Source organism: Pelodiscus sinensis, chromosome 11 (genome assembly GCF_052426305.1).
Source record: "Pelodiscus sinensis isolate ZL-2025 chromosome 11, ASM5242630v1, whole genome shotgun sequence".
NCBI classification, from domain to species: Eukaryota; Metazoa; Chordata; order Testudines; family Trionychidae; genus Pelodiscus; species Pelodiscus sinensis.
In genome coordinates, this window is record NC_143062.1 from 53,246,662 (window position 1) to 53,765,000 (window position 518,339).

General features: G+C 50.5%; 3 protein-coding genes, 3 long non-coding RNA genes and 1 pseudogene across 21 annotated transcripts; 4 read left to right on the forward strand and 3 right to left on the reverse strand.

Annotated features, from left to right (window-relative positions):
• Positions 1-6,063: 6,063 nt before the first annotated feature.
• Positions 6,064-20,974, reverse strand: LOC142824873 (uncharacterized). Its single transcript, XR_012899421.2, has 4 exons — positions 20,892-20,974; positions 20,744-20,799; positions 8,820-8,907; positions 6,064-6,228 (listed from the first exon to the last, which is right to left on the reverse strand). It is a non-coding gene; the product is annotated as an uncharacterized LOC142824873 (long non-coding RNA).
• CCDC51 (coiled-coil domain containing 51) lies at positions 20,689-69,634 on the forward strand. 5 transcript variants are annotated; one of them, XM_089781353.1, is made up of 5 exons: positions 20,983-21,111; positions 26,531-26,604; positions 33,616-33,962; positions 36,451-36,615; positions 68,595-69,634. In XM_089781353.1, exons 3-5 carry the CDS (start codon positions 33,654-33,656, stop codon positions 69,375-69,377), a joined length of 1,257 nt encoding a protein of 418 aa, XP_089637479.1. In that variant the 5' UTR covers positions 20,983-21,111; positions 26,531-26,604; positions 33,616-33,653; the 3' UTR covers positions 69,378-69,634. The 5 variants fall into 5 exon arrangements, 4 of the variants coding, with proteins under 4 accessions (XP_089637477.1, XP_075772786.1, XP_089637479.1 ...); XM_089781351.1 differs by lacking the exons at positions 20,983-21,111; positions 26,531-26,604 and adding an exon at positions 20,689-20,820 and having other exon boundaries at positions 68,595-69,632; XM_075916671.2 differs by lacking the exon at positions 26,531-26,604 and having other exon boundaries at positions 20,980-21,111; positions 68,595-69,631.
• Positions 29,308-32,118, reverse strand: LOC149523834 (uncharacterized; annotated as a pseudogene).
• A 58,158-nt stretch (positions 69,635-127,792) lies between the features above and the next one.
• On the forward strand, positions 127,793-333,983 carry PLXNB1 (plexin B1). Of its 2 annotated transcripts, none has more exons than XM_089781349.1 (40): positions 127,793-127,982; positions 159,308-159,374; positions 187,975-188,032; positions 191,046-191,141; positions 196,767-197,913; positions 210,283-210,465; positions 215,512-215,640; positions 219,893-219,993; positions 220,936-221,068; positions 222,193-222,349; positions 234,490-234,598; positions 234,691-234,799; positions 235,574-236,428; positions 238,464-238,589; positions 246,395-246,517; positions 256,506-256,599; positions 256,845-257,011; positions 259,221-259,372; positions 267,748-267,853; positions 277,473-277,609; positions 278,145-278,321; positions 278,588-278,756; positions 280,349-280,591; positions 287,976-288,152; positions 289,648-289,796; positions 293,653-293,753; positions 294,569-294,786; positions 294,988-295,166; positions 296,734-296,800; positions 297,788-297,934; positions 298,638-298,815; positions 302,336-302,439; positions 303,262-303,346; positions 308,777-308,943; positions 314,179-314,339; positions 319,314-319,461; positions 322,173-322,237; positions 322,333-322,408; positions 322,915-322,989; positions 333,688-333,983. In XM_089781349.1, the coding sequence occupies exons 4-40, from the start codon at positions 191,062-191,064 to the stop codon at positions 333,856-333,858; spliced, it is 6,765 nt and encodes a 2,254-aa protein (XP_089637475.1). In that variant the 5' UTR covers positions 127,793-127,982; positions 159,308-159,374; positions 187,975-188,032; positions 191,046-191,061; the 3' UTR covers positions 333,859-333,983. The 2 variants fall into 2 exon arrangements, with proteins under 2 accessions (XP_089637475.1, XP_089637476.1); XM_089781350.1 differs by lacking the exon at positions 333,688-333,983 and adding an exon at positions 324,611-328,274 and having other exon boundaries at positions 127,865-127,982.
• Positions 328,123-336,740, reverse strand: LOC149523835 (uncharacterized). Its single transcript, XR_016350472.1, has 2 exons — positions 336,619-336,740; positions 328,123-328,355 (listed from the first exon to the last, which is right to left on the reverse strand). It is a non-coding gene; the product is annotated as an uncharacterized LOC149523835 (long non-coding RNA).
• A 117-nt stretch (positions 336,741-336,857) lies between these two features.
• Positions 336,858-422,757, forward strand: LOC102446721 (SRSF protein kinase 3-like). Of its 8 annotated transcripts, XM_089781356.1 has the most exons (15): positions 336,858-337,988; positions 340,056-340,214; positions 340,796-340,912; positions 349,297-349,426; positions 349,589-349,697; positions 350,710-350,797; positions 356,730-356,817; positions 363,364-363,470; positions 376,814-376,976; positions 389,232-389,314; positions 394,364-394,471; positions 394,971-395,040; positions 396,600-396,692; positions 407,225-411,472; positions 420,261-422,757. In XM_089781356.1, the coding sequence occupies exons 4-14, from the start codon at positions 349,381-349,383 to the stop codon at positions 407,500-407,502; spliced, it is 1,233 nt and encodes a 410-aa protein (XP_089637482.1). In that variant the 5' UTR covers positions 336,858-337,988; positions 340,056-340,214; positions 340,796-340,912; positions 349,297-349,380; the 3' UTR covers positions 407,503-411,472; positions 420,261-422,757. The 8 variants fall into 8 exon arrangements, with proteins under 8 accessions (XP_089637482.1, XP_075772796.2, XP_075772792.2 ...); XM_075916681.2 differs by lacking the exons at positions 336,858-337,988; positions 340,056-340,214; positions 340,796-340,912; ... (3 more) ...; positions 356,730-356,817; positions 363,364-363,470 and adding an exon at positions 419,101-419,169 and having other exon boundaries at positions 372,009-376,976; positions 420,748-422,757; XM_075916677.2 differs by lacking the exons at positions 336,858-337,988; positions 340,056-340,214; positions 340,796-340,912; ... (3 more) ...; positions 356,730-356,817; positions 363,364-363,470 and having other exon boundaries at positions 372,009-376,976; positions 420,261-420,373; positions 420,748-422,757.
• Positions 422,758-483,699: 60,942 nt separating this feature from the next.
• Positions 483,700-503,527, forward strand: LOC142825564 (uncharacterized). 4 transcript variants are annotated; one of them, XR_012899419.2, is made up of 7 exons: positions 483,715-494,100; positions 494,365-494,514; positions 495,203-495,492; positions 497,454-497,585; positions 500,798-501,058; positions 501,424-502,319; positions 502,838-503,527. It is a non-coding gene; the product is annotated as an uncharacterized LOC142825564 (long non-coding RNA). The 4 variants fall into 4 exon arrangements; XR_012899958.2 differs by having other exon boundaries at positions 483,716-494,100; positions 497,454-497,591; XR_016350473.1 differs by having other exon boundaries at positions 483,701-494,100; positions 497,454-501,058.
• Positions 503,528-518,339: the final 14,812 nt, after the last annotated feature.

A 518,339-nucleotide genomic window follows, 5' to 3' on the forward strand; every position in this document is an offset into this window, starting at 1 on the left:
TGTCAATAGACTCTACTGCCCCACTACCCACATGTACCAACAATGGCCTCAGCACAACCAGTGGGAAACTCCTAAGCCACCACAGGTACAAGTTACACATCACTGCTGAAGTGTCACGTGGCCAGCCACCGAGATGCTACTTAGATACCATACCTCACCCTGCACCTCGTGGTTTGATTAGATCAGCTCTGTCCATCATGCTATCAGTTTAGACCCTTCCCTAAACCTGGGTTGGTATCCATGGGGCCTGTGTCCCTCAAGGTGTCTTGTAATGAGCGGGTGGTACCACATGCTTTCAGCTTATGCCCAGTACTCAGGGGCGGCCCTTGCGTATAGGCCAACTCAGCAGTCACCTTCACTAGGGCACCCAATGATGATGTCACGCCATTGAGGACCATGCAGGCAGGGGCACCAGTCCCACCTTCCACTTGGGGTGCCAGCTGCCTGTCTCAGGCCACCCCTGCCAGTACCAATTACAGTTCTGCACCTGGGCCTATTACCAATGAGTGTTTTGCACACTCAGCCCTGCTCGTGCCAAGTTCTGAGAGCAGGGGCCTGCCTCTCTCACCCAGCCTAGCTTTGCTTTGTGTTAGTCACGCTTGGTCCATTGTTAGCTAGGCCTCAGGCCAGGCCTGTGCCATGTGGGCTTTTGTTTTAGACCTTCATCTTACTACAACTGCTACTAGCCCCCTGCCCAGCCCCACCTGCTACCAGCCCTGGTTGCTTACTCACAGGCTTTATAAAACCCCAGCCTTCTTGATAGCCCCACCATCTTCCCTGTGGCCCTACCCCTAGGCAGCTAGGGTTACCAGATGTCCAGTTTTCACCCGGACCGTCTGGTAAAAAAACCCAGAAAACAGCAGACAAAGTATCTGGTATTGTGCGTGTCTCTCGTACAGGCAGCCAGCAGGGACAGAAAGGCACAGCAATTTTTTTTTTTTTTGGCTCAACCAGTTTTTCCCCCTGCCCTGTTTGGGATTTTTTTGTAAAAGTATCTGACAACCATAAGGACAGCTGAGCAGCCACTGTGTGGCTCTGCTAAGGAGGTGGGTAGGAGGTAAATTCTTGATGCATGTGCAGACACATATCTTTAAGGGAACAATGTCTCTATCATTCTCACCCCCCCAATTCTGGTCTTTTCTAAGGTTAAAAGTCTGAGTTTTTAATCTCTCTTCATATGGAACCCATTCCAAACCCCTATTCATTTTTGTTGCTCTTTTCTGAAACTTCTCTAATGCCCAGGTATCTTTTTTGTGATGAGGCAACCACATCTGTATGCAGTACAGGCAGTCCCCGAGTTACGCGGATCCGACTTACATCGGATCTGCAGTTACGAACGGGGCCCTCTCCCTGGTCTCCAGCAGACCAGGGAGAGGAAGCAAAGCGGCAGAACACGCGGGCAGCGGACAGCCCAGACACGAATGGGCTGTTCGCTGCCCGCGTGCTCCGCGGCTTTGCTCTGCAGACCAGGGGGACGGGGAGCAAAGCCGCGGAGCACACGGGCAGCAGACAGCCCAGACGCGTCTGGGCTGCCTGCGTGTTCCGCCGCTTTGCTCCCCGTCCCCCTGGTCTACAGACCAGGGGGACGGGGAGCAAAGCAGAGCAAAGCCGCGGAGCCCGAGGGCAGCAGGACAGCCACGGCACGTCTGGGCTGTCCCGCTGCCCCCATGCTCCGCAGCTTTGCTCCAGACGCCTGTGGTACAGCAGCTGGGGCGCTGCCGGTTGGTCCCGTAGCACCACTCTGGGGGCTACTGGGCCAACCTGGCAGCACCCCAGCTACTCTGCCCCAGGCATCCTGATTCAGCCACTCCTGGTCAGTTTCAGCAGTGGCTGAATCAGGACGCCTGGGGCAGAGCAGCTTGGGTGCTGCCGGGTTGGCCCAGTAGCGCCGAGAGTGGTGCTACGGGACCAACCCAGCAGCACCCCAGCTGCTCTGCCCCAGGCGTCCCCAAATCAGCCTCTGCTGAAACTGACCAGTGGCTGACTACAGGAAGCCCCTGCCCCGGGCTTCCTGGAATCAGCCGCTGATCAGTTTCAGCAGCAGCTGACTTGGGGATGCCTGGGGTTCTTAAGTTGAATCTGTATGTAAGTCAGAACTGGCGTCCAGATTCAGCCGCTGTTGAAACTGATCAGTTTCAGCAGCGGCTGAATCTGGACGCCAGTTCCGACTTACATACAGATTCAACTTAAGAACAAACCTACAGCCCCTATCTTGTACGTAACCCGGGGACTGCCTGTATTCAAGATGTGGGCATGCCAAGGATTTATAGGCAAAACGATATTGTCTGTCCTTTGCTTAATGAATCTTAACGTTGTTTGCTTTTTTGACTGCCGCTGCACACTAAGTGGATGTTTTCAGAGAACTATCCACAAGGACTTCATATTCACTTGCCATTTTGTTGCCTGATCTCCTAGTTTTGTGTCTGCTTGTTATTTTGGTCCCTGCCACCAGTTGGCCATTCTCCCATTGTCATTATGAACGGAGACCAAAAAAGAACATTGTAGAAGGCAATCACTGGTATGTGGCAGAGAAACATCACCTGCCTGCTGCTCCCTGCAGACCCCTTTCTCTGTTCATTTGCAGCCCACCCAGTGTCTGCAATGCTAAGCATTGGTAATGAAGTACAGCCTCTCCCTCCAGGCCCTCCACACCCTAAGCCCATGAAAGACCCTCATGGCTACACAGATGCTCTGAAAAAGGGTATGGACATGAACAAAGCTCTGGTGTCCAGTGACATGTAACAGCAGACCAGAAATAACCAAGCATCTCTCGTCGTATGCTGGTCTCCTTCCTTTAACTAAATGTAAGGGAGAGATGGAAGAGGCAGACAATCCCAGACAATTACCAGCCAAAGACAGAACTCTACATACCTTCCCTAGAATCCAATTCATTGCTCTCAGGGATGCACCTCGCTACTCAGACACTGGACAGATACACTTCAAACATACTGATACCTGCTCCTCCTCCATCACTGTCACCATCACACAGATCCCATAAGGGCCCATCAGCTCTACTGCCAAGAGCAATGTCTAGACTGCTCAGGTCCACTTATTCTAGATCCTCTGTGTCTGGCTGGAGCTCTTGGGTTGCACCATTGCCTGGGAGGAGCCTTCTGCAAGCATAGCAGATAACTTAAAGAACCACCACTGCCTAAAGAGTCTCCCTTTTCCATCTGCTCTGCATCATTCCCCACTGGACAGAGATGGATTCAACACTAATGGGTAGGGTCCTACCAAATTCACAGTCCATTTTCGTCGATTTCACAGTTAGCATTTTTAAAATCATAAATGTAATGTTCAGTTATTTGAATCTGAAATGTCATGGTGGTAATTATACAGGATCACAGGTGGGCTGGTAGTGTGCTAGAGGAAGACACAGGCCAAGGTAGACAATCCATCTCCCCTAGGCTGTGTCTAGACTGGCAAGTTTTTCTGCAAAATCATTAGATTTTGCGGAAAAACTTGCCAGCTGTCTACACTGGCCGCTTGAATTTCCGGAAAAGCACTGACGATCTCATGTAAGATCGTCAGTGCTTTTCTGGAAGTACTATGCTGCTCTCATTTGGGCAAAAGTCTTTTTCCGAAATACTTTTGCGCAAAAGGGCCAGTGTAAACAACACAGTAGTGTTTTCCGCAAAAAAGCCCCGATCGGGGCTTTTTTGCAGGAAACCGCATCTAGATTGGCCACGGACGCTTTTCCGCAAAAAGTGCTTTTGCGGAAAAGCATCCTGCCAATCTAGACGTGCTTTTCCGAAAATGCTTTTAATGGAAAACTTTTCGGTTAAAAGCATTTTTGGAAAATCATGCCAGTGTAGACGTAGCCCTAATGTATCGCACCACACTGAAATCCCTAGGATCACTTAGTCGTACATAGGAAAATCTTCATTCATAAGTTTTCATCCAGTTCTCTTATAGGTTCCTTGTCATTTTTGTTAGCTATTCAAGTGGGTTTATATTAATCAACATTTACAAAAATTAGACAAGGGACCAGGGAATTGTAAACAGAAGTTTGAACTCTTAGGAGCAGGGCTTATAGGAGTCATCCAACGAGATGCTGCTTAGTGCCCTGTTGCACACTAGAGCATTCTATCTGCCTCAGCCCCCACCTAGCTGCTTATCGGATTCTCACACTGTGCTCACCCTCCCTGTCTTCTTCCCTGGTACTTGGTCTGGCAGTGCTCCTCTGAGTGAGGAGAGTCCTTCGGCTAAACCACAGCTGGCTTTACTTGACTATCCCTCATATTTGCTGACCCAGAAAGCACTCACTTGTACTTGAGTTACACTACTCTCCACCATGCATTCACTCAAACAGCTTCCAGACTCACTGCCCCCCTCTTCCTGTGGCGCTTATTTTGTCAACTGTTCCTGTCCCTAAATATGCACTTTGGACCCCTTATTCTCCAGCTGCTCACGCTAAAAGCCTCCTGTCTCCACCCTAAAACTGTCTCTCCTGGGGCTCACTTAACCACACCTTCATAAACACTTGCCTTGATGCATGCCCCAAGAGATTCACCTGAAGCACTATTTCCTATTGCACTCCACTCTTACCTGCTCCTCCCAATGCTTACTTACAAAGTAGCAGACTGGGCATCCATCTTAGACCACTCTTTCCATACAGGAAACAAGTTAGACTTCCCTGGCTCCCTGAATTGTGTCCTATAGTTCCCAGTGCTCACAGCAAGCAAACTCTCCAACTCACCCATAGCCAGTTCCTCCCTATGTGTTCACCTTTAAATACTTCCTACATTTTTGCTTAGTAGTGGATTTTTTTGGTCTACCTAATACTTCAGGTATTACTTGCTGGAAAATTGTGTTAATTTAAAGAATGAATCCAATCACACAAGAGATTTGTACAAGGATAGACAAATGTAAATTAAAATTGACCAGGAGAAAGGCATTTTACCCAACCAGTCTTCCTCAAGAAAAGAGAGAACAGTATGAGTCTTTCTGGGAAGCAGAGGGGGCATGGGGAGGAACAGGGACCCTTCATTGACAAAGTATCTGAGAAGAGACACACACACACTCTCCATTATCCAGGATGTAGAGTTATAGCAGGCAGACACCTGGAACTGCATACAGATAGCAGTGCAGAAGTTTAATATTTTGTTCTTGGAACTAAACATCAGTTACACTGGACCAGCTAAAGCAGGGGTGGCCAATCAGTTAGACATGAAGATCAAAAAGAGCTGTGGATAGGGTTGCCAGATGGTTGAAACAAAAATACCCAATCACCCCCCCCTCCCCCCCAAAAAAAAGACACCAGGAAAAAATTATGTTGAAAAAAAAAGTGGGGGGAGGGGGGGGAAGCCAAAGTTATTGAGCAAAAAGACTCCAAGACTTAAGCAAAACAAACAAACAAAAAAACCACACAGCATTAAAACAGCATGTCTCCTTTAAGAGTGAGTGCAGGGATAGGAACAGGGGAGAAGTTGAGCACTAAGACCCAAGGGAGTCATTCCTTCCCCTTGGTCTTTTTGCCAGCAGCCATTGTGTGCTGGCAGCCTTGCAGAACCAGGTGAGCATGGGGGCTGCCACAGGGGCTGAGTGTTTGTAGAGTGGCCAGGTGCCCAGCATTTTCATCTCCTGGCTTGAGGGGGGGAGTCAGAAAATACCAGACATATTATGTGTCCGGTATTTTCTGAATTTTTTTTTAAACCGGACAGGAGGCAAAAATACTGAACTGTCCAGGTGAATACCGGACACCTACCTGGCAACCCTAGCTGTGGATAGTAGTGCACACAGCCACACATCCCTCCCCCAGAGCCAGGCACTCCCAGACACCTCCCATTCTAACTCAATGCCTGGGTCTCACCGGAGCTGCCACACACTTCTCCCTGTAGGAACTGGGGTGCGTGCACAAAGCAGTCATCCAGCTCTGATCAAGCCATAACCCTGAAAGCCACATTTCTTTGAGCAAAGAGCTACAGGTGGCTCAAGAGCCACAGGTTGGCCACCCCCAAACTATATATAGTTTCAAGGGGTTTTCAGCAGTAATCTCCTCTGCAGTTCAATACAATAATACATTGTGGAATTCAGTCTACAGGGCAACAGAGCAAGACAACATTTTAACAAAACAATTTATTTTGACAAAACAAAATGTACAAGGTGCTCAGTGAATTTTGACATGAATCTGCAGATCCATCACACAGTCAAGCAACCAGTGGGAACAGACTGCTTCCTCTATAGCATACGGCTACTTTTTACCAGACTTCTTGATGCCACCACCACCTGTCAAAGGAAAGGAAACCCCATAATAGACATCTGAGGCCTATACACAGGTGTGTTCCCACATGCCGATTTCTTCTTTTATTCCTTTACCACCTCCACTCAATGCCCCATCTAAGAATCCTCACCTTAGCCACACTCTTTGTATTACACTCCATCTCACCTTTTGATTTAATGGTTTTTGCATAATTTGTTTACTTCCTCAATTTTCCCATCAACACATGCTTTATTTTGCATTGCAAGTTTTGCACTCAGGACCCAATTCCTGTAATATCAATTACACACTTATTTGTGTCAGTGGGACAATATATCTAGAGACTGCTTGCATCCACTCAAGAAAACCCTCTACTTTTTCCTTATATAGCGCATAAAACAACGGTAACAACACTAACAATATGTTCATTCACCTCTCTGGCCTCTCTGGTCTTACCTGTGGGTCTCACAGGTGTTAAACAGCAAAATTTGGTCAACTAAATCTGGAGGAAGCCAGAAAAACTTGGGAGACTGTCAACAGCTTTTTCCATCTCAAGTTTTTCTCTCCACCTCCTCCCACACCATGTATGGGGAGAAAAGCGATACAGATTAAAAACATTCAAAAAGCTTTCTCATCAATTTTCAGAGTAAATGAGTCCACTTAAGGGCTCTATTCCTTAGTAAGGGACCCTAATCAGTCTTGAGAAACCTTTTGGCAGCAGGGCAAATACTCTTATGGGTACAGCATGAGTGCTACTCCACCCCCACCTAATTAAGGCACACTCAAGGCTGTAGGAATAGAGATAGCAGCAACTATCCCAGAGCAGAGGCCCCAAGTAGAGACCCCAAGAGAATCAAGGCCTTGTACTGGGGCATGATCAGTGCTCATACTGTACTTCCTGTTAGTCCCCAGCTGTAGCCAATGAAGCTATAATCCAATCAGCAGACCAAATTCTGGGATGAATCCTGGTCACATAACACCTGAGGCACCCTGAACACATGCTAAGAGTATGCGATATAGAAACATGAGGTATTGAGATTTTCAGGGCAGGGACTAAGTTAGGCAGACAGACAATAAAAGGGAGAGAAGAGATGGTGAATATTTAAAAAAAAAATTTTTAAAGGTAAAAATCAGTTTTTGTATTTATGGTAAACATTTTTTAAAATAAAGTTTTAAACTTTAATTTGAAATGTTGATCGATTGTAATATGTTTAATCTTCAACACAGGCCATTAGAATCATGTACATAATTTTATATATATATATATATATATATATATATATATATACACACACACACACACACACACACACACACACACACACACACACACACGTACGTTTGCTATCTAAGTATTAGAGAAAGTCAAACCAACATGCTACCCCAACTGAATGGTTAAGTATATAGAACCAGTTAGCTGACTTGCTAAATTTGCTTGTGACAGCAGTAGCCACTTTCTGCAGCTACAAGGACGTTATTTTTTAATCTCAGTTTATTCATTTAGATTAGTTCAACAACTAGATAATACAAAGTAGGGATGTGAAAGTGTAACCATGTACAGACCCAGACTCATTGGTTAATCTTTACAGTTACATGCAGGCTCCCAGGCATTTTCAGTGGTTACATGGTTACTCAAACACATTTTACATTCCCTAATTCAAAGTTATACTAACTGTGAATTTTAAAAAAAGGAACACTTGTTTATTATTGCCAATCTATAAGTAATAACATGGTGTGAAAGGATGAAACCCTAAGTTCCAAAATCTTGAAGGCCACGGTGTCCAGAAACAATTAGTTAAATGCACTAACTATATTGAAACTATTATATCGAAGAGTTTTAAATGCAAAACATGTTTGCTAAACTTTTTCCTTTATCCTGCTCATTTATTATACAAATAATATAATTCTATCTTAAAACTGTGTTGGCAAGATGAGGAAGTAGTGGGGAAGTCAAAGAGCAGTTACTAGAATTGACAGGTGTGTGTCTGTCCATGCAGACCACTGAATCTATTGAGCTAATTAACTGTAAAAAGCTTAGTTATACTAAATATTGTAAATCATCCAGGTTTGGTGCTCAATTAAAAAAAGTGAAGTGATTGACTACTTCAATTAAGTTTTCTTGATAATGTGTAGTTTACACTTCCTTGTATTTAATATCTTGGGAACATGGAGTAATTCACAATTAAAACCAGCTCACACTGGAATGTAAAATAACTAAGGCCCTCAAGTGCAGGTGTTACCTACAATAAATAAATTGAAAGCAAAGTTAACACATTAATTATAGGACATGTTAACCACATCCTTGTGGGCAGGGCAGAAGGCATCAGTGGCAGGGGACTGATGCAGTACCTGTCCCTAGCTTCCTCAGTGGTAGACCCTATCAGTGGGGGGTAAATCCTGCACCCATATCCTACCTCTATATTTGAAAATACAGGGGACTCAAATACATTGACAGTGCAATTAAGACTGATCAATCACAATTAATTTTTGTAATTGCTTAACAGCCATAAAACCACCTAAGGTATAGTTCTTGTTATGTTAGTGTAACAAAAAACAACTAATATAATCCCTTCACTTGTCCTACCCTTAAGGCAAGCCAGTTACTGAGGGGGCCACTTACTAAGGGGGCCTTTCCCAGAAGCTTTAGTCTTCATCTCCTCAAGTTTCTTCTGCTCTTCCTTCTGTTTCTGCTTGAAGGCCAAATCTTCCTAAAGAAAAAAGTCAGTATTATTAGCATCTTCTTTCTGACCACTGCATTGAACTGACTAGGATTTTGTGATAACAAAATTAGAAGCAAGCAACTATTTCTAGAAAACAAAATGACCCCCAAAAATTTGAAATCTTTTCAAATTAAGCAAGATGGCCATAGAATCATACAAGTGTACAGCTGGAAGGGATTTCAACAGGTCATCTAACTCCCTCACTTAAGGCAAGACTAATAACTAGACCATTCCTGACAAGTGTTTCTGTGCTAACCTAGGGATGTTAAATTGCAGTTAATCAGCTAATCTAGTAGTCAATGGAATTTCCAGCGACTACTCGATTACTTAGGAGGTAGGGGGAATGCTTACTACCCCCGCTGTGGCACTGCAGTTCAAATGTAATAGAAGCTGGGCATGCAGCAGCCCAGCTCCTGCTACATTTGAACTGCAGAGCTGCAGCAGGGTTAGCTCCTGAGGGCAGCGTGAGCCAGGATTAAGCAGTCTCAGCCCATGTTGGCCCCGAGAGCTAACCCTGCTGCAGCTTTACATTTAAAATGTAGTAAGCGGCTACGGCGGGGGAGGGGAGGGCAAGCGCGAGCTGGGACTAAGCAGTCCCAGTTCGCACTAGCTCCAGGATGCTGCTGCTCTAATGTTTAAATGTAATAAGAGCCCACAGCAGGTTCTTACTACATTTAACCTGCAAAGCTGTTGTGGGGTTAGCTCCCGGGGGCGGCTCTGCCCTCCCCTCATCACACCACAGCTTTTAAGCTGGCTTCCCCCAGCACTGGCCCCTGCTTCCCCACCCTTGCTGCTTCTAACCAGAGGGAGAAAAGGGGAGGGGGAGCAAGTAATCGACTACTCCCTTACATCCCTACTTTAACCTGTTCCTAAAAACTCCAAACAGACATTCCACAACCTCTCTAGGAAACTTGTCCCAGTGCTTAACCACCTTAAGAGTTAGGAAGATTTCCTAACGGCTGGCCTACACCTCCTTTGCTGCAATTTAAAACTACCACCTCCTGTCCTATCCACAGATATTAAGCAGAACAAATTTTCCACCCTCTTGCTTGGAACAACCTTTTATGTATTTGAAAACTATTATCATCCCTAGTCTTCTCTTTTCCAGATTGAATCCATCTTCACTCAGTCATGTTTTCTGGACCTTTAATAATTTTTGTTGCTCTTATCTTTCTCCGATTTGTCCATATCTTTCCTGAAAGATGAAGCTCAGAACAGGACACGATACTCCAGCTGAGGCCTAATCGGCATAGAGTAGAGCAGAAGAATTACTTCTCATATCTTGTTTGCAACATTCCTGCAATACATCCCAGAATTATGTAAATTTTGTTTGCAATGTTACACTGTGACTGAGACTTAGTCTGTGCTCCACTATGATCCTAGATTCCTATCCACTGTACTCTTTCCTACAGAGTTATTTCCCATTTTCTGGCTAAAGTTTAACCCCTGGAAGCCAAAAAATACACAGTTAAATACCACCTCACAATACAACCTTAATCCTGCCCTTTCTGAGCAATTCTTCAGCATGTCAACAGCACACACAGCAACATAACAGCACTCCATCTTTACAGGAGCTATGGAACATTTTGTTATAGTTTGCTAAAAATCCATGTTTTTAAGTCAAAGTTTTAAAATTAAAAATTACTTGTTATTTTTAAAATCAAAGCATTTTAAAATTAAATTTGAAGTTATGGCAACATGTGTTAAAGGCTAACGATACAATAATTCATTAAAATCTTTTACAGTAAATTAGAAGTATTGAACAGCCTATGATCTAGTTCTAAAATCTTGAAGGACATGAGGTCAGAAACAGGAAATTTATGAACTATACTTACTACTTCCTTTGTTTAATCAGCTTGTTTTAAATTCAAAGCATGTTGTGTTAAACCCTGGAAAAAGATTGGCTTTATTTAATATAACAGGCATCGCAGAAACTTGGTGGAATGAGGGTGATCAATGGGACACAGTAATACCAGGGTACAAAATATATCAGAAGGACAGCATAGGTCCTGCTGTTGGTCTAGTGGCACTATATGTGGGGAAAAAAGTGCAAAACCATATGAAGTAAAAACTGTTCCATAGACTCTCCATGGCTAGTAATTCCATGTTCTACCTATTACCAGGCACCTGACTAGGATGGTGACAATGACTGTGCAATGCTAAATGAAGATTAGAGAGACTACAAAATAAACTCAATCATAATGGGGGGATTTCAATTATCCTATATTGACTGTGTACAGGACAGGATGCAGAGATAAAGTTTCTTGATACTTCAAATGACTGCTTCTTGGAGCAGCTGGTTCTGGAACCCACAAGAGAAAAGGCAATTTTTATTGAGTCCTACATGGAGCGCAGGATCTGATCCAAGAGGTGAACATAGCTGGACCGCTTAGAAATCTGCACCTATGTTTCCCAGGGCACTCTGTGGAACAGGGAGGGGAGTGCTGCCTCAAAGTAATAGCGAAAATATTCAAAGTACATTAGAAGCAGGAAGCTGCTAAACAGCCAGTGGAGCCACTGGACAATTGAGACACTAAAGGAGCACTCATAGATGATAAGGTCATTGCAGAGAAACTAAATGAAGTGTTTGCATCAGTCTTCATGGTTGAGGACTGGGGATATTTTAAAAATGGTTCTTATTGTAACAGTGCAGCCACTAAAAATGATAGCTGTTACACGCTAGGTCCCTGGGAGTGGGGCACTGATGCATACAAAGCTGGCTCCACACATGTATTGGCTAAGGCTGTTAAAAAGTGGTTATTTGGCTAATTGTGTAGTTGATACAATTTATATAGACTATCATGTAGTCAATAACGAGGCTGCTCTGCAGATCTGCAGCAGGGTTAGCTCCCCGAGCCAACTCAAGTCGGGACACAGCAGTCCTGGCTTGTGCCAGCTCTGAATCCGGCTCTTACTACATTTAAAATTCAGAGGCGCCGTGGTCCAGGACCAGTGTGAGCGGGGACTACTACGTCCAGCAGCCCCTGTTTGTGGCTATTTCCACTGACTAGTCGATTAGTTGATAAGGTGGGAAAACTGCAGAGCCACAGCGGAGTTAGCTTCCGGCCTGGGAGGTAACTCAGCTGCAGCTCTGCCTTTTAAACGTATTAAGAGCCACGCTCTTAATGCATTTAAAAGGCAAAAGCATAGCAGGGCACTGGGTGCGACCTGGGAATCAGCTGTCCTTTGATAGGGTATCCGGCTTTGTGAATAAGGGAGAAGTTGAGGATGTGGTATACCTAGACTTTAGTAAGGCATTTGACACGGTTTCACATTACTTTCATATCAATAAACTAGGGAAATACAACCTAGATGGGGCTACTATAAGGTGGGTGCATAACTGGATGGATAACCATTCTCAGGGAGTAGTTATGTCTTACCAGCATGACTGTGAACCGTTAATAACAAATGAGGTTCTGCAGGGGTATGTTTTAGAACCGGTACTCTTCAATATTTAGTATGATCATTAAGTTTGCTGATAACACCATGCTGGGAGGACAGGGTCAGAATTCAAAATTATATGGACAAACTAGAGAAACACTCTGAGGTAAATAGGATGAAGTTAAATAAGGACAAATGGAGAGGACTCCACTTAGGAAGGAACAGAATGGGAAGCGACTGTCTAGGAAGGAGTACTGTGGAAAGGGATCTAGGGGTCATAGTGGACCACAAATTAATAGAGTCAACAGTATGACACTACTGAAAAAAAACAAACAAACCCATGATTCTGGGGTACATCAACAGGAGTGTTGTGAGCAAGACAGGCGAAGTCATTCTTATTTATTTAAAATATTTTTACCCTACATCTCTATTTAAAATATGAAGCGGCTTACAACATTTAAAAAACCCACAATAAATAAATTTATATATATATATATATATATATATATATATATATATATATATATATATATATATATATAAAGTAAAATATAGGATCCCAAGGGGGGGGGAGGGGAAAGACACGTAAAACCTGCTAAACACGTAAAACCTCAGAGGAGGGAGGGACCAACCGACCGAAACACCAATACAAGCAGGGGTAAAAAGGGTGGCCTTGGCCTGGCGTCAAAACAGTGCCAGCGTTAGTGCCAGACGAATGTCCCGGGGCAGAGAATTCCATGGCCTAGGGGCAGATGCTGAGAAGGCCTTGGTTTGTGTAGATGTCAATCTTATCACCATAACTGCAGGAAAATGGAACAGAGCCTCCCCAGCCAACCTCAGTCCCCGGGCAGGATAATGTAGGAGATGGTCCTTCAAATACCCCAGTCCCAACCCATTTAGGGCTTTATAAGTCATGACCAAGACCATGAATTCTGCCCAGAAACACACCGAAAGCCCGTACATCTGCCAGAGCACCCGCATAATGTGCTCCACGTAACGAGTATTAGTTAAAACCCAAGCCATCGCATTCTGAACCAGATGACACTTCTGAAGACTCTTCAAAGGCAGCCACACGTAGAGCACATTACAGTAATCCAATTGGGACGTGTCGAGCATGAATCACTGTAGCCAAGTTGTTCTTATTCAGGAAGAGTCGCAGCTGGCAGGTCAGCTGAAGCTGCCCAAAAGCACTCCTGGCCACCGAGGAAATCTGATTTTCAAATGTTAAAAAAGGGTCCAGGACCTGCTTTTTCCAGGGGAGTGTAACCCCATCCAGAACAGACCACACTCCTGGACAGAGAGTTTTCTGATCCCCAGGACCTCAGTCTTATCCGGATTCAGCTTCAGCCTATTTGACCTCATCCAGTTCATCACTGGTTCAGATTCATCTCAGCCATACCTGATCTCATAACACAGAGAAACAGAGTTGGGTGTCATCTGCATATCTATGGCACTGTCCTCTAAATCTCCTTATGATCTCTCCCAGCAGTTTCATGTAGATATTAAACAGCATAGGGGATAAGATGGAACCTTGCGGGACCCCATAGCACAACTGCCATGGGGTCAAGTAGCAGTCCCCAAGCTTCACCTTTTGAAAGTGTCCAGACAGGTAGGACCAGAACCATTGCAAGACATTGTCTCAGATATCCTTCTGGGGCACCTGGTGGAGCTGGGTATCATGATCGATGGTATCAAAGGATCCAAGAGAATCAATAGGAATGCACTCTACCGGTGTAGGTTGTCTACCAGGGCAATCAAAGTGGTTCCAAAACCAGGCCTGAAGCCAGACTGAAATGGATCTAAAGCAGTGATCTCCAACCTTTTTACACCCAAGATCACTTTTTAAGTATCAGGGCAAGCCAAGATCCACCCCATCCCTTCCCCAAGATCCCACCGCTTCCTTGAGGCCCTGCCCTTTCTGTTCCCTCCTGTCCATCATTTGCTGTCCCCAGCCCTTACTCACTCTCACTGGGTGCAGGCTCTGAGGTGGGAATGAGGGATCTGGGTGAGGGAAGGGGTGAGAGGTGCAAACTCCAGGAGGGAATCTGGGTGCAGGAGGAAGTGGAGAAGGGGATGCTGGCTCAGGGAAGGGGGTCCAGGCTGGAGAGTGTTAGCGTTATGTGGAAGATTGGGGTGCTGTGCAAGCCGCAGGCTAGTGGCTGTGGGAGTGCAGGAGTTTGGGTTGAGCTCAGGACAGGGAGATTGGAAGTATGATGGGCTCAGGACACAGATTTGCAATGTGTGGATGGTGCAAGAGTGTTGTGGCAGAAGACTGGGAATGTGGGTGGTGCAGGAGTTTGAGTATGTGAGAGGCTCAGGAAAGGGGTGCTGTTGTATGATAGGCTTAGGGTTGGCCTCGGAGTGTGAATGCAGAAATGTGAGTGCAGAAATGTTATGATGCTGCGGCCAGATGGGGGCTTGGCCCCAATTGGGCACTTGCTGGCCAGACTTCATTTTTAAATAAAATATTTTGTCAAACAATGTTTCAGCAATAAATTATCTTTATTTATGAGAGGGGCGGGGAAGCTGTTTTGGGTCAGAGGCTACTGACCCACAGATAAATCAGTCAGGGACCACCTAAGTGAGATGCAAAAAAAACACCAAAAACCTCTGCAAACCCCCTCAAGCCTCACTTATGTGGCCTCAACTATGACAACTCACACGCCTGGCACTCCAGCCCCATTGGAGGGGAAGAGGAGGTGGTAGGACTGAGGTTCAAGTCCTCAGCCAGATTAACTCTTCTGGAGTTCCAGGGTTAATGGATTTTGTGGGCCCCTCTATACTCTGAGATAGGGCTAAAAAATGAGGGATCCAGTGTGCAGGATAGGGCTGCTAGTGAGTGGGATAGAAATTGGGCTGCAGAATCTGGACGGAAAATATGGTACAGAAACAAGCTGGGGGTAGGTGTCTGGCCAGAAGCAGGGTGCTGGTGGGAGTTTGGGCAGAGGAAAGGGTGCTGGTGGGGGCCGGGGCAGGAGCAAAGTGCTGGTGGGTGTCAGGCCAAGGGCAGGGTGGGTCTAGCCAGGGTCAATATCTAGGGATCCCATGGTGTGCACGCTGCTTCCCCCTCCTCCTCAAACAGCCAGTGCACTTCCTGAAAAGTCAAAGCCCAGGACTTCTAACACACTAACACACACACACACACACACACGCACGCTCCTGCACACAAGCAGGCAGCACAGGGAAGGAAGTCCCTGGCTGTGCGCCAAATCTGGCTTTGTGCCAGATCTGGCTTTTCAGGAAGTACGTCGACTGTTTTGGGGAGGGGAGGAGCAGCGCATGCACTTTGAGACACCGGATCTGGCGTGCAGCCGGGGACTCTCCCCTCCATGCCACAGGAAGCCGGCGGTACCTCCATTTTCTCAGGAGGTAGGGCCAGCGCAGGCTGCTTTTTGGGAGTGGGTGAGGGGAACAATGGAGGGGTTCTGGAACACCTTGCAGTTGAATAGTCATGCCCTCAAAATCGACCAGTTGATCGTAATCAATGGGTCGGTAACCATGGATCTAGATAATCTGTTTTTTCCAAGAAAGTTTAGAGTTGCAACGCCACCACTTGAGTACCTTGCCCAAGAAAGGAATATTAGCAATTGGGTGATAGTTATTCACATCAAGTGGATCCAGGGAAGGCTTCTTAAGAAATGGCTTTATCATCACCTCTTTCAAGGTGGTGGGAACCGTCCCAGATCTAAAAGACGCATTAATAATCCCCTGGATCCAACTAGTCATCCCTGCTTGGCTCGATTTAATAAGCCATAAAGGGCAGGGATCAAGTGAGCACGTGACCAGTAGCACTGCTCCAAGTGTAGCACTAGAATGGGAATTTTGTAACTTACATTTCTTATAACTGACTTATATGTTATAGCAAAAGTTTGGATTAAACTTAAATACAAGATGGAGGCCTCAGACAGGCAGCTTTGTTAACTTAGCTCCAGCTCTGTTTGATATTAGCATGTTAAAGTGAAGGGATGGAATATTGTAATACATAGTGATGTTAGAAAGAAGATAGAAATAAGTTAGATAGAAAGAAGATAGAAAGAAGTTTAATGTTGAAAGACTTCGTAACTTTGTGAAAGTGACTAGAAGTACCCTTTGTTCCATGCAGCCATTCTGTAAATGTGTTGTCTGTGTGAATGAGAGAGAGAATGTTTTAGGAGAGAAGCGTGAAGGCCAATGCATGCTCAAATGGTCAAAGGAGGTGCCAGAGACTCAAAAGCACCAAATAATAATCAAAGTACACTGAAGACACAGACTACCCGGGCAGACTGATAACCACCCCTTGATAGGGAACCAATCACAACTTTCACCAGAAAGACAACACCCGAGGGGCTGTCAGCACACTAATATCAAATGACTGAGAACAACTTCTTCCCAATAAGCATATGTAGCAGGAAGACTGACTGTGATGCTGAATGACTAATTATGGCCTGACAAGGCAAAACACATAGGAAGAAAAGTCCTATAAAGGATGGTAATAGAGATGTAACCATGTTAATCTATTCTAGCTGTAACAAAATACAGGACTATGTAGCACTTTAAAGACTAACAAGATAGTTTATTAAGTGATGAGTTTTTGTGGGCCAGACCCACTTCCTCAGATCCAATTGTGGAAGAAAATTGGCATGACCATATACCAAAGGGATACAATCAAAAAAAGTGAACCAAGAAAAATGACTGGGTGGCACATTGTGAATGCTATTGCTGTTCGCTAGCCTGTGTTAAAAATTAATGAAGAGCTTTTCAGAGTTGGAACAGGGAAGGAAGGCATGATTTCTTTCTATCATGACATGTAATTTCTTTTCTTCACTGTAAATCAGTGTTTCCCAAACTATGGGCCGCGGGAAAAAAATACCAGGCCTCAGCATGGCTGCCGGGAGGGGAGGGGAGCAGGGAAGGCTGGGAGGAGGGAACCGGCTGCCAGGAAGCAGGGTTGGGGCAGCAGGGCTGATCCGCGGAGATCCAGGCAGCCGGCAAAAGCAGGGCTGGGGGCAGCGGGGCTGTCCCACGGAGATCCGGGCAGGTGGGTAGGCAGGCATCCGGCAAAAGCAGGGATGGGGGCAGTGGGTGCTGTCCTGCAGAGATCCAGGCAGGTGGACGGGCGGGTGGCAAAAGCAAGGCTAAGGGCAGTGGGGCTGCCCCATGGAGATCCATGCAGGCAGGAGGGCAGCAAAAGCATGGCTGGAGGCAGTGGGCCTGTCCGTGGAGATCTGGGCGGGTGAGCGGTTGGCGGGCCTGTCCGGTGCAAGAGATCAGGGAGGGCAGGCAGCGGAACCAGGGCTGGAAAGGAGCCGGACAGGAGCCGGACGGGCTGCCAGAGGGAGAACAGGAGAAGGAGGAGGATGGGAGAATCAGCTGCCGAGAGCAGGGCTGGACAGGGGCAGCGGGGCTGGTCGGGGGTCATCAGGGGATCGGGGCTGACCGGGGGGAGATTGGTAGGGGACAGGGGGAACCGGCCGCTGGAAGCAGGGCTCGACTGAGGAGATTGGGAAGAGAAAAGGGGGGGAAGCAGGACTGACCTGGGCACATGCAGACCCTGCAGATGAGTGAGTCTGGCCAGAGATTCCATTTCCCCCCCTCCCCAACATACCCCCCCTTGAGTAGTTATGAACTGCCTGGCAGGTAGACACACTCAGACAGTGTGAGCACATCTACCAGCCAGGCAGTTCACAGCTAAGGACTGATACACCTAATTATAATAAAACTTACCTAATTAGAGAATACCAGGCATTTTATGTCTGGTAATTTCTCAAATTCTTTCCAGGACAAAACCTTCAAATACTGGACTGTCCAGTACAAAACCAGACACCTGGCAACCCTACCCTTCCTTGCACCTTCCCTCTTAGCCAGATAACCTGCCCCCAGTCTGCTCCTGCCTCCTGAAGTGCTCATGCGGGACTGGTCCCCCAAGCCTTGGCCTGGGCTGGGTGGAGGATGCAGCTGGGTGAATCACTGAAAATTTATTCATTTTTTTATATGAGCTTATATTTTTGGGCTGCAAAAGACAGTACTGAAAAGAAGAACGGGTTCCAACTAAAGTAAAAAGTTTGGGAAACCCTGATCTAGCCAGCTTTCTATCCATCTTACAGTCCATTTATCCAATCCATATTCCCTTAACTTGCTGGCAAGACTATTGTGGGTGACTGGATCAAAAACTTTGCTAACGCTGGCACTTGGGGCTTTGGGAGGACCAGAAACAACTTATTTGTAATTTGCTTAATGAATATGCAAAAGAATGTTACCAGTCCTCCAAAAGCTCGTGAATGGATTTACTGGTCCCCGTGTCAAAAAGTTTGGGAACCCCTGCTGTAAATGATGGAGGCTATTCATCATTTACAGTGAAATGATGAAATGCTGAGACTGGCAGCATTTCTCCCAGAATCCTTATGAAGAAAAGTAATCCATATACAAGAGCCTTTTAGAGGACCAAGGGTGAAGTGGCCATACAGGCATAATCATATACTCCCTATCCACCATGGAAAGCATTTCTATCCCAGCCCCATGTACTCCAGAACAGAAAGCTTTAAGGGACTCCAGCCAATAAAAGGGCCAAAGAATCCATGTTTATATGGATCAAGTGCCGCCCTAAACCTTACAAACTGATGCAGGGAGCTAAGGACACTACAGGCAGTCCCCGGGTTACGTACAAGATAGGGAGTGTAGGTTTGTTCTTAAGTTGAATCTGTATGTAAGTCGGAACTGGCATCCAGATTCAGCCGCTGCTGAAACTTACCAGCAGTGGCTGAATCAGGACGCCTGGGACAGAGCAGCTGGGGTGCTGCCAGGTTGGTCCAGTAGCGCCCAGAGCGGCGCTACGGGACCAACCGACAGCGCCCCAGCTGCTGTACCACAGGCGTCCGGAGCAAAGCCACGGAACACAGGGGCAGCCGACAGCCCAGACTTGCCGCAGCTGTCCCGCTGCTGGTGTCCTCCAAGGCTTTGCTCCCTGTCTCCCTAGTCTGCTGGTCTCCAGCAGACCAGGGAGACGCGGAGCAAACCCCGTTCGTAACTGCAGATCCGACATAAGTCGGATCCGCATAACTTGGGGACTGCCTGTATTTCAGCTTCTACAGTCAAAACCACTGAGAGAGGAGGGGCACAGCAACCACAGAGCAGCCTTGTAGTATGACCCCAGTTTAAGGCTGGCTTGGGGTTTTCACCCCTCAAGCAACTCCTGTGCCATTTGCATAAAGCCCAAATTCTCAGGCACCATGTAGCTGGAAAAGTATCAGAGGGGTAGCTGTGTTAGTCTGAATCTGTGAAAGCGGTGAGGAGTCCTGTGGCACCTTATAGACTAACTGAAGTGTAGGAGCATAAACTTTCGTGGGCTAAGACCCACTTCATCATATGCATGTTCCTACACTTCAGTTAGTCTATAAGGTGCCACAGGACTCCTCGCTGCTCATGTAGGCGGAGTGGATTTAAAATATTTAGCTACCACACAAACATGAAAAGCAATAATGGAGTTTTCAAGATATGTACAAAATACATCTGATTAGAATTCTGGCTCAATATTTTCTGAGCTATGAAACAATACACTGGATTAAGTTCTCTCCTACCATGACCACAGCCAAGCAAAGAATACAAACAAATCCCCGCGTCCCTCTAAAAACATACACAATTAAAAACCAAACACGTAAGTAATTTTTAGAAATAGGCAACATCCCTTTCTTCACACCTACCTTTACACTCTCAGAGGTACGGCCAGAAGCAATCCACGCAACAGCAGTACCGTGCCACTGGTGCCAGGAAGAACCCCGCTGCCACTGGCTTGCTCCCGAAGAGCACCCGCAGCTACGGCTCGTTCTCCCGACACGCGCCAGCAAAGCGGCAATTGCCTGTAGGCTGAGGCAAGGCGGTTCCCCGGCCCGGTCCCGGCCTTCCCGGGCGTAGGCAGCGCCCCCCCCGGCACGCTCGGCCCCAGGCAGCGCCCCCCCCCGGCCCGCCCGGCCCCCCGGCCCGGCCCCGGCCCCCCCCCCCCCGCCCCGCCCGGCCCCAGGCAGCGCCCCCCCCCCCCCGCCCCCCGGCCCGCCCGGCCCCAGGCAGCGCCCCCCCCCCCCGCCCCCCGCCCGCCCGGCCCCAGGCAGCGCCCCCCCCCCCGCCGCTCTGCCCCCCGCGCCCGCCCCCGCCCCACCCCCCGCCCCCCCCCCCGCCCCGCCCCAGGCAGCGCCCCCCCCCCCGCCCGCCCGCCCGGCCCCAGGCAGCGCCCCCCCCCCCCGCCCTGCCCCCCCCCGCCCCGCCCCGCCCCAGGAAGCGCCCCCCCCCCCCCGCACGCTCGGCCCGCCCGGGCGCAGAGGCAGAGCGCGAGGCCGGTCCCCGCGCGCCACTCGAGCAGGGCGGGGCCTGCCGCAGACACCCCCCGACGCGGCCCCACGAGACGCAGACAGGCGCGCGCCACCCCAGGGCGGGGCCGCCCGGCACAGAGCCCCGCCCCTCAGCCGGGCCCCACCTCGGCCAGGTCCTTCGCCTGCTTCTTCGGCTGCTTCAGGGGCTTCTTCTTGCCGCCTGCGCGAGGGAGAGGAAACGGTCAGGCACCGCGCGGCGCTGCTCCACAAGAGGGGGGGGGGACCCGCGCGCGCGCGCCAAGCGCCCCTCACCGTCTCTACCCGACATCGCGCCACGAGCTCCGGCACCGCGTCCACTGCCCCGGAACTACAAGCCCGACTGCCCACGTCACTTCCGGGGCTTTTGCGGCTGCCCTGAGAGTCTCTGGACCGGACGCTTCAGACTCCGCCCCCGCCCCCCACAGAGCGGTCAGCTTTGCGCGTGCCCGAGTCTCCCGCGTCCGAGCTGAGCCGCGCGCCGAGGCCGAGACCGGTAGGGGCGGGAGGGAGCACGGAGAGAGGGTTAGTTGGGGGGCGGGGTCACGGAGAGAGGGTTAGTTGGGGGGCGGGGTCACGGAGAGAGGGTTAGTTGGGGGCAGAGGGAGGGTTGGATGAGGGCATGGAGAGAGGGTTAGTTGGGGGGCGGGGTCACGGAGAGAGGGTTAGTTGGGGGCGGGGTCATGGAGAGAGGGTTAGTTGGGGGCGGGGTCACGGAGAGAGGGTTAGTTGGGGGCGGGGTCATGGAGAGAGGGTTAGTTGGGGGCAGAGGGAGGGTTGGATGGGGGCATGGAGAGAGGGTTAGTTGGGGGGCAGAGGGAGGGTTGGATGAGGGCATGGAGAGAGGGTTAGTTGGGGGCGGGGTCATGGAGAGAGGGTTAGTTGGGGGCGGGGTCATGGAGAGAGGGTTAGTTGGGGGCGGGGTCATGGAGAGAGGGTTAGTTGGGGGCGGGGTCATGGAGAGAGGGTTAGTTGGGGGGCAGAGGGAGGGTTGGATGGGGGCATGGAGAGAGGGTTAGTTGGGGGGCAGAGGGAGGGTTGGATGGGGGCATGGAGAGAGGGTTAGTTGGGGGGCGGGGTCATGGAGAGAGGGTTAGTTGGGGGCAGAGGGAGGGTTGGATGAGGGCATGGAGAGAGGGTTAGTTGGGCGGGGTCACGGAGAGAGGGTTAGTTGGGGGGCAGAGGGAGGGGGGGCAGAGGGAGGGTTGGATGAGGGCATGGAGAGAGGGTTAGTTGGGGGCGGGGTCACGGAGAGAGGGTTAGTTGGGGGGCGGGGTCAGGGTCACGGAGAGAGGGTTAGTTGGGGGGCGGGGTCATGGAGAGAGGGTTAGTTGGGGGGCGGGGTCACGGAGAGAGGGTTAGTTGGGGGCAGAGGGAGGGTTGGATGAGGGCACGGGAGAGGGTTAGTTGGGGGCAGAGGGAGGGTTGGATGAGGGCACGGACAGAGGGTTAGTTGGGCAGGGTCACGGAGAGAGGGTTAGTTGGGGGGCGGGGTCATGGAGAGAGGGTTAGTTGGGGGGCAGAGGGAGGGTTGGATGAGGGCATGGAGAGAGGGTTAGTTGGGGGGCAGAGGGAGGGTTGGATGAGGGCATGGAGAGAGGGTTAGTTGGGGGGCGGGGTCATGGAGAGAGGGTTAGTTGGGGGGCAGAGGGAGGGTTGGATGAGGGCACGGAGAGAGGGTTAGTTGGGGGCAGAGGGAGGGTTGGATGAGGGCATGGAGAGAGGGTTAGTAGGGGGGCGGGGTCATGGAGAGAGGATTAGTTGGGGGGCGGGGTCACGGAGAGAGGGTTAGTTGTGGGGCAGAGGTTGGGTTGGATGTGGGCATGGAGAGAGGGTTAGTTGGGGGCGGGGTCATGGAGAGAGGGTTAGTTGGGGGGCGGGGTCACGGAGAGAGGGTTAGTTGGGGGCAGAGGGAAGGTTGGATGAGGGCATGGAGAGAGGGTTAGTTGGGGGCAGAGGGAGGGTTGGATGAGGGCATGGAGAGAGGGTTAGTTGGGGGGCGGGGTCACGGAGAGAGGGTTAGTTGGGGGGCGGGGTCACGGAGAGAGGGTTAGTTGGGGGGCAGAGGGAGGGTTGGATGAGGGCATGGAGAGAGGGTTAGTTGGGGGGCGGGGTCACGGAGAGAGGGTTAGTTGGGGGGCGGGGTCATGGGTTGGATGAGGGCATGGAGAGAGGGTTAGTTGGGGGGCGGGGTCACGGAGAGAGGGTTAGTTGGGGGGCGGGGTCACGGAGAGAGGGTTAGTTGGGGGCAGAGGGAGGGTTGGATGAGGGCATGGAGAGAGGGTTAGTTGGGGGCGGGGTCACGGAGAGAGGGTTAGTTGGGCGGGGTCATGGAGAGAGGGTTAGTTGGGGGCGGGGTCATGGAGAGAGGGTTAGTTGGGGGCGGGGTCACAGAGAGAGGGTTAGTTGGGGGCGGGGTCACGGAGAGAGGGTTAGTTGGGGGCGGGGTCATGGAGAGAGGGTTAGTTGGGGGGCAGAGGGAGGGTTGGATGGGGGCATGGAGAGAGGGTTAGTTGGGGGGCAGAGGGAGGGTTGGATGAGGGCATGGAGAGAGGGTTAGTTGGGGGGCGGGGTCATGGAGAGAGGGTTAGTTGGGGGGCAGAGGGAGGGTTGGATGAGAGCATGGAGAGAGGGTTAGTTGGGGGGCGGGGTCATGGAGAGAGGGTTAGTTGGGGGCGGGGTCATGGAGAGAGGGTTAGTTGGGGGGCAGAGGGAGGGTTGGATGGGGGCATGGAGAGAGGGTTAGTTGGGGGGCAGAGGGAGGGTTGGATGGGGGCATGGAGAGAGGGTTAGTTGGGGGGCGGGGTCATGGAGAGAGGGTTAGTTGGGGGCAGAGGGAGGGTTGGATGAGGGCATGGAGAGAGGGTTAGTTGGGCGGGGTCACGGAGAGAGGGTTAGTTGGGGGGCGGGGTCATGGAGAGAGGTTTAGTTGGGGGGCAGAGGGAGGGTTGGATGAGGGCATGGAGAGAGGGTTAGTTGGGGGCGGGGTCACGGAGAGAGGGTTAGTTGGGGGGCGGGGTCACGGAGAGATGGTTAGTTGGGGGGCGGGGTCACGGAGAGAGGGTTAGTTGGGGGCAGAGGGAGGGTTGGATGAGGGCATGGAGAGAGGGTTAGTTGGGGGGCAGAGGGAGGGTTGGATGAGGGCATGGAGAGAGGGTTAGTTGGGGGGCGGGGTCACGGAGAGAGGGTTAGTTGGGGGCAGAGGGAGGGTTGGATGAGGGCACGGAGAGAGGGTTAGTTGGGCAGGGTCACGGAGAGAGGGTTAGTTGGGGGGCGGGGTCATGGAGAGAGGGTTAGTTGGGGGGCGGGGTCACGGAGAGAGGGTTAGTTGGGGGCAGAGGGAGGGTTGGATGAGGGCACGGGAGAGGGTTAGTTGGGGGCAGAGGGAGGGTTGGATGAGGGCACGGACAGAGGGTTAGTTGGGCAGGGTCACGGAGAGAGGGTTAGTTGGGGGGCGGGGTCATGGAGAGAGGGTTAGTTGGGGGGCAGAGGGAGGGTTGGATGAGGGCATGGAGAGAGGGTTAGTTGGGGGGCAGAGGGAGGGTTGGATGAGGGCATGGAGAGAGGGTTAGTTGGGGGGCGGGGTCATGGAGAGAGGGTTAGTTGGGGGGCAGAGGGAGGGTTGGATGAGGGCACGGAGAGAGGGTTAGTTGGGGGCAGAGGGAGGGTTGGATGTGGGCATGGAGAGAGGGTTAGTTGGGGGCGGGGTCATGGAGAGAGGGTTAGTTGGGGGGCGGGGTCACGGAGAGAGGGTTAGTTGGGGGCAGAGGGAAGGTTGGATGAGGGCATGGAGAGAGGGTTAGTTGGGGGCAGAGGGAGGGTTGGATGAGGGCATGGAGAGAGGGTTAGTTGGGGGCGGGGTCATGGAGAGAGGGTTAGTTGGGGGGCGGGGTCACGGAGAGAGGGTTAGTTGGGGGCAGAGGGAAGGTTGGATGAGGGCATGGAGAGAGGGTTAGTTGGGGGCAGAGGGAGGGTTGGATGAGGGCATGGAGAGAGGGTTAGTTGGGGGGCGGGGTCACGGAGAGAGGGTTAGTTGGGGGGCGGGGTCACGGAGAGAGGGTTAGTTGGGGGGCAGAGGGAGGGTTGGATGAGGGCATGGAGAGAGGGTTAGTTGGGGGGCGGGGTCACGGAGAGAGGGTTAGTTGGGGGGCGGGGTCACGGAGAGAGGGTTAGTTGGGGGGCAGAGGGAGGGGGGGCAGAGGGAGGGTTGGATGAGGGCATGGAGAGAGGGTTAGTTGGGGGCGGGGTCACGGAGAGAGGGTTAGTTGGGGGGCGGGGTCACGGAGAGAGGGTTAGTTGGGGGGCAGAGGGAGGGTTGGATGGGGGCATGGAGAGAGGGTTAGTTGGGGGGCGGGGTCATGGAGAGAGGGTTAGTTGGGGGGCGGGGTCACGGAGAGAGGGTTAGTTGGGGGCAGAGGGAAGGTTGGATGAGGGCATGGAGAGAGGGTTAGTTGGGGGGCGGGGTCATGGAGAGAGGGTTAGTTGGGGGCAGAGGGAGGGTTGGATGAGGGCATGGAGAGAGGGTTAGTTGGGGGGCGGGGTCACGGAGAGAGGGTTAGTTGGGGGGCGGGGTCACGGAGAGAGGGTTAGTTGGGGGGCAGAGGGAGGGTTGGATGAGGGCATGGAGAGAGGGTTAGTTGGGGGGCGCGGTCACGGAGAGAGGGTTAGTTGGGGGGCGGGGTCACAGAGAGAGGGTTAGTTGGGGGGCAGAGGGAGGGCTGGATGAGGGCATGGAGAGAGGGTTAGTTGGGCGGGGTCATGGAGAGAGGGTTAGTTGGGAGTGGGGGTGCAGAGAGAGGTTTAGATGGATGGGCAGGGGTTGGGGGTGCTCATTGTCGGTGGAACCCTTCCCAGTCGACTCCCAAACCTATCCAGTTTGCGAGTACAGGCAGTCCCCGAGTTACGCGGATCCGACTTACGTCGGCTCCGCAGTTACGAACGGGGCCCATCTCCCTGGTCTCCAGCAGACCAGGGAGAGGAAGGAAAGCGGCGGAGCACGCGGGCAGCCGACAGCCCCTTGGCTTTACTCTGCTTTGCTCCCCATCTCCCTGGTCTGCAGGCGGAACAAGCGGGCAAAGCGACGGAACACGTGGAAGACGCGTCTGGGCTGTCCGCTGCCCGCGTGTTCCGCCGCTTTGCTCCCCGTCCCCCTGGTCTGCAGACCAGGGAGATGGGGAGCAAAGCAGAGTAAAGCCGCGGAGCCCAAGGGCAGCAGGACAGCAGGACAGCCATGTCGCGTCTGGGCTGTCCCGCTGCCCCCGTGCTCTGCGGCTTTGCTCCGGACGCCTGTGGTACAGCAGCTGGGGCGCTGCTGGTTGGTCCCGTAGCGCCGCTCTGGGTGCTACTGGACCAACCCGGCAGCACCCCAGCTGCTCTGCCCCAGGCGTCCTGATTCAGCCACTGCTGATCAGTTTCAGCAGTGGCTGAATCAGGACGCCTGGGGCAGAGCAGCTGGGGTGCTGCTGGGTTGGTCCAGTAGCGCCGAGGAGCGGCGGCGCTACTGGACCAACCCAGCAGCACCCCAGCTGCTCTGCCCCAGGCGTCCCCAAGTCAGCCGCTGCTGAAACTGACCAGTGGCTGACTACAGGAAGCCTCTGCCCTGGGCTTCCTGGAATCAGCCGCTGATCAGTTTCAGCAGCAGCTGACTTGGGGATGCCTGGCGTTCTTAAGTTGAATCTGTATGTAAGTCAGAACTGGCATCCAGATTCAGCCGCTGTTGAAACTGATCAGTTTCAGCAGTGGCTGAATCTGGACGCCAGTTCCGACTTACATACAGATTCAACTTAAGAACAAACCTACAGTCCCTATCTTGTACGTAACCCGGGGACTGCCTGTACTCAGTTCTCAGTAAGGATCACCAGTCTTCCTTAGAGAGTTGTAGAAATCTTTGGGGACAAGCTTGATTTTTCTTACAGCCTGCTCTGAGCTGCCATCCCAACGTGTCTCCAGTGCATCTCTGCATTCTCTTGGATTATCTATGTCAGAGGAGGTATCTTCTGTAATTTCTCCTGTGAGGATCTGGTATCAATTGGAAACAGCTGCATAGAATTCTTCCTCGTCCTATCCTTGTTGGCCACAGACACACATCCTTGTCTCTTTCTTGTCATGTTGGATTCCACCTTAACCTTTTACCCTGGTGTTTACCAAGTGCCAGGCAGCAAATGTGAGCTCTGTAGCATTTCCCTGTCTGTGTGTGATTGCACAGAAAGCTCTGGCATGTGGTGGAAGAAAGGGCAACCCTGGTAAAAAGGGAGAGGAGAAATGGTGCAAATACAGAGCCCTTTGTTTTAGAAGATGTTAGAATGGAGGCCTGGTTTACAGAAGAGTGGGGGAAATGGGGAACACAAACAAGTGTGTGTGTGTGTGTGTGTGTGTGTGGAGAGAGTAGAAAATATTTTTAATCTCTAAGGTGCTACAGGACCGCTTCTTTTTTAAGTTACAGGCTATCACGTCCCCCTCTGAGTCTCCTACTTTAAAAGTTTCTCGTTCAGTTCTCCTTCCTGCAGATGTTGAGTGAGATTGTACAATTCAAAACCAACATAATATACCTAAATAGGAAATAAATATAAATAGGAGTGGGGAACTTTTTTGGGATAGGGGCTGCTGACCTTCAGAAAAATCAGTTGAGGGCCACACACAAGTGAGAAGCAAAAAAACAAAAACCCCTCACTAACATGTTCCCCGACTGGAAAGAAGAAAGCTCCTCCCCACATTCCCCTCACACACCAGAGGGTAGGGGGACCCAAGCAACTAGATTTGGAGTGTGTTAGCCCCGTGGGGGGATGGCAGGAATGCTGGAGTGCTAACAGAGGCTCCTGGAGACTTGAGCCTCAAGGGTCTGGATCTAGGCGAGTTGGGGGCCGCGTCCAGCCCCCGGGACTTAGGTTCCCCACCGCAGCCTATGTGATGCCAGTTAACAATTTGCCTCAGCAATGGCTGAATGGCAGTCTAAAGAAAGTCAGTGTGAAATTCCTGTGTGCAAAAGGCAGGAGCAAGCCTATATGTGCAACACAATCTGTATGCAATGGAAATGTCTCCCAAATGCGAAAAGAGATTGGTATTGTGGAGAGAACATTAGATAAATAACTAGGCCATGAAAACTGGACGAGAGCATCAAATACAATTGCAAGGAGACAGACAACATCACAGACATAACCAAGAAGACGACGATAAGCATCAGAAATCTCTAACATGAGAGATTTAGAGAGACAGTTGCTTCCCGAAATAGCCATGCAGTGTAGATGTACTCTAGGAAATACTTCCTAATTGTCAGAGTGGTTAAATACTGGAATAAATTGCCTAGGGAGGTTGTAGAATCTCCATCACCTGAGATATTTAACAGCAGGCTTGATAGTCATCTTATCAGGGATGATCTAGATGGTGCTAGGTTCGGTTCTACGACCGGTTTTGTTCAATATCTTTATTAATGACCTGGATGAGGGGATGGATTGCACCCTCAGCAAGTTTGCGGATGACACTAAGCTAGGGGGAGAAGTAGATACACTTGAGGGCAGAGATGACTTAGACAAATTGGAGGATTGGGCCACAAGAAATCTGTGAGGTTCAACAAGGACAAGTGCAGAGTCCTGCACTTGGGATGGAAGACTCCCAAGCACAGTTACAAGCTGGGGACCAACTGGTTAAGTAGTAGTTCTGCAGAAAAGGACCTGGGGGTTACAGTGGATGACAAGCTGGATGAGAGTCAACAGTGTGCCCTTGTAGCCAAGAAGGCTAATGGCATATTAGGTTGCATTAAGAGGAGCATTGCCAGTAGATCCAGAGATGTCATTATTCCCCTTTATTCAGCTTCAGCGAGGCCACATCTGGAGTATTGTGTCCAGTTCTGGGCCCCCCACTACAAAAAGGATGTGGATGCATTGGAGAGTGTCCAGCGGAGGGCAACCAAATGATTAGGGGGCTGGAGCATATGACTTATGAGGAGAGGCTGAGGAAGTTGGGTCTGTTTAGTCTGCAGAAGCTGCAGAAGAGTGAGTGGGGATTTGATAGCAGTCTTCAACTTCCTGAAGAGAGGTTCCAAAGAGGATGGAGAGAGGCTGTTCTCAGTAGTGACAGATGGCAGAACAAGGAGCAATGGTCTCAAGTTGTGGTGGGAGTGGTCCAGGTTGGATATTAGAAAAAACTTTCACTAGGAGGGTGGTGAAGCACTGGAATGGGTTACCTAGGGAAGTAGTGGAGTTTCCATCCCCAGAAGTATTTAAGTCTCGGCTTGACAAAGCCCTGGCCGGGTTGATTTAGTTGGAATTGGTCCTGCCTAGAGCAGGGTGCTGGACTTGATGACCTTCTTAGGTCTCTTCCAGGTCTATGGTTCTCTGATTCTATGGTTCTATGTGCTTGGTCCTGCGCTGAGGGCAGAGGACTGGACTTGATCTCTTGAGGTCCCTTCCAGTTCTAGTATTCTATGAAATGTCTGACTAGTTTTTGTGCTGGTGTGAGGAAATATATTTGAAAAAAAAAATCTTAACTCTTAAGCAGGGATTTGGAGCAATCAAATTTTTTTAATTGCTCCGCTTCAGCACCAATAGTGACTGCTCCAGCTCTGTTCTGACTCCGCTCCATGCTCCGACTCAATTAATTTTTAACTAAATAAAAAGGTGCATACTGTAATTTTGAAAAAACATTATTTTTATTCAGTATTTTAAAACAATTTAAATTTCATCAACAATGATACGGTCTAGAATAATTCATAATTAAATCTGTAAAAAATTCTTGCAGCAATCAAGTCGTCTTTCATAGCCTGCCGCAGATCATTTAAAATTAACTTTAAAGCCAAAAACAGTCGCTGTACCCTAGCTTGAGTTGTTGGCGTGCTCGAAGCAATTCTACAGGCAGCCTGAATGCGGTGTGGGTAGCTGTGAATGGCCTCAAAAACAGACTTAACTTTTAGCCTACCAATAGATTCCATCACCTCACAATCTTCCCGAATGTTTCTCTCGAATAATGCTTTATTACAATTATGAATTCTCGCTGGCGTCTTTCTTGTTTATTCAATTCCTTTTTGAAGTCATCATCTGAAGAATTGGTGCTTTAATTATCTCCATTTCCCTGTGATGGTTGAAGACGTCTCAGGGATGGACGCTTGAACAAGATCAGAGTGGAGACAGAAGTTTGAGAACAGCCTGCTATTTCTGAAAGATGTGAACTTTCTGAAATCGCAAATTCGATTGTTGATGACTCCTTTTGTTGTGTTCGTTTTCTTCAGTCTCTTTTACCAAGTTCAAATGTAGCAATAGATTTTGTTTTTCGAGTCGTCGAGCAATATCAAGGAGTCCTTCCTTTGCCTTTGGTATTTCCCTTGAGGTAAGAAGAATCTGATACCGTGGGTCAACATAAACTCCAGCAAGGAAATGAATATTGTCAAAAAGCTTCTCTTCGTATTTCTGCATGGAGGATAGAATTCCTTCTGCAATTTGTCCACCATTTTCTTGCAAGTATGTTGACAGTTTTCACCATTCCTTCATTAAAACTCCCAGGGTTACATCGACAGTTTGAAGATTCACAGTTGTTTGGTTTGGCTTTGCCAAGAGGTCTCACAGGTTCTTCACTTCGTCCCATTCAGCTTTTGTTAACTTGAGTTCTCTTGTTCCAGCAGCAGCCACTTGTTCACAGTAAGATTGAAAAACAAGAAGCCGATCAATCATCGCAAATGTTGAACCCCAGTGAGTCACAGTATCCAATGATTGAGTTACCCCATATAGATCAAGCAGAACACTTTGAACACTTGGGGTTCATAGTTTGACAATGACGTGTCAAATTTTTGCCAGAAATTTCTTCGCTGGCTCTTTGTTCAGTCCATCCCAGATTGCCAACTGAAATGTGAATACCACACCTCATCAGTTGTGCTTTTGAGTCGTCCTCGTGAAGCCATGTTGGAAGTATGAGGCTAGGGTCATTAACCCATTGCGCAGCAGCATCCATGTTGAGTTCGATTTCATCTATTCCCTTAGTTCCTTCATCAGGCAAAATAGCTTCAGTTCTGTCCACATCCCTGTTCTCAGAGGTAGAAATGGTTTCATTGTCCTCACTGAAATTTTTGACGGCACACGTCATGTTTGCTGCATTGTTAACGTAGATGCTCAGCACTTGCATTTCACTGATCCCAAATTTTTCTAAAATAGCTTTTACTTGACTTTTCACATAGAAAGAATTGTGATGTCCTTCAGTGTCGATTATGTCCAAAGTTTTTACCACAGCTTTATCTTTTCCTTCTTCGTAGTACTGAGCATTGATTGCAAGCAAATTTCTGTTTCCACAGGTTGCCGCATCCATTTTCAGGTAGCACAGTTTTTGCTCCAAAGTTTTCTTGAGCTCTTCGCGACCAGACTCAGCTGTCCTGACAACTAAATGACGAACTGCATCGTGCCCCATTGAAATGTTATGCTGCCGACCTATTTCATCTGAAATTTTTTGGAATCCTTTGTTCTGTAGCCAGAAGGTAGTGAGTGGTGTTGAACTCAAGCAATCTATTTCCATCAGCCCTTCATGGAAAGTATTGGCATCCATGGTGACTGTAACCTTTGAGGACTTCAAACATAAGTCAAGTTTTGTTTGCTCAATTTTGGGTTTCTTTTCAGATGAAGCTCTGCAAAAAATCTTTTCTCCAGCAGTTTCAAAGAGCCAGATGAACGTCTTTTAGCCACATCAGGTTTCTATTTTGCCTCATCTTCCTGGTCCTTTTTTGTAACACGAGCCGCATAGTTTTCAGGATGGTTACGTTTTACATGCCACCAAAGGTTGAAACTTTTCACGGCACTTTCTTCACTTGTCTTGAAGCTACATGGTTTGAGCTCGCCATTCACTTCCTTTTCCACCGTGCACATTGCCAGTTTCTTCTTTGTTTTTCCCAAAAGCCCAAATTTGGGCTTTTCAAATTCAAAAGTAAAGACATCGTTGAGATCCTATTCCATAAATTGGCTATCAATCATGCGGGGCAGATTTGATTTTTTTGTTGTTGTTGTTGAAGCCATAGCCAAATCTTCTTGTGCTGCTACCGCATCCAAATTTTTCTTGTTATGATCTTCGAAAAGCAATGAACAAAAGCATTACATTTGTTATAATGTCCCTGCTTGTGATATCTTAACCACTTAAGGTACTTCGAATTTATTTTGGATTTTTCTGGACAAAAATGATCCCATTTTCTTTTCACACAAAACTATTATTAAAGTATATTTTAATATTTGAACATGTTTTTTGCAGTTGTAATGAAGTATTTTTAATATACATAATGTAAATTTTTATTTATAAATTGCAAGTTAGTTTTTCTTATGACATTTTGCGGTAAAAATATTTGAAATATTTTCCAAGTCTCTAATATCTCAAAAACGCTTTAATATAGATATATCAATGAAATTTGGTATATGCCGTAGCATTAGTACGTGCTATCGCTGTTCTACAACATTAATCGTTGGGAAGTAACGAGGCTACACGTTACCAAGTTGAAAATAAACACATACTAAATCTAACTATCTAATCTACGCAAGTACATACTCGCCTAATCTTGGCACAAGGGTGGGATCAGTCTGCAGTTTTTCCAGATTCTGATAATTATCTGATTCTTTAATAAAACATATCTCCAAAAAACTTTGTAATTTTGTATCTGTACATTAAATCTTGATTTCAGCCGAAGAGAGAATAACTGAGACATATGACATAAAATGGTAAAGTAGATGTTAATATCAGTTGTTATGCAATCTGAAACTTTTTGGCACGTTTAGGACTTTCTTGCTAAAATATTCATTTTGGATTGGAAAAAAAAGAAAACTGGAGTAGTGGAGCAGTCAAGATTTTCTGTGCTCTGGCTCCACTCCAGCTCCAGGCAAAAACCTGCAGCTCCACTGCTCCACACTCCAGCTCCAGGCTCCGCTCCAAACCCCTGCTCTTAAGTTAATTAAATGAAGTGTGTTTGTGTGGCAGCGTATCACAGTTCCATACTGAAAGCTTGTATTAATTTCCTAGGGTGACTCTCTTTTTTTGAACCCTAAATTCTATTTAACTGCTTGTTGTACTAGATGAACTTGGGACCCAACTTGATACCAAGTTTTCTGTAGTGAGTCAGTGTTTTTTAAAGTTTTGGTCAACATTTCTAATTTAAAATCGTAGAGTGAAATAAAACAATTTTAAAAGGCAAAGAAATGAATATTGAGTTTCACACTGATAGGACACATAGTTGTGGAAGGGGCGTTGGAAAAATGTATGCGCCTTTCTAGCCTATTTGAGAAAGCAACCCTAAGTTGAATACTAAATTTTGGCACTGTTTTACCTCTGGCCCTTGTGCATTTGTCTGTCTTCACCTCAGCACTTAATTTCTTAGGGGTGTGTATGTACTTGCTTCTTTGAGGCAATTGTACCAATTTTGCCTAAGTCCACTCTTCAAGGTCCCTTGAGTGAATTAGTAATCAGGAGGCATGAGGGAAATTCTTGCAAGAAGCAGAATTGTCATACATAGACATTTTGATTAAAAACATGATATGTAAACCGGGGGGACCTTTTTTGGGTCTGGGGCAACTGACCCACAGAAATAGCAGTTGGGGGCTGCACACAAATGAGAAGCAAAAAAACACCAAAACAAACTAACCCTTTCTGACATGGGCCCTGACTGAGAAGGAAAAAGGCATTCCTCTCACACATCAAAGCCTTGGAGGGCCTAGGCTAGTAGATTTTGTGTGTTCCAGCCCCACTGTGGGGCGACGGTGGGGCTGCAGTTCCAGGCTTAGGATTGGGGGGGTGCCCTGAACCTCAGGGGCCAGATCCAAGCTAGGTTAGGGGCCACATTCAGCCCCCATGCATTAGGTTTCCCACCTGTGTCATAGAAGATATCCACATGTAGTCTAGGTAATTAATGGTCGTGAAGCCATCATTAGTGTTAAGTTCTTGTTTTTTTAAAAAGCACATATGCGTCTTTTTACAGCTTTATATAAATTAGATTGAAGAGGTATTAATTTCCTTTTCATTTAATTTTTTCTTTGTTTCTTTATTCTTGCAGTCATTTTAATAAGTGATTGGATTCAAGATTTAGATCCCATGAGGTGTAATGGTGCCATATCCTCAGTGTGGTATGGCATGCAGTACCGCCATTCATTTATCCCAAGGAGCCAAAGAACAAATTTACATATAAGGAGAGCTTATTGTTCACCAGCACCTAAGAAGCCTGACACTGAGACTGCAACGGAAATGGCCATGATGCTTTTTCATCGGATGACAGAATTAGGGAAATTTTGGGGAAGAAACTCCCTCAGAAGAATTTCTACAACAATGAAAAGTTGGTGGGATAGATATGAAGAGTTTGTTGGTCTTATTGAAGTTCGAGAGGCTCAAGGAAAAGTGACAGAGGTAATCCTGTGTACAGTTACGATACAGGAGCAGTGTGGCATGCAGCAAGTGATAAGCTGTTTTGTTAAAACATATGTTCTAGCTGTGAAATAGAAAGGAAAATAGTGACACTTCTCCAGGGCACCCAGGATTCTGAGTCATCTTGCCGTCACCTAGAAATCTTGTCTGTGCTTGCTGTGGTTCAGTTCCCCAACACCACCAACCTGTAGTTATACAGATACTGCCTTCCAGAGCTCTGCAGGCCCACTGTCTCTACAGGTTAATCAGAGGTACACTCCAGCCCTCAAGTCCTCCACATATCCCTATGGAGTGCCCAGCTCTGTTCCACTGGGTGCTTCCAGAATGAACAGATCCCCTTCTCCCAACGGAACTGGACTGGCTGATGTACTACTCATTTTACCGCAGGAAAACATAGCACTTAAACATGCTTTTAATAAAAACAAGATGTTTATTTAACAACAAGCAAAGATTCAGGTAATAGCAAGTAGATGGACATATTGAAAACAAGGTATTACACAAAATCATACGATTCATTTTAGAACTTAATCCTGTCCAACTGTGGTTTGCAGCTGGGAGCTCTCATCCTGCTCTGCAGGGCTCTCCTCTTTTCTCTTCCGTAAACAATGCAGAGTGTAGCTCTATACCGATAGTTACAGTTATAGTCGTTCAAAAATCCATTATCTTCACTTGTAAACAGGACTTCCTGATAGTTTATTTCTTCTTTAAATTCACTCTCAAGAACATAAATGGGCACCCATTGTGAACCATGTAATACTCCATTTACATGTAATCAGATAACTGTCTCCTGTAGGGATGTAAAATTTTGATTATTTTGGTAATCAAATAGTCGATGCAATTTGCTTCGACTATTCGATTAGTCGATAAGGGTGCTGTTGCCTTTGAAGTGTAGCAACAGCCTCAGGACTGTTGCTACACTTCAAAGGCGAAAACGCTGTGGGTTTTCAAATAGTCCCCTGCTGGTCTCGTGTTCTCTGCAGCATTTCAAAGTGGCAGCACCGCATGGAGCCCAGGATCGGCCACCATCAAGATTCACACAGCGTTTCAAAGTGGCAGAACCATGTGGAGCTTGGGGTCAGCTGGGACTCCTCTGCTGAACATGGGCTCCATGCAACATTTCCACTTTGACAAAGCCATGTGCAGCCCAGGATTCCAGCTGGCCATAGGCTGCATGCAGCATTTCAAAGTGGTGGAGCTGCTTTGAAGCACTCCCTCCTCCCCCCTCCCCCCTCCCTTCTGCCTCTTTCTGATAGAGGAAGCAACGGGGGGAGGGGGGGAGCGACTAGTCTGTCAACTATCGGATAAGCAAATGCTTATCCGATAGTCGACTAGTCGTTCACATCCCTAATCTCTTGTCCGAAGAAATCTGTTTTCTCTCATTCTGGTGACCAGGCCAAAATGGCATGGCACACCTTTAGAGCATAGTTTTCAATATATACCCAGCACTTTACATGCACTTACACTCGTCTTCATCATAATTGTGAAACACAGCTTTCGGTAAAGATCTCACACGACACTCTTTCAGCTAGCACGTAGATACCAGTTCTAAGGGATCCCTGTAAACCTTCTACATGGCTGTGCCCTCTGCCAGTTGGCATTGAGGTCCGCAGGTCACAAAGACTGCAGATACTCTGTTCACCAGTAGAAATGAGACTCCTTCACTGAATTTTGGAAAAGGACCTACTGTCTATCTTCTCTGCTCGAAATGAACCAACGAATTAACATTCTAAATGTATTCAAGCCTAGCAGTTTGTCTTCGGGATCTTGTTAACTGAGAATTTTCCCTTCTCTAGATTTGCATCCCTGTAAGTCAGCAATTTAGACGAACTCAGTGACAATTGGGAACCTGTTTGCAATTAGGAGTGTTAGATATCATGTAACTGAATAGTCAAGTAACTGCATAAAATATTGGGGGTGGGAGCAGTAGCCAGTGTGCTATTACTCCACTCCTGGAGAGCCACCTGCCATCCTTTGCTGCTGCCTCTCTATCAGAGGCAGCGGCGCAGGGTGGCAGTTGGAAGCTGGTCTGCATGGGAAGCCCATTTGAAAACTAGCTCCCCTTGCAGACCGGCTGCCTGCCATCCTGTGCTGCTGCCTCTTGGGCTTCCCGAAGACAGAGGCTTCCCCCAACACTGTCTCTGTAGGAGGCAGCAATGTGGGGCAGGTGGGTCCGTGGGAGCCAATACATGCGGGGAGCTAGCTTAATTCTTTCCCCATCCATATTGGCTCCCGCCTGCCCCCCTCACCCTCTGTGCTTTTGCTTCTCTATCAGTGCTTTTGGGGAGCCTGCTTAAAGCCAGCTCCGTGTGGGCACTGGCTCCCAATTCTGCTCCCTTGCTGCTTCTGATACAGAGGCAGTGGGCGGGAGGGGAGTGTGTGTAGTTGATAGGACTAACCGATAAGCTCAGGCTCATTGGTTAATTGTTTACTTGACTATATGTGCACATCCCTATTTACAATCTCTTTTCAGGCTGAGAAAGTGTTCATGGTAGCCCGAGGGATTGTACGAGAGGCTCGTGAGAGCGTAGAAGCCCAGCAGATCAAACTGAAGGAAGTTCGGGATCGTTTGGATCGAGTATCCCGGGAAGACACCCAGTACTTAGAACTGGCTACTCTGGAACACAGATTGCTGCAGGTAAGGGATATTTCAGGACTTGGAGTTTGGGGCCAGAGGGGCATCCATTGTTTTACCTCTACTGATCATTGCAAATAGCCAGTCCTATTTCCAAACCTGAAACTAAATTAATCTCCAGTGCCTAAATTAACATTGTACCGGGGATGAATTTGATACACAATGCGTTAGAGTGATCGATCATATAGGTTAGAGTTGACGTATGTTGGTAAAACTGTGGAAGAAAACCCAAGATTAAGAGAACAAAGAAAATAAATTTTTTGCTTGTAGAGGCAGGGGTGGTTGGGTCAGTGATCCCTGTAAAGCTTGAATTCAATTACACTGTCTAGAATTTAATGCCTTTTTAAGGGCAGAATTTAGTTAATGAACAGCTAATCTGTCTGACAGGGTTGCCTGTAGGTGAAATAATATGTGCATGACCCCATGCAGCTTCCTGTCCACTTACGATGTAATCCATTACCAGTAGCCCTGTGTGATTGTGAACAGGGGCTGCTAACAGGGAGTTTGGGAGGGGAGTGGAAAGGGGGTGAGATACACTTGTCATTCTTTAAAATCTTTTCACTACACTCTTGCCCTTCAAGGAGGCATTTAACAACAACTGAGGAATTTCGCAGAAGCAGGTATGGATAGTGATAGATCAGCTGTTGTTACCTGCACAGTGTGTGCTATGTTTGTCTTCCTCCCGGAAGATAGAAGAGATTTCATGTGCACTAAGTGCAAGCTGGTCACCATTTTGGAAGCAAAAATTAGAGGATTTGAGGTCCAAGTATCAACTCTGTGTTCCATCAGAGAGGATGAAGACTTCCTCGATAGAAGGCAGAGTTTAATCCTGCAGGCACAGCAGGCTGAAGAGCCAGCCAGCCAGGGCAGTACAGGACAAGGAAGAAAATTGGCAGCATGTAGCCTTTAGAAGAAGAAGGCCAACTCAGGTATCCCCCATTCTTGTAGCGGTAAGTAACCGCTTTCAGGCTCTCTCCACAGGCACTGCGGTGGAGAACACTTTGTCAGGGACCTCTCAGGGAAGAAGTCAGAAGGGAGCACCATCTACCGGAAGGCATGGGTGTGACAGACCGGGCCGGGTCTGGGCACAGCTGAGGGCGTCTGCTCAGGGCGAATTGCTCAAACTAGGGGCTACATACAGCCCCAGATTGGAGAACTTCCCAAAGAGGTCACAAACCAGTCCCACAGAGCGCTTCAGCTGCAAGCCTGGCTAGCCAGAAGCCTCACAAGCAAACCCCTCTGACACCCCAGCTCTCTCCGTGCCCCAAACAGCCCCGGGCCTAACACACAGGTGTGTGGTTTTAGAACCCAATCTCACCTTCCCCAAACGAGTTCTGTCTGGTCCCAAGAAACTAGCCACAGGTCCCTATCAGTTTACACTCTGGATCTTACCCACAAATCATGCTGAGCCAATCCTTTAGAATCTAAAATCTAAAAGTTTATTACTAAAAGAAAGAAAAGCACGAGAGTAAGGTTGTTAAAGTATTATACATTACATACATTGAATCTCCCAGTTCTCGATGCGGGCTTGTAGCAGAGATGTTATAACTACTGGCTTAAAAGTCTTTGGTGTACATCCTATGTCGGGATGGGTCCACAGTTCTTTCCGGCTCGTGGTTCCTTGCAAGGCTGCCTCTAGGATCAAGAGCTGAGCTGAAGACCAAGATGGAGTCGGCCACATGGCATATTTATATCTCTCCCCCCCCCCGACTTCTTCCAAGCTGGAGGGAGTCACTTGGCCAGTGGCCAGGTGTGTCTTTGGCCTTCAGAGGTCCATTGTTTCCAGGAGCTTTGCTCATTAGCATGTCTATAGGCTGAGCATTCCTTGCCTATTGCTCAGCCTCAAACAGAGAAGTTTCCAGTATTGACACAGAATACACATTCATAATTCCACACCCAGATACTATATAAGTATATGGATAGCATATACAGAACCAGTAAAAGGAAAGCTTTCGTTTGACACCTTACATGGCCCCCTTTGTATCAATTTTGGGGAAAAACCCTCCTCCCTCCCCCGGGCATAGCAGTGATCTGGCTGCTCCCCTCAAAATCCAGTAACGTGACAATGGGATGTGTAGTCCTAGGAATGGGAGTTCCACGACCACCACCCCCAAAATAAGAAGACGGGTGGTGAAGGTCAGGGACTCCCTCCTAAGCGGGACTGAGTCATCCATCTGCTGTCCAGACCTGCAATCTCGAGAAGTGTGCTGCTTACCAGGAGCTCGCATTCAGGATATGACTGAGAGTCATCTGAAAGTGATTAAATCTTCGGCTTGCTACCCCTTCCTGCTTCTCCATGTAGGAACTAACGATGTGGCCAAGAATGACCTTGAGCAGGTGACAGCAGATTATGTAGAGCTGGGAAGAAGGATCAAGGAATTTGAAGCACAAGTGGTATTCTTATCCATCCTTCCGGTTGAAAGAAAAGGTCCGGGTAGGGAAGTGAATTGAGGAAGTAAATGCATGGTTGTGCAGGTGGTGTCGGAGAGAGGGCTTTGGTTTCTTTGACCATGGGACTCTGTTCCGGGCACAAGGATTGTTAGGAAGAGATGGGATCCACCTAACCAAGAGAGGAAAGAGCATCTTCGCAGGCAGGCTTGCAAACCTAGTGAGGAGGGCTTTAAACTAGGTTCATTGGGGACGGAGACCAAAGCCCTGAGGTAAGTGAGGAAGTCGGATACCGGGAAGAAACACAAGGAGGAACAAGCAACAAAGGAGGACCCCAACTCGAATGGAGGAAGTAGGGCAATCAGCTGGCTATCTAAGGTGTTTCTACACAAATCCAAGAAGCCTGGGAAACAAACAGGAAGAATTAGAAGCGCTGGCCCAGTCAAAGAACTATGATTTTACTGGAATAACGGAGAGTTGGTGGGATGACTCACATGACTGGAGCATGTCATGGAAGGGTATAAACTGTTCAGGAAGAACAGACAGGGGAGAAAAGGAGGAGGAGTTGCATTGTATGTAAGAGAGCAGTATGATTGCTCGGAGCTCCAGTATTTAGAGGGAGAAAAGCCTGTTGAGAGTCTATGGGTTAAGTTTAGAGGTGGAAGCAACAGGGGTGATGTTGTGGTTGGTGTCTGCTATAGACCACCGGATCAGGTGGATGAGGTAGACGAGGCTTTCTTTCGACAACTGAGAGAAGCTTCCAGATCGTAGGCCCTAGTTCTCATGGGGGACTTTAATCACCCTGACATCTGTTGGAAGACCAATACAGCAGTACACAGACAATCCAGGAAGTTTTTGGAGAATGTTGGGGATAACTTCTTGGTACAAGTGCTGAAGGAACTGACCAGGGGCCATGCGCATCTTGACCTGCTGCTCACAGACAGAGAGGAACTACAGTGAGCCCTCGCTACTTCGCGGTTCGACCATCGCGGATTCACGACTTCGCGGACTTTTTTCATTACATTATGTATATACGTGAATCCGCGATGGTCGAACCGCGAAGTAGCGAGGGCTCGCTGTATACATGTTAAATATACATGTCCCTACTTCGCGGATTTTCAACTATCGCGGTCGGGTTTGGAACCTATCTACCGCGATAAACGAGGGTTCACTGTATTAGGGGAAGTAGAGGGAGGTGGGAAGCAGCGATCATAAGAGTGACTTAGTGCGGACATCCTTGGTGAGCTTAAACACAAAAAGGAAGCTTACAAGAAGTGGACACTTCAACAGATGACTAGGGAGGAGTATAAATATATTGCTCAAGAATGCAGGGGAGTTATCAGGAAGGCAAAAACGCAATTGGAATTGCAGCTAGCAAGGGATGTGAAGGATAACAAGAAAGGTTTCTACAGGCATGTTAGCAATAAGAGGGTGATCGGGTGTGGGGCCATTATTGGATGAGGGAGGTAACCTAGTGACTGAAATGCAGGTAAAGCTGAAGTACTCCATTCTTTCTTTGCCTCTGTCTTCACGGACAAGGTCAGCTCCCAGACAAATGCACTAGGCAACGCAGCATGGGAAGGAGGTAGACAGCCCTTGGTGGGGAAAGAATAAGTTAGGAACTATTTAGAGAAGCTAAACATACACAAATCGATGGGCCTGGATTTAATGCATCCAAGGGTACTGAGGGAGTTGGCAAATGTCATTGCAGACCCTTTGGCCATTATCTTTGAAAACTCGTGGAGATTGGGAGGAGATCCCGGATGACTGGAAAAAGGCAAATGTAGTGCCCATCTTTAAATAAGGGAAGACGGACAATCCAGGGAAGTACAGACCAGTCAGCCTTACATCAGTCCCTGGAAAAATCATGGAGGGGATCCTCAAGGAATCCATTTTGAAACACTTGGAAGAGGGGAAAGTGATTAAGAATAGTCAACATGGATTCATGAAGGGCAAGTCATGCCTGACCAATCTGATTAGCTTCTGTGGTGAGATAACTGGCTCTGTGGATCTGGGAAAGTTAGTGGATGTGATATACCTTGACTTTAGCAAAGCTTTTGATACGGTCTTGTACAATATTCTTGCCAGCAAGTTAAGGGAATATAGATGGATAGAAAGCTGGATAGACTGTTGGGCCCAACTGGTAGTGATCAACGGCTCAATGTCAGGTTGGCAGTCGGTTTCTAGAGGAATGCCCCAAGGATCTGTTCTAGAACCGGTTTTGTTCAACATCTTTATTAATGACCTGGATAAGGTGATGGTTTGCACCCTCAGCAAGTTCGCAGTTGACACTAAGCTAGGGGGAGAAGTAGATACCCTGGAGGGCATGAAGAGGGTCCAGAGTGACCTGGACAGATTAGAGGATTGGGCCTCAAGAAATCTAATGAGGTTCAACAAGGACAAGTGTAGAGTCCTGCACTTGAGACGGAAGAATCCCAAACATTGTTACAGGTTGAGGACCGAATGGCTAAGTAGCAGTTCTGCAGAAAAGGACCTGCAGATTACAGTGGATGAGAAGCTGGGTAAGAGTCAACTGTGTGCCCTTGTTGCCAAGAAGGCTAATGACATATTAGGTTGCATTAAGAGGAGCATTGCCAGCAGATCCAGAGAAGTGATTATTCCCCTTTATTCGGCTCTGGTGAGGCCACATCTGGAGTATTGGAGAGGGTCCAGTGGAGGGTGACCAAAATGATAAGGGGGCTGGAACACATGACCTATGAAGAGTGACTGAGGGATTTGGGTTTGTTTAGTCTGCAGAAGAGAAGAGTGAGGGGGGATTTGAGAGCAGCCTTCAACTTCCTGAAGAGAGGTTCCAAAGAGGACGCAGAAAGGCTGTTCACAGTAGTGACGGATGGCAGAACAAGGAGCAGTGGTCTCAAATTACAGTGGGGGAGGTCTAGGTTGTTGTCAAGAGGCCGCCCGTCCGGGCCGCCGCCTCTCCTGTTGGCCCCTAGGCCGCGCTCAGGATACCCCTTGACTCTGGGTCACCGGGCGGAGTGGGGGGTCCGGGCCCGCCCTCTCTCCGGACCCCGACCCAGGGCCCTGACACTGAGAGGTGCCCTCTCAGTGGTAGCAGGGGGGGCCGGTACCCCAAAACGCCCCTGCTCTCGGGTTACACAGCCCGCCCTGGGTCTTGCTCCACTCCGCCGACCCTCACTGCTTTGGGTACCCGCTTGTCTCTGCGGGCTCCCCGCTGCCTTGGCTGCCTCCTTGCCTGGCTCCCGTGGCTCGTTCCTCCCTCGCTTGGGCCCCTCCTCCGGCTGGCTCGGCTGCCGCAGGTCTCACCCCCGCCGCCGCTGGCTCCTGCCCCGCCGCCGCTGGCTCCTGCCCAGTCGGCGCTGGCTCCGGTCCTCCTGGCCCAGTCGGGTCCGCTGGCCCCGCCGGTTCCGCCCGTCCCGCCGGTTCCACACCCCTTCCCCTGGCCTCCCCGGCTCCTTTTATCCCCCCTCCCCTTGCCGTCCCTGGCGTCGCTCTCCCGACGTCATCACCGGCGCGCCTCGGCGCCGCGTGATGACGTGTCCCTCCGCCCCCGCTCGGGCCTGCCGCGCTGATTGCCGGCTCCGCGGCGGCCCCGTCTGCCTCGCTCGAGTGGCGGGGTTGCTCCACCCCGTCACAGTTGTATATTTAGAAAAAACTATTTCACTAGGAGGGTGGTGAAGTACTGGAATAGGTTCCTTAGGGAAGTGGTGGAATCTCCATCCCTAGAGATTTTTAAGTCTCTGCTTGACAAAGCCCTGGCTGGGTTGATTTAGTTGGGATTGGTCCTACTTTGGGTAGGGGGTGGGACTTGGTGATCTCCTGAGGCCTCTGCCAGCTCTTTGTTTCTATGATTCTGTGATTGCAGAACTCCTTAATTTTATTAAAAGCCATGATGATTCAAAAACAAGTGGCACTCCTACTTGGATCAGAATGCCAGTAGATGAGGCTGATATGAGGACTTCTATTACTTCTAGCCTCAGGGTTCAATAAGACAAGAGAGCAAATTAAGGGTAGGACTGTATCTTGTGGGTAAGGTTATTGTGTTATGAGACCCTGAAAAAAACAGGGTCCTCTGTATTTGCTTGCATGACTTGGGGTTACGCTGTCACCACTGGCTAAGTCAGAGCTAAGGCACAGTTGTTACCCTGTTGTCCACATAGTGAAGCAGAGGCTCTGAGAGAGCGACTCATGCAAGATTTCACCAGCAGTTGGTAACAGAACCAGTCTCATGATTTCTAAGCTGATTCTTTAGGGCCAAAGGGCTTGCTAAGTATTGTATTGTTTAAAGTCTCTGTTTCCTGTGTACATGGCATGTGCCATCACATTGGATGCTGCTGCAGTACTGAACCCATTAGGGATATGAATGGTTAACCAGTCAGGTGATGCTTACTGGTTACGGTTAACCATCAGAGTCTACAGCAGTCAGCTGCCCCCTGTGGGTAAGAGGCTGCTCCAGCCTGGCAGGGCCCGCTGTGGGCAGGGAGGTGCTCCAGAGCAGCCCCCCGCCACAGCGGATGCCGGGGTGGGGAGGGGTGCTCCAGCCCAGCCAGGCTGGAGTGGCCTCACCACCCACCCTGTTTAAGTGGTTAACCAATCAAACAATACGTTTAACCAGTTAACTGATTAAAGGGGTTTTTGCATCCCTAGATCCCACCCTTCTCACTATACACATTTCCTCCTCAGAGCTCATCCAGGGAATGCATTCACATAAACAGTCTTAATGGTCTAACAATTAATCATTTTGAGATTAGCTGTTTACTATATATCTCTTCAATCAGCCAGTTAGTGCCAGTAAAATGAATACTTTAGCCTTGTCTGTACTGAGAAGTTACTCTGTTGAGTGTGGGAACACAAACACCCTGCCCTGAGCACAGCAAGTTTCAGTGTAGTAACTTGTCAGTGTTTACAGGTTCCCAGTGATTTGACCTATGCCCCTTGTGGAGATGATTTTCCTAAAGCACTGGAAAGCTTTGTGGTGCAGTGCTTTACTGAGGAAAGTGTAAACAAAGCCTATTAAAAAAACCCCACTTAATAATAGTGGGGGATTTCAACTATTCGCACAGTGACTGGGTACATGTCACCTCAGGACGGGATGCAGAGATAAAATTTCTTGATACCTTAAATGACTGCTGCTTGGAGCAGCTGGTTCTGGAACCCACAAGCGGAGACACTATTCTTGATTTAGTCCTAAAGTGGAGCGCAGGATCTGGTCCAAGAGGTAAATATAACTGGACCGCTTGGAAATTGTGACCATAATGTAATAAAATTGAATATCCCTGTGGTGGGAAAATCACCTCAGCAGCCCAACACTGTGGCATTTAATATCAGAAAGGGGAACTACACAAAAATGAGGAAGTTAGTTAAAGAGAAATGAAAAAGTACAGTGACAAAAGTAAAATCCCTGCAAGCTGCATGGAAACTTTTCAAAGACACCATAGTAGAGGCCCAACTTAAATGTATACCCCAAATCAAAAAACAGAGAACACCAAAAAAGTGCCACTGTGGCTTTGCAAGCAAGTAAAAGAAACAGTGAGAGATTGTCAAGGCTGTTCCCCACTATGGCACGGCAAATGTAGAAGTGGGGGCTTGCAAGAGCACTCCAAAACCTTGCCGCTTCAGGCTCTGGTACAAAAACTTCCCCCCACAATCCTAATACCCAAATTTTGGGGAATTCACTGCCACCACCCAAGTAATTCCAAAGATCACTTAGAAAATCTCCTCCCTAAGGTAAAACTCTCCTCCTACCCCAATCTCCATTTTACTTGGAGTTGGGAAAAACAGAGGGAATTCACAGACAACAATGGACTCTGCCCTTGTAACTAGGCGCTGAGTCCTAAGGACACAACAATCAACCAATCCCGATTAATTAGATGATAAAACAATCCTTTAATAACAAAACAAAACTACAGTTGCAAGTATATTTAAGCGGCTAGATGGAAAGAGCCACCAAATTGATATAGATACTCAGGGAAAGTCCCTGGGCTAAAAACCTTAGCTACAAAAGGAAAAAAAAACACTTAAAAATCTCAGACATTATTTCCACATCCGCAAACAAGGAAAACAACAAATCCTGATGGACTACCTACACTTTCCCCTACTTACACCTTGTAAGAAGTCTGTTCTTGGAGAGAGAAGTTACTCCCATCTCCTTCAGTATTTGGAAGAAACTACTCTGCCTCTCAAAGAACAGAGAGAAAGACCCCTCTTTTCCAGTTTGAAATTCCTACCTGCGTTGTTATTGGCTGACTACCCGATACCTCGCTAGGTACAGAGTTAACCCTTTAGTCGCCAGGTGCTGGTCAGCACTGCTGATTATGACAGAGATAAAAAGGCATCATTTAAAAAGTGGAAGTTAAATCCTCATGAGGAAAATAGTAGATGATAACAAACTGTCAAATTAAGTGTAAAAATATAATAAGAAACACCAAAAAGGAATTTGAAGAATAGCTAGCCAAAAACTAAAAAAGTAATAGCAAAATGTTTAAGTACATCAGAAGCAGGAGAGATCTTGGAGTCATTGTGGATAATTCATTGAAAACATCCACTCAGTGTGCCACAGCAGTCAAAAAAGCAAACAGAATGTTAGGAATTATTAAAAAGGAATAGAGAATAAGACAGAGAATATCTTACTGCCTTTATATGAAACCGTAGTATGCCCACATCTTGAATACTGTGTATAGATGTGATCGCCTCATCTCAGAAAAAGATACCTTGGCATAGGAAAAGGTTCAGAAAAGGGCAACAAAAATAATTAGGAGTTTGGAATGGGTCCCATATAAAGACCAATTAAAAAGACTAGGATTTTTCAGCTTGGAAAAGAGGGAGGCTAAGGGGGGATATGATAGAGGTCTATAAAATCATGACTGGTGTGGAAAAAGCGAATATGGAAAAGTTATTTAGTTGTTCGCATAAGATAAGAACTAGGAGTTACCAAATGAAATTAATAGGCAGCAGGTTTAAACCAAACAAAAAGAAGTTTTTCTTCACACAGCGCATGGTTGGCCTGTGGAACTCTTTGCTAGAGGAGGTTGTGAAGACCAGGATGTACCAGGGTTCAAGGAAGAGGTAGATAAATTCATGGAGGTTAGGTCCATCGATACAGATTAACCAATGCGTGTAGTCTATAACATTAACTTATAAGGTTTTGCTTTTCGATTAATCGACTACACTATTACATCCATAGGATGGGCAGGGATGGTGTCCTTAGCCTTTGTCAGAGGCTGGGAATGGGTGATAAGGGGGGATTACTTGATTCCCTGTTCTGTCCACTCCCTCTGGGGCATCTGGCATTGACCACTGTAGGCAGACAAGATACTGGGCTAGATGGGCCTTTGGTCTGACCCAGTCTGGCCGTTCTTACGTTCTATGTTCTTATGTTCTGTATTTGATTTGAGCAAGAGTGCTGGGGGGTGGGATAGACAGGTAAGAGAGATCTGTGAAGTAGGTAAATTCGGTGCTGCACTCAACATAGGCTGAGTGCAGCAGAGAAGAGATGCTATGAGGGAGCTAATTGTAGTTTGCTGATTCTTGCCCTGTCCCTGGTGCAAGTGAGAGCAGCTACGTGCCATTCTTGTTTGTGCTAGCTGGTAATGGTTTCTAAGTGACCCTTCAGCTAAGCATAGCTGGAGAATAGAGTACACTAGCCATAGCCTCTGCTGGCCCACAGCAGGTTCCCCATAATAGGCTATTGGGAAGAATGCTTATGAGCTGGCTTCATTACTCTTTCCTAGGGGATTCCCTCTTGCTGTCAATCTCTTCAGCAGGAGATTCGGGAAGACTGGTATTCCCTTTTCCCCACAGCAGGGGTCACTGTGTGTACAGTAGTATGTAACTGCAAAGGAATAACGAACGGGTTTACAACTTTCACATTTTGGGTTAGAATACTTTGTCTTCTTTCCTCCTTAAGGTGCTATTTGTTAGGTTACGTTTGGTTTGGTTTGGCTTGGTTCATATTCTGATTGGTGGTTTTAGTTTTTATTTAAGGGAAAAAAATTCTTTTTTTGATTACAACAAAAATCTGAGTGACTTTTTTTTGAAGTAGCTGTACATACAGCCAGAACAGCTGGGGTGTTTAAAGTGAAATTTAGCAAGGGAATAGTTTTCATTGAACTGAGCAATCTTTGTCTTCATCTCTGTGGAGCTGCTAAGGCGTGCATAGAAGTGGCTCCCTCACCTTGAGCTAAAGAAGGCTGACTGGGGATGTACAGGTAGATGATTAAGGCTCTTATTCTGTAATCCTCTATATGCAAATGCACAAGGGTGCTCTCACACACTCCGCTGCCTTAATTACCAGCATGCAGTTCCTCAGTCAGAAGTGTGGAGCGAACTCTGGATAATTTCATTACGTAAAGTGCACAAGGAGACCCTAATCCTGCATTGAGTGCAGGTAGGCCTGTCTTCTGTTCATCACAAGAATGGAACTTATGTGTTGCCTACACTCCTGTAGATTATTTTAAAATGAGAGGGCTGTCATGGTGAAAGAGTCCTTTTATAGTACAGATTAGCTCCATGGCTGCAGCAGAGTACCTTAGTATTTGTAGGAGAATGTCCTCTTTTCACACACACAGTTGTCTGCACAAGCTTTCTGGATGTTTCTTGTAACATCCACACCAACTGACACCTTGCAAGACTTTTGTTCCACCAGACAAGAAATCTACTACACACACTTCTATTCTCTACAACAAAGACAAGACAATAAATTTTCTAACCTGCTCCATACCACTGGCTACAACAGCAACTGCCTCAACCCACCGGATAATATTGTTAACCCCTCCAGCTACAAACTCAATCCAGCAGAAGAGTCTGTCTTGTCCCGGGGTCTCTCTTTCTGCCCCACGTCCCCCACAAACTGGATACAATTTTGTGGTGACCTTGAGGCTTTCTTTCGCCGCCTCTGCCTCCGAGAATATTTCCAAACCACCAATGAACACCAGTCTGACCTACCAGATCCCCCCTATCAACACCAAAGGAAAAATAATTCTATATGGACTCCCCCTGACGGTCGGAATTACAATCTGGATTTCTATATACACAGCTTCCGCAACAACGCACAGACTAACATTATTCGCAAACAACAACAAGCGACACACAATCTTAGCCGCGCTGAACACCATGCCATCCAGAGTCTCAAAAACAACCTGGACATTATAATCAAACCAGCTGACAAAGGGGGTGCTGTGGTCATTATGAATAAGGCCGACTATAACCAGGAGGCAACCAGACAACTCTCGAATACCACATTTTACAAACCTCTCCCCTCTGATCCCACCTTGGAATACCAAAAGAAACTACACTGTCTCCTTAAAAGCCTCCCCACAGCTGCTCAGGAACAAATCCACACAGAAACACCTTCTGACCCCCGACCAGGATTGTTCTATCTACTTCCCAAGATCCATAAACCTGGGCACCCCGGATGTCCCATCATCTCTGGTATTGGCACGCTCACTACTGGTCTATCCAGCTATGTAGACTCTCTTCTCAAACCCTTCGCAACCAATACCCCCAGCTGTCTCCGAGACACTACTGACTTCCTAAGGAAACTACAAAACATCGATAACCTCCCCAATAACACCATCCTTGCCACCATGGATGTAGAAGCTCTATATACCAACATCCCACATGAAGACGGATTACAAGCAATTAGAAACTCTATCCCATAGGACACTACTGCCAACCTGATAGCAGACCTATGTAACTTTGTTTTCACCCACAATTATTTCCAGTTTGAGAACAACTTATACCTCCAGATCAGCGGCACAGCCATGGGTACACGCATGGCCCCACAGCATGCTAACATCTTTATGGCTGACCTAGAACAACGTTTCCTCAACTCCCGTCCCCTTTCACCCCTTCTCTACCTACGGTACATCGATGACATCTTTATGATCTGGACGCATGGCCAAGAAACACTGGAGATATTTCACAGAGATTTCAACAACCTACACCCCACCATCAACCTCAGCCTGGACCATTCTACATGAGAAATCCACTTCCTGGACACCACAGTACAAATCAACAATGGAAAATTAGACACCACTCTCTACAGAAAACCCACCGACTCATACAGTTACCTACATGCTTCCAGCTCACATCCAAAACACACCACACGATCCATCGTCTATAGCCAAGCTCTTCGATACAACCGCATCTGCTCTAATCCCACTGACAGAGACCAGAAGCTTCAGGATCTCTACCAAGCATTTATAAACCTCAACTACCCACCCGGAGAAATAAAAAAGCAAATTGAAAGAGCCAGACGAATACCTAGAAACCATCTACTTCAAGACAGACCCAAGAAAACCAACAATAGAACACCACTTGTCATCACCTACAACCCCGAACTTAAACCTGTCCAACACATTATCAATAAACTACAGCCTATACTGGAACAGGATACCATACTCCAAGAGGCTCTGGGAGACAGACCCATGGTCTCCTATAGACAACCACCTAACCTCAAGATGATTCTTACCAACCACCACAGGTCATACCACACTAATACCAACCCTGGTACCTTCCCTTGCAACAAACCCCGTTGCCAGCTTTGTCCACATATTTATTCTGCTGATACCATTATTGGACCTAACCAAGTGAGTTATAAGATCAAGAGCACATATTCCTGCGCATCCAGAAATATAATCTATGCTATCATGTGCTGTAAGTGTCCGTCTGCTATGTACATTGGACAAACATCTCAGACACTTCGCCAAAGGATTAATGCCCACAAAACAGATATCAGACAAGATCACAAAGAAAAAACAGTTTCTTGCCATTTTAACCAGAAAGGACACTCTCTCAATGACTTAACCACCTGCATTCTGCTACAAAGACCTTTTACATCTGCACTTGAAAGGGAATCCTCTGAACTGTCATTCATGTTAAAATTCGACACTCTCCAAAGAGGATTGAACAAACACTTGAACTATCTTACACATTATCAAGATAGCTTTCCCAATTATCACCTCTAATACCATTAACTCACAAACATTCCACTCTCCCCACCTCTAATATTGTCAATTCACAGACACTTACCTTCCTTCCTCCCCCTCCCCCCGCATCCCCCTCCTGTTCTGAAATGTGATTTGTCCTTTTCATATGTGTTCATTTTTTTTTAATTGTATCCTTTGGTATATATGGTTGTGACTATTTTCTTCCACTATTTGATCTGAGGAAGTGGGTCTGGCCCACGAAAGCTCATCATCTAATAAACCATCTTGTTAGTCTTTAAAGTGCTACATTGTCCTGCATTTTGCTTCAAGTTGGTGATGATTATCCTATCAAAGATAGGAACCAGGGTCAGAGACAGCATCAGAGTTGGGGAATAAGACATAGGTTGGAGCGAGAGCTGGAGACCAGATGCAAGGATCAAGAACAGATTAGGAAAGCAGGAACAAGGAGTAAGCCAGGGAAACAGGCCTCATGAGTTAGGAGAGAAGGTATGGTCAAATGTAGCAGACATGTAGCACCCAGTTGTGCTGGCCATTTCTTGTGCCTGTCTTTTACACAGGTCATGGTGTTTCTCCAGTCAGTGCCCATTGGAGCCTCCCTGATGTAGCTCCAGGTTTCATGGTCTCTTAGGTCAGTCAGTCAGTAGTGAGCTACTGGGTGGAAGCAAGGAGCTGACCGTGAACTTGGGAGCCCTGCAGACACAATTTCAAGACCTGTGGGGGAATGGCAGTACCCTCACCCCTAGGAGCTGTGGAACCAGGTTTCTTTGTGGCTTTTGTAAAACGTCTTTGTCATGATTATGAGGGTTAGCCAGCAGCCTGGGGATTAAGGGGTTAACTACACCTAGCCAGGTGGAGTGACCAATAGGAATGTAGGTGGGACTTTTCAAACTGGGACAAAGGAATTTGGGTTTTTTTCTTTTCTCCCTTTTGTCTCTCTGAGAGCTCTCTGCAGCTTCAGAGAGGGACAAGCATGTCTCTCTCTCTCTCCAAGACATCATTCTTCATTTTCTGTTAAGTAGGGTAAAGTTTAGGTAGTTTCGTTAGGTTTTATTGTGTTATGGATTGGGTATGGGATCTGAGATCTGGCACTGCTTAAAAGATGTTTTGGCTTTTCTTTGTAACTAAGTTCTAGGCCCATGGAGTTTCTCCATGAGTATATTTTGTTACCTTCCTCTCTAGTCATTATACTTGCAACCAGAATATTGTTGTAATAATAAAAGTTTTTTCTTTTCTTTTATTAACCTGGCAGTGGTTAATGGTGTGCCCTGATTTTTGTTTTAGGGGGAAGATTTCCCAAATGATCTTTCCCCTGGTTTCTTTAGCAACATTTGGGTGGTGGCAGCGGAAGTTTTATTCCCAAGATCTAGGTTTTTAAGATCTTGGGGGAAGTTTTATACCAAAGCCTGGTAGATAAGGCTTTGGGGTACACTTGCTGGCCCCCACTTCTGCATTTATCATGCCAGAGTGGGGAAGGAGCCATGACAGTCTTGAGTAGAGGCGTGATGTTTTCTCTGCCATTTCCCATGTATTTTCCTTTGGGCTGTACTGTTCCTAGTTGAGTGGGTACCAGAGTTTATTCCACTTAAACTTGGAATCTAGATTTAATTGCTGTACTCTTCATGGCCTTGCACGCATACCAGCAGAGGACGTGGTTGCTCTTGCTGAGAGAAGAGGCTTGCTGTATATAGTTTTATCACTGAAACGTGGCGAAGCAAATAAATCCGGAGGGTTCAGGCAGGCGGAGCGCAAAGATGACTGAAGTGATCTGTTGTCTAACTTGATAGAGACCCAGTATCAGGAGATCTAGTTTACTGGAAGGTCTTTCTGTACAAAAATGATTTGTTGAGAGCTGTATCTTATCCCCTGCTGAAAAAGGGGGGCTTGATCAACAGTGCTGGTCTGCATGCCCTTCATAGTTGTGCTTGTTCAGGATAGTTCTTCTGTCTCTTCTGGGGTCTAATGGATCTGATGTTGCTGGATTGGAGGAGGTACAGGTAACTTTGGGTGGAACCTGTACTTTGCAAAGAAGTGGCTCTCACCTAGGGAGACATATTCTGCTTTGTTGTATGTGAATTCTGTGTCCTATAAAGTGAGGACCATTCATCCCGATGGTAGTTAGTGCAGCAACATACGCCCTGCCCCAAGTTTTGGTTTACTCTGTGTTTGACAATTGATGTGAGGAATGTAGACATAGCCACTGATTCAATACTTTAGTCTTGCATAGATGCTTTACATTTTTGATTGTTAAAAACCTTTATCGGGTACTGGCTCCCTCAAGGGGATGATGCCATTCCTTGAAGACTTTTTTTAATTACTAGAAGTTCCTTGTCCAGAATTTCATGGTGGTTCTCTACATGGTTGAGTTTCTGGTAGCAGTATGCACAGGCATGTAAAATCTAATTGGACCCTAATTTTTGAGGGTATTGTATCAATCACCAAATTGGAGGTGTCTGCTTCTACAGTAAATGCCTGCATGGCATCTGGATGAACCGATATAGAAGCCATAGTAAAAGCTCGCTTTAATTGTTTGAAAGCAGTTTGGCCATCATGGGGCCAATGGAACAAAATATTTGTGTGGAGTAGGATTGTGAGAGGTATGATTTGCTTTGAGATGTTTGGGATGAACTGACAATAAAAGTTGGAAAAGTCTAAAAAGAGTATTGCAGGTCATGTATATTTTGAGGCACAAGCCAATTGCACAGATTAGTCTTAATTCCTTCAAAAGATGAGATAAAACCCAGGAACTCTGCAGTTTGATCAAAAGTTCATTTTTCTAATCAACTTCTTACTATATTTTAGAAATATTCATCTGTCTGTCAGTCCATCTGAAAGTCTGTTGATTCAAGAACTCCTAGAACATAAGAACGGCCAGACTGGGTCAGAACAAAGATCCATCTAGCCCAGTGTCCTGTCTGCCCATAGTGACCAATGCCAGCTGCCCCAGAGGAAATGAACAGAACAGCTAATCATTAAGTGATCCCCCTCCTGTCATCCATTTCCAGCCTCTGACAAACAGAGGCTAGGGATGTTCTGGCTAATAGCCATTGATGGACCTATCCTCCATGAATTTATTTAGTTCTTTTTTGAACCCTGTTAAAGTCCTGATCTTCATAACATCCTCTGGTAAGGAGTTCCACAGGTTGACTGCGCTACATGAAGAAAAACTTCCTTTTGTTTGTTTTAAACCTGCTACATATTAATTTCATTTGGTGACTCCTAGTTCTTATGTAATGGGAACCAGTAAATAATTTTTCCTTATTCACTTTTCCATACCTGTCATGATTTTATAGACCTCTGTCCAGTGTTCCCTCTAAGATTTTCCATCCATGAGCAGAGTGAGTTTTGTTTTGTGCGCCAACAGTGAGGTCATGTGCGCTTGTTCTGATGTGTGCCACCCACCAGTGGTGCTGTGCCTCAAGAGAGTCTCCCTGAGCCCTGCTCCCAGGTAGTTACCCTCCTCTCCCACCTAGTGGGGAGAAGGTGAGACATGCCATCCCTCACCAGGGAGCACTGATACCAGGGCATCCTGTGTGCAGGGCAGAGACTGTCCCAGACTGCTCCTCACTGGGCTGGCTGTGAGTCTTCACCTAGGGCAGAGGGAAGCTGCTGCCAGCACCCACGGTTTGCAGAGAGTCAGGTGCTGGGGGTGGGGCAGTGACATGTGGGGAGCAAAGCGGGGCAACAGATGGCTGGGGGGGGGAAGGGGCTCTGGGGAGCAGAAGATTTGGGGGCTCCGCGAGTCATGGTTTGGACATCCCTGTTGTTATCTGTTGCTACTATGTATGTTACCGTTTTGCCGTTTTTTAGCCCTGAAAATCCTTGTAAGAATTGTCATGACGTTTCTGGGCTTAGTTGTATCTTCTAAGGACTTAAACATTCTGTTGTTAAATTACCTCTCCCCTTTGAGATATGGTAAGTGCTAGGAGTATTTCTAGACAGAGGAACTGGAATCCTCAGTATCCACACAGCAGTGGCTGTAGAGCATATATGGTAGTGGTGGCTTTATAGTTTACACCAAGACTTCAGCAGAATTGTTTTTCAGCCTCTAGTTCCCAGAAAACAAATCTCAAAAGCTCAAATACATAATGTCTTTCACTTTCCCTACAGATTGTAGCTGGCTAGAGCTAGCATCCGTTTTCTTACTACCAGGTCCGGACCCAAAGACTCCTCAGACAGTCTAGGTATCTGCCTAAAATTACACAGGGGAGAAGGACTACTCCTGCTTCACCTTGAAAGAACAACTATCAGTCATTTTCTGCCTCCCTGTAATATTCTTTCTCCTTATCACCCAAGTGACATTTATTTTGTTTAATATGTACCTTAAACATCTAGATAAGCATGTACAAGGACAAACTTCTTTTTCTTATGATCCTCGGTTTTTCTGTGAAAATGAGCCTGAAAGGAGGGAGACATTCCTATACACACAGGATAACAGATTGCTGCCACTATGACCAATTTATACCATGGAACAAAGGCACCAAGTCATATATTGGAACAGCCCCACCACGTGGTCCCAGCTACCAGAGCAGGGCTGGCCACTGGAACACCATCCCCGTCCCCCCCAACACACCTCAGCTGCTGGACCTGCCCTTCCATGTGGCCTGCTGCCAGAGCAGCCCCAACTGCCAGAGCAGTGCTCCTGCCACATGGCCCCCAACTCTGGAGCAGCCCCAGCAGCTGCCCACCACATGGCCTGCCCCAGGGCAACTGAGTGGCCATGTGGCGGGTTGCTGCCCTGTATGCTGGGTCTGGATCCAGTGCTGCGGTGCTGTTTTCAGTACAGTGATAGAAGCTGCCACTCTGCCCACCCTGGCCACAGCTCCAGCCCTGGGAAAGAGCTGAAGCAAGGGCCAGGGCCGCATGGTGGCTGCACAGCTGCTCCTGGGGCAGGGCAGCCATCTACCACGTGGCTCCACCCCAGGGCAGCTGAGTAGCCACTGCGCGGCTCTACTAAGGAGGCAAATTCTTGGTGCATGCGCAGGCACACACCTTAGAGGGAACAACGTATCTCTCATATCTCCCATATCTCCCCACCTGCCCATTCTTCTCTTTTCTAAGGTGAAAAGTCTGAGTTTTTTGTAATCTCTCTTCATATGGAACCGGTTCCAAACCTTATTCATTTTTGTTGCTCTTTTCTGAAACTTTTCCAGTGCCAAGGTATCTTTTTTCAGATGAGGCAACCACATCTGTACGCAGTATTCAAGATGTGGATGTACGATGAATTTTTATAGTGGCAATAAGATGTTCTCTGTCCATTGTGTTTGCTTTTTTGACTGCTGCTGCACCTGAAGTGGATGTTTTCAGAGAACTGTCCACAATGATTCCAAGATCTCTCTCTTGAATAGTTGTAGCTAAATTAGTCCCCATCATTCCCGGTAGTTCCTTCCCACCCCTGCTTGCTGCTACAGCTGTGGGGTCTGAAAGGACTGTGGGTGTGGGGGATTTTCCATACCCTCCCCTGCCTCCCACATGTAGTCCAAACCCCCCTCAACACCTTCCAAGAAAAGATGACTACCCCTGCTGAGAAAGCGTCCAGCAAGTCAGCCTGGGGTTAAAGTTCTCCTGATGCTTCAAGCACTCCGCTGTTGGAAAGCAAAGGTAAGCAAAGATAATTAACAAAGGTACATGACTTTATTTAATATGAAATCAAAGAAAAAATTAATAATGCAAAATGTTCCGTAGCTGTTTGGAGCGCAGGATCTGGTCCAAGAGGTAAATATAACTGGACTGGTTGGAAGTAGTGAACATAATGTAATAAAATTGAACACCCCTGTGGTGGGGGAAAATACCTCAGCACCCCAACTCTGTGGCATTTAATTTCAGAAAGGAGAACAACACAAAAATGAGAAGGTTAAAAAAATTAAAAGGTACAGTGACAAAAGTAAAATCTCTGCAAGCTGCATGGAAATTTTTCGAAGACAGCACAACAGAGGCAAAATTTAAATGTATACCTCAAATTAAAAAACACAATAAGAGAACCAAAAAAGTGCCACCGTGGCTTAACAACTAAGTAAAAGAAACAGACACAGATAAAAAGACATCTTTTGAAAAGTGAAAGTCAAATCCTAGTGAAGAAAATAGAAAGGAACATAAACTTTGTCAAATTAAGTGTAAAAATATAAGAAAAGCCAAAAAGGAGTTTGAAGAACAGCTAGCCAAAAACTCAAAAAGCAATAGCAAAATGTTTAAGTACATCAGAAACAGGAAGCCGGCTAAACAACCAGTGGGGCCCTTGAACAATCAATATGCTAAAGGAGCACTCAGAGATGATGAAGTCATTGTAGAAAAGCTCCATGAATTCTTTGCTTTGGTCTTCACAGCTGAGAATATTGGGGAGATTCCCAAACTTGAGCCATTCTTTTTAGGTGATAAATCTGAGGAATTGTCCCAAACAGCTGTCATTGGAGGAGTGTAACAGGTTTGGTCCTGTGTGCGAGCGCCCCTTGGTGGCTGAAGGGGGTCTCGCAATATTTACTCGTCTGTCTGCGGACGAGTCAATGTCCAGTCTGTGGCAAGGGTTCAGGCCTCTTCTTTACCCCGCCCCCCTTGTCCTGGCCCAGGGTTCCTATAGGTAGCAGTTACCTGCCAAGTTTCAAAGTCCATAATTGCAGTCACGTTCCTGGGCCACTTCCCTGGGATGCCATTTCATTCAGCCTTTCTCTAGCGCCTTGTTGCTGAATTCCCCTTATTCAAGGTTCTGCAAAGTTGTCATTGGCTGCTAGCCTTTAGCCGCAGGATCTGGCTCTGCTCAGTTATGATGCCCAGCTCCCACTCGGAGCTGTCCATGGTTCTGGTGTTCCCCAGTCAGCCCAGAGGTCTGCCTGGGTTGAGCTCCAGGAAGGAACAGACAGGCCTCACGTAGCAGCTCCTTATTTAGCAGCCTGCCACATCCTGATTGGCTGTCGTGAAGGCTGCCCCTCTACCCTGCTCAGAGGACCTCTCTACTGTTCTTGCTGCTGGCCAGGGTGCTGAAAGGTCTTCAGCGGGGAGGTTGGGCTTTGTCTGCCCAATCAGAAGGAGGTTTTGGAACAAATTGATAAACTTAACAGTAACAAGTCATTGAGACCAGATAGCATTTACCCCAAAATTCTGAAAGAACTAGAATGTGAAATTGCAGAACTGTTAATTTAGGTTTGTAACCTATCCTTTAAATCAGCTTCCATACCTAATGACTAGAAGATAGCTAAAGTGATACCAATATTTAAAAAGGGCTCTAGAGGTGACCCTGGAAATTACAGACTGCTAAGTATAATGTCAGTACCGGGCAAATTAGTTGAAACTGTAGTAATGGATCTCTCGTGTAGAATGGTCCAGGCTGAGATTGATGGTGGGGTGTAGGTTGTTAAAATCTCTGTGGAATGTCTCCAGTGTTTCTTGGCCATGGGTCCAGATCATAAAGATGTCATCGATGTAGCGTAAGTAGAGAAGGGATAAGAGGGGACGGGAGCTGAGGAAATGTTGTTCTAAGTCAGTCATAAAGTTGTTAGCCTACTGTGGGGCCATGCGTGTAACCATGGCTGTGCCGCTGATCTGGAGGTACAAGTTGTCCTCAAACTGGAAATAATTGTGGGTGAGAACAGTTACATAGGTCTGCTGTCAGATTGGCAGTGGTGTCCTCTGGGATAGTGTTTCTAATTGCTTGTAATCCATCTTCATGTGGGATGTTGAGTTAACAACCTACACCCCACCATCAATCTCATCCTGGATCATTCTACATGAGAGATCCATCTCCTGGACCCACAGTACAAATCACCAATGGTAAATTAGACACCACTCTCTGACTCATACAGTTACCTTCATGCCTCCAGCTCCTATCCAGAAGAGGCCTGAACCATACGATCCATCGTCTATAGCCAAGCCCTTCAATACAATTGCATCTGCTCAAATCCCACTGACAGAGACCAGAAACTTCAGGATCTCTACCAAGCATTTATAAACCTCAACTACCCACCCAGAGAAATAAAAAAGCAAATTGAAAGAGCCAGACGAATACCCAGAAACCATCTACTTCAAGACAAACCCAAGAAAACCAACAATAGAACACCACTTGTCATCACCTACAGTCCTCAACTTAAATCCGTCCAACACATTATCAATAAACTACAACCTATACTGGAACAGGATACTAAACTCCGAGAGGCTCTGGGAAACAGACCCATAGTCTCCTAGGGTATGTCTGCACTACCACCCTAGTTCAAACTAGGGTGGTAATGTAGGCAACCGGAGTTGCAAAGTCCGAACTACCGTTACTCCTCGTGGAGGAGTAGGAAGCCTAGTCCGAACTACCTAGTCCGTGCCGCATATAGTCATGCGGCACGGAGTCTGCACTAGCGGACATTTAAAAATGGCGGTGCCCGGCTTTATGCAAATGAAGCCCGGGAAATTCAAATCCCGGGCTTCATTTGCAACTCCGGTTGCCTACATTACCACCCTAGTTCGAACTAGGGTGGTAGTGTAGACATACCCCTATAGACAACCACCTCACCTCAAGATGAGTCTTACCAACAACCACAGGACATACCCCACTAACACCAACTCTGGAACTTTCCCTTCCAACAACCCCCATTGCCAGCTTTGTCCACATATTCACTCTGCTGATACCATTATTGGACCTAACCAATTGAGTTATAAGATCAAGAACACATATTCCTGCTCTTTCAGAAATTTAATTTATGCTATCATATGCCGACAAAGTCCGCCTGCTATGTACGTTGGACAAACGTCTCAGACACTTCGCCAAAGAATCAATGCACACAAAACAGATATTAGACAGGATCACAAAGAAAAAACAGTTTCTTGCCATTTCAACCAGAGAGGGCATTGTCTCAATGACCTGATTACCTGCATCCTGCTTCAAAGACCTTTTAACACCAGTCTTGAAAGAGAATCCTCTGAACTGTCATTCATGCTTAAATTTGACACTGTACACCTAGGTCTTAACAAGGACGCTAATTACCTTACCCATTCCAAAGATAGCTTCTCCAATTATCATCTCTAATATCATTAGCTCACAGACATTTACCTCCCCCCTCATCCCCTTTCTGTTCTGAAATTTGATTTGTCCTTTTCATATGTGTTCATTTTTTTATTGTATCCTTTGGTATATATGGTCGTGCCAATTTTCTTCCACTATTTGATCTGAGGAAGTGGGTCTGGCCCACGAAAGCTCATCATCTAATAAACCATCTTGTTAGTCTTTAAAGTGCTACATAGCCCTGTTCTTTGTTTCAGCTAGACCAGACTAACATGGCTACATATCTATTACTATTCTAGGAATAATTTAAAAAGGGATAGAGAATAAGATATCTTAATGACTACGACAATTCAGAAAAGAGATCTTGGAGTTAACATGGACAGTTCTCTGAAAACTTCCACACAGTGTGCAGCGGCGGTCAAAAAGGCAAATAGGATGCTAGGAATTATTAAGAAAGGGATAGAAAATAAGACCCAGAATATTTTACTGCCCCGTATAAAACTATGGTACACCCACATCTTGAATACTGTGGACAGGTGTGGTCTCCTCACCTCAAAAAAGATATTTTGGCCTTGGAAAGGGTTCAGAAAAGGGCAACTAAAATGATTAGGGGTTTGGAACGGGTCCCATATGAGGAGAGGTTAAAGAGACTGGGACTTCTCGGTTTAGAAAAGAGGAGACTGAGGGGGGATATGACAGAGGTATATAAAATTATGAGTGGTGTGGAGAGGGCCGATGAAGAAAAGTTATTTATTAGTTCCCTAAATAGAAGAACTAGAGGACACCAAATGAAATTAATGGGTAGCAGGTTTAAAACTAATAAAAGAAAGTTCTTCTTCACACAGCGTGTAGTCAACCTGTGGAACTCCTTGCCAGAGGAGGCTGTGAAGGCTAGGACTATAATAGAGTTTGGGTGGGCACTTCAGAAATTTGGTGGGCACTATAATAGAGTTTGGGTGGGCACTATAATAGAGTTTGGGTGGGCACTTCAGAAATTTTGGAAGTGACTGTGGGTCGACCCAGAAGGAGCGGGGCCTCGGGCGGAAGAGGTGGTGTTGAGAACTATCCTGCTGGGTCGGTAACCTTATTTTCTGAACCAACTTCAGCTAGTAAGGACAGTTTAATTTAAATGATGAAATAGATTAAGCATTTTAACTTTCTTATGTTACCTTATTAAACTTCATTTTAAATAAAGTAAAATTATGTCCAACACAAAAGGTTTCAATGTTTTCTTTATTTATGGGAGGGATGAACCATTTTTGAGTCGGGGGTAACTGACCCACAAAAAATCAGTTGGGGACCACACAAGTTAGAAGCAAAATCTCTTCCAAAACCCCCCAGCGCTCACTAATGTGGCCCCAACTGACACACCTCACTCCTCTGGTGCCCCAGCCTCACGGGGTGAAGGGAAGGAAAGGGGAAACTGAGGTTCAGGGCTTCCCATAGACCAGATTTACTTTTCTGGGTGTTATGGGGTCCAGGGCCCACCCCCCTGGGCATGCCCGCCACCCCGTTCTCTGTCTCAGTCACTCCCGATATTCATTAAGCTGGGCCCAGTCAACTCTCTCTTCGGCTGCCCAGACGATCCCTCGAGTGAGGAGGTGAGGGAGGTCCGGGCCCTCCCTCTCTCCAGACCCCAGCCCAGGGCCCTAAGGTGGGGGAGACTAACCTCTCTTCTCCAACCTGGCTGATGGGGCACAGAGCCTCAACACATCAGCCCGCAGGCTCCGGTCTGCACCCGCCCTGGGCTGCTTCCTCACGCCCTCGCTCGCTCGGTCACCAGTCGTCTTCTCCCGCTGCTTCCTCGTGCCTCTCAGTCCCTTCATCCGGCGTCCTCCTCCTCGCCACCCCCTTCTCTCTTGCCTCTGTGGGTTTTATACCTGGGGAGGGTGACGCCCCTTCCCCTCCAGAACGCCTGCACCGGCGTTCGGCCGCGGCCCCATCCTCTCCTCCCGAGCTGTCTCCACTCACCCCCGGTGTCCTCCTTCCCACCGGCATCAGCGGGGATTGGGGCTGCCTGCGGGGCCGACCGCTCCGAGGCTGGTGGGGTGGCGTTCCTCCCCCCTTGCCCCCGTCTCCCCCCGTCACAGGGGCACTTCCTCCGCGGTGCTCAGAGCTCCTTCCCTGACAGTCGCTTCCCATTCCATATGTGTGAAACTGATTGTTCCTTCCTAAGTGCAGTACTTTACATTTGTCCTTATTAAACTTCATCCTATTAACTTCAGACCATTTATCCAATTTGTCCAGATCATTTTGAATTATGACCTTGTCCTCCACAGCACATGCAACCCCTTCCAGCGTGATATCATCCGCAAACTTAATAATCATACTAAACATCTATCATTGATGAAGATATTGAAAAGAACTGGTCCCAAAATTGACCACTGCGGAACCCCACTTGTTATGGCCTTCCAGCCTGTCTATGAATCATTAATAACTACTCTCTGAGAACAGTTATCCAGCCAGTTATGCACCTGCCTCATAGTAGCCCCATCTAGGTTGTATTTGCCTAGTTTATTGATAAGAAGGTTATGCAAGACAGAATCAAATGCTTTACTGCTGTCTAGGTATACCATGTCGACTAGAAACATCTTACTTGATGTCCCTTACTTAAGGGCCGCAACTTAAGTGTGGTTGCATATACATGCAATATATATGCAAATAGCTTATTCTTCTTCGAGTGATGTCCCCATGGGTGCTCCACTACAGGTGTCGGGCTCGTCCCGGCGCCGCAATCCGGAAAGTTTTCGCCAGCAGTAGCCCCCTCCAGAGGACCGTGCATGCGCAGAGTGCCCCGCGGCGCTCACACCTTTTCTGCGTCGTGCGGTCCGACACGCCAGTTCCTTCTAACCATCCACGGCCACAGACAGACTTGGAACACGCTCCCCTCTGAGGAGAAATCGTATTGTTAATTCGTTTGTTCCTTCCCAGTTAGCCCCTTCCCTCGTAGTTAGTTAGTTATCTCAGTTAGTTCATAGTTTTAAAAAAAAAAAATTTTTATTGTTCTCTTGCCGTTATAACCTCTGAGGGCCGCTTTGACCAGCCCCTCAAGTTCTTCTTTTCCCTCGGGGACTGCCGCAATAAGCATGCCTGGTTCCCCCGGCTTTAAGAAATGTGCTTCGTGCGCCGATGCCATGCCGGCCTGTATCCGCTGCCTGGGGGAGGGCCACATTCCCCAGAAATGTGGTCACTGTTTGAAGTTGACCACCCAGGCGAGACAGGACAGAGAAATGCGCCTGAAGATGTTACTCTTCAATAAGGCGCTTCAGCCCCCATCATCAGGAGAACGGGCTGAAGGAGAGGCACGGGACTCATCAGGCTTCCCTCCCAAGCGGGTAGCAGACAAGTCAGCCAAAGCCTGTAGTACCTTGGCTCCCAGTCCCGTGCTTTCAGTGTACTCGGCCATGTCAGGCCATCCGGAATCGGCACCGTCATCTATGACACCGAGCCTCCGCGCGGCACCGCAACCAGACACGGTGCGGTCTTCGGCACTGAGACACCCGGCACCGTTGTCCCATGCGGCACCGAAGTCTAAGGAGCCGGCACCGGGAAAGGACTCGACGGCAACCCAACCTCATTCGAAACCTGGGCACGCAGCTTCGCCTCACATACAAGGCACGTCTTCAATGGCCCGCGCGGAACACACACTGTGTGCTGCCCGACCTACACAGTCAATTATCTCGGCAACGGCTCCTGTGGCACCAAGACTCCAAAGCTCAGGGGACAAAATGGCACCACCATCTCCACACCGCCTGGAGGAGGCTTCTGACTCGGCCTCAGTCGTTTCAATTCCCGTGGCTCCCCCATCCATGGGAGTACCCACTAAGGCGCAAAGGAAGACGCACCATCCCCGTATGCCTTCCCCCAGCCCCGACAGGGCAGCTTTTTCCCCTGAGCCATTGCTCTCACCCTACCAAAGATGACGAGACCTCCATTATGGCTATTCTTTCACATACCGTTATTACAGATCCCCACGGCACTCTATTATACCGCCACATTACCACCGCGCATACTACTCGAGATCCCCATGTCAACATTCGCATCGCTCGCAATCCCCGAGATCTCCTCCTCGCTCCCGTTACTATCATCAAAGGAGCGCCGCTTCTTACTCATCGCAATATTCACACCACGACTCTCATTATCACGAGGCACTCACCAACCTTGTTTCCAGAGCGACGCCAATTATACTCGCCACGGCCAACGACCCAGGACTCTATCCCGCTGGCTCAACGTCCTCCAACACCTACTGGGGATGAGTTAACAGCTTCGGTCCCGCACGGCGACATCACTTAGTCACCCGTCGCAGAGCAACAACCCACAGCTTCTCCAACAGATGTTTCTTCCTCTTCCCCAGATGACGCAGTTTTTAACGATGAACCCGAGCTCGTGGATGATTACAAGCAATTCCATGAATTTTTTAAGTGGGTAGCATATTCTCAAAATCTGCGTATCTCCGAGGCGCCTCAGAAGCAACATGCCCTTCTCAGAAACCTACAACACTCTAATAAGCCGAAACTCGCTCTCCCTTTTGATGCCGCGATCCTTGAGATAGCTAACAACATCTGGCAGACCCCAGCATCTGTGCCTCCTACCAACAAACGCACAGAGAGGAAGTACTTTATTGAATCCAAAGACACGGAATTTCTTTTTACACACCCCACTCCAAATTCCATCGTCGTCGACACTGCTCAGCAAAGGGCGAAGTCCGCACAATCAAGGAACTCTGCCGCGGACAAGGAATCCAAGCACCCGGATTTGCTTGGGAGGAAGGTATATTCCTCGGCCACAGCCATATTGAGGATGGCCAATTATTCCACCCAACTCGCCAATCACGACTTTGATAATTACTCGAAGTTGGTGCCTCTAATTCAACACCTACCAGACTCCAAGCGGGACATACTGAAATCTATCGTGCAGGAGGGTTATACAACAGCCCGTAATGCACTCCAGATATCGCTGGATATTGCAAACTCGGCCTCCCGCACTGCAGCGACATTGGTCGTCATGCGACGTGCCTCTTGGCTCCACCTTGCTTCGGTACCAAAAGTTCTCCAACCCAAGGTAGAGGACCTTCCATTTGATCGAGCTTCCTTGTTTGCCCAGAACACTGACCAGGTGTTCCATTCTGGAGAAGACTCCCAAACTACTCTAAGAACCCTCAGGATGTATACTCCACCTTTCAAGCACAGGAGGGCATGGCCATATAACAAACAAAGGCCTTCTTCCTCGTATTCCACCCAATGCTTCAGGTCCTACGACCAACAGAAACAAAGGCAGCGCCCCCAACATCGCCGCCAGCAACCTAATAAGCAGCAGAGTCACCAACAACCTCGGCAGCAGGTTTGATGCCCTTGTCGAGGGTCTGCGCACCATCCCCCTATTGGAGTCTTCGTCGCGAGTAACCAAGCTTTTCCACCACCGCCTGAACCCTTATTGCCCCCGCTGGTTCGCCATCAACACGGACCGTTGGGTCAGGGAGATCGTAACCTCTGGACTCGCCATTCTCTTCTCCACTCTACCTCCCTCCAACCCCCCATCCCCGTCCCTTTTCAGAGACCCCTCTCACGATCTTCTGTTGCATCGGGAGGTCATGCACCTACTTACCACTGGAGCGGTAGAAGAAGTTCCCTCCGAATTCCGAGGCAGAGGTTTCTATTCCCGGTACTTCCTCACCGAGAAGAAATCCGGCGGATGGAGACCGATCCTGGATCTTCGCGGCCTCAACCGCCACCTGCGAAAACAAAAATTCAAAATGTTTACTTTGGGCTCCATCATCCCAGCGCTACACAAAGGGGATTGGTTTGCGTCCCTCGACCTCAAGGACGCATATTTCCATATTGCCGTCCATCCAGTTCACAGAAGATTTCTACGCTTTACTGTAGGCAACGATCATTATCAATATGCGGTGCCCCTTCGGCCTCTCCGCAGCCCCAAGAGTGTTCTCAAAAACCCTGGCAGTCGTAGCTGCGTACCTTCGTCGGGCCGACATTACCATCTTTCCCTATCTCGACGACTGCCTCCTCACGGGCCCTTCCATACAAGAGACCGAGACCGCAGTTACAGTTACAAGAAGTATTTTCGAGACTCTTGGACTAATCATCAATCTCCCAAAATCTTCTCTGGTTCCCACGTAAGCCATCGAATTCATTGGAGCCAGACTGAACTCTATAACCGCTATGGCGTAACTACCCATGGACAGAGCCGACGCCATCTGAGACCTAGCGAACGTCTTACTTACCGCTCCGGCAGTCTCGTGCCTTACCTGCCTGAAGTTGTTAGGCCACATGGCCTCTACTACGTACGTCATAATGCACGCTCACCTTCGTATGCGGTGCCTGCAACATTGGCTTCTCGCAACATACAAACCCGGTATTACCAATGTCCACACACTCACGCCTGTTCCGACCCATGTCAAGGACTCGCTTGCGTGGTAGCTCCATCCTGCCAATACTCTTGCCGGTGTCCCCTTTCGTGCCCAACCCCCGTCAATCCAGCTTACCACGCGTCCCATGTAGGCTGGGGAGCACATATACTACAACATCAGGTTCAAGGCTTGTGGTCCCACCAGGAATCCCTCCTCCATATAAATTTCCTGGAGCTCAGAGCGGTTTTCAACGCTTGCCACCACTTTGCCCACCAGATCCAGGGAACCACACTATAAGTCCTCACAGACAACATATGCACCGTATACTATATCAATCGACAAGGCGGAGCCAGATCCAGAACTTTGTGTGCGGAATCAGTACGCCTTTGGAATTGGGCGATTTGACACAACGTCACGCTCACAGCCTCCTACCTCCCCGGCAGGATCAATACCATTGCGGACGCACTCAGCAGATCTTTCCAATCCCAACACGAATGGGAACTCCTCGATTACGTAGCCCGCGATCTTTTTCAACGGTGGGGCTATCCAGAAATCGACCTCTTTGTCACTCGCGACAACAAGAAATGTCGCTGTTACTGCTTGAGAGTGGGCATAGGCAAGCAATCGAAGGGAGATGCCTTCCTGCTCAATTGGGGGACATATCATCTCCTACACGCCTTTCCCCCAATTCCCCTGATACCCCGAGTGATAGGGAAAATACTATCTGACACAGCGACAGTAATCCTGGTGGCTCCCTTTTGGCCTCGCCAAACCTGGCTGACGCAGCTCATGCAGATGTCAATATCCCGACCTCAACGACTTCCACAGCTGAGCAACCTGCTCTCGCAGCAACGCGGCAATCTTCTCCATCCAAACATAGATCATTTGCACGTGACAGCTTGGCTCCTAACTGGCTCCAAGGCCTAGAGCTGACCTGCTCCCAAGCAGTCAGAGATGTACTGGTACAAAGCAGACGCCACAGCACTCAGAAATCTTACCTCTATAAGTGGCGTCGCTTCTATGCTTGGTGCCAATCGCAGACCATTGATCCTCCCAAGGCACATATCCAATGCATCCTAGACTATGTGCTTCACTTACATTCGCAAGGCTTGGCGGTTGCTTCCCTAAGAGTGCATCTGGGAGCGATTTCGGCCTTTCACACTCCAATAGAAGGTTTTTCCGTCTTCTCACACCCACTCACGAAGAGATTCTTTAAGGGTATTTCTAATCTTTACCCACCACACAGGCCTATCGCAGAACCTTGGGACCTTGCCTTCGTACTGGATACTCCTTCTCACCCACCATTTGAACCCCTTGCAACTTGTGATTTGCAAACTCTCACTATCAAAGTTGCCTTTCTCCTTGCGATCACTTCGGCCCGTCGAGTTTCTGAACTCGCGGTACTCTCCGCCGATCCTCCCTACACTGTAGTCACTCAACACAGTGTCTCCCTGAGATGTCACCCTACCTTCGTCCCGAAAGTTAATTCATCATTCCACATCAACGAGCCTATGGTTTTTCCTACCTTTTACCCTAAACCACATGCTACACCTGAGGAAGCACGCCTGCATACATTAGACGTCAGAAGGGCGCTGGCATTCTACTTGGACAGAACACGTCCCTTCAGGAAGTCCCCATGATTGCTATTATCAGTGGTGACCGTTCTAGAGGTCATCAGCTATCATCACAACGCATATCGTCCCATATCGTTAACTGTATCTCTCGCTGTTACGCCCTTAGGGGCAGGACTCTACCCTGTCCACCAACAGCACACTCAACCAGGAGCATGGCTGCCTCCACAGCATTCCTGAAGAACGTCCCCTTACGTGACATATGCTGTGCAGCAACCTGGTCGTCATCATCCACGTTTGCTCAGCACTATGCCCTTGACCGTCTCAGAGCTGCGGACGTACCAGTCACTCAGGCAGTCCTTTCATCTGTGCGCAAATAATTCCGAAGCACAATCAACTGTCAGGGTGACTGCTTCATATTCACCTGTAGTGGAGCACCCACGGGGACATCACTCGAAGAAGAAGAAATTGTTACTCACCTTGTGCAGTAACATCTGTTCTTCGAGATGTGTGTCCCCGTGGGTGCTCCACGACCCGCCCTCCTCTCTGCTTCGGAGCTCTTGTCTTTCTCTCTTTCAGATGTTCCGGCTAGGAGGAACTGGCGCGTCGGACCGTGCGACGCAGGAAAGGTGCGAACACCGCGGGGCACTCTGCGCATGCGCGATCCTCCGGAGGGGGCTACTGCTGGTGAAAACTTTCTGGATTGCGGCACCGGGATGAGCCCAACACCTGTAGTGGAGCACCCACTGGGACACATCTCGAAGAACAGATGTTACTGCACAAGGTGAGTAACAATTTCTTTCACACTGACAGGCATGAATACAAAGATTAAGCCTTAAGCTGCAGTGCTGGTCCCAAACGTGGCCAGTGTGAGCCAGTCAGCACCTCAGCACTCTGCCCACGAGGCTAAGCAGTCAACATTTCCCACAATACCCTGGCGCTCCCAGCACCTCCTCCCTGGGGGCTAGAATCTCCAACACCCTGTACCCATCTGTTCCAGCCAGCCTGGCCACTTGTTTCTTTCAGTGCTCAACCCATCTGGGAGAGGCCTTGTCGCTGTGGAGTGTGTTCACCGTGGAGGCCATGTTCAAAGGATCATACCCATGGGCCACATGTTGAGCCCCGCGTAAATGCAAACCACACTGCAAGCCACAAACAAACAGGTTGCGGGCTGCATGTTGAGTAGCCCAGGTCTAGACAGTACTGGGTCCTGCCGTGAGGGCAGGGGACTGGATTCGATGACCTCTCGAGGTCCCTTCCAGTGGAGGAAAGAGCAACTTAGGTCTGGCCACATAAGTGTCATCAGAGGAACAGATTGAGGGAGCAGTAAGGAAGATTTGTGAGTCATTGAAGAAAAGAAAGATTGTGATTGAAAGCCCTGGAAGCACTTAAGATGGTCCATGGATAGGTTGTGAAGGGAGAAGAGAAAGATACCAAGGACAGACAAACCTCTGCACAGCAAAACACAAAGTGTAATTCTTGATCAACATTTTTAATCTGTAATGTTCATCGGAAATTACAACTCAGATTGTTTTAACTAGATTTGACTAAGGAAATCTGACACTAAAAAAAGACATTCCTGAGGTATAAATGGATTCCAGAACATAGCTCAAGTATATTTAAATTCTATAACAGTTCTGTGCATAGAGGAGGAAAAGGTTCTACATTAAACCAAGTACTTAATTTGTATATGTGGACCTCGGTGCAATTTTATAATTATGCATCACATTTTATTCAATATGTCATGTTTTTTGCAGGAAGAGAAGAGGTACCGAACTGCCTATTTAAGTGCAGAGGAATCTGAGCGGGAAACATTTTCTCTCTTCTCTGCAGCTGTGAGGGAAAGCCATGAAAAAGAGAGAACAAGAGCAGAAAAAACAAAGAACTGGTCCATTATTGGTTCTGTACTGGGAGCCATTATCGGTGTCCTTGGTTCCACTTATATCAACCGAGTGAGGCTGCAAGAATTAAAAGCCTTAGTTCTTGAAGCACAAAAGGGACCAATAAGCTTACAGGAGGCCATCAAAGAACAGGCGTCTAGCCACTACCTACAACAGAAGGATCTCAGTGAGCTCATAGTGACCCTGAGGAACATCTTGAAAGCTGGGACTGGGACATCACAGGAAATGAAAGAGAGAGTTTCCTTGGCTACAGAAGGCACAAGTGCATCTTTGAAAACAGACCCTCTTTTAGTATCTTTAAAAGAACATCTAAAGTATTCTAAACAAGTCGGTTCTTGCTTGGAGAATTTACAACAGCAGCTTAGCACCCTGGAAGAGAGTTTAGGACAAATGACTCATGAGGTCCAAAATACTAAACATGCAGTTCATTTTAGACCTGTGGAAAGAGCAACGCTTGGCTCTTCAGCTGAGGCAAAGAATCAGGACTTGGTTGTGCAGGATGTGATTCTAGAATTGTGTGATGTGGAGCGGAGACTGGAAACACAAATCAAGAGAAATTCAGTCTTCAGCACTGCATTAACTTGCACAGTGTTTGCAGTAACTCTTCCTGTGTTATACATTTTATTGAAAGGAAACTAGTCTCCAGTGGAGAGAAACATAATTTACGGAGTTAATAAAATTACATTTGACCTCTAAACATTGGGAATCAGTTTTTATCAAAAAGCTGTATTAAGTTTCTAATCTTGCTTTTTCCAGAACTTATAGAAATTGCCAAAACATTTAACGGTCTTACTAGAGATGTAAGTAACTAGTCAAATATTCAATAAACATCCATTAAACTAGTCGCTCCCCCGCTCTCCCCCCCCCCCCCGCTGCCTCTATCACGCTATGTCTACACTGCGGTTCTTTTTGCAGAAGAGGATATGCAAATCGTGAGCTCATTTGCATATCTTCTTTCGATTCTTTTTGCGGAAGAGGTTTTGCCGCTAAAAAGCCCCATGTGGACAGGGCCATTTGTTGGAAAAAAAAACCCTTTTTCACAAGATCCCTTATTCCTCAAAAATCGAGGTTTACAGGATCTTGCTAAAAGGATTTTTTCCAACAAAATGGGCCCTGTCCACATGGGGCTTTTTAGTGGAAAAACCTCTTCTGCAAAAAGAATCGGAAGAAGATATGCAAATGAGCATGCGATTTGCATATCCTCTTCTGCAAAAAAAATCACAGTGTAGGTATCGCCTCAGAGAGAGGCAGCAGGAGGGGGAGCAGGAGCCGGTGCTGGGGGGGAGCCAGTTTAAAAGCCTGTTCCTACCAAAACCGTCTCCGTGGGGGACAGGGGAGGTAGAGGCATAGCAGGAAATGGCGTGAGCGGGAACTGAAGTAGTCTCCGCTCGCGCCAGTTCTGCTGCGATTCTGCTTTTGAAATGTACACGAGCCCTGATGGGGCTTTTGTTGATTTCAAAGGCTGAGAATGTCAGGGAGCAAGGGGACAGTCCTGCTGGGCTCTTGCCACAGTTCAAAGGTGGTGCCCTTATCGACTAATCGAATAGTTGATGGAAATCACATAGACTATTAGATTAGTTAATTAATCTAAATTTAACATCCTAGGCTTATTTTCTACAGTACTTTTTCCCCCACTAGTGCTTTGTACAGTTGAGTTTAATTGTCTCAAGCAGTGGGAATTCTACAACTTCATTTGGTAGATTTTCGCCATCTTCTTTTCTAGTTTATTCTGCAATCCTCTAGAGTTCATTCGGAGAGACAATTCATGTTCAGATGATTTTTTTCTTAACTTTTCATTATGTGGTCACACCCTTTGGCTTTCATGTATAATTGTCCCCTCTTCACACTTACTACTAATCTTTATTGGTTTTTCAGTTTGACTGTACCTATACCCAAACTGCCAGGCAATTTATCAAACAGAAATGTCTACCATGAAGATTTTTATATAAATTTAAATGTGATCTAGTGATAGAAGTGACAAACAATAAGGACTGGATGGCCAAGACAAGATGTAGGTTATAACAATATGGTCCTTGCCCATTCAAGATGTGTGCATAGAGAGCTCAATTAAAATATTGTTGGTAATTTGTAGTCTCTTCTATTACAGATTATTTACATAACTTCTCAAAAGTGTTCTTGTTGCTTTAGCTGCTTAATTATAGTCAGTTCCCTGTCCCAAAGAGCTTATAACCTAAATAGATGACAGAACCAAATGATAAGAGGAAAGGTGCAGGTGGTAAGTAGACATGATTGAGATGAAGATTGGCACACAATGGCATATTAGCATAACCAGAACTGAGAAGACGATTCTCTCTGGGATACTCACCACAGCCCAGCTCAGAAGAAGTACTGTGTCTTCCTTGCTCCTTTGTGTATGCATCACAAAATGACAAACCCCTGTTTAATTTGCTGTCCACATTATTCTGTCAGCCTTCCTGTGTTCCGAGTTTTTCCTTCCCAGTTAGTTTTTGTTTAATTACTTTTTACAAGATGTATTAGCTTGCATTTTACTACCTTCACCTGTTTCTATTCAGAGTCCTTTTGCGTTATTACTCTGTCTTCAAGGGTATTTGTTAAACCTCCAAATTTAGTACAGGCAGTCCCCGGGTTACATGGATCCGACTTACATCAGATCCCTACTTACAAACGGGGTGAGGCAACCCCGCACTAGCTGCTTCCTCCCCAGCAGACCAGGGAGACGCGAAGCTAGCGCCCCCCCCCCCCCCCCCCCCCAGCAAACCAGGGATATGTGGAGCGGCTTTTCTCAGCAGACACCTCAGCTTGAGAATAAAGGACTGAGGGAAGTGAGGTGTGGGAGAATAAAACTGAGCTCTGGAGAAATGTTTGGCTAGAGTTTCCCCTACAATATGTACCAGTTCCGACTTACATACAAATTCAACTTAAGAACAAACCTACAGTCCCTATCTTGTACGTAACCTGGGGACTGCCTGTATATGAATTTAATTAACGTGTCCTGACTAAAGACTATAGAAGACATTAAAAATGGCCATTTCCTATACCATTCCCTAATGTATCTACTAGACATTCCTCACTTCATTCTTCCAAAATCTCTCATTTTCTGCCACTTAGAGAAAGGTGAATAAAATATACTTGTTTTTTGAAAAAGCTTATAATAAGGTTTTAATAAAAAGCTTATAATAAGGTTTAGTTTGGAAAAAAGAAGATTAAGGGGGGACATGATAGCGGCTTTCAAATATCTAAAAGGGTGTCACAAGGAGGAAGGAGAAAATTTGTCCCTCTTGGTTTCTGAGGACAGGACAAGGAGTAATGGGCTTAAAGTGCAGCAGGGGAGGTTTAGATTGGACATTAGGAAAAAATTCCTAACTGTCAGGGTGGTCATATTGGAATAAATTGCCAAGGGAGGTGGTGGAATCTCCCTCTCTGGAGATATTTAAGAACGGTTAGATAGACATCTGTCAGGGATGGTGTAGACGGAGCTTGATCCTGCCTTGAGGGCAGGGGGCTGGACTCGATGACCTCTCGAGGTCCCTTCCAGTCCTATGATTCTATGATTCTATGATTCTAAGGAGCCGTGAGAGAGATTAAGAAATATAACCATAGGATAAGAAGCAAGTAGAGGAAAGCTGGCTATACCAGAGATTCTCAAACTGTGGTTCATGGAACACCAGTGGTCTGCAAGCTCCATTCTGGTGATCCACAGATAGTTCTCTCAAAGGATATGTCTACACTGCAGTGTTATTTTGGAATAACTGACATTATTCTGAAATGACAAAGAGCACGTCTACACTGAAAGCCATTATTTTGAAATAATGGCGAGTTGGAGGATTTTTTACTCCAACTCCTGTAACCCTCATTTTATGAGGAAAAGGGAAGTCGAAGGAAAAGTGTTCTTCCTTCGACTTCCTGCTGTGTACACAGTGCCAAAAGCCAAATTCAGTTATTTAAATTTCAGCTACACAATTGATATAGCTCAAGTTGTGTAGCCTAATTCGACTGTAGCCCTGCTGTGTAGACATACCCTTAGATGCGCACTTGGGTGGCTGCACAAAAGAAAATGAGGGGCTCCCATAATTGGTGGCTCACAAGCATAGCAACACTAACTAGGTGCCTGGATCCTGGACCCTCATATGTAAGGTAAGGTGGTAGCTTTGGGAGGAATAGGGTGTAGTTGGGAGGGAGCAGTGGGGTGAGAAGGCGGGGGAGATTAGAGTTGAGCGGGCCTGTGGCAGCCAGAGAAAGAGGTGACTTCCCCAGCTCCAGGGCTGTGACTGCTGCGGAGAGTCGGCCCTCTTTCCCAGTCTCAACTCAGTGGCTGCTGTGGCAGGGGAAGAAAACCCTACTGATATTAAAATAGGAGTTGTGTGCTGTTATTTGTAGAACAATGGAAGTTAATTATTATTAAGGGGATTTTTATATAGCACTTTTATCCAAGGTGCTTTACAATAGTTAGCTAATGGTACAACGTTTGAAAAGATCATTAAGTGGTCTGCCAAGACCCTCAGCAATTTGAAGTAGTCCATAAAAAAAAGTTGAGAATCACTGGGTTATGCAATACTTATATTTCGACTGTACTCTTAGACTGTAAGAATGTAAATATTTAGACTGTATGTCCTTTGGGGCAGAGACTGTTACTGATGTGTTTGTACAACATTCAGCATAAGAGGGCCCCAACCTTGATTTGGACCATTCAGACACTACTGTAATAGTAGGAAACATGATAGTTGGCTGCATATCAGAGAAGTGATGTGAATAGAGAGAGCTTTAGGAATGTGCATTGGGAAACTTTTCATTTTAATATTTGCTTCGCTTTCAAGCAATTAAAAATTGTGATTAATTGCATGATTAAAAATGAATCTCTCACACTGTTAAATTATAGAATGCCATTTATTTAATATTTCCAGATACACTGATTTCCATTTGAACACAGAATACAAAGTGCATAGTGGTCAATTTATATTCATTTTTTATTGCAAGAACTTGCACTGTAAAAAAAAAACAAAAAAACAAAAAAAACATGTTTCAGTTCACCTAATACAAGTATTGTAGTACAATCTCTTTATAATGAAAGTTGAACTGGCAAATGTAGAATTATGTACAAAAAAACTGCATTCAGAAATAAAAAAGTAAAACTTCAGAATCAACAAATCCACTCTGTCCTACTTCTTCTTCAGCCAATTGCCCAGACAAATAAGTTTGGCTATGATTTGCAGGAGAGCTCACTTCTTGTTTACATTGTCACCTGAAAGAGAGAATAGGTGTTTGCATGGCACTTTTATAGCTGGAATTGCAAGATATTTTTGTGCCAGATGTGCTGTGCCAAAGATTCATAGAATCATAGAATACTAGGACTGGAAGGGACCTCAAGAGGTCATCATGGCAGTACCAAATACTTTCTAGACCATCCCTGATAGACATTTATCTAACCTACTCTTAAATAACTCCAGAGATGGGGATTCCACAACCCCCCTGGGCAATTTATTCCAGTGTTTGACCACCCTGACAGTTAGGAACTTTTTCCTAATGTTCAACCTAAACCACTCTTGCTGCAGTTTAAGCCCATTGCTTCTTGTTCTATCCTCAGAAGCCAAGATGAACAAGTTTTCTCCCTCCTCTTTATGATACCCTTTTAGATACCTGAAAACTGCTATCATGTCCCCCCTCAATCTTCTCTTTTCTAAACTAAACAAACCCAATTCTTTCAGCCTTCCCTCATAGGTCATGTTCTCTAGACCTTTAATCATTCTCCTTGCTCTTCTCTGGACCCTCTCCAATTTTTCCACATCTTTCTTGAAATGCGGTGCCCAGAACTGGACACAATACTCAAATTGAGGCCTAACCAGCGCAGAGTAGAGCAGAAGAATGACTTCTCGTGTCTTGCTCACAACATACCTGTTAATACATCCCAGAATCATGTTTGCTTTCTTTGCAACAGCATCACACTGCTGACTCATATTTAACTTGTGGTCCACTATAACCCCTAGATCCCTTTCTGCTGTACTCCTTCCCAGACAGTCGCTTCCCATTCTGTATGTGTGAAACTGATTGTTCCTTCCTAAGTGGAGCACTTTGCATTTGTCTTTATTAAACTTAATCCTGTTTATCTCAGACCATTTCTCCAATTTGTCCAGGTCATTTTGAATTATGACCCTATCCTCCAGATTAGTCACAATCCCTCCCAGCTTGGTATCATCTGCAAACTTAATAAGCGTACTTTCTATACCAATATCTAAATGGTGGATGAAGATATTGAACAGAGCCGGTCCCAAAACAGACCCCTGCGGAACCCCACTTGTTATACCTTTCCAGCAGGATTGTAAACCATTAATAACTACTCCCTGAGTATGGTTATCCAGCCACTTATGCACCCACCTTATAGTAGCCCCATCTAAGTTGTATTTACCTAGTTTATTGATAAGAATATCATGCAAGGCCGTATCAAATGCCTTACTAAAGTCTAGGTAGACCACATCCACTGCTTCTCCCTTATCCACAAGACTCGTTATCCTATCAAAGAAAGCTATCAGATTGGTTTGACGTGATTTGTTCTTTACAAATCCATGCTGGCTGTTCCCTATCACCTTGCCACATTCCAAGTTTACAGATGATTTTCTTAATTACTTGATCCATTATCTTCCCTGGCACAGAAGTTAAACTAACTGGCCTGTAGTTTCCTGGGTTGTTCTTATTTCCCTTTTTATAGATGGGCACTATATTTGCCCTTTTCCAGTCCTCTGGAATCTCTCCTGTCTCCCATGATTTTCCAAAGATGATAGCTAGAGGCTCAGATACCTCCTCTATCGGCTCCTTCAGTATTCTAGGATGCATTTCATCAGGCCCTGGTGACTTGCAGGCATCTAACTTTTCTAGATGATTTTTAACTTGTTCTTTTTTAATTTTACCTTCTAAAATGACCCCCTTTTCACTAGCATTCACTATGATAGGCATTCCTACAGACTTCTCAGTAAAGACCGAAATGAAGTTATTGAGCATCTCTGCCATTTCCAAGTTTCCTGTTACTGTTTCTCCCTCTTCACTGACCAGTGGGCCTACTGTGTCCTTGGTCTTCCTCTTGCTTCTAATGTATTTATAAAAAGTCTTCTTGTTTCCCTTTATTCCCGTAGCTAGTTTGAGCTCATTCTCTGCCTTTGCTTTTCTAATCTTGCCCCTGCATTCCTGTGTTGTTGGCCTATATTCATCCTTTGTAATTTGTCCTGCTTTCCATTTTTTATGACTCCTTTTTTATTTTTAGATCATGCAAGATCTCATGGTTAAGCCAAGGCGGTCTTTTGCCATATTTTCTATCTTTCCGGCGCAGCGGAATAGCTTGCTTTTGGGCCCTTAACAATGTCCCTTTGAAAAACTGCCAACTCTCCTCAGTTGTTTTTCCCCTCAGTCTTGATTCCCATGGGACCTTACCTCTCTGAGCTTACCAAAATCCATTTCCTGAAATCCATTGTCTCTATTTTGCTGTTCTCCCTTCTACTCTTCTTCAGAATTATGATTTCATGATCACTTTCACCCAAGCTGTCTTCCACTTTCAAATTCTCAGCCAGTTCCTCCCTATTTGTTAGGATCAAATCTAGAACAGCTTCCCCCCAGTAGCTTTTTCAACCTTCTGAAATAAAAAATTGTCTCCAATAAATCCTTGGACTGCACTGGATAGTCTGTGCCCCGCAGTGTTATTTTCCCAACATATATCTGGATAGTTGAAGTCCTCCATCACCACCAAATCTTGGGCTTTGGATGATTTTGTTAGTTGTTTAAAAAAAGCCTCATCCATTTCTTCCACCTGGCTAGGTGGCCTGTAGTAGACTCCTAGCATGACATCACCTTTGTTTTTAATCCCTTTTAGCCGAATCCAGAGACTCTCAACACTTCCGTCTCCTATGCCCACCTCCATTTCACTCCAAGTGTGTTTATTTTTAATGTATAAGGCAACACCTCCTCCCTTTTTTCCCTGTCTATCCTTCCTGAGCAAGCTGTACCCTTCCATACAAACATTCCAATCGTGTATTATCCCACCAAGTTTCTGTGATGCCAACAATGTCATAATTGTACTTATTTATTAGCACTTCCAGTTCTTCCTGCTTATTACCCATACTTCTCGCATTTGTATATAGGCATCTAAGATCCTGATTTGACCTTGCCTCCCAGTGTTGCCCTGATCCTCCTTTCTCTCTGCCATTGTAGCCCACGCTCCCTCCCATTTCTGACCCATCTCCCAGGTCTCCATGTTCTCCACTTATCTGTGGGCTTTGCTCAACTGTCCGCGTCGAACATAGTTTAAAGCCCTCCTCACTAGGTTAGCCATTCTGTGTCCAAATAGGGTCTTCCCCCTCCTCGAAAGGTGGACGCCATCCCTGCTTAGCAGTCCTTCCTATGGTCAAGGAAGCCAAAGTCTTCCTGGCGACACCATCCTCGCAGCCAGGCATTCACCTCCAGGATGCACCTGTTTCTGCCCGGGCCTCTACCTGCGACAGGAAGGACCGAAGAGAATCCCACCTGCACTCCAAACTCCTTCAGCCGCACTCCCAGAGCCCTGTAGTCACTCTTGTACCTTCATGCTTCAACTACCATTCTTGAGAACATGTGTCCATGCTGACAATGAGTTCTGATCGATAATGACCCAAAGCAAAGGGAGCCAATACATGTCCATTTTTATCAACTGAGTCAGAATTCACCCGCAGAAGATTGATTCTTTTTTGATGGTTTGGTTTTGTAGTTTCTGCATTGGTATGTTGCTCTTTTAAGACTTCTGACAGCACGTCCCATACCTTGTCCTTCTCAGATTTTGGAAGGTACTTTGGAGTCTTAAAACTTGGGTCAAGCATTCTAGCTATTTTTAGAACTCTCACCTTGGTACCTTCTTTGTGGATTGTCAAATCTGCTGTTTAAAGAAGTGTTTTTAAAACAAACATTTGCTGGGTCATCTGAAACAGCTATCACTGCTATCAGAATGTGTGTAAAACAGAACACAAGATATACAGTTCACCCCCAAAATAATTCAGTCACAAATTTAATTAACGTACTATTTTTTAGCAAGGACTATAAGCATGTTCTCTGAAATGGTGGCAAAAGGATGAAGGGCCATATGAACTTTTACCTCTCTAGCACATAAATAACTGCAACATTGGCTACAGAAGTGCCAAGTGAAACTTGTTCTCCTTTTCAGCTGACATTGTGAATAAGTGGGCAACATTATCTCCTATAAATGTAAATAAACTTATTTGCCTTTGCGATAGGCAGAACAAGAAGTAGGACTGGGGATTTACAGGCTTTAAAGTTTTGGGTTTGAGTTTAGTTGTGTAATAAAAAAAATCTACATTTCTAAGTTGCATTCTCACTATAAAGTTTGCATTACAGTACTTCTGTGAAGTGAACTGAAATACTATTTTTTCATTTTTACAGAAAATATTTGTAATAAAAAATATTAAGTGAACTCTACACTTTATTATCTGCTATAATAGAAATCAATATATTTGAAAATGTAGGAGACATCTAATATATTGAATTAATTTCCATTGGTATTCCATTTAACAGTGATTAATCACAATTTTTAATCATGATTTATTGGAGTTAATTGTATGAGTTAACTGCGATTAATCAACTCTAATGTTCATTAATTGTTAGGAGGGCAACATGAATAATAGGTTGTTGGCATTAGCTGATTAAACTGTTTGGATTGTAGCACAACTGACAATTGAAAAAATTCCAATGGATTAAAGGGAAGCACAAATGCAAATTAAATTTAATTTGCATAAATGTAAAATAATCTCAATTTCACATGTCTTACAAGAGTTTCCAAATGTCAGCATTGAAAGAGAAGCTTAATAAAGATGTCTGTTGGATATTTAGTTTAAAAATAGTATTTTTGAAGCATTGTTTTAAAGAGCAATAGATGATACATACAATTTACCAAAATAAGTCAACCTCATTAAGAATGCTGGTCAAAAGTTTCTTCTTTGGATGTTTAAAGGTCTTATTCTACCTGGTCTTATTCTACCCTTAAAATTTTGTTCTAGTATAGCTACATCTGTTTTTTATGGGTAAAAAAAAAAAAAAACCTAGATGACAATTATGCAAACAAAACTGCATGCAGATGCAGCCATGTATCTGTCAGTCTGGATAGTGTTGTGTTCTGTGAGGAGTGTCCTGGTGGGTGCTCCACTTTCAGTGTTTTGACGCCCTGAGTTTCTAATTGGAAACTTTTGGTTACAGTGCCGTGGTTGGCCACACACACATCTTGTGCCTGTCTGAGGGGCTATGGCAGGAGTGCAGCCCTTCTCTACCGCCCTTGGTTTTGGTGGGAAGTATAGCTGGGTCCTTATCTAAAATGCCTTCCTGGTTAAACTCAACATTTCTTTTCTCTTGGTTTTCTTCCCCTCCCACCCTCTTTTTTTTTTTTTTAAATTAATTCTCCCTTTCTCTTCCTGCCTCAGCCGGGCAGGTGCTGAAGAGGCATTAGACTGGGACTGTTACTGTTTTTATTCAGCTCAGCCTCTCAGACATGCCTGGCTTGTTAGACTCTCAGTACCTGTCAGAGACGGCCACTCATAGGCTATGTCTAGACTGCAAGCCTCTTTTGAAAGAGGCTCTTTCGAAAGATACTTTCGAAAGAGCCTCTTTCGAAAGAGAGCGTCTAGACTGCACGTTGAACTTTCGAAAAAGCGGCTTGCTTTTTCGAAAGAAAGCATCCAGTGAATCTGGATGCTCTCTTTCGAAGAAGCCCTATTTACATTGAAGAACGCCTTCTTTCGAAAGAGGAACTTTCGAAAGAAGGCGTTCTTCCTCGTGAAATGAGGTTTACCTCCATCGAAAGAAAAGCCGCGTTCTTTCGATTTAATTTCGAAAGAACGCGGCTTGAGTCTGGACGCAGGGGAAGTTTTTTCGGAAAAAGGCTACTTTTCCCGAAAAAACCCCTGAGTCTGGACACAGCCTTCGTGTGTTCATTGCCAGAGGGAGGCGTTACACACAAGTGTCCACACTGCCAGAAACTCAGCACAGGCAAGGAAAGCTAGGGACCTCAAATAAAATTTTTACTGCTGGAGAGATGCCTCTGGTCTCCGAGTCCAGGCCACACATACCACAGCCAGTCCTCACCAGCATCTGTCTCAAATCTGGAGTCCTCCTCCAAAATGGCTACTAAGGGCCAGTGTTTCCTCTAAGCTTTTCCACCCATGTGCAGATTTTTTCAGTGCATGTTTCGAATAAATTTTGTTCTTCTTTGAGTGATGTGCTGGGCTTGCTCCGGCGCCGCAGATCAGAGATTTTGCATAGTGGTAGTTGGCCAGACCACGCATGCACGGAGGCATCTCGTAGTGTTCGCACTATTTTGTATCGCACGGTCCGGTTCTAATCAGTTCCTCTCAACCGCCTCAGGGTGCAGGCGGAGTGAACTGCTCTCTTCAACTCAACTTATTTGTGAGACAATTCCAAGTCTTTAGTTGTTAATATAGTTGTTTCTCTTGTTCTTTCTTCATTATACACTATTCCTAGTTATTTAAAAAAAAAAGATTTAATATTACAAACTTTAGTTAGTTAGTTATTGTTGATAAGTTTTACCACCCGTCCCTAGTGTACGTAGTTGATATCCCTATTAGTAGATAATTTAAAAAAAAAGTGTTAAGAAAATGCCCGGTTCCCCCGGGTTTAAAAAATGCGAGACATGCTGCGAGGCCATGCCAGCCTCAGATGGACACTCAGCCTGCATTCATTGTCTCGGTGAGAGCCACGTTCCACAGAAGTGCCCCCACTGTACCAATCTCACGGCCAGGGCCCGCCAAGATAGGGAGATGAGGCTCCACATGATCCTCTTCGAGAAGGCTCTTCAGCCAGAGAGATCACCCTCTCCCCCTCCGTCACACCAACAGGCTCAGAAGTGCAGGATCTCATCCCCGATCACTGCTCTGCCAAGAAAAAGTAAACTGTCTCCCACAAGATCTCTCCCTGCTACTTTGCAGGGCAGATTGAGTGTAGGAAGCAAGTTGGACTCGTCTGGTATGGCCGCTTCTCATACCACTTCAACCGCAGCCCCCAAGTCGAGAAAGATGGACATGGTAGTACCATCTGCACACCCCTCGGTGGCACCAACAGCTGCAGCTGGTAGCCTCTGCACCAAAACCACCAGCACCAACATCCATATCAGAGCCACATACACACTTGGCACCAATACGTGCTGAGTCATCCTCACCAGCACCGATCTTGATGGCACCAGAACAGGCAGCGCCGACCTTGGCACTGGAATGGGCGGCACCGAGGAAGGCACACTCAAAAACACATCGGCACTGGAGTTCCACACCATGCTTTCCGCTTCCCATGTTTTCACCAGCACCATCACCTTCACTGCTGCCACCACCAGCCTCACCAAAGCTATCACCTCAACCAATCAGGCGACACCAATCTCTTGAAAGGCTACCATCTCCCTTTCTCAGTTCACCCAGGGAGCGGCCTCACTATTCTAACCGACACTTCTCTGCTTCTCTATCACCACCTCCAAGGAGATCCTATACTCCTTCCCTCTCGCCATGATCACCTAGATCAGATTATTGGGGAGAATAGGCGGTCTCACATATATATATATATACGTTCTCCTTCACATTGTTCATACTACCATCATGACAACCATTAAGACTGCCATGACCATCATAGGTGCTACTCACCACACCGTCATTCCTACCATCATTCGTCTAGATCTGTTCCAAGATCCCTGGGCGAATACTCATCCTCCAGAAGTTCAACTGTTCCAGTTCCACCTCCTTTGGACTAAAACCCTCCATACCCACAGCCTTCCCAATCTGAGCCAGAGGAGGAGCAACCCTCTGTGGTAGAAATACAGCCGCCAGACGTATCTCCTACAGATCAGTCATCATCATCACCTGATGAAGCTGTCATCCCAGGAAATGTTTCCCCTCCTGACGACCTCAAACAGTTCCAAGACTTATTTAAGAGACTGGCAGAGACCCAGGAGATACAGCTCACAGAGATAAAGGAGAAACAACATCGTCTCCTTAAAAATCTTCAGACATCCCCACTGGATGAGGCTATTCTCGAAGTCACAGATGAGTTATGGCAAACCCCAGCATCCGTTCTTCGCAAGTGTCAAAACTTGGTTCGATGATGTGGTGGGAGCCCCAACGGTTAAAACCAACTACCCAGTGAAAACTGCTGGATGATGGTGAAACAAATGATTTTTTTTATTAAACAGAATGGTTCTTTTATCAAACATCAAATCACTTTTAAATGAGTTTTAAATCAAGCAATAGCCTAGTGCTTTTACAGGAGGGAAGAACTGAACCAAACTGCACTTAACTGATTACAAACTTTCTGATTATAATTCAATTATATCAAATCACTATCTCTAATTCGTTTAAGGCAGTGCAGCATGCAAGCAAAAAAAAAGCCAATATAATAATAATAAAAACTCTGTCCACAGCCAGTCCTTCTATGGTAATTTTAGGGCAGCTGGTGGAGTTAGTCATTGATCATAGAATCATAGAACCATAGACCTGGAAGAGACCTCAGAAGGTCATCAAGTCCAGCACCCTGCTCTAGGCAGGACCAATCCCAAATCAATCCAGCCAGGGCTTTCTCAAGCCGAGACTTAAACACCTCTAGGGATGGAGACTCCACTACTTCCCTAGGTAACCCATTCCAGTGCTTCACCACCCTCCTAGTGAAATAGTTTTTCCTAATATCCAACCTGGACCTCTCCCATCACAACTTGAGACCATTGCTCCTTGTTCTGCCATTCGTCACTACTGAGAACAGCCTCTCTTCATCTTCTTTGGAACCTCCCTTCAGGAAGTTGAAGGCTGCTATCAAATCCCCACTCACTCTTCGCTTCTGCAGACTAAACAGACCCAACTCCCTCAGCCTCTCCTCATAGGTCATGTGCTCCAGCCCCCTAATCATTTTGGTTGCCCTCCGCTGGACCCTCTCCAATGCGTCCACATCCTTTTTGTAGTGGGGGGCCCGGAACTGGACACAATACTCCAGATGTGGCCTCACCAAAGCTGAATACAGGGGAATAATGACATCTCTGGATCTGCTGGCAATGATCCTCTTAATGCAACCTAATATGCCATTAGCTTTCTTGGCTACAAGGGCATACTGTTGACTCTCATCCAGTTTGTCATCCACTATAACCCCCAGGTCCTTTTCTGCAGAACTACTACTTAACTGGTTGGTCCCCAGCTTGTAACTATGCTTGAGATTCTTCCGTCCCAAGTGCAGGACTCTGCACTTGTTCTTGTTGAACCTCATCAGATTTCTTTTGGCCCAATCCTCCAATTTGTCAAAGTCACTCTGCACCCTATCTCTGCCCTCAAGCGTATCTACCTCTCCCCCTAGCTTAGTGTCATCCGCAAACTTGCTGAGGGTGCAATCCATCCCCTCATTCAGGTCATTAATAAAGATATTGAACAAAACCGGTCCTAGAACCGAACCTTGGGGTACTCCACTAGAATCCGACCACCATCCTGACATCGAGCCATTGATCACTACCCGCTGGGCCCAGCCTACTAGCCATCTTTCTATCCATCTTACTGTCCATTTATCCAATCCACATTCCCTTAACTTTCTGGCAAGAATATTGTGGGAGACCGTATCAAAAGCCTTGCTAAAGTCAAGGTATATTACATCCACTGACTTTCCCACGTCCACAGAGCCAGTTACCTCATCATAGAAGCTAATCAGATTGGTCAGGCATGACTTGCCCTTTGTGAATCCATGCTGACTAGTCCTAATCACTTTCCTCTCTTCCAAATGCCACAAAATGGATACCTTAAGGATCCCTTGCATGATTTTTCCAGGAACCGAGGTAAGACTGACTGGCCTATAGTTCTCTGGATCGTCCTTCTTCCCTTTTTTGAAGATGGGCACTACATTTGCCTTTTTCCAATCATCCAGGATTTCTCCAGATCTCCATGACTTTTCAAAGATAATGGCCAAAGGCTCCTCAATGACATTTGCCAACTCCCTCAGTACTCTCGGATGCATTAAGTCCGGACCCATGGATTTGTGTACATTTAGCTTTTCTAAATAGTTCCTAACCTGTTCTTTACCCACCAAGGGCTGTCCATCTTCATCCTATCTTGCGTCACTTAGCGCATTAGTCCGGGAGCCCACCTTGTCCGTGAATAGAGAGGCAAAGAAAACATTGAGTACTTCAGCTTTCCCGACATCATCTGTCACTAGGTTACCTCCTTCATCCAGTAGGAGCCGCATACCCTCTGATCACCTTCTTGTTAACATGCCTGTAGAAACCTTTCTTGTTATCCTTCACATCCTTAGCTAGTCGCAATTCCATTTGCGCTTTCGCCTTCCTGATAACCCCCCAGCATTCTCGACCTCTACATTTAAACTCCTCCCTGGTCATTTGTCCAAGTTTCCACTCTTTGTAAGCTTCCTTTTTGTGCTTACGTTCACCAAGGATTTCCCCTGTAAGCCAATCCTACCATGTAAGTCTTCTACCATGTTTTCCTCTCTTGCTACGCATTGGGATGGTTTCTTTCTGTGCCTTCAATAAGGCTTCTTTAAAATGCTGCCAGCTGTCCTGGACTCCTTTCCCCTTCATATTATCATCCCATGGGATTCTGCCCATCACATCTCTGAGGGAGTCAAAATCTGCTTTTTTGAAGTCCAAGGTGTGTATTTTACTACTCTCTTTTCTTCCTTTGGTTAGAATCCTGAAATCTACCATCTCTTGATCACAGCTTCCCAGGTTGTTACCTACCTCTACTTCCCCTATTAGTTCCTCCGTTTGTGAGCAGAAGGTCAGGCTGCACACGGCCACTGGTCGGATTCTTCAGCACTTGTGTCAAAAAGTTATCCCCAACATTCTCCAAAAACTTCCTGGATTGCCTGTGTACTGCCGTATTGGTTTCCCAACAGATGTCAGGGTGATTAAAGTCCCCAACGAGAACCAGGGCCTGCGATCTGGCAGCTTCGCTCAGTTGTCCGAAGAAAGCCTCATCTACCTCATCCACCTGATTCAGTGCCTGTAGCAGACACCAATCACAACATCACTGCTGTTGTTTGCTCCTTTAAACTTAACCCATAGACTCTCAACAGGTTTTTCTCCCTCTTTATACTGGAGTTCAGAGCAATCCTAGTGCTCTCTTACATATAGTGCAACTCCTCCTCCTTTTCTCCCCTGCCTGTTCTTCCTGAACAGTCTATACTCTTCCATGACAGCGCTCCAGTCATGCGAGCCATCCCACCAAGTCTCTGTTATCCCAATTAAATCATATTTCTTGAACTGGGCCAGGGCCTCCAGTTCTTCCTGTTTGTTGCCCAGGCTTCTCACATTGGTGTACAAACACCTCATGTAACCAGTTGATCGCCCTATCTTCTCCATTCGAATCAGGGGTCCTCCTTTCTTGCTCTTTCGTCTCTGCATTTCTTCCCGGTATCCGACTTTCCCACTCCCCTCAGGGTTTTGGTAACCATCCCCCAACGAACCTAGTTTAAAGCACTCCTCACTAGGTTTGCAAGCCTGCCTGCGAAGATGCTCCTTCCTCTCTTCGTTAGGTGGATCCGATCTCTTCCTAACAATCCTTGTTCCCGGAACAGAGTCCCATGGTCAAAGAAACCAAAGCCCTCTCTGCGACACCACCTGAGCAACCACGCACTGACGTCCTCAATTCGACGATCCCTGCCCAGTCCTTTCCCTTCAACAGGGAGGATGGACGAGAACAGCACTTGCGCTCCGAATTCTTGGATCCTTCTTCCAAGCACTGCATAATCTGCAGTAACCCGCTCAAGGTCATTTTTGGCTGTATCATTAGTTCCCATGTGGAGAAGCAGGAAGGGGTAGCGATCTGAAGGTTTGATCAGTTTGGTAAGCCTCTCAGTCACATCCTGAATGCGAGCTCCCGGTAAGCAGCACACCTCTCGAGATTTCAGGTCCGGACCGCAGATGGATGGCTCAGTCCCTCTTAGGAGGGAGTCCCCGACCACCACCACCCGTCGTTTACTTTTGGAGGTGGTGGCCGTGGAACCCCCATCCCTAGGACTACGCATCCCATGCCTTCCAGTAGATGGCGTTCCCTTCCGGTTTCTTCCTTGTGAGGTCCCTTCCAAAGCATTCAGCACTGCAGAGCCTGTGGAGAGAGCCTGAAAGTGATTACTTACCTCTATAGTATTGGGGGATTCCCGTGCTGGCCTTTTTCCCCTTCTAGAAGTTACATGCTGCCAGTTCTCTTCCTCTTCATGTACAGCCCTCTCTGGCTCTTCCGCTTGCTGTGCTTGAAGGATTAAACGCTGCCTTCTATCGAGGAAGTCTTCATCTTCTCTTATCGAGCGTAGGGTGAACACTTGGGCCTCCAGTCCTCTAATTTTCTCTTCCAAAATGGCGACCAGCTTGCACTCAGTGCAGATGAAATCCGTTCTTTTATCCGGGGGGAAGACAAACATGGCACACGCTGTGCAGGTAACAACAGCAGACCTATCACCATCCATCGCTGCTGTCTTGTTCGTAAGCTCCTTGGTTGCTTGCCCACTGCCTTATAAAGCCCTGGAGTGCCTCTACCTCTACAACTTATCAACTCATGGGTTTCTATTTCTAACACATATACTTGGCCTAAATACAACACTATTACACAACACAAGATTATGCAATTTACACAGTGTGGTTAATAGGACTCAGTTACACTCTACAGAATTACACAGTGAGATTAACACAATTCAACTATTAACCAAACCAATAACTAATATATTTAAGTAATACTTACAGATCCAGCAATGGTAACAGCACAAAGACACACAAGAACTCGGAGCATACTCAGGACTCGCACACCCCTATTTTTGACTCGGAGGGTGGGGAGGCAGCCTCCGGGTGATCAATCCTTCAGCCGGGTAAAAAAGACACGTCCCCTCAACACTCGGAACCTCCCCGAACAAAGGAGTTGAGGGTCTTTTATAACATAACCTGATGTCCGGACCATATTAGGGTACTTTGGCAGGGCAAATGAGGTAATGTGCAATATTGCCCTATAGGATTTTTCATGATGCCCGCCTCATGACCCCATGGACAGTGCCTGATGCGGGCATGGTCAGTGTGCATGATAGTTGTGTCTTATCTCCTTTTGGCTACCTCCCTACTTCAAGGACCGGTCAAGTCTTATCTATATCTTGCAGTTGTGCTCTACTCCTGCTCACCTCCCTGTTCTTTGATGCCTACAAGGTTAAATTCTGTTCACTGAAAGCTGCATTGTGCGCTTACAAGTTATGCTTTCTCAGAGTGTGTCAGAGGCCTACATTTTCTGTGAGGGGGCCTTTGTGTGGCAGAATGGGCAATGTGCACACGAGGCCGTGGTCAAAAGGTCCTGCTCTGCAACACCAAGAACAAAAGAGCAAATAAAGTACTTTGTGCTACCAAAGGGTTCGGAGTTTTCATTTACACTTCCTCAGCCAAACTCTTTGGTACTGGATGCGGCACAACAAAGAGCAAAGATGCCAAAGTATAGAAACCACACAGCAGACAGGGACACCAAAAGACTGGATTTATTCACGAGAAAAATGTACACACCCTCTACACTCCTCCTCTGGATAGCAAATTACTTGGCGCACTTATTAAACCACAACTTTGATAACTATACTAAGCTCACAACTTTGATGGAGTCCCTGCCTGAGTCCAAAAGGCCCATCTTAAAATCGATTGTTCAAGAGGGCTACGCTGCCACGAGAGCTGGCTTACAAATAGCCATGGACGAAGCGGACACTGCAATATGAATGACAGCCACTGCTGTAGTAATGAGATTGGCTTTGTACCTTCAGTCCACAGGAGTTCCTACAGAATTACAGAACAAGGTGGAAGATTTACCATTCAATAAAGATAAGTTGTTTGTGGAAAAGACAGACACCATACTTCATTCCAGCAAGGACTCAAGAACCACCCTCCGGACCCTGGGGATGTACACTTCACCTTACAGGAGAAGGCATTACACCCCCTTCCAAAGACGTTATGATTATAGTCACAACAGACAGCAGTGACAGCAACAGCAGCGTCCCTTTCACCAGTCACTCCAGCGCCACAGACCACAGAGATGCTGTAACCAGAGCAACCATTCACAAAACCAGCCCAATAACAAGCAACAGGTTTGACTCCTTGGACAAGAGCAAGCAACCAGTCTCACATATTCATTGAATCGACCTCCCTACCCACTTGTTCCATCATCACCTGTGTCCATTCTATCATCGATAGGCTGCCATTTCCACCGACAACTGGGTTTTGGAGATAATATAGTTTGGCTACACGATACCCTTCCTCTCCCTCTCCACCAACCCTGTCCCTCTTCATGGACCCCTTTCATGAAAACTTGCTATGCAGCTAGATCAACAACCTCCTATCTATAGGGGCGGTGGAACGAGTGCCATAAAAATTCAGAGGGAGAGGGTTTTACTCCCATTACTTTCTTGTACAAAAGAAAATGGGAGGATGAAGACTGATATTGGAGCTCAGGCAATGGAACAAATATCTCCAAAAACAGCAATTCAAGATGGTAACTCTAGTGTCCATAATACCATCTCTGGATCAAGACGATTAGTTTGCTGCTCTCGACCTCCAGGATGTGTATTTTCATATTACCAGTCATCCTGCACACCGAAGAGTCCTCCGCTTTACAATTGGCACAGACCACTTCTAGTACTGGGTCCTACTGCTCCCAAAGTTCACAAAAACACTTTTGGTAGTTGCTGCCCACCTCCGATGCAGGGTAGTTATAATATTCCCTTATTTAGACCACTGCCTCTCATGTATGCCTTCCCACCTGCACCTCTCATCCCAAGAGTCCTTCAGAAAATCAAAGTAGACAGAGCCACAGTAATACTGGTGGCTCCGGCATGGGCACAACAACACTGGTTTCCACTCCTCCCACGTTTGTCGCCTTACCCCTCATACCCGCTTCGACTGCTGCCGGACTTACTCACACAGATGCCCATTACTCCTTGTCCTGTCCTCAGAAACCAAGAGGAACAAATTTTCTCCTTCCTCCTTGTGACACCCTTTTAGATATTTGAAAACCGCTATCATGTCCCCCCTTCATCTTCTTTTTTCCAAACTAAACAAGCCCAGTTCATGAAGCCTGGCTTCATAGGTCATGTTCTCTAGACCTTTAATCATTCTTGTCGGTCTTCTCTGTACCCTTTCCAATTTCTCCACATCTTTCTTGAAATGTGGCGCCCAGAACTGGACACAGTACTCCAGCTGAGGCCTAACTAGTGCAGAGTAGAGCGGCAGAATGACTTCTCGAGTTTTGCTTACAACACACCTGTTGATACAACCTAGAATCATATTTGCTTTTTTTGCACCAGCATCACACTGTTGACTCATATTCAACTTGTGGTCCACTATTACCCCTAGGGTATGTCTACACTACAACGTTAATTCGAACTAAGCTAATTCGAACTAACGCGTCTAGAACTAAAAACTAGTTCGAATTAGCGTTTTGCTAATTCGAACTAGCAAGTCCACATTGAGTGGACCCTGAACAGGGCTTAAGGATGGCCGGAAGCAGTGCCGGCAGGGCATCAGAGGAGGACTTAGAGCGTGGAGATGCTGTCTCAGGCTAGCCGAGGGCTGCGCTTAAAGGGTCCCGACCCCCACCCCGGACACACAGTTCTCAGGGCTGCCCCGCTTGCAAACCAGTCCTGGCTTGGAGTGCCGGAGTACCCACACTGGGCACATCACACCACTCGGCCATCAGCCCGGCTGCACTTGCCGCAGGCTGCCATCTGGGGAGAGGGGGTAATCGGGGGGCTGCAGGAGAGCTTCCACCCCCAGAAGCCCGCAGAGCCAGCCCAGTCCTCCCCATCGGGGGCTCGTACCCCATTCCTCCCTCATCTCCTTCCACTTACCCTTCCCTAGCCTCCCTTCTTATTGATGTACAAAATAAAGATAACGTTTCTTCCAACATTGACTCTGTCTTTATTGAACAAAACTGGGGGAGACTGGGAAAAGGAGGTGGGAGAGGGGAAGAGAAAGGCTGGGAGAGGGGAGGGCAACTAACATGATCAGGGGTTGGGAACAGGTCCCAGATGAAGAGAGGCTACAGAGATTGGGACTGTTCAGCTTAGAAAAGAGGAGATGGAGCAGGGACAGGATAGAGGTCTCTAAAAGCAGGGGTTGGGTGAAGAGGGTGCATTCAGAAAAGTTCTTCATGAGTTCCCATAAAGAAGGACTAGAGGACACCAAAGGAAAGGAATGGGTAGCAGGCTTCAAACTAATAACAGAAAGTTGTTCTTCACAAAGCAAAGAGTCAACCTGTGGAACTCCTTGCTGCAGGAGGCTGTGAAGGCTAGAGCTAGAACAGAGTTTAAAGAGAAGTGAGATCAAGTCATGGAGGTTGGGTCCATGGAGTAGTCTTAGCCAGGGGGTAGGAGTGGTGTCCCTGCACGAAGTTTGTGAAAGGCTGGAGAGAGATGGCACGAGACAAATGGCTTGGTCACTGTCTTCGGTCCATCCCCTCCAGGGTCCCTAGGGTTGGCCGCTGTCGGCAGACAGGCTACTGGGCTAGATGGACCTTTGGTCTGACCCAGGATGGCACACCTGCTCCTGGGTGGCCAGGCTGGCAGCTCTCCTGCCCTAGACGGCCACTTTCCTGTGCCTAGTGCGGAGATCGTGGATGAGGTCCACGATGTCCGCACTAGCCCAGGAAGGTGCCCGCCTCTTGCGGTCCAGGGCAAACTCCCGGGAGCCGCCAGCCTGGTCCCGCGAAGAGGGGGTGGGCTGGGGGACATCGGGTGGGTGGCTCTGTGCCGTGCCAGGTGCAAGGTCTGCTGGCTGGGTGCTGGCAGGCTTGCACCTGGCACGGGCACCGTAGCCAGCCCGTGCCCCTTTAAGGGGTCCGGGGCCGGGAGGGGGGCATAGAGTTTCCCTGGTGTTGGCCAGAGTGGCCACCAGGGAAACCTGGGGAGGGCTAGCCTCCCACTAGTTCAAATTAAGGGGCTACACACCCCTTAATTCAAACTAGTAAGTTCGAACTAGGCTTAATCCTCGTAAAATGAGGTTTTCCTAGTTCGAACTAAGCGCTCCGCTAGTTCGATTCAAATTCGAACTAACGGAGCGCTAGTGTAGCGGCTATGAATGTTAGTTCAAACTAACGTCCGTTAGTTCGAACTAACATTGTAGTGTAGACATACCCCTAGATCCCTTTCCGCCATGCTCCTTCCTAGACAGTCGCTTCCCATCTTGTATGTATGGAACTGATTGTTCCTTCCTAAGTGGAGTACTTTGCATTTCTCTTTATTAAACCTCATCCTGTTTACCTCTGACCATTTCTCTAACTTGCTAAGGTCATTTTGAATTATGTCCCTATCCTCCAAAGAAGTTGCAACCCCACCCAGTTTGGTATCATCTGCAAGCTTAATAAGCGCACTCTCTATCCCAATATCTACATCATTGATGAAGATATTGAACAGTACGGGTCCCAAAACAGACCCTTGCGGGACTCCACTTGTTATCCCTTTCCAGCAGGATTTAGAACCGTTAACAACAACTCTCTGACTATGGTTATCCAACCAATTATGCACCCACCTTATCGTGGCCCTATCTAAGTTATATTTGCCTAGTTTATCAATAAGAATATCATGCGAGACCGTATCAAATGCCTTACTAAAGTCTAGGTATATGACATCCACCGCTTCTCCCTTATCCACAAGGCTCGTTATCCTATCAAAGAAAGCTATCAGATTAGTTTGGCATGACTTGTTCTTCACAAACCCATGCTGGCTATTCCCTATCACTTTATTACCTTCCAAGTGTTTGCATATGATTTCCTTAATTACCTGCTCCATTATCTTCCCTGGGACAGACGTTAAACTGACCGGTCTGTAGTTTCCTGGGTTGTTCTTATTCCCCTTTTTATAGATGGGCATAATATTTGCCCTTTTCCAGTCTTCTGGAATGTCCCCTGTCTTCCATGATTTTTCAAAAATCATAGCTAAAGGCTCAGATACCTCCTCTATCAGCTCCTTGAGTATCCTGGGATGCATTTCATCAGGACCTGGTGACTTGCTGACATCTAACTTTCCTAAGTGATTTTTAACTTGTTCTTTGTGTATCCTATCTTCTAAAGCCGTGTCAATAGCCCACTTTACGGCCAGAGCCTCCTTTTGGATAGTGGAGTACTTAAATTCTCAAGGGACTAGTTTGCAGCTTATGTAGAGATTAGGGTGTTCCTTCCCCCTCCCCTGCCCCCCGGGACAACACTGCCCCTAGCCCAACTTCCGAGGCACCAGTGTGAAGGACAAAGGGTTTTGCAAAATTGGGTTGTGTCAGCATCGGGGTGTATATCAGTTCGTCTTTCAACGCGTTAAATGCTTGGTCGCACAATGTGCTCCACTGCTCCTTCTTAGGTAATGAACTTCTTGTCATATGTGTCATGGGGGCTGCCAGTGTTGTAAAGTTGGGGACGAAGTGGTAGTAGGAGCCAGTGAGTCCTAAAAATTGGTGCACTTGCCTTTTGGTTGTTGGCGCGGGGTAGTCCCTCAAGGCCCCAATTTTATCTATTAAGAGTTTCAGTTTGCCTCTCCCCACGGGGTATCTCGGGTACCATACCTTCCATTCTCCAAAGTGACACTTGCTGGGGTTTGCTGTGAGACCTGCTTCCTTCAGGGTCATCAGGACAGCTTCCAGTCACTGCAGGTCACTCAGGCCAGGACTGGCTATACACTACTACGTCATCTAGATAAGTGCCAGAGTAGTGCCTGTGGTCTCATAATACCTTGTCCATCAGCCTTTGGAAAGTCATTGCTGCCCCAGGGAGCCCAAACGGCATTTGGACAAATTGGAACAGCCCGAATGGTGTCAAGAACACTGTCTTCTTCCGGGAGGTTGGGGTTAGAGGGATCTGCCAGTACTCCTTGGTTAAATCGAGGGTTGATATTATATACTGTGCCCTTCTGAGCCGTTCCAACAGTTCATCAACCCGGGGCATTGTGTAAGCATAGAACCGGCACACTGTGTTGATTTTTCAAAAGTCAATGCAGAATTGTGTAGACCCGTCAGGTTTTGGGACCAGAATTATGGCGCTTCGCCACTTTCTGTGAGACTCCTCCACTATGCCACAGTGTAACATTAGTTGGATCTCTTCCCCACATTTTCTGGGGAAGGGGCCATGTGGGGTCTCATACCTTTTTACTGGGTTCAGTCACTATATGGTGATATGTCAGAGTTGTATGTCCTGGTTGGTCAGTTAGGACCTACGGGAACTTGTGCAACAAGCATTGTAGTTCAGCTTGTTGGCTCGGCACCAGCTCATGTCCCACCTGCAGGGGTAACAGGTTAACGTCTTCTTCCCCCCCTTCCCCTCGGGGTCCCAGTACCAGCTCAGGAGTCACCAGGTCAATCATCAGCCCCTCCCGATCTCTCCAGGCCTTCAAGAGGTTGACATGATAAACTTTGGTCTCCTTCCACCTCCCCAGCATTCTTATTTAGTAGTTAACCTCTCCCACCTGGCAAACTACCTCAGAGGGCCCCACCATTTTGCCAACAGTTTGGAATTCTGAGCAGGTAGCAAGAGCAACATGCTGTCCCCTGGCTCAAAGGTCCTAAGTCGTGTCCCCTTATCCTAATATCTCACTTGTTTCCCTTGGGCCGTTAATAGATTATCTCTCACAAATTCCCTAGGGTATGTAGTTTCTCACATAATTTAAGTATGTACTGCACTGAGCCTTGCACCCGGGTCACTTGTTCCTCCCGGGCGTCCTTAATAACGTCCAATAATCCCCGGGGTTGCAGTCCATATAGGAGTTCAAACAGCAAGAACCCCCTGTCGAGGCCTTGGGTACCTCTCGAACTGCAAACGGTAGGGAGGGCAGAAGCCTGTCCCACTCCTTAGGATCTTCCTCTGCAAATTTCCTTAACATATTTTTCAATGTTCTGTTGAATCTTTCTACCAAGCCGTCGGTCTGGGGGTGGTAAACAGAGGTCCTTAATGCTCTAATCCGTAACAGTGGACAAAGCTCCTCCAACAAGCATGAGGTGACATTAGTCCGCTGGTCCGTTAGGATTTCACGAGGGATCCCAACTCGTGAAAAGATCTTTACTAGCTCTACAGCAAGGGTTGGGGCAGTGGTATTTCTCAAAGGTATGGCCTCAGGGTACCTTGTCGCATAGTCTATCAGGCCCATAATGTACTGGTACCCTGTCCGTGTCTTCTCGAGGGGGCCTACCAGATCTAGGGCAACCCTCTTGAAGGGGACCTCAATCACTGGTAAAGAGACTAGACAGGCCCTGAGTACCCTTTTGGGGCTGGCCTTTTGACACTTGGGACAAGAGTCACAAAAGTCCTTCACCTCCCGGAATATCCCTGGCCAGTTAAACCTTTGCAACAATCTCTTGACAGTTTTCTTATACCCCAGATGACCAGTCCTCTAGGAGTTGCTGGCGATATCGCCCTGGGACCAACAGCTGCCGGACTGTCTCATGCCCCTCCACCCCTTCTGTGATTCTATACAAACGATCACGGCATACCTCAAAATGGGGACTTGTTGCTGGCCAGACTGCCTGGCCCTCCTGCTCGTCGGTTTCCATGGTGTCTTCCCAGGCCTTTCACAGTAAGGGGTCTTCTCTTTGCTCCTGCACAAAGTCTCCGCTCCAGAATTCAGGTCAGGCTACCGGATCCGTAATGCCCATCGTGCCGGGCCCTCTGGTCTGTTCGAGGGCTGCTGTGCTAGGGTTCGGGGTTGTAACCTCCCTTTCCCTAATACCTTCTTCTTCCCCCATCAGGGCATCTGGTCCCTTCCCCCTGCCCTGACGTCCCCACTCCTCGACAATGTGGTAAAACCCCTTCCAGTCTCTCCCCAAGAGGACGGGATAAGCCAGCATAGGGACTACATCCACGTAGCACCACCCCTCCTCTTGTCCATCAGTAATTCGCACTCACATCGTGGGATAGGGCCTGACATCCCCGTGCATACATTGCACGAACACTGGTGGCCCCTTAGGTCCCCCTTCTTGCACCAGGTCGGACCTCACTATGGTCTGGCCACATCCAGCGTCTACAAGTGCCATCACTGACACTCCCTCTTTCTTAATAACCCTGAGGATTCTCCAATCACTTTGTCCTCCTTGCGCTCCCTCCCCCATCAGGGCCTGTCCATACGTATAATTCATATAGGGACACTCCTCCTGGAAGTGCCCCCTTGGCCACACCGGAAGCACGCACCCTTAGAGGGTCCACCCTTAACCCTGGTTTCGTTCTTTCTTGGTTAGTTGTGGGGCCTTTTTGGGAGTTGCCTCTCACATGGGGGCTGCCCACTCTGGGGATAATCTCCATCCTTCCGCCCCCTTCCCCACCCCCAGCCCCGCTAATTTCCTTCTGTCAGGATGCCAAGTCAGCCCTGGCCTCGGGGATTTTCCTGGGCCGGCTTTCTCATTACCTCCGCTGATTCCGCCATCGCGTAATCCTCCATCAAGGTAACTGATTCATTAAGAGTGGAGGGGCAATGCCTCCGTACTCAGCGCTGCCCTCGCTGGGCAAAATGTGCAGGAATTGCTCCAGAGTCAGGCCTCTGCCACTTGTGTCGCTGACCGTTGGTCTGGTTTCAGCCAGCGCCAACCGGCTTCCTTTAACATCTGTGCAACTGCTCAGGGCCTCGCCCCCAGGTGTTCGCGTCCTTGCCTCAACCTTTGGCGAAAGGTCTCTGGGGTTATTCCTATTTGGTTGAGGATCGCGTCTTTAACCTTATAATAGTGCAGAGCCTCTCGAGGGTTCAAACTGTGGTACGCGAGTTGGGCCGGCCCAGTCAGATAAGGGGCTAGTAGGGTGGCCTAGTGTTCTTCCGGCCAATGGGCCACAGTGGCCACCCTCTCAAATGTGATCACAAATGCCTTGGGATCATCTGTCGGGCTTATCGTAGCCAAGCATCTTGGCAGCTGGTTGGCCTCATTACTCACAGCTGGTATAGCCCCTCCTCTTGATGGCATGCTGCCCCAGGGTCCCGGTCTGGGTCCTGTTGCCCACTCGAGCCCAGCTATTTCCCCCCAGACCAGTACAATAGCTGCCTTAAGGCAGGATCAGTGTCTTTGATGTAGTCACTAGTTCTCCAGATAATACAATAGTTGCCCCTTTCCGCGTCCCGCTTCACACCAGCGAGACAGGAGGTAGGGGGACCCAGGCCCACCCACTCCTCTGTGTCCCAGCCCAGGGCCCTAAGGGAGGTGAGATGGTTCTCTCTCTTCTCCCTACAGTCAGTGGGGACACTTCCCAAAATGCGTCGACACACGAGCTCCACGCCTTGCCCTGGGCCACTTCCTACTCACCCCCTTCCCTGCTTTCTTCCTTCCTCGCCTGACTCCCAACGCTCAGCCCATTACATCACGACCGCCCTGGTGTCAGACCTACTCCCCCACCTTCCTCCCATGCACTGCTCCGTCCCTGCTCACCTCTCCTGCTTCTCCCCCTTTGACCAGCGGTGAGTCCCTTTTGAAGACCGCAGCGCAACGTCGCCACGGCCATACGGAGTGCATGCCAGCCCGTCGCATGCTCTCCCTCCCCTTACATGAGGGAGGGGCTGTCACCCCTGCCTCCTCTACCACAATCTCTGGCCCTGGCACATGGAGCACGGTGGCTCCCCACAAGCAGTGCCTGCGCTGGCTCCCTGTAGCTGCACCGCCGTGCGAGTCTCCTCCCGTGGGGCCCCTGTTGGCTCCATTACACACGGCAAACACAAAACTAATTCAAATGCCTTAGCCAGGTCCTATTTACTCTATTGCCTTATTGTCCCTCTGTTGAAAAACATCCCATCACCTTTCAGATATGGAGGTTTTCTGAGTGTTCCAATCAGACATATGACCGGATATTATTGGCTTTGCATGTGTCCATTCCATCAAAGGGACAATGCTCTTCTATCAAACTTAGGGTGGAATTCTTGTGTGGCAAATGGAATGTCTGCTTTGTATATGATCCCACACCAGCATGCTTCCGTGAGCTCTTCTGTGCACTCAGCGGCAGGTTTCTCCATTTACTTCAGAGATGTTGAATAAAAATTCTCAAGTGTTTTGTAAAATTCCTGTTCCTTAATTTCTCCACTCTCAATCAAAGACTGCGGCAGGATCTTTGTGTGTGATGTACCACATCTTTCTCTAAGCCTTTTTGCTAATTTTTTTTGAAGGCTACGAATATGCAACTTCCTCTCACCAACAAATAATTTGGTTTACTTACTAGCAAGGGTCACTGAAGACTTTCTTGAGCAGTGTTGAGTATGTGTCTTAAGAGAGAAAATATGCTTTGTGCTGATTAAAAAAAAAGGATAAAATTCTGTCTAGTGCGGATTTAACAGCAAGGAATCATGTGCTGCCTTGTGCAGAAGTCTTTTGATTCTTTGATACAAACAGTGTAAATGTGGAATTATTTATACACTTTCATGGCAAAGGAGTCCAGAACTGTGGGAAGGTAGTCAGCTGCTGTTTTCAGGCAGTTGTAAGTGATGTTAGCACTACAACAAAAAATCTCTTCCCTCAGTTTGAATTGCACTTTTCCCCATATGTTTATTCTGAATTTGTAGTGACACTGTCTGCACAAAGCCAAGCAAGCCTTTCACTAAGAATCATAGAATCATAGAATACTAGGACTGGAAGGGACCTTGAGAGGTCATTGAGTCCAGTCCCCTGCCCTCATGGCAGGACCAAATACTGTCTAGACCATCCCTGATAGACATTTATCTAACCTACTCTTAAATATCTCCAGAGATGGGGATTCCACAACCTCCCTGGGCAATTTATTCCAGTGTTTGACCACCCTGACAGTTAGGAACTTTTTCCTAATGTCCAACCTAAACCTCCCTTGCTGCAGTTTAAGCCCATTGCTTCTTGTTCTATCCTCAGAGGCCAAGGAGAACAAGTTTTCTCCCTCCTCCTTATGACACCCTTTTAGATACCTGAAAACTACTATCATGTCCCCTCTCAGTCTTCTCTTTTCTAAACTAAACAAACCCAATTTTTTCAGCTTTCCTTCATAGCTCATGTTCTCTAGACCTTTAATCATTCTTGTTGCTCTTCTCTGGACCTTCTCCAATTTCTCCATATCCTTCTTGAAATATGGTGCCCAGAACTGGACACAATTCTCCTACTGAGGCCTAACTAGCGCTGAGTAGAGCGGAAGAATGACTTCTTGTGTCTTGCTCACAACATACCTGTTCATGCTTCCCAGAATCATGTTTGCTTTTTTTGCAACAGCATCATACTGCTGACTCATATTCAGCTTGTGGTCCACTATAACCCCTAGATCCCTTTCTGCTGTACTTCTTCCCAGACAGTCACTTCCCATTCTGTATGTGTGAAACTGATTGTTCCTTCCTAAGTGGAGCACTTTGCATTTGTCTTTATTAAACTTCATCCTATTTACCTCAGACCATTTCTCCAATTTGTCCAGATCATTTTGAATTATGACCCTATCCTCCAGATTAGTCGCAACCTCTCCCAGTTTGGTATCATCCGCAAACTTAATAAGCGTACTTTCTATACCAATATTTAAATCGTTGATGAAGATATTGAACAGAGCCAGTCCCAAAACAGACCCCTGCGGAACCCCACTTGTTACTCCTTTCCAGCAGGATTGTGAACCGTTAATAACTATTCTCTGAGGAATGGTTATCCATCCAGTCATGCACCCACCTTATAGTAGCCCCATCTAAGTTTGGAACAGGTACTTTGGAACGGTACAAAGAAGGGCCACTAGGATGATCCGAGGAATGGAAAACGTGTCTTATGAAAGGAGACTTAAGGAGGTTGGCTTGTTTACTTTAACCAAAAGAAGGCTGAGGGGGGACATGATTGCACTTTTTAAATATATTAGAGGGATAAATACCAGGGAGGGAGAGGAATTATTTAAGTTTAATACCAATGTGGACACAAGAACAAATGGATATAAGCTGGCTAGTAGGAAGTTTAGACTTGAGATTAGACGAAGGTTTCTAACCATTAGAGGAGTGAAGTTCTGGAACGGCCTTCCAAGGGAAGTAGTGGGGGCAAAAGATCTATCTGGTTTCAAGATTAAACTAGATGGGTTTATGAAGGGGATGGTTTGATGAGATAACAGAATCTTGGTATCTAATTGACCATTCATTATCAGTGGGAAATAGGTCAATGGAGGGATGATAGGAGTTACTATAGAGAACTTCTGGGTGTCTGGCTGATGAGTCTTGCCCACATGCTCAGGGTTTAGCTGATCGCCATATTTGGGGTCGGGAAGGAATTTTCCTCCAGGGTAGATTGGCAGAGGCCCTGGAGGTTTTTCGCCTTCCTCTGTAGCATGGGGTACAGATCACAGCTAGAGGATCTCTGCATCTTGGGGTCTTCAAAGTATTTGAAGGCTTCAATATCTGAGATATAGGTGAGAGGATTATTCTAGGAGGGGTGGGTGAGATTTTGTGGCCTGCACTGTGCAGGGTGTCAGACTAGATGATCATAATGGTCCCTTCTGACCCTGGAGTCTATGAGTCTAAGTTGAATTTGCCTAGTTTATTGATAAGAATATCATGTGAGACCGTATCAGACGCCTTACTAAAGTCTAGGTATACCACATCCACCGCTTCTCCCTTATCCACAAGACTTGTTATCCTATCAAAGAAAGCTATCAGATTGGTTTGACGTGATTTGTTCTTTACAAATCCATGCTGGCTGTTCCCTATCACCTTGCCGTTTTCCAAGTTTACAGATGATTTTCTTAATTACTTGCTCCATTATCTTCCCTGGCACAGAAGTTAAACTAACTGGCCTGTAGTTTCCTGGGTTGTTCTTATTTCCCTTTTTATAGATGGGCACTACATTTGCCCTTTTCTAGTCCTCTGGAATCTCTCCTGTCTCCCATGATTTTCCAAAGATGATAGAGGAGGTATCTGAGCCTCTAACTATCAGTTCCTTGAATATTCTAGGATGCATTCCATCAGGCCCTGGTGACTTGCAGGCATCAAACTTTTCTATGTGATTTTTAACTTGTTATTTTTTTATTTTATCTTCTAAACCTCCCCCCTTCCCACTAGCATTCACTATGTTAGGCGTTCCTTCAGACTTCTCAGTGAAGACCGAAACAAAGAAGCCATTAAGCATCTCTACCGTTTCCAAGTTTCCTGTTACTGTTTCTCCCTCCTCACTGACCAGTGGGCCTACCCTGTCCTTGGACTTCCTCTTGCTTCTAATGTATTTATAAAAAGTCTTCTTCTTTCCCTTTATTCCCGTAGCTAGTTTGAGCTCATTCTCTGCCTTTGCCTTTCTAATCTTGCCCCTGCATTCCTGTGCTGTTTGCCTATATTCATCCTTTGAATGCTTCTCAATTGGGGTAGAAATCTGCTCTGCATATCAGAAGCTTAACATGTTAGAGAAGAAAACTCTTGAGTTTACCCCCTCAGAGGGAGCAGCTAGGGGCTGTGTATGGCCAGGAGATACCTCAGGGGCAGGGAGCGGGTAGCTAAGGGTTGTGTGTGGCTGGGGGAGCTAGGGCCTGTGTGCAGACAGGAGGATACGTCAGGGTTCAGGATGGGGCAGCTAGAGGCTGAGTGCCAGGAGGGATTTGTGGTCTCCCTGTTCCCTGAGGGCTCTGCCAGCCATGGAGCCGGGTTCCCCACCCATATGGGTCTTTCTGGCTGTGCGAACAAAGGGAGCTGAGGGAACCGTGGCTCAGGTGGCTGGGGCCAGGGAGAAGACTGGCTGTGGGGCTCTCCCAGGGACTGCACTGTGCTTGCTAAAACCCCCACAACTCTACCCATGGGCTCTGGAGGTTTCTCCCTCACAGGGAGCACTGGGCGGGCAGGACTCAGCCCTGCCCCTTCCAGCCTGAGCCCCAGACTCATGGGAGGGGACAGCAGAGATCAAGATTTCAGCCCTGCAGCAGGGCAGGGATTGGGGCATTGCCCCCCCACCTGAAAAGCTGGCAGACTCCCCCCTGCATTAGGGTGCACATGGGGAGGGGTGACATCCTTCACGCCTTGCCCCTCTGTCACACACTGGCTGCATGTCTTTCACCCTGTGCATCCTGCCTGAGAGCGCCCCCTGCTGGCCACTGCCTGCTGCATCCGCCTGTGCACCACACTGACTGTGCCTGGCCAGCAGGGGAGTGCTGGAGCAGAAAATACGGGACAATTTGCACATTTTTTCTAAAAGCCAGGACACTTGCCGGAGGGCTTTTACAAGGAACTGTCCTGTTACAAACAGGTGCATATCACCCTCCATAGACCCTTCCCCTTCCTTTCGATAGAGGGAGCTAACCAACCAAACCCATGACGGAGTCACTCACTGGCTCCTGCCCTGTACACCTTCCAATCTCTGGGTTCAGTGTTTGGCCCTTAATGGTACAGGGCCTGGGTCCTGTGGAAAGGGACAGACATTCCCCCTGGGGAGCGCCGAGCTGAGGTGCTGAAGGACCCGCCCTGCGCCCGGACCCTGCCTGTGCCTGCACGGGAGGCGCTGGCGTCCTCAGGGCGCCTGGCCCCAAGTTGTGTCGCTCAGCAGCAAGGGGGCCGCACCCACCCAAGCAGTCTCTGTCCCAGGGTCTTCCCTGGACTGTCTCCCATTGACCCCACCCCGTTCCCTGGGGATCCGTGTGGAGCCCATCTGCCTTCCCAACCCAGGGCTCCCCCAGGAGCCGGCGGGGGGGGGGGCACATTCGCTCCGAGCTGCTTTCCAGCTGCCTTCCCTTCGCCTGGCAGCCCTGCCAGGGCTCTCTGCGGCAGAGACCTCCGTTTGTCCTGCAGGAGGAATGGCTCCTCCACGCTCCAGGGAGGAGTTGGTCTCTGGCGTTCATGGGCACCCCCATGCTGAGCTCCTTGGAGCCTTACCTCTTCCAAGTCCTGGCTGTCCCCACCCCCTCCATCTGCCAGCATCCTGCACTTGGCATTGAGGCCAGATGTTTGCCAGCTGCTCCAATGGAGCCAGGCTGTGGCTGTTCCCTGTGGGAATGTCACGAATCATTGGAAGTGTAAATGGTTTGCATGAGTGAATCAACAGTAAGTGAGCTGAAGAGAGGCCATACTGAGGCCCAGGCAAAACCCCCAGAGGATTATGGACTTGTTTACACCTTTAAGAAAAAGAACTGTGTGAGATAAAAGAACTGTGCATGCATGCGGAGGCAGCGGTGCCAGCATTGCCAGATACGACAAAGTTCCAAGGGAAGGATCTAACCAAGGACAGACCATTGTTTCTCACTCGTGGTGAGACAAGTGGTGCAAAATTTCTGGATCAGTTGTGGACACACCTGTAAGAAGAAGGGGGTGTCACTAATGGACATCACCCCACCTGGACTGTGTGTAACCAGTGAATGGCATCTCGCCAGACTGGCACATGCCGAGGGTTATATACCACATCATTTTGCCCCACAAGTTGAAGTCCATTGATTCGGCATATTGGGGTGATGTGCATGTTGGGCTTCTACTTCAACCAAATAAACCAACATTACCTGGGGTCTGGCCAGCCCCAGAGGGTGAGTGTAAGTGTTTAGTGTGTGTGTTAAATTGGATTAAGAATTAGATGTAGTGTGTTAGTTATTCCATTTAAATATTGCTTTTAATGCTTGTGATGCCTTTTAATGCTGTTTTAATTGCTCAGTACTAAATACACACACACACACACACACACACACACACAGAGCTTTTAAAACTACTCCTGAATTGCACGCAATAAAACTTGTTAAAGGTATGCGTAAGATACTGGGAAAGACTCTTTTGTTCTGTGAATGCTGAACCAAATGGGTAGTGTGATACGGCTTGATCAACCAGATCACAGCGCCCTGTTGTGCCAGGAGCGGCCCTGCACCCTGTGCCCCTTGCAAAGAGAGTCCGCAGCAGGGTAGATACCTCCTTGTCTGTGAAGACCAGGGCGTCTCATGCACCCAGGACCTTTCCCTGTTTGCCTCAGGGGTCCATTCAGACTTAAGCAGCCACGCCCGTATGAACTGTTTGTAGTCCCCAAAGCTCTGCGTGGCTATTGGCTGAATATCCTATGGTACGGGGACCAAGCAGAGGGGTGAGACAGCTGTGGTCTCAGGCTGTGAGGTGAGCAGCAATAGTCCACCCTCCCCTTAAACTGGGACAGCATTTGGTGTCTAGATTCCCTGCAGAACTGGTGTTTCAGGGCCTTTCCCCACTTACCTCCCAGGAGGCTCTCTTGTCCCACTTCTTCTCCAACTGCCATTCAGGCTTTTGCTGTTTTCCATGGTTTGTCAGCCTCCTCTCCTCCATCTCCAGTGTCCATAGCTCCTCGGGGCAGCCCCCTGGTGACCAGGCAGTTGGGTCTGATAGACTCCCGGCTGCTACACTGACTGCCCCCACAGCTATTCCCTGGCGCTCTCGGCATCCTGGGAGCCCTATAGTGATCTAGAGTCTGTTCCTCAGACTGGTCATTATCTGGAAGTTGAGCAATCAATGACTCCTTAGGCCAGGTGTAAGGCAGCCCAGCCCAATGGCCAGAGTCTATAAGATAGCCCTTGGGAACAGGACAATATAGTCTCATAGCCAGAGTCAAAGGGGTTGGTACAGCAGCCTTAGTAGGGGGGTCCGGGTCCACCCTACTGCACCAGACCCTGACTCAGAATCCTGTCAGTGGGGGAGAGATCCACCACTTGCTCAGAAGGGAATCCCACTACAACACGTTGAGCTTCCTCGGGTGGGAGGTACCACTCTCACACCCTCCCTGGGGCACTTCCTACCACTTCCGGTGTTGGGATCATCCACATGGTCTCAGGGCCCTCAAGCGCAGCAGAACCAGTCTCCCGCTGAGGCTCCACCAGCTCTGGAGGCTCAATACGGTCTCCCAGGTCTTTAGCTCCTGTCATCAGGGTCTCTGGCTGGCCCACCCCTGGAGCTCCTGCAGCAGATCCTTCCTCTCCAGCCCGGCCTGAGTGGAGCTGCTCCCTTTTATACCGCTATAGCACTTGGATCATGCTCAGTGAATGCACAGTGCACAGCGAATCTGTGAAACCTGCTGCCAAGGGATGTTGTAAAGGTCAGAACTACAACTCAGTTCACAAAAGAATGAGACATGTTCATGGTGGATAAGTCCATCAGTGAGTACAAGCCAAGAGAGTCAGCTACACATCATGATGCTCTGTGTTTCCCTAAATCTCTGACTTCCAGAAGCCCGATGGATCGTTTGAAATTTCCCTCTGAAGCTTCTGGCACTGGCCCCTTTCAGAGACAACCGACACTAGGCTAGATGGACTATTCTCACCCAGTGTGGCCATTCTTTTATGTAACCTATTCCTGTGTATCAACATCCTTCTTGAATTGTGGGCAACAAAATTGGCCACAGTATTCTACCAACAATGCCAAATACATTTATTTGTGACACCATGTCGTGTACTCCTTGTACACAGTAGATTGCAGGGCTGCTACCATCCGGGTAGGCTCCTCTAGCACATATGGACTGGATACATAGCTTCCATCATTGAGAAAGGTACTAGAGATATGTTCTCTATGAAATACTTTATGCACTGCCAGGGATTGCTGTCACCAGCTCAGGTGAGGTCTGTTATACATGGTATCACCTATTGGCTAACCATTACAATACAACATTCCATTACTGCTTGGGCGTGCTCCTGCCCCGATGCCACACTATCAGCTCAAAACCTGAAAATATGGAAATATGTTAAAGGAAAAGTCTCCTTCATTTCTTGCTGCTTTCATATTGCCTACAGCTTTGTCAGAAACACCCTCCATAAGTCTTTTGCTTCCACTTCCAAGAGGTACCAAAAAACTCAACCCATACCACTGTTACATCAAACTCATCCTCTGCCACAAACATTTACTGCTAGTCTCAGATTCTTTTATGTCAACATACAGCTGGGAAATTACTCTACTTTACCACTGATGAGGTCACTGTTAAGGCTTTGCACTAGAGTGCTAGTCACTGGAGAGCTAGCAGGTCCCTTGAGATTGACTGCTCTTTGGATGTCCGTGGCGGGAACTGGAAACAAAAAGGAATCAACAAAGTTGCCTTCATTGGATACTGACGCTATGTGAAGAAAAAAGGGAGCCACCCTGTTGGTGAATGAGTTCGTTGGCAAGACTGGAGCTGCCAGCCACCATCATAATTACTAGAGGGAAAGAAATGTCCAGACAAGAATGCAACCAACAATCTGAGGGATCCATTTGGGGGAAGGCAGCCAGACAATGCACATTGGGTAGTAGAATAATCAAACAGCTGGGCAATGGACACAGGGGAGCAGGGAGTCTGCTCTCTGGGACGCATAGGCAAGGGAGCAGGGACAAAGGAACCTGAAGGCTGGGCAGCATGGCAGGTGTGGTGGGCTGGAGTGGCCACGCACTGAGCCGGAGGAGGAGGAACCCCTCCAGCCGCCATGGTGGGCTGAGGCTAGCCCCGCCCTGTCACCTGGCCGGAAGCCAAGGGGCGGGCCCAGGGCTATAAAAGCCCAGGCAGCAGCCTCAGTCAGGGCTGAGCCTGCCAAGAAACTAGAGGCCTCCCCTGGACTCCCAGCCAGGGGAGTGGGGACTGAGGCCTCCTACCTGCCGGGGCCCAGAAGCAGATTACCAGCTCCTGGCCTGGGAGGCGGAGGCCCAGCTTAGCCGGCCTACCTTCATGGAAGTGGCTGAGGACCCAAAAGGCCAGCCGGACCCTGTGCTCCAGTGCCTGCCCTGGAACCGGGAGAAGCGGCCCCGCTACCTAGACCGGAGGCGCCACCCGGGACTCCCATGGACCCAGACCCTGAGGCCTGGCCCAGCCGCCCGAACCTGCCTGCATGAGGAGCCCAGCTGAGCCCCACTGACCTGCAAGCGGCGAAGGACTGGACCGGCCCGCCCTGGTGGGACGAGACTCTCCTGGACTCCTGCCTCCGCCGCCCGACACCCAGGTACCGGCCGCGGGGGAGAACGGAAGTGGCCATGGGGTAGTGGGGGCTGTTAAAGGCCCCAAGGCCGGCGCGTTTCGGGCTGGATCCCCCGCTGAGCCGTAGCAGCCTGCACTGCTGCCCTAGGGCCCTGGGCCGGGGCGCAGTGGAGTGGGCGGGCCTGCGCCCCTCCCGCCACCCATCTGCCGGGTGGCAGTCTCCCCCTCACCACTGCCACAGGCAGGTAGCCTGCACCCCCCTGAACAAGGAGACCCTGCCCCTTGCTTGTCTGCAGTCGCACCCTGAACCAGGGCCTGGCTGCGCTCTAAATTGAGTGTTTGTTGCCACGCCCCGAACCAAGGGCCTGGCCTCTCTTTAGCTGATCGTGCTGGATTGTTTGTCGCCCTGCCCGGACTGAGGGCCAGAGCCTCTAGAACTGACTGCTTGTTAATTTTAATTGTGCACTGTCGCCCCGGAACCAGGACCAGGCCTCCACTTTGATAGCCTAACTGTGCTGGCTGCTGCCACGCCCTGAACCAATGGCGTGGCCCGGTTATAAACGTACCATGTTTGTTTGCTGCCACGCCCTGAACCCGGGCCTGGCCTGTTTGTAAACTGACTGTGTGTGTTTGCTGCCACGCCCTGAACCCGGGCCTGGCCTGTTTGTAAACTGACTGTGTGTGTTTGCTGCCACGCCCTGAACCCGGGCCTGACCTGCCTGTAAACTGACTGTGTGTGTTTGCTGCCACGCCCTGAACCCGGGCCTGACCTGCCTGTAAACTTGACTCTGAGTGGCCCGACGCCCGCCCTGAACCTGGGCTCGGCGTGCCCCCACAAAGGGTCTGGGTGGACTAGCAGCCCTCCCCCCCCCCCCAAACCGGGGCGGGGCTTGGCTTGGATAGATGCACAGACTTTGTTGGGTGCTGCCCACCTGAAGGAAGGTTGGGCATGGACTGGTGACCTGGGGGCTTGGTTTAAAGGGGCAGTATTGTGGGCCGGAGTGGCCGCCCACTGAGCCGGAGGAGGAGGAACCCTTCCGGGCAGGCAAACCGACTGCAGCAGGTAAGGGAGAAGAACTGAACAGCTATGTGGATGTGTGAAATGAAAAGCGAAGATCAGTGCAGTGTGCGTGGGGAGGGAGGGTTGGTTTTTTCCTACCAATTGTCTATACTTTCTTATGCCACGGCCATGCTGGTGTGCGAGCACCTCCTTGGATGATTCAGGGTAACATGAGAAACTCTCCCTCCCATTCTGGAGGGACTCAGTTTTTTAAAAATGGATTATTTTCGGTGTGGGAACCAGTGGGCAAAGAAGTAAAATTGCTCTTTAATTCTGAAGATGCTGGTGTCTGTAACCATTGTGGCCTGCCAGGACAAAATATGTATCTAATTTAAGTCGGTAAAAAATAAAGTTGCCTGAAATATTTTTTCCATGTAAACAGGTTCTATAGATGTCACAAGGCTGCTGGATTCTCACTACGGGCCAGTGACTGAAGAAGGGGGAGTGGATGTTTTCTTATGATAGAAGAACATAATATCCACTCCCATGCCTGTGTAACTCTCCCCTGCTTTGTGCATCCTTAGCTCTCTGATTTTCCCCCTCTCCTCTCACTTCTTGTCGGTCTTCTCCTCTCTTCTTATAAAGTAAACTCTCTCATGTCCATTCTGTACACAATTATTATCCCCCCTTCTCCCTTGTCTCCTTTCACACCCTGCCCCCACCTCACTTCCCTCCTCAGCCTCTCACAGTTTCTCTGGTTTAGTCTGCACCCAGGCCTGGCAGCCTCTGAATGGAGAGCAGTGTTTGCAGATGAATGCTTTGGGCTGTGACAGACAGGCAGTCCCTCTTACTGAAAGCCCTGTCTCTACACTGCTCCAAAGATACAGAACATACAAACACAGTTCTCCACTCCAGACTGAGCTTGGGACAGGGAGAAAGGCTACTCTTTTCCAATTCTTTCATGTTTTTCTTCTCCGCTCCTTAAATGAAGCTTGCAGAAGCTCTGTACCAGACTGACGGAGCTGCAGGTTTGGACTGGCTCTGGAAAAGAGGTACAAAGAGGATTAGTGTTTAAAGTCTGAATGGATTGGAGCAAAGTGAAAATGTTTCTTGCTCCGTCTCTTAGTTACCAGTTTGGATTTTGGTGGAAGCAATTTGCATTTAGTTAAAACGCCTCTGATCAGGGAAAATGTCTTTGTGACAGTGTCCCCATAAAACAGACACAGTCCTAGTCAGAGCAGCAGTTTCTGTGTGAATGTCCGGAGCATGTCTGTCTGTGTGGAAGGAGCTGGGACGCAGATGTAGAGGAGCAGCTAGAGAGTAGTAGACCTTGTTTGAAGTGCTTTGCTGGACTCAGGCTATGTGGATATGAGGGACTCTTCAGCACTGACAAAGTGCCAGGAAACGACCTTGTGAGAGTGTTACCAGCAAGGGTGTTATTTATGGGGAGCTAGGGAGCAGTAGTTGCCCCCTGAAGTTGGAATTCCAGGATTTCATACTTGGGGTGTGCTTATAGTGCATGCCCTGGCTCCTGAGGCAGGTCTTAATTGCAACAGAGTTTGAGCTGCTTGCAGCTTTGCCTTTGGGGCAGGGAGTTTGTTATAAGCAGAGGGAGGCAGGTGACTGAGATAACAAACTAGGCCGGGCATTCCAGTCCTTGAAGGTTTCTTAGATCATCATGAAAACATTGCCGGGTTCTCCATTAAAAAGGTAGGAGGAAAAAAAGAGTAGGAATGAGTGTTGTGCTGCTGGGATTTGCATTTGGATCACTGCTGTGAAACTTATAAATGTTCTTGACAAAGGAGTGAACAGGGACGAATACAAAGCTGACAGCAGAGTTTCAAAGGATCTCACAAAACTGGGTGACTGGGCTACACAAGGGCAGATGGAATTTAGTGTGAAGTGCCAAGTAATGAAAAATATAATCCCAACTATAGATACAAAAATGATGGGGTCTAAAATAGCTGTTACCACTCAAGAAAGAGACCTTGGAATCCTTGAGGATAGTTCCCTGAAAACATCTGTTCAATATGCAGTGGCAATCTAAAAATTAAAAGTTATCAGAATATTGGGAATAATAGGAAAGGAATATATCAGATAAAGTACCATATTGCCTCTATATAAAGACTGTACACTCACATCTTAAATATTGTGTACAAATCTAGTCACTCCATCTATATATATATATATATCTATATATATCTATATCTATCTATATATATATATATATATATATATATATATATATATATTATATATATATATATATATATATGGAAAAGGTACAGAAAGGGCATCAGAAATGATTAGGGGTAAGGAACAATTTACATCTGAGGAGAGATTAATAAGACAGGGACTTTTCAGCTTGGAAAAGAAATGACTAAAGAATGGGGGGATATCTTAGAGGTCTAGAAAATCATGAATGATGTGGAAAAATAGAATAAGGAAATGTTATTTATTCCTTCACTAATTTAACACAAGAAGATAACCCAATTAAATGTATAGGTAGCAGATTTAAACAAAATCAGTTTTTTTCCACAGTCATCTGTGGAACTCTTTGCCACGAGATGGTGGAAAAGCCCAAACCATAACAGGGTTCCAATAAGAAAAAAACAAGTTCAAAGAAGACTAGTCCAAGGGCTACTAGCCAGAATGGGTAGGGATGGTGTCCCTAGCCTCTGTTTCCCAGAAGCTGGGAATGGGTGACAGGGGATGGATCATAATGATTGGATCTTCTGGGTTTTTTTCCTTCCAAAGCACCTGGCATTGCCTGCTGTTGGAAGACAGGATACTGGGCTAGAAGAACCATTGGTTTGACCCAGTATGGCTGTTCTGATGTTCATATATAGATCTGCAATGTATCTTGTTGTAACCCACTAGAACTCACTCCATTTCCACAACTGAAATAGAGTCCAGGAGTCCTGACAGAGTCTGACTCCCTCCACAGAGTTGGTAACAAAGTAAAAATATACATTAACATTTTAAGGATAAACCTTAAGTGACATGCCAAAAGATGTCAGAATATATTAGTGCTAGAGCTGAGTGGGTCTATTATATTTATTTTTCTTTCTTTTATATAGGAATTAGATACAGTGCTCCTGTCAGCTAACTGCTAAGCTGTCCGTCTGCCAAAAGATATAGTTTTTTCCAGTTCCTTAGTAGCTCCTGGATAGAAATGATGTGTGTGGGAGGATGGATGGGGTTGAATTTCTAAACTAATAATTTGGTTTCTAGAAAGTTAAATTTAACCTTAAAAGTTGAATGCCCAACACAAGCACTAACTAATTTGTGCCTTGTCTGTTTGCAATTTTAAGCAAGAGGACATTATCCAAAACAAAATAAAACTAGTCAATTTGAAATCCACAAAATAGTTACAATATATAGAGCTCATTCTTTATGCAGTTAACCAATTAAGTTTTAGTATAATCCTTAATTTTCCTTTGCAGATTTAACAAAGGGGTCCATAGACAAAATGTTTACATTTGATTGTTTCTTTGCATAGATGGTTTGCATAGTGCTTAAGGAAGAGGCTGCAAAGAAACAAGGTGTCATTTTTAAAACAAGATTTCCCTTCACCTATTACAACCATCACTTAATTCCTTCCACACTCCCACAGAGTCCACCTTTTATCTTCACATTCCCTCAGATTACTTGCTTTGTTCTTTTAAAGAAAATGTTTCTCATTCCTAGTAACTTTCTAATGTTTGCTTTACTTTCCTTATTTCTTTAACTATGCCCATAGGGCTCCAAACTTTTTTGCCTTCCCCTTTTTACATGCTTTTTTCCTTCTTATGGTCCATCCTAATTCCTGCTAAATGACTTTTTCCAATGACACATGTTTATCTACTATTAATTTGGTAAGGAGGGTGAGCTTGTTCACTAAGCCTCATACCTCCTGGTTCTTTTCTTAAGCATATTTCTGAGGGAAGAAAAATAAATACATCTGAGAGTTGCTTTAACTCTCAGCACCCATCCTTAAGGGAATCTAGCTCTGTCTGGGTACTGAGGGACATGCATTTCTACCTCTCTATGTCTGCAGCAGAGGCTTTTACATTTTTGCAGTTTTTACTCATTCTATAGCGTACATGGCATGTTACAGGAAAGTGTGCAATCTTTGTTTACAACACTACTTAGCCACATTAAACTTTGCATAGAGTGTAACTCTTTCTTTATGCTTACAGTTTTCCTGTACCTTTATTAAACAACTTGGACTAAAATGGTCTTACCAAACCAATTTGTTTTAAACCTACAAACAAACAAGATTACTGGACCTTAAAACTTCATTTATTTACAATATATATATATATATATATATATATATATATATATACATACACACACACACACACGCACACAGATACACATACATTCTCTCTGAACCTTTCTTACACTATTTCTACATAGCTATACAACAATTACATTCCCTTTTTATTCAGTGGGGTAGTTCAGTTCCAATAGAACCCCCTCCCTTTAGAGTTCTTTTAGCAGTATCTATAATCAAATGTTCAGATTTGAGTCAAATTTGCCTGGATTATTTACAGACATTCCTTTGGAAAAAGGGCCCATTTTTCCTTCAGAATGACTGTAAAGAAACCACAGTTTTCTATCTACACCATTTTAGCATTTGTACAACTGCTCAATTCTCTCCATTCTCTGCAGAGTTTAAATTCTCTGTGTTTTTCTTTTCTTAAAACACTTTCTTATCTCTAAAATAAAAACTGGCCTTGTTTCAGATATTACTCTTGTAAGTATGTTTTAAGGGTTTAGATTCCCAGTACTTACTGCCTTTTTCTCAGTTCTACCACAAGGCTTTCAATCTTATCTGTTACCTGCCTGCTTGTCTGGGCCTGATCCTGTTTTCCTTACTAAATGGAAAGTGGCTCCTTTCCACAGACTCAGGCTTTGTCCCATTCTTTAGCTTGCAGGCAGTTCTATACTTACAGAACTGTACCCACAACTCCTCAGGATTTCCCCAATCCTCTTCTAACATTTCTCTATCCAATTTTGGGTTGCCCCAACCTTCCTGGGCAAACCCTTTCTCTATACCACTAAATCCATGTCTATCATGACAGGCTTCATGTTGCTGTATGTGAACCAGTAGCACAATCCTGCCGACTACACCAATTCTGTCAGCCGACGGTCAGGGCAGTGAGTCCCTTATGTCCGGCTGAAGTTCTTTTAAATTGTGCTTGGTTCTGTTACAGCAACTGAAGGAGTCAGGTTAAAGCTTAAACAGTTACTATTTTATTGTTACAGGGTAAACTTAGCTGTTAAATGCTACTATTGTGTTACAGATAACACAGACACTACAAAGGACAGGACAGAAATTACACTAATAAGTCACTTACAGGTACCATGAAACCCTTTGGTTCTCTGAGCTCTTATTAAATGCATGCAAAATAGACACATAGCAGGTATATATTCTCACCCCTGCGTTCCAGACTTGGCGTGGCCAGCGTCTTTCTCTCAATCCCTCGGGAAGAAGTAGGGCAAGGTTGGGCGTCCCACAGACCTCGGGAGACAATAAATACCTGCCAGCAGGTATAGATGATTGGAGCTCAAATGGGGTGGGCTGCTGAACCTCTTTTATACCCCTTTGGTCATGTAGGCTTCTTCCTGGTCTCAAGTGGCCAATTAGGAAAAATGGCTTTGAATGCCAAGTTTCCCACAAAGGGTGCAAAGCATAATTTACACCTGGGAAAATGCAGACAATGGGCACCTCTGGTATGTGATGGGCGAAGATTCCTCTCTGGGACAGTGCAGGCGTGTCAATTACTGGTACTAGCCATCAGGGCGACGGGAGGCCCCAGGTCATCAGCTAGCCCATTTACTGTCTGGTTTCTGTTTATGGTAGAGTCAGGGACAGGCAACACACCTGTGTTCCCAGGGCATCAAAGGCTGACTGCCTTTCTCTTGCTCTCTGGGAGGGGGGGGGAACCAAGATGGGGTTCGTGGAAAACCAAGATGGGGTTTGTGTCTGGCTACACACATACAGAATGGGAAGCGACTGTCTGGGAAGGAGTACAGCAGAAAGGGATCTAGGGGTTATACTGGACCACAAGCTGAATATGAGTCAGCAGTGTGATGCTGTTGCAAAAAAAGCAAACATGATTCTGGGCTGCATTAACAGGTGTGTTGTGAGCAAGACATGAGAAGTCACTCTTCCAGCCTACTCTGTGCTGGTTAGGCCTCAGTTGGAGAATTATGTCCAGTTCTGGGCACCGTATTTCAAGAAAGATGTGGAGAAATTGGAGAAGGTCCAGAGAAGAGCAACAAGCATGATTAAAGGTCTAGAGAACATGACCTGTGAGGGAAGGCTGAAAGAGTTGGGTTTGTTTAGTTTAGAAAAGAGAAGATTGAGGGGGGATATGATAGCAGTTTTCAGGTATCTAAAAGGGTGTCATAAGGAGGAGGGAGAAAATTTGTTCATCTTGGCCTCTGGGGATAGAACAAGAAGCAATGGGCTTAAACTGCAGCAAGGGAGGTTTAGGTTGGACATTAGGAAAATGTTCCTAACTGTCAGGGTGGTCAAACACTGGAATAAATTGCCCAGGGAGGTTGTGGAATCCCCATCTCTGGAGATATTTAACAGTAGGTTAGATAAATGTCTATCAGGGATGGACTAGACAGTATTTGGTTCTGCCATGGGGGCAGAGGACTGGACTTGATGACCTCTCGAGGTCCCTTCCAGTCCTAGTATTCTATGTTACGTCTTGGTGGCTGGTTGATCTGGGCAGTTGCAGACAGAAGGGGTATGGAGAAGTCAGAATGCTCTAATCTAGGAGGTGCCCAGAATAGAAGGGGATGTCAGAGAAGAATCTACTTCCCTTTTCCTGTCTGCATCCCTTCAGCTCAGCATGGGTTGAGCATTCACTAGCCGCACTTCATGTGGTGCTACTCTTGCCTGGCACTGAGCGAGCTGTGGCATCTCGCACTCTGTGCAACAGTCCATCAGGGTGCCAGCTGGCACTACTGGTATTTCAGCCAGCTTCACAGCCCTTTCCCATGGCCCCTGGACATATGGGACAATGAGGCTATGTCTACACTGCAGGCTTCTTGTGCAAGAAGCTTTTTCCAGAAAAAGATCTTCCGCAAAAACGTATTGCACAAGAGCACGTTCACACTGCAAAAGTGCATCGGAGAAGTGGTGAGCTTTTGTGCAGGAGAGCGTCCACACTGCATGGACGCTCTTGCGCAAGAAAGCTCTGACTGCCATTCACAGAATGGCCACCAGGGCACCTGTGTTTCCAATAAGACGGAGAATATCTTATTGCCCTTATATAAATCCACGGTCTGCCCACGTCTTGAATACTGCGGACAGATGTGGTCTCCTCATCTCAAAAATGATATACTGGCAGTCCCCGACTTACGCGGATCCAACTTACGTCGGATCCGCACTTACGAACGGGGCTTTCTCGCCCCGGAGGTCGAGGTAGCGGATTGCTACCTGCGAGCTCCGGGGCGAGAGAGCCCCGTTTGTAAGCTGCTCCGGTGCCCCTGGGCTGCTGGAGACCGTCTCCAGCAGACCAGGGGCACCGGGCGGGTTCCCGCGCTTCTGAGGCTTTGCCAGAGCAAAGCCTCAGAAGCGTGGAGAACCGCCGCTGCTGCCGCTTGAGACCCGGTGCCTGTGGTGTGCTGGGGACGGTCCCCAGCAGACCACAGGCACCGGGTCTCAAGCGGCAGCAGCGGCGGTTCCCCACGCTTCTGAGGCTTTGCTCTGGCAAAGCCTCAGAAGCGCGGGAACCCGCCCGCTGCTGCCGCTTGGGTCCCGGTGCCTGTGGTCTGCTGGGGACGGTCCCCAGCAGACCACAGGCATCGGGACTGAAGCCGCAGCCGCGGGGGGGAGGGGTCCCGCGCCTCTGAGACTTTGCCAGAGCAAAGCCTCAGAGGCGCGGCACCCCGCTGTCGCTGCTGCTCTGCTCCCCGTGTCCCTGGTCTGCTGGGGGGGGGGGGGGCGCGGATAGTGTGCAACAGACCAGGCTTTTGTTTTGGACCCTGGAGCAGAGCAGCTGGGGTGCTGCGGATTGGTCCTGCAGCACCCGCTCTGGGCACTACTGGACCAACCCGGCAGCATCCCAGCTGCTCTGCCCCAGGTCCTGATTCAGCCGCTGCTGGTCAGTTTCAGCAGTGGCTGAATCAGGACGCCTGGGGCAGAGCAGCTGGGGTGCTGCTGGGTTGGTCCAGTAGCGCTGAGGGGTGCTACTGGAGCAACCCAGCAACACCCCAGTTGCTCTGCCCCAGCCGTCCCCAAGTCAGCCGCTGCTGAAACTGACCAGCGCTGACTACAGGAAGCCCGAGGCAGAGTTGCTCTGCCCCAGGCTTCCTGGAATCAGCGCTCATCAGTTTCAGCAGCAGCTGACTTGGGGAAGCTTGGGGTTCTTAAGTTGAATCTGTATGTAAGTCAGAACTGGCGGTCAGTTTCAGCAGCGGCTGAATCTGGACGCCAGTTCCGACTTACATACAGATTCAACTTAAGAACAAACCTACAGTCCCTATCTCGTACGTAACCCGGGGACTGCCTGTACTGGCATTGGAAAAGGTTCAGAGAAGGGCAACTAACATGATTAGGCGTTTGGAATGGGTCCCCTGTGAGGAGAGATTAAAGAGACTAGGACTTTTCAGCTTGGAAGAGAGAAGACTAAGGGGGGATAGGATAGAAGTCTATAAAACCATGAGAAAGTGAATAAGGAAAAGTTATTTACTTGTTCTCATAATATAAGAACTAGGGGCCACCAAATGAAATTAGCAGGTTTAAAACAAATAAAAGGAAGGTCTACTTCACACAGTCAACCTGTGGAACTCCTTGCCTGAGGAGGTTGTGAAGGCTACGACTATAAGAGCATTTAAAAGAGAACTAGATAAATTCATGGAGGTTAAGTCCATTAATGGCTATTAGCCAGCATGAGTAAGGAACAGTGTCCCTAGCCTCTGTTTGTCAGAGGGTGGAGATGGATGGCAGGAGAGAGATTGCTTGATGATTACTTATTCAGTTCACTTCCTCTGTGGCACGTGGCATTGGCCACTGTCAGCAGACAGGATACTGGGCTGGATGGACCTTTGGTCTGAAACAGTATGGCGGTTCCTATGTTCTTATGTAAAGTAATGCACACTGGAAAAAATAATCCCAACTATGCATACAATATGGTGGGGACTAATTTAGCTACAATTACTTGAGAGAGATTTTGGAGTCATTGTGGATAGTTCTCTGAAAACATCCACTCAGTGTGCAGCGGCAGTCAAAAAAGCAAATAGTATGTTAGGAATCATTTAAAAAGGAATAGAAAATAAGACAGGCTGTGTCTACACTGGGCCACTTATTCCGGAAAATCAGCCGCTTTTCCGGAATAAGCTGCGAGCTGTCTACACTGGCCCCTTGAATTTCCGGAAAAGCAACGACGCTGTACTGTACAAAATCAGCCGCTATTCCGGAAAAACTACGCTGTTCCCGCTCGGGCATAAGTCCTTATTCCGGAAAAGCTTTTCTGGAAAAGGGCCAGTGTAGACAGCTTTTCCAGAAAAGCAGAAGACACAGAAAAGAGCGGTTTGGACGCCGCGAGACCCCGTAGGAGTCCCGGACCTCCTGCTAACCTGAGCTCTTAAAGAGCTCGGAGGCTGCTGGGCGCCCGTGGCAGGAGCCTGCCGGAGAGCGTGCAGCTTGAGCTCTGCCACGTGCCGCTGTGCTGCCCAACAGCCACCTCTGAGCCCAGCATGGCAGCCCCGGGTGGTGAGCCACCTGCACCCGCAGGGGAGGAAGCCCCCAGGGGCCGGAAATGCCGGGCCCCATCCTGGACCCCCAGGGAGCTGGAGACCCTCCTGGACCTCTGGCAGGAGGAGGAGGGTCTCCACGACCTGCAGTCCCGCCGCCGCAATGCAGACCTGTACACGTGGCTGGCGCAGAACCTGGCGCAGCAGGGACACCCCGGCCGCAACTGCGAGCAGGTGCGGTCCAAAGTCAAAGAGCTGTGGCTGGGGTATGTGCGGGCCACCGACGGAAGGGGGGCAGGACCCGATGCCTGCCCCTATTACGACCGGCTCCATGCTTTTATGGGCCAGCCAGCTACGGAAGCCCCAGCTGTCCCTGTGGACACCTGCCAGCGCCCCCCCCATCAACCGTCTCTCCGAGCCAGGGACGGGAGAAGACAGCGCCAGCGCGTCTGGCGGTGAGGAGGCCAGCGTTGCCACCGCCCAGCAGGCCCCCTCCAGCAGCTCCTCCGAGGCCGGGGAGGACCCACTGGTGAGTTTGTGCAGTTTGCACTCCCAAAAGGTGGAGGGCGGAGGGCGGGGGAGGGGGGCCGGGTGCCCGGAGGGAGGAGGGGGAGAGCATGTCACTCAGGCCACGTGATCTGCACGCTGCGTAGCATGAGGCAGCAAGCAGCATGTGCAACCATGTGCAGTCTGGTGACCGAGCGGCACGTGGCTGCAGCAGGCAGCTGCAGGGCACGCCTGGGACCGTGCTGCTCGCACACATTCGGCGGGACCAGGGGAAAGGGTGGATGCCGGCTGGAACCAGCCAGGGCCCCAGGGACTCAGCCCAGAGCCCGCAGCTCCACCAAGGGTGCAGCACGGAGAACGGCACACTGTCCCATGCCTCGCTGTGAGGCACAGCCAGCTGGTATTGGGTACACCGCAGCGTCACGGTCCTGTGACCGTGGACCCCCACCGAGCCCCTCGCCTGCTCCCGGTGCCTTGGCTGCCTCCCCGAGGGAAGTCCCCACTGTGCCACACATGTCCCTGGGCTACCGGGCTTGCGGGAGGGATAGTGGGAGGGGGAAGGGCCCCTGAGTGTTGCTGCAAGGATGGAACATCCCCCCACCCACTCACTCTTCTAGTTCCGTCCAGGAGATATCCCACGCGAGGGGATCTGAGAGCCCAGACCGCCTCTGCCAGATGTGCTCCCAGGCACTGTGTGGGGATGCATCTCGCTCCCTGTCTAACACCAGTGATTAACCCAAAGCTTTTCACATTCTCCACCGGCAGGGAGTTCCACAAGTGAACGCAGCACAAGCACCCTCCTGCCCTCCACGGGGCCAGGATACAGACCGGTGCTTACAGTACTGGAGGGGGGGACCCTATTCCAGGGGCGGTCCTCTTTGCAAACATACAACACGGGGGCAGGAGGGGAACCAAGTGGGCCCAAGCCACACAACTGTGGGGCCACCTGGGCTCAGGGGTGGAGGGCATGCGGTGCGGGGACAGTGGACGGCCTGCCTGACTGACCCATCCTTTCTTCTGTTCCCTGCAGCGGGACCCAGCACCAGACCCTCCACTGCGGCAGCAGTGGCACCCCCAGCAGGCCAGCCCTGGAGGCACAGGCTCCGCCAGAGGGACCAACTGCTTCGCTGGCACGTCAACGCCGTGGAGGGAATCCAGGCCTCCATCGCGGAGCGGGTGCAGGGGGACCTGCAGTGGCGGCAGGACGGCTGGGCTGCCTTCCTGGACGAATGCCGAGGGATGCGCACCACAATGGACACGCTGACGGCACATATTGTGCATGCCATTCACTCCCGTAGCATAGTTCATGCCCCCTCTCATCCCAGCTCCTGCCCCTGCTCCTGCCCCTCCTCCTATCCCAGCTCCTGCCCCTGTTCCTGCCCCTGCCCCTGGCCACCTCTGCGTGCAGCCTGCCCTGACGCGGTCTGCCCAGCGTGGGCAGGCTGGCCCCGGAGGAGCGCTCGCAGTGGCCGCCCATCTCAGTAACTGCCTCCCCTTCCTGTCCCAGTTGAAGGTCTCCCCCCCCCCTTGTAAATAAACAGTTCTCTATTTTGCTGTTCATTCCTGTGTTGGGTATTGTGTAACTCTAGGTAGTGTACAAAGTGATGTGAGAGGCAAAGTAGCCACTTAAATTTAACATGGTGGCAAACTGTGGAGAACGAAATCTGTACTCTATCTCTGGGAGGGGCCCTTCGTAAGTGGTCAGTGGTTTGTGGCGCAGAAATAAATGCTGAGACTTTTCAGTAAAATGTAAACCACAAACTATATTTACATAGATAACAAACTAGCAAGAACGGTTACAAGATGCACACAACAGATAATTAAACATAGTCTAGGCGCAGGAGGACGATTGTGGTGTTGCTGGCCACCTCGATCCTTTGATCCTTCCGGGCCTCAGGAGAGGAACAGCCAGGAGATCCCTCGACGGAAGATGACAGTGAAGCTGGCCACCTCAATCCTTTGATCCTTCTGGGCCTCAGGAGAGGAACAGCCAGGAGATCCCTTGACGGAAGATGACTGGAAGCAGGTACGCTGACTTCAGCCTTCCGCACGAACCCCGCATCCTTGTGGCTGTTCTTTGGGACAGGCGATGGTGGCCTAAACCCTAGCCTAAGCTAAAAAGAAAAACCCTAACTAAGCCCGACGCACCCAACGAACAGACTCGATGACCGCCGACATGCTTTGACCCGACGCTTTACAATTGGGGGGAAGGTAAAGGGAGGGGGTGGGGAAGGGTAGGGGACGGGCGGGAGTAGTCTGGGGAGACCCAGGCGACCCTACTACGGGGCTTGGGCAAACATGTCCACCAGGGCCTCTCTGATGCACACCGCATCCTGGCGTGCCTGGCGCACGGCAGCTGTGTCGGGCTGTTCCAAGGTCTATGCCTCGGCTGCCATCCATGCAGGGAGGAAGGCCTCCCCACTGCGCTCCACAATGTTGTGGCGCACACAGCACGCGGCCAGGACCTCCGTTGCATTCTGCTCGCCCATCTCGAGACGGGTGAGCAAGCAACGGAAGCGGGCCTTTAAACGTCCAAAGGCCAGCTCCACTGGGTTTCGGGCCCGGTTCTGGTCTGGCTGCCCCGTGTAGGGCCGCATTAGCCAGGGCATCGGGGGTAGGCCACGTCCCCGACGACACAGATGGGCATAGGCACATCCCCGACAGTCAAGTCCCGCCGGTGGAAGTAGGTGCCCGCCTCCAACCTGCGATACAGTCCAGAGTTCCGGAGGATGCGGGCGTCGTGTGCCCGGCCAGACCAACCCCCGTAGATGTCCACGAAGTGGCCCCGGTGGTCCATGAGGGCTTGCAGAACGATGGAGCAGTACCCCTTTCGGTTCATGAAATGGGCCGCTCGATGCTCCGGGGCCCGGATGGGGTTGTGGGTTGTGTCCAGGGCTCCCCCGCAGTTGGGGAACCTGAGGGCAGCGAAGCCGGCCATGGTATCATCCACGTCGCGCAGGCGGATGATTTGTGAGAGCAGGATGTCACTGATGGCGTGGACGACCTGCAGAAGGGTGCAGAGAAACACAAGGGAACACATCACATACAGCCAGGGGTGAGTGTGCGCTCCCTTGGGCCCCCCCCCCATTGATTCTCTCTGTCCTCTCACACACACACACACACACACACACACACACACCCCAGGGCCCCCCTCGCCGCACGCCCCCCCCACCGGGCCTGTGCAAGGGAGGGGCGGCCCAAACCCCTGGGCGACCCAACCGGGAGTCTTGGCTGTCCCTGGGCCTGGAGTGCAGCACCCTCCCCCCATCCCACTCCCCCTGGGACTTACCTCCACGACGATCACTCCGACGGTTGATCTTCCCACCCCAAACTGCTGGGCCACCGAGCAGTAGCTGTCCAGTGTGGCCAGCTTCCAGAGTGCGATGGTGACCCTCTTCTTCACAGGGATGGGTGCCCGCAGCTGGGTGGTGGCTCTCTGCAGCGCGGGGGTGAGCCAGGTGCACAGCAGCAGGAAGGTCCGCTTTCTCATTCGGAAATTCCGGATCCACTGGTGGTCGTCCCATAGTCCGAGGACTACCCGGTCCCACCAGTCGGTGCTGCTCTCCAAACTCCAGACGGGCCAGTCTACGGTCGGGTGCTGATGCCACACGGTTGCCAGGGCCTACCTGGTGAGGGAGTCCAAGGCGATCTCTGCCTCCTGGCCCATGAACAGCATGGCACCGGCCTGCAGCAGGAGCCGCAGCCACCTGTACAGCCCCAACAGGGGCCCGACCAGGCACATGGCCACCCGTGGCTCCATAGCAGACAGAGCAGGGCAGAAAAAAAAACCCGCAGGCAAAAGCAGTTGGGGGCCAAAGGGTGGTGTCCCCAAAAGTCAGAGGGCAACCACAGACCCTGCGAAGGGTGTCAGTCCCTGGCAGAGGCCCCAAGGCCCGGGAGCAGGAGATCCAATGGCTGCCCGGCGAGACCCCTTTAACCACGTGTCTGAACGGCGCTCTGGCCCCGCCCCCGGAAAGATCTGCTGGCCTTTGCCCTCTTCAAAATGGCTCCGGGCTTCTGCTTTTCCGGAAAAGTGCTTCGTTACAATGATAACTCCGGGGCCAATGTAGACGCTCCTTTTCCGGAAAAACTGAAAACGGAATAGTAATCTGTTTTACGCATTTCCGGAAAAAGGTGCCAGTGTAGACGTAGCCCGAGAGAATATCTTATTGTTTCTATAGAAATCCATGGTACGCCCACATCTTGAATGCTGCGTATAGATATGGTTTCCTCATCTCAAAAAAGATCTCTTGGCATTGGAAAAGGTTGAGAAAAGGGCAACAAAAATGATTAGGGGTTTGGAATGGATGCCATATGAAGAGAGATTAAAAAGACTTGGACTATACTGCAAAGGTAAGTTGGAAAAAGATTGTGAACCGCAGTTTGTGTACCCTTTCCATTTTTCTGTCAAAAAAGGCTTTTCTGAAATTTGGCGCATCTACACAGCGCCAAAGTTTGGAAAAACCTGCTCTTTCAACACATCCCTTTTTCCTCATAGAATGAGATTTACAGGGATGGTGAAAGAGCGCATTTGTTTTTCTTATTTTTTTATTGGAAAAGCGGATGACACTAAGCTAGGGGGAGAGGTAGATAAGCTTGAGGGCAGAGATTGGGTCCAGAGTGACTTAGACAAATTGGAGGATTAGAATCATAGAATAATAGGACTGGAAGGGACCTTGAGAGGTCATCGAGTCCAGTCCCCCGCCCTCAAGGCAGGATCAAGCTCCGTCTACACCATCCCTGACAGATGTCTATCTAACCTGTTCTTAAATATCTCGAGAGAGGGAGATTCCACCACCTCCCTTGGCAATTTATTCCAATATTTGACCACCCTGATACTTAGGAATTTTTTCCTAATGTCCAATCTAAACCTCCCCTGCTGCACTTTAAGCCCATTACTCCTTGTCCTGTCCTCAGAAACCAAGAGGAACAAATTTTCGCCTTCCTCCTTGTGACACCCTTTTAGATATTTGAAAACCGCTATCATGTCCCCCCTTAATCTTCTTTTTTCCAAACTAAACAAGCCCAGTTCGTGAAGCCTGGCTTCATAGGTCATGTTCTCTAGACCTTTAATCATTCTTGTCGCTCTTCTCTGTACCCTTTCCAATTTCTCCACATCTTTCTTGAAATGTGGTGCCCAGAACTGGACACAGTACTCCAGCTGAGGCCTAACTAGTGCAGAGTAGAGCGGCAGAATGACTTCACGAGTTTTGCTTACAACACACCTGTTGATACAACCTAGAATCATATTTGCTTTTTTTGCAACAGCATCACACTGTTGACTCATATTCAACTTGTGGTCCACTATGACCCCTAGATCCCTTTCCGCCATGCTCCTTCCTAGACAGTCGCTTCCCATCTTGTATGTATGGAACTGATTGTTCCTAAGTGGAGCACTTTGCATTTCTCTTTATTAAACCTCATCCTGTTTACCTCTGACCATTTCTCTAACTTGCTAAGGTCATTTTGAATTATGTTCCTATCCTCCAAAGAAGTTGCAACCCCACCCAGTTTGGTATCATCTGCAAACTTAATAAGCGTACTCTCTATCCCAATATCTACATCATTGATGAAGATATTGAACAGTACGGGTCCCAAAACAGACCCTTGCAGAACTCCACTTGTTATCCCTTTCCAGCAGGATTTAGAACCGTTAACAACAACTCTCTGACTACGGTTATCCAGCCAATTATGCACCCACCTTATCGTGGCCCTATCTAAGTTATATTTGCCTAGTTTATCAATAAGAATATCATGCGAGACCGTATCAAATGCCTTACTAAAGTCTAGGTATATGACATCCACCGCTTCTCCCTTATCCACAAGGCTCGTTATCTTATCAAAGAAAGCTATCAGATTAGTTTGGCATGACTTGTTCTTCACAAACCCATGCTGGCTATTCCCTATCACTTTATTACCTTCCAAGTGTTTGCATATGATTTCCTTAATTACCTGCTCCATTATGTTCCCTGGGACAGACGTTAAACTGACCGGTCTGTAGTTTCCTGGGTTGTTCTTATTCCCCTTTTTATAGATGGGCACAATATTTGCCCTTTTCCAGTCTTCTGGAATGTCCCCTGTCTTCCATGATTTTTCAAAGATCATAGCTAAAGGCTCAGATACCTCCTCTATCAGCTCCTTGAGTATCCTGGGATGCATTTCATCAGGACCTGGTGACTTGCTGACATCTAACTTTCCTAAATGATTTTTAACTTGTTCTTTGTGTATCCTATCTTCTAAACTTACCCTCTCTCTGCTTGTATTCACTACGTTAGGCACACCTCCAGACTTCTCGGTGAAGACCGAAACAAAGAAGTCATTGAGCATCTCCACCATTTCCAAGTTCCCTGTTACTGCTTCTCCCTCCTCACTAAGCAGTGGGCCTACCCTGTCCTTGGTCTTCCTCTTGCTTTTAATGTATTTATAAAAGGTCTTCTTGTTTCCCTTTATGCCTGTAGCTAGTTTGATCTCATTTTGTGCCTTTGCCTTTCTAATCTTGCCCCTGCATTCCCGTGTTGCTTGCCTATATTCATCCTTTGTTAGTTGTCCTAGTTTCCATTTTTTATATGACTCCTTTTTTATTTTGAGATCATGCAAGATCTCCTTGTTAAGCCAAGCTGGTCTTTTGCCATATTTTCTATCTTTCCTACACAGCGGAATTGTTTGCTTTTGGGCCCTTAACAATGTCCCTTTGAAATACTTCCAACTCTCCTCAGTTGTTTTTCCCTTCAGTCTTGCTTCCCATGGGACCTTACCCACAAGTTCTCTGAGCTTATCAAAATCTGCCTTCCTGAAATCCATTACCTCAATTGTGCTGGTCTCCCTTCTACCTTTCCTTAAGATCATGAACTCTATTATTTCGTGATCACTGTCCCCTATACTGTCTTCCACTTTCAAGTTCTCAACTAGTTCCTCCCTATTTGTTAAAACCAAATCCAGAACAGCTTCTCCTCTGGTAGCTTTTTCAACCTTCTGAAACAGAAAGTTGTCTCCAATGCAGTCCAGAAACTTATTGGATAGCTTAGTTTCCCAACATATGTCTGGATAGTTGAAGTCCCCCATCACCACCAAATCTTGGGCTTTGGATAGTTTTGTTAATTGTTTAAAAAAGGCCTCATCCACCTCTTCCACCTGGCTAGGTGGCCTGTAGTAGACTCCTAGAATGACATCACCCTCATTTTTTACCCCTTTTAGCTTAACCCAGAGACTCTCTACACAGCTATCTCCTACGTTCATCTCCACTTCAGTCCAAGTGTGTACATTTTTAATATACAAGGCAACCCCTCCTCCCTTTTTTCCCTGTCTGTCCTTCCTGAGCAAGCCGTACCCTTCCATACCAATATTCCAATCATGCGTCCCATCCCACCAGGTTTCTGTAATACCAATGATATCATAGTTGTATTTATTGGTTAGCAATTCCAGTTCTTCCTGCTTATTACCCATACTTCTCGCATTTGTATATATGGGTCACAAGAAATCTGATGAGGTTCAACAAGGACAAGTGCAGAGTCCTGCACTTGGGATGGAAGAATCCCAAACATTATTACAGGCTGGGGACTAGCCAGCTAAGTAGTAGTTCTGCAGAAAAGGACCTGGGGGTTACAGTGGATGAGAAGCTGGATATAAGTCAACAGTGTGCCATTGTAGCCAAGAAGGCTAATGGCATATTAGGTTGTATTAAGAGGAGCATTGCCAGCAGATCCAGAGATGTCATTATTCCCCTGTATTCAGCTTTGGTGAGGCCACATCTGGAGTATTGTGTCCAGTTCCGAGCCCCCCACAACAAATAGGATGTGGACACATTGGAGAGGGTCCAGTGGAGGGCAACCAAAATGATTAGGGGGCTGGAGCATATGACTTATGAGGAGAGGCTGAGGGAGTTGGGTCTGTTTAATCTGCAGAAGGGAAGAGTGAGGGGGGATTTGATAGCAGTCTTCAACTTCCTGAAGAGAGGTTCCAAAGAGGCTGGAGAAAGGCTGTTCTCAGTAGTGACGAATGGCAGAACAAGGAGCAATGGTCTCAAGTTGAGGTGGGAGAGGTTCAGGTTGGATATTAGGAAAAACTATTTCACTAGGAGGGTGGTGAAGCACTGGAATGGGTTACCTAGGGAAGTAGTGGAGTTTCCATCCCTTGAGGTGTTTAAGTCTCGGCTTGACAAAGCCCTGGCCGGGTTGATTTAGTTGGGATTGGTCCTGCCTAGAGCAGGGGGCTGGACTTGATGACCTGCTTAGGTCTCTTCCAGGTCTATGGTTCTATGATTCTATGATTGGACACAGCATTGCTTTTCTGGGATACCAGAAAAGTGCTGCAGTCTAAATGTAGTCTAAGGGGGAATATGATAGAGGTCTATAAAATCATGACTGGTGTGGAAAAAGTGAATAAGGAAAAGTTATTTATTATTCCCACAATAGAAGAACTAAGGGTCATCAAATGAAATTAATGGGTAGAAGATTTAAAACAAACAAAAGGAAGTGTTTCTTCACTCAGCACAGTCAACCTGTGGAACTCCTCGCCAGAGGATGTAGTGAAGACTAGGTCTTTAACAGCGTTCAGCAAAGAGCTAGCTCGATTCATGGAGGTTAGGACCATCGATGGCTATTCGCCGGGATGGGTAGGAATGGTGTCCCTAGCCTCTGTTTGTCTGTAAATGGGTGATATGAGAAGGATCAGGTAAGGATTACCCCATGTGTTCCCTCTCTCTGGGGCATCTGGCATTGGCCACTGTCGGCTGACAGGATACCGGGCTAGATGGACCTTTGGTCTGGCCCAGTATGGCCGTTCTTATATTCAGTCTGGAAACAAGGTGCACATTTTTAACAGAGTTTAATCAGACATTGGAAAAACATTGGTAAGTACAAGGTTAATTCTTTACCAATTGACCTGTGTAAATCAGAACTAGAGGGTCTCTCTTCATCTCTCTGCTGCCCCCATGGCCTCCCTCTCCTCCTCCCCCCTCCCTGCTGCCCCCCCACGGCCTCCCTCTCCTCCTCCCCCCTCCCTCCAATTCCCCCCCCATGGCCTCCCTCTCCTCCTCCCCCTCCCTGCTGGCCCCCCACGGCCTCCCTCTCCTCCTCCCCCCTCCCTCCAATTTCCCCCCCGGCCTCCCTCCTCCTCCCTCCCCCTCCCTGCTGCCCCCCCACGGCCTCCCTCTCCTCCTCCCCCCTCTCTGCTGCCCCCCCACGGCCTCCCTCTCCTCCTCCCCCCTCCCTGCTGCCCCCCCACGGCCTCCCTCTCCTCCTCCCCCCTCCCTCCAATTCCCCCCCATGGCCTCCCTCTCCTCCTCCCCCTCCCTGCTGGCCCCCCACGGCCTCCCTCTCCTCCTCCCCCCTCCCTCCAATTTCCCCCCACGGCCTCCCTCTCCTCCTCCCCCCTCCCTGCTGCCCCCCCACAGCCTCCCTCCTCCTCCCCCTCCTTCCAATTCCCCCCATGGCCTCCCTCTCCTCCTCCCCCTCCCTCCTCCCCCCCCCCCCCTCCCTCTCCCCTCCCCCTCCCTCCTTCCCCCCCCTCTCCTCCCCCTTCCCTCCCCCCCTGCCTCCCTCTCCTCCTCCCCCCTCCCTCCAATTCCCCCCCCACGGCCTCCCTCTCCTCCTCCCCCCCCTCCAATTCCCCCCCACGGCCTCCCTCTCCTCCCCCCCCTCCCTGCTGCCCCCCCACGGCCTCCCTCTCCTCCTCCCCCTCCCTCCATTCCCCCCTCCCCCTGCTGGCCCCCCCGGCCCCCTCCCCCCCCACGGCCTCCCTCTCCTCCTCCCCCCTCCCTCCAATTCCCCCCCACGGCCTCCCTCTCCTCCTCCTCCTCCCCCCTCCCTCCTGCTGCCCCCCCACGGCCTCCCTCTCCTCCTCCCCCTCCTCCACCCTCCCTCCTCCCCCCCCCCTCCAATTCCCCCCCACGGCCTCCCTCTCCTCCTCCCCCCTCCCTCCAATTCCCCCCCCATGGCCTCCCTCTCCTCCTCCCCCCTCCCTCCAATTCCCCCCCCATGGCCAACCTCTCCTCATCCCCCCTCCCTGCTATCCCCCCCACTGCCTCCCTCTCCTCCTCCCCCCTCCCTCCAATTCCCCCCCCGGCCTCCCTCTCCTCCTCCCCCCCTCCCTGCCCCCCCCATCCCTCTCCCCCCACGGCCTCCCTCTCCTCCTCCCCCTCCCTGCTGCCCCCCCACGGCCTCCCTCTCCTCCTCCCCCCTCCCTCCAATTCCCCCCCCATGGCCTCCCTCTCCTCCCCTCCCCCCCCCCTCCCTGCCTCCTCCCCCCACCCCCTCCCCTCTCCTCCTCCCCCTCCCTCCAATTTCCCCCCACGGCCTCCCTCTCCTCCTCCCCCCTCCCCCCTGCTGCCCCCCCACGGCCTCCCTCTCCTCCTCCCCCTCCCTCCAATTCCCCCCCCCCGGCCCCCAACCTCTCCTCATCCCCCCTCCCTGCTATCCCCCCCACGGCCTCCCTCTCCTCCTCCCCCCTCCCTCCAATTCCCCCCCACGGCCTCCCTCTCCTCCTCCCCCCTCCCTCCAATTCCCCCCATGGCTTCCCTCTCCTCCTCCCCCCTCCCTCCAATTTCCCCCCCCACGGCCAACCTCTCCTCCTCCCCCCTCCCTCCAATTCCCCCCCCCACGGCCAACCTCTCCTCCTCCCCCCTCCCTGCTATCCCCCCCCACTGCCTCCCTCTCCTCCTCCCCCCTCCCTCCAATTCCCCCCCACGGCTTCCCTCTCCTCCTCCCCCCTCCCTCCAATTCCCCCCCCCACGGCCTCCCTCTCCTCCTCCCCCCTCTCTGCTGCCCCCCCCACGGCCTCCCTCCTCCTCCCCCCTCCCTCCAATTCCCCCCCCACGGCCAACCTCTCCTCCTCCCCCCTCCCTGCTATCCCCCCCCACTGCCTCCCTCTCCTCCTCCCCCCTCCCTCCAATTCCCCCCCACGGCTTCCCTCTCCTCCTCCCCCCCCCCTCCAATTCCCCCCCCACGGCCTCCCTCTCCTCCTCCCCCCTCTCTGCTGCCCCCCCCACGGCCTCCCTCCAACTCCTCCTCCCCCCTCCCTCCAACTCCTCCTCCCATCTCTCCGCGCCCTTCGGCCCCTCCCGTGGTGTTAATCCTCCCGCCCGCATCTCCCCCGTAGGCTCTCGTGAGCCAATCAGCGCGAGCCTCACGCGTCGCTCAGGGCTGGGCCCACGTGGGAACGGGGGCGGGGCTCGAGGGAGCGCGGCCTGTCGTAGTGAAGGGGGCGGGGCTGGCAGGCTCTGCTCGCCGAGCCGTTGGGGGCGCCGGGAGCTGGCTCGCGCCCCGCCGCGCGGTCCCAGGTAGGGCGCGGCTGCTCGGCCCGGCAGGGGGCGGGGCCCCTGGCGGCGCGAGGAGGCCGAGCGAGGCTGCTTTGAGTAAGGGGTTGAGCCGGCCGGGCTCCGGGGGCGTGTGAGGGGCGCGTGGGGCTCGCTCGGCCCCCGCAGCCACGAAGGCGTCGCGGAGCCTGCAGACTGGCGCGGCGCGGGCAGAGGGATTGTTGGGACGCGCCTCAGGCGGGCGGGGCGCTCAGGTGTGGCCGGGGGCGGGCAGAGGGATTGTTGGGACCCGCCTCAGGCGGGCGGGGCGCTCAGGTGTGGCCGGGGGCGGGCAGAGGGATTGTTGGGACCCGCCTCAGGCGGGCGGGGCGCTCAGGTGTGGCCGGGCAGAGGGATTGTTGGGACGCGCCTCAGGCGGGCGGGGCGCTCAGGTGTGGCCGGGGGCGGGCAGAGGGATTGTTGGGACGCGCCTCAGGCGGGCGGGGCGCTCAGGTGTGGCCGGGGGCGGGCAGAGGGATTGTTGGGACGCGCCTCAGGCGGGCGGGGCGCTCAGGTGTGGCCGGGGGCCGGCAGAGGGATTGTTGGGACCCGCCTCAGGCGGGCGGGGCGCTCAGGTGTGGCCGGGGGCGGGCAGAGGGATTGTTGGGACCCGCCTCAGGCGGGGGGGGGCGCTCAGGTGTGGCCGGGGGCGGGCAGAGGGATTGTTGGGACCCGCCTCAGGCGGGCGGGGCGCTCAGGTGTGGCCGGGGGCGGGCAGGGTTCCAGGCCGAGCCTGAGCTATCCAAAGGGGCAGAGCTGGTGCGCGCCGGGAGAGGCGCTCCCGAGTGCAGAGAATCGAGGCAAGGCTGCTGGCTGCAGTCCAGGTCCCTTCCCACGGTGTGTACCTGGCCCGAGCCCGTGTTCGTTTGTAGGGGCTGTGGACCCGCTTGCGTTGCAGCCGGAAGGGGGTTCCGGTGCCTTCGTCTTAGTTTCCTGGGAGATGAGCATTGAGGTAGTTGCACACGGTGACCCACTGGCCAGTGGAGGGAAAGCAGCAGCAGAAAAGAATCCGGCTTTGTTTCCGTTGTCGGCTGGAGGTGAATGAGCAGTGATGTGGGGGATGGGCATAGATTTATTCTCTACATCTCATGGTAACAGCTGCTGCTTAAATACTTCATCTGACCCAGCCTCTGGGGAGGAGAATGTAGGGCGGGGGGGCTTATGTTAGTCGCCTGAATCACTTCTGCATAGGTCACTGCAGAGATGGAAACACTATTTTCAGTTCACACTATTTTTCCTTCTGGATTATCAGTGAGTTGGGGGTGATGCATAGCTGCGATAAAGTTTTTGTGCTGAGTTTTTGTGCCTTCTAGTTGCAGTCAAGAGTAGTGCTTATAGATGCCTAGAAGCTGGAATATACTTGTAGCAATATTTCTGTTAGTTTTAATTGTACCATTCTGGTGTGAGTGTTGCAGTGACTCTCACGGGAATGGCTGTTCCTCCTGTACTAAGGCAGTGCTTTTCAGCTTTTTTTTTTTTAAAGCTTGTGGGTGGACCCCTTTACAATTTTAAATGGAGTTGTGGGCTCTTTTGGAAGTCTCAGACTAGAGGATGTAAGCAATTAGTTGACTACCCGCTGTATGCTTACCGGATAGTCGACTAGTCACTCTCCCTCCTCCCCCCACTATCTGAGAAGCAGCAAGGGAGGGAGCCGGAGCCAATGCTGGGGGGAGCTGGCTTAAAAGCAGGTTCTCCCTAGCACCATCATGGGGGAACCCAGTGGGGAAACTGGTGGTGCTTCCACCTTTTGAAATGTAGCAAGAGCAGGGCTACATTTCAAAAGCAGAAGCACTGCAGGGATCATGGGCCCGCCCTGCTGGCTCCATTCTCCCTGCTTTTGAAATGTACAAGAGCCCTGAAGGCTCTTGTTACATTCCAAAGGTGGCAGCGCCCTTATCAACTAATTGAACAGTCAATGTAAATTCCATCAACTATTTGATTAGTTGAGTAATCTAAATTTAACATCCCTATTTTAGGATTAATCTGTGCACCACCACAGGTCCATTTACCAGTGCTTATAAAACATGTCTTTGAAGGATTTGTCTGTCTGTCTTGTCTCATCATTTTTTTTTTTTAATATTTGTTCCCCAATGTTAGTCATCCAGGACTTCCTAAACATTGTCAGATAAGCTTCTTCTCTGTTAACTCTTAAGCACCTGGAAATCAGTCTTGTGTCTGGAAACTGCCTCTTTTGGTTTTAGTTTTCTCCCATGGGAGGCATGAAAGATGTACTAATATTGATGTTAACTCCATTTTCCCCTGGCTTGTGCTTTTTGCATTACGCTCTTCTTCGTTACTGGTTCTCAGCTTTGCAATCAGTCCGGGAGCCAGGATAATTGGGTAGGAACATTCAGTAATTCCTTGCTTAACACGTGTCCGCTTAACATGTTTTCATGATAGCATGATTTTTTTTTGGTAGGGAACATTTTTCAAACAACACAACCATCCCCGCAATAACACAATTTTCCCGACCGACCGGCTGGTCTCCCTTGCCTCCCTGCAAAAGCGGCAGAGGATTGCCGCTTGACGCACCGTTCCCCGGCGACCTCCTCTGGCCGGATGTCTTACTCCCTCTCCTCCGCTCCCCCTCTTGCAGCTGGTGGCTGGGTTTCCCCAGCTGTCTGGTCGCAGCTGTATGGGGCTTCCCCTGCCTCCTTGCAAAGTGGTGGAGGTTTGCTGCTTGCCGTGCTGTTCCTCGGTGACCCCTCCTCGCTGGACTCAAGGAGGCAGGGGAAGCCTCGCGCAGCTGTTGGTGGCCAGCCAGATGGGGAAACCCAGCCGCGGGCTGCAAGCAGGGGGTGGAGGAGAGGGAGTGAGGCATCTGGCCAGAGGAGGTCGCCGGGGAACGGCGCGGCAAACGGCCGCCGCTTTGCAAGGAGGCAGGGGAAGCCCCGCGCAGCTGCCGTTAACTGGCCAGCTGGAGAAACCAAGCTGCCGGCTACAAGCCCTGTCCCCTGTTCTCCCCTTTCCTTCCCCAGAGCCAAACACCTCCTCTCCCTGCTATACCCCAGTCCCCTTTCTCCCCCAACCTTATATCTTGGTTCCAGCTGCTAACAAGTGCAGGCTGGAGCTGCGAGCGCAAATGCAACCCCCACCTTTTCCATTATTTTCAGTGGGAAAATTGACCCTGCATAACACGTTTTCACTTAGCACAATCATTTTCTGAAACATATTTACCGTGTTAAATGAGGAATTACTGTATTTGTTGGCAGAGGGGGAGCTAGCTGATAGTCTGGGAATACAAGTGTGATGATGGGAAGTAAGTTGGTAGTGAAATATGTGTCTCTGGTTGGGTTAAGAGGCCATTATTAACTACTAGTGGGAGTTACCCGGCGTTGCTCGGGCAAGTGGAGGAACATTTAGAAAAACAGTAGTCCATTATCGTTTTTTGAATGGTAGAGAAGTTGCACTGAGTTCTATAGGGATTAAACTATATAAAGTATAAAACAACCAATTTTACATGTTATTAAAACTTTATTGTAAAATCTATTTTTTTGTTTCATTATTCTTAGCAAATATGTACAAATTTTTTCCATTTCCAAGTCTTGAACATGCAACGTAGAGTTGTTCATGTGAAAAGCAAGATGTCTCGAAATCAATTCCAACTACTTTAAGTGACTACTCTTGCGCTTTGTCACTATACATCCGTGGTCACCAACCAGTAGATCGCGATCTGCTGGTAGAGCTCAAGGGCTCTAAGAGTAGCTCTTGAGCCCTCTCTGAACTGCTCACCTGCACAGTACATTTACATTAGATTTCCTCATTTGAGGAGCAGCTACTCACCAAGCAACAACACAGGTGAGTAGCTGCAAGGAATGGTGGGAACTGGGAGGTCAGGAGGGCTGAAACACCCCAGCCAGCTGACTGTGGCTTTCAGCTGAAAGAGGCTGATCGGCAGCTTCTCCTCTGCACCTGCCCATGTGGAGCTTGGTGCACCCTGGCTGAGGGCCATGGCCAGCTGGCCGGGCAGCCGCTTCTCTTCTCTCCAGCCCGGCTGCCCTGTGCTCAGCCCTGGGAGGCTGCGTCTAGCTCCAGCTGTGGGCAGGCGCAGAAGGGAAGCTGCCCGATCAGCTGGAGCACCGTTCAGCCTTCTCCGGGCTGAAGGCCACAGCCAGCTGGCCAGGCAGCTTCTCCTCTTCACCAGCCCATGTGGAGCCTTGGTGCACCCTGGCTGAGCACCACTTCCAAATGTTGAAAATTCTTTTTTAAAAAAAGCAGCAGTATAAGGATTGGGGATAGCAAGTGACGGAGAGGAGGAGAATAGAGAGGGCGGGGTTTCAAGGAAGGGACGGGGCGGTAGAGCTTGGCTTCGTCTGTCATTTAAAAAGTGATCTTGGGTGTAAAAAGGTTGGAGACCACTGCTGTACATTGTTGAAATATAAGTTGGCAGTTGATATAACTGAGGTGAGGAGCCTGAGGAAAGGGAGGGGGAAGGGAGCCGCGTGCCTGTCGCCCGAGCCCACCCTCAGCTTCCTTGTCCCTCCTCTGGCCATAGTGAGCGACTGTCCCCGCCGCTTCCTCTGGGAAGCCGCTTCTCTCTGCACTGCCAAGTTCCGTGCTGCCCCGAGAAGAGGCATCGGTCTTTCCTCTCTACCCTCCCACAGTACCTTAAAACCTTCTCCTGGATAAAAGGTTCTCCCATGCAAAGTTTGGTTGTGGTAGCTCTTATAGTGTCCAAATTATTAGAGCACAAACATTCTCCTTTATATATTAGATATTATGTTAGTGCTTGGAGATGTCAATCAGTCTCAGGGCTTTTGTTCAAAACCTGAACAAGACACTTCCAGCTCTAGGGATCTTAGGTTTTGAAAGCCACTCCGTAGTGGTAAGTAGGAAACTTTCCCAGGCAAGGGAGGGGAAGTCGTCATGTTCTGTCTAGAAGTGTGTTGTCAAACTTGTCACAGCAGAGAGACAGTAATCTTCCTCCCCTTAGGCATTTCACTTTCCTCCTCAATCCCTTACACTTTTAGAAAAAATAGTTGGGATGAATCACAGGCAGTGTATCTGGTGTGAAGCTGAAGGTTTCAGTTTTGTGGGATATTGGAGCAAATATCAGTGGGCTATGTATTAAAGAGTGGACCTATATCTTGCAAGTAATGGGATGTACATTTCTCCATTGGAGACCAGCTTAAGCAACCAGAAGGGTGTTTTAACACCACAGTTTGAGGGTCTGGGGTGCTAGTTTGAGGCAGAATGCATTATACACATAGTCCAAGTTTGTTACAATCAAACTTTTCTTCTCTTCACATTCTGTCACATAAACACTGTATTTCAGTGCTAGGAATCTGGATACCTAGCAAAAGGAACTGGAAATTCTTGGTGCAAAGAAATGAAATAATTGGCATTGAAGAAACCTAAGAGAATTTACATGACTGGAGTGTAAAATCACAGGAAGGATAAAATGAATGAAAGAGATTGGTTGGTGGTAACATGAAAGACATCATTTCCTGTTTTAAAAATTGATAACTCAGAATCGTAGAGCTAGGAATGCATATGGATCAATGTTTTAACTGTCAAAGAACATGAGAATTGCTGGTTGGGTCTGTTATAGACTATGAAACCAAATCACAGAACGGGATGAATTAGTTGGAAACAAATTGGTATTATGGGAAACTTCAGTTTGGGAGAAGTATGATAGAAGTTACATACTGCCTGTAGTAAAACATGAACTTTTGAATAACTTTCTAATTCAAAAGGTATTGAATCTAACACGAGAGAAACCTATATTGCACCTCCTTTCGACTGATACAGATGAACGAGTCATGGGACTGGAAGCTGGCGTTTGCCTAGGGATAAGAGATCTTGGCATGTTCATGTTCCAAGTGCTAAACAGAGGAAGGACCAAACAAGTTCTCTCTCATGCATGTGTGCACTCCCCCCCCCCCCCCCATTCTCTTGGTGTTTCAAAAATGTTAATTTCCCAAAGCTGAAGGAAAAATTTAGACAAATTTATGAAACATTGGGAGTTCTTAAAGAATTTTAGTAAATGGCCTGAAAGCTGCAGTTCCACAATCCAGAAAGGTGACAGCTTTGGCTAAAAGACCACCCTGGTTAAGTGGGAAAGTGAGTGTAATAGTAACTAGACTTAAAAGTGAATGTACAGCAAATAGGAAAAAGGGAAAACAGATCGCATTTGATATAATTTTTAAATTGACTTGTAAAAAATTGGTAAGGGAAACTAAAACACAAAGGAAAGAATTTTGTAGGACCTCTACTAGATGAGTACAGTAAAACTGACGATGATGAAGAAGAAAATGCAGACCCGTTTGATGAATATTTATTCTCTATTTTGAAATATGCAGGATGATATACTTACTTCATATGAGGATGATCAAGATCCATTAATAACCAAAGATGATGTTAAATGGTATCTGAGAGGGATAAACTTGCTATCCAGGCCTGCTGATTTAAATCAACCCAAGAAGAGATATCTGTGCCAGTGATAGATTTTAATAAATCTTGGAATGGCAAGACTGGAAGAGTGATGGTCCTGTGACAGTGTTCAAAAAGAGCAAGTGGGATGTCCCAATTAATGATAGGCTGCTTAGTCTGACGTTAAACATGGGTAAAATAATGGAAAAACTGATTTAGTAGTCGAATGATAAAGAGAAGGATGGGAAGGTAATGAATGCTAGTTGACATTTTTCTCTGGAATACAGATTTTATTAAATCTCATGTTTCTTCTTTGAGATTACAAGTTTGAGAAGGTGTTTGACTACATGACATTCTGACTACAAAAAATTAGCACTATACAGGTTGTACCTCTCTAAACTATGATTCTGTGGTCCAGCAACATCTGTTCCAGGATCAGAGTCCTGGTGTGCTGGGAGGGGTGGCCCAGCACAATACAGCTGGGCACTCGGGGGAAGCCCTGCAGATGGGAAAGGAGGGAAGCCTGTGCACACCCTAGCTGGGCTGCTGGGTTGGGGGGAGGGTGGGTGCTGGGAAGCCGGGTGCACAGCTCAGCTCGGATGCCTTAGAGGGGCCAGGAAGTCCTGTGGGATGGCAGGACAAAGGAAAGGTCTGGCAAGTCCCTCATCTAGCTCCTACTGCGTTTTGAATTGCAGAACCGCAGTGGGATTTGGTCCCAGACTGGCACGAGCTGGGACTGAGTCGGGCTGCCAGTGTGCCTAGCTCCTACTACATTTTAAATGACCATGGCTCCCAGCATTGTAGCTTAGTTTACAGTGCTGTAAAGCATCAGTATAACTTGCTGTGCTGGGAGAGGCTAATGGCAATTGGGACCAATTACAACATGGTTTTACAAAAGGTAGATCGTGCCAAACCAACCTGATCTCCTTTTTTGAGAAAGTAAAAGATTTTTTAGATAAAGGAAATGCAGTGGATCTGATCTACCTCGACTTTAGTAAGGTATTTGATACAGTACCACACGGGGAATTATTGGTTAAATTGCAAAAGATAGGGATTAATATGAAAGTTGAGAGGTGGATAAGCAACTGGTTAAAGGGGAGACTACAGCGGGTCATATTGAAAGGCGAACTGTCGGGTTGGAGGAAGGTTACTAGCGGCGTTCCTCAGGGATCAGTTTTGGGGCCAATTTTATTTAATCTTTTTATCGCTGACCTTGGCACCAAAAGTGGAAGTGTCCTAATAAAATTTGTGGATGACACAAAGTTGGGAGCTATTGCCAATGCAGAAAAGGATCGGGATATCATACAGGAAGATCTGGATGATCTTGTAAATTGGAGTGATAGCAATAGGATGAAACTTCATAGTGAGAAGTGTAAGGTTATGCATTTAGGGATTAATAAGAATTTTAGTTATAAGCTGGGGACACATCAGTTGGAAGTAACGGAGAAGGAGAAGGACCTCGGAGTCCTGGTTGATTATAGGATGACTATGAGTCGCCATTGTGACATGGCCATGAAAAAGGCTAATACGGTCTTGGGATGTATTAGGCGAGGTATTTCCAGTAGGGATAAGGAGGTGTTAGTGCCATTATACCAGGCATTGGTGAGACCCCATTTGGAATACTGTGTGTAGTTCTGGTCTCCCATGTTTAAGAAGGATGAATTCAAACTGGAACAGGTACAAAGAAGGGCCACTAGGATGATCCGAGGAATGGAAAACCTGTCTTATGAAAGGAGACTCAAGGAGCTTGGCTTGTTTACCTTAACCAAAAGAAGGTTGAGGGGGGACATGATTGCTCTCTTTAAATATATTAGAGGGATAAATACCAGGGCGGGAGAGGAATTATTTAAGCTTAATACCAGTGTGGACACAAGAACAAATGGATATAAGATGGCTAGTAGGAAGTTTAGACTTGAGATTAGACGAAGGTTTCTAACCATCAGAGGAGTGATGTTCTGGAATGGCCTTCCAAGGGAAGTAGTGGGGGCAAAAGATCTATCTGGCTTCAAGATTAAACTGGATGGGTTTATGAAGGGGATGGTTTGATGAGATAACATGATCTTGGTAACTAATTGACCATTCATTATCAGTGGGAAATAGGCCAATGGAGGGATGATAGGAGTTACTATAGAGAACTTTCTGGGTGTCTGGCTGGTGAGTCTTGCCCACATGCTCAGGGTTTAGGTGATCGCCATATTTGGGGTAGGGAAGGAATTTTCCTCCAGGGTAGATTGGCAGAGGCCCTGGAGGTTTTTCGCCTTCCTCTGTAGCATGGGGCACAGATCACAGCTGGAGGATTCTCTGCAGCTTGGGGTCTTCAAAGTATTTGAAGGCTTCAATATCTGAGATATAGGTGAGAGGATTATTCTAGGAGGGATGGGTGAGATTCTGTGGCCTGCACTGTGCAGGGGGTCAGACTAGATGATCATAATGGTCCCTTCTGACCTTAAAGTCTATGAGTCTATGAGAGGGGCATGTTTTTTCACACCCCTGAGCCAGAAAGTTGCAGTGTAGACTTGGCTCAAGTGCTCATATCCTGTTCTTCAGTTCATCTTCTATCCTGAATGCATTTTGCTTACTCGAACACAGCAGATGCTTTGGGGCCTCCTGAATAGGGCTTCTTGTGTTACAGTAGTGCAATTTGAGAGATTGAGTCTTTAATTGTAAGATAGTTGTTGTCACTACTTTACCTCACAGGGGAGTGAGCTTGGTGTGGAATTGTTGCTCGGACCAGAATCTGAAGTGTAGCAATAATAGAGAGTGAAATAATTGTCCAGAAAGTGGTGATGGAAGCAAATCTTCTCATACAGCTAATGTCAGCATTCTGTTTGTTTTGGTAAGGTGGCTTGTCTGCTTTGCACACTTGTGTTCTAAGTTTTTCAATGGAACAGAAGTCACAGGTGTGCTGTGTCCTGTCTCACATGTTAAAGATAGAAATCAGAGGGCCTTAATTTAATTTGTTTTACTTTAATGATGATAGTGACCTCTAACTCAAGTAAGCTGCTTTTAGGCTGTTTTGTATTGTAACAGTGATGAGATTGAAACTGGAAATTATGGTCACTGTCCTCAAGGTGTTAGAAGCTTCAAATTAAACATGGGATTGTGTGGTTTTGCAGAGGCCACCTTGAGGTACTGGAAGTGACTAGAAGGCTCCATGAGTGGGAATGAGGTAGGAAGAATTGGGTTGTAGGGTAGATATGCTGAATTTATAGTGGCTGATTATACACTGCACCTGCTCGTATAGCAGACTATGCTGTCTTGTGAGTATGGAGGGCTGAATTGGAGTGGGTACTTCCTCAGCTTTGGATCAGAAAGCATGTAACAGTGTTGTTCATATATGAACATTTTCTTAATTCTTTTCATATGTTAGAGGAAATGTAAAGTTAATACAATTAATTTCAAAATAACAGTAAGATTAAAATTACTGGCATAACATTCTCAAGAGAGGAGGGTCGAGGCTGCCAGCAGTAAACCCTTTAATCTGTTTTCCACATAACTGGCTATAAGCTCCTGGATCCCGTACACTATCCTGGTTTTGCTGCTTTCCTGTTTCATGACTTCAAAAGGCAAATTCAGTTTCCTGCTGTCCTGCTATCTCGGTATTAGTCATTTACAATGGGTAGCAAAATGTGTACTCCTGTGTGATGCCTGCAGTTAAATCCTTATAAATCCAGGACTATGTGTCTCAGAGGGTTTCTGAAATTGCCTTTTTATTCACTTACTAGTCCAAATAATCTGGCTTGCACAAAGTGAAATGCAAGTGTTAGGCCATTCCTATTGAACCCAGTGTCTGCATGATGAATACCATCACCACAACTGGCGCATGTTGGCATCTTGGCAATGTGTTGAGATGGGGGCAAGGGCTAAGTGAGTGTGACAATCAAACTCCCGTATTGTTGTTTTTAGAGAAGGTCCTTGTGTAACGTTGGTGGTGGGAAGTGGTGGTGGCCGAGTGAACACTTCTGGTTCTGTGCTGGACTACTTGTGTGAATCATCTGCATCTGAGCTGCCAGCTGTGTGAGCATAGTTAGTCAGACTATGACTAGTTCTAGCAAGGAATTTTTGTATCCAGACCCTTCCCTTACAGGCTTTCCTTCAAGTGCAGCCACTACTTCTCAGAGCTGGCTCAGCTGGCAGCGGGATTGGTCCCTGTCCCCATAGAGCTACCTTTTGGAAGAGAAACCCAGAAGAGGAAGATGAATAAGTAGCTCCCAGCCATGATTGTTATTTCCAGTAGGGAACCTCCTATGTTGGAATTGGTAAGCCTGTGTTGCCTTTCTTCTGTGTTTCCCCTCCCAGCCACTCAGTTCCTTCTATTAGGAAGCTCCTGATGAAGAATTATCCTCTCAACCATTCCCTCCTTTCTTTCTGGGGACTTGTCTATTGAATTTTCCAGTGAAGTTTTGCAGTTTCCAACTGCCTATTTGGTACCAAAGACTTGTGGATGAAGGTGAACTGGATTTAGCTCTTGATTGTATTCCATTTCTCCTCTGTTCCAAATCGCAGATGCTGTCAGAAGGCAAATATTCTTGGTCAAATAGTCCTATCAGCTCTCTCAAGACTTGAAGGTTTAAATATTTGAGAGCCAGAGCTAGGAAGAGGATGATTGAAAAAGCTATTTTCTTTCTTAGGTTCTTCAGTGAGCCATATTCTCTGTGAATGTTGGAGGTCTGATATGCTGCTCTGACATTCTCTCCCCTCCCTGCTGTACTATTCCTAGTAAACTGGTAAAGCCCTTCAGATTAGATTGATATATTCCATGTGTCTGAATTTGTCTCCCAGGAATCCTGCAATCCAGATATTCTTTGGTCTTACGTGATGATGCCACAACACATCTGGTGGCTGAGCTATATGACTTCTTCCTCACCCACAACTATTTCCAACTGGGTGACTATTTATACCTTCAAGTCAGCAGCACTGCAGTGGTGTACTGTGGGGCCATGAGGGTGCCCAACATTTTTAATCCTGACCTCGAACAACGTTTCCTCAGCTCTCGTCACCTAGCACCCTTCCTCTACTTAAGTTACATTGATGACATCTTCATCATATGGATTCATAGGAAGGAGACCATTGACAAATTCCACAAGGATTTCAGCAACTTCCACCCCGCTATCAAACTTATCCTGGACCAGTCCACACAAGAGATGCACTTCCTTGACACTACAGTACAATTAAATGATGGTCATATTAACGCCACCCTTTACCGAAAACCCACTGATCCCTATTCTTACCTGTATGCCTCTAGCTTCCATCCAGGACACATCACACGATTGATTGTCTATAGCCAAGCCCTAAGATACAACCGCATTTGCTCCAGTCCCACAGATAAAGACAAACACCTACCTGATCTTTATCAGGCATTCTTAAAACTTACTTACCCACCTGGGGAAGTGAGTAAACAGATTGACAGCCAAACAAGTACCCAAAAATCTACTACTTAAAGACAGGCCCAACAAGGAAAATAACAGAATGCCACTAGTCATCATAACCCCCCAACTTAAACCCTTCCAGTGTATCATAGACAATTTACCATCTATCCTGGAAAATGATCCCTCCCTGGCACAGGCCTTGGGAGACAAGCCAATCCTTGTCACGGACAGCCCCCCAACCTGAAGCAAATACTTTCCAGCAGCCATACATCACCTTGGATATATTCACCCAGGAACCTACTCCTGCAACAAACCCTGTTGCCAATACTGTGCACATATCTATGCAAGCCACACCGTCACAGGATCTAACCACATACGCCACATCATCTGGCGCTCACATAAATGCACATCCTCAAATGTGATCTGTGCCATCAAGTGACTAGGCAAATACAACTTAGATGGGGCTACTATAAGGTGGGTGCATAACTGGCTGGATAATCTAACTCAGAGAGTAGTTATTAACGGTTCACAATCCTTCTGGAAAGGTATAACAAGTGGGGTTCCACAGGGGTCTGTTTTGGGACCGGCTCTGTTCAATATCAACGATCTAAATATTGTCCTAGAGTACGCTTATTAAGTTTGCAGATGATACCAAGCTGGTAGGGGTTGCGACTGCTTTGGAGGACAGGGTCATGATTCAACATGATCTGGACAAATTGAAGAAATGGTCTGAGGTAAACAGGATGAGGTTTAATAAAGACAAATGCAAAGTGCTCCACTTAGGAAGGAACAATCCGTTTCATACATACAGAATGGGAAGCAACTGTCTAGGAAGGAGTACGGCAGAAAGGGATCTAGCAGTTATAGTGGACCACACGCTAAATATGAGTCAACAGTGTGATGCTGTTGCAAAAAATGCAAACATGATTCTGGGATGCATTAACAGGTGTGTTGTGAGCAAGACAGGAGAAGTCATTCTTCCGCTCTGCTCTGCGCTGACTAGGCCTCAGTTGGAGTTTTGTGTCCAGTTCTGGGCACTGCGTTTCAAGAAAGATGTTGTGAAATTGGAGAAGGTCCAGAGAAGAGCAACAAGAATGATTAAAGGTCTAGAGAACATGACCTGTGAGGGAAGGCTGAAGGAACTGGGCTTGTTTAGTTTGGAAAAGAGAAGATTGAGGGGGGACATGATAGCAGTTTTCAGATATCTAAAAGGGTATCATAAGGAGGAGGGAGAAAAATTGTTCTTCCTGGCCTCTGAGGATAGAACAATAAGCAATGGGCTTAATCTGCAGCAAGAGAGATTTAGGCTGGACATTAGGAAAAAGTTCCTAACTGTCAGGGTAGTCAAATACTGGAATAAATTGCCCAGGGAGGTTGTGGAATCTCCATCTCTGGAGATATTTAAGAGTCAGATAAATGTCCATCAGGGATGGTCTAGACGGTACTGGGTCCTGCCATGAGCGCAGGGGACTGGACTTGATGACTTCTCGAGGCCCCTTCCAGTCCTAGTATTTTATGATTTTATGTGTGACAGCAATGCTCCTCGGCCATGTATATTGGCCTAACTGGACAATCTCTATGACAAAGGATAAATGGACACAAATCCGACATCAGAAATGGAAAAACACATAAACCTGTGAGGGAATATTTTAACCTGCCGGGTCAGTCAATCATAATTTAAAAGTTGCCATTCTTCTACAAAAGAATTTTACCAGCCAATTACAAAGAGTGTGTGTGGAATTGGTATTAATCTGCAAATTTGACACTATTTCCCTGGGCTTGAACAAAGATATTAACTGAATGTCCCATTATAAAGCCAATCTCCCCTGCCTTTTAACAACTGCATTTTTACATCAGAAGCCATGAATGGAACACTTCTAGCCACTTAATGAGCCTCCTTAGTACTGGTTCTACAATTGACAGGTCTCTTTTTTTGGCTGTTTATAAATATATTGGATTTTGTTCTTCTAGTGATGTCCTTGGGGTGCTCCACTCTGGGTGCTGGTGCATCCTCGCCCCAGTGACTGTAAATTTTTCTAGCGGTGTGCTGCCATGCTGTGGCACCACCTCATGCCATTGGTGCTTCATGCCATGCCCCTCCCAACCCACTACTTAAAACAGTCAATCCCCCCCTGTCAGCCGACGGTCAGGGCAGTGTGTGTGTGTGTGTGTGTGTGTGTGTGTGTGTGTGTGTGTGTTTCTGAGAAAAGGTTTAACGTCCGTGTCTTTACTGCTAGGACCGGGGTCCCGTCGCAGAGGGTAGCCAGCAGGCCCACAGACGTCTCTTTATAGGAAGAGCTTATTACACCTCAGATTTTAGCTGTTAGGATGCAGAATCCCTTCGCAGCGGGCAGCCTGGGAAAGACTGAGAGATGCCCCCAATGGATCTGTCACCTGGGAGCGACACAAATCCAAAGGCCCAAGCTCTTCCTATACCTGTCCCTTATGACCGGCTGAAGTTCTTTTAAATTGTGCTTGGTTCTGTTACAGCAACTGAAGGAGTCAGGTTAAAAACTTACAGTTACAGGTTTATTAAAAAGACTTATAAAAGCATATGGTTACAATGGCTAGTCTCTCTTTCTTAACTGCTAACAAATATAAATTTTAAAAATGGTTACAAAGAAAATAAAGATAGAAAATAGGAAATAATGGTACCAAGTGACAGCTTAATCTTTAAAGAGCTCTAAGTCTATGTGTACACTTAAGACAAAGGACCACATCCAGGTACAATTTTTACCCCCTTCTGTGCCGCTTGACTCCAGCATGTCAAGCCAGGGCCGGTCTCTCAATTCCTAGGAAAGATGAATACGAGGTGGGTGTCCCCTTGGAACCTCGGGAGGTCAAACACCTAACCTGACCAGCAGATAGATGGTAGATTGACACTCAGAGTAAATGTGCTGCTGGACCCATGTATATACCCCTGGGGGCCCGTATCCTTTCTTATCTAAGAGGCCAAATTGTACTGGTCCGTTTTGTGGTGCCAGTTCTTACAAGCAAGTTTCAAATAATTTACACTTGCAAGAGAGAGAACTAAATTGTGAATACTAGACATTTTTTTTAACTGGACGAGAGATTCCTCCCCCCACGGACGGCTGTGTGTTCGTATCAATATGGGTTAAGTCAAGGGCACTCCTTGGCAGCCTCTTGGTCAGCAATTGGCATATCTTTGTTTACAGCTATTCACGGTCACACAGCCTGGGCCTTCTACTCTGTGTGCCCTGTATGCTCCAGGCAAGCAAAAATGGATGTTACAGAGGGGTTTCTGTCTGGCTATACCCCCGCTCCCTCCCTCTCCAGTTTTTCTTCATTGTTCATTCCTGACCTCATTTTTTTTCCTTCATGCCTGGATTCTCCATGCTTTAAATGGTGTGACTGCTGCCCTGAGGCTACACCCATGTCTTGATGGGCATGCCTCGTATAAAGTGTTGGGGAGAGGCCCATCTGACACACAAGTGTGCATGTTGCTTGAACCTTACTGTTGGAGCATGAGGCGACCATGCCAATAGGCTAAAAACATATCTGTATGAGAGATCTCTTCAGCCTCCACAGGACAACTTGCCTCCCAGGGCCAAAGCATCAGAGAAGCCAAAAGGTATGGACAAAAGTAGTCTTTCTACCTTTTCTGGCAAGCTGAAAGTGAAAACCCGAGTCTCCCCGACAAGATCAAGGGTGAGCGTAGGTGATGAGCCAGGTACCTCTGGCACCATCTAAATCATTGGCATCACAGAAGAAGGCTCATTCCGAGCACAGACAAAAACGGGCTGACCTCAACGATGGAAGCCACCGCACCCACCAGACATGAATCAGTGCCGAAGAGAGCACCGCAGGCGGCACTGGATATGGCACTGAAGAGACCCTGCACCGAAATGCCTCTTCCCAAGGCACTGTCCCCGAGAGCACCAGCGGGGCCGAGTACTGCACACTCAGTCTCGGCACTGCCATCAGAATGGACACAACACTGCATGCCCTCCTCAGTCCATGCCTTGGCAGCACTGCTATCCCGTGCTTCTTGGTGTGGTCCCATCCGTTCTTTGAGGTCCAGTCCCATTGATCTCTGAGTGAAGTCGGCACCGAACCATCACAGCATTCTAGCCCAAATGAACAGTACTCACCTTGAGAGTCTTGATCCTCGAGACACTCTTCTGCCTTCACCACCACTTTGGTACTCACAACACTGGCTGTATCCATCACTACCCCACCCTGGACAGTGGCATCCCTGGGAGTCCTGCTCTTCTTGTAGGAGCCATCACGCTGCTCCTTCAACAACATGAAAAAGACCACCTTAGTCACCTCAACCCACACCATCAGCCACGGTGCCAAATTCTCCAGAACCCTGGTTCAGGTGGAGTTGGATGACGCCTTATTAGAATGGGAGCATAGAACATTCCCCTCTACAAAACTCCTCCTTTTGGCTAGAAGAGGACATCATTTCTACTACCCCACCTCCATCCATTGACTCCAAATAATTGCAGGAGGTTTTTAAAAGAGTAGCCCTGGCACAAGAATGGGACCTGCAAGAGGTACAGGAAAAACAATACCGACTCTTGCGCATACTACAATCTTCTACATGAGTGTTTCACGCCCTTTCTCTCCCCTCCTGCCCCCCCCCCCCCGAATAGCAGCCAAACTTGTTGCGCAGAAAAGAGTAACTGAATAGGGCAGCATAACTTGATTGGGGGGGGGGGGGAGGCTGGGTCGCCTTTTCCCCCCCTGGAATTTCTTCATGTCCCCCCAGGGGGGCACGCCTCCCAGTTTGGGAACTCATGATATAGACTAACAAAACATATAGATGGTATCATGAGCTTTCGTGTGCACAGCCTGTTTTCTTCAAGGTCATTGATAGAGAGGTTAAATAGCAAAGGGCCGAGAAACAGTCTCTGCAGGACCCTAGTGGAGAGACCCCCAATTGATGACAATTCCATATTTACTGTTGTTGAGATCTGTTCATTAGCCAGTTTTAATCCTTCTAAGGTGTGCTTTGTTAATTTTATATCATTCTGATTAATCAATCAAAATGTAATGTGGTAACAAGTTTAATGCTTTAGAGTTCTGGTACATTCTGTCAATGCTGTTAACTTTTTCAATGAAACTTGTAATCTCATTAAAAGATGTAAAACTAGTTTGACAGAATCTGTTAATCCCATGTTGCTTTGCATTAATAACATTATCCTCCTTTAATTTTTGAGTCACATATTAGCTGCTCATTATCTTGCCAGTGATCAATATCAGGCCTAAAATTACTGGAGTCATCCCATTTAACATTTAAAAAATTAGCACAATATTAGCTGTGATGGGTTGCGGTCACAGAGAGCCCCTTGTTTGGGGTGGGGTGGGGCAGGCTTCCTGGAGTGTTGACTAGGCCACTGACACTCGCCTTTCTGCTCTCTGCAGCTTGTTACTGCTTGGTTCTGCTGGACCAGCCCCCTGATCTCCCTCAGCCAAGGCACCGAGCTGAGCTCACTCTTCTCCCCCCTGCCCCAGAAGCAGTGCAGACATTGAATCTCTTCAGGTCCAAGGAGAATGCAGTTCAGGTCCCATCGTCCTGGGATACCACTCCCCAAATTGGAATTATTTAGGTCAGCCCCCTTTAACAATGAAAGGGGGAATGTACACATTGGTTGCTCCCCCAGGTAATAATTATTTACACTGGGTCTGATAGAAAATAAAAGTGATTTTATTAAGCATAAGCAGTAGGATTTAAGTGGTAATAAGTGAAAACAGGCAGAGCAATCAATTACAAACTCAACAGAAAACACTTAGCTAATTCTACATTGAAACCTCAGTACAAACTGGTTACAACCGTGGTCACCAACCGGTCGATTGTGATTGACTGGTTGATCGCGAGGCCTCCACCAGTCGATCGTGAGGCGCTCAGGTCCCTCCACCCCCTATTTTCCCCCCCACCCCTGAGAAGCCCCACTGCCTACCTCCAGCGTAGGGCCTGCTTCTCGCAGGGTGGACGGAAGTCCTTCCTGCAACTTCGTGCCACTTCCGGGGCTTCTGGAAGTGTGCTGGGCTGCTCCCCTCCCACAGCTCTGCGGCGTGCTGGGCGTGCTGCGGGAGGGGGCGTCGGCCCTGGAGGAGGAGTGGGGTGGCTTCCCTGCACCGCAGGAGGGGTGAATCAAGCGCAGGGGTTTGGCTGCACCATGGAAGGCACGTGCTGGCTCCAGAGGTGGGTGTAGGGGACTCTCTGCCCTCACTGACCGCCGTTTCCTCTCCCCACTCCTTTCTCCCCCACTCCCCTGTTCCCTCTCCCCACTCCTCAGCTTCAGAAACCTGTCCCCATTGGCACCCTGTCCCCTGCTGAAGCACCCACTAGCACCCTTCCCCAGTACTCCCCACTCCCACCAACACAGTTGGGTCCACATTAGTGAAGTTTGGGGGCGAGGGGGTTGGAGGAGGGTTTTTTGCATCTCATTTGTGTGGCTCCAACTGACTTTTCTGTGGATCAGTGACCCCTGACTCAAAATAGGTCCCCTGCCCTTCTCAAATAAAGACAACACAGAAACTTTGTGTGTTTGACACAGTATTTTATTTAAAAATGAAGCCTGGCCAACAAACCCCCAGTTGGGACCAAGCCCCCATCTCATCACAGTATCATAACACTCCTGCACTCCCTTTCCCCCAGACCCTACATCTGAGCCTGTCATACACTGGAACCCCCTGCCCTGAGCCCCTCACATACCCCAGCCCAAATTCCTGAACCCTCACATCCAGAAGTCTGTGGCTTGCTTACTACCCCAACACTACCTGGCCTGGAGCCCCCTACCCGAGCCAGCGTCCCCTTCTCCACCTTTTCCTGCATCCAGATTTCTTCCCAGACCTTGCACCTCCCCCAACCCTTCCCACAACCCAATCCCTCATTCCCACCCGGAGCCTACACATCCTGTTTCAACCCAGTAAGGGTCCGGCTAGACTGCAGGAGTTTTTCAGGATTCCAGAGATATCCCAGAAAAACTCTTCTGCATCCAGGGATGTGTTTGTTCTTCCGCTTTTTTTAGTGGAAGCACAAACATGCTCTTTCAGTCACCCTATATTCCTGTTTCCGTGAGGAATAAGGGGGCTTCCAAAAGAAGGGGTTTCTCTGACATTTGGTCCAGTCTAGACAGGCCAAATGTTGGAAAAACCTCTTCCTACAAAGGAATTGGCGGGGGGGAGGGGAAAGCAGCAGTATAAGTGTTGGGGATAGTAGGTGACAGAGAGGGCGGGGCTTCAAGGAAGGGGCGGGGCGGTAGACCTTGGTTGTTCTGTCATTTAAAAAGTGATCTTGGGTGTAAAAAGGTTGGAGACCACTGGGTTACAGATTCATTACAAACTCACTCTACCTAAACTATTCCTTTTCCTACTCAGCTTTCAAACCAGGGCTGTTCCTAACCCAGAGGTCTTGGGTTCCTTTCCTTGGGTGTGCCAGTCAAAGACTAAGCACTCCTACTTTTCTGTTGGTTTTTAAAGATTTCCTTATTGCATGTGAAGTTACTTGGTCAGTTCGGGTGGACATGGGACTTCCCCAGACCAACCACTAAGACTTTAAAGGACAAAAGAGATGGTTTAACTGTTGGTCATCCAGTCATTGAGGCTACGTGTACATTGGCAAGATTTTGCGCAAATACTTTTAACGCAAGAATTTTTGCATTAAAGTATTTGCGCAAGAGAGCATCCATGCCAGTGTAGACGCTCTCTTGAGCAAGAAAGCTCCGATGGCCATTTTAGCCATCAGGCTTTCTTGTGCAAGAAATTCATGTTCCTTGTGTACACTGGCCTCTTGCACAAGAGGGCTTATTCCTGAGCGGGAGCATCATAGTTCTTGTGCAAGAAGCACTGATTTCACACATTAGAACGTCAGTGTTCTTGCACAAGAACTCCCCGCCAGTGTAGACAGGCAGGTAGCGGGCGCTTTTGCGCAAAATCATGCAATGTAGACACAGCCTGAGGGTAGCACCCATAATGGCTTTCATTCACGTGTTTAAAAACCATAAAGCATTCTACACTCCATGTATCTAATATTACACACAAGAATGATGCCTACACCAAAATAAGAAAAACATCAAGCGGATTAGGACATTAAGATAGATAGGTTACATGAATCAATTTGTCCAAAGCATCTTTGAGTTATGTATATTTGTGTCCATAAGTCCATTTCATAAAGGATGGGGAGGAGATCCATCATATTAGCTTTTTCCAGTTACCCGGAACTTTGCTAGTACTCCAAAACTTACTGAAATTGAACAGTATGGCTACGTCTACACTGGCATGAATTTCCGAAAATGCTTTTAACAGAAAAGTTTTCCATTAAAAGCATTTTCAGAAAAGCGTGTCTAGATTGGCAGGATGCTTTTCCGCAAAAAAGCCCCGATCGCCATTTTCGCGATCGGGGCTTTTTTTGCGGAAAACAGTACTATGCTGTGTACACTGGCCCTTTTGGGCAAAAGTCTTTTGGAAAAAGACTTTTGCCCGAACGGGAGCAGCATAGTTTTTCTGGAAAAGCACTGATGATTTTACATGAGATCGTCAGTGCTTTTCCGGAAATTCAAGTGGCCAGTGTAGACAGCTGGCAAGTTTTTCTGGAAAAGCAGATGATTTTCCAGAAAAACTTGCCGGTCTAGACACAGCCTATGAGTCCAGTAAGCTCTTCAGACAGCTCTTTTAAATCTCTAGGTGTAAGTTATCTGAATCTGCTGTTTTTAAGATATTTAACTTTAGGAACGTTTATTTAACGTTAGGGATGTGAAGGACTAGTCGACTATCCACTAAGCAAATTCTTATTGGATAGTCAACAGGATAGTCAACTAATCGCTCCTCTCTCTCCTCACCCCCCCTCCCCCCGCCACTGCCTCTATCAGATAGACTCAGGAGGGGGGGATCCTACAAAGCAGCAGCAGCACCGAATGGAGCTGAGGATCAGCTGAGGACTTCCCAGCTGACCCCGGGCTCCGTGTGGCGCTGCTGCTTTGAAATAACGGGGAGGCCGGTGTCATGCTCCTGACAACATTTCAAAGCAGCAGCACCTGTAGAACCCGTGCCCCCAGGCTCCATGTGGTACTTTCACCTTTGAAGTATAGCAACAGTCCAAGGGCTGTTGCTACACTTCAAAGGTGGAGGTGCCCTATTGCATTTTGCATTGTCTATTTGATTAGTCAATTATCCGATACTTAACATCCTTATTTAACATCCTGTCTAGTTACTATCAGAATGGAGTGTTATCGCCTTATGATGAAACTGCATTGTTTGTTCTATTCCCAAGTACAGAACAGAAATATTTATTAAACATTTTTCTTTTCTGCATTACTGCTTATTCTACTGTATCCATCTAATAGACCAATATTTTCTGGATTCTTTTAGTACCTAATATATTTAAGAAACAAAAGATAAATTTGAGAGAGCATACTTGGCTGCTAGGTGTTAGAGCAACTAACAAAAACAAATTTATACACAGAGGCAATCTCTGGGAACACTGCTTAGATGGTAATTAGGGAGGGGAGGCATAGATTCACTCAGAGCAGTTCAAACCAAACCACAAAATAAAGAAAAATACCCTGATTGCGACTGGATCCACTTTTTCCCTTTACGTACTTCCAATCTTTTCTTGGTTCTGTCCACTTCCATGCTCCGAATTCCTTGGAGACATGGTAGTCCTGCTGGGGTTTAAATTATTCTTTCTCCCGACTCCTGGTTTAACTATTCCACACAAAGAAAGCAGGCAAGGAATCTTATGCAGTTCAAATTTCAACAGCGCATGCCTATTGGTTGTTTTGGCTGCCTGAGTTTAACCCCTTAGTCACCGGGTGCTGGTCAGCACTCCTGTCCATTATAGCTCCAGTCAAGGAACCTAGTCATTTACCAAGCTCCCATAGCTCAGTGCCTAGAAGTTTGGCATCTATATGGTCATTGGCAGGGCTCGCCAAACCACGGCGAACCCCGCTCGCCAGCCATGCTGTCCGGCGATCTGCGCATGCACAGATCGCCCGAACCTGGCTCTTCCGGGTTGCAATCTACTTGCCATGGGCAAGTAGATTGCATTATTTGTCGAGCCCCGGTCATTGGTGTCAGGGACCTTAATATCAAAGTCAGAATCATTTTGATCCAGAAGGAGCGCCACTATGAGATCACAATCCAGGTGTCACCAAAGTCTTAGCATTTAAAAATTGCTCTGCAACCTTTTTAACCAAGCGATGGGGGAAAGCTGATTGGTGGAGAGGAGCGCGTGGATCAGACAGAGACTTCTCTTAGAGGAGTCTATTGATAGAAATTCTCTAGGTTTTAGTCAGGAAGAGAGGATGGAAGAGGATAAAATATGGGCCAGATCAGACGAGAAACATTCATATAAAAAACAATCTGACACATCAGAAAAGAGCAGACAAACAGTGACAAGTTGTTAAAGTGCTTGTACACAAATGCTAGAAGTCTAAATAATAAAATGGCTGAACTGGAGTGCCTCATGTTAAAGGAAGATATTAATATAATAGGCATCACAGAAACCTGGTGCAGTGAGGACAATCAATGGGACACAATCACTCTGGTACAAGATATATCAGGACAGAAGAGGTCTTGCAGGTGGGGGGGTGGGAGAATGGCACTATATGTGAAAGAAAAATGTAGAATCAAATGAAGTAAAAATCTTAAATGAATCAACATGTTCCATAGAATCTCTATGGATAGTAATTCCATGTTCTAATAAGATTACAACAGTAAGGATCAATTATCGACCACCTGACCAGGGCAGTGATAGTGACTATGAAATCCTAAGGGTGATTAGAGAGGCTATCAAAATAAAGAACTCAATAATAGTGGAGGATTTCAGTTATCTTCATATTGACTGGGTACATGTCACCTCAGGTTGAAATGCAGACACAAAATTTCTTGATACCTTAAATTACTGCTTCTTGGAGCAGCTGTTACAGGAACCCACAAGGGCAGGGGCAATTTTCGGTTTAGTCCTGAGCTGAGTGCAGGATCTGGTCGAAGAGGTAACTATAATAGGACTGCTGGAAAATGATGACTATAATATAATAACATTTAACATTCCTGTGGTGGGAAGCACTCTTCAGCAGCCCAACACTGGCATTTAATTTAGGAAAGAGGAACGATGCAAAAATGAGTAGGTTAGTTCAACAGCAATTAAAAGGTACAGTGACTAAAGTAAAATCCCTGCAAGCTTCATGGACACTTTTCAAAGACACCATAACAGAGGCCCAATGTAAATGTATACCCCAAATTAAAACACACAGTAAAAGAACTAAAGGGCCACTGAGCCTTAACAACCATGTAAAAGAAGCAGTGAGAGATAAAAAATCATCTTTTAAAAAGTGGAAGTCAGATCCTAATGCGGAAAATCAAAAGGAGCATAAACACTGCCAAATTAAGTGTAAAAATGCAATAAGAAAAGGCAAAAAGGAGTTTGAAGAACAGCTAGTCAAAAACTCAAAAACTAATAGCAAACTGTTTTTAAAGTACATTAGAAGCAGGAAGCCTGCTCAATAACGAGTGGGGTCACTGCAAAATTGAGATATAAAAGGAGCACTTAAAGGCGATAAAGTCATTGCGGAGAAACTGGTAAATTTTCAGAATCGAGAGGGATAATTAGTGGTGTTCCCCAACAGTCAGTCCTAGGACCAATCCTATTCAACTTATTCATAAATGATCTGGAGAAAGGGGTAAACAGTGAGGTGGTAAAGTTTGCAGATGATACTAAACTGCTCAAGATAGTTAAGACCAAAGCAGACTGAGAAGAACTTCAAAAAGATCTCACCAAACTGAGTGATTGGGCAACAAAATGGCAACTGAAATGTAATACTAATGTGGATAGCAGTTTTCAGGTATCTAAAAGGGTGTCATAAAGAGGAGGGAAAAAACTTGTTTATCTTGACCTCTGGGGATAGAACAAGAAGGAATGGGCTTAAACTGCAGCAAGGGAGGTTTAGGTTGGACATGAGGAAAAAGTTCCTAACTGTCAGGGTAGTCAAATACTGGAATAAATTGCCCAGGGAGGTTGTGGAATCCCCATCTCTGGGGATATTTAAGAGTAGGTTAGATAAATGTCTATCAGGGATGGTCTAGTCAGTGCTGGGTCCTGCCATGAGGACAGGGGACTGGACTCGATGACCTCTTGAGGTCCCTTCCAGTCCTAGTGTTCTGTGATTCTATGAAATGCAAGGTAATGCATATGGGAAAAAATAACCTCAACTATACATATAATATAATGGGGAGGGGGATTAATTTAGCTACACCTAATCAGGTAAGAGATCTTGGAGTCGTTGTGGATAGTTCTCTGAAGACGTCCACCCAGTGTTCAGCGGCAGTCAAAGGATGTTAGGAATCATTAAAAAAGGGATAGAGAACAAGATGGAGAATATCTTATTGCCCTTAAATAAATCACAGTTTGAATACTGCATACAGATATGGTCTCATCTCAAAAAAGATATACTAGCATTAGAAAATGTACATAGAAGGGCAACTAAAATGATTAGGGGTTTGGAATGGGTCCCCTGTGAGGAGAGATTAAAGAAACTAGGACTTTTCAGCTTGGAAAAGAGGAGATTAAGTGGAGATATAATAGAGGTTTATACAATCATCAGTGGTGTGGAGAAAGTGAATAAGGAAAAGTTATTTACTTGTTCCCATAATATAAGAACTAGGAGCTACCATATAAAATTAATAGGCCGCGTGTTTAAAACAAATAAAAGGAAGTTCTTCTCCACACAGTGCACAGTCAGCTTGTGGAACTCCTTGCCTAAGGAGGTTGTGAAGGCTAGGACTATAACAGGGTTTAAAAGAGAACTAGATAAATTCATGGGGGCTAAGTCCCTTAATGGCTGTTAGCCAGGCTGGGTAAGGAATAGTGTCCCTAGCCTTTGTCAGAGAGTGGAGATAGATGTCAGGAGAGATCGCTGGATCATTACCTGTTCAGTTCACTCCCTCTGGGGCAGCTGTCATTGGCCACTGTCAGCAGACAGGATGCTGGGCTGGATGGACCTTTGGTCTGACCTAGTATAACCATTCTTATGTTCTTATAGTCACCCCTGATGCAGTGGTCTTCCCAGTGACAGAATGTGCCACAGTAGCCCTTTGAAACCCCCTGTGCATTCCATCAAGCACAAGGTGGGTACTAGGGGCTTTGTTTGGTGTCATCCTTGCTGGTGTTGGCCATTTTTGTTCTGCCGTCGACTGCTTCCCATCTTCTGGCCACTACGCATATGCCGACACATTCAATAACTGGACTGGCCCTGGCTCCATCATTACCTATACAACACCAGTCACCATATTCCTCTTGACATTGGTGACTATGATTTCAGTTGTGACACTGTCTGCATTGGCACTGCCTCCTCCATTCCACAGGCTGGGACCAGCACTGTTGACTTACCAGGGATTGGCAGCAGTGATTGTCTCCTCAGCACTGGGAAACATTCTGGATTCTGATGCCCATCAGCAGGTACCGTAGAAACCAAGTGCAGTATTCCCTTATCTTGATGGCTGGGTGCTCAAAGGCCATTCCGAGGAACAGGTGCAAGCTCAACTCATATTTATCAGAGACACGTTTAACAATCTGGCCATCCTAATGGACGAAGAGAAGTCCACCCTGTCTCCAGAGGTTAGAATTTGTAGGGGCAGTTCTGGATTTGACTCAGGCCAGAGCATTCCTACTTGAGTCATCGTTCCAAACCCCCTCAAGTAATATTTGAGGTCTCAGACAGTTTCCCACCACAACAGCAAGTTACTGTCTCAAGCTCCTAGGTTCCACAGCAGCGTGCAGCTATATACTGCAGCATCTCAGACTGAGACTCTGCCCGCTGGAATAGGGTACGTCTAGACTACAGATATTGTCGACAAAGCTTCTGTCGACAAAGAGCGTCTACACTACATTCAGTTCTGTCGACAAAGCAAGCTGCTTTGTCGACATGGCAGTGTAGACGCAAGGACAGTTTACATGCAATAACACCTTCTGTCGACAGAAGGCGTTATGCCTCGTAAAATGAGGTTTACCAGCGTCGACAAAACTGCTGAGTTCTGTCGACGTTATGTCGACAGAACTCAGCGGTAGTGTAGACGCAGGTATAGTTTTGTCGACAAAAGTTCACTTTTGTCGACAAAACTCTGTAGTCTAGACACACCCCTAGTCAGCACTGGTGTATCGACCAATCTGAGACAAATTGGACAGAGTAGTGACTCTTCCAGAATCAGCACTAGACTTGATACTGTGGTGGCTTGACCTTTAAGAGGTATGTACAAAGGTCCCATTCATCCGCCCTCAGCCTCCCATATCTCTAGTGACCGACACTTCCGATTTGGGGTGGAGCACCCAAGACCCATGGCCTGTCATCACAAGAGGACCTACCTCTTCACATCAATATCAGGGAGCTCAGGGCAGTGAGATTTGCGTCAGACTTTCAGGGCTCACCTAGCAGGTGTCACGGTCAATTATGATGCACAACACAATAACCATGTTCTGTATCCACAAATGGGGAGTACACTCTTCTCCCCTGGGTCAAAAAGCCCTATAACGCTGGGACTTCAGAGTAGAATATTCAGTACTCCTTCAGGCATTCTCCCTGTGTGTACAGCAAATTGGCAGACTGCCTCAGCTGGTCCTTCAGCAGTCACAAGTGCTCAGTTGGCCCAGATGTGATGGCATTAGTTTTCCAAAGGTGGGGCTCTCCCCTCATAGGTCTGTTCAGTAATGAACCGCATAACAGGAAGTGTCAGAAGTTCTGCTCCTACAGAACCACAGCCTGGACTCCACTGCTGACACATTCCTCCTTCATTGGCAATCCTTATGTATGAATTTTGACCCATTCCTCTCCTCCACAGAGTGCTTCTCGAGATCAGGAGGGAGTGATCCCCTTCTGGCTGTTCCTCACTGAAGCTGCAGCGGCCACAGGGAGGCGCTTCTCACTTGTCCCCAAGCTGCTGTGAGAGAGGGCTGGGGTAGTCCTCTCTCCCTGGGGCAGCTTGAATAGTGAAGCCCAGCCCCACCCCAGAGTAATGACTTAAACAAAGCATTTACATTTTCATTTTATTTTCCAAAAAACAAAAATTGAGTTAAGGACCTGAGCAATGTTGGGTAAATCTAATGTTAAATATTGAATGATTGGGTGGCGTTTTAGCAGAGGACTAGGAGGAAATTGCTGTGGGTCTGGGATGGGTATTGTAGGTGTATGACATACAGTAATAAATATCACTTCCAAATGCTGTTGCCTCCAAATTGGAGGCAGGAGCAAGAATAGAGCCCAACCTTCCTTGCAATTTATATGAATTGCTAATACCCATCCTATTATCAGTACTTGCAGTGAGCTGTTCCAAGGATGAGTTCCTATGTTACTGCTAAGCACAAATCCCTGACCTCTAGCCTTAATAAGAGTTGCTCTGAGCACTACTGTGATAGCAGCCTTCCAAACTCAAGTGCCTTTGCTGAGTATGGGAGAGGGTGGCTTCTCTTGTTGAAGGGAGCACCGCAGCCATGCAGGCATTGTCCCCTTGCTGGAAGAAGGAATCCAAGCTCCCTAAGAGGAGGGTGTGGAGGATGGGGAAGTTCAGTGCAACTAACTAATAGTTTGGCTTTAATTCCTGACATTCTCTTCATTTGCCTTGGATGCCAGGGAGTAAAAACATGTGGGCTGCTGGCCAAGCAGTGAAAGGAGGAACGTGTGAAGCCTTCAGTTTTCACATGCTTTATCAGACTGCAAAGAAGAGTCTTAGTTTTACCAACATCATACAGGCCAGGAGAATGGGTGAGCCAACCTTAACTCCTGAAGTGCTGGATGTGTGAGAAGGAAAATAGTTTTTCATACTATCCAATCTAGACTTCCCACACTGCAACTTGAGACCATTGCTCCTTGTTCTGCTTTCCATCACTACTGAGAACAGCCTCTCTCCAGCCTCTTTGGAACCTCCCTTCAGGCAGTTAAAGGCTGCTATCGAATCCCCCCTCATTCTTCTCTTCTGCAGACTAAACAAGCCCAATTCCCTCAGCCTTTCTTAGGTCATGCGCTCCAGCCCCCTCAGCATTTTTGTTGCCTTCCTCTGTACCCTCTCCAGTGCGCCCACATCCTTTCTGTAGTGGGGGGCCCCAGAAATGGACATAGTACTTCAGGGCTACATCTAGATTGGCATGATTTTCCGCAAATGCTTTTAATGGAAAAGTTTTTCCGTTAAAAGCATTTGTGGAAAAGAGCGTCTAGATTGGTACGGATGCTTTTCCGCAAAAGCACTTTTAGCGGAAAAGCGTCCATGCCAACCTAGACATGGTTTTGTGCAAGAAAGCTCTGATCGCCATTTTCGCCATCGGGGCTTTTTTGCACAAAACAATACTGCGTTGTCTACACTGGCCCCCTTGCGCAAAAGCATTTGCGCAAGAGGGCTTTTGCCCGAACGGGAGCAGCATAGCATTTCTGCAAGAACACTGACAATCTTACATGAGATCATCAGTGTTCTTGCGGAAATTCAAGCGGCCAGTGTAGACAGCTGGCAAGCTTTTCCACAAAAGCAACTGCTTTTGCGGAAAAACTTGCCAGTCTAGACGCAGCCCAGGTGTGGCCTCAACAGTGCTGAATAAAGGTGAATAATCACTTCTCTAGATCTGCTGGTAGTACTCCTACTAATGGACCGTAATATGCCATTAGCCACCTTGGCTACAAGGGCACACTATCTGACTCATATCCAGCTTCTCATCTACTCTAATCCCCAGGTCATTTTCTGTAGAACTGCTACTTAGCCAGTCTGTCCCCAGCCTGTAACAATGTTTGGGATTCTTCTGTCCCAAGTGCAGGACTCTACACTTGTCCTTGTTGAACCTCATCGGATATTTGTCCCAATCTTCCAATTTTTCCAAGCCATTCTGGACCCTGTTCCTACCCTCCACTGTAATTACCTCTCCCTCTAGTTTAGTGTCTTCAGTGAACTTGCTGAGGGTGCAATCCATCAACATCTTTATTAATGATCTAATGAGGTGAACAAAATCGGCCCCAGAGCCAACCCTTGGAGTACTCAGTTTGATACCAACTGCCAATCAAAGATTGTTGATCAGTGCCCATTGAGCCTGATGACCTAGCCAGCTTTCTATCCACCTTACAGTCCATTTATCCAATCCATACTTTTGTAACTTGCTTGCAAGAATACTACGTTTAGCCTTATTAAAATACACATTGTTTACTTGGTAAACTTGGCTCAAGTGATCCAGATCTCCCTGAATAACTAACTGATCTTCATTATTTCTCACTCCCCCCAATTTTGTGTCCTCCGAAAACTTCATCAATTGATGATTTTGTGCTGTTGTTTTTTCCTGGGTCATTAATACAAATATTATAGTGTAAGGCCAAGAACCAATCCCAGCAGGACCCCAATGGAAACACATCTACTTAGTGATGATTGTCTGTTTATAGTTAACATTTTGAGAACTGTCAGCCAGTTTTTAATTCATTTAATGTTTGCCGTGCTAATTTTGTCATATTAGTTTATTATTCAAACTGTTGTGCTTCACCAAGTCAAATGCCTTAGAGAAGTCTAATATACTGTTAGAACTATTTTTTATCAACCAAATTTGTAATCTCATTAAGATATCAGATGAGTTTGACCATCTATTTTCCATAAATCCCTATTGATTTGGATTAATTACCCCCACTTTAGTAGACTATTAATCAAATTCTGTATCAGATACTCTATAATCTTGATCGGGGTAAGTATCAGTTTTGCAAGCCATCAGCTTTCCTTGTGTCCTTTTGCTTCCATTATCAATTTTCTGCAGTTCCTAACTTCTGATTTAAATTCATTACTGTCAACTTTTTCCAGTTGTGTTTATATATACAGGCAGTCCCCGGGTTACGTACAAGATAGGGACTGTAGGTTTGTTCTTAAGTTGAATTTGTATGTAAGTCAGAACTGGTACATATTGTAGGGGAAACTCTAGCCAAACATTTCTCCAGAGCTCAGTTTTATTCTCCCACACCTCACTTCCCTCAGTCCTTTATTCTCAAGCTGAGGTGTCTGCTGAGAAAAGCCGCAGAGGACGCGGGCGGCGGGACTGTGGCGCGTCTCGGCAGTCTGCTGGGGGAGGGGGCGCAGCTAGTGGGGGGGTTGCCTCACCCTGTTTGTAAGTAGGGATCCGATGTAAGTCGGATCCATGTAACCCGGGGACTGCCTGTAATTATTTTTTACAGCTGTCTTCATTTTGCCTCAAAACCAGGTTATTTTAAGCTACACGCACAGCCTCTTTTTCAGTTGTGGGATTGTGGCTTTTTGGGTATCGGGTTCTCAATTATGATTGACATTTTTTTCTCATTAAAGGCTTCCTCCTAGCTGATTTGGCTCATAATTGTTTTGAGCTTTGAAACTGGTCCTACTAAATCACCAAGTGCACGGCAAGCGTATTACTGGTCTGTCTCTTATTCTTCTTGCACATTAGAAATGTGATCAAGTCATGATGGCTTGTAATTAAGCTACTATTAATTTTCAGTTCTGTGATCAGTTCCACTTTATCTGTTAGGATAAGCTCTAATAAAGAATTTCTGTCAGTTGGTTGTGAGTTGGAAATTGTCTATAGTGTTTATCAACTAGTATCTCATTATGTGTTCAACCTGCTAGTCATTGGTTTATAAGCTGTTAGGGTAATTTTCTTTTGAGTTATCATCGACACAAAACAGGTGTTGCTATTTTTTATATAGAGGGCCACTCTACTGTGTGAATCATCCCACCATGTTTCAGTAATATGTTATTGTAAATCAAATTTATGCTCATAAATGAGCAAATTGAATTTTTGTTTGCTGCCCAGGCTCCTAGCATTGGTGTATAAAATAATTCATTTTTTTTCACATCTGTAAGTCCTTGATAAAGTTGGTTCTAAACATCTTTATTTTAAGCAGAGTTCTAGCTTTCCTTTTTTACCCCCCCCCCCCCCCATTTGTTATTACTTTAACTCCCTTCTGACTAACATTTTGTGTTCATGCTTTATATGCTTGCTTTTGTATAGTGAGTGTAGGTGCATATCACTTAGTTGAAGAGGTTGGAACTCAATTGTGCATGTTTCAGTTTTGAATGTAAGTGCTTTTCAGTGTTCTCACCTTATTGTGCTTTTTCCTTAAGCTATTTCATAAGCATGGGGTATGTGTTGAGAGAGAGTGAGACTGTGGATCTGACCTGGAATCCTTGGGGAATAGCTGTTCAGGAGAGCTAGAATAGATTGAACTGAATGCATTCCAGGTTGCACAACTCTGAGCTAATCTCCCAGAGGCAGAGACATTACTCACCAATCAAGAATGTACATGTACTTTTCCTAATGAGAACAAAACATTTTATCCTGCTCATTAGAAGAAAGAGTGCACAGTTACTATGCCACAAGACTCCTCTTTCTTGAGGATCCAGTTGGGGATGACTTCTGTATGCTTGGTTGTTCAGGTAAATTGGAAGGCTTGCCAAAATGTTGTCCTAGAAAGAAATAGACTCCATTGTTTCCTTGGACTTGCTGGACTTTGTGCAGCTGGCCCAACCTTGTCTTCTCTAGTGGAAAGAGCAGGACCCAGGAGCAGAGAAGGTTTCGCTTACTGAAAACTAGTATTGAAATATTATGTTTTCTGTTTTTTCCAGCTTGAGGTACAATAAGAGAATCAATAAGAGAAATGAAGGTGTCTCAACACCGCTCAGAGTCCAAATGGTAAGTGGAAGGCATTGGGATTCCATACTATGCCACTCTCGATATAGGCTAATGCTACAACTCAGGTTCTAGGAGATTGGCTATCAGTTTCTCTTCATGTTTCTGATTCTTAATGAGATGAATGCAAAGGCCATCAGGCCTGTCAGCTCCTCTGTAGTGTCTGTTTAGCCAAGGCCAGCAGGCCTCATGGTTGAAGCTGAGTTTCTGTGTAGCTGGGCAATTGGTTTTTCCCAAATGCATTTGTGTATGTACTTTTCATAAATAGAAACATTCACTAACACTTCACTTTGTTCAGTGCGCTTTCCCCTTTCCTGCTTTCTTTTGCCTCTTTTTCTTCTTTCCATCTCTTCACTGGCATTTCTTCCACGCCACCACTTCCTCTCTTTCTAGGATTTGGGATATGATTTATAAGCTAAATTGATACCCAGACCTAATCTGTGTCTTCCTTGGTAGAAGAAATCTCTGAACTTGAGACTTGGAAGTTTGTTTCCTGATGTGTTGGAATGTAAAAAGTGACTTTTAAAATTAGAAATTGCCACACAAGTGGATGGTTTTCACCTACAAAAAGTGTGGTTTACAGGGTTCAAGCCAGCAAATATCAGACAAATTCCTACCTTCCTTCCTGTGATTTATGCCAGGGTTTGGCCAGATAGTGCTGCCAAATATGCAGCTTCAGGAAGCCTCACCCATCTTAGGACACAGCTTGTATGATGTTTGCTGCTTGTACTCCATTGCCATGTGGTGTGGGGAGTGAGCTGCTTTGTGCTTGCTGAGCTCTGTGGTGTTAATACCTCTTGGGAAAAGTGATGTTTTGCTGAGGCATTTCACTCTTCTGTTCAGAAGGAAATCTCCACCTCCCCACCGTGTGAGAGCAGCTTCCTTCCAGCTAGCAGAGCAAAACAATTTGGGGTAGGTGAGTGTGAAAAGTCTGGATACCAATTGTGGCTATTACAGCTGTGAAGGCCAGCTGAATGATTTTGCAAGGATCACAAATTGGATCTTATTTTACTCCCTTCCTGTCCCTAGCCTTTCTTGTGGGCGCTGCACCTAGCAGACCCCTAATTATCCTCTATTACACTTCCTTTCTGCTAAGGAAGGACATAGGGAGCTCACCGAGTGAGATTCAGAGACTTGCACCACAGAGAAAGGGGTATTGTATCAGAGCAGAATGTGCATGAAGGAGCCATATATCAGGAGGCTGGAGGAAGACTATTTACGATACGCCTGGTGGTTATGGTGAGAATACCACTAAAATAAATTCAGAGATCATAGCCAGAGCATGTGCTACTCTTTCAGGGGTAAAGTATGTTATGTCTTGTTCCATCTCCACAGTAACAATGAGTAAATTCTTGGATGATAAAGATCAAGTGGTAGGAAAATGTATTTGAGATGACATATCACAAAGATCAAGGGGGCAGGTTTTGCTCAGCTTTACATTATGCCATTCAGCAGTGCAAATGAAACCAAGAGAGAGCAGGTTGGAAATTGAACCAAAATGATAAAGATGGTGTTTTAAAGGGAGACTAAATAATAATACTAGGTTATTGAGTTACCTAAGGGCCTCTTTTCTGTATGTATAGTCATATGCAGCACAGAAATAAAGGAGTACAGAGGGGACAGAAACCTGTCAGTGTCCAGCATCCCCCTGATAGGATGAGATGGATATTTCTTATAATATCAGGAAATTTGTGGCCAGTGCTCCAATGGAAGAGGAAAATGCCCTTATTTCCTGCCAGCATGTGCTTAGGGGAAGTTCTTTCCTAAACGTGTAACTTAGCATTGCTTTCAGCTCTGTATTTGAGAGTACTAATTACCAAAGTTAACTAGAAAAATAACTATTTAGAAAATCTAGACATACACAAATCCATGGGTCTAGATTTACTGCATCCGAGGGTGCTGAGGAAGTTAGCAAATGTCACTGATGAGCCTTTGGCCATTATCTTTGAAAACTCGTGGAGTTTGGGAGAGATCCCAGATGATTGGAAAAAGGCAAATTTAGTGTCCATCCTTAAAAAAGGGAAGAAGGACAGTCCAGGGAACTACAGACCAGTCAGCCTTACCTCAGTCCCCAGAAAAACCACGGAGGGGATCCTCAAGGAATCCATTTTGAAGCACTTGGAAGAAGGGAAAGTGATCAGGAATAGTCAACATGGATTCATGAAGGGCAAGTCATGCCCGACCACTTTGATTAGCTTCTTTGATGAGGTAACTGGCTCTGTGGACATGGGAAAGTCAGTGGATGTGATATACCTTGACTTGAGCAAAGTTTTTGATACGGTCTCCCACAATATTCTTTTCAGCAAGTTAAAGAAGTATGGATTGGATAAATGGACTGTAAGATGGATAGAAAACTGGCTAGATTGTCAGGCCCAATGGATAGTGATGAATGGCTCGATGTCAGGTTGGCGGTCGCTTTCTAATGGAGTGCCCCGAGGATCAGTTCTAGGGCCGTTTTTTCTTTATTAATGACCTGGATGAGGGGATGGATTATACCCTCAGCAAGTTTGCAGATGACACTAAGCTAGGGCGAGAGGTAGATACACTGGAGGGCAGGACTAGGGTCCAGAGTGACCTGGACAGATTAGAGGATTGGGCCAAAAGGAATTAGATGAGGTTCAACAAGGACAGGTGTAGAGACCTGCACTTGGGATGGAAGAATCCCAAGCATTGGTACAGGCTGGGGACTGACTGGCTAAGTAGAAGTTCAGCAGAAAAGGACCTGGGGGTTACAGTGGATGAGAAGCTGGATATGAGTCAACAGGGGGCCCTTGTAGCCAAGAAGGCTAATGGCATATTAGGCTGCATTCGGAGGAGCATTGCCATTAGGACTAGAGAAGGGATTGTTCCCCTTTATTCAGATCTGGTGAGGCCACATCTAGAATACTGTGTCCAGTTCTGGGCCCCCCACTATAGAAAGGATGTGGACATATTGGAGAGGGTCCAGCAGAGGGCGATCAAAATGATGAGGGGGCTGGAGCACATGACCTACGAGGAGAGACTGAGGGATTTGGGTTTTAGTCTGCAGAAGCAAAGAGTGAGGGGGGGATTTGATAGCAGCCTTCAACTTCGCGAAGGGAGGTTCCAAAGAAAAGAATGTGAGGGTGGAGGCCTATCCTAGATCTACGCAGATTATACAAATTCCTGTGCAAATGACATTTCAAAATGGTCACTCTTGTAGCGATTATCCTGGCACTGGAGAAAGGGAGCTGGTTCGCAGCGCTCAGCCTTCAGGACACATTTTCACGTCACCGTTCATCCCTCTCTCAAATGATTTCTCTGATTTTTGCCTGGACTCTCTACCACATCACTGATTGGAGGCCACACAGGACGTGATTGCCATAGAGTTGGCGAGTCCTATTGTGATAGTTCTCACCTGCCTACTGCTCATGGGGTACATGTTCCAACACTGGCTGTCCTTGGTTTTCATTCCTTTCAAACATCAGTTACACAAAATGGTCACCCTTCCACGCTATGTCCTCGCTTCTCTACGCTGGTGGATCACCTCCAACAGCTTTCTTGCTGGGTCTCTTTCAGCATTGGCAGCCTTCTATCCAGATTACAACCGATGTCTTTCTTTTGGGATGGGGCACTCACTTGCAACACCACTTAGCTCAGATCAGGTGGTCCCAATAGGAGTCCAGACTTTATATCAATTTGCTGCAACTCAGGGTGGTGCAACATGTCTGCATTAATTTTGCCACCAGTATCTGCAGCTGCACCGGCTTATCCATCTCATCCCTCAGGGTCCATCTTGCTGCAATCGCTGCCTTCGATCTGCCGGTGGATGGATTCTCTATGTTTGCACACTCTGCTACCAAGAGCTTCCTCAAGGGTCTTCACAAGTTATATTCTCCCTACAGGCATCCACCGCCAGTATGAGATTTGAACTTAGTCTTGAACTCATTTGACCTCCCTTGGAACCATTGTCAATCTATTCCCTCCTTCTCTCCATGAAAGTAGTATTCTTAGTTGCGATTCCCTCTGCTCGCAGGGTCAGTGAGATTGGGACTCTTACAGTAGACCCACCTTACACAGTTGTTGCTGAGGACAGAGTTACTCTATGGCCTGACCCCGCCTTTCTTCTGAAGGTATACACATTGTTCCACCTCAACGAGACTATTGTGCTACCAGCCTTTTACCTGAAACTGCATGCCTCCTGCCTTGAGGTCGTCCTTCACTTTGGACATTTGGAGGGCCCTTGACTTTTACATTGATAGGACCAGGGTCTCTTGTAAATGGCAGCACCTGTTTGCCTCCATTGCAGACCATTCCAAGGTTATGTCCATCTCTGTCCAGCTTATTTCCAAGCCAATATCCTCTTCCATTATTCACTTCTACTCCCTATGAAGCCACACACTCCCAGCTCCAGCTAAAGTGCATTTTATTTGAGCTATGTCCATGCCTATGGCGTTTCTTCATGATGTCTCACTCAAGGACATTTGCCAGGCGGTCACCGGGTCATCTGAACGCACCTTTGTGCGACACCATGACATCACTCCACAACCATCGGCTGACTTTTCAGTAGCCATGGCAGTCTTACTTCCACTGTCAGTCGGTGATTCTGAAGCCCACCTAACTATTCGATCACTGCTTTGTTGTTACCCACATTGGAGCACCCAAGGGAACATCACTTGAAGAAAGAGAAGTTAGTCACCTTGTGCAGTAATGACAGTTCTTAGAGATGTGGGTGCATCGCTACCCACCCTCCTCTCATCTACTTAGGAGTGCTGAGTTAGTTGGGTGTAGAAAAGGAACTGAGGAGGGTTGGGCTGCGTGCAAGCTGCAAACTCCATGAGGTGCCTACAGTATGTGCAGACCAGCCAGCTACTGCTATGAAAAATTCCAATCCGTGGTGCCGGTACGACACAACACCAATAGTGGAGCACTCGGGGGGACGGACGGACGGACACATCTTGAAGAATTGTCATGACTGCACAAGATGAGTAATTTCCCTTTCCTGCATTGCTGAAACCATTTTTTGGACATGCCTGCTTCGCCTGCTTTTAAAAGGTGTATAACCTTTGAGCTGTCCATTTCTGTGTCTGATGGACACTCTCTCCACTGCTTGGGTGCAGGGCACTCCACCTCTCAGTATCCCCACTGCAAGAAATTCACATTGAGGGACTAGAAAGGCCAGGGGAGCTGCAATTGAAAATCTTGCTCTTGGAGAAGATAGTTGGACCCGCTTCTGACTCGGAGCACACTATATGGACCCTGTGGCGGTCTCTGGGAGAGCGGATGCCATAAGGTCAAGCCCCAAGGACTCTGACAGGACTCAGGTGCCCATAAAAGGTCCAATTTCTCTTCAGGGGCTGATTTTCCCCCTTGAGGAAATGCTCTCTGAAGAAAAAATCTGCCCCAGAACTGGTTGCACTAAAGGCACTGAGCTAGTCTGGCTCTGATGGGCTGAGACTCCAAAGAGAAGTCACAGTCCTTTTGTAAGGCACCAGCCTAGGCAAAGCAAAAGCTGTCCATAAGGGCACCAACCAAAACACGATTGGCACCAACCCCAGTATGGACTTGTCCATGCGCAGCATCAGCACCGAGCACGACCATGCCACCACCCACAGCACCATTGGGTCAGCCAAAACATCCAGCAGAGTTGGCACATGCCAAGCACTCGGCACCAACAGCTCAACCTGCATTACTGCAAGTAGCCATGGTACAAGTGGCCCTACCCACTACGCTGCCACCACAAGCATTTACCACTAGCACAGACCTGATGGTTCTTCTTTGAGTAGTGTCCCCGTGGGTGCTCCACATTAGGTGTTGGGCTCCGTCCCGGTGTGGCAGCTCAGAGATTTTTGGTAGCCTGCATTCGGCCGGATCACGCATGTGCAATGCGTGTCTCGCACCTTTTGCCTAATGTGTGCGATCCGGCTCCTGCCAGTTCCTTTCAACCGCTCACAGGTCACAGACGGAGCTCTCCTCGTCCCTTCATTACCTAGTCAGAAAATGAAAAATTTGTATATATTAGTTAGTAGTTATTAGCTGTAGTTGTTGTTAGTGGTTAGTAGTAGTTCTAATTGTGGTTTTCAGTTAAAAAACTAAACAGAAACCCTTCGGTTCTTTTTCTGTCCTTAAGCCGTTTAAAAAAAAAAAAAGAGAGAGAGAGAGAATCAGCATCAAATGGAGACAAGACAACTTCTAACAATGCTGGGATCTCCTGGTTAAAAAAAAAGTGACCTCTGCTGTGAGGCAGTGCCACCCTCTGACGGCCATTCCTCATGTATTTGATGCCTGGGCGAGGCTCATGTGCCTCAAAAGTGTGCCCATTGCTCAAAACTAACGGCCAGAGCAAGGCGCGATAGAGAAATGTGCCTACACGTGATTTTGTTTGACAAGGCACTACAAACCTCAGATGCCTCGTCCCCTTCGACTTCGGATCCTTCATCGTCCCAGAAACACAAGGCGTCCTCTTCTGGAACGGCTCCACTTAAAAACAAAAGGGTCTCACTGGTGCGTTTCTTGCCTGCGGAGTGAGTGCGGGGGAGAAGCCTGGCACATCCGGCACCACCTCCTCATGGTAAAGGCCGGCTCCAGCTGCAAAGCCAAAGAAGATGTCAGACACGGCACCGACAGCACCGAGACCCAAGATGGCACCGAAGACCCAGGCGTTCTTGGGACCTCCCCTTTGACAAACAGAAGCTTTTTGCACATAAAACACATGAGTCTTTTCACACATAAGAGTCCCGTACCACCCTCAGAACTCTGGGGGTAGCTAAGCACTATCTATACTAAAGGTGTTATTATTTCAGCAGACCACAGCAACATCAACGTGGGTTCGATCCGTGTCTCAGGCCAACCTGTCAACAAGCAGCAGGTTCAACTCTTTTGTCAAGTGCTCCTAGTATCAACCTGTTGTCACCCTGCAGCAACAACTCTCAGGCACTTTCTATCATCGCCTGAGGCCGTTTTATCAGCAATGGACCACCATCGCCTTCGATCACTAGGTCCTGGAGATTGTGTTGTCCGGTTTTATGACACCATTCCTGTCTCTACCTCCAACCACTCCACCCACCCCGTCCCTCTTCAGGGACCCTCTCACAAGACTCTACTCAAACAAGCGGTCTACCACCTAGTCTGTTGGGGCAGTAGAGTGGGTACCGGACGAGTTCAGGGGAAAAGGGTTTTATTCTCGTTATTTCCTCACACTGAAGAACCATACTTGACCCCTGGAACATAAATTGGCAAATAGTGATGCTTTGATAATTCTGGCTCTAGACAACAAAGACTGGTTTGCAACCCTCGACCTTCAGGATGCTTACTTTGACATTACTATCCATCCAGCACACAGGCAATTTCTTCACTTTACAATAGACAGGGAACATTTCCAGTGCCGGGTCCTGCCTTTCGGCCTTTCATCAAAAGCCAGGGTATTCTCAAAGACCCTGGCTGTCGTAGCAGCTTACTTAGGATGAGAGGGAGTTATAATCTTCCCTTACTTCGATGACTGCTTGATAAAAGGGTGTTCCACGTGGTAACGATAGCCAGACAGACTTTCGATTTGCTATGACTAATAGTCAATGAGCAAAAATCTTTATCTGTCCTAACTCAGCGCCTTGAATTTATAGGGATGTGACTCGATTCTGCAGTAGCATGTGCGTATTTGCCAACTCAGATTCCAAGTGATCCAGGATCTCATTTCCACACTCACTACCAGACTGACAGTTACAGTTCTTACCTGCCTACCATCAATGGGCCGTATGGCGGCTATGACCTATGTAGTCTATCGAGTCAGACTGCATTTCCGTTGCCTACAGCATTGGCTGGTGTCGGTGTACACTCTCACAAGACATCTAGTTACCAAGATGGTGTCTCCTACCAAGATTCGCACATCCCTCCACTGGTGGACAGATCCACACAACCTCTTGGCAGCAGTCCCCTTTCAGTGATCCCAGCCTTCGGCACAAATCACTACAGATGCATCCCTTATTGGCTGGGGAGCCCAAATGAATGGTATGTCTGTGCAAGGCAGGTGGTCAACAACAGAGGCTTCCCTCCACATATATCTCCTTGAGCTCAGGGTGGTTTTCAATGCCTGCAGGCATTTCCAAAAATATATTTGTGGAACGACTATGAGCATACTCACCAACAACATTGCCTCAATGTATTATGTAAACTGTCAAAGTGGGGCACGCTCATGATTGCTTTGTGCAGAGGAGGTCTGTCTCTGGAACTGGTGTATTTGCAACAAGATCATGTTAACTGCATCATACTTACCTGGCCTGAACAATGTAATCGCGGATTCCCTGAGCCAGACGTTTTGTGCCTGACCACAAATGGCAAATCAGATTAGACGTATTCCACTGCTTATTCTGTCGTTGGGGCCTCCCTCAAATAGTTCTCTTCGCCACACATTGGAACGCGAAATGTTGACATTACTGCTTCAGGGCGGGCATCGACAGGGGGTCTGTAGGGAATGCCTTCCTTCTCCACTGGGGTGGGCCCCTTCTATATGCATGTCCCCCTACCATACTCTTACCCAGGATTCTGGACAAGATCAAATCAGATGGGGCCACATTAAGTCTCATAGCCCCTGCTTGGGCATGACCGACATGGTTCCCGTTTCTTCACAGAATGTTTCTTCGCCCACCATATACCCTCTCCGATCTCCTGGACTTGTTATACCAGGACCAAAGTCGCCTTTTGTACCTATAACTGCGCACTCTTCACCTCACTGCCTCACTCCTAACATGTTCAACCTGTCTGAGGATCTCTGCTGAGACCAAGTGAAGCAGGTCCTGATGCACAGCAGGAGAGACACCACTTGAACCACTTACCAATCTAAGTGGAGACGGTTCACATTGTGGCACTCTGCGAAGGGGATCGTCCCTGAGGATGCTCCCATTCACCAGATCCTTGATTACATCTTCTCTCTGAAGCAAATGGGCCTTGTGATTGCTTCCCTGAGGGTGCAACTGGTGGCCATTCCTGCCTTCCACCACTGTGTGGATGGAACTTTTCTTTGCATATCCAACTATAACAGGATTCTTAAGAGGTCTGATGAACCTTAGCCCACCTTGTAGACCTCCACCTCCATCCTGGAATCTGGACCTAGTTCTAGACATGCTTACACAACCCCCCTTCGATCCCTTAGCTACTACATCTCTCTGAATGTTGACACTCAAAATTCTCCTCGCCATAACTTCAGCACTCAGTGAGCGAGCTGGCAGCACCACCGTACACAGTTTTCTATAAGGAAAGGGTGATTCGTCAGCCTCATCCAGCCTTTATTCTGAAAGTATGCTCTATGTTCCATATCAACGAGCCCATCATACTTCGCACTTTCCACCCAAAGCCACATACCACACCATGAGAGGCATTTGTGCACACTCTAGATGTTCATCGGGCATTGGCCTTTTCCATAGGATCGAAAACAGGCGTAAAACTCTTAGTTTCTATAGCTGACCAATCCAAAGGTGTCGCACTTTCTTCCCCACATATCGCCAAAGTGATAGCCTCCTGCATCACCATTTCCCATTCTCTCCGCAATATCCCTCTCCCGTCATGTCTGAGAGTGTACACCACAAGCACTATGGCTGCCTTCACAGCCTTTTTGAAGGGAGTTGTTCTGCAGGACATTTGTTGGGCGGCCACGTGGCCATCTAACATGACTTTTACGAAACATTATGCAGTTGTTCAGCGACTGGCAGCGAACTCCTCACTGGCTTTGGCAGCGCTCTCAGTGCCACACAAACCATGATTCTGGACTCCACCTTGAGTGAGTTGCAAGTGCTGCTCTTAGGACACCTACAGTGGAGCACCCATAGGGATACTACTCGAAGAAGAAAAAGTGCAGTAACGATGATTCTTCGAGATGTGTGTCCCTATGGGTGCTCCACTACCTTTCCTCCTCCCCACTCCATAATCCTGGTTTGTATATTTCTCGTTCAGACTCTTGAACAGGTGAGGGAAACTGGCGGGAGCCAGATCGTGTGCAGGAGGCCAAAGGCACAAACGGCATGAGATGCACATTGTGCACGTGCGTTCTGGCTGACTACGGCTACCGAAAATCTTTGAGCTGTGGTGTTGGGACAGGGCCCAACACCTACAGTGGAGCACCCACAAAGACACACATCTTGAAGAACCATTGTTACTGCACCAAGGTGAGTAACTTCTTCTTTCCTCGGTGCCAGAGACCCCAATGGCACTCCAAACACTTCCCATTTTAGTCTCTCCTCTACTCCAGTGGGATCTGCTCTGCCACTGTCCAGCAATGAAGACCGTGAGCCTCTGGAGGTACACACTCTGAGATACTCTTCCCCCAGGGAAAGAACCTCTCAGTGGCAACTCCCCCCAGTGGTTGCCACACCAATTCCTCCCAACTGGCATTATTGGGACCCATAGGCCTCATACCGGGCGCAACTACTACAACAGCTGCCACAACCTTCACCAGAGCCCAGGTCTCAGGCACCAACCAGCTAGTCACTTAACCAGTCTATCATGGAGGAAGAAGACGACACTGATGTAACTGGGATGAACAAATACCTGGCTCTCCTCCATCTACTCGCCTGTCATCCTTATCTCCTGCCAGCTAACCCCAGGCTTCCTGTGGCATTTCCCTGGAACCCAGGATCAGTCCCCAGCTGACCCCAAGCTCCACAGCTGCCCCTTTGAAAGGTGCACAGATGGCATTTTAAAGGGGCAGCCACCACATAGTTGAAAAGCAACTTTTGAAAAGCAGCTTTGGGGTTTCAAAGTACCCCCCCCCCCCCTTTTGCTGCCTCTATTTCATATCCTGGGTTCCCGGGAACTGCCATGCGGAACCTTCTAGAGGCAGCAAAGGGTGGGGGGGGGGGGGAATGTCGACTAGTCAAAATACTATCCGATAAGCAAATGCCGAATAATCTTTTACATCCTTAATACAGAGTGCTGCCATTTGGACTCTCAACAGCCCCACATGTCTTTTCCAAAGTCCTAGTGGTGGCGGCGGCAGCACACTTGTGAAAAATGGGAATTATTATCTTCCCATACCTAGGTGATTATCTACCGAAAGATCATAAGAACGTAGAACATAAGACTGGCCACCCTAGGTCAAACCAAAGGTCCATCTAGCCCAGTAGCTTATCTGCCGACAGTGGCCAAAGCCAGATGTCCCCGAGGGAGTGAACAGAACAGGGATTCTTCAAGCAATCCCTCTCCCTACCCATTCCCAGCCTCTGACTGAGGCTAGGAACACCATTCCTACCCATCCTGGCTAATAGCCATTCATGGACCTACCCTCCATGAATGTATCTAGTTCTTTCTTGAACCCTGTTAAAGTCTTGGGCTACGTCTACACTGGCACCCTTTTCCGGAAATGCTTAAAACAGAACAGTTTTCCGTCATAAGTATTTCCGGAAAAAGCACGTCTACATTGGCAGGATGCTTTTCTGGAAAAGCACTTTTTCCGGAAAAGCGTCCGTGCCAATGTAGACGCGCTTTTCCGCGAAAAAGACCCGATTGTCATTTTCGCAATTGGGGCTTTTTTGCAGAAAAGAAATCTGTGCTGTCTACACTGGCCCTTTTCCGGAACAGTTTTCCGGAAAAGGACTTTTGCCCGAACGGGAGCAGCATAATTTTTCCGGAAAAGCACTGATGATTTTATAGTAGCTTGTTAGTGCTTTTCCAGAAATTCAAGGGGCCAGTGTAGACAGCTGGCAAGGTATTCCGGAAAAGCAGCTGATTTTCCGGAATAAGTGGCCAGTGTAGACATAGCCATGGTCTTCACAAATGCCTCTGGCAAGGAGTTCCACAGGTTGACTGTGCTGAGTGAAGAAAAACTTCTTTTTGTTTTAAACCTGCTACCTATTAATTTCATTTGATGACCCTTAATTCTTACGTTATGGGAACAAATACTTTTTTTTTTTTTTTTTTTTTTTCATATTGACTTTTTCCACACCAGCCATCATTTTATAGATCTCTATCTTCTCTTCTCTTAGTCTCTTCTTTTCTAAACTGAAAAGTCCTAGTCTTTTTAATCTCTGCTCATATGGGACCCCTAATAATTTTTGTTGCCCTTTTCTGAACCTTTTCCAATGCTAACACATCTTTTTTGAGATGAAGCGACTACATCTGTACGCAGTATTCAAAATGTGGGTGTGCCATGGTTTTATATAGAGGCAATAAGATATTCTCTGTCTTATTTTCTGTCCCTTTTTTTAAAAGATTCCCAAACTTCTGTTTGCTCTTTTGACTGCCACTGCACATTGAGTGGGTGTTTTTCACAGAACTATCCACAATAGACTCCAAGATCTCTCTCTTGAATACTTATAGTTAAATTAGTCCCCATCAAATTGTACATATAATTCAGATTGGAAAAAATAATATGTATTACTTTACATTTATCAACATTAAATTTCATTTGCCATTTTGTTGCCCAATCACTTAGTTTGGGGAGATCTTTTTGGAGCTCTTCAGACTGCTTTGGTCTTAGCTGTCTTGAGCAGTTTAGTATCATCTGCAAATTTTGCTGCCTCACTTCTTACCCTTTTCTCCAGATGATTTATAAATAGGTTGCACAGGATTGCTCCCAGGACGGTCCCTGGGGGGACATCACTAGTTTCCTCTCTCCACTCTGAAAATTTACCATTTATTCCTACCCTTTGTTTTTTGTCTTTTAACCAGTTATCAATCCACGAAAGGACCTTCCCTCTTATCCCATGACCACTTACTTTACTTAAGAGCCTTTGGTGAGGGACCTTGTCAAAAGCATTCTAGAAATCTATGTACATGATATCCACTGGATCCCCCTTGTCCATATGTTTGTTGGCCCCCTCAAAGACCTCTAGTAGATTGGTGAGGCATAATTTCCCTTTACAGAAACCATGTTGACTTTTCCCTTACAAATTATGTTCATTTATGTGTCTGACAATTTTTTTCTTTAATACAGTTTCAATTAATTTGCCCGGTATTGACATTAGACTTACCCGTCTATAAGAGGGGATATGGAAAGCAGTTTTCAAGTACCTAATAGGATGTTACAAAGTGGAGGGAGAAAATTCTTCTTCTTGGCCTCTGATAATAGGATAAGAAGCAGTGGGCTTAAATTGCAGCAAAGGACATTTTGGACATTAGGAAAACTTCCTGTCAGGGTGATTAAAACACTGGAATAAATTGTCTAGGGAGGTTGTGGAATCTCTAGAGTTATTTAAGAGCAGGTTAGAGACACACCTTTCAGGGATGATCTAGATCAGGGGTCTCCAAACTTTTCAGCCCGAGGGCCGCATTAACTATCAAACAGCAGTTCGGGGGCCGACTACACACTTGAGGTCCAAATAAAAAACAATCAAAACATGGATGTTGTTTTTAATTATTTATTTAATATTATTTTATTCAGTTATTATTTAATAACACATTCATACACTACACATGAACACCTGTATTAGTGTGAATGGTGAAATTGTTTCCTGGATGCCAAAATAGCAGACATTTCTGGCTTTAGATTTGTTGTCCCTAACATCAACAGTGACCTGAGATTATCATCGGACAAGTTTGTTCTCAAATTGTTCTTCACGTATTTCATTCTTGAAAATGTTTGTTCACACAGGTATGTTGTTCCAAAGATTGAAAGGTACCTTGATGCAAAAGTTTTGACATTAGGAAAGTCTTCCTTGGGCAAAAACTGGTAAAAACCCACCAGTCCTATTTTGAACTTGTCCCTAAGGAGGTCATTTGCTTGCAACTCAATGACTTCCAGCTGCAGTTCATCTGGGCAACTGGCCACATCTGCTTCAAATGGGTTTTGAAACAATCTCACTTCTTCTGCCTTTGAATCCAAAAAGGTCTCCACGGGCCGGATGAGAGGGCCTCGCGGGCCGCATCCGGCCCCCGGGCCGTAGTTTGGAGACCCCTGATCTAGATGGTGCTTTGTCCTGCCATGCGGGCAGGGGACAGGACTAAATGACCTCTTGAGCTCCCTTCCAGTTCTAGTGTTCTGTGATTCTAGTGTGTCCATTGTTAGACTGAATGAGAGCCGTGAAAATCTGCAGATATGGATGTACATATCCACAGCTCATTTTTGCAATTATGGATATGGATGCAGATACAAATATTGTCCCTTTCTTTCTCACTGCTATGTTTCCCATTCCCTTGTGATGTCTTATCTTAAAATAGTTAGCTCTTTGGTGCTAGGATGGTGTCTTATTTATCCCTTAGTGTTCAGTCAATAAATCGTAAATGCCTTCTTCAGTTTTGCCCCATATTGACTCGGAGTTTCCTTCAGTTTTTCCTCTGATCCTTCTGTGATATTCTGACCTCATTCGTTACCCCACTCATTATGTTGTTCAGAAACTGACCCGCTTTCTACGTGTCTCTGTTAAACCGGGTGCTAGACACTTGAGTTTATTTTTCCAGTGTATCTGTCCAGGTCATATATTGTTTAAATTCAGTCCTAAGTGTCTGATTTCTCCAACTTTGCCTCATCCATGAATTCGACCAGTGTATTTTCCCCTTGGCAATGCAAACATTTAATTACAATATTTAATGGTATTGGATGCCTGTCAGACCCACTTGAAATCTCACCCCATCATGACAATTGATTGCTGCTTACTTTTTTGTCAGTGTATAATATTGTTGTGTAGCCGACAGTCTTGTGCTTTCTTTATAAGAATTATTTATTTATATTATGGTATTCTTTATAATGCACTTGCCAGTTTCCAAGCAGAGAGGAAGTTGTAGTCCCGGCCCCGAGTAGAAGGTACAGTATAAAAAGACTCCGGGAATAGGAAAAACGGTGATGTGGTTTGTTTGCTTTTGCACTTGAATTCCTCCACCAGCCTGCCTGCCCTCTCCAATCCCTTCACCTCTACCTCCTAACCCCAGTCAACGCGCAATTGCTGTTCCAATGCCTTGTATCCGTACCCGTCAAACAGTTGATCCCTTCTGTCCACAGAAATGAGCAGTGACTTGTCAATGAATTAAATAATGGATTCAGGAGTTAGAGGGCCATCAGGAGGCAGTTAAATGAAGGGGACAGCAGTGGCTCTTTGTAAGACTAGCTGACCTCCCTCTGTGTTACGTTTGTGTCCTGACAGACTGATTTAAGTTGGCGCCCTTCTCGCTGGAACATGTTGGTTTTGCTACCCTTATTATTGTCAGTCATCAGTGGAATTTGCTACGGATGTTAAAACGTTTTTATTTATGTAAACGGGTATCCACTGAAGTTTTCAGAGGATACATGTTTGCACTGGGAGGAGGGGAGGGAGTTGGGAGCCAGCTGGCTTGGCAGGAGACAGCTTTTAAGTCAACTCCCTGTGAGCACTGGCTCCCACCTCCTACCCCGACCCCTCACGCTGCTGCCTCTATGATAGCATAGTGTGTGTGTGTGGGGGGGGGGCGGGACTGGCTTTTTAACTGGCAGCAGGGAGGCAGTGGGGTGGGGAGCTAGACAGCTTCCCTTATGCACCATCTCCCATCTCCCCACACCTGCTGTCTCTGACACGGGGAGGGGGGAGGGTTGTGTGTAACCCTCATTGATTAATGGGCCCAGGCTCATTGGTTAACAGTGTACTCAACTGCATGGTCACATCCCTAGAACTCACTGCTGCTTCCTCTTGCTTAGTCTCCTTACACCACACTCATCTCTTGAAAGCCCTTCACTTTTTCTCTCTCGTTTTCAAATTTATGTGGGATAAGATGCTTCTTTGAGGCATTGAGGTGGAAAGATTTGGACGGTAGGAATATTGGGCCAGGATTGTCTTCGCTATGTTTGTACAGTACCTATCACAGAGGGGCCCTGGCCAATAGGTACTACCACTGTACAAATAAAAGAGCTTTGAATTTTCCATTTCATCCAGCCTCCTTCAGGGATTGATGCAGCAGGAGTCTGGGTTTCTTCTGGATACCTGATATGCCTCAGATTCTCTAGTTTTCACTCAAGTGCACAGGAGCCTGTTCTCTCTAAAGAGAAAAACTTAAAAAATAATTAGATGAATGGAGATCCTAAAGGTCCAGTTTCTAAATAAATCGTGTTGGGGGGAGGGGGGATAAGTAGGGAAAAAAGGGGAAAGAAATACAGGCAGTCCCCAGGTTACGTACAAGATAGGGACTGTAGGTTTGTTCTAAAGTTGAATCTGTATGTAAGTCGGAACTGGCGTCAGCCGCTGCTGAAACTGATCAGTTTCAACCGCGGCTGAATCTGGACGCCAGTTCTGACTTACATACAGATTCAGTTTAAGAAACCCAGGCGTCCCCAAGTCAGCTGCTGCTGAAACTGATCAGCAGCTGATTCCAGGAAGCCTGGGGCAGAGCAACTCTGCCTCGGGTTTCCTGTAGTCAGCCGCTGATCAGTTTCAGCAGCGGCTGACTCGGGACGCCTGGGGCAGAGCAGCTGGGGTGCTGCTGGGTTGCTCCAGTAGCACGGCTCCTCGGCGCTACTGGAGCAACCCAGCAGCACCCCAGCTACTCTGCCCCAGGCATCCTTATTCAGCCGCTGCTGAAACTGACCAGCAGCGGCTGAATCAGGACGCCTGGCGCAGAGCAGCTGGGGTGCTGCCGGGTTGGTCCGGAGCGGCGCTGTGGGACAAACCTGGCAGCCCCCAGCTGCTCTACCCCAGGGGTAGGCAAGAAAAGCCTGGTCTGCTGGGGGGGGGGCACTAGCTGCACCCCCCCCCAGCAGACCAGGGAGACGGGGGTGGCGGGACCGCCCAAGTCCTCCACGGCTTTGCTCTGTCTCCCTGGTCTGCTGACCTGGGAGACGCGGAGCAAAGCCGCAAAGCACGCAGGCAGCGTGACAGTCCAGGCGCGCCGCGACTGTCCCACTGCTGGCGTGCTCCGAGGCTTTGCTCCCCATCTCCCTGGTCTGCTGGTCAGACCAGGGAGACGGGGAGCAAAGCCGCGGAGCACGCCCGCAGCGGGACAGCCCAAGCGCGCCTGGGCTGTCCCGCTGCGGGCGTGCTCCAAGGCTTTGCTCCCCGTCTCCCTGCAGACCAGGGAGACGGGGAGCAGCTTTTCTCGCCCCCGAGGATGGGGGCGGCGGACCGCGGCGCATCTGGGCATCCCGCCGCTCCCATCCTCCAGGGTGAGAAAAGCCCTGTTCGTAACTGCCCTGTCCGTGTAACTCGGGGACTGCCTGTAGTCAATTACAGTGTCCATGCTACATGAAGCTGATAGAGAAGGTACTAATTGTTCTTAAGTACCTTCCGCCCCCCTTTTTTTTTGTCATAAAGATGTGGAATGTAGCCAGCCATCCAGCCAGGGTTTTATTCACACCTCTGTGATAGGAATCAAACTTGTAAATGAAGTTACATTCTAAAGCTTTCCTGTGGAGCTTGCTTATGGAATTGGCCTGAAACAATACGGTGACTTTGAAATCAATTAATGAGTACCTGGGCAAATTAAAATGTTCCTCAAACAGTTTCTGTCTGTTGCCTTTTTGGATAACTGATTTGTGTTCATTAATTTTTTCCCTGTCTAGTTTGGCCAATACCCATGGCAGAGGGGCATTGCTGGCATTTGATGGCATAGATCATATATTAGTGGATGTGCAGTTAAAATGAGCCTCTGATGTGGTGGTTTATGTGGTTAAGTCCTGTGATTGCAGGGGCAGGTTCCTGGATAAGTATAATGAAGGTGTGCTGGGTGGTTACTGGAAAGCATTTGTTTGAGGTTAAGGGGTTATCTGTAGGCGAGGATTGTCTCTCTAAAGGGAGTAGTCTATGGCTGTGTATGCAAGCATGAGCCTGGTTTGTATTCCATACTGAGCTGTTCTCACGCCTGCATATGCCATTAAGGTTCGGAGGCTAGACTTCTCTATACCTCTTGGCTTTGGAATTAGCTGGAATGATCTTCTGAATCAGGTTTCCATAAAAATCAAACAACCAACACCTATTTTTTAGTGTTAAATAGGAGATCTAATTCTTCATTTTGTCCCTGTCAGTTCTCCTCTGTAACTGCATTTGTTTAAAATAAGGTACTTCCTCTTCTCTGAGTTCTTGTCCACAGCAAATATAGCTCTTTTCTCTTCTCCTACGAAAGGAATCTTACCCCACTCTGGCAGCACAAAACAACTTGAAAGCCTACTTGACTGGCTGCCTCAGAGTCCCGTGAGTGGTGTAAGCTCAGGGTTGAGTGGCAGCTGCCATGTTTCCCCATCCTGGGTGGGGAGGTAGCTGCGGGGCGATTGTGGGTGGCTAATCCCTGTCTTCTGTCTTAGCTTGTTGGGGGCTGTTACCAGTTAGCATGGCATTTTAGAGACGTTATGAGGGCGTTAGTGTTGGGGAGCAAATGCTTAAAGGTAACTTAAATTCCTTTATGATGCTTCCTTTGCTATCCCTTTTCTGAGCTTCCATGGTGCTGAAGGGCTGGTCCCAGGAGTCTGGCCCAGATCCGTGGAGTTGAGTAGTGTATTTAATGTTCATGTAAAAGAGCCGATAAAGAACACCGTGAAATACACACTAATTCCAGTCTGGCTCCCGCTCACTCTTTAGACAGGGTGATGACCCTGGCACAGCGCCAAAGAGATAGAATATCCCTAAGGAAAAAAGCAATTACATTAAAAATGTCTGGCACTGTCCTAACTATCGATAGAGTAGCTGGTTAAAAGAGCTTCAAGTCTTTTATGCAGATTTCTCTGAGGCTGCACTTTAACTTTCCCATCAGTACTGTAGGAGCCTAAGCCGAGAGTAGTAGCAGGAGACCCTGCTAAGAGACTAATCAGAGGTACTGATGACAGAAGGGGCCCTAGGTTTGGGAATATCTGGCTTTTGTCCAAAAATGTATGCTTGTGAAATGGATGTTAAGTTGGTTTGCAATAATGATTGAATCAGTACTGGATGATAAAATTTGATTGGCAAGCTCACTGTGATTTAGATCAGTATGTGTCACACTTAGCAAAAATTGTCTGGTATGGCTTTGTTTTCCTTTAGCCATGATTATATTTAATGCAGCACTTTGATTTGCTTCTTACAATAAAGGTCTTTCAAAACAGTGGCAACAGACACTTAGCTTCATTAAACTGTCTTCAATCAGGCTCTCGCTAAGAAGCTCCCATTGGTTGTCTAGCAAACTCAGTGATAACATGTGCCCCGAAAGGAGAGTATGTTTTGTGTGTATGTTTGATCTAAATGAAGGGATCACAGGAACTGGAATAAGGAATTCCTTTGTTCTAATCTTAGCTCTGCCACTTAATTTCTGTATTGCTGCCTTAGTTTCCAGTCTATAGCATGGGAATAAATCTTCCCTTCCTCACATGTGACCTGAGAAGTAATGTTTGTGGCATGTATTCAAGGTGTAATGTGCTGTAAAAATGCTAATAGTTGTTGTTATTGGTATAGGCCAGTCATTTAAAAATAGCCCACATGGTTAGGTTTTAGGTATCTAAATATCAATTTAGGAGCCAAGGTTTAAGGTCACTATTGGTTTTAAAATTTAGCCACAATTTATAAACTTCACCAGAGGAACAAATAGGTTAAATTTGAATGGTCAATGTAACCAGTGCAAACTCCAGGCGCCCCTACACGTGTGAATTAAACAAAATCTTGAACCCTGGAGTTTTTAGAGTTGGTAGAGTAGTTCTCTGAGCCACTGAGGCTGATTTTTCTTGACAAGTCCTGGGGCACTGGGGAAGTTCCAGGGGAAAAGCTCATATAGTACCAGCCTGTGAAAAAAAATAAATAGGATGACCTAGTTACTTGTAGGCTGATAGCAAACTCATGGAATGGCTAATAGGGAAAGCAGTCACTAAAGAAATAAAGTATGGGGGTATGATACCAGAGTAACATGAATTTATGATATGAACAATGGTTTTGTCAGATAAGCTTGACTTTTATTTAATGCAATTATAAATGTATTTTACAAAGGTAACTGAGGTAATATAGCTACATTTTTGTCAGGTATTTGTCTTAGTATTGTTTAACATTGATTAAAAATGAAGAATTCTACAAAATCAGCACAAATTAAACTGATTGCAAGTTGCTAACTGGTTGAGCTCACGGTAACTGTGAAAGGGTACTAGTAGGCTTACATAGGGATAGGCTCTTGATTCAATACTGTTCATTATCTCGATGAGTGATCTGTATTTCAGATTTTGCTCTTGAAGTTTGTTGTTGAGACACAAATTGGTGGAGCGATGAATATAAGGAGAGATCAATGCTTCGAGTGCATGCTCATGTCAATTCATAGTAGGTACATGCACACCCACATACACAGTTGGAATTTTTTGCCTTCGTGGTATCTGTGGGGCTGGGGCTGGCCCTCGCTCTTGACTCCCATGCTCATGCACCCCTACATGAGGCACTGCTGGTCCTACACTCTCTCTGTTCCTTCTGACCTCCCATGACGGTTGGTTGAAGCACCTGGCCTCTTGTATCTGCACGTGCCATAGCAGTTCTCTCTGTTGCTTATCTACAAGGCAGGGATGGGGAACCTATGTGGCTTGCCTTGATCCAGCCTGAAGACTTGGGGTTCTTTCACACACTCAGTAGGACAAGTCTCTAAGCCTTGATAAGCTCTGTGTGACTGGAGCGCCAATGCCAGCTCTCTGCTATAGGGAGGGGAGCCCCAAGCCTCACAAGCCAGATCAAGGCAAGCCACAGGCCTCATTCGACTCTGCCTGCCAGTGGGGGATGCAATGCAGGGAAACTGTCCCTGTGTTCCCTTGAGGGCTCCATCCCTGCAGTTCCCATTGGCTGGGAATCACAGGGTGAGGGGAAAGTAGTTGCACTAGATAGATGCTCCGATCCCTTGCCCCATCTCGACTAATGATCTAAAATCTCAGCTAATCAGTTAACTGGTTGAATCAGTGGCTGGGGGGAGGGGGTGCAAGATACCTCTTGAGGGCTGCATTCAGCCCGCCAAACTATTGGATCCGACCCTCGGACGCCCCTCCTGGGACCTTCAGGCACACAGCCGTCTCTGTTTGAAATGCACGTCTGCTCCATGTGGCTTTCTGCTCTGGAGAGAGAGGGAGGCTTCACGTGACCTCTCCGCCCCCAGCCCAATCCTCAGCATCTATTGGCCAGAAGCAGCCAGCCAATGGGAGCTAAGATATTGGCCTGGGAGTTGGGGGGGTGGTGCAAGCCACTCTCCCCTCCCAGAGCTGGGAGCAGGCTGCATTTTCAATGCTCTGGATCTGCAGCAGGCAGGGAGCCCGGCCTGCCTAGGTGGTGCTGCAGGCCAGGAGATGCTTAGGTAAGCACCTCCCAGCCAGAGCCTGCCTCTGGCCCCTCATGCATCCCAACTCCCTCCCCCCAAGTCATCTTCCAAACCCTCTGCACACACCCCTCCCCCTGTCCCAAGTCTCAACTGCCTCCCAGACTCTGCACCCCCTTCCTCACCCCTCCCCAGGCGTAAACACTGCACCTTGTGGAAAGAGCCTATCACCGTATCGGATGGGCATTCACAATGCGTCCGCTGCCTCGGAGAGCAGCATATCGCCCAGAAATGCCCTCATTGTGCAAAGTTGAAATTGTGTGTGTGGAAAGACAGAGACTTCCGTCTTAAGCTTGAAAATTCTCTCAGACCAGCTCCAGGCCTGGGCCAAAAGCCCGAGGAACATAAACAGCAGGGAACCAAAAAGTGAGCCTCTTCTTTGTCGGGGCTGTGGCACTGATATGGCTGTCTCCCTCGTGGCTGGTGCCGAGAGCAGCAGCGGCACTGTGCTTCAGCATGTATGGCACTCTGGGTGTCTGGAGAGCCACCAGCTAATAGATATGCGCTAAACCACTCTCTGAGGTGCCAGGCCTCCACTGCAGAGACACCTAATGCGGCACTAGTCTCCTTGGCACCGAGGGATGATTTAACGTCTCCCATAGTGTTTGTGCCTCCCACTATGGCACCAACAATGCCAGCTGGGCACTATGCTTAACATAGAGACTTGTTAGTCTCATCTACCTTTAACTCACCATTTTTAGACCCTGATTGCTTTTCTGCTATGTTAACATCACAGAGATCACTTTCTCAGTTCTGGATGAAAATCTTTCCTGAAAGTGAATTCTGTAGGGGTTTCTTCCCAGAAAATTCTCCTTACCCCGATCAGACTATTTATTCTTACAGACCTTACCAAGAATTTGGGAATATGCTTTCATATTATGGCAGTCCCTGGGTATCTTCACGCGTGCCATACCCCCACGGGCAATACTGGGACAAATGGCAATATTATATTGCTGCAAATTACACAGTGCAATATTCCCCTTCTAAACAAATACACCAGAGGAAGGGAGAGCTTCTCTGGACCAGAGGAGGAAAGGTCTGTGCTCCCAGCTCCGACTACCTCAGATAACATTGCACATTTCCGAGACCTTTTTAAACCTGTGGCTGGTGAATTAAACGTTCCTCTTCAGGAGGTTGTGGAAAATCAGCATGAGGTTCAACAAGGACAAGTGTAGAGTCCTGCATTTGGGACGGAAGAATCCCAAACATTGTTACAGGCCTAGGACTGACTGGCTAAGTAGCAGTTCTGCAGAAAAGGACCTGGGGGTTCCAGTGGATGAGAAGCTGGGTATAAGTCAACAGTGTGCCCCTGTAGCCAAGAAAGCTAATGGCATAGTAGGGTGCATTAGGAGGAGCATGGCCAGCAGATCCAGAGAAGTGATTATTCCCCTTTATTCGACTCTGGTGAGGCCACATCTGGAGTATTGTGTCTAGTTGTGGGCCCCCACTACAGAAAGGATGTGGACGCATTGGAGAGGGTCCAGCGGAGGGCAACCAAAATGGTTAGGGGGCTGGAGCACATGACCTCTGAAGAGAGACTGAGGGATTTTGGCTTATTTAGACTGCAGAAGGGAAGAGTGAGGGGGGATTTGATAGCAGCCTTCAACTTCCTGAAGGGAGACAATCTGGCCCCAGTGCTCCAGCCACACAGCCAGTTTGAGTCTTGGTGTGCATCCCCTTCCTTCCCCCCATGGCTGAAGGGCCAGCATTGGAGGGGAGCCTTGTGGGCCAGATGAAGCCAAGCCATGAGCCTCATCTAGTTCACAAGCTCTGCCTGGCAGGAGGAGGAAGCACTCAACACAGCAGCATAGGGAATCTCTATCCCTGCGCTTGCTTGCAGACTCCATTGGTCGGGAGCGGTGCATGCAAGAGTAGGGCAGTGTGGAGACACCTATGTCCCCTGGGAGCTGCATTAGGAAGGTGCCCCCGTCCCACCCACACTCCACACTCACAGCCTGTTTCTGTACCCCCATCCTGGGCAAACTCTACATCGCCAGCCCATGCCTGCACCCTACATCCTGCCCAGATCCTACACTCCTGCCCTGCTCCCGCCCTACATCTCCCTCTAAGGTCCTGCAGCCTCACCCCCAGCCTGCTCTCTGACAGCCCCCTCCCTCACATTGGTACCCTCATTTTTGCTCCCTCAGAAAATCTATTAGCCCCAGGCTCCCAGAAAAGTTTATCTAGCCCTGACTTTGCCTCTATGGGCCTGGAGTATGAGGGGAGTGTCTGTAGTCTGGTTGGGGGCACGGCTCTGCCCACCATGGCCCAATGAGGGGTTCCTCTCCCTTCAGGTCAGTGGGTGACCACTCTATCTACCTGAACATCTGCTTCAGTAGCTCCTGGAGAATCAGCCAGGTGACTGGTGGTGTGAGTGCAGCTCTGTGGCTAGAGCCCACTGCACTAGTAAAGTCAGTGCACCCAGGCTTGGGGTCAGGGTGGGCTGGCAACCAGTTTAAGGGTCTCAGGCCCAGGTCCTAACTCAGTGTGGGCAGCAATGGTCCAGGGGCCCGGCCCAGGCCTATGTTCAGGCTAAGAAAACAGTCATCAAGCCCAGGCCCGAGCTCAAGGCGGGTCTCTTAGCTCTTGCAGAGAGCTGACAAGTGGAGGCGTTTTGCCTGTGGAAGTGGGGGGAGGCTGCAGGGGGACGCAGGCCCACCCCCTCCACTGTGTCCAGCCCAGGGCTTAGCAGCAGCAGATGGGTCTGGGCTCCCTAGACAGCTTCAGGGAGCAGTGGATGATGTCCAAGGTTCTCTACTCAGCGTCCCCCTCTGGTTCCCTCATTTTAAACCTCTGACCTTGTCTCTTGTATTTATCTGGGACTGAGTCCAGTGGTCCCTCCAGCAAGGCCTCCCTATCGCGTGTTTTCTTTTTTTTTCCTGCATCGCGGTTGGGCATCACATTTGTCAGGGGTTTTTCTCCTTCTCATTGTGGGGAGCCAGATCCATGAGGTTTGTTTGGTTGTTTTTTCTGTTTCTCATTTGTGTGAGGCCTCTGACTGACTTTTCTGTGAGTCGGTGCCCCGTCAGCTTGTCGCTCTTGTGATTGATGCAGTGAACCCCAAGGAATGCCAAGGCCAGCCAAGGCCTGCTCTGAAACATAGGGACACAACGAAGCTGAACATCTTTGGCCATGGAGGCCTGTTCAGCTGGGGGCCCACAGTTGTGAGTAGCTAACCAGCAGGCAGCATTCAGCCACTACACTTTCACCTCTGGCGTTTGCTGGCAAAATTCCAGGTGCCTCCTTCCATTGGACACCTCTCAGGAATTTGTGGCATTGCTGCGGAGGGCAAGGTGGTCTCTAGGCTGTCCTTACAAGTGGCTCTGGGTTTGACAGACGCAACCCATACCATAGCTGTGGTGGTCACCATGAGAGACAGTGTGTGGCGACAGGTGTTCAGCATTCCCTCAGTGATCCAGACCATTGTTCCCTATATTTTATGTACATGGACATAGAAACTTTCATTATTTGCAGCAGTATGGATATGATGCAGAATCATAGAGCTGGAAGAGACCTCAGGAGGTCATCAAGTCCAGCCCCTTGCCCAAGGCAGGACCAATCTCTACCAAATCAACCCAGCCAGGGCTTTGTCAAGCCAAGACTTAAAAACCTCTAGGGATGGAGATTCCACCCCCTCTCTAGAGAACCCATCCCAGTGCTTCCCCACCCGCCTAGGGAAATAGTTTTTCCTAATCTCCAACCTAGACCTCCCCCACTGTAACTTGAGCCCATTGCTCCTTGTTCTGCATCCGTCACCACTGAGAACAGCCTCTCTCCAGCCTCTTTGGAACCTCCCTTCAGGATGTTGAAGGCTGCTCTCAAATCCCCCCTCACTCTTCTCTTCTGCAGACTAACCAAACCCAGCTCCTTCAGTCTCTCCTCATAGGTCATGCACTCCAGCCCCCTAATCATTTTGGTTTCTCTCCACTGGACCCTCTCCAATGCGTCCACATTGTTTCTATAGTGGGGGCCCCAGAACTGGGCACAATATTCCAGATGTGGCGTCACCAGAGCTGAATAAAGGGAAATAATCACTTCTCTGGCTCTGCTGGCAATGCTCCTCCTAGTGCACTCTAATATGCCATTAGCCTTCGTGGCTACAAGGGCCCCCTGTTGACTCATGTCCAGCTTCTCATCCACTGTAACCCCCAGGTCCTTTTCTTCAGATCTGCTACTTAGCCATTCGGTCTCCAGCCTGTAACAATTTTTGGGATTCTTCCGTGCAGGACTCTGCACTTGTCCTTGTTGAACATCATCAGATTTCTTTTGGCCCAAGCCTCTAATCTGTCTAATCATAAAACAAAAGTCATTCTGCACGTGGACAGTATATGGCGGGGTGGGGTAGATGGGTTAAGCAGTGTTGGGGGCTCCGGGTTAGGAGAGAGGATTGGGGCGAGGGCTGTGACTGGGGGTGTGCACTCTGGGGTGCATCTGGGGCTGAGGAGTTTGCGGCGCAGGCTTTCCTGGGACGACAGGGCTATCCCCAGCCCTCTCTCCCTGCAGCAGGTTCGGGCCAGGTGAGAGGTGCCTCTCCATGACTGCTGCAGCTTCAGTGGCCACAGCCAGGGGAGGGGTGCCTGTCCTCTGGCAGCAGCAGTTGTGGGCTCATAGCACCATGGAGAGGGGAAAGGGACCCTCCCGCCCCCGCACACTTTAGGATAAGAGGTGCCCCAGCATGGAGCTGCTGCAGCCATTCAGGTGGCACTCTGTGCAGCAACCGTGAGCCCCTCTGTGGGGCTTGTTAGGCAGCTGCAGAGCCACGTGGCTGTGCAGCTTCGAGAGTTGTGATGTTTAAATACAGGGTCTGTGTTTGCAGAAAACACAGGCTCCCCTTACACAGTCTGAAGGGCATGAGGAATATACATCCCTGCATCCCAAAGAAAGCACTTCAAACGCCAGCCCCCTCCCAGTTTTATACTGGGGTGCCTCGGCAGAACTCAGTGGCCCAGGGAAGAAAATAATAGGAGATGCCAACACATTGCTCCTCAAGCCAGGCTCACGGCTCCTCCAAGCAGCTCTCAAGCTATGCATGACCCTGCCACCACTGGTTCACCACAGTACTGGTCCTCTCAGTGGATACACCACTAGTCCTCCCACTATGCCCAGGCCTTATTTCACAGGATCACGGCAAGCTCCAACACCCCAATCTAGAGTTCCTCCAAGTCACAGCCTGGAAATTCCATGGCTGAATCCCCTGGCGCTCCAGTATTCAGACTTAGTACAAGAGGTCCTCCTGTGATGCAGAAAGCCCTCTTACCTGGCAAAGTGGATTTTTTTTAATGTTCTCCCTCTGCACCCAGCTGATGCTGAGTCTCCTTGTTCTGGACTACCCGCTTGTGCGAGGTTCTCGCCCAGGCCCCTCGCCTTGGGACCCCTTCTTGCATCACAAACCAACCGGAGACCCTTTCTGGTGGTCACGTGTGTCTTATTGTCAGTGCCAATTTCCCACCACCTTCTATTGACAGAGCTTTGGTTTTCTAGCAGCTAACTCAGCCAGCCTCTCCTTCTGGCTTAGGGCACACACTCAGCCACATGCTGGCTCCTCACTCCTCTCCTTGCTCCTCCCATCTGGCTAATGAGGCCCACAGCAGCTTCCATTAGCCCTTCAGGTGTGGGCTTGCTCAGCTGTCTTTAATTGGCTTTTCAGACAAGCTATAGTGGCAGAGCCTTGGCTTAGCCAGCCATCTGTGTCAGCACTCTCCCTAAAACAACAGAATCTAGCAACACTGTTGGTAAGGCTGCCATCTGCCTTCCACCCAGGTGAGGCCAGTAGATGGGGTGTTGAGTAATAGTTGGGTGGTTTCTCAAGGGTCTGGACAGTCTCTACACACATGTCTGACAACTTGATCCCTTAGTGGGACCTCAGCTTGGGCCCTGCATTTGAACCTATGACCCCCTGACCTCTCTCACTTTTCATGGAAGAGAGTTTTCTGGGTAGGTGTAACATCAGCTAAAAGGATCTCTAAGCTACGTGCATGTACAGCTTTGCCCCCATTTACTATTTTTTACTGAAGGTCCAGCTCTGTCATCATTCTGCATTCCTCCCTAAAGCGGTCTCAGTTGTGTGTGAACCAGGACACCTTTTTACCAGTGTTCCTCTCTAAACCTTAAACCTTATGCCACCAGCAGAGTGTGCGTTGCATTCCCTAAATGTGAGGTGAGTCCTGGCATTGTATAGCGAGTACCGTAAAGCCATTTTGCACATCACCGCAGATTTTTATTGTCATGAAAGGATGAGAGGATGCCCCATCTCCTCGATGGATTACATACTACATCTGGACATGCTATGACCTCACAAAGGTGCAACCACCATCATTGACAGCACTTTCCACAAGGGTACATGCATTGTCTGTGTCCTTCTAGGCTCATGTCCCTGTCTAAGAAATCTTCACAGAAGCAATAGGAGTTTCAATTGACACCTTCACATCACACTATGCCATCATCCAGCATGCCAGGCATGACATGGCATTTGGCAGGGTGGTCCTGTAATCACCAACCAAGTTAACTCTGACTTCTCCCCTAAGGAAACTGCTTGGAAATCACCTATTAGAATGGACTTGAGCAAGCACTCCACTAAAAATGGTTACCTGCCTCTCATAACTGTTGTTCTTCGAGATGAGTTGCTCATGTCCATTACCAATGTTGCCTGACTCCTCTCTGTCAGAGTAATCCGGCAAGAAAGAACTGAGCAAGTAGCAAGTCAGCAGTGGTACGTCCACACTGTGATAAGGGTGTCGCTTCAGGAGGCACCAAACCATCACTTTTGGAAGGGACATGAGTAACACATCTGGGAGAACAACAATTATGAGACAGATAATGGTTTTTTCATTAACAGTAGTGCTTTGCGGTGGAGCTCATGTGTCTCTGAGCTATTGTTTCTAGCTCTTTGCAGTGTCAGGAAAACAGCAGTGTCTCACATTATACTCAGAATACATTAGGAAGGTTTTCTTCACATCCAGGATTACTAGAATCTTTTTTAAAGTGAAATTTTCAATACTGCAGAATCCGGCTATCACATATGATTGACGGGCAGATGGACATGGCGCAGAACTAACAGCTTGTGTGTCTCAATTGTATTTCTGTTAGATGTCCCACCTTCATTATTAGTCAGACCTGTGTCTCAGGAACTTTGGTGGTGGGAAGAGGACCTTTGCCAATTCTGTGCTGGGGAGACATCATTGAGGAGTTGGGGGTTAAAAGGAAGAGCATTTGGCAGTTGGGGAAAATAGAAGATTTGGAAGGCCAGCAGGCCCTGCAGGACCTTCCAGTATCACAGGAAATTAAGCATGTTAGATATACAGACTTAATGATATTTATACATCAGTGTTAAGACAATTATTTCCTTTCCTGCTCTGGCTGCTTTAGTCGTGTGATGTTATGACACTGACTTTACATAAAAGCCCCATAATTACTAGCTTATTGGCTTTCATAACTATCTATCAACAGATGTAAATGTCTCTCCGTACAGGCACCTCAGTAAAACCTCCAATCCACTCTGTCCCTGCGCACTAGAGAGAGAACCTGAGGTGAGTCCAGTGTGCTTTGAGATTCCTAGCACAGCAGTTTCTTTCAGCAGTGTTTGGAGCAGCAAATTCTAAATGTCCATTATCCACTGAGACTAAAAGCTCCTCTGTTTGTATAATCTAAATGTAGTCAGTGCTGGTGTGTTGTGAATCAGTGTGGCTACGTCTACGCAACAAGTTTTCTCAGCAAAAAATATGCTAATGGGGGACTCATTTGCATGAGTCTTAATCTCATTTGCATATTTTCTGCTGATCTGTTTTTGCGCTGGGGTTTTTGCGCAAAAACAAGCAGTGTGAATGTTTTCTTTTTGCGCAAAACCCCCTTTTTCCATAAGATCCTTATGAGCCCAAAAAGGAGGTATACTGATTTTGCGGAAAAAGTGTTTTTTGCGCAAAAAGAAAACGTCCACACTGCTTGTTTTTGCGCGAAAATGGATAGGCAGAAAACATGCAAATGAGATCGTGACTCAGGCAAATGAGTCCCTCATTAGCATATTTTTTGCCGAGAAAACTCAGTGTAGGTGTAGCCAGGATGTATGCTGAGAGCAGCATGCCAGAGCTGCGTGTGTGTGTCTGTTTACCGATAACAAGCACATGTGGTGTTAGTGCTTCATAAAGCCCTGCAGTTAATAGTGGTAGTATATGTAAGACTGTCCATCCACAGAGTATCACAGACTAGTCCTCAACCACTTCTGGGGCAGGGCAGTAATATCTCCATTTTACTGGGCAAATGGTAATTACAGAAAGGTTACATGGCTTGCCACATCAGAGCCAAAATTAGAATCTAGCTATTCCAGTTGTTGTTAGAATTCCTGTTATTTTCAGTACCCCGGTGGTGTGCTGGGTGCCCTAGTGAATCCAGGGGGGCGCGTCCCTGTGCCAAGGCCTTTACTATCTATGTTTGGCTTCGTCTGCAGTGGCAGATGTCAAGTGCTGGCAATTACAGAGCTGCTCGCAGAGTGCAGCAAGGAAGCCACTGTTGTTTGTCCACACTGTCAGCTGCCAGCACAGTAGAGTGACCAGCATTTGGAGTGGTGCACTCTGGGCACTTATCCCATAGAACACCTCTTCCTGTTCTGTTACTGAGGCTTGTGGGAAGGTGGAGGGAGGGCCACTGGGTCCTGTCCCAATGCCTCGCGGGGCATCACTTCACATCCCAGCGACCCCTTTGCTTATGTCTGCATTTGGCGGCATCCTTCAACGGCTTCTGTGCTGTGCACGCTGCCTTGGTCTGTGGGAACTGTTGAAGAAAATGCTGATAAATCTCACTAACATGTCCCGAATGGCCATCGAGTTTTTCCTGAAGCAGCAAAGCGACCAGGAATTAGTTATTGATTTTGCCACCTACAGTAGCTACGACATGAGATTTCTTATGGCATTCACCGAGGTGCTGACCACAGAGAAATGCCACTTTTTGGCTCGTGAAACAAGCACAGAGTGGTGGGGTCACATCATGCGAGCCTGGGATTTTGAGCAGTGGCTACAGAGCTTTTGGATGAGAAAAGCCACTCTCATGGGACTCTGTGATGAGTTTGCCCCTACCCTGTGACGCAGGGACAAGAGACGGAGTGTTGCCCTGCCGTGGAGCAGTGCGTGGGGACTGGCTCCTTCAGACAGCTACCCATCAGACGCCAATCAGTTCGGAGTGGGGAAATCAACTGTTGGATTTCACGTGCATGAAATTATGAATGGCTTTGCACAGATGGGCTTCTCTAACTGTGGCAGGGCAATAGATGGCATGCAGATTCCAATTCTGGCAACAGACCACCTAGTCTGAGTACATTACCCATAAGGGGCATTTCTCCATGGTTCTCCAAGGGCTTATGGATCTCTGTGGATGTTTGACAGACATTAACATAGGCTGGTTCAGAAAGGTGCATGATGTACACGTATTTCAGGACATGGGCCTGTTCAGGAAGCTGCAACAGGGATTTTTGTCCTGGGCAAGAAGATCACTGAAGGTGAAGTCAAAATGCCCATTGTTCTGGGAGACCCTGCCTACCCATTAATACCCTAGCTTATGAAGCCATACGTTGGGAGCCTTCACAGCAGCAAGGAGAGTCAACAGGCTGAGCAAGCGCAGAATGACTTTGGAGTGGGCTTGTGACCAATTAAAAGCTGTCTGGTGGTGATTGTATGGGAGGCTGGACCTGGCTGATGACAACATTCCTGTGCTTATAACTGTATGCTGTATCCTTCATAGTATTTGTGAAGAGAAGGGCAAAAGCTTCACTCGGGCTGGCGTGGAGGTGGAGTTGGAATAGCCTGACACCAGCACGGTTAGAGGAGCTCAGTTCAGGGCTATAAGGATAATGTGCCTCGCGGCAGCAATAAAATACCAAAAGTCATATTTGCTGCCATGGGGAGGAGTGCAGAGACTGTGATTGGTTTGTATGATGCACTTAGTAGAAAAATGCCTATTGCTTTTTTGGGGTATTCTTGCTTGCTTTCATGTAAAGGAATAAAGATTGTTTTCAAACCCAAGAAATTCATGTATTAAAAACAACAAGTGTAGAAAGCACACGGAGCATGACATGTCTGCACTTTGGGGGAAGAGGAGACAGGCAGGAAGTGAGGCCCTGCTACGTTTGGCCCTGGATTTGAGTCTTTCCAGGTATCACATGCAGTCCTGCCATTTTATGTGCAGTGCAATGGGCACTTCAGTTCAGCAGGGCTAAACTAATTGGGGATGGGGGCTGAGTGCATTGGATGCCTGGGATGGACAGTGAAGAGGCAGGTGGGGAGGTCAGCAGGTGCTGACGGGATACAGGATGGTGCCCAAAATGTGTTGGCAGTGACTCGGATGCATGGAAAATAGTTTTGGGATACTGGCTATGTGGGGGTAGGTGGTTGTGGAGCTGCTCTGTCTGCAGTGCTAGCAGAGCTTGCAGCATGTCAGCTTGGTACTTCATAACGCTTAAGAGCTGCTCCGTGGCTTCCTGCTGCTGCTGCTCAGCGTTCTCCTTCTGCTCCCTCCTCTCATCGTCCCTCGACTCCTTCAATTCTTTCTTTTCAGCAGCTGCCAACATAACATGACCCAACAAGTTCTTTTTATTTTGCTGAAGCCACTTCCCTGCCTGCACAGCCATTCACCAGGAGATAACAAGGACAGGTGGGTGCCTAACGTTAAATCTGTGACACCAAAATGTAATATTTCATAGCGGGACCATTGTTAACACTAGACAGCGTACTCACACCACCCAGTTTAAACATCAGCACTGTTCATGTATCACTGACTGGCTGACCAGGGCAAGCGTACACAAGACAGAAGCCCCACCCCCCCAAATGGTGGGCTAACCACTGGGGCAGTGGAATTTTATGTTGCAGGGCCTTATTGTAGTCTAGGCATGAGTGTACAGCGGGGTCCTGTAATCAGGAACATTCACACATTGTACACAGGCTGTGTTCAATCTGAAAGATATTTTGCTGCCAAGGGTGAGAAGGGAAGCAAGGGAGGCTGTTCTGCAGGACTCTGGCTTCTGTCCTGGTGCTTACACAGCTTGCCTGTCTGCAGCAATGCCCCTCCTTCCCTTCTGGCCCGGTGGCCTTGGAATGTTACCCTTCATGGGACAATGAGCACAGCAGCTCTGCTAAAGAACCTACAGAGGCAAGTTACCCAGCATCTGCGTGAGACTTTCGATGAGATTGTGAGGTCATTTACCATGAAGTGAGCGAGTGCTTCAACACCCCGCTCCACATCTGACTTAGCCCTGTTGATACTAGCACCACACAGACCCAGCCCTGCTTTCTGCAATCCCCCTTCAATGTTGAAAAAATCAGACACGTCCTCTGCTGTTTGTGCATCCCCACCCTCCAATTGCTGCAACTGGCTAACCTCCTAATAGGTAAAAAATAGTCATCCTCTGGCTCTGGCCCCTTGGCAGGTTGTCCGTGATTTCCTGCTCATAGCTTGGTGGACTCTGGAATGGCTCCGGAGGCCCTGAAGTATCCATGGGGAGGTGGAGTCATCCCTACGGAGGTCGTCCAGCGCGTTGTAGAACTGGCATGTTGTGGCCACAGGACTTAGTGCAGGTGCTTTGTCTCCCACACCTTTTAGTAGGCGTTTCCCAGCTCTTTCACTTGGCCATGCACTGCAGTGTGTCATGGTTGAGGCATTTTTATAGCTGCCCATAGGTATTATAACGCCTATGGTTGCAGTGCAGCTGGGACTGGACAGCCTCCTCTGCCCAAATGCTGATGAGCTTAACATGGCTTGAAGTATGGGATCTCCTGGTGCGTGGAGTAGGCATGGTCACCTGGAAAGATGCACTGAGAGCACTCCACGCATTTCAAAATTCCAAAGGAACGTGAAAGGGAGGTCTGAGCTTTGGTTGCCTGAGAGGAGGGCATTCGAGTTCAAACTGACAACCAGAGAAGTGAGAACAGGCATCGTGTGACAGCTACTGGAAGAGACTTTCAGTGTTGTGGTCCACACTGGCACTCCAGCGCTGTAGCCTGTTGCTGAGGTGATTTATCTAGAGCGCAGCAACAGTGGAGTTAGTGTGTGAACTGTCTTCCCAGTGTGGACACCTTGGAAGTTAACAGTGCTGGTAGCTGAATTGCTGCACTGTAACTTGCCGGTGTAGATGAAGTCTGAGATACAACCCAGTTGTCTCTCACCATTCATCGGGTGGTAATCTTCCCTCGCAGTATGGTAAGCTAGTTTCCTGCTTTGTGACAAACAGCACCACTTTGAGCACAGGATTAAGGTCATGCTGAGGTCAGACTGGGGGCAAGTAGGGGAAAGTATGAGTATTCTGCCAGGTGCTACCCACAAATTGAGGTCTGCCTATGTGACTTGTCAAAATAACGAGACCGTGCTCCTGGTCATAGCTACAGAGGCACAGAACACTAGGACTGGAAAGAACCTCAAGAGGTCATCGAGTCCCTGCACTCGTGGCAGGACCAAGCACGGCCTAGATCAGTGGTCCCCAACCTTTTGGGGCTGCCAGGCGCCTGGGGGTGGGGCCGTGCATGCACCGGGCGACTGGGGGCAGGGCCGCGTGTGTGCTGTGCATCCTGGGGCAGGGCCATGCATGTGCCGCGAGCAGGGCCAGCTTTAGGTTTTTTACCTCCCCAAGCAAAAAAATGTTTGGCCACCCCCCGCCCGCTGCTGCAGGCCAGGCACTGAGGAGGAAAGCACCCCTTTCACCTTGCAGCTCTTTGGCTCCCACCTCGCCCTCCAGCCAAAGTCCTGTCTCTCCTCCACACACATCCCGACCCCCCCCCCACTCACCGAACCCAGTTTCCACCTCCTCTCCCCTCCCAGCCAAACCCGATTCCCACTTCCCCCCACTGACCGAACTCCGTCTCCTTTCCCTCTCCCCGCCAAACCCTCATGTCCCCTCCCCCCAGCACGCGCGGAAATGCCGGAGCACCCTGGGGGAGGGGTGAAAGTGGCACAGGTCTCCCTGGGGATGTGCACGGACACAGTCGGGAAACCTAAAGGGCAAGGCCAGGGACACCTCTCTCCCTCCCCCCAGTCTCTGAGCTGGGGCAGGGGAGGCCCCCTCCAGCGGCTCCTCACCGCCAGACCAACCAGATGGGGCTGCAAAGTAGCTCTCCCCTCCGCCTAGGCACCTCTGCTTGAATCATCCTGGCCCAGGCAGGGCCTTCCTTCTGCCTGGCCCCCCATGGCTGCAGCTCTCCCCTCCCTCCGACCAGCACTGAGGTAGAGAAAAGGGGGAGAGTCGCCCCCATTTGCCAATGTGCGCGCCCCCCCCCCCTGCAAACTCCTTGGCAGGACTCTCCCCCTTTGGTCGCCTGAGAGGAGGGCATTAGAGTTCAAACCGACAACCAGAGAAGTGAGAACAGGCATCGGGAGAGGGCGCAGGGTGGAGCAGGTGGGGGACAGAAGGGGGGCAGACTGCGTCTGGTCACCGAGGAGTCGAGTTTGCCTGGGAGGGGAGAGGAGGTGGAAACTGAATTTGGTGGGGGGGGGGGGTTGGGATGTGTGTGGGGGGGGGAGACAAGACGTAGGCTGGGTTTGGCTGGAGGGCGAGGTGGGAGCCAAAGAGCTGCAAGGTGAAAGGGGTGCTTTCCTCCTCAGTGCCTGGCCTGCAGCAGCGGGTGGAGGGGTGGCCAAACATTTTTTTGCTTGGGGAGGTAAAAAACCTAAAGCTGGCCCTGCATGTGGCACATGCGTGGCCCCGCCCCGAGCGCGCAGCGGATACGCGGCCCTGCCTCTGGATGCGCAGCACGCGCGCGGCCCCGCCTCCGGGTGCTCGGTGCACACATGGCCCCACCCCCAAAAGGTTGTGGACCACTGCTCTGAGAAATTCGGGTTCAGTTACTGTCCAGTGCAGTGTCTCCAGAAGGCCTGTGATCTCATTCGGCACTGAATAAAGTAGCCATCTTTCTGAAAAGCAGGTAGGAGCCATTGTTTCCAAAGAGTGCAAGGGGAGAGGGGCACAGAGAATCAAACCTAATCACAGGGACGCTCTGGCCTGGGTAGGCTGCCTTGTCCCCTCAGAAAGACTGGGGTGGTTTGTCTCAGTTTTACATTTTGATAACATTTGCCATGACAAGTAAATATTCTTGGAGTAAGATGCATCAGGGACGAGGAGGAGAGAGAAATGCCTGTGCAGATCTTTGAAGCGTCTTGCTGGGTTTCTGCTGGGCCAGCTGAGCCAACTCTGACCTTTCGCAGGCAGATGGATGGTTACCATAGCAATGGATGCAGAAGAGTGTCAGTCTGTGAATTGGTCAATAAGAGAAGCCTGGCTTATTTTGTTCTCTTTATTAGACTAGTGCTGAGGCTCAATATTGATTGTTGATGTTCTCTAATAGGAAATGAATGGAGCCGAGGGAAATGTATGTTTTGGAAACCGCAGGATGTGTAATAGGAACAATGTTGGTTCTTGGGAACTTGTCAGGTTCTGTTTTGTATGAGTCAGAGTAGAACCGAGAACAGGCACTGTCCTTGTGAGACTTCCAAGTGACATTGATTTGCAATCTGAAATGCCTCTATATGGGCTCAAAATATTGGAAAGAGAACTGGAAGCCAGGATTGGAGGTGTGAGAAGAGAGAGAAGAGGTAGGCTCCAAAACAGTATACTTTCTCTGAACACTGACAGTTGTGCTTGATTGACATGTAGAATAGTTTGATTCTATTAGTATAATCTGAGACCCACCTACACTGTAAAAAATGTCTAAAATACATTTCATTTCAGTCCTACAGTGAGCCAGAAGTGAACTGTATTTTTCCCCAAAACTATGGTATATTATCATCATGAAATGTTACTCTTGAGTAATGCCCATATTGTACTTCATCTCAGAAGGGTAGCCGTGTTAGTTTGTAACTTAAAAAACAAACAAACAAAAAAACCCCTTAAACAGCAATGGTCTTGCAGCACCTAGAGACTAACCAAAAAATATATAGATGGTATCTTGAGCTTTCATGGGCACAACCTACTTCTTCAGCTAACAAATATATAGATGATATTTGTCATCTGAAGATGTGGCTTGTGCTCATGAAAGCTCATGATCCTATCTACATATTTTTTGGTAAGTCTCCAAGGGGCTGCAGGACCATTGTTGTTCATAATGTGCTAAGTTCTCTCTACACATGTTCCCTTTCCTGGATAATTCTCAATACTCAACACTGCTAATGCCTATGTCTGTAGTAGGGATGTGAAAACTAGTCATCTAGTTGACTATACAATAAGCAAATGCTTCTTGGATAGTCGACGGGCTACTCAACTAGTCGCTTTCAGAAAGAGGCGAGGAGGGGGTACTTCAAAGTGGCAGTGCTGTGTGGAACCTGGGGCCAGAGCCTGGGCTCCATGCAGCGCTGCGGCTTTGAAACGCTCTGTGCAACCTGGGGCCAGTTGGGTTGTCCTGAGGTTGCACGAGGCATTTCAAAGTAGCAGCGCCTCATGGAGCCCAGGGTCAGCAGGGGAGTCCCCAGCAAATCCCGGGCTTCATGGGGCGCTGCTGCTTTGAAACACCGCAAGGAGCTTGTTGCTGGGCTCCTGTGGCTTTTCAAGGCGGCAGCAGTGCACGGAGCCCGGGGTCAGACCCAGGCTCTGTATAGCACTTCCGCCTTCTAAGTGTAATAACAGCCCTAGGGCTGTTGCCACACTTCTAAGGTGGAGGTGCACTATTGACTAATTGAATAGTCAATGCAAAATGCATCGACTATTCCATTAGTCGATTACTACAATTTAACATCCCTAGTTTGTAGTACAGTCTAGGAGCATGGGTAAACTAGGCTCACTTCTGTCTGTACAGCAAGGACATATTGTGTTTGACCTATTGTTACGGGTTTCTGAGTTTGAACCAACTCTCTGATATGCTAATTTTTACAGTATAAATAGGGCCTTCTGCTGACGGTAACATTGTTGAGTCAGAGAATTTATGCTTTGGCAAGTCTTCTCTTGAGGAAAACTGAATATCGAGTCCCTGTTTCTCAGATAACCAACACAAGTTCTGGGCCCACAATGAAAGTCTTGGTGATGGGGATATCCACCAATAAATGAGGTAATCTGGTAAAAGTGTTTCAGCAATCTTATTTTACTCTGTGCATGTCACCTTAACACTCTGGTGGAAAAGCAAAACCATTGATGCTTCCTTGGGCTTCCTGCTTTTGATAGCATATAAAAATTCATCCTTTGTTGTTTTATCTCTGGCTAGAATTGGCCACTGTTCTCTTCACCCACCTCTTCTCATAATAAAAGTCCAATGTTAGAATAATGTGATTTGGCTCCATGGGGTAACAGCTTTCTCTCTCTTGCAGAATGTTTACCATGTCTCTGGGATCTTTCCTTCTTCCTGCTCTCTGTTTCCTGGGGGCAGTAACGCCAAGGGGACTGCTGCAGTATGTCACCTTTTCACACAACACCACAAAATTCCTTCACCTGACTATAGACTCTGAGTCTGGGACTCTTTATTTGGGGGCCATCAACTTTCTTTTCCAACTGACATCAGACCTGATGATGGAGAGTACAGTTCAAACTGGGCCAGTTCTGGACAGTAAAGATTGCCTGCCCCCTGTCTCAAAGCTGGAATGTCCCCAGGCACACAGCACTGACAATCACAACAAGCTATTACTAGTGAACTCTCTGCAGGAGGAGCTCATTGTATGTGGCAGTGTGTACCAGGGGATCTGTGAAAAAAGGAGCCTCACGTCCATCGACCATGTTCTCTTCCGACCAGAGAGCCCTGGAGATACTCAGTATGTGGCTGCAAATGACCCAGATATCACTACTGTGGGACTAGTAAGCCACTCAAAAGATGATGTGCCCCTGCTGTTTGTGGGACGAGGGTATACCAGCAGAGGGGTGGGAGGGGGAATCCCTCCTATCACCACCCGAAATCTCAGGGCCTATGGGGGGGATGTGCAAGGGACCGATTCTCACTCCATCTTCTCCTATGAAGAAACAGCTAAGCTGGCTGTGGGTCGGCTCTCCGAGTATAACCACCATTTCATCAAATCCTTTACCCACCGCTCCAGCGTTTACTTCCTGTTTTATCGCCGGGATCTCAAGTCCCAGTCACGGGAGTACAAGACCTATATCTCACGGATCTGCCTGGATGACTCTCACTATTACTCCTATGTGGAATTACCATTACTCTGTAGGAGCAAAGAGAAAACATACAGCCTACTGCAAGCTGCTTATGTCACCCAACCAGGAAGTGATCTGGGAAGAGGGAGATCCAGTACCCAAGGAGAGGTGTTGTTCACTGCCTTTTCTGCCTGGCAGGCTTCATCTGGCAAACCGAGTGAGGAGTCTGCACTCTGTGTCTATACAATGGAGGACGTGGACCGCATGACCACTTGGACCAGGGATGTTTGTTATACGAAGGATGGGAAATCAGAGGCGGGGATAGAAGAAGCATATATTGAATATGATGTCAGTTCCAACTGTGTCCAGCTGCCAGCGGTAAGTGGCTGTCCTGAGCCTGACTCCTGTTACACTGTCTCTGTTTTACACCACTCTGTCATTGTAAGCAGGCCTTAAAGTGAGTGTAATTGACTTGATGCCCTTTTCAAGGCTTCTTTATAGTGACAGAATGGTGTAATGGTGCCTCCCTGTAAAGGGGCATCAGGCCTGGTGTGTGTGTGTGCATGTATTGATGATGGTGTGTAGGGGGTGTCTGAAGTAGCCCTCTAGTACCATAGGGCACTGTTTGCATTTCTAGTGACCCCAGTTCCCAGGGATTTATAATTAAATATGTTATGGGCTGATTGCCATCCCCAGCCATAGTCTGTAGGAGGTGGTATTTTAAAGGAACTTGATGGAACAGCATATGGCTCCCACACTACCATTAGAAGGTGATGTGGGAACTATTGATACTTTGCATTCAAAGTCAGCCTTTCCTACCTTCCTACTACCACTTGTTGGTGTCTTCTTTTTTTATTCCCTCAGGTTTACCAGCATAGAATCTTAGAAGAATAGGGTTTGAAGAGACCTCAGGGGGTCATCTAGTCCAACCCCCTACTCAAAGCAGGACCAACCCCAACTAAATCATCCCAGCCAGGCCTTGTCAAGCTGGGGCTTAAAAACCTGTAAGGATGGAGATTCCACTACCTCTCTAGGAAACCCATTCCAGTGCATTTACCACCCTGCTAGGGAAATCATTTTTCCTACTATTCAACCTAGACAACTTGAGACCATTGCTCCTTAACTATTTCTATACTCTGTCATCTGTCACCACTGAAAACGGCCTGGCTCTATCCCCTTGGGAACTTCCCCTACCCCTTCAGGTAGCTGAAGGCTGCTATCAAATTCCCTTCTCACTCTTCTGCAGACTAAATATGCCCAGTTCCCTCAGCCTCTCCTCATCAGTCATGTACCTCAACCCCCTAATCATTTTCATTGCCCTCTGCTTGACTCTCTCCAGTTTGTCCATGTCCTTTCTGCAATGATGACCCCAAACTTGATGCAATATTTCAGATGTTGCCTCACTAGTGCCACAGAGAATTGAAAGGAATGGGTCACATCCTGCCATGTGGCATGTATATGGAGGGGGCAGCCTCTAGGATTGAATTCACTCTGTGGAAACATTCATTCTTGAAATCCCTAGTTACAGTGTCTTGAATAGTAGTTTTTAATGAGTTTGCTGAATCTGTTCTGTAGGTTGAGGTGTGAGCCATGTGTCTGCCCCCTTCAATCCCAACTAGATGTGAAGAACACAGTATACCTTACAAAAGTGTCATGTTAAGGAGAACAGGCACAAATAGATAATTTAAACAAAATCAAGTCTCTTTGGCTGCAGTTTTTTTTGCCTTATAAATCACTAGTCACGGATGATTTTGTTTTTGAAAAAAGTTGTCTCCACAACCTAGCTCCTTTTGGTTTCTTGAAGACATACATAATCTTCTTTATGGGCATCTCTTACATTTCTGTGCTGCTAGAAGGATGGGGAAAAGTCATTAAAGGGTACAGGAATAAGAGTTGATATTCTGAAAGGCTTGAAACTCTGATTCAGATAGCTATACCTTCTGCACTTGCTTGTACTGTGAGATCATCTGCACTCACAAACTAAATAGGAGTGGACCTGCTCTGTTCTTGGAGGGGGCACTCCTAAGGAAAGCTTAAATAGTGCAAGTTGTGGTGTTGCGTCCTCCCTTGGAGACACTACTGAATTCAGTGCTCCGCCTAGCACTGAAGATTATTTCTTTTTTTAATCCGAGAACTAAAATATGAAGCCTTGGCTTTTTATGGTTACTGATCCCCATGCCAATTTTCAGTAAAGTGTCAATCTAGTGACATCATTTAAAGAGTAGTACATAATATGTAGTCCTCTTCTAAATGTTATGTTACTAAGCAAGCAAGAGGTGCTGCAGACTTCAGGTATCAGGAATAATGTTTCTATGGTTCAAAAGCACATGAGAGAGTGCACCTATTCTGCTGTAGTCACGGCAGAGTTTAGAAGGCTGCAGGAGAGCCGAGGAGCGAAGAGGGAGGCTCATTGCAGAGGGGATCTGAAATGAGGAACGTTATTTGTGAGCTGAGAAGCAGGGGATGCTCCAGAACTCATCAGCTATGTACCTGATGTACAGCTATGTACCCTCAGGATTCCTACAGTCACCCTTCCCTCTTCAGTTGCCCCCTTTGCCCTTAGGCTTCCTTGTCTAATGAAGAAACGACAGTAACAGATGGCAGAGGCTTGTACACGCCACACTCTTCCGCAGAGTTTGAACCCCAACCTTTCTGCTTTCATGCATTTTCGATGCAGTGGGCTGAGGGATGGTGCAGCATGGGATGAATGAAACCAGAGTGAGAATTTTGAAGTGCCTCAGAGAGAGGGGTAGCCAATGCCCGCAGCCATTTTTGAAAACTCCTTCCAAAGCAAATAGCACGTGATACTGAACTGGATGAGAGAGGGATACAATGCGTGGACGCGGTTGTCATTAAAATTGTGTCTAACAGCATGTAAGGTTCTGTGCCAGCTGCAGCCTGCTTCATTCAGTGTGTGAGTGGAAGCGGCTGTCAATGAACATTTTGTCCAGAGACAGTTTTATCTGTCAGCTTCTGTGGCGGCAGCTCATTCATTATTCAGGAATAATGCTAATTAAATGTGTACTTCATGTCTGCTTTTAAACTAGCTTCTGCACAAGGTTTATGTTGGAAACATTTTCCCAAGTTAACATCAAACTCTATTTTTAGTATATGGGTCAGGAATATTTCACAACCACTTCAGTACAATCTCTTCAATTGGGAAAGCATTTATTCTGTTTTCTTCAGCATTTTCAGGAAAAGCAACTTCACCCTGAAAGTTTGTTGAAACATTGTGAAAACATACATGCTTTTAAATTAGTGGATTTAGGGTGAGAGTATAGAAAATAATCCTTATAATTAAATCCTGGTAGCAACCTTACTGGTTAGAGGTTTTTGGTCACCTTTAATTAAAAGCACACATGAGGCTTCTGCAGGACTTGCAAGGGCTACATAGCTCTTGTGAATATTGCACAGAAGCAGGGATAACACAAAGTTGAAGTACATAACAGAGTACTGAGCCCACAACTCCTAACTGGATTGCATTATGAGAAGTTGCTGATAGCAGGAAGGGAGTGAGAGAGTGACGGAGGACTGGGATCATGCAGCTTTTGAGATGTTTTGCTACATTTCTACTCCCTGTATATGAAATCTTTGTCATTATATAAAGCAGGAGTGGGCAATAATTTTTGATGCGGGGGCCACGCCAAGATTTTGGTAAGCAGTCGAGGGCTCCATTCTTTGGAGGAAGTGCGGGGTGTGGGGCAGAGGTTGGGTGCAGAAAGGAGCTTGGGGTAGGGACTGGGGTGCAGGAGAGGGTGTAAGGTCTGAGGGGGTTTGGGTGAAGGGAGGGGGTTGTGACCTGGGGCAAGGGATTGGAGTGCAGGATCCATGAGAGGACTCTGGCCTCGGGGAGGGGTTGAAGGGGGTGCAGGGTCTCGGAGGGAGTTTGGGTACGGAATGGGGTGGAATGCCAGAGGCAGGCTCCAGCCGGGTGCCACTTACCTAATCAACTCCCGGCCAGCAGCCCTCTCAGGCAGACTTCTCCAGCAGCTGCAGACTGCTCAAAGCAGCTGATTGTTCCATGTGGCTCTCTGATCTGCAGGGTGAGGCTTTGGGCATTGCTCCCACCCCTTTGAAAAATCTCTGAGCTCCTGTTGGCTGGAAACTGGCCAATGGGAGCTGAGAAATTGTGCTTCGTTGCCCCTAAAGCCCCCCATGTTCCCATAGTGCAGAGAGCCACAAGGAGCAGCCAGCCTCTTTGAGTGGTGCTGTTCAGTGCCTGCCCCTGATATAAAGGATTATGGCTGTAAAATTGTCAGAATTGCTGTCAGTACAAAAGCCTCTGCCCCTTCTGTGGAGAGGAACAAATATTCTTCTTTGAGATGTGTGTCCCCGTGGGTGCTCTATTCTAGTGTGCTGGTGTGTCTTTGCTCCGGCGCCCAGAGATATTTTTTCTAGCAGTGCCCTAGCATGCTATGCATGCGCAGTGGTGTCTCCTTGTGCTGTGGGTGTCTATTGGTTGCACACGCAGGATGTCAGTTCTTTCTCTATCGTCCTCACCAGAAGACAGAGCTCCCCTTCAGTCTCCCTTTCTTCATCTTAATTAACGAAAAAAAGATCCAAGTTCATCAGTTTTTCTTGTTCTCAGAGTTTTTCAACCTTTTCCCTTTGTTTTTTTGTCAACAAAATAAAAACATTAAAAAAACCCAACCATTTCGTTCTCCTGTATTTTACCCTGCCTCAACATGCCTGGCTCACTAGGCTTCAAGGGATGCGACTTATGTTGAGATGCCATGCCTGCTTCTGGGCATTTCTCCTGCATTAAGTGCCTTGGGCAGTGGTTCTCAGTGTGGTCCATGGACCACTAGTGGCCCGCGGCTTGAGTTCAGCCCCTCCTACTTCCCCACGCATCTGGGAACTCGCGCCGGCTTCGTGCGCAGAGGGAAGGAAGTGCAAAGGCGAGGGGGATTTCCTCTCTCCTAGAGCGGGTGGGTGAGGACGGGACTCAAACAGGGAGAGGCTACAAGTGGGGCCCAGTACGGGGGTTTCCAGCCACTTGGGGAAGGGGAGGCCGGGGTCAGGAGCAGGAAGGATTTCCCTGAACTGCTCAGTGGGTTTCACTCTGGCAGTGCAGGGCTCAGCTCAGGTCTCTCCCTTCAGCTCATTAAGGGACATGGTGTGGGGAGGAGATGGGGAAATGCAAAGGGGCTACAGCACTGGCTGGGCCATGCAGGAGGCAAAAGCTGAGGCAGGAGCGCCGCGTGTGTGTGGCTCAGTGCAGCCAGCGAGCTCGGGGCAGGCTCTCGCTGCCCATTCCCCTTTCTCCGACGGGCACAGCGAGTGGGCTGCAGCCCTGGGCTTGCCAACAGCGCTCGGCAGGGGGCTGGAAAGTTTCCACTCCCTTTGCTTTGCAATTTGGATTCCTTTGTACATGCTGGCTGGTGGGAAGGGGGAGCCTCCTTCTCGCAGAAAGGCAGCGAGGGATGGTGGCTGAGGGAGGGATGCACCCGGTTATTTGCAAACTCTGGTGCATTTCCCAGGGGCAGCTCCCCACGCCGCAGGCTCGACCTGGAGTTTGCAGCAATGCAAGGGAGCGAGCCTCCCAGACGGGGCAGGCAGGACGGAACTGACCTCTGCGCTGCGGAGTAGCCGCACCGGGGAGCCGCGAGACCCTGGGCTTTCCCCAGCCGGGTTACTCCTGGGGACAGCAGCGCATCCCGGCCCCTGCACCCAGGGCTCGCCTTTCAGCCAGGTGAGCTCAGCGTAGCGCCAGGGCTGTGCCTGACCCTTAGGAAAGGGCCCCTGGAGCCACTCTGAAGCTGCAATGGCCAAAGGAGGCAGGGGAGGGGAGGCAGCGAGATTCCTGATTGACCTGGGGTTGGTTCTGCTTGGAGCAGGGGATGGGACCAGAAGGCCTCCTAGGGTCTGTTCCAAACCCTCCTCTCCTACGGTTCTATGTCTGAGAGGCTGGAGTGGCTGCTTCTCCCTTCCGTGTGGGGAGAAGGAGGGGCTGAGCTTCCCCCCCCACACACTGGGGGAATTGCAGTGCAATAACACACTACTGGGAAGCAATGGGAGCAGTGAGGGACGGTCCTTGGGAGCAACGGGAGTGTGAAGCCAGGTAAGTACCCCCCATACCCAAACCCCGGTGCCCCAATCCCCCTCACTCATCCCCCTCCAATACCCTGCACACCCAGCTTGCTCCTACAGTCTTCCTCCTGGCTAGATACCCTACTCCCAGCCTGCTTCTGCACCCTATCTCCCACCCCTACCTCGCACACTCACCCCTCCTCCACCTTACCTCCCGCACAGACCCTGCACCCCCGTCTCTATCCCACTCGCTGGCAGCCCTGTCCTGCACACTGAACCCCTAATATTTGTCCCCACCCCAGAGCCTAAAGAGGTCCTCAAAATCCACCAACTCCAGAAATGTAAATCTGGCCTATGGGAAGCCCTGAACCTCACTCCTCCTTGTCCCTTCTCCTCACCTCATTGCGACCGGAGTGCCTGAGGAGTGAGGTGTCTCAGTTGGGGGCCACGTCAGTGAGGGCTGGAGCTTTTGGAAGGTTTTTTTTTTTTTTTTTTTTTGCTTCAAGTAATGTCCCCATGGGTGCCTCACTGTTGTTCTGGTGCTGCAGATCAGAGTTTTCACTAGCAGTAATCAGCCGGAGCGCCCATGCGTGGTGGGCGCCTCATGTGGTTCATGCTTTTCTGCTCACCCACCCTTCTTTGCTGCCCTCGGTCGCAGATGGAGCGAGGTCTTCTCAGGAATTCTAGTCAGAGATAAAAATTTAGTTGTTAGTTAGTCCTTTGAGTTGTAGGTGTTTTTCCAGTTAATTAGTTATGGTAGTTGTAGAATTAGGTGGTCAATTGTTCTATTTATTTAAAAAAAAAAAAAAAAAAAAAGTTGCCATCGGCCGTTTGTACACCGTAACTCTTTCTTTTACACTATAGGTTTGGAATTTTTTAGGAAAAAGCTACGCAAATTGCGAAGCTCAATTTGCATTGCTTTTATCTAATTGCTTTTCCAGAACAGGTTTTTCTGTCATTTGGCCCTGTCTAGATGGGGCCAGATGGCGGAAAAGCCTCCCCTTTCGGTGGAGCCCTTATCCTTCGTAGAACGAGGTATACAGGAGTCCCCAAAAGAGCGCATTTGCTCTGCCGCAAAAAAAAGCGGAAGATGAAATGTGGTCCTTGAACGTGGCAGTGTAGACGTACCCTAAGAGATAAAATAGGAGGAACAAGAAAAGATAAACAAGACTCTTCACAATGCCAGGCTCTCCGGGCTTCAAAAAGTGCAATACTTGTCACAAGCCCATGCCGGCGTCTGATGGACACTCTTGGAGAGATACATGTGCCTCAAAAATGTTCGCATTCCTCCAAGCTGACAGAGAGAGCGTGCTGAGATTGGGAGATGCAGTTTGCATATGTTCCTATTCTACAAAGCCATCAGACTCTGTACAGTCTTGGTCAGACCCTGTCAGGGCTGAAAAGCGGAGAGCCACCTCCCCAAACTCACGCCACACTAAGAAATGTGCTTTGCCTGCACGCTTCCTCCCACTGACTTTGACAAGTCAGGTTAGCACAGGAGACAAACCTGGAACATCTGGCACTGCAGTTTCGCAGTCTAAAGCTGCCCCGGAACCGAAAGCGTGGCACAGAACATCATCGGTGCTGATAGCAGAGATGTCATGTAATTGCTTGGCACTGGCACCGCCAACCACAGCACCACAAACATCAGCAACAGTGCAGCTCTCTACCCCAGTGCCTCGTGCACCAGTCAAGCCACTGACACTGGCATAAGCCTTCCAAAAATCGAATAGGGCCCGGGACATTAGTCCAGAACCACTGACTTTTCCCCCAGCACCATGGTCCCTGTCGCTGGCATGGCTGACACAGTTCCGCAACGTGCAGGAACCACGTGTGACCCCCATGCATAAAGGAGACATCACAGATCAGTCTTCTTGCTATCATACATCTCTACACTGTGTCCATTGGAGACACATGTCCATATCTCATTCTCTGTCTTCCATGGATTCTATCATAGAGACCATAGAAGTGTTTTCTCCTCAAATCACTCCTCCCCTATAGGCATCATAGACACGGATACTACTGCGACCATCCACCACACTGGATGGCATGTTACCATTACTGACAGCCCACGTTCTCTAGGCACTGTTCACCTTGCTGTCTCAGGTCTTCTTTCAGACACAGCTCGACCATTTCTTCTACGCTCTCACGTAGACACTGTGTGGCACCAGGAATTCTGACCTTCCTCCTCTGCCACAACAGTCCAAACTGGAAGAGGGGCAACTATCAGAACTGGAAGAGCAACAGCCTGATGTTTCCTCCATGGGCCAGTTCTCTTTGTCCCTGGACGAAACAGTCTATTGTTGCTGCAGGGCTCAGCCTTGGGACGGACAGTGCTCTTGACTCACCTAGAGTGGAGCACCCATGGGGACATCACTTGAAGAAAAAAAGAGAGTTACTCGCCCTGTACAGTAACAGGAGTTTTTCAAGATGTGTGTCCCTGTGGATGCTCCACTACCCTCCCTCCTCCCCTACTTTGGAGTTTCTTTGGGGTTATATCTAAGGTAGGGTACGTCTACACTAGCCCCCTAGTTTGATCTAGGGAGGCTAATGAGGGTGACTGAAATTGCAAATGAAGCGCGGGATTTAAATATCCCGAGCTTCGTTAGCATGTTCCCGGCCGGTCGCCATTTTAGAAATTGACTAGCCCAAAGTAACTGCCCACGTCTACACGTGGCAGTAAAACGGGATTCTGAATTAAAGCCCTAAATCGAATTAGCTGGTAAACTTCATTGCAGGAGGAATAACAGCTAATTCGAGTCAGGGTTTTAATTCAGAATCCTGTTTCACTGCCACGTGTAGACGTGGGCAGTTACTTCGGGCTAGTCAATTTCTAAAATGGTGACCGGCCGGGAACATGCTAATGAAGCTCAGGATATTTAAATCCCGCGCTTCATTTGCAATTACGGTCGCCCTCATTAGCCTCCCTAGATCGAACTAGTGGTCTAGTGTAGGCATACCCGTAGAGAAGGAATGGAGATGCTATGCTATGCACGCAACTAATGGATGCCAACAGCACAAGGAGACATCAGTGTGCATGTGCAGCATGGCAGGGCACTGCTAGAAAAAATCTCCGGTTGCCAGAGTGAGGACGCACCAGCACCTAGTGTGGAGCACCTCCGGGGACGTGCATCTCGAATAACTCCCATTACTGCACAAAGTGAGTAACTCTCTTTTATGGTCCATTAGCTGTACTGTAGTTACATAGTTACTCCCTCACATAATCCCTGCAATGCACTGATACTGATAGGAAGTTTATGCAAACATCAACTCCTTGAGCCCCTAGTACAATGCTGTGATGGAAAAAACCTAATGTGGTCCTTGGATGCATAAATAGGGGAATCTTGAGTAATAATAGGGGATTATATTACCGCTATACTTGTCCCCCCCCAGTGCCACAATGGCTGAAAAGTCCAAGTCTTTTAAATCTCTTCTCATATGGGACCCGTTCCAAACCCCAATCACTTTTGTTGCTGCTTTTCTGAACCTTTTCCAGTGCCAGTATCTCTTTTTTGAGGTGAGGCAACCACATCTGTACTCAGTATTCAAGATGTGGGCGTCCCATGGTTTTATATAGAGTCAATAAGATATTTTCTGTCTTATTGTCTATCCCTTTTTTTAATGACTCCTAACATTCTATTTGCTTTTTTCACTACTGCTGCACACAGTGGATGTTTTCAGAGAACTGTCCACAATGACTCCAAGATCTCTCTCTTGAGTAGCTATAGCTAAATTAGTCACCATCATTTTGTATGTATAGTTGGGATTATTTTTTCCAATGTGCATTACTTTACATTTATCCACATTAAATTTCAGTTGCCACTTTCTTGCCCAGTCACTTAGCTTGGTGAGATCTTTTTGAAGCTCTTCACAGACTGCTTTGGTCTTAGCTATCTTGAGCAGTTTCGTTTCATCGTCAAATTTTGCTACCTCACTGTTTACCCCTTTCTCTACATCATTTATAAATAAGTTGAACAGGATTGATCCCAGGACACATCCTTGAGGGACTCCACTAGTTACCTCTCTCTGCTCTGAAAACTGACCATTAATTCCTACCCTTTGTTTCCTGTCTTTTAACCAGTTATCGGTCCATGAAAGGACCTTCCCTCTTATCCCATGATAACTTACTTTACTTAAGAGCCTTTGGTGAGGTACCTTATCAAAGGCTTTTTGGAAATCTAAGTATAGTACATCCACTGGATTCCTTTTGTCCACATGCATGTCCTCCAAGAACTCTAGCAGATGAGTATGGCATGATTTCTCTTTACAGAAACCATGTTGACTTATCCCCAACAAATTATGTTCATCTATGTGTCTGACCATTTTATTCTTTATTATAGTTTCATCTAATTTGCCCAGTACCGACATTAGACTTACCAGCCTGTAATTGCCAGGATCACCTCTAGAGCCCTTTTTAAATATTAGTTATCTTCCAGTCATTAGGTATGGAAGTCAATTTAAAGGATAGGTTACAAACCATAGGGTATGTCTACACTTGCACCCTCTTTCGAGAGAGGGATGCAAATGAAGACATTCGAAATTGCAAATGAAGCTGGGATTTAAATATCCGACGCTTCATTTGCATATTTGCGTTATGGTGCTATTTCAAAATAGCACTATTTCGGAATAACAGACGCTGTTAAGACGCGGTTATTTCAAGAGAAAACCCTTCTCTCGAAATAAACTTTATTCCTCATACAATGAGGTTTACCAGTTATTTCGAGAGAAGGGTTTTCACAGCGTCTTAACAGCGTCTGTTATTTCAAAATAGCACCATAACACAAATATGCAAATGAAGCGTGGGATATTTAAATTCCAGCTTCATTTGCAATTTCGAATGTCTTCATTTACATCCTTCTCCCAAAAGAAGGTGCAAGTGTAGACATACCCATAGTTACTACTTCTACAATTTCCCATTTGAGTTCTTTCAGAACTTTTGGGTGAATGCCAACCGGTCCTGGTGACTTGTTACTGTTAAATTTATCAGTTTGTTCCAAAACCTCTTCTAATGACACCTCACTTTGGGACAAATCCTCAGATTTGTCACTAAAAAGAATGGCCCAGGTTTGGAAATCTCCCCAGTATCCTCAGCTGTGAAGACCGAAGTAAAGATTTCATTTAGTTTCTCTGCCATGACCTTATCGCCTCTGAGTGCTCGTTTAGCATCTTGATCGTGCAAGGGTTGTTTAGCTGGCTTCTTGCTTTCTGATGTACTTAAAAAACATTTTGCTATTACTTTTTGAGTTTTTGGCTAGCTGTTCTTCAAACTCCTTTTTGGCTTTTCTTATTATATTTTTACACTTAATTTGACAAAGTTTATGCTCCTTTCTAATTTCCTCATTAGGATTTGACTCCCACTTTTTAAAAGATGTCTTGTTATCTCTCTCTGCTTCTTTTACTTGGTGGGTAAGCCACGGTAGCACTTGTTTAGTTCTCTAACTATGTGTTTTCATTTGGGGTATATATTTAAGTTGGGCCTCTGTTATGGTGTCTTTGAAAAGTTTCCATGTAGCTTTTAGAGATTTTACTTTTGTCACTATACCTCTTAATTTCTGTTTAACTAACTTCCTCATTTTTGTGTAGTTCCCCTTTCTGAAATTAAGTGCTACAGTGTTGGGCTGCTGAGGGGTTTTTCCCACCACAGGGAGGTTAACTTTTATTACATTGTGGTCACTATTTCCAAGTGCTCCAGTTATAATTACGTCTTGAACCAGATCCTGCTCTCCATTTAAGACTCCCCTATCCTAGGAGACTGTCTTGGTTACGACAATCTTTCATCTCAGTGAGCTGCCAGAGAGCAACTCATGCGGCGCACTTACCCATGACTTATCTCAAAACCAACCCAGGAAATTCAGAGTAAAGGTTACAGTTAGGCCTGGACTATACTTAAAATTTAGATCAAAATAGATGCATCGCTCAAGTTGTGGAACCAGGCCCCCCCCCCCTCCCCCAGTAGCTATTCAGACCTACTGCCCAATATAGATGCAACTAGGTAGTTGGAAGAATGCTTTAACTGATGTTGCTACCATCACTTGCTGAGGTGGGAAGAAGGGAAAAGTTCCTTCTGTTGGTGTAGACTGCATTATGCCAGTACAGCTACAGTGCCACAGCTTGACTACTACAGTCCCCGTAGTGTAAAATCAAAAAAGAAAGCGATGTACAATTGGGGCATTCAAACAACCTTCACTCTTCCTTGCAGTGATTCCAAGAGAGGACCCATGTATGAAATAAGTCTTTCAGAAATCAGTTTAATCTAACCCTACCTAAAGGAATGAAAGCATAGCTTCCCCAGGGAATACAGGCTTCAGAAATGACTCAATAAAAATTCCCCTCTGCTGAATTTCCAGCTTTTAGGTGTGTGTGTCAAGTATCCACCTAAGCCACAGGGCCATGTGGTAGGAAACCTGGATTCTTCTGCAAGGAAGTAAAGTACTTGCAGCAACCCACTGGCAGAGGAGGGGAGCGATGTCTCCTCTTGGCCTCACACTGTCACTAACTCACAGTCAGGTCTTAGGTGACCCCTCTCACCTTGCTTGGGAAAGCGGGACCAATCCTGATCTGCCTCCGAGGGGATTGGAGGGCGAGTTAATTTGTGTGTGGGATGTACTTTGAGAAGTCGGGATGGAAACGATACCGAGTGCATAGAAATAACAGATGTTAAAGACCTTGGTTTCCTTTTTAGAATGGTTTTTCCTTTCTTCTCTTCTCCCCACAAAGGACACACTGGACGCATATCCCTGTGGCTCAGACCACACCCCCAGTCCCATGGCCAGTCGGGTGCCTCTTGAAACAGCCCCCATCCTGGAGAAGAGGGAGGCCCGTCTGACTGCTGTGGCTGTGAATGTGGAAGATGGCCACACCATTGCTTTTCTGGGGGACAGCAGAGGCCAACTGCACAAGGTAGGAGTTGGTTTGAACAAGCAGCATAAGAAAAAGGCAATACTGGTGAGGAGTGGGGTAGGTTGATGTATGCTGGAGTCCTAGAAACAGATGTTGCAGAAGTCTAGAAGTGGTAGAAACTCTCTCGAAATGGGGAAGGAGCCGAGTTACATACTGGGAGAGGGGAGGAATGTCATAGGAGGGCACACAGGAGAGCAGAGGGAGCTAGCAGTGGTTGAAAGAGGTAGGAGGATGATAGTGAGAGCTGGGGGAGACTCAAAAGGAAGCCGGAATAACTCCCTGTAGAGTCCCCCCCCCCCCCCCCCCGTCTGCCTTTCCCTTACGTTTGCCTAGCTTGGGATTTTGCTGCCGGAGCTGTTTCTCTACTTAGCTCCTAACATCACCTAGGTCCAGTTCCACCCTGGACTCCCAGTAGACCTGGTCCCTGAGCACTCTTGCCCCATCTAGCTATAGTCTCCTGGGCTCCCTCTGTGCTGACCCACGGGAGTGCCTCCTGCTGGGCCCGGCCTCTTCAGGCTTGGAGGAATCGAGAGAGGGGTGCGGAGGGAAGCCCCTGACCTAGGACAAGAGCCCTCCACCAGCACTGGCACTGGAGCCCCACTCAGCTGGTTTGTCCCTGGATTTGGAAAAGACTGCCAGGAATTGTCATTTCAGAGGTAGAGCTGTGCAGCCACTCCTGGCCATTATCTTGACAAGCCCACGTGAGGGCACTGACTTGTCCTGCCTCCCTGGGATTTGTCTCTCACCTGCCACTCTCTGTCCTGCCCATTCATTGCTCCAGAGGGGTCTCTGTAGGGCAGCAGCACCGCCTGGCGGCTCGTTCTCAGACTCTGCATGCTCTCAATTCAGAATAGGTAAGGCTACAAGTTAGAGACGGGTGTGTTGAGTAAAATCAATAGTCGGGTCACGCATCATGGACAGAAATTCATGGGTCATGACTTGTACTATTAACACCCCTCACTACATCTTAGCTTGGGGGGAGCTGATGCTTGGGGAGGAGGAGTGGTGGAGGAGGCTGCTGCTAGAGGGCTTCCAGTGGGCTGATGCTGTGAGGGAAGGTGCTGGAGCTGCTGAGCAGTGGCTGCTTCAGCCACCCCCCAGGGCCACCAACCCACTGATGCTCTGGTCACCTCCAGGACTAGCCACACCAGCATCTATTCGGGCAGTGCTCAGGGCCAGCTGCCTGGGGCCGCCTGAGCAGCAGCTGCCCATAGGCTATTCTAGCAGTGGCCAGCATGACTGTTACTGGCGTCAGCCACAGTGGCCACTGAACAAGTCTCAGAGGTCACAGAGTCTGTAATTCCTGCAACCTCCAAGACTGATTTATAGTCCTAAAAATAAGCAAAACCGTGTATGCAGCTCTGTGTTTGGTTATAACCATCTCTTCGCCAGTGCTAGTGCTCATAGATAAGTCTTATCAGCTGCACTCTATTCTTGTTTGAAATCTCTTATTTTGGCATCCATCTCTATGCTTGCAAGTGAGTGTTTGAGTCTGCCATATAAATAGCCAGATTTGTAACACAAAGAAAAAGCCTTCTACCCTGGGCCTTTGGACTGAATCTAAACACAATTACCCTTCCAAATAGGAATGTTAGTGTAGAGCCATTTAAATGATGAACCGGTAAGACTAGGTGTATTGGTTAATTCAAATGACTACAGGCAAACTCCTTTCCCACTGCCTCTGTGTCAGTGTCCCAGTGGTGGGGAGGTGGGAGCTAGTACCTTTGGGAAGCCACCTGCCTCCGCACTGCCTCCCACAGAGGGGAGGAGGGAGCCAGTCCTCGGAGGGAGCCGTCTTAAAAGATGGCTCCCCCACCACCATCCGAACTCTGGACCTTGCAGAGCTGCCTGCCCCCAACCCCTGTGCTGCTGCCTCTGACAGAGAGGTAGTAGCATAGAGGGTGAGTGGGGCAGGTGTGAGCTGGTGCACGTGGGAAGCAGGCTTTCCAGCTGGCTCCCTGCGTGTATAAGCTCCCATGGAACTCCCTGCCTCCCTGCACTGCTGCCTCTCTGTTACAGGCAGCAGTGGGCGGGGACAGGTGGGAGCCTGTAAGTGCAGGGAGATGGCTTTTAAGAGTCACTTGCCTCCCCTTACTGCCTCCCACAAAGGCAGAGGGAGGGGCAGGCAGGAGCAGGTGCTGTGGTGGGAGGGGAGCTGGCTAACACCTGCCGACCCGCCCACCATGCTGTTGCTTCTGTATCAGAGACAACGGTGCCAGGTGGGAAGGAGGGATGCTGGGGCAGCCTCTGTCCACAGGGAGCTTGGGCCCCCTGTGGACAAGGGCTGTTGCTGCCTGTGTATTAGAGGCAGCAGTGTGAAGAGGCAGGCGGGAGCTGGTCTGTGCAGGGAGTCCATTGTTAAACCTGCTCCCCTCATGGATTGGCTCCTCTTGCCACCGTGTGCTGCTGCCTCTGATACACAGGGGCTCCTCAGAGTGGGGCTAAAAGTGCACTGGCTGCCAGCCCCCGCCCCCCCATGTATTTTAATAGCCATGGAACTGCTAAAAATTGTAGCTACACAATTACTAAAAGACACGAACTCCAACATCCCTACTTTACAAAAACGAAACACTTCATTTCCCCCTCGTCGCAGAATAACCAGCCATAGGTATGAAAATAACCTTGCTTAATGCTGGGGTCGTGCTCCTGAAAAATGCTACTTGAAGTGAAGCGATGTTAAGTGAATCCAATTTCCTCATAAGAAGGAATGTAAACAGGGTGTTAGGCTCCAGGAAAATGGTTTTCAGTGCATACCTATACAGGGTCAGTATGGAACAATTTTCAGCAAACAGTTTCATACTGTAGGCAGCACTGATGATTGTGAAGCTTGGTGGAACATTTCCCAAGGAAGTTCTTGCTACTAGCACTCAGCTGAGCCCTCAGGGGCTGTTAATGGAGCCTCCCACTCTAGGGGCAGCATGAACTGCTGGAGGAAACTCAATAGAGGCAGGGCAGAGCCTGCAAACACTTCCCTGCAGAAACTGAACCCACGCTACTCTGCTGGAGTGCACCACTCTCTTCTCCAGACAGCATGTGCACAGCTGCACAGTGCCAAGGAGTGTGTGTGTGAGAGAGAGGGGCAGGCTGAACCCACCTCAAGTACGCTACCCTTTTGAGAACAGAACTGTAGATCATGAAGTTCAGATGCAGGAATCTGTACCTGTGGTATCCTGCCTTGTGGAGCTGGGGTACTGAGTGGGAGGGGTCAGTTAATGGGAGGTGAGACATCCTGACATGAGCACCCCTCTGCTAGCACAGCAAGTAGGAGGCTCTGTGGAGCAGCTCCAAGGCAGAGGACGGAGCAGCATGGTAGTGAGGGGAGGGGCAGCTGCCCAGCCACATACCTTCAAGAGAATTTAGGGGAGCTGATGGGAGGGCCACTGATCCACCCTGCTTCCAAACCCCCACAAGGACAGGCTGTTTTTCCAGAAAATCCTGCTAGTGGTGGACCAAAGCAAGCAGCCAAACCGTGTTGTGAGGGAGCGTTACACAACTGAATGAGCATGTGCTCTAATAGATAAGCAACGTAACATTAACTGGGAAAACGGTAAGTGAGGAGTTAGTGTACCCCAACCCACCCACAAACACCTGTGATCTTTCTTAGGTATATGGCACCTGTTACAGGAGTATCTGAGCAACGGGGAGCTTTTCATAGCCCTTATCCTCACAGTGCTCCAGGGAGATAGTATGATCCTTTCACTCCTTTTACAGATGGGAAACTGAGGCACAGAGCAACTAAGGCTGAGACCCACAAATGACCTACTTCCGAACAATAGATGTTAGAAGCCTGACTTCCTTTGGGAATCTGGGCCCAAATGACATACCCAGGGTCATGCAGGAGTTTGTTCAAGAGTGGGGAATTGATTCTGGCTCTCCTAAGTTCCAGGCTAGTGGGCTGGCTACTGTGCCCTCCTTCATCCCCTATGTGTCTTGTCACAATTGCCCTTGAGTGCATACATGGGCCTGGTAACAGAAAGGGAGGGGTGGGCTGCTCATGTCCAGCTATGGCATGAGAACGGTGGCTGTACGCATCCAGAGCCCCCCCTTAGTTTATCAGTGTGCTGCACGAGGGCACAGCGATGTGCTTTCCCCTTTGCCCAAGCAGAGGATGCTAGTGTCTACTGCAAAGGTGCAGAATTTCATAACTGAAATAGATGGTCCCAATCTCACAGTCCCACGTCGCAAAGAGGAGTCGTTCCCACCAGTGCTGTGGAACGGGAGCCCTATGGCAGCACAGGGCCAGCTGCACCCCCTGAATGCAAATTTGATGGAAAAACAGCCTCAGCTAATACTGCAAATCTTTTCCTCACCATGTCTCCAAATGTTGCCCTGCCTTGTCTCCCCCCCTTGGTGCCACAAGGACCACGATCCCACCCTCTCACCACCAAGCCCACTCCAGATTTTAGCATTCCCAGTAGGTAGCGGTGGTGGATGTGACTGCAGCATGGTCCCTCATGATGGTCACTCCGTGGCTTGATGGCTAGGTCTTTCCACAGCAGGTTTATGATTTCCAGGTACCCATGGCTGACCACCTCCATCCACTCTTCTCTCATGGGACTATCCTAAAAAATCTTGGGGTTTAAGCTCTGCATCAGTCAACAGCTGGATGGGCAATTATTGCTTTGCTAATGCCATTCATTCACTGTCCTCCCATCCATCAGATTGCTTGTTCACTTATTAACTCGTCCATTCATTGTTTGCCTTCCCCTCTGCCTGTTCAGCTGTCTGTCCATCAGCCTCCAACCTGTTTACAAAAGGACACTTTCCCCTTTGCCTGCCCCCATACCTGTCTGCTCATCCACTGATTTGCCTCCTTTCCTCAGTATTGTTACACATGGACACACAGGCCCACCAACTGAGCCGTGCGAGTCCATTGTACTGGGCACCATACAGACACTCAGTAAAGAGACCGTTCCTGCTCCAAAGTGATTACAATCTAGGATATAACACAAAGATACAACAAACAGCAGCTGCCCGCACACCTGTCTGGACACTCACTTCCCTCTTCCCTTTGCCTGCTGCACACTACAATTCTGTCTCTTACAGGTGTACTTAGGAGCAATGGGAGATACTAAGACATATGCTTCTCTAGTCATCCACTTGAACAGCATGGTGAGCGGAGACCTGCTATTTGACCAGTCACAGCAGCACCTGTACGTCATGACCCAGTCAATGGTGAGAGCAATGAAATCCCTACGACAAAGGAACGAATGCTTCTGGGGCCCTCAGTACTTTTGGTAGAGGAGAAGTGGTGTCTGTAGTCAGCCTTGTGCCGTGGCCTCATGCCATGGCTGTGAAATATGATGGGAACACTGCCATCCCAGAGATTCGTCTCTCAGCACTTGTGCATCCTTGTGCCAGAGTCATGTAGTAGTGTCAGCACTGATGAGTGAACATGAGGATGTCTCTTGATTGCCAACACATCTGTGAATTTGTATTTATGGTGCTACCACCAGCCATTGTCGGAGTCCACGGGCAGCGCTTCAGCCTACTGTGTCCCTCTCTCCAGGGAGAGGAAGAGACCACACCTGGTGGTGACCCCTCTCTCCTCCTTTGCACTTCCTTCCTGTGCTATTTAGCTGCCGTCTCAGCAAATGGGATAATTAGCCCCTTAATTTATCAACCTGCAATGTGATTAAATGTAATGTAATTAAATCTTCCACTCCTCAATCAGGGCTTCTCCATGGCAACCAGTTAGTGCTAAATAACCAGAATAGTGGTCAGCTGCTGGCTCTCAGCACTGTCACAAGGTCCATGAAGCTCTGGAGCCTTCTAATGATTGTGTGCATAGGTGCTGGAGCACCCACAGGGAAAGATTAGTGGGTAATGAGCACCCACCAGCACCAAGATCCTTCCTCCCTCCCACTCCTCTTGTGCGCTGGCAACCCTGCCAGACTACTCCTCTGCCACCCTCCCAGCGCTTCTGGAGCACTGCACACAGCTTATTCATGGCATTCAGGAAGCTCTGGGAGGGCAGGAGAGGTGAGGGCATGGGGTGCACTCGGGAGGAGGAGCGTGAGGACAAGAAGAGTGGGGCAAGAGCATGGATTTGGGGAAGGGCTGGAATAGGGTTGGAGATGGGTGCGGTTTGGGGGAAAGGGTGGAGTGAGAACAGGGTCTGGGGCAGAGCAGGAGAGCTGAGGGGAAGTTGACGCCCATGATGTGTGTATTCGACCAATGGCCCTCAGCCTTTCCAGTTTACTACGTCCTTTTCAGGAGCAGGGTTTGTCTTAAAACCCCAAGTTCCACCTCACTTAAAAACTGCTTGCTTACAAAATCACGCTGAAAATATAAAAGTGTCACAGCACACTGTTACTGATTAGTTGCTGACTGTCTTATTTTTACTATATAATTGTCAACGAAATCAACCGGAATGTAAGTATAGTACTTGCATCGAAGTGGGTACATAGCAGTGTAAAGAAGTAATTACATGAATTGTAGTTTGTACTGATATTGCTAATGGTTTTTATGTAGCCTGTTGTAAAACTAGATAACTATCTAACCTCTGGAAGGCCTCTTTGTACACCTAGGAGTAATATGTACCCTTGGGTGAGATCCACTCTATTACATCCCACTAAGTGAGAGCAGGCCAATCTCCTGGTTCAAAACCCAGAGGACTTGTGAGGTGGACTAGAGAGAAGCAGGGAGCTGTATTTCACTGAAAATGTGGCGTGTGCCTTCAGTTTGCAATGGTGAACTAGAAGATGGGGCTCTTGTGCAATAGAAGGCTAATAACTAGTTTTGTTCATCAGGTCTCCTATCTGTGAGTTAGGGGAATAAAGAAGAGGAGTTGGGATCAGATGTTGGCACCTGAAAATGATTCCCACAGCAGGAATAGTTGCAATCTATTCAGGAAGGAGGGATCAGGAAAGCAAAGCTTGGTGGCAAATCTGTCTTCAGAAGTGAGAAGTTCAGTGTAATCAGATGAGGGCCAAAGATACAAGGAATGAAAACTAAATGAGATACTTCCGTGAGCACCGGCTGCAGCCTTGCTGCCTGCCCACCCTCATGCAATCCTAGGCTAGAGCAACTTTTGAGGTGCTTGCAACAGCAGGGTATTGATACTTGTTGGATGAAAAATCCATCTAATCGTGGCTTATGTTAGGAAGAGTCCAGTTTATTGAGCTAGAAAGTAAAATGCCCGACCAAAGGAGAAGTTGACTAGTGTGATTGCTTACCAGTAGGAAAGAATTGACAGCATATGTGAATATGCTGGGAAAGGCTGACACTAGTAAGCACAGCAGTATAAGGCAACTGGACGTGAGGAAAGCGTATTTTGAGGAATTAAGACGCAAAGCTTGGGAGAAGGTATTGAAGTCCATGAGTGCAGGCAAGGTGGAGAACCCTAAATAAACCCAATGAAAACACAAGAAGCAACGATTCCTGTGATGTTGAAGAATACCAATAAGAAGATGTAGCTAATGTGCCTTCATAAGGAACTGGGCCAGAAAGATGAGGGTAAAAATGTGAACCGAATAGAATGCATCATTCTGAAATTGTGCAGGGGAAGATCTGGGCACCCAAATCAAAATAATTGAATACTGCCAAAGATGGTGAGCAGCATCCTAATGTACTGTGGACACCAATACGTGATGGAGAGCAGGCCCAAAAGTGTCCCCTCAGCTTTGTTGCCCAGATGGTGGGGGACTTGATCGCACCCACTTATTTACATTGGGTGTCTTCAGCCAGGACCCCAGCTCCTTTCCTCTGAAGTTCCAGGAGTCCACCAGCAGACTCTTGCTTCGGGCACTCCTGCTCTCTTCCCTCCAGCGACCTTCAGATTCCTCCCTTTTAAAGATCTTTTCCAAATGGAACTCATGGGTCTGAAGGGGTGGGGACAGCCCTGCCCCTAGGACCTCTCTGTCACTTTCCAGCTAGTGTGGGGAATATACACCTCATCACAAGGCCCATTAATAATTACAGCCTCTTCCTGACTTACGAACCGGTTACGGACCAAGCAATTGGTTGTAATTCGGTTAGTTCGTAAGTCGGACCCCATTGAGTTACATGCGACTGCGCTGTTCGTAAGCGCGGATCGCATTCGTAACTCGGGGTCCACCATTTACGACAGCTTTGGTCGTAACTGCAAACGGTCGTAAGTCGACCGTTCGCAACTCGGGGACCGGCTGTATTGCAAAATGGCAGAGAAACTGCCTGGGTTTTAAAAATCTCTTTAACGAGAAAATAGGGCAGTTATGAAATACTTGTCCACAGAGCTGCAGACAAGAGGCTGAAACTAGCTATTAGAGCGATACAATAATACAGAGGTGTTCATTAAAAGAAAGCTCAGCTCGTCTATCTGGAGCCCCTAACATGATACAATGCAGTTCATCAGTGCCTGTTGTATAGGGTTTCTCAGCCAGTTTTCAGTCCATCTGGGTAGTGACCTATCCAAAATGCTTGTGAGACAGATTTAATAAGATGCTGTGACAGCTGCCTTGTTAACTTGTGGCTGTACCAGGGCTGGGCAATAAAATGGCAGCAGTTCTCTAGGGATAGGCCTCGGGGGCTGCTGCTGCTACATTTCAGCTCCCGCTGGCTGCAGATCACTGTTCCCAGCCAGTGGGAACAGCAGGAAGTGGTGCAGGCCAGGACACCACTTTCCGCAGCTTCCGTTGATGGGGAACTGTGATCTGTGGCCAGCAAAAGCTGCAATTGCCCATACCTGTGGAGGCACAAGTCAATATAGTGGTATCCTCGCCCCCAGGGGCTAATCCTTGCAAACTGAATCTGGTCCATAGGCTGGTATTTTCCTACCCCTGGTCTATATCTTATCTCCCACATGTATTCCTTCTTATCATTTTGCAATCCAGTCAGAAAAAAAGCAGAGACTCTAAAAGGAACTAGGTAGGGGCTGTGATGGAAACCAGTTGAACATGAACTCCCAGGGCAATGCTCTTTCCAAATGGGTTACTATGATCCTTTAGTGCCATGGTGTCCAACACACGAGCCATTAACACATGTGACTATTTGCCTGGTTCAGTGTGGCTATGGCAGTGGCTATAGCACTAGAGTGGCTACTGCTTCAGAACTGGTTGGACACCACGGCTTCAATGTATAGACAAGGAAATATCAGAAGCAGAGAGATGGCATTGCTTCTGTATATGAACAGCATTTGTGAGCAGACTGGATGATGTGTTCTGGTGTCCATGCATTAAAGAAGTTGTTGAGAAATTGTAGAGGATTCAGAGAAGACCATGACAGGACACTTTGCTCTTCCATTGATATGGGAAATGGCTAGTTTTGAACATAGAGCTCCTATTTCTTTAGTTTCAGATGCTACTGATAGCTAACAGGATGTTGAATGAGCATCAGGTTAGTAGGGTTCATTAGGAAGAGCAGAAGTTCTAGGAATTGTGGGTGGAGTTGCTGGGATTTGAGTTGGAATTTCACTAGATCACTAGATTAATTTGTCTTTCTCTGGCAGGTGGTAAAGGTTCCCATATTAGAATGTTCACAGTACTTGGATTGTGAATCGTGTTTGACACTGAAAGACCCATATTGTGGCTGGTGTGTTCTCCAGGGACGGTGAGATCTGATTACTTCCTCAACAAGGCTCTCCAGAGAGATGATTATTTGAGATTAGCTAGCTAATTTTCTTTTGCTAAATTCTATCAGTTTATTGGGAAACTCCAATAAGGTACAGTATGCAATAATGTTAACTCTATTTGTACATTTATATGATCTCGTGCAACATGCATTTAGACTTTTCTAGCCCTACTTGGAATAATTATGGCTGCTGCATGTGATACATACATCTCCTCTGAGTTCATGCTTTCTTTAATACCTCATCCTTCTATCATATGATTTTGTCTTCCTACACTACCTCCTTGAAAATGCCACCATTAGTTAATAGCTGCTTTTTCGCCTGCACACTCGAGTCAGTTCTGCGCTTATCTCTTCAGTCACCATGGATCACCCATGGATCTCGGTTTGGGTTGCACTCTGACCACAGTAAGGACACTAGTCTGTTCCATGCATCTGACAACCTTCTCCTTTCTCATTCCACCTTTGACACGCTCTCCCAGTCTTTGGGGAAGGGTCCAGCAATGCTGTGAACTTCAGCTCCCATCAGACTTGGTTCTACTTCCACGTGGCTCTCCTTTTCTCTGTTTCTGCTTATGTGGGGCCACGGTGTTCAGTGCAGAGCTCTCTGTTCTGTCCTACATTGCCCCCGGGTTTACTCAACTGAACACTGTAAATATAATTTACAAAATGAAGTTGTGCAGTATCTTGAATACCCAGTGTGGCCAAGAGTCCCATTCATACCCGCTTTGCATTCCCATAGCACTGGCGGGGCTACTGAGACAACATGCCTTAGCTTTTTGTCACTACCATTGCTGGTGTGTCTGGTTTTCCTACAACTCTTGCTGGGAAGAGCCGTGCTCACAGCAGGACTGTAGCCAAAGAATGTGTTCCCTCCTCGGCTTTGAAGAGTACACTAATGGTTTCCTAACTCTCTTTCTCCAGGTGCAGTCGTCGTTCTGAATGCTCCAGGTCCATAGCGAATAAGCAGTGGCTTTGGAGCTTTAATTCTACACAACAGTGTGTGTCCATCCAGTCACTAAGCCCAGCTAATATCAGCAGAGAAGAAAAGAGAAATGTGAGCAGGGACTTTGTACTTAAAACATGGCCTGGGATAAGAAGGGTTGCTTTTTTTTTTCATGCCTTTAAATGGTGGGCCACCTCCATTCTGGAGTAAACAAAGAAATCTCCTATTGACGTCCGTGGCAGATGAATCACTAAGTTTTGAGTTCATCCCGGGTGTGTCTTACCCAGGGTTCTTACATGTAATGATAGCCCCAGAAGGGATGGATTCCAGCATGGCCTTTGTCAAGTCAGATGTCTAGGCATGTATTACTGTGAGAGTGATAAATGTTGGGGAGTTCTTGCTTGCCTTGTGCAGTCTGTGCTTGGCAAGTATATACTTGTCTATAGATTTCTAAAGCTTCATCATGCTGATTATTAAAAGGATAGTAAAAGAAAGTAAAAAGCATCAGCCCATTGCCTGAGCTCTCCTAGAAGAGCCAACGGGATGCTGAGATGTCCCCTGGGTGAGAATTCTGTCAGTGTGGTGGGAACCCAGATTCCATCGAGACCAGGGTTCTCAAATGTCATTACTACGTGATCCCGGGAATGGGATGGAAGCCTAAACCTACCCAAGCCCCACCATCCTGGGACAGGGGGCTAGAGCCCTTAGGATGTCCCATTGCCTCTGGGGTGGGGAGTAGGGGAAGCTGAAGCCCAAGGGCTTCAGCCTCAGTGGGGAGGAGAACATAACCTGAGCCCTGTCGGCAAGGGCAGAAGTTTCAACTTTAGCCCTGGGCAGTGGAGGTTGGGCTTTGGGCAGAGGCGGCGGGGCTGGGCTTCAGCTCCAACCCCAGGTCCAGCAAGTCTAGTGGCAGCCCTGACAATCCCATTAAAACAGAGTTGCAATCCACTTTGGGGTCCCAAGCCACAGTCTGTGAACTGCCGATCTAGAGAACTGGGCACAGCTCTGGAGGCTCGCTTATAGGAAGGACATTAAGGAATGGGAAAAGGCATAGAAAATGGCAGCTAGGATAATGAGATTGGATACAATGGTGGGGGACACCTTAGAAAGGCAGTCAATGGATGGACGTTTCTGTGGATCTGAAAGTGAGCCGTTTGGAAAGCAAAAGCGTGTTAACCAGAAAAGTGTGAATTATCCACGGAGACCAGGGATTTATATTAATATTTGATGGGCAGATTTTCCTGACGGTCTTGGATTTACCACCCTTGCATGAGGAAGAATCCTATTCATGCTTCTTCGAAGACTACGAGAGTCCTGCAGCACTGACAGAATCCGGCATTGTGTGTCCCTCCCCAGATCCCAGCCAAGCACCAGCTTTGAGAGCAGGAACAGGTCAGTTAAACATTCTCTGTAAGTGACTAGGGTGCACCGGAGTTAGTCAGAATGTCTGTGGTGAGGTGGGACAGAAGAGAATGCTAATGCTTTAATGATGGCAAGGGAAAGAATAGGTTGAGTACGTATCCTTTAAGGGAGTTGTAAAAGTCTGTCGCATAGTTCTCAAATTGTACGCATATGGTATTATTTCTGGGGAACTGTCCGTTTCAGTGTTCTCCAGGATCTGGAACTACCTGAATCTTAAAGTGTCAAGAACCAGAAGAGGGCAGAGGGAAGGGGATGTGGGCAACTGTATGTTTTCTTTGTGTCCATTTGACATGGGGGTGAAAGTGAAGGGCTTACAAAGGAGGTGGAGAACTTGTACATGTCAGCCACTGTTCTTCTTGACAGAAGAGTGGTATAGGTGTCAATGGGGTGTCCAGGGGTATTTCTGAAAGAGGGCAGAGTTAAGTTTGCATGAGCAACATTTACTGTGCATTGAGTTTTGCTTATTTCAGTTACTGCAAGAGGTCAACATACTACCAAGCAACCTTAACTCTGTGGTAACTTAGTTTTTTTGCCATTGAATGAAGTGGATGAATACTACTGGGAACTGTGATTCTGTGACACTTTCACTTATCAGATATAAGTTGGGAACAAATGCTTCTTATAATGGTAGGGCCCTGGATGTTGTAGCTGACAGATGTTGTCACCAAATAGTCATTAAGCCATTAAAAGTTAATGCTATTTTTGATTTGGTTATGGTAACCAGTAATATTATAGAAGAGCTCATTGGGAAAAAAATAATCTTTGCTTGAGTTGATTCAATTTAAATTAAATGGAAAGATAACCAAAGCCAGGTCACCAATTACAGGGTGCACATTGAGAAATTAAGGGAACTAATTAGTGAAGGCAACTGACCTGAAGAGCTCAGGAACTTAAATGTGAAATCTTAGAATTTCTTCAAGTCAGAGATGCAAAACTTATCTGGCACTTGCTTCCCCACTAAGAAGAATAAACTTGCATGGAAGTGCTCCAGGCCTAACTGGATGAATAGCCACCTCAAAAATATGCTAGTAGGAATAAGCAGCGATTCTACAAAGGAATGGAAAAAGAAATCTATCATCTGAGAAAGTGAAAGATGTCAGAAGGTGTAGGAATAAAGTGATGATTGTCAAATGTAAAGATGAGCTAGACCTTGGAAAGGAAATTAAAACAAATAGTTAAAGGTTCTTAAACCATATAAATAAAAAGAGAACAAGAAGAAATGGGGTCACTATACAAAGTGGTTGGGGTAGAAATTAAGGATAATCTAAGTCAGGCCCAAACACTACGGTAAATGAATATTTTCCTCAGTTTTCACTAGGGATTTGAGGCAAAGGCAGGATGGCTGATTGGACTGAATGTATATCAGTGGAACTGCCCTAACAGAGGTGAAAGCAAAACTCAAGAAGTTTAATGATTTTAAATCAGGGGAACCAGCTAATCTCCCTCTCAGAATTCTGAAAGAACTGGTGCATGAAATTGCAAATGCAATAACAGTAATTTCTAATCTAGCCAATTGCGAGTGGTACCATATGACTGGAAAATAGTAAATATAGTACTTCTTTGAGGAGCGTTCCTGTGGGTATTCCACTTCAAGGGTCTTGGTGCCCCTGCACTTCTAATCGGAGAATTGTAGTAGCAATGTCCTCTGTCGGCTGTAAATGTGAGCAGCCAACTTGTGCTGTTTGGGGCCACTGTCACGCATGCACAGTCAGCCAACCCTTCAATTCCTTCTCTTCCACCATTGTCTTTAGTCAGAATTTAGCAGTCGCCCTTGTCATCCCCCCTCAGACCATATCCTACCCTTATTTTACTTTCCTTTAGTCTTCATAGTAATTTATTCAGTCCTTCTTCATCTTTATTTTATTTTTTAAAAAGTTGCCGCTTTTATGGCTTGTCCGTTTTCTAGGACATGCCTGGCTCCCCTGGCTTTAAGTGTTGCCTAACTTGCAGATTTTGAATCCACTATCAGACAGGCACTCCCAGTGTGTCTGCTGTCTGCACGAGGTGCACATTACATGGAAGTACCCTCATTTCAAGAAACTAACTGCAAGGACCAAGAAGGTTAGAGAACTTCAACTAAAGCTAATGCCCATGGAGAAATCTCTCCACCCTGCCTCCAACTCAGAGCATTCCACACCGCCAAGGCAACCATCGCCTACATCAATGTCAGACAAACCAGCTCCCTCAGGCTTCAGGTCCAGAGATGCCCTTCTGGCTGCAATCAAGAAAAAGTGCTCCCTTTGTTTGACTACAGCTAATTGCCCCTTCAAAATGTACTCTTTACCACAAATAGCAGCAGCGACACTGAAAGTTTTGGACTGGGAGGCAGTGGGTTTGTCTGGTACAGACACCTGAGGATCAAAGGACCCTACATGGGTTAACTCTGAGGCGCCATCCCACACCAAGCCAAGAACAGCACCATCGATGCCAAAAAAACCTGGCGTTGATGCTGGTACTGATGTGCTTGGCACCACAAGGATTCACCAGTGAAGCAGATTTGACTGTTACCTCAACACTCAGGACGCCTCTGTTTGGTACCAATGGCGTCCTGGCAACATCATGGTTCAGCCTTACTACAGCTCACACTACTCCTGCAGGCTCAGCACCTCCATTTTCTAATGAGGATGAGGAAGAAGAGACCTCTTCAGGTCTACATACACCCACAACACTTATCACCCAGGCAGATGCAGCAGCTAACACAATGGCAACTTCTTGACCCTAATGGGATCCTTGGGCTATGTACAGAGCTTCACCATCCCAGCTAGTACCGCAGCCAGCTCCATCACATTGATCACGTGCCTTTCCCAGTGGCAAACTTTGAGGAGGATGTAGAGATTTGGGAGGATCAGCCCATTGCTGATTCACCAGCACGCATGTTGTCTTTTTCTCTTGAATGATACAGTCATGCCACCACCACCCATTGCTGGAAATGATTTTAAATCTTTTCAAGAATTATATAAAAGGGTAGCTGAATCTCTGAATACTTCCCTACAGTAACTGCCTGAGACTTAACACAGGCTGATGGACATTCCCCATTCCTCTCCAGTGTTACACTGGCTTTACCCACGACCGAGGCCCTAATTGTCCCAGCCAAGATCATTTGGCAAACTCCTGCAACCATCCCTCCCTCATGTAAGAATTCCATAAAGAAATATTACGTTGCACCACAGGGAGCAGACTTTCTCTTCACCCATTCCACCCCATATTCATTAGTGGGTTGATGCGGTCAACCAGAGGGACAGGCAGAATGATGCTTGTACCACCCCCTTTAGTAGGGGTTGGAAGTGGTTAGACTTATTCGGCTGGAAAGCCTATTCACCTGGACCCGGCAACTCAGGATTGCAAACTATGTGATGCTTCTCGCAAACTACATCCACAGCATCTTCAATCAAATGTCACCATGTATTGAACACAAATGATAGGTTCCTCATTGCATGCATGGCTCTGCAAGTGGCGCTAGACTCAGCTGACACCACTGCAGTGTCCATCTCCACACTCAGTGGTCATGCAGCATGCATCCTGGCTGCATGTTTTGGAGTTCCCGTAAGAAGTGCAGGCAACGGTAGAAGACCTTCTATTTGAAGGTTCAAAACTCTTAGCTGAGTCCACCAATGCTGCCCTCGTCACTCTGAAAGAATCAAGGTCCACCTAGAAGATCTTGGGAGTCCATGTGCCTGCAGCCAAGTGGAAACAGGGAAGAGTTCTTAATCAGAGATTCAAATCCTCCCCCTATACACAGCCCCAGCGACACTACAACTACAGATGCAAACAGTGCCAGACTGGGCGCAGTCATCACGTTCCCAACCATCAGCTTCAAGGCAAACCTTTTGTTGGTTGAATTTCTGATCATCCTGAAAGTTCCACTGCAGGATTCCACCATTTGAGCCCCATTTGGGAACTGCCTAGCGACCTCCTACACAGTCTGGAGCAAGATCACCACAGACAAAGGAGTGCTAGATACAGCCCAATCTGGACACTGCCTCTTGTTTTTTTCACACCCCTTCACACACCCCATACCCATCCCTCTTCAGGGACACTTCTCAGGAGGTCCCTCTCATGCAGGAACTGAACCACCTCCTGCAACTAAGGACAATAGAACATGTGCCTCATCATCACAGAGGGACCTGGTTTTACTCCCATTATTGCCTCACCAACAAAAAAACGGGAATGGAGACTCATTCTGGTCTCATGCAGATTGAACAGATTCATTCAACCACAGCACTTCAAGATGATAATCTTCGCCACCATAATTCCTGCACTGGAAAAGGGATATTGGCTACCTATCCTTGACCTCCAAGACATATCTTTTCATATTGGAATAGACCCAGTGCACAGACGATACCTACAATTCGCTATAGGGGACATGCATGTCCAATACCAAGTCCTCCCATTTGGATTATCTACCATTCCCCAAACCTTCTCCAAGGTCCTTGTGGTTGTTGGGACACATTTACACAGGTCGGGAATTATCATATTCCCTTACTTGGATGACTGTCTCCTGAAAGGGTCATCCCAACATCAGACTGCGCAAGTGGTCACCAAGCCCATGACTCTCTTCAACTACCAGGATCTACAGCTCAGTTATCCAAAGTGCACATGAATGTGTACACCACAGCTTGATTTCATTGGAGCACACCTGGACTGTATCACAGCCTCACTACCTCATCAGAGGTTCCAAACATTCTCTGACCTTGTTCTAACAGCTCAGAATAGTCCACGAACAACTATCAAACTATGTCATCAGTTGCTAGGCCATATGGCATCAACAACTTTTGTGATCTGCCATGACCAGCTGCAAATGAGACTCCTACAGAGTCTAAGATCAGTCTATAGACCTCATCACCACATTGAGTGCTTGACAATGCCTATCAAAAGGTCCCTTTCTTGGTGGGTGAACCCAACTAACACATGCACAGGTGTTCCCTTTCAGCTCAAGCAACCATCCATTACGATTACCACAGACACATCACTCATTGGATGCGGAACTCATCTGGAACATCACATGGTTCAGGCACGCTGGTTTCCTGAGGAGTCCAGACTCCATATAAACCTTTTAGAATTGCAAGATGTCTGTAGTGCATGCCAACATTTTCTGCCTGTTACTACCAACAGATCAGTTTAAATTTTCACAGATAACCTCATGACAATGTATTACATAAGAAAATAACAATAGCCCTACTAGGTCAGACCAAAGATCCATTTAGCTCAGTATTCTGTTTGCTGACAGTGGCCAATGCCAGATGCCCCAATGGGAGTGAACAGAACAGGGAATCATGATGTGACAAACAGAGGCTAGGGACGCCATTCCTACTCATCCTGGCTAATAGCCATTGATGGACCTAACCTCCAGGAATTATCCAGTTCTTTTTTGAATCCTGGTAAAGTCCTGGTTTTCACAACATCTGGAAAGGAGTTGCACACGTTGAGTGTGCACTGTGTGATGAAAAACTTCCTTTTGTTTGCTTTGAACCTGCTACCTATTAATTTCATTTGGTGACTCCTACTTCTTATATTATGGGAACAAGAAAATAACTTTTCCTTATTCACTTTTTTCTTATTCACTTTTTCCACACCAGTCATGATTTTATAGACCTCTATCATATCCCCCCTTAGTCTCTTTTCTAAGCTGAAAAGTCCAAGTCTTTTAAATCTCTTTTCTTATGGCACCCATTCTAAACCCCTGATCATTTTTGTTGCCCTTTTCTGAACCTTTTCCAGTGCTAATATATCTTTTTTTAGATGAGACGACCACATCTGTATGCAGTATTCAAGTATTCATTTTTATATAGAGTCAATAAGATATTATCTGTCTTATTCTCTATCCCTTTTTTAAATGATTCCTAACATTCCATTTGCTTTTTTGATTGCCGTTGCACACGGAATAGATGTTTTCAGAGAACTATCCATAATGACTCCAAGATCTCTCTCTTGAGTGGTTATTGCTAAATTAGTCGCCATCATTTTGTACATATAGTTGGGATTAGGTTTTCCGATGTGCATTACTTCACATTTATCCACATTACATTTCATTTGCCATTTTCTTGCCCAGTCACTTAGCTTGGGGAGATCTTTTTGAAGCTCTTCACAGTCTGCTTTGGTCTTAACTATCTTGAGCAATTTGGTATCATCTGCATATTTTGCCACCTCACTGTTTATCCTTTTCTCCAGATCATTTATAAATAAGTTGAATAGGATGGGTCCCAGGACAGACCTTTGGGGGACCTCACTAGTTACCTGTCTCCACTTGGAAAACTGACCATTTATTCCTACTCTTTTCCTGTCTTTTAACCAGCTATCAATCCACAAAAGGACCTTCCCTCTTATCCCATGACAACTTACTTTACTTAAGAGCCTTTGGTGAGGGACCTAGTCAAAGGCTTTCTGAAAATCTAAGAACACTACATCCACTGAATCCCCCTTGCCAACATATTTGTTGACCTTCTCAAAGAGCTCTAGCAGATTAGTAAGGCATGATTTCCCTTTACAGAAACCATGTTGACTTTTCCCCCAACAAATTATGTTCATCTGTGTGTCTGGCCATTTTATTCCTTATTATAGTTTCAGCTAATTGGCCCGGTACTGACATTAGACTTACTGGTCTGTGATTGCCAGGATCTCCTCTAAAGCCCTTTTTAAATATTGGTGTCCCGCTAGCTATCTTCCAGTCAGTAGGTACGGAAGCTGCAATTTCTCATTTGAGTTCTTTTGGGTCAATGCCATTCGGTCCCGGTAACTTGTTACTGTTCAGTGTATCAATTTGTTCCAAAACCTCCTCTATTGATACACTGAACAGTGCAGGGCTCAGCTGGGCTGAGGTGGATGGGGGAGGGCATACGGAACAGACAGGCAGCTCAGCTGGGCTGGGAGGGGCTGCAGGGAACTGGTGCGGCACTCCCTCGGATTGCGGGGGATGATTATGGGGGAGGTGCAGGGAACCAGCAGGGGTGGGCAGCTCAGTTCGGTTGCAGGGGAGGGAGGTGCAAAGAAGCCTAGTGGAGAGGGCGAGGGAACCAGGAGCCCTGAAATGACCTCCCCTGGTCCAAAAATCCCTCATCTGGGACCAGTCAGGTCCAGAGGGTGCCAGTTCAGAGAGGTCCAACTCCTACCCAAGTCCCCTCCTTGCACTCTCCCTTGTAGCCAGACACCCTACATCCAGCCTGCTTCTGCTCCCTCCCCCTGGCCAGACACCCTACATCCAGCCTGCTTCTGCATCCTACCTCCCACCCAGACCTTGCCCCCTTCTGCCCCCCCACCTCCCTCTTAGATCCTGCACCCTATCCCCATCCCACTCCTTGGCAGCCCTGCCATCCACCCTAGCACCTAGCACCACCCTGTCCCTGGCCCCAGCACCCTGCCTCACACCCCAGGACTCAGCACCACCCTGGCCCCAGCACCCTGCCATCCATTCTAGCACCCAGCAGCACCCTGTTCCTTGTCCCAGCAGCCTGCCAGTCATCCTAGTGCCCAGCAGGACCATGTCCCTGACCCCAGCACTCCACCACCTGCCTGCCCCAGCACCTTGCCCCAGCACCCTGCCACCTGAGCCAGCATCCTTCCACCCAGCAGCACCCTCTCCCCAGCCCCTGCACCCACTAGCACTCTGTCCCCTGCCCCCACCAGCACATTTGGGACCACATTAGTGAGGCTTGGAGTTTTTTGGAGGGTTGTTTGGGTTTTTTTGCATCTCACTTGTGTGGCCCCAACTGACTTTTCTGTGGGTCAGTGACCCTTGACTCAAAACAGGTTCCTTACCCCGCTCATAAATAAAGACAATGCTAAAAGCTTTTGAGTTTGACATAATATTTTATTTCAAAATGAAGTCTGGTCAACAAGCCCCCAATTGGGACCAAACCCTCATCTAACTTCAGCATCATAACACTCCTGCACCACCTGACCCCAAATCATACACTGGAACCCCCTGTCCTGAGCCTCTTACGTCCCCAAACTCCAGCATCCCCACATCCTCAGTCTTCTGCCGCAACACTCCTGCACCATCCACACATCACATATCTGTGTCCTGAGCCCATAATGCTCAACCTTCTTGCCCTGAGTCCCTCACATATCCAGCCCAAACTCTTGCACCCTCACATCCACAAGCCCATGGCTTGCTCAGCACCCCAACCTTCCACCTGAGCCCAACACTCCTGGGCCTGGAACCTCCTCCCCGAGCCAATATCCCCTTCTCCTGCATCCAAATTCCCTCCCAGAGCTTGTACTTGTTACCCCTTCCACACCCAAATCCCTCATTCCCACCCCACACCTCCTGTCTCAACCTAGTGAGAGTGTATAATGGCGGGGGATGGCAAGTGATGGACAGGAGGGGAACAGAGTGGATGAGGCCTCAAGAAAAGGGGGTGGGGGTCTTGGGGAAGGAATGTTATTTTTATGCATTGGTGGGGATTTTCATGAATTGGTAAGTCCCCCCCTCCCCAAGGTTTCCTTGAAATTCTGAAAAGCTGAAAAGGGTTCCTCGGCCAAATAAAATTGGGAAACACTGGTCTAGAGGGTACTCAGTGTTTGTAGATTGATTGGTGGGGTGGTTCCTTAAAGGTTTGGGCAGATTATACCCAGGTGTGAGGAACCTAGAACCTGAATGAGACCTGAACATGGTTTTGTCAAGGTTAGAATTATAGAATCCTAGAGCTGGAAGAGACCTCAGGAGGACATCAGGTCCAGCCCTCTGCCCAAAGCAGGACCAACCCCAACTACATCAACCCAGCCAGGGCTTTGTCAAGTCGAGACTTAACACCTCTAAGAATGGAGATTCCACCCCATCCCTTGGGAAACCATTCCAGCGCTTCAGCATCCTCCTAGTGAAATAGTTTTTCCTAATCTCCAACCTAGACCTCCCCCAGTGTAACTTGAGCCCATTGCTCCTTGTTCCGCCATCTGTCACTACTGAGAACAGCCTCTCTCCATCCTCTTTGGAGCCTCCCTTCAGGAAGATGAAGGCTGCTATCAAATCCCAAATCCCTCAGCCTCTCCTCATAGGTCATGTGCTCCAGCCCCCTCATCATTTTGGTCGGTCTCCACTGGACCATCTCCAGTGCGTCCATATCCTTTCTATAGTGGGGGGCCCAGAACTGGACTCAGTACTCCAGGTGTGGCTTCACCAGTGCAGAATAAAGGGGAATAATCACTGCTCTAGATCTGCTGGCAATGCTCCTTCTAATGCACCCTAATATGCCATCAGCCTTCTTTGCTACAATGGCACACTGTTGACTCATATCCAGCTCCTCATCCACTGTAATCCCCAGGTCCTTCTCTGCTGAACTTCTACTTAGCCAGTCAGTCCCCAGCCTGTACCAATGTTTGGGATTCTTCCATCCCAAGTGCAGGATTCTGCACTTGTCCTTGTTGAACCTCATCAGATTTCTTTTGGCCCAACCCTCTAATCTGTCCAGGTCACTCTGGACACTATCCCTGCCCTCCAGTGTATCTACCACTCTCCCTAGCTTAGTGTCATCTGCAAACTTGCTGAGGGTGCAATCCATCCCCTCATCCAGGTCATTAATAAAGATATTGAACAAAACCGGCCCCAGAACCGATTCTTGCGGAACTCCGCTTGAAACCGACTGCCAACCTGACATCGAGCCATTCATCACTATCCGTTGGGCCCAACAATCTGGCCAGCTTTCTGTCCATCTTACTGTCCATTTATCCAATCCGTACTTCCTTAACTTGCTGGCAAGACTATTGTGGGAGACCGTATCAAAAGCTTTGCTAAAGTCAAGATATATCACATATACCGACTTCGCCATGTTGACAGAGCCAGTTATCTCATTATAGAAGCTAATCAGATTGGTCAGGTATGACTTGCCCTTGGTGAATCCATGTTGACTATTGCTAATCACTGTCCCCTCTTCCAAGTGCTTCAAAATGGATTCCTTGAGGATCCCCTCCATGATTTTTCTGGGGACTGAGGTAAGGCTGACTGGTCTGTAGTTCCCTGGATTGTCCTCCTTCCCTTTTTTAAAGATGGGCACTACATTTGCCTTTTTCCAATCAGCCGGGATCACTCCTGATCGCCACAAGTTTTCAAAGATAATAGCCAAAGGCTCCTCAATGACATTTGCCAACTCCCTCAGAATCCTCAGATGCATTAAATCCGGACCCATGGATTTGTGTATGTTTAGCTTTTCTAAATAGTTCTTAACCTGTTCTTTCTCCACCGAGGGCTGTCTACCTCTTTCCTATACTGTGTTGCCTAGTGCATTAGTCTGGGAGCTGACCTTGTCTGTGAAGACAGAGGCAAAGAAAGCATTGAGTACTTCAGCTTTTCCTGCATCATCTGTCACTAGGTTACCGCCCTCATTCAGTAAGGGCTCCACACCCTCTCTGATCACCCTCTTATTGCTAACATGCCTGTAGAAGCCTTTCTTGTTATCCTTCACATCCCTTGCTAGCTGCAATTCCAATTGAGCTTTCACCTTCCTGATTCTCTCCTCCCTATATTTATACTCCTCCCTAGTCATCTGTCCAAGTTTCCTCTTCTTGTCAGCTTCCTTTTTGTGTTTAAGCTCACCAAAGATTTCCCTGGTAAGCCAATCTGGTCGCCCACTGTATTTGCATTTCTTGCTGCACTTTGGGATGGTTTCTCTGTGTGCCTTTAATAAGGCTTCTTTAAAATATTGCCAGCTCTCCTGGACTCCTTTCCCCTTCATGTTAGCATCCCGGGGAATCCTGCCCATCAGTTCTCCGAGGGAGTCAAAGTCTGCTTTTCTGAAGTCCAGGGTGTGTATTTTGTTCCTCCCCTTTCTTCCTTTTGTCAGGATCCTGAAATCTACCATCTCATGATCACTGCTCCCCAGGCTGTCACCCACCTCTACTTCCCCTATTAGTTCCTCCCTGTTTGCAAGCGCAGGTCAAGATGCTCATGGCCCTGGTCGGTTCCTTCAGCACTTGTACCAGGAAGTTATTCCCAACATTCTCCAAAAACTTCACCCTCAGTGCTCCTCCCTTCATCCCTTTTGTTTCCCTGCAACCTCCTTCTGAACTCCACATTCTTCTGTCACTTTCAGCTGCCAACAGTACTGCAGTTGCTGTCCTCCCTGAATGTTGCCTGGTTTCATTCACATCAAAAACAATGAGAATTGGTGCAGCCCCATGTTCATATGCCAAGACTCTAGGAAAATGGAGGTTGGCTTCTGCCTCAGTGAGAGCAAGGAGCGGTGGTGGGCATTGTGGAGCCGGGAGCGCTTAATGCCTGCCTGAAGAGAGGAAGTGAACAGCGGACTGGATTGCCCTGCAGGGAAGGGCAGCCCAGACTGCTCATTTACTTGGTGGTCGGGCAGTCTGGCCAGCTTCCTGAGATGAGCTGGCTAGGTCTCCCTCTTTTGTTCGGTGTGGAAGCGTGTGTCCAGTGTGGTAGGCCGGTGCTGTTATGAAGAAAGATAATACAATGTGCTATGAAAATGGAGACAAGGCATGGAAAGTCCTATCTTTTATCTGCTGGTGGGAGAAAAAGGCGCTTGAGATGACTCAGCGCTTAGACGTTTGTCTCTCACCAGCAGAAGTTGGCCCAATAAAAGATATTACGCCCACCTTGTCTCACTAACATCCTGGGACCAACACAGCTACACCACTGGAAAGAATTTATAGAAAACAATCTGAAGAGCTCTGTCTGCAGGATCTGCCTCTAACAACAAGTGTTACTGTTTCTTCATCCAGTATGTCAGCAAGAAAACAGTGGAAGTGTCTAATACTCCCGGAGACAAAGAGAACTAGCCCCTCTTGGGGCTGGCAGGTAAAAGGGTAGCTGAAATCAGACCACACAAAAATTCTTGCACCTCCAACAGATTTGACGCCAGAGGTCTTATAAGCACCTTTCCTGGTTTACCTCCTGGTTTGTGCACTAACTTAACCCCTTGCTGTGATGGTAGGTGTGCTATCTAGAGATCTAGATATAAGCTTTCCATTGATTTGGTTTCGGTTACATTAAGGGAGGATGAAAATTGGGCTTATTCTAGGAGGCTTGCTTCCCAGCTACACTGTGGAGATAATGTGTCTGGCCATAAAGCATACCCTATGTCTACCTGTCTTATAGCGCTGCACGGGGCGCTCTCAGAGCTCCAGTTTCTTAGAGGTGGCGTTTTTATTTCCATTTTCAGAGCACATCACCATAAAGCTAGTCGTGCGTTTCCATGATGTCTTCATTGCTTCAGTGGATTTCTCTTTCTATGACTGTCCTACAGTGGCCTTGCAGAGGAAGTCAGCACCGTGAGTACATGTTGATCCCCATCTGAGGGCTCTGACAATTCTGATTGGTCTGCTGTGTCTCCTTAGTGGCTATTCTTGTGCTGTTTTTTCAGGTGTCAGGGATGTGTGAGCAGTCACTGGGGATGTAATTGGTGCGTCCACCAACACCTCTGCACCCACAAAGCCACCTGTGAAGAGGGAACCATTATCTACAACGAGAGGGTTTGTTTCCTACACAGATCTCAGCCACTAAGAATGCCACTGAAATACAGAAAGATCGGGTTTTTACTCAGATTAAGATGGCAGCCAACTTGCTGCTGTAGGGCTGAGAGTGTCAAGAGGAGTATCTGTCCCCTTAGATACTACAATGGGGATCTTGGATCTTGGAGGCTGGCTGCGTTGTTGAGCTTCCACAGTTTGTTGTGGGGTGGGAGCTGAAGAGAGATTTGCAGCAGCAGGGCTTTGAGGCAGGTTGGGCCTCTTACTCAGAGTGTGTCATGACTCCTCAGAAACCTCCTGCCTGCACCTGAGTTGCGGTATCTGGAGAAGCTTTATGGATCAGGAAGCTGGGAGGAAACCATCAGGGAACTAATAGTATGGTGGCAGGTAGAGAGCGAGAGAGAAGCCAGGCTGGGCCACGTTGCAGAGCAAAGGAGATGAGCAGGGAGGGACAGGTGTGAAGAAGGGTGGATAAAACTATGATTGGAGAATCTGAGAGATGAGCTAATCCTTCCTACTTGGAGAATTTGAGGCCCGCAGGATGTGCAGTGTTAGCTTTTATTCCCTGTGCTGAGCGAAGCTAGCTGCATGAGAATTGCACCTCTGTCTCAGTAGGCATCTCAGAAGGGTCAAATGGCCTCCTAGGAATTCCCTTTTGCCATGGAATCTGACTGACTGTTGTTTTTCACTTGTGTCTTTCTCCCACATGTTGCTGTTTTCATGTTCACTTGGTGATTCTCTCTCTCTCTCCACCTCCATCTCAATGGCTCCCTTTAGACACAGATTCCAACCTCAAGTCCATTACTTTCTTCAGCTGCTTCCACCACCATGACCTCCCCCAGCACTTTGACTGTGGCCACCAAACCCATCACTCCCCCAGTCACTCAGCTTAACCACACTCCCATCACAGAGTCAGTCTCCACCACTTTGCCTGCAGTCTCTGCCATGACTGCTCATCCCACAGGGACCTTTAGCCACACGCACCCAGCAACTCCCACTACAGCCACTCTCACCTTTCTCGGCACCACCACCGATTCCACAGTGCTGCCCCTAACAGACAAGCCTGCTACTACCAGCCTTGCCGCAGACCCCACTGCAGTGTCTGTCACTACCAGTCTAGCAGAGACTGCACACCATACAGCTCTGCCTGCCTCTGAACCAACCCTGGCCCCAGAAGTGTGGTTCACTGACCCGCTCACCACTGCTGCCTTCAATACTTTGCAGCCAGTTGTGACAGCATTAACCTCTCCACCCGATATCACAGATTCCACGTGGTCTCCCACTACTTTGTTACCAGACTCTGAGGCAACCTCCTCTGCCACCCCATCTCTTTTCACTACTAATCAAACTCCAAGTGCCTCCGCCTCCTCTGCTGATTTCCCAGGACACCTAGAGACAGAACTGCCCGCCTCTGAGGTCCCACCTTCAGTCCTGCCTGACTGGCTGCTTGGGGAAGGCACAGAGCTCAAGGACATAGAGGACTGGATGGATGAGAATGATTCGTCACCCTTCTATGCTTCCACTCTTCTCTCAGGCGATGGAGACTCTTTGGAGAGGGATGCCCCTGATTTGCCCAGGATCCTGCACCCTGGCGTAGATTTTCAGTATGATGCCCCTGGATTTTTGGAGTTGGTGAGTCTTTGGCACAGCTCTCTGACCTATGGTTACAGCTACGACCTGCTTTGAAACTCATTGTCTTTGGATCCTGTATTTAGGGCCCCACCGAATTCACTGTTCATTCTGGCCAATTTCGTGGCCACAAGGTCTTAAAATTGGTCAGTTTTATGGTTTCAGATATTTGCAACTGAAGTTTCAGGGTATTGTTTCAGGGTGGGTATCCTGATTCAAAAGGGAATGGGGGCGTCCCAGAGCTGTTGTAGGGAACACAGCATTGCTATACTAATTTTGGTGCTGCCTTCAGAGCCCAGCTCTAAAGGCAGTAGCTGCAGAGCTTTCTTCCACTGGAGGAAACTCCTGTAGGTAGAGGTACGTCGGATCTCTCCACTGCTGCTGGGAGAGCCCCTACGGGTGGGCTCCTGGCTGCTAGTCAAGGCCAGTGGTGCCCCGGGGCCCTGGACCATTCGAAAAATGCCCATGCTCTGGCAGGAGCCATGGGGTGGAAACCCTGACTCGAGCAGGGATTGTGGGGGCTGAAGCCCCAAGCTCAGGTGACCGGATCCCTGACTGAAGCCCTGGAGAGTCCAAAGCCCTGGAGGGTGGAAGCCCCCCGCCCAGGTCCATGAACCCAGGCAGGAACTGAGGGGGGGGGGGGGCAGAAGCCCTGAGTCTGCACACACTGAGCTCTAGCTTGAGCCCTGGGGGAGGGAGCAGCCCCAAGACTGGGCTGGAGCCAAGGAGAGGCGTGGAGGGCGGAAACCTGGTGCTTAGGCAGGAGCTGTGATGGGTGAAAGCCGCAGGGAGGCGATGGCAGCCCCTGGTCCAGGTTCTTGAACCCAGGCAGGACCTGCAGATGGTGAAAGCCCCAAGCCCAGGAATGAGGAGGGGACAGAAGCTCTGAGCCTAGGCAGGAGACATGGGCAGGGGCATTCCTGAGCTTGGCAAGAGCTGTGGGGCTGGAGCTGCAGGGGGTGGCAGCTTCAAGTCCCAGCTGGAGCTCCAGCCAGAGCTGCTGGGTGGCAGCCCTGAGCCTGAGTTCCTGACGCCTGGGCAGAAGCAACTGTGGGGGAGGGGATAGTGGCAGAAGCAGCTCCGGAGTTGCAGCGTCCCGAGCGTGGTCAGGAGCCACGGGGGCAGAGCATGGGAGAGGAGGAGTGGGTGGCAGCGGTCCCAGAGCTCAGGCGTCGGGAGCTAGGCAGGAGCTGTGGGGGGGAGAGAGAACCCCGAGCCCTAGCAGAAGCCGTGAAATGTGTGAGGCAGCTGCTCATAGCTGCTGCTGTACTGCTTGTGGAGGTGAGTCAGTTTGATTCTTCCTCTGATAACAGCCAAGCAGCAAAGGACAAGTCCTGATCCTCCCCAACTTGGCTGATTTCGAGGAGATGAGAGTTCACAAGGCAGGGCCAGTTTCACAGTCAGACACCAATGTTCCCTCTAATCTTTTCCATTCGGGTGCAGAATGAATTTTGTTATGTGCCCCAGGGCATGTGTGAATGTGCACCACCAGTAGATATGAAACCTAGCTGTGGGCACTCTGCTCATCAGCTGGGTGGCATTGGAATCTCTCCTGAGCAGCTGTACCAGTGTGCAGCTTAGAGGGAACACTGTCCGAGGCATGTTTTCACGGCTGTGAAATTTGTAGAGCCTAATTATATTGCGTTCCTTGCCCTAGTAAATAGTTGGGTCTGCTGTGGGAGCTGGGGGTGGGAGTCCCAGCTCGCACAGACATACTTGCTGTCGCTGTCATGGGGCTAGCTGCAGTAGCATGGGCAGTACCAAGGAGGTACGGGCTAGCCATGTGTAGGTCAGACCTGTCTGAGCCTGTTGCTGCCTGGGCTATGCCAGCTCTCCGGCAGTTCTCAGCACGCTAACTCAATGAGCGCACGCATGGCTAGGGAAGCTGGGAATCCCCTCCAAGGATAGACATAGACAGTGAGCTCAGTTTCCCCGTCTGTGAGGCTGAGATTTCATTCTGTATTTGCCTGTGCTAATTGCACCAGTCAGGCTGAATTCCCTGCACTGTGGGTGCTCATTGTGGGAGTTTGTTTTTCAGACTGAGGAGTTTAACTTGGGTCCTGGAGCTTGTCCCTGTGTGCAGGGCATTCAAGGACCCTCCCTGATTCCAGTCAATGTGGAACAGAAGATAACCCTACTGGGGAAAAACTTCCATCTGTTTCAGGTATGTGCCTGTTGTTTCCCATTAGCACTGAAAAGAGGTTTGCTTGGAGCAGGGCATCCTGTGGGCAGCCTCTAGTCACTCACTTCCCAGATACGTCATATTTGAAGACACCCCTCTGAAGCACTGAGATTCCCTGCACGGCTGAGGTGCTGTCACAGGTGCAAGCTGGCAAGCTCCAGCGTAGTTTCTGGTAACAAAATGGATTTGAATGTCATCTGCGCGTAAGGAGGTGCTGGTGGACTGGTGGGGGAATTGGTCGCCTTCTCCTTTAGAGTCCGGGTATGGTTGCAGCAATGAGATTATCATCCAATTGCATCCTCCCTGCATCAGTGCCAGCACCAGCGGCCCCTTCAGTGCTACTGGCCACGCTTTTGCAAGAGTCCAGAGAGAGCTCGGCCTCCAGCACCCTTATTCCGGTGGCACAGCCTGTGGCACCGGAGCATCTGATGCCCCCACCACCGATCCAGCGCTGGGGCAAGCGAGTGGTCATGGTTCAATGCTCAGAGTAGCACCGTTCCCCAGGCTCTGCCTTGGCCGCGCCTTGGTCGGAGTCCGACTTCTCAACGGATTCCGATGTTGAGTCGGTATGGTCCCGAGTGACACTGTCTCATTCTCAGTCCCAGCGCCGATCCAGGTCCTGGCGCCATTCCCCCTCCCAGCACTTCGAGCGGTATCACAACGCCTCAGGCCAGTCGCTATCACAGATGCTATTGCAGACATGGCCTCTGCAGTGGCAGCATCCCGTCCAGTGGCCCTTCTGGACTCCGCGGGGGTACCATCAGACCCAAGGGAGTGCTCCTTCCACCGTGGGATCCTCTTGTTGGGGACCCTGAGCTCCGCCTTTGGCCACACCTTTACCTGGCGCCCCAGTGATCTGGAGAGAATCACCTCAGCTTCCGTCAGAGGGCACTGGGGATCAAGGCCCCTAAGGCAATGGGCTCCCTCTCAGGGTCACACAATCTTGAAGACTTGACAGTGTGCGAGTACTTGTCATCTTCTCTGGATGAGGCCTTGGAGTTGGCCTCTACATTAATGCCAGCCATGGATTCTCGAGCCCATCAGGACTCCTCTGGAGACTGGCACGGAGTCTCACGGAGCCCGAGCGGGCCTTCGAGGAATTTGACCCGATGGTCGATATCCTTGATGCACAGATACTGTCTTGCATGGCCCTGCCCCTGAATAAAACAGTGGGCAAAATTACCACAGCTCTCTGGCAGATGCCAGCATCCGTACTACTCACGGACAAAAGGGCAGAGCGGCGGTACTTCGTCCCTCAGGCAGGCCATGAGCATTTATTTTCACATCCGCTGTCGGGCTCAATATTAGTGCAGGCTGTTAACCGCCGCTAGTGTCAGGGACAGCCGGTGCCTACTCCCAAGAATAGGGAAGCCACCGGGTGAGACCTATTGGGTCGCAAGGCCTACTCTTCAGGGGGTCTCCTGCTCAGAATTGCTCATCAGCAGGCACTCCTGAGCAGGCAGTGGACAAATATAGGGAGTCACTGCCCCAGGAATGGAGGCAGGAGTATAATGCCTCTTACTATGCCGGGTTCTCTGGGGTTCAAGAAGTGCCAGAGCAATGACCCCATGCCCGTTTCTGATTGCCACACTTTAGGTATGCATTGTTTTGGGGACTCACATGCATCCCAAAAATGCGACCACTGCTGCAACCTTACAGCGAGGGCTAGGAAAGACCAGGAGCTTCAGCTCCAAATGCTGCTGTTTGAAAAAGCGGTGCAGCTGGCAGAGGGAGTGGTGCAGCTGGCTGCTCCCGGGAGACCCGCTAAGGAAAATGGCAGCTTCCCCCTCACCTCACAGATGCCAGAAGAAAAGGGTCTTCCCAGCGAGGTCGTTACCCCCTAACCCCTCTGCCTTAATGAGCATGGGGGATGCATCCGGCACCTCCAGCTTGTCGGTGCCGAGATCCTCAGCAGGCACCATTACATTGGCATCCCACGTTAACCCGGGGATGCACTGGAGAAGTTGCGCTGGCAAACCCCAACACCGGCGCAAGCGACACATCAGCACCTGGCTCTGGGCAAGTCCTCGGCGCCACTTCCCAGTGCTCCTACATCAACAAAGATGCCTCCTCCCTCAGAGGCTACGGCGCAGGCGCTGCAGCATTGAGCGAGCTGTAGCTGATCACGCCTCACCGGCACCTCGTAATAACAACAGCCACACAAGTTCCCTCCCGCTCTCCAGGGCCTTTTTCGTCTTACACATTAGACCTCAGTTGCTCCATGAACACACTGCACTTGCGGAATACGACTAGAGGAGTGTGTGTTCCTCACAGCACTCCTCTCCTATGGCATTTCATCACTATCATCAGTACCATGAAGTACCATACCAACCTCCGTGGTACCCAGACTGGCCATATCCTGCTCCCCATTACCTGCCCTCTTGGGCCCTATGGGAGCACTGGGGATCTCGTAGACACTACTCCATGGCCCCATCTACTCCGGCAAGAAGGTTTCCACCAGCCTCCCCATCCCACACCCTCCCGACCATGGTTGATTCGGAGGAAGAGGAGGGTCAGATCCCTGATGATCACATCAAAATACAGGCTCCAGAGAGCTCTCTTAGAGACAATTACATCTTCATCTCCTGATGAAGCTGTAGTTCAGGAGGACACGTGCACCACTGATGATTTGAAACAATTTAAAGAACTTTTTAAGAGGGTGGCAACCAGGCAAAAGAAGAAGCACCACCGCTTCCTAAAGAACATCCGCCATCCTCTCAGGGAAGGATTACTCTACCAATTGACAAAGCCATTATGGAAGTGTCTGATGACATATGGCAAACACTCACCTCATTCAGTCAACTTCTAAAAGAGCGGACAGGAAGTACTTTGTCCCTGCTAAAGATTTAGATTTCCTTTTCTCCCATCTTCAACCAAATTTGTTGGTGGTGGATGCAGCAAAACAATGTTTGAAAGCCCCACAGTTTATCGGCATCCAATGACAAAGAACAAAGAGAATTAGACCACTTTGGGAGAAAAATATATTCGTCAGCCACACTACAATTCAGAATTGCTAACTACTCAGCGCTTTTAGTAAACCATGATTGACAACTTTTCTAAACTAGCTGAACTTATGGAACACCTCCCTGACTCCAAAAGGCCCATCCTCAGAGCTGTCATCCACGAGGGACATACCATTGCCCTTACGGCACTACTATTGGCGTGGCTGACACAGAGGCTAGAGCAATGGCTACAGCGGTTGTAAGGAGGAGAGCCTCCTGGTTACACACAGCAGGAGTGTCCAGGGACCTGCAGATCAAAGTGGAAGATCTCCCTTTTGGTAAACAAAAGCACTTTGCAGCCAACACAGATGAGATCCTACAAAACAACAAGGACTCTATGCCCCATACAACACAAACAGGGACACCTGCTACAACCGTCCTCAGCACAAACCATGCGATTATATCTGATCTAGACAACGGCTCAGAGGAAGCACTCACCTCAATTACGCTCCTCCAGCTCCCCGGCCCCCAAACAGCAAATTTGAAGTTTTTGTCGAGGGTCTGCCCGACATCCCCAACCATCCAGTGCCAATAAGCCATAAACACCTTTTCACCCACAGGCTGCATCCCTTTTTCCACCATCTGGACTCCAGAACATCGGACCAGTGGGTGCTAGAAATCATCTACATGGGATACACTTCCATCCCTTTTCCTCTCCCCTTCCTCCTCCTCTGTCCTTCTTCAGAGACTCCTCTCAGGCAAGAAATTGATCGGCTCCCCCAACTAGGAGCAATAGAGAGGGTGCTCGATCCATACCTAGGAAGTGGGTTCTCCTCAGCTTACTTCCTGAGCCAAAAACGCACAGGATCCTGGAGACCGATTTTAGATCTCCGCAAGCTAAACAAGTTCCTATGAAAACAGCACTTCAGAATGGTCACACTGGCTTCGATTATTCCTGCACTGGACAAAGGGGTCTAGTTTGCAGCCCTTAGCCTACAGGACACATAACTTCCACATCGCAATCCTCTCACAGACATTACTCCCGCTCCTCTGGAGGAAGGGATCACTTTCAGTACAGAGTCCTCCCCTTCGGATTTTCCTCGGCCCCTTGAGTTTTCTTGACTGCCTCATAAAGGGCCACTTGCAAGCAGAAACCACCAGTATGGTCTCAAAGACCAAGTGTCTCTTCAGTCATCTAGGACTTCTCATAAACGAACAGAAGTCAACTCTATTCCATTCAGCAAATAGGGTTAATTGGCGCTCGCCTCGATTCTGTTTTGGTCCGGGTTTATCTCCCACATCAATGTTTTATCATGCTACAGGACCTAGTAACCACTCTATGAGCCCTTCTACTACTGTACATACCTGCCTTCAATTAATGTGCCATATGGCTGCTACCAAGTATCTTTTCATGTGCGCACACCTCCATTTCTGTGCCCTGCAGCATGGCTAGCATCAGTGTATATGCCATCCTGACATTCACTTCACAAGCGGCTCACCATCCCCAGACATGTGGTGGGCTCTCTCAAACGGTGGCTATACCCCCCCATCTCCTCTCAGGGGTTCCCTTCCACCAACCCGAGCTCTCAATACAAATTACGATGGACTCCTCACTGGTAGGGTGAGGCAAACAGATGGTTACCACACAAAGCAGTACTACAAATCAACCTTCTCGAGCTCAGAGCAATCAGAAGTGTGAGTGCGCATTTTGCTTCTACCATTACCAACCACACCATGCGTATACTCACAGACAATATGACAACCATATTTTATATAAACGGACAGGGAGGAGCTCGTTCTCGGTCCCTTTGTGCCAAAGCCATCTGCCTCTGGAACTGGTGCATCCATCATGGCATAACTTTAAGAGCATCATACCTACCCGGGGTCAACAACTTCATGGCAGATACTCTGAGTCACAATTTTTTCACAGACCACGAATGGGAGCTGCACCCACTGGTGACCGCGTCTGTCTTTCGCAGATGGGGCTACCCAGCAATAGACCTCTTTGCTACCTGGAGTGATGCCAAGTCTCTCTGCTTCTGTTCCAGAGCCAGACTGAGCAAGGGCTCCATGGGAGATGCATTCCTAATCATCTGGAACAAACCTTTGCATTATGCCTTTCCCCCCATCCTACTCATCCCCAGAATCCTGCATAAGATCCGGTTGGACAGGGCTTGAGTCATCCTAATAGCTCCATCCTGGTCCAGACAGACCTGGTTCCCGTATCTTCAACGCATGTTTGTTGAACCACCTTATCCACTTCCATGTCAACACAATTTTTTCTCTTAGAACTGGGGCAAGCTACTCCACCCTCAACTTCATACACTTCACCTCCACACCTGGCTCCTTTCTGGTTCCATGACATTGAATCCCAGTGCCCTGAACAAGTAAGAACCATCTACCTGCAAAGCAGAAGACTATCAACCAGAACCATTTACCTGCAGAAATGGAAATGGTTCTCATCCAGGTGTTGACAGATGCACATTGATCCCTATAAGGCTCTGCTTCATTCTGTCCTTGACTACATATAACATCTAAAAAGTGGAGGCCTATCCATCGTCTCCGTCAGGGTACATTTGGCAGCAATTACGGCCTTCCACTAGCAAATCGATGGATCATCGGTCTTCGCTTATCCCATCTCCAGGAGATTCCTCAAGGGCCTCCAGAACCTCTACCCTCCACGGAGGCCCCCACAGCTCTCATGTGACTTCAATTTGGTTTTAGACTGCCGTACGAGGCCCCTCTTTGAGCCCATGGCCAGCTGCTCCCTCTCTATTCTTACAAGGAAGGTGCTGTTTTTAGTAGCCATCACCTCAGCAAGGAGGGTTAGTGAGATGGGGGCACTAATGGCCGGACAACCCTACATGATATTTGCCAAAGACAAATAACTTTATGGCTGCATCCGTCATTTCTATCCAAAATCAGCACCTCCTTTCATATTAATGAGCCCATAGTTCTACCTACTTTTTTTCCCAAACCCCATGTATCCACAAGGGGTGCCGTGCTCCGTACTCTGCACATTTGGTGGGCTGTGGCATTTTATATAGACAAGACACAGCTATTCCGCAAATCACCACGCCTCTTTGTATCCATTGTAAACCACTCACAGAGCACACCAATCTCAGCCTGTCGGGAGGCTCCCCTCTCGTTTGGGGTTGCCGCCCGCATCCGGGGCATAATTCAGACTACCCGGTCCTAGTCCCAAAGTGTGATGCCCCTTTATTAGGGGAAATACGACTCACTGGCCTAGTCCTGGGCTTGCAGGCCCTGAAGCCTAGTCCCAAAGTATGGTGCCCCTTTATCAGAGGGAATACGGCCCACCGGCCTCATCTGAACGTACACTGCCCCTGTATTAGGGGAAGTACGGCCTCCCGGCCTGGTCCTTGGTACACAGGCTCTGTGGCCTAGTCCTTTAGCCGAACCCCCACTTGCCGGGGTCCAGGGCAGGAGGGGTGGGGGCCCGACCCAGCGGGGGGTGGCTCCCAGCACTGGCTCGGGGCTCCTCCCCGCAACGCGCTTTCCAGCTCCCTGCCCTTCCCCCGGCGCGTGGCGGCGCCACCTGTTGGTGCGAGTCGGGCTCTGTAGCGGCCCTTCCCCAGTCCGCCTGGGTCCCGGGGGGCTGACCGGCAGCTCCCTCCTTGGGGTCGGGCCCGGCTTGGGCCTGGCAGCAGCGCGTTCAGCGGGCCTGGCGACTCCCTCTCAGGCGGTCCGGTCTGCAGCTCGAGCGGCTGGGCGCTAGCTCCAGCTCTGGCCACCGTCTGCCCCTGCTGAGCAGGCTTTCAGCCTTTTATACCTTGGCTCCCCTGGGAGCATGCCCAGTAGGGCTGTGTGGGTGGGGTCCTCTCCGCCCCCGGCGCCAGGTGGTTGCCCTGGGCTTGAGTGCGGGGCGGGGCCACCCCGTCACACAGCCCTACGTATTTCCAAACTGATATCTTCTTGTATACTGCAATGCCACTCTCTTTGCAATAAGCTTCTAACAGCTCCACCAAAAGCACATTTCACCCGTGCTAAAGCAACATCTATGACTTTCCTAAACAACGTGCCTCTTAAAGATACCAACTGGGCAGCCACTTGGTCATCCAACCATACCTTAGTCAGGCGTTACGCTATCATGCCTCAGCTAACAGCTAATACAGTGGTGGCTACAGCGGTAGTATCTGCTGCTGCCAAGCAGTAACTCCGGGTCCACCATCCAGACTGAATACTGCCTTGTAGTCACCAACAGTGGAGCACCCACGGGGACATCACCAGAAGAACAAAAGGGAGCTACTCACCTCGTGCTGTAATGACTGTTCTTCGAGGTGTGTTTCCCCGTGGGTGCTCCACGATCCTCCCCTCTGTTCATTGCCCTGGCTTCTTGGGAGTAGATGAGCAACTGAAATGAGGGGGGGGGGATTGGCATGTGCAGCCTGATTGATAACTGCTAGGAAAAAGTTCCGAACTGCATCTCCAGAGATGACCTGTCGCCAGCAGTGGAGCATCCGCGGGGACACGCACCTCGGAGAACAGTAGTTACTGCACAGTGAGTAACTCCCTTTTACTATTCTTCGTCAAGTGTTGGTTCTTGTCCATTCCAATAGGTGTGTGTGCATTCCGCATACACAGTTGCTGAAGGTTTCTCCTCTAGTGGCAACCATCAGCCTGGCTGGGGAGCTCACAGGAGGGTCCTGAGATTAATAATCAGCAGCCTCCGTTACCAAGTTACTGGGCCATTGTTGGCTCTCCGTGTTGCACAGTGACAAGAACAGAAGTTATGTAGGGGGAGGAGAGCATGGAAGTCACTGTATGTAGGTTTGGCCACGTGAGTGGATACTGGTGAAACTGTCTCTCTCTTCCTGATTGTAGGATCAGCAATGGGATTACGAGTGTGTCCTGATTTTAGAGGGGAGGACAGTAGTAATGGATGCTTATGTTGAGGGGGATGAAGCAAACCGATCTCTCTGCTACATCACGTGTCAGCTACACCAAGTAAGTAGTTGAGATGGCAGAAGCCATCCAGACTTCCCAGTAATCCAGTCTCATCCATGTTTTTGTTGATGATCCTCTTAGTCTGACTGAAGAGGAGACTGAAAACTACTTAAATTGTGAGCTCTGTGGGGCAGAGACTATGTTCCTGTTCTGTGTTTGCGGTGCCTGGCACAATGGGGCCCTGATCCCTGAGGTTGTTGTAAGACAAGTAATAATAATAATTAAGTCTTCACCTGGCAGAAGGTTAGTTTTCTCAGTGCCATAGTTCACTGATAATGCCATGATTGTAGCAGAGAACAATGCCATCCCCTTGATCCGAAAGGTCAGCTCCTTACCCCTTCAGTGAGCACTCTGTCTCATCCACCAGCAGTGCTTTGTGTACTGTTGGGCTCTTCTGGCACGGGGGACAGCTCCTTTGCAGAAAGCCTCTTGGAGAAAACCAGAACAGAAAGTCAGATAGACACAAGCATGAGGTCTATGGCGTACACTGTCCCAGCCTGCTGAGGGTGCTAGAATTATTCTGGGCTTTTGCATCAGGAAACAGAGGATTTCTGACCTGGAGAGTTTGGGCTGTTTCTACCAGCATGAGAGATTTTAGGGCAGTTTTGGAGGGGCATGAGAAATGCAGTAGAGAGATTTGTAAATGGCCTGGAGTGGATGGCACATACAGCTGTCCCTGTCTGGGCAATATCTGTTGTAGTAGTTTCTCTGATTGCCCTTGAGAGGCCTAGAAGATTGAAACATGGTGAGGGCGTGGGGTCATTCGACTCCTGTGATGGGCAGGGGAGGTCAGGCAATGGTGTTATGGTGAGGATGCAAAGGCAAATATAATGGATTCTTCTTCAAGTGCTTGCTTGTGTTGAATCTCTTCCAGGTGGGTGTGACCCATGTGCAGTTTTTGGAGATTTTTGCCTTAGCAGTATCCACAGGGTCAGCTGTGGCATCCTCTAGAGTGCTACACTCTTGTGTCTGGTATATTAGTTGCCGTCGCCCTTGTGCCTCCTCAGTTTCTTCATCCCACCAGTGATGGTTGGTCTGGGCGCCTTTCCCTTCCCTAGCGAGTGGTCAGTGCTTTTTCTCCTTTGTTTTTTGTTTGTGTTGTGTGCACGTGCCACATGCACAGCTGTCAGAAAGTAGCGGCTACCTGTTGGGTCGGCTGTGGAGCTCCAGCATATCTGGCACTGAGGCACATCACAACATGGGGAGCCTCAACACCATTTGAGCTCTGGCTCATACGTTGGCTGCTGGCCTGCTTGGAGCCATTACACTTCATCCTGAGATTGCTCTTCTCAGTGCCTCACCTTGACGATCCTGGTATCCGTCTCGATCTCTGCACCACTAATTTCCTAGACCCCACTTGCACTCTTAGTGCCACTCCTCTTCCCAGCACTGCTCAGGGTTCCTGTACTAGTTAAGATTGTCATCCTGAAGGTGGTCCAAGTCTTGTCGTTCGGCACTGCATTTCTTCAATGCAACTGGCTGCGTTCCCCCTCCCCCATAGCCTCCTTGTTCCGGTTCATCTCATCTCCCTCTGGAAAAGCATTGGTTGCTTCAGATCAATTGATGGTAGCAGTCCCTCATCCCCCTAAATACCTGTGCGCCCCTCAGGGGCCTCCGCAGTGACGATTTTGGATGACATGGATGTTCCATCAGGCTCAGGGCACACTGCCAATGGGCTCCTCTCCAGCCCGCTGGGACCCCGGGTCCCAGAAGTGACCGTGACAAGAGATGGTGCCACCCCTCTCATTGCTGTCCCCCCCCCCCCTTTGGACCTGACTTTGCCCCTGTTGGGCCAGCTTGAAGACCTGGCCCTGCCTTTGGCCTCTTTTTCCTCCCCGGATGAGGAGGTGGCATGCATGTCCATCACAGGCCCTTCACGCATGGACTACATACTACGCTAGACATCCTACCAGGTGGAGAAGGTAGTTGAGCAGGATGACCCCAAGGTTGAAATCCTGGCTCCAGAGGGTCCTTCCAGGGTGACAGTTGCCATCATAAAGATTATCCAGTCTTCAGCCAAGACCATCCGGCAAACCCTGGCCCCTAGCTCCCTGACAGTGAAAGGAATGGAGCAAAAGTACTTTGACCTGGTCAAGGGTTTTGAATACTTGTTCACCCACTCTCCATCAGGCTCACTCCTGGTGGAGACAGTGAATGAGAAGGAGAGGCAGGATCACCAGGACCTCGTGCCCAAGCTGAGAGTTGGATTTATCCAGAGGCCATAAGATATTCTCTGTCTTATTCTCTATCCCTGTGGTAATGACTCCTAACATTGTTTGCTTTTTTGATGTTTTCAGAGGACTACCCACAATGACTGCAAGATCTCTCTCTTCAGTAGTTATAGCTAAATTAGTCCCTACCATTTTGTATGGATAGTTAGGATTATTTTTTCCAATGTGCATTATTTTGCTTTTATCAACATTAAAATTATGTTGCCATTTTGTTGCCCAGTTACCTACTTTTGTGAGGTCCTTTTTGAAGCTATTTACAGTCTGTTTTGTTCTTAACTATCTTGAGCTGTTTAATATCATCTGCAAAATTTTGCCACCTCCCTGTTTATCCCTTTCTCCAGGTCATTTATAAATATATTGGATAGGATTGGTCCCGGTATGGACCGTTGGGGAACACTAATTACCTCTCTCAATTCAGAAAACTGTTCAGGGTTACTAGTGGATGCATTTCTGATCCCTCAGGGGTTTGACTACTTCATATCCCTTAAACAGCAAGGTTTGGCAACCTCATCACAGAAGTATAGAATCCCAGAACTAGAAGAGACCTTGAGAGGCCATCGAGGCCAAGACTAAGCACCATCTAGATCAGGGGTTGGCAACCTTTTCAAACCAAAGAGCCAAACTACATCAAAATTCTGAACAAGTGGTCAACAGAGAGCTGTATAAGAATGCTCTTTTGCATGCCTGAAAACGTACAGCTTAATATTATTGATAATTGACATGACTGATAATAGCATAAATGAAACCTTGTACTCACTGACTTTATTTAATGGAACTTCAGCTGCTGCATCTTTTCGCACATTTCTTTGAAGTTTACATCATAACTGTTGCAATCCAGCTTCATGCCCACATTCATGTTGCCTTCTGTCAATCTTATGGTGGGGGCTGGGGATGTGGGGGAGCAGGAGTCTGCATTGGAGTGTACGAGGGGCTCGGAGGGGTTGGGTGTATGATGGACTCAGGGCACAAGGTTGGGAGGTGTGAGGGTGCACAAGTGTTGTGGCAGGGATGTGGGAGTGCAGGAGATGGAGGATGTGGGGATAGGAGGGGCTCAGGGAAGGGGCTTCAGGTGTTTGATGGGCACAGGGTTGGGGTAGGGGGTACAGTAGTTTATGAGGTTGCTGGGGTTTGGCCCCCAGTTGAGGGCTTATTGGCCAGGCTTCATGTTTACATAAAGTAAAACATTATGTCCAACACAAAGGGTTTCAACGTTGTCTTTGTTTATGGAAGAGGTAGGGAACATATTTGGGTTGGGGGCCATTGTCCCGCAGAAAAATCAATCTGGGATCACACAAGTGAGAAGCCAAAAACCTCCAATCCTCACTAATATGGGCCCAACTGAGATGCCTCGCTCCCCTGGCACTCGAGCCCGAGGGTGGAGGAGGGGAGGGAGAACTGAGATTCAAGGCCTCAGGCCAGTTTAACTCTTCTGGGGTTCCAGGGCTAGAGGATTTTGTGGGCCCTCCAAGGCTCTGGGGTGGGGCCAAAAATGAGGTGTCCAGTGTATGGGACAGAGCTGCCAGTGAGTGGGATAGGGATGGAGGTGCAGAATCTGATTGGAGGTAGGGTGCAGGAATAAGCTGGGGGTGGGTGTCTGGCCAGGGGGGAGGGGGCAGGAGCAGGGTGAGGGTGGGTGTCTGGCCAGGAAGGGGAGGGGGCAGGCGCAGGGTGAGGGTGGGTGTCTGGCCAGGGAGGGGAGGGGGCAGGCGCAGGGTGAGGGTGGGGGTCTGGCCGGGGAGGGGAGGGGGCAGGCGCAGGGTGAGGGTGGGGGTCTGGCCGGGAGGGGAGGGGGCAGGCGCAGGGTGAGGGTGGGGGTCTGGCCGGGGGGGGAGGGGGCAGGCGCAGGGTGAGGGTGGGGGTCTGGCCAGGGGGGGGAGGGGGCAGGCGCAGGGTGAGGGTGGGGGTCTGGCCGGGAGGGGAGGGGGCAGGCGCAGGGTGAGGGTGGGGGTCTGGCCGGGAGGGGAGGGGGCAGGCGCAGGGTGAGGGTGGGGGTCTGGCCAGGGAGGGGAGGGGGCAGGCGCAGGGTGAGGGTGGGGGTCTGGCCAGGGGAGGGGAGGGGGCAGGCGCAGGGTGAGGGTGGGGGTCTGGCCAGGGAGGGGAGGGGGCAGGCGCAGGGTGAGGGTGGGGGTCTGGCCAGGGAGGGGAGGGGGCAGGCGCAGGGTGAGGGTGGGGGTCTGGCCAGGGAGGGGAGGGGGCAGGCGCAGGGTGAGGGTGGGGGTCTGGCCAGGGAGGGGAGGGGGCAGGCGCAGGGTGAGGGTGGGGGTCTGGCCAGGGGGGGGAGGGGGCAGGCGCAGGGTGAGGGTGGGGGTCTGGCCAGGGGGGGGGGGGGGGGGGGAGGGGGCAGGCGCAGGGTGAGGGTGGGGGTCTGGCCAGGGGGGGGAGGGGGCAGGCGCAGGGTGAGGGTGGGGGTCTGGCCGGGAGGGGAGGGGGCAGGCGCAGGGTGAGGGTGGGGGTCTGGCCAGGGAGGGGAGGGGGCAGGCGCAGGGTGAGGGTGGGGGTCTGGCCAGGGAGGGGAGGGGGCAGGCGCAGGGTGAGGGTGGGGGTCTGGCCAGGGAGGGGAGGGGGCAGGCGCAGGGTGAGGGTGGGGGTCTGGCCAGGGAGGGGAGGGGGCAGGCGCAGGGTGAGGGTGGGGGGGGCAGGCGCAGGGTGAGGGTGGGGGTCTGGCCAGGGAGGGGAGGGGGCAGGCGCAGGGTGAGGGTGGGGGTCTGGCCAGGGAGGGGAGGGGGCAGGCGCAGGGTGAGGGTGGGGGTCTGGCCAGGGAGGGGAGGGGGCAGGCGCAGGGTGAGGGTGGGGGTCTGGCCAGGGAGGGGAGGGGGCAGGCGCAGGGTGAGGGTGGGGGTCTGGCCAGGGAGGGGAGGGGGCAGGCGCAGGGTGAGGGTGGGGGTCTGGCCAGGGGGGGGGGGGGGGGAGGGGGCAGGCGCAGGGTGAGGGTGGGGGTCTGGCCAGGGGGGGGAGGGGGCAGGCGCAGGGTGAGGGTGGGGGTCTGGCCAGGGAGGGGAGGGGGGCAGGCGCAGGGTGAGGGTGGGGGTCTGGCCAGGGGGGGGGGGGGGGAGGGGGCAGGCGCAGGGTGAGGGTGGGTGTCTGGCCAGGGAGGGGAGGGGGCAGGCGCAGGGTGAGGGTGGGTGTCTGGCCAGGGAGGGGAGGGGGCAGGCGCAGGGTGAGGGTGGGTGTCTGGCCAGGGAGGGGAGGGGGCAGGCGCAGGGTGAGGGTGGGTGTCTGGCCAGGGAGGGGAGGGGGCAGGCGCAGGGTGAGGGTGGGTGTCTGGCCAGGGAGGGGAGGGGGCAGGCGCAGGGTGAGGGTGGGTGTCTGGCCAGGGAGGGGAGGGGGCAGGCGCAGGGTGAGGGTGGGTGTCTGGCCAGGGGGGGGAGGGGGCAGGCGCAGGGTGAGGGTGGGTGTCTGGCCAGGGAGGGGAGGGGGCAGGCGCAGGGTGAGGGTGGGTGTCTGGCCAGGGAGGGGAGGGGGCAGGCGCAGGGTGAGGGTGGGTGTCTGGCCAGGGAGGGGAGGGGGCAGGCGCAGGGTGAGGGTGGGTGTCTGGCCAGGGAGGGGAGGGGGCAGGCGCAGGGTGAGGGTGGGTGTCTGGCCAGGGAGGGGAGGGGGCAGGCGCAGGGTGAGGGTGGGTGTCTGGCCAGGGAGGGGAGGGGGCAGGCGCAGGGTGAGGGTGGGTGTCTGGCCAGGGAGGGGGGGGGAGGGGGCAGGCGCAGGGTGAGGGTGGGTGTCTGGCCAGGGAGGGGGGGGGGGGAGGGGGCAGGCGCAGGGTGAGGGTGGGGGTCTGGCCAGGGGGGGGAGGGGGCAGGCGCAGGGTGAGGGTGGGGGTCTGGCCAGGGGGGGGGGAGGGGGCAGGCGCAGGGTGAGGGTGGGGGTCTGGCCAGGGGGGGGAGGGGGCAGGCGCAGGGTGAGGGTGGGGGTCTGGCCAGGGAGGGGAGGGGGCAGGCGCAGGGTGAGGGTGGGTGTCTGGCCGGGGGGGGAGAGGGCAGGCGCAGGGTGAGGGTGGGTGTCTGGCCGGGAGGGGAGGGGGCAGGCGCAGGGTGAGGGTGGGGGTCTGGCCAGGGAGGGGAGGGGGCAGGCGCAGGGTGAGGGTGGGGGTCTGGCCAGGGAGGGGAGGGGGCAGGCGCAGGGTGAGGGTGGGGGTCTGGCCAGGGAGGGGAGGGGGCAGGCGCAGGGTGAGGGTGGGGGTCTGGCCAGGGAGGGGAGGGGGCAGGCGCAGGGTGAGGGTGGGGGTCTGGCCAGGGAGGGGAGGGGGCAGGCGCAGGGTGAGGGTGGGGGTCTGGCCAGGGGGGGGAGGGGGCAGGCGCAGGGTGAGGGTGGGTGTCTGGCCAGGGGGGAGGGGGCAGGCGCAGGGTGAGGGTGGGGGTCTGGCCAGGGGGGAGGGGGCAGGCGCAGGGTGAGGGTGGGTGTCTGGCCAGGGGGGAGGGGAGGGGGCAGGCGCAGGGTGAGGGTGGGGGTCTGGCCAGGGGGGGGAGGGGGCAGGCGCAGGGTGAGGGTGGGTGTCTGGCCAGGGGGGAGGGGGCAGGCGCAGGGTGAGGGTGGGGGTCTGGCCAGGGGGGGGAGGGGGCAGGCGCAGGCTGTGGGTTCAGTGTTTCGGCGCAGAGGGGGCAGGGTCTGGGCGGCACTTACTAGCTTTTTGTGCCTGTGCTGCTTTCAGGTTCCCTGTCCCAGGCATGGCTTCCCCTTGCTCCATTTGCTGGATTCTGGGCTATGGAGCAGCGGCAGGATCCCCAGCCTGGGAGCCGGCCACAAGGAGAACCAGACCTTGAGGGGCCTCGGTGGGACGGGCCCTGAGACCGTGCCAATGGGCCCCCTCAGCCTCGCACATGCTGTCTAACAGCAGCAGTGCCCGCTCCCATCGCCGCCACAGCCTGGCTGGTACCTGCTGCTCTCCAGGGATGATAAATTGCAGGCAGCGCTGGAAGAAGTGCGTGTGTCACGCCTCATCCCCAAAGCCCAGATCCTCCACTGCCATCTTAGCCACCCTCCCCCTGCAGACCCTGTGCACTCAATGTGCACCTCTACCACATGGCTCCAGTCTTGCAGGGGGTGTGATGCTGGATCGCCAGTATGAGCTCTGTGTTGCAGGGGGGAGCAAGTTCAAGCTGTGAGACGTATTTGGCTCCTAAGTGAGCCATAGGTTGCTGACCCCTGATCTAGATCATCCCTGATAGGTGTCTGTCCAACCTGCTCTTAAATATCTCCAGTGGAGATCCCACAACCTCCTAGGCAATTTATTCCAGTGCTTAACCACCCTGATAGGAAGTTTCTCCTAACATCCAAACTAAACCTGCTGTGCTGCAGTTTAAGCCCATTGCTTCTTGTCCTATTATCAGAGGCCAAGGTGAACAATTTTTTTCCTTCCTCCTTATGACACCCTTTTAGATACTTGAAAACCGCTAGCATGTCCCCTCTCAGTCTTCTCTTTTCTAACTAAACAAACCCAGTTATTTCAGTCTTCCCTTATAGGTCATGTTTTCTAAGCCTTTAATTATTTTTGTTGCTCTTCTCTGGACCCTCCCCAATTTCTCCACATCTTTCTTGAAATGTGGTACCCAGAACTCGACACAGTACTCCAACTGAGGCCTAATCAGTGCAGAGTAGAGCGGAAGAACTTCTCCTGTCTTGCTCACAACATTCCTGTTCATGCATCCCAGAATCATGCGAGAACTGTATCATACTGGTGTTCTATCCAGGAAAGGCAGGTGGCTCTGACTTTGTGATCCTCCTGACATTGTTTCTTCAAGAAAACATGGGTTATGTTTGCTCCACCGGTCCCTTAGACATGGGGACCCTTCCAGGTCTTGGGGTCTTAGTTTGTCTCCCATATAGTGTGTCCTATTTCTTTTCGCTAGCCCCCCTTAAGCTTCTTCACTCATTTTATGACGACTTGCGCACCCTGTTCCTGCCCTTCCTGGCTATTTGAGTTTCAGAACTCACAGTTAATGGCAGTTAGGACAAGGTCCTGACCACCCCCAGCCTGTTGCCATCCAAACTTTCCCTGAATCTCCAGAGGTATCTGGCCACCAGATGGATTTTCTCCTCTCCATGAACACAAGACAGTTTTAAACTCTCTCCTGACACCATCCAGTTGGTCTTCATCTTGCAAGTGCTGAGCAAGAAGCGTCATTCAGTGGCAGTCATCACTCATGTCCCTTGTCAGTGCCCAATCTCATAGACATTGTGGGTGTCCCTTTTGATTGATTCCCGAGGGGTACTGCAGAACTCAGATTACTGTCTATATGGGGCAATTCCCCTTGAAGTGTCCTAACCCCCGAACTGGTAGCACACAATTTGTTGGTGTATGGGAGGGGTCATCTTGTCCTCCACCTTGTTCTCATTTGTGGGTTCTCTCCTTTCTTGCCTGTGTCATGTCTGCTGGTTCGTTAGAGATGCTCACCTCCGCAAAATCCCCAGGAGTTTTACAGCAGCTCCTAATGAGGCAGGTTGATATGCCCACATCCAAACTCTGCCGAGCTAGGAGTGACTCTGTAGCAATTGTTCTAGTTTGGTAGTGTCCATGACCGCCTCAGCTCTTCAGTCATCTGGCCTCAGCTACCTAGTGGCCTAGTCTGTGTTCCCTTGGCCACCTTTGCAACTGAGTTTTCTGCCTGTACCATTCTTCACAGAGCCCCATGGATCTAGAATGGCTGCTTTTACAATTCCATAGGCAGCTGCTTGTGCATCATGCAGTGCCATGTGCCCTGCTTGTGCTGCTACTCAGCATAAGGAGCTCACTGGGCCCATACCCGCTTCTCATGCCATGCTCTCAATGTCAACTACAAGGCCTGGGGGTCATTTGTTAGGCCCGTCTCTCAGAGCCCTGTGTCTACCACCTGGCTCTCACTCCCTGCCAGGAGATTAACCTGCATCTCCAGGAGCTGTTGCTCTGCCTGTCAGGATGACAAGGCCTGTCCCGCTTGTCGCTGGGTCTGCTGAAACTCTGGATGGATTTTCTGAAACGCCATTTGCTCTTCCACTGCGCAGCACATACTTTTCACCATGGTTCCTCGTTCCCTGCCTCCAGCCCTCTCCTATACCAGAAAATGGAAGATCTCAGACAAGCCCCCCCGTTCTCACAGGATGCGGGTTCCTCACCTGGATCCCTCCCCCGCAAAGAGCCCTAATGCACACATACCAGTGCCAAGTTCAAATCCTTGTACTTTACTTACAATGTACTTCACAAGTGTTTACTCCCCACAGCATGAAGCTTTCCCCCAAGTCTTTTCCTCCTACCAAGGCTCAGCGTGGGGTAGAGAGAAGAAATCACAATTGTCTGAGATTTTAGGCTTCTCTGGTCTTTCCTTCCAGCCATTACTATTGCTGGCTCAGACCTTGGCCAGCAACATCTCTCTTTAAAACATCCGCAGCTAACAAACTGAATCCCCTTGTTGATGTGTTAATCACCTCCTCCTTACTTAATGATCTCAACCCTTTGGTTCACATGGGCATACTGACCAGGTGCACAGAGAGGTGAGTCTACTTTAGGCTACTTGGTCTGTCACAAGATGTTTCAGTGAAAATAACACATGTAAACATGTAATTCAGCATGTGCTTCTGGAGGTGGCTAGTTGGGCCCACAAATGGCCATGTGCAATTACCCTGCTGGTCTTTGAGAATCAGACCCATTTTCTGTTCATGAAAAAGGAAAGTGACTTGCTGTAATGTGCATGTTACCACTATATGAAACACTGAGGCACTTCTGTTTATTCAGCTATGTAGTGAGTGGTCTTGTGGTCCCTTTGATACCTGACATTCTGGTCTCTTTACAGTATAGTTACTTGGCATCTCAACTTGAATTCAATGCTGTGGTGTTTGTACAGAGAAAACAACACCTCCGAGTGGACAGCGCTGTGGATCTCTATGGTAGGAATGTGACACCTCACCAGCAGAAGAGGGATTTGGGAATGGAACCGGGGTAGTTGGGAAAATTTAGAAGTAGACTGTATTCAGGCTTTCGTAACAATAGTTCTATCACTGGGAAATCAGGGGCAACCCTTAAGCACTGAGTTGTTATTTTGTGTGTTGGTGCCAGACGCTTGGTTGTTGGGGTCATTCTGTGCATTGCTGGGGTTTTCACAGATGCCTTTTTGAATGTCGTTGCTCTGCAGTAACTCTGTATAACTGCTCTATGGGACACGTGGATTGCAGCCGCTGCCAAACGGCTGACTCCAAGTATAACTGTGTGTGGTGTGGAGGGGAGCAGTCCAGCTGCATCTTCCGAGGATCCTGCACAGAAGAGATAGCTGACATATGCCCTGCACCCCTTATTTATTCAGTGAGTAGCCACTCCTCATTTCTATACTGCATTCGAGAGCAATGGGGGTCCACAAAGCAGTCAGGAAACCTCACTGACAGTCCACATAGCAGCAGCGGTTCCCCTTCCACAGGTCAGAGTGAGCGCTGAGGGCACATCTAGAATTTGCATATCTTCTTCCAATCGCATTTTCGAAAGAGGATCTCATGTGGTCCCTTTGATACCCTGACATTCTGGTCTCTTTACAGTATAGTTACTTGAAAATAGTCTGGACACTTTTTTTGGGGGGGGGACCCTTTTTCGAAAAAACCACTCTTTCTTAAAAAAAAGGAGGTTTACGCGGTTTTTCAAAAAAGTTTTTTCTGAAAAAACCATGTCCAGACTACTTTCACTTTCGAAAGATCCTCTTTCGAAAAGATGATGGGAAGAAGATATGCAAATTCCAGAATATGCTCTTTAGCATACGTAGTCTAGACGTGCCCTGAGCATTCTGAAAGCTTGACACATGGTGCTAGTGTGCAACCAGTCCAGGATTGGCAAACACAACACATTTGCACCTCCTACCAACTGAAACAATATGCAGGCTGCAGCTGGATCCAGGAGCTGGGGCAGAGGTCCAAAAAGTGGGAGTCTAGTGATTGGGCTAGACTAGTATAGTGATAGCTGAGCCTGCCATAATTCAGTGGTGCAAGATGAAGTGAAGGTGCCTAGGGAGGGATGGAAAAGGGCACAGAGATTATTAATAATAAATCTGGTTTATTAAAAAAATAAAAAGTGGTTTTGAGCTGACCCTTGCAGATTAGCATCAAGTAAGTGTCTGCGGCCCTGTATCGCCCTGGCTGTCACCTTGTCCTCTCTCCAATTATCATAGAATCATAAAATACTAGGACTGGAAGGGACCTCGAGAGTCATCGAGTCCCGTCCCCTGTCCTTGTGGCAGGACCAAATACTGTCTAGACCATCCCTGATTATATGCTATCCCCACTTGACGCTCTTGTCTTAGTTTGTCCCACTCACTTTCAAGGGCATGAAATGTCTTTGGATTGTGTTTTTGTGCAGCACTTAGTGCAGGGGGCACTGACCCACTGGGAGAGCTTCGGGACACTACTACAATACCAGCAATAGATAACCACTTACACACTAGCTCCTCCTCCCCAGAGCCCCCAAGAAGCAGTAGTGGAACAGTGAGTAGGCAAAGGATGAGAGAGGCATTCATTGGAATTGTATCTTTGTGGAGATCAGTGATAAGAGCCAAGTGTGGGAAGGAGGAGGGCCTGGATCCTAGGCCTCTCATCTATAGCGCTTTATTCCTGCTGGAATTCTGCACCACTGCACAATGCAGAATTAGGCTGTGCCTAGACTACATGGCTCCATCGACGGAGCCATGTAGATTAGGGTTGTAGGCAAAGGGAAATGAAGTGGCGATTTAAATAATCGCGGTTTCATTTAAATTTACATGGCTGCCGTGCTGAGCTGACAAACAGCTGATCAGCTGTTTGTCGACTCAGCGCGCCAGTCTGGACGCTCCCCTGCCGACATCAAAGCCCTTTGTCGGCAGCCCCGTTATTCCTCGTGGGATGAGGTTTACTGGGGCTGTGACAAAGGGCTTTGATGTCGGCAGGGGAGCGTCCAGACTGGCGCGCTGAGTCGACAAACAGCTGATCAGCTGTTTGTCGGCTCAGCGCGGCAGCCATGTAAATTTAAATGAAGCGGCGATTATTTAAATCGCCGCTTCATTTCCCTTTGGCCAGTAAACAAATCTACATGGCTCCGTCGACGGAGCCATGTAGTGTAGACGTACCCTTGGTGTAGAATTCATATTCCCTACAGAATTTTGTTTTCACACAGAATTTGTGATTTCCTCCCCCCACCTCCCACCCCCAGCTGCTCCCATCTGCTATCAGCCCTGGGTGTGTGGGGCTTCCATTAATTACATTGTATTATTTTAACAAATAAAATGTGCTGAATTTTACAGATTTTAAAAATATTGTGCACAGGATTCTTAATTTGTTGGTGCAGAATTCCCTGAGGAGTAGTCTTTCTTTCTTGTGATGTTAGAGGAGGTACTCTATAGCAAGAGAATCAAACACATGTCTTGGCCACCAAAAAGAGTTTCCTATCTCCAGCCCAGGTAGGGAACAGAGCTTGGGCTGTTTTGTGTATGGCGCCATGTGAGGCTGCTATTATCTGAGCTGCTATGAAATGAACACTTGCTTGGGTATCTTTGCAGGTTTATCCCCTCTCTGGACCAGTTGAAGGTGGCACTAGACTCACTATTGCTGGCTCAAACCTTGGCCAGAAACATCAAGACATTGCAGAAACTGTTACGGTTGCAGGAATTCCTTGTGCTGTAGATGCTCAAGAATATGAAATCTCCAGCAGGTAGAGTATTGTGAAATTCCCCCAGGGAATGAAACATCAGGTTTCCCACTGGGCAACTCACATCAGAATGGGGTGATTTCCCACCCCTGCTCTAGCCACTGTAACTGGAATCGAAACCTTTTGCCCTGAGCACTGAGCTGCCTTTTGCCCCTTCCCAAGGGCAGTGACGCTCACGTGCAGCAATTTTTCCCACCTTCTTACCACTCGGGCATTGAATTTGAACGGAAGCTAAGTTTAATTTTCAAGAGCCTAGCCACTAGCATTCTTCATTCCCAACAAAAACAACGAATGTGATACAATCTTGATAAATATATCAGGTTAGAAAAAAAAACCCTGTGAAAAACAGGAGGGGATTAGAGGGAAATATTCAATAAAAGGCAAAATGCCTTTCTTGGCATCAGCTGAATTTTAGGAGGCAGAGAAGCTAAGACCGGTGTGAATGGGAAGTGAGCTTGTCTGTAGCAAAGCCCTTCATCGCCTGACGAGCTGAGATGAACTGCCTTTGGGCAGGGGGCTGGACTCGATGATCTCCTTAGGTCTCTTCCAGCCCTAGGATTCTATGAGGCACTGGGATTCCTTATGGAAGAGGGTGCCAGGGTACAGCCTGACTGGATGAGTTTTCAAGAAATCTTCTGAGGTGCAGCCAGGGCCTACTTCTAAGGGCTTTGAAGACCTGTAAGCCCAAGGTTAATCCATCACTTTACAGGCATCAGAGATAAAAGACCTCTGAGGAGGTTTAAGTTTGGTCACGTGCTCAAACCAGCGAGCAGATCATGCTGCCCATTCTGAACAATCTGTCATTGCAAGAGGAGTGCTGTGCCTGCTACATGCAATTGCAGTAACTGAGCCATGTGACCTCAAGCTCACTTGCAAGGTAACCACATGATAGAAAAGGGTGTTGCTTGTACAAGTTTCAAAACTGAAACTTGTCTCCTATGCCACAGCCAACAGGTAGCTTAATATGGGAATAGTGTTGATGAAGGGGACACCGTGAGCCTTATTCCAGCTCACAACCTCCAAATAATGACCAGCAAAACCAGGGTGAAATTGAGGCAGCTTTTAGATGGCAAAATCTTATCAGCCAGAGATAGCCAAATTGTTCTCTAGTGAGCCCTGGTGGGCCCCAGATGACTTGCTGGTGGCCAGCAAAGGGTTGCACAGCACATGATACTGGCTCCTGGTCCTTGGGTCAAGGCTCTTTGCCACAAACTAGAATCTAAACACTTCTAGAGACATCTTTAAAGAAGGAGGAGGCAGGGAAACAACATCTGTCTTGAGAGGCTGGAGCCAGAAATGGGATAGGAATGTCCATGAGCGAGTCGGGTTGTCAGACAATATGTCTAGGGGTCCAGGAAGGGGCTGTAAGAATGTGGCAGGGGCACAGGGCTGATTGGCAGCACAAGGCAGGGAGCCAGGAGAAAGAAACCAAAGGGATGGCAGCAAACACAGGAGGAGGGCATAGGAGTAGGCACATGGGCAGTGGAGCGGGAAGAACGGAATGGGAGGTAGAGCAAAGAGCAAAGCAGAATGTCTGATGAACCTTTATAAACTTAAAAAACAACCAATAGTCTGGTAGCACTTCACAGACTGACAAAATATGTAGATGGGACCACGAGCATTCGGATCATGAACCTCTGATAGTGACAAGGACTTTTACAGCTGCATTGCTCCTGTCCCGCGTCATCAGCTCCCTCACCGCGGGAGTCGAGTGAGGTCCTTTGGAAAGTGGCTGTGGGGACACTGCTGTCAGCCGTTGTTTCAGCACCAGTCCAAGGGCTCGCAGCAGGAAGAGGACTTGCTGCTTAGGAGTGAACAGATGAGTCTATGCAGCAGGTAGTGGTGTCTTGCTAAGAGGCCTCAGACTCAGACTGGGGACTGTAGCATGGTGGCTCCCCTGCCATTGCTTCTTGTGCATCCCACCTCGTATTTCTCCTTCATCTGGGCTCCTGAAGGGCTCACCCAGCCTTCAGTGACCCTTTACGTTCAGTGTTTTAATTTCCCCAGCTCTCCTGAGGCCGGTTACAGAGTCTGTCACAAGGACAGAACTCAGAAGTCCAAAGCAAGCCGAGTTTTTAGTTCCTCTTCCCTTCATTGAGCTCCCACTCGCAGGCTTTGTCTGGCTAGGGCTCTGTAGCAGCCACACTTGCACCTTATAGCTGCTCCTTCCACCAGCTTCCCCAGTTTTACCACCAGGCTTCCTGCCTCTGGCACTCACCTATTCGCTCTACTGCATGCTTCCCAGCAGCTTCCTGCTGCTCTTTATATTGGAATCCCTGCTTCACTGCAGATGGGGTTCATCTTATAATTAGGGCTGGCTTAGCCTCAGGCTCTCCAGTCCACAGGAAAGCTGTCCTGTAGAGGGATCCAATAAAACCTGGAGGGCCGCTGGTGGGGAGTATCAGGACGGCTGTGCTCCCTAGCTGGAGGCATTGGCACCCTGATACCCCTTTTTAGAAAAGCCACTCAAACTCATGTACCAGCAAGGCCAGGTCCTTGGGCAGCTAGAATAGTTTTGCCCTCTTCCGGAGCAGTCAGGAACCATCAGACAAGGTAAGGCTTGCTTGTTTCATCTAAGGGGGAACCTGCTTTGGAAGATTTGCTCCACAGGCCCTGGTCCGCCATTATATCAGACCATTGGGTCCTCAAAATTGTAACATCAGGATACACTATCCCATTTACAACATTACCTCCTGCCTCTCCACCTTCCCTGTTCCTCTTCAGGGATCCGTCTCATGGAGACTTGTTCTAAGAGGCGGTCTATCACCTCCTCACCATCAGAGCAGTAGAGATGGTACCGAGGAGTTCAGAGGCAGAGGCTTTTACTCCCGCTATTTTCTCCCAGCAAAGAAGATGGGAGGTTGGAGGCCTATTCTAGACCTCCGCAGATTGAATTGATACTGTTGAAAACAACGATACAAAATAGTGACCGTCCGTAATCCCATTGTTAGAGAAAGGAAACTGGTTTGCAGCCCTAGACCTGCAAGATGCCTATTTTCATATTACTACACATCCTGCGCACAGATAAATCCTCTGCTTCCTGGTGGGATCAGACCACTATCAGTACCGGGTGCTGCCTTTCGGCCTCTTCTCTGCACCCAGTGTGTTCTCAAAAACACTTGCCGTGGTTGTGGCCTACGTGCGCTGACAAGCCATTATTATCTTTCCTTACCTGGATGATTGCCTGATAAAAGGTCCATCTGCTGCAGATACACTCCGTATGATACTAATAACCAGACAAACATTCAAGCTTCTTCTCAGGAAGACACCTGAGCTCTCGTGGAATGCACCGTAACGGGTGGGGCTGGAACCCGCACTAGCTCGTAGCGCACTTTGATACAATCTGTGATCCAGGATGAAATACGCTGGGCCGACACTGGCTGGCCCTTCATCCTGTCCGCTATAGAGATAAACAATTGCAGGGACTCACAGAAGGGCTTGGGCCTCTCTAAATAAAAGGCTAAAGCACATCTAAGCTCAAGGGTGTGAAAAGCCTGTTCTGTCCTGGAGCTATGAGGCTTAGGGTAAAAAACGGAGAAAAATATCCTGGTGAACATGGACGTAAGAAACCACCGTGGGCCAAAAGGCAGGCGGGGGCGCAGCCAGACCTTACCCTTAAAAAGACTGCACATGGGAGTTCCACCACTAGGGACCTGAGCTCTGACACTCATCTGACCAGAGTAACGACCACCAGGAAGGACAGCTTCCAGGAAAGGTGCAGAAGGGAACACGTAGCCAACGGCTCAGAAGGGGAGAGGGGAGGGCATAAGCCTTGAGAGCCAGATTTAGTTCCCAAGAGGGCAAGGGCTCGTGCACCTGAGGGTAGACCCTGTCCAAGCCCTTAAGAAACCAGTGCACCATGGGGGTCCGAGAAAATGGTCCTACCCCCCGAAGTGAAGTGGAAAGCTGAGACGGCTGCCAGGTACACTCGGACAGAGGAAGGAGGCAGGCCCTGAAGCCTGAGCCCCAAGAGGTAATCCAGGACAGCTGGCGCAGGGGCCTCTCTAGGGGAGCACAGACCTGACCAGATTACGATGCCCTTCACCTAACAGCATGGCTCATTGTTGGTGGCCTTAATGGCAATACCACCGTATGCCACGTTTAATAAATACAGCGTCATATTGCGCCCACACCTCTCATAGAATCCTAGGACTGGAAGGGACCTCGAGAGGTCATCGAGTCCAGCCCCCCGCCCTCAAGGCAGGACCAAGCTCCGTCTACACCATCCCTAAAGCTTGTTCCTCCTAAATGAACCCGTCATCCTCCCCTCCTTCCACCCTAAGCCACACTCAGCTCGGCGTGAGGCTGTGCTTCGATCCCTTGACGTGCGCAGAGCACTTGCTTTCTATATAGACAGAACCTGACCTTTTTGCAAATTGGAGCAACTGCTAATCGTGGTGGTGGAACACTCCAAAGGGGAACCTCTCTCATTGCAACACATTTCCAGCCTTGTAGTTTCCTGCATAATGAAGTGCTACGCCATACGGACTAAACCACTTCTGGAAGCACCTGTAGCACACTCTGCGAGAGCTCCTTGGCTTTCCTTCAGGGGGTCCCCCTCAGAGACGTTTGCTGAATGGTTACATGGTCCACCAGTGATACCTTTCTGAAGCATTAGCCTATCTCTGAGTCCAGCTAAGGATTCTTCTGTGGCCTCTGCAGTGCTATTGACTGTGATCAAGTCATGATTCCAAGGGCCGCCTTCCATGTGCTTTTGAATACAGCCACACAGTCACCAACAGTGGAGCACCCATGGGGACATCACTGGAAGAAGAGGGACTTACCTATGCAGTAATGACCAGGGCTCGACAAATGCGCTCGCCCATGGCGAGTAGATTATTCCAGCTGGCAAGTGCAGGGGCGGACTGGCCCGGTGGGCTGTTGTGACGGACTGGCCAAAGCCCGCACTACAGGCGGCGCGCCCCATCCGATCATCCGGCCGGCAGAGGAGCACAGCGCCACTGGGAAGAGGGAAGTGTGGTGATTCTTCCCACCGGGCTGCCTGCGTGCAGCTCCGGCGTGAGGAGGCGGGGCGGGATGCCAGGACGCCGGCGTGACCTGGCCCTGCTGACTGTAAAGGGCCGCGGCAGCTTGGCTCTGGCCACATGTCCTTGGGAGCTGGCTGTGGCGCGCGGCACAGCCAGGGCCCGCCCCGCCGGCTCCAGTCCTGCCACGGCCCCAGCCCCCCTTTGTCTCCACGCCGCCCGTTCCCCACGCCTCCCCTGCACCCCAAACCCCCTGTTCTCCCTCTTCCCTGCGACTCTTTGGCTCTGCGCCGCCCTTACACCCTGCTCTCCCGATTCCTGCCCCCCCAGCTCTGTGCTGCCCAGTCCCTGCACTGCCCCTAGACCCCAACCCCTCTGCCCCTCTTGTTCCCCGCGTCCCATTCTCTGTGCCTCCACTGTACCCACGCTGGACGCTGCAGAGCTCCAACCCACTGAAGCCTGGATTTGGTCGCCCGGACCCTGCTGGGACGACACCGCCCTCGACTCCCTGACTGACCTGTCGGAGGTACAGGTACTTGCAAAGGGGGAGACGAGGAGTGGCCTAGGGGGTAGCATGGGCTGAGAGCAGCCCTAGGCCAGCACGTTGCGGGCTGGAGCCCCTGCTGAGCCAGTAGCAGCTGCACTGCTGCGTCCAGGGCCCCTGGGCCGGGGAGCAGTGGAGTGGGTGGGCCTGCGCCCCCCTGCCACCTATTGACTGGGTGGCAGTCTCCCCCTCGCCACTGCTGCAGGTGCGCTACCTGCCCAGCTCCTGAACTAGGAGCTTCTACAAACCGGTGTGTTTGTTTGCGGCCACACCTTGCACCAGGGCCCGGGCTCAGCTTATTGTATTTATCACCCCGCCCTGCATCAGGGTCCCGGGCTCTGCTTAATGTGTTTGCCACCTCGCCCTGCTCGAGGGCCTGGGCCTATGGACTGTATTTGTCGCCCCGCCCTGCTCGAGGGCCTGGGCCTATGGACTGTATTTGTCGCCCCGCCCTGCTCGAGGGCCTGGGCCTATGGACTGTATTTGTCGCCCCGCCCTGCTCGAGGGCCTGGGCCTATGGACTGTATTTGTCGCCCCGCCCTGCTCGAGGGCCTGGGCCTATGGACTGTATTTGTCGCCCCGCCCTGCTCGAGGGCCTGGGCCTATGGACTGTATTTGTCGCCCCGCCCTGCTCGAGGGCCTGGGCCTATGGACTGTATTTGTCGCCCCGCCCTGCTCGAGGGCCTGGGCCTATGGACTGTATTTGTCGCCCCGCCCTGCTCGAGGGCCTGGGCCTATGGACTGTATTTGTCGCCCCGCCCTGCTCGAGGGCCTGGGCCTATGGACTGTATTTGTCGCCCCGCCCTGCTCGAGGGCCTGGGCCTATGGACTGTATTTGTCGCCCCGCCCTGCTCGAGGGCCTGGGCCTATGGACTGTATTTGTCGCCCCGCCCTGCTCGAGGGCCCAGACTTACCTACGGTGCTTTGGTGCTGGCCGGATGTCAGGCTGGATCTTTTAAAGGGGCAGGACTAGAACTATTGCCCTGCCCAGAACTGTGAGCTGATAGACTTGCGTATATGGTGAACTTCTTCCCCTGCGGCCCGGACCTGAAGCAAGACCGGGCACGCGAACTATTGCCTCTCACCCCGACCTGAAGCAAGGCCGGTTATAGACTCACTGACTTAGACTATTTTAAGGCACGGTAGCACAGTGGGGCGGACCGGCCGCCCACTGCATCAGAGGCGGAAGAACCGCCTCCCGAAGGCCTACCGACCTACAACCCACCAGCCCCCGGAAGGGGGGAAGCGTAGAGGCTGTTGTGGGCACTGCCGGAGGGCAGTGTCCCGAAAAGGATCCCGCCACCTGCCGTCTGAGCTAATTCCCAGCACCGATGGCTGGTGGCGCTGTGGCGGTGCATGTACCCCGCTACAACCAGTCATCCACAAGATCTTTCTCAAGATCTGTGGGACAATACCGGGTAATTCTATTAGCATCAGCATAGCCTTGCCATCATTGGTACACTGCATTCCTGGAGCTACCAGGGGGCACTCCAATAGCATTGGGTTAGAGCTGGGGGTGTCTGGCTCTGCGGGAGGGGGAAGGGCATTGGATTTGGGGGGGCTGGAAGTGCCTGGCTCTGGAGGAGGGGTGGGTGCATTTGGTTAGAGAGGGGGCCTGGGGGTACTTTACTTTATAAAAAGATGGAGAAACACTGCTATAGGAGACCCCAATGAGGGGCAATGTGAACTAGGACATGAATCCTGGGGACCCTTACAAGCAATTAGTTGTGTCTGCCCAGCCCTGTGGAGAGTCAGCGCCTCCAGAACCTCTCCTGCACTTTTGCTGGTCACTTGATGGCACTGAGAGCCTACGATAGGTTAAAGAAGAACTTTTACTGGCCAGGGACACAGACCTACGTGGGAGACTATTGTAGATTCTGTGACTCAAAAAAGAAAAAAGCCTGCAGGACTCAAAGTCCTTGTGCACCTCTTGCCTGGGATGCAGAAATTATTTTATAGGGTAGAAATGGACACTGTGGACCCTATGTCACATCCTACCCACTGGATAAAAAATAGGAGCTGTGAGTTTTTCTGAAGGAGCTGCTGTAACTAACAGAGACTAACTCTCTGACAAAGCCGATTTCACTATTTTTAGCAGAGGGAGATTTTATCAGATTGGGAGTCAAATTCTATGTCCCAGCTGCTCAGTGAGTTATGGACATTTTGTGGAGCACTGAGACAAGTGCTTGGTTGGGACACTGCAATCAATGTTGGGAATGTATGCGAAGGAGAGCAAGTGCTGGATATGAAATGTCACCCTCTTCGCTCATAGGGTGGCTGTCTAGGACTGGATTGCAGCACAAAGGATCTTCCCAGGAAAAGTCAGAGGGTTCTTTAGTAAGGGGACTGCACAAGTGTTTCGTACTTTCATTTGTGTGTAACTATTTGTCCTTATCCCTTGTATTTTCCCTCATTTTAAACCTGTCTCCTTTGTTTTTCATCTAAACCAATCCAGCTTTTTTTAATTGGCGTGATTGTTAACTCAAGTGAAGGCAACAAGCTGCTATGCTTGTATCTCTTTAAGGGACCCACAAACCTTAGTCCAGCAAAGGACTGCACATTTCAGGGCCGTGGTTTGGGTGAAATTGAGAACGGGGTGTGTGTTGATGTCGGTTGGTGAGTGGTACTCTAGGCTGATGGAGATTAGCATGTGTCTGTAGTAAACAGGCAGGCTGCCGCACTGCTCAGCACATTAGCAGTGCATGCGTGGGTGCTGGCCAGTAGCTTTAGCAGCAGAGCAGGTGAAGGCACTCGGGGTACAGAGCAAGCAGAGACCCCACCTCTCACTGCTCTGCATTGCACTCCAAAAGGTGTCCCCTGCCACAACATGGTTCTCTGATTCCCTGCAGTATCGTCTGCCTCACGGGTGCGAGCTGGGTGGAGAGGTCTGGTCACGTCGCTGTGGAAGTACCTGGAGGAGGACATGGACTTTCTGGACACACCTTTGCCTATCAGGTAACATCTCAGTTCAAACCTCTCTCACGTGGCTCCTACAGACCCCACAACTGCATTTCTGTGCTGTCTCCATAGCATCTTGTGGAGAGGGGGCACAGTGTAGGGCGGGGGGGGAACCATTTTTGGGTTGGGGCTGCTGAGCCACAGAAAAATCAGTCGGGGGCTGTACACAAGTGAGAAGCGACGGGGGAGGGCTGGAGCCAGTGTAGGCTCTCCAATGCTGGGGGGGGAGGCTGAGTTTCGGGGGCCCACCTCTAAGCAAGCTGGACGCCGCGTCCAGGCCTGCGGTTTCCACCCCTGGGATGGGGCATAGAATCCGAAAAATGGAGGTGTGGAAGGGATCTCAGGAATTCACGTCCAGTGCCCTAGATTTTGGTGGGACCAGGTCAGCCTAGATCATCCCTAATGGCTGTTGGTCAAACTTATTTGTAAAAGCTGCAATGATGGGGAGCCTGCCTTGGAAGCCTATTCCAGAGCTTCACTACCCTACAGGTCATGCATGGGGAACCTCAGACTTGCCTGGATCCAGCCCCCAAGGCTTACGGCCCCTCCCACCCACCCACATTGGGGAACCTGTGCTGGTGCTCCAGCCCTCCTGCTGCCCCGCCATTGGGCTGGAGCACACAAAAACTGCTAGGTTGCCCCCCCCCCCCCCCCCCAAGCTCTGGTGTGCGAGAGGAATGTGAGGAGGGTCTTTCTCCTTCTCAGTCGGGGCCATGTCAGTGAGGAATTTTTTTTTTTTTTTTTTTTTTTTTTTTTGCTGCTTCTCACCTGTGTGCAGCCCTAGATGGATTTTTCTGTGGGTCCACAGCGCTGACTCAAAAAAGGTTTCCCCAGCCCTGTTATAGGTAGAAACATTGTCTTACTAGCTAACTTAAACTGTCCTTGCTGCCAGTTAAGCCTGTTACTTGTCATACCTCAGTGGGCCTGGAGAACAATTGATTGCCAGCCTCTTCATATTGACCCTTAACATATTGAAAGATGGTATCAGTTTACCCCTCAGTTTTCTTTTCTCAAGACTAAACATACCCAGTGTCAGTATTTAACCTGTCCCCACAGGTCAGGCTTTGTAGCCTTTTATCATGATTGTTGCTCTCCTCTAGACTTTCTTCAGTTTGTCCACATTTCTCTTAAATTGTGGTGCCCAGAACTAGGCACAGTGCTCCAGCTGGGGCCTCCATAGTGCTGAGTAGAGAAGGAGAGCTGTCTTCTTGCCTTACGTGCACCACTCTCATTAATACCCTGCAGAATTAATCAGCCTTTTCTGCAGCTACATCACATTGCTAACTCGTATTCAATGTGTGGCCTGTCCCCTCGGGCCCCCAAATCCTTTTCAGTAGTGCTATCAGCGAGCCAGTTACTCCCAGTTGTATAACTCCCTTTTCTTTCTTTGTCTTCCTAAGTCAAGTACTTTGCACTTGTCTTCGTTTCTTTTCATCCTGCTGAATTCAGTCCAATTTTGTCAAGAGCGTTTTGAATTTTAAACCTGTCCTCCTTGCTATCCTCCCAGCTTTGTGTCATCTGCTCATTTTATAAGTATGTGCTCCACCTGTTATCCAAGTCATTATTGTAACTACTGAATAGTACCAGATCCAAGACTGACCCCATTAGATACACCCTCCCAATTTGACAGCAAACCATTGATAATTACTCCGTTATCAATTGTTGTTTTTTAAGTTTACTCAGTTAATTGTTCTTCTTCCTCACTAACGAGGGGACCTATACTTTCAGTACAGGTCAGCACAGCTTTGGGAGCTGCTTCATTGTAGTAGCTAGAAGTCTGGTATTATTGAGCTTGGAGGCAACAACTGAAGTGAGGCAGAAATATACTTTATCCCATTACAAGTGAGTTTAATGTAAGAGTGAGTAAGGTGCTGGCTGGGTGAATGGTGATGGATGAGTAACAGAGGTGAGAGTTAGTTGCAATAAACAAATCTTCCCTCAGAGCCTGGGAATAAAATGTAGTAAAATCTCATGCCATGGACAGGTTTGCCATATGAGGAGAGATTAATAAGACTGAATTTTTAAGCTTGGAAAAGAGCTGACTAAGGGGGTGGGGGTGTAAGGGAGTGAGAGGAGGGCATGGCAGTGTTGTAGCTAAACAAAGCCTTTTTGCGCAACTAGCTGCACCCTGTTTTACCTGCAGCTAATGCCAGGCCTGGAGGGGGTATAAAAGGAAGGAGCCATGGCTCAGTTAGGTGCTGACTAGTGAAGAGACAGGAGCTGGTTCTGCTCTCTGCAGGACCTGAGCCAGAGCCTTCTACTGGGTCAGCCACAGGAGCACGTAAGCCTCCAACCCTTCCCCCTAGTGCAAAGGGGGAGAACCTACGAGGAGCCCTTACTGAGGAGGGGGAACTTGGACTCTTGGAGCCACGCCCAAAACTTAAGAACTAGACTCAGATAAGAGGGTGGAATTCCGGGGCCCTAGCAACAGGGGCCTATGCCCTTTGGCCATCAGCTAACTCTGGGTCCTAACCATTATGCCACCCTGCTGCCCGGGAGACCCGGCCACAGGGGGTTGTGAAAGATAAATTCCTGGAGATTAGTGTGCAGCAATGGCTATTAGCCCTGATGGCAGAGATGGTGACCCTAGGCTCTGTATGAAGTTGGGAATGTGCGATGGGAGAGATACTTGATGATTCCCCGGTTCTATTCATTCCGTCTGGGGCATCTGGTATTGGCTACTGTTGTAAGACAAGACACTGGGCGAGATGGACCTTTGGTCTGGTCCAGTCTCATGTTCTTAATTTAGTGATAGCAAGGCCAGGGAGGTTTCATCAGATTTGTAAAAATCTACAGAATCATAATTTAAATGCTGTCACCCTCTGTGACGGGGCCGTGACAGAGGGGTCTCACTGCCCTTCTAGCTCCAGGTCTATTAGTTGGTGGAAATTTTGAAACTGCCATGACATGGTCAGGTTGGGTTGAAAGCCCTTTCCCCTTGAACAAAGCGATGACAGGCTTAGAATGATTCTGTAGATATAGACCTGGGAGATTATTTTTAAAACAATGATTTTTTAAATTATAATGTAGTGCAAGAATGCACTGCTTACCCAAAAAAGACACCGGTCTTTGGTAATGCTTGGGAAGCGACCCTTGATATGTAGGCCAGAAAACATGTATTCTTCTTGAGGTGTTTCTAATGTCCATTGAACGTTAGGTGTGTGCACACTGTGTGCATCGTCATTGCAGATGTTTCCCTGAACGGTACCCACTGGGCAGGCTTTGGTGCCTCTGTGTGCCGGGAGAGGGGGCACTGCTGGCTCCACACTCTGCTCCATCTTATCACCAGTGATGGTTGCTGGAACAACTCCTCTTGCTTCAGCAAGGTGCTTTTCAGGGTTTCTCTTCAGGTGGGTTGTCTGTCTTAGTCCAGCAGTCATGTCAATAAATGCTATTATGGTAGATAGTCCCTGCCCTTAGCATAGAGGCGTTTCCTGGAGTTCCTTCACCCAAGCTTCAGTGCCCGGACTCTAACCCTGGTGCCTCCTGTAGCAAGCCTTGCTGGGGAGCAGCCCACATTCATCATCTAACATGCTTGGGAAGGGCTGGTGAATGTCAGCGCTGTCACATTTGTCAGGACAGTAAGCCTCCTACGAAGAAAGACAGGGAGGTGAGGCTGAGGGCTTCCTTAATGGAGGCTGCACTTGGGCCAGTACTGGAGTGAAGCCGATTGGATTTGGCACCATTTGCTTCAGCTTCAGTGCAAAGCCCCCATCCAGCACTGGGCATTTCTCAGCACTATTCTCTATCTCTGACACTAAGGAGTAAGTATAAACTACAGCAGTCTGAGAGGGTGCTCACACATGCCAAGCAAGGACAAACTAGGGGAGAGCAGTAAAGTGTGACTTGCCCTGGGTCACTTGACCATCCCTGGTCCCCTGGGAGCACAATTGATTCCATCCCATGGATTATTGAGTCTGGTATGGGACCCTCAGGACCAGCCAGAGACAAACTGGCCTTCTGTCAACTATGAGGTTGTCCCCAATCAGGCACTGGGTCTTGGACCGATGAAAGTGAAGGGTGCTGATCCCCCCAGAATCACCTCAGGAGGACTCTTGTTTAGAGTGTGAGGTGGAACCCAATGCCCGTCCTGTGAGCTGTGCCAGTACCCATCCTCCATCCCTTCAGAACCTCCACTGGCACCTCATCGGGTGTATAATGGCAGATACAAGTCCAGTGGCTGGAATCCGTGTGGATTTCCGTCAGCACCTGGGCACATGACAGCGTACACTTACGTTGCCCACCATGTGAGGCTCAAAACATGTCCTCTGACAGTGACTGGAAGCGGTCTGTTTCCCTCTAGGGATTGCCTGGACAAGATCATCGCAATCCCACAGGCTGTTCTTACCTAAAAAGTGTTTGTCTTCCTTCGAATGTCGTGTTGAATACTATATTTCTTCGTCAAAGTTGGACGACCAAGCTCTCCAGCCAGTGAAGAGGCGTCACTGGTTAGATTGTGGATATCCTCCAATGAGCCAGTGAGTTTTCGTGTTGAGCATTCTGCAACAATGTGGTGCATAGTTTGCGGACTGCCACAGTCACAAAATGGAGATGGCAACAGATTCCACTTATGCAGTAGATAATCGCACCTGCCCTGACCAGTCCTAAGCCAGTTTAGGACACACCACAGTCTCCGGAGAAGATCGAAGCCTTTCTGCTCAGTGGTGGGATCTGACACAAGATGTTTGTTTGGAACGTCTCCTTGCTGCCATTCAACTTGGATGGGGAGAGGTTGGCTGCTGCGGTTGATACTTTGATATAGTCTGTATTCCTGCTTCTGTCCACGAATGCTCGGTGGAGCAATGTTTGCCAGTGTCGGTAACCATTCTATGGCAGTGCGCTTTAAAGTTCTTGTTATCACTCGCATGGCGCTATTTAGTTGAGTGTCAACTAGCTTTGTGTGGGCACTTTCTGACCACACAGGAGAGCAATATTCAGCAACAGAATACACCAGGGCTATTGCTGAGGTCCTCAAGGTGCATGCTCCAGCTCTCCAACTGGTTGCAGCGAGTTTTCTTAGAAGATTGATCCTTGGCTTTAGTTTCTCCTTTGTTTGTTCCAGATGGCGTCGGAAGGAGAGCATACAGTCAAGTGTTACGCGTAGGTATTTGGGAAGCAATCTTTTTGCCACAGAAAGCAACATCAAGTTTTGCAGTGGCATTACGGTTGTCTAGATGAAAAGCTGTGACCACAGTTTTGTCTGGAAGGCTGTCATCACGCTACCTGTAAAGTGATGAACCAACACAAGGTGGGTGCTAGAAAGAGTACCAGTTAAGAGTCCACAGCCACAATCTCTCTGCTGTCGGATGCCTCAGCCTTCAGGTTGGCAGCACATCTTGGTAGCTTGCAAACCCAGGGAACATGGTTTCTGGAGGAGTAGGCACCACACAGAAACGTCAGAGAGCTTGGGGCCATCTGCCTAGTATACAGGGGCTTCCTCCCTCAGTTGTCCAGTCGAATGGTGCCAGTATTGATGAACAATATCATCTCAATGTTCTATGTCAACAGGCAAAGGGGAGTATAGTTGCTGGTTCTGTCAAGAAGCTTTCAACTTGGGTGACTTGTATCCAGCATGTGATCCACCTGGAGGTTGCACATCTTTCTGGCATCTGAAACATGCTGGCAGATTGCCTCACTAGAACTTTTTACTCCCAGTGCAAGTGGGAGCTCCACCCCAAGGTTGCCTGGACGCTCTTCCAGAAGTGGGGAGTTCCTGGAGTGGATCTGTTCACTACCACACAGAACAGTCATTACCACCAATTCTGCTCTCTCTAGGGTCTCGGCAGGGGCACCCTTTTGGATGCATTTCTCCTGTCATGAGTGGGAGATATGAAGTATATTCCCTGCTGGCCCCTCTTATTGGCAGTCTTGGCAAAAATCTAGAGACTGGGCTTGAGTAATTATGATCACCCCGGCGTGGCCTTGTCAGTACTGGTTCAGCACACATGATCTTAACTGTGATTATGCTGTGGCCAGTTCTCAGAACACCCAAATCTGCTCTTGCAGGACTGTGGTCAGCTCCTGCCTTAGAATCCTAGAACACTAGAACTGTAGGAGACCTCAATAGGTCATCGAGTCCAGGCCCCTGCGGAATCCCACTTGTTATGCCCTTCCAGCAGGATTGTGAACCGTTAATAACGACTCTCTGAAAACGGTTATCCAGCCAGTTATGCACCCACCTTACAGTAGTCCCATCTAAGTTGTATTTGCCTAGTTTATTGATAAGAAGATCATGTGAGACCATATCAAATGCCTTACTAAAGTGTAGATATGCCACATTCGCCATTTCTCCCTTATCCATAAGACTTGTTATCCTATCAAAGAAAGCTATCAGATTGGTTTGACATGATTTGTTCTTTACAAATCCATGTTGGCCATTACCTTATTATCTTCTAGGTGTTTGCAAATGAATTCCTTAATTACTTGCTCCATTATCTTTCCCTGGCACAGAAGTTAAACTGACTGGTCTGTAGTTTCCTGGGTTGTTCTTATTTCCTTTTTATAGATGGACACTATATTTGCCCTTTTCCAGTCTTCTGGGATCTCTCCCTCTTCCATGATTTTTCAAAGATGGTAGATAAAAGCTCAGCTACTTCCTCTATCAGCTCCTTGAGTATTTTAGGATGCATTTCACCAGGCCCTGGTGACTTGCAGACATCTAACTTTTCTAAGTAATTTTTAACTTGCTTTTTTATTTTATCATCTAAGCCTGTCCCCTTCCCACTAACATTCATTATGTTAGGCATTCCTTTATCATAAGACTTTGTGGTGAAGACTGAAACAAAGAAGTCATTAAGCACCTCTGCTATTTTCAAGTTTCCTGTTATTGTTTCTCTCTCCTCACTGAGCAATGGGCCTGTGCTGTCCTTCATCTTCCTCTTTCTTTTAATATACTTATAAAATATCTTCTTGTTACCTTTTATGTCTGTAGCTAGCTTGAGTTCATATTGTGCCTTTGCCTTTCTAACCTTTCCCCTGCATATGTGTGGTGTTTGCTTATTTTTATCCTTTGTAATTTGCTCTCATTTCCATTTTGTATGAGACTCCTTTTTGATTTTTAGACCATGTAAAATCTCCTGGTTAAGCCAAGGTGGTCTTTTGGCATACTTTCTAACTTTCCTACGCAGTGGAATATCTTGCTTTTGGACCCTTAATAATGTCCCTTTGAAAAACTGCCAACTCTCTTCAGTTGTTTTTCCCCCTTAATCTTGCTTCCCATGGGATCTTAGGTACTAGCTTTCTGAGTTTACCAAAATCTGCCTTCCTGAAATCCACTGTCTCTATTTTGCTGCTCTCCCTTCTATCATTCCTTTGAATCATGAACACTATGATTTCATAAAAAACAACAAACGGTCTGGTAGCACTTTATAGACTAACAGAACATGTAGATGGGATCATGAGCTTTCGTGGGCACAGCCCCCTTCCTCAGATGACCGGAGTTATGGGTAGATGGAGTTTGGTCAATGGGGGAAAGTAGGAGAGGGGAGCGGACTTGGTCCGGTGGGGAGGGGGGAGATCGGGTTTGGCTGGGAGGGAGGAGAGGGCGCAGGGTGGATCAGAAGGGGGGCAGACTGCGTCTGGTCACTGAGGAGTCGAGTTTGCCTGGGAGGGGAGAGGAGGTGGAAACTGAGTTCGGTGAGTGGGGGGGGGGGTTGGGATGTGTGTGGGGGGGAGACAAGACGTAGGCTGGGTTTGGCTGGAGGGCGAGGTGGGAGCCAAAGAGCTGCAAGGTGAAAGGGGTGCTTTCCTCCTCAGTGCCTGGCCTGCAGCAGCAGGTGGGGGGTGGCCCAAAATGTTTTTGCTTGTGAAGGTAAAAAACCTAAAGCTGGCCCTGCTCGCAGCACATGCGTGGCCCCGCCCCGGGCGCGCAGCGGATACGCGGCCCCACCCCCAGATGCACGGCACATGCGTGGCCCCGCCCCGAGTGCGCAGCACACGCGTGGCCCCACCCCCGGTCGCGCAGCGGATACGTGGTCCTACCCCCGGATGCACAGCACACGTGTGGCCCCACCCCCGGGCGCACAGCGGATACGTGGTCCCATCCCCGGATGCACAGCACACGCATGGCCCCGCCCCAAGCCTGCAGCAGATACGTGGTCCCACTCCCAGATGCGCAGCACACGCGTGGCCCCGCCCCGGGCATGCAGCGGATACGTGGCCCCGCCCCTGGGCGCGCAACACACGCGTGGCCCCGGGCGCGCAGCACACGCATAGCCCCGCCCCTGGGCGCGCAACACATGCGTGGCCCCGCCCCCGGGCGCACAGCAGATACGCGGCCCCACCCCCGGATGTGCAGCACAGGCGTGGCCCCGCCCCCGGGCACGCAGCAGATACGCGGCCCCACCCCCGGATGCGCAGCACACGCGTGGCCCCAGGCGCGCAGCACACGCGTGGCCCCGCCCCCGGGCGCACAGCAGATACGCGGCCCCACCTCCGGATGTGCAGCACACGCGTGGCCCTGCCCCCGGGCACGCAGCAGATACGTGGCCCCACCCCCGGATGCGCAGCACACGCGCGGCCCCGCCTCAGGCACCCGGCAGCCCCAAAAGGTTGGGGACCACTGCCATAGAGGACTCTGTTTGGCAGAGCTATGTTGCAGTTTACATGTGCATGAACTCCTGCTGACCTCTAGTGGTACTGCTTGGGAGTTGCCTAGACTGGAAAAGACATTAGCAAGCACTCTTTCTGTACCTGATGTTTTTCGAAATGTGTTGTTTGCTCATGTCCATTCTGTGCTCTGCCCTTCTTCCCCAGGGTGGGCATTTCTGGCAAGAGGGAATGAGAATTGGGAGAGCTGGTGGTGCCCCTTATACCATGGCATATATGTGCTTCCCCAGAGGGTTCCAGAGTCAGTCCCCTATGGTACCTCTCAGGGAAAAACTTCTGACACCAGTGCATGTGTGTGATCACACATGCCTACAATGGAATAAACATGAACAACACATCTCAAAGAACACTGGTTACAGAAAAAGGTAACTCTTATTTCAATTACAACACAGAATATAAATATAAAACTATTGGGTTTTTTGGTTACAAATAGTTGCACTGTCAAAATTATAAAAGAAATTGTGATTTTCAGTTCACCTCGTACAAGTCCTGTAATGCAATCTCTTTATTATGAATATCCAACTTACAAATGAAGGGTTTTTTGGTTACATAACTGCACTGAAAAACAAAACAATGTAAAACATTACAGCCTACAAGTCCACTCAGTCCTCCTCCTTGTTCAGCCAGTTTGTTTACATTTACAGGCGATAGTGCTGCCTGCTTCTTATTTACAGTGTCTCCTGAAAGTACAAGCAGGCATTTTCATGGCACTTTTGTAGCCAGGATTGCCACATATTTAAGTGCCAGATATGCAAAGAATCCATATGCTCCTTTGTGCTTTGGCCACCATTCCGGAGAACATGTGTCCATGCTGAGGAAACTTGTTAAAAAATAACATTAATTATACTTGTGACTGACCCTCTTGGGGGAGTATTGTGTGTTGCCTGCTCTGTGTTTGGCCTGCAGTCTGCTATGTATTTCATGTTCTGGCAGTCTCAGATTATGTTTTTCCTTCACTTATTTTGATAAATGTTTCTCATTCATTCATTTCTCTTTTCTTTCCATTCAGAACCCAGCCCTGAAGTTAATTGCTCCATCTCAAGGCCCTAAAGCTGGAGGAACCTGCCTTACCCTGCTGGGTTCCAAGCTGCTGACTGGGTGGCCCAATGAGATCAGTGTTCTCATTGGAGACCTGCCTTGCCACATGTAAGAGCTGCTGGCTAGATGCAGGTTGTAACTAAACAAGGTGCCATGTGCCAGTCCCTTCATGTTTGGCCCAGGCTTCATGCTAAAAATCTCATGAGCCATTCACTCTAGCACCAGTGATGAGTAGCTCAGAAATGTGTCGTGACTACTCCTGTTTGTAAGGGCAGTAGCGAGGACACAAGGCCTTTAGGCGGGGGGCCAATAAACCTGAGAACAAATATGGAGAGATGCTTGGAGCTCTTTGGGGAGAAAGAAGGAAGGAAGATTGGACATTAGGAAAAAGTTCCTAACTGTCAGGATAGTCAAACACTGGAATAAGTTGCCTAGGGAGGTTGTGGAATCTCCATCTCTGGAGATATTTAAGAGTAGGTTAGAGAAATGTCTATCAGGGATGGTCTAGACAGTATTTGGTCCTGCCACGAGGGCAGGGGACTGGACTCGATGACCTCTCGAGGTCCCTTCCAGTCCCGGTATTCTATGTTTCTAGAACCGCTGTGTTAACCCTTTGTTGATCTCTCCTATGTGTGTCTCTTAGCCTCTCTGAGATGCAGGAAAATCAGATACAGTGTCAGACGAGCCCCAGTAACATGTCTGTGGAGCTTCCAGTAACTATCAAATATGGACACTCGGAACGGAGACTAGAAGGTTTCCTCTTCAGATACACTCTGGATCCCAATATCACTTTTGCAGAGCCAGCCAAGAGCTTCCTCAGGTAGGGAGAGATGCATCCCTGATGCTACAAATGCCCCATTGTTACCGCAGGGCACTGATAGCTGCATCCGCATGCTCACACATGCTTTCAGCAGGTACTGGAGCAGTATCTGCATCTGCATGGAGTCCAGGCCTGTGCCTTGAACCACTTATCCATCGGCTGGCCTAGAAAGGCTGGCAGCAGCCATGGAGCAGGGTTGGCAGAGAGCTCACGGGTTGTTAAGTGCTGGCTGACCAGGTGATTCTGACGGCTTCTGTGTGTTGCAGTGGTGGGAGAGTGATCCGAGTTCGTGGCCACAATCTAGATGTTGTACAAAGTCCAAAGATCCGGATTACGGTTTCCCCCTCAGAACGCCACCGACGAGGGCTGGGGCGATGGCGTCGGATCGTGCCAGAAACTGAGTGTCCACAGAATGCCCTGTGCAGCATCCAGCAGGTATCCTGACCCTTGTGCTGGCAAACCATGGAATAGAATTGGGGCTGAAGCCTTGGTCAGAGCTAATGGCCAGAGATCTCCGGTGTCAGAGGTTCTTGGCTCTTGTTGGAGCCTTCTTGCATACTACAAACTAAGAGTGATCACAGGAAACAGAACGTCTTCCTTGGTGAAGCAGTGTCCCCAAGAGTCAGAGTTTAACACCATCCTTCCCCTGATAAGGTTGCAGCTCCCAAAGCCCCATCTCTGCCAAGAGCCTGGTAGAATGCTCCAGGGTGGGAGACAGAAATGGCGTGGTGGCAGCAGCAGGCAAGAGGAGATCTACACTGATGTGAGGCCTGGCTGCCAAGTGCCCCCTCAAAACGGGGGAGGGAGAGCTCAGTGGTTTGAGCATTGGTCTGCTAAACCAGGGTTGTGAGTTCAATCCTTGAGGGGCCATTCAGGGATCTGGGGCAAAATCTGTCAGGGATGGTGCTTGGTCCTGCCATGAAGGCAGGGGACTGGACTTGACCTCTCAAGGTCCCTTCCAGTTCTAGGAGAGAGGCATCTCCATTCATGTAAAACCAGACTGCACCCCGTCCTTGCACAGCTCTGCCTTTGCAGTGCCAAGGTTCCATCCCACACAGAGGAATGATGACAAAATCACAATTTCACGAAGTAGTGATCCCCACAATTCAGCCTGCCATTGAGACGCTCACCTTGCCAGCGTGACTACCCCCAAAGACGAGTCCTGAGGGGGCAGCTGTGGTTGTCTGTCTATCTAGAGCCCCTCTCCTGTAACAGCTGGCAGCCCTAGCACAGCTTTGTGCTGGATCTTCTGGATCGTCACTGCTGCACATGTGCTCTGCATTAGTGATGCAGCAATGGAGACCTTGGTGCATATCCCCACCCTTTGAAGTGCTGATCTGCCATCACCTCTGCACAGCCCCCTGCCAAATCAGTTTGCACAGTTGCCTCTTTTCCCTGAGATGGGTAGCAGTGCATTACTATTCTGCTCCTTTTCAAAGCACTCGTGCCCACAGGATGAACATCTCTGGGCATACAAGGTACCTCCTGGACTGCCCCTGACAGGATGCAGGACTGGGCAGGCCACTGATTTGCTGTATTGCACTGATAAACTGCTTTATCGAAAGCTGAATTTCCCCATCTTTCTGAACAGGTTGTATTTGTGGCTATGAATTCCAGTGGGGCACCAGAGGTTATCCCATAGGTTTATATGGGTTTATAAAATATAAAAACATTGCAAGAAAGGTAACAACAATCATTGATCAATCGAAGCAGCAGAACCCTAGAGGGGTGCAGCCTCCCGGGCAGCTGACCCACAGAAAGCCCAAGTGAACTTTGCAGGGACTGTTGGCAAGGGGATTCCAGGTGCTCCACACTGCTGGGAAGAGTTGGGAGCCCACTAAAATCCCCTGGAAACTTGCCCTATGAATCTGGGGTGGGTGATTGGGCTGGCACCTAGCCAGGGTGAGTGCTCTGTTTACACTTTTCCCACAGAGCCGTGGCAATGGGGTGCCACAAGGCAGTAGGAACTTTCCAGCGAGGCTGGCTTATTCTTTCAGAGTCCTGACGCTCTTCCCTTCTGCTTCTAGTTTGAAGAACTGTGTCTCATTAACTCCTCCTACCTTATCCTGTGTAAAACTCCGGCTATTAACCTGCTGTTGCGGATTGGTCAGGTCAAACTGGAATTTATTCTGGATAACCTGATCTTCGATTTCAACTCCTTGCATCCCACACCCTTCTCCTATGAAGTCAATCCAGCCCTGAAACCCCTGAACACTGAGGACCCTGCGAAACCATATCGGCACAAGCCTGGGAGCGTCATTTCCGTGGAGGTAAGTCTACAACCAGCTCAAAATCACAATAAACTTCACACAAACCTACTTCCTACTGAGGGCCTGGGACTATTCTGATACCCTGGCAGTGCCATAGCTATTAATGGCCTATCACTGGCAAAGATAAGAAGGGCAGTCCCTGCTTTTAGCAGCCTGCAGCCTAAATGAGATGCAGTATGACACATGCTGAGACATCACCCAGCAGCTGGGGAAGGAGACCAACTCAAAAGAGCCCTGGGTTATGTGCATAACTTGCTAGCTCCATGCACTATTGCTAGAGCATTCTACGGGGTTTGAGGAAAGCAATTAGAAATAAAACAGCATTACAGAGCACATGGGAAAGAGGATACAAAGACAGTAATCAAAAGCAATTTGAAGTTATGCAGTATAGAAAATTGATAGGAAAGCTAGAGACATCAGGGAAGAATCCATGACTGGTGAGGCAAAGCACAATGCAAGGCTTTTCAATATAATAGGTACACAATATCCTAGCAATGTTGTAAGTCTTTCAGTAGAGTTGATAGGGATTGCATAATTGTTAATAATGGTGCTATCACTGGACTAATGGGAGCCTTGGATGTACAAAGAGGAGTAAGTACAGAGAAGAGCCACAACAATTATTATGGGGCTAGAGAAAATAGATTGCAGTGAGTGACTTAGAGCTCTACTTGTTTATCAGAAAGAAGCTGGTGAGGTGATACGACTAATAAAGGGTTCCTAGTCAAGAAAGGCAGAACCACCACCAATGGCTAGAAGTGAAGCCAGACCCATTTCCATTAGAAATTAGGTAACATTTTAGGAGGATGTCCTGTAATGATGGGTGAGATTATCTAGCAAAGATCCCAGCTAGTCCTGCATCCTACTGACAGACCTGTTACTTACGCCAAAGATCTGCCAATCTGGTTTGTTCATTGAGTGCTTGCTGTAGTTCTGCAGGTAGGGGAGATAGGATTTACTGCTGAGGTGTCCTCACAGGTCTCTGGCTCCGTTTGATGATGATCACCAGAAGGCTTCTTGTGTGTGTCTTCAGTGATGTGTGCAGTGTCGACTTGTGCATTTAGTCTCCACAGCAGACCCCAAGAGAGCCCCCAAAGACCACAAACCAGATAAGGACCAAAGGTGACAGGCAGGTTTATTGTAGAGCGAGGTACAATAACAGTTGTCAGTCGACTCTACTGAACCACTACGCCCGTGTACTTGCCACAGTGGAACGACTCAGTCAGTAGGAAATTTCCACTGCCCCCTAGGTCATACAAAAACTGTCCTCACCAACACACCACTTTATATACAGGTACGACAAGTCACACCTCACTGCTGACGTGTCAGGTTGCCACCCTCTGATGTTGTCAGGTTACCACTCTCTGACACTACTTAGATACCGCCCATCACCCTGCACCTTGTGGTTTGATTAGATCATCTCTATCCCTCATTCTGTCATTTTAGACCCTTTCCTGAACCAGAGTCTGTTTCTGTAAGCAGTGAGTACCAAGGTCTTTTTTTAATGAGCTAGTGATACCATGTGCTTTTTACTTCTGCCCAGTACCAATTACTGTTCTGCACCTGGGCCTATTACCAATGAGTGTTTTGCACACTCAGCCCTGCTTGTGCCAAGTTCTGTGAGCTGGGGCCTGCCTCTTGCTCACAGCTTAGCGAACAGCACCGCTGACCTTGCCCCTCAGCACCGTTCTTCAGTGCAGAGGGGTTCTTCTCGGCACCACACAGAGGTCTGGTGCCATCCCTCAGAGAGCAGACTCTCATTGCTGCTCTTCAGAGCGTGCGTCTTCGTCTTAGCGCTGACCTGCGACGTGGTATCCTGGCGCTGCTCCCGGTTTCAGCACCAGTCCTTGTTTCACAGTGGGCCTGTTGCTCACAGTTGCCTCAGTCATCCACCCACTGTCCAGTGTCAGAAGCACAGCCAGGCGTGGCTCCACCATGTCCGTCCCATTTAGGCTCTCCCTTGCCTTCCTGGAGGGAGCCTCAGTGGCTTCAGACTGATCAACACCCATGGGCCCTTGCTCACCCTGAGACCTAGGTGCTCAGCAGTGTCTACCTCAGTGCAACTCTGGGCCCCCTAGGCATTCCACCAGGCTCAGAGCATGTTGCCCACTGGCTCCATCCCTTCCCAGTCCAACGTCCCTACAGCGATGACCAGTTGCCCTCTGCCTCCAGACCAGGAACTGCCTGCGTCACCTCCTCCTGAGGACCAGCCACGTACCCCACCACAACAGGACCAATCGGAGGGCACACAGTCTGTGGGGTCTCCCCCACTGGCTTCCTCGAGTTCCACCCCTGATGAAGCAGTAGCCAACACTCAGGGGGTATTGCAGGACCTCCTCCATAAGGAGGGTGCTAGCCTTAACCTCCCAGTGGTGGAGGTGGTGGTTAAGAACATAAGAATGGCCATAACGGGTCAGACTAAAGGTCCATCTAGCCCAGTATCCTGTCTGCTGACAGTGGCCAATACCAGATACCCCAGAGGGAAGGAACACAACGTGTAATCCACACGTGGTCCCTCTCCTGTCATCCATTTCCAGACAGGGGCTAAGGACACCATTCCTACCCATCCTGGCTAAAAGCCATTGATGGACCTAACCTCCATGAATCTATCTAGCTCTTTTTTGAACCCTGTTAAAGTCCTAGGCTACGTCTAGACTACAGAGTTTTTTCGAAAAAAGTGACCTTTTTTTGAAAAAAACTTCACCTGCATCTAGACTGCCACCACATTCTTTCGAAATTAAATCGAAAGAATGTGGTGGGTTTTTTTACTTCATTTTATGAGGAAGAATGCCTTTTTTCTAAAGAGCTCTTTCGAATAAAGTCCTTCTTGGGTGCTCTCTTCCGAAAAAGCGGATTGCTTTTTTGAAAAAAGTTGTAGCTGACTAAACGCTCTCTTTCATAAGACGCTTTTTTTAATTCTTGCGAAAAAGCTTCTTTCGAAAGAAGTGTGTAGTCTAGACATACCCTTAGTCTTCATAACACCCTTTGGCAAGTCGTTCCAGAGGTTGACTGTGCGCTGAGTGAAGAAAAACTTTTGTTTGTCTGTTTGTTTGTTTTAAACCTGCTGCCTATTGTGATTGCTGAGGCCTCCTTCTGGGTGCCCCTGCCAGTTAATAAGACTATACTGGTGTCAGCCAAAATGAGCTGGTGGAGCCCTGCCTCCACTCCCCCACCTGCCAATGAGATGGAATGGAAGTACTTTGTTCCTGTTAAAGGATCTGAATACCTTTTCACCCACCCCACCGTGCTTGTTGGTTATGGAGGCAGTTAATGAAAAGGAGCATCAGGCTTACCAAGCCCCAGTGCCCAACTTTAAGGATGCTAAAGTCATGACTTGTTTGGCCATAGGTCTGCTCCACGGGGGAGGAAGGGTTGGTTATCAAGATAGCAAACCACAAGGTTATCTTGAGCCATTATGCATATAGCTCATAGCCCTCCCTCCCATAGTTCAAGGACTCTCTGTCCCAGGAATCTAGGGCTGAGTTTGATGCTCTGGTCTTGGATGGCAAGGCAGTTTCTTGGACTTGCCTTTAAGCCTCCCTGAACATGGGGACTTGGTGGCTCATGTCTTAGCCTCGGGCATCACTATGCATTCATTACCTGGCTACAACCATTTGGCCTTTCTCCTGAGGGCCAGCAGACTATACAGGACCTTCCTTTTGATGGGCTTGGCCTGTTTGCCGAACCTTAAGGACTCCAGGAATACTATGAAGTCCTTTGGCTCACATATTTCTATCACACAGTGCAAGCCCTTCAACCCTCCACAGCAGAGGCCTTTCTCCTCTCATCCTCAGTAGAACTACTCTTGCAGGCAAGCGTGGTATTTCTGTCACAAGCCATCTGGGGCATACTGGCACCAATGAGGGCCAGTCACGGCTCCTCCAAACAATGCTTTTGAAGGTGCGCCCAAGGACTGCATCATGAAGCTACCAGATCATGCGCTTCTCAGCTGTTTGTCACATTTACCTCATGCTTGGACGTCCATCACTTCAGAGCACTGGGTCCTTTGGACAGTGGAAGTGGGCTACTCTATCCCATTCTGTTCCCTACCACCTCTCCTGCCGGTCCCTCTTCAGAGACCCCTCTCACGAGCATCTTCTACTTCACAGGCGGGCGGGGGGCACATGCTCCAGGATTTGGGTACAGTGGAAGAGGTTCTTTGGGATTTCAGGGGCAAGGGCTTTTACTCCTGTTACTTCCTTGTTCCCTAAGCAGACGGGGAATTTTGACCTATCCTCAACCTTCGGGAGCGCAGCAAGTTTGTGATCAGCCACAAATTGTGGATGATCACGCTGGGCTCCATCATTCCCTCACTGGATCCAGGGGATTGGTAAGATGCCCTGGATTTAAAGGGCGCTTATTTTCATATTGCTGTCAAAAAGTCCCACAGGGTATGTCTACACTAGCCCCCTAGTTTGAACTAGGGTGGCTAATGTAGGCATTCAAACTTGCAAATGAAGCCCGGGATTTAAATATCCCGGACTTCATTTGCATGTTCCCGGGCGGGCGTCATTTTTAAATCCCCTTAGTTCAAACTGACTGCCTGCGGCTACACACGGCAGTCAGAAGTTAATCCGAACTAAGTCCTTAGTTCAGATTAATTGTTACTCCTCCTGCAATGAGTGTAACAGTTAATCGGAACTAAGGACTTAGTTCGGATTAACTTCTGACTGCCGCGTGTAGCCGCGGGCAGTTAGTTCGGACTAGGGAGATTTAAAAACGGCGCCCGCCCGGGAACATGCAAATGAAGACTGGGATATTTAAATCCCGGGCTTCATTTGCAAGTTGGAATGCCTCCATTAGCCAGCCTAGTTCGAACTAGGGGGCTAGTGTAGACAGACCCACAGACAGTATCTATGGTTCCTGGTGGGACAGTCGCACTATCAGTTAATGGCCTTCCCCTTTGGACTCTTCACAGTACCCAGAATGTTTACCAAGGGCCCAGTAGTGGTGAGAGCCTTTCTTGGGCATTGTGGGGTTCGGGTCTATCCTTACCTGGTTGACTGGCTTCTAAAGGTCAGTCCTTTCATCAGGTGGAGATTCACATCACCCTACCAGGGCCACACTCAACAGGCCGGGCCTGCTGCTCAACCCCGGTAATTTGACCCTTATTCCCACACAAAAGATGGAGTTTATCAGAGCTGTGCTTGACTCCACCAGAGCTCGGGTGTTCTTACTGGACCACCGCTTCGCCTCCCTGAACAAGCTACTACAGTCTCTTTCTGGCTTTCCTGTCACCGTGCCCCCATGTGCCTCAGGCTTCTGGGTCACATGGTGGGCTTGCACATATGTAATGCCATTTGCCAGGCTCCACCAGCGGCCGCACCAGTCTTGGCTGACAATGGTGTTTCTCCTGGGGCAGAATAGTGTAGACACGTTGCTCATGGTGCCTCACCACGTCGCTCAGGCCCGTGGCTAGTGGCTTGATCCCTGGTTGATACTGGTTGGTTTTCCATTCCATGACTCAGCCCACAATGTCCCTGGTCATGGACGCATCTGCTCTGGGCAGGGGTGCTTACCTTTGGGATCTCACCACTCAAGTGATGTGGTCAGAGGAGGAGTTGCCCCCTCTATATCAATGTATGCGAACCCCGGGAAGTCTGCCTTGTGTGTCTGGCATTCCTCCCTCACCTTCGGGATCGGTGGGTGGTGTCACGATGAACAACTCGACAGCCATGTGCCATCAAACAGGTCACCCTCCTTGCACTGAAGCCCTTCGTCTGTGGCACTTGTGCGTAGACCACTCTATTCACCTTACATTCCAGGGGTTCAAAATCAGCTGGCAGACTGCCTTAGCCAGTGCTTCCTTGTTCAGCAGCAGTCGCTTCGACTGGATGTCCTTCACGCTGTGTCCCATGTGTGGGGATTTCCCCAGATAGACCTCTTTGCCACCCAGCCCAAATGCCACAGTTCTGCTCAGTCTGGGGCCTCAGTCTGCCGGGATCCCTAGCAGACACATTCCTGATCCCTGGCAACCCAGCTTGCAGTATGCCTTCCCCCTCGTCCCTCTGCTCCTCAGGCCCCACAGGGACAGGGTGAATTTCATTCTGATACTAGCATGACTAGGCCGGGGTAACTGGTACCTTCAGTTCCTACCTGTCAGGGTGGTCAAACACTGGAATAAATTGCCCAGGGAGGTTGTGGAATCCCCATCTCTGGGGATATTTAAGAGTAGGTTAGATAAATGTCTATCAGGGATGGTCTAGTCAGTGCTGGGTCCTGCCATGAGGACAGGGGACTGGACTCGATGACCTCTCGAGGTCCCTTCCAGTCCTAGTGTTCTGTGATACTACTCTGCCTTTCATGGAAGGTGACATTTCTCCTCCCCATTACCTCTGCCAGACTGACGTTGGAACTCCACGCTCCCATGTCGGACCCTCTGTGTACTGTGTTCCTTAAGGACAAAGTTCAGCTTCACGCTCACTCTGCTTTTCTCCCAAAAGTGATCTCTTCCTTCTACAAGGGCCAGGACATTTTCCTCTTGGTTTTCTATCCCAAACATCACCAAAGCCCATGAGAGCCACAGCTGTACTCTCTGGATATCAGAGGAGCTCTTGCATTCTCCATTGACAGGACTAAGCCTTTTCAGAAATCCTCACATCTGTTCATTGCAGTGGTGGACCAGATGAAGGGTCTGCCTGTTTTGTCATAGAGCATCTGCTCCATGATGAGGTGCATCAACACGTGTTATGCTCTGGCCATGGTGTCCCCACCACTGTTCATGGGGGTGCACTGCACAAGCCTCCTCAGCCACTTTTCTGGCACATGTTCCTCTCCAGGAAACCTGCAGGGTTGCAACGTGGTCCTGAGTGCATATCTTCACGTCATACGCTGCCATCGTGCCACGGTCCAAACAGGACCCGGCTTTGGTACTGCGGTTCTCAAGTCAGCCCTGCACTCGGACTCCTCCTCCTCCTCCAGGTAAGGCTTGTGAATCCGCTCACTGGACTCGGTGGGAGCACGTGCTGGAAGAAGAAAACACGGCGACGCCCCTTTGGAACGGTTGTTCATTGAGCTGTGTTGCTCCTGTCTGCCCCTTGCTGGCTCCTGCGACAGCAGGGGAGGAGGATGGGCAAGAAGGAAGCAGCTAGGGAAAAACCTTCCGGCAGCCACCTCAGTTGAAATAGACACGAGTAACAATTTCTGAGAACACCAGTTGCAAAGGTGAGTGGCCTGTTTTCCCCAGAGGCTCCCGTCCAGGGAATGGCTATCCATGCACAGGGCTTGCTGCTGCTTGCTCTCAGATGGCAAGTGTCCTTCCTGCTGAGATTGAGCAGGAGCTAAGATCTCTCGCTATGCCTCGTTGGCCTGGGTTATTGTGTGCTGTCCGTGGGCTTTGCCTCCCCCAGGGGCCCTTCACTGATACCCGTTGGTACCTGTGTTCCAGGGGGAGAATCTGGACCTGGCCATTTCCAAGGAAGAAGTGGTGGCCATGATTGGGGAAGGGGTCTGTGCTGTAAAAACCCTGACGAGGAATCATCTGTACTGTGACCCCCCACCCGAGCAGCCAGTTCCACGGCACCAAACCCAGCGGGAGGGCACCGACTCGCTCCCTGAGTTTACAGTAAGAGCTCAGCTACGCTGCACAGACACTGAAGGGGGGAATCTGCAAAGCAACACAACCCCACAGCAATGCATCTGAGCCTGGGTTAGCTGACAGCACTCACTCTACAGGCCTAAAAATAGCAGGACATTCCCGCTTGGGCTCCAAGACCCTTCCCCGGGCTCCGAGACCCTTCTCCCAATCTTTCCCCAGGCTCCGAGACCTTTCTCCCAATCTTCCCCGGGCTCCGAGACCTTTCTCCCAATCTTCCCCGGGCTCTGAGACCCTTCTCCCAGCCCTTCCCCCGGCTCCGAGACCTTTGTCCCGACCTTTCCCCGGGCTCTGAGACCCTTCCCCCTACCATTCCCTGGGCTCCGAGACCTTTCTCCCAATCTTCCCCCGAGCTTTGAGACCTTTCTCCCAATCTTCCCCGGGCTCTGAGACCCTTCTCCCAGCCCTTCCCCCGGCTCCGAGACCTTTGTCCCGACCTTTCCCCGGGCTCTGAGACCCTTCCCCCTACCATTCCCTGGGCTCCGAGACCTTTCTCCCAATCTTCCCCCGAGCTTTGAGACCTTTCTCCCAATCTTCCCCCGAGCTCTGAGACCTTTCTCCCAATTTTCCCCGGGCTCCGAGACCTTTCTCCCAGTCTTCCCCCGAGCTCCGAGACCTTTCTCCCAGTCTTCCCCCGAGCTCCGAGACCTTTCTCCCAGTCTTCCCCCGAGCTCCGAGACCCTTCTCCCGGCCCTTCCCCGGATTCCGAGACCTTTGTCCCGACCTTTCCCCGGGCTCTGAGACCCTTCCCCCTACCATTCCCTGGGCTCCGAGACCTTTCTCTCAATCTTCCCCGGGCTCCGAGACCTTTCTCCCAATCTTCCCCCGAGCTCCGAGACCTTTCTCCCAATCTTCCCCCGAGCTCCAAGACCTTTCTCCCAATCTTCCCCAGGCTCTGAGACCCTTCTCCCGGCCCTTCCCCGGGCTCCGAGACCTTTGTCCCGACCTTTCCCCGGGCTCTGAGACCCTTCTCACCAGTCTTCTCCGGGCTCTGAGACCTTTCCTCTTCCCAAGGACTCAAGACCCTTTTCCCACCCCTTCCTGGGCTCTGAGGCCCCTCCCTGGGTATCAGCACTGTTATGTTTGCCCCATAGTGTGAGCGACAGTCAGCTGAGGCTGTGCTCTAAGGCTTGCCCCTGCAGGGCTTTGCACTGTGGGTGCAGGGGTGGGGGCTGGAGGTAGGGAGGAGACAGGCACTGGTGGGGAGGGAGAGAAGAGGCAGAAGCACAGAGGGGGAGGAGGAGATGGAGGTGTGGACAACAATGTGGGAGGGGGAGACGGAGGTGCCGGTGGGGAGAGGGGATAGGGGAGACAGATGCTCCGGCAGGGAGGGGGGAGAGGGGAGAGGAGACACCGGCCGGGAGAGGGCCATGCAGTCAGGCATTCCCCTTGGAGCCCGTGACTCAGTTGTCAGGATGAGAGGTCTGACACGTTGCTCTTGCCTGGGCTTGTGTTTCTTCTGCAGGTGCAGATGGGGAATTTGAACTTCCTGCTGGGCAGAGTGCAGTACGACACTGAGAGCCAGCTCACCTTCCCCCTGGAGGCTCAGATTGGCTTGGGGGTTGGAGCCTCCCTTGTGGCTCTGATTGTCCTGTTCATTGTCTTCGTGTACAGGTGTGAGGGGCTGGGGTGTCTGTGCTGCAGCCGGGGGGCGGGGGGAGGGGCTGCTCTCTCTCTAGCAAGTGTGTGCCAGGGCCCATGCTGAAGCCTGTGCCATTGCCTCGTTGCTGGGATTTTAGCAAGCTGCCAGGTTACAGTTGGCATGGGCAAACACACCTGAGACTGCCATGGGGCATAGCTGCCAGGATGGTCTGGGATCTTTGGGCCACCCGGGCACAGTCGACAGGAGTGTTCAATGCACACTGAGGCCCCTACATTGGAAGCTCATGGTAGCCCCTCCACTTTCCTTACTGTGGGTGAGATTCAGCAGCCTTCCCGTTGGCCTGGGGAGGGCGCAGATTTGGCCTTGGTGCCTGAGCTCTCACCAGAAAGGCCACTTACCTTGGAAATTCAGTGTTTACAAGTAAACCCAGATAAATCTTCCAGCGTGGGCTGAGGGCGGCATTAACCCTTGTGCAAACCGGCCCTTGCTCTCTGGTTTCTCCATGCCCTCTTGGGGGATGTCGCTACCACAGACCCTCCCTTGCCACCCTCACCAGTTCCACTGCGAGAGCTTCCTGGTGAGCTGGAAGGAGAAGCCGAGCTCTAAGCTCATTTCTGCACAAAATGCTTTGACTGGGCTGGGGGGATGGGGAGCTGCCAGTCCATGGGCCAGATCCCACCTGCAGCAAGTCTGTGATGGAGTCTGGAAGCTCTGAGCCTTGGGTGCCCCCTCCCCCCGCCAGGCTGGAGCAGTGCGCACCAGCTTGTGGTGAGCAGGGGCGCACTGCTTGCTGTCCTTGCCTGCAGGCTCTGTCCCCGCAGCCTCCATTGGCCAGGAACGACAGCCAGTGGGAGTTGCGGGGCAGCACCTCCAGGGTAGGACAGTGTATGGAGCCACCTGCCACCTTTCCCCCCCACGAGCCACTTCCAGGGGTGCGCAGGGCCAGAGCAGGCAGGGAGTTTGCCATAGCCCCGTGCCACAAGCTGGGGGCCTCCTGAGGTGAGTGCTCCGTGCCCAATGCCCCCCAGCCGTGAGCCATCTCCCAGAGCCCTCTCCTGCATCCTTACTCCCTCATCCCCTGCCTTAGCTCTTAGTCCAAACTCCTACATCCCAACCCTCTGCCCCAGCCCTGAGCCTTGTCCCCCACTCAGACTCCCTCCCAGCGCCTGCACTCTGCATCCCAAACCTTCTGACCCAGGATAGAACCCTCTCCTGCACCCTGACACCCTCCTAGAGCCTGCACTCCCAGTCCCACCCCATAGCCTAAATCCCTTCCTACATCGCAACCCTCTGCCCCAGCTCTGAACTGCTCAACACCCTAACTCCTGCCCGGACCCCACTCCCACACCCCAACCCTCTGCCCCAGCTCTGAACTGCTCAACACCCTGACTCCTGCCCAGACCCCACTCCCACACCCCAACCCTCTGCCCCAGCTCTGAACTGCTCAACACCCTGACTCCTGCCCAGACCCCACTCCCACACCCCAACCCTCTGCCCCAGCTCTGAACTGCTCAACACCCTGACTCCTGCCCAGACCCCACTCCCACACCCCAACCCTCTGCCCCAGCTCTGAACTGCTCAACACCCTGACTCCTGCCCAGACCCCACTCCCACACCCCAACCCTCTGCTCCAGCCTAGATCTCTTTCTTCCTCAGGCCTGATTTTTTTGTGGGGGTCAGTGGCCCCTGATATGTTCCATACCCCTAATCATATATATAGTAGCCCAATGTCTGAGTCTGTAACGCTGAAATGCTGGCTGTTCCCTCAGGGTGGCGCTGTTGCCCGAGTCATGTCCTTCGCCTCTCGCCGTGGCTCTTGGCTGACTCCTGCGCCACTCAGCCGGGCTGCCACGTGGGAGCAAACAGCGCAAGCGGCCATTTGGGCTCCATGCTCCCCATGCAACACCCCCGTGCTGCATGGGGAGCGTGGTGCCCAAACAGCCACTTGTGCCGCTTGCTCCCCACAATGGCCCGGCTGAGTGGTGCAGAAGACAGCTGAGCGCCGTGGCGGGAGGCGAAGGGGGGTGGGGCAGTGACATACACGGCCAGGGGACGCGGCCTGGACAAGCATGCATCCCTGACGGAGACAGAGGAGAGCGGAGAGAGAGTGAGAGGCAGGAGAGGGAGAAGAGAGAGACAGAGAGAGAGGCAGGAGGCGGAGGAGAGCTGAGAGAGAGGGGGAGGCAGTAGGAGACCTAGACTTTAGTAAGGCATTTGATACAGTCTGGCATGATATTCTTATTGATAAACTAGGCAAATATAACTTAGATAGGGCCACGATAAGGTGGGTGCATAATTAGCTGGATAACCGTAGTCAGAGAGTTGTTGTTAACGGTTCTAAATCCTGCTGGAAAGGGATAACAAGTGGAGTTCCTCAAGGGTCTGTTTTGGGACCCATACTGTTCAATATCTTCATCAATGATGTAGATACTGGGATAGAGAGTACGCTTATTAAGTTTGCAGATGATACCAAACTGGGTGGGGTTGCAACTTCTTTGGAGGATAGGGACATAATTCAAAATGACCTTAGCAAGTTAGAGAAATGGTCAGAGGTAAACAGGATGAGGTTTAATAAAGAGAAATGCAAAGTGCTCCACTTAGGAAGGAACAATCAGTTCCATACATACAAGATGGGAAGCGACTGTCTAGGAAGGAGCATGGCGGAAAGGGATCTAGGGGTCATAGTGGACCACAAGTTGAATATGAGTCAACAGTGTGATGCTGTTGCAAAAAAAGCAAATATGATTCTAGGTTGTATCAACAGGTGTGTTGTAAGCAAAACTCGTGACGTCATTCTGCCGCTCTACTCTGCACTAGTTAGGCCTCAGCTGGAGTACTGTGTCCAGTTCTGGGCGCCACATTTCAAGAAAGATGTGGAGAAATTGGAAAGGGTACAGAGAAGAGTGACAAGAATGATTAAAGGTCTAGAGAACATGACCTATGAAGCCAGGCTTCATGAACTGGGCTTGTTTAGTTTGGAAAAAAGAAGATGAAGGGGGGACATGATAGCGGTTTTCAAATATCTAAAAGGGTGTCACAAGGAGGAAGGAGAAAATTTGTTCCTCTTGGTTTCTGAGGACAGGACAAGGAGTAATGGGCTTAAAGTGCAGCAGGGGAGGTTTAGATTGGACATTAGGAAAAAATTCCTAAGTATCAGGGTGGTCAAATATTGGAATAAATTGCCAAGGGAGGTGGTGGAATCTCCCTCTCTGGAGATATTTAAGAACAGGTTGGATAGACATCTGTCAGGGATGGTGTAGACAGAGCTTGGTCCTGCCTTGAGGGCGAGGGGCTGGACTCGATGACCTCTCGAGGTCCCTTCCAGTCCTATGATTCTATGAGGAGGAGAGAGAGAGAAAGAGACACAGAGCGAGAGACCAAAGGCTCAGGAGAGAAGACTGACATGGAGGAGAGACCTGAAAATCCCGTTTTATGACGGGCTAATTGGCTAGTCTAGAATGATTGAGTTGTATGGAAGCCCCCAGTGATGGTCTCAGTATAAGACGTAGCACAGAGCAGGTGATCGTGTAAGCTGGTCTAGGAAAGGCAGTTCCAGGGTAGGATACTGTCGTTAGCAAGTCGGTCTGGAGCTGCCTGAAATCATGAGCTGGAAGTTTGTTCCTCTCTGAGGAGCAAGGATGAACTTGAGGCCTCCATGGGGAGAGGCTCGTCCGTTCTGAAGAAGACGGGCCCCTCACACATAACTTGGGATCTGGCCCACTCAGCCCTCCCTCCATTCTTTATGTGCCTGCGGAAGCCCTTCCTTTTCCCAGCTCAGGGACTGGAAGCCAAACTTACAGCCAGCCTGATGCAAATCCCATCTGCAGAGAGTCAGCCGGTGGTCTCCAGCTCTGCTTCCCATTCTAGGAGGAAGAGCAAGCAGGCTCTGAGGGATTATAAGAAAGTTCAAATCCAGCTGGAAAATCTGGAAACAAGTGTCCGGGACAGGTGCAAAAAGGAGTTCACGGGTAAGAGAACTTTCCTCCCCAGCCCTGCGAACAGAGGAGTTGGATCACCACCTCCGACTCAGCCCTCTCTCCTAGGCCCTATGGTCCTTGCCTCTGTGTGAACAATCAAGCAGCCCCCATGAGTTACAACCTAGTTCTGCTCGGCTCCCCACACGCCATTGTCACTGGGGAGGCCCTTGTGTGGGGAAGAGTTTGGCCCCCGCTTGTCTCTCCAGTTCTTCATCTGGAACATCACATTCTAGAGAAGGGAATCTCTGGTGTTCCCCTGACCCACAGTCGTTAGAGAAGTGACTACTGTGGTCTCGATTTAGCAGTGGAAAGCTGTGAGAAACATGGAAGTCACGGGGCTGTACCGATTGTGTAATGCTCTGTCTCTGACTTGGATACCACCTACTAATATTGAGCCTGGCTAAACACCAAGCAGCCTTTCACAGTGCCGGTTTGCTTGGCAGAGCTGCTTCTCCTTTTTTAAACTCCGAAGATGGCCACCAGCCGTAAACAAGAATAACACCCCAGCAGACCTTCTAGTCCCTGCCTGGAAGCCAGGGTTGGAGAGCTCCCTTCCAGAGCATTTGCCAGTGCCCTGCATGCTCCGCTTTTAAATGTCCCAGGTGATGGCTTCTACACATTCCACTGGGAGAGGATTCCACAGGATGCAGCATCTCATTGACGTTTAACTCGTCTGTTTCCTCTGTCAGTTGCATCCCATTAGCCCTAGCTACTGCCCAGCTCCCAGCCCTGTCTGTGTTTGTTGCTCTGGGACCCAATCTTCTTCTGCTCTAACTCTGTAACACAGAAGCCCCCTTTGCTTTCAGACCTGATGACAGAGATGATGGATCTTACCAGTGACCTCGTTGGCACCGGAATCCCCTTCCTGGATTACAGATCCTACGCAGAACGCATTTTCTTCCCAGGACACCGGGAGTCACCTCTGCGGAGGGGCCTGGACATGCCTGAGTGTCGTCGGCAAACCATGGAGCAGGGCCTGGTGCAGCTGTCCAATCTCCTCAATAGTAAACTCTTCCTTACCAAGGTAACCCACCTTCCGTAGCTCCTGCACCACTGCACAGGCAGGTGTTGCCAGGAGAGACAAAAGTGCCTCCTGATGAAAAGCAAGAGAGTGGGACACCTGGAAGTGTCCTGTCTACAGCCCCCTCCTGGGAAAGTCCATAGCTGTCTTACTCTGTTTGTAACACACTAGAGCATTCACTCCTCTTTGACTCTCTCCCTGCAGTTCATCCACACTCTAGAAATCCAGCGTACATTCTCTCCAAGGGACCGGGCCTATGTGGCATCCCTGCTCACTGTCTCCTTGCACGGGAAGCTGGAGTACTTCACTGACATCCTAAAGACTCTCTTGAATGACCTCATTGAGCAGTACGTGGCCAAGAACCCCAAGCTGATGTTGCGGCGGTGAGTAAATGATTCAGTAGCTGGTCCCTGAACAGAAGCTTTCCTGGCTGTCCTACAGCTCCCTGGTGTCTCAGTGGTAACAGGGAGACTGCATGCTGTGCATCAGATAGAAAATCAGCCAGTGTCCAGACATGAAGTGCGACCCAAGAGGAGGCAACAGAAATTTGCTTATTGACTGCTGAGTCATTTCACACAAAAAGCAGCCGGAAATGTCCTTTTCTCCTTGGCTACGTCTACACTGGCATGATTTTCTGGAAATGCTTTTAACGGAAAAGGTTTTCCGTTAAAAGTATTTCCGGAAAAGCGCGTCTAGATTGGCAGGACGCTTTTCCGGAACAGCACTTTTTCTGGAAAAGCGTCCGTGGCCAATCTAGACACGCTTTTCCGCAAAAAAGCCCCGATCGTCATTTTCACGATTGGGGCTTTTTTGCAGAAAACACTAGTGTGCTGTCTACACTGGCCCTATTCCAGAACAGTTTTCCGGAAAAAGACTTTTGCCCGAATGGAAGCAGCATAGTTTTTCCGGAAAAGCACTGATGATTTTACTTTAGATCGTCAGTGCTTTTCTGGAAATTCAAGCGGCCAGTGTAGACAGCTGGCAAGTTTTTCCGGAAAAGCGGCAGATTTTCTGGAATAACTTGCCAGTCTAGACACAGCCCTTATGATTATATGTGCGTCTGGCACTGAGTGAATTGTGGGAGATCAGCAGGGATGTGGGTCTGTGTGTTATACTGTGGGGGGTATGGGAATGCAGGTCTGTCTGCCTTGGGGGGGAGGAGCTGGGGTGTGGGTGTGATACTGTGTTGTACCGGGGGCAGGGAGCTGGGGCTGTGGATGTGCTATCGGAGGAGGAGCTGGGGTGTTGGTGTGATACTATGTTCTATAATGTCTGGCGGCTCTGGGTTTAGGAGTGTTTAGAATATTGTGTGAGGCAGGGACTGGGGTCAGGGCTTGCAGAAAGCTATTTCGCCCTCGGGTGAGGGAGGAGGTGAGCAGGGAGCCATCGCGCGGTTGTAGGGCTGGTCTCTTCATTGCCTGCCAGGTTGTGGAGCAGGTGCTGTTGGTGTTGTAGAGTGGCTCTGTCCTTGCAGGGGGCAGGTTTCTCCCAGTATTCAGCACTGCTCTGCTCCCAACAACTATTTCAGGCAGCATGGTTAGGCCACACTGAGCCCTTTCTAGGCCTGTCCCCTCTGCAGTGAGTGGGGGGCATGATTGGTACTTGGCAAGTGATCCAACCCTTTTATTTTTACGTCATTGCCCTGGAAGCAGGGGGCATGGACCCCTGGCTGCCCCCTGCGGAGATCTGACCCATTGCAGGGACCTGGAGATACAGCCCAGTGCTGGTGCTTTTTGGTTGGGTCCATGGGGCAGCCTGCTCAGCTGAAATGCTCACACATCAGATGTGCAGTGCCCCCTTCAGGCAAAGCCCTGACATTTGTACTCACAGAGCGGGGTCCTCAAGTGCATGTTTCCTGGAAAGCAAGTCCTGACCCTAATCATCACCCCGCTCCCTGCTCTGGCACCTCCGCGGAGAGCGCGCAATAAGTGGCCTGGGCTTCTCTTTCAGGACAGAAACCGTGGTGGAGAAGCTGCTCACCAACTGGATGTCCATCTGTCTGTACACGTTTGTAAGGGTAAGAGTTGGCTAGGCCTGGGAAGGGGGGAGCCAAGAGAAATGGAGACTCAGAGTGCTGCACCCCTGCTGCCTGCCCAGGTGCCTCCGGGTTCATTCCCCTAGGAGCAGGAAAGAAGGGCTGGATTGCTCAGTGCATAGAGTGCGCAGCACCCAGCACTTCCTCAAGCCAGCAGCCCAGACATGGCTCCAGCGGACCCAACTGTCCAGGCTGAGGATCTCCCACTCATTATTGGGATGAGCTGCACAAGCCCCCGGGCAGGAGGAAAGTGGGGTGAGCATGTAGACCTCACACAAAGGCTCCATGAGTGAAGCTGCTGGCCCTAACCCTCAGCAGCCAGTGAGCAGATGCCACGTGGAGGCCTGCTAACGGGACTCTGACAGTGAAGCGAGGGGATTGGGGGTAGGGAGGCTGCCAGATCACTGCTTTGGGGACAGAGCAGCCTACAAAAGAAGGGCCTGGACTATGGGTAAAGGCTGGCCAGGGGCCTGATCCTCCACGCGCCGTGAATGGAGCTGTCCCTGTTGGAGCTGCTGAGGCTCTAGAGGCTGAGAGCCTTGAGCACATCCCAAGGGGAGGTAGCACTTCGTCTATTAGCCAGAGGGTGCTGAGATACTCCTTGCCTGAGGACCTGGTGCGAGGTCTGAATGGGAGAACCTGGAGAGCCCTGGGGAACTAGGGACCATAACCCAGGAGCTAGGCTTGTGGATGGTCCAGCAAGGTCATCCCCGGCTCTGGGGACTGCCCTGTCAGGCTCCCAGTGAACCGAGCAACAGGCTTCTTTTCCAGCCCAGGAGCCTGGGGCCTCACTCAGTGCCTTGGTCACCTGGCCTGTTTTCCTGGGGTGGGTGAACCTTCCGGCTGGGATTCTTTGGCTTGCTCTGTTGAGCGGTGCCTCTGGCTACGCTCCTGGGCGCAAAGGGCTCCATGTGGCAGCCAGCGTGAAAGTGGCTTCTCCCAAGAGCTGATGCACTTTCTGTCTGCCAGGACTCTGTTGGGGAGCCGCTCTACATGCTCTTCCGAGGAATCAAGCACCAGGTGGATAAGGGACCAGTGGACGGGGTGACAGGGAAAGCCAAATACACCCTGAATGATAACCGCCTGCTGCGAGAGGACTTGGAGTACCGGAGTCTGGTGAGAGCTCCCTCCTGCACAGCACCTTGTGCCTTCGCTTCCCTCCTTGTTGTGTGCCAATGCAACCCCATCTCCTGTCCCCCGGTTCTCAGCCTGTGCACCGGGGCCCCCCGGGAGTCTGCAGCCTATGGCTAAGTCGCAGACTGTACAGTATTCGGCTCATCTGCAGGGAATCAAATTCCAACGGGGTCCCACCTCTAGTCAGCATTGGTGAGGGCTCTGCAAATGGGAAAAGGTTGAGAACTACGGTCCTAATCCACCCTGAGTCCAGACTAAAGCCAGCCACTCGGTAGTGGCCTGCCACTGGAAGCCATGGCTTCACACCAGGGTCTGTCCTCAGTGCCATTTAGAGCTGCTCTTCTGCTGGTGGCCTGAAGAGGCCAGGAACTGGGAGAGCAGAGTGGTCCTTTGGCCAGATCTCCTCCTCACTGGCTACATCCACTGCCAAGTCATGGGAGGAGGAGGCAGGGCCGTAGGAGTGGCTGTACCAGCTCTTTGAGACCTGAGGAGGCCCCCAACATAGGCACCATCAGGAGGCTGCTGAGCCAGTTACACAGCTCGTCATGCCACTGACAGAAGCAGGGCCGAGAGCGTGGCTCATACGCTCCTGGTGTTCCCTTTCCCAGTGTTCTGGAATGTGGAAGTGGACAGGGTGGGGGGCTCATCACCACGCCAGCTGCACCAGTTTCTTTTCTTTCCCCAGACGTTGAATGCTGTGACTCAGACAGAAGCTGCTGTGGGGGAGGCAGAGGATTCCCAGGGTGTGTCTGTGAAAGTGCTAGACTGTGATACCATCACCCAGGTGAAGGAGAAAACCCTGGATCAGCTCTATAAAGGAACACCCTATTGTCATCGGCCAGACCCAGACTCCTTGGACCTCGGTGAGCACGATTCACTGGCCCCAAGACGCAGTGATGAGCTTGAAGATGGAGTTGCCCCTGTTATGCTTAAATGAAGCACACGAGATCTTTTCTAGGGGAAAAGGCAGGACGCCGCATTTATTGAGAATACAACAGTTGCATATGCTTGTCAATCACTCACACACACAAACACCACACACACAGTCCTGCCTGACGATGTCATAGTTACCAGTCCAGATTCTGTATCAATCTATCAGAGGGGTAGCCATGTTAGTCTGAATCTGCAAAAGCGACGAGGAGTCCTGTGGCACCTTATAGACTAACTGAAGTGTAGGAGCATAAGCTTTCGTGGGCAAAGACCCACTTCGTCATGCATCTGACGAAGTGGGTCTTTGCCCACGAAAGCTTATGCTCCTACACTTCAGTTAGTCTATAAGGTGCCACAGGTCTCCTCGTCGCTGTATCAATCTAGTGGCCAGCTAGATCGGTCAGCCGGTCGATCGATCTGATGCTCCTCTGGAGTTGGTGGCAAGACGAACCCAAAGTTCCATAGTAAAGCACCCTGCTTTTATAATCCTTTTCTCTGCTGAAGTCTATGGATTTTGCTGTGTCAGCCCGTGACTGGAGTATTAGCTCTTTGGCGTCAGTGTTCCCAAAACATTTTCCAAAGCTCATCCTGTAATCAGTCGTCTTTCAGGGGTGCTAGCTCCGCTTTAAGGTCATCAATCTGCCAATATCCAATCACCTTGTGAGTAGGGGTACACATCAATGATTATAGATGGTTCTTCCTTGACGCCAGGTTGTCTAGTTTTACCCACACTCATCCCTCCTTCTTTGGCCATCTGGTTCTGAGCAATAACTTTTGCACCTTTATTTTGACACATACATGCCTCTTTCACACACAAATAATCTTTTACAAGGACCTCTCAAGGAAGAACATAACATCAATATCTGCATTGGGCAAAACAAAAAGGCATTGTAAATCAAACAATTAAGGCCTTAGCCTTCCACATTCCTCTAATCTCATGAACACGAGACCAAAACTCTCTCTCTTTCACTCACTACCTCTAGAACAAGGAAATATAGGAGATATACACTTAACTAAAGGGTTCGACTTACTACAATATTAAATAAGATTATATATATTGCCTGACATTACTAAACCTAAACTAGAAAAGAATCAAACTTTCAATCCAGCACCCCCGAGTGTGCCCAATGCCCATTGGAGTGCCCAATACTGGCCACTCACAGCCAGTGGTGACAGGCCCCGCCCCAACCAGCTTGTGCTCTCTCTGGTGTCAGTGATATGGTCAGTGCAGGAGAGGGATCAGAGCAGAAAGTGGGGGGGAGCAGGGTACGTGCTTGCTGCTGCTGCCACCTCTTGTGTTCTTTACACATTTGCCAGTGGCAGTAGCTGCCTGGTTGCTGTCAGGAGGGTTGCAGAGGAAGTGGGGCTTTGAGGAGAGGAAGGGGACGTGGGATCAGGCAGTGCACTCAGCAGGAGTGGACAGCATGGGTCCAGTGCCAAGGTGGCAGAAGCGTATGGGCTCAATCCTGCTGTTCCAGAAGCCAGTGGCAGAACTCCCAGTTACTTCAGCAGGGCAGGATCAGGCCCTAAGGAGGCTAATGAAGTGCAGGGCTCATGTTGGTGGGTGAGCTCTCCAGTTTGTCTTCCTCCTTCGTTGCTGTTTCTCTGTTGGCAGCTGTGAGGCATCTGAGCACAGCTGTGTTCCCAGAGCAGGCTCATGCTTGTAATGCATTGGGCTCACTCGGGACTCATCCTGCTCCCTCTCCTCCCATCACGCCTGGCCTCTGGCGTATGGCACCATCTCCCAGCCTAAAATCGCCATTGCTTGGCAAGGAGGCAGAGGATGACGAGGCCCAGTGGACTTGCCAGTGAGTAATGTTCCTGTGTTGACCCTGCAAGCATAGGTTTTATTTGGCATGGAAGCCTAAAAACACAAATCTGAGTTGCTCTCGACTGAACTCTGTAGCACTTAGGCGCCATTCTTCATTCAAACCATGCATTGCCTTGGTAGTACTAGCGACAGGTGCCGACAGATGGGAAGGTGGTGGTGGGCCTCTCTCTCCTGTGCACAGAGAGGTTGCTGCGATCCCAGCTGTAGAAAGCTAGTGGCCTATGCATCATGAGTGCTAGGCAGGGGTAAGAGGCCCATGCCTTCACTAGCAGGGTGGCTGGGGTGCCATTACTCATCTAAAATTCTTTGGGGGCAAGAGCAATATCTTCATCTCTTCTGAAGCAAAATACAGGACTATGTAGCACTTTAAAGACTAACAAGATGGTTTATTAGGTGATGAGCTTTCGTGGGCCAGACCCACTTCCTCAGGTCAAATAGTGGAAGAAAATAGTCACAACCATATATACCAAAGGATACAATTTAAAAAAATGAACACATATGAAAAGGACAAATCAAATTTCAGAACAGAAGAGGGATGCGGGGGGGGGGGGGGGGAGGTAAATGTCTGTGAGCTAATGATATTAGAGGTGATAATTAGGGAAGCTATCTTTGTAATGGGTAAGATAACTAGAGTCTTTAAGACCCCCGCGCAAAGTGTCAAATTTTAGCATGAATAACAGTTCAGAGGATTCCCTTTCAAGGATCAATGCCCACAAAACAGATATTAGACAGGATCACAAAGAAAAAACAGTTTCTTGCCATTTCAACCAGAAAGGACATTGTCTCAATGACTTAATTACCTGCATCCTGCTTCAAAAGCCTTTTAAAACTGCACTTGAAAGGGAATCCTCTGAACTGTTATTCATGCTAAAATTTGACACTTTGCACGGGGGTCTTAACAAAGACTCTAGTTATCTTACCCATTACAAAGATAGCTTCCCCAATTATCACCTCTAATATCATTAGCTCACAGACATTTACCTCCCCCCCCCCCCGCATCCCCCTTCTGTTCTGAAATTTGATTTGTCCTTTTCATATGTGTTTTTTTTAAATTGTATCCTTTGGTATATATGGTTGTGACTATTTTCTTCCACATATTGATCTGAGGAAGTGGGTCTGGCCCACGAAAGCTCATCACCTAATAAACCATCTTGTTAGTCTTTAAAGTGCTACATAGTCCTGTATTTGCTTCAGCTACACCAGACTATCACGGCTACATCTCTATCACTATTCATTTCTTCTGTGACAGTGCAGACACTATTCTGCTGCCATGTGTCAAAATAATGTTTTAACAGAGTAACAACCCTAATAGATAATGGGACCATTGAACAGCCCTTCTTCCGCTAACACATGCTGCACATTTGTGCTGTCTGCATTACGGCATGGAAGTTGTGTGGTTACGTTACTACAATGCACATCTCTGCATAGGATAGCGTTTCTGTATTTCATAACTGCTATGAAAGGAAACTCCACATTGTACAGAGCACTGCTGATAGGTAGTATTTTGGCCTGTTGTTAGTTTGACCTGGTACTGGGCTCTGCTTATTGCAAGTGAAACATGCAAGAGCGTTTTAAAGGCCATTCAACTTTCCCAGTAACAGTTTTATTTTCTGTGTTTTTAGAGTGGAGATCAGGTCTGGCTGGTCACCTGATCCTTTCTGACGAGGATGTGACATCTGTCATTCAGGGCACCTGGAAGCGCCTGAATACTCTTCAGCACTACAAGGTCAGAACTGAGCTTCCTTCCTCCCTTCCCCTTCTCCATACCCTTCCTGTTCCGGGGGCATGCTCCATCTCTAGATCTGACTCCTGCCTGATCCTACTGAAAGATCCTTTCCAGCCGCCCCGGGCTCTGACTTGCTGCAGTCACAGACCCGCTGTTCAGTCAGTGCATCTCCTCTGTACCCGACCGAGTCTCTCACATGTCTGATGTTACAGCCTCACTCTCTGAGCAATGGATTTGAAGGCCGCTTCTCCGTTAACCAGTCACATGTAACGTTCACCACAGTATCTGCCGTCACACTTCCTCTGCACTGCTCAGCTCCTTCTTTCCTCCTTTCTCAGTATTGCCTTTGATATAAGGATGTATAACTGGGGTGCACTAGACTGCACCTCCCTTCTGTTATTGTGAGTACACTGTGCTGCATGCCTGCAATTGTCAGCAGGAGACAAGCTTGCTGGTTGAAGGCTACATGCCCAATGTCTTCAGAGCTGGGATTGGGCCTCTGGGAATGAAAAAATGTTTAAAATCCCTTGCCTCGAAGCACCTGACAGACATCATTGCCCCTTACAGCCCTTGTGACCATGGTATGGTCCCATGCCTATGGGAAACTAAGGTATGGAGTAGTGAAGAAACTTTACCAAGCTCTGAGAGGAGTTAATAGCAGAGCCAGGAGTGGAACCCTGGGGTCCTGAGTCCAAGTCTTCTCCTGTTTTCAGGAGACCATCGTTCCTCGGGGCAGAGCTGCTGTGCTGTGTAACATCTGCCTGTCACTGTGAGAAGGAGAAATGGCAGAACAGTCCTAACCCAAGTTCTGCTTCTTTGCAGGTGCCTGATGGAGCAACTGTTGCTCTGGTCCCACGTGTGACCAAACACATCCCACGGGAGACTCAGGATTACGTCCCCGGCGAGAGTGAGTCTTATGCTTGAGGCCTTAATGTACCATGCTCCTAAAATAGTGTCACCAAGCCCAGCATCCGGCAAGCCAGGACAGGGCTGTTCTCCTAGGCAATAGCCAGAGGCCCCCTAAGACCAGGAGCAGGATAAAGGGAAGCAGCTTGAACTAGAATCTTCTAGTTTGCTACTCAAAAGCTGGGTGCAGTCCAGCTAATTGACCCATGAATTAACCATCCTGGGGCAGTGGTTCTCAGTGTGGCCCATGGACCACTAGTGGCCCGTGGCTTGAGTTCAGCCCCTCCTACTTCCCCACGCATCTGGGAACTCGCGCCGGCTTCGTGCGCAGAGGGAAGGAAGTGCAAAGTCGAGGGGGATTTCCTCTCTCCTAGAGCGGGTGGGTGAGGACAGGACTCAAACAGGGAGAGGCTACAAGTGGGGCCCAGTACGGGGGTTTCCAGCCACTTGGGGAAGGGGAGGCCGGGGTCAGGAGCAGGAAGGATTTCCCTGAACTGCTCAGTGGGTTTCACTCTGGCAGTGCAGGGCTCAGCTCAGGTCTCTCCGAGTATGTCTACACTACCCCCCTAGTTCAAACTAGGGTGGTAATGTAGGCAACCGGAGTTGCAAAGGAAGCCCGGGATTTGAATTTCCTGGGCTTCATTTGCATAAAGCCGGGCGCCACCATTTTTAAATGTCCGCTAGTGCGGACTCCGTGCCGCGCGGCTACACGCGGCTACACGCGGCACGGACTAGGTAGTTCGGACTAGGCTTCCTAGTCCGAACTACCGTTACTCCTCGTGAAATGGTGTCCGCACTAGCGGACATTTAAAAATGGCAGCGCCCGGCTTTATGCAAACGAAGCCCAGGAAATTCAAATCCCGGGCTTCATTTGCAACTCCGGTTGCCTACGTTACCCTCCTAGTTCGAACTAGGGGGCTAGTGTAGACAGACTCTCCCTTCAGCTCATTAAGGGACATGGTGTGGGGAGGAGATGGGGAAATGCAAAGGGGCTACAGCACTGGCTGGGCCATGCAGGAGGCAAAAGCTGAGGCAGGAGCGCCGCGTGTGTGTGGCTCAGTGCAGCCAGCGAGCTCGGGGCAGGCTCTCGCTGCCCATTCCCCTTTCTCCGACGGGCACAGCGAGTGGGCTGCAGCCCTGGGCTTGCCAACAGCGCTCGGCAGGGGGCTGGAAAGTTTCCACTCCCTTTGCTTTGCAATTTGGATTCCTTTGTACATGCTGGCTGGTGGGAAGGGGGAGCCTCCTTCTCGCAGAAAGGCAGCGAGGGATGGTGGCTGAGGGAGGGATGCACCCGGTTATTTGCAAACTCTGGTGCATTTCCCAGGGGCAGCTCCCCACGCCGCAGGCTCGACCTGGAGTTTGCAGCAATGCAAGGGAGCGAGCCTCCCAGACGGGGCAGGCAGGACGGAACTGACCTCTGCGCTGCGGAGTAGCCGCACCGGGGAGCCGCGAGACCCTGGGCTTTCCCCAGCCGGGTTACTCCTGGGGACAGCAGCGCATCCTGGCCCCTGCACCCAGGGCTCGCCTTTCAGCCAGGTGAGCTCAGCGTAGCGCCAGGGCTGTGCCTGACCCTTAGGAAAGGGCCCCTGGAGCCACTCTGAGGCTGCAATGCCCAAAGGAGGCAGGGGAGGAGAGGCAGCGAGTAAAGAGGAGAGAAGACTGAGAGGGGACATGACAGGGGTTTTCAGGTATCCAAAAGGGTGTTATGAGGAGGAGGGAGAAACTTGTTCTCCTTGGCCTCTGAGGACAGGACGAGAAGCAATGGGCTTAAACTGCAGCAAGGGGGTGATGGTTAAGCACTGGAATAAATTGCCTAGAGAAGTTGTGGAATCTCCAGCACTGGAGATAGGTAAGAGCAGGTTGGACAAACATCTGTCAGGGATGATCTAAATCATACTTGGTCCTGCTGTGAGGGCAGGGGACTGGACTCGCCCTCTCAAGGTCACTTCCAGTTCTGATTCTATGCCTGATTGACCTGGGGTTGGTTCTGCTTGGAGCAGGGGATGGGACCAGAAGGCCTCCTAGGGTCTCTCCCAACCCTCCCCTTCTGTGGTTCTATGTCTGAGAGGTTGGAGCGGCTGCACAGGCTCCCTGCTGCATGGGGAGAATCATAGAATCATAGAATAATAGGACTGGAAGGGACCTCGAGAGGTCATCGAGTCCAGCCCCCTGCCCTCAAGGCAGGACCAAGCTCCACCTACACCATCCCTGACAGATGTCTATCTAACCTGTTCTTAAATATCTCCAGAGAGGGAGATTCCACCACCTCCCTTGGCCATTTATTCCAATATTTGACCACCCTGACAGTTAGGAATTTTTTCCTAATGTCCAATCTAAACCTCCCCTGTTGCACTTTAAGCCCATTACTCCTTGTCCTGTCCTCAGAAACCAAGAGGAACAAATTTTCTTCTTCCTCCTTGTGACACCCTTTTAGATATTTGAAAACCGCTATCATGTCCCCCCTTCATCTTCTTTTTTCCAAACTAAACAAGCCCAGTTCATGAAGCCTGGCTTCATAGGTCATGTTCTCTAGACCTTTAATCATTCTTGTCGCTCTTCTCTGTACCCTTTCCAATTTCTCCACATCTTTCTTGAAATGTGGCGCCCAGAACTGGACACAGTACTCCAGTTGAGGCCTAACTAGTGCAGAGTAGAGCGGCAGAATGACGTCACGAGTTTTGCTTACAACACACCTGTTGATACAACCTAGAATCATATTTGCTTTTTTTGCAACAGCATCACACTGTTGACTCATATTCAACTTGTGGTCCACTATGACCCCTAGATCCCTTTCTGCCATGCTCCTTCCTAGACAGTCGCTTCCCATCTTGTATGTATGGAACTGATTGTTCCTTCCTAAGTGGAACACTTTGCATTTCTCTTTATTAAACCTCATCCTGTTTACCTCTGACCATTTCTCTAACTTGCTAAGGTCATTTTGAATTATGTCCCTATCCTCCAAAGAAGTTGCAACCCCACCCAGTTTGGTATCATCTGCAAACTTAATAAGCGTACTCTCTATCCCAATATCTACATCATTGATGAAGATATTGAACAGTACGGGTCCCAAAACAGACCCTTGAGGAACTCCACTTGTTATCCCTTTCCAGCAGGATTTAGCACCGTTAACAACAACTCTCTGACTACGGTTATCCAGCCAATTATGCACCCACCTTATCGTGGCCCTATCTAAGTTATGTTTGCCTAGTTTATCAATAAGAATATCATGCGAGACCGTATCAAATGCCTTACTAAAGTCAAAGAAGAAGTCAGAGAAGGCGGGGCTGAGCTCCCCCCGCTGGGGGAATGGCAGCGCAGTGATGTGCTGTTGCAGGGCGATGGGAGCAGTGAGGGACGGTCCTTGGGAGCAACAGGGGTGTGAAGCCAGGTAAGCACCCCCCCATACCCAAACCCCCGCGCCCTGAACTCTCTCACTCATCCCCCCCTGAGACCCTGCATACCCAGCTCGCCCCTACACCCTCCCTCCTGGCCAGACACCCTACTCCCAGCCTGCTTCTGCACCCTCCTTTACCTCACTTCCTGAACAGATCCTACATCCCCATCTCTATCCCACTCGCTGGCAGCCCTGTCCTGCACACTGAACCCCTTATTTTTGTCCCTACCTCAGAGCCTAAAGAGGTCCACAAAATCCACCAACTCCAGAAATGTAAATCTGGCCTATGGGAATCATTCTAGAATCATAGAACCATAGAGCTGGCAGAGACCTAAGCAGGTCATCAAGTCCAGCCCCCTGCTCTAGGCAGGACCAATCCCAATTAAATCAACCCAGCCAGGGCTTTGTCAAGTGGAGACTTAAACACCTCCAGGGATGCAAACTTGCTGAGGGTGCAATCCATCCCCTCATCCAGATCATTAATAAAGAGTTTGAACAGAACCAGCCCTAGAACCGATCCTTGGGGAACTCCACTAGAAACCGACTGCCAACCTGACATAGAGCAGTTGATCACTACCCGCTGGGCCCGACAGTATAGCCAGCTTTCTATCCATCTTACCGTCCATTTATCCAATCCATACTTCCTTAACTTGCTGGCAAGACTATTGTGGGAGACAGTATCAAAAGCTTTGCTAAAGTTAAGGTCTATCACATCCACTGACTTTGCCATGTCAACAGAGCCAGTTACCTCATCATAGAAGCTAATCAGATTGGTCAGGCAGGACTTGCCCTTCATGAATCCATGTTGACTGTTCCTGATCACTTTCCCTTCTTCCAAGTGCTTCAAAATGGATTCCTTAAGGATCCCCTCCATGAGGTAGTGCTGACTGGTCTGTAGTTCCCTGGATTCTCCTTCCCTTTTTTAAAGATGGGCACTACATCTGCCTGTTTTCGAATCAGCCGGGATTTCTCCTGATCATCATGAGTTTTCGAAGATAATGGCCAAAGGCTCTGCAATGACATTTGCTAGCTCCCACGGTACCCTCGGATGCAGTAAATCTGGACCCATGGATTTGTGTGTGTTTAGACTTTCTAAATAGTTTCTAACCTGTTCTTTCCCCACCAAAGGCTGCCCACCTCCTTCCCATCCTGCATTGCCTGGTGCATTAGTCTGGGAACTGACCTTGTCTGTGAAGACAGAGGCAAAGAAAGCATTGAGTACTTCAGCTTTCCCCGCATCATCTGTCACTAGGTTACCGCCCTCATCCAGTAAGGGCCCCACCCCCTCTCCGATCACCCTCTTATTGCTAACATGCCTGTAGAAACCTTTCTTGTTATCCTTCACATCCCTTGCTAGCTGCAATTCTAATTGTGCTTTCACCTTCTTGATTACAGATCTGCATTCTCGAACAATATGTTTATGCTCCTCCCTAGTCATCTGTCCAAGTTTCCACTTCTTGTAAGCTCCCTGTCCCTTCCCCTCCCCCTGTCAGTGCTGGAGTGCCAGAGGAGTGAGGTGTCTTGGTTGGGAGACACATCAGTGAGGGTTGTTTGTTTGTTTGTTTGTTTGCTTGCTTCTCACTTGTGTGGTCCCCGACTGATTTTTCTGTGGGTCAGTGGCCCCAACCCAAAAAAGGTTCCCACCCCTGCCATTAATACAGAAAACATTGAAACCTTTTGTGTTGGGCAGAAATTAATATTTTTCTTTATTTAAAATAAAGTTTGATAAACTAACATGAGAATGTTAAAATGCTTAATCCGGTTTAATAATTTAAATTAAACCATTTTCCCTAGCTGCAACTCGGGTATAATTATGTAATTAATGGTGAGTTTCCATTAGCAACTGGTGGTCTGTGGAATGGTTTACATTGAGCCAGGTGGTCCATGGGCCAAAAAGTTTGAGAAGCAGTGTCCTAGGGTCTAGCTTGCTGTTTCTTCCCCCAGCGCAGGAAACTCTTGTGGTTTCTTGTAAGTGCAACAAGTGGCTCCAAGCAGTGTGGCCAGTCTCTAGAGATTTCAATAGCATTTGTGTTTCAGAAACGCCGATGCTGGAGGATGCAGATGAGGGTGGAATAAAACTTTGGCATCTAGTAAAACCTACTGAGGAACCAGAGCTCCCCAAGCACAGGCGAGGAAGCTTACGGGATCGGGAGCGAGCTAAGGCCATTCCTGAAATTTATTTGACTCGTCTCCTCTCCATGAAGGTAGGTTGCGTGGCAAGTCTGGGCTAAGCCCCCTGGATCCTGCACTTCCTGGCGGGTCTTTGTGTGTGCTTCAGAGGCTCGCGAGGTCCCTACCACTGCCGAGAAAGCAAGGGTACCCCCGTTCCAAGAGCCCTTTTCATCATTGCCCAGTCTGGGGTTTTGGAGGTCAGTGTTGAGAGTTTACAGTGAGGTTTCAGTGTAGACTTAGCCAAGCGTTTTTCTTTCTTTTGATTTGTAACCTACTTTGCTCTGCCTTTTCTCACTTATTACCACTTAAATCCTACTGCTTCCACTTCATAAAATCACTTCTATTTTCTATCAATCCAAGTGAAAGTAATTGTTACCTGGGGGGGCAATCAGTGTGCACCTTCGCCCTTTCATGGTTAAAGGGGGCTCACCTAATTCGTTGGGGTCTGATCCCATCTGGGGAGTTTCTCTCAGGAAGCTAGGCCCTAAACTGCACTCTCCTTGGACCTGAGGAGGTCCAGTGTCTGTGCTGCTTCTCGGTGGGGCAGGGACCTCAGCTCAGGGCCTTGGCTGGGGGAGACCAGTGGAGCTGGCCTAGCAGGACCGAGTGGTGAGGTGCCCCAGAGAGCAGGAAGGTGAGTGGCAGTGTCAGCACCCCAGAAGGCACCCCCAAGGGGTCATCTGTGACCGCCCCCCCATCACAGTGGTTCAAAGAGCAGGGTAAATGTGCACAGCTAGTGCCAAATCATAGATTCCGAGCCCTGGAGCTCCAAACCATGCCCATCCTACAGTGGTCTCATCCCGTTCTCAGGTGGCCACAGCCACTGTGTGTTTTCTGTCTTGAGAAGAGCCCTGTAGTAGGGTGCAGTTCACTCTGGCCTCCATGCTACACAAGAATAAGCATGTCTTAATACACGCCTCTGAAGCTGTAACTCCCCACACAGTTGTCAGGATTCCAGGAGTGAACATGGCCTGCCGGATGGCAGTCTGAGCTGCTGGGCCATGATGATGCATTTAGACAGTATCGCTGACCAACAGCCTTCGTGCTAAAGGCCTCCAGGAGCCAGGCCCCTGAGCGAATGGACAGGTGACACTCTTCGTGGGTCCCTGGACTAGGTAGAGGAAGCCAACTGAGCAGCTTTTGACTTCTGCTTTGGACTGCCTGCCTCAGCCACTGGCCATTACAGGTTGCTCGGACCACTTGGTTCTCCTCTTTGGCTCATTCTACCAGAAAAGGGCCTGGAGCCCACAAATACATCACTACAGGGCACCCAGAGACACTGAGCCTCCAGGAGCAGATCAGTGGCTTAAGGCCAAAAACCAAATCTTACTAGTAGACCCGCTCACTGTGAGAATAGACCCCAGGACTACCAGTGGGAATGTCTCCCTTGCCTTCAGCACCCACACCCACAGGAGTGCTACCATGGGCCTTTTAGCAGCTTTGGGGATTATGAGTCGGTGCAGATGGCCTAATGCCTGCCTGATGCATCAGGCAAAAGTGGCATCTTGGCCACGTGTGACCCTTTTGTGAGGGCCTTTGTGACAAGTTTTGATGATCCACTCTGAACTCACGATGCAAAGGTGGTCCTACAGAGGCTGGCAGGCCTCACAGTTGGCTGCAGTGCATGCAGCCAGCTTCTGATGTCCATCAGCAGGTGTGGCCTGGAATAAGATGACCCAGCTACACCAATTCTGTCTTGGCCTCAGCAAGGAGATAAAAGATGAGCTTGCCTTCATGGAGCCTCTGGTGGATCCAGATGCATTTATAGTAGGGTGAAGAGACCCTTGAACCACTCAGGAGCCACCCAAATCCTCCTTTTTGGGTGCTGGCTTACACTCCCTCTCAGCAAAGATTCTTGGCACCCAGCATGCTTTCATCAGGTGTCTCCAATGGCTGCCACATCCGTTTTCAGACGGTGCCCCCATCTCTCTTTAGGACTCAATTCACACAAGCCAACTTGAAGAAGATGTATATGGCTTGTCTGCTTTTTAGAGGAGGCACCTCTGGAGCTCAGAGGAAGAGGTTGTGTTCCTGATATTGCCTTACTTTGAAGTAAAAAGTGCGGGGGTGGGGGAGGAGAAGGTCATCCTGTACTAGAGAGCAAATGCCATCTCATATTTAGGATGGGAACACTTGCCTCCATCATCCCTTCTCTTCTGCTCAAGGCTGATTAGGGGTGCCTGACCTCCAAGATGTGGACACTCCTTTTGTGACCCATCCAGTCACAGGAAGTATCTGTGTGGTGTGGGACCCAGTCACTACCATGGACAGTGCTGCCATTCATTCTTTCCATACCACCACGTGTTTTCAAAATGCCTGCCAGTGGTGGTGGCAAATCTGAGCAGAGAATGGATTAATGTCTATCCATACTTTGACAACTGGCTTATCAAAGGCAGGTCTTATCAGGAAATCCCCACAGCCCAAAACTCCTGGTGAACTATGAAAAGTGGTCTTTTAACCCAGCTTAATCAACTCCCAGTTGGCAAAAGCAAATCTTGCCATGGGCAGGCTTTGTTTTCATCAGACACAGCATGAGACATCACATTGTGCTACCATCCTACATCACACTGCCCCCAACAGCTGTCAGGATAATTTTCTCCACGCCTTGATGCTGATCACAGATGCATCAGCAATAGATAGGACCTGGGCCAACTCCAGATAGACACAACTTGGTCCCAAAAAGGCACAAACCTGCATCCAAATGTTCTAAAATGGCAAGTGATCTTGTTAGCTTCTGTAGCATTCCATTCTGTTTTACACAATTCAACCAGGCAGGTTTTCAGACAACGTATCAACAGGGCACTATCTGAGAACAAGCCAGGAGTTGCCATTCATCGCTCCTGTGTGTCAGGAGGCAATCAGTTTATGGACAGGGTGTCAATAGCAGTTGGATTTACACTAAGTGCCAAGGAGATAAAGTGACTGAATCATGGAGAAGGGGACGACAGATTAAGTATCTGAAATGCAGTAGTGGTGAAGTTTTAGAACAAGTGGGATCTGATGTGTACCTAGGAAGCTTGATCAGTGCTGATGAATTCCATCAAGGATGAAATTGAAAGGAAATTTACTGTAGCTGTGTGTGCTGCAGAGAAACTGTCAGAATTATGTACAGCTAAAAACACTACCTTTGATGCCACAGAGAAAATGTATCACACCAATGTATTAACAGTATTACTTTACCATCTGGAAACAGCTGTATTAAATTAAATTAAACAGACAACAGAAGGCTGGAGGTAGTGGAAGTTCTTCAAAAGATGGCAAGTTTAAAGTGGAACGATATAAAGACACATGAAGAAATTAGAAGGAGAGTAGAATGTGAAATCGGTACCAGATTGGCTGCCACATCAGAAAATTATGACTGATAATTGGGAATTGCTTAAGAACACTCTACTAGATGCCCAAAATCCCACAATCCCACAGTCAAGAAAGAAGGCTATACTAATTAAAGAATTGAATGATTTATAGGGGAAGTAAAGGCAGCTATAATTTAACAAAAAATAGTATACCACAAATGGAAGAAAGGAGAAATTGATAGTAATGAATACAACTCTCAAGCTGGGAATTGTAGAAAACTGATAAGAGAAGCAAAGGGACATCCGGAAAAATTCATGGCCAGCAGAGTTAAGGACAGGAGGGTTTTTTTAAGTATATTAAGAACAAAAAGAATCTGAACAATGCTACTACTATATGGAAATGGTAAAATTATGAGTAATAATCCTGAAAAGGCAGCAGTGTTGAATAAATATCTCTGCTCTGTATTAGAGGGGAAAACAGATGATGTCTTAACATATGATAACACACTTTCTATGCTACAAGTATCTCAGCTGTTAAAATTCCATGTTTAAATGATAGGTCCAGATAACTTGCTTCCAAAGGTTTTATTAAGAGGTGGCTGAGGAACTTGCTGGCCTGTTACTGTGGATTTATTTCAGTAAGACTTAGAATGTTGGGAAAGTTTCAGAGGGTGGGAGGAGTGTCAATATTTTAAAAGAACAAAAGGAATGGCTCGGGGAATTATAGACCTGTCTGAAGTTGATCACAGGGGAAAAATGGAATGGCTGATGCAGGCTTATATTAATAAAGAATTAAAGGAGGATAACGCAGTTATTGCCTATGAAGATATCCTTGTGGAAAATAGATCCTGTTATACTAATCAGAGTTTTTAATGAGGTGACAAGTTTGGTTGATAAAGGTAACAATGTTGATGTATTATACTTAGATTTGGTACCACGTAACGTTTAATTGGGGAGGAAACTAGAAAGCAATAAACTAACATATCACATACTAAATGGATTAAAAGGTGACTAGCTATTAGAGTACAAATGTATCTGTAAACAGGGAATTGTCACTAAGTAGGTGTATTTCCAGTGGGTCCTGCAGGAATCAGTTCATGTCCCATTGCTACTTAATATTTTTTCAGTGACCTAAAAGAAAATATAAAATCATTGTTGATGAAATGTTCAGGTTACATAAAAAATTGGCAAGTGGTAAATGCTGAAGAAGGCTGGTCACTGATTCAGAGTGATCTGGATTGGTTGGTAAGCCAGGCATAAGCAAACAACATGCAAGCCCTACTCATAAGGTGGGGCACTACACGGGGGCACACTGAATGTGACAAGGATTTGGGTATTCTGAATAGCAGAAGAAAAGTTATTTTACATCTGTATTTGGCACTGTGGGACTGCTGGTGGCATAGTGTGTCCAGTTCTAGTACCCACAATTCACAGAACTAAGTTATATATTGGAGAGGCCACCAACAGTGAAAAGCCACCAAAATGATGAAATAATTAGAAATCTTGCTGTATAGTGATAAACACAAGGAACTCAATCTACTTGGCTTAACAAAGAGAAGGGTAAGGGGTGATTTGATCACAGTCTATTGATATTTACATGGGGAACAAATATTTGAAACTGGCCCGTCAGTCTAGCAGAGAAAGATCTAACACGATCCAATGGCTGGAAGTGACTCCAGATTGGAAATAATGTACATTTTTAACAGGGTGATTGACTACCAGATCAAGTGGCCAAGGGTCGTGGTGAACTCTACATCCTGGGCAATGTTTAAATTAAGATGGGATGTTTCTCTCTAAAATTCACTGCAGGGATCCTGTTGAAGTCAGGAAGTTCTGTGTCCCTAGTTCTGCAGGAGATTGGACTAGATGACCACAACGATCACTTGTGGCCATGAAATCTGTGAAGCCTTTCCTGTAATATTTGTTTACATTCTTCCTATTCATTGTGTGTTATCTTTGTTGTTTTGTCCACAGGGGACCCTGCAGAAGTTTGTGGATGACTTGTTCCAGGTTATCCTCAGCACCAGCCGCCCTGTCCCACTGGCTGTTAAATATTTTTTTGACTTGTTAGATGACCAAGCAATACACCATGGAATTTTGGACTCTGAGACCATTCATATCTGGAAGACAAATAGGTATGGAGTTGAAGTTGCAGCCTGACACTTCCCTAGACGAGAATCCCAAACTGTGGTCCCTGGAGTACCTGCTGGTTGGTCACATGCTGCTGGCAGCCCCTGTGTCTATTGGAGAGAAACAGAAGAGATGGATTAGTGCAGGTGAAATGCAAAGTTGAGTGTGTAAAATTACCATTGTTCTTCTTTGAGTGTATGTCCCTAGGTGTACTCCACTGTAAGGTGAGCGAGCCCATGCACTATTTATTGGAGATTTCAGTTAGCAGTGTCTATAGGTTCACACCTGGACACTCGGCAGCCTTACATGCAGGAGAATGCATCCTAGAATACTCAAGGAGATGGTAGAGGAGGTATCTGAGGTTTTATCTATCATCTTTGAAAAATCATGGAAGAGGGAGAGATTCCAGAAGACTGGAAAAGGGCAAATATAGTGTCCATCTATAAAAAGGAAATAAGAACAACCCAGGAAACTACAGACCAGTCAGTTTAACTCTGCACCAGGGAAAGATAATGGAGCAAGTAATTAAGGAATTCATCTGCAAACACCTAGAAGATAATAAGGTAACGGCCAGCATGGATTTGTAAAGAACAAATCATGTCAAACCAATCTGATAGCTTTCTTTGATAGGATACAAGTCTTGTGGATAGGGGAGAAATGGTGAACATGGTATACCTAGACTTCAGTAAGGCACTTGATAGGGTCTCACATGATCGTCTTCTCAGTAAACTAGGCAAATACAACTTAGATGGGACTACTGAAAGGTGGGTGCATAACTGGCTGGATAACTGTTCTCAGAGATCAGAGGGGTAGCCGTGTTCGCCTGAATCTGCAAAAGCGGCGAGGAGTCCTGTGGCACCTTATAGACTAACTGAAGTGTTGGAGCATAAGCTTTTGTGGGCAAAGACCCGCTTCGTCAGATGCATGTAGTGGAAATTTCCAGAGGCAGGTATAAATATGCAGGCCAGAATCAGGCTGGAGATAACGAGGTGGATCCAATCAAGGAGGATGAGGCCCACTTCTAGTAGCAGATCTGGAGGTGTGAATTCCAAGAGAGCAGAAGCTGCTTTTGTAGTTAGCGAGCCATTCACAGTCTTTGTTTAATCCTGAGTGGATTGTGTCAAACTTGAAGATGAACTGGAGCTCAGCAAAATGCAGGACAATGTAGCACTTTAAAGACTAACAAGATGGTTTATTAGATGATGAGCTTTCGTGGGCCAGACCCACTTCCTCAGATCAAATAGTGGAAGAAAATAGTCACAACCATATATACCAAAGGATACAATTTAAAAAAATGAACAAATATGAAAAGGACAAATCACATTGCAGAACAGGAGGGGGAGCTCAGCAGTTTCTCTCTGAAGTCTGGTCCTGAAGTTTTTTTGCTGCAGGATGGCTACTTTTAGATCTGCAGTTGTATGTCCAGGGAGATTGAAGTGTTCTCCTACAGGCTTTTGTATGTTGCCATTCCTAATATCTGATTTGTGTCCATTGATTCTTTTACGTAGGGACCGTCCAGTTTGGCCGATGTATATAGCAGTGGGGCATTGGTACATGATGGCATATATTACGTTAGTAGATGTGCAGGAGAATGAACCAGTGACAGTATGGCTGATCTGGTTAGGTCCTGTGATGGTGTTGCTAGTGTATATATGTGGCCAGAGTTGGCACCGAGGTTTGTTGCATGGATTGGTTCCTGAGTTAGAGTTATTATGGTGCGGTGTGTAGTTGCTGATGAGAATATGCTTCAGGTTGGCAGGTTGTCTGTGGGCAAGGACTGGCCTGCCTCCCACGGCCTGTGAAAGCGAGGGATCATTGTCCAGGATGGGTTGTAGATCACTAATGATGTGTTGGAGAGGTTTTAGCTGAGGACTGTAGGTGATGGCCAGTGGTGTTTTGTTGGTTTCTTTCTTAGGCTTGTCCCATAGCAGGAGGCTTCTGGGTACACGTCTGGCTCTGTCAATCTGTCTCCTCACTTCCTCGTGTGGGTATCGTAGTTTACAGAATGCTTGTTGAAGATCTTGTAGGTGTAGGTCTCTGAGGGGTTGGAGCATATGCGGTTGTACCTCAGTGCTTGGCTGTAAACAATGGATCGTGTGGTGTGTCCGGGATGGAAGCTGGAGGCATGCAGGTAAGCATAGCGGTCGGTAGGCTTTCGGTATAGGGTGGTGTTGATGTGACCGTCACTTATTTGCACCATGGTGTCCAGGTAATGGACCTCCCATGTAGACTGGTCCATGCTGAGGTTGATGGTGGGGTGGAAGCTGTTGAAATTGTGGTGAAATTCTTCCAGAGTCTCCTTCTCATGGGTCCAGATGATGAAGATGTCATCGATGTAGAGTATGGGCGTAAGTGGACGAGAATTGAGGAAGCGTTGTTCCAGGTCAGCCATAAAAATGTTGGCGTATTGTGGGGCCATGCAGGTGCCCATAGCAGTGCCACTGGCCTGGAGGTATATATTGTCACCAAATCTGAAATAATTGTGTGTGAGGATAAATTCACAGAGTTCAGCCACCAGTTGTGCTGTGGCATCATCAGGGATACTGACAGTTTGTACTCCATCTGCATGTGGGATGTTTGTGTAGAGAGCCTCTACACCCATGGTGGCTAGGATGGTGTTTTCTGGAAGATCACCAATGCATTGTAGTTTTCTCAGGAAATCCGTAGTGTCACGGAGATAGCTGGGAGTGCAGGTGGTGTAGGGTCTGAGTAGAGAGTCCACATAGCCAGACAGTCCTGCAGTGGGAGTGCCAATGCCCGAGATGATGGGGCGTCCGGGATTTCCAGGTTTGTGGATCTTGGGTAATAGAACAACCCTGGTCGGGGCTCTAAGGGTATGTCGATTTGTTCCTGTGCTTGTGTGGGGAGTTCCTGAGCAGATGGTGCAGTTTCTTAGTGTATTCCTTAGTGGGATCTGAGGAAAGAGGCCTGTAGAATGTGGTATTGGAGAGTTGTCTGGCAGCCTCCTTTAGGTAGTCAGGCCTGTCCATGATGACAACAGCACCTCCTTTGTCAGCCTCTTTGATTATAATGTCGGAGTTGTTCCGGAGGCTGTGGATGGCATTGCGTTCTGCACGACTGAGGTTACCAGGCAAGCGATGCTGTTTTCCCACAATTTCTGCCTGTGCACGTCGGCGGAAGCATTCTATGTAGAGGTCCAGACTGTCATTTCGGCCCTCAGGAGGAGTCCACGTGGAGTTCTTCTTCTTGTGCTGTTGGGGGGAAGGTATCTGTGTGTCAGTGCGCTGTTCAGTGTTGTGTTGGAAGTATTCCTTGAGACGGAGATGGCGAAAGTAGGCTTCCAGATCACCGCAGAACTGTATCATGTTAGTGGGGGTGGCGGGGCAAAAAGAGAGTCCCCGAGATAGAACAGACTCTTCTGCCGGGCTGAGTGTGTAGTTGGAGAGATTGACGATATTGCTGGGTGAGTTAGGGGTACCACTGTTGTGGTCCCATGTGGCGGGTAGGAGTTCAGACAGCTTACAGTCCTTTTTCCTCTGTAGAGAAGTGAAGTGTGCAATGTAGATCTCCTGTCTTATTTTAGTAAAGTCCATTTGTGAGGAAGGTTGGTGTTTTATGAGAGTCTCCAGATTGGAGAGCTCTTTTTTGATGTTTTCCTGTTTGCTGTACAGGATGCTGATCAGGTGGTTCCTCGGTTTTTTAGATAGTGCATGGCATAATCTCTCAGTGTAGTCTGTGCAGTATGTAGATAGCAATGGAGAGAGTAGTTATTACTTAGAGAGTCGTTATTAACAGTTTACAATCCTGCTGGAAGGACATATCAAGTGGGGTTCGGCAAGGGTCTGTTTTGGACATGTTCTGTTCAGTATCTTCATCAACGATTTAGAAAGCGGCATAGAGAGTACACTTAAAACTGGAAGGGATTGGAACTGCTCTGGAGGATAGGGTCATAATTCAAAATAATCTGGGCAAACCAGAGAAATGGTCTGAGGTAAATAGGATGAAATTTAAGAAGGATAAATGCAAAGTGGAAGGAACAATCCGTTTCACACAACAGAATGGGAAGCGACTGTCTGGGAAGGAGTACCGCTGAAAGGGATCTAGGGGTTATAGTGGACCACAAGCTAAATATGAGTCAACAGTGTGACGCAGTTGCAAAAAATGCAAACCTGATTCTGGGCTGCATTAACAGGAGTGTTGTGAGCAGGACACAAGAAGTCATTCTTCCGCTCTGCTCTGTGCTGATCTTTGGGCTTTGTGGCTAAGAAGGAACTGAAGTAGCACATTGGTTTGAACTAACTATATAGCTTTGCATTGAAGCAAAAGGTTGGGTAGTGCGCAGGCACTGACCCTGCTAACTAAAATCTCCCATTGAGTGCAGCCGTGTGTGCACAGCTGACAGTGGAGCACTCATAGGGCCCAATGACATTGGACTTCAGTTACTGTATGGGTAAGTAATCTCTGCTTCAGAGGACTAAGCACTTAGTTCACTAAAGACAAGCTGTACTCCCAGGCACACTGCCCTGCATGCAAGGAAGGGTGGGAAGGGAGAAGCGAAGGTGCTCAAGAGACAGGATTTCTGTAAAGATGTGGTCTGCACTAGGAAAGTTGGAGAACCACTCCCTAGATACCGCAGGAGACGGGCGACTCAAAGTATGCAGAGTCAGGGTTTGGCCTTACTCCAGGACTCTGCCTGCAGTTTTTGAGGTGCATGTGGCTGACTCTGGGTTTGAGAGTCTCCACAAATGATTTGCCTGGAATGTGACGTGTGAAGTGTTAAACTTCTCACAGCAAAAGGGTTTCTGCTTCCGAGAGGCTCCTCTGTGAATGTGCTGCACTGACAACTGGGTCTCCCAGGAGATTTAAACTCTGTGGCGTGGGAACCCTCCTCTTCAGCTGAATAGGGATCTCCATGCAGGCTAGGCAACAAGCAGGATTAGTAACTCCTTTGAGGGCAGGGCTGGGTTGGCCTCATTCTATCCTAACCTGCCTCCCCCCCTCTCTCCTTTTCTCTGCAGCCTGCCTCTCCGATTCTGGGTCAACATAATCAAAAACCCCCAGTTTGTGTTTGATGTGCAGACATCGGACAACATGGATGCCGTCCTCCTGGTCATTGCTCAGACCTTCATGGACTCCTGCACTGTTGCCGACCACAAGCTGGGGCGGGTAAGCATGGACCTGGGGTCGAGCAGCCAGTGTGTGCAGCACAGCAAGGGTTTGACCGATGTGTGCTCTCCAACCACTCGGGGAGAGCTCTCCGGGCACGGGAGGGGCGGTGCCTGCAGGCGGAGGTGAGGCTCGGGGAGAGCTCTCCGGGCACGGGAGGGGCGGTGCCTGCAGGCGGAGGTGAGGCTCGGGGAGAGCTCTCCGGGCACGGGAGGGGCGGTGCCTGCAGGCGGAGGTGAGGCTCGGGGAGAGCTCTCCGGGCACGGGAGGGGCGGTGCCTGCAGGCGGAGGTGAGGCTCGGGGAGAGCTCTCCGGGCACGGGAGGGGCGGTGCCTGCAGGCGGAGGTGAGGCTCGGGGAGAGCTCTCCGGGCACGGGAGGGGCGGTGCCTGCAGGCGGAGGTGAGGCTCGGGGAGAGCTCTCCGGGCACGGGAGGGGCGGTGCCTGCAGGCGGAGGTGAGGCTCGGGGAGAGCTCTCCGGGCACGGGAGGGGCGGTGCCTGCAGGCGGAGGTGAGGCTCGGGGAGAGCTCTCCGGGCACGGGAGGGGCGGTGCCTGCAGGCGGAGGTGAGGCTCGGGGAGAGCTCTCCAGGCACGGGAGGGGCGGTGCCTGCAGGCGGAGGTGAGGCTCGGGGAGAGCTCTCCGGGCACGGGAGGGGCGGTGCCTGCAGGCGGAGGTGAGGCTCGGGGAGAGCTCTCCGGGCACGGGAGGGGCGGTGCCTGCAGGCGGAGGTGAGGCTCGGGGAGAGCTCTCCGGGCACGGGAGGGGCGGTGCCTGCAGGCGGAGGTGAGGCTCGGGGAGAGCTCTCCGGGCACGGGAGGGGCGGTGCCTGCAGGCGGAGGTGAGGCTCGGGGAGAGCTCTCCGGGCACGGGAGGGGCGGTGCCTGCAGGCGGAGGTGAGGCTCGGGGAGAGCTCTCCGGGCACGGGAGGGGCGGTGCCTGCAGGCGGAGGTGAGGCTCGGGGAGAGCTCTCCGGGCACGGGAGGGGCGGTGCCTGCAGGCGGAGGTGAGGCTCGGGGAGAGCTCTCCGGGCACGGGAGGGGCGGTGCCTGCAGGCGGAGGTGAGGCTCGGGAAGAGCTCTCCGGGCACGGGAGGGGCGGTGCCTGCAGGCGGAGGTGAGGCTCGGGGAGAGCTCTCCGGGCACGGGAGGGGCGGTGCCTGCAGGCGGAGGTGAGGCTCGGGGAGAGCTCTCCGGGCACGGGAGGGGCGGTGCCTGCAGGCGGAGGTGAGGCTCGGGGAGAGCTCTCCGGGCACGGGAGGGGCGGTGCCTGCAGGCGGAGGTGAGGCTCGGGGAGAGCTCTCCGGGCACGGGAGGAGCGGTGCCTGCAGGCGGAGGTGAGGCTCGGGGAGAGCTCTCCGGGCACGGGAGGGGCGGTGCCTGCAGGCGGAGGTGAGGCTCGGGGAGAGCTCTCCGGGCACGGGAGGGGCGGTGCCTGCAGGCGGAGGTGAGGCTCGGGGAGAGCTCTCCGGGCACGGGAGGGGCGGTGCCTGCAGGCGGAGGTGAGGCTCAGGGAGAGCTCTCCGGGCACGGGAGGGGCGGTGCCTGCAGGCGGAGGTGAGGCTCGGGGAGAGCTCTCCGGGCACGGGAGGAGCGGTGCCTGCAGGTGGAGGATTAGAATCTGGTCGTAATAAATAGGAAGGGCTCTTGAAAGCAAGGACAGGATGTGTTCTCCGGGGCCTGTTGCTCTATAATGGGTGGGCAATCATTTTTGACGGGGGGCCCACTTCAGAAATTTTTGAAGTGGGTCCAGGCTTCCCTAGCAGGGGCGGGACCTCAGGCACAAGGGGCAGGGCCAGAACACTTTCGTGCTTCCCCACCCCCAGAACCTGATTGGTCTAGGGGCGAGGGAGCACGCAAAGTCTTTGTCCTCCCCTCCCCCGAGAAAACCACCAGCTGTTCTAAACTTTGTGCGCTTGGGCCAGGTCAGTTAGGACCTGGGGAGGGGGAGCATGTGACGTTTCTCACTCCCTTCCCCCACCCATCAAGGGAGTGTCTTAGGCAGCTACCAGCTGAGCAGCAGCTGGCAATTGACTTCAATTCCTGAGCCACTTGCAGGGCGGGAGGAGACTTCACGCGTTCCCCCTGCCCCCAAGGCCTGATTGGCCTGGGTCGGGGGGAGCGGCAGGGCACCCACAGGCCAGATCAGCTCACTGGGTGGGCCGGATCCAGCCCCCGGAGGCTCTTTTGCCAATCCCTCCTCTATAATCGGGATTGGGACTATGGCCGGGTCTCCTTCTTTTGGTGGAGACCAAGCTAGATGTAAACCCTGAGTCCGTGTTCATGGACAGTGTGAGGTCATGGCTTCCTCGCCAGCACACTGCCTCCGCTGGACAGACAGTACTGCCTCCAGCTTTCTCCAGGTGCCATGTCCTGGGGCTCCCTGTCTGCAGGCCTCCTACTGAGAGAAACAGAGTGGTGACGCCCTGGGATGGCTGTTCTTTCTGGCACCTACTCCCCACTCTGACGGGGGCAGGGAACAGTCCCTAATCTGTGCTTCTGTTGGGAAATGTTTGCATAGCCAGTGACCTGGGGCTCTTGCAAGAGGGGATGGACTGTCCTGCATGCACCTTGTGGGGAAAGGCTGCTTCTCCCCACCTCGGAGAGCAGGGGAGGGAGGGAGGCTGCCTGTCCCCGTGGGAATCTGGCGGTTGTGTTTTCTCTCCCTGGTCTTGGTTCCCATAACCTGTCAGTCTGTTTCTGCCTTTTAAAGGACTCGCCAATCAACAAGCTGCTCTATGCCCGGGACATTCCTCGCTACAAGCAGATGGTAGAAAGGTAAAGCCTGGGTGAGCAGGTGTGGTGGCTGGGTTGCTTGGTAGGGAGGAAGCAGCAGAGCCTGCGTTAACAGGCCCTGTGCTCCCGTTGCATAGGTACTATGCGGACATTCGCCAGACCATCTCCGCCAGCGACCAGGAAATGAACTCTGCCCTGGCTGAGCTCTCAAGGGTAAATAACTAACTTCTTTCAAAAACTAGAGCACTACACTGGCTCCTTCAGGGTGTGTAATCTGCCAGCCTGACGCAGGGTCTGCCGTAGCTTTCCCCAGGATATCTATCACTGCCCCACTGGAATCCCCGGCTAAGTGCTGGCAGGGACCGAGCATTTTAACCACTTCATCATGACCTGGCCCATGATGGTTACAACCTGCCTGCTAGTGCTGTGTCTGTGCTAGCCCCGACACCCTCGCTAGCACCAATGAAGAGTTCTAGGGGGAAAGATTCACGTAGCAAAGGCTTCTGAGTGCTGGAGCAAGTGGATCGCTGCTCCCTTTCCTCTTCAGCATGGCCGATCCACGCCCCTGTTACCTGCTAGGAGAAATCTCGAAATCCCTTCTGCCGCTGCTCCCACGCTGGGTTGAGAGGCTCTCGCAAGCATTGCCCCGAGGTCCCAGGGCAGCAGGACTTGGATGAATAATCCTGGTGGCTAATGAGATGTTTATTCTGTTACCACAGAGTTACTCAGGTGAACTCAATTCCATGGTGGCCCTGCATGAGCTCTACAAATACATCAACAAATACTACGACCAGGTGAGTGCTGCTCCCACTTACTGGCTCCAGCCTCAGTGCGTGATTTCCCATCCATCCCTCTGAGCCATTAGCAGCTTACGCTTGCCCAGCATGCGGTCACCTCGTCTGCTCTCTTAGTGGAGCTGTGAACAGCCAAATTAGCACTGACGGTCGTCGCAAAGGTTACACTGACCACCTAGCACAGTGGTCCCCAGCCTTTTGGGACTGCCAGGCGCAGGGCACAGGGGCCGCGCATGTGCCACGTGCCCAGGGCTCAGGGCGCAAGAATGGCTTGGTCCGGCCCTGGTCACTCGGCAGGCGCACATCAGTGCCCCAGCAGGCACCTGCCTCGCGTTGGGGACCACTGACCTAGCAGGTAGGCACAGGTTATGAAAGGTAACTAGGCAGTACTGACTGAAGAGCCCAAATACCACGGTCAGAAGAGCCTAAACCCCATCAATGTCTAAATCCCTTTTGAAAATGAGGTTGGCTCCTAGACGAGAGGGTGCGACAGCAGTGCCTGTGCACGTTTAAAACTGGGCCAGATGAGCTGGCCTCATCAAATAGAAAGAAATGTCAATTTTGTCACAACGGAAGAGCCTTCACTTGCACCTGGAGCTCTGAGATTTTATCCCGGTGTTTTTTCTTGTTCTGGGGCAGTGGTGATTTGTATGAGGTTTGTTTGTTTGTTTGTTTGTTTGTTTTGTATCTAAATATTTCAATTTCAAAGATACCTTAAAAGGGCAATAGGGTCAGTTAAAATATTTCCCAATTAACAGTAGAAGGATTTGAGATTGCAGTTTTTGTGTATTTCAGTAGGTAGAGTGTACAATATAGATTTTTATGGTGAAAATTATGCATGAGGACTTGCATCTGAGACTATTTAATGTTTCCATATTGATTTGTTTTCTAAAGGTTGCTTTGTGTTATTTGAGATGACTGATGTAAGAATATTGGCTACCTTGGGGAAGAGTTAAGGCTGTTTTGTTATAATGACACTTGCATTTCTTCATACTTAATGAGAATAATAACTTCCGTACATTTGCAGTGTAAGATGTATGCATTTCCACGCCTCTGACTGGTTAAGGAAATGATGCTAGAGACACAAGGTGAGAGGTAACATCTTTTATAGGACTAGATTCTGTTTGGGGAGCTTAAGCACAAACCCTTGTCCCTCGTCAATCAGAAGCTGGGGCAGTAAAAGATGTTACTTCTCCCCTTGTCTCACTACTGTGCTGGAACCAACATGACCACAGTGACAAAACATACAGCAGAGGGAATCACGTGCAAAGTGACTGCGCTGCTGTCACTTAGCTAGTTTGATTGGGTTTTGGCCTTTGGCACCTTTCTTGGTTTTTCCGTAACATTTTTTCTTCAGGTAAACACAATGATCATAACCCTCCCCCCAAAGCAATGAAAGGTCTGCACGTTGTTTGGAGGGAAGAGTAGCTGGTGGCACAGAGGAAAACGTAGGGTCTTCACAGGGTTCCAGCACTGGGCTAGCAAGACTGCACAGGGTCCCTCTGAAACAGACTGTCCCTGTGGATCCCAGTACCCACAGCTCAGGCTTGCCCTCAGCCAGGGGAATCTGCTGCTAATGGTTTCTGTGCATGAGGGAGGTTGCCAGTGAGTCTTGTTGCAGATCATCACAGCCTTGGAAGAAGACCCAACAGCCCAGAAGATGCAGCTGGGATACCGACTGCAGCAGATTGCAGCTGCTGTGGAGAACAAAGTCACTGACTTGTGACCCAGATACACAGACTGCCGGGCTCTTGGGAGGCTGAACAGCGGTGGATCGTGCAGCTCGCAGGAGCATCAGAGCTACACACGGTGTTTTGCTGCCTTTGGAACCAGACGCTCCGGGGGGCTGGCATGTAACACACGGGGAGGTGGCCAAGAATACGCAAAGTACAAACGTCCTTGTGTCTCACTCAGAGAATATTTTTACGGGGTTTTTTCCTTTTTACAAATGAACTTTCCTAAAGCAGTTTCCACAAAGCAGTGTCAGAGAGAGCAAGCCCAGGCGGCCTCTTCTCACACACTGGGAAAGTGCCGAGCTTCCACACGGAGCTGCGAGGGGCTGGATAACCCAGCGCTTCAGAACAAAGCTAAAGACTGTATGTGGCTTCCTGTGAGCCTCGAGCCTCCTTTTGTACTAGCACCTGGGATGGGAGAGGCTAGTGCTGGGACTGCTGCCCCGAGCCTTGCGTAACCACCAGCAGCCCAGCCTCCTGCAGCCATGGCATTCTGGGCAGTACATGGGAGTGCTCTTGGGACTAGCTGGGACTGTGGGAATGATGATTCCTGCTGGAGAGTGTGCACCTCCAGTGTCCAGCCCAAGGAGTAACACGGTGGCTGTGCTAGCCACCGGTGCCCTGGCCGGAGCAGAAGAGCATCTCCCACAGCACCCTGGGAAGGTGGCAGCTGTACTGTAGGGGTGAGAAATGGGAAGAGTCTCATGGGCCAGGGGTCTGGTCTCCCTCCCTGCGTGTGTCTTGTATTGTACTAACGTGCTCAGCCGTTCCAGTTGTTGACCCAGTAGGCTCAGCCCAGCCCTAGTGTAAGCAGGCACCAGCCTATTGCCATCTGTACAGCTGTGCTCACTTCCCCCAGCCAGAGTTCAGCAGATGGCCTTACCGACGTGCTTCTAACAGATCTGTGTCTAGCCCTCTCTGGTTACATGCTGTCTGGCCCCAGCAAAACAAGTGAAGGCCTTGTACCTATTCCTCCCTCTGGCTCACAGCCATTCTGCTTCTCTGAGCTGGATCTGAGAATAACCTCATAATGACCAAGCATTGCCATGCTTCAGGGGAATGTTAGTTTTGTGTTTCTAAGATGGGATTTCACTTGGATGAGCCTCCCTTGGACACTGTCATCACGAATCCCCCAGACCAAGCAGTCCCTGTGTCAGACAGCTTCTCCCTAGTGCAAGGGCAGGCAAGATCCATCCCGCCAAGCCTTTTAATCCAGCCCATTGCTTGCCCCTGCAGCACAGAACCACGCTGCTCAAAGCAGCTGGCTGCTCCTGAGGCTCTCTGTGCTGCCCACACCACCAGCTCCTGTTGGCTGGAAACTTGCCAATGGGAGCTGAGAGATTTTGCTGGGCGCAGGGGCAGTGCAGCACCATTTCTCAGCTTCTGCTGGCCAGTTTCCAGAGATTTTGCTGGAGGTGTGAGCAGCATGCGACACTTCTCACTACAGCACAGAGAGCCATGTGGAACAGTCAGCTGCTTTGAGTGGTCTGGGGCTGCTGGCAGGCAGGGAAGCCTGCCCAAGAGCACTGCTGTCCGGGAACTACATAAGTAAGCACCTCCCATCCAGAGTCTCCCTCTGACATCCCACCCCTTCCCACACCCATCTCCCTCCCAGACCATGCAGCCCCTCCTGTACCCCTCTCCCAGGCCAGAATCCTCCTTTACCCAGACCCTGCACCCCAGTGCCCTACCCCAGGTCACCACCCAAATCCTCTGCACCCTCCTTCCCACATCCCACGTCACAACCCTCTCCTTCACACAAACTCCCTCTCCGGTCTCACGTCTTTCCTCAGCTGTTTTGACAAATCATTGCATGCTCACAGCATTAGGTCAGTTGGGGAGGAGGGGAGTTCTCTTGTTTGTCTGGGGCTTACGTTAACCTGAAGGCACGTGTTTGCTTCTGTGACCACCCCTCCCTACAAACTCTTGCCTCCTGGTGGATCCATCAGCTTCTCCCCTGGAATTTGCCTGCCAGAGCGTGATAGCAACATGAGTCAAAGAGCCTACACTTGTGTGTGCGTGTCTTGGCCAGGTGTGAGATGGGCTAGAGGTACCATTCGATACATCTCCTAGGAGATGGCAGTGTTCTCGGTTCCCCAGGGATGGGGGAGGTTTATCCATATAACAAAAAAAGGAGTCATTTAAAAACTCTGCGAAAAGAAATTAACATCTCCATAGTGACCCATCTAATACACTAACCAGAGTACGACATTCCCAGCTTAGTCACTGTGAGAAGGGAAACGTTCATCGCATACATTGCTCCAACCTGTCCCCAAACGGCTGTTGGATCCCAACTCCCTCTTGCTATGTCCGGGACCTACTTTTAACAGTTGTCTGACTGAGTCAGTTCTCATGTTCAGACATGCCCCTTCTGCTCTCTCCAGCCTTCCTTCTCTGGCATGCTAGTGTCCATTACCTTCATGGGATTGAGGGTTCATTTGTGTTTTACAAAAGCCTTTAATAAGCATGCCTTTGGGGACAGATGGGAGAGTCATAATTAACTCCGGGAGGCTCTTCCCGGCCTTCCTGTCTCCACAGTTGTTGTGTCAAAAGCCTCAGGGAGTTTAGTTTCCTTAGGTTGCCTTGGCTATGTACCATGTTCCTACAGGCCATAGCTTCTCTAAAGACTTGGTTACACCCTCCTGCTGCACGCACCCAGTCTGTCTCCACAGGACATGGATAGCTCTTCCACTGGGGAGTAATTTCCCTTGCCATGAAACACAACGTACTGCCATCTTACCTCCTCTTTCATAGACAGGAAGTGACTTTTTCTTTGGGGTGGGAAGAATTACGTTTCCAGCTGTGATCCGAATAGGGGACAAGAATCTGAAATGTGCTGAGACATAAATTGGCATCAGCTGATCTCAGAGTTAAGCTCCCCTCTTTGTGATAAATAGAGGTACCTGCCCCTGGCAGGATGAGACCTGGCAGTTTCTGTGTCTCCAGCTTCAGGCTCATGGTGGCCACACACATTGGGAAGTCACACTCTGACCTTTTTCTTTATAAACGTAGGCGCTTAAGTAGACACACAGACTTGAAATTCTTCAGAAGCTGATCAGGTCTGGGGCAGAGAAGCACCATGTGCAGCCTCCGTGCGACCCCAGATTGCCACTAGGTATCCCTTGTTGGCGCCTTTCTCCCTACGTTGATTCCTCTGGGTTTCCAGGACCCCGAGCGCATTGGCTTCGCTCCTTTTGCCCCTTTGGCAGCCAGAGGGCTGCACACACACCTCTTCTCTCGACTGACTCGGTTTTGTATTTTCTACTTTGCTGTGGCCTGGCAGCCCCATGCCCATGTGCTGCCCTTCTTCTTGAGTTCTAGTTGGAGCGCCCAGCACGCTCGCTTCTCAATGAATGGGAATTAATAATTAATATAAAAAGCTTGAAAATATGAATGTTGGTACATAGTGTAATAACTGTAGATACCATTGTGAGATGTAGGGAGCTATGGGGAGAGGAGAGAGTATGTCTGTAAATAATCAGTTTAGAACACAAATGATTTTAATAGAGAGAATTCTTACCTGAGTGATTCAATAAACATTAATATACAACATGGAATGGGGCTCCTGGTTCTGTGTCTTCAGACAATGGGGCTGCTCCTCATGCTCCAGAATATGGTGACCTGAAGTCAGCACTAAGACATGAAGACATCTGTATCAGCACCATCCACACCCAGTATTAGGCACGTTACTGCTGCCTGAGGAAGTGTCTTCAGGTGGCTGGACCCTTGCATCTACGCAGAGCCCCAAAGCCACTTTCAAGGTGCTTGCCGGAATGGGGCCCTGCCAAGTACAGCAGGCAGTTCAGTGCAGAAGCTGCAGGTCCCTGTTGCTCTCACTGGCTTTCTGCTATGCTGCTGACATTCCCTGTCTTCACTGGGCACTGAGTCTCCTTCTCATGCCCCATGTTTTGCATCATCTTTCCCATTGTGCATGTAGCCATGTTCCTTCCCTTACATAGGGAGGCACCAGCTCTATACTACAGGAGCCAAGAAGATCCAGAACTTTTCTTCTGCTCTAGGTTGAAGCTGGGGCCCTCTCTCTGCACGGGCTTGGCAGGGATGGGGCTCTCTGCACGGGCTTGGCAGGGATGGGGCTCTCTGCACGGGCTTGGCAGGGTTGGGGCTCTCTCTCTCTCACTGCATGGACTTGGCAGGGATGGGGCTCTCTCTCTCTCATTGCACGGGCTTGGCAGGGATGGGGCTCTCTCTCTCTCACTGCATGGAGTTGGCAGGGATGGGGCTCTCTGCACGGGCTTGGCAGGAATGGGGCTTTCTGCACGGGCTTGGCAGGGATGGGGCTCTCTCTCTCTCACTGCATGGAGTTGGCAGGGATGGGGCTCTCTGCACGGGCTTGGCAGGGATGGGGCTTTCTGCACGGGCTTGGCAGGGATGGGGCTCTCTGCACGGGCTTGGCAGGGATGGGGCTCTCTCTCTCTCTCACTGCACGGGCTTGGCAGGGATGGGGCTCTCTGCACGGGCTTGGCAGGGATGGGGCTCTCTCTCTCTGCACGGGCTTGGCAGGGTTGGGGCTCTCTCTCTCTCTCTGCACGGGCTTGGCAGGGATGGGGCTCTCTCTCTCTCTCACTGCACGGGCTTGGCAGGGATGGGGCTCTCTCTCTCACTGCACGGGCTTGGCAGGGATGGGGCTTTCTGCACGGGCTTGGCAGGGATGGGGCTCTCTCTCTCTCTGCACGGGCTTGGCAGGAATGGGGCTCTCTCTCTCTCTGCACGGGCTTGGCAGGGATGGGGCTCTCTCTCTCTCTCTCTCTGCACGGGCTTGGCAGGAATGGGGCTCTCTCTCTGCACGGGCTTGGCAGGAATGGGGCTCTCTCTCTCTCTGCATGGGCTTGGCAGGGATGGGGCTCTCTCTCTGCACGGGCTTGGCAGGGATGGGGCTCTCTCTCTTTCTCTGCATGGGCTTGGCAGGAATGGGGCTCTCTCTCTCTCTCTGCACGGGCTTGGCAGGGATGGGGCTCTCTCTCTCTCTCTCTCTCTCTCTCTCTCTGCACGGGCTTGGCAGGGATGGGGCTCGCTCTCTCTCTGCACGGGCTTGGCAGGGATGGGGCTCTCTCTCTGCATGGACTTTGCAGGGATGGGGCTCTCTTTCTCTGCACGGACTTGTCAGGGATGGGGACTTGCAAGCATAGGGGCAAACTCAGTGACTGGCATGCGCAGCCGCACGCATGTCATATTACCATGGCTGCTCCTCTGCCGCAAAGCCTTCGACCTGTGGGACTTTAGATGGCTAGGCAGTGATCTCCAACACCTCCTCCAGGTAAACTGTGATATGTCACCTATTGGCATGCACATGAGCAATCACCTGGGCTGTGTCTAGACTGCATCCCTTTTTCGTAAAAGGGATGCAAATTAGACATGTCGCAATTGCAAATGAAGCAAGGATTTAAATCTCCCCTGCTTCATTAGTATATAAATGGCTGCTGCCTTTTTCCGGCTTGGAGCTGTGCCGGAAAGAAGCACCAGTCTAGATGCGGATCTTTTGGAAAACAAAGCCTTTTCCGAAAGATCCCTCATCCCTTATTTTAAGAGGATCCCTGCTTCATTTGCAATTGCGATATGTCTAATTTGCATCCCTTTTACAAAAAAGGTATGCAGTCTAGACACAGCCCTGGAGAAGAGAAAACAGTTGCCTGCCTTTTATAACTGTTCTTCGAAAGGTGTTGCTTGTGCTCATTCCAAATCCCACCCATCTCCCCCGATGGAAAGCTGGCAAGAAGGAACTGAGGGGGTTGAGGGCCAGCTGAACCCTATAAACCATGCCATGCAGGTGCCTCTTCAGGGAGCTCCATAGCTGCCTGATGGGTACCGATAGGGGGGAAAAGCCTTCCACCGATAATGCACATAGCATGCACACACCTATTGGAATGGACATGAGCAGCACATCTCGAAGAACAACTGTAGCGAAAGGTAAGTAACCCTTTTTTCCTTGCGAACATAAGAACGGCCGTACTGGGTCAGATCAAAGGTCCATCTAGCCCAGTGTCCTGTCTGCCAACAGTGGCCAACACCAGATGCCCCAGAGGGTGGGAACACAACAGGGAATCCTCACGTGATCCCTCCCCGTCACCCACCTCCATAGAAACCAAGGCTAGGGACACTATTCCTACCCATCCTGGCTAATAGCCATTGTTAGTATCAGTCAAGCTAGAGTCTAGAATTGCAAAGATGCATTTTGTGTTTGAGCTGTAAAATGGGTGTTAGTTGCTGCCTGCATTAACCTCACCTGTAATGTCTGAATCCCAGGCTATAAGTTTTGCTTTTTAACAATAAAAATGCTATCTATGGGCTTGGGAACACAGGCAGAGGACAAGTAGTTTCCCCCACCCATTCAGAAGAACTATCAAAATTAAATGGGGCATCAAAGACTAGGTTAAAGGCGCTCGCACAATGGGGAAGATGCTACATGCAAGTCAGCTTGTCCCATCAACTTGAATTCTGGAAGAAGGAAATAAAAATAGCTGATGGGAAAATTCTTCATCTCTTTGCTGTTTGGACTCTAAAGCTGGAGGTAGGAAAAGAAAGTAAAGAAAAGTAATAAAAATGTAGCCGTGTTAGTCTGGTGTAGCTGAAACAAAATACAGGGCTACAAGATGGTTTATTAGGTGATGAGCTTTCGTGGGCCAGACCCACTTCCTCAGGTCAAATAGTGGAAGAAAATAGTCACAACCATATATACCAAAGGATACAATTAAAAAAAAGAACACATATGAAAAGGACAAATCACATTTCAGAACAGAAGGGGGATGCGGGGGGAGGGGGGGAGGTGGAAGGTGAATGCCTGTGAGTTAATGGTATTAGAGGTGATAATTGGGGAAGCTATCTTTGTAATGGGTAAGGTAGTTGGGGTCTTTGTTCAACCCCCTGCGGAGAGTGTCGAATTTTAGCATGAATGCCAGTTCAGAGGATTCCCTTTCAAGTGCAGATTTGAAAGTCTTCTGAAGTAGGATACATGTGATTAGGTCATTAAGACAGTGTCCTTTCTGGTTGAAATTGCAAGAAACTGTTTCTAAAGAAAAGCAGCCTGGGCTTACCCTAAAAGCCAGTTAGTGCTGACAGATCGCTACAGCTCTGTCACCTTTTGGAACCACAGATTGTAACACATATTGGTAAGTATGTTGCCTGTGTGAACCCGTAAATAACTTGTAGTTCTGGTACCTAGTTAATCTGTAGTTAGTTGACTCTAGGCTTGGCTACAAGCTTTCTCTGTAAGTGTGAGAGCCGAGGTACAAAGTAGGGATGTTAAGACTAGATGTCATCTAGTTGCTCCCCCCCCTTGCTGCCTCTATCAGATAGAGGCAGCAAATGGGTGGAAGAAGGGGTACTTCAAAGCGACAGTGCCGTACAGCTGAGCCCGGGTTCCAGCATGGCATTTCTGCAGAACCTGGGATCAGCTGAGGAGTTCCCAGCTGATCCCAGCTTGGTGTGGCATTTCAAATCGGCAGCACAACATGGAGCCCAGGGTCAACGGAGAACCATTGAGTAGCTAGGCTCTGAAGTGGAGACAGCCTATGTTGGGGCGAAGAATCTGGCCATTGCATTGAGATAGGAGATTGGACTGGAGTGGAGGGCGATGGGGGAAATGTTCGACATTCCCATCAGGAAGGGATACCATGGCTGCCTGGGCCATGCCGGTGCTATTAAGATGACATGTGAATTGTCTGTTCTGTATTACCCTGTTGAGTATGGGTATGGGTGGGAAAGCATAAAAAACCAGGTTGGTCCATGGGAGTGAAAAGGCATCTCCCCCTGGAGTGGGATCCCTCTGGAACAGAACTCTGGGGCATTTTTTGTTATGGGCTGTTATGAATAGGTCGAGTTGGGGAAACCCCCAGCACTGGAAAATGGTGTGTGGGACGGAATTGTCCAACTCCCACTTATCTTGTATAGGGAAGCAATGACTGAGGTTGTCCGCATGGTGATGTTGTGCTTGAGGCACCAATTCCAGAGTTTGATGGCCTTCGTGCAGTGGGAGTGGGAATGCACCCCACCCTGCGGCTATGTCTACACTGGCCCCTAATTCCGGAAAAGTCATGCAAAGCAGGTAAGTCAGAATAGGGAAATCCGCGGGGGATTTAAATATCCCCCGTGGCTTTAAATAAACATGTCCGCCGCTTTTTTCCCAGCTTGGGAAAGTAGGAATAAGACATCCTCCGGAAAAGGGCTTTATTCCGGAGGATCGCGCCAGTCTAGACGCTTTTTTCCGGCTTTTCCCCAAGCCGGAAAAAAAGCGGTGGACATGTTTATTTAAATCCGCGGGGGATATTTAAATCCCTCGCGGATTTCCCTATTCTGACTTACCTGCTTGGCATGACTTTTCCGGAATTAGGGGCCAGTGTAGACGTAGCCTGCCTGTTCACATAGAACATGCATGCTACATTGTCTGTCATGAGCCTTATTCTGCAGCCTTTGGTGACAGGGAGGAAATGGAGGCAGGCGTAGCGTATAGCTCTGAGCTTGAGGGGGTTGATATGGAGGGTTGTTCGGAAGTGGACCATAGTCCCTGTGTTGTGGTTTCTCCTATGCGTGCTCCCCAACCTGTGAGGGATGCATCTGTTGTGATGCTGATTTGGGGGTTTCTTGTTGAAATGGAACCTCTTCACATATGTGTAGTGGAATGGTCCACCACAGTGAGTCTTTGACTGTAGAAGGCATTGTGAGAAGCTTGTGCCATTTTGGTTTGTATACCGAAGCTAGCCAGGTTTGAAGGCATCTCATGTGCAGACAGGCATTGGGGACAACGTTGGAGGCTACCGTGTGTCCCAGTGGCTGGAGGCAGTCGCGAGCTGTGACCTGTGGGTTGATGTGAATGGTGTGTATGAGACTGCAGATTGCTCTCAATCTTTCCTGTGGCAGTGAGGCTTGGCCAGTAGTAGAGTCAAGAAAGGCACCTATGAAGTGGATTTTTTGGGTAGGTGTTAATGTTGACTTGTCTCTTGTTTATTTGAAGGCCCAACTTTTGGAAGCACTGCATCTTCATCCACAGTGCTCGACAAACCTCTGTTTCTACTCAACCGTGGTGAGTAGATTTCAGCCGGTTGCTCCGTGCGCCCCTTTTACCGGCGCTGCGCGCGTGCACGGTACCAGTCTGGTGCATGTGCAGTGCGGGGCTAGTGAGTAGCTCTTGCCACAGTTTGTCAAGCCCTGGTCATCGATGTTGCATGAAGAGCATGAGGGTGTCTACACTTGCTGCCTAGTTTGAGCTAGGGATGGAAATGTAGCCGACCGAAATTGCTAATGAAGCGGGGATTTAAATATAATCCCATAATCTCCATAATTTCTCAAAAAATGGAGGAGTAACGTTAGTTTGAAACAAGGGGTTTGATTTGAACTAATGTGTCCTGGAGCCCACTTCCTGGTTCAAATCAGCTGTTGAGCGGAATAACGCTTGGGCTAATGAAGCGCAGGATATTTAAATCCCCGCTTGATTAGCAATTTCAGTTGGCTACATTTGCATCCGTAGCTCAAACTAGGGAGCAAGTGTAGATATACCCTGAAAATGGGTTGGAGACTTCAGCAGAAAATCGTCCAGATATGGGAAAATGATCATGTTCTGCTTCCTTAAATATGCCAATACCACTGCCAGTCGCGCTGAAGATGATTAGTATGCTGTTCTCCATAGTGTTCCCAGTTACCCCAGTATGGCAGGTAGCCGGGGAATGGTATAGGTGGTGCCAGCCAGGGGTGGGTATACCACGGGTATTGCGTGGCAGGCGTATTTTGCCAGAGTGGGTCCCTTTACTCAGGTGAGTAATAGGATGGAGAAAAGTCGTTGTTCTCCAAGTTATCTTTCTCCTCACCAGAAAGGTGGGGAGGGGTCGCAGCAGACTGGCAGTATTGTGCTTGTGGCTTTGGTGAAAAATCACCCCCCCCCCCCAAAAAGAGACCCTGGACTGTGGAACTGGGGCTGTGCAGAGCCAAGCTGCAGCATGTCTTCTGGTGCAGAGAGGGACTGTGTTGCCGTGCTGTGGTGAGCTGGCACCGTGAAAGCTGAGGAGAGTGCTGGTGCCATGTGAGTCACAGCTGTTTGTTGCTGCCTTGCTGAGCAGGCAGGCAGCTTATACAGCTTCAAAGGCTCAAGTGGAGCAGCAGGATCCAAGGGAAGTGCCGCTTCTGCTGGTTGAATAGGCTGCGGCAAGCCTGAGGTGGGCACCGGAGTCACTGAGGGACCATGGGTGCATTCAGAGAGGTGGGCAGCTTAAAGCACTTTGCCTCAGCACCTTTTAAAGTGGCTGACTCACTGTTGGTACTGGAGGTGCCTGCAGAGTCAAAAGTGCTCAGCCGTGGAGTGGCTAACACTGAAGAAACTGAAAGTCTGTGCTTCTTCCCTCTGCCTGGGGAAGCACAGGATTGTCTTTTCCTGGACTTGGAGGTTTTTTGCTGAGACTCTGCAGAGTTTTGTCCAAGGTCCGATGCAAGTCTGAGGTTCTTGGAGCAGTGACAGCTTCAGACGCATCCCCTGTTCTTCCGAGTCCGCGCTTTTAATTTTTGACCGTGAGTGCATTTTTGAGAACTCCCCCAAACATCTGACACACTGAGAGTGGCCATCAGATACAGGGATACCTTCTTTACAAAAGGAACACTTCTTGAAACTGGGAGAGTGCGGCATGTTGAAACAGAGGGGTTTTTTAAATACACAGGAAGAAGAACGATACTAACTAACTATCTGTATGTTAACTGAAACTAAGTAGCTATGTAACTATGTATAACTCTGACCCCAGGATCCCTGCTGCACTGCTGCTTTGAAATGCACAAAAGCCCCTGCTAGTGTGCTCAGAACCAGTGCTCACAGTCCTCCTGCACAGCAGGACACTAACCACACGCACTACCTACCTCCAAAAATGGAAGAGGCATGCCGCTTGGTGCACGCAAAACATACTTACCCAACCTTTGTGCCTCTCCACTCAATCCTTGATTATTTACTGGAACTTAAATCCACAGGCCTCTCGACTAACTCCATCAAGGTCCATCTCGCTGCCATCATCACATTCCACAAAAAGGTAGATAATGCCACCGTATTGGCACATCCAATCACCAAAAGATTTATGAAGGGCATCCAGGCATAATATCCCAATATCAGACCACCAATACATCCTTGGGATCTAGATCTTGTCCTTAATACACTCATGCACAAATCCTTTGAGCCTTTGGCCACATGCTGTTTCTTACCCCTCTCCATGGAAAGAGTTTTCCTGGTCACAATCACCTCTGCTAGAAGGGTGAGAAAACTCAGCTCGTGGCACACCCTCCATATACCACCACTTCTTGAGAGAAAGTCATGCTTCGCACACACCCTAAATTTCTACCCAAAGTCCATTCTTCCTTCCATCTAAATGACTCCATTCACTTACCAACATTCTTCCCAAAACCACATGCCAATGGTTTGAATTTGCCATGCATACACTAGACATGTGCAGGGCGCTGTCATTCTATCTCCATAGAACTAAGCCATTCAGAAGGACTCCTAAGCTCTTTGTCTCTTTGCCACTATCTCAGGGAAGTGCCATCTCCAAGCAGAAATTATCTAAATGGAGAGCTGACTAAATACGCTTGTGCTACCAGGTCAAACAAGTCCAGCCTCCTGACTCCATCAGAGCACATTCTACACGTTCCATCTCCACGTCTACAGGGTTCCTATGCAGCGTTCCCCTTGTCGACATATGCAAGGCAACCACATGGACATCAAATCTCACGTTTGCACGACACTGTGCCCTCTTACAGGACACTGCAGCTGACACTAGATTGGGCAACACTGTTCTGGCTGCAGCCTTCCAACCTAATCCAAAGCCCCTGCCGTCCTAAGGGACACTGCGTATAGACACTCCACCTGAGTGGAACACCCACAGGGATGTCTCTCAAAGAAGGAGAGAAGGTTACTCACCTATGCAGTAGCTGACATTTTTTGAGATGAGTGTCCCTGTAGCTGCTCCACTACCCGTCCTCCTCCCCTCTGCTTTGGATATAACACCTGTCTGTTTGTAGAGAAGGAACTGAGAAGCCCGGACCATGCACATGCTATTTATACTCTGACAGCTTGTCAGGCAGGCAAAGCATGCGCATGACCGGGGAGGGGAAGGGGGAAGAGCACTGCTGAGAAAATCTCCAATCAAAGGTGGGTAACTTCCTGTTAGTAAGTCTAGCTTGTCTGGGTGACAGGATAGACTGGAGTGCCCCAGGGTACTGCTGGGGCTCCCTGCTTAGACTGTTGGTAGAAGTAGAGGTGGGTGGCAACCTGGGCAGCAGTGACCATGGGATGGTCGATTTGAGGATCCTGACCACAGGAAGAAAGGAGAACAGCAGACTACACACCCTGGACTTCAGACACTCAGTCAGTGTCTCCTTCAGAGAACTGATGGGCAGGATCCCCTGGGAGGCGAATATAAAGGGGGAAAGGAGTACAGGGGAGCTGTCAGTATTTTAAAGAGGTCTTATAGAGGGCACAAGAACAAACCATCCTGATGTGCAAAATAAAAGCAAACATGGCCGGCAACCAGCTCGGCTTATCAGAGACATTTTCAGTGAGCTTAAATACAAAAAGGAAGCTTACAAGATGTGGAAACTTGGACAGATGACAAGGCAGGAGTATAAATATATTTCTTGAGCATGTGGAGGTGTAATCAGGAAGGCCAAAGTGCAATTGGAATTGCAGCTGGCAAGGGATGTGAAGGGGAACAAGAAAGGTTCCTACAGGCATGTTAGCAATAAGAGGGTGATCGGAGAGGGGGTGGGGCCCTTACTGGATGAGGGCGGTAACCTAGTGACAGATGATGCGGGGAAAGCTGAAGTACTCAATGCTTTCTTTGCCTCTGTATTCACAGACAAGGTCAGCTCCAGCTTGCTGTACTTGGCAATGCAGAATGGGAAGGAGGTGGGCAGCCCTCAGTGGAGAAAGAACAGGTTAGAAACTATTTAGAAAAGCTGCATGTACACAAATTGCTGGGGCTGGCTCTAATGCATCAGAGAGTGCTCCGAAAGTTGGCCATTATCTTTGAAAACTTATAGCAATCAGGAGAGGTCCCAGAAAATTGGAAAAAGGCAAATGTCGTGCCCATCTTTAAAAAAGGGGAGAAGGGCAATCCAGGGAAATACAGACCAGTCAACCTCACCTTAATTCCCAAAGAAATCCTAGAGGGGATCCTCAAGGAATCCATTTTGAAGTGCTTGGAAGAGGGGAAAGTGATCAGGAACAGTCAACTTGGATTCACAAAGCACAAATCGTGCCTGACCAGCCTGTTTGCCTTCTATGACAAGGTAAGTGGCTCTGTGGATATGGGGAAGTTGATGGACATGATATACCTTGAGTTTAGCAAAGCTTTTGATATGGTCTCCCACAATATTCTTGTCAGCAAGTTAAGGAAGTAGGGATTGGATAAATAGACTGTAAAATGGATAAAAAGGTGGCTAGATTATCGGGCTCAATGGGTAGTGCTCAATATTCGATGTCTGGTTGGTGGTCGGTGTTAAGCGGAGTGACCCGAGGATCAATTCAGGGGCCAGAATAGTTCAACATCTTTATTAATGGCCTGGATGACGGGATGGATTGCACCCTCGGGAAGTTTGCAGATGACATGAAGCTAGGGGGAGAGGTAGATATGCTAGAGGATAGGGATAGGATCCAAGTGACTTAGACAAATTGGGGGATTGGGCCAAAAGAAATCTGATGAGGTTCAACAAGGACTAGTGCAGAGTCCTGCCCTTGGGATGGAAGAATTCAAAGCATTGCTACAGGCTGGGAACCCACTGGCTAAGCAGCAGTTTGGCAGAAAAGGACCTGGGGATTCCAGTGGATGAGAAGCTGGAGATGAGTCACAGTGTGCACTGTAGCCACAAAGGCTAACAGCCTATTGGGGTGCATTAGGAAGAAGATTGCCAGCAGATCTAGAGAAGTGATTATTCCATTTTATTCAGCACTGGAGAGGCCACGTCTGGAGTACTGCATCCAATTCTGGTCCCTCCATTACAAAAAGGGTGTGGGGAAATTCGAGAGGGTCCAGCAGAAGGGAATAAAAACGATTACGGGGCTGGAGCACATGCCCTAGGAGAGGTTGAGGGATTTGTAGTCTACAGAAGAGAAGAGTGAGGGGGGATTTGATAGCAATTACCTGATGAGCGCTTCCAAAGAGAATGGAACCAGGCTGTTCTCAGTGGTAGCAGATGACAATGAGGAGCAATGGTCTCAATTTGCGGTGGGGAGGGTCTAGGATAGGTATTAGGACAAACTATTTCCCTAGGAGGGCGGTGAAGCACTGGGATGGGTTCCCAGGGAGATGGTGGAATCTTCATCCCTAGAGGTTTATAAGACCAGGCTTGACAAAGGCCTGGCTGGGATGATTTAGTTGGGGTTGGTTATCTGTCAGGGATAGTACTTGGTCCTGCCCTGCAGGCAGGGGACTGGACTCGATGACCTCTCAAGGTCCCTTCCAGTTCTCTGAGATAGGTATAGCTCTGTATTTTTGGAGGGAGGGATAGCTCAGTGGTTTGAGCACTGGCCTGTTAAACCCTGGAGAGTCTAAGGGCCCCAGGCAGGACCAGCTTGAGCCATTCCTGCACCCTGGGCAGCGGGCGTGCAACACGTGCGGTTCCGCCTGGGCGCATGGTGCATGCACGGCCCCACCCCCCAGTGCACTGCGCACCTAGCAGCTGCAATTGGGCGTGTGGCACCTGCTGGCGGCTGTAAGGGGCGCCACGCGGCTGGGTGTGTGGCACCTGCTAGCAGCTGCAAGGAGCGCCGCGCGGCCGGGCGTGCTGCACCTGCTGGCGGCCGTAAGGGGCGCGCGGCACCTGCTGGCGGCCGTAAGGGGCGCGCGGCACCTGCTGGCGGCCGTAAGGGGCGCGCGGCACCTGCTGGCGGCCGTAAGGGGCACGCGGCACCTGCTGGCGGCCGTAAGGGGCGTCGCGCGGCCGGGCGTGCGGCGCCCCTTACAGCTGCCATCAGGCGCCCCCATAGGTTGGCGCCCTGGGCAGCTGCCCGGCTCACCCCCGCCCTTAATCTGGCCCTGGCCCTGGCCCTGGCCCTGGCCCTAGGGCACCTGGCCACAACCACTGCCAGAACACTGGAGCGCAGCTCTGAGGACTGGGTGGGAGCTAGCACCACAGCCTGGGTGGCACTGGGAGCTAGCTGCCCAGCCCCACCCCTTCCACCTGGGATCCTGCCCCTTCTGGGGGCACAGAACTGGGATCCCCCCCACATTCTACCATTTGTCCTGTGGGGAGGCTGTTGGCTCTGCTGGGGTTGGTCCTGCTTTGAGCTGGGGGTTGAGCTGAACGATCTCCTGGGGTCTCTTTCAACCCCACTTTCCTATGATTCTGTTACTCTAGGAGTCACGCTTCCAAAGAGCTAATGACAGACCAAGGCAGAGCCCGTTCATGAATCCTTCTCCAATAACACGTGTCTCCTGAGGCTGTTCACTTGGGCTTGGGTCCCTCTTCTGTGCAATCAGACCCACAGAATACATGGCAGATAGGCTCGTAACTGTGGTGAGTTGCAGGACTCAGCCCTGTTTAGCTTCTGGCCTAGTGTCTAGATGTAGGAATTGCCACCTGGGTTGTACCAGAGTTCCTCTAGGCCAGTCTCCTGTCTCTGACAGTGCTCAGCATTGCGTGCTTCAAAGGAAAGTGCAGTGGCTTTTTGGGGCATTCTTCTATAAACTGTCCCTAGGAAGGTCTCTGATCTGCCCGTGTTACAGTGGGAACAAGTTGCAGCAGCTCCCTGTGCATCTGCAGGCGACCTGATTATACCAGCAGCAGGTGGGAAAGATACAAAACAGTGAGGGACTAGTGGAGCTGGGACTGGGAGAAGGAAGCAGAGCGACTCAAGGACCATTTCTGTCTCTAGCAAGGAACCCAAAGACCTTCCCTGCTGCTAGACTCTCCCTGTCACCCGTTTTCTTTGAGCTGTACCTCACTTCAGTCTGTCAGGGCTTGCTCTCTCTCCCCCTGGGATGTATGCATTGCAAGACATGGGTGGGGTGCCTGGACGCCTGGGATTATTGCAGCTCTTTGGTAATTTGAACATGAATGTGATTTTACAGTGAAGTTGTTTTCTTCCCTTCCCTCAGCATGGGACTGACAAGAACTTGCAGGAAGACTGGGAGTGACCTCGATGCACCTGGCAGTGGACACACTGTGCTCAGTTCCTGGTGCAGGCTAGCACTGAGATCACTTAGGAAAACAAGGTATTTACATTCCAGTGGGACATTTACAAAGGCCTATGAGATGCTCCAAACATGGCCTGTAACTGTCCTACCATGAGCTGGGCTCGTGTCCATTTTCACAACCTGAGCACACTTGGCCGGTGCTTGACCGGAGATGGCCCAGGAACGCGCGTGGGACCCCGGAGTGTCCGCAGGCGGCCCCAGGAACGCGCGTGGGACCCCGGAGTGTCCGCAGGCGGCCCCAGGAACGCGCATGGGACCCGGGAGTGTCCGTATACAGCTCTTTTCCCTCCCTCCTCTCTGGAGCGATGTCTCAATGTGGCTCTGGAGGTGCCAGTGTTCCTGTGAGAACACAAAGCAAGGCCCTGTTGTGTGTTGTCATTAAAGATGACATGGAGCAGGGCAGGAGGCTGGGTCTGTGAGGGTTGGGCAGGGGGGTCCCATCCAGTGGGGCTTTCTCTTTCCCCTTGCCAATGGGGCTGTTTGTCCCTCCACAACCAACCCCCTTGTTTTACTTTCTTGGTTAGCCCCGGTGGCTCTTTTTTAGTTCTCTTACTATTTTTTTTAATGCAAGGCATACATTCAAAGTGAGCCTCTACTGTGGTGTTATCAAGGCTGTTCCCCACTCTGGCATGATGAATGCAGAAGTGGGGGCCCGCAAAAGCACCCCAAAACCTGATCTCTACAGGCTTTGATCCAAAAACTTCCCCCAAAATCCTAATACCCGGACTTTGGGAAATAAAAAAAAAAATACTGCCCCACTCAAGTATTACAAGAAAAACCAGGGAAGAGGTCACTTGGGAAAGCAACTGGTTAAAGGGGAGACTACAGCGGGTCATATTGAAAGGCGAACTGTCGGGTTGGAGGAAGGTTACTAGCGGAGTTCCTCGGGGATCAGTTTTGGGGCCAATTTTATTTAATCTTTTTATTGCTGACCTTGGCACCAAAAGTGGAAGTGTCCTAATAAAATTTGCGGATGACACAAAGTTGGGAGCTATTGCCAATTCAGAAAAGGATCGGGATATCATACAGGAAGATCTGGATGATCTTGTAAATTGGAGTGATAGCAATAGGATGAAATGTAATAGTGAGAAGTGTAAGGTTATGCATTTAGGGATTAATAACAAGAATTTTAGTTATAAGCTGGGGACACATCAGTTGGAAGTAACGGAGAAGGAGAAGGACCTCGGAGTCCTGGTTGATTATAGGATGACTATGAGCCGCCATTGTGACATGGCCGTGAAAAAGGCTAATAGGATCTTGGGATGTATTAGGCGAGGTATTTCCAGTAGAGATAAGGAGGTGGTAGTGGCATTATACAAGGCATTGGTGAGACCCCATTTGGAATACTGTGTGCAGTTCTGGTCTCCCATGTTTAAGAAGGATGAATTCAAACTGGAACAGGTACAAAGAAGGGCCACTAGGATGATCGAGAAATGGAAATGGAAATTTATTTATAAATACATTAAAAGCAAGAGGAAGACCAAGGACAGGGTAGGCCCACTGCTTAGTGAGGAGGGAGAAGCAGTAACAGGAAACTTGGAAATGGTGGAGATGCTCAATGACTTCTTTGTTTCGGTCTTCACCGAGAAATCTGGAGGTGTGCCTAACGTAGTGAATACAAGCAGAGAGAGGGTAAGTTTAGAAGATAGGATACACAAAGAACAAGTTAAAAATCACTTAGGAAAGTTAGATGTCAGCAAGTCACCAGGTCCTGATGAAATGCATCCCAGGATACTCAAGGAGTTGATAGAGGAGGTATCTGAGCCTTTAGCTATGATCTTTGAAAAATCATGGCAGACAGGGGAGATTCCAGAAGACTGGAAAAGGGCAAATATTGTGCCCATCTATAAAAAGGGGAATAAGAACAACCCAGGAAACTATAGACCGGTCAGTTTAACGTCTGTCCCAGAGAAGATAATGGAGCAGGTAATTAAGGAAATCATATGCAAACACTTGGAAGGTAATAAAGTGATAGGGAATAGCCAGCATGGGTTTGTGAAGAACAAGTCATGCCAAACTAATCTGATAGCTTTCTTTGATAAGATAACGAGCCTTGTGGATAAGGGAGAAGCGGTGGATGTCATATACCTAGACTTTAGTAAGGCATTTGATACGGTCTCGCATGATATTCTTATTGATAAACTAGGCAAATATAACTTAGATAGGGCCACAATAAGGTGGGTGCATAATTGGCTGGATAACCATAGTCAGAGAGTTGTTGTTAACGGTGCTAAATCCTGCTGGAAAGGGATAACAAGTGGAGTTCCTCAAGGGTCTGTTTTGGGACCCGTACTGTTCAATATCTTCATCAATGATGTAGATATTGGGATAGAGAGTACGCTTATTAAGTTTGCAGATGATACCAAACTGGGTGGGGTTGCGACTTCTTTGGAGGATAGGGACATAATTCAAAATGACCTTAGCAAGTTAGAGAAATGGTCAGAGGTAAACAGGATGAGGTTTAATAAAGAGAAATGCAAAGTGCTCCACTTAGGAAGGAACAATCAGTTCCATACATACAAGATGGGAAGCGACTGTCTAGGAAGGAGCATGGCGGAAAGGGATCTAGGGGTCATAGTGGACCACAAGTTGAATATGAGTCAACAGTGTGATGCTGTTGCAAAAAAAGCAAATATGATTCTAGGTTGTATCAACAGGTGTGTTGTAAGCAAAACTCGTGAAGTCATTCTGCCGCTCTACTCTGCACTAGTTAGGCCTCAGCTGGAGTACTGTGTCCAGTTCTGGGCGCCACATTTCAAGAAAGATGTGGAGAAATTGGAAAGGGTACAGAGAAGACCGACAAGAATGATTAAAGGTCTAGAGAACATGACCTATGAAGCCAGGCTTCGTGAACTGGGCTTGTTTAGTTTGGAAAAAAGAAGATTAAGGGGGGACATGATAGCGGTTTTCAAATATCTAAAAGGGTGTCACAAGGAGGAAGGAGAAAATTTGTTCCTCTTGGTTTCTGAGGACAGGACAAGGAGTAATGGGCTTAAAGTGCAGCAGGGGAGGTTTAGATTGGACATTAGGAAAAAATTCCTAACTGTCAGAGTGGTCAAATATTGGAATAAATTGCCAAGGGAGGTGGTGGAATCTCCCTCTCTGGAGATATTTAAGAACAGGTTAGCTAGACATCTGTCAGGGATGGTGTAGATGGAGCTTGGTCCTGCCTTGAGGGCGGGGGGCTGGACTCGATGACCTCTCGAGGTCCCTTCCAGTCCTATGATTCTATGATTCTATGAAAACCTGTCTTATGAAAGGAGACTCAAGGAGCTTGGCTTGTTTACCTTAACCAAAAGAAGGCTGAGGGGGGACATGATTGCACTTTTAAATATATTAGAGGGATAAATACCAGGGAGGGAGAGGAATTATTTAAGCTTAATACCAATGTGGACACAAGAACAAATGGATATAAGCTGGCTAGTAGGAAGTTTAGACTTGAGATTAGACGAAGGTTTCTAACCATTAGAGGAGTGAGGTTCTGGAACTGCCTTCCAAGGGAAGGAGTGGGGGCAAAAGATCTATCTGGTTTCAAGATTAAACTAGATGGGTTTATGAAGGGGATGGTTTGATGAGATAACAGGATCTTGTTAACTAATTGACCATTCATTATCGGTGGGAATAGGTCAATGGAGGGATGATAGGAGTTACTATAGAGAACTTTCTGGGTGTCTGGCTGGTGAGTCTTGCCCACATGCTCAGGGATTAGCTGATCGCCATATTTGGAGTTGGGAAGGAATTTTCCTCCAGGGTAGATTGGCAGAGGCCCTGGGGGTTTTTCGCCTTCCTCTGTAGCATGGGGCACAGATCACAGCTAGAGGATTCTCTGCATTTTGGGGTCTTCAAAGTATTTGAAGGCTTCAATATCTGAGATATAAGTGAGAGGATTATTCTGGGAGGAGTGGGTGTGATTCTGTGGCCTGCACTGTGGAGGGGGTCAGACGAGATGATCATAATGGTCCCTTCTGACCTTAAAGTCTGTGAGTAAAACCAGGACACAAAAATTAAGCAATTCCAGATTAAATAAAAAAGAAAGAACTTTTATTATCAAAACAGTATCCTAGTTACAAGCATATTTGGAATAGCTAGATGGCAAGAGCCACTGATTAATATACTCATAGAGAATTTTGCTTTGGGCCAAAACTTAGTTACAAAAGAGAGGAAAACCCATTTCTAACAGCACAGACATCAGATCCAAATTCCCAAAACAGAAAACAATAAAAGCTGATGGATTTATCTAGACTTGCCCTACTTACACATTATGAAGAGTCTTTTTCTTGGGCTATGTCTAGACTACATGGCTTCATTGATGGAGCCATGTAAAATAGCTTATTCGGCATAGTCAAAGAAGCGGGGATTTAAATAATCCCTGCTTTGTTAAAATTAAAATGGCCGCCGCACTGTGCTGACGATCAGCTGATCCGGCACAGCGCGGCAGTCTAGATGCGGTGCAGTAGACAAAGGAAGCCTTCGTCGACCGTTCCGGTATGCCTCAGTGACCTGCTTTTGAGTCACACAGCGGGGCTCTCAGCTGCAGCCCTGACTCTGTGCCCCTTCGGGTGTAGCCAGGCCCAGCTGCTTGGCTCTTGGCTAGGCCCACCTCCAGATTTTCAGGAGGAGCCCATCCCAGCCAAGGTTTCCTGCCTGTGCTGGCCATTGGCAGCTATTCTTGAGCCAGAGCAGGAGGGGTCAGCGGTCAAGGCACAGCAGCTGATGGAGCAGGGAGCCCTGCTCTCATTAAATCCCAGCCTGATGTCCCTGGCCCCTTCCCAGGCCGTGCGCTGGCTTAGCTAGAAGGTCTCATTTTAGGAGGTGGCAGATCCTCCTCAGTGGCTTGTGCCACGTTAGCAAAACCTGCTTAGCACTGAGCTCCGGTCGGGGTTCCTGGGTGAGGGAAGGACCCAAAGGACGCTCAGCTCCTGTGCACGGAGGCAGCACACAATGGGTGCAGATGGTGCATGGTGTCATTGTCATGCCCTTAGTTGTAATTATTCCTTCTGCAAAGCCCAGCTGCTGCGGGGCTTGGGGCATCCCGGGGTGTATCACTCCCAGGGTGCAGAGTTGCGGCTCAGACCCGGCCTTCTGGAATGTGATTATGCAGCTGTATAAAGGACCCCGCTGTTTCTCTCTGCCAAGCTGGCGTATAAGAGCAAATCTGTTTTCCAGCCCCCATTTGGCTGCCGTAGGAGCAGGAAACTACTTGGCTCAAGGGCAGGGAGCTGCAGCCACATGGTGTCCAGAGGCTGATTGGCTGTCATGGAGGAAACGGGAGGTGACTGATGCTTGGCACAACATGGGCTCAGAGCCATGTCAGATCTCGGGGCAGACTGTGTTTCCATCCAGCCAAGCTGTGCCGTGTGCTCCATAAATAGCCTTGGGGTGGTGCAGAGGCTTTCACTGGAGCTGACGGACATGCTGAGAGGCGCGAGTTAGAAGCAAGGAACTCAAAACAGGTGCAGAGCTGTCGAGGCAGTAAAATGACCCTGCCCCAAGCGTTCTTGAAGCCAGTGCTGGTTGCAGGGGCCTTGCTGTTCCTTGTCCCAGCTTCCAGGGGCACAGCAGAACTTGCTCCACGCAGGAACACCCTTCACAGCCAAGGCTGACTGGAAAGGAAGGCAAGAGCCCTCGGTCTCACACCGCCAGGAGCTGCCGAGAGCCCCAGGTCTCCAGCTGAGCTTTGAGCCCAGCCCCCAGAGCTGCTGCATGGTGAGTCTGTCGAGGGCCGGTGGCATCAAGACCCCCATGGGCTGTGTTTACTGCATGTGCCAAGGGAGCAGGGATGCTTACTTGGGAAGCCCGGCCCACACTGGGTCCTGGCGTCTCTTCCACATATGAGAGAAGGGCCGTGGCTGACTTCTTGACACTCCACATAGCCTGCCCAGAGCACATATGCCAGGCAGCCACCTGGGCCTGTTGGGATGCCTGGAGAGGGGGCTGCTTGCCTCGCTGGGAAGCTGGGAGATGGTTCTTGTTGCGCAGTGCAAGGTAGCGTCTCCAGCATTGTCGAATATCGGCTCCTTTGGTAGGTTCTTCTTAGGCTAGAAAGAACTGGTCATCTAGAACAGGCTGGGAAACATCCCCCAGCAATTTTTGCTTTGAGCCCCGGGCCTCTGAGCTCTAGACTATCTAGATCAGGGCCACATGTGGCTCGCAGCCCATTTGTTTGCGGCCGGTGGTGCAGTTTGGATGCACACGGGGCTCAACGCACGGCCCACGGTTGGGAGCCAAAGCAAACAAGCAGTCAATAGAACGGTCTTCTGTTGATTTGTCTTAGTAGTTACATTCCTGGACTGTCATTTAAATAATGGACGCTTTATTTAAATTAAAATGGCTGCTGCACTGAGCCGATCAGCTGTTTGTCGGCTCAGCGTGCTAGTTTGGATGCTCCGCGGTCGACATCAGAGGCATTTGTCGACCACCCGTTATGCCTCGTGGGATGAGGTTTACCGGGGCGGTCGACAAATGCCTTTGATGTCAACCGTGGAGCATCCAGACTAGTGCGCTGAGCCGACAAACAACTGATCGGCTCAGCGCGGCAGCCATTTTAATGTAAATGAAGCGGCGATTATTTAAATCGCCATTTCATTTGGGTATGTCTAGTAAACTAATCTACATGGCTCTGTCGCCAGAGCCATGTAGTCTAGACATACCTTAAAAGTGCTGTCATTTGGGTGGAAATGGGGTAAATGTTGCATTTTATTAATATCAGCAGAACTGACTTAAATGGGGCCTGTGTGTTGTGTAGTTTTGCCTTAATCTTTGTATTCGTGCCTGTTAGTGTAAAAGAGGCGATTTGCATATATTTGCATATATATTTGCATGTATATGCAACTACACTTAAGTTGTGGCCCTCGGCATGTGCTGTGAGTTTCATTGTGGCCCCGGGGGCTTCCTAAGTTGAGTAGCTCTTCTCTAGAGCATCATCTAGATGTAAACCCTTGGAGGGCAGGGGGATCCCCGACACTGTGATCTGATGGCTCAGTGCTCTCACAGTGAGAATCTGTGTCTTTGGGTCTCAGGTTGCTTCGTTTCAGCTTCCACCGATGGCTTTGTGCCTTTTTCTGCTCAACTCGAGGTTGCTCTCAGCAGTGTCTCCCTTGCGTAACACGAGCTACTGGAGCCTTGGCTGCCTTGGGGCTGTGTCCATAGGGAGCAACGTGATGCCTCCTCTGCCAGGGCTGACGTCAACACCTCATGTCATCTTTGTGGTTGTTCCTTGATGCCCTGTTGGCGTCAGGACATAGAGCTGGGCTCGGCTGCTCTACAGGCCCGGCAGTGGATTGAACAGGCCCAGGGCAGCCAGCCATGTCGATGTCTGGTCTTGGCAAGTTGTTCCTTAGCCGAGTGGCAAGTGGAGGGCGGGGGCTTCTGAATCTTTGTACGGCGAGAGAGGCAGAGGCTTGAGGTGCTGCATTATGCGTCAGTCAGAGCACTGCGCAAGGAAGTAGGTGGGAGGCAGGCACCATCCCGCTCCATGGTGCATTCCAGCCTGTTCTTCCTTGCCAGGCAGCCTGTTCACACCCTGAGCTTGCCCAGCATCAGCAAGAAATGCAGCTGCTGCCTGGCAGGGTTGGTCCCGAAAGCAGCTTTGTTGCTAGCAGAGGAAGAACAGGGTAACTCTGCTCTTTGCTGAAGAACCAAAAATGACAGAAGAAGCCACAATTCTATTCCAGAGCTTCTGGGAAAACGCTCTTCAGGCTTGTCTGCACTTGGGAATTTAGCAGAATAGCTCTTCGGGAATAATTATTCTAGACTAGCTATTCCAGAATAAATTCTGCTAGGGACACTCTTAAATTTCAAGCAGAGATTAGGGTTTTATTAATGGACTCCTCAGCACTTCTGGGCGATATTTCTAACATACGAAGAAGCTAAACAGACTAATGAATTTCACGTGTTAGGATTCAAGTGAGCAAAAATTGCCAGATGGCCACTGCCCAGACAAACCCTTAGCGCGACTCACTGTGCTGAGGATTAGTTTTAAAATGGCTGACCACTTGTGCCAGTCTGGAGACTTTCATACTGAAATAGAAGCTAAGACTCTGCAGCTCAGTCACTGTATGCCCAAGAGAGCCCTGAGCCCTGCTGCAGCCACTTTCCTTCAATCCCCACTAATCCCTCAGCAGGCCGAGCAAGGCAGCAGGAAACCTGAAACTCTGCCTCTCGCTGGGCTCACTGCACCTGCCTGGAGCTCTGCTCAGCCGGAGCCAGCTCAGGGCCCCTGCTTTGAAATCTCACAAATCTCAGGCAACATTCATCTCCAGGTCCAAGTTCAGAGGTCACTGCGGGGACAGAGCAAGGGAGGCAGTGGGAGGGGTCACAAGTGGATTGGGAAGGAAGAGTTGGGAAGCATGCAGGTGTGGCTGGAATCCCAGTAAGCATTCCACGCCTGACTCTATTTACAGGAGTAAACTGCAGAGATTGTGCTGTGTCTGTTCCACGTGTCAGATCCCCGGTCCCACCAGTTGCTCACCCTGAGGCCTGCAGCCATGGCGGGATGGGGATGCCAGGAGGATCCTGCAGAGTACTGTGCAGGTGAGTCCCAGGCTGGCACCAGTTTGGTACCCAAATGTCCTTGCCATTCAGCCAGGGAGAGTGGTGGACTCAGGGCTGAATGGTGAAGATGGGTCCCCGTGCCGTTTGGTGGTGTTTTGAAGCCCGTCCCACAAATGGGGCTATGGGTGACCTGTCTTGTAGGAGGCTACTGCCCTGTGCAGAAGGGAGACACGTTCCATGGAAGATACCGGGCGGTGCACAAGCTGGGCGCTGGCTACTTCTCTACAGTCTGGTTGTGCCAGGACACGGTGTGAGTAGCACCAGAGAGAGGAGCTCTGTGGGCTGGGGCTGTCAAGGTCCCTGAGGGGCGAGGGCAGGAATTGCCCCTCTGTCTGGGCAGAGGATGGAACTGCTCGGAGGAGGAGCCGGGGCAGGGATGCAGGTGAGAGGGGATCACCAGCGCGAGGTGAGCTGAGAGGAACTCTGCCCACGCAGTCCATGCCAAGAGGGCTCCAGCCCCGTGAGTCTGGCAGCGTGGAGCAGACAGGAAGGGCTCTAGGGAGGGAGCCGGTGCATTGTCACGAGGCAGGAGTGAAGTGATGTTGGTGGGCGGGAAGCTTTGCAGGGTGTGGTGCTGAGCTGTGCCAGCAGGAAGCCCTACTAGCTTTGTGTTTGGGCCATGAGGGGACAGGCTTGTCTCGGTACAGGTTGGACCTCCCTGGTCCAGCACCTTGGGACTTGACTGGTCCCAAATGAGGGAATTTGCCGGACCAGGGGAGGTCATTTCTGCCCCCCCCTGCTACCAGCCTCACCCCTGGCCTGCTGCCCCACCAGGCTTCCTGACTCCTGCCACCTCACAAACCCCATCAGCCCAGCTGAGCCAGGCACCCCCCGTACATCAGGCCAAGCTCCCTCCCCCAACATTGGCTGAGCTCCTGGTCCTCCCCACCCCTACAGTGTGCCGGGCTTCTCTGATCCTGGAACATCCATGGTTCTGCTGGAGCACAGATATTGCCGGACCAGAGAGTCCTGGTTTCTAGAGGTGCAGCTTGTATTCACTTTACAGCGTGCTCTGCCCAGAAGGCGATGGAGCTGGAGGGTTAAAGCAACAGTTGCTGAGAGAGGAATGCAAGGCTCCACACTGCTGTCTGGGGGAGGTCTGGGTGTGGGGTAAGTGGCAGAGGAGAGGGGGAGCACAGAACTCAGGAGCCAGGTGGGTCAGTGCAGGGACCGGAAAGCCATGGAGACTCCCAGACTGCAGGGCGGGCAGCTGGGATGGACACCACCATGGGACACTGTCTGCTGCTGTGCTTCCTTCCCAGAGAGAAGAGGCATGTGGCTGTGAAGGTGGCCAAGGGTGGGCAGAGCTTTGCTGAGGCTGCGCAGGATGAAATCTCCCTGCTCCAGTGTGTACGTACCTTTCCTGCTTGCACCCCAGAGAGCCTGCAGGCTGCTCTGCTTTCTGCCTGCCTGGGCCTGCCTCTGCTCCCAGGGCCTGCAGTGCCAGCTCTCCGACTTAGGGAGCTGCTGGCTGCTGGGAAAGCACAAAGAGCTTCAGTCCAGCATTTGCTTCTAAACCAGGGCCCCCCTTCTCCTGGGACTCTGTCCCGCGATGCTGAGGGACCATTCTGGGTTTCTGGGAGTGGTGCAGACACGTCTTCCACTCCGGCTCTGCAGGAAGTGGCCTGCGGCACCTCTGGGATTGTGCCTTTGCCCTGGGGCTCCTGTCTCTTGGAGGGCAGCCGGTACCTTCTCTCTGCCTGGGGCATTCTGTGTGATGTTTTATCTGCCTGGCTTTCAGCCCTTTTTCTGGGAGTGTTGCATTTCTTTCCATAGCCAGGTAATTCAGTGGTGCTGGGCCCCCTCCAACCTGGCCCAGCAGCCCCTGGCAAGGAGGCAGATGAGCCTTCACTTGGTCTGCCCCTCACCCAGAGTGTGAACGTGTCCAGCAGGTCTTCTAAGCACTAATACCCTCTCGTGTGGGTTCCTGGCACCAGTCCCGTTACCTGCCCCTGGGTTGTGCCCAGGGGCATCTCTTGAGTCTGCCGCTGCTGATGGCAGCATAGAGCCATCAGGCGAGAGCATCATCTGGTCCAGCCCCTTTGCATTCCTGATTCCTCTCTGTCTGACAGACTGTCAGTCACTGGGCTTCCTGCCGTGTCCTTTGGGGGCATCCAGGGGGATTGTTGCCTTGTGGAAACTGCATTCTGCCCCTCAGGGCTTGAACAGCAGTGAGGGGACATGGGCATGAATGCTGTCTCGAGCGCCAATGCTGCCCTTGCTACAGTCCCTCCACCGGATTCAGAATGACTCGCTGCCAGGTCCCTCCTTTGCTCCCGTGCCAGGTCCAGGGGATGCCTTTCCTGGTACCAGCCGCTCATTCATCTTCAGCAGCCGGCACTCTTTGTGTTGGCTCTGGACTAGGCTGGCTCCTCCATTCCCCTCGGATGACTCCCAGGTGCCCCCCAAGTTCTGACATGGGGACAACTACTTCTGCTCCCCTCTCCCTTTGGAAGCACTGTGCTTAATCCTTGCATCGGCAGAGGCAGCAGGATCTGCACTGTTCCCGCAGTAGGGATAGCAGTCCTGGCTCACTGCCTGCTGGCCACCCATACCTTCCTCTGCTCCTGTGACCTCCACAGACCCTGGGACTGTGCCTTGCCCAAGGCTTCCTGCCTGGTGATGTTGCCTGACTCGAGGGCAGCAATTCCTGTCCCTGAGCCGCTTCTAGTACAAGTGCAGTCAGAGGCCGTTCTTCCTGAGCTGGGCTAGACTGAGCCTCTTCCATGGAGCTGACCCAACCCAAACAGCTTCCACTGCCATGCCTCCAGGTGACTCTGCAATACAGGGTTCTTCCTCTGACTTCTTGGGCCTGTGGCTTCCAGTTTCGAGAAGCAGGCTGAGTAGGGGAAGGGAACATGCATCGGTTGCTGGATAGAAGTTCTTAGCTCTGGGGAGAATGGCTCTCTCAATCCATGATGCTTATTTGGAGCTGCTAGGTCCCTTGTGAATACCCCAGCTTTGTTACCACCTATAGCAAGCAATGTGAGAAGCAGTGTCCTGTCCCTCTATTGGGCTGTGCAGTGGGGCCTATTTGAAAATCCTTGGGGTGGCCGCCCACTGACCTGGAGGCAGAAGGACCCCATTGGGAGCCATTTTGGGCTGAGCCTAGCCCTGCCCAGCCACCTGACAGGAAACCAGGAGGCAGGGCCAGAGCTATAAAAGCCCAGCCTGAGAACTCAGTCTGGGCCTGGCCTCTGGAGGTAACAGAAGTCTGCTCAGTGCTCCTGGCCTGGGAGGCTGAGGACTGGCCTGCCGGGCGTGCTTGGCCAGGAAGGTGGTCCTGAACTCTGGTGCAGTCCAGACCATCAGAGGCCAGAGGACTGGCCTGAACTCTTCGCCATGCCTGACCCCAAGGACTGGCTTGGACGCTTACCCTGCCCTGCATCCAGAGATTGGCTGGGACCCCCAATCCTGCAAAGCCCGCAGGCCCAGCCTGACTACCTGCACCGACCGACAGCTGAGGGCCAGCTTGGACCCCTGGACCTGCAGGCCGCTGAGGACTGGCCTGGACCCCCTGGACTCCAGCTGGATCTGACAACCCTTGAGCCCCAAGAAACCAGCCTGTTACTCAGGTACGCACTGAGGGAGAGAAGGGAAGTGGCCCAGGGAACAATGCAGACAGGTAACCACCCGGGTCAGCAGATAACCAGCTGGGTCAGCAGGTTTCGGGCCGGAGCCCTTGCTGATCCAGCAGCAGCCTGTACTGCTGCTTCTAGGGCCCTGGGCTGGGACACAGTGGAGTGGGTGGGCCTGTGTCCCCCCTGCCACCCACCTACCAGGTGGCAGTCTCCCCCTCTCCGCCATCGCAGGTGAAGTGCCTACACCCTCCTGAGCAAGGAGATAAACCATTGCTTAAACTGCTACACTGTTACTGGCTGCCCTGCCTGAAGCAGGGCACGGGCCTCGAAGACTGTTACTTGTCTGTTGCCCCACCCTGAACCAGGGCCAGGGCGCTTTGAACTACTTACTGACTGTGGTCGTTTGCTGCCCTGCCTGAACTAAGGCTGGGGCCTCTGGACTATTAACTGTGTGTGTTTGCTGCCTTGCCCCGATCTAGGGGCGGGCTGCCGAATGGTTGGACTACTGACTTAGGGGGAGGGTTGTCTCAGTCCCTGTGGAAGTGGGGTGGAGTGGCCACCCACTGACCTGGAGGCGGAAGGACCCCTCTGGGAGGCCTAACCGGCCTACAGGCTGCAGGTGGTTACCACTCTCTTCCAGCCCCTAACCCATGCTGTGATAGCAGTAGAGGAGAGGTCACAGCAGTGGGGATGCAAGTCCACTCCGAAGGACAGGGAAACGGAGAGGTTGGGAGGAAAATGAATGTCTTATCAACACAGATACGTTGTTATCCAGCTGTGGCTGTCCAGATTCACAGAGCAGTTGATGAAAGCCTCCAGGGAGGAATTTAAGGCTTTCATTACAGAGGCCATCTGGAGGCCAAGACTTCATTGCCATCAGGTCTGGATGTGGCAGATCTGTAGCTGGAATTCTGGCATCAGCAGCGGCCGTGAGGAGCGCCCTGTTGTTGCAAAACTCCAGCATAGCTGGGGATGCTTTGGTGGGTCATGGAAGACTTACTCTGATAGTCATTTTTTGTTTTCAGAAATTGCTGCTTTGTGTTCCTCGAGCACTTACGCCCCAGCCACAAAGAGGCACCCTACAGGCAGCAGAAGCAATATTGCTCATCGTGTTTTTGCTGCTATTCATCCCTTTGCTGAGAAACAGCTGATTTTCCCAGGAAGGGTCATAAGATCACAGGGGTGGAGGTTTTCTGGGTGCAATTTCAACTGGCCGGCTAGTCCCCTTCGCTGTCCATCCAGCCCGTACTGGGACTCACCTGGCCAGGGCAGCATTTTAGTTGTGTCCTCCCCATCTGTGTCACCTCAGCCCAGAGACAGGCTGTTGCACTTGTACAGTGCTTGGGATATGGTTGCCCTTATGGGTCCTGTGCCAGAAGACAGGCTTCCTTACAGCTGTAACGCTGACAGAGAAGAGGCAAGCTGCAGCCCTTAATGGCACAGGTTTCAAGGACAGCGTTGCCCTGCAACTGCATCCAATTATTTTTGTCAAGAACGGTTTCTCAATTTCTGCTGAGGCAAATGATTTCTTTTCTAGAGTTCTTTCCTACGCTAGCCTCCAACACGAGTGAACAGTGTCTTTAGCTGGTGGTTATGAGGTGATCTCACCATTCTACTTAGACTGATTTGGGAGTCAGGTGGTGACTGTGCACCCATTCCCAAGGGGATAGTCTTACAGTACATCAGCAGCTGAAGTCATTCAGACTGGGCCCCCGCAGAGCTTCTGCGCTCAGTTGCTGAGCCCAAGCAATGGCAATGATGTCCCTCACGGTTAGCTCAGTGCTGGGCATGTGCAGAGCTGCTACTGCTCGTCGGCGCTTGCTTGTACTGCATCTAGATCTGGTATACACATTGGGAAGATGGCCTTGCAGTTGCTGCTTCAGCATACTTGGATCCCCACATCCTATGAGAATTGCCTGTGAGTCACCGCAATGGAAAATCAGGTTGCTCCCATGTCTTGAACTGTTACAACACCAGGACGTGACCTTGTTTCATTCTGGGAGCCCCTCTCCCTTCTGCTGCAGGAACCTGCCCCCCTCACTGCACTAGAACGCTCGGACGTTGTTCCCCTCCTGCTGCTTCCCCTCCATCCCTTCGTCCTTGTTTTCAACGTTCTCAGGGTGAGCTGTCCACTCTGGCCCAGCCCCTCTGGCTGCTCTCAACAGCCAACAACACCAAGGGAGTGAGAGTCCCACCTGTGTACCAGGCAAAGGTGGAATCATTGGTCTTGGTCTCCAAAGGTACAGAGGTACTTAACAGAGGCTCTGGGTCACGTTATTCAAATGAAAAGCTGGGCTGTTCTGTTCCGTCTGTGCACAGGGCCTTGCACAATGGACTTGTAGGCACTATGGCATATGGCAATACCAGTCAGTGATAGTTTGTGCAAAAAGTGAATAATGCAGCAAAAAGTGTAACAAGACATTAAGCTCGTGTCCTGAGTCTCCTTGTGTACTCAGGCCTCTTCAATCCACCAGTGGCACTTACTGGTGATGTCACGGATTGCTCCTGACGATGACCTGACCTTTTTGGTCTGTGATACTGGTGGTGACAATTCTTAGGACTTGTCTACATGGAAATGCAACCTCGTTGATTTAAATTGGCTTAGTGCAACTTTGTGTCTAGACTTTAAGGTATCGGTTTAGGTTGGGTCTGTAAATTTGCCAGCCTGAGTTAAACCAATATCAGAAATTGGTTTATAGTGATATGAGTCCAGCCATAAAGTTGTACTAACTTAACGATATTGATATAAAACCGCCCCGTAGGGATATTGATATAGCAGTGTATGTAGACCTGGTCTTAGTCTTAATTTAGAAAAAAAAATGTTTGAAATCCCTTCTGATTGGCAGCACAGCAGACCATAATTCTCCAGCACTAGACCTTAGTGATTACAAGAAATTATTTAAGGGCACTCTGAGTTTCCAAACGGAAACATACTGACTTATTTTTCACCGGACCAACAGAATTTGTTATACAAGGTGATGGACCAAAAATTCTAATTTTTGGATTTTCAAAGTTGGTACCATTGTTCTCATCTGTTACCTGCACTGTAGGAGCATCTCGATGTCTCAGCCCCATCATGCTTGGTGCTGTACAAACACACAGCAAAGAGATGGTCCCTGCCCCAATGAGCTTATAATAAAATCAAAAGCTGAGAGAACAGCTGCATGGAGGAACAGTGAAACAGGTTTGATTAATATGAGAAGCTGTGGTCATGTGGGAAAACAACCTTTCTATCTGTGTGGGCAATGCTCTTGGAAGCGGGTTGATGTGATGGGTTTTGTGGTGGTAAGCACCCTCCAAGAGGGAATGTCTGGGAAATCTGCGCTGTCAGACACAGCTAGGCTATTTGTGGGGAACTGTGTCCACCCTTCACTTGGGATACCACTGGGTAATTGTGAGGAAACTCTCCATAGGGAATCAGACTTGACTAATGTAACTGGAGTTGGGTTTCTTCAACCCCTCATTGTTGGGTTTCACCAGTAACATGCACATGAAAGCGTCCATCTGCAGTCCCACTCATAAGCAGGATACTCCAGGCAGAGCTATTAGCCCCAGCGAGTGGAGAGAGGCTCCACTAGGGGCCTTATGATCTGGTTGCACATGGCAGAGGCTGTGGCAGTGGAGGGCAGGATAAAATGCAGAGCGAGAGAGACAGGATGCAGGTAGTTCACTAACTAACAGGCTGTGTTTACCCCTCTCAGGTGAGCAGCATGAAGAAGAAGGACCGGGCAGGGGACAATATTGTCCATTGTTTACGTGACTTCAAAATGCTTGGAGCAAATGGCTTCCATATCCTTCAGCTAAGCACTTTGCTTTTCTCAGTCGATAAGAGCGTGAGCCCCAGGGCCATCTCCAGGCTAGAATGTCAGGGGGTCAAAAAGATTGGCCTTGTCCCTGTGAGAGATGCGGGTCTGGAACTGGGAGCAAGAGGCCAGCCTGGGGCATGAAGGATGGCAGCTAGGGGTGAAAGGCTGCGCTTGGGCAGGGATGGCTGGGACTGAGAGAAAAGGACTCCCATGGGGGCATAGGATGGAGGCTGGGAGTGGGAGCCAGGAGCCGGTCTGGGGGCAGGGGGCATAGGATGGAGGCTGGGAGTGGGAGCCAGGAGCCGGTCTGGGGGCCGGGGGGGGTAGGATGGAGGCTGGGAGTGGGAGCCAGGGGCCAGTGCGGAGGCTGGGAGTGGGAGCCAGGGGCCAATCGGGGGGGGGGGGGATAAGTTTAGGGATAAGAAGTAGAGATCGAACAGTCCATGGAATTTCCACCAACTACTCAAACTGTCGCTAAGGAAGGGCACTTACAGCGCTCACTTCCGGCTCACATTGGGTCTCAGCACATCTCCTAGCTGCTGCTCTACACTCTTAAAGGGACAGAGAGGAGCCAGCACGCAGAGAAGCTGGCTCAGTCTCTGGCCCCCAACCTGGTCTCGGGACAACCCTCCCTCGTGCTCCTACTCTGCATTCTGAAAGGGACAGCAGCCAGTCCCATGCGTCTCCACACAAGCCCCCCCCTTCCTGCTGCCTTCTGCATTATTAGGGGCAGGGGTCCAGCAGCAAGAGCACACGGGTTCCGTGTGTTGGACCCACGCACTGCAAATGATGCAGACTAGAGCCCTGTGGAGTAAAACACGTTTTTCTTGGTTTCATTGTATTTCACAAAGAAAGACACAGGAGGCTTCTTCCTTGAGTGATTGCCCATGTGCATTCCAGTTAGGTGTGTGCGCGCAGTGTGCATGCGCCGGCTGAAGTTTTTCCCTCAGCAGTACCCTTAGGGCCAGCGGGAAACCCCCTGGAGTGCTGGTGTACCGGCCCATGTACACCCCGCTGGCCCCTCACCCACTCAGTTCCTTCTTACCGCCATGACCGTCGTTGGAACAAGCTCTTTACAGCGATTGTTGTTCTTCTCATTCTTTCAATTAGTCTCCAGCTAAGTAGCTGCAAATTAAGTTAAAGACTCTCTTGTTATTTTCTGTTTAGTTATTCCGCACCATGTGCCCGCAGCAGGGCATGCCTGGTCCGCAAGACTTTAAGCCCTGCAGAAAGTGTCATAGGCCTATGCCCTGTGGCGATCCCCATTCATCGTGTCTAAAGTGTCTGGGGGAGGCTTACCTCACAGAAGCCTGCAAGATCTGCAAGGCCTTCAAACCCCGTACTAAGCGAGAGAGGGAATCGCGCCTCAAAATCCTGCTAATGGAGGCGGCTCTCAGGCCGGCACCGGCATCAGACCCAGCACCGGCCTCTCAAAGCGCTGGCATCGGTGCAGGACAGTTCTGTGCACCACACGACTCCGACACTGCAGAGGTCCCGGCAGCAGTCCCAGTCTCCGACACCACAGAAAAAGAGGGGACCTAACGGGCCGGTCCCCATCCAGACATGCGCCCTCCAGCGGGGCACGTGGCACCTATGAGTCTGGAGTCCAGGCCTTCCAGGTTGGGCGGACCTTCCTCCCAGCACAGGGAGATCAGTCCAATGGAGGACTTCCTTGAGCCCTCCATGCCAGAGGCCTTAGAGGCAGCGAAGGTCCTTATTGACTCCTCTCCCTCTCCTCCTCCCACCCCGACACCCTCCAGATGGCATGGGGAGAATCAGCACTGACCCCCTTCCAGGGCATCTGAAGGTCCGGTGCAGGAGGATGAAGTCCACCGACCATCCCTACCAACCCAGGCGGCACCGCTCATGACACCTGCCACCGGGACGTTCTTACTCTCACTGCTGCCCCAGGACACAGCAATGTACTCAGCACGGCACCACCGTTTGGCACCGCTACCGGTCCAGGGGGCCCCAGCACCTACCTCTGTGTGGGATGCCTGCACTGCCTCCACCTCGGCACCACGGCAAGCCGGAATGCATGGCCAGACAGGCGATAGCTTCGTTGGCACCTGGTCCTCAAGGGGTTCCCAGTCCCATTGGCGGTGCCACTCCTGGCACCGTTCCCGGCACTGCAGCCCTCCCCACCTATACCAACAACAGTGGCACAGCCTGTTCCGGTGCCAATGTTGCAGAAAACTTGGCCCCCACAACATCCGGGCCAGTGGCCATTCTGGGCACCTGGGCATACCACCAAAGCCAGGGCGTAGATCCAGCCAGGGCGTAGATCCACCCAGGCCGGGTTCCGTCTCCGCAGGCCCACGAGTTCCTCCTTTGGCAACACCTCTGGCCAGGTCCCCTACTTCGGGCCAGTCACTACTTCCTGGTCAGTCGTCTCCAGGCCCCGGAGGGAGCGTGGCTGCAGTGAGCCAACCTCCCCCTTCCTTGTCCCACCTGGACACCCCTGTAGGAGAGGTCCAGAAAGGGGCGTCATCCGCTTCTCCGGACGAAGCCTTAAGCAATTCCGCATCACCCATGCCTGCCATGGACACTAGGGCCCACCAGGACCTTTTCCGCTGCCTGGCCCAAAGTCTGGGGGTCCAGGCGGAGATGGTATCAGAAGACTTGGATCCTACTGTAGACATCCTACACTCCGATGCTCCCTCCGGAGTGGCTCTTCCGGTTAATAAAACTGTAGCCAAAATTTCTAAGGCCTTGTGGCAAACCCCTGCATCTGTCGCCCTGACTGATAAGCAAGCTGAAAGGAGGTACTTTGTTCCCCAAGAGGGCAATGAGCACCTGTTTTCTCACCCTCCCCCAGGCTCCCTGGTGGTACAAGCCGTCAACCACAGGGAAAGACAAGAAGACTGACCTGCTAGGCAGGAAAGTCTACGCATCGGGGGTATCCAGTACCACATCGCCAATCAGCAGGTCCTCTTGTCACATTACACCTATAATATCTGGGCATCCATGGATGAGTTCACGGACGTGCTCCCCAGGGACTCCCGCTCAGAGTTTAAGGCTCTCCACAAAGAGAGCGATCTCCAGAGCAGCACTTCAGGTGGCTCTCAACGTGGCGGATGCTGCTGCCCGGGTGATGGCCACAGGTGTGGTCCCATTTGAGGGCCCTTTGCTCTTCACTGAGCAGACCGATCAGAGGCTCCATGGCCTCAAGGATACCCAGGCTACCTTAAAATCCTTGGGCATGAACACTCCTACTACCCAGAGGTGCACTTTTGCAAATAGGAATGTTCCTAGAGTGCCCTCTCATGCCCTACGTCCTGACTTGTCCCATCGTAGGAGCAGGAGTGGTAACGGCGGGAACAATAAGCTCCGACCATGTCTGGCTCCAGGCAGCAACCAGGGGCCCCCCAACAAACCCTCGGGCCCCCTTCAAGTGATTTGACGGGACCCCTGAGGGCTTCTTACCAGTCTCCCCACTAACTTTCCGGGACCGTTTATCCCACTTCCTCCAAGCCTGGTGCTCTGTTACGTCAGATGGGTGCTGGAAATAGTGGGAAGGGGTTACGTAATCCCTTTCCACTCGCCCCCTCCTTCCCAGCCCCCTACCCCGTCCCTTTTCAGGGACCCCTCTCACGAGCCTCTGCTTCAAGAGGAGGTCCAACATCTCCTTATGATAGGGGTGGTAGAATGTGTTCCCCCTGAGTTTCAAGGGAGGGGGTTCTGTTCCCGTTACTTTCTGGTCCCAAAGGGGGCCTCTGTCCCATCCTGGACCTCAGAGCCCTCAACTCCTTCATCGCCAAAGCAAAATTCAAAATGGTAACATTGGCATCCGTAATCCCCTTGTTAGCCCCCAGAGACAGGTACGCTGCCCTCGCCTTAAAAGATGCTTTCTTCCACATCTCAATCGCCTCCCACCACCACAGGTTCCTCCCATTTACTGTGGGCCCAGACCACTACCAATTCACAGCCCTCCCCTTTGGTATTTCCACAGCCCCTCGGGTCTTCACCAAATGCATGGCAGTGGCAGCCACTGCGCTCAGGAAAAGGGGCGTCCAGGTGTTCCCCTACTTAGACGACTGGCTTCTGAAGGGGGACTCATAGGCTCAGGTGAGAGCCCTCATCACCATAGTCCTCACACTCTTCAATGACTTAGGCCTCCTGCTAAATCTAGACAAATCAACTCTTAACTCCCACCCCAATAATAGAGTTTGTGGGCGCTAACCTGAACTTTCTATCAGCAAGAGCCTCTTTACCCAGCTCCCGGTTTCTCACAACAGAGATGGCAGTCAGGATTTGCCAGTGACCACTTGCATGCGTCTCCTGGGCCTCATGGCTGCCTGCACTTACGTAGTGCAGCATGCCAGATGTGGCTATCGCGAGTCCACAACCTGGCCGTCCGCTGTTGGGACAGAGTGGTGATGGTTCCTGCACCTGTACTCCTTGCATTGGACTGGTGGACCCATCAGGTGGAGGTCTGCGCAGGGGTCCCATTCTCCAGACCAGTGCCGTCCACTCTCCTTGTCATGGATCCCTCGGACACCGGCTGGGGAGCCCATTTAGGAGACCTACACACGCAAGGTATGTGGTCTGCAGATGAGATCTCCCTGCATATCAACATCAGAGAACTCCAGGCAGTCCGACTGGCTTGTGTGGTTTTCCTTCCCCACCTCGGGCAGATCTGTCCTCATCCTGTCAGACAACACGACAATGGTGGCGTATATAAACAAGCAGAGCGGGGCTCGTTCTCCTCGCCTGTGCTTGGAAGCAATTTGCCTGTGGGACCTCTGCATCGGGGTGGATATCCACCCAATGGTACCTCCCGGGTTCCCAAAACATCCTGGTGGACAGGCTGAGCAGATCCTTTGTAGGACACGAATGGTCCTTGAAGTGGGATGTAGCTCAATCTATCTTCTGTGCGTGGGGGGAGGGTCTCACCATCTAGACCTATTCGCCACAGGGCGGAACAAGAAGTGCCCTCGGTTCTGCTCCCTCATGGGGCGGAGACAAGGTTCCCTGGGAGATGCTCTCCTCTTCCCCTGGCCACTGGGCCTGCTGCATGCCTTCCTACTAATTCACAGGGTCCTCCTCAGACTGCGGGAATTCAGGGCGTCCCTGATTCTAATTGCCCCGGCATGGCCAAGGCAACACTGGTTCTCAGCCCTCCTCAGTCTGTCATGAAAGATGCCCATGACCCTCCCTCTGTTTCCGGACCTGATATCTCAGGACTCAGGCAGGCTTCGCCACCTGGACCTGCACTCGCTGCACTTGACAGCATGGAAGCTCCGTGGTTGACGGTTGAGGAGCTTCAGTGCTCACCAGGGGTTCAGGAAGTTCTGCTGGGTAGCAGGCAGCACTCCACTAGGACCATGTACCTTGCTAAGTGGAAGTGGTTCTGCATCTGGGCTTCCCAGAAGTGGGTGCACCCAAAGCAGGCTACGATTCTCCGATCCTGGATTACCTGTTGGATCTCGGGCTCCTGGACCTCTCTTGCTCCTCCATCAAGGTTCACTTGGTGGCCATCTCGGCCTTCCACCCGGGGGAAAGAGGGAAAACCCTGTTTGCTAACCCAATGGTCAACAGGTTTCTGAAAGGGTTGGACAGGCTCTATCCACACGTATGCCAGCCCGTCCTCCAGTGGGACCTAAATCTGGTCCTTTCCAAACTTATGGGACCTCCGTTCAAACCGTTAGCGACGTGTTCCCTCCTAGTCCTGTCTTATAAGGTGTCTCTCCTGGTGGCACTCACATCTGCCAGGTGGGTATCTGGACTCCGGGCGCTTACCTCGGATCCCCCCACACGGTGTTTTTCAAAGATAAGGTTAGACTCCGCCCCCATCCAGCTTTTCTGCCCAAGGTGGTGTCTTCTTTCTACACCTCCCAGGATATTTTCCTGCCAGTCTTTTACCCTGAACCCCACGCTTCTGGGAAAGAACAGGCTTTCACACTTTAGATGTGTGTCGGGCATTAGCCTTTTATTTAGACAGGACAAAACCATTCAGGAAGTCACCGCAACTCTTTGTGGCCATTGCTGAACAGGCGAGGGGCCAACCCATGTCCTCCCAGCGGATCTCCTCCTGGATAACCGCTTGCATCGAGGAGTGCTATGCCCTGTCAGGCATACCGGCTCCACCTCTTAGAGCACATTCCACGAGAACTGTGGCAGCCTCCATTGCTTTCATGGCGGAGGTTCCCATCTTGGACATCTGCAGAGCCGCTACATGGTCCTCTGTCCATACCTTTGCCAATCACTATGCGCTAACGCATCAAGCCAGGGAAGATGCTGCCCTGAGTAGAGCAGTCCCCCACTCTTCTGTAGTTTCAACATCCGGCCCTCCTCCATAGGTTCTGCTTTGGAGTCACCTAATTGGAATGCACATGAGCAATCACTCGAGTAGTGACTACTCCTTCACACCCTTACATAAGATGGAGGCTGGCAGTGGGAGCCAGGAGCCAATCTGGGGTGAGGGCGAAGGCTAGAGGTTGTGAGCAAGGGGCTGGCAGTGGTTTGTCTAGCTCAGAGCCAAGGGAAGAAGGATAGCTTTCTCTCCGTGACTCCCTGACTGTCCTACATGTGTGCTTGGTGTTTGAGTTGCTGGGCCCTTCTCTGCGATGTCTAATGAGAAGCCATGGAGCCCAGGGACTGCCCTTGCCGTTTGTGAAGAAAGCCCTGCAACAGGTAAGATCGAAGAGCACTGGAGGTGAGGAAGGGGGAGGGAACAGGGAGGAGATAGAGAGGAGATCTGAGTAGATGGCAGTGCAGTGGAGGGACCTTTTCAATATGCAGGGTTATTTTGCTAAAGCATAAAATCCCCCAAAATACAATTCCTGTGAGCTGGAGATCATTTCCCTACCTAGACATACACCTGCCGTCTCACTGACTCCCCTTTGATTAGTATGGGTTTATCTACCAGTGAGGAGGACTGGGTTAGCTGACTTATGTACTGGGATGGGTTTCCCCTTTGGATTGCCCCAAATGCACTAAGCCCACCTGTTATAGCAGCCAGGGCACCCTTTCTGCCTGCCTTGCCTGAGCCAGGCTATAAAGAAGACACGAGAAGTGAGTCTTCTGTTCTACACTAGAATCACAGAATCATACAATCCTAGGGCAGGAAGAGACTTCAGGAGGTCAAGTCCAGCCCTCTGCCCAAAGCAGGACCAATCCCAACTCAATTATCCCAGCTAGGGATTGGCTGGCCAGGACTTAAAAACTTCTAGGGATGGAGATTCCTTCACCTCCCTAGGTAACCCATTCCAGTACTTCACCACCCTACTAGTAAAATAGTTTGTCCTGATATCCAATCTAGACCTCCCCCACTGTGACTTGAGCCCATTGCTCCTTGTTCTGTCATCCCTCACTACTGAGAACAGCCTCTCTCCAGCCTCTTTAGAACCTCCCTTCAGGAAGTTGAAGGCTGCTCTCAAATCCCCCCTCACTCTTCTCTTCTACAGACTAAACAAGCCCAAATCCCTAAACCTCTCCTCATAGGTCATGTGCTCCAGCCCCCTAATCATTTTGGTTGCCCTCCGCTGGACCCTCTCCAATGCGTCCACATCCTTTCTGTAGTCGGGGGGGACGGGGATGGACCAGAACTGGACACAATACTCCAAATGTAGCCTCACCAGAGCCAAATAAAGGGAAATAATCACTTCTCTAGATCTGCTGGCAATGCTCCTCCTAATGCACCGTAATATGCCATTAGCCTTCTTGGCTACAAGGGCACACTGCTGACTCATATCCAGCTTCTCATCCATTGTAATCCTGACAGAGAGCGTCCACCCTGAGAAGCCCTCAGAGCCTCTCTGGTCCTTCCCACCAGGGGCTCGTGCCCCATTCCTCCCTCATGTCCTTCCACTTACCCCTCCCTAGCCCCCCTTCCTGATGTCAAATACAAGACACGTATGTTCAAAAACAGAAACTGGGTTTATTAAACAAAACGGGGGGGAGGGGATGAACCTCTGGGGAGATTGGAAAAGGAGGTGGGAGAGGGGAGGGGGAAAACTGGGAGGAGGGAGCTGGAAGGGGGAAGCAAGGGGAAGAAGGGGGAGGGGAAGCTCGGGGTTGGGGGTCTTGTTGGAGCAACTTGACTTTCATGCTAACCTGCTCCTGAGTTCGCATGTGGCCTTCGGTGGCCAGGCTGGCAGCTATCCTGCTATAGACGGCCACATTCCTCCATCTAGTGCGGAGATCATGGACATTGGGGGCATCCGCCCCCCCCAACCTGAATAAGGTCCATGATCTCCACCCTGGACCACGAAGGAAGGTGCCCGCCTTCTCCAGCCCCTGTCAGGCTCCTGGGAGCTGGCAGACTGCTCCTGGAGAGCGGTGGAGGGCTGGCTGCCAGTGGCTTGCTAGCTCATATTTTGGGGCCAGGGTCAGGGCTGGCAGGCTGGCTCTGGGCCACTACTGGCTCTGGGCTGGCAGGCTTGGAGATGGCACAGGCACTGTGGTCAGGGTCTACCCCTTTAATGACTCTGGGGATGGGGGAGAGGAGAGTAAGTTTTTCTGGTTGTGCCCAGAGTGGCCACCAGGGCTCCCTGGGAAGGGCTGGAGACCCCTTATTTTGAAATAAGTGTCTACACAGCACTTAATTCGAAATAGCTATTTCAAATTTGGCGTTACTCCTCGTAGCAAACAAGTGTAAGACCTGTAGGGCCTTTATGCCAAGAACTAGAAGAGACAGCGTTCCGCCTCCAAAAATCTGTTAATGGAGGCATCTTTGGATCACCATCTGCTACTGCAGGCCACGGGACTGGAATCTGTGGCCTTAGTGTGCAGTGCACCGGCTCTGCAGAAGAAGTCGGGTAAGACAGCCTGGCACTGTGGGTCTCTGAAGCCTGGCACCGATGTCACTGATCCCATTCTCTGATCTAGAAGAAGCAGCAGAGGTGGGAAAGGGGACAGTTACCTGTTTCCAGAGCTAAGAGGCTTAAAGAGTCACATCCTGAGTTTGAGCATCCTTCAAAACAATCTGCTTGTATGGCGCTGTTGACTCTGGCACCTCTTCCGGTCACGTCGAGTCTGGTGTAAGTGGACTTCCTGTCCCGGGAGAGCCATATGGGATATGTGGACATGCCATCCACTCCTGAGACATATGAGGCTGCCTGCAACCTGATTAAGCGAATGTGTGGCCGATTAGTGTCCCCAGTGGCTCCATCGACACCATTGCTGGTACCAGGGCTGGTGCAGTTGAGGAACAAGCCTCCAAAGTTAAGAAGGTCCCTTTCGCCCGGCACATTCATGGAGCTGGGACTGTTCACCTCAGCAGCGATCTGGTGAGGACCCCTGTAGCAGGCGGAGCCCTCCCATTTGACACCAGCCAATCAGCGGGGATGGTTCCCTTCAGCATTGGTCCTGGGAGGGATCCTGTACAAGCGGAGGCTCCAGTGCAGCGCGGTACCACTCCCTTATGGTTCCCATGTTCTACGTCCATGTCAGAGTCTGAACTGGGCCAGCAGTCCAACCGGAGGTGCTGCTTGGCACAGGTCCCTCTGGAGAGGAGACAGGAGTTTAACCCTGCCAAGGCCTCCTCAATGGCAGGCCCCACCTCAGTGGCTGTTCTGGACTCCTTAGGCTTGCCACCAGATGCAAGGTGGGGTTTCCAGGTCAGTCTCTGTCACTTTGGTCAACAGGACCACTCCTTCAGAGTCCCTAGGTCAAGTCCCCGCCATAGGGGTACAGTTATGTGACTACGATGGGGTCACAGATACCTGCTACACAGCCGATCAGGGACCAGTGGAGTCCTGTTCAGCACCAAGCTCCCAGTCAGCACACACGCCAGTCTGGGGAGGACAAACAGCACTGGCTTCCAGGGATGTCTCTGTACCCAGTGCCACCTGTTTTGCAGCACACTGGTGCCAGTGACCAAGGGCATGTGCTGCAGGACCCCTCGTCCTTATAGTCACCTGGTGAAGTGATAGCTGGAGTGGCAACTTCACTACCCGCTGTGGACAGTTGGGTGCATCAGGATCTATTGAGGTGGTATGGTCCAGAGTATGGGTCTGCAAATAGGGGAGGTGGTGGAGGATACAGAACTTATGGTGGACATTCTGTCTCCAGGGGCCTGGATCCAGAGTTGTTCTCCCCTTTATGAAGACTATCTCCTCCACCATGAAAACCCTTTGGCAGGCCCCTGCTTCCATTCCCCTGACTGCTAAAGGGGTGGAGCAGTGGTACTTTGCCCCTTGGAAGGGGTTTGAGTACTTGTATATGCACCCGCGACCTCTCACCTTGCTAAGGAATGCCAGAGTCACTAGGGCCTCACTCCTAAGTCCAAGGACTCTAAGAGGTTGGGCTTGTTGGGGAGGAAAGTATACTCAACGTGTTGCCTCCAGCTGAGGATAGCTAATCAACAGGTGGTGTTGGACTGCTACAATTTTAATACATGCATGTTCATGGACAAATTAAAGAGCTCTTCCTATCCGACTCTAGGTCTGAGCTCATGGCCCTAAGAGGAAGAGAGGGTAATTTCCCAAACCTCCCTTCAGGCAGCTCTGGATGCCACAGACTCTGCAGTCAGGTCTATGTCAACAGACATAGTTATGAGGCGGAACTCTTGGCTCCAGGTGTCTGGGATCCTTCCTGATGTCCAGAATACAGTACAGGACCTTCCTTTTGATGGCACCAGCTTGTTTGCAGAGCAAACATATTCTAGGCTCCATAGTTTGAAGGACACAAGGGCAACATTAAAGTCCTTGGGCCTTCACACGCCTTGAACACAGCAGAGGTATTTCAAACCAACTCCGCTCCCTAGTTTCTGTCCTCCACCTCAGAGGCAGAAACAGAATAGAAGGAGTAGTAGGCGAAGCTGCTGTCACCCCCCCCCCAAGTGTCAATAGTAGTGAGAGCAATGAGAAGTCCTGTGGCACCTTATAGACTAAGGGTGTGTCTAGACTACGGGGTTTTGTCGACAAAAGTGGACTTTTGTCGACAAAACTATACCTGCGTCTACACTGCTGCTGAGTTCTGTTGACATAACGTTGACAGAACTCAGCAGTTTTGTCGATGACTGTAAGCCTCATTCTATGAGGAATAACGCCTTTTGTCGACAGAGTTCTGTCAACAGAAGGCGTTATTACATCTACACCCTACTTTGCGTCTACACTGTCATGTCGACAAAGCAGCTTGCTTTGTCGACAGAACTGGATGTAGTCTAGACGCTCTTTGTTGATAAAAGCTTTGTCGACAAAAGCCTGTAGTCTAGACGTACCCTAACAGATTTATTGGAGCATAAGCTTTCATGGGCAAAGACCCACTTCGTCAGATGCACGTAATGGAAATTCATGGGGCAGGTATAAATATACAGGCATAAGAAAATAGTAGTGGGAGTGGCATCATTAATAACCAGGCCTAGTCTTCCAGGTGGTTACCAGGTCCTAACAAGAATTTTTGAAGATGCACCCAAGGGCAAGGAACCTGTCTCCTCCTCAGATCCTACCCTTGTGTTTGGGGACCTCTTGTCCTATTTTTACCATACCTGGACCCGAGTCATGTCCAACAGGTGGTTTCTATGCATGGTAAAAATGGGATATTCCATTCATTTTCTATCCACCCCACCTTCCCATTTCCCTGCACCATACCTTTTCAGGGACCCCTCTCACAGGCAGCTCCTGCATCAGGAGGTGCAGAGGCTCCTCGAGGTAGGAGCAGTAGAGAAGGTCCCTCTACAGTTCAGGGGCATGGGGTTCTATTCCCATTATTTCCATATCCCGAAAACCAAGGGTGGATTGCGTCCCATTTTCAACCTACGTGGTCTAAGCAAATACTTCAAGAAGTTAAAATTCTGTATGGTATCCTTAGACTCTATGATTCCTTCACTGGATCCAGGAGACTGGTACGCTGCCCTCGACCTGAAGGACGCATACTTTCATGGGGCCGTAGTTCCAGTTCACAGAAGGTTCCTTCGTTTCACAGAGGGAGGTTCCTACTATCAGTTCCAGGTGCTTCCTTTAGGCCTCTCTGCCGCACCAAGGGTTATTACAAAGTGCATGGCGGTGGTGATGGTATTTCTACATCGCAGAGGGATTCACGTCTTCCCCTGCCCAGATGACTGGTTGGTCAAGGTCCCCTCTGAAGCTGTGGTCAGGACTCATGTAGAGCTTATCGTGGCCACGTTCAGCCAGTCAGGTCTATTGCTGAACCTTCAGAAGTCAATCGTGTCACCTATGGAAGTCATAGAGTTTGTAGGGGCACATTTGGACTCCCTGGCAACCAGCAAGTTCCTCTCCCAACACCATTTCAAAAGCAAGTGCAGACTGAGTCAGGGTCTGGGGGCCCACCCATTTACAACAGCCAGGACTTGCCTTCAGTTGTTCGGGCACATGGCTTCCTGCACCCACGTCTTCCCCTCACCTGGCTTTGGCTCTGCCCCCTGCAAATGTGGTTGGCCACTGTGTACAAGCCGTCTTGCTCCCATCTGGACAGTGTTAACTGTCCCGCCGTTGATGATAGAGGTTCTTCGTTGGTGGCTGGACCCTCTCCACATGTGCTCAGCGGTTCACGCCCCTCGGCCCACCCTGACTCTGGTTGCAGATGCCTCAGACTTGGGATGGGGCATGCATCTGGGTGGACTCAAGACTCAGGGTGCCTGGTCTTGAACAGAATGTACAATGCATAACAATGTAAAGGAACTGAGGGGCTGTCTGGTTGGCCTGTCTGGCCTTTTTGGGCAATATAAGGGGGACGTGTTCTCAGTTTGCACAGACAACACCACAGCGATGTTTTATATCAATAGACAGGGTAGTGCTTGCTCTATTCCCCTGTACAAGGAGGCGATGTTGCTGTGGAAATTGTGCAAGCACAACGAGATGCACCTACTGGCCTTGTACCTGCTGGGTTCTCAGAATCCGCTGGCAGACAACCTCAGCTGCTCATTTTAAATGCAAGAGTGGTCCCCCAAGTGGGAGGTTGTGCAGGCACTTTTCCAGATGTGGGGTCGTCCCTGTCTGGACCTCTTTGCTACAAAGGGGAACAGGAAGTGCTGGGCCTTCTGTTCCTATCTGGGCAGCAGCAGATGATACCTTTCAAATTCATTGGGGAAAGGGCCTTTTGTATGCATTTCCCCCGTTCATCTTGATCCCCAAGATGCTGACCAAGGTCTGTGAAGAAGAGCAGACCTCGTTTGGTAAATCTGGTCTGACCCAGGCAACATTGGTACACGTTCTCCAGCCTCTCTTGGTATCGCCCCCGATCCTCCTCCCTTTGTTCCTGGACTTATTGTCCCAGAACCACAGCACATTGCTGCACCCTGACTTCCACACTTTACAACTGATGGCATGGAGGCTCCTTGGTTGAGCATGCTGGAGTGAAAGTAACTTAAGTTTCTTACAGGTATTGTTATGTTGCACAAACACCTCCCTCCCCCCCCCCAAGGGCAGGGAGAATTGGGGGCAGGGGTGATACGAAAATACCTGTAAGAAATGTAAGTATGCAGTGGTGTGTGAAGGGCTCAGGACAGGAGAGAATGGTTACCAGAGAGAATTTGTTTCACATTGTGGGGACGGGGGTGGGGGGGTGTCTGTAAATGAGAATAGGCCTTTCCCCCAAGGCCTCTGAGATTGAGGGATCATTTTCCAAGATAGGTTGTAGATTGTGGATGATGCGTTGAATGGGTTTGAGTTGTGGACTGTAAGTAATGACAAATTCTGTTATTTTCTCTTTTCGGTCTGTCTTGAAGTAGCTCATGTCTGGGTACTTCTCCGGCTTTGTCAGTCTGTTTTTTTCACTTCTTCAGGTGGGTATTTCAGTTTTAGGAATGCTCTATATAGATCCCGTAGGTGTCTGTCTGTCTGTCTGTGGGATTGGAGCAAATCTGGCGGTATTTTAGGACTTGGCTGTATACAATAGATTGAGAAATGTGTCTGGAATGGAAGCTGGAGGCATGAAGGTAAGTGTAGCTGTTGGTGAGTTTCCGGTATAGGGTAGTGAAAATTTGTCCATTATTTAATTGTACTGTAGTGTCCAGGAAGTGGATTTCCTGTGTGGACTGGTCTAGACTGAGATTGATGGTGGGGTGGAAATTGTTGAACTCCTTGTGAAATTCTTCAAGAGACTCTTTCCTATGGGTCCATATGATGATAGAATCATAGAATACTAGGACTGGAAGGGACCTCGAGAGGTCATCAAGTCCAGTCCCCTGCCCTCATGGCAGGACCAAATACTGTCTAGACCATCCCTGGTAGACATTTATCTAACCTACTCTTAAATATCTCCAGAGATGGGGATTCTACAACCTCCCTGGGCAATTTATTCCAGTGTTTGACTACCCTGACAGTTAGGAACTTTTTCCTAATGTCCAACCTAAAACTCCCTTGCTGCAGTTTAAGCCCCTTGCTTCTTGTTCTATCCTCAGAGGCCAGGATGAACAAGTTTTCTCCCTCCTTCCTTAGAATCTAGGCTCTTGGTACTGGTGCACTGTGTGAGCACCCCAAGGCTCGCAATGGTAATTCCAAGTACCTCAGACTTCTCATTCAAGGGCTTGGACAGACTGGAGTGACCATTAGCGTGGTTGTGCAGGTGGTGTCGGAGAAAGGGCTTTGGATTCTTCGATCATGGGACTCTGTTCTGGGCACAGGGACTGTTAGGAAGAGATGGGATCCACCTAACAAAGAGAAGAAGTAGCATTTTTGCGGGCAGGCTTGCAAACCTAGTGAGGAAGGCTTTAAACTAGGTTCATTGGGTGACGGTGACCAAAACCCTGAAGGGAGTGGGAAAGTCAGATACCAGGAAATGCAAAGTGGAATGAGCAACAAAGGAGGACCCCTGATTCGAATGGAGAAGGTAGGGCGCTCAACTGGTTTTCTGAGGTGTTTGTACACCAATGCGAGAAGTCTGAGCAACAAACAGGAAGAACTGGAGGCCCTGGCCCAGTCCAAGAAATATGATTTAATTGGGGTAACAGAGACTTGGTGGGATGACTCGCATGACTGGAGCGCTGTCATGGAAGGGTATAGACTGTTCAGGAAGAACAGGCAGGGGAGGAAAGGGGGAGGAGTTTCACTATATATGAGGAATAGTGATAGAGATGTAGCCGTGTTAGTCTGGTGTAGCTGAAACAAAATACAGGACTATGTAGCACTTTAAAGACTAACAAGATGGTTTATTAGGTGATGAGCTTTCGTGGGCCAGACCCACTTCCTCAGATCAAATAATGGAAGAAAATAGTCACAACCATATATACCAAAGGATACAATTTAAAATACAATTTTAAATTGTATCCTTTGGTATATATGGTTGTGACTATTTTCTTCCATTGTTTGATCTGAGGAAGTGGGTCTGGCCCACTATATATGAGAGCATTGTAATTGCTCAGAACTCCAGTCTACAGAGGGAGAAAAGCCTGTTGAGAGTCTATGGGTTAAGTTTAGAGGTGCAAACAACAGCAGTGATGTTGTGGCTGGTGTCTACTACAGGCCACCGAATCAGGTGGATGACGTAGAGGAGGCTTTCTTCGGACAACTGAGAGAAGCTTCCAGATCGCAGGCCCTGGTTCTTGTGGGGGACTTTAATCACCCTGACATCTGTTGGGAGACCAATACGGCAGTACACAGGCAATCCAGGAAGTTTTTGGAGAATGTTGGGGATAACTTCTTGGTACAAGTGCTGAAGGAACTGACCAGGGCCATGCGCAGCTTGACCTTCTGCTCACAAACAGGGAGGAACTAATAGGGGAAGTAGAGATGGGTAACAACCTCGGAAGCAGTGATCATGAGATGGTAGATTTCAGGATCCTGACCAAGGAAAGAGAGTAGTAAAATACACACCCTGGCCTTCAGAAAAGCAGACTTTGACTCCCTCAGAGACCTGATGGGCAGAATCCCCTGGGATGCTAACATGAAGGGGAAAGGAGTCCAGGACAGCTAGCAGTATTTTAAAGAAGCCTTATTGAAGGTACAGAAAGAAACCATCCCGATGCGTAGCAAGAGAAGCAAACATGGTAGGACACCGGATTGGCTTACAGGGGAAATCCTTGGTGAACTTAAGCACAAAAAGGGAGCTTACAAAAAGTGGAAACTTAGAGAAATGACCAGGGAGAGCTATAAATGTATAGCTCGAGAATGCTGGGGGGTTATCAGGAAAGTGAAAGTGCAATTGGAATTGCGACTGGCTAAGTATGTGAAGGATAACAAGAAAGGTTTCTACAGGCATGTTAGCAAGAAGAAGGTCATCAGAGAGGGTGTGGGGCCCCTACTAGATGAAGGAGGTAACCTAGTGACAGATACTGTGTGGAAAGCTGATGTAAAAAATGCTTTCTTTGCCTCAGTCTTCACGGACAAGGTCAGCTCCCAGACTAATGCGCTAAGTGATGCAATATAGGATGAAGATGGACAGCCCTTGGTGGGTAAAGAACAGGTTAGGAACTATTTAGAAAAGCTGAACATACACAAATCCATGGGTCCGGACTTAATGCATCGGAGGGTACTGAGGGAGTTGGCAAATGTCATTGAGGAGCCTTTGGCCATTATCTTTGAAAAGTCGTAGAGATCGGGGGAGATCCCGGATGATTGGAAAAAGGCAAATGTAGTGCCCATCTTCAAAAAAGGAAAGAAGGACAATCCAGGGAACTATAGGCCAGTCAGTCTTACTTCGGTCCCAGAAAAATCATGGAAGGGATCCTTAAGGAATCCATTTTGAGGCACTTGGAAGAGGGGAAAGTGATGAAGAATAGTCATCATGGATTCACAAAGGGCGCAAGTCATGCCTGACCATTCTGATTAGCTTCTGTGATGATGTAACTGGCTCTGTGGACATGGGAAAGTCAGTGGATGTGATATGCCTTGACTTTAGCAAGGCTTTTGATATGGTCTCCCACAATATTCTTGCCAGCAAGTTAAGGGAATGTGGGTTGGATAAATGGACTGTAAGATGGATAGAAAGCTGGCTAGAAGGTTGGGCACAGCAGGTAGTGATCAACGGCTCAATGTCAGGATGGTGGTCGATTTCTAGCCCCAAGGTTCGGTTCTAAGACCGGTTTTGTTCAATATCTTCATTAATGACCTGAATAAGGGGATGGATTGCACCCTCAGTAAGTTTGCCAATGACACTAAGCTAGGGGGAGAGGTAGATACACTCGAGGGCAGAGATAGGGTCCAGAGTGACTTAGATAAATTGGAGGATTGGGCCACAAGAAATCTAATGAGGTTCAACAAGGACAAGTGCAGAGTCCTGCACTTGGGATGGAAGAATCCAAGCATTGTTACAGGCTGGGGACCAACCAGCTAAGTAGTAGTTCTGCAGAAAAGGACCTAGGGGGATTTGATAGCAGCCTTCAACTTCCTGAAGGGAGGTTCATCCCCTCCCCCCCGTTTTGTTCAATAAGCCCAGTTTCTGTTTTTGAACATACGTGTCTTGTATTTGACATCAGGAAGGGGGGCTAGGGAGGGGTAAGTGGAAGGACGTGAGGGAGGAATGGGGCACGAGCCCCTGGTGGGAAGGACCAGAGAGGCTCTGAGGGCTTCTCAGGGTGGACGCTGTCTGTCAGGATTACAATGGATGAGAAGCTGGATATGAGTCAGCAGTGTGCCCTTGTAGCCAAGAAGGCTAATGACATATTACGGTGCATTAGGAGGAGCATTGCCAGCAGATCCAGAGAAGTGATTATTTCCCTTTATTTGGCTCTGGTGAGGCTACATTTGGAGTATTGTGTCCAGTTCTGGTCCGTCCCTGTCCCCCCGACTACAGAAAGGATGTGGACGCATTGGAGAGGGTCCAGCGGAGGGCAACCAAAATGATTAGGGGGCTGGAGCACATGACCTATGAGGAGAGGCTGAGGGAGTTGGGTCTGTTTAGTCTGCAGAAGCGAAGAGTGAGGGGGGATTTGAGAGCAGCCTTCAACTTCTTGAAGGGAGGTTCCAAAGAGAATGGAGAGAGGCTGTTCTCAGTAGTGACGAATGGCAGAACAAGGAGCAATGGTCTCAAGTTGTGGTGGGAGAGGTCCAGGTTGGATATTAGGAAAAACTATTTCACTAGGAGGGTAATGAAGCACTGGAATGGGTTACCTAGGGAAGTAGTTGAGTTTCCATCCCTAGAGATTTTTAATTCTCAGCTTGACAAAGCCCTGGCTGGGTTGACTTAGTTGGAATTGGTCCAGGCTAGGGCAGGGGGCTGGACTTGATGACCTTGTGAGGTCTCTTCCATCTCTATGGTTCTATGGTTGTCAGACACATAGAAGAACATAATTTGTTGGTCAAAAGTTAACATGGTTTCTGTAAAGGGAAATCATGTCTTACTAATCTATTAGAGTTCTCTGAAGGGGTCAACAAACATGTGGTCAAGGGGAATCCAGTAGATATAATGTACTTAGATTTCCAGAAAGCCTTTGACAAGGTCCCTCACCAAAGGCTCTTACATAAATTAAGTTGTCATGGGATAAGGGGGAAGATCCTTTCGTGGATTGAGAACTGGTTAAAAGACAGGAAACAAAGGGTAGGAATCAATGGTAAATTTTCAGAATGGAGAGGCGTAATTAGTGGTGTTCCCAAGGGTCAGTCCTAGGACCAATCCTATTAAATGTATTCATAAATGATCTGGAGAAAGAGGTAAACAGTGAGGTGGCAAACTTTGCAGACTATACTAAACTGCTCAAGATAGTTAAGACCAAAGCAGACTGTTAAGAACTTCAAAAAGATCTCACCAGACTGGGTAACAAAATGGCAAATGAAATTTAATGTGGATAAATGTAAAGTAATGCACTTTGGAAAAAATAACCCCAACTATACATATAATATGATGGGGGCTAATTTAACTACAGCTAATCAGGAAAGAGATCTTGGAGTCATCGTGGATAGTTCTCTGAAGACATCCACGCAGTGTCCAGCAGCAGTCAAAAAGCAAACAGGATGTTAGGGATCACTAAAAAGGGATGGAGAATAAGACGGAGAATATCTTATTGCCCTTATATAAATCCATGATACGCCCACATCTTGAATACTACGTACAGATGTGGTCTCCTCACCTCAAAAAAAGATATACTGGCATTAGAAAAGGTTCAGAGAAGGGCAACTAAAGTGATTAGAGGTTTGGAACGGATCCCATATGAGGAGAGATTAAAGAGACTGGGACTTTTCAGCTTGAAAAAGAGGAGACTGAGGGGGTATATGATATAAAATCATGAGTAGTGTGGAGAAAGTGAATAAGGAAAAGTTATTTACTTGTTCCCATAATATAAGAACTAGGGGCCACCAAATGAAACTTATGGACAACAGGTTTAAAACAAATAAAAGGAAGTTCTTCACACAGCGCATAGTCAACCTGTGGAACTCCTTGCCTGAGGAGGTTGTAAAGGTTAAGACTATAAAAGCACACTAGATAAATTCATGGAGGTTATATCTGTTAATGGCTATTAGCAGTGCTCGATAAATAATGTAATCTACTCTCCCGTGGTAAGTAGATTACACCCCAGAAGAGCCAGTGCAGAACGATATGCGCAGAGCACAGAACCATGCAGCTGGCGAGCAGGGCTCACTGCCACTTGGCAAGCCCTGGCTATTAGCCTGTATGGGTAAGAACGGTGTCCCTAGCCTCTGTTTGTCAGAGGGTGGAGATGGATGGCAGGAGAGAGATCGCTTGATTATTACCTGTTCAATTCACTCCCTCTGGGACACCTGGCATTGGCCACTGTGGGCAGACAGGACACTGGACTGGATGGGCCTTTGGTCTGACCCAGTATGGCCGTTCTTATGTTCTCCATAGACATCAGAATCTTTCTGAGACACCAAGTCTGTTACATTGGCTTCTCTCCTGTGCAGGGGCAGCCTGTGAGCCTAGGCATACTAGGCAGTTACCTAGGGCGCTGCCAGCCCAGGCGCCCGATGATGATATCATGGGGCACCCAGGCGCCCTGTGATTATGTCACGGCCATTGACGGCCATGCAGGTGGGGCGCTGATCGTGCCTTATGCCTGGGGCACCAGCTGCTGCAGCTGGCCTCAGGCCGCTCCTGCTCTTGTGACATCATCTGAAACTGCTCCTTGGGATGGTCTCTGCACTATTCTTGGTGTAATTCACTGTCTCTGGTTCCCTCAGGTCCTGGCAGGGCTGCAGTTCCTGCACGGCAGCTGCCGGATTATCCACGCAGACATCAAGCCAGAGAACATCTTGCTGCGGGTGGATGAGGAGAGCCTCCAGAAGCTTCTGCATGAGACAGTTGCCTGGAGCCGGAGCACAGATCTGGGTCTAAAGAAACCAGGTACGCTGGAAAGGGAAAAGCTTGGCAGAGTTTAGTACGGGAAGTGGGACTCCTCCTGCTGACTGCCTTCCAACGTCTTCCTATGGAGACTTCATGTCAAGGGTAAAGAGACACCAGCAGAAATTCTTGCCCTCCCTGGAGAAATTCGTGCCGTCTCATTGGGGGTCCTGATCCAAAAGGGAGCTGCAGGGGGATCACGAGCTTATTTTAGGAGGGTCACGGCATTGCTTTCTTACTTCTGCACTGCCTTCCGAGTTGGGCGGCTGGAGAATAGTGGTTGTAATGTTGGCCGGGTGCCCAACTCTGAAGGCAGCACAGAGGTAAGGATGGCAACACAATACCCATGTTGCCTTTTATGCTGCTGCTTTCAGAGCTGGGTGGCCAGAGAATGGCAGCTGCTGACTAAGGGCCCAACTCTGCAGGCAGCAGCGCAGAAGTGAGAGTAGCAATACCTCACCTTCCATGCAATAACCTTGCGACCTCCACACAACTCCTTTGTGGGTCAGGACCCCTACAATTACAACACTGAGAAATTTCATATTTAAATAGCTGAAATAATGAAATTTACCATTGTAAAAATTCTGATTGTGAAATTGACCAAACTTGACCGTGAATTTGGGCGAGCCCTACTCATATACCAACCACTCATGCCCCAGTCTAGGTTTGTTTGTGCATAGAAACGCTGCTGCAGATTGATGTGTGTGTAGGAACAACTGGAAAATGAGACTTTGCTGATACATTTCCATTGCTTCTGAGCACTTATAGCCTTACACTATAATGTGTTCCTTAGAACTGTGTTGTAAGTCAAAATGTTTTAAATTAAAACTGCTTTTCCTATTGGAATCAGTGGTATAATACCTAGGTAATATCATGTTAGGGGTCTATTATAGAGCACCTAACCAGGAAGAAGAGGTGAATGAGGCTTTTTTTAAAACAACTAACAAAATCATCCAAAGCACAGAACTTAGTGGTGATGGAGGATTTTAACCACCTAAACATCTGTTGGGAAACCAAGAGCAGGGCACAGATTATCCAACATGTTCTTGGACTGCATTGGAGGCAATTTTTTTACTTCAGAAGCTGGAGAAAGCTACTAGAGCAGAAGTTGTTCTCGGTTTGATTTTAGAAAATAGGGAGGAACTGGTTGAGAATTTGAAAGTGGAAGGCAGCGTGGGTGAAAGTAACCATGAAATGGCAGAGTTCATGGTTCAAAGGAATGGTAGAAGAGAGAACAGTAAAATAAAGACAGTTAATTTCAAGAAGGCAGAAACTAGTAAACTAAGGGAGCTGGTTGGTAAGGCCCCATGGGAAGCAAGACTAAGAGGAAAACAATTAAAGAGAGCTGGCAGTTTTTCAAAGGGACATTATTAAAGGCACAAGAGCACACCATTCCACTGTGTATGAAAGACAGGAAGTACGGCAAGAGACCACCCTGCTTAACCAAGAAATCTTGAATGATCTTTAAATAAGAGTCCTATAAACAGTAGAAACTGGGTCAAAGTATAAATGATTAATATAAATAAATAACACAAGTCTGTAGCAGAAAAATTAGAAAAGTGAAGGCACAAAAGGATCTTAATCTAGCTAGAGTAAGAAGAAAATATTCTACAAATATATTAGAAGCAAAAGAAAGACCAAGGACAGGGTAAGTTCATTGTTCAGTGAAGATGAAAAAACAATAACAGAAAATGTGGAAATGACAGAGGTGCTTAACTACTTCTTTGTGATGGTTTTCATCAAGAAAGTTGGTGGATGCCTAATTACTTAGAAAATTACTTAGAAAAATTAGATATCTTGAAGTCACCTGGGCCTGATAAAATGCATCCTAGAATACTCAAGGTGTTGGTTGAGGAGATCTGAGCCATTAGCTGTCATATTTGAAAAGTCATGGAAGATGCGAGAAATTCCAGAATACTAGAAAAGGCAAATCTAGTGTCCATTTATAAAAAGGGAAATAAGAACAATGCAGGAAACTACAGACCAGTCAGCTTAACTTCTGTGCCAGAAAAGATTAATGGAGCAAATAATTGAGGAATCCATCTGCAAACATCTGGAAAATAATAATGAGATAAGTAGCAAACAGCACATTTGTGTCGAGAATAAACTATGTCAAACCAATCTGATCGCTTTCTTTGATAGGCTAACAAGTTATGTGGATAGGGGAAAGCAGCAGATGTGCTATAATTAGACTTTAGTAAGGCATTTGATACCAACTCACATGACCTTCTTATCATTAAACTAGGGAAATACAACGTAGATGGGGCTACTATAAGTTGGGTGCATAATGTTTGGATAACTGCTCTCAGAGAGTAATCCTCAATGGTTCACAGTCCTGCAGGAAGGGCATAACAAGTGGAGTTCCACAGGGATGAGTTTTGGAACTAGTTCTGTTCAATATCTTCATCAATTATTTAGATATTGGCATAGAGAGTACGCTTATTAAGTTTGCAGATGATACCAAGCTGGGAGAGGTTACAAGTGCTTTGGAGGATAGAGTCATACTTCAAAATGATCTGGACAAACTGGAGAAATGGTCTGAGGTAAATAGGATGAAATTCACTAAGGACACATGCAAACTGCTCCATTTAGGAAGGAACAATCAGTTTCGCACATAAGGAATGGGAAGCAACTGTCTAGGAAGGAGTACTGCAGAAAGGGCTCATGGGGTCATAGTGGACCACAAAGTAAATATAAATCACCAATCACCACTGTTGCAAAAAAACCCAAACATGATTTTGGGCTGCAATGACAGGAGTGTGGTGAGCAAAACACGAGAAGTCATTCTTCCGCTCTACTCTGCATTGATTAGGCCTCAACAGGAATACTGTATTCAATTCTGGGCTCCACATTTCAATAAAGTTATGGAGAAGGTCCAGAGCAGAGCAACAAAAATTATTAAAAGTCTTGAAGACCTATGAGGGAAGACTGGAATAACTGGGCTTATTTAGTTTAGAAAAGAGAAGCTACTAGGGAGTTTCGAGAGGGAGTTCTCCAGGAGAAGAAGGAGGAAATACAGGACCCTTGAAATAAGTTTGTGTTTGTGTTTTGGAGTTGATTGCTAGTTGCCTGAAATAAACTGTGGGCTGAGTTTGTGTTTGTCTGTCTGTTTGTTTGGAGATTTGAGTGCTGAGCTGTTTGTTTGAAGGGCCCTGTGCTTTGGCTGGTAGTTGGAAGCTGTGAGCTTCTTAAGGAGGATTTGAAATCTAGACTCTGTTCATTGGTTGAGCCTTAGCCAGGGGACGGGGCTATCAGGAAGGCCAGGGCTTTATAAAGCCCATGAGTAAGCAACCAGGGGCAGCTAACAGGGAGTTTTGAGAGGGAGTTGGAAGGGGTTGAGGTACTCTTGCCATTCTTTAAAACTTTTAAACTAAAATAAAAACAAAACTTCCTGATTTAAATACAAACCCTCTCAATAACCTAAGTAGCTGTAGGAGAGAATGCAGGCAGAAGCTTAGCAGCAGAGCGGGGACTATCCTGTTTATTGCACTCAGTGTAGCATGTCTGATTACCTGCCCTATGGACAGGTGGCGTATGTGTGCATTTGGTGCAAGATGCTCCTGGCCCTCAGAGACCGTGTATGAGCTTTGGAGGCCAGGGTGGCTGAATTGGAGGAGCTAAGGAAGGCCGAGAAGTAAGTAGATGAGGCTTTCCGGGACACTGTAGAATTGTCCCACCTCCAATCAGACAGCCCCTGTACTGTTAAGGAGGATGAAAGGCTCAGGGAAGGAGAAGATTCAACTGGAGCAGAAGGAAACAATCCCGTAGTTGGGAGCCTCCTCCAGAGGATGTTGTTGTACCCTCTCGCACTGAGGATACATCTCCGGGGGCGGGAACACCACTCTTTAGGAAAAGCCAGGTGTTAGTAATGGGGGATTTGACCATTAGAAACATAGAGAGCTGGGTTTGTGATGACCAGGAGAACCGTATGGTGACTTGCCTCCCTTATGCAAAGGTTGCGGATCTCTCGAAACATCTAGATAGTCTTATGTGTAGTGCTGCGGAGGAGCCAGTGGTCGTGGTACATGTAGATACCAATGACATGGGGAAGGGTAGGAGAGAGGTTCCGCAGGCCAAATTTAGGCTGCTAGGAAAGAGATTGAAATCCAGGACCTTTATAGTAGCATTCTCTGACATGCTTCCAGTTCCACGCATAGGGCCAGATAGGCAGCCAGAGCTTCAGAGTCTCAATGAATGGATGAGACGATGGTGTAGGGAAGAAGGGGTGTAGATTTATTAGGAACTGGGGAAACTTTTGGGATACGGGAGCCTATACAGGAAGGATTGGCTCCTTCTAAACCAAAATGGAACCAGATTGTTGGCACTTAACATTGAAAAGGTCGTAGAACAGTTTTTAAACTAAGGACTGGGGGAAAGCTGACAGATGTGGAGAAGCCCGTGGATCAGACAGAGACATCTATTAGGGGAGGTTCTATTAATAGAGATGCTCTATGTTCTAGTCAGGAGGAGAGGATGGAAGTATGAGTCAGATCAAATGAGACACAATCAAATGAAAAAGAGTTTAACATCAGGAAATGGCAGACCAATAAATAGTGACAAATTATTAAAGTGCTTATATGCAAATGCTAGAAGTCTAAATAGTAAAATGGATGAACTAGAGTACCTAGTTTTAAAGGAGGATATTGATATAACAGGCATCATGGAAACTTGGTGGAATGAGGACAATCAATGGGACACAGTTATACCAGGGTATGAAATATATCGGAAGGACAGAGCAGGTCGTACTGGTGGGGGAGTGGCACTATACGTGAAAGAAAATGCAGCATCAAATAAAGTAAAAATCTTAAATGAGCCAAAATGTTCCATAGACTCTCTGGCTGTCTATAGACTGGCAAGTTTTTCTGCAAAAGCAATTGCTTTTTCAGAAAAACTTGCCAGCTGTCGACACTGGCCACTTGAATTTCCGCAAGAACACTGCCGATCTCATGTAAGAAATCAGTGTTTCTTGCGGAAATACTGTGCTGCTCCCATTCGGGCAAAAGTCCTTTTGTGCAAAAGGGCCAGTGTAGATAGCTCAGATTTGTTTTGCGCAAAAGCGCATCTAGATTGGCACGGATGCTTTTCTGCAAAAAGTGCTTTTGTGGAGAAGCGTCCGTGCCAATCTAGATGCTCTTTTCCGCAAATGCTTTTAACTGAAAACTTTTCCATTAAAAGCATTTGCGGAAAATCATGCCATAGATGTAGCCTCTATGGATAGTAATTCCATCCTCCAGTAATAAGAGTATAGTACTAGACATATATTATCGACCACCTGATCTGGACAGTGATAGTAACTATGAAATGGGAAGGGAGATTAGAGAGGCTATCAAATTAAAAAACTCAATAATAGTGGGGGATTTCAGCTATCCCCATATTGACTGGGTACATGTCACCTCAGGACACGATGCAGACATAAAATTTCTTGATAGGTTAAATGACTGCTTCTCGGAGCAGCTGGTGTTCTGGAACCCACAAGGGAAGAGGCTATTCTTGATTTAGTCCTAAGTGGAGTGCAGGATCTGGTCCAAGAGGTAAATATAACTGGATCGCTTGGAAATAGTGACCATAATGTCATAGGCTGTGTCTACACTGGCATCCCTTCCGGAAAAGGGATGCTAATGTAGCACATCGCAATTGCAAATTCCGCAGGGGATTTGCATTTACATGGCTGCCGCTTTTTTCCGGCTTGGAGAAAAGCCGGAGAAAAGCGCCAGTCTAGATGTTATTCTCCGGAAAATAAAGCCTTTTCTGGAGGATTTCTTATTCCTACTTTCTCCCTGTTTCTTGCAGGCAGCCCAGCAGACAGGAGGAGGTTGGCGGGAAACCTAATCCCATTCACTTTCTCCAGGTTCTAGCCAACAGCCCAATGGGGGTGGGGGGAATAGACCTGAGTGGGTTGCGCGGCTTGGCTCTTGCCCCACGGAACAGCGGCCCCTCCCTGGGCCACTTCCCCAACCTCTCCTGAGTACCTCCTCCCAATGCCTTGGGTCAGGCTTTGTTGCAGGCTACCTAAGGTCAGTCTCGTGTGCTAGGCTGCTCTGTTCTTCACTTCTCCTCTAGTCTGTCCCACCACTCCTTCCCCCTGCCTTGCCTGAGGTAGGATTAGTTGTGGTGCACTTGTCAGTCTTAACTGGCCTCAGGTGTTCTGATTAACCTTCCCTTCAGGCTGATGACATAGGGGCTTCAGGTGTTGAACTGCTGAGCAGCAGTCTCTGGCAGCCTATACTGGGAACATAAAACTGCAAACCCAACGCCCTGCGTATCTGCCTAGCATGAGGCCTCAGTAGCTCCCTGCTTTTGGGGTGCTGCATTTTCTCCTGCATTCCTCCTCTCCTTTGTGGAGGCTGTTGTGGTGGGCAGGAAGGAAGGCAGGCCTCCGCTACACTTGTTATTTTGGGCCAAGCTTCTCATTTTTCCACCTGCCTTTCTTGCAAGTGGCGTCATCTCCCCCCCATTACCTCAGCTTGCTGTTGAGTGTGCAGGGGTGGGTGGGGCTCTGGGTAGGGGAGGAGGAAAGATCCCACTTACTCCTTTCGGTGGGTGTCTGTGACCCTTTCTTTGTTGCTGTGGCGTCAACTCCACCAGTCCTCCTGCCGTTGCTCTCCCTGAAGTGAAGAAGGCCTGAACTCCACCATTCCTGCTGCTGCTTTCCCTGAGGCAGAGGCGGTAAGGGGGCTGCTTTAGGGCAGCCCCTGGGGTTCTCTCTCCCCACAGCCTGCCCTGTGTTGGGGGGGGAATTAAGGGGCCTTTCCATCAAGACCCCTGGGTGGGGGCTAGTGCGGGTCTTGTGGGGTGCTGGGGGTGGTTCCCCTCCCCCTGATTCTCCTGCCCCTGCTTGCTGCTGCTGCTCCCTCCCCAAGCCCAGTTGCTGCAGGGGCCTTGCTCCATTCTTGGCCCCACTGCTCGCCACCCCGCCCCTCCTCTGCTCTGCTGGGCCCTGCAGCAGGTGCTGTGGGCCTGCTGCTCAGGCACCTGTGGGCACATGGGTTCCCTTTCCCCAGCTGTGTCTAATGCTGGTGCCCTAAGCACGTGCTTAGTCTGCCTATTGGGTAATCCAGTCCTGCCCCTGTCATTACAGTGGAGATGGTAGACGCGGAAGGGGACCCTGGGGCCTCGACCGCTCCTGCTGCAGCGCCTCCAGTCACCATTAAGAAGGCCCCCCTGAAGGGCCAGGGGACCAAAAAGGGCAAGAGCCCTGCCCAGAAGGCAAAACCTCCTGTGGCGAGGGCTCACTCCCCGGCTGCGGCCCCTCCTTTCTGCTCCCCTGTTCCTTCCACCAGCTCTGGGGTGATGGTGTCCTAGCCCCCAGGTCATACGCCCAGGTAGCCACCACCCTCCCACCCCCCGCCTGCCTCCTCCCAAGCTGCCTCCCGGAATTCCATCTCCGGCAGCTGCAGCCACTTTCCCACCCTGACCAGGAGGCACGGGGTGCGTTGTCTCCATGTGTCGGCCTTGCCCCAAATGGAGACCTATGTGCAGGCCTTGGCACACGTGGTGGCAGCCTCTAGGATGTTTGGGAAGGTGGTATTCTTTCTGGCGTCCGAGGCTGCCACCCAGAAAGTGGTGGAGAGGGGTTTGGTAGTGGGGGAAGTCCACGTTCCCCTCAAGCCTTTGGAGGACCTGGGCGTATAGGTGGTTTTTCCCTCCTTTCCTCCCCAATGCCACCCTACTGCCTTTCCTCTCCACCCTGGGGAGGCCTTTGTTAGTCCTAAGTCCCTTCCTTTGGGCTGCAAGGACCCTACCCTCCTCCACGTCCTTTCCTTTAGCCGGCAGGTATAAATCCAACTACTGCCAGCAGGATGTGGTGGAGAAGCCCTAGAAGGGTCATTTCTGGTGCCCCATCAAGGGGCCCTGTACCGGGTGTACTACACCATGGGGGAGGCCCGGTGTTTTCTCTGTCGAGCGATGGTCACGTCCAAAGGGACTGCCCCCTGGCCCGGCTCAGAGAGGAGCCCGGGAGTGCACCGGCCCCACCATTGCCAGTGGACCTGATGGTCTGGACTCTGGGGTTGCTCCTCCTCCAACCATGACCGTTGTCAGTCCCGCTCAGGCTCTGCAGGGCCCAGACGAGCGCATGGGTGCTGCTGCCACCACCAAAAGCGGCAAGGCCGAGCCCGCGGAGGAGAGGGCAGCGGAGTCAGCGACGGGACTCGGAAGGGGCCTACCTCAGGGGGAGGTCTCCCTTGCACCTATTGTCTGGCCCCCATCTTCCCTCGCCCTCCCACCGCTACCCTTATCCCCTGGCTCTTCCCCCATTCGGGCCCAGCACTCTTCCTCCAAGAGCTAGGAGCTTGTCACGGGGAGTCACTGCAAACGTGCCCAGCATTCCACCCTGCCCACTGAGTGGGAGGACAACCTCCCTGCACCTATGAGGGTGGATGCTGGAGCCATCCCTCCCTCTGAGCCCCTGGATGCTTCACAGCGCCATGGGGCAGTTGAGGTGACCGCAGCTGTTGTGGGAGGGGTAACCACCTCCCTCCCGGGATCTGTGAATGGGGTAGTTTCTGTGGAAAATGCTCCGTCCATCCCCACCTCCGCTGAGGAGGCAGCCGCTGACCCTGCTGCTCAGGGCCACCACCTGGCAACAGGCTCACCTTCCTCTCTCTGGAGGTGGAGGCTTTGGGGTTGACCCCGGCTGCCTCAAAGGGGGAATCACCATGTTCTGGAAGGACAATAACTGTCCTCTCCTTCTGACCGACTGATTTCCCTTCTCCCTGCCTCTGAGTTGCTCCAGGGTGTGACCGTCTGCCCGGCCATTGGCAGCTCTTAACGGGCGGGAGCTTCCGTTACTTCCCATCACCCCCGGCGCTGGGGTCTCTGGTGCTGCACTGTCTGTGGTGCTGGAGCCCAGCACTGGGGAGACATCAACTACCTCTACCGCTGTTACAACTTAGTTGAAACTATAATAAAGGATAAAATTGTCAGACACATGGATGAATATAATTTGTTGGGGGGAAGTCAACATAGTTTCTGTAAAGGGAAATCATGCTTTACTAATCTGTGAGAGTTCTTTGAGGGGGTCAAAGATATGTGGACAAGGGGGGTCCCGTGGATGTAGTATACTCTAGATTTCCAGAAAGCTTTTGACAAGGTCCCTCACCAAAGGCTCTTAAGTAAAGTAAGTTGTCATGGGATAAGAGGGAAGATCCTTTCATGGACTGATAACTGGTTAAAAGACAGGAAACAAAGGGTAGGAATAAATGGTAAGTTTTCCACGTGGAGAGCGGTAACTAGTTAGTGGGGTCCCCCAAGGGTCTGTCCTGAGACCCATCCTATTCAACTTATTTATAAATGACCTAGCAAAAGGAGTAAACAGTGAGGTGGCAAAATTTGCAGATGATACCAAACTGCTCAAGATAGTTAAGACCAAAGCAGACTGTGAAGAGCTTCAAAAAGATCTCACCAAGCTAAGTGATTGGGCAAGAAACTGGCAAATGAAATTTAATGTTGATAAATGTAAAGTAATGCACTTTGGAAAACATAATCCCAACTATATGTACCATATGATTGGGACTCATTTGACTATAGCTACTCAAGAGAGAGATCTTGGAGTCATTGTGGACAGTTCTCTGAAAACATCCATTCTGTGTGCAGCAGTAGTGAAAAAAGCAAACAGAATGTTAGGAGCCATTAAAAAAGGGGATAGAGAATAAAACAGAAAATATCTTACTGCCTCTATATAAAACCATGATACACCTACATCTTGAATACTACATATAGATGTGGTCACCTCATCTAAAAAAATAAATATTGGCATTGGAAAAGGTTCAGAAAAGGGCAACTTAAATGATTAGGGGTTTGGAATGGGTCCTATCTGAAGAGAGATTAAAAAAAGTGGACTTTTCAGCTTAGAAAAGGGGAGACTGAGGGGCATATGATAGATGTCTGTAAAATCATGAGTGGTGTGGAGAAAGTGAATAAGAAAAAGTTATTTACTTATTCTCACAATAAAAGAACTTGGGGTCACCAAGCAAAATTAACAGGCAGCAGGTTTAAAGCAAACAAAAGGAAGTTTTTCTTCACTCAGTGCAGAGTCAACCTGTGGAACTCTTTGCCAGAGGATGCGGTGAAGGCTAGAACTTTAACAGGGTTCAAAAAAGAGAGAAATTGATTAATGGAGGTTAGGTCCATCAATGGCTATTAGCCAGTATGGGTAGAAATGGTGTTCCTAGCGTCTGTTTCTCTGGAAGTGGGTGCCTGGGGAGGAATCACGTGAGGATTACCTGTTGTGATTCCTCCCTTTGGGGTATCTGGCATTGGCCACTGTTGGAAGACAGGACACTGGGCTAGATGGACCTTTGGTCTGACTCAGCATGTCCATTCTTATGTTCTTAAGACTGACAGGGGGACGTGATGGGCTTAAATTGCAGCAAGGAAGGTTTAGGTTGGGCCATCAGGAAAAACTTCCTGTCAGAGTGGTTAAAAACTGGAATAAATTACCTGGGAGATTGTAGAATCTCCATCACTGGAGATACTTAAGAGCAGGTTAGATCGATGTCTATCAGGGATGATCTAGATGGTGCTTGGTCCTGCCATGAGGGCAGGGGACTGGACTTGATGCTCTCTCGATTTCCAATCCATTTCTAGAATTCTGGGTTTCTAGGATTCTGTGAGAAGGTGGGCACTGATTCCTGAACCGAGGCTTGTTACACTATTTTCACCATAATAACCCAGATTTTTTTTTGTAATAAACAAATTATAAAGACTAATGTAGCAACATCAGTGTGTGTATTTGGCAAAGTGTATGCAAGTAAACATATAAATCACACATGCTTTGACTTTACAGAACTTTTTGAAGGGCTCTTGGCAGGGGGCTCCTCTAAAGTCTCGGCTACAGGTTTCTCTGCAGTCTTAAAAGAAAGTGTCCAAGGAAGTTTCAACAGATGTTCTACTTTTCTCCTTGTAAATTTCTTTGGAGCAGCGGTACTGGGGATGCTCCTATTCACAGATGCATGATGTTCAGTTTTGGTGTCATGTTCCTCAAAGAAAGATATGGCAACTTACAAATATTGAAATGCCTCAGCAACTCTTTGTCAAGGCTTCACGAGCAGAAGTCTCAGTAGTGGGCACATCGTCTTCTTCCTCTGTCACCTGCTTTTTCCAATTCATTGAGATCCTCATTAGTTAATTCCTCACAATGGGATGCCAGCAACTCCTCATCAGCCTCTGATGCAACATCTAAGTTAAGTTTGTTACCTGTCTCTGCAAGTGCTTGGGTCACCTCTGTAGCAGTGTCTGAATCCTTGGAAATCAGACACAAAGTCAGGACAGAATTTTTTTCAAAAACCGTTCACCTCATTCTGTGCCTCACCAATGGTGTTAATTGCATAATAAGTGTTCCAGAATTCCCTTCAAAGTTGTCCACCTGCTTCTCAGTTGCCTTGAGGGCGTGAGCAAATGCACCCCTGAGATAGGAGACCTTGTAGGATGCAATTTCCCCCTGGTGCATGGGTTGCAGCAATGGGGTGGTGTTGGGGGGCGGGGACAGAAGCACCACTGTGATGCCAGGGTGCATGTGGTGAAGGATAATTGGATGGCTGGGGTTTTGTCGAGGATTAACAGGGCTTTCAGTGCAGATTGTTGCAGCTGCAATAGCTCCTGATGATGAAGCCAACCCCCAGCCCTTAGAGCTGTGCAGAGCAGCGCTCTAGTGCTCCATCAGTAATTCAAAGGGAGCCAGGGCTCTGGCCCAAGCTGCTGCTAAATTGTCCCAAAAGTCATGGTGCCCTATGCAGTCATGTGTTGCGTATGGGCTCCGGCAGCCCCCATCCCCTGGTTGTCACCCCACCCACCCAAGGGCTCAGTGCTGTGCCAGCTCTGGCAGCCCCTAGCAACCACCATCTAGCACCATAAGGTGCACTCAGTCCCGCTCACCACTGCCATCGGAGAGAAACGAGTTTCCCCTTCAATGTGCCGTTTGTCTCCTGCCAGCTGTGCAGCTGCTCACGGGTCCTTTGAGTTCCCTAGCCTGTGATTGCACCACTTGCTGCCCCTGCGCCTCCCACCTGATGCCCTGAGGCTGCCCATGAGCCTCCCTTCCTGCCTGACTCCAGGGCTGCCAATTCTCCTGGACCTCTGCAGCCTCCCCCCGTGGCCCATGGAATAGCTGCTGTGCCATGGGGGGGACCAGTGCTGGGCTGCATAGGGCACCAGCCTGGTTGCAATAAGCCATAAATCCAGGGTCTGTCTGAATACTGTGATTTTTAGTGTCTAGTGAAGTTGTGAATTCAAGTTGATTTCTCTGGGTTTTTCATGCAGGAATTCTTGCCAGTCAGTCAGCTCGTTGCAGTATAATGAAAATGGGAGTGAAAATTGCTGACCTGGGCAGTGCTTGCTGGACTGTGAGTCAGGTCCACCTCTCACCCCATGATGCAGGAGCCTGTCCCCTCTTTTCCGACTCTTTTAGCGTTTGCCCATCTCCTGAGAAGTTGCATTGCACTAGGGACTGTGAAAGGGGCTTTGCTTTCTACTTGCAATGTGTGTGGCCTTCTGCCCTCCTAGCTCCAGGCTGAACTCTGGACTCTGAGCCATGTTGCATGCTTTGCACAAGAGTGTGTGTGCACACAATTAGTGTCTGCAGCTCAAAATGCCAGACACGGTCAGTCTGGCAGGAGTGTCTGAGCATGAAGAGACTGTTGGTGGGGCTCAGTGTGTTGACCTGTGTGCCTTGCATAAGATTGGGTATGTGCATTCAGCGTGCACCAGCCACGGCAGAGGTGGGCAGCCCAGGCTAGCGAAGGGGCTGCATGGGCAGCCTCCTTCATCCCACTGGGCTGCAGGATGGTCAGAACCAAGACGTTCTTCTTCGAGTAATTGCTCAAGTGCATGCGAATAAGGTGTGTGTGTGTGTGTGTGTGTGTGTGCGTGCGCGCGCCGCATGCACGGTTTCCAGAGTGTTTTTCCCCCAGTGGTACCTATCGGGCTGGCAGGTTGCCCCACCCCCCGGAGTGGTGCCACTATAGCGGAGCATAAGTACCCCTGCCGGCACTCCCCCTCCTCAGTTCCTTCTTACCGCCCATGACAGTTGTTGGAGCTTCTTTGTTCTCGTAACAGAGCCCAGCGAGAGTTAGTTGTACACTCATTGGCAGTTTTCTTGGTGTTCCAGTCATAGTTTCAAGTTGTTAGCTAGTTTTCAGTTTACCTCTCCCCTCCGGGGGAGGGGGATGCCAGGCCCGCACGGCTTTAAACCCTGTGCGTCCTGCACTAAGCTAATGCCAAGAGGAGACCCTCATGACTCTTGTCTAAAGTGTCTGGGAGAGTCTCATCTCACTGACTCCTGTAAGATCTGCAGGAGTTTTAAGCCTTGCACTAAGCGAGAGAGATATTCTCGTTTAAAACTATTGCTTATGGAGTCGGCTCTCCAACCGGCGCCATCCCTCAAGGTTGCAGTGCACTGGCGTCGGTGTGGGTCACTGAGCCGGGACTTGCCCATACTGCGGCACCGAGGACCTCAGTACTGAGGCACCGGTCTCAGTCCCCGGCACCACAGAGGAGGAAGGAGGCTGGGGGCAGAGCGCCTGGCCGCAAGACCCATGGCAGTCACCGCCCTCAATCTCCGTGCCCAGACTCCCCTAGGCTACATCTAGGCTGCATCCCTCTGTCGGCAGAGGGATGCAAATCAAGAATGTTGAAATTGCTAATGAAGCAGGGATTTAAATATCCTGTGATTCATTAGCATAAACATGGCCACCACTTTTTGGCAAAATGGAGCTTTTTCGAAAAAACCCAGCAGTCTAGACACAGTTCTGTCAAAAATAAACCCTTTTGCGACAGATCCTGTATTCCTCCAAAAATGAGGTTTAAATGGCTAAACAGCCATTTTGAAGGAGCACCCAAGGACCCTTTACCAGCCTCCATTATCACCCCTTCCTCTGGGGACAAGCTGTCCCATTTTTCCCGAACTTGGGCCCGCATCGCTTCCAACAAGTGGGTGCTAGGCCTGGTAAGGATGGGTTACTCCATCCCTTTTCTGGATCTGCTCCCTTCCCTCCTTCCCTCCCTCCCAGTCCCTCTTCAGGGACCCATCTCACAAGGTCCTTCTCCAGCAGGAGGTCCTCTCACTCTCGCCTATTTTCATGTGGCCATATGGCCAGGTCACCAAAGGTTCCTCCGGTTTGTGGTGGCTCAGAACCACTTCCAGTTCACGGTGCTTCCCTTCGGTCTCTCCACTGTCCCAGAGTGTTTACAAAATGTATGGCGGTGGTGGCAGTATTCCTCAGAAGGCATGGAGTCCAAGTTTTTCCATACCTGGACAACTGGCTCATCCAGGGCCGCTCCGAGGATCGGGTGCTAGCCCACATAACATTTACAAGATCCCTCTTCGGGGAGCTCGGGCCACTGATAAACGAGGAGAAATCTCTGTTGACTCTTTCTCAGGACATAGAATTTGTGGGAGCTTACATGGATGTCAGAAGGGGAAGGGCCTACCTCCCCATGGCCAGATTCCAAACTATGGCGACCATGGTGCATGAGCTTACGCTGTCTCCACTTACAGTGGTTCGGACCTGCGTGAAGCTTCTCAGACATATGGAGGCCTGCACACATGTCGTTCACCATGCCAGGTTGAAGCTTAGACCCCTACAAGCCTGGCTGGTGAGGTCTTTCAACTAGGCCAGAGCTCACTGGGACTCCATCCTGTTGTTGCCACAGGAGGTGGCAGACTCCTTGCAGTGGTGGTCTTGAGAGGAGGAAGTGTGCAAAGGGATTCCCTTCCTGGCCAAGGTCCCCTCGGTCAGACTGATAACCGATGCCTCAGACGAGGGGTGGGGCGTGCATTAGGTGCACCTCAGGACACGGGGCTTGTGGGCCCCTCGCGAGAGGGACTTGCATATCAACGTCAGGGAATTGAGGGCTGTCAGGAGGGTGTGCAAGGTCTTCCTAGCTCCTCTCTCAGGGAAATCAGTGTCGGTGCTGCTGGACAACACGGCAGCCATGTTCTATATAAACAGACAGGGGGGTTCGCTCCTCTCCTTTGTCAGGAAGCTATTCTCCTTTGGGAGTTCTGCATAGCCCACTACATTCACCTCCAGGCGGCGTATCTGCCAGGCCACAAGAATACGCTGGCGGACACGCTGAGCCTATCCTTCAGAGCCCACGAATGGCGCCTGAAGGATACTGTCCTTTTACATCTCTTCTGGAGGTGGAGTCATCCCCAGGTGGACCTGTTCACTACGGAAGTGAACAGAAGTGCCCCCATTATTTCTCGTTCCTGGGCCTAAGGACAGGGTCCAGAGGGGATGCCCTGGTCATTGATTGGCCTTGGGGCCTGCTGTACACATTCCCCCCATTTCCCACTGTTCCCAGGGTCCTAGCCAAGACCAAGCAGTTCAGGACCCAGGTCATCCTGATTGCCCCGGACTGGCCCAGGCAGTTTTGGTATCCTATGATGCTGCAGATGGTGCGGGACCAGCCGCAGCCTCTCCCACCCAGTCAGGACCTGGTCATTCAAGCCTGGGACGGAGGTCTCCTGTACCACCCAAATGTCAGGTCCCTCCACCTCATAGCCTGGCTTATCCATGGTTGACAGAGCCAGAGCTTGCTTGTTTGGAGGGCGTGTAGGTGGTTCTGCTGGGGAGCAGAAAGCCGGCTACCAGGTAATCGTACACAGCCAAATGGAAGAGGTTTTCCTTATGGGCAGGGAGCTAGACCCTTGTTCGGCCCCGGTACCGGTTACCCTTGATTACCTCTTTGAGCTGCATCAAGCAGGCCTAGCTACCTTTTCAGTCAGGGTCAATTTGGCAGCCATGTCGGCCTTCCACCTTGGGGTTGGTGGCAGATCCCTTTTTACCAACCATCTCATTAAGAGGTTACTCAAGGGTTTGTTTCCACATGTGAGGGCACCTGTGCCTCAGTGGGATCTTAATCTGGTGCTTACTGTGCTTATGTCTCCCCCGTTTGAGCCCTTGGCCATGAGCTCGCTTAAGTACCTATTGCTTAAGGTGGCCTTCAGAATAACTGTAACCTCGGCGCAGCGCTTTGACGGTCAATCTCCCGTATTTGGTGTTCTCCGCGGATAGGGTCAGGCTGTGTCCACACCCAGCCTTCCTCCCTAAGGTAGTCTCCTCGTTCCACATTTACCTGTTTTCTTTCCAAAGCCCCACCTCTCCCCTAAGGAGCAGGCTTTCCATTCATTGGATGCAAAAAGGGTGTTCGCCTTTTACACAGACAGAATGAGGCACTTCTGCAAATCATCTCAGTTGTTTATTTCTTTTGCAGAAAGAATGAAGGGCTTGCCAGTATCGGCCCAAAGGCTGTCCTCTTGGAGTTCTTCGTGTATACGGGAGGGTTCTAGTCTGGTGCACAGGGAGCCACCCCATGTTAAGGCACACTCCACTAGAGCAGCCTCTGTGGCACAGGGCCCAATAGTTGAAATCTGTAGAGCAGCCACGTGGTCCTCTGTTGGTACGTTTACGGCGCACTATGCGATTACCCAGCAGGCCAGGAGTGATGCTACTTTGGGCTCCGCAGTTCTCAGTTCAGTTCTGTAAACCTTAAGAAAAGAAAAAGAGAGTGAATATATTTTGAAATGACACATACCTCAGATGAGTTACTTTGTTGTGTTAAATAACAGGTATGATTGGTTTGGTTACAACCATTGAGTTGTGTTGCTTAGGAGTGTATCTCCGCCCCCGCCCCTGTAAGGTTTCAGCTTGGGAGTCACCTCATTCGAATGCACATGAGCAATCACTCAAAGAAGAAGAAAAGGTTACTTACCTGTAACTCTTGCTCTTCAAGATGTGTTGCTCATGTCCATTTGATTCCCCCCCACCTCCCCTTCGTCGGAGTCTCCGGCAAGAAGGAACTAAGGAGGGGGAGCACCTGCCGGCCTGATGGGTACCGCTGGGGAAAAGCGCTCCGGAACCCATGCACGCAGCGCACGCACACCTCATTCGAATGGACTTGAGTAACGCATCTCAAAGAACAACAGTTACAGGGAAGTAACCATCTTGTCTCCTGGGCTAGTTTTGTTGACTCTGCTTGTGCACCTAAAATTTGCAGGCTGTGCCGATTGAACTGCAGCAGTGCTGTGATTGGCTGTAGAGGGAGCGCATGGCTCTGTTATGTGCAATGAGCAGCACCTCACTTCACATGCCGTGGCTTTATATGTGTGTCACTTGACTAATAGTGGTAGGAAAAAAACCGACATGGCCAGAAACCAGCAGAATCTGGCGATTGTAGCCAGACAGGCGACCGTCGGCTGACAGCGATCCTGCGCTCGGGCAACAGCAAACAAAATGTCTCGTGGGCCACACCTAGAACCGCAGTGAGACACGAGTTGCACCCTCCCGATCCCTGGTGTCTCAGCCCCATGTGTCCTGGACTTAGCTGTGATTTTCTTTGCTTTTAATCAATTGCGAACCACTCACACCAGTCTGTCCTTTCTGTTTCAGTACAAGCCACTGGCCAAGGAGATCCAGACTCAGCCCTACCGAGCCCTGGAGGTGCTTCTTGGGTTAGAGTACAGCACTCCAGCAGATGTCTGGAGCACGGCCTGCCTGGTAGGGATGCTCAGCCCAGGGGATACTGGTGACGTCAGTGACTGTAGCTGGGAACATGAATGGCACATCAGGAGCCCTGTATGAATGGCTGTTTCTCTTGCTGCACTTGGGAATAAGACAGGTCTTGTCTGAGGAAGGCATGTTTAAAAAATAAGCCCTCTGCACATAACCAACTTCAGTCTAAAGTTGTACTGCAGATAAACTCCTCTTAATTATCTTGTTGATTACAAGGCAATTAGTACTCTACACATGGAACCTAACATATGTCACACTGAGCCAGAGATGCACAGAGTTTTACCCAGCCAAAGGGGAAAGTGATCTTGGTGGTGGCACAGCTGGGAATGCAGGTGTCTCCAGCTGTTTCCTTACCTGTGTCATGGAGTGTTGGCAAAATGAAAAATGGTGGTCTGGCTGTGGGAGGGGAGGGAGAGGTGAAGCATGAATCTCTTTACTGTCTGACTGTGGCATTGAGTGGATTAACAGGCTATTGCATTTCCAGGCATTTGAAATGGTGACTGGTGAGTGCCTTTTTGAGCCCCGGGCTGGGAAATATTTCTCCAGAGACGATGGTAAGATTCTATCATCTTCAGTGACTTCATTGATGAAAAGATCATCTCTATATATTTAAAAACATGTTCCTGTGGAATGGCAGAGTGATGTCAGCAAGTCACTTTGTGTCTCACGGGAAAAGGTTTTGTCCTCCTGCTCCTCCGCCCTCAGTTGTGCGTCTTCCCCTTCCCTCCTCCCCAGCAGCTGGGGTGGTGGGAAGGGGAGAGACTGGAGAAACCAGTGGACCCTCCCCCCTGTCCAGGATTAGCAGTGTCGGGCCAGTCGGCCTCGGCAGTGCCAAGGAGAAGCACTCCTTCAGCAAGTGGCTGATCTGGGGCCAGGCAGATCCGGATCGGCCCACTTGCCCAGTTACTTCATGATCCAGGTGCTCAAGCCCCTCTCCAACCTGTCGCACTACAGTGCCAAGCCCGAGGCAACATAGGACCCGCCGCCCCCTGCTTGCCCTGCCAAAGGCAGCCCACGGCCACTGCAGAGCCCTGAGCCAGAGTCACCACCTGAGGCGGTGGAATCAGAGCAGGAGCCAGTGACTGGGCTCATCCTGCTGCAGAGGGAGCAGGGAAGGGAGAAAGGCCCAAGCTTTTCTGTGTGGGGAAGATGCCCTCTCTCCTCCCCCATGTGGTTGGAGCACTACACTGGCTTCCTGCTGCTGGTTTGGGGGGAGGCAGGAGGGAGAGAGAGCCCTGAACCTCCCCACGCTCTCCCTCCCAGGTTGGGGGAACAGCAGCATGCGGGCACACAATCTGGAGCCTTTCTCTGTGCTCCCATTGGCCAGAATTCGGCTAATGGAAGCAGCGGAAGGCCGAGCCAGGTGCTGACATGGGGCTGAAGACCAGTAAGTGCCCTCCACCCTCTCTCCCAACCCCCTCACTCACCTCCCCACCGAGACCCCAACCCTCCAGTTCACTCCTGCCCCCTTCTTCCTAGCCAGAAACACCCTATCCCTGCCCTGCTCCTGCCCCACACCCCTGGCCCCCTCACTGCTCTGCTGAGACCCCACATTCCCTGCCCCCTCACTCACCCACTCACCTCCCTGCTGAGACCCTGCCCCCCAGACCACTCCTGCCCATAGCCTGCTCCTCTTCCCCTCCCCCCCAGCCTTCTCCTGCTCCTCTCCCTGCCTTGCCAGACACCCTGCCCCCAGCCTGCTCCTACACCCTACCTCCCACCCAGAGCTCACACCGTCACCTCCTGCACCCCTCCATCCCTATCCCTCTCACTGGTAGCCTTGTCCCAGAAGAGTTAATTTGGCCTGAGGCCTTGAACCTCAGTCCTTCCCCCTATTTTGGGGCTGAAGCACCAGGGGAGTGAGGTGATTCACTTGGAAGCCACATCAGTGAGGGTTGGGTTTTGGAAGGGCTTCCTTTTTCTTCTCTCTTGTGTGGTCCCTCTGATTTTTCTGTGAGTAGCAGCCCCCTTCCTGTTGTGGCATGGGTAGGAGGAGAGGCCACGATCTAGCTGTGTCAGACAAAGCATAGCAAGCAGGGAGTGCAGCTCCCTAGTAAAATCTAAATAACCCGTTTCTCTTTTTTCCCCATCTTCCATCCCCCATTCCCCTCAGATCATGTTGCTCGTATCATTGAGCTCCTGGGAAGAATCCCTCCTGAAATTGCTTTCTCCTGGAAACAGAAATCAAAGTTCTTCAGCAGTCAAGGTAAAAAGAGGAGCTGCCACTTGGGGAATTATCCAGAAAGGTGCAGATCTCTGACCCACCCCTAAATCACTTGCTCTTTGAAAAACAAACCAAAAGCTAGTTAAGCAAAGCTCTCTGTAAGCAGGGAATAATAATAGAGAGGTAGCCCTGTTAGTCTTTTCCTGCTAAAACAAAAGGAAAAACTATGTAGCTCTTTAAAGACTAACAAGATGGTTTAATAGGTGATGAGCTTTCATGGGCCAGACCCACTTCCTCAGATCATATTCTGAAAGAGAACTGGCATGACCATATATACCAAAGGAATACAATGAAAAAAAGTGAACACATTATTAAACTGACAAATCAGATTTAGAACAGATGGTGGAGCTAGGGAGAGGGTGGGAGGGAATAGCTGTGTATAAGTCAATGAGTGGCTAACAGGGGTGATAAGTGGGAAAGCTGTCTTTGTAATGTGTAAGGTAATTAGCATCTTTCTAAGGCCCTTTTGTAAAGTGTCAAATTTAAGCATGAATGAAAGTTCTGAAGTTTCTCTCTGTAATCTGGTGTTAAAGTCTCGTTGAAATAAGATGCATGTTGTAAGGTCGTTAAGACTATGTCCAGGTAGGTTGAAATGGAAACTGACAGGTTTTTCCTTGTGAAGATGTCTGATGTCTGATTTGTGGGCATGTATTCTTTGGCGAAGTGTCTGAGAAGTCTGTCAAATATACGTAGCAGAAGGACACTATTGGCACATGATGGCATAATTATATTTTTGGACGAACAGGAATATGTGTCCTTGATCGTATAATTGACATGGTTAGTGATGGTATCACCAGAGTAAATATGTGGACAAATTTGTTGTCGGGGACGCTATTCCAGACGGCCTTGGCTCGTTGTCTGACCACAAAGAGACAGGCAACACCAGCAAGATCCAATCACAAGCTCTTTATTAAAGAGTGCACACAACAATAGAGAGCGGCCCATCTCCAAAGAGAACCAGCCCCAATTCCAATAACAGGTAGGCTTATAAAGACAGTTCCGTCGCGACTATTCACCCAAGCAACCCACCCCCCTTTTTTTAGTTAGAAAGTTCTAGTATTGATGCATATCTGGCCAATCGTACATTGTGGTCTTAAGCAATTCATAATGCGTTAGCAACTTTCTTATCAATCACAGAAGACAAGTACCAGGCAACAAGGAGACAGGGAGTTAAGAACAAACAGAGGCAGAAACAGGGAGTTAAGATCAGCGAGGGAGAACAGAAATAGGGAGTTGGTTTATCAGTTCTCAAAACAAGCTGTTCCACTCACAGCAGGTACAAGAATGCAATTTTTCACTTATCGTACCTTTGCAACCTAAGCAAGTATGTAAGGTGCGCCTTCGCTTGAACCATGTCTCCAGTTCTGCTCAGGGACTACCCAGAAACCTTTGTTAGCTTCTTTTTGGTCTGCCTTAGCACTAGGCCCTATTTCCTAGGGCCCCAACAGTGGCAACGGGGTTTGTTGCAAGGGAAAGTTCCAGGGTTGGTATTAATGTAGCATGTCTTGTGGTTGTTGGTAGAGCTGAAGACTCCTTGAAGTCCTGGAGGACATTGTTATGCACCTGAGTGACTTGAATTACTCAGGAGATGAGTGCCAGCACAAAATTCTAAAGCTGATGAAGTTTCTGATACCAGGAAGGACTAACAAATATGGCAAGAGGACCTAGCGAGAGAGTAGAAACATGGGGTGAAAATAACTAAATGAGTCAAGTTGGAAGAAACCTAAAATTTCCCAGTCCCTTCCCAGCTCCACCCTCTTTGCCCCAGCCAGGTCTATGTCAAATGTCCAACTACTCTGTCTGAAGCTCTTGCTGCCGCTCCCTTGGCTCATCATGTTGGAACATTTTGTCCTTAACTCCAAGACTCTACCTAACACCATCCCCCCCCACACCCCCAGGCTCTGACTTGTCCCCTTCTCAACTCAGCCAGTGAAACAACCTCAAAGGACCTGTCACTCATTTTTCTCCCGTTACCATTTTTCAGTGTCCTGCCATGCTCCCATGCCTGGGGGAATCTCTGATTTTTCTGAGTGCTTGTTGGTGTGCGTTCCACATTAGGGTTGTACGTGTGCTCATCACATGCACCAGGGCTCCTGGGGCAGGTAGGGGATCAGGAATGGGGGACTCAAACTCACAGTAGAGCCCTGTGTGGATACAAAATTTTTATCTGCATCTGTATTCACAAAAATGAGCAGTGGATCCCCACAGACAAAGCAGAAATCCACAGATTTGTGGGGCTGTACTTAGCAGTACCCATAAGCAGGGCAGATCGCCCGAACCCAGCTCTTCCGGTATGTAATCTACTCACCACGGGCGAGTAGATTACATAGATTGTCGAGCCCTGCCCATAAGGGAGAGCTCCTGGTGTCCCTGGAGTGGTGCCTTCATGTGCAGTATAAGTGGTGCCACACATGCACCTCTCCCCACTCAATTCCTTCTAGCCACCAGTGATGGTGCTGGAACCTTCTGCAGAATAGTGCAAGCTTGTTTGCATAGTTCAGCTGAACGGCCCATTTATTCCTCTGTTTTGCTTCCTGCAAATAGTTCTAGCTAGTAGTTCCCTTTGTAATTATGCTGGCTTAAAAGAAGCATCTGGGATCTTTTTCAGAGGGATAAAGCAACACGCCACATTTATTGAACATACATAGATCAATCAATATTTATCATATGCATAGAATACATTACACTCATGCACTCTCTCTCTCTCCCCGTCTTCTTGTTACCAAAAGTTGCTCCCCCTAACTGCACTGTCCAGATGAGTTAGATGGGCGAGGGGTGGAGCCGGGCTTCTGCCGATCCGGATCGATGCTCCCATTTTGACAAGATGAAAACCTGGAGTCCCTCTGCAAGATGCCTCCTACTTATCCCTCCCCTGCAGCCAATTAGTCATCAACTAGCCTTTCTTAATGCTGCTTCAAAGAGAGTTCTTCCAAGGGCAGGCACTTGCTGCTTGGCTCCCAAGGCCTCTGTATGTCCAGTCCTCTTAATGAGCTCACTTCACAGGTATTGTCTTGGGTCTGGCTCCCAGACCTTCTCCACCCTTGCAACTGCTGCTGGAGGTGCTCCCCTTTCATTCTCCATTCACACCTCATTCATTTCAACAGGATCATCAAGGAAAGGGGAGCCCTCAAAAGACATTCTTTCTTACAAGATCTATATATATAAAAAGGAAAGTTTCTCTTAATACAAGGTTATAGGAGAAATGTTACAGAGATTCTATAAGAACACTTAACAGAGATCTCTCTTAATACAAAGTTATATGGGAGTGATTTACAGGGATTTATCCACAGTTAGTTAGTCCTTGGTCCCAGATGGGACTTTTTGCCCTGAGTTGGGACATGCCGTGATCTCCTGGATTTAAACCCTGTGACCACTGCAAGTGTCCTGTGCCTATCAGCAACACTCAGAGCAGCTGCTTGGTGCCTGGAGGAAGACATGTCAGTAAGAGGTGTCATATCTGCAAATTGTTCAAGCCCAGAACTAACGGGGAATGAAGTGTCTGTCTCCAGACTATCCTGATAGTCAACGCTGGCCCCAGCACCCGAGAACTGTTCCTGTGTGGTGCTTAGCGCCATGGCATTGGTGCCAAGTATCCCTTGACACCCTTATCCAGCCAGCATTGGTCCCTCACATCGGCCCCATTTCAGAAGGCTGAAAGACCCGTGAGAGGCGGCTCTCACCTTCCGTAATTTGAAACAAAAGACAGGACTGTGTAGCACTTCAAAGACTAACGAGATGGTTTATTAGGTGATGAGCTTTCATGGGCCAGACCCACTTCCTCAGATCAAATAGTGGAAGAAAATAGTTACAACCAATATACCAAAGGATACAATTAAAAAAAGAACACATATGAAAAGGACAAATCACATTTCAGAACAGGAGGGGGATGCGGGGGAGGGGGGAAGGAAGGTAAATGTCTGTGAGTTAATGATATTAGAGGTGGGGTTTGATTTGTCCAAAATGTGATTTGTCCTTTTCATATGTGTTCATTTTTTTTAATTGTATCCTTTGGTATATATGGTCGTGACTATTTTCTTCCACTATTTGATCTGAGGAAGTGGGTCTGGCCCACGAAAGCTCATCACCTAATAAACAATCTTGTTAGTCTTTAAAGTGCTACATAGCCCTGTTTTTTCTTCCATAAGCAGAGGAGAAGAGAGCCATGACCCTCGTTGGGTAACTCGTCTCCTCTGTCAATGTCCTGGCCACTGACGTGGGCCGGGTGGTCTAGCACAGCCCCATCCAGGCCTACAACACTGGACAGCGGTGAGGGCTGTGGCCATGCTGAGGCGCTGTCTATACTGGAGCCTGGCAAGCCACGCAGGATACCTTGGTCAAACTGATGCCGCCCACCCTGGCTATAGTACAGGAAACCAGCTTTGGGACCTATGCTGAGGTCGCTGTCCCTTGGGCCTGTTCCCAGTCCAGGGGAGCATCCCGCCACCACTCGTCTCTGTGGCACTGACACTCATTGGACACCAGGAAACAGGTCCATAAGAGCCTGCAGCAATCCCCAGACCTGGGTTCCTGCCAATGCGGGCCACACCATGCATTGCCAGTGCAGTGCCGTAGACCTGTGGGGCACACGCTTACCAGCAAGGACTGTGGTACCAACCCTTCCTTCTGCTCCAGCTGCTGCACTAGCTGCAAAGTTATTCCAGGGACCAAGACCATCACCCCAGTCCCTGTGGCTGTCAGTCCCCGAGGCAGTCCTCTTGTATGGGGCGATCGTCGGACTTCAGAGGTACTCCAGTCCCCAGTCCTGGTGTAGATCACAGCACCATCATATAGCTGGGGGCGTAGATTGCAAGGTCTCCATCATTGACTCATCTCTCAGCTACAGTCACCGTCCACCCGTGCTAGAGGCTCTGCCTAATCCAGCATGTCATTACAAGGCAAAGTGATCAACACCATTTGGTGTGGAGTCGCTGCCCAATGGGCTTTTGGGACCCAGAAGTAGCCTGGAACCCACTCTGTCAGGTTCAGAGTGGGAACCACTGCCACTGGTGCAGGGCCTGGCATATGCGGCCTGGTACCCTGGCTGCTGTGGGGTTTGTCACAGCCACCCCAGCCCACCTGGTCAGTTATGGGGATGTAAGAGGGGCCATCAGCACCAGCATTATGGCCCCCTCAGCAGGGGAAACCCCAGAGCAGACTATGCCATGGGCATAGTATAGCAGGAGCTATGGAGCTGCCCCTGGTACTGATATTGTCCTCTTCATCCCCGGACAAGGCATATTAGCCACACACACCCCAGCGCCATCAGAGGGTGCAAAGCCCATCAGAATACAAGAACGGCCATACTGGGTCAGACCAAACGTGCATCTAGCCCAGTGTCCTGTCTGCCGACAGTGGCCAATACCAGGTGCCCCAGAGGGAGGGATCACAACAGGTAATCCTCATGTGATCCCTCCCCCGTCACCTACCTCCGGAGAAACAGAAGCCAGGGACACCATTCCTACCCATCCTGGCTAATAGCCATTGATGGACCTAACCTACATGAATCTATCTAGCTCTTTTTTGAACCCTATTAAAGTTCTAGCCTTCACCACATCCTCTGGCAAGGAGTTCCATAGGTTGACTGTGCGCTGAATGAAGAAAAACTTCCTTTTGTGAGTGTTAAACCTGCTGCCTGTTAATTTCATTTGGTGACCCCTAGTTCTTTTATTGTGGGAACAAGTAAATAACTTTTCCTTATTCACTTTTTCCCTCCCCAGTCATGATCAGGAAGTACTGCAGCAGGTAGCAGTGAATCTGAGTTCCAGGCAGAGGAGTTGGAGGTGCTGCTGACATTCGTGTCCAAGTCCTCTGCTCTTGCACCCATGAGGGCAGCATGAGGGGGCTCTGAGGAGCCCATAGCCTTGTGGCTGACACCCTCCTATTTGGTGCCTATCTCTGAGAGGGCCGAGCAGAAGTACTTTGTCCCTGCCACGCCTACCCTCCTCCTAATGCCCTGCTTGCTGAAGCAGTCAGACAGAAGAAGAGGCAGACGCAACCTGGAGTGATGCCCACAACTAGTCTCCAAATGTCTGGACTTATTCAGGCAGAAGTTTTATTAGTCGACCAGTTTACAGCTCAGGCTGACAAGCCATCCACATGGCCGGTGTGACTCCACTATGTGGAAAATGATAGCCAAGTTCCAGGCATGCTCCCAGACTCCTTTAAAAGGAGTCCTGGGGTGTTCTGGATCGGGGCAGTGCTGCGGCGAAGGCCCTCCTGACAGCTTCGGAGGCGGCCTACTCAGTGGCCTGGACAATGGCCTTTGCCATCTTGATGCAGGGAGTGTCCTGGCTGCTCCTCTCCAGCCTCAGCAGTCGATGCAGAACCCACCCCCACTTCAATGGGCAAGTGCTGTTTGTAGAGTAAATGGACAGTGAGCTGCATGGCCTGAAAGATTCCCGTAGAACCCGCGAGACCCTAGAGCTCTATGTCCCTGCACCTCTCTGCAAGGTTCAAACCTTCACAACCGCCTGGTCAAGGGAGCCAGTCACTGCAAGAGCTGCCTTCTGAAAAGGCCAGGAGCCTCGAGAGGTGTCCGCGCCACCCTCCCCACTCTTCTGCGTACTTGGGCTTGACGTGCAGTGTGCACAGAGTCAAGTGCCCATTTGGAGGGTACTCCTGAGGACAGCCAATCGAACTGTTCCCAGGATCCAGTTTTCTCCAATCACCTTTTCCATTTCCTCCCAGCCTGGACCCACATTATCTTGGACAAGTGGGTCCTCCAGAGGGTAAAGTGAATTTCACCCTTGCAATTCCTCTCCCGCCCCCATCTTTCCTGTTCCTCTTCAGGGACCGATGCACCTTGTGGGACACATGGCCACGCACATGTACGTGGTGCACCTTGCCAGACTTTGCAAGCCACCCCCCCAACAGTGGTTTAAATCTGTCTACTCCCAGTGCAAGGACAGTCGTCACCATCTCCCCACAGTGGGGGACCAGGAGCGAGAAGGTCCTACAGGAGATCTCATTCAACAGTCCTCTCTCCATCAAGCTGGTACTGGCCACGTCGGATTTAGGGTGCGAGACTCACATCGGTAGCCTCCAGACCAGGGTTGGGCAAGATCTCTCTTGTGGGCCAGATTCAGACCGCAGAGCCACCGGATCCGGCTTGTGGACCCCCTCCTGGCACGCAGCAGCTGCTCTTTTAAACATAGGGCTGCTCCATGTGACTCTACTCCAGAGGGAGGGGGAGGCTTCCAACAGCCAGCCAATAATAATTGAGATTGGCCTGGGGGTTGGGGGGGCTGTGCAAGCCTCTCCCCTCCCAGAGCTGAGAGCCATGTGGAGGGAGCAGGCTGCATTTGCAATGCTCTGGATCTGCAGCAGGCAGGGAGCCTGGCCTGCCTTGGGGGTGCTGAGGCTGGAAGATGCAGAGCCTGCCTTTGGCACCCCTGCCTCCTATTCCAAGTCATCTTCCAAGCCCTCTGCAACCCGCTTCCCCAGGTCACAACTCCCTCCCAGACTCTGTGGCCCCTCCTACATCCCTCCCCCAGGCTAGAATTCTTTCCTGCACCCCCATCTCCTGACCCAGGTCACAAATCTCTGCTTCACCCAAACTCCCTCTGAGACCTCACACTGTCTCTTGCACCCCAGTCCCTGACCCCGTGCACCCTTCTGCACCCAACCTCCATCGTAGACCCCCACCCTCTCTACAGAAAAGTGCAGCCCTTGACCACTTTCCAAAATCTTGGAGAGGTCCTCCCCACTAAAAATTATTGTCCACCCCTGCTCCAGACCCAGAGTATGTGGACTCGTTGCACATAAACATTAAAGAGCGCTGGGCTCTCGAGCTGGCCTGCGCCATGCTCCTGCCTCACCTGTCCAGCAACATAGTGGAAGTCCTCATAGACAACATGGCTTTGATGTTCTACATTGACAGGCAGGGAGGAGATACCTTGTCAGCTCTATGACAGGAGGCTCTGCAGCTCTGGGACTTCTGCATCATCCACAAGATCAGTCTGAAGGCCTGTCTCCTTCACAGAGTCTGGAATGCCATAGCAGAGCAGCTTAGCAGAGACTTGTATTCTCACTGTGAGTGGTCGCTCCATCTAGACATGGCCCAGGAAATCATCTGAAGGTGGGGGGTTTCCCCAGGTTGACCTGTTTGCCACCAGACAGAATAGAAAGGGCCACCAGTTCTGCTCCCGGCAATGGCTCTCTGTATACCTTCCTCCTGATGTGGTCCCAGGATGTCCTGTACATGTTCCCATCCATCCCTCTCATCACCTGGACCCTGGTGAAAATCAAAACGGACAAGTCTGAGTTATCACTCCCTTGGTTGCTTCCCAGGTGCCTGGACCTGCTCTCCCAGGACAATGGGGCTACATCTACACTATGGTTTTTGCCGGAAGAGGCAATGCAAATGAAGTGCAGATTAGCATTTTCTCATGCTTCATTTGCATAATCTCTTGTGATCCATTTTTGCGCAAAAATAAGCAATGTGGACGTTTCCTTTTTGCACAAAAAGGGGGTTTTGTGCAAGATCCTTATATCTCCTTTTTTGAGGCATAAGGATCTTGAGCAAAAGGGGGTTTTTGCGCAAAAAGGAAACATCCACACTGCTTGTTTTTGCGCAATAACGGAGCGGAAGAGATTATTCAAATGAACCGCGAGAAAATGCTAATCCGCTCTTCATTTACATTGCCTCTTCTGGCAAAAGCCCTAGTGCAGACGTAGCCCGGCTGTGTCCTCTGCATCCCAGTTTTGCATCCCTGCACCTCTCAGCATGGGTGCTCCATGGCTGCCCTGGGAGGAGCATACCTGTTCGGAGGTGGTCTTAGCAGGTCCCCTTGGGGAGCTAGAAATCATCCATAAGGTCGAATTACCTGGCCAAGTGGGCAAGGTTCTTCCATTGGGCATTGGAGCGTGTCACCTCTCCATCATACTCGCTTATGTAAGATGTTCTGCACCTCCAGGATCAAGGTCTTGTGCATTCCTCCATCACGTGCATCCTCACTGCCATCTCTACTTTCCATGAGCTGGTGCAGGGGCAGATGGTGTTGTCCCATGATCTCCGTGCCCAGTTCCTGAAGGGTCTAGAACACCTGTATCCCCAGGTAAGGGACCTTGGTCTCACAGTGGGCCATTCACCAGTCCTCTACAGGCTCACTGCACTTCCCATTGGTTCCTATTCCCTGTCCCACTATCCTGGTGGGTGGCATTCCTTGTGGCAATAATGAGGTGTCTCAGTGCTCAAGGCATGGACCCCAGACCCTTTGTACAATGTATTTTACAAGGACAAAGTGCACCTGTGGCCCCACGTCGCCTTCATGCTGAAGGTTGTGTCCTTGTGTCACGTGGGCCAGGATCTATCCCTGCCCATATTCTGCACCAGGCTGCACAGGACAGCAGAGGAGAGACGTCACCTTCTGCTTAGAACATACCAAGCCCTTTCGCAAGTCAACAGCTGCAGACTGCACGAGAGGCCTGCCGATGTCATCGTAGCAGACCTCTGAGTGGATCACCATGTGCTACGAGCTCAGATCATCCCTGTGTGCATGTCTCACTGTGCCATCACTCAGCAGGCTAGGGATGACCCTGAGCTTGGCAGAGCTGTGCTTCAATCAAAATGGCCGTGAACTCCCTGGAATAGGTCCTGCTGGGAGTCCCCTACTCCGTAATGGATGTGAGCAAGCACTGGAGGAAGAGCTTTGTAACTTGTTCTTGGAGATGTGCTGCTCATGTCCATTCCACAGCCAACCCTTCTTCCCCAGTCTGTGGCAAGAAAGACCTGAGGCTAGAGGTACCATGCAGCACCCCTTCTCCCACACCATGGAGGCTCTGCTCTGGGGGATACTAGGAGCACACCCCTAAAGGTACTGCTAAGGGGAAAATGTCTGGCATTGGCGCACATGGTGAGCACGTACACCTAATATCAAATAGACATGAGCCACACCAGTTCCAAACCAGGTAACTGTCTCCTATTGATCTGACAATCCCCGTCCAGTTCATTCCAGTCTCTCCATAAGACTCATTCCTTCCATGGGGCCAATTACAAGTGAGTCATTCTTTGATATTTCTCTTGCTCACTGTGTGTATTTGTAAATGTAACTGACCTAGTGGGTACTGCACATGCCTAAGCTGACATACTGCATGCTCATTGGGGCAGGAGCCAGATCTTCTGTGAAGTGTCTGCCAGGCTTCTGGGCCTGAAAAAGGAATAATAATAACAAATAAACTAAACCTGAATTTACACTGAGATATGGCAACAGAAAAGGCCAGTACATTTTTGGGTTGCCTTCGCAGAGGCACCCCAGAACAGTGAAATGATGGCCCCTGGTTAACTGCATCTAACTGTGCAATTCGCTGTTGGGAGGGAATTCAAAGCTCAGGACAACTAGCTGACAGATAGGGGTGGCAGTTCATAGGCACTGAAGAGGGATAAAGATCGAAGCAAGGCAGAATTATTTAAGGTGGGACGGGAGAATCCAGGATGAGGTGGGCATAAGAAAGCATCAAGAAGACAGGCTTTTGCGCTTGATGATGAAGTGTTGTGCTTTTGTTGTCTTTGGTAGGTGCGCTGCTACGGATTTCCAGGCTTTTCCCCTGCAGCCTGTACAACACCCTAACGGACAGATACAACTGGACAAACCATGAGGCTGCCTCCTTTACTAGCTTCCTTCTGCCAATGCTGGAATACACACCAGCCAAACGGACAACAGCGGTGAAATGCCTTCAGCATCCATGGCTGAGTATCCAGGGCTCAGGCCAGCCTGGTGACTTGTTCTGGGAACACAGCCAAGACGTTTATTCCACCAGACGTAGAATAGAGGACAAATCTGTAGAATCATAGAATACTAGGACTGGAAGGGACCTCGAGAGGTCATCAAGTCCAGTCCCCTGCCCCCATGGCAGGACCAAATACTAGACCATCCCTGATAGACATTTATCTAACCTACTGTTAAATATCTCCCGAGATGGAGATTCCACAACCTCCCTGGGCAATTTATTCCAGTGTTTGACCACCCTGACAGTTAAGAACTTTTTCTTAACGTCCAACCTAAACCTCTCTTGCTGCAGTTTAAGCCCATTGCTTCTTGTTCTATCCTCAGAGGCCAAGATGAACAAGTTTTCTCCCTCCTCCTTATGACACCCTTTTAGATACCTGAAAACTGCTATCATGTCCCCCCTCAATCTTCTCTTTTCTAAAATAAACAAACCCAATTCTTTCAGCCTTCCCTCACAGGTCATGTTCTCTAGACCTTTAATCATTCTTGTTGCTCTTCTCTGGACCCTCTCCAGTTTCTCCACCTCTTTCTTGAAATGCGGTGCCCAGAACTGGACACAAAACTCCAAGTGAGGCCTAACCAGCTCAGAGGAGAGCGGAAGAATGACTTCTTGTGTCTTGCTCACAACACACCTGTTAATACATCCCAGAATCATGTTTGCTTTTTTTGCAATAGCATCACACTGCTGACTCATATTCAGCTTGTGGTCCACTATAACCCCTAGATCCCTTTCTGCCGTATTCCTTCCTAGACAGTCGCTTCCCATTCTGTATGTGTGAAACTGATTGTTCCTTCCTAAGTGGAGCACTTTGCATTTGTCTTCATTAAACTTCATCCTGTTTACCTCAGACTATTTCTCCAATTTGTCCAGATCATTTTGAATTATGACCCTGTCCTCCAGAGCAGTCACAACCCCTCCCAGCTTGGTATCATCTGCAAACTTAATAAGTGTACTTTCTATGCCAATATCTAAATCGCTGATGAAGATATTGAACAGAGCCGGTCCCAAAACAGACCCCTGCGGAACCCCACTTGTTATACCTTTCCAGCAGGATTGTGAACCATTAATAACTACTCTCTGAGTACGGTTAACCAGCCAGTTATGCACCCACCTTATAGTAGCCCCAGCTAAGTTGTATTTGCCTAGTTTATTGATAAGAATCTCATGCGAGACCGTATCAAACGCCTTAAGATGAAGTAACTGTAGGCCAGTGGGAGTCAAGCACTGGCAGCCTTTTCTCCTCCCCAGCGAGTGCTCCTGTCCTTCAACCAGGCTCCATTCCCCATAATCCAAACAGTCTGACTGTGTCTCGCTCTCTTTCTTCAGCAGCTTGTCATCTCTGCTCCTGAAATGAGGTGTTTTTCCTCCTTTACTGTCCCGGTTATTGCCACAGCTCTGCCCTAGCCAGCAGTTGGTCTGTGAAGATGGCACCACTCAGCATCCAAGTTGGGTTCTGCCGAAGTGAGGCTTTCATTGCAAAAACAGTTTGATTTCTACTCCTCTCTGCAGAGCTCTCTAACCTTCCAACTGCTGAGTGTGGAAAGACACAAATAGCAAATGCTGCAGCCTTCCCTCAGCAGGTGCAGAAGAGCTGAGCACACTCTCTGAATCAGAGTACAAGCTGTGTGAGGAGGCCCCACAAAGGTTTGGCGGTGGTACCACTGAGAGCAGATCTGTAGGTCTGGCCCCCTACCCTGGGGAATGTTACTCGATGGATGGAGAAGTTGTCACACTCTGGGAAGGATTTCTTTCCCTTACATCTTCTGAATTCTCTGAGAAAAGTCCCTTTGCTTGGCTTTTGATTGGGGCAGGAATGAGAGAGGGAGGGGAACATCAAGTCTTCAGTGTGAACTGTCCAGGACTTTTTGCTGCGTGTTAACTCTGAGTGAATGATGGTAATGGACATGGCAGCACTGTCATAGGCAGTGGGTTATATGGACCCCAGGTGCCCAGGTTTGTGCTTCACCAATATTCAGACATGTAGGCCTGGCTCCACCAATGTTTGGGGCTGTATTTTCTGAGCTGTGCTGTCTGTAGGACAGACTGGGGCAACTGCTAGGGTTGCCAGATGGTTTCAACAAAAATACTGGACACACCTGACATTACATCACAATCTACATTACATCTTATTTAGAAAATACCGGACATTTATATTTTCTCAATTTGTTTCCCAAACAGAAAGCTCAAATACTGGACTATCCAGTTCAAAACCGGACACCTCGCAACCCTAGCAATTGCCCTGGGCCTGTCCTTTGGTGGGCCCTGTGCAAGGTCACTGATTATGGAGGATTAAGGGGTTCTTAGTCTTCCCCTGAAATTTGACCCCCTGGATTTCATATTCGAGGTCTCCTTAAAGCACATACCCTGGTTCCAGAAGCAGCTCTTAAATGCAATAGAGCTTGGGCTGCTTCTAGCTTTGCCTTTGGGGCAGAGAGGTTGTTTATTAAGCAGAGGGAGGCAGGCGATGGAAATTTTTAAAAAAGCTAGGCATTCAAGTTATTGAAGGATCTTTAGATGATCATGAAAATGTTGCCCAGGCAGTCCACTTCAAAGATAGGAAAACAAGAGTGGTATGCTCTGGGATCATGTGTTTGGATCACTGCTCTTCAGTGTATTCATAAATGAGCTTGGAAAAGGGGTAAACCGCGAGATGGCAAATTTGCAGATGATACAAAATTACTAAAAAATAATTAGGTTCATAGGTGACTGAAAGCATTACTAAGGGATTGCACAAAAGTGGGTGATTGGGTAACACAAGGGCCGATGGAATTCAGTGTTGATCAATGCAAGTAATGCGCATGGGAAAATATAATCCCAACTATACAGAAATGACGGGATCTAAAATAGCTGTTAACATTCAAGAAAGAGATCTTGGAATCCTTGGGGCTAGTTCTCTGCAAACATATGCTCGATGTGCAGTGACAGTCTAAAAAGACAACAGAATATTGGGAATCATTAGGAAAGGAACAGATAAGACTATATATATATATAAGTCACTGTATGCCCACATCTTGAATACTCCATGTAAATCTCATTGCCTCATCTCAAAAAAGATATATTGGATGTGGAAAAGATACAGAAAGAGCAATAGAAATGATTTCACCTCCTGTCCGGTAAAAAAAAATTCAGAAAATACCGGACACCAAAAATGTCTGTTATTTTCTGAGGGTTTTTCACTGCCAGGGGACAAAAATACTGGACACCTGGCAATAGGGTTGCCAGGTGGATCCCGCTAAAAAACTGGACACGCTTGTCTGGGGCGGGGGGATGGAGGAGGGGGGGCGGGAAGCAGGGTTGGCGTGGGGGAGGGGGCCGGGGGCCGCGGGGCTGGCCGGCAGGAAGAGGGGGCGGGAAGCAGAGCTGGGGGGAGATCAGGGGGTTGTGGGACTGTCTGGTAGAAAACTGGACACTGGCAACCCTACGACACACGCAGTAACTGGGCCCAGCTCCTGGACCCCGCGCCAGGCAGCCCCGGAGGCCTCCCTGCTTACCTGGTTCTGCCGGGGCTTGTCTTGCAGAAAAGCCTCTTCTTAAAGGGGCCATGGGGATTTTTTTTCTTTTTTTTATTGTTTTTGCTTAATAACTGCTGTCGGGGTCCTTTTTTTTTTTTTGCTCAACAACTTTGGCCTCCCCCATTATTTTTCTCAACAGAATTTTTTCTCCGGTGTTTTTTTTTGGGAGGGGAGGAGGGGGTGTTCGTTATTTTTGGTTAAACCATCTGGCAACCCTAAACAGCTTCCACAAGAGGAGAGATTAATAAAACTGGGAATTTGCAGTTTGGAAAAGAAATGACTAATGGGTGTGGGGCTAAATTCCCTGTAAACTGTGCAGCAGAGCAGCTCCTAATTGAGCCCCACCCAAAGGTTTAGGGCTGCAGCAGGGAGCTTCCTGGCTGGGGAGGGGCACTCTGTCAGCTGTAGAAGCTCACTTCTCCAGAAGAGCATGCTGGTAGGGAAGGGCACATAAGGTGGGGGACCGTAAGTACTGGGATCGGAGGCGCCCAGAGGAGAGGAGAATTGAGTTTAGAGCTTGCAGTAAGTATGGGAGGGGAGAGGAGAGGTCTGATTGCAGCCGCTGGGTTTCTCTCTAGCTTTCTGTGAGCAAAGGCAGCACTCTCCTCTAGTTTCCTGGTCTGGGAGAGAGGCAGCAGACAGTATGGAGTAGGTGGGGCAAATGGAGGGGCGGTACTGATGTCTGTGCTGTGGGGTGGGAACTGAGGGGAGGTTGTTTGGGGTGTCTTAACTTGTTTAAATCTTGGCTGCAGGCAGTAAGAGCCAAACCCTGTGTGTTTCAGCACCGCAGCTGCAGCCCTAGGACTCTGTCCTGGACAGTAGTGGGAAGCAGGGAAGCAGATTGCATGGGGAAAAGAGAGGGTGGGTGGGTACTGGCGTCTGTGCAGTGAGGTGGAGACAGAGGAGTTTGTTTGGGGTGTCATAACTTGCTCCTGTTGGGCCCAGATAAACAAGGCCTGGTCAACATTATGCTAAGAAAAGTTAACAAAGGCTAATTTCATAGGCCTCTGAGGATTCTTGACCAGAACCAGGAATGTGGTTCAAACAGAGGCACCCTCCATGCTGGCTTAGGTTATAAATTACATATTTGTATCTACTGTGAGTAGAACAGCTTGTTTTGGGAACTGGTCAGTACCTCCCTGCTTCTGTTCCCCTTCGCTAATCTTACCTCCCTATTTTTGCCCTTTGTTTGTGCCCAACTCCTTTGTCTCCTTGTTCCTGGTACCTGCCTTTTGTGATTGATAAGAAAGTTGCTGATGCATTATGAAGCGCTTCTGGCCACAATGAATGGTTGGCCGAGATATGCATAGATATTAAAAGCTTTAGAAAGGGGGGTGAGTGGCCTGGGTGAAGAGCTTATGACGCGACGGAACTGTCTTTATAAGCCTACCTGTTACTAAAATGGGGGCTGGTTTTCTTTGGAGACGGGCCGCTCTCTATGGTTGTGTGCACTCTACAACAAAGAGCTTGTGATTGGACCTTGCTGGTGTTGCCTGTCTCTTTGCGGTCAGACAACGAGCCGAGCCGTCTGGGCTGGAGTCCCTGACACTCCCATCTGGACTGCAAGTATAGCACCGAGCTATGCTATCGATCTTGGCACAGCAGCCCTGGCTTGGCTGCAGTCTTAGGACTCTCTTCTAGGCTGGGCAAGCTGCATGGGGTGGTGTCAAAATTTCAAATGGGTTAAAAGCTTTGAGGCTGCTTTTGAACAGTGGAGCAAAAGGCCTAGCCCTAGCTCATGATGACATTTGCATGATTACATTTCAAACAAAAGTTTACATAGGTGTTAATGGCTTACAGTCAGAACAGCTAGGTGCACATAGAAAAATCTATTCCATACAAGCATGGAAAAAATCTTCACCTGGATGGAAAAGATGAGGGAAAATTGATGCTGACCCATTCAGGCCTGGAACCTTGGCTCTGTAGCCTGTGGTTGTTGCTCTCAGAGGACTCTGCTGGCCCTGGAGCCAGGACCCCACTTGTAGGTGCTGCTCTGAGCTCTGAAGTTGCCATTCTAGGCTGATGGGGGAGAGCTCTCCTGTTGGCTTGACTACTCCATCCCCCACAAGTAGTGACATCCAGGTTGTCAGGATAAGCTCTTTCACCACCATAGAGCTGTCCACACTGGTGCTTATGTTGATGTAACTTACGTTGCTGGGTGGGGAGGCAGGGGGGATTCACAACACTTAGCACCATAAGTTTGGAACAAATAGAAAAATGTAACGTTAACAAATCACCGGGACAGGACGGCATTCATCCAAGGGTTCTAAAAGAACTCAAATGGGAAATTGCTGAACTATTTTCTGTGGTTTGTAACCTATCCTTTGTCAAAGTCAGACAGGACTCACAGATTTGTCAGACAGCTCTGTTTATTAGCAAAGCTGCTCTGCTAAATTCACCCAGAAAATGTGTGCGCCATACAAGGTTCAAACCCCTTGATTTATACAGTCAAAAGAAAGCCAAAATTAACAGGATTAAAAGAGGGGCAAAACTTCACATAATTAGTGTGAGGCTGGTCAAGTATCTTCATTTCCACATCAAGCACACAGCAATCTCCTGTCCATATCTCCTTAGTTATCTCAATTGCTTTCTCCCTAACAGCTAATGTTCCTTTTCCTATTAACTCTGGCTAGCACTCTGATCTCCATACCTACAAACAACATTAACATCCTTTTCTTCTTCCTGTTCAGAGACAAACAGTATTCCTTCAACTTATTCAATTATTACAGCATAATTCATCTTTCTCTTATAGTATAATTCTTTCTACTTTCACACCTTTAAATCGGCTTCCGTACCTAATGACTGGAAGATAGCTAACGTGACACCAATATTTAAAAAGGGTTTTAGAGGCGATCCTGGCAATTACAGACCGGTAAGTCTAACTTCAGTACTGGGCAAATTAGTCGAAACAATAGTAAAGAATAAAATTGTCAGGCATGTAGAAGAACATAATTTGTTGGACGAAAGTCAACATGGTTTCTGTAAAGGGAAATCATGTCTTACTAATCTATTAGAGTTCTTTGAAGGGGTTAACAAGCATGCGGATAAGGGGGGGTTAACAAGCATGCGGATAAGGGGGATCCAGTAGATATAGTATACTTAGATTTTCAGAAAGGGACCTTGTCAAAGGCTCACCAAAGGCTCTTGTGTAAATCACATTGCCATGGGATAAGAGGAAAGATCCTTTCATGGATTGAGAACTGGTTAAAAGACAGGAAACAAAGGGTAGGAATAAATGGTAAATTTTCAGATTGGAGAGGGGTAACTAGAGGTGTCCCCCAAGGCTCAGTCCTGAGACCAATCCTATTCAACTTATTCATAAATAATCTGGAGAAAGGGGTAAGCAGTGAGGTGGTAAAGTTTCCAGCAGTTGATCAGACAAATTTTGGCGAGGCTTCACACATTGCTCAAGCAATTCTTCACAGTTATGGGTATGTGGTTTACCATCAGAGGGTAAAGGAAAAAGAGTAGCTGGGTTAAGTACATTACATCTTTGAATTACCACATTTGGGGAAGAGAGGATAACATTCTCATACCGGGTTTGTCTCTGAACAGGCAGGTGCTGGGTGCGGTGTCGCTGTAAGAGAGCAGAGACAGCATGAGGGACCTGTAAGGTCAGCAGTAGCTGCAACTGCCCTCAGACACGGTGGGAACCCCTGGGCTACTGAGTCCAGTGTTGCAGAAAAATAAGCTACTGGACGAGGTGTGGGTCCAAGGGGTTGACAGAGAACTCCAGCTGCAATTCCATCCTGTTCATGACAAAATAGAGTAAAGGGCTTGCTATAATTAGGTAAGCCCAGAGCGGGAGGCTGTGAGAGAAGAGTTTTAAGGGAAAGGAAAGCAGATTCACATTCTGGGGACCAGGTCACTGGGTCAGGAGCTGAGTCTAAGAATAGAATAGTAAGGGGTCTGGTGAGTCCAGAAAACTTAGGAATCCATTGTCTGCAATATCCTGCAGAACCCAGAAATTTGTGTACCTGAGGTTTGGTGAAAGGGTGAGAAATGGAAAGAACTTGTGAGATTCACTCAGGTGTTAACTGGCGGCCATCTCCTGAAAGTAAATGTCCCAAGCACTGAACTCTTTGTTTTACAAATTGCAATTTGGCTTTGGAAGCCTTGTGAGCCTTTTCAGCATGACACTTTAACAAATACAAGGTATCAGTTTTACACCCTTTCTCAGTTTTGCTAGCAATTAACACATTATCAACATACTGAACCAACACAGAGCTGCAGGGAAGAGGGATAGAATGATGGTCAGTTTTTTAAAAACTGAGAAAACAGAGTAGGGCTTTCACAATACCTTTGGGGAAAACATGTCCAGGTTAATTGACGACCCTGAAAGGAAAAGGCAAAGAGAAATTGGGAATTCTTATGCACTGGAATAGAAAAGAAGGCAGAACATAAATCTATTACAGAAAATCATTTAGAAGTGGGTGGAATAGAGGAAAGAATAGTAGCTGGCTTAGGTACTACTGGAAATCTAGGGATTACAAACTTATTAGGTCTTGTACAAATCTATAGATTTGCTTACCCTGTCTGTTAAATTTTTCCTCCTTTTTCACAGGTAGTATAGGTGTATTACATGGTGAAGTTGTATAAACAAGTATCCCTTGTTCAAGGAGGGAAGAGATTACAGGCTTAATGCCCTCTTGTGCCTCCCTAGACAATAGATACAGGGGTACCCTTGGGAAAGGCTTGTTGTGTCTGTATGTTATTTGCACTGGGGTTGCAGAGGCTAGCAACCCCACTTCATTCACAATGGGCTGCCCACAATGTCATCTGAGAGGTCCAGGAGGGGTGCATGTCCTGAGGTCTCATCAGATTCCCCTGAGAGTAGTAATGCCATCAGATTTGGAGCCTGATAGGGGAGAAGGTCAACAAATATCCCTTCCTCTGTACAGAGAAGGTTTGCACCCAATTTACACAACAAGTCATGTCCCATAAGGTTTACAGGAGAACAGGGAGGTAACAGGAAAGAATGTTCAGCTGACAAGGGTCCAAAGCGGGGTGGGAGTGCAGATGGCACATCTGGGGAATCAAGCTGTTTCTTTAGAGTAGCCAATTCTTGCTGCAGCTTTTCAATAGAATCTTTTGGCTAGCCATACTGCTCTGATTCTTTTTCTTACTGTCACATCCTCCCAGAGGCACCAATATTCCATCTGGTTAGGATGTTTTTCCTCGAGGAAAACTCTAAGATAAGCTAGCTTTTGTAAATCAAAGCTCTAGTTGCCATTTATTCTGGGAATTCCCCTGAGTATAGCCATTCCAAATGCTCAATAATTTCTCAAGCCTCCTTAGTTTCAAACCTGCAGGCAATACCTAGCTGACTGATCGTCTGAGACAAGGGAGTCCCAGGCTGTGAGAAACCTTTCCCCTCGGTCGGAGACACATTCGAGAAAACAATCCCACCCATGTTAGCACCCTGTCCAAGGACAGCACAGGAGCCCAACAGTACTACCCTCTCCAAGGATAGCACAGGCGTCCAGCAACACTACCCTCTCCAAGGATAGCACAGGCGTCCAGCAACACTACCCTCTCCAAGGATAGCACAGGCGTCCAGCAACACTATCCTCTCCAAGGATAGCACAGGCGTCCAGCAACACTACCCTCTCCAAGGATAGCACAGGCGTCCAGCAACACTACCCTCTCCAAGGATAGTGTGGGAGTCCACACAAACTGTAAGCTTCACTCACACTCCTTATGTGCTGGGGGAAACTGCCCTTGCTTTCAGCAGCTGTGCAGTGACACTGACAGCACTGATGCAGCTGCGGTCCCATTCTGGACTTCACTCACTCAAAACCATGTGCTTGTCTCACCACCAATCAGTCATCAACACAACAAAATCCAAGCCCTATTTGGCTATACCCAGTGTTTTCATTTTAAATCTCCCTCAAGCCTCTTAAAGAAAATTTTGGAGTAAAAGATGACTCTTACCGCCAGCTGATGACGAGAACAGGGAGGCGGACTGGGGGATTTTAAATGGATCCCTTACCCTCCAGATGCGTGCTGTAGTCCGTTCCCATTCCCCGTCATCAGCCTTTCCAACTGGAGTTCCAAGCCATCCCACTTCTGACACCAAATTGTGGGGGAAATCTCGCTCCCCTGGGGTACAAAGCCCCCAGAAGGGTCCGAGGCTGGAGGTCAAAACAGTGAGGCAGGAGAGAAACCTAGAAGGAAAACTTTATTATGCATTCATGCAGTCTGACAGCTACCAGAGAGCAGCAGCCAGCCCTGAGAGACAGTTTCAGGGATTCTTTATACCAGTGGTGCCCGCGGGCGCCATGGCGCCCGCCGGGGCATTTGTAGGCGCCCGCCGACAACCCCGGCTGGCCCCGCCTCCGGCGCACTGGAGGCGCCGGCCCCAGGCGCGCGACACTCACCGGCGCATGGTGCGCGGCGCTCGGGCGGCCCCAGCCCCGGGGCACATGCGGGCGCGTGGCACCGGTGCCGGCCCCAGGCACGCAGCTCGGGCGGCGGCGCCAGCCCCGGGCCCACGGCACAAGGGGCTCGGGCGGCCCCGGCCCTGGTGTGCCCCAGGACGCGCGGCCCCACCCCCGGGCGCCCGGTGCGAGTGTGGCCCCGCCCCCGGGCGCGAGTGTGGCCCCGCCCCCGGGCGTCCGGTGAGTGTGTGGCCCCGCCCCCGGGTGCCCGGGAGCCCGTAAAGGTTGGGGACCACTGCTTTATACAGTATGCTCAGACAGTTTAGTTGTTGATTGTTTTCTTTAACATATCAAGGTCTCAGCAGAAGTACTCTGAGACATTTCTGTTCACACCAGGAGTGCTAGAAGTAAGCTTTACAGTACAAAGGCACATGAGAACCTGAGTGGAGGAGTCTACAAGGCAAACTGTGACAAAAATAAGGGTTTATATGACAAATTGTGACAGACTAGGAGTCTCCATGAAGTTGAGATAGGAGGCATTGGAAGGGTCTTGATTAGAGTTAAGATGATTTCTCTCTGATACAGGGAGAAAGGCCTGGAAAACTTTTAACTCTTACTGCAGTTTTCTTTTAGAGAGTTTTGATTTCCTGCACAGTCCCCCCTTTGACACAACTGGAGTTATTGGATTTTTCTCCCACAAATGTAATGAGTGAAGTATGAATGCTGGTGCATAGGTCTGAGACTTGAGCTGGTCCCAGCTGCACCAGAGCTGTGAACGCAAAGGAAGGTGGGGGGGGGGAGGGTCCTCTGAACCGCGAGACTCAGCAGATATGTGCGGGAGTGACGACTCCCCTTATTTCATGAGCTGCTAAGGTTTGACATTCTAGACCCAGCAGACTCTTTCTTTAGAGTGTGTAGAGTTAGTTTAGGTGGGGGTTAATCTAAACACCCTCCACACTGCTGAAAGGCACCCCTGTGTACTACATGTACGTGCATAATGGTCCAAGGACCTGTAAGCATTTAACAAATTTGAAAAGAAGAAAAATTAAAGCCTGAGGGATAAAAGTAAAGCTCAGAAAAGCAAAAATCCTCCCTGCAGTAAGATATGTAACTTAAGTTGCTGCAGCGCCTCTGTGCCAAAATAATGCACAAGAAGTTGGAAAAAAAAAGATTTCTCAGTTAGCACACCCGTATCAACCAAGCTTGGCGGGTGGGGGAGAAATCTGGCACAACATCACCCCTCTATCCCTCTTTATAACGCATACACAGATAGAGAGGAAACATGAAAAATAACTGAAAGGAATTAGCTTTTCCCTTTGAAAAACACCGGCTCCTGTAACAAACTTGCCTGCAAAACACCAAGTGTAAAATAAGTTTAACAGTTTAAGGGAAGTGTTCCTCCAAATCCTAAAGAAGAAAAAAATTAAGCAATATTGTAATGTGTAAGGAAAAAAAACTGCTTTAAGAAATGACTCCTTGTTTCTTGTAGTCTTTTTTGGTCATCTCAGCAAAGAAACAGTCAAGTTAAACATTTGGCTACAGACACTTTGTTAAATCTATTAAAGGGAAAGTAAGGAATTCTACTGAAACTTAATTGGTTAACTGCATAAAAGAATAGAACCTATACATTGTAAATTTGTAAAACCTGCACCCTAAGGGTTAAATGTGTCTTCCAAGGAAACTAATTATTGTTTAAAAAAATCCAAGCCCAGAAACTTCACTGTATTTCTGTTCAAGGCTGAGTTGATAGCACTTTTGGCTTGCTTTCAGATCCAAGGTTGTGTGTGTCTGCAAACTGCCTGTCTGTTCTGGAAGGGGGGAAGGCACTGTCCCTCATAAGTAAGTCTGTAACATTGCATGTGATTCTTTTCAGGAAAAGAAAACCTTTTTGCTTGCTAGAATAGTAACTAGCAAGCACCTTGTTCTAAGAAAGAGTTTCTGTGGCAGTAAATTATTTGAAGCTTCACATAAAAAAAATAAAAAAGCCTGGTCTGCAGTACAAGAGGAAAACTGAGGCATGTCACTGTTGGGGAGGGCTAGCAACTCTGAGGTAATTCAAGGGAGTGGAAGGTCACGAGTACCGATGAAGCGCCCTTGTTCTCAGAAAGTTGCAGCTCACTTGCCCATAGAAGTGGTAAGGAACTAGCTGTAACTGGTTCCCCAAACAGATCTTAAGCAGTATTTTAAGTTATAATAGGCCACCCCAATGGGGGTACAAGTGTTTTCTTTGTCTTTCAGATCATCAAAAAGCGCTAATATCAGCTGAAAGTTAACTGAAAAAACCAAACAAACCATGGTTCTGTGTCATGACATAATAAGTTTGTGTTCTGTGTTCTGTCCAGATTTGTATGTGGGTCTTGATTTTGCTATATGTATTTCAAACATTGTTGTGTGTACAATATTGTTGTTTTAGTGAAAGAATAATTAAAGTCCCTTGAATAATCTTAACTTTGTGCTTTACACAAACGGTTCTTGCTTTTACAATTCTAGTGGAGTTTTAGTAGCAGGCTATGCAGTTTGTATTGTCTAGAATGTAGTGCAATCTGCTCCTCTACCTGCTGTTTTTCCCTTCTCTCCTATCATTGCCAGCTCCTACGCCATCTCTGTCAGAACTGGCCCTCCTGCGAGACCAAGCCCCAGAATCAGAAAAGCAGGAGTGCTCCCTAAATTGTCACACATTGGCAAAAGGGGGGATGGTAGCAACCCTAAAACAAAATTGGTTTGCTCCTAAATTCTCCCAAGCAGCCAAAGATTACTGTCTGGCTTGCCCTGTCTGCCAAGCCCACAACGTGAGTAAACCTGTAAAGACAGTTCTGGCAACCAGACCTTCACCTTTAGGACCATTTCTGAATTTAAAAATGGACTTTATTCAATTGCCTAAATGTCAATCTTTTGAATAATGTGCTGGTTATTGTTTGCTTGTTTTTGAGATGAGTAGAAGCTTATCCCTGCAGGAAAGCAGAAGCCATCACAGTGGCAAAGAAACTTCTAAATCATTACATCCCATCATGGGGAATACATCTTGTGATCTCCAGTGATAGAGGTACCAACTTTACTGGACAAATTGTTCAAAAACTGGCAAAGTACTACTCTTTCAGACAAGCACTGCACTGTGCGCGACACCTGGAGAGCGCAGAAGCAGTAGAAAGATGAAACAGGATTTTAGAGAACAAACTTGCTAAAATATGTGAGAACTCCGGTTTAACATAGGTAGAAGCACTTCCGAATGCCCTAATGAGCATGAGAGCCACTCCTAATAAAAAAACTGGACTCAGTCCATATGAAATTGCATGTGGCCGACGTATGAGATTGTTAAGCAGCCCAGAAATTGACTTGGCTGATGCCACACTTATTAAAGGAAGCACAGTCAAGTATTGTCAAGAACTTATGAGGTGTGTACAGTCTTATCATTCACAGGTTAAAGACGCCTTCCAGGAGGCCCCGACTGAGCCGGGCCATAAACTACAACCAGGAGACTGGGTTTGCATGAAAGTTCACCCGTGGAAGACTTCCCTGGAACCCAGGTGAAAGGGTCCCTACCAAGTCCTTCTTACCACTTATACTGCTGTAAAGAGCGAGGGATTGCCCGCCTGGATTCACGCCTCCCACTGCAAACTGGTTCCTACAGAGGTTGGCCCCAACAAGGAGCACCGCAGACCTAGTACCAGAGACCCAGGTCCAGAAGCAGACGGGGATCAACGCAGGCTTGGTACCGGCAATCCAGGCCCAGAAGCAGACGAGCCTGAGAGACCAAGGCTAAGGTACCAGCTGCGGCCCAAAAGAACCTGCCAGCGTTAGGTGAAGCAAACTACGAAGTCCTGAAGAACAGCCAGCATGAGGCTGGACAAACAATTCATGTTAAGCTCATGCTTAATCTTGTTTTTAATACCTAGCAGTTATAACCTATATGGTTCAAATGTGTTGATGCTTTTAATGAACCAAGTTTCCCAAGAATTTAATTCCACAGGTTGCTGGATATGTGCTCACAGTCCTGTACATTCAGAAGGAGGCATCCCAATGATTCCAGTCCCACTAAACAACACTCAAATGAATGGCACACTGTTTAGTGAACTAAAGCCAAATGATACTTGGCAGGATAAAGGGTTTACTAACCCAGGGTATATCCGCCTAGCCTTGACCCCAATTGGAAAGTACTGCTGGACATGTAATAGTTCAGGAGCCAGGGTAGGAATAAGCGAAAACGGAATGGCCCTAGACTACGTCCTAGCAAATAAGGGCAGGGTTTGTGCCTTAGTAGGAAGAGAATGCTGTGTGTATATCACTGACACCAGCAAGGAAGTAGAGGAAGATGCCTCAGAAATTGAAAGAACTGTAGAAAGCCTAAGACAGGAGGAAAACTGAACCCTTTAGGGTTAGTTGAGAAGCTAGTTTGGACATGTGAAAACTTAGATTCTGCAAGGTGTAGTTTTAATATTAGCTATATTCTTTTGTGTTTATTTTTGTTTCTTGTTAATCAAATGCTATATTTCTTGTATTCTAGAAAACACAAGACAGACCCTTACCAATGGGAATGTAGAACTCATGATATTAAAATATGATGAGCAAGAAATGTATATAAAGGCTTTGATGGAAATGGAGGCATGAAATGGCTTCAAAGTTAGCCTTTAAAAGGCTAAAAGGGGGGATTTGTAGAAACCATTTAGCTAGAAGCCATTCATATTTAGCTAGAAGCCATTCTGTATAACAAAAGCCATTTCAGTTTCTTGTGTCTGCACGTACACTAGAGGGAGTGAACTGGCCTTCACCGAGGTGGGGAGAGGTCGGAAGGATGCGCTGTTGGAATGTGTTAATGACCTATTTTGAACTGAAGCTCAAACTCCCTCTAAACCTGTTTCTTTCTCTGCTGATAGTAATTCCTCTTTGAAGTTCGCTTTGATTTCTTGACCTGACGTCAGACTTGTTTGGTTAAGGGTATAAAATACTAGGATTGATTGTATTAGCCAGCCTTACTGGGCCCGGCTTTGCTAGGACCACGTTTGGCTCACTTTGCTTTTATTGGCCAATAAAACTGTCTGTTTAGCCGCGTAAACCGAATGAGGCTTTTGCTTCGACACTAGTGTTTCTCAAACTGGGTTGTGACCCCCCAGGAGGGTCATGAGCAGCTTAGAGGGGGGTTGCAGCTGGATTGGGCTTTTCAGGTCACGCTGATAGTGTCGGTGTTCTGGGTTCTCTAACGAACTCGAGGCTAGCATTACAGCCACCATATGCAATGGCACCTCAGCAGGGTTTTGTGGGTCTGAGGCTGACGCTATGGCTGCAGTCCGCAGCGCCGCCTCAGCACTTCCCAATCTATCCAAGGTTCATTTTAAAGCATGCCAAAGCGTTCCAATTACCTTCTCTGCTTGGTAAGTATCAGGACCTATCTTTTTTTTTTGTTTTCTATTCTCCAGCAATTCACCTAGGGTATGGATTAAAATACTATGTTTAGCAGTGCCAAAGGGGGTTTTTGGTCTAAAGTCAGTAGGTTTTGAAGGGTGTCCTACTTTCTTTAGTATTTTTTAATAGAGCTTAAAATATTTTCATTGCCCCCAGCTTTTATTAACTCTGGTCCTTCGCTTTCATTTATGGGGTAGAAGGAGAGATGGGGGGTTCTGAGTAACAAGCATCCTAAGCCCTCTGTGGTTACCTGTACCTGCCAGACTTTTGCTTCCAAACCAGTCCCAATGGTTAAGTTAAGCTTTTGAACTAAATCTGGGGGGCTTCGGTTTTATTCAAGTTGGTGGAAGACAATATGCTGATACAAGTCTTCCATAGACTGGTTGCCTTTTCCACATCTCCAAGGACATAAACCACATCCTGTTCATGACGCCATGTGGCTTAAAGTAAAAGGTTCGGAAATGTGGCTAGTCCCAGGAAGGCGCAGAAACAGGCAAACTATTACTAAATATCTTTTAAACTTTTATTAAAGGGCTTCTACGTATAAATTATGATTTTATCAATTTCTTACATACGTAGGCACTAAATAATTATTAGAATGTCCAATAAGCAAAATGCAATACAGTGAAGAAAATTCTTTGAGGTTTCTCTAAATTCCAATAGTTGTTAACAAGGGACTAGGGATTATTAACAGTTACATTTACATCAGTCTTACTTATAAGACTAATCATTTATCTAAAACTTTTAACACTACTACTTAACAATACCTCTAAACAATTTCAGATAACAATACTTACATTTAACAGACACACAAACTACAACAACAACATATTTGGTATTCGTTATGTTTGGTATACGTTACGCTCTACAGGAACTCGTTTGGTTCGGTGAGCGGGAGGTAGCACTCGGGTGATCAGTCCTCGGACCTGGCTCATATTCCGCCATCCAATGTTTATTCGGGATTCCTCAATTTGATACAGGAGGGGAAGCTGTTTTATAGAGAAAGCTTTTGCACACTTTTTGTGATAGGCTAGCAGACCCTGTCTGTTAAGCTACAGGAGTAAGGGGGTGAGATGGTTTCCTGTTTTTCCTTTTCTGCCTTATCGGGCATGGCACAGTCAGCACAACCAGCACAAACTTTACATGAACTTTTCAGGTCTGGTTTTGGTTCCTGTTCGTCGCTGATCTTTAAGTTACAGGCAGTCCCCGGGTTACGTACAAGATAGGGACTGTAGGTTTGTTCTTAAGTTGAATCTGTATGTAAGTTGGAACTGGCGTCCAGATTCAGCCGCTGCTGAAACTGACCGCCAGTTCTAACTTACATACAGAATCAACTTAAGAACCCCAAGCGTCCCCAAGTCAGCTGCTGCTGAAACTGATCAGCAGCTGATTCCAGGAAGCCTGGGGCAGAGCAACTCTGCCTCAGGCTTCCTGTAGTCAGCGCTGGTCAGTTTCAGCAGAAGCTGACTTGGGGACGCCTGGGGCAGAGCAGCTGGGGGGGGAGAGCAGATGGGGTGCTGCTGGGTTGCACCAGTAGCGCCCAGAGCGGCGCTGCGGGACCAACCGGCAGCACCCCAGCTGCTCTGCCACAGGCGTCCGGAGAAAAGCCTAGTCTGCTGGGGGGGGGAGGGGGCCGTACTAGCTGTGCCCCCCCACCCCCCACCCCAGCAGACCAGGAAGACTCAGGCGGCGGACCGAGATGCACCGCGGTCCCACCGCCTGGGTCCTCCGCGGCTTTGCTCCCCGTCTCCCTGGTCTGCTGGCTTTGCAAAGCCGCGGGGGGGGGCTCGGGCAGCGAGGCACCCCAGGCACGCCTGGACTGCCCCGCCGCTGGCTTCCCCGCGCTTTGCAAAGCCGCGCGGGTGGGGGGGGGGCGGCTCGGGCAGCGGGGCTACCCCGCTGCCCGAGCCCCTCCACGGCTTTGCTCTGCGTCTTCCTGGTCTGCAGACCAGGGAGACGCAGAGCAAAGCCCCAGAGTACACAGGCGGCAGGACCGCGAGGTCCCGCAGTCCGTGTACTCTGGGGCAGCCCCGTTCGTAACTGCGGATCCGACATAAGTCGGATCCGCGTAAGTTGGGGACTGCCTGTACATAGTATAAGGGTGTTCATCAAGGGGAAGTTGGCCTTTTGCTTGGATGGCAATACACGCGAGAGGCCTGGCCAGCAAAGAGCCTGCTTTCACACCTTCTTCCTTCCTTCCCAGTCTCGCCGGGCCTGGGATCTGTCAGCCTCTCTTATTCCTTCTTTCACGCCCTTAAGTTGCACTCCTACCCCCTCAGTCCTCCTCCTTCCCAACACTGCTAGCCTGCCATATCCTTCCCTAATCTGCTCCCTGCACCAGTTATCCCTCCATTCATGGGATCCCTTAACCCCCAGCTCTCCCCAATTCCAATTATTGTTCCGCATGAACTTGCTGAGTTGGCTTTGCCTGCCAACCTGGGGTCCTCAAACACTCCTCCATGCTCTCCTCCATCTCTGGAGCCTCTAAATCCCCCAAACTCTGTGCCCCTGGGATCCTTAGATCTCTCCCCTCCACAGTGCAGCCCCCAATACCATGTATTCAAGATAGTCAGTTATGTAGAGACCAAAGTAGGAAATGAACTCCACCACTGATCACCCCTTTGAGACTCTATTCTTCGCAGTCCTGCAGTCTCCCTCCACAGCACATGGGCAGGTCTGCTGGGTTAGCATCTCCACATAGAATCATAGACCTGGAAGAGACCTCAGAAGGTCATCAAGTCCAGCCCCCTGCTCTAGGCAGACCAATTCCAACTAAATCAACCCAGCCAGGGCTTTGTCAAGCCGAGACTTAAACACCTCTAGGGATGGAGACTCCACCTCCTCCCTAGGTAACACATTGCAGTGCTTCACCACCCTCCTAGTGAAATAGTTTTTCCTAATATCCAACCTGGACCTCTCCCACCTCAACTTGAGACCATTGCTGCTTGACAGATGGTGGTCTTTGGAGCCTTCAAAAAAGTAGGGGACAACTGATGATTTCATCACAGGCCAGGAGCTTCCTTTTGGGTACGAAGAATTCTGCTGGGTCTGCTCTGGAAGGAGACTATTTGGATGTGGGCTCAAAGCGCTCTTCTCCACTGGTATTTCTGCAGTGCCAGTGGGAGGGTAGAAGCCAGAGGCATACTTTATATGTGAGAAGCGCTTACGCGACATTACGGACTGAGATGCCAACGTGTTCACTTTTCCTAAAGTGCTGGATTCAGAACCAGGGGAAAAAGTCAACTATTGGAGACTCCTCCAGTTCTGCGATGAAGAGAGAGAGAAAATGAGACTATGAGCAAAATTAATGCAAGTCAAGAGCTATTCCAGGTGAGCATCTCCACGGGTTAAGGGCTCAGGCGCTAACAGGAATTATGCAGGTATGCGTCGCGCAAGGTAGAGCAAGGGAGAGCAGTGGTGCGTCCTGGCTGTGTCCTGGCTGACTGACTCAGTGTCCTTGTAGTGGGCCAGATACAGAGGGCAGAGGGGAAAGGGCTAAAGGATAGAATTCCCGCAGTTATGGACCGTAGTGAGTGGGAGCTCACGCTGGGTTTTTATTGTTACACGCTTGCAGAGGAATCAGTGCGGGGCCGTGGGCTGAGAAGATACCGTCCGAGATGGACTTGAGCTGCCTGGACGTGATTCTCGGGACACGTGAAGGGTCCTCAGCGTTCGGCCTTCCCACGGCTCTGCGTGAGTAGGAGATGGGTGCTTTGAAATCTTCAAGCGTCCTGGCAGTAGGTTTCTTCTGAGGCAGAGAGCTTCCTGCTGGGGCACGGAGCCTGGTGGCTTGGGGACTGGTGAAGGGGCAGTAGCAGTTCAACAGAGTGTGGATAAAGATTCAAGGCCTCCGTTCTCTCAACGTTCCTGCAGTGGCAGCGGGAGGGGGTGGCCGATGGTGGGAAGTTGCGGTGCGATGGTGGGAGGAGAAGCGATGCCGCGTCCTTGTGGTCTGAAACGCTAAGTTGTTTGTTTGGTTTTCCCCCTTTGCTGTGTTCGGCAGCGAGCGATAAGAAGTCAACCGTCCCAGTGTCCTCCCATCTGGGGACGGAACGGAAACGAGAACAGGGAGCTCGGGAGCTTGGTTGAAGCAAGGTGAGAACTGGCTGGGAGCGGAGCAGCCATCGCTGACACGGAGATAAGTGTCGGGTGAGGAAATCTCTCGGCTTACGGCCCACTCGGCTCTAGAATGGGAAGTCACGTTTGCTTAGACAGCGAGTCCGAGCGGAGGATCACGAAGTGCTGCCTTCATTGCGGGAGAAACAGGGCTCCCGTTTGTCACGGGTGCTGGTTTCTCTGGAACACGGTGTCCTTCTCAGCAGACGCTTGGCTCGAGGAGGAAGACGCAAGGTGGTAAGGTTTCTGGCTGCCTCTCGTGTGCTTCTCTCTTGTTGCTCTCTCGTATTGGCCAATACGTTCTGTCTGTCTGTTTCTGTCTGTGTCTTTGTCCTTGCTCTGCTTTGCCGTGTCCTCTCTCGGGTAGCTCTGGCGCCACTCTTGGGTGACGCTGCTGTGGGGGGGTGGCTCTGGCGCCGCTCTCGCGTTATGCTGATTTGGGGGGGTCTCTGGCATTGTTCTTGGGTTGCGCTGCTCTGGGGGAGACTCTGGCGTCGCTCTCAGGTGATGCTGCTGGGGGGGGTCTCTGGCACTGCTCTCGGGTCGTGCTGCTGGGGGTGTCTCTGGCGCTGCTCTCTGGTGGTACTGCTCGGGGGGGGTCTCTGGTTTCGCTCTCAGGTGGCGCTGCTAAGGGGGGGCTCTGGCGCTGCTCTTGGGTCGCGCTGCTGGGGGGCGTCTCTGGCGCCGCTCTCGGGTCGCGCTGCTGGGTGGGGGGGGTTTCTGGCGCCGCATTCGGGTGACGCTGCTGGGGGGGGGGGTCCTCTGGCGACGCTCTGGGGTCGCTCTGCTGGGGTGGGGTCTCTGACGCCACTCTCGGGTGGTGCTGCTGGGGGGGTGTCTCTGGTACCTCTCTCGGGTCGCGCTGCTGGGGAGGGGGTCTCTGGTGCCACATTCAGGTGACGGTGATGGGGAGGGGCGGGTCTGGCGCCGCTCTCGAGTGATGCTGCTTGGGGGGAGGGTCTCTGGCTCCACTCTCGGGTGACACTGCTTGGGGGGGGTCCCTGACGCCGCTCTCGGGTTGTGCTACTGGGAGGGAGGGGTCTCTGGCCCCGCTCTTTGGTCGTGCTGCTGGGGCAGGTCTCTGGCGTTGCTCTCGGGTCTTGCTGCTGGGGGGGGTCCCTGGCACCGCTCTCGGGTCTTGCTGCTGGGGCGGGGTCTCTGGTGCCACGTTCAGGTGACGCTGATGGGGGGGGCGGGTCTGGCGCCGCTCTCGGATCGCGCTGATGGGGGGGGGGGGTCTCTGCCGCTCTAGGGTGATGCTGCTGAGGGGGGGTCTCTGGTTTCGCTCTCGGATCGCGCTGATGGGGGGGGTCTCTGTCGCTCTAGGGTGATGCTGCTGGGGGGGTCTCTGGTTTTGCTCTCGGGTCACGCTGATGGGGGGGGTCTCTGTCGCCGCTCTCAGGTTGCGCTGCTGGGGGGGTCCCAGGCGCCACTCTCAGGTCACACTGCTGGGCGGGCGTCTCTGCTGCCCCATTCGGGTGACGCTGCTGGGGGGGGTGTCTGTCGCTGCTCTCGGGTCTTGCTGCTGGGGCGGGGTCTCTGGTGCCACATTCAGGTGACGCTGATGGGGGGGTGTCTGGCGCCGCTCTCGGGTCGCGCTGCTGGGGGGGATCTCTGGCACCGTTCTCGGGTGACGCTGCTGGGGGGTCCCTGGCGCCTCTCTCGGGTCGCGCTCCTGGGGGGGGGGGGGGGGGGCGTCTCTGGCGCTGCTCTCTGGTCTCGCTGCTTGGGGGGGTCTCTGGGGCCGCTCTCGGGTCGCGATGTTGGGGGGGGTCTCTGGCACCGCATGTCGGTTGCGCTGCTGGGAGGGGGGGTCTCTGGTGATGCTGCTGGGGAGGTCTCTGGCGCCGCTTTCGGGTCACGCTGCTCGGGGGGGGGTCTCTGGCGCCGCTCTCGGATTGTGCTGCTGGGGGGGGGGTGTGACGGACCCGGCGGGGTCCGCATGTGAACCCGAGGGGGAAACCCCCCCCGCGACAGGGAAAAGCAGCCGCCGCGGCGGCCGAGCGCTCCCAGGCGGCGGCGCTGAGGGCAGGACACCCCGCAGCGCCGACAGAAGCGGGTAGCGGGAGGCGGGGCCGAGTGCGAGCGGCCAGGAAGCGCCCGCCCCTGCCGCCCCGACTGGCGCTTCAGCTGAGCACCCGGGAGCGCGCCGGGACGCCCGTGAGAGGGGCGGCACCGAGGGGGCGGAGCTTACCACCCCGACGTCATCCCCCGGCGCCCATAACAGCCGGGAGCGGCCCAGCAAGAAGGGGGAGAGTGCAGCGGCGGGCGCCCTGGCATCCAGGAGCACCAAACCCCCATCCCTCGGGGCAACCCGGAGGGAAGGACTCGGCAGGTGGCGGCTCGCCCTGGGACGGGCTCGATGACTCAGACGGGGTGAGTGACCTTGAACCTGTCCCGCCAGCGACAGGTCAGCGGGGAGTGGAAGGAGCCCGAGGCGGGAACCTTTTGGCGCCCGTGGGTGGACGAGTTGAGGGCCGCAGCCCCGTCTGCCGCGGAGGGCGACTACCGGTCGCTGACCTCCGCTTAGGGCCTCGGGCTGGGACCCGGTGGTGAGGGAGGGCCCAGGTCCCCCACTCCCCTTCCCCTTCCACGCCACAACCCTCTCCTACTCCGCCAAGTCGAGAAGCAGGAAAGACTGGCAAAGGGGTCGCAGAGCCCCCCCAGTCCCTCGGGGGCTGAGGGGTGATCGCCCCCGCAACTAGAGACTATCACCAAGGCCCCGGGTGGGGTGACCAACAAGTCCAATTTAGACGGTGGGTACGCTGGGCCCCGCCCCCTCCCCAGACTAGGGCCGAGACTGGCTGGGGGAGAAGGGGCGAGGTGCTCGCACCCAGAAACTCCGTCACACTGGTGGAGAATGTGGGCATAAACATTGTTTCCCACAGACGAGCAAGACCCGGAAAACCGGGCGATTTCCCCAGAGTACAGTACGGAGCTGGAAGGAACAATGGAACCCCGACAATTCCTAGAATGGTTCGAGGGGAACCAACGTCAACAGAATCAGATCCAGCAAGAGCGCCAGGCCCAGCTGGTCCAACAACTGACAAGTCAATTCCAGGAACAACAAAGACTACTGATTCAGGAGATGGCCGCCCAGCAGGACCAGTGGCGGCAGACAGCAGAAAAGAGATGGGGAACCGCCATAGGAGGACCAGGAGGAGCCGGGGAAGGACCCAACCTCCTCCTACGCCTTAGCAAGTTGGGGCCCCAAGATGACCCCGAAGCATTCCTGACCACCTTCGAGAGGGTGGCGTCGGCAGCACACTGGCCACCGGAGCAGTGGGCCACCTTGTTGGCCCCCTATTTGAGCGGACCCGCCCAACTGGCTTATCGGAGCCTAGCAATTCCAGACGCCCTGAACTATGCCAAAGTGCGCGAAGCCATATTGGACCAAATAGGGCACTCCCCCGAGACCTGTCGACAGAAGTTCCGGCAAGAAGGGTACAAGACCGGGGACAGACCAAGAGCGGTGGCCCAGCGGTTGCGGGAGTGGGCAAATCGATGGCTAGAACCGGAACAAAAGACCGGGGTTCAAGTCACGGAAAGGATAGTCCTAGAACAGTTCCTACACATACTGCCCCGGGACGGGCAGCGATGGGTCCGAAGGAATCAACCCTCGACCCTCCACGAGGCGGTGGCCCTGATGGAGGCACACCTGCTGGCCGAGCAAGAAGAGAGCGGGGGCCGGCGAGAGGTACTACCAGGCCCGAAGGCTGGAGGGCCCCGGCCGTTGGGGAAACCCGAAGGGCGGGAACACCCCCCCGGGGAACGACGAGGACGCCAGAAGGTCCCTCGTTTAGCCCCGGTCTGGCCGCCCCAGCGGCCGGAGAGAACCGAAGAGGGAGAGCCACCGGAGCGGACCCTGAGGGAAGCACGACCAGGACCCCGGGGGCCCTGCTTCCAGTGCGGGTAGGAGGGCCATTTTAAATGGGACTGCACCCTGAACCAGAGGGAACCAGCTGGGACCGCGGGGAAGATGACAGGTACCGGGGACCGCGTCCTCCGGGAGATGTTGGTGGAAGGGCAGCCAGTTACGGCCCTGGTCAACTCCGGGTTATCCGTGACTCTCATCAGGGCTGACCTCGTCCCCCAGAGTCAATCGGAAGGAGAACCCGTCTGGATGCGTTGCGTCCATGGGGACGTCCGCGCCTACCCCACCGCCCAAGTGCACCTGACCGGTGGTGGCCAGGACTTACTATGGAAAGTGGGGAAGGCCAGGGACCTGCCCTACCCCCTCCTTATAGGACGAGACTGGCCCGGATTCGGGGCCCTGCTGCAGAGCCGGACCCCACTAATGCCCCAGGGACAAGCAGTGGAGTACCGGGGCCAGGGGCAGGACAGGGAGCCCCGCGGAGGAGCAATCTGCCTGAAGGTAGGAATGGAGCCAGACTTCCTAATGGAGCAGAGGATGGATCCCTCCCTGCAAAACGCATGGGACCAAGCGACCGCGACCGGAGGGACGGAGCAAGGCCCAGACCGACCTGCCCAAGGCCCACAATTCCAGGTATGGGAAGATCGACTTTACCGGGTCACAACGGAAAAAGGGGGGGAGGAGCGGAGGCAGCTGGTGGTCCCCACCCATTTTCGCCGGGAGGTATTGGAGCTGGGGCACGCTAACCCCTGGACGGGCCACCTGGGACGTGAGAAAACATTGGACCGGGTCCTGCAATGGTTCTCTTGGCCAGGGGTCTTTCGGGCCGTGCAGGACTTCTGCGCATCCTGCCCTGAGTGCCAGAAAACCGGCCCGGCCAGAGTGCCGAAGGCCCCCTTGGTACTCCTCCCGGTGGTGACTGTCCCGTTCGAGCGGGTAGCCATGGACCTGGTCGGATCCTTAGAACCGTCGGGGAGGGGCCACCGCTTCATTATGGTGGTGATAGACTACGCCACCCGCTACCCGGAGGCAGTACCCCTCCGGAATACCAAGGCCCCTACCCTGGCCCAGGAACTCCTGCGAATCTTCTCGCGAGTCGGGCTTCCCCAGGCCATCCTCACCGACCAGGGCCCGAACGTGACATCGCGGGTCATTAAAGAGCTCTGTAGGATGCTGAAGATCAAACAGCTACAGACGTCGGTTTACCACCCCCAAACCAATGGCCTGGTGGAACGATTTAACCAAACACTTAAGGGCATGCTGCGTCGGTTTGTAAAGGAGGACCCCCGGGGGTGGGACCTAATGCTCCCCAGCCTCCTATTTGCAATACGGGAAGTCCCCCAGTCCTCCACAGGATTCTCACCATTTGAGCTGCTGTACGGACGGCGACCCCGAGGGATCCTGGACCTCCTGAGGGAAGGCTGGGAACAGACGCCGACCACCGGACGGGGAACGGTCCAGTATATCACCCAGCTACGGGAGAAGCTAAGCCGGCTGGGTGAGTACGCCCGGCTGAATGTGGAAGAGAGCCAGAGGCGCCAAACAAGGTACTATGACGCCCACGCCCGCCAGCGGAACTTCCAGCCGGGGGATCGGGTTATGCTACTCCTCCCCACAACCCAATCCAAACTGCTAGCACAGTGGCAGGGACCTTTTGAGATAGTAAGAAGGGTGGGGGAGGTCGACTACGAGGTAAAGTTATCTGGAAGCAGGCAAGGGACCCAGATCTTCCACATTAACTTGCTAAAGAAATGGGTACCCCGCGAGACCCTGTTGATAGCACCGGCCTCCCAGGGAGAAGATCTAGGGCCCCGAGTAGAGGAAGAAGCGGAGCAGCCAGAACCCCGGTGGGGCCCCGAACTGACATACCCGCAACAAGAGCAGTTAAAAGAGGTCCTCCAGCAGCACCGGGAGACCCTCACAACGAGACCGGGCCGTACGACCATGGGTCTACACCGGATCATCACCGAGGAGGGCCAAAAGGTGCGCGAGCCCCTCCGACCCCCCCCCCGAAAGGCGTGGGACACGGTTAAGCGGGAGTTGCAGCTAATGCAAAGCTGGGGGGTGATAGAGGAATCCGCCAGCGAGTGGCGCAGCCCGATCGTCCTGGTCCCTAAGCCCGACGGGTCAACTCGGTTTTGCATAGATTTCAGGAAAGTAAATGCCGTATCCCGGTTCGATGCCTACCCAATGCCGAGAGTGGACGAGCTACTGGAGCGACTGGGACAGGCCGTATACATAACAACATTGGATCCGTCTAAGGGGTACTGGCAAATCCCTCTCGACCCCCCGGCCCGGGAGAAGACAGCCTTCTCAACACCCTTTGGGCTGTTCCAATTTCGGACCATGCCTTTTGGACTCCATGGGGCGGCCGCGACCTTCCAGCGGACGATGGACCGAATCCTGGCGCCCCACCAGTCGTACGCCGCCGCCTACATAGATGACATTGTCATCTACAGCCGGACGTGGAGGGATCATCTAAGCCACATTGAAGCGGTACTGACAACACTGGGTAAGGTGGGCCTTACGGCCAACCCAAAAAAATGTCACTTTGCACAACGGGAAGTCTCCTACCTGGGCTACATGGTGGGGCGGGGAAAGCTGAAGCCAATCTACAGCAAAATACAAGCCCTGAAAGATTACCTGACCCCGACAACAAAAAAACAGGTCCGCCAGTTCCTGGGGCTGGCGGGTTACTACAGGAGATTCGTACCACAGTTCGCCTCTCTAGCTGCCCCCTTGACCGAACTGATAAAGAATGCGGAACCAACCAGGGTTCAGTGGAATCCACAGGCCGAACGCGCTTTCCAAACGTTAAAGGAAAGCCTGGCCTCAGCCCCGGTACTGAGGCAGCCAGACTTTGATAAACCTTTCATCCTCTATACAGATGCCTCGGAGGTGGGACTCGGAGCGGTGCTAGCTCAAGAGGAACAGGGCGGGGATCAGCCGGTCTTATACCTAAGCCGAAAACTGTTACCAGCCGAACGGGCTTACGCCACGATTGAGAAAGAAGCACTTGCGGTGAAATGGACAGTCGACACACTACGGTATTACTTATGGGGGAATAAATTTAAGTTGGTGACTGATCACGCACCCTTAGTTTGGTTCAATTCAATGAAAGAAACAAACGCGCGTATAATGCGGTGGTATTTGGCCCTACAGCCGTACTGCTTCAACGTGGTGCACAGGCCCGGAATTACCCACCAAAACGCGGACTTTTTTTCCCGGATAGGGGAACAACCAAACCCGGGAACTCGCCTCTCAAAGGGGGGGAGGTGTGTGACGGACCCGGCGGGGTCCGCACGTGAACCCAAGGGGGAAACCCCCCCCGCGACGGGAAAAGCAGCCGCCGTGGCGGCCGAGCGCTCCCAGGCGGCAGCGCTGAGGGCAGGACACCCCGCAGCGCCGACAGAAGCGGGTAGCGGGAGGCGGGGCCGAGTGCGAGCGGCCAGAAAGCGCCCGCCCCTGCCGCCCCGACTGGCGCTTCAGCTGAGCACCCGGGAGCGCGCCGGGACGCCCGTGAGAGGGGCGGCACCGAGGGGGCGGAGCTTACCACCCCGACGTCATCCCCCGGCGCCCATAACAGCCGGGAGCGGCCCGGCAAGAAGGGGGAGAGTGCAGCTGCGGGCGCCCTGGCGTCCAGGAGCACCAAACCCTCATCCCTCGGGGCAACCCGGAGGGAAGGACTCGGCAGGTGGCGGCTCGCCCTGGGACGGGCTCGATGACTCAGACGGGGTGAGTGACCTTGAACCTGTCCCGCCAGCGACAGGTCAGCGGGGAGTGGAAGGAGCCCGAGGCGGGAACCTTTTGGCGCCCGTGGGTGGACGAGTTGAGGGCCGCAGCCCCGTCTGCCGCGGAGGGCGACTACCGGTCACTGACCTCCGCTTAGGGCCTCGGGCTGGGACCCGGTGATGAGGGAGGGCCCGGGTCCCCCACTCCCCTTCCCCTTCCACGCCACAACCCTCTCCTACTCCACCAAGTCGAGGAGCAGGAAAGACTGGCAAAGGGGTCGCAGATCCCCCCCAGTCCCTCGGGGGCTGAGGGGTGATCGCCCCCGCAACTAGAGACTATCACCAAGGCCCTGGGTGGGGCGACCAACGAGTCCAATTCAGACGGTGGGTACGCTGGGCCCCGCCCCCTCCCCAGACTAGGGCCGAGACTGGCTGGGGGAGAAGGGGCGAGGTGCTCACACCCAGAAACTCCGTCACAGGGGGTCTCTGGCGCCGCTCTCGGATTGCGCTGCTGGGGGGGGTCTCTGGTGCCGCTCTCGGATTGCGCTGCTGGGGGGGTCTCTGGTGCCGCTCTCGGATTGCGCTGCTTGGGTGGTGTCTCGGGCGCCGCTCTCGGATTGCGCTGCTGGGGGGGTGTCTCTGGCGCCGCTCTCGGATTGCGTTGCTGGGGGGGTCTCTGGTGCCGCTCTCGGATTGCGCTGCTTGGGTGGTGTCTCGGGTGCCGCTCTCGGATTGCGCTGCTAGGGGGGTGTCTCTGGCGCCGCTCTCGGATTGCGCTGCTAGGGGGGTGTCTCGGGCGCCGCTCTCGGATTGCGCTGCTAGGGGGGTGTCTCTGGTGCCGCTCTCGGATTGCGCTGCTTGGGTGGTGTCTCGGGCGCCGCTCTCGCATTGCGCTGCTTGGGTGGTGTCTCGGGCGCCGCTCTCGGATTGCGCTGCTGGGGGGGTGTCTCTGGCGCCGCTCTCGGATTGCGCTGCTAGGGGGGTGTCTCGGGCGCCGCTCTCGGATTGCGCTGCTTGGGTGGTGTCTCGGGCGCCGCTCTCGAATTGCGCTGCTAGGGGGGTGTCTCTGGCGCCGCTCTCGGATTGCGCTGCTTGGGTGGTGTCTCGGGCGCCGCTCTCGGATTGCGCTGCTTGGGTGGTGTCTCGGGCGCCGCTCTCGGATTGCGCTGCTAGGGGGGTGTCTCTGGCGCCGCTCTCGGATTGCGCTGCTTGGGTGGTGTCTCGGGCACCGCTCTCGGATTGCGCTGCTAGGGGGGTGTCTCTGGCGCTGCTCTCGGATTGCGCTGCTAGGGGGGTGTCTCTGGTGCCGCTCTCAGATTGCGCTGCTTGGGTGGTGTCTCGGGCGCCGCTCTCGGATTGCGCTGCTGGGGGGGGTCTCTGGCGCCGCTCTCGGATTGCGCTGCTTGGGTGGTGTCTCAGGCGCCGCTCTCGGATTGCGCTGCTGTGAGTGGTCTCTGGCGCCGCTCTCGGATTGCGCTGCTGGGGGGGTGTCTCTGGCGCCGCTCTCGGATTGCGCTGCTGGGGGGGGGTCTCTGGCGCCACTCTCGGATTGCGCTGCTGGGGGGGGGTCTCTGGCGCCGCTCTCGGATTGTGCTGCTAGGGGGGTGTCTCTGGCGCTGCTCTCGGATTGCGCTGCTGGGAGTGGTCTCTGGCGCCGCTCTCGGATTGCGCTGCTGGGGGGGGTCTCTGGCGCCGCTCTCGGATTGTGCTGCTGGGAGTGGTCTCTGGCGCCGCTCTCGGATTGCGCTGCTGGGGGGTGTCTCTGGCGCCGCTCTCGGATTGCGCTGCTGGGGGGTGTCTCTGGCGCCGCTCTCGGATTGCGCTGCTTGGGTGGTGTCTCGGGCGCCGCTCTCGGATTGCGCTGCTGGGGGGGTGTCTCTGGTGCCGCTCTCGGATTGCGCTGCTGGGGGGGGTCTCTGGTGCCGCTCTCGGATTGCGCTGCTGGGGGGGGGGTCTCTGGCGCCGCTCTCGGATTGCGCTGCTGGGGGGTGTCTCTGGCGCCGCTCTCGGATTGCGCTGCTGGGGGGGGGTCTCTGGCGCCGCTCTTGGGTCATGCTGTGGGGGGGGTGTCTGGCGCCGCTCTCGGGTTGTGCTGCTGGGGGGGTCTCTGGCGCCGCTCTCTGGTCACACTGCTTGGGGGGGTCTCTGGCATCGCTCTCGGGTCGTGCTGCTGGGGGTGGTCTCTGGCGCCGGTCTCGGGTCTTGCTTCTGGGGCGGGGTCTCTGGTGCCACATTCAGGTGACTCTGATGGGGGGGGCGGGTCTGGCGCCGCTCTCGGGTCGCGCTGCTGGGGGGGGGTCTCTGGCGCCGCTCTCGGGTGACGCTGCTCGGGGGTCCCTGGCGCCTCTCTCGGATCGCGCTCCTGGGGGGGGGGGGGGCGTCTCTGGCGCCGCTCTCTGGTCTCGCTGCTTGGGGGTGTCTCTGGCGCCTCTCTCTGGTCTCGCTGCTTGGGGGTGTCTCTGGGGCCACTCTCGGGTCGCGATACTGGGGGGGCGGGTCTCTGGCGCCACTTGTGGGTCGCGCTGCTGGGAGGGGGGGTCTCTGTTGATGCTGCTGGGGAGGTTTCTGGCGCCGCTCTCGGGTCACGCTGCTCGGGGGGATCTCTGACACCGCTCTCAGGTGATGCTGTTGGAGGGGGTCTCTATTTTCGCTCTCTGGTCGCACTGCTGGGGAGGTGTCTCTGGCGCCGCTCTCGGATTGCGCTGCTGGGGGGGGGGTCTCTGGCGCCGCTATCGGATTGCGCTGCTGGGGGGGGTCTCGGGCGCCGCTCTCGGATTGCGCTGCTTGGGTGGTGTCTCGGGCGCCGCTCTCGGATTGCGCTGCTGGGGGGGTGTCTCTGGTGCCGCTCTCGGATTGCGCTGCTTGGGTGGTGTCTCGGGCGCCGCTCTCGGATTGCGCTGCTTGGGTGGTGTCTCGGGCGCCGCTCTCGGATTGCGCTGCTGGGGGGGGTCTCTGGCGCCGCTCTCGGATTGCGCTGCTTGGGTGGTGTCTCGGGCGCCGCTCTCGGATTGCGCTGCTGGGGGGGTGTCTCTGGTGCCGCTCTCGGATTGCGCTGCTAGGGGGGTGTCTCTGGCGCCGCTCTCGGATTGCGCTGCTAGGGGGGTGTCTCTGGTGCCGCTCTCGGATTGCGCTGCTTGGGTGGTGTCTCGGGCGCCGCTCTCGGATTGCGCTGCTTGGGTGGTGTCTCGGGCGCCGCTCTCGAATTGCGCTGCTAGGGGGGTGTCTCTGGCGCCGCTCTCGGATTGCGCTGCTTGGGTGGTGTCTCGGGCGCAGCTCTCGGATTGCGCTGCTAGGGGGGTGTCTCTGGCGCCGCTCTCGGATTGCGCTGCTTGGGTGGTGTCTCGGGCGCCGCTCTCGGATTGCGCTGCTTGGGTGGTGTCTCGGGAGCCGCTCTCGGATTGCGCTGCTTGGGTGGTGTCTCGGGAGCCGCTCTCGGATTGCGCTGCTGGGGGGGTCTCTGGCGCCGCTCTCAGATTGCGCTGCTAGGGGGGTGTCTCTGGTGCCGCTCTCGGATTGCGCTGCTTGGGTGGTGTCTCGGGCGCCGCTCTCGGATTGCGCTGCTGGGGGGGGGTCTCTGGCGCCGCTCTCGGATTGCGCTGCTGGGAGTGGTCTCTGGCGCCGCTTTCGGATTGTGCTGCTGGGGGTGTCTCTGGCGCCGCTCTCGGATTGCGCTGCTGGGGGGGGGTCTCTGGCGCCGCTCTCGGATTGCGCTGCTGGGGGGGGTCTCTGGCGCCGCTCTCGGATTGCGCTGCTGGGGGGTGTTTCTGGCGCCGCTCTCGGATTGCGCTGCTGGGGGGGGTCTCTGGCGCCGCTCTCAGATTGCGCTGCTGGGGGGTGTCTCTGGCGCCGCTCTCGGATTGCGCTGCTGGGGGGGGGGGTCTCTGGCGCCGTTCTCGGATTGCGCTGCTGGGGGGTGTCTCTGGCGCCGCTCTCGGATTGCGCTGCTGGGGGGGGTCTCTGGCGCCGCTCTTGGGTCATGCTGTGGGGGGGGTGTCTGGCGCCGCTCTCGGGTTGTGCTGCTGAGGGGGGTCTCTGGCGCCGCTCTCTGGTCACACTGCTTGGGGGGGTCTCTGGCATCGCTCTCGGGTCGTGCTGCTGGGGGTGGTCTCTGGTGCCGGTCTCGGGTCTTGCTTCTGGGGCGGGGTCTCTGGTGCCACATTCAGGTGACTCTGATGGGGGGGGCGGGTCTGGCGCCGCTCTCGGGTCGCGCTGCTGGGGGGGGTCTCTGGCGCCGCTCTCGGGTGACGCTGCTTGGGGGTCCCTGGCGCCTCTCTTGGATCGCGCTCCTGGGGGGGGGGGGGCGTCTCTGGCGCCGCTCTCTGGTCTCGCTGCTTGGGGGTGTCTCTGGCGCCTCTCTCTGGTCTCGCTGCTTGGGGGTGTCTCTGGGGCCACTCTCGGGTCGCGATACTGGGGGGGCGGGTCTCTGGCGCCACTTGTGGGTCGCGCTGCTGGGAGGGGGGGTCTCTGTTGATGCTGCTGGGGAGGTTTCTGGCGCCGCTCTCGGGTCACGCTGCTCGGGGGGATCTCTGACACCGCTCTCAGGTGATGCTGTTGGAGGGGGTCTCTATTTTCGCTCTCTGGTCGCACTGCTGGGGAGGTGTCTCTGGCGCCGCTCTCGGATTGCGCTGCTGGGGGGGGGGTCTCTCGCGCCGCTCTCGGATTGCGCTGCTGGGGGTGGTCTCTGGCGCCACTTTCGTGTCTCGCTGCTGGTGGGGTTGGTCTCTGGCACCGCTTGTGGGTCGTGCTGCTGGGGGGGGGTCTCTGGTGATGCTGCTTGGGGGGGTCTCTGGCGCCGCTCTCGGGTCTCGCTGCTTGGGGGGGTCTTTGGCGCCGCTCTCTTGGAGTATGGTATCCTGTTCCAGTATAGGCTGTAGTTTATTGATAATGTGTTGGACAGGTTTAAGTTGGGAGCTGTAGGTGATGACAAGTGGTGTTCTATTGTTGGTTTTCTTGGGTCTGTCTTGTAGTAGATGGTTTCTAGGTATTCGTTTGGCTCTTTCAATTTGCTTTTTTATTTCTCCGGGTGGGTAGTTGAGGTTTATAAATGCTTGGTAGAGATCCTGAAGTTTCTGGTCTCTGTCTGTGGGATTAGAGCCAATGCAGTTGTATCGAAGGGCTTAGCTATAGATGATGGATCGTATGGTGTGTGCTGGATGGGAGCTGGAAGCATGTAGGTAACTGTATGAGTCAGTGGGTTTTCTGTAGAGGGTGGTGTCTAATTTTCCATTGTTGATTTGTACGGTGGTGTCCAGGAAATGGATCTCTTGTGTAGAATGGTCCAGGCTGAGGTTGATGGTGGGGTGTAGATTGTTGAAATCTCTGTGGAATGTCTCCAGTGTTTCTTGGCCATGCGTCCAGATCATAAAGATGTCCTGGATGTAGCGTAAGTAGAGAAGGGGTAAAAGGGGACGGGAGTTGAGGAAATGTTGTTCTAGGTCAGCCATAAAGATATTAACATACTGTGGGGCCATGCATGTACCCATGGCTGTGCCGCTGATCTGGATGTATAAGTTGTTCTCAAACTGGAAATAATTGTGGGTGAGAACAAAGTTACATAGGTCTGCTATCAGGTTGGCAGTGGTGTCCTCTGGGATAGTGTTTCTAATTGCTTGTAATCCGTCTTCATGTGGGATGTTGGTGTCCATGGTGGCAAGAATGGTGTTATTGGGGAGGTTATCGATGTTTTGTAGTTTCCTTAGGAAGTCAGTAGTGTCTCGGAGATAGCTGGGGGTGTTGGTTGCGTAGGGTTTGAGGAGAGAGTCTACATAGTTGGATAGACCAGTAGTGAGCGTGCCGATACCAGAGATGATGGGACGTCTGGGGTGTCCAGGTTTATGGATCTTGGGAAGCAGATAGAACAATCCTGGTCAGGGGTCAGAAGGTGTTTCTGTGTGGATTTGTTCCTGAGTAGCTGTAGGGAGGCTTTTAAGGAGACAGTGTAGTTTCTTTTGGTATTCCGAGGTGGGATCAGAGGAGAGAGGTTTGTAAAATGTGGTGTTGGAGAGTTGTCTGGTTGCCTCCTGGTTATAGTCGGTCTTATTCATAATGACCACAGCACCCCCTTTGTCAGCTGGTTTGATTATAACGTCCAGGTTGTTTTTGAGACTCTGGATGGCATGGTGTTCGGCGCGGCTGAGATTGTGTGTCGCTTGTTGTTGTTTGCGAATAATGTTAGTCTGTGCGTTGTTGCGGAAGCTGTGTATATAGAAATCCAGATTGTAATTCCGACCGTCAGGGGGAGTCCATATAGAATTATTTTTCCTTTTGTGTTGATTTGGGGGGATCAGGTAGGTCAGACTGATGTTCATTGGTGGTTTGGATATATTCTCGGAGGCGAAGGCGGCAAAAAAAGCTTCAGGGTCACCACAAAATTGTATCCAGTTTGTGGGGGATGTGGGGCAGAAAGAGAGACCCCGGGACAAGACAGACTCTTCTGCTGGATTGAGTTTGTAGCTGGAGAGGTTAACAATATTATCCGGTGGGTTGAAGCAGTTGCTGTTGTAGCCTGTGGTGTGGAGCAGTTTAGAAAGTTTATTGTCTTGTCTTTGTTGTAGGGAATAGAAGTGACCAGACTAACACGGCTACATTTCTATCACATTTTAGAGTTAGATGTTATCACTAACTTTTTAGATGTTATGTTCCCAGCACTTACCAGCTCTGAGGTATTGCTCCCTGCTGGCTGGTTAGGATCTAAGCTCACCACACCAGATTTAGTGGTTTTCTCTAGGAATGTCAATGTATAGACGACTACACGATTAACCAATGAGCATCAATTTATTGGTCAATCCTGTTGATTACATGCATTCTCCCCTCTCGCCCGCTGTCTCTATCAGAGGCAGCAAGGAGGGAGGAGGCGTGAGCTGATGCCTGTGGGAAACCAGCTTTTTAGTCAGCTTGTCACAAGAGGGCGCGGTTGTACAGTTGATCGGGCTGCACTACACGGCACATTGGGTCAGCTTCACAGAACAAAAACCCCAGAGTAGCTCAAATACTTATTAAAGGTATTTTATTGCAAGCAATTCAGGAGCAGTTTTAAAAGCGATACATCTGTCTAGTAAATAGCAATTAAAAGGCAGGTTAAATGCAATGTTTAATTTGAATAGTTAACAGTCTAAATCTAATCTCTAACCCAATTTAGCATCCTAATTCTTAATCCAGTCTAACACACATACTCTCATACACACATCCCACTTGCCTTCTGGGACTGGCCAAAACCCAGGTAATGTTGGTTAATTTGGTTGAGGCGGAAGTCCGACACACACGTCACCCCAATATGTCGCATTGATGGACTCTTAACTTGTGGGGCAAAATGGTTTGGTATATATCCCCTCGGCGCGGCCAGTCAAGTGGGACAATGTCCACTGGTTGCACACAACCTGGGTGGGGTGATGTCATACCCTCCTTGCTAGTGTGACCAAGACCACCCTTGAGGCGCCCTGCTCGCGTCACCCAGTTCTGCTTGCCTCACCCCAAGTGACAAACAAGAGAATGTCCTTGACTAGGTCTCTCCCCTGTGTCTCCTTCTTTTCTGGGAACGTTGCCTCCTTCTGTACCGTTTTGTCTCCTCAGCACACACAGTCTTTTCTCTCACACAGTCCTTTCTCTCAAAGTTGTAAACAAGTCCATAATCCTCCAGGGCCCTGACTCGAACCTTAGTATGGCCTCTCTTCAGCTCACGTACTGTTAATTCAGTCATGCCAATCATTCACACTAGCCATGATTTGTGACAAGTGCCCCACAAGCATTGGATCGGCCTGTTCCCCCACCTCTGTGCTGCTGCCTCTGATACAGAGGAAGCAGTATGGTGGGAGGAGGCAGGCGGGAACTGATATGCATGAGCACTGTGTGTGGTGGCTTCATGGACCCACCTGTCAATCCCCTTGTTGCCTCTTCTAGAGGCAAGAGGGGGAGGCAGGAGCTGGTGCTGGCTTTGCAGAGCTGCCTGCCCACGCTGCTGCTTGTATCAGAGGTGGGGGGGCAGGGGAAGGTGCTCCGCATTCCATGGAGCCCAAGCGGCAGCAGCTCCTGTCCCCGGGGGGGGGGGGGGGGGGGGCGGGGGAGGAGGTGAGCTCCCTGCGGGCAGAGGGTGATCCGGCAAGCAGCCTGTGTCTGCCAGCAGTTTGGATGCCTGGTGGACAGGAGCTGCTGCCATCCTGTGCTGTTGCCTTTGTATCAGAGGCAGCCATGTGGGGCTACAGGCAACTGGGCTGCATAGGAAGCTGGTTTTGAAACTACCTGCCCTTGTGGACCAACCCTCGCCTGCCACCCCACAGTGAGGCAGCAGCACAGAGTGGCCAGGGGGCTCCCTGGAATGGAGCCGGAGCGTACTGGCTGCCGCCCCTGCCCTCGGGGACTGTTTAAGAGTTGTGTAACTGCTAACAGTCGATGCAGTTACATGAGGATCCAATTACCCCATAGCTAACATCCCTAAGACAAGAGAAGTCCTGTGGCACCGTATGATTTATTGGAACATCGGCTTTCGTGGGCAACGACCCACTTCGTCAGAGGCATGTAGTGGAAACTCCAGAGGAATCTGCCATTTGGAAGTACCCCCCCCTTTGCTGAATCTATTTCATAGAGGCAGCAAGGTGAGGGGGGATTGACTAGTCGACATTACTATCCGATAAGCAAATGCTTTTCACATACAGCCGGTCCCCGAGTTGCGAACGGTCGACTTAGGACTGTTCACAGTTATGAGTGAAGCTGTCATAAACGGCGGACCCCGCGTTACGAACACGATCTGTGCTTACGAGCAGCGCGGTCGCGTGTCACTCTATGGGGTCCGGCTTACGAATGAACCGAGTTACGACCCATTGCTTGGTCTGTAACTGGTTCGTAAGTCGGGAGGAGGCTGTAGTTGACTAGCTGACTAGTCTTCAACATCCTTAGCATGGAGATCGACTGGAAAACATTGCCGGGCAGAGTGTCAGTGCAGTGACTCCAACAGTAGCGTGTGGATACAGACGCAAACCTGCCCCTTGCTCTAGGGGCCAAGCAAGCAGGGCCATGCACACGCCTGTAGTGCTGGGGACTCCAGACCCAGGCCTGGCCTGAGGAGTGTGCAGAGAGGGGGCGACAGTCAGACGGGGCCATGGCAGTGCGTTCCTGCATGTGAGCATTTGGCGCGGTGTGTGGCTTTTGCAGGCGCATGTGTGCATGACGTGTTCCAGTCAGACGGATACTCGGGTCCCACTCCTGGAGAGCAACACCCCTCTCCTCCCCAGCCGGAGCCTGCAATGGCCCAGACAGTCTGAGAGGGCCAGAGGGAAGAGCCAGGCGGGACAGGGACTCGGGCTCAGGGCCCCACCCGTGACTGCAGCGGGAGCTGGCAGACACTGAGACGGACACGCGCCCTCTCAGGGGGTCTCTTGTTTTGACAGTTCACACATGGGAACCCCACTCGGTCTCCCATGATGCACTGATGCGGGCGGGGGGATTGTAACTCCTGTGGCGCATTCTGGCACGAGGCAGGAGCTGTGCGTCTCACATCCCTTGCAGGGCAACAAACAGCAGTCACGTGGGCGCTGTGAGCTCTCACAATGTAGCGTCATGCCAACATGTGTGGCGCGGTGGACACCTGTCCCACGGACTGGAAGTGACGTTTGCTCGGTCCACAGCCTGACAGCAACCGACTGGGAACCGTGACCGGAAGGTGCCCAGGTACGAGCGCTCAGCTGGTGCCAGGTCAGCGAGAGGTAGGCAGGAGACACGGGGCCAGGCGGGACGGGTTCAGACGCGGGGTGCCTGGCTGGGACAGCGACTGGGGTTGGAGGTTTCCTGCGGCGGTGCAGCCAGCGTAGCCCACCAGCGCCCGTGGTACGTGGGGCAGAGGAAGGACAGCAGAGTGGAGGCTGGAACCGCTCCGACAAGGCACCACTCTGCTTATGGTTGCCAGGTGTCCGGTTTTGAACTGGACGGTCCAGGGTTTCAGCTTTTTCTTCGGGAAACAAATTGAGAAAATATAAATGTCCGCGAAAGCGGCAAGGACTTCTGTGCCACAGGACTCCTCGCTGCTTTTGCAGATTCAGACTAACGCGGCTACTCCTCTGATAAATGTCTGGTATTTTCTAAATCAGATGGAATGCAGATTGTGATGTCATGTCAGGTGTGTCTGGTATTTTTGGTGAAACCATCTGGCAACCCTAGCTCTGCTCCTTGCTTGGCCGGGGTGGCGCCCTGCTTCTGTGGCAGGTCCTGACGTCACAGGGAGCGTGTTCCCCAGGAAATCCGGGCAGTGCAGCGGCTTCCGGTCTGCGCCACCCGGCCCCAAGGGAGTGGCGGCGGGAGGCGGCAGCGAGGTCAGAGCGTGACGCTGCCCCGCCCGGATCTCAGCCCTTGGGCGCCCGAGTGTGCACCCCGCCCGGCCGGGCCGCTCCCCTGTAGCTCCGCCCCCAGCGCTGCTAGTGACGTCATTGCCGTGGCGCGGTGCATGCAAATGATGGAACGCGGGGCACGTTCTATCGGCTCCCCGGCGAGTGACACGTGGGTTTGTGTGGCACACAGACGGGTCCCAGGCTCTGTCATTAATGGCAGGGGCGGGGCCTGGTCTGGGGGCGGGGCCACTGACTGGCAGGAACTCAGCTGGGACACAGAAGTGAGCGGCAGAAAACTCCTCGGGGTCTCCGGAAAATCCTCGCGCGGCCCCTCTGGGCTTGTGAACGGGACGCAGCAGAGCCAGCCACCCCCCTCTCCCCCCACGCCTCGCGCTCCCCGCTGCACTTTCGAAGGCAACAGCAGCATCAGCCTGTCCCGCTGCCGGTCCCCGCACAAGCCGGCTGGGAAATTTGGTGTCAGGGGGAGGAGACTGCATGGGGCGGAGAGGAGTTTGGTGGGGGGGGAGCAGACTGCATGGGGAGGAGAGGAGTTTGGTGGGGGGGGAGCAGACTGCATGGGGCGGAGAGGAGTTTGGTGGGGGGGAGCAGACTGCATGGGGCGGAGAGGAGTTTGGTGGGGGGGAGCAGACTGCATGGGGCGGAGAGGAGTTTGGTGGGGGGGGAGCAGACTGCATGGGGCGGAGAGGAGTTTGGTGGTGTTGCATAAATTGCTGGTTTCGTCCTCTTGGAGGCTAGTCTGATTTACCCCAAGAAGAGAGTCACACTTTCAGGCTGGGTCCAACTGAAGTTTATTGGCTGCAACCAAGGTACGGCTAAGGAACTCAATGTTCAAAGCAGAGCCGACCCTGAGCGTTGGCTAAGCATCCTTTTTATACTTTCTTATCTAACGTGGCACGTCTTGATTTGTTACCTTAGCTTCGTGTTGCCGCGTTATTGGTTAGCATATTTCAACTCTATTCCATTCAGTAACAACCACCAGTATAGCTTACTTAAGCAATAGCAATTAGCAAATTTCCCTAACTCAAGTAATACGTGTAATCCAGTCCTTGAGAAATGGGTCTAAACGGCTAGTTCCCCTTTCTACTACAGCTTCTAAAACATGCGCAATTAGCTAAATATGTGCTGTTTCAAGCTTAAGTAATGGAAGGGGGAAAAAGCACACATAGTCTTTACTATATTTTACTACAGGGGGGGGAGCAGACTGCATGGAGCGGAGAGGAGTTTGGTGGGGGGAGATGAGACTGCACGGGGTGGGGAGGAGTTTGGTGAGGGGGGGAGCAGACTGCATGGGGCGGGGAGGAGTTTTGTGGTGGGGGGGATCAGACTGCACTGGGCGGGGAGGAGTTTGGTGGTGGGGGGGGATCAGACTGCACGGGGCGGAGAGGAGTTTGGTGGGGGGAGATGAGACTGCACGGGGTGGGGAGGAGTTTGGTGAGGGGGGGAGCAGACTGCATGGGGCGGGGAGGAGTTTTGTGGTGGGGGGGATCAGACTGCACTGGGCGGGGAGGAGTTTGGTGGTGGGGGGGGATCAGACTGCACGGGGCGGGGAGGAGTTTGGTGGGGGGGGGATCAGACTGCACGGGGCGGGTTGGAGTTGGGGGGAGGGGTTGCCGCGGGGTCTCCTCTCCCGAGTGGGGGCGGGGCATCAGTGGCGGACGCTCCCGTCTCTGAGGCAGGAGCCCCGCCCAGCAATGGGGCGGGGCGGGATGAGGGGGAGTAGGGAAAGTAGCCGCAGTGGCTTATGGGAAACTGAGTGCCCCAGTCCGCAGCTCCCATCGGCCATTGCAGGGCCAGGGCAGGCCCGGCGCTGTTCGGTTGGGCGGGTACAGCGGAAGTGACATCACAACGGGGCATTGACGAGGGAGCGACGCGGTTGGTCCCGTGCTCGTGTCACTCCAAGTGTCAGCGACGCATCCTGGGACTTGTAGTTCTCATAGTGCGGCCTCCCCGGGCATGTCGCAGTCCGCCCCGCCCCTATCAGAGCCCCGCCCCCCGGCATAGCCCCGCCCAGCGTGTTCCAGCTTCTCTCCGCCCCCACCTGCATCTCAGAACGTCCCCGCAGCGCTACTCAGGCCTGCTCACGTCTGCCCGCGCCCTCTGCACCCCCCCGCCCGACCTGCACCCCCTTCTCCCACCACAGTGCATTCCTCACTCCCAGCCCAGCCTGCACTCCCTTCCCCACCCCCCAGTCCATTCTGCACCCCCCGCCCAATCTGCACCCCTTTCCCCACCCCCCAGTCCATTCTACACCCCCTGCCCAATCTGCACCCCTTTCCCCACCCCCCAGTCCATTCTACACCCCCTGCCCAACCTGCACTCCCTTCCCCACCCCCCAGTCCATTCTGCACCCCCTGCCCAATCTGCACCCCTTTCCCCACCCCCAGTCCATTCTACACCCCCTGCCCAACCTGCACTCCCTTCCCCACCCCCCAGTCCATTCTGCACCCCCTGCCCAACCTGCACTCCCTTCCCCACCCCCCAGTCCATTCAACACCCCCCGCCCGACCTGCACTCCCTTCCCCACCCCCAGTCCATTCTGCACCCCCTGCCCAGTCCGCACCCCTTCCCCACCCCCAGTCCATTCTGCACCCCCTGCCCAATCTGCACCCCTTTCCCCACCCCCAGTCCATTCTACACTCCCTGCCCAACCTGCACTCCCTTCCCCACCCCCCAGTCCATTCAACACCCCCCGCCCGACCTGCACTCCCTTCCCCACCCCAGTCCATTCTGCACCCCCTGCCCAATCTGCACCTCTTTCCCCACCCCCAGTCTATTCAACACCCCCCGCCCGACCTGCACTCCCTTCCCCACCCCCAGTCCATTCTGCACCCCCTGCCCAATCTGCACCCCTTTCCCCACCCCCAGTCCATTCTGCACCCCCTGCCCAATCTGCACCCTTTTCCCCACCCCCAGTCTATTCAACACCCCCCGCCCGACCTGCACCCCGTTCCCCACCCCCAGTCCATTCTGCACCCCCTGCCCAATCTGCACCCCCTTTCCCCACCCCTCCAGTCCATTCTACACCCCCTGCCCAATCTGCACCCCTTTTCCCACCCCCCAGTCCATTCTGCACCCCCTGCCCAATCTGCAACCCTCTTCCCTCACCCCCCAGTCCATTCTGCACTCCCTGCCCAATCTGCACCCCTTTCCCCACCCCCCCAGTCCATTCTGCACCCCCTTCCCTGACCACCAAGTGTATTCAACCCCTCCCCTGCCACCCAAACTGCCTCATGTGTTTCTGTCTTGTTGCTCTCTCGTATTGGCCAATACTTTCTGTCTGTCTGTTTCTGTCTGTGTCATTGTCCTTGCTCTGGTTTTGCCGTGTTCTTGTACAGCACACTTGCAGGCATTCCAGGTGAGCATCTCCAAGGGTTAAGGGCTCTGGAGCCAACAGGAATTCTGCAGGTACGCCAGTCGTGCAATGGAGAGCGGTGGTGCGTCATGGCTGACTGACTCAGTGTTCTTGTAGAGGGCCCTATACATAGGCGAGGGGGGAGGGGGAAGGGCTAAAGGATAGAATTCCCACAGCCACAGACCTTAGTGAGTGAGAGGTCTCTTCAGTCACGCCGCTCTCGGGTCTCGCTGCAGGGAGGGATTCTGGCGCCGCTCTCGGGTGGTGCAGCTTGGGGGTGTCTCTAGTGCCGCTCTCGGGTCTCGCTGCTGGGGGGGAGGGGTCTCTGGGGCCACTCTCAGGTCGCGCTGCTGGGAGGGAGTCTGGCGCCTCTCTCGGGTTGTGCTGCTGGGGGGGTCTCTGGTGCCGCTCTCGGGTCATGCTGCTGGGCGCTGTCTCTGGCGCCTCGATGGCGTGATGACGCTGGGAATGACTCTGGCGCCTCTATCGGGTCCTGCTGCTGGGGGGGGGTCTCTGGCTCCGCTATCCAGTCGTGCTGCTGGCGGGGCTCTCTGTTACCACTCTCGGGTCGTGCTGCTGCGGGGAATCTCTGGCGCCGCTCTCCAGTCACGCTGCTGGGGGGGGTCTCCGGCGTCGCTCTCAAGTCGCGCTGCTGGGGGGGTCTCCGGCGCCTCCTTGGGATCATGCTGCTGGGGGGGGGGGGTCTCTGGCTCCGCTCTCCGGTCGTGCTGCTGGGGGGGGTCTCTGGTGCCGCTCTCCGGTAGTGATGCTGGGGGTGGGGTCTCTCTCTCCACTCTCGGGTCGCGCTGCTGGGGGGAGGTCTTTGGCGCCGTTCTCGGATCGCGCTGCTGGGGGTGGTATCTGGAGCCTCTCTCCGGTCGCGCTGCAGAGGGGGGGTGTCACTGGCCCCGCTATCAGGTGATGCTGCTGCGGGGGGTCTCTGGCCCCTCTCTCGGGTTTTGCTGCTGGGTGGGTGTCTGGGGCCGCTCTCGGGTCGCGCTGCTGTGGGGGGGGTCTCTGGCGCCGCTCTTGGGTGATGCTGCCGAGGGGGGTCTCTGGCGCCGCTCTCGGGTTTCGCTGCTCGGGGGAGGTCTCTAGCGCCGCTCTCCGGTCGCGCTGCTGGGGGGGGACTTTGCAAGCGGGGCCGGGTACTAAAGGCACCAAGCAGCTGGCGGAATCACGGAGAACAAGGGTCATGGGGTCGGGGATTGGTTGAGACCCTTTGGACCAGAGGCAGGGGGTCCAGGCTGCCAAATGTGTCGCGGAGAACCTCCATCTATCAGACGCGGCTTCCTCTCCGCGCTTGCAGAACTGAGCAGCTACAAGTGTTAGAAGCCAAATCAGAGCGGCTCGTGTGTGTGTCAGAAACGGCTACGGGGAGCCAATTGCGACGGCAGCTGTTTGTGACGTCACACCGGCCCCGGGACTGCGGCGTCATCGAGTAGCCGCTGAGAATTCAGGAGTCCATCGGCTGCTCTGTGAACCGACATGGACCGGCCTCAGCCCCACCAGCTCTGCTTTCCCTGGCTCTCCCCCCCGTGCCTCAGTTTCCTCCTCTGCAATCACCTCATCTCCTCCCCTGGACCTGGCACCTGCCTCTCGCTCCCCAGTGGGGCCCAGGCTGCGCTTCAGCCCGGCCGGCCACTCCCGCCCGTCACCCGCAGGACCAGCCGCGGCCCCGCCCCCTAAACTGCGCCGTGGCCGGTGCTCCTGCCCAGCTCCAACCAGTCAATCTTAACGGACTGCTCTGTCAGCAAATGGGCTGTGATTAAAGGGCGCGTCCTTTATCTGAGGCGACCAATAAGCTGACCCGGGAATGATCTTAATGGACTGCTCTGTCCGCGAATGGGGTGTGACTAAGGGGCGCATCCTGAAACTGCTGTCGGCCAAAAGGCTGTCTCTGGTGGATCTTAACGGACTGCTCTGTCCGCCAATGGAGCGTGACTCAGGGGCGTGTCCTAATGCAAATGTTGTACCAATAAAAGCAAGCAGGATCTTATGAGGGGGATAAGGCAAAAAGCCACATTTATTGTAAAGATAAAGAATAAAGAAAAGATAGAAGCAAACAACGTTGTTTAGCTACTTAGTCCTATCACTGCTTAACCCTTATACACTTACATATATAAATATTCAGTCAATCATTCATCCATTCATTCAAGTTCTGTGTATTTGTTATAGTTCCCAGCCTGGAAGTTGCTTGTGACCGAATACTGGCCAGGTATTCTGTACACAAGTGATGGGAGTGGGGAGCGAAGTCCTGATCAGATGCGCATCTCAAGCTCCTGATGGGCTGGCAGCAGAACCTTGGACTCTGACTCCATAGTCTTTTAGTCCAGTTCTTATAGGAATTTCTTCCTATGCCAGTCTATGGGAATTGCTGCATCATGCTGATGTCCAGGGTGGCTGCCAGGTGCTCGTCAGTGATCTCATCGGGTGGATCTCCAGTACTTGGTTTTCTCCACTTGACACCTTTTGGTTGCACTGGCACCTGACACCTTCTTCAGCCCTTTGTTGCTGCATTCTCAGGCTGGCACCTCTCAGAACCATTCATTCATCGTCCAAGCACTCTCTCTCTTACGTACATTCCCTAATTAATGTTTCCCATACAGTATTTTGCATAATAATACAAGAGTTGTAGTTACAAAAAGTTACAAAAGTTTCTGGGTGGCATTTCTTAAAACATTCTCTCTCTGAGTGCTGAGTTAGTTACTGTTATAGTTACAATGCTTCACTTTGCGATTAGGGTTAAGTGCTTCACAATGCTTTGAAGAGAAGGGTTGTCAATTGTGTAACAGTAAGTTTGAGCCTGCCCTGGCACACAGAGAGGGGAGCTGTTTCTGGCTACATAGTAGTATATTTTTAACAGTTTGAAGTTACATGACCTAATATTACATTCCTAACAAATTATATTCTAGAGGGGCAAAAATGTTTAGATTTATAATTAAACAATCCTAACAAATAATAATAATAAATCTAAACACTTATCAAGCTTGATAACACTAAATCTAAACACTTTCACAAGAATAAATCTAAACACTTCTATGCTTCTTCTACTTAAACTTCTACTACTTAGACTTTTAGTTGTGGGGAACAAATTCTGGGGAGTCACTTCCACTTGGGGGAATCATGTTTCATACTTGACTATGTTATCCCTACACTAAGGCTGGCCGAGAGACTGTCCTAGACGGATCATAATAGACTGTTCTGTCCGCGAATGGGCTGAGAGTAAAGGGCGTGTTCGGAATCTGTGGTGCCCAATCTGAGGCTGTCCGAGGTGACTCTTAACGGACTGCTCCGTGCGCCAATGGGCGGTGACTAAAGGCGTGTTCTGGGGCTGCTGGCGGCCAATAGGTTGTCCGGGGTGGATTATAACAGACTCTTCTGTCCGCGAATGGGCTGTGACTAAGGGGCGTGTTCTGAATCAGAGGCACCCAATAGGCTGACCCGGCTGCATCTTAACGGACAGCTCTGTCTGCGAATGCGGTGTGACTAAGGGGAACGACCTGCCACTGCTCTCGACCAATAGGCTGTCCGTGGTGGATCATAATGGACTGCTCTGTCCTGGAATTGTCTGTGACTTAGGGGTGTTTCCTGGCTGTGTGCCAGCCAATCGGCTTTCGGAAGACAGCCTTGGCTGAGGATAGTGTCGCCCAATGGGCTGTCAGCAAAGGGGATCCTGCCTCTGGTTCGGCCAATGGGCTGTCGCAGGGGGGCGTTGTCTGACTGGGCGGCCGGCGCCGCCATGACAGGAAGGTCCGAGGAGCGCGAGCGAATCCTGGGTCCAGCCCGCCCCTTGTTGGTGTCTGGCCCGGGGGAGGAGGGGGCGCGAAGGAAGGTGGGGGAGAGGGCTGGGGAAGGGGTGTCTGCCCCGGGGGAGGAGGGGTCGCGAGGGAAGGTGGGGGAGCGGGCTGGGGAAGGGGTGTCTGCCCCGGGGGAGAAGGGGTCGCGAGGGAAGGTGGGGGAGCGGGCTGGGGGTGGGGTGTCTGGCCCGAGGAAGGAGGGGGTGCGAGAGCAGACTGCATGGGGCAGAGAGGAGTTTGGTGGGGGGGAACAGACTGCATGGGGCGGAGAGGAGTTTGGTGGGGGGGAACAGACTGCATGGGGCGGAGAGGAGTTTGGTGGGGGGGAGGGGAGCAGACTGCACGGGGCGGAGAGGAGTTTGGTGGGGGGGAGGGGAGCAGACTGCACGGGGCGGAAAGGAGTTTTGTTGTGGGGGTGGTTCAGACTGCACGGGGCGAAGAGGAGTTTGGTGGTGGGGGGGGAGCAGACTGCACGGGGCGAAGAGGAGTTTGGTGGTGGGGGGGGAGCAGACTGCACGGGGCGGGGAGGAGTTTGGTGGTGGGGGGGGAGCAGACTGCACGGGGCGAAGAGGAGTTTGGTGGGGGGGAGCAGATTGCATGGGGCGGGGAGGAGTTTGGTGGGGGGAGGGGAGCAGACTGCACGGGGCGGAGAGGAGTTTGGTGGGGGGGGAGCAGACTGCATGGGGCGGAGAGGAGTTTGGTGGGGGGGAGGGGAGCAGACTGCACGGGGCGGAGAGGAGTTTGGTGGGGGGGAGCAGACTGCACGGGGCGGAGAGGAGCTTGGTCGGGGGAGGGGAGCAGACTGCACGGGGCGGAGAGGTGTTTGTGTGGTGGGGGGGTTCAGACTGCACGGGGCGGAGAGGAGTTTTGTGGTGGGGGGGAGCAGACTGCACGGGGCGGAGAGGAGTTTTGTGGTGGGGGGGGATCAGACTGCACGGGGCGGAGAGGAGTTTGGTGGGGGATCAGACTGCACGGGGCGGGGAGGAGTTTGGGGGGGGAGGGGTTGCCGCGGGGTCTCCTCTCCCGAGTGGGGGCGGGGCATCAGCGGCGGACGCTGCCGTCTCTGAGGCAGGAGCCCGGCCCAGCAATGGGGCGGGGCGGGATGAGGGGGAGTAGGGAAAGTAGCCGCAGTGGTTTGTGGGAAACTGAGTGCCCCTGTCCGCAGCTCCCATCGGCCATTGCAGGGCCAGGGCAGGCCCGGCGCTGTTCGGTTGGGCGGGTGCAGCGGAAGTGACATCACAACGCGGCCATTGACCAGGGAGCGACGCGGTTGGTCCCGCGCTCGTGTCACTCCAAGTGTCAGCGACGCATCCTGGGACTTGTAGTTCTCATAGTGCGGCCTCCCGGGGCATGTCGCAGTCCGCCCTGCCCCTATCATAACCCCGCCCCCGGCATAGCTCCGCCCAGCGTGTTCCAGCTTCTCCCCGCCCCCACCTGCATCTCAGGACGTCCCCGCAGCACTACTCAGGACCTGCTCACGTCGGCCCGAGCCCTCTGCACGGCCCCCCCCCGCCCGAACTGCACCCCCTTCTCCCACCACAGTGCATTCCACACTTCCAGCCCAACCTGCACCCCTTTCCCCACCCCCAGTCCATTCTGCACCCCCTGCCCAACCTGCACTCCCTTCCCCACCCCCCAGTCCATTTTGCACCCCCTGCCCAATCTGCACCCCCTTCCCCACCCCCTGCCCAACCTGCACTCCCTTCCCCACCCCCCAGTCCATTCTGCACCCCCTGCCAAATCTGCACCCCTTTCCCCACCCCCCAGTCCATTCTGCACCCCCTTCCCTGACCACCAAGTGTATTCAACCCCTCCCCTCCCATCCAAACTGCCTCTCATGTGTTTCTCTCTTGTTGCTCTCTCGTATTGGCCAATACGTTCTGTCTGTTTCTTTCTGTGTCTTTGTCCTTGGTCTGCTTCTGCCGTGTCCTTGTACAGGACACGTACAGGCATTCCAGGTGAGCATCTCTCCGGGTTAAGGATCCAGGAGCTAAGGGGAATTCTGCAGGTACGCCAGTCGCGCAAGGGAGAGCAACGGGAGACCAGTGGTGCGTCATGGCAGACTGACTCAGTATTGTTGTAATGGACCCGATACAGAGGGGCGGGGGGTGGGGGGTCTAAAACAGTGGTCTCCAACCTTTTTACACGCAAGATCTCTTTTAAATGACAGACCAAGCCAAGATTTACTCCCCTGCCCCTTCCTTGAAGCCCTGCTCTCTCTATTCTCCTCCTCTCCATCACTTGCTGTCCCCAATCCTTATACTGCTACTTTTCTTTAAAAAAAAACAATTATTCTGTAGAATGAGGTTTTTCCAACCTTTGGCCTGTCTAGACTGGACCAAATGTCAGAAAAAAAACCCCTTCTTTTGGAAGCCACCTTATTCCTTGGGGAAAGAGGAATATAGGGGTGACCGAAAGAGCCTGATTGCTCTTCCACTAAAAAAGCGGAAGAACAAACGCAACCCTGGATGCAGAAGAGTTTTTCTGAGATATCTCCAGAATCCTGAAAAACTCCTGCAGTCTAGCCGGACCCCCGCTGGGTTGAGACAGGATGTGTAGTCTCTGCGGTGGGAATGAGGGATTTGGGTGTGGGAAGGGGTGAGAGGTGCAAGCTCTGGGAGGAAATCTGGATGGAGGAGGAGGTGGAGAAGGGGACACTGGCTCGGGGAGGGGGCTCCAGGCTGGGCGGTGTTGGGATACTAAGCAAGTCACAGGCTTGTGGATGTGAGAATGCAGGAATTTGGGTTGGGGTATGTGAAGGGCTCAGGGCAGGGGGTTCCAGTGTTTGATAGGCTCAGATCTAGGGTCTGGGGAAGGGGGAGTGCAGGAGTGGTTGTGGCCAGATGGGGGCTAGGCCCCAATTGGGGGTTTGTTGGCCAAGCTCCATTTTTAAATAAAATACTATGTTAAGCACAAAAAGTTTCTGCATTGTCTTTATTTATGAGAATGGCAGGGAACCTGCCTTGAGTCAGGGGTCACTGACGCATAGAAAAGTCCTTTGGGAGCAGGGGACACAATACTGGGGAGGGGTGCTAGTGTGTTCTGGGACAGGGAACAGGGTGCCAGTGGGGGCAGGGGAGAGGGGGCAGAGTGCCAGGACAGGTTTCTGCAGCAGGGGACAGGGTGCTGGGGGGGGGGGGGGGGACAGGTTTCTGTAGTGGGGAAGGCAGGGGGACAGGTTTCTGCAGTAGGAGACAGGGTGCCAGAGGGAACCGGTTCCTGCAGGGGGGGCAGGGTGCCGTGGGACAAGTTTCTGCAGAGTGGGGAAGGGTTATACAGCGGGGTGGGGGGCAAGGGAGAGGGAACGGGGCCAGGAGGGCGGGGAACAGGTTTGGGGCAGAGGAGAGGAAACAAGGTTGGGGGCAGGGAGTTCCCTACACAAGCCACGGAGGGAAGCCTCCGACCCGCGCTCCCTCCGGACTGACCGCAGGGCAGCCAGGCTGGAGTGAAGGGAAGCGGCTGCCCGGAGAGCTGGTCATGGCGCTCAGCCAGGGTGCACCAAGCTCCACGTGGGCAGGCGCAGAGGAGAAGCCGCCGATCAGCTGGAGCGCGGGGCAGCGTCTTTCTGCTGAAAGCCACAGTCAGCTGTCTGGGGTGTTTCAGCCCTCCAGACCTCCCAGCTCCCACCATTCCTTGCAGCTACACACCTGTGTTGTTGCTCGGTGAGTAGCTGCTCCTCAAATGAGGAAATCTAATGTAAATGTACTGCGCACGCACGCAGTTCAGAGAGGGCTGAAGAGCTACTCTTAGAGCCTCAACATCTACCGGTAGATCGTGATCTATTGGTTGGTGACCATGGGGCTAAAGGCTAGAATTCCCGCAGCCACAGACCTTAGCGAGTGAGAGCTCACGCTGCGCTTTTTCTTCTGTCCTTGCAGAGGAATCAGTGTGGGGCCATGGGCGGAGAAGAAACCGTCCGAGATGGACTTGAGGTGCCTGGACGTGATTCTCGGGACACGTGAAGGGTCCTCAGCGTTCGGCCTTCCCATGGCTCTGTGTGAGTAAGAGATGCGTGCTTTCAAATCTTCAAGCGTCCTGGCACTATGTTTCTTCTGAGGCAGAGAGCTTCCTGCTGGGGCACGGAGCCTGGTGGCTTAGGGACTGGTGAAGGGCTTGGTGAAGGGGCAGTAGGCAGTTCAACAGAGCGTGGATAGAGATTCAAGGCCTCCTTTCACTCCCCGTTCCTGTAGTGGCAACGGGAGGTGGTGGCCGACGGTGGGAGGCTGCGGTGCGATGGTGGGAAGAGAAGCGATGCCGCGTCCTTGCGGACTGAAACGCTAAGTTGTTTGTTTGTTTTTTCCCCTCTGCTGTGTTCGGTAGCGAGCGATAAGAAGTCAATCCTCCCGGTGTCCTCCCGTCTGGGGATGGAACGGAAACGAGAACAGGGAGCTCGGGAGCTTGGTCGAAGCGAGGCGAGAACCGTCCGGCTGGGAGCGGAGCAGCCATCGCTTACCGGGAGATAAGTGTCGGGTGTGGAAATCTCTTGGCTTACGGCCCACTCGGGTCTAGGAAGGGAAGTCACGTTTGCTTAGACAGCGAGTCCGAGCGGAGGTTCCCGAGGTGCTTCCTTGGTAGTGGGAGAAACAGGGCTTCCGTTTGTCAGGGGTGCTGGTTTCTCTGGAACACGGTGTCCTTCTCAGCAGACGCTTGGCTCGAGAAGGAAGACGCAAGGTGGTAAGGTTTCTGACTGCCTCTTATGTGTTTCTCTCTTGTTGCTCTCTCGTATTGGCCAATACGTTCTGTCTGTCTGTTTCTGTCTGTGTCTTTGTCCTTGCTCTGCTTCTGCCGTGTCCTTGTACAGCACACTTGCAGGCATTCCAGGTGAGAATCTCCAAGGGTTAAGGGCTCAGGAGCCAACGGGAATTCTGCAGGTACGCCAGTCGCGCAAGGGAGAGCGGTGATGCGTCATGGCTGACTGACTCAGTGTTCTTGTAGAGGGCCCGATACATAGGCGAGACGGGGGGCAAGGGCTAAAGGATAGAATTCCCACAGCCACAGACCTTAGTGAGTGAGAGCTAACGCTGGGCTTTTTCGGCCACCCTTGCAGAGGAATCAGTGCGTGGCCGTGGGCTGAGAAGATAGCGTCCGAGATGGACTTGAGCTGCCTGGACGTGATTCTCGGAACACGGGAAGGGTCCTCAGCGTTCGGCCTTCCCATGGCTCTGTGTGAGTAAGAGGTGTGTGCTTTGAAATCTTCAAGCGTCCTGGCAGTATGTTTCTTCTGAGGCAGAGAGCTTTCTGCTGGGGCACGGAGCCTGGTGGCTTAGGGATTGGTGAAGGGGCAGTAGGCGGTTCAAGAGAGCGTGGATAGAGATTCAAGGCCTCCTTTCACTCCCCGTTCCTGTAGTGGCAGCTGGAGGAGGTGGCCGACGGTGGGAGGCTGCGGTGCGATGGTGGGAGGAGAAGCGATGCCGCGTCCTTGCGGACTGAAACGCTAAGTTGTTTGTTTGTTTTTTCCCCTCTGCTGTGTTCGGTAGCGAGCGATAAGAAGCCAACCCTCCCGGTGTCCTCCCGTCTGGGGATGGAACGGAAACGAGAACAGGGAGCTCGGGAGCTTGGTCGAAGCGAGGCGAGAACCGTCCGGCTGGGAGCAGAGCAGCCATCGCTTACCGGGAGATAAGTGTCGGGTGTGGAAATCTCTTGGCTTACGGCCCACTCGGGTCTAGGAAGGGAAGTCACGTTTGCTTAGACAGCGAGTCCGAGCGGAGGTTCCCGAGGTGCTTCCTTGGTAGTGGGAGAAACAGGGCTTCTGTTTGTCAGGGGTGCTGGTTTCTCTGGTACACGGTGTCCTTCTCAGCAGACGCTTGGCTCGAGGAGGAAGACGCAAGGTGGTAAGGTTTCTGACTGCCTCTTCTGTGTTTCTCTCTTGTTGCTCTCTCGTATTGGCCAATACGTTCTGTCTGTCTGTTTCTGTCTGTGTCTTTGTCCTTGCTCTGCTTCTGCCGTGTCCTTGGACAGCACACTTGCAGGCATTCCAGGTGAGAATCTCCAAGGGTTAAGGGCTCAGGAGCCAACGGGAATTCTGCAGGTACGCCAGTCGCGCAAGGGAGAGCGGTGATGCGTCATGGCTGACTGACTCAGTGTTCTTGTAGAGGGCCCGATACATAGGCGAGACGGGGGGCAAGGGCTAAAGGATAGAATTCCCACAGCCACAGACCTTAGTGAGTGAGAGCTAACGCTGGGCTTTTTCGGCCACCCTTGCAGAGGAATCAGTGCGTGGCCGTGGGCTGAGAAGATAGCGTCCGAGATGGACTTGAGCTGCCTGGACGTGATTCTCGGAACACGGGAAGGGTCCTCAGCGTTCGGCCTTCCCATGGCTCTGTGTGAGTAAGAGGTGCGTGCTTTGAAATCTTCAAGCGTCCTGGCAGTATGTTTCTTCTGAGGCAGAGAGCTTTCTGCTGGGGCACGGAGCCTGGTGGCTTAGGGATTGGTGAAGGGGCAGTAGGCGGTTCAAGAGAGCGTGGATAGAGATTCAAGGCCTCCTTTCACTCCCCGTTCCTGTAGTGGCAGCGGGAGGAGGTGGCCGACGGTGGGAGGCTGCGGTGCGATGGTGGGAGGAGAAGCGATGCCGCGTCCTTGCGGACTGAAACGCTAAGTTGTTTGTTTGTTTTTTCCCCTCTGCTGTGTTCGGTAGCGAGCGATAAGAAGTCAATCCTCCCGGTGTCCTCCCGTCTGGGGATGGAACGGAAACGAGAACAGGGAGCTCGGGAGCTTGGTCGAAGCGAGGCGAGAACCGTCCGGCTGGGAGCGGAGCAGCCATCGCTTACCGGGAGATAAGTGTCGGGTGTGGAAATCTCTTGGCTTACGGCCCACTCGGGTCTAGGAAGGGAAGTCACGTTTGCTTAGACAGCGAGTCCAAGCGGAGGTTCCCGAGGTGCTTCCTTGGTAGCTCCTGTTTGTCAGGGCTTCCGTTTGTCAGGGGTGCTGGTTTCTCTGGAACACGGTGTCCTTCTCAGCAGACGCTTGGCTCGAGGAGGAAGACACAAGGTGGTAAGGTTTCTGACTGCCTCTTATGTGTTTCTCTCTTGTTGCTCTCTCGTATTGGCCAATACGTTCTGTCTGTCTGTTTCTGTCTGTGCCTTTGTCCTTGCTCTGCTTCTGCCGTGTCCTTGTACAGCACACTTGCAGGCATTCCAGGTGAGAATCTCCAAGGGTTAAGGGCTCAGGAGCCAACGGGAATTCTGCAGGTACGCCAGTCGCGCAAGGGAGAGCGGTGATGCGTCATGGCTGACTGACTCAGTGTTCTTGTAGAGGGCCCGATACATAGGCGAGACGGGGGGAAAGGGCTAAAGGATAGAATTCCCACAGCCACAGACCTTAGTGAGTGAGAGCTAACGCTGGGCTTTTTCGGCCACCCTTGCAGAGGAATCAGTGCGTGGCCGTGGGGTGAGTAGATAGCGTCCGAGATGGACTTGAGCTGCCTGGACGTGATTCTCGGAACACGGGAAGGGTCCTCAGCGTTCGGCCTTCCCATGGCTCTGTGTGAGTAAGAGGTGCGTGCTTTGAAATCTTCAAGCGTCCTGGCAGTATGTTTCTTCTGAGGCAGAGAGCTTTCTGCTGGGGCACGGAGCCTGGTGGCTTAGGGATTGGTGAAGGGGCAGTAGGCGGTTCAAGAGAGCGTGGATAGAGATTCAAGGCCTCCTTTCACTCCCCGTTCCTGTAGTGGCAGCGGGAGGAGGTGGCCGACGGTGGGAGGCTGCGGTGCGATGGTGGGAGGAGAAGCGATGCCGCGTCCTTGCGGACTGAAACGCTAAGTTGTTTGTTTGTTTTTTCCCCTCTGCTGTGTTCGGTAGCGAGCGATAAGAAGCCAACCCTCCCGGTGTCCTCCCGTCTGGGGATGGAACGGAAACGAGAACAGGGAGCTCGGGAGCTTGGTCGAAGCGAGGCGAGAACCGTCCGGCTGGGAGCGGAGCAGCCATCGCTTACCGGGAGATAAGTGTCGGGTGTGGAAATCTCTTGGCTTACGGCCCACTCGGGTCTAGGAAGGGAAGTCACGTTTGCTTAGACAGCGAGTCCGAGCGGAGGTTCCCGAGGTGCTTCCTTGGTAGTGGGAGAAACAGGGCTTCCGTTTGTCAGGGGTGCTGGTTTCTCTGGAACACGGTGTCCTTCTCAGCTGACGCTTGGCTCGAGGAGGAAGACGCAAGGTGGTAAGGTTTCTGACTGCCTCTTCTGTGTTTCTCTCTTGTTGCTCTCTCGTATTGGCCAATACGTTCTGTCTGTCTGTTTCTGTCTGTGTCTTTGTCCTTGCTCTGCTTCTGCCGTGTCCTTGTACAGCACACTTGCAGGCATTCCAGGTGAGAATCTCCAAGGGTTAAGGGCTCAGGAGCCAACGGGAATTCTGCAGGTACGCCAGTCGCGCAAGGGAGAGCGGTGATGCGTCATGGCTGACTGACTCAGTGTTCTTGTAGAGGGCCCGATACATAGGCGAGACGGGGGGCAAGGGCTAAAGGATAGAATTCCCACAGCCACAGACCTTAGTGAGTGAGAGCTAACGCTGGGCTTTTTCGGCCACCCTTGCAGAGGAATCAGTGCGTGGCCGTGGGCTGAGAAGATAGCGTCCGAGATGGACTTGAGCTGCCTGGACGTGATTCTCGGAACACGGGAAGGGTCCTCAGCGTTCGGCCTTCCCATGGCTCTGTGTGAGTAAGAGGTGCGTGCTTTGAAATCTTCAAGCGTCCTGGCAGTATGTTTCTTCTGAGGCAGAGAGCTTTCTGCTGGGGCACGGAGCCTGGTGGCTTAGGGATTGGTGAAGGGGCAGTAGGCGGTTCAAGAGAGCGTGGATAGAGATTCAAGGCCTCCTTTCACTCCCCGTTCCTGTAGTGGCAGCGGGAGGGGGTGGCCGACGGTGGGAGGCTGCGGTGCGATGGTGGGAGGAGAAGCGATGCCGCGTCCTTGCGGACTGAAACGCTAAGTTGTTTGTTTGTTTTTTCCCCTCTGCTGTGTTCGGTAGCGAGCGATAAGAAGTCAATCCTCCCGGTGTCCTCCCGTCTGGGGATGGAACGGAAACGAGAACAGGGAGCTCGGGAGCTTGGTCGAAGCGAGGCGAGAACCGTCCGGCTGGGAGCGGAGCAGCCATCGCTTACCGGGAGATAAGTGTCGGGTGTGGAAATCTCTTGGCTTACGGCCCACTCGGGTCTAGGAAGGGAAGTCACGTTTGCTTAGACAGCGAGTCCAAGCGGAGGTTCCCGAGGTGCTTCCTTGGTAGCTCTTGTTTGTCAGGGCTTCCGTTTGTCAGGGGTGCTGGTTTCTCTGGAACACGGTGTCCTTCTCAGCAGACGCTTGGCTCGAGGAGGAAGACGCAAGGTGGTAAGGTTTCTGACTGCCTCTTATGTGTTTCTCTCTTGTTGCTCTCTCGTATTGGCCAATACGTTCTGTCTGTCTGTTTCTGTCTGTGCCTTTGTCCTTGCTCTGCTTCTGCCGTGTCCTTGTACAGCACACTTGCAGGCATTCCAGGTGAGAATCTCCAAGGGTTAAGGGCTCAGGAGCCAACGGGAATTCTGCAGGTACGCCAGTCGCGCAAGGGAGAGCGGTGATGCGTCATGGCTGACTGACTCAGTGTTCTTGTAGAGGGCCCGATACATAGGCGAGACGGGGGGCAAGGGCTAAAGGATAGAATTCCCACAGCCACAGACCTTAGTGAGTGAGAGCTAACGCTGGGCTTTTTCGGCCACCCTTGCAGAGGAATCAGTGCGTGGCCGTGGGCTGAGAAGATAGCGTCCGAGATGGACTTGAGCTGCCTGGACGTGATTCTCGGAACACGGGAAGGGTCCTCAGCGTTCGGCCTTCCCATGGCTCTGTGTGAGTAAGAGGTGCGTGCTTTGAAATCTTCAAGCGTCCTGGCAGTATGTTTCTTCTGAGGCAGAGAGCTTTCTGCTGGGGCACGGAGCCTGGTGGCTTAGGGATTGGTGAAGGGGCAGTAGGCGGTTCAAGAGAGCGTGGATAGAGATTCAAGGCCTCCTTTCACTCCCCGTTCCTGTAGTGGCAGCGGGAGGGGGTGGCCGACGGTGGGAGGCTGCGGTGCGATGGTGGGAGGAGAAGCGATGCCGCGTCCTTGCGGACTGAAACGCTAAGTTGTTTGTTTGTTTTTTCCCCTCTGCTGTGTTCGGTAGCGAGCGATAAGAAGCCAACCCTCCCGGTGTCCTCCCGTCTGGGGATGGAACGGAAACGAGAACAGGGAGCTCGGGAGCTTGGTCGAAGCGAGGCGAGAACCGTCCGGCTGGGAGCGGAGCAGCCATCGCTTACCGGGAGATAAGTGTCGGGTGTGGAAATCTCTTGGCTTACGGCCCACTCGGGTCTAGGAAGGGAAGTCACGTTTGCTTAGACAGCGAGTCCGAGCGGAGGTTCCCGAGGTGCTTCCTTGGTAGTGGGAGAAACAGGGCTTCCGTTTGTCAGGGGTGCTGGTTTCTCTGGAACACGGTGTCCTTCTCAGCTGACGCTTGGCTCGAGGAGGAAGACGCAAGGTGGTAAGGTTTCTGACTGCCTCTTCTGTGTTTCTCTCTTGTTGCTCTCTCGTATTGGCCAATACGTTCTGTCTGTCTGTTTCTGTCTGTGTCTTTGTCCTTGCTCTGCTTCTGCCGTGTCCTTGTACAGCACACTTGCAGGCATTCCAGGTGAGAATCTCCAAGGGTTAAGGGCTCAGGAGCCAACGGGAATTCTGCAGGTACGCCAGTCGCGCAAGGGAGAGCGGTGATGCGTCATGGCTGACTGACTCAGTGTTCTTGTAGAGGGCCCGATACATAGGCGAGACGGGGGGCAAGGTCTAAAGGATAGAATTCCCACAGCCACAGACCTTAGTGAGTGAGAGCTAACGCTGGGCTTTTTCGGCCACCCTTGCAGAGGAATCAGTGCGTGGCCGTGGGCTGAGAAGATAGCGTCCGAGATGGACTTGAGCTGCCTGGACGTGATTCTCGGAACACGGGAAGGGTCCTCAGCGTTCGGCCTTCCCATGGCTCTGTGTGAGTAAGAGGTGCGTGCTTTGAAATCTTCAAGCGTCCTGGCAGTATGTTTCTTCTGAGGCAGAGAGCTTTCTGCTGGGGCACGGAGCCTGGTGGCTTAGGGATTGGTGAAGGGGCAGTAGGCGGTTCAAGAGAGCGTGGATAGAGATTCAAGGCCTCCTTTCACTCCCCGTTCCTGTAGTGGCAGCGGGAGGGGGTGGCCGACGGTGGGAGGAGAAGCGATGCCGCGTCCTTGCGGACTGAAACGCTAAGTTGTTTGTTTGTTTTTTCCCCTCTGCTGTGTTCGGTAGCGAGCGATAAGAAGCCAACCCTCCCGGTGTCCTCCCGTCTGGGGATGGAACGGAAACGAGAACAGGGAGCTCGGGAGCTTGGTCGAAGCGAGGCGAGAACCGTCCGGCTGGGAGCGGAGCAGCCATCGCTTACCGGGAGATAAGTGTCGGGTGTGGAAATCTCTTGGCTTACGGCCCACTCGGGTCTAGGAAGGGAAGTCACGTTTGCTTAGACAGCGAGTCCGAGCGGAGGTTCCCGAGGTGCTTCCTTGGTAGTGGGAGAAACAGGGCTTCCGTTTGTCAGGGGTGCTGGTTTCTCTGGTACACGGTGTCCTTCTCAGCAGATGCTTGGCTCGAGGAGGAAGACGCAAGGTGGTAAGGTTTCTGACTGCCTCCTATGTGTTTCTCTCTTGTTGCTCTCTCGTATTGGCCAATACGTTCTGTCTGTCTGTTTCTGTCTGTGTCTTTGTCCTTGCTCTGCTTCTGCCGTGTCCTTGGACAGCACACTTGCAGGCATTCCAGGTGAGAATCTCCAAGGGTTAAGGGCTCAGGAGCCAACGGGAATTCTGCAGGTACGCCAGTCGCGCAAGGGAGAGCGGCGATGCGTCATGGCTGACTGACTCAGTGTTCTTGTAGAGGGCCCGATACATAGGCGAGACGGGGGGAAAGGGCTAAAGGATAGAATTCCCACAGCCACAGACCTTAGTGAGTGAGAGCTAACGCTGGGCTTTTTCGGCCACCCTTGCAGAGGAATCAGTGCGTGGCCGTGGGCTGAGAAGATAGCGTCCGAGATGGACTTGAGCTGCCTGGACGTGATTCTCGGAACACGGGAAGGGTCCTCAGCGTTCGGCCTTCCCATGGCTCTGTGTGAGTAAGAGGTGCGTGCTTTGAAATCTTCAAGCGTCCTGGCAGTATGTTTCTTCTGAGGCAGAGAGCTTTCTGCTGGGGCACGGAGCCTGGTGGCTTAGGGATTGGTGAAGGGGCAGTAGGCGGTTCAAGAGAGCGTGGATAGAGATTCAAGGCCTCCTTTCACTCCCCGTTCCTGTAGTGGCAGCGGGAGGAGGTGGCCGACGGTGGGAGGCTGCGGTGCGATGGTGGGAGGAGAAGCGATGCCGCGTCCTTGCGGACTGAAACGCTAAGTTGTTTGTTTGTTTTTTCCCCTCTGCTGTGTTCGGTAGCGAGCGATAAGAAGCCAACCCTCCCGGTGTCCTCCCGTCTGGGGATGGAACGGAAACGAGAACAGGGAGCTCGGGAGCTTGGTCGAAGCGAGGCGAGAACCGTCCGGCTGGGAGCGGAGCAGCCATCGCTTACCGGGAGATAAGTGTCGGGTGTGGAAATCTCTTGGCTTACGGCCCACTCGGGTCTAGGAAGGGAAGTCACGTTTGCTTAGACAGCGAGTCCGAGCGGAGGTTCCCGAGGTGCTTCCTTGGTAGTGGGAGAAACAGGGCTTCCGTTTGTCAGGGGTGCTGGTTTCTCTGGAACACGGTGTCCTTCTCAGCTGACGCTTGGCTCGAGGAGGAAGACGCAAGGTGGTAAGGTTTCTGACTGCCTCTTATGTGTTTCTCTCTTGTTGCTCTCTCGTATTGGCCAATACGTTCTGTCTGTCTGTTTCTGTCTGTGTCTTTGTCCTTGCTCTGCTTCTGCCGTGTCCTTGTACAGCACACTTGCAGGCATTCCAGGTGAGAATCTCCAAGGGTTAAGGGCTCAGGAGCCAACGGGAATTCTGCAGGTACGCCAGTCGCGCAAGGGAGAGCGGTGATGCGTCATGGCTGACTGACTCAGTGTTCTTGTAGAGGGCCCGATACATAGGCGAGACGGGGGGCAAGGGCTAAAGGATAGAATTCCCACAGCCACAGACCTTAGTGAGTGAGAGCTAACGCTGGGCTTTTTCGGCCACCCTTGCAGAGGAATCAGTGCGTGGCCGTGGGCTGAGAAGATAGCGTCCGAGATGGACTTGAGCTGCCTGGACGTGATTCTCGGAACACGGGAAGGGTCCTCAGCGTTCGGCCTTCCCATGGCTCTGTGTGAGTAAGAGGTGCGTGCTTTGAAATCTTCAAGCGTCCTGGCAGTATGTTTCTTCTGAGGCAGAGAGCTTTCTGCTGGGGCACGGAGCCTGGTGGCTTAGGGATTGGTGAAGGGGCAGTAGGCGGTTCAAGAGAGCGTGGATAGAGATTCAAGGCCTCCTTTCACTCCCCGTTCCTGTAGTGGCAGCGGGAGGGGGTGGCCGACGGTGGGAGGAGAAGCGATGCCGCGTCCTTGCGGACTGAAACGCTAAGTTGTTTGTTTGTTTTTTCCCCTCTGCTGTGTTCGGTAGCGAGCGATAAGAAGCCAACCCTCCCGGTGTCCTCCCGTCTGGGGATGGAACGGAAACGAGAACAGGGAGCTCGGGAGCTTGGTCGAAGCGAGGCGAGAACCGTCCGGCTGGGAGCGGAGCAGCCATCGCTTACCGGGAGATAAGTGTCGGGTGTGGAAATCTCTTGGCTTACGGCCCACTCGGGTCTAGGAAGGGAAGTCACGTTTGCTTAGACAGCGAGTCCGAGCGGAGGTTCCCGAGGTGCTTCCTTGGTAGTGGGAGAAACAGGGCTTCCGTTTGTCAGGGGTGCTGGTTTCTCTGGTACACGGTGTCCTTCTCAGCAGATGCTTGGCTCGAGGAGGAAGACGCAAGGTGGTAAGGTTTCTGACTGCCTCCTATGTGTTTCTCTCTTGTTGCTCTCTCGTATTGGCCAATACGTTCTGTCTGTCTGTTTCTGTCTGTGTCTTTGTCCTTGCTCTGCTTCTGCCGTGTCCTTGGACAGCACACTTGCAGGCATTCCAGGTGAGAATCTCCAAGGGTTAAGGGCTCAGGAGCCAACGGGAATTCTGCAGGTACGCCAGTCGCGCAAGGGAGAGCGGTGATGCGTCATGGCTGACTGACTCAGTGTTCTTGTAGAGGGCCCGATACATAGGCGAGACGGGGGGAAAGGGCTAAAGGATAGAATTCCCACAGCCACAGACCTTAGTGAGTGAGAGCTAACGCTGGGCTTTTTCGGCCACCCTTGCAGAGGAATCAGTGCGTGGCCGTGGGGTGAGTAGATAGCGTCCGAGATGGACTTGAGCTGCCTGGACGTGATTCTCGGAACACGGGAAGGGTCCTCAGCGTTCGGCCTTCCCATGGCTCTGTGTGAGTAAGAGGTGCGTGCTTTGAAATCTTCAAGCGTCCTGGCAGTATGTTTCTTCTGAGGCAGAGAGCTTTCTGCTGGGGCACGGAGCCTGGTGGCTTAGGGATTGGTGAAGGGGCAGTAGGCGGTTCAAGAGAGCGTGGATAGAGATTCAAGGCCTCCTTTCACTCCCCGTTCCTGTAGTGGCAGCGGGAGGGAGTGGCCGACGGTGGGAGGCTGCGGTGCGATGGTGGGAGGAGAAGCGATGCCGCGTCCTTGCGGACTGAAACGCTAAGTTGTTTGTTTGTTTTTTCCCCTCTGCTGTGTTCGGTAGCGAGCGATAAGAAGCCAACCCTCCCGGTGTCCTCCCGTCTGGGGATGGAACGGAAACGAGAACAGGGAGCTCGGGAGCTTGGTCGAAGCGAGGCGAGAACCGTCCGGCTGGGAGCGGAGCAGCCATCGCTTACCGGGAGATAAGTGTCGGGTGTGGAAATCTCTTGGCTTACGGCCCACTCGGGTCTAGGAAGGGAAGTCACGTTTGCTTAGACAGCGAGTCCGAGCGGAGGTTCCCGAGGTGCTTCCTTGGTAGTGGGAGAAACAGGGCTTCCGTTTGTCAGGGGTGCTGGTTTCTCTGGAACACGGTGTCCTTCTCAGCTGACGCTTGGCTCGAGGAGGAAGACGCAAGGTGGTAAGGTTTCTGACTGCCTCTTCTGTGTTTCTCTCTTGTTGCTCTCTCGTATTGGCCAATACGTTCTGTCTGTCTGTTTCTGTCTGTGTCTTTGTCTTTGCTCTGCTTCTGCCGTGTCCTTGTACAGCACACTTGCAGGCATTCCAGGTGAGAATCTCCAAGGGTTAAGGGCTCAGGAGCCAACGGGAATTCTGCAGGTACGCCAGTCGCGCAAGGGAGAGCGGTGATGCGTCATGGCTGACTGACTCAGTGTTCTTGTAGAGGGCCCGATACATAGGCGAGACGGGGGGCAAGGGCTAAAGGATAGAATTCCCACAGCCACAGACCTTAGTGAGTGAGAGCTAACGCTGGGCTTTTTCGGCCACCCTTGCAGAGGAATCAGTGCGTGGCCGTGGGCTGAGAAGATAGCGTCCGAGATGGACTTGAGCTGCCTGGACGTGATTCTCGGAACACGGGAAGGGTCCTCAGCATTCGGCCTTCCCATGGCTCTGTGTGAGTAAGAGGTGCGTGCTTTGAAATCTTCAAGCGTCCTGGCAGTATGTTTCTTCTGAGGCAGAGAGCTTTCTGCTGGGGCACGGAGCCTGGTGGCTTAGGGATTGGTGAAGGGGCAGTAGGCGGTTCAAGAGAGCGTGGATAGAGATTCAAGGCCTCCTTTCACTCCCCGTTCCTGTAGTGGCAGCGGGAGGGGGTGGCCGACGGTGGGAGGCTGCGGTGCGATGGTGGGAGGAGAAGCGATGCCGCGTCCTTGCGGACTGAAACGCTAAGTTGTTTGTTTGTTTTTTCCCCTCTGCTGTGTTCGGTAGCGAGCGATAAGAAGTCAATCCTCCCGGTGTCCTCCCGTCTGGGGATGGAACGGAAACGAGAACAGGGAGCTCGGGAGCTTGGTCGAAGCGAGGCGAGAACCGTCCGGCTGGGAGCGGAGCAGCCATCGCTTACCGGGAGATAAGTGTCGGGTGTGGAAATCTCTTGGCTTACGGCCCACTCGGGTCTAGGAAGGGAAGACACGTTTGCTTAGACAGCGAGTCCAAGCGGAGGTTCCCGAGGTGCTTCCTTGGTAGCTCCTGTTTGTCAGGGCTTCCGTTTGTCAGGGGTGCTGGTTTCTCTGGAACACGGTGTCCTTCTCAGCAGACGCTTGGCTCGAGGAGGAAGACGCAAGGTGGTAAGGTTTCTGACTGCCTCTTATGTGTTTCTCTCTTGTTGCTCTCTTGTATTGGCCAATACGTTCTGTCTGTCTGTTTCTGTCTGTGTCTTTGTCCTTGCTCTGCTTCTGCCGTGTCCTTGTACAGCACACTTGCAGGCATTCCAGGTGAGAATCTCCAAGGGTTAAGGGCTCAGGAGCCAACGGGAATTCTGCAGGTACGCCAGTCGCGCAAGGGAGAGCGGTGATGCGTCATGGCTGACTGACTCAGTGTTCTTGTAGAGGGCCCGATACATAGGCGAGACGGGGGGAAAGGGCTAAAGGATAGAATTCCCACAGCCACAGACCTTAGTGAGTGAGAGCTAACGCTGGGCTTTTTCGGCCACCCTTGCAGAGGAATCAGTGCGTGGCCGTGGGGTGAGTAGATAGCGTCCGAGATGGACTTGAGCTGCCTGGACGTGATTCTCGGAACACGGGAAGGGTCCTCAGCGTTCGGCCTTCCCATGGCTCTGTGTGAGTAAGAGGTGCGTGCTTTGAAATCTTCAAGCGTCCTGGCAGTATGTTTCTTCTGAGGCAGAGAGCTTTCTGCTGGGGCACGGAGCCTGGTGGCTTAGGGATTGGTGAAGGGGCAGTAGGCGGTTCAAGAGAGCGTGGATAGAGATTCAAGGCCTCCTTTCACTCCCCGTTCCTGTAGTGGCAGCGGGAGGAGGTGGCCGACGGTGGGAGGCTGCGGTGCGATGGTGGGAGGAGAAGCGATGCCGCGTCCTTGCGGACTGAAACGCTAAGTTGTTTGTTTGTTTTTTCCCCTCTGCTGTGTTCGGTAGCGAGCGATAAGAAGCCAACCCTCCCGGTGTCCTCCCGTCTGGGGATGGAACGGAAACGAGAACAGGGAGCTCGGGAGCTTGGTCGAAGCGAGGCGAGAACCGTCCGGCTGGGAGCGGAGCAGCCATCGCTTACCGGGAGATAAGTGTCGGGTGTGGAAATCTCTTGGCTTACGGCCCACTCGGGTCTAGGAAGGGAAGTCACGTTTGCTTAGACAGCGAGTCCGAGCGGAGGTTCCCGAGGTGCTTCCTTGGTAGTGGGAGAAACAGGGCTTCCGTTTGTCAGGGGTGCTGGTTTCTCTGGAACACGGTGTCCTTCTCAGCTGACGCTTGGCTCGAGGAGGAAGACGCAAGGTGGTAAGGTTTCTGACTGCCTCTTCTGTGTTTCTCTCTTGTTGCTCTCTCGTATTGGCCAATACGTTCTGTCTGTCTGTTTCTGTCTGTGTCTTTGTCCTTGCTCTGCTTCTGCCGTGTCCTTGGACAGCACACTTGCAGGCATTCCAGGTGAGAATCTCCAAGGGTTAAGGGCTCAGGAGCCAACGGGAATTCTGCAGGTACGCCAGTCGCGCAAGGGAGAGCGGTGATGCGTCATGGCTGACTGACTCAGTGTTCTTGTAGAGGGCCCGATACATAGGCGAGACGGGGGGCAAGGGCTAAAGGATAGAATTCCCACAGCCACAGACCTTAGTGAGTGAGAGCTAACGCTGGGCTTTTTCGGCCACCCTTGCAGAGGAATCAGTGCGTGGCCGTGGGCTGAGAAGATAGCGTCCGAGATGGACTTGAGCTGCCTGGACGTGATTCTCGGAACACGGGAAGGGTCCTCAGCGTTCGGCCTTCCCATGGCTCTGTGTGAGTAAGAGGTGCGTGCTTTGAAATCTTCAAGCGTCCTGGCAGTATGTTTCTTCTGAGGCAGAGAGCTTTCTGCTGGGGCACGGAGCCTGGTGGCTTAGGGATTGGTGAAGGGGCAGTAGGCAGTTCAAGAGAGCGTGGATAGAGATTCAAGGCCTCCTTTCACTCCCCGTTCCTGTAGTGGCAGCGGGAGGGGGTGGCCGACGGTGGGAGGCTGCGGTGCGATGGTGGGAGGAGAAGCGATGCCGCGTCCTTGCGGACTGAAACGCTAAGTTGTTTGTTTGTTTTTTCCCCTCTGCTGTGTTCGGTAGCGAGCGATAAGAAGTCAATCCTCCCGGTGTCCTCCCGTCTGGGGATGGAACGGAAACGAGAACAGGGAGCTCGGGAGCTTGGTCGAAGCGAGGCGAGAACCGTCCGGCTGGGAGCGGAGCAGCCATCGCTTACCGGGAGATAAGTGTCGGGTGTGGAAATCTCTTGGCTTACGGCCCACTCGGGTCTAGGAAGGGAAGTCACGTTTGCTTAGACAGCGAGTCCAAGCGGAGGTTCCCGAGGTGCTTCCTTGGTAGCTCCTGTTTGTCAGGGCTTCCGTTTGTCAGGGGTGCTGGTTTCTCTGGAACACGGTGTCCTTCTCAGCAGACGCTTGGCTCGAGGAGGAAGACGCAAGGTGGTAAGGTTTCTGACTGCCTCTTATGTGTTTCTCTCTTGTTGCTCTCTCGTATTGGCCAATACGTTCTGTCTGTCTGTTTCTGTCTGTGTCTTTGTCCTTGCTCTGCTTCTGCCGTGTCCTTGTACAGCACACTTGCAGGCATTCCAGGTGAGAATCTCCAAGGGTTAAGGGCTCAGGAGCCAACGGGAATTCTGCAGGTACGCCAGTCGCGCAAGGGAGAGCGGTGATGCGTCATGGCTGACTGACTCAGTGTTCTTGTAGAGGGCCCGATACATAGGCGAGACGGGGGGCAAGGGCTAAAGGATAGAATTCCCACAGCCACAGACCTTAGTGAGTGAGAGCTAACGCTGGGCTTTTTCGGCCACCCTTGCAGAGGAATCAGTGCGTGGCCGTGGGGTGAGTAGATAGCGTCCGAGATGGACTTGAGCTGCCTGGACGTGATTCTCGGAACACGGGAAGGGTCCTCAGCGTTCGGCCTTCCCATGGCTCTGTGTGAGTAAGAGGTGCGTGCTTTGAAATCTTCAAGCGTCCTGGCAGTATGTTTCTTCTGAGGCAGAGAGCTTTCTGCTGGGGCACGGAGCCTGGTGGCTTAGGGATTGGTGAAGGGGCAGTAGGCGGTTCAAGAGAGCGTGGATAGAGATTCAAGGCCTCCTTTCACTCCCCGTTCCTGTAGTGGCAGCGGGAGGGGGTGGCCGACGGTGGGAGGCTGCGGTGCGATGGTGGGAGGAGAAGCGATGCCGCGTCCTTGCGGACTGAAACGCTAAGTTGTTTGTTTGTTTTTTCCCCTCTGCTGTGTTCGGTAGCGAGCGATAAGAAGCCAACCCTCCCGGTGTCCTCCCGTCTGGGGATGGAACGGAAACGAGAACAGGGAGCTCGGGAGCTTGGTCGAAGCGAGGCGAGAACCGTCCGGCTGGGAGCGGAGCAGCCATCGCTTACCGGGAGATAAGTGTCGGGTGTGGAAATCTCTTGGCTTACGGCCCACTCGGGTCTAGGAAGGGAAGTCACGTTTGCTTAGACAGCGAGTCCGAGCGGAGGTTCCCGAGGTGCTTCCTTGGTAGTGGGAGAAACAGGGCTTCCGTTTGTCAGGGGTGCTGGTTTCTCTGGAACACGGTGTCCTTCTCAGCTGACGCTTGGCTCGAGGAGGAAGACGCAAGGTGGTAAGGTTTCTGACTGCCTCTTCTGTGTTTCTCTCTTGTTGCTCTCTCGTATTGGCCAATACGTTCTGTCTGTCTGTTTCTGTCTGTGTCTTTGTCCTTGCTCTGCTTCTGCCGTGTCCTTGTACAGCACACTTGCAGGCATTCCAGGTGAGAATCTCCAAGGGTTAAGGGCTCAGGAGCCAACGGGAATTCTGCAGGTACGCCAGTCGCGCAAGGGAGAGCGGTGATGCGTCATGGCTGACTGACTCAGTGTTCTTGTAGAGGGCCCGATACATAGGCGAGACGGGGGGCAAGGGCTAAAGGATAGAATTCCCACAGCCACAGACCTTAGTGAGTGAGAGGTAACGCTGGGCTTTTTCGGCCACCCTTGCAGAGGAATCAGTGCGTGGCCGTGGGCTGAGAAGATAGCGTCCGAGATGGACTTGAGCTGCCTGGACGTGATTCTTGGAACACGGGAAGGGTCCTCAGCGTTCGGCCTTCCCATGGCTCTGTGTGAGTAAGAGGTGCGTGCTTTGAAATCTTCAAGCGTCCTGGCAGTATGTTTCTTCTGAGGCAGAGAGCTTTCTGCTGGGGCACGGAGCCTGGTGGCTTAGGGATTGGTGAATGGGCAGTAGGCGGTTCAAGAGAGCGTGGATAGAGATTCAAGGCCTCCTTTCACTCCCCGTTCCTGTAGTGGCAGCGGGAGGGGGTGGCCGACGGTGGGAGGCTGCGGTGCGATGGTGGGAGGAGAAGCGATGCCGCGTCCTTGCGGACTGAAACGCTAAGTTGTTTGTTTGTTTTTTCCCCTCTGCTGTGTTCGGTAGCGAGCGATAAGAAGTCAATCCTCCCGGTGTCCTCCCGTCTGGGGATGGAACGGAAACGAGAACAGGGAGCTCGGGAGCTTGGTCGAAGCGAGGCGAGACCCGTCCGGCTGGGAGCGGAGCAGCCATCGCTTACCGGGAGATAAGTGTCGGGTGTGGAAATCTCTTGGCTTACGGCCCACTCGGGTCTAGGAAGGGAAGTCACGTTTGCTTAGACAGCGAGTCCAAGCGGAGGTTCCCGAGGTGCTTCCTTGGTAGCTCCTGTTTGTCAGGGCTTCCGTTTGTCAGGGGTGCTGGTTTCTCTGGAACACGGTGTCCTTCTCAGCAGACGCTTGGCTCGAGGAGGAAGACGCAAGGTGGTAAGGTTTCTGACTGCCTCTTATGTGTTTCTCTCTTGTTGCTCTCTCGTATTGGCCAATACGTTCTGTCTGTCTGTTTCTGTCTGTGTCTTTGTCCTTGCTCTGCTTCTGCCGTGTCCTTGTACAGCACACTTGCAGGCATTCCAGGTGAGAATCTCCAAGGGTTAAGGGCTCAGGAGCCAATGGGAATTCTGCAGGTACGCCAGTCGCGCAAGGGAGAGCGGTGATGCGTCATGGCTGACTGACTCAGTGTTCTTGTAGAGGGCCCGATACATAGGCGAGACGGGGGGCAAGGGCTAAAGGATAGAATTCCCACAGCCACAGACCTTAGTGAGTGAGAGCTAACGCTGGGCTTTTTCGGCCACCCTTGCAGAGGAATCAGTGCGTGGCCGTGGGGTGAGTAGATAGCGTCCGAGATGGACTTGAGCTGCCTGGACGTGATTCTCGGAACACGGGAAGGGTCCTCAGCGTTCGGCCTTCCCATGGCTCTGTGTGAGTAAGAGGTGCGTGCTTTGAAATCTTCAAGCGTCCTGGCAGTATGTTTCTTCTGAGGCAGAGAGCTTTCTGCTGGGGCACGGAGCCTGGTGGCTTAGGGATTGGTGAAGGGGCAGTAGGCGGTTCAAGAGAGCGTGGATAGAGATTCAAGGCCTCCTTTCACTCCCCGTTCCTGTAGTGGCAGCGGGAGGAGGTGGCCGACGGTGGGAGGCTGCGGTGCGATGGTGGGAGGAGAAGCGATGCCGCGTCCTTGCGGACTGAAACGCTAAGTTGTTTGTTTGTTTTTTCCCCTCTGCTGTGTTCGGTAGCGAGCGATAAGAAGCCAACCCTCCCGGTGTCCTCCCGTCTGGGGATGGAACGGAAACGAGAACAGGGAGCTCGGGAGCTTGGTCGAAGCGAGGCGAGAACCGTCCGGCTGGGAGCGGAGCAGCCATCGCTTACCGGGAGATAAGTGTCGGGTGTGGAAATCTCTTGGCTTACGGCCCACTCGGGTCTAGGAAGGGAAGTCACGTTTGCTTAGACAGCGAGTCCGAGCGGAGGTTCCCGAGGTGCTTCCTTGGTAGTGGGAGAAACAGGGCTTCCGTTTGTCAGGGGTGCTGGTTTCTCTGGAACACGGTGTCCTTCTCAGCTGACGCTTGGCTCGAGGAGGAAGACGCAAGGTGGTAAGGTTTCTGACTGCCTCTTCTGTGTTTCTCTCTTGTTGCTCTCTCGTATTGGCCAATACGTTCTGTCTGTCTGTTTCTGTCTGTGTCTTTGTCCTTGCTCTGCTTCTGCCGTGTCCTTGGACAGCACACTTGCAGGCATTCCAGGTGAGAATCTCCAAGGGTTAAGGGCTCAGGAGCCAACGGGAATTCTGCAGGTACGCCAGTCGCGCAAGGGAGAGCGGTGATGCGTCATGGCTGACTGACTCAGTGTTCTTGTAGAGGGCCCGATACATAGGCGAGACGGGGGGCAAGGGCTAAAGGATAGAATTCCCACAGCCACAGACCTTAGTGAGTGAGAGCTAACGCTGGGCTTTTTCGGCCACCCTTGCAGAGGAATCAGTGCGTGGCCGTGGGCTGAGAAGATAGCGTCCGAGATGGACTTGAGCTGCCTGGACGTGATTCTCGGAACACGGGAAGGGTCCTCAGCGTTCGGCCTTCCCATGGCTCTGTGTGAGTAAGAGGTGCGTGCTTTGAAATCTTCAAGCGTCCTGGCAGTATGTTTCTTCTGAGGCAGAGAGCTTTCTGCTGGGGCACGGAGCCTGGTGGCTTAGGGATTGGTGAAGGGGCAGTAGGCGGTTCAAGAGAGCGTGGATAGAGATTCAAGGCCTCCTTTCACTCCCCGTTCCTGTAGTGGCAGCGGGAGGGGGTGGCCGACGGTGGGAGGCTGCGGTGCGATGGTGGGAGGAGAAGCGATGCCGCGTCCTTGCGGACTGAAACGCTAAGTTGTTTGTTTGTTTTTTCCCCTCTGCTGTGTTCGGTAGCGAGCGATAAGAAGTCAATCCTCCCGGTGTCCTCCCGTCTGGGGATGGAACGGAAACGAGAACAGGGAGCTCGGGAGCTTGGTCGAAGCGAGGCGAGAACCGTCCGGCTGGGAGCGGAGCAGCCATCGCTTACCGGGAGATAAGTGTCGGGTGTGGAAATCTCTTGGCTTACGGCCCACTCGGGTCTAGGAAGGGAAGTCACGTTTGCTTAGACAGCGAGTCCAAGCGGAGGTTCCCGAGGTGCTTCCTTGGTAGCTCCTGTTTGTCAGGGCTTCCGTTTGTCAGGGGTGCTGGTTTCTCTGGAACACGGTGTCCTTCTCAGCAGACGCTTGGCTCGAGGAGGAAGACGCAAGGTGGTAAGGTTTCTGACTGCCTCTTATGTGTTTCTCTCTTGTTGCTCTCTCGTATTGGCCAATACGTTCTGTCTGTCTGTTTCTGTCTGTGTCTTTGTCCTTGCTCTGCTTCTGCCGTGTCCTTGTACAGCACACTTGCAGGCATTCCAGGTGAGAATCTCCAAGGGTTAAGGGCTCAGGAGCCAACGGGAATTCTGCAGGTACGCCAGTCGCGCAAGGGAGAGCGGTGATGCGTCATGGCTGACTGACTCAGTGTTCTTGTAGAGGGCCCGATACATAGGCGAGACGGGGGGCAAGGGCTAAAGGATAGAATTCCCACAGCCACAGACCTTAGTGAGTGAGAGCTAACGCTGGGCTTTTTCGGCCACCCTTGCAGAGGAATCAGTGCGTGGCCGTGGGGTGAGTAGATAGCGTCCGAGATGGACTTGAGCTGCCTGGACGTGATTCTCGGAACACGGGAAGGGTCCTCAGCGTTCGGCCTTCCCATGGCTCTGTGTGAGTAAGAGGTGCGTGCTTTGAAATCTTCAAGCGTCCTGGCAGTATGTTTCTTCTGAGGCAGAGAGCTTTCTGCTGGGGCACGGAGCCTGGTGGCTTAGGGATTGGTGAAGGGGCAGTAGGCGGTTCAAGAGAGCGTGGATAGAGATTCAAGGCCTCCTTTCACTCCCCGTTCCTGTAGTGGCAGCGGGAGGGGGTGGCCGACGGTGGGAGGCTGCGGTGCGATGGTGGGAGGAGAAGCGATGCCGCGTCCTTGCGGACTGAAACGCTAAGTTGTTTGTTTGTTTTTTCCCCTCTGCTGTGTTCGGTAGCGAGCGATAAGAAGCCAACCCTCCCGGTGTCCTCCCGTCTGGGGATGGAACGGAAACGAGAACAGGGAGCTCGGGAGCTTGGTCGAAGCGAGGCGAGAACCGTCCGGCTGGGAGCGGAGCAGCCATCGCTTACCGGGAGATAAGTGTCGGGTGTGGAAATCTCTTGGCTTACGGCCCACTCGGGTCTAGGAAGGGAAGTCACGTTTGCTTAGACAGCGAGTCCGAGCGGAGGTTCCCGAGGTGCTTCCTTGGTAGTGGGAGAAACAGGGCTTCCGTTTGTCAGGGGTGCTGGTTTCTCTGGAACACGGTGTCCTTCTCAGCTGACGCTTGGCTCGAGGAGGAAGACGCAAGGTGGTAAGGTTTCCGACTGCCTCTTCTGTGTTTCTCTCTTGTTGCTCTCTCGTATTGGCCAATACGTTCTGTCTGTCTGTTTCTGTCTGTGTCTTTGTCCTTGCTCTGCTTCTGCCGTGTCCTTGTACAGCACACTTGCAGGCATTCCAGGTGAGAATCTCCAAGGGTTAAGGGCTCAGGAGCCAACGGGAATTCTGCAGGTACGCCAGTCGCGCAAGGGAGAGCGGTGATGCGTCATGGCTGACTGACTCAGTGTTCTTGTAGAGGGCCCGATACATAGGCGAGACGGGGGGCAAGGGCTAAAGGATAGAATTCCCACAGCCACAGACCTTAGTGAGTGAGAGGTAACGCTGGGCTTTTTCGGCCACCCTTGCAGAGGAATCAGTGCGTGGCCGTGGGCTGAGAAGATAGCGTCCGAGATGGACTTGAGCTGCCTGGACGTGATTCTTGGAACACGGGAAGGGTCCTCAGCGTTCGGCCTTCCCATGGCTCTGTGTGAGTAAGAGGTGCGTGCTTTGAAATCTTCAAGCGTCCTGGCAGTATGTTTCTTCTGAGGCAGAGAGCTTTCTGCTGGGGCACGGAGCCTGGTGGCTTAGGGATTGGTGAATGGGCAGTAGGCGGTTCAAGAGAGCGTGGATAGAGATTCAAGGCCTCCTTTCACTCCCCGTTCCTGTAGTGGCAGCGGGAGGGGGTGGCCGACGGTGGGAGGCTGCGGTGCGATGGTGGGAGGAGAAGCGATGCCGCGTCCTTGCGGACTGAAACGCTAAGTTGTTTGTTTGTTTTTTCCCCTCTGCTGTGTTCGGTAGCGAGCGATAAGAAGTCAATCCTCCCGGTGTCCTCCCGTCTGGGGATGGAACGGAAACGAGAACAGGGAGCTCGGGAGCTTGGTCGAAGCGAGGCGAGACCCGTCCGGCTGGGAGCGGAGCAGCCATCGCTTACCGGGAGATAAGTGTCGGGTGTGGAAATCTCTTGGCTTACGGCCCACTCGGGTCTAGGAAGGGAAGTCACGTTTGCTTAGACAGCGAGTCCAAGCGGAGGTTCCCGAGGTGCTTCCTTGGTAGCTCCTGTTTGTCAGGGCTTCCGTTTGTCAGGGGTGCTGGTTTCTCTGGAACACGGTGTCCTTCTCAGCAGACGCTTGGCTCGAGGAGGAAGACGCAAGGTGGTAAGGTTTCTGACTGCCTCTTATGTGTTTCTCTCTTGTTGCTCTCTCGTATTGGCCAATACGTTCTGTCTGTCTGTTTCTGTCTGTGTCTTTGTCCTTGCTCTGCTTCTGCCGTGTCCTTGTACAGCACACTTGCAGGCATTCCAGGTGAGAATCTCCAAGGGTTAAGGGCTCAGGAGCCAACGGGAATTCTGCAGGTACGCCAGTCGCGCAAGGGAGAGCGGTGATGCGTCATGGCTGACTGACTCAGTGTTCTTGTAGAGGGCCCGATACATAGGCGAGACGGGGGGCAAGGGCTAAAGGATAGAATTCCCACAGCCACAGACCTTAGTGAGTGAGAGCTAACGCTGGGCTTTTTCGGCCACCCTTGCAGAGGAATCAGTGCGTGGCCGTGGGCTGAGAAGATAGCGTCCGAGATGGACTTGAGCTGCCTGGACGTGATTCTCGGAACACGGGAAGGGTCCTCAGCGTTCGGCCTTCCCATGGCTCTGTGTGAGTAAGAGGTGCGTGCTTTGAAATCTTCAAGCGTCCTGGCAGTATGTTTCTTCTGAGGCAGAGAGCTTTCTGCTGGGGCACGGAGCCTGGTGGCTTAGGGATTGGTGAAGGGGCAGTAGGCGGTTCAAGAGAGCGTGGATAGAGATTCAAGGCCTCCTTTCACTCCCCGTTCCTGTAGTGGCAGCGGGAGGGGGTGGCCGACGGTGGGAGGAGAAGCGATGCCGCGTCCTTGCGGACTGAAACGCTAAGTTGTTTGTTTGTTTTTTCCCCTCTGCTGTGTTCGGTAGCGAGCGATAAGAAGCCAACCCTCCCGGTGTCCTCCCGTCTGGGGATGGAACGGAAACGAGAACAGGGAGCTCGGGAGCTTGGTCGAAGCGAGGCGAGAACCGTCCGGCTGGGAGCGGAGCAGCCATCGCTTACCGGGAGATAAGTGTCGGGTGTGGAAATCTCTTGGCTTACGGCCCACTCGGGTCTAGGAAGGGAAGTCACGTTTGCTTAGACAGCGAGTCCGAGCGGAGGTTCCCGAGGTGCTTCCTTGGTAGTGGGAGAAACAGGGCTTCCGTTTGTCAGGGGTGCTGGTTTCTCTGGTACACGGTGTCCTTCTCAGCAGATGCTTGGCTCGAGGAGGAAGATGCAAGGTGGTAAGGTTTCTGACTGCCTCCTATGTGTTTCTCTCTTGTTGCTCTCTCGTATTGGCCAATACGTTCTGTCTGTCTGTTTCTGTCTGTGTCTTTGTCCTTGCTCTGCTTCTGCCGTGTCCTTGGACAGCACACTTGCAGGCATTCCAGGTGAGAATCTCCAAGGGTTAAGGGCTCAGGAGCCAACGGGAATTCTGCAGGTACGCCAGTCGCGCAAGGGAGAGCGGTGATGCGTCATGGCTGACTGACTCAGTGTTCTTGTAGAGGGCCCGATACATAGGCGAGACGGGGGGAAAGGGCTAAAGGATAGAATTCCCACAGCCACAGACCTTAGTGAGTGAGAGCTAACGCTGGGCTTTTTCGGCCACCCTTGCAGAGGAATCAGTGCGTGGCCGTGGGGTGAGTAGATAGCGTCCGAGATGGACTTGAGCTGCCTGGACGTGATTCTCGGAACACGGGAAGGGTCCTCAGCGTTCGGCCTTCCCATGGCTCTGTGTGAGTAAGAGGTGCGTGCTTTGAAATCTTCAAGCGTCCTGGCAGTATGTTTCTTCTGAGGCAGAGAGCTTTCTGCTGGGGCACGGAGCCTGGTGGCTTAGGGATTGGTGAAGGGGCAGTAGGCGGTTCAAGAGAGCGTGGATAGAGATTCAAGGCCTCCTTTCACTCCCCGTTCCTGTAGTGGCAGCGGGAGGGAGTGGCCGACGGTGGGAGGCTGCGGTGCGATGGTGGGAGGAGAAGCGATGCCGCGTCCTTGCGGACTGAAACGCTAAGTTGTTTGTTTGTTTTTTCCCCTCTGCTGTGTTCGGTAGCGAGCGATAAGAAGCCAACCCTCCCGGTGTCCTCCCGTCTGGGGATGGAACGGAAACGAGAACAGGGAGCTCGGGAGCTTGGTCGAAGCGAGGCGAGAACCGTCCGGCTGGGAGCGGAGCAGCCATCGCTTACCGGGAGATAAGTGTCGGGTGTGGAAATCTCTTGGCTTACGGCCCACTCGGGTCTAGGAAGGGAAGTCACGTTTGCTTAGACAGCGAGTCCGAGCGGAGGTTCCCGAGGTGCTTCCTTGGTAGTGGGAGAAACAGGGCTTCCGTTTGTCAGGGGTGCTGGTTTCTCTGGAACACGGTGTCCTTCTCAGCTGACGCTTGGCTCGAGGAGGAAGACGCAAGGTGGTAAGGTTTCTGACTGCCTCTTCTGTGTTTCTCTCTTGTTGCTCTCTCGTATTGGCCAATACGTTCTGTCTGTCTGTTTCTGTCTGTGTCTTTGTCTTTGCTCTGCTTCTGCCGTGTCCTTGTACAGCACACTTGCAGGCATTCCAGGTGAGAATCTCCAAGGGTTAAGGGCTCAGGAGCCAACGGGAATTCTGCAGGTACGCCAGTCGCGCAAGGGAGAGCGGTGATGCGTCATGGCTGACTGACTCAGTGTTCTTGTAGAGGGCCCGATACATAGGCGAGACGGGGGGCAAGGGCTAAAGGATAGAATTCCCACAGCCACAGACCTTAGTGAGTGAGAGCTAACGCTGGGCTTTTTCGGCCACCCTTGCAGAGGAATCAGTGCGTGGCCGTGGGCTGAGAAGATAGCGTCCGAGATGGACTTGAGCTGCCTGGACGTGATTCTCGGAACACGGGAAGGGTCCTCAGCATTCGGCCTTCCCATGGCTCTATGTGAGTAAGAGGTGCGTGCTTTGAAATCTTCAAGCGTCCTGGCAGTATGTTTCTTCTGAGGCAGAGAGCTTTCTGCTGGGGCACGGAGCCTGGTGGCTTAGGGATTGGTGAAGGGGCAGTAGGCGGTTCAAGAGAGCGTGGATAGAGATTCAAGGCCTCCTTTCACTCCCCGTTCCTGTAGTGGCAGCGGGAGGGGGTGGCCGACGGTGGGAGGCTGCGGTGCGATGGTGGGAGGAGAAGCGATGCCGCGTCCTTGCGGACTGAAACGCTAAGTTGTTTGTTTGTTTTTTCCCCTCTGCTGTGTTCGGTAGCGAGCGATAAGAAGTCAACCCTCCCGGTGTCCTCCCGTCTGGGGATGGAACGGAAACGAGAACAGGGAGCTCGGGAGCTTGGTCGAAGCGAGGCGAGAACCGTCCGGCTGGGAGCGGAGCAGCCATCGCTTACCGGGAGATAAGTGTCGGGTGTGGAAATCTCTTGGCTTACGGCCCACTCGGGTCTAGGAAGGGAAGACACGTTTGCTTAGACAGCGAGTCCAAGCGGAGGTTCCCGAGGTGCTTCCTTGGTAGCTCCTGTTTGTCAGGGCTTCCGTTTGTCAGGGGTGCTGGTTTCTCTGGAACACGGTGTCCTTCTCAGCAGACGCTTGGCTCGAGGAGGAAGACGCAAGGTGGTAAGGTTTCTGACTGCCTCTTATGTGTTTCTCTCTTGTTGCTCTCTTGTATTGGCCAATACGTTCTGTCTGTCTGTTTCTGTCTGTGTCTTTGTCCTTGCTCTGCTTCTGCCGTGTCCTTGTACAGCACACTTGCAGGCATTCCAGGTGAGAATCTCCAAGGGTTAAGGGCTCAGGAGCCAACGGGAATTCTGCAGGTACGCCAGTCGCGCAAGGGAGAGCGGTGATGCGTCATGGCTGACTGACTCAGTGTTCTTGTAGAGGGCCCGATACATAGGCGAGACGGGGGGAAAGGGCTAAAGGATAGAATTCCCACAGCCACAGACCTTAGTGAGTGAGAGCTAACGCTGGGCTTTTTCGGCCACCCTTGCAGAGGAATCAGTGCGTGGCCGTGGGGTGAGTAGATAGCGTCCGAGATGGACTTGAGCTGCCTGGACGTGATTCTCGGAACACGGGAAGGGTCCTCAGCGTTCGGCCTTCCCATGGCTCTGTGTGAGTAAGAGGTGCGTGCTTTGAAATCTTCAAGCGTCCTGGCAGTATGTTTCTTCTGAGGCAGAGAGCTTTCTGCTGGGGCACGGAGCCTGGTGGCTTAGGGATTGGTGAAGGGGCAGTAGGCGGTTCAAGAGAGCGTGGATAGAGATTCAAGGCCTCCTTTCACTCCCCGTTCCTGTAGTGGCAGCGGGAGGAGGTGGCCGACGGTGGGAGGCTGCGGTGCGATGGTGGGAGGAGAAGCGATGCCGCGTCCTTGCGGACTGAAACGCTAAGTTGTTTGTTTGTTTTTTCCCCTCTGCTGTGTTCGGTAGCGAGCGATAAGAAGCCAACCCTCCCGGTGTCCTCCCGTCTGGGGATGGAACGGAAACGAGAACAGGGAGCTCGGGAGCTTGGTCGAAGCGAGGCGAGAACCGTCCGGCTGGGAGCGGAGCAGCCATCGCTTACCGGGAGATAAGTGTCGGGTGTGGAAATCTCTTGGCTTACGGCCCACTCGGGTCTAGGAAGGGAAGTCACGTTTGCTTAGACAGCGAGTCCGAGCGGAGGTTCCCGAGGAACTTCCTTGGTAGTGGGAGAAACAGGGCTTCCGTTTGTCAGGGGTGCTGGTTTCTCTGGAACACGGTGTCCTTCTCAGCTGACGCTTGGCTCGAGGAGGAAGACGCAAGGTGGTAAGGTTTCTGACTGCCTCTTCTGTGTTTCTCTCTTGTTGCTCTCTCGTATTGGCCAATACGTTCTGTCTGTCTGTTTCTGTCTGTGTCTTTGTCCTTGCTCTGCTTCTGCCGTGTCCTTGGACAGCACACTTGCAGGCATTCCAGGTGAGAATCTCCAAGGGTTAAGGGCTCAGGAGCCAACGGGAATTCTGCAGGTACGCCAGTCGCGCAAGGGAGAGCGGTGATGCGTCATGGCTGACTGACTCAGTGTTCTTGTAGAGGGCCCGATACATAGGCGAGACGGGGGGCAAGGGCTAAAGGATAGAATTCCCACAGCCACAGACCTTAGTGAGTGAGAGCTAACGCTGGGCTTTTTCGGCCACCCTTGCAGAGGAATCAGTGCGTGGCCGTGGGCTGAGAAGATAGCGTCCGAGATGGACTTGAGCTGCCTGGACGTGATTCTCGGAACACGGGAAGGGTCCTCAGCGTTCGGCCTTCCCATGGCTCTGTGTGAGTAAGAGGTGCGTGCTTTGAAATCTTCAAGCGTCCTGGCAGTATGTTTCTTCTGAGGCAGAGAGCTTTCTGCTGGGGCACGGAGCCTGGTGGCTTAGGGATTGGTGAAGGGGCAGTAGGCAGTTCAAGAGAGCGTGGATAGAGATTCAAGGCCTCCTTTCACTCCCCGTTCCTGTAGTGGCAGCGGGAGGGGGTGGCCGACGGTGGGAGGCTGCGGTGCGATGGTGGGAGGAGAAGCGATGCCGCGTCCTTGCGGACTGAAACGCTAAGTTGTTTGTTTGTTTTTTCCCCTCTGCTGTGTTCGGTAGCGAGCGATAAGAAGTCAATCCTCCCGGTGTCCTCCCGTCTGGGGATGGAACGGAAACGAGAACAGGGAGCTCGGGAGCTTGGTCGAAGCGAGGCGAGAACCGTCCGGCTGGGAGCGGAGCAGCCATCGCTTACCGGGAGATAAGTGTCGGGTGTGGAAATCTCTTGGCTTACGGCCCACTCGGGTCTAGGAAGGGAAGTCACGTTTGCTTAGACAGCGAGTCCGAGCGGAGGTTCCCGAGGTGCTTCCTTGGTAGTGGGAGAAACAGGGCTTCCGTTTGTCAGGGGTGCTGGTTTCTCTGGAACACGGTGTCCTTCTCAGCTGACGCTTGGCTCGAGGAGGAAGACGCAAGGTGGTAAGGTTTCTGACTGCCTCTTCTGTGTTTCTCTCTTGTTGCTCTCTCGTATTGGCCAATACGTTCTGTCTGTCTGTTTCTGTCTGTGTCTTTGTCCTTGCTCTGCTTCTGCCGTGTCCTTGTACAGCACACTTGCAGGCATTCCAGGTGAGAATCTCCAAGGGTTAAGGGCTCAGGAGCCAACGGGAATTCTGCAGGTACGCCAGTCGCGCAAGGGAGAGCGGTGATGCGTCATGGCTGACTGACTCAGTGTTCTTGTAGAGGGCCCGATACATAGGCGAGACGGGGGGCAAGGGCTAAAGGATAGAATTCCCACAGCCACAGACCTTAGTGAGTGAGAGGTAACGCTGGGCTTTTTCGGCCACCCTTGCAGAGGAATCAGTGCGTGGCCGTGGGCTGAGAAGATAGCGTCCGAGATGGACTTGAGCTGCCTGGACGTGATTCTTGGAACACGGGAAGGGTCCTCAGCGTTCGGCCTTCCCATGGCTCTGTGTGAGTAAGAGGTGCGTGCTTTGAAATCTTCAAGCGTCCTGGCAGTATGTTTCTTCTGAGGCAGAGAGCTTTCTGCTGGGGCACGGAGCCTGGTGGCTTAGGGATTGGTGAAGGGGCAGTAGGCGGTTCAAGAGAGCGTGGATAGAGATTCAAGGCCTCCTTTCACTCCCCGTTCCTGTAGTGGCAGCGGGAGGGGGTGGCCGACGGTGGGAGGCTGCGGTGCGATGGTGGGAGGAGAAGCGATGCCGCGTCCTTGCGGACTGAAACGCTAAGTTGTTTGTTTGTTTTTTCCCCTCTGCTGTGTTCGGTAGCGAGCGATAAGAAGTCAATCCTCCCGGTGTCCTCCCGTCTGGGGATGGAACGGAAACGAGAACAGGGAGCTCGGGAGCTTGGTCGAAGCGAGGCGAGAACCGTCCGGCTGGGAGCGGAGCAGCCATCGCTTACCGGGAGATAAGTGTCGGGTGTGGAAATCTCTTGGCTTACGGCCCACTCGGGTCTAGGAAGGGAAGTCACGTTTGCTTAGACAGCGAGTCCAAGCGGAGGTTCCCGAGGTGCTTCCTTGGTAGCTCCTGTTTGTCAGGGCTTCCGTTTGTCAGGGGTGCTGGTTTCTCTGGAACACGGTGTCCTTCTCAGCAGACGCTTGGCTCGAGGAGGAAGACGCAAGGTGGTAAGGTTTCTGACTGCCTCTTATGTGTTTCTCTCTTGTTGCTCTCTCGTATTGGCCAATACGTTCTGTCTGTCTGTTTCTGTCTGTGTCTTTGTCCTTGCTCTGCTTCTGCCGTGTCCTTGTACAGCACACTTGCAGGCATTCCAGGTGAGAATCTCCAAGGGTTAAGGGCTCAGGAGCCAACGGGAATTCTGCAGGTACGCCAGTCGCGCAAGGGAGAGCGGTGATGCGTCATGGCTGACTGACTCAGTGTTCTTGTAGAGGGCCCGATACATAGGCGAGACGGGGGGCAAGGGCTAAAGGATAGAATTCCCACAGCCACAGACCTTAGTGAGTGAGAGCTAACGCTGGGCTTTTTCGGCCACCCTTGCAGAGGAATCAGTGCGTGGCCGTGGGGTGAGTAGATAGCGTCCGAGATGGACTTGAGCTGCCTGGACGTGATTCTCGGAACACGGGAAGGGTCCTCAGCGTTCGGCCTTCCCATGGCTCTGTGTGAGTAAGAGGTGCGTGCTTTGAAATCTTCAAGCGTCCTGGCAGTATGTTTCTTCTGAGGCAGAGAGCTTTCTGCTGGGGCACGGAGCCTGGTGGCTTAGGGATTGGTGAAGGGGCAGTAGGCGGTTCAAGAGAGCGTGGATAGAGATTCAAGGCCTCCTTTCACTCCCCGTTCCTGTAGTGGCAGCGGGAGGGGGTGGCCGACGGTGGGAGGCTGCGGTGCGATGGTGGGAGGAGAAGCGATGCCGCGTCCTTGCGGACTGAAACGCTAAGTTGTTTGTTTGTTTTTTCCCCTCTGCTGTGTTCGGTAGCGAGCGATAAGAAGCCAACCCTCCCGGTGTCCTCCCGTCTGGGGATGGAACGGAAACGAGAACAGGGAGCTCGGGAGCTTGGTCGAAGCGAGGCGAGAACCGTCCGGCTGGGAGCGGAGCAGCCATCGCTTACCGGGAGATAAGTGTCGGGTGTGGAAATCTCTTGGCTTACGGCCCACTCGGGTCTAGGAAGGGAAGTCACGTTTGCTTAGACAGCGAGTCCGAGCGGAGGTTCCCGAGGTGCTTCCTTGGTAGTGGGAGAAACAGGGCTTCCGTTTGTCAGGGGTGCTGGTTTCTCTGGAACACGGTGTCCTTCTCAGCTGACGCTTGGCTCGAGGAGGAAGACGCAAGGTGGTAAGGTTTCTGACTGCCTCTTATGTGTTTCTCTCTTGTTGCTCTCTCGTATTGGCCAATACGTTCTGTCTGTCTGTTTCTGTCTGTGTCTTTGTCCTTGCTCTGCTTCTGCCGTGTCCTTGTACAGCACACTTGCAGGCATTCCAGGTGAGAATCTCCAAGGGTTAAGGGCTCAGGAGCCAACGGGAATTCTGCAGGTACGCCAGTCGCGCAAGGGAGAGCGGTGATGCGTCATGGCTGACTGACTCAGTGTTCTTGTAGAGGGCCCGATACATAGGCGAGACGGGGGGCAAGGGCTAAAGGATAGAATTCCCACAGCCACAGACCTTAGTGAGTGAGAGCTAACGCTGGGCTTTTTCGGCCACCCTTGCAGAGGAATCAGTGCGTGGCCGTGGGCTGAGAAGATAGCGTCCGAGATGGACTTGAGCTGCCTGGACGTGATTCTCGGAACACGGGAAGGGTCCTCAGCGTTCGGCCTTCCCATGGCTCTGTGTGAGTAAGAGGTGCGTGCTTTGAAATCTTCAAGCGTCCTGGCAGTATGTTTCTTCTGAGGCAGAGAGCTTTCTGCTGGGGCACGGAGCCTGGTGGCTTAGGGATTGGTGAAGGGGCAGTAGGCGGTTCAAGAGAGCGTGGATAGAGATTCAAGGCCTCCTTTCACTCCCCGTTCCTGTAGTGGCAGCGGGAGGGGGTGGCCGACGGTGGGAGGCTGCGGTGCGATGGTGGGAGGAGAAGCGATGCCGCGTCCTTGCGGACTGAAACGCTAAGTTGTTTGTTTGTTTTTTCCCCTCTGCTGTGTTCGGTAGCGAGCGATAAGAAGTCAATCCTCCCGGTGTCCTCCCGTCTGGGGATGGAACGGAAACGAGAACAGGGAGCTCGGGAGCTTGGTCGAAGCGAGGCGAGAACCGTCCGGCTGGGAGCGGAGCAGCCATCGCTTACCGGGAGATAAGTGTCGGGTGTGGAAATCTCTTGGCTTACGGCCCACTCGGGTCTAGGAAGGGAAGTCACGTTTGCTTAGACAGCGAGTCCGAGCGGAGGTTCCCGAGGTGCTTCCTTGGTAGTGGGAGAAACAGGGCTTCCGTTTGTCAGGGGTGCTGGTTTCTCTGGTACACGGTGTCCTTCTCAGCAGATGCTTGGCTCGAGGAGGAAGACGCAAGGTGGTAAGGTTTCTGACTGCCTCCTATGTGTTTCTCTCTTGTTGCTCTCTCGTATTGGCCAATACGTTCTGTCTGTCTGTTTCTGTCTGTGTCTTTGTCCTTGCTCTGCTTCTGCCGTGTCCTTGGACAGCACACTTGCAGGCATTCCAGGTGAGAATCTCCAAGGGTTAAGGGCTCAGGAGCCAACGGGAATTCTGCAGGTACGCCAGTCGCGCAAGGGAGAGCGGTGATGCGTCATGGCTGACTGACTCAGTGTTCTTGTAGAGGGCCCGATACATAGGCGAGACGGGGGGCAAGGGCTAAAGGATAGAATTCCCACAGCCACAGACCTTAGTGAGTGAGAGCTAACGCTGGGCTTTTTCGGCCACCCTTGCAGAGGAATCAGTGCGTGGCCGTGGGCTGAGAAGATAGCGTCCGAGATGGACTTGAGCTGCCTGGACGTGATTCTCGGAACACGGGAAGGGTCCTCAGCGTTCGGCCTTCCCATGGCTCTGTGTGAGTAAGAGGTGCGTGCTTTGAAATCTTCAAGCGTCCTGGCAGTATGTTTCTTCTGAGGCAGAGAGCTTTCTGCTGGGGCACGGAGCCTGGTGGCTTAGGGATTGGTGAAGGGGCAGTAGGCGGTTCAAGAGAGCGTGGATAGAGATTCAAGGCCTCCTTTCACTCCCCGTTCCTGTAGTGGCAGCGGGAGGGGGTGGCCGACGGTGGGAGGCTGCGGTGCGATGGTGGGAGGAGAAGCGATGCCGCGTCCTTGCGGACTGAAACGCTAAGTTGTTTGTTTGTTTTTTCCCCTCTGCTGTGTTCGGTAGCGAGCGATAAGAAGCCAACCCTCCCGGTGTCCTCCCGTCTGGGGATGGAACGGAAACGAGAACAGGGAGCTCGGGAGCTTGGTCGAAGCGAGGCGAGAACCGTCCGGCTGGGAGCGGAGCAGCCATCGCTTACCGGGAGATAAGTGTCGGGTGTGGAAATCTCTTGGCTTACGGCCCACTCGGGTCTAGGAAGGGAAGTCACGTTTGCTTAGACAGCGAGTCCGAGCGGAGGTTCCCGAGGTGCTTCCTTGGTAGTGGGAGAAACAGGGCTTCCGTTTGTCAGGGGTGCTGGTTTCTCTGGAACACGGTGTCCTTCTCAGCAGACGCTTGGCTCGAGGAGGAAGACGCAAGGTGGTAAGGTTTCTGACTGCCTCTTATGTGTTTCTCTCTTGTTGCTCTCTCGTATTGGCCAATACGTTCTGTCTGTCTGTTTCTGTCTGTGTCTTTGTCCTTGCTCTGCTTCTGCCGTGTCCTTGTACAGCACACTTGCAGGCATTCCAGGTGAGAATCTCCAAGGGTTAAGGGCTCAGGAGCCAACGGGAATTCTGCAGGTACGCCAGTCGCGCAAGGGAGAGCGGTGATGCGTCATGGCTGACTGACTCAGTGTTCTTGTAGAGGGCCCGATACATAGGCGAGACGGGGGGCAAGGGCTAAAGGATAGAATTCCCACAGCCACAGACCTTAGTGAGTGAGAGCTAACGCTGGGCTTTTTCGGCCACCCTTGCAGAGGAATCAGTGCGTGGCCGTGGGCTGAGAAGATAGCGTCCGAGATGGACTTGAGCTGCCTGGACGTGATTCTCGGAACACGGGAAGGGTCCTCAGCGTTCGGCCTTCCCATGGCTCTGTGTGAGTAAGAGGTGCGTGCTTTGAAATCTTCAAGCGTCCTGGCAGTATGTTTCTTCTGAGGCAGAGAGCTTTCTGCTGGGGCACGGAGCCTGGTGGCTTAGGGATTGGTGAAGGGGCAGTAGGCGGTTCAAGAGAGCGTGGATAGAGATTCAAGGCCTCCTTTCACTCCCCGTTCCTGTAGTGGCAGCGGGAGGGGGTGGCCGACGGTGGGAGGCTGCGGTGCGATGGTGGGAGGAGAAGCGATGCCGCGTCCTTGCGGACTGAAACGCTAAGTTGTTTGTTTGTTTTTTCCCCTCTGCTGTGTTCGGTAGCGAGCGATAAGAAGTCAATCCTCCCGGTGTCCTCCCGTCTGGGGATGGAACGGAAACGAGAACAGGGAGCTCGGGAGCTTGGTCGAAGCGAGGCGAGAACCGTCCGGCTGGGAGCGGAGCAGCCATCGCTTACCGGGAGATAAGTGTCGGGTGTGGAAATCTCTTGGCTTACGGCCCACTCGGGTCTAGGAAGGGAAGTCACGTTTGCTTAGACAGCGAGTCCGAGCGGAGGTTCCCGAGGTGCTTCCTTGGTAGCTCCTGTTTGTCAGGGCTTCCGTTTGTCAGGGGTGCTGGTTTCTCTGGAACACGGTGTCCTTCTCAGCAGACGCTTGGCTCGAGGAGGAAGACGCAAGGTGGTAAGGTTTCTGACTGCCTCTTATGTGTTTCTCTCTTGTTGCTCTCTCGTATTGGCCAATACGTTCTGTCTGTCTGTTTCTGTCTGTGTCTTTGTCCTTGCTCTGCTTCTGCCGTGTCCTTGTACAGCACACTTGCAGGCATTCCAGGTGAGAATCTCCAAGGGTTAAGGGCTCAGGAGCCAACGGGAATTCTGCAGGTACGCCAGTCGCGCAAGGGAGAGCGGTGATGCGTCATGGCTGACTGACTCAGTGTTCTTGTAGAGGGCCCGATACATAGGCGAGACGGGGGGCAAGGGCTAAAGGATAGAATTCCCACAGCCACAGACCTTAGTGAGTGAGAGCTAACGCTGGGCTTTTTCGGCCACCCTTGCAGAGGAATCAGTGCGTGGCCGTGGGCTGAGAAGATAGCGTCCGAGATGGACTTGAGCTGCCTGGACGTGATTCTCGGAACACGGGAAGGGTCCTCAGCGTTCGGCCTTCCCATGGCTCTGTGTGAGTAAGAGGTGCGTGCTTTGAAATCTTCAAGCGTCCTGGCAGTATGTTTCTTCTGAGGCAGAGAGCTTTCTGCTGGGGCACGGAGCCTGGTGGCTTAGGGATTGGTGAAGGGGCAGTAGGCGGTTCAAGAGAGCGTGGATAGAGATTCAAGGCCTCCTTTCACTCCCCGTTCCTGTAGTGGCAGCGGGAGGGGGTGGCCGACGGTGGGAGGCTGCGGTGCGATGGTGGGAGGAGAAGCGATGCCGCGTCCTTGCGGACTGAAACGCTAAGTTGTTTGTTTGTTTTTTCCCCTCTGCTGTGTTCGGTAGCGAGCGATAAGAAGTCAATCCTCCCGGTGTCCTCCCGTCTGGGGATGGAACGGAAACGAGAACAGGGAGCTCGGGAGCTTGGTCGAAGCGAGGCGAGAACCGTCCGGCTGGGAGCGGAGCAGCCATCGCTTACCGGGAGATAAGTGTCGGGTGTGGAAATCTCTTGGCTTACGGCCCACTCGGGTCTAGGAAGGGAAGTCACGTTTGCTTAGACAGCGAGTCCAAGCGGAGGTTCCCGAGGTGCTTCCTTGGTAGCTCCTGTTTGTCAGGGCTTCCGTTTGTCAGGGGTGCTGGTTTCTCTGGAACACGGTGTCCTTCTCAGCAGACGCTTGGCTCGAGGAGGAAGACGCAAGGTGGTAAGGTTTCTGACTGCCTCTTATGTGTTTCTCTCTTGTTGCTCTCTCGTATTGGCCAATACGTTCTGTCTGTCTGTTTCTGTCTGTGTCTTTGTCCTTGCTCTGCTTCTGCCGTGTCCTTGTACAGCACACTTGCAGGCATTCCAGGTGAGAATCTCCAAGGGTTAAGGGCTCAGGAGCCAACGGGAATTCTGCAGGTACGCCAGTCGCGCAAGGGAGAGCGGTGATGCGTCATGGCTGACTGACTCAGTGTTCTTGTAGAGGGCCCGATACATAGGCGAGACGGGGGGCAAGGGCTAAAGGATAGAATTCCCACAGCCACAGACCTTAGTGAGTGAGAGCTAACGCTGGGCTTTTTCGGCCACCCTTGCAGAGGAATCAGTGCGTGGCCGTGGGCTGAGAAGATAGCGTCCGAGATGGACTTGAGCTGCCTGGACGTGATTCTCGGAACACGGGAAGGGTCCTCAGCGTTCGGCCTTCCCATGGCTCTGTGTGAGTAAGAGGTGCGTGCTTTGAAATCTTCAAGCGTCCTGGCAGTATGTTTCTTCTGAGGCAGAGAGCTTTCTGCTGGGGCACGGAGCCTGGTGGCTTAGGGATTGGTGAAGGGGCAGTAGGCGGTTCAAGAGAGCGTGGATAGAGATTCAAGGCCTCCTTTCACTCCCCGTTCCTGTAGTGGCAGCGGGAGGGGGTGGCCGACGGTGGGAGGCTGCGGTGCGATGGTGGGAGGAGAAGCGATGCCGCGTCCTTGCGGACTGAAACGCTAAGTTGTTTGTTTGTTTTTTCCCCTCTGCTGTGTTCGGTAGCGAGCGATAAGAAGTCAATCCTCCCGGTGTCCTCCCGTCTGGGGATGGAACGGAAACGAGAACAGGGAGCTCGGGAGCTTGGTCGAAGCGAGGCGAGAACCGTCCGGCTGGGAGCGGAGCAGCCATCGCTTACCGGGAGATAAGTGTCGGGTGTGGAAATCTCTTGGCTTACGGCCCACTCGGGTCTAGGAAGGGAAGTCACGTTTGCTTAGACAGCGAGTCCGAGCGGAGGTTCCCGAGGTGCTTCCTTGGTAGCTCCTGTTTGTCAGGGCTTCCGTTTGTCAGGGGTGCTGGTTTCTCTGGAACACGGTGTCCTTCTCAGCAGACGCTTGGCTCGAGGAGGAAGACGCAAGGTGGTAAGGTTTCTGACTGCCTCTTATGTGTTTCTCTCTTGTTGCTCTCTCGTATTGGCCAATACGTTCTGTCTGTCTGTTTCTGTCTGTGTCTTTGTCCTTGCTCTGCTTCTGCCGTGTCCTTGTACAGCACACTTGCAGGCATTCCAGGTGAGAATCTCCAAGGGTTAAGGGCTCAGGAGCCAACGGGAATTCTGCAGGTACGCCAGTCGCGCAAGGGAGAGCGGTGATGCGTCATGGCTGACTGACTCAGTGTTCTTGTAGAGGGCCCGATACATAGGCGAGACGGGGGGCAAGGGCTAAAGGATAGAATTCCCACAGCCACAGACCTTAGTGAGTGAGAGCTAACGCTGGGCTTTTTCGGCCACCCTTGCAGAGGAATCAGTGCGTGGCCGTGGGCTGAGAAGATAGCGTCCGAGATGGACTTGAGCTGCCTGGACGTGATTCTCGGAACACGGGAAGGGTCCTCAGCGTTCGGCCTTCCCATGGCTCTGTGTGAGTAAGAGGTGCGTGCTTTGAAATCTTCAAGCGTCCTGGCAGTATGTTTCTTCTGAGGCAGAGAGCTTTCTGCTGGGGCACGGAGCCTGGTGGCTTAGGGATTGGTGAAGGGGCAGTAGGCGGTTCAAGAGAGCGTGGATAGAGATTCAAGGCCTCCTTTCACTCCCCGTTCCTGTAGTGGCAGCGGGAGGGGGTGGCCGACGGTGGGAGGCTGCGGTGCGATGGTGGGAGGAGAAGCGATGCCGCGTCCTTGCGGACTGAAACGCTAAGTTGTTTGTTTGTTTTTTCCCCTCTGCTGTGTTCGGTAGCGAGCGATAAGAAGCCAACCCTCCCGGTGTCCTCCCGTCTGGGGATGGAACGGAAACGAGAACAGGGAGCTCGGGAGCTTGGTCGAAGCGAGGCGAGAACCGTCCGGCTGGGAGCGGAGCAGCCATCGCTTACCGGGAGATAAGTGTCGGGTGTGGAAATCTCTTGGCTTACGGCCCACTCGGGTCTAGGAAGGGAAGTCACGTTTGCTTAGACAGCGAGTCCGAGCGGAGGTTCCCGAGGTGCTTCCTTGGTAGCTCCTGTTTGTCAGGGCTTCCGTTTGTCAGGGGTGCTGGTTTCTCTGGAACACGGTGTCCTTCTCAGCAGACGCTTGGCTCGAGGAGGAAGACGCAAGGTGGTAAGGTTTCTGACTGCCTCTTATGTGTTTCTCTCTTGTTGCTCTCTCGTATTGGCCAATACGTTCTGTCTGTCTGTTTCTGTCTGTGTCTTTGTCCTTGCTCTGCTTCTGCCGTGTCCTTGTACAGCACACTTGCAGGCATTCCAGGTGAGAATCTCCAAGGGTTAAGGGCTCAGGAGCCAACGGGAATTCTGCAGGTACGCCAGTCGCGCAAGGGAGAGCGGTGATGCGTCATGGCTGACTGACTCAGTGTTCTTGTAGAGGGCCCGATACATAGGCGAGACGGGGGGCAAGGGCTAAAGGATAGAATTCCCACAGCCACAGACCTTAGTGAGTGAGAGCTAACGCTGGGCTTTTTCGGCCACCCTTGCAGAGGAATCAGTGCGTGGCCGTGGGCTGAGAAGATAGCGTCCGAGATGGACTTGAGCTGCCTGGACGTGATTCTCGGAACACGGGAAGGGTCCTCAGCGTTCGGCCTTCCCATGGCTCTGTGTGAGTAAGAGGTGCGTGCTTTGAAATCTTCAAGCGTCCTGGCAGTATGTTTCTTCTGAGGCAGAGAGCTTTCTGCTGGGGCACGGAGCCTGGTGGCTTAGGGATTGGTGAAGGGGCAGTAGGCGGTTCAAGAGAGCGTGGATAGAGATTCAAGGCCTCCTTTCACTCCCCGTTCCTGTAGTGGCAGCGGGAGGGGGTGGCCGACGGTGGGAGGCTGCGGTGCGATGGTGGGAGGAGAAGCGATGCCGCGTCCTTGCGGACTGAAACGCTAAGTTGTTTGTTTGTTTTTTCCCCTCTGCTGTGTTCGGTAGCGAGCGATAAGAAGTCAATCCTCCCGGTGTCCTCCCGTCTGGGGATGGAACGGAAACGAGAACAGGGAGCTCGGGAGCTTGGTCGAAGCGAGGCGAGAACCGTCCGGCTGGGAGCGGAGCAGCCATCGCTTACCGGGAGATAAGTGTCGGGTGTGGAAATCTCTTGGCTTACGGCCCACTCGGGTCTAGGAAGGGAAGTCACGTTTGCTTAGACAGCGAGTCCGAGCGGAGGTTCCCGAGGTGCTTCCTTGGTAGCTCCTGTTTGTCAGGGCTTCCGTTTGTCAGGGGTGCTGGTTTCTCTGGAACACGGTGTCCTTCTCAGCAGACGCTTGGCTCGAGGAGGAAGACGCAAGGTGGTAAGGTTTCTGACTGCCTCTTATGTGTTTCTCTCTTGTTGCTCTCTCGTATTGGCCAATACGTTCTGTCTGTCTGTTTCTGTCTGTGTCTTTGTCCTTGCTCTGCTTCTGCCGTGTCCTTGTACAGCACACTTGCAGGCATTCCAGGTGAGAATCTCCAAGGGTTAAGGGCTCAGGAGCCAACGGGAATTCTGCAGGTACGCCAGTCGCGCAAGGGAGAGCGGTGATGCGTCATGGCTGACTGACTCAGTGTTCTTGTAGAGGGCCCGATACATAGGCGAGACGGGGGGCAAGGGCTAAAGGATAGAATTCCCACAGCCACAGACCTTAGTGAGTGAGAGCTAACGCTGGGCTTTTTCGGCCACCCTTGCAGAGGAATCAGTGCGTGGCCGTGGGCTGAGAAGATAGCGTCCGAGATGGACTTGAGCTGCCTGGACGTGATTCTCGGAACACGGGAAGGGTCCTCAGCGTTCGGCCTTCCCATGGCTCTGTGTGAGTAAGAGGTGCGTGGTTTGAAATCTTCAAGCGTCCTGGCAGTATGTTTCTTCTGAGGCAGAGAGCTTTCTGCTGGGGCATGGAGCCTGGTGAAGGGGGGGTAGGCGGTTCAACAGAGCGTGGATAGAGATTCAAGGCCTCCGTTCTCTCCACGTTCCTGGAGTGGCAGCGGGAGGGGGTGGCTGATGGTGGGAGGAGAAGCAATGCCGCGTCCTTGCGGACTGAAAAGCTAAGTTGTTTGTTTGTTTTTTCCCCTCTGCTGTGTTCGGTAGCGAGCGATAAGAAGTCCACCCTTCCGGTGTCCTCCCGTCTGGGGATGGAACGGAAACGAGAACAGCGAGCTCGGGAGCTTGGTCGAAGCGAGGCGAGAACCGTCCGGCCGGGAGCGGAGCAGCCATCGCTGACAGGGAGATAAGTGTCGGGTATGGAAATCTCTCGGCTTATGGCCCACTCGGGTCTAGGAAGGGATGTCATGTTCGCTTAGACAGCGAGTCCGAATGGAGCATCCCTCCATTCATGTTTCCATCAGCCCCTCTTTTTCCTCCCTAGAACACTCCCCATCCCACACTCTATCCCTATCCCTACCTTTCCCCCATCTATAGGACCCTTCAGTCCTTTTTCTTCCCTTCCCAACCCACAGTCCCTCCCCCCACAATCCCATCCCACCTGCCATGTGACCCCCATCACTACCTTCCCCCCAGCCCTCCTTCCGCAGGTAAGGACTCCCTCAACCACTCTCCTCTTCCTCCTCAACAAGCCCCCATCCCATGCCATCCCACACTCCAGACCCTTCCAATCCATGCTCCCATCCATTGGGTCCCACCCCCCTTCTCTTCCTTTCTACACCCACATCTCATGGCAACCTGCACTCCTAACGCTGCCCTTCCTCCATCCATGCCTACACCCATACACGGTATGCGTGCTTTATTTTGTTTTGATAAACAACAGCAATCTCTCAACTGTAAAAGCTAGATTTTAATAAAACAAATGTAGTTTGTGTAATTTCTAACAGCAGGAGGGGAGCGGGAGAAGTTGTGCGTATGTTACTCCTCATTGAGGGGATGGGCAAACGTATGAGCTTACATTGTAGTGATTTCTCTCCCTTGTCAGATAATATTATTTTGGGTGTACTTTCCGGAGGGGAACTGCAATTGAGTGCTGGACGATTTTCTAGCTAAGCCTTACCGTAGAGAGCTGTTTGCAGACTCTGTGTTTCTACACTTGGTGCGTCCCAACCTGCGTGGGCTCCCAGAGGCCAGAGAGCCTAAGTCAGCAAAACAGGGAGAGGCTAGTGGAGCAAGTAGTCTCAGTGAAATCCCAGCACATCTGGTGGCATCCCAGAAGGAGGACCAAACCCATCAGAAGCTGGGCCTTTGAGAAAAGGTCTCTCCATGTACTGGGTAAGCTTGGAGGCCTCTCAAGGCGTACCTGCTCCCGGCAGTGCACTTAGTCCGTTACAGAAATGCTAACAGTGACAGTCGATGAATGGGATGTTAGCGTATAGTCGTGTATACGATTAACTGATAAGCCTGGGCTTATCGGTTAATCCTGACAACTACACACGCTTCCCTCCCCCTTGCTGTCTCTAATACAGAGTCAGCAAGGGCTGGGCGGAGGTGAGAGCCTGTGCACGTGGGGAGCTGGCTTTTAAGTCATTGCCCCTGAAGCACCAGATCCCGCGGAGCTACGTGCTCCGTATCCATCGGTGCACTTATGATACTGATAAGAACATAAGAATGGCTATACTGGGTCAGACCAAAAGGCCATCTAGCCCAGTAGCCTGTCTGCCAACAGTGGCCAGTGCCAGATGCCCCAGAGGGGGTGGACCGAAGACAATGATCAAGCAATTTGTCTCCTGCTATCCATCTCCAGCCTTTGACAAAGAGAGGCCAGGGGCACCATTTCTTCCTTCCCCCAGGCTAATAGCCTTTTATGGACGTAACCTCCATGAATTTATCTAGTTTTTTTTTAAAACTCTGTTATAGTCCTAGCCTTCACAGCATCCTCTGGCAAGGAATTCCACAGGTTGACTATGTGCTGTGAGAAGAACTACTTTCGCTTATTAGTTTTAAGCCTGCTACCCATTCATTTCATTTGGGGTCCTCTAGTTCTTATATTATGGGAACAAGTAAAGAACTTTTCTATATTCACCTCCTCCACACCACTCATGATTTTATAGACCTCTGTCATATCCCCCTCAGTCTCCTCTTTTCTAAGCTGAAAAGTCCTAGTCTCTTTAGCCTCTCTTCATATGCGACCTGTTCCAAACCCCTAATCATTGTAGTTGCCCTTTTCTGAACCCTTTCCAAAGCCAAAATATCTTTTTTGAGGTGAGGAGACCACATCTGTACACAGTACTGAAGATATGGCGTACCATAGTTTTATACTTCATTTTAGTTGCCCTTTTCTGAACCTTTTCTAATGCCAAAGTACAGTATCTTTTTGAGGTGAGGAGACCACATATAGTACGCCCACATCTTGAACACTTTGTACAGAAGTTTTATATAGGGGCATTAAGAAAGTCTTCATCTTATTTTCTATCCCTTTTTTAATAATTACTAGCATCCTATTTGCTTTTTTGACCGCATACTGCATTTTCAGAGAACTATCCACGATAACTCCAAGATATCTTTCCTGATTAGTTGTAGCTAAATTAGCCCTCATCATATGGTATGTATAGTTGGGGTTATTTTTTCCAATGTGCGTTACTTTATACTTATCCACATCAAATTTCATTTGCTATTTTGTTGCCCAATCACTACATTTGGTGAGATCTTTTTGAAGTTAAACAGTTACACAATTGCTTTTGTCCTTAAGTCCGAGCAGTGGGTGGTAGGGAGTGGCCTCAAAGGAAGAGGAAAGCAGAGGCTGTGGTCTTTTGTCTGGGTGTCACGTTAGTGGATTTTAAGGGGAGCAGCCAGATCACTGCTGCACCAATTGGGGGGAGGTGTTTGCCCCAAAGTCTATACAAAGGGGGCCATGCGAGATGTCAAATGAAAGTCATGTTCTACTGATTCTGTATATGCTACTCATGTACTTGTATGATATCTGTGTGTGGAGTTATGAATATGGAGTCTGTGCTGATATTGGCCTGCACTGCCTGTTGTAAAGGAGGATTGTCCGTTGAATGAGTATGCTAATTAGCACTGGTCCAGGGATAATGGCTCTCAAGGTGCCCAATACACACCTGAGGACTGTGTCTGGGAACATGCAACCCAGCCAGGGCAAAATGGCTGCTGACATAGGAAACAGAGCTAAGTCATTCGACCATGTGACCTGCTCCACTTGGAAGGTACCGGGGAGATATACAAGTGCCATGAGGCGGACTCCATCTTGTCTTCAATTCTGCTACTGATCCTAGATGCAGCCTTGCAAGGAACAGAGAGCCGAGGAGGATTGCTGACCCATCCTGACATAGGATGAACACCAGAGACCTTTAAGATAGCAGTTATAACATCTCTGCTGAGAGCCTGCATCGAGAACTCGGTGACTGGTGCATGTAATGTATTTGCCTTAACAACCTTACTCTCATGCTTTTCTTTCTTCTATTAATAAACCTTTAGATTTCAGATTCTAAAGGATTGGCCCAGCGTGATCTTGTGGGTAAGATCCAGAGTGTAAAGTGACCGGGGATTTGTGGCTGGTTCTTTGGGACCAGAAAGACCCGTTCGGGGAAGGTGAGATTGGGTTCTACAACCCCCTCACCTGTGTGCAGGCCTGGGGCTAATTGTGGTACAGGGAGAGCTGGGGTGTCTGAGGGGTTTTGCTCGTGAGGCTTCTGGCTGGCCAGATTGGCAGCTAAAGCACTCAGTGTGACCGGTTTATGGCCTATTTGGGAAAGGCTTCCAGTCTGGGGCTGTAAGGAGCCCCGAGTTTTGAGCAATTCGCCCTGAGCGGACGCCCTCAGCTGTGCCAAGACCTGGCCCGGTCTGTCACAGCCACCTCCCAGCTCACCTCAACCCTCACCCTACCTTCTCCCCATTCATCTTTCAACACATAAGGACCCCCTCACCCACCCTCCTCTTCCTCCCTAACGGCCCCCAGCCCAACACGCTCTTGATCCTTCCAGTCCACCCGTCCATCCAGTGGATCCCTCAACCCCTCTTTTCTCTTCCTTTTAACACCCCCAGCCCATGGCAATGTGCACTCCTAACCCTGCCCTTTCTCCACCCATAAGGCCAAGGGCACCATTGTTTGAGGGGGGTAGGTGCCCTTGGTCCTATGGGTGTAGAATTGGGTAGAGAAATGGGGTAGGAGGGCAGTAGCCCCCCTCCTGAGTTTGAAACCCTGGATTTCATACATGAGGTGTGCTTAAAGCTCATGTCCTAACTCCAGAGGCAGTTCTTAAATGCAACAGAGTTTGAGCTGATGCGGCTTTGCCTTTGGGGCATGGACTTTATTATGCTTAAATCACCCCGCCCCTCTCGTTCTTTATAACAAATGGACGGACATTCAAGCAGTTGAAGTATTGTTAGATCCTCATAAAAACATTGCTGGGTACTCCCCGTAAAAGATGGGGGGGGGTAACCCACTGTGGCACAACAAATGCAGGAGCAGGGGCCTGCAAAAGTACCCCAAAACCTGATCTCTCCAGGCTTTGGTACAAAAACTTCCCCCCAAAATCCTAAAACCCAAATTTTAGGGAATATCCACTGCCATCACCCAAGTAGTCCAAGAAAACTAGGGATGAGATCACTTGGGAAACCTCCTCCCTAAAACCTCAGGGGTACCTCAAGCTCTTTTTCCCCTCAGAGCTTGAAAAAGAAAAGAGAAAAACAAGCTGCAGTCTGTGTTAGCTGACTCCCAGCCAGTCAGACAGAGAGCTTACAGATAAAACTAGGACACCAAAATAAAAAGTTTTTCTTTTCTAATTAACCTGCTATAGGTTTATTATCAAAACAATACTACCATTGCAAGTATAGTTAAGGTAGCTAGATGGCAAGGGCCACCAATTTGTATACTCAGAGGCTGTGTCTATACTGGCCACTTATTCCGGAAAATCAGCCGCTTTTCTGGAATAACTTGCCAGCTGTCTACACTGGCCGCTTGCTTTTCCGGAAAAGCACTGACGATCTCATGTAAGATTGTCAGTGTTCTTGCGGAAAACTATGCTGCTCCCATTTGGGCAAAAGTCCTTTTGCGCAAAAGTTTTGCGCAAAAGGGCCAGTATAGACAGCTCAGCTTTGTTTTCCGCAAAAAAGCCCTGATCGCGAAAATGGCGATCAGGGCTTTTTTGCGGAAAAGCACGTCTAGATTGGCATGGATGCTTTTCCGCAAAAAACGCTTTTGCGAAAAAGCGTCCGTGCCAATCTAGACGCGCTTTTCCGAAAATGCTTTTAACGGAAAACTTTTCCGTTAAAACCATTTCTGGAAAATCATGCCAGACTAGACGTAGCCAGAGACAATTCTGTGGGTTAGAAAGCTTCAAAGAGGAAAAAAAAACACTTTTAACATCAATTTAAAATTCCTAAACCATAAAACAATTAAAAACCTGATAGATTAATTAAACTTTGCCCTACTTACATATTGTGAAAAGACTTTTCTTAGAGAGAGCGAGACAGCCTCGCAGCTCCCTGTTACCTGGAAGAACCCACTCTGCCTCAGACAGAGGAGGAAAAAGTTAAAAATTGCTTTGTTCCCAGTTTGAAATCCCTACCTGCATTGTTATTGGCTGACCAAATATCTGGCTAGGATAACCCCTTAACCACGAGGACTGACCAGCAGCCTGGTGGCTATGACGGGGAGAGTAGGAATGAGTGTTATGCTTTTGGGATCTGCATTTGGACCACTGCTATTAAACGTCTCACAAATGTTCTTGAAAAAGGAGAGACTAAAGGGATAAATAGTGACTAAATCAAAGTTGATAGGCACTTCCCCATTCCTCCTTTGAAAAGTACAAGAGCCCAGCAGGGACTCTTGTGCATTTCAAAGTAGTGGAGCTTGGGTTCAGCTGGGGACTCTGAGTCCCCCACTGATCCCAGGCTCCATGCCGTGCTGCATGCCATGAGGAGCCCCAGGTCATGCCGTGTGGAACCTGGGGCCAGCTGGGGAAATGCTACGCAGAGCTGGGGATCAGCTGGGGAGTTCTCAGCTGACCCCGGGGTCCATGGCTGCCCCTTTAAACGTGTGGAGGTGGCTTTTCAAAGGGGCAGCTGCCGCAGAGCTGATCCCCAGCTCAGCCATGCAGTGCTGCCACTTAGAAAGCTGGGGCAGGGGGGAAGGAGTACTTCAATCTCAGAGAGGCAGCAAGGTGTGGGGAATCGACTAGCTGACTAGTCAACAGACAACTATCCCATAAGCATTTGCTTATGGGGATAGACTCGTCTTTAACATCCCTAATCCAAAGCTGGTAGGAATGAGTTAAAAAGGGGTCTCACAAAACTGGACGTTTGGGCAACACAAGAGCATATGAATCCGTGTTAGCCAACACAACAGAAAAAAGAGAGGAAGTGTCATGTGAGGTGTGTTTGCATTCTTACTGGCTTGGACTCGAGCGCATGGAAGATGAGTGTGTCTCTTGGCATAATCCTGATGTCAGTGGGGAGCTACAGCCAACTGACCCGTTGGTGTTCAGTCTGTGTCTTGTAGCGGAACAGCCATGTTGTAGAAAGGGTTGGAGAGAGAGGCAGGTACTGGACGGTCTCATGCAGCTGTAGCATTTTTGGCAGTGATACTTCTTCCATGGGTTATTTGCTGTTCTTGCAGAGGCCTGCTGTAGGCAATCGGAGCCACTCTGGAGATCCAGCTAGATGAGGGGCATCTGCCTGAAGTGAGTCTGAGTCACCTGTTGTTCCTATTGACAGTGGAGCTGAGGAGCTCTCTCGTGACGGTGTAGGAGCTGGTGTATGTTTTGTGAAATTATCTTCAGCCAGTGTCTGTGCAGCGAGGTGCCTCCTTGCGAGTAGAGAGATGCTTGTGATTTCCATGGGACGGATCCTGGGGAAGGCAGAGCTCTGCCTGTGGCTGGTAATTGTCTGGGATTGTCCTTTCCTCTCCGTAAGTAGCTGCACGTGGGTCGCTGCCCTTCAAATACAGCGATGTGGAGGGAGGGACGACAAACTACAGAGCATCTGTCCGTGTAATCACTGGACATCATCACATTGTTCTCCAGTATTCTGGGTAGGTTGTGGGTATAGTGGACTGAGGGTGTGGTGAAGTGGAGATGGTCATAGTTTCTTATAAATTATGAGCATTTTAGGACCTGGATAGGCTGGAGAGGAATAAAGAAGGGGTCTCCAGTGACCAGCAGTTAGGTGATGCACATGTTTATGTCTGTGTTTTGACCACTAGTGGTGGTCGAGTTTACAAGTCTCCTCTCATTCTCTTTTCAGTTCTCAGTGGCATTGGATTCATGAAAGAATGGCTGACTTGTGGCAGAGACTAAAGCCTTGAGCCCATCACTAGGGCTGGAAGCCAGCTAGCGCAATGCAGACTAAGAGCAAATAGAAATCTGCAGTTTTCCTTCAGTACTTAGTTAGGCAGTTATACCTTGAATCTTTTAAAATTATTTTGAACAATGTCTACACTGCACACTTATGTCAGAATAAGCTAACTACTTTGAAATAGAACATCCAAACTACAGGGAAGCCTTGAAATTAGTCTGAGTCAGGCTCCCCTAATGTTGACGTACTACATTGATTTAGAGTCTCAGGAAGCACTGGGAAGTAATTACTTTGAATGACTCTGGGGAGTAGTTATTTCTAAATAAGAACAGCTGAGCATATATACTGAAGACATTTCAAAATAACAATTTCTACATGAGGGTTATTCCTCATCACAAACAGGAGTCATTAGCCTGTTATTTCATAACTCCTAACTGCCTAGCGTAAAAATGCTGCAACAGAGCAACAGTGACACTCGATGGCCACTTTTGGCAATGCATGCACAATTCTGTAATGGAGCAACTCTGACACTCGGGGTGTGTCTAGACTACAGGGATTGTTCGAAAAATCTGTACCTGCGTCTAGACAGCCGCCGCGTTCTGTCGACAGTAAATCAACAGAATGCGGCGGTTTTGTTGACAGCGGTAAATCTCATTTTACGTTTTACGAGGAATAACACTATTTTTGACAGAGATCTGTCAAAAAAAGGGAAGTGTGGATGCGGGGAAGATTTTTTGTCGAAAATAAAGGCCTCCGGGTAGAAGCCCTGGTGGACACTCCTGCCAGACCTTTCATCTCTATTGTTCCTGCCCAGACAACTTTGGGCACCGGGGAGGGAACATCAGGTGAGTGCTGTGAGGGTCCATCACACACAGGGCAGGGGAGGCGGGAGCAAAATGGATGGTGCAGTACTGTGACATGTCATGCTGATCACATCCTGGGGGGAGGGGGACACACACATGGCTGACCTCAGGGAGGGATGTCTTACCCCTGCACCCGCATGGCTGCGAGGAACCACCTGCTCCTACAGACACTGATGCCAGGTACAGGCAGGGGTTTGGGACCCTGGGAATTGCCACACAGCTTCAGGCTTCTTAGCAACCTGCGGGAACCCCAACTGTGGCCTGGCACTTGTCTGTGCTGCTTGGCCATGGGGAGGGGGGCAGGATGGTGGCCTGCACACTGTCTGGGCTTCAGGGAGGCTGTGGCTGCTGCTCAGGGCATACCACTCCTTGCTGAGACCACATGAACATCTGCTGATCCTAGAGGACAGGCACTGACTGCTGAGGAGGGCATGCTGTCTCTCAGGGAAAGTGTGAGCATGCATGACTGATGACTTTTCCCTCTTGTCCTCCACATCCAGCCCAGCTGTCCAGGAGGGTGGGGGGGCCACACCTCTCCCACCTCCCAGACGGCTGCAGGGAACCCATCGGCACTGGCGCACGTATTTGGACCTGGTGCGCCAGCACATCTCGGCCCTGCAAGGGATGCAGGAGACATGTAATCAGAGGATGCAGGCAGAGACAGAGCGGCGCAGTCGCTTGCTGGACGAGTTTGTGCAGCAGCTGTGGGAAAAAATCAAATAACTCCAATTGTGTCTAAGGAGGGACTGTGCAGGAAATCAAAACTCTCTAACAGAAAACTGCTGTAAGGGTTAAAAGTTTTCCAGGCCTCTCTCCCTGTAACAGAGAGAAATCATCTTAACTCTAATCAAGACCCTTACAATGCCTATCTCAACTTCATGGAGACTCCTAGTCTGTCACAAATTGTCATGTAAACTCTTATCTTTGTCACAGTTTGCCTTGTAGACTCCTCACTCAGGTTCTCATGTGCCTTTGTACTGTAAAACTTACTTCTAGCACAGCTGGTGTGAACAGAAATGTCTTAGAGTACTTCTGCTGAGACTTTGATATGTTAAAGAAAACAATCAACAACTAAACTGTCTGAACACACTGTATAAAGGATCCCGGAAACTCTCTCTCAGGGCTGCTGCTGCTCTCACTCTGGTAGCTGTCAGCCTGCATGCATAATAAAATTTTCCTTTTGGATTTCTCTCCTGCCTCACTGCTTTGACCTCCAGCCTCGGACCCTTCTGGGGACTCTGTACCCCAGGGGAGCGAGATTTCCTCAACACAGCGCACTGCTATTTGCACTGCTATCCGGAGGCCATAGCCTTCCCCGGTCCTGTGTCTGTTCCTGCTCCTCCTGCTCAGCCTGCCCTCCCCCCCTCCCACCAGCTCCCCCACCCCTCCCCTCACCCTCCGACGCTCCTTCACCCGCTGCCATCCCAGACTCAGGTACAGCCGCACCTCCTGCCCAGCCCCAGCCCGCACGCGCAGCCATCTCCAAGCAGGCCTCCGCAGCGAGGGTGGCAGGGACTCGTCATCCAGGTGGCACCCTCAGCCCTGAGCCTCCCCCCTCCCTTCCAGCTTGACATCCCCCTTCCTACCTGTGAGAGTCAGTAAGGGAAGCACTTTACTTTGTTAACAAACAATTTATTTTTGGGACTGGTTTGTGGCCTGTTTGGGAAGGTCACCAGTCTGGGGACTGTAAGGAGCCCCTAGTTTGAGCAATTCACCCAGAGCGGACGCCGTCAGCTGTAACCAGACCCAGCCCGGTCTGTCACAGCCTGTCTCTGTTCTCAGTGTGAATGTGGGGCTGGGAGGGGCTTTGGATGGGCGGGGGGAAGGCACTGGAGGCATGGGGCAATCCCACATTTGGAAGGCCCTGGGGAAACTCATTGGGCTCCTTGGGAGAATCACTCCCTCAGGGCTTCCTGAATGCGCAATCCCAGCTGGAGGGCTTGCCAGATGGCAGCTGTCCGGGGCTGCTCAAAGTGCCTCCCCTCCACAGCAGCTCGTGTCCCCCACACTGGGAGGAAGGCCGCCTCTTTTCTCTCCACTAGGTTGTGCAGCACACAGCATGCAGCAACCACATCGGGGATGTTGTGTTCCCCCATGTCCAGCTGAGCGAGAAGGCATATAAACCTGCCCTTCAGACGGCCAAAGGCGCACTCTACCTCCAAGCAAGCCCGATTCAGGCGAGAGTTAAAGAGGTCCCTGCTCGCATCCAGGTGTCCAGTGAGTGGCTTCATGAGCCAGGTTATAAGGGGGTTTGCCGTGTCAGTCACAATGCGTGTAGGTATCTGAACATCCCTGACTGCATAGTTTCACTCCAGAAAGAATGACCCAGCCTGCAGGCTGCGGTACAGGTATGAGTTCCGGAAGATGCGGGCATCGCGTGCCTGGCCTGACCACCCGACGCAAATGTCTGTGAATTCTCCCCAACACAGTGAAAAGCAGAAAAAAACCCTGAACCTGAAAATAAACTGCTGTGGTGTCCGAGGAAGCAGGGCAACCAGAGCAAGCACTGCAGCAGCTTTGCTTTCCCTCCAGGAGGTAGGCAAGCCAAAAGCAGAAGCAGAGCAACGGTTGTCCGGGGGATCCCTTTAAGCACATGTCTCTGCAAAGGGCATGCAGCAACACCTGGAAATAAAGGCTGCCCCCATGCCCTGCCAGAAGCACTTCTGGGTGCCTTTTTTTTTTTTTGAAAGAGCATCTGGCAGTCTGGACGCTCTTTTTCAAAAAAGCTGATAGCATGATGCGGAGCAAAAAAATTAATCTAGAAGCTTTTTCAACAGAGGCTTTTTCGAAAAATACTTTAGAAAAGGCCTCTGTTGAAAACGGCGTGTAGTTTAGACGCACCATCGGCGGCCATTTGCTGATAGACAGGCACAAATCTCTAAGGGTGTGTCTCCACTACAAAGTTAATTCGAACAAACAGCCATTAGTTGGAATTAACTTTAATAGCGGCTATACATACAAACCGCTAGTTTGAATTTAAATCGAACTAGCGGAACGCTTAATTTGAACTAGGCGTTACTCCTCGTAGAGTGAGGTTTACCTAGTTCGAATTAAGGGCTGTGTAGCTACTTAATTCGAACTAGTTGGAGGCTAGCCCTTCCCAGGTTGCCCTGGTGGCCACTCTGGGCCAAACCAGGGAAACTTTTCTGCCCCCCTCCCGGCCCTGGAGCCCTTAAAGGGCCACGGTCTGGCTACAGTGCTTGTGCCAGTTGCAATCCTGCCAGCACCCAGCCAGCAGACCCTGCACCTGGCACGGCATGAGCCAGCCACTGGCTGCCACCCAGCCCTCTGCCTCTTCCCAGGACCAGGCTGATGGCTCCCAGGAGCCTGCCTGGGGCTGCAAGAGGCGGGCGCCCGCCTGATCTAGTGCGGAGATCGTGGACCTCGTCAAGGTTCGGGGGAGGCCTCCAACATCCACGATCTCCACACTAGGCACAGGAATATGGCCATCTAGGGCAGGATAGCTGCCAGCCTGGCCACCAAAGGTCACATGTGAGCCCATGAGCAGGTTTTCATGAAAATCAAGTTGGTCCAGTGAGATTCCCGGCCCTGAGCTTAGAACATAAAAACGGCCATACTGGGTCAGACCAAAGGTCCATCTAGCTAAGTAGCTTGTCTGCCGACAGAGGACAGCACCAGGTACCCGGAGGGGATGGACCTAAGACAATGACCAAACGATTTGTCTCGTGCCATCCATCTCCAGCCTTCCACAAACAGAGGCCAGGGACACCGTTCCTACTCCATGGACCCAACCTCCCTGAATTTATCTAACTTCTCCTTAAACTCTGTTATAGTTCTAGCCTTCACAGCCTCCTGTGGCAAGGAGTTCCACAGGTTGACTATGTGCTGTGAGAAGAACTACTTTCGCTTATTAGTTTTAAGCCTGCTGTGCATTCATTTCATTTGGTGTCCTCTAGTCCTTCTATTATGAGAACTAATGAAGAACTTTTCTTTATTCACCCTCTCCATACCACTCATGATTTTATAGACGTCTATCATATCCCCCTCAGTCTCCTCTTTTCTAAGCTGAAAAGTCCCAGTCTCTTTAGCCTTTCTTCATATGGGACCTGTTCCAAACCCCTAATCATTGTAGTTGCCCTTTTCTGAACCCTTTCCAAAGCCAAAATGTCTTTTTTGAGGTGAGGAGACCACATCTGTACACAGTATTGAAGATATGGTGTACCATAGTTTTATACTTCCCCTCCTCCTTCTTCCCCTGGCTTCCCCCTTCCAGCTCCCTCCTCCCAGGTTTCCACCTCCCCTCTCCCCCACCACCTTTTCCCAGTCTCCCCAGAGGTTAATCCCCACCCCTCAGTTTTCAAAAATATAAACTCTCTTTATTTAACAACACACGTGTCATTTATTTTTTAAATCAGGAAGGGGGCAAGGGAAGGGTAAGTGGAAGGAGGTTAGGGAGGAATGGGGCATGAGCCCCCGATGGGGAGGACTGGGGTGGCTCTGCGGGCTGGAAGCTCTCCTGGGGGGTGGAAGCTCTCCTGCAGGGTCTCCTGGATCCTGACAGCCTCCCAATTGATCCCCTTGGATGGCAGCCTGCGGCAAGTGCAGCCGGGCTGATGGCCAAGTGCTTTGATGTGCCTCCAAGACAGGACTGCTTTGCTGTCCCTCATCGAGGTAGACAAGCAAGTGGGGAACCCTGAGAACTGTCTGTCCGGGGTGGGGGTCGGGTTCCTTTAAGCAGAACCCTTGGCTAGCAGCTCCACACTCTAAGTCCTAACCTGATGCCCTGCAGGCACTGGTTCTGGCCAGCCTTAACTTCGGTTCAGGGTCCACTCAATGTGGATACTCTATTTCGAATTAGCAAAATGCTAATTCGAATTAGTTTTTAGGTCTAGATGCAGTAATTTGAATTAGCTTAGTTCGAATTAACTAATTTGAATTAAGTTAGTTCCAATTAGTGCTGCAGTGTAGACATACCCTAAGGGTGTGTCTACACTGTACCATTTTTCTGGAATAAGGGACATTATTCTGGCAGAACAACAGTAGCATCCACACAGCAATTGCGTTATTTCAAAAGAAAATTGAAACAATGGAGGGCTTATTCCTCACGGAATGAGGTTTACCAGTGTCGGCAAAACGCCTCTTCTGAAAAAGCTTTTGCAGCAGCGGGTGAGCGAGTGAACGCTCCACTGCTGCTATGTCAAAATAGCACCTCATTCTAAAGTTAGTCCTTTCCAGTGCATCCTGGGGCGCTAAATCGAGATAGAGCGTCCACACTACCGGGACGCCTCAAAATTAGTCTGAGATAAGCTCCCCTAATGTAGATGTGCTATTTCCAAAATCAGCTTTTACAGAAGATATCTTCCAGAATAGCTTTCTCCGAACGAAACTTGCGGTGAAGACAAGCCTGCAGTGTAAACATACCCTAAGGGTATATTTCAAAAAGCACTTAGCGATTTCAAACTAAAGCTCCACACTGATTGGATGCAGAATTGCATTTAAGGCCACTCAGAACCACTTCACGCAGGGCTTCGGGTCAGCAATTACTTCTGGGAGCTGCTGCTTGAGGCTATCTGAGACCCTTTCACCTGGCAGGGCAGGCTCGTGGGCCCATCCCACCCACCCTGGGAGCGGCCAAACAGCCAACATAGACCCCCCCCAGGGATGGAGCTGGCTCCCACATTAGGAAGGCAGGAGAAGGGACCCACTGAAGGCAGGGAGACAGAGTGGGATCTCCAGTGAACTCAGGGATAGGGCAGGGATTTGTCTGGGAAGCACAGAATGGTGGGCTTGATCCCACCCCCCTCTGCCCACACCATTAGTGGCTGGGCAGACAACACCATCTGCCTCAGGGATGGGCCTAGGTCCTGTGTTAGAGAAGCGGGATAAGGGACCCTCTGAAGGTAGCAAAGGATACCCCCCCCCCCCTGTACAACCATTTCTCGGGTGCTTCTCCTTTCCCTGGAGGGACAGCAAAGCCTTAGCTCTGACTGCTCCGGTTGCCTTTGTGGACACCTCAGCTTGCCAGTCGTGGAGCTAGAGCTGCCTCTGGGCACTTGACGGCCCTTAGCTATCGTGCTGCAGTTTCTACAGGCTGCCGTCCTGGCCATGCAGGAACGCAACCACCAGCTGATTGTCCGGGAGCGCAGCTCTTCCAGCTGCACCACACTGTGCACCGCCGCTTCTTGCACTGGAGACTAGTTCTGACTGGTGGGACCGGCTTGACATGGAGCTCTGGGATGACCAACAGCGGCTCCAGAATTTCTGCACGAGGAAGGAGACCTTCCTGGAGCTGTGTTCCTGGCTCTCCCCTGCCCTCACACGACGGGACCCACATTCCCCTCTGGAGAAGCGGGTCACCATTGCCGTGTGGAAGGTCACCACGCCGGACAGCTACTGATGTGTTGGGAATCAGTTTGGTGTGGAAAAGTCGACCGTCAGGGCCCACGTCATGCAGGCGTGGCGGTCTCCAGCTAAGGTCCCGGAAGGGGTGTGTGAAGTGCTGGAATGGGGAATCCTAGGGAAAGGGTGGTTGGGGGTGATGGAAAAGCCCCTTTCCCAGGCAATTTTTCAGTCCCACCCTCACACAGCCCTGCCAGGGATAGGCTATGTAGGGGGTGGCTCCTGATATGTGTGGGCAGGGAAGAGGTGGGCTGGGGGACCTGCACAGGGCTCAGGCACCCCAGTGATTCTCTGTTTGTTGGTCTCCTGCTATAGGTGGTGCGGTGTGATGGGGAGCCCCCAACCCTGCACCCCCATCCACAGCCAGATGTGTCTCTTGGCCAGCCAGTAGAGTTAAAGAGTTTATTTCTTTTCAGCGACACAGCATAGCATAAGAGAGATGTTAACACAGGAGCAAGGACAGACAGCTTTATTCCTCTCGAGGGGAAGGGGCTTCACTCCCTTTCTTGGTCTAAAACATCCTCGCTCCACCTAGCCCAGCAGAGACTAACTCAACTCCCAGGCCCTACCCCCCCAGCCTGATGGCCGACCCCGCCTCTCTTCTTTTGTCTCACCCTCTGGGAACAGCCTTGTTATCTGCTCAGGCTGAGACTTAGGTGTCTGGGGCCAATACACATGAGGAGTGACTCATTGGGAATCACACATAACAACACAGCCAGGAGGGAACACTGGGTTACAAAGTAGACAGCACCTGCAGTATGTCACATGCGGGCCATCGACACCATCCACCTCAGCAACACGGAACCGTGTGGTAGTGATATTATTGACTGCACCCACATCCCTGCCCAAGCGCCGACTACCAGGCATCTATGTATATAAACCACGAGGTTACTTCTCCATGGTCCCACAGGCCCTCTCAACCACCATGGGCAGTTTACTGACATTTTCTTAGGCTGGTTGAGGAAGACACGTGATGCTTACATCTTCTGCGACTCCAGAGTCTTCCAGAAGCTGGATGCAGGCAGTTTATTCCCTGACCTCATCATCAGGGTGGGGGATGTGTACATGCAACTGTGCATTGTGGGGGATGTGACCTACACTCTGTTGCCCTGGCTCACGAAGCTTTACACCGGACACCTTGACCCTAGCAAGGAATGCTTCAATTCCCGGCTTGGCCGGGCCCACCCTGTAGTGGAGGGTGCCTTTGGGTGTCTCAAGGTGAGGTAAATATATGGAGCTATACCTATTTATAGCTCCATATATTTATTTATATTAATCTCATAGACCTGGAATGGACCTTGATAGGTCACTGAATCCAGTCCCCTGCCCTCGTGGCAGGACCAAGTACCATCCCTGACAGATTTGCCCCAAATCCCTAAATGGCGTCCTCAAGGATTGAATTCACAATCCTGGGTTTAGCAGATCAATGCTCAAACCAGTGAGCTATTCCTCCCCCCATAGGTTGAGATGTCTTGTCACCCGGCTGGATGTTGGGGAATGGAACATTCCCCTAAGTTGTGGCCAGTGTTCTGCACTCCACAATATTTGTGATCCGAAGGGGGAGGTGTTCCTCCTGGGCAGAGGGTGGGGGGGGGGGGGGGGGGGGGGGGGGGGGGGGGGGGGGGGGGGGAGCAAAGGCAGGCCAGGTCAGCAGGCCCTTTGAACAGCTGCGCACAGCTGCCATCCAGGAGGCTCATCAGGTGGGGGTGTACATCCGGGAGGCCCTGAGGGAAAGTTTCTCACAAGGACCCCAGTGACACGCTCCCCAGGACCTCCCCACTAGGGGCCTGTGCCTTGCCCCTCTTTGCCTTTCCTCTCAATCCTCCCCCTGCAGAGACAATAAAACTGACATTGACCCCAAATAAAAAACACACCCAGTTTATTGTTTCCAAAAAACAAAGTAACTGGAGAGGGGCTGGGGAAAGAATCTGGGAGAGGAAAGTGGGTGGAGGGAGAACCTTTGAGGGTGAAGGAGAGTTCTGCAGAGTACTTGAAATAAGATACACAATTAAAATACACAATTTGTATAGCTCAATCTCAATGCTATTTCAAAATGGCTTATTTCATCATTTGGCGCCGTCTACGTGATGCCAAATTTCAAAATAAGGTGCTCTAAGAAAACGTCCCTTTCGCCTCATAGAATGATATTTACAGGGACTTTGGAATAATGAATAAAAAAAACCCAAGTTTGCTGTGAAGATGAGGGATTGATATTTTGGGATTCTTGGGTATATGGAAATAGCCAAACATTACAGCTACACTGCACTGCTATGTTCACACTGGGGAATTAAGGTATTTTGGGTATTTTCAAATAAAGTATTTGAAAATATTTTTCAAAATAGTGTGTTCCCACAACAGGGAAGCATCAAAATTTGTGAGAGGTAGGCGCCCTTAGTAAGGACATGCTACTTTGACTCAAAGTATGTCTACACTACACACTTATTTTGGCAAGTTATATTCTGAAATAGATGTTTTAGAATATGCTATTTTGAAATAGCATTTCCCCATTACAGAGAAGCCTTGTAATTACGCTGAGGCAGGATGTGCTACCTTGATTTAGAGCCCCAGGAAACACTAGAGCATAATTACTTTAATGGCCCTAGGAAGGAGCTATTTGTAAATAGCGACAGTGGAGCATACACTATATTGCTATTTAGAAATAGCAATTTCAACAATGGCATTATTCTGGAACAATAAACTGTCCTGTCACAAAAAATAAGAAGCCTGTTATTCTGAAATACGTTCAAAATAACGGGCTTCCCCTCTGGATGCTCACGTTACCACTTTTCTAAAGTGATGTCTTATAGACGTGCTGTTAGTTACTCCCCAGTGCTTCCTGGGACTCCATTTTGAGTGACTGTGGGGAGTACTTACTCTGTTATACAGCACAAGCCTTACATTGAAATAACAATCTTTTTTATTGGGAAATAAGATCATCTGAGCATATACACTGAATCCATGTCAATTTAAAACAGGAAATATTATTAGGGTAGAAATGCCCCATTCCGAAATACCTGCCCTTAGCAGAGCAACAGTGACACTCGGTGGTCATTGCCGGTAATGCACGTGTAATTCTGTAGCGCCTCCACAGTGCCACTCGGTGGTCATTGCAGGTAATGCACGTATAATTCTGTAGCGCCTCCACAGTGCCACTCGGTGGTCATTGCCGGTAATGCACATGTAATTCCGTAGCGCCTCCACAGTGCCACTCGGTGGTCATTGCCGGTAATGCACGTGTAATTCCGTAGCGCCTCCACAGTGACACTCGGTGGTCATTGCAGGTAATGCACGTATAATTCTGCACCGCCTCCACAGTGACACTCGGTGGCCATTTGCGGTATTGCGGGCACAATTCTCTAAGGCTGTGTCTAGACTGTGTACATTGGCACAAGAGGGCTTTTTCCCAAGCGGGAACATCACTGTTCTTGCGCAAGAACATGGACAATCGTCAGTGTTCTTGTGCAAATTCTCGCAGCCAGTTTAGACAGCTGCCAAGATTTTGTGCAAAAGCAGCCACTTTTGTGCAAAATCTTGCCAGTCTAGATGGACCTTTAGGCTACGTCTAGACTGGCATGATTGTACAGAAATGCTTTTAATGGAAAAATTTTCCGTTAAAGGCACTTTCAGAACAGAACATCTAGATGGGCAAGAATGCTTTTATGCAAAAAGTGCTTTTGTGGAAAAGCATCTGTCCCAATCTAGATGCGCTTTTCTGCAAAGAAGCCCCAATTGCCATTTTTGTGTTCGGTGCTCTTTTGCGGAAAACAAATCTGAGCTGTCTTCACTGGCGCTTTTGCTCAAAAGGGAGCAGAATAGTATTTCTGCAAGAAGCACTGATTTCTTACAGTAGGAAGTCAGTGCTTTTGTGGAAATTCAAGCGGCCAGTATAGACAGCTGGCAAGTTTTTCTGGAAAAGCGGCTGATTTTTCCAGAAAAACTGGCCAGTCTAGACACAGCTCTGGGGAATAGTTATTTCAAAATAACAGGCCAATTCACGCTCACTCAATTTGTCCTGTGTCTGTTGCTAGTTGTTCTCCATGTTCACTCAGTTTCCTCAGACTGGGCCTCGGGTTTGGGCAAGAGTAAGGGGTCTGGCTCTGGGTGAGATTTTTGAGGTGTGTGGGTTGGGGCAGGGTTTTGTGGTGTGGGAAGGGGTGAGGGGTTTTGTGGTTACATCCACTGTCTCGGGCCCATGGGACATTTGAAATGGAATGGCTTCTAGGTAATTGCTACCTTTGTCCTTTACCAGTGGTGCTGGGGTGGGTGGGTGTGGGTGTGTGTAGGGCTGGGTTGCCTTTAGAACTGAGCACTGTCCTAGCAGCTGCTGCTCCATACTTGGCCACCCATGTTCTAATTTGTGTCAGGATTGAGGTCTGAGACCTTTGTGTATGAAAATTAAGTATTGGGGGAGGCAGTGGGGTCTAGAGGAGATGGGGGGAGGGAGCCTGAAAGGACGCGTTGGCCAGTGCTGAACCTCACATCATCAGAGTACAAGTTCTCACAGGTTGCCATTTGCCCATCATATTGGCTCTGGGGGGCATGGTGGGTTTCTTGTTTGTATCAGGTGGCCGGCACTATAACAGGGAATGACCCCCCCCCCTTCAGCTTGAGAATGAGGCAGCGTGTATCCTCTCTGGCACCAGCCAAGTAATGTTTCCTACACTCTGCATATACTCCAGTTCAAACACCCTCTTCAGTACAATTTCAGCACCCAGTAGCTATGTACGCCCTGAGAAACCCTATTTCAGGTTCCTAAAAGGAAAACCTTGCCCCCAGAAAGGGGGGTGACTGTAGCCTCACCTGGTCACAGAGTTTGAGTCTGTGGAGAGTAGTATTTGTTAGGAGAACAGATGATAAATGCTTCAGCATGAGCTGCTCTTGTCGCTGCTAATGTAGAAATGAAGTAAAGGGAGTCTGTGGCCTATGAGTCTGCATTTATACCTTCCTTTGGCCTACAAGGCATGCTGGGATATTGAGGGGCGGAGCTTATGGTAGCATTTAAGCTGGGCATCTAGGCCCAGGGAGTCATTCAGCTTTGGGTTGCTTTGAGGAGGTGTAGCTAGGTACTCCTACGATCATGGTGAGTGTTGATATTGGGTAGATATTGGGTAACGCTGGGCTGTATTTTTGGTTAAAGTACCATTCTTCTGTTCTCATTTTTGTATTGTGATTTAATTGCATTTTATGTTATTTGTAGTGTATTTAATGCATGTGGGAAGATGATACAGGGAATTGTTTCCGATAGCCATTCTGCAAAACACACATCATTAGCATCGATAGGATTTCTAGAGTGTCTGCTGCAGAAGCATAGCAGTTTTCTGGCTGGGTTAGGCAGGGGCTGCTCTGAGACTACTGTAATGTGTAATGCAAGTTCTCTCTGATTCATTGTACTCGTGGGGCTTTAGATGACTGAATGTGAAAGAAAAGGGGGAAAAATATAGCTGAAGTTAGCAATCAGGTTTGCAGTCGGGTTTTATTTGCATTTGCAAGTATCGTCCAATTTTGTACGGATCGGTGTTGTCATTTTCAAGACGTGTGAATATTTTTATGCATTTTTCTCGTAGCGCCGTAGGTCTGTGAGACCTCGACGACCGAGGGGAACGAGACATCGAGAGGGGAAACGCCTGTCAAATCGTCCTAGTTAAGTATCTGCCAAAAGGTTTGATGACGAAAAGCATTCCTGCGGTTGCGTCTTCTCGTTTTTGTACAGAAGCTCTCTAAACGGTGACTGTCGCTAATGGGAGTAGGAAAGGCATGTGGGTGGAAGGTCATTGTAGGAAGGGACCATGCATTTCCTCTGGAGGAAAGGGTGTTTCTGGGCCAGTGACCCATCTGTAGCTAGAGATGCTCCACTCTCAGTTGCCTGTCTGTTACACTGCACTGGGCTTGTATAATCGGTCACCGCTACTTTTTTCTTTCATCCTCTTCTGGGTGTCGGTTTTCTGCAGAGCACGAGAGCATCTTAGTTAACGATGGGCTACTGTGGCAGCAAGAGAGGGAGGACGAGCAGGAGTATGTAGAAGCGTAGCCATTTTCTGTGTCCTCAAAAGCGATTGAGGCGGAGGGGGTGCGGCAGCGGGGCACGGGGAGTGTACTTTGTAAAAGAAATGTCTTTTGTTAATGAAGCAGTAGGCGGTTGAAGTTTGCTCATGGGCAAGAACGGTACCGGATGCGGATGCCGGTCGTCACGTTCCACGGAGGATCGTGACCATTTGTTCATTCGTCCGGGAAGACGTCACCGACCGAGGGACGACGACGTACAAGAGCGATGGCCTGTAGACAAAGGAAAAGAAGACCTTGAGAGCAGGAGGGGACATCAAAGTTAAGCGTCTTTCCGAGAGTCGGACGGTCCGAAGGATTTGTGAGGCTGAGGTTCATTGTTTAGGAACGGAAGTCCTGTCACACGTGCCTATTGTCAAGAGGGATGGGGGGCGGGGGGGTCGTTATATGGAGGAAGTGAGTATTTCTCCCGAGAGAGCGATGCGCACGTTGTAGTAAAAACTAAGTGTGCTTCTTCCCCTCCATTGCTTAAGCTTGAAACAGCATGTATCATTTAGGTGATTGTGCATGTCTTAGAAGCTGCTAAACTTTCCGCCAGGAAACTGAGTAAATTTGCAGCGACCGATCACGTTGCGACACGCTGACCGGAAGGAATGTGAAATCTATAAAAGTTTCAGCTCAGGCGATGGTCAAGGTTGACCTTGCTTTGAGCGCCGAGCTCCTCGGCCGAACTTGTTTGCTAACCATAAAATAGAGTTGGACCCGGCCTGAAAGCGTGACTCTCTTCGTGAGGCAAATTGAAGTAGCCTGCAGGGGACAAAACTAGCAATTTATGCAACAATGTCACTAGAGATGCACTGGGTTTGCACGAGCGGTCACTACTATGTCTTTCGTTCTATACGCAGTTGTGGTTTTCTGAAGCAGATGCGAGCGTCCTAGTTAGCGAGAGGCCCCAGCGGGGTGGGAAATGCGGAGGGCTACGTTCAGGAAGTGAGTTGCGTCTCTGTCATAGATACGTACGCGTCAGGAGTCTTTCGGGCATCGGATCGGTTATTTTAGCAAACGGAGAGCGATAACTTAGCATCGTCGCTTTTAGCGCTAATGCGGCATTTGTTGTCGACGTGCCATAGGAGGATTCGAGCACAGAGTCGAGGGAACGAGGCACGGCAAGTCCATCCCGTTCGGTCCACGCGGTGTGCAGCAACGGAGATGCAAGCGGAAGCGGCATAACCGGCGGCATCTGTGAGGTAAGTCTAAGTTAGAGCTTTGAGCTCAGCCTTGACCAAGGGAACGTGGCCTTTGCTGCGTTAGGTGAGGCGGGCTAATTGCGAAAGGGTCCTTGGCTAATTACATTAACTCAGATGCTGTTTTTCCACGCCTGTCGTCCCTTCTAAGGCGGCATGCCATCGTCGGGTCGTTAGCGCGGTTGTCGTCACGTACGATCAAACGTGTCGAGTTTTGTCATTTTCTTCGAACGGATCGCAGACGTGCAATGTAGGCGTGGAGATGCGTCGGTATTATCAGAAGCATAGGAATAATGGCGATGAGGGCCGTGTGGAACGTGCGTGGTGGGGGGGTGAGCGTCACGATACTAGCTTGGCGAGGGGTCTCGTGACGTGCGATTCTCGATGTAGTTATTTAAGGGTTTGTGGGGGAATGGGACAGAGTCATGTCGAAATAGATGCCATTTCCATAAATGGCTTACAATAGTCTTTAGCGCACAGGCCGTTTGTCACGTTCAATTTTTGTCATCGTTGTAGGTTCTGCATCCAGAAGATATCTAATTTGGAGAACCGGCGATGTAGTTGGTGAGTGGAATAATTTTTTTCTGTCACGAAGTGGATTCGATTTCACATTTGCAAGTTAAGTACAGCCATCGATCGGGGTGTGTGTTTGTCGTGCGCCGTCTGTGTTTCACTTGGGAAATGTGGTTCACCGGGCGCACGTCACTGGGGAAATTCACACGTGTTTTTTGGAAGCGAAGGTTTGCATTTGTCGTACGTGCCTTAACTGTGAGAATTGGTTTTCATTTCCATAGGAAGCGTTCCCCGTTGGTGTGATGTGAAGATTTCGCCATGACCGGAGACTAGTTTGGCGTGTGTTTGTCGGTTTGGAAGATGAAGAGTTTGCATAGGATTCGCTTTCAGATTTGCAAGTTAAGTACGGTCCCGATCAGGGTTTTGTTTTGTTGTGCGTGTTCTGTGTTTCGCTTGGGAAATGTATTTCACTGGGTGCATGTCACTGGGGAAATTCACATACATAACATAGCACATGTGTTTTGGAAGCGAAGGTTTGTGTTTGTTATATGTGCCTTAACTGTGAGAATTGTTTTTTCATTTCAATAGGAAGTGTTCTCCATCGTTGTGATCTGAAGATTTCTATGTGAATGGAGAAGAGTTCCATGTGACTTTGCCATTTTTGAAGATTCGATTTCAAGTTAAGTACAGTTCTCAATCGGCGGTTGGATTTTGTTGCGTGTGCTCTGCGTTTCACTTGGGAAATGCGGTTCACCGGGTGCATGTCACTTGGGGAAATTCACCTGTCCTATGTTGAAATGTATATGCACGCTTTGGAAGCTGAGGTAGTTTGCGTTTGTCGTGCGCGCCTTAACCGTGAGAATTGTTTTTCATTTCCATAGGAAGCGTTCCGTGTCGGCGCTCTCTGAAGATTTCTCTGCGAACGAAGAAGAGGTTGGCTCGTCTTTGCCGGTTTGGAAGACTTGCTTTCAGATTCTCAAGTTAAGTACGGTTCTCGATCGGGGGTTGGATTTTGTCGCGCGCGCTCTGCGTTTTGCTTGAGCAATGCGGTTCACCGGGTGCATGTCACTTGGGGAAATTCACCTGTGGTACGTTGAAATGTATATGCACGCTTTGGAAGCTGAGGTAGTTTGCGTTTGTCGTGCGCGCCTTAACCGTGAGAATTGTTTTTCATTTCCATAGGAAGCGTTCCGTGTCGGTGCGCTCTGAAGATTTCTCTGCGAACGAAGAAGAGGTTGGCTCGTCTTTGCCGGTTTGGAAGACTTGCTCTCAGATTCTCAAGTTAAGTACGGTCCTCGATCAGGGGTTTTGTTTTGTTGTATTTCACTGGGTGCATGTCACTGGGGAAGTTTACCTGTGCTAGATTATATAGAGGCCTTTTGCAAGCTGAGGTGGTTTGTGTTTTGTTGTATAGGCCTTAACCGTGAGAATTGTTTTTCATTTCCATAGGAAGTGTTCTCCACTGGTACCATCTGAAGGTTTCTCTCTTATCGGAGAAGAGTTTGGTGCATCTTTGCCAGTTTGGAAGATGTAGAGTTTGCATAGGATTTGCTTTCGGATTAACAAGTTAAGTACGGTTCCGATCAGGGGTTGCGCGTGCTGTGTATTTTGCTTGGGAAATGTATTTCACCGGGTGCATGTCACTGGGGAAATTCACTTGCACTACACTGTATATGTGTGTTTTTGGAAGCGGAAGTGGCTCGAGTTTGTTGTACAGGCATTAACCGTGAGAATTGTTTTGTCTTTCTCTAGGAAGTCTTCCTCTTTGGTGTGATCTGAACATTTCTACGTGGCCGGAGAAGAATTTGGCGTGCCTTTGTTTGGAAGATGTGGAGTTTGTGTATTTCTCGCTTTGTGATTTGCAGTGTCCTCTTGTCTTGATGGC

What these genes read in the sequence shown, in the direction of transcription:
- CCDC51 (XM_089781351.1), top strand. Translation starts at nt 33,654, where the DNA reads ATGAGGTGTAATGGTGCCATATCCTCAGTGTGGTATGGCATGCAGTAC. An exon ending in CTCAAGGAAAAGTGACAGAG is followed by an intron (nt 33,963 to 36,450) that starts GTAATCCTGTGT and finishes ATCTCTTTTCAG; the next exon opens with GCTGAGAAAGTGTTCATGGT. An exon ending in TGGAACACAGATTGCTGCAG is followed by an intron (nt 36,616 to 68,594) that starts GTAAGGGATATT and finishes TGTTTTTTGCAG; the next exon opens with GAAGAGAAGAGGTACCGAAC.
- PLXNB1 (XM_089781349.1), top strand. Translation starts at nt 191,062, where the DNA reads ATGACCCAACAAGTTCTTTTTATTTTGCTGAAGCCACTTCCCTGCCTG. An exon ending in GTAAACTCTTCCTTACCAAG is followed by an intron (nt 294,787 to 294,987) that starts GTAACCCACCTT and finishes CTCTCCCTGCAG; the next exon opens with TTCATCCACACTCTAGAAAT. An exon ending in ACTTGGAGTACCGGAGTCTG is followed by an intron (nt 297,935 to 298,637) that starts GTGAGAGCTCCC and finishes TTCTTTCCCCAG; the next exon opens with ACGTTGAATGCTGTGACTCA.
- LOC102446721 (XM_089781356.1), top strand. Translation starts at nt 349,381, where the DNA reads ATGGCGGGATGGGGATGCCAGGAGGATCCTGCAGAGTACTGTGCAG. An exon ending in TGAAGAAAGCCCTGCAACAG is followed by an intron (nt 363,471 to 376,813) that starts GTAAGATCGAAG and finishes TGGTTCCCTCAG; the next exon opens with GTCCTGGCAGGGCTGCAGTT. An exon ending in ATATTTCTCCAGAGACGATG is followed by an intron (nt 395,041 to 396,599) that starts GTAAGATTCTAT and finishes CATTCCCCTCAG; the next exon opens with ATCATGTTGCTCGTATCATT.